This window comes from Miniopterus schreibersii (genome assembly GCF_964146895.1).
Source record: "Miniopterus schreibersii genome assembly, chromosome: 1".
Lineage (NCBI taxonomy): Eukaryota > Metazoa > Chordata > Mammalia > Chiroptera > Miniopteridae > Miniopterus > Miniopterus schreibersii.
In genome coordinates, this window is record NC_138101.1 from 22,646,163 (window position 1) to 23,123,486 (window position 477,324).

At 41.8% G+C, this 477,324-nt stretch overlaps 3 protein-coding genes and 1 pseudogene across 23 annotated transcripts; 3 read left to right on the top strand and 1 right to left on the bottom strand.

Annotated features, from left to right (window-relative positions):
- Window positions 1-64,279: 64,279 nt before the first annotated feature.
- Window positions 64,280-96,033, top strand: NSUN7 (NOP2/Sun RNA methyltransferase family member 7). Of its 4 annotated transcripts, none has more exons than XM_081154910.1 (13): window positions 64,280-64,628; window positions 64,949-65,337; window positions 71,755-71,813; window positions 72,201-72,331; window positions 75,232-75,384; window positions 75,965-76,148; window positions 77,517-77,727; window positions 80,586-80,657; window positions 83,234-83,377; window positions 86,449-86,550; window positions 88,560-88,677; window positions 93,716-93,839; window positions 94,290-96,033. In XM_081154910.1, the coding sequence occupies exons 2-13, from the start codon at window positions 65,025-65,027 to the stop codon at window positions 94,926-94,928; spliced, it is 2,250 nt and encodes a 749-aa protein (XP_081011036.1). In that variant the 5' UTR covers window positions 64,280-64,628; window positions 64,949-65,024; the 3' UTR covers window positions 94,929-96,033. The 4 variants fall into 4 exon arrangements, with proteins under 4 accessions (XP_081011036.1, XP_081011038.1, XP_081011037.1 ...); XM_081154912.1 differs by having other exon boundaries at window positions 77,673-77,727; XM_081154911.1 differs by lacking the exon at window positions 80,586-80,657.
- A 2,141-nt stretch (window positions 96,034-98,174) lies between these two features.
- On the bottom strand, window positions 98,175-399,601 carry APBB2 (amyloid beta precursor protein binding family B member 2). 15 transcript variants are annotated; one of them, XM_081154831.1, is made up of 18 exons: window positions 399,586-399,601; window positions 339,945-340,100; window positions 310,064-310,169; window positions 286,040-286,160; window positions 260,995-261,063; window positions 250,469-251,284; window positions 191,426-191,634; window positions 184,803-184,865; window positions 184,333-184,418; window positions 184,168-184,228; window positions 159,982-160,128; window positions 157,129-157,256; window positions 109,596-109,710; window positions 108,781-108,868; window positions 108,021-108,104; window positions 106,041-106,156; window positions 104,291-104,503; window positions 98,175-100,990 (listed from the first exon to the last, which is right to left on the bottom strand). In XM_081154831.1, exons 5-18 carry the CDS (start codon window positions 261,011-261,013, stop codon window positions 100,823-100,825), a joined length of 2,313 nt encoding a protein of 770 aa, XP_081010957.1. In that variant the 5' UTR covers window positions 261,014-261,063; window positions 286,040-286,160; window positions 310,064-310,169; window positions 339,945-340,100; window positions 399,586-399,601; the 3' UTR covers window positions 98,175-100,822. The 15 variants fall into 15 exon arrangements, with proteins under 15 accessions (XP_081010957.1, XP_081010962.1, XP_081010958.1 ...); XM_081154836.1 differs by lacking the exon at window positions 399,586-399,601 and adding an exon at window positions 397,586-397,791 and having other exon boundaries at window positions 104,291-104,470; window positions 191,426-191,631; XM_081154832.1 differs by lacking the exon at window positions 399,586-399,601 and adding an exon at window positions 397,586-397,791 and having other exon boundaries at window positions 191,426-191,631.
- Window positions 351,037-351,717, top strand: LOC308568908 (small ribosomal subunit protein eS6 pseudogene; annotated as a pseudogene). Its single transcript has one exon. The product of its transcript is annotated as a small ribosomal subunit protein eS6 pseudogene (transcript).
- A 30,886-nt stretch (window positions 399,602-430,487) lies between the features above and the next one.
- On the top strand, window positions 430,488-441,816 carry UCHL1 (ubiquitin C-terminal hydrolase L1). 3 transcript variants are annotated; one of them, XM_081140931.1, is made up of 9 exons: window positions 430,491-430,567; window positions 430,684-430,695; window positions 431,151-431,279; window positions 434,118-434,268; window positions 436,300-436,385; window positions 436,463-436,510; window positions 437,252-437,318; window positions 438,198-438,256; window positions 441,373-441,816. In XM_081140931.1, exons 1-9 carry the CDS (start codon window positions 430,535-430,537, stop codon window positions 441,457-441,459), a joined length of 672 nt encoding a protein of 223 aa, XP_080997057.1. In that variant the 5' UTR covers window positions 430,491-430,534; the 3' UTR covers window positions 441,460-441,816. The 3 variants fall into 3 exon arrangements, with proteins under 3 accessions (XP_080997059.1, XP_080997057.1, XP_080997058.1); XM_081140933.1 differs by lacking the exon at window positions 436,463-436,510 and having other exon boundaries at window positions 430,488-430,567; window positions 441,373-441,806; XM_081140932.1 differs by lacking the exon at window positions 430,684-430,695 and having other exon boundaries at window positions 430,493-430,567.
- Window positions 441,817-477,324: the final 35,508 nt, after the last annotated feature.

Sequence of the window (477,324 nt, forward strand, 5' to 3'; positions counted from 1 at the left end):
CAGATCCATTTGCACAAGATTTGGAAGGTAAAAGTGAGGAAGAGGCCAGGTTTCTGGTGGTTTCTGCTGTTTCTTCCAGCAGGCATGGTGATAAATACACAGCGCTCCTGTGGCAGCACCCAGGGTGCTGCTCTAGCTCTATGGGTAAAGCGTGGAGCACAACGCACTTTTTTTTTTTTCTTTCCTGGTTCTAGCAGATATAGCACTGCTCTGTTGCAAATGTGGCTGTGGTAGCTTTCTGACCTCAAATTGCAAAGAAAGTATGTGTCACTAAATTCAATAGTTAAAGGAATGCTTTCCTACCTTTCTGATTGTGGCTGGCAATGTTACTATAAAAGTCATACCTCAAGGTCCAGCCAACCACCTGCTCTTACAACAATTATGTAAGCACCTAACTGCATATATTAAATCCCTTTTTGCTTAAAACAGCTAGAGTGATTTCTATTTACTGTGCTTGAACCCCACCTGACATGCTAAATAAACAGAACTGAGAGAATTGATGTCAACTGAATGTGGTAAGGAAGAAGGGAGGGTGGCGTTGAGGAAAGAGAGGAGGCAACTACTTTCTAGTTTCATGCTGCCATCAATCAAAATAGGGATTCATAGAGAGGGTTGGAGTTTTGCAGGTGTGAGTGGGGCATCTCATGAGTTGTTTGAAACAGGTTCTCCAGAGCATCCAGAGCTGAAATTAGGTCATTACTGACTAATAAGGGAGTAGAAGAACATTCGGTTCCAGAACCTAAGTGGCATTTTTACTGCAATGCATCACTGACCCACACCTTCAAGTTCAATTCTTGCATGAAGAGTCATATGAAATAGCAATGGTGGAGTTGGTGGAATTCATACACACTTACCTGTCTGTCCCTAGGAACATTTTCCCCTCATGTCTTACTATTCAGAAAGCTAAGTAATAATGCCTTCCTTTGGTAAGATTCGTGCATCGTTTCTTTTTAGAATGGTATGTACCAGTAGAGTCTACCAGCATCCTTCTCTCAGGGCCTCACTGACACAGTGCTGCTCAAATAAAGTCACATTCTAACCTCAACCTATTACTCTGGCAATGACAACCAGTCCACGGTTCAGTGACCCATGTGACTCCTCCACTCAAAAATATTGTGTGACATTGTGGTTATTACAACAAACCTGAACAAGTAGTATGGCTTTTTCTTTATTCTTCCTTTTTTTTTTTTTTAAGCAGTAAGTTCATTTATTGTCAGCACAGTGATCATGTTTCCGAGGCTGTAGGCAGTAGAAAGGGAAATGGACCTCACTAGCAAGTTTGAACTCTTTGGGCAAGTAACAGCCTAATGCTACAAACCTGAGATGGGAACACATGTTTTCTGTTTTTACAATAAAATTCAAGGATTTATGCAATTGTCATTAAGTGAATACATTTCTTAATGGACATGAGGATTGGAAGCAGGAGACAGAAGCAGAAGCTTTTGCAATCTGTTATAAATATTAGCACCCATTTTTTTTACAAACTAAAAAAGACCCTCGCTAAGGCTTCAAGATGCATTTGAACATGTCTTATTGTAGTAGTAATGATATTTAGTTATAGTTAATTAAATGTAAATATCTTTGTTCAACTGTATTATGCAGAAATTGTCTTGTTGAGCTGTTTTCCCAGTTCCAAGCAGAGGTCCACATGGTGTGCCCTCAAGGAATGCTTGAAGGAAGTTTCTAAATTGGGATCAAGAGACAATGTTTTAGTACTGGCTCTGCTTCAGTTTCCTTAGCTATGAAATGAGTTTCCAGGTCATAAATTCTTTTACTTCTTTCAAGGGCTCCTTACACATTTTTTTGATCCCTACAGGAAAAAGATAAAGAATCTCCTTCCCTAAAATGTCCGAAGCTGTTGAATGAATTCAGCTTGGTTGTGCCTACTGCAGGGGTTGGATTAAATGACCTCTAGACGTTCTTTATGGACTCTATGATGGTGGGGTCCTATTAACTGTCCTTTACCTTGAGATCTAGGTCAGAATAGCTTGGTGTGGAGCTCCACTCCAGAAATGAATTTGGCCACTGAATTATTTCTGTGTTCCTCTTGTTTACCATCAGGATATTTCCCCTTTCCGTGGGGGATTTTCTGAAAAGGTCATATAGCCACTTCAGAAAACTATCCTCTTGTTGAATGACAATGATAGCCTCTTCTTCTGGTTGGCAACCAGAAACAACTGCTGTCTGATCTAAGCAGAAAAATTGGGCTAGGCTACTTAGTTGGCCAAGGCCAGAGGGAAAGTCCAGCCTCCTGTGATAACATTGGGACTATGGTTAAATATCTTCCATGGAAGTGACAATTAGACAAAGTTCCACCAAGACAAGCCGGAAGTATCCCTGGAAGCAAGTCCCCCCACCCAACTTCTTTGCCCTTCTGTTGGGATAACTCTGAGACATGCTTTACACTACACTGACCCCCAGAGCTGTGCAAAGGGATTGAGCTCCAAATTGCTCACCATGGCAAATGTCTGATAACAGATCCTTCTTCCATTCCTTGTTGCATTCCCCACTCCTCTACTGTTGTTTCCTGGGATCATCTCCCAAGTTAACTATTGCATTCAAGTTCTTGTCTCTGGCTCTACCTCTGAAGAGATCCAAACCAAACAGCTCCCTCTGTCTCTCCAACCTTGGCCCCTATGCCTCTTGTCTCCAGTGGGTGGAACTTCTTATTTTTGAAGGCTCTGCTGGACAGTCACCTCCTCTGTGATGCCAATTCCCATCCACCACACACCACCATCCACAGTGTGAAGGCCTCCTTCCCCTAAGATTCTTGGCCATTTACACAGACCTCTCTTATGATGTGCATCACACGACATTGTAATTATGTGTATTTGACTTTGTCCACTAGGAACTATGACTTACTCATTTTTGTGAACCCAGGCCCTAGCAGAATACCTTGTATAGAGTAGATACCTAGTAAATATTTGAATGAATATATGACCCTTCTGTTGTGGTTTCCTGGCTATAATCCCTATGGACACAGCAAGAAGTTGGAAGCCATGTTCCTGACCCAGCACTTCTGGCCCAAAGAGAAATCCTTACTGTGCCTTGAGGAGGTTAGGAAACCTCTCCTTGCCCCTCCCACAGAACTGACTGACTGTGATCCTATTGCAAAGTGGGGGCTCCCTTTCAATGCAGGGCAGGTTTCCAAGCAGACTTGCCCAGGCCATTAGGAATCAATGGAGTAAATTCCAAGGGTGTGAAAAACCAGTGACCAAGGCCTGAGGGTTGGTGCAGTGGCTACGTGAAAACTGCTGCAGATGAGCCTGGGGCAACTCAAAGATGCATTCACTCCTTAAGAAAGTTGCTACCTTTGTAGTTTTTATTAGTGGGTGAAAACCAGCTCTGCAGTAAACCAAGGACTGAATAAATAGCCCAAAAGGAGATGTAATCTAGAAGAGGAATCCAAAATTGTTGGTTGAGCAGGCAGCTGGCCTTTGGGGAAGGCTGGTTTCAACTGACTTTCTGTGCTTTGCCTGCGGTGTTATTTTAATATCTCACTGCCGAGGAAGACCTGACCCCTCTGAAGAACCAGCACTAGCAGGGATGGAGGGCGCAGGCTGATCCCCTGCGAAGTCAGATTTCAAACAAACAAACAGAAACACAAATTCCAGGGAAGGAAAGTTGGTCTTCCCTGCTGAGCAGAAATGGAAATGAACTAAACAGCTTGCAGCATAAGAAATGGGAGTTGGCAAAGGAAAATGACCCCGTGTGTTCTACCATGTTAGTGGAAATAGGAAAGAAGGAAGACTTAAAGATGGGCAGTAAGAGCACTAAGTAGGCAGGGAAGGAAGGGGCTTAGCATTTCTTTTTTTTTTAGAGTAAAAAATATTTTTATTGATTTCAGAGAGAGGAAGGGAGAGGGGGAGAGAGAGAGATAGAAACAATGATGAGAGAGTCATTGATCGGCTGCTTCCTGCATGCTCCCGACTGAGGATCAAGCCCCACAACCCGGGCATGTGCCCTGACTGGGAATCGAACCCCGATCGCCTGGATCCTAGGTTGATGCTCAACCTCTGAGCTACGCCCAGCAGGGCCTTTTTTTTTTTTTTTTTAAGATTTTTTACAAATATGTTTTTATTGATTTCAGAGAGAGGAAGAGAAAGAGAAACATCAATGATTGAGAAAGTTATCGATCGGCTGCCTCCTGCATGCCCGCTACTGGGGATCGAGCCTGAAACCCGGGCATGTGCCCTGACCGGGAATTGAACTGTGATCTCCTGATTCACAGGTTGCTGGCTGGGCAGCATTAGCATTTCTTAAGGGCTGCCATGTGCCAGGCAGATAGCACTTATTTCTCATATCAGAGAAATCTGAGCTATTATCATTATTATCATTATTATTAATTAGAGCTCCATTGCTTTAAGCTATTATAACCATTCTACAGATGGAAAAACAAGCTGAGAGAGGTTAAATGACTAGCCCAAGGTATCCTGGCTAGTCAGGAATGAAATCTAGGTTTAAATGACAAGAAGAGTTTGAAAATAATTCACATCCAGCTCAAGAAACAAGATGACCAGCACTGTTTGATTTAGGTCGTGCACTCACAATAGTCAGGAATCATATCATAACTCATTTTCCCTCCTCTGTGCATTTGCAAATTCACCGCCTTCTGGGACAGTGAGGTGGGCAGTGCGACCGTGGGAGAAAGAACGGGAAAGGATCTCTTAGAGGATCAAGTTTAAAGACGCCTAATTTTTGGAAAATCTCCAAATTTGGGTTTAGCAGTGTGCTTGGCTTAAAGAGAAAGAAAGGAAGAAGAAAAGAAAGAAGGGAGGGAGGCTGCAAGCATAAGATTTAAATTTTCACACTTCCTAATACTGGTTATGACCAGAAAGACACACTAAAGTACCACCCACAAGACTGGCAAGTACTGCCCTACTTTCAATTCAACCCAAAGCAAGAAGGCTTAGGAATGCCACCAGAAAGCCTCTTGTTGCTGCCCTAAGACCAGAACAAAAGCACTGGAGGAAACTCCCATCTCGGCTGCATGATTTCCAAAGAAGCCCTGCTAGTCTTATGACTGTGATGTCTCAAGGGTCACAGTTGTGTAACTCGCTGATATTTAAAGATGATCCATGAGTCCATCACGTAGGATTATGAAGATGATGTACTACATTAGTTTTAGTAAAAGGGTTGAAGGACAAAGAGAAGAAGAAACCTGGACTGGAATCCTGGACATGCGGGTTCTAGCTCTGGCTCCTTCCCTAGTTTGGACTTGAGGCGATAACTCTACCTCTGTACTTTCCTCTGCTTTCAGGAAGGAGCTGGGCTGGATGTCATGGAAGAAAACTTTCAGCTCCAAAGATCTAAGGCAGCGATTTTCAACTGGTGTGCTGCGGCACACTGGGAGCAGCAAGAATTTTAAAAACATGCAGTCCCTGTTTAGTCAGGGGTACGGATCTCTTTTCCCTTAGATTGTCAAATCAAAAAATGACAACAGCCAACACAACAATAGCTGTTTGGTATGAATTAATCAAAATTAGACCTGGTTTGGCTTTTTTTTGTCAGATCAGCACAAATTATATTTTTTGGTGTGCTGCAGAATTTTAGTAATTAGTTTATATGTGCCATGAGATGAAAAAGGTTGAAAATCACTGCTCTAAGGGATTGATTGAAAGCTTTCAAAGCGCTAGGTACTTGAATGTCATTTGGAGCTGCTGGGCTATGAGTCAGAAACCAACCCAAGGACTATTTTTACTGCTATTTATTTCAAATTTCCTAATTTGGTTTCAACTAAATGAAAGAGAAAAAGGGGGTGGAAACTATCAAGAGGTAAACAGGAAAAAGGAAATAGCAAATAAAAACATTTAAAAATAACAAATATCTTTTTAACAAGCTAAATAACAAAACTAGGCACATTTAGTGTACTAAAAGAGTCCTTTTGGGTGGCAATGTCACACTGTGGAAAGAATACAGACAGGTTTTGAGTCATAGTCTTATCACTTATGGCATAAACAACCCTAAATAAATCTCTTCATCTCTCTGAGTCTCAATTTCCTTGTGCAGAAAAAAAGAATAATTATAACAATAGTAGTAGTAGCTACCATTTACTGGGTGATTTATGTGCTAGCCACTGAGCGAGGCTCTTTGCATTATGACTCTGAATCCACCCACACTGTATGAATTAGATATTAGTATCCCCGTGTTAAAGATAAAGATACTGAGACTAAACAAACTGAAGAGCAGAGTGAGATTCAAACCAAATTTGGTAAAACTCAGAAGCTTATTCTTTTACCCTCCTATGCTTCTCGCAAAGGATAATAATACAGATCATGTAAGTAATATTTTAAAAGATACTTTGCAAATGGCAATATACAAGTGTTGCATACAATATTCATGATCAATACAACAATAACGGTAATAATGCAGTAGCAACAACAATAACGGTGAATTTTTAAATGTTCATAATCAAAGTGAGTATCCAAATAGAAATAGATATAAACTTATTTGAATGTCTAATCACACAGAGGGGGGATGATGACTCCAGGCTAATCAGCCTCTGGGAGTGAGCTTCCCTCATCAGTTGTCATCATTGACTATCCGTTTCTGGGCTCAGAGAAAGAGTTTGCATGAGCAGAAATGTTGATATCTGAGAAACAGTGCAGAGAAGATATAGAACATAGTGAAACCTCTTTGTTCTGTACCATTTTATCACCGAAAGTGCCACCTGCCTAAGCATAACAGAAAATAAACAGAGACTACCAGCTGGCAAGTTTTACCTTTTAAAAAAATCAAGCAGAAGACTGAATAATCAGTGAAGTTATTCTGGATTGTAGTCAGAAGAAAATGGGTGGTAAACTGTCCCTGTGAGTCACCAAGGCCAACAAAGAATCCCTCTGGCCTTTTAGAAGTAGATCACGTTAACTTGAAATAGAAGCTTAGTGCAGAGGAACGGGGCATAGCAACTTCAAAAGAGGATGTGGGAAACCAAATGACTCAAGCAGGTGGCACAGGTGACCTGGGAGACTCGGCCCTACTGAGGTATCAGTGCCTGCCTGGGGAGCCCTCCTCCCTACCACTAATTACTTCAATTTCTTCAGTTCCCTTAAAAAAGTCTTGGCACTTTTCAAACTTGTTAGACACAGACACAGAGTGTTAAACATGACAAGGACCTTAGAGCTCATGTGGTCAAACACTCTCATTTCACAGGGGAGGAAACAAAGGCCGGAGAGGTCAAGTGTGAAGGCCCCAGCGCTCGTCAGGGCAGAGGCCGAACGCGAGTCTCTGCTTTCTACACACTGTTCTAACGGCTCACGCTACCTCGCCGCAGCCCTCCCCCTTCGGTGCTTTCACACTGGTTTTTATTTTGACACATCTACACCTGCACCTCACTCATACATGCACTGAGATCTCTGCGAGTATAAGAGAGCTCTATTCATAGGCAGTAGATAATACTTTCTATGTGCACAATTCTAAGCACTTTAAACATCTGAACCCATGAATTCTTACAACCACCCTAGGAAGTAGGTACTATTTTTATCTCTCTCTTACAGAGACACAGATAGGTTAAGTGAATTGCCTTAGGTCACACAGCTAGTCAGTGGTAGAGCCAGGTTTTGACCCAGGCCAGTTAGCTCTAGTGTTTGTGTTCGTATCTCATACAAAGATGTATAGTAATGATTACTGGTTGCCTCTGGAGAGGAGAAATGGGGGGCTATAGGGTCTACAATGGGAAGACTTTCTTTTTCCCATAAACTGTCACAGATTGTTTACATTTTTGCCATATACATATGTTACTTATTCAATAAACAAATAAAACAACAACAATTGTGGGTATCTTTTAAAAATAGTTCTAAAATGGGGAGTGGTTATGGTTGTACAACATTGTGGATGTACCTAATGCTGGTTTGGGGGACAGCAACGTCAGTCAGTATTTAGGGTCTTGAGGTCCAGACCCTTTAAGTCCTAAACTACGTCCGACTGTGGCCCGGCACTCAGCTCAAAGCTACCCTGCCGTCTTCTGGGTCTACAGAGAGGGCACTGAAACTCAGAAACCTAGAGAGAAAAGATGCCCTTCCCAAACCCCGTGCTCGGTTCTCTATCTTAGGAGTGGGTTTCATTTTCTCTGCAGAAAAACAGAATCAAATCTATGCTATACAATCAGTGAGTTTGCAGAGCAAGAATTCCACCTCTCTCTGATGTTATCAGTACTGAGCATGCGAACCAACAGGCTCCTAAAACTATTGGTGAGTCAATTAAACTAGAAAAACAGAAAATATGTGAACTGGCGTGGTGGGGCCAGAGTGGGTGGAGGAAATCTAAATTTCTATTCACAAAGTCTGATTCATTTAGAAAAAGAAAAAGTCACATGCTATCACTGGGATTTGTGTTCACTGCCCTGAGGAGAAGTACAGAGCCTTCATGCTCTCAGCAGTGACTAAGCTATTATTTCACTCTGAACACAAAGAACTGTTGCTTTGCACACCCCTCACTGTAATTAGCTCTTGCAAACAGGGGATGGAGAATCAAACATGAACACGAGAGCTCCTTGCCTGTGGGCCAAGCACTCAGAATTATTTATTTTATTTCGGTTAAGGAAACAGGAGGAGAGGGCCACGCCAAATGGCCTATTTCTCCATGGGCCCCTGATTTATATGCACTGGGATAATAATTATGCACTCTTCTATTTGAAAGAAATATAATGGTCCTTCTAAGATACCCAGATTGCACATGCTGGTTTGAACCACTGTGCTGGTAAATGTTTAACAGCCAGTTCTGGGTGAGGTTGATTTGTACTGTTCACCAATTTCTGTAGTGTAAATATTCCTACCTTGGATGATTTCAAGCTACTAATCTGACATCACTGAACAAGGAGTTCAGAAGAGATGCAGAGTGGCCCACCATTATCTACTCTTTCCACCATTCAAATACAATTGACATAAATAACCTTAAAATTGATAATAGTAAAATGTAATGAAATAATCAGGAAATGATGAGTTTTGAGGATTTGTTACTTCATTTTAAATGTAACTTATTTAAGTGTAAGTTTATATCATTTAATTTTAATAGTGGCTGTTTAACAACTGGCTCACCAGTGGTGAGTGTCAGAAAGCAGCTCCAGCACCCCTGATTTGAGCCCTGTGGCAGGGACCACCGTGTGGTGTGGGGCACAGAGAAGCTAAAACACACCTGTCACTTCAAAATGGAGCTCGCCCATTCTCATCCAGGGTTTCTGTTTTCTCATTCTGTGAAATGGTCATTCTGGCATGCCTTGCCTCAGTTTACTCATTGACAAAACAGAGAAGACGACCCCCATTCCTGGTTATAGGTCTGTAGGTTATCTAGTCCAAAGCCTCTGATTTTACAAAAGATGAAAGTAAGTCTCAGAAGAGTCATATAATAGTAATAACAACTGACGTTGATTAAACTCCTACTATATGCCAGCCGCCGTGCTAGGTGCATTACACAGTGTCTCATCTGAACCTCACAGAAATGCCCTTTTGGGACCTTAGGCATCATGGTTCACAGAAAAGAAGCTCCAAAGTCTGTTCAACCCAAAGCTGCCGGCTCAACCACTAGAATATACTACATGCCTGCTGGTGCTAAGCATATAGCAGATACTTAGTAAACACTTGTTGACTGGTCAGTTGATTGCTTCATGCATCCGTCTATTCTTTTATTCTTAGTGAGGGAGGGAAGATGGAAAGTCAGGAAGATGGGGGAAGAGACAGTCAATAAATGGAAGAATCCAGGAAAATAACTGAACAGGGCTGGTGACCAAGTAGAGACTGATCCTGGGGAGTGTAGGGGAGAAACAGAAAAGACACTTGGGAGCGATCTACCACAGTGACAGTCTTGGCTGATGTCTGGCTGGAAGTCACGCTGGCATCATGCAGGTGTTATGCTCCTACCTACTCTGACGTGACTTGAGACTGGAGGCAGCAATGTCCATCTCGTGTCCCTACCCTCCAACAGCCATATATTTTGTTAGTCTTGGCGTTTACATTTCATTCATTCACCTATGAGGTGACACACTATATTCTACGCCCTGGGGACACATAAGTGAACAATAGAGAAAAAAATCCCTGCTTTTGTAACCTTACACTTTAATTGAGGGGGTGTAGGTAATAAGTATAATAAATACGTAACTTATATAATAGCTTTAAGGTGGCAAATTGCTGTGGTTTAAAAAAATAGAACAGGATATGGGAGACCAGGAGTGCTGGGAGCTGAGAGGGTGAAGTCAGAATGGGCCTCACTATAGGATGGCATATGAGCAAATATTTAAAGAAGATGAGGCTAAAAGAAAAATAATAAGAAGAATGGTAAGACCCATCTTGCTAAATTATAGAAATTAAGAATGACTGTTTAATAATAAAATTACTACTGAGAAGTTGAGTGCTTTACAGAGGAAAAGTTCCTTGTAGTTCTTCCTCTTGTCCCAGGGAGGTCTCGGAGGTGACGGAGCATCCATAATTCAATTTTCATCTCAATTTGTTTTAAAATAAAATTGCTGTACCTGTCTAAGTGGTGGTAGCACACTTTGGAACCTTCAGTCAGTTTTGTTCATTCGTGAGCATGCTGTTTGTGAGTTTGTAAATTAAGTGGTTTATTCTATGAGCACATAACTGTAATCCACAAATGACAAAGAGAACAACCATGGAACAGCAAAGATTGTCTTTCTGTTTGTGAAACAAATGAAGTATAAAACTAGTAAATGCCTTTTCAAGGAGAGCCAAAAAATTTGTTGTTGTTGTTTTTTTTTAATATAAACATACAAAGAAGCACTACTTAAATAGTTTCTTAGACAAGGAATATAAAACTGAGTGCTTCCCATTGATAGAAACATCAATGAGAGATTCATTCTGATACAGTAACTGCTAATAATTACTGAGTTCCTACCATGTGCACATATTGTGTGAAGTATTTTATGTGTATAACTTCATCTGATTTATTCACTCACTCAACAAAGATTACTGAACACTCACTTGTGCCAGGCAAAGTCCTAGACTCTGAGGACATAGCAGGGAACAAAACAGACAAAAGCCTTGATATGATGGATATAGAATAGGTCAGGTTTTGGTAAGTGCTATAAAGAGAAAGCAAACCAGGGAGTGGAGAGTGCCTTCTGGAGGTGGTGCTGCTAATTTATTATAGAGTGATCAGAGACGGTCTCGCTAATACATGACAGTTGGCTTTCTGGGAAAAATTATTTCTAGGCAGAGGATACAGCAGAAAGTAAGAGCATATTTAATATTTGACTATGTAAAATAAGTATTATTTTATAGAAAGGTGGAGGCTCAGGGATAGTATTTTTATATATGTGTCCATATCACATAAATAATAAGGGGCAAAGCCATAACATGACTCTAGGTCTATTGACTTCTAGATCCATGCCTTACTCTCCCCAAATACCATCAGTTTACTCGTCCTAACCAAAAGAGTTACTCTTTTTTAAAAACAAACAAACAAACAAACAAAATATCTTTATTGATTTTGGAGAGAGGAAGGGAGAAGGAGAGAGAGAGATAGAAACATCAATGATGAGAGATTCATTGATCAGCTGCCTCCTGCATGCCCCCTACTGGGGATCGAGCCCCAAAACCAGGCATGTGCTCTGACCACAAATTGAACCTCGATCTCCTGGATCATAGGTCGATGCTCAACTGCTGAGCCACAACGGCGGGGCAAGAGTTACTTTTAAAAGATTGGCAGAACACAGAACTACCAGGAATTAATTGGGCTGCTGTTATTTCTATAATTTACTCTAGCCTTAGGCAAATTACTGACATCTGCTCTTCTCCATAGCCTGTAAAATGGGGTTCATGTAATTAACAACTCACAACAACTGTTATAAGAACTAATTAGCTACTGCTTACAAAATACTTTGAACATTAACAATAAGGGTGTCTTCATTCTGAGTATCACATTTCCCTCCCAGTGAAACTCTAGATACCTCCATCCCTGTCCTCCCCCAACATCCACATCTGGTCTCTCTCAGATTTCCCTCTATTGGCAAAATGAATTACCTACTTATTAAAACCAGAAGCCCAGGAGTCATGATTAACTCCCTTTCCTTCACTACAGACATTCCCTAGTCCTGTTCATTCTACTTCCAAAATGTATCATATCCTTTCACATCTCTCCATCTTCGTGCCACCAGTCCATCCACATCTCTCCATCTTCGTGCCATGAGTCCATCCACATCTCTCCATCTTCGTGCCATGAGTCCATCCACATCTCTCCATCTTCGTGCCACCAGTCCATCCACATCTCTCCGTCTTCAGTGCCACCAGTCCATCCACATCTCTCCGTCTTCAGTGCCACCAGTCCATCCACATCTCTCCATCTTCGCGCCACGAGTCCATCCACATCTCTCCATCTTCGTGCCACCAGTCCATCCACATCTCTCCGTCTTCAGTGCCACCAGTCCATCCACATCTCTCCATCTTCATGCCACCAGTCCATCCACATCTCTCCATCTTAGTGCCAGGAGTCCATCCACATCTCTCCATCTTCGTGCCACCAGTCCATCCACATCTCTCCATCGTCAGGCCATCATCCTCTCTTGCATGGACAACTGCAATAATTGGCTAACTGGCCTCCTTTTCCATCTTGCTCCTTTCCAATGCATTTGCCACACAAAAGCCAAGAGTGACCTTTGAAAACAGAGATCAAAACATATCATTTCCCTACTTAAAACCCTTCAGTGACTGCCTATGGCAGACAGGGTAAGTGCAACCTGGCTAGAGTGAACAACTCATCAGGCCTTACCCAAGACTTCCCTGATTGAAGCACTAAAAGTCCTTCGTCCCAGGAAACTCTTCAGTTCTGGGCAAACAAGGAAGATTGGGTGCCACAGCCATGGCCTGGAAGGCCTCACTTACGTGAAGGGCGCCTGCCTGACCTCACAGCTCCATCTCATGCCACTGTCCCCTCAATCGCTACACCCTTCCCACACTGGCCTCTGTCAGGTTCTGAAACATCCTGACCCTTTCCATTCTCAGCTCCTGGATGGTTGTGCTTGCCTTTGCCTTGGCCTGGAATGCTCTTCCACGGTTGGATTTTTCTCATCCTTTCAGGCTCAGCTTAAATGCTCCAGAAAGGCCTTCCCTGATCCAAATTAACTCACTAGTTCCTTCTTGCTATTCTTATTATAGCATTCTTCCACACCCTTCCTTCCTAGCACTATCATTAGTCTTGATTCATTTTCCATACCTAGTTCTCTCTGTTTTCTACCATTTGAATGTAAGAGGTCAGGGGCCTTGTATCTGGAGTGTTCACTGTGGAATCCCCCAACACACAGCACATAGCAAGTACTCAGAAAATATTTACTGAACCAAATTTTTAATTTTGAGCCTCACTCCCACCAAATAACAGGTGGACTCAGGCCCTGAAGGGACATAGATCAAGGTCTTGCAAACACTAGAACATCTGGTAGACCTGGCTGCCCCACACACCAACCCCTACTGGTGTTTAAGACTTGACCTCAAGGGGACCCCAATGAAATTTTAGTTTCTCTGGAGGCCTACAGAGGTTAAAAGGTTTGCCCTAAGCTACACACTCAGTTTATATTTTTCATAGGCAGGGCTAAAACCAATATTTTCTGATTCCCTACCAACTAAATTCTATTTCAAAGGATTGTCATGTAGGAAGAAATCTCCAGACCTCATTTGCTTTAGCCCTTCAAATAACACTCTACCCCATTAAAAGATAAAATATCTGGAGTCAAGAGAAATAAATGACTTTTCCAAGGTCACATGACTATGGAAAGGCAAGGAAAGACTTCATTCTTCTACCACATTGCCTCTAGTTTGAAATATTTTTTATTCTGGGCTTTTTACAACCATGCAATCAAGTATGCTTTTCATAATGAACAGGTTAGCAAACACTATTAAAAAAAATAATAAAAGAGGAAAAAATTGGATGCAGGGATACCTCAGGAGAGGCAATTTATTTAAACAGATGCAATGCTTTTGTTCTGATTCATTAATTCATTCGACAACTATCTGAGTTCCTGCTATATGCCAGGAGTTGTTCTGGACATTTGGGGTAGAGTGAAGAATAAAACAGGTGAAGCCTAGAAGCTTTCCTAGAGCTTACACTCCAGTGTGGAAGACAGATTCTAACAAATAAATAGACTTTTATGTGTAAGGTGGCTGAAGTGCTATGAAGGAGAATAAAGCACGGTTAGGAGAAAATACAGTGACCAGCAGGGAGCACAGCTGCTTAAAAAAAGATAGTCAGGGAATGACTCCAATAAGATGCCACTTGAGCAGTGATCTGAGTGATTAAGGGTAGGAATTAGAGGAAGAATGTTCCAGGCCAAGGTGAGCAGATGTGCAAAGGCCCTGGGGCAGCAGAGGGCTTGGCATATTCGAGGGAATGCCCAGGGCCCTGTGATTAGAGAGGAGTAAAACAGAAAGAGGAAGGAAAGGCCACAGAGGCAGTTGGGGCCAGACCCTCGTGGTAACTGCTCTTCAAAACTCCTCCTTTTTAAAGTGACATGTCTTTATAAAGCTGATATTTATAAAGCTAGGCCTTGGAGAGAGGGGTTTTATTGCACGCATTTGTGTGTGTTTCAGTATGTTAACAAGCACCACAGGATTTGTTTTTTTCTTCCCCCAACTGCCTCTTGCTGTTAGGATGTTAATCTGTCTAAATCCATTCAGCTTCACCTGTTTGGAAATCCGTCACTTAGTGCTTGTAGCCAAAAAAGATCAACTAATACATGTCAACAGAGCAACAGAAGGGGCCATTCCCATGGATCGAGATCACCGCAGAAACCTGAGCTATTGTTCAGCCAATAGTTTCATGTTGGTTTCTAAAAATAAGTAAGAATCTGACTCATCCTTTCCTTAGTCAGAGAGAGCTTTATTCCTTTTCACCCAGTGGCTCCCGGTTGGTTAACACATCACTTAGCCGCGTGGGCAGGTCCTACTGTTCCCGTTCTAGGTGGCAGGGCAGTGAGGGAACGAGGTGAACCGGCTCTGAACTCAGCCCTGGAATCCTGCTCGTACCACCTTCACAAGCGTGGTTTAACCAGTTGATTTCTTTCTTTTATTCCTCACCCAAGGATATTTTTTCCATTGCTTTTCAGAGAGAGTAGGAGGAGAGAGAGACAGTGATTGGTGCCTCCTGCTCACGGCCCGCGCCCCAGATCGAGCCTTGAGCCTTTAACCGAGGTGAGGCACCTGCCCTGGGCCACAGTCAAACCCGGGGCCCTTCAGTCCGCTGGCCGATGCTCTAACCGCTGAGACAAACCGGCTAGGGCCCAATTAGCTTCTTTGAGCATCAGTTTTCTCATCGGTAAAAGAAGGCTCTTAATGCTGTCTTAGTTTTCTGCTGCTGTGTAACACATCTAGAGGACTGGAACAGGGCCCATTTATTATCTCGTGGGCCTGGAGGTAAGCAGTCCCAGGTGGCATAAGTGAGTCCTCTGCTCGGAGTCTCACAAGGCTGAAATCAAGGTCCCGGTCAGTGTGCTCTTGCCTGGAGCTCTGGGTCCTCCCCTAAGCTTATTCCCGTTCTTCGCAGGATTCAGTTCCTTCCGGGGCTTCCTTGCTGGCTGTACCCTGGGGACCTCTCTGCTCTGTAAGGCTGCCACATGCCTCCAGTGTTTCCTCTGGCTTCAAAGCGGGATCTGCACATCAAGTCCTTCTCACACTTGGAGTGTCTGACTTCTGCTCTCGGCCACTTAAGGGCAGCTTTTCAGGGCTCATGCATTTAGATTGGACCCACCCAAATCATCTCCTTTTCTTAACGTCCACCGTGTCATATCAAATAATATAATCAGCAGAGTAAAATCTCATTACCTTCACAGGTTCCAGGGATTAGGGCAAGAATCTTCGCAGGCCATCTTAAAAATTTTGCCTACAACAAATGCTTTCCTCGGAGAACTTCCTTGAAAATTAGAGATAATGGGTATGTGAAAAAATAGTAGACAATCACTGTAGCCACTGTTACACATAAGGACCCCTCTGGTGCAGGGAGCAGATAAGCATCTGAGCTACTCAGTGAATCAGGTATAAGGCAAGACTCTGAACTGTCTGGAATAATATTTATCTTTCTCATATTCATAGATGTTAAAATAGTATTTTGCACATAATAAGTGAATCTGTTTTAATTGGAGCATTGATTTGATGACTTGATTTGGAAGTTCTATTTGGCCCAATTTAACAAGACAAAGACTGAGTTTCTCCTTTTTCTTCTGAGTACATTACTTCTTTCTCCGTTATCCAATCATTTTGGCAAAGCTGCCTCTCCTTCCTGCCCATGTACTTCAGTGGAGTTCATCAACACAGGACTTTGAATTCAGGCGTTTATAGTATAGACACCAAAAGACTCCTGGGAATTGACTCAAGTCCTGCCACCTTAAAATAGGGAAGGAATGGCCTCTGCATATTATGGAAGGCCCAGAAAACATAAAAGGGGAGTGGGTGGGGTTCTGAATTAATTTCAGAATATGACTATTTTGGTTGACTATACTAAAGATGACCAAGGCTACAGTTTTCACGTTCACGATATGACACAGTTTTTACATCATGACATCACAATGCACAGCACAGCACCCATAAAGAGCATAAACTCTGGTGCCACGCGCTAGGGTTCAAATCCTGCATCTGCCGCTCTCTTTCTGTGTGGCCTTGGGCAAGTTACTTAATCTCTCTGTGCTTAGTTTTCTCATCTGCAGAGCATCCACTTCACAGGGTTGTTATGAGGAATGAATTAAATATTTACGAAGTGCTCACAACAGGGCCTGGTGCAGAGAAGTACGATATAAGTGTTTGTTAACCAAATAAATTGTCTCCATCACCTCTTTGATCAGAGCTGCTAAGAAGTAGCTAAAGTGAGTCCCTTAAGGCTTCTCTCTTCTTCCCCGGCTTAATCTACTCTCTTATGAGACAGTGGCGTGGATTTTTCTAAGTATGTATTATTTATTTATTTATTGAGTTAGCAAAATTTGCGCATCCTACAAAATTTAAAAGGGTACCAAAAGATAAACAATAAAAAGTAAGTTTTTCTCCTACCCTAGGCAGCCAGATACTAAGCTTCCAGAAGCAATAATTGATACTAGTCTCTCATAGATTTTCCTAAGATGGTCTATACATATAGTATGAATATTTATATGATATTTTCATTTGTATGATCATTCTATAATCATTTTCACAGATATGTTTTTAAAACTGATTCTAACACTGTATTCTTTTCTGCACCTTGCTTTTCTTTACTTAGCAATGTCTCTTGGAGATCCTTCCACATTAGCACACAGAGAGAGCTGCCTCATTCTATTTGATGGCCGTAGAGTATTCCACTGGGTGGATGTACCATATTTATTTAACCAGCCCCTGTTGATGGACATTTAGTTTTCAAACTTTTCTGTTATAAATAATACTGTGGTTAATACCCATGTGTCATTTTGCACATCTGTGAGTATATCTGCAGGATAAATTTCCAGAGGTGGAATTGTTTGGTCAAAAAGTATGTGCAGTGCTGACACCTATTGCTGAGTTATCTTCCACGGAAGTTGTACCAATTCACACCCCCTCCAACAGTATGTGAGTGCCTGTTTTCCCACCCCTTCACCAAGATAGTGTGTCATTTCAAAGTTTTTCTTTGCCACAGACTTCAAGCCTGACTTTAACCCTTTGGTGTCAATATGGTTATTCACATTTACTAGCAAATGCAGCAGCAGAAATAATTAGGGATGCTCTTACTCATAGTCATGATAGTGCAGACAAACGGATCTCTGGAAACCAGGATCCTTTAAGGCACAGGGCAACTAAATCTGACTGCCCCATTCTCTATGGTAACAGGCTAGCTGTCAATACAAGATTGCAAAGACTTTATGAGGACAAAGATTCAGCGAAGATCAAAAAAGATCTTCCACATGCAAGCAATATAGTCTCTGCTCTGGCTGCTTAATGTGGATCCCCTAAGGTTCACATGGCATTGGGATATGTAAATGGTGGAGCAAGGGCTATTGTGAACATGGACTCTGGGCCCTTTTATTCTGAAGACTGGCTCTCAGCAGGTACAACAGCATTCTTTGTGTTCAGAAGGGAGAACAGCCAAAACACCAAGTTGCCTGCGCATCGCCAGTCAAAAGTGTACAGAGTCAACCAGGAAAATGCTGTCAGTGCATTTAGCTAGTGAAAGAGGTTTCCTTTCTTGGATTTATACTTAAAATTACTCAATCCTGGTAATATTATGCCTTATGACATTACTTATGTGATAGCTGACAGCATGCGATCTTATAAAAGTGACTTTATGTACCAGAATATGAACAATTCTGTTTATTTTGGCACATAATTAGAGGGGAGGGAAACTGCAAGTCCAGATTAAAATCCACTTTTTAAAGCAATAAGGTTTGAATTATAGATTGTACATAATGGAATTATAGATAGCTATAGTTCAGATCTCTTTGTACCTCAGCCTTGTCTGGTAAAGGCTTATCCGTTTTTGGAAAATTTTTCTTTGAGCCGAGAGTTTTAGGTTTGTTTTGAATCTTAGTTCAAGTTGGTTGGAAGTTTCATAAAACTCGAAGTCTGAATGTTTCTTTTTTCTTCTCTTTTCCAGATAAACTTTTGTTCAAAGTCCAATCTTCATTAAATAACATACAACTCTCCCTGCCTCCCTCTTTTCCCCCTGATGATGACATCTAACCTACGAGGACTGGTATTAAGTCACTTGGAGAGAGAATGTGGTTAAAGCCAACCATGCATGTAGTGCCTGCTTCCTTCTCCCTAATCTGGATGCCAAGTACACAGGTGAATGAATTATCTCCAAGTGCTAGTCATGGGGCTCCTTGCTGACTGGATCTTCAAATGAAGGTCTCCCCACTGCGGAAGGGTGTAAGCTCTTGGGTGTGTTGACTCTTGTTCAGTTGAGAGCGGTGTCCAGAGAAGGAGGCAGCTATGAGTCATTAGTAGTCAACCCTCAGCGGGTCTGGGACGGGTGCACTAGCAGGTAAAGGAAGCCTGGACAGGGCACCTACGGTATCCACTAAACATAAAAATGGGGGGGAGTATTTGGACTTGCTCTAAAAATGGTGACTCAAGATGATTCTCCTACCTTCCCCTTTCAATCACATTTTCCCCACTGAGTCCCTCCTATATAGAAATTTTAGATTAACAGTGGCTAGACAAATATGTCTACTTTCCTGATGTGTGCCTGAAATCTAATTTTATTAAAAGAAGAGCATCTGATAAATTACCCTGTCCCCCTGGCATTTTCATTTCTCAGAAAAAGGAGAAAACAGTAAGAGGGAATACTATTCTGTCCTTAATTTTTACTGCCAAGGCAGAATGGGACCACGAAAGACAAGTATCACGACAGTGAAGACAGAGAATCTTAAACTTTGGGAATGCCTATTTTCAGAGAGTCCCAGAAAAGAATAGCTCTGAGTCTCTCCACGAGACTCTCAAAGGGACTTGGTTCAAGGAGGAAGAAAAATTCTAAAAAGTGAAATGTCAGCTGTTCATCCCAATGGATACGTAGGAGTGACCCCCAGCAACTATGTACTCTATGTCCCACCTCCCTGGCCATAACTGGTCTAGGAGTAGATAACTGACCCAAGCTGGGTCAATAAGTTTCTAGGTCCAAGGAATATGAACTGTTAAACTGAGAGTCTAGGAGTAATGATGATGTCCACCACCTAGAATGGAGCCATGAACTGCCACTGATGTGACCCTGCCCTTCCCAAGGTCTGGTGTTCAACTCTGGAGTCTTTTAATCTATTCTGGCGAGAGTTTGTTTTTATTATTTGCAACCAAAAGAGCCTTAAGAAATACAGATCTTCAAGTCTTGCTTAAAGAGTGACTACGTTTTATATATAGCTATTATTTTTAAATCTATCTATAGATAATATTAACAATTTATAAGTTAATTCTCAATTTTAGGTTGATGGTAACTTTTTTGCCATTATGAAGTTTTCTCACTCAATAAATACTAAAAGCCCAACTGCATGCCTCAGTGGAAGTCTTGGGTAGAGATGCTTGCAGGTACACTTGTAACAATTTTATAGTCTCCCTCTGACTCTGCCATCCAGGGTGAGCTTTGAGTGGAGGACTCAGGTAAGTAATCATGGGACTGCAATGTACTTGAAAGGGTCTGTGCTCCAGCTGAGCATTTCCTATGAGGGTCTATGTATTCTGGGAACTTACTCTCACCAGTCCCTTCCTTTTAAACACAGCCATAGTATGTGGTGGTAGAAGTAGCCTATAATTTGAAAGCAGACAGAGTTTACCTTCATATAGAAAAGAACCCCTGAGATGCTGGCCATGTCCCTTTGGCTACTAACAAAGGTGAACACTTTGAAGCAAGGGCAGAAATCCTTCCTTCTAGAGTAAAAATTGAGGGTCACTAGTGGTTGGATAGGATGATTTTGATTTTATTATTTGTCTTGACGTTGTTTTAAATGATTATAAGTACTAAAAACTACGATTAATCTATTTAAAAGGCCAACCCTGCACTCTTTGCAAAAGGTAGCCTAAATGGGGGACCTCAATGATCCTCATGCAATATGTGGTGCATTTTAACCAATGTATCTGTTTAATCAATATAAAAATCTCACTTCCTGCTTTAAGATTATTTGAAATGTTAAGATAAATTATGCATTATCATTAAAAGTACATAAAATCAATAATAATTTCAGAATATGATATTAACAGCTACACACCACTGCCCCTCCCCTCCACTCTTACCTATACCCTGTCCTCAGCTTGACCTGTATGAGTCAGAGAAACAAATAGTTTCTGAGTTCAGAAGCATTACTAACCAACCATAGAAACCATCCTGTATAACTATTAATCCTCAAGTCTCACCAATTTGCTGACTTCTTATATTACATGCTCTTAAGGCATAATTTTTTCAAGTGTATTTTAAAGATGAACCATCTTTAGCTCTGGTCTTCCTCGCAAAAAACTATTTTTTTTCCACCCTGGCCTAATTCTCTGTTGCAGAGGACTCCTGAATCCCAAGTTGACCCAGTGGTCCAGGTTTTGATGTTTCAGACATTCTTTGAAACAACCAGGGAATTCTTTGCCATCTGGAAAAAACTTCTGTTTGCAGGTAATATTACTTAAAATGAAGATGGTCTTTCATCTATTTCTACAATGGGAAAAGTCATTTAGATGGTAACTTGAAAATGCAAAGACACTCAGCGGGGGAAATGTATACCTTGACCAGAATAACATTTGACTTGCTTTTCAAGCTACCACAGAGCCAAGAGAGGGAACAGTGCCTGAAGCAGAGGGAGGACATGTCCTCATCTACGAGGCCCAAAGTTAATACCAGCAAATAATTCCACAGAGCCTGCCATTTCTATTTGTGTACATTCCTTTTCATCAGAAATAACAAATAAAGATCATATCCCCTGTTCTATTACCTGAAACAAGTTTAGGAAATGGGGGACCAACAACTGCAGTTATCAGTCTGAATTGATCAATGTTGGGAACGCCTTGTTAGTACAATTTAATTTTGTTATATGATCTGATGTGGCCTCTCTCTAAAATACATTTCATTGCTAATGATAAATAATCCATATGTTCGTAGTGTTTCAGACCCAACCTAAGAAAGAAGTGACCACAGAAACTCCCTTCCTTTAGTTGTTCCCTTAGATCTGTTCAGTTAGTTTCTTTATAAAGATAAAATGAGGACATTTCTGTGTAGTGACCATTAAATGCTTAATTTGCTAGTCTCTCTCCACTGTGTGGCTAGCCAGACTCTGCCAAAGGTATTATGCACTTAAAAGAGGTGGCTACTTTGATACAAGCTTCCACATTTGAAACACAGCCTGTATTCCAAGCTCATTTCTAACTGGGTGCGCTTTCTCACAGACACAATATGCTAAACCCTGGATTGGTCCCCTTGTTCATTCAACAGGCTTATTTAAACCTAACATATCGGCACACTTACCATATCACAGAATATGTTTTTCCAACCAATACCAACATGGCTGTGCTCTTGCTCAAACTCTACTGTGAAGTTTTAAATTTCCTTTTTGAAATCACCAACTACAGTGGAAGCCTTTTTTGTCTTTGGTGCGGGGGGGGGGGGGGGCACATGTCAAAAACACACACACCTCTGTCCTTGACGTACAGGAAGAGATCAGTATTTCTAGAGGTGTCCTACTGCCTTCTCAGAACTGAGTTTCTGCCCTTCTCTCTCCTCTGCTAAATGCTGTCACCTCTAACTCCCAGGACCAGCCTGCACAGGTGGTGCCCAGTTTTTTCTTATTTTAAAGTCCTGAGTTATGCCTTTCCTTAACTGGGAACTATACTGTCTCTTGATTAGCCATATATTCTTTTTCCTGAAGAAGTAACCTGCACAGTTTCCTATGTAAATACTGTACCTTATCCAAGTCACCCGGGGCCTCTGTACCCTACTATACATGGCTGTATGCAGGTCAATTTATACCCAGATTTCAAGATTCCTTTATTTATTAATTATTGCATGCTCTCCTTATTTTAACCTCTGCCCCATCTAATCCTTATAAATCTTTGAGAACACATTTCTTAGAAGTTTAGAGTTCTCTTACTAAGAAATTTTGCTGTTGTATTACCCCAGCCTTGTACATCCATGATCCTTTGATAGCGGGGGAAAATATAAGGGTTCTAGAATATATTATGGGCCCCCGAAATCAAACCATGGACTCGCAAAGGGAAAGTTTTGTTGGAAAAATCTCAGTCAGTACCCTTTGTAATGGTTATGAATTTTATGATGGAAGTAGAGGTAAAAGGTTCTGAAAACTCCACAGAAAAAGGCTATCATTCTTAGTAAGAGAGATAGTAAAGAGCTCTCAAGAAAGCTGCAAATTAAAGGAATAGTAAGTGTCTGCCACAGAAAGGGCAGCAATCCTTCCAGAAAATTGACTGCAGATGTTCAAAGCTATTAAAACCACAATTTATAAAGAAAAGTGCAGCCAGAGAAGACTAATTGGATATATATTCCTGAGGTACTTTATCTATTGATGGTTCTTTTTTCTTGTTACATCAAAAATATTGTCATATAAAGTACCTCAGGCAGTCCAAATGACAAAAAAATAAGCTTTTATGTAACAACTATTACCTCTACTTATTACATTATGCTACCACTTACCTGACAACCATATTACTGAATTCGGGGATCAATACTGAAATCTTCAGAATATAAAATATTGAATTCCCTGGTTTGCATTGCTTTTATTTTGAAAATCTTCTCTATTTTTAGGTTCTGTCACGTTTAAGAAAAAAGTTGAAAACTTTGCCCACCTTGGTGTGTTCTAATTAGTGAACTGTATTAGAAACAGAATTTCAATAAATAGCCATTTATTCATTCTTTCAAAAAAAAAAAAGGCATTCAGCACATATATGGCTCATGCCAGGCACAGGTAGGCACTGGGGCTACAAAGATGAAGTGGAGTGGACACAGTCTGTGCCATTGAGGGCCACGGGTTAATGAAAATGGAGAAGCAAACAAACAGTGCACGAGGGAGGACTACAGCTACCTCTTACGGAGTGTATCGGGGTAGATTCAGACAGGAGGTGATCTGTGAGCTCTCCCCAAGGATGACAAACAGTTTGCGTGGTGGGCACAGAAGGAAAGGCGCTCCATCCTAAGGGAAGAGCATTTGTGTTCACAGAATGTGAGAAACAATGGTTGCTTAACGGGGGTGGGTGCCAGGGGGCCTTTGGGAGATCAGCGGGAGACGAGGCTGGAGAGGCAGGCAAGGTCCAGGCCTGCTAGGGGAACTAGGCTTGAGCAAAGTTAGGAGAAACGAAAGGGTTTTAAATCAGGAAGTGAAAGGATTAGATTAGCATTTTCGGAAGGTGGCTTGGGTAGCAGTGGGGGAGATGGAGTAAACAGGGAAAGGTCAGAGGCCGGTGGTTAGGAGGTTACTGGATGGATTTGAGCAAGAAGGGCAATTACTAACATATACGGAGTGCTAACTATGTGCCAAGCACTTGATATGTGTTATCTCATTTAATCCCCACAATGATCCTATAAGGTACTATATTGGTCGGGACAGGTTAGGTTATGCTGTGACAAGAAACAACGCCAAAATCTTTAGCTTAAAACGACCAAAATAATTCTCTGCTCATACATGTCCCATGCAGGTTGGCTGGGAGCTCTGCTCCTCACAGTCACATAGAAACCCAGGATAATGGAGGCTTCGTATCAATATATACCTTACAGCAGTGACTAGGGGTCGTGATCATAGCAGTGGGAAAGGATGTGGTTCATTGTGTCTGAACACTCAGAGCTTTTGCCCAAGTGTCACACAGCCACAGCCAACACCACAGGGGCAGGGAAGTGTGATCCTACCATGCGCTCGAAGGAGAATCAGAAATACTTAGACACCAGCACCAATTACTACCACATCTTAGTCCTATGTATAGAGTAAAATTGTACATTTCTGACCTTTTACAGTTGGATGTGGTCATGTGACCTAATCTGGCCAGTGAAATGAGGGAAGCTTTAGGAAGTAGGCGTCTTTAAGAACTAAGAACTAGAACAGAATTTATCAGGCTCTTGCTTTCATTCTGCTATGGCAAGTGGCCATATTCCAGCCTGTAGCTGCTCCTCTAATCTGGGTTCCAGAGTGAGAATAATAGAGAGCAGAGCCTCCACGGACTTCCAGTGGGCACGTGGTATAAGCTGCTGTTGTACACGACTGAGATTTGAAGATTCGGCATTGCTCCGAATAGGAGAGGCTGACAGATGCTGCAGGGCTGTCCAGGAAGCTCAGGATTTAAAAGTGCCCATTGGGGCAAAGGACTTGAATAGACACTTCTCCAAAGAGGACATACAGATGGTCAATAGGCACATGAGAAAATGCTCAACACTGCTAATCATCAGAGATGCAAATCAAAACCACAATGAGGTATCACTTCCCACCTGTCAGAATGGCTGCCATCAACAAATCAACAAATGACATGTGCTGGCGAGGGTGTGGAGAAAGGGGAACCCTACTACACTGCTGGTGGGAATGCAGACTGGTGCAGCCACTATGGAAAATAGTATGGAGGTTCCTCAAAAAATTAGAAATGGAGGTGCCTTTTGACCCAGTGATTCCACTCCTAGGAATGTATCCTAAGAATCCTGAAACACTAATCAGAAAGAATATATGCACCCCGATGTTCATAGCAGCACAGTTTACAATAGGTAAGATCTGGAAACAGCCAAGCGCCCATCAGTAGGTGAGTGGATAAAAAAGCTGTGGGACATTCACACCATGGAATACTACGCAGCTGTAAAGAAGAAGAATCTCGTACCCTTTGGGACAGTATGGATGGACCTGGAGAATATTATGCTAAGTGAAATAAGCCAGGCAGCGAAAGACAAACATCACATGATCTCATTTATATGTGGAATCTAAAGAGCTTAATAAACTGGTGAACAGAATAGATTCAATGACATGGAAGCATAGATGAGACTGGCAAATGTCAGAGGGATAGAAGAGGGCAGGTGGAGGGGGAGAGAGTAACTAAAGAATGTATATGCATATATGCACAACCCAAGGACATGGACAATGGTGGGGAGAGGGATTGGGGAGAGGGATGGGACGGGGTGGAACGGGTCATTGGGGAGAAAAAGGGACATCTGTAATATTTTAAACAAAAATAAAATTAAAAATAAAATAAAAGTGCCCATTGGATTAGGCACTAGGGCCACTGGTGGGCTCAGCAAAAACTCACTGCAATAAACAGTAAGTGCTAATTAACTGCTCAACATTATCAGTACCTGGGCTTAACTCTTCTTTAGGGCTTGCAGAGTGCAATACATATGGCACCCTCAGCCCCTGCTTGCACTGTCCCCCTCCTCAGAAACCTGCTCTAGGTTTCTGCTCAGAGAGAGAAGACTCCCTCCCTCCCGGCACTCAGGGAAGACAAGACCCACTAGCTTCCTAAGAGAAGTGTGAGGAGCCTATTTATAGCCCAGCAACCATGCCCAGAGACAGGTTTAGATGCGTTTGAACATATCATCAACTCAATTACCTATGCTCAGATTAGCCTCAGCAAGCCTTTAAGTGCTCCCAGCTGTCTTCAGGTGTTCAGGGGACTATTATGGAGAGATGTTGATCAGCTGTTCTCCATGTCTCCTGTGGGCAGAACAAAAGGAAAGAGGCTTAAATGTCAGCAAGGGATTTAGATGTAAGTGAGAACGCAGCGAGGAAGGGAGGTCTTGTGTTTCCAGCCTTTCTGTTTCATTTAGCCCTAAATATTCCCTTCCCCACCATACCATCTCTTTTTTGTTTTATAACAAGGAAGACAAAAACAACAATGACAATAACAGCATATGATTACATAGCTCTTACTTTGTGTCAGGCATTGTTGAGTTTTAAAATCACAGTCACTCAATACAACATCATCACGGGACAAATACCATTGCCATCCCCATTTTACAGATAAGAAAACAGGCCACAGGGTGAGGAACTTGCCAAAGGTCGCACCATGAATGGCAGAGGCAACATCTGAAGGCTCATGCCCAAGTCCATCCTTCTAACCACTACCCTCTGCTGCTCATCTGTAGATATTGCATTAGAACAGAATTCAAGATAAGAGCCTGGAGAAACGCATGGAGGCTACGGCAGATTGCTCCAAAATGGCCCCGAATGAACTGTGCCTCTTGGAAGTCACACCACATGAAGTCCCCTTCCGCGCTGAACCTGCGCCAGCATAATGACTCACTTGGCCAATAGCATGTGATGGGAGCAACTTTCTGGGACTTCAAAGTCCAGGCCCTAAGTGGACGGGAGCTTCTGCTTTCTCCCTCAGAACCCAGCTGTCTTGCAAAGCACAGGCTGTCTACGTTACAGAGAGGCCACATGCAGAGAGAAGCGTCAGAGGTGAAGCTAAGAGCCAGCGCCAACGTGGCAAATGCAGCCCTCTGAATCCTCTCGTCCCAGGTGAACTGTCCTGGGAGACACCATATCGAGCAAAGATGAGCTGAGCCTGTGAGCCCTGCCCCAACCCCTGACTCTAAAAGGGTTGGGTTTGTAAGTCACTACATATTTCTTTTTTATTGTGGTGAAATATACATAACATAGAATGTACCACTTCAGTCATTTCTTTAGTGCACAGTTCCGTGGCATTAAGTACATTCAGACTGTTGCGCAGCCATCACCACCACCTATCTCTAGAACTTTTTTAACATCTCAAACGGAAACTGTCCCCATTAAACACTATTCCTCCCTCCTCCTAGCCCCTGGTTACCACTGTTCTACTATCTGTCTCTATGAATATAAGTCAATAAGTTTTATGGTGGTTGTTAGGTAGCAACATATAACTTCATACAGATACTGATAGATTTAATGATCTGCTTTTAGAATACATTAATGTGTTTGTTAGTTTGTTAAATACCACAGAGTTGTAGGAGCATCAGGAACCCGCCCAGAGCTTTAGTTTGCTGTGTCATTTGTTTAATTCTAATGTGTCACGGCCTATGGTGTTATAAGTAAAATTATAATTATACCTAACATTTACTTTCAAGTTGAGAAGGCAGTTTCACATTTAATATATCATTTGCCTTTCACAACAGCCTTGTGAGGTGGAACTAGTTTTTCACTTTATGGATCAGGGGACCAAGGATCAAAGAGTTTAAGTGACTTGCTCAAGGTCACAGCACAGAGCAGAACAGGTTGGTCTGCAACCATGTATTGATCACTCCTATTTGGGAAGGGAGATGGGGAAGGGACCCAAAAGACACACCAGCAGCTTGAAAGATGAGGCACAGGCCTTGTCCTCAAAGAACATCTGTTCTTCAGGACACACTTATGGATACTCTCACGGAAAGTCCTTTGATCATGCAACCAAGATGGCTCCCAATGTTTTATAGGGTGTGGCTGGGGCCCAAATTAAGAAACAAATAGGTTTGGTTGTTTTTTGGGCAAGAATAGCATGATAAGGCAACTCAGGTACATTCCCATTGAGTAAAGCCATAGAGTCATGTCCCGTTCCTAAAAGGGACAATATCAGTTCACTGGGTCACAAACTATATATTTTTAAAGCAATAGAGCAGAAGTCATTGAAATATAAGGGTGAATGTTTTTCTGTGGAATTTATTTTATTTATATTGAATGCACATACTTGAATCTTCATGACCATGTTTTTTGGGGGGGATTTGGGTCACTTTATGAAATGTACTTCTTACTGTGGATGCTGGTGAAAATGCTTGAAAACCACTACCCTACCCCACTTCTTTCCTGGCCACAGACTTTCTCAAAGCGCAGAAATATTCTGCAGTCTCTGGGGAAGTGTAGCTGGTCCACATGCACTGGCTTTGGGCCAACACAGCAGAAAAGAGACAGATGTCATTTTAGCACAAGGACAACATTCCAGAAGCAAGTATGGAATGACTGAATGCTGCATGTAAGAGTTTTCCCACTGCTCAAAGTGATTTTAGGATACAAAGACATATGGTGACACAATGCTGAAAACACTGGGTTAGATATGGGGAAACTGAGGTTCTAGCCTTATGTCTCCATCAAAGACCTATCGTTCCTCCATATTTTCTGGGCCTCCATTCACCTGTTTCTAGAATCGGGGGATTGAACTAAATTATCTTTAGGGAAAGTCTTCCACCAAGAGAAGAAATGCTGATAAGATTTATGTCACTGCTCCTCATTTTCCCAAGGGATAAAGAATGCAGAGGGAAACTCAGTCTTTTTTTTTTTTAAAGTGTCCAGTTTTTTATTAATTTATATTTTTTCTGAGGTTGATAGGGATAGATAATATACATTATCTTAGTTAATGATAAGACAGTTAATGTACATTTCTGGTTTAAGGCAGGGGACTTACCTTGAGTACCCCACCCAGGTCCATAGCCATGCAAATTACATCATTTTAATCTCACAAATTAAACGATCAACTGTACTCATCTATGTTCAAGGTATGACGGTAGAGTCATGGCACTTCATCACATATAAAATGTTGTCCCTATAATTAAGGCATGTATATAAGAGGCCAGTTGGAATTTCTCAGGAGTTAAAAGCACACGATCACGGTGACTCTTTATCCTGAACTGAGGGAAGATGAACTCCCTGATGGCAGGATTTCAATCCTGGAGACTACAAAGAGGGAGGGGAGCTGGGCCAGTGACCACTGACAGCTCCTGGTGGTAAGAAAGGCTCTATGGAAGAAGAGAAAGGCCTGGCTACTGCCAACAGCCACTGGTTAAAAAGAGAAAGAAAAGGAAAGTTGTAGAGCCTCAGCAATAATGGCTCTGCCCTGCCAGTATCAGCAGGAAGGCAGGTACAGAGAGCAGTGAGGAGCTCTTCCAGCCTCAGACAGGGCCGAGAAATGTCCCAGAAGCCCGTGCTTCTTGACCTGCTGGGTGGAACCTGGAGCGGTTCCAGGTAGACTCAAATGGGTCTGGCTGGGAGTGACATGGGAACGCAGCAGCTTTGTTTGCAACTTAAGAGTAAAAAATGTTTTTTGGTCAAACAGAAAATATCTTTGTCCATTTGAATTTAAACCAAAGTAATACTGTTTGGAAACTGATATAAGCCAATTCATTCTCATTGGGGAACTCTACAGCTTTGTTCAATTTAGGGAGAGTATAAAGGAATTGTTCAAATTGCTTCATTTATATTTTCTCATGGTATAGAGAAATGTATATGATTTGATGACAAATTTTTTATGGTAATTTTTTTTAGAATGCATTCAACAAGACGCCATTTAAAAGATTTGGATATTGCCTACCTCTCTGGATATGATAAAATGCACATAAGCAAGAAATAATGTATTAAAGGTCTGTGAATTTTATTATTAGACCAGGGACTCCTTCCCACCCCCTAAACTAACCCCAAGCCTAGCTTATCTCAGTAAACCAAAGGAAATTTAATCTTGGCCTCTACTATATATTCGGTGCATTCTGGCTGACATTTTAAACCCTGTTAGAAATCTGGTCGGTTTCCAAGCACATGCAATACTAGAATGGAGAAATAGTATAGATAACTATCTCATTTTTCTTTCTCTCTGAAACACTGACAATGATTCTTTGTAAAATGTCTCAGGACACTGAAGGAAGTTATCGACAAACATTTTGCAGAAATCTTTCAAGAGCTGATTATTGCAATTTATATAATGTGGATATTCCATTTCACAGGCTTTGTGTGTTGCATGATTAAAACATGCATGGAGGACAATGGGGTCTATAAGCTTCCAAACATGAGCAACCAGGAATCCAGGTGCATGTTTAAAGAGTGGTATGTTCAGTTCCTGAGAGACAGATGATGGTCTCAGGTGGCATTAGCAGAACCACCAGATACACACCAATCCCCAGCCACCAACCAGAGCAAATATTAACCAGCAAAACAGGAGAAGCCCATAACTTCATCTAGGAACTCCATGTTGGATTTCCATGGTATGAAATAGGAATATCACAGATACTTGAAATTCACAATTAAACTCAAGCCCTTACTTCTGCCATTTATTTTGATCAAGGCACAGCTGAAACCCAGGCCTACATTTTAGGCAGGATTCCACCCTCTTCCCCATCCCCATCCTGCAGAAGAACTACTGAGTCATGAAGTGTGTGAAGAAAGATGCCAAAGCCATGGCTCCATCCCAAACTGGATCATAACCTTTTGGAAATGGAACACTGGAGTGTAATAAGGAGACTTCATGATAGTGTCAAACGGCACAACAGGTTCACTTGACTAATTCTCAGAATCAACCACTAGAGGCAATTTTAGATTTTTTCTTTGATAAGTCTCAATTCTTTTTAATGTGTGGGAAGAGACATATAGATCATTTAATTCTACTTGCTTTAGGGCTTTTTGGGATTTCACCTATGTCCACCTACTCTTTTCTTCCCAGAAACAGTAGACTGGTCTCACCACTTCCCTAGATCAACACAGTAATCTCCTGCTTACAAACGACAAATGAACATTAGGTTAAAGTCTCTCATACTCCTCAACAAAGATGATGACATTTTCTTTCATAACATTGTACTTTTCATGTCAATCTTAACTAACCTAGTTGCTTAGGTTAAAATTATGTGGCGTGTACTTTTAAATCCTCTCTGGATGCACACATTTAAAATAAATCTATATATGTTATATGTGCATATATGTATATATATACATACACACACAGATAAATATACAATCAAGGCAATCTTTTTTTAAAGTAAATTCTTTTTCAGAGCCATAATTTCAACTAGTCACCATTACTGTGTGAATCCATCTTTTTTTTGGTTAAAATAACTTAAATGACTAAAGGTAGTGAATTTGTCCGTGCCATAAAAACACATCTATACTATCTCTCTACAAACAATAGATAATGTGCTGATGGTTTCTGTAGAACTTCAAAGTCCAAAAACACATCAAGGTTCCTTTCCTCACCTCTACTGAACTTTCATTACTGGGTGAAGAGAGATCACTCATTTTGTTGGGCATTTGAGAGATGCCATCATTATGTTTCTGTTCATAACAATCTCTATGTAGGAATAGTACTGGATAGCTCATAAAGTATGCGCCTATTATTGTCTCATGATTCCCAAAACATCCCTGAGAGGTTGGGCAGAGGAGAAATAGTTATTTCTATTGACAGATGGGAAACTTAAGCCAGAAGAGGCTGAGTTACTTGCCTGAGGCTATAGTACACACCATGTCACAAGCTGAGATTTAAACCCAGATCTTTCTCTACTTTGTACATCAAAAAAAAAAAAAAGATATTGGTTCTTTGAGACAGACTAAAACTCCCATTTGTTCAGTTCCTCCTCTGAAAACGAAAAGTAATAAATAGTAGATCACCAGGCGAGTCCAAGAAATGTGGCACCTCTGTGTCACAACCAATGTAGGGCACTCGTCCACAGGCAGGCAATCCATGTATAGGACGGAGTCCATACAGTGTATGAAGGACAATGCTATGGTCTGGCACCAGCTGCCCTATGTGCGTCCTTGGAGAGGTTCCAAAGCCCTGTATTTGGGTTGTAGCCACCAAATGTTCCCCCCAGTCTGGCCCTCATGGTCTGCTCTTTCATCCTCTGATAAAGTATAAGAGTGGGGGAGAAGGCAGTTGGCACTGGAAAAAGTTGGTTCTGGGTGAAGGGTTGGCACAGCTCCTTGTGTGGGGAAAGATGTAGAAGATGGGAGAGATTAGCCACAAGTTTTGGAACTTTCTCCAAGGGAGGGTGGCAGAAAGCTTTCTGCCCAAGTAGCAGAACATGAAGTACTGGTCCTGGTTCTCCAAACTATAGTGAGCTGGGGAAGAAGTCTGAGATGTCATCAAGTCCATTCCTCATTCACTCATTCACATGTTCATTCAACAAATAATTATTGACAACTACAGTGCAGGATATAACAAGGCACACATCGAAGTCCCTGTCCTCACACAGTTTATATTCTAGTGGGGAGAGAAACAGCAAGCAAATCAATAACTAGCACAGCAGCTGGTGATGTGTGTGAAGAAAAGGAAAGCAGGGTAAAAGGAAAAGTGACTCTTGGTGGAACAGAAGGTATTGCCTTATATATGTTGGTTGGGGACTGATAGGTGCAGCCCACTGATAATTACATTTGAACAGAGACTTGAAGGAAATGAGGGAAGAAACCATGGGGATATCTGATGGGAAGAGAATTCCAGAAAGGGGAGACAGCGAGTACAGAGGCTTTGCTAGAGCCTGGTATGTTTAAGGAGCAGCTAGGAGGCCTGTGGGGTCAGAGTGGTCTAAGGGGGGAAACTGTAGGAGATGAGATCGGAGAGATTGTGGGGCCCAAACCACATAGGGGCCTGAAGGCCAGTGCTAGGCTTGAGTGACAAGGGGGGGACTGGAGGGTTTTAAGCAGGAAAATGATAGGATATGACTTTTTGAGGTATTCTTGTGGCTTCTGTGTTGGAAACATATTGGGGCTACGCCATGAGGAAAATCTACTTCATTCTTGAGAGACCTTGTATACTGTTCAATTGCTGTCATATTTCTCAGATTGGTTTCCATGCTCCTCCCTAGACAAGTTTCCACCCATTTGTTTTATTTCCAATCATCAGGCTCGTTAAAATAGTCTGATCTTGCCATCATCCCTTTTCAACCCCCAACGTAAAACTTTTCAAATGGCTCTCACTTGTTCATAGGAGAAAGTTTTAGCTCCAGCCTCTGGCCTAAACGGTCCTGTAAGGTTTAGCCCCACCCACCTCTCTCCTTTTGCACTCCCCTCCAGCTTCCACTTTCTACTCCAGACACATTGGTCTTTCAGTTCTTTCTAGTTCAGGGCCTTCCTCCAGATCATTTCCTCTTCCTGATATGGTTCTTCCTATGGTGCGTCCTTGCATATCCTGGTCCTAAGGGCTCCAGAAATCTGTTCAAATGTGGTCTATAAAATGAATCCATACTTTGGAGTTATTTCTGTTTTGGAGAAAGTTCAGATATCACTATTACCGAAATTCCATTCAGTATTATTTTAGATTATGTGAAAATATTTTGGAGTAAATATATGTGACATTAATAAATTTCGTGACTGTATTTTGGAATACATTTCCTAGATGTTATAATTCTAATTCACTTTCCCACATCACTACAGCATGATAAATTACATGACAAATCTTGTTAAATAAAGGCTTGTGTGCCATAAATTTTAGTGTAATTACTTATTATGGATTTCCCCATTTTGGTCTCTTTTTAGCAACTTGAGAGACTCATTCTCCCTCTGTGACCAGAGCTAATTCTTTGTAGATATCTTGTAAAATTATGGAGTTTGCTGTTCCATATGGTACCCCAGCAACACATGGTTTTATATTTGAACTTAGTTAAAATTTAAAATTTAAAAATCCATTCCTTAGTTCACATGTGGCTAGTGGCTACCATACTGGATAGCCCAGTATTTTAGTATAAAGTATTTTATTCTAAATATTTTCTATTATTGCATAAAGCACTGTTGGGCAGCACTGTTCTAAAGTGCGCCTGCCACTTCTCCAGAGTGTTTTGATATATCTTCTGTTTCTAAGGAGATATCTGCAATAACTCTATGCATGGCCTTTCTTTCAGTGCCTACAGTGACAAAAACTGTGCTAAGACAGTACCAGATAGATAGATAGATAGATAAATTATCTTATTTATTCTACATAGGATTAAGCCATGAGCCAGCTCAATGAGGTCATTCTATAATATCACTGAAATAAATTAGAAATTTGATGCTCATTAACTCAAGTTTCCACATTCAATTCCTCAATCAACAGGCAAAATTTAAATTGGTCCACATCCCACCAGACCATAGACACAAGCAATGCCAATAAAAGACAATTCTTGCCAGTGTGGCTCTCTGTCTTTTAAGAATCTGGAGAGCTTACAAATTCAAAGGCCCTGGGGCACAAACCCTGAGGCCTAAACAGCCAGGGAACATTCAAAGTTGGAGCCAAACAAACCATGGGCATAGTGTTCTCTACTGAAGAAGGTCAATTTATCTTTTATCATTAAAGTTATAAAACTTTTAATGTCCTCCAAGAAATGGTCTGCTTTAGAAAATCATATACACAAAAACGTCTATGTGAGCACACAAACACATAACTGAAAAGAACAAGATGGGAGATGGTTTGCAAGTCTAGAAAGCAGAAAAAAGGCTTTTAAAACGTATTTTGAATGATACTTAATAAATATATCCACACAAAGCAGCCTAATCCTTGGTGGCTGAGAGTAACCAACAGAGTTTTAAGTGATGCAAAAAGCTACAGAGTGAAAAGCAATTTCAAGTAACTTGGCATAAGAAATTCCTTATTTTGAACATCAAAAAATGGTGAGCAACTATTTTTGTTAATAGAAAATCAGTTTCTCTTCATTCCCACTAACAATTAGTAAGTACATATTTGAAGAATACCGGTTTGAAGCAAAGGCATCCAATCAGTACTTGTAGTGCCCTCATGTCTTGGCTTGGCCCTACGTCTACTGCCATTTTATAGATGGGAAAACTGAGGCTCAAAGATTTTCTGTATTTCCTGGGCAATAAGTGGTGGAACCAAAATTGAAACCTGGGTCTCATCAACTCAAGAATCCCATTCTGACTCCCTCTCAGGCAAAATTGACTCTGACTCATCTTTGATTTTTGTGGTTAAAATCTGAATGAAACCAGAATATTAGAACATCAGTTTTAAAAACTGAAATAATACTTCAAGGAAGTAGCCAGGACATTTTCAATGCAAGACCAGCTAAGCTTTTCATTCAGAATATTCTTTTTTTTAAAAACGAAATTCAGCCTGGCCATCGTGGCTCAGTGGTTGAGCTCTGACCTATGAACCAGGAGGTCAGGGTTTGATTCCCTGTAAGGGGACATGTGTGGGCTTGATCTCAAGTAGGGGGAGTGCAGGAGGCAGCCGATCAATGACTCTCTCATTACTGATGTTTCTCTCTCTCTCCCTCTCCCTTCCTCTTTCTGAAATCAATAAAAAAGTTTTTTTAAAAAAATCATTTAAAAAATTATGCTTCAGTCCATGGGAAATATCTAGAATTGTTTTTAGTTATTTAAAAGCCTACATATATGCCCGGCCAGGCGTGGCTCAGCAGTTGAGCATCGACCTAGGATCCAGGAGATCGGGGTTCGATTCCCAGTCAGGGCACATGCCCAGTTGCGGGCTAGGCAGCCGATCAATGACTCTCTCATCATTGATGTTTCTATCTCTCTCCCCCTCCTTTCCTCTCTCTGAAATCAATAAGATATGTTTTAAATAAATAAAATAAATAAAAGCCTACATATAGTTTATTAAAGTTCTTCATCCATTAAACAATCTAAACCAGGGGTCAGTAAACTTATTCTGTAAAGGGCCAGGTAAGTAAATATTTTAGACTTTGAGGGCCACATGGTTTCCAGCACAATTCCTCAATTCTGCAGTTGCAGCGTAAATTCAGCTATAGAAAATACATAAACAAATTAGCCCAGCTATGTTACAATAAAACTTTACTTATGGATGCAAAAAACTTTAAATTTTGTATAATTTTGTATTCCATGAAATATTACTCTTCTTTTGATTTTTTTCAAACATTTGTAAATATAAGAACAACTCTTAGCTCATGGGCTGTATAAGTAAAAATATGTACTTGGCTAGGTTTGGCTTGTGGTCCAGTTTGCAAATCTCAAGCATGAAATCAAAACCTGGAGAAATGAAGAAATTTGTTTCAGAACATGGAAGAACTAGGACTCTGCTCTATTTTTTCTACTTACTCAGCTTAATGAGTTTTATCCTATTGTAAAAATATGACAATAATGAAAGCCACAAGAAGGTAATTTAATTACATGTTGGGGAAGGGGCACTTTAAGACCATGAGCCAGAACTGCTGTGAAACATTTTTAATAAAAGGAAAGCCAGAATGCCTGCCATTATTACTCCACATGCCTCACCTCTAGCACAGTGGCAAAAATACAATACACTCTTTCTAGTAGTAATGTCTCCTTCCCTCTTCCACAAAATTGTATACTATTTTTAACTGCAAACTCTGCAGATATTAAGCTAAAGGGCAACACAGGGAGGGGAACAGCAGGTTAAAATTTTAAATTACAGTATTTGTTGTCTCAACCTGGAATTAATGGACTTAAAAGAAACATTTGTTAGGGGACTTAGAAGGACATGTTGGACTATAAGCTGCTTGTGATTATGGATGGCTTTGTTCTTTGCTTCTTGTGTTTTTCAGTTTCCTATTATATGCACATGTTTACTTTTTAAAAATAAATATTTTAAAAACCTAAAAAAAGAGAAAAATTGCTTTAATTTTCTCCACTAATAGTTCATATATATATATATATATATATATATGAGATTCACATATGGACTGTATATATATATATATATATGATATATATACACATATATATACACACATATATATGGACTCCTCTCTTATATTATTCAATATTGAGGGTTACTATGTACCAGACACTATCCTAGGCTCTGAATATATTATAGTAAACAAATTCTCTTATATTCTCTTTCAGAAGAATATACAATATAGAGTTCTTCATGCTGACAAACTTTAGCTGAAGTCTACTATCATCATGCTTTTTAAACAGGTAAAAAACACTAATAGCAGCTACCTGATTCATTTATTCTTTTTTTTTTTAATATATCTTTATTGATTTCAGAGAGAGGAAATCTGAGCACAGCAAAATACAAGGAGTTGTACAAGAATATAACTAGTTTAAGCAGGGGAGGTATGAGGATTAGAACCCAGGTTTTCTATTTTGAAGAATCTTCCTTTACCCTATCTCCTATACTAAAAATTTAAATAACCCATTAATCAGAAAGGCAGCTCCAGCTATACAACTTTGTCATACACAGTATTTCTGTTTAAAGTGAACAAAAACAAGGAAACATTTTTTTTCTCACTTTCATTCTACAAACATAAAAAACTAGAAATACCAGATGGACCTGGAGGTAATGAACGCACAGTAAGTTGAACTTTTTACCTGCAGGATCACTTTATATGTACAATAAACAGCTATAATCGAAATGTGACGATTTAAGCTACTGGGTTAGATGGTTGACTTTTCCTTGAATAAACTGTCATTTTTTCTTTCCACTGCTTCAGTTCCCATCACCTGGCCCAACCACTAAACTGACATTGCTTGTAAAACTCATGCCTTCATCAGCATGTTTTTTTCCAGTTCAGATTTATGGTTTGGGGTGGCTACTTTTTTGATACTTTTCCCAAAGCATTCAGTGACAAATTAATGGATAAATGTGGTGGCTCATCCCACAACCCCAGGGCTTTCTTCAAGGGTGAAAATCTGAAATCAAGATGATCCAGGGCTGGCTAAGGGCTACCCTTGAAGTTCAAATCTAGTTTTGGCAGATCCTGAGAACCTGTGTTCTCATGTAAGTTTTCAAGTCAACTACAGGTCAGCACAAGGAATTCTCATGTCAAGATCAGCTTCTGGATGGGAGCTAACCATGACCTGACATTCTGGTGGATACTGAAACTAGAGAGTTCCCTTCGAACACAGGGAGGGAAGAGATGGGGCATGTTCAATGATCACACATACGCAACCTCCTCCCCAGACCACATGTCAAGTCCCACTGCACCTAAGCCTACTCTTGCTGGGTTCTTAACCTTTTTTTTGCAACACAGATCTCTTTACTGATTCTCAGAGCAAAGTTTTTAAAAGAAGAAAATAAAAATTTATAATTTATAAATAAGCTATATTGCAACACCGTTATCAAATTTTCTTATATAGTAATGTATGTATGTGCTTCCTTGTTAACACATTAAATAACAAGATCTGAGTTCTAATGACCACATAAATTTGAAATAGTGTAATGATATTTCTAAGATATCAGCAACAACTGTAATATGATATAAAAATATCTGTAATTTCTTCTAGTGAAAAGTCACAGGCACTGCTAGTGTGGTGTATTACCTACAATCATTATTGAAGGAAATGCTAACTTTTATTTAGAGGTTAATTTTTTCATCCAAGATCACCTTGAATTCTATCAGTGGACACCAGGTTAACAATCCTTGAGAGGTTTGAAAACAAACAAAAACCCAGCTCACAGAGTTACTGACCCAGCCACCCCCTGATGAAAAAATTTCCAGGCTGGAGATGTGCCTTGTTTCCCAACCATTTTGTCTGCAAATTGCAGTCCTAGTTACCCAGTGAAAGATTAGTTCTGCCCACTCTGTCTCCCAGTTTTCTGTTGCAGAGGTTCCAAGTGTGCGCTGGTGTTTCTAACCATTAGAAAACACTACCTAAGTAGGTCCTTTTCTAAAAGAGACACACTACACAAAGGCAATTATTCAGATAATTTACTGTAAAATCTCCTCCCAAATTCAGGAAAAATACAACACTTATTTTACTGATTTACACCACCAATGATTCTGCTTTCAGCTCCTTTAGTTGTGGAAAAATATGCCCTTTGCATCCAGGCAAAATACTCTTTTGATGAGCCTACAATTCAAGGTCAACAGATGATGTTCTAGAAAAGCCTAGCTTTGGGGTGAATAAGACTGGGCCAAAGGAAAAGTCCTGAGAATTAGCATCTTGGAGTCATCTTCAATATTAGTTTTTTAAAATTTATCTTATTAGCAGAAATGAAACAAAGAATGGTAAAGACAACTGTTATTACTGCCAGAAATAACAGCCACATTAACAACAATATCAATTATGCCGCTATCCTCATACAATGAAAATATTACTACAAAGGTTAGCAAGAGGGACTTTTATACTTAGGAAGTGATTTTTTTTTTTTGTCCAAATAAGTTAAAAAATCTGAGTTAATGAATAAGGAAACAATTTCATTCATATTCCTGATTTTTAAAAAAGACACTACAATATATATCAATCAAAAGAAATAACAATATAAAAGTATAATGTGCCTGGCCGGCGTGGCTCAATGGTTGAGCAACAACCTAGGATCCAGGAGATTGAGGTTCTATTCCCGGTCAGGGCACATGCCCGGGTTCCCGGCTCGATCCCCAGTGGGGGGCGTGCAGGAGGCAGCCGGTCAATGACTCTGTCTGATCATTGATGTTTCTATCTCTCTCTCCCCCTCTCCCTTCCTTTCTCTGAAAATCAATAAAGATATATTTTAAAAATAAAATAAAGTATAATGTGTAACTACTTTTATAAACGATTAGTATAGTTAGTTCTGCTAGCAGAGTGACCTTAATATATGAGTGTGTGTATATCATGCTGCAGTGTGTAAACAATTTTAACAGTTTCCAAGGAAACAACTGCTTAGTTAGAGTACTGTGCTTTATTCTAAAGCAAAGTACAAATCCAAAAATTTAGCTCATATAAAAAAATGCTTTCACAATAATTATCACCCATGTAGATAAAGCTTCATTTTTTTAAAGGTACTGATGCAAACTGGGGCCTTGTTCTTTGAAAATAATATCTTGCTTAATTTGAACAGTTAAAGAAACTATAAAGAGTTGTGCTTGATATTAACCTTGACATTTAGACTTGGGCAATCTGAATTCTAGCTATAGCTGTCCAAAATCATAAGCAAACAAGTTACCAGATATCTACAAGGTTCCTGACAAACCAAACCATTGAGAAATTCCTTGTTTCATAAGCAAATTTGTTAGTTAAGTGCAAACTTTTGCTGTCATTTAAAATTGTGATAAAATGAATTTTACAAATTGTATTTTGCTTTTTTGTATTAATCTATACTCACTTACTTTCAATTAATTGAAAAAGCAATGAATTTTCCTGAAAAAAAAGAAATAAAATTTAGTATGAAAGCCAAACTCATAAATAAAATTTTATATTAACTGAAAATTGATTCCTCTGTGCCCTCTACTTCAAGCATTCCAAACGGTAACATTTTGCAACAATTATAGACTCTTTTGGTTTATAATCTCCTCACTCAAACATAAGCAAATAGAACATACTGTGATGACTAAGCATAGCAAGGTCACAAGATCAATATAAAAAAAAAATCAATCATATTTTTGTAAACTTGAGATGTACATTGTAAAAGGAAATAAATTAAGAAATTATTTTACTCTTTTTTTTTTAATCCTCACCCGAAGATATTTTTCCCCATTGCCTTTCAGAGATAGTGGAAGGGGGAGAGGGAAGGGGGGTAAGAGAGAGAGAGACAAAGAGAGAGACAGAGAGAGAGAAACATCGATGTGAGACAGACACATTGATTAGTTACCTTCCATTCGTGCCCTGACAAGGGCCAGGGATCAAGCCTAGAAATTATTCCACTTCTAACAGTATAAAAAATACTTAGTAATATTTTAACAAAAGAAGTGTAAAACTTATACTCTGAAAATTATAAAACATTGTTGAAAGAAATTAATGAAGATATAAATAATAGAAAGAAATTGATGTTCATGATTGGAAGACTTAATATTGTTAAGATGAGAATAGTCTCCAAATTGATTACAGATTCAACACAATTTCTATAAAAACCCTATCTTGCCCGGCTGGGTGTGGCTCAGCAGTTGAGCATCAACCTAGGATCTGGTTTGATTCCCAGTCAGGGCACAAGCACAGGTTGTGGGCTCAATCCCCAGTTGGGAGAGTGCAGGAGGCAGCCGATATATTTGATGTTTCTATCTCTCTCCCTCTCCTTTCCTCTCATGAAATCAATAAAGATGTATATTTTTTTAAAATCCTGTTTTCTTTGCAAAAATTGACAAGTTTATCCTAAAATTCATATGTGAATTCAGCGGACCTAGAATAGCTAAAACAATCTTGAACAAAGGTGAACAAATTTGGGTCTTCACATTTCTCAATTTCAAAACTTACCATAAACCAACATTATTTAAGTTAGTGGGTATTGGCATAAAATATTCATGTAAATCAATGGAATAGAATTGAGTCCAGAAATAAACTCATATATCGATGGTCAATTGGTTTTTTTCTAAGGGGTCAAGATTTTTCAATAGGAAAGGATAGTCCTTTTAACAAATGGTGCTGAGACAACTGAGTATCCACAAGCAAAAGAATAAAATTGAATCCCTATCTTAAACCATATAATTAATGCAAAATGAATTAAAGACCTCAATGTAAGAGCTAAAACTATAAAACTCTTAGAAGAAAACACAGGAGTAAATAAGTGTGACCTTAGGTTGAGTAATAGTTTTTTAGATATGACACCAAAAGCACAAACAACAAAAGAGAAAACAGATAAATTAGACTTCATTAAAGTTTAACTATACATTATGAAAAACTAAAACTTTAGTGATGTAAGCCCTGGCAGGGTAACTCAGTTGGTCAGAGTGTTGTCCCAATACACCAAGGTTGAGGGTTTGATCCCTGGTCAGGGCACATACAAGAATCAACCAATGAATGCATAAATAAGTGGAACAACAAATCAACACTTCTGTCTCTTCCTCTCCCTCTCTAAAATCAATCAACAAATAAAAAACTTTAGTAATGCAAAGGACACTATCAAAGGGGTTTAAAGACAACGCACGGAATGAGAGAAAATATTTTCAAATCATAAATCTGATAAGGGACTTGTATCTAGAATACATAATGAACTCAATACTAAGACAAATAACCCAATTAAAAAATTGGCAAAGGATCTTGAACTCTCCAATTGGACATTTATCCAAAGGAGATATACAAATGGCTAATAGCACATGAAAAAATACCCAACATCATCAATCATCAGGGAAATGCAGGTACCACTTCATGCCCACTAGGATAACTACAATAAAAATAAAACAAAACAAACAAAAACTGGACAGTAACAAGTACTGATGACAATGTACAGAAACTGGAACCCACATACACTGCTGGTAGGAATGTCAGATGGTGCAGCTACTGTAGAAAACAGTCTGGCAGTTCCTCAAAAAGTTAAACATATAGATACCATTTGACACAGCAATTCATTTACTTTTAGGTATACGCCTCAGAGAAATGAAACAAATGTCCACACAAAAACTTACACATGAATGTTCATAGCAGTATTATTGATAATAGCCTAAAAAGTAGAAACAACCCAAATGTCCACTGACTAATGAATGGATAAACAAAATGTGATTTATCCATAAATGTAATTTTTTTTTCCAGAAAAAGGAATGTTATATTTATATTTTTCCCTTTAGTTTGTTGATGCAATAGATTATTTGATAATGAACCATTCTTATATTTCTGGAATAATTTCTGTTTGATCACAGTATATTATTCTTTTGTAACATAGTAAGATTTTTGTTTCTAATATTTTATTTTCTATTTTTGCACCTTTATTCATAAGTGAGCTTGGTCTGTACTTTTCTTTATGTTGTTATACTGTATTTTTCAGGTTTTGGTATTAAAGTTTGCTATTTTATACAATAAGTTAGAAGAGTTTCATCTGGAATGGTAAATAACTTTGTAATTATCTCTTCTCTTAAAAGGCATATAAACTCAGCTGGGAAGCCATACAGTTTTGATGGCTTTTTCCAATAGATTTTTAATTTCCTTTCAATCTCTTCTATAGTAATTGGTCTGTTCACACTTTCTACTTCTTTTGGGGTCACTTTTATTCACTTGTGTTTTTTTATCAGGAAATCACACTTTTTTCTTAAAATTTCGAACGGCTGCATAGAATTGCATGAAGTACTTTCTATAACTATTTCTTTAATCTCTCCTGTATCAGAAAGTATGACTTCTTTTGCATTTCTCGTCTTGCCTCTTTCCTCTCCTTGCTGTCTGTGAGGAGGGGAACGGGAGAGGGGGTGATATCTATTTCATTAATTTTTTTTCAAAGAACTAGATTTTAGATTTATTTGTCCTCTGTCAGTTTTGTTTGTTCTTTATTTAATTGGTTTTGGCTTTTAGCTTTATTAATTTCCTCTTCTTAACTTCTCTGGTTACTATGTTTTCCTTCCTCTCATTGTTAATTTCTTAAGATAGTTTCTTAGTCCTTTGATGTTCATATTTATTTTCTAATGATGGTCTTCAAAGTCTAGTGTGTTTTTTTACTTGCAGCATCTCTCCACTGGGGCTAGCCACAGTTCAAGTGCTCAATAGCCACATGTGGCCTGTGGCCACCTCACTGGACAGCATACTCCCCAGTAAGGATAACAAATACAGCACAGTCCCAAACTATCCCACACCTCACCCCTGGTGGAAATCACCAGTCAACTACAGCATCCTTAATGAGTTCTGGGGTGGTCTCCTAATCCTTGTCACCAGAGCCCAAAAGACAGGCCCTCTATTAGAGTTAGCACCCCAACAGAAGGTAAACCCCAATAGGTCAGTTTCCTGAGGGCAGGGCTCTGATCTGTTTCATTCACTGCTATGTCCCAAAACCTGGAGAAGTGCCTGGAAGATAATGAACATTCAATACATACTAATTCAATGAATTACATCTAGTTGCCATCCTAGTTGTAGAGCTAGTGAACACAGCTCATTTCTAGTAATAAATACTGTCTAAGAATAATTTTAAATTAAGACTGAACATTATAAAGAGAACGTTTTCAAAACCTGTGAATTAAAAGAAAATTCTAAATCAGTTTTAAAACTGAAAGTATCCAATCTCTCTTGTTTCACAATCATAGTGCTAATGACTAAATATGGATTTTAACCTTTAAAGATTTTCAAGTAAGCTTCATATTCTGAAAAAAAAGAAAAGGATATCGGCCCCTGACTGTATTTATTGGAATGCCTACAATCACACTGTTTGCTGAATGTGTTACTGCAATGCTCTATAATAAAACCCAAACACTGCAAAGTTCTCCATAGTGTCAGTAAGTTTCTTAACAAATTCCCTCGAGAAGCACAGGATCAGATGAGCAGGCTCACCCACAGTCACTGGTCACAGCATTCCAGAGTTGTCATTGTTTTTTAGAGTTTACAAAAAGCCCTAATAAAACTTTAATAATTATGATCATTATCATGATTATTATAATAACTACTCTTTGTTGGAGTGCTTATTATGTTCTTAGAATGATGCTAAGGGTTTCGCATACATTATCTCATTAAAGCTTTACAATAATGCTAATAGCCACTTGCTTAAAGTCACCCAGCTGCTATATGAAATAGCCAGGATTAAAACACTGGTCTGCCTGACTCCCACATCTGGAATCATATCTACTCAGTTAGTCCACCCTCCCCATTTTTGTAGTGAGAATACTCAAACCCAGAAAAATTATATGACTTGTCCAAGATCACCCAGCTAGTAAGCAGCAGAACCAGAGCTAAAACCTATATCTATTTTCTCAGGACCAGATTCTTTCCTTATACAATAGTCTGTCCATAAGCAAAGCATGGGACACATAATTTATTCAAAATATGTTTTAATCATTGAAATTAAAATTTGACCTTCACATAAATAAAACTAGTGAATACTGATTTTTAGCCTATTTTGCCATTAACAGCAAAGTATTGTATTCAGCAGCCAGGGTGGGGACTGGGAAAGCAGTATTAAGGCACTAAGTAGAATACATAATCATTGATCCTAGTCCCAAACTAAGGGAATGGAGTGAACCATTACCTGTGAAAGTGGTCAGTGATTCAGTGTTACCATGGCATGGCATAGTAGAGGAGCTCCACAGAAGACCACAGAAAGCCTTGGAGCTAAGAATCATGAAATGTGACTTCAAGGGGAGAGAGCTGTCCTGGATCGCTCAGGAAGTGGACCCAGATCCCTCCCGAAGACTCTTCCCACACTTCTCTCCACTTCTTTGAATCTCCAGCACCTGGATGGCTGGGGGCCAGAGGCAGGGGAGTGTCCCAGCCCTGGGTGTTTTCAGGGCAGACCTGACCGATCAGCTGTGGAAAGCAGCAGGTGCCTTGTCAATCTCCGAGAACTTAGAACAATGAACCTCTCAGTCCTGGCAGTCATGGCGGCTTTCCTCAAGGCCACCTCCCTTACATTTAAGTCCCTTTTTATTGAAGCCAGTTGAATGCTGTCTTATCCGCATTAAGGGGGCTTGGGCTGTTCTTGACCACAATTAGATTTTTATGCTACCTGGGCAGAGCAGCTCACTACATTTCCAATGTTCCACTCTTCCAGCAGATTTTTTACTTTGAAGTTCACAGTTAATTTTTGGTCAGCAAATTATTAGATGAAAGGAAAACTAGGCTGATCCACAGTAAAATACGAGCTGGGTTACACAGAAAGTCCAGTGCAAGCGACACAGTGACTAGTAATCAACTGTGAGAGGCCTGTTCACAAGAGTCTCAGCTTAAACAGCTGAGATTGTTCCTATAACTCCCCTTGCTGGCCAATGTGAAGAGTGACACGGGAAAAAAATTAACCGTACACTTCCTGCTCTCCCTAATACCTCTTCCTCTTACTGCACGTCCAAATATCTCAAGGTTAGAAAAAACAAAATGCTTAGGAAGAAAAGGTAAGAAAAAAATCTAGTGTGAGGGGATTGAAATCAATGGCTTTATTTGCTATGTTTTTGAGGGGTCAGCTATTCAAGGGGAAAATGCAGTGAAATAATTACCTTTGATGAAGACAGTGCCCTCCTGGTATGGAAACTGCATGCCATGTACTTCACTCACCTCACAAGGAAGAACATAAATTGCACAGGCAAGAGTGATATCTGCAGCACCAGATATCAAAGCTATTTCAAAGCCATGATATCCAGCTATTCTCAGGGGAATAGGTGACAATGAATTGTAATTTGTTGAATTTGGCTCTAATCATGCTGAACTGCAGGTACAAGAGTATCATCAATTCAGTTGTCACACTGAAATAACATTTTTAATTCACTAAGAAAATTCCTGGAACATATATGTATTGAGAAATTAAACATTGGCACTACACTCAATTTACTTAATCTTAGGGAAAGGTGACATGGGAAATGTAGTCCACCAAAATACACAGAATTCTGACAGTTATACTCTTTAGAAAGTTTTGGAGGATACAAGCAGTTATCGGCTATAAAAACTCTGTCATTTGAAATTAAAGGAAGAGTTCCTAAGCCCTGGAGTCTAGTCTTGTAATAATAGTAGACTTGTTCTTTCTGGCTGTTCTGCCATCATTAACAGTCCCACCACCAGATCAGCTTCTGATCATCCCCATAACAAACACTGTATAATCCAGAAAGGATTTTCCTCCCACTGGTTAAACTACTCCATGAAGCTTATTTGCAGGCCATTTTGAGATGTTACATTAACTCTCGGAAGTAAGTTACTTAGTACTTTTATGTTCTTCTAATAATTTGCAAAATGATATCCTCATTGCAATTATATTTGCTATTGATGATCTAGAGTATATATATATTACATGATATCGATGATTATTAATTGGTGATGTTGGTCAGTTAGCTAATGCTGAACAGAATAATTTCAAATATCAGATCATTCCCACTAAAATGTTTAAAATTCTACCTATCCCTGCTTCAGCTCATTTATCTCGTGTGGTTAATAATGATGTAAAATTCTTCTGATGACGCTGGGCATTGCAATCTTTAAAGTACGATGTGTAAGCTAAGGACAACGATATAGTCTTTGATGGTCAGACCAAGCTGGAGCATCATAGAAGACTGAGGGGCCTGGATCTGGATGCCACATCCTAGAAGTGGCATGGCCAAAACAAGAGGGCCAAACTGCAAATGAGACCAGGCTCGTAAGGAGACTAAAATCATGTGAGGCCAGGAAAGCCTGACTCCTCCATTTCTCCTTACCTATCACCTTCTCCTGTCTTCACTTCTTTCCCTTTACGGTTTAGGTTCTATGGCCCATTACAGCTGCTATTTTCATGCAGCTTTGTCATCCTTGCTCCATTCAGTTCTTCCATCACAACTCCAGGCAAAAGACTGGCTCTGGATCAAACCAGCTATCCACTTCTCTGCCGAGATCCCCAGGCCGCTGAGCTTCCAGGAGAAATCATACAACTGCGTACATTCATTCCACCGTACACTAATAGTCTCCACCCTCAGTTGGTCCCTCAGTGCAGCCTGGTAATCATTTGCTATTTCCTAGGTGGCTCTCTGCCTCGCTTCAAAGAATTCAACCTCTCTTCACTTCTCAAACCTCCTCACCAGCATACAAATCTGCCTTCTTACCAACAGAGAAGACAGTGCTATTCAGATAGGAAGTTCTTCCCATTCCTCCCCTGACCAGTGGTGTGCTTATAAATGCCTAATAACTCTCTCTCTGGGGTTGGGGACTGGGGAGTTCTGATTTGTAGTGTTGCCATTTCCATGCTGTAAATATTCTCACTGTGGTGGAATTGAGGCTGTTAATATATGTTAGGCAGGTCTCAAAATTCCTAAAAATTTAATAATTGCCTCCTGTGAACTAGCGATGCTCTTCAATTTATGATGGGGTGACATCCTGATAAACCCATTGCCAGTGGAAATACACTACAGAGCAAGGGTTGTTTACCCTTGTGATTGCACGGCTGACTGGGAGCTGCGGCTCACTGCTGCCGCCCAGCATCATGAGAGAATATTGAAACACGTATCTCTAGCCTGGGAAAAGAGCAAAATAAAAAATTCAAGGTACATTTTCTACTGAGTGTGTACTGCTTTCGAACCACCGTAAAAATAAAAAAATCATACGTGAAACTACCGCAAGCCGAGGACACCTGTAGTAGGAGCTGACTCCTGCACTCGCGGCATGAAGCCTGGGAACTGAAACACACCCCGAACACCCTCTCCCCGTTCCCCCTCGGTTCCAGAGGAAGGCGCCTCTCATTCTCTTTCTAACCTAAAAGCCCCTGCTTTCCATAATATCTTGTTCTAGCTATTAAAATCCTGTCCTCCATCTTCAACTATTCCCTCTTTATCGGCTAATTCTTTATCACTTAAACTCTTTCCCACCACCCCTGGCCAGGTAGCTCAGCTGGTCAGAGCATCGTCCCTATTCACCAAGGTCCTAGGTTTGATCCCCGGTCAGAGCACATACAAGATTCAACCAATGAATGCAGAAATAAGGGGAACAACAAACCGATGTTCCTCTAAAATGAGAAAGCATGTATTTAAATTTAAAAAAACATACAACTCTCTCCCACCCTTTTGGTTTTGTTTGTTTTAAGAAAACTTCATTTGACTACACCTTTTTCTCCAGCTATGTCACAGGTCCATTTCTTCAGAGAATTGTGTCCATAGTATAATCTTCAGATCACTCATCTACTTACTGGAATCTGGGTTTCCACTGAAATCCCAAGGTACCCAACAACTTCCGGATTACTAAATTCAATAGAGGATTCTCAGCCCTCCTCCTGACTTCTCTTCAGCACTTGACACATCTGACCACTCCTTCCTTTTCTTGGTTTCTGTGGCACGAAGATCCTCTGAGTCTCCTTTGCAGGCTCCTCCCTTCTGTCCTTTCCTTACTTGGTGTTCCTCAGGATTCTACCCTGAGCTCCTTTCTCTTCTCATGCTACCTTCCCAGGGTCTCATCTCTCACGGCTTCAGTCACCATCTCCAGGTTGATGGCTCACTGGTCTTTGGCTTCAGGCCAGTCCTCCAAGCTTTAGACCTGTACTGCCCACTGCCCACTGCCCACTGCCATATTCATTGGGATATTTTCAGAGGCGCCTCGAGCCTAACATTTTTAAAACTGAAATCTCCCTAAATCTCTTCCTCTTCTGTGCTCTCAGCTCAGTGAATGGCCCCAAATTGCCCACACCAGGAACCTTGGAGTAATCCTTGACTCGTCTTTAATACGCTATTCCAATTAATCATAAAATCCTGTTGATTCAGCTTCAAAAACATCTCTCATCATCCTTAGTGCCACCACCCTGGTTCAGTCAAACTATGTCTCACCAACTAACTAGTCTCACCATAATCCATTCTCCATTCTGCAGTGATCTTTCAGAAACTGAAATCAGATCAGGTCACTTGCCCCCTTAAAACCTTTTGATGGTTCTCCATTACTTTTAGGAGAGTCCACCCCCCTGATATGACCTCTGAGCAAGTCCCTGTGGTGGTCTGACACCCTCATCTGGAGCCTTCCCCTGCTTCCACCCCGCTCCCATTAATCTAAATTTTTTTCAGGCCTCTAAACCTGCCCATGTGCTGTTTCACCTCTGGGCCTTTGGAAATGCTGTTTACTTTCTGGGAACACTGTAGCTTACTTCCTGCCACTTCTCATCCTTCTTCCTTTGACTAATTCTTACTCATTCTCAGAAGTCACTTCCTGCATAAATGCCACTGGCCCAGCCCCTCACTCCTCCTGCCACCACATTTAATACGCTGTACTGCAATGGTTGTTGTACAGAGCAAGGGCAGGGAGGACTTTTTAAACACTTGACAATCCAATATGCAGTCACTGTCAGCCATGGCAGATCCATCAAGTTCTATGTCAAGACTGAGGTAATGGTGTGTACTGGGAACACCCTCAGAAGGCGCCCAGAACACCCAAAACCACACTTCTGGACACTCAAATAAGGACTCCATCTGGATACCGATATAAGTGGGACCCCTACCCCTTGTGGGCTATGAGAACTCAGAGCTCCCGCCATTCAGTGCTCAAGCCTGGCTGTACCACGGGTCACCCTAGGAGTCCTGTGGGACTTCCAACCCACCAGGCCCATGACACTACTGTAGCCACCTGACTTGAGACCGATGTCCACCTCTCCCTCTGTGGAAACCACATGTGATCAGGACGTCTTGCCAGATGCTTGCTCTGCTCACTTCTACAGCATAAGCTTCCCCTCTCTGTGTGTAACCTGAGCGTGACTCTACTGGCTTATTGGGAAGGTCTCCCCTAATAAACCTAGTATTGTGGAAAGACATAAACGTGTGGGTGACTCCTTTTGGGGATGCTCCCCTGCTCACAACAATTATTCTACCTGTCTGTCTCCCTCATAGATACTAATCTCCATGAGGACGGGAACCATGTTATTCGTTTCCCACCACCCCACTGACTTTAATCAAAAAGCCTCATATCCATCAGCAATCATTCCCCAAACCCTAATTTACTTTCGGTCTCTAAGGAATTCACCCCCCTCAGCAAGCTTACAGTGAGAAATACTGAGCCTGGACCTAATGTGCTTTTAAAATAAGCACATTAAGTTAGTGACTCATGGCAAATTATTAAACCCTCTTGTGCCTTGTTTCCCTTAACTTTAAAAGGATGCTTACTCATTCAATGGCACAAGGCCATAAGATGACCTACAGTTTTTAATCAACCAAGTATCTACCAGTTAACTTTCATATAAAATTATGCATTGTTCAGTTTCCCATCTATTATTTTGACCAATTCATACAATTTCCAGTTTCATGAGTGTTGATTTTTGTTACTAGAAGCAAAGCCTTTCATGCTCTGAAGAGCCTCCCATTATGCCATGGTTGACCCTCAAGACCCACCTTCTGCCTAGTATCCTAGTTCTCTAAACATGAGCTTCTTCCACTCTGATCTCAAGGAACTTGAATCCCTGAAAGCTGACATTCTAAAACTGACAAGTTTTACACACAATATTATATTGCTCCTATTTAAAACCTATTTTTTAATTAAGACTTCTTTAGGCTTTTAGTTTTTGTTTTCAAAAATGTATAATGAAAAATAATAGTGAGAAAGTAACAGACATTGTTTTAAGGGAAAAATACATCTGCCATTTCCAAGAATCCCATGGCTGCTTTAAGGATTGTAACGAGAAAGTCTGATTAATTAACCTTTCCCTCCAATATCAGAGTTAACATTAATTGAAGACTATGAGGTACCAGACTCAATGTTAGAACCATTATTTACATTACCCTTAAACTCAAGGCACCCCAACAGCATAGGAAATATTGTTACCTTTCTTTTACAGATGAGGAAACTGAAGGTGAGAGATTAAATGACTTGTCCAAGGTTACACAGCTGGTAAATGAAGGTGAGAACCTCAGCTGGTTTCTAACTATACAGTCCAGAATCCATTATGTTCATTCTGGGGGGAAAAAATTAATGGTAAAAAGTTAAATGGTATCTTAATCTCATGCTGTCTGATCTGAAAAATAACATTAAATTCTGATTTAAATGTTTACAACATCCAATTTAAATATCTCCTTGACAATAGAAAATTATAAATACAGTATGTATGTTTAAACATGGGTCCCTTGAGAAACATTTGTGTTTCCTAACCATGAATTTCATTGCTTCTCCATTTAGATTGTTAATGTGATTATCACAGGATAGGACTGAACTGGGGAAGTTAAACAGAAAAAGAGACCTGCTATTAAGATTACTGAAATCCCTCTTATCTCCTTCCCATAATGCTAGATGCACATAGCTAAACTGTCTTATTTTCATTTTTGTAGTAATTTCAATTACTGGGATTTAGATGCCTGGCACATGGTAGATACTCAGTAAATATCTATTGAATGGATTAATGTGCTTGTCCCTTTTTGGAACTCTATCACACTTACTTCCTGAAATCAGGACCTACAAAAAGAGAAGTTTGAGATGGAAGAGAGCTGAGAAACCTGCATTGCAATTCTGTTTATAGCATTCAGTCCTAAAATATATACTCTAGTTACTCCCTAAGTGCTTCAGCTATGTGAGCCTTGTTTCCTTAACTAGATTTCAAGCAAGTACTGTCATTCAATCTTTTCATAAGCCCCATGGAGTCTAGCACAGTGCTAGTCATTGCATTCTCTTATGACTGGTAAAGGTTTAATAAATACTTGTTAGTATGGTTATAAAAATTACTTTAAATTGATAAAGTCTGTTAGAACCACCACCAACCTCTTTGTTCCTAATTTTCATAAACTGCAGTTTAATTTTTCCCCCAGGTTAATATGAGTACAATAAACAATGCATACTTTTATACTTAAAATTTTAAGCCAGGTAAATATATATGTAATAGCATTATAAAGAATTACTCTGAGGTTACCTTTATGTTTGTAAATCAGACAAAGTTAATTGGCTTGCAAGGTCTATATGAGTTTAATCTCAGCTATATGCTCGCATTTTTTTATTGAGATATAATTCAAACACTTAAAATTCACCCTTTTAAAGTCTACAACTCAGTGGTTTTTAGTATACTCACAAAGTTGTACAACCATCATCACTATCTAATTCCAGAACATTTTCATTACCCCCCAAAGAAACCCCATGTCCATTAGCAGTCACTCCTCATTCTCCCTTCCCCCCGCCCCTGGCAACCACTAATCTACCTCTTGTCTCCATGGATTTGCCCTATTCTGTATATATCATATAATTGGAATCATAAAATAGGTAGCTTTTTATGTCTGATTTCTTTAATTTAGCATGATGTTTTCAAGGTTCATTCATGTTGTATTATGTATCAGAACTTCATTCTTTTTTATGGTCAAATAATAGTCCATTGCATGTATAAACCACAGTTTGTTTATCTGTGCATCAGTTGATGAACATTTGGATTGTTTCCACTTCTTGGCTATTGTGAATAGTGTTGCTATGAACATTAGTGTATAAGTGTATGTTTGAGCACCTTTTCTCAGCTCCCTTGGGGAATATACCTAGGAATGGAATTGCTGAGGATAATGGTAATTTTATGTTTAAGTTTTTGAGAAACTATCATTTTGTTTTCCAAAGCAACTGCATCATTTACATTCCCACCAGCAATGTGTAATGGTTCCAATTTCTCTAGGTCCTCACCAATGCTTATTTTCTGGTTTTTGGTGGTGGTTGTTTTTTACCATCATTGTAATAGGTGTGAAGTGGTATCTCATTGTGGTTTTGATTTGAATTTCCCTAATGACTAAAGATGTTGAACATTTTTTCATGTGCTTATTGGCCATTTTCATATTTTCTTTATAAAAATGTCTATTCAGATCCTTTGTCTATTTGTTAATCTTCTGTCTTTTTTTAGTCTAAAAGTGTTATTTTATACACTGACTATACAATAGAGATTGAAAGTATACACATACACACACACACACCTTAAAGATAAGGTTCTCCAAAGGTTTTTTGACATCCTATCACCCCCATGCTTGGTGGTCTATCACAGTTGTGTGTACTCTTGACTTAACTAGGTGTGAGATGACTGTAATCCCTTGCCTTTTTCATTGTTGAGTTGTATGAGTTCCTTATACGTTCTGGATACACGTCCCTTATCAGATACATGATTTAAAAAAAAAAAATCTTTATTGATTTCAGAGAGAGAAAAGGAGAGGGAGGGAGAGAGAGAAACCTCAATGATGAGAGAGTCATTGATCAGCTGCCTTCTGCACGACCCCCACCAGGGATTGAGCCCAAATCCCTGGTGCCCTGACTAGGAATCGAACCTCGATCCCCTGGATAGTAGGTCGATGCTCAACCACTCAGCCATGCCAACCAGGCAGATATATGATTTAAAAATATTTTTTACCATGGGTTGTCTTAATTTTCTTTTTCTTTTTTAATAGTTTACAAAGGTTTGTTTTTTTAAAATTTATCTTTATTGTTGAAAATATTACAGATGTCCCCTTTTTTCCCCATTGTCTTAATTTTCTTGATGGTATCCTTTGTATCACTAAAGTTTTTACTCTTAATGATATATATTTAAGCTTTTGATGAAGTCCAATTTACTTATTTTTTTCTCTTGTTGCTTCGCTTTTGGTGTCACAACTAAGAAAGCACTGCCTAATACAAGGCTACAAATATTTATTCCTGGGTTTTCTTCTAAGAGTTTTATAGTTTTAGCTCTTACACTTAAGACTTTGATCCATTTTGGGTTAATTTTTGTATATGGTGAATAATACACTAACATTTAAAATTTTCCATGTGTAATTATATACATTATCTACTACTGTTTATACAGAAGTACTACAAATGATTACAGATTTAAGTAGTAGAAATGAAAATTTTCAAGTAATCAAGCTTATTAAATAAGAACTCACAGCACATCCAGTTAATCGTGACAAAACATTAATCAGAAATTTTCTTGTCTTGCGGGTAGTAAGTGCAGATATATTGACAAACTTCCCTTGTCTATTACATTAAACTCAGTAACTTTTCATAGCTTATTCTGTATTATTATAAACAGGTAAGAGGAATTTTGATAAAGCTACCATACACTATCTTATATTTTCAGAAATACAGCCTATTTTAAGTTGTTCTGTTCAAAGAAACAGAAGTAGAGGACGATGAGGGCTATTTCCTTATTCGGTGGTTGATACTAGAAAGTTTATTTGAAACAGTAATGTCAGGTGCTGTCAAGTAGTAACGTCATCTACTTATCAGACCTCGTGAATACCTTTCCCCAACAGACATTTCAGTTTGACAGCATTTTAACAACAGTATAAACTGTATACCCAGAGAAATGGAACAGAGCAGCAGGACTCAAGAAGGGAACAAAGAAACAAAGGTCAAGCAGGTTTGCCAAACAGTGGGTCCCTGTGTTTAAAACAACTGCAGAGCTTTGTAGCAACTTCGCTTTAGAAGTTTCCTGTAAACTAGAGATTAAAGTCCAAAGCACAGAGCTCATTTTAGAGATGAAAACACTGTTAAATTATTGGGTTAAACATAATCAGCATTGTTTACTTTCTAGTACCATAATTTATATTAATCCTCTATTAGATTCAAGTTTCTGAGAAAAAAATGGACAAGAATAAAAAAATAAATTCTCCAAAAGAAGACTTTGTTTTAAAAAATTAATGATCAGAATTTGAATAGAGAGGTTTTGCATGGAGACTGAGCAGAAGCTATTTTTAGTTTTCAATAAAATTAGAAAGACTGGTTATGGGACATTGGTGGCTGCGAAAATATAATTCAAGTTGTCAAATGCCCTTTCAGTAATGGTACCTTTCATCCGCCAAAAAAAAATCTCTTTCAGCAACTAGGGGCAAGAACATTTTGATATAGAAAACAGACAAAAATCTCATGTGGCACTGTGGTTATTCTTTGGGGACAGTGGCACCCAATCTTTTTTCACTATCTTTCTAATAGGATATTAAAAATGTTTTGTTACCAGAAGGTTTTTCAACTTAAGGTTGACAGCACATTGACAGAACCGTGGAAGCAAGCCCACCTGGCTCGATGACCACTCTGTTTTTCTTGCATCATGGAAGTTTGTGAGTGTTTTTCCTCGGATTCTCTGAAACCCTTTTTGGTGATACTCACTTACTTGTTTGTGATTTGGGAACATACTATGACTACGCTTTTCAAATTAGGGTACCAATGTAAGCTTTGTGACGGCAGAGACAGTCTAGATTACTGTCTGCTATGGTGCTCAATTGAACAATTATTGATTAAAAGAGAAGAAAGGGAGGCAGAAGGAAGCACAGACAAAAACAAAGTCTCTGTGCAACCCACAAACTACCAAAGAGTCCCCTCTCTCAGCTAATTCGAGTCATTACTGCTCCTTTACCTTTAGAATTGAACCTCACTCTATCCGCCCTCCCTATAAATAAATATTGAGATACCCAGTCCTAGGTTGCCCCTGCGTTCTGACAGCACTCAAATCAGGGTGGACCCTGCTTCCTTGGACCCTCCCACAATCACCCAACCATAGCCCACATCCTGCAACAGGTCCTTTCAAACACCCTCTTACTGAGGCCCGTTTCCCATGATGTGCATTCTCCCTCTCTGCAGTGAGTAACAACCCAACTTGTTTAACCGTAGGTGTGTCCTCAGTGGCTTTGGCTGGTGGGCATTGCCATTTTCAAATATATTATTTAATGTAAACTTTATAACAAGAGCATAAACCTGTATTTATAGATGACTTTAAGGCCCCTACATTTAATTAAGAATTACAGGCAGAAAGAGACAAAGCTGGGATTTGAACACAGGTCCTTTGACTGCTTCTTACTACCTTGAATGACTGAAGCCAGGGAAAAAGATACACACGGAAAAATGTCCAAAAAGGGACAAAATGATTTTTTTTACCCTCTTTAACTGCCACTTTCATGGAGCAGTATCTCCATCTTGTGATGTTTTATAATGCAGGTTTTTAATTAATTAGATTTTGCAATTGTAGGCATTTCTTCTGAGGCAACTAAGATGGAAGAGAATACATTTTGTTATTTGCTCCTCAGGCAAAATAAAATTAAGCCATTAAATTAAAAACCATAGCTATGAAGAAAGAGATGTTTTTTATTATCACCTACGGTCTTTTTCTTTTTTTTTTTTAACTAAGAAAAAACACTATTCATCCTCTCATTTGAAAATAATGTCTCTGCCCGGCCGGGCGTGGCTCAGCAGTTGAGCATCGACCTAGGATCCAGGCCATCGGGGTTCAATTCCCAATCAGGGCACATGCCCGGGTTGCGGGCTTGATCAATGACTCATCATTGATGTTTCTGTCTCTCTCTCTCTGAGACCCTCTCCTTTCCTCTCTCTGAAATCAATAAAGATATATTTAAAAAAAAGAAAAGAAAAGAAAATAACGTCCCTTAAGGTGACTAAATATCACATCGACTATATTGGTTGCCTCCGCACCAAGGAACTTTTGGGTGCCTGAAAGACAGGGGTGGGAGATTTTCCACTGAATATCCTTTTGTAGTTAAAAAAATTTAATACCATATTATAATGCAAAACATCAATTAAAAATGTTAAAGGTGAAAAATAAAATATAAATGTATAGCCCTTTTACTTTATTAAAAATAAGCAGAATCTGCAACTAAGGTACTACAGAGAATAAAATGAATTCTCTTTTGATTTTTCATTTACAGTTATAATTGACCTAGATTCCTTAAATATGAGACTGCAGTCTAGCAGCAGGAAAGAGTAGAGTCAAGGAAGAAGAGCACAATTAAGAGATGGCAAGGAGTCAGGTATGAGCTAGAAGAGAGGAAGACAAATACTTCACGCCAGACCATGTGAATATAGTAGTGAAGGTATTCCTAACTAGTCACATTCTCTGGATTTCAAGGAAATCTTTTCTGAGTCACTTGAAAGAGCATAATTGTAAATTTAAAACAAGATAGTATTGGCATATGGAGCAAGTACTTTACTGACATACTTATGCTAAAAAAATCATTTTTTTAAAATCTGAAACTCAATAAGCATTGTGTAAATTATCTGGCAACTCTATACATCCATTGAAAAAAATAAATCACAGACAACTCATCAATTTACCAGCAGATGGCTCTCCAAAACTAGTTTAGAATAAAACAGTATACTTCAACCTAGTGAGGAATCATTATTGTATTACAGTTTTTGTTGTTTTGAATATATTTGTTTGATTGGTCTGGTGTAGTTGGGTTAGTTTTTGGAGGAGGAGTGGGAATTTTTTATTTAGTTATATAAAAACATAAGAATCCCTTCCCACTATTTTATGACTCTTCTGATCCTTAAAGTTAGAATTAAAATGAAAAGGAAATAGTAATTTAATTTTGCATACTGTTTTATATTTGCTCAAGCATTTAAATGCTAAGTCAGCATGTATAATTTCAGTGTAAACTGACATAACTTTCACAAAGGAATTTCATATAATTATTATGTATGTTGAGCATTAGAGCAGAAATCTCCATAAAAACCATACTTTTTTACCTCTTCAGTACAGTCTGATTTGCTAGGATATTCTAGCATTGAGGCGTGACCTTAGTTTTGACCCCAAAGTAGGCACCCAGTGCTCCCAATGAAATATTGATCAACAGAATTTTTAAACCTGCTACAATTTTCCTAACCCTTTGACAATGCCAGAATGTCTTGCTATGTTTCACTCTATGATTTGTTTTCTAAGGAAAAAAGTGTTATAGAAATGATTGTGTCTTAAAAGTCTACTTTGTCTAATAATGGTATGGCCACTCAAGCTCTCTTTTGGATCTAGCTTGAATGGCTATAGTTTTCTGTCCTTTCACTTTCAAGCTATTTGTGTCTTTGAATCTAAAATATTTCTTTTGTAGCAAGCATAGAGTAGGATTTTTAAAAAATATGTTTTTACTGATTTCAGAGAGAAGAAGGGAGAGGGGGAGAGAGAGAAACGTCAATGATGAGAGAGAGTCATCCATCGGCTGCCTCCTGCACATCCCCTACTGGGGAGTCAAGCCCAAAACCAGGGCATGTGCCCTGACCAAGAATCAAACCTGTGATCTCTTGTTCAGAGGTTTATGCTCAACCACTTAGCTACACTGGCCAGGCTACAGTTGGATTTTTAAATTCATTCTACTAACCTCTACTTTTTAATTGGAGTATTTAATCCACTTACATTTACAGTAATTACAAATTAGGCAGGATTTACATCAACCATTTTTCTATTTGTTTTGTTTGTCCTATATCTTTATTCTTTTATTCTTCCATTTCTGCCTTCTTTGGTTAAAATAAACTTTTAAATAGATATTATTAAATGAATATTTAAATACATCTTTTAGTATCTTTCTCCAATTTAGTGCCAGTCTTAGTCTCTTTAAATCCTTTCCACCCACTTTTTCACTAGTAAATAAGCATAGACTTGAACACATCAAGAAACAAATATAGAGTGGAAGGACTTGCCTGGGGTCATGCAACTAATTCATCGCAACATTAGGACTAAAAACCAGGTCTTCTGACTCTACCTAGTTTTAAATTTTCTATTACCATTATGCCATATAAGTAGACTGAATTCGTCTGTGACATGAGATCCTTCCAATTTCTTTCTTGCCAGTTCTGAATTGCTAGTATTTCCTACCTCTTGTTTCAGAGGAACCAGTTGTCCTCTAACTAACTCTTGAATTTAAGTCTCTTAATGCAGTGTTTTCTCAAGTGTGGGGTCAGCACCACTGAAGGTATCAGAGATGATCTGAAGTGGTATGCAGACTTGGCCCTGAAAAACATTTAACCACACAGTGAAAAAGCTGTTTTCAATGTTCTTTTGATCCTGCTGACAAGGAGAAAGTCTCATTTTTATACCAGTGTTTAACACTTGTTTAACATTGCCCATCTCTCTTTTAACCAAGAACAGTCAACCTAAAACCTGAAGCCTTATAGTATTGTTTTGTTTTTGTTGTGGTTATTTTCATTAATGGCAAATCATGCTGATTTTCCATTTATAGTTCTACTTTAAGTTTAAAAAAATATGAATCTGATTTAAAATAAAACATTGAGTAAATATATGGGTATGACAAGAAAATCTTGGAAGTGGCGCTTGAATAACCAACTCTGGGAAATGACCACATTGGTTCAGTCTATTACAAAGATTGTCTATTGTACTCCTTGTTTCTCCTGGGCCACAAAGGACCATCAAGGACTGGAATGATAAGTCCTCTTTTCCTCTTGCATCCTAAGTAACTCAGACCTTCCTTAGTTGCTGTCATCATTTTGGCTTCTAGATCTCGGTGTTGTTTCTAATGGCACTGTCTCTGAATTGCTATGGTGTGGACTTTTGTTCCTCTCCACATGTCCCACCCTTAGAACTCTTTGTTCCATCCAGGTCTTCTGCTAATTCCTCTCTGCAAATGAATATGGCTTTTTTGTCTAATCATTCATTGATGGTCTTGTGTTAAAGAACCTATCCACAATCATCTTTTGTTTTTCCCAAAGAAATGTTTGCATTATCAGCTTATGACATCCTTTTCAAGTTGTTTGGGACAAGTTTCCACAAGGACTAGCAAGAGGACACTTGAGTAATGCTACTCTTTACAATACGTAAAACATTTCTTCACACTAACTCACCCAGCATCAGAGAATGTTCACCTAACTAGGGTAAGTTTCCTGCCTTCCTGGGCATGTATCCCCTCTCACTTCCTTGGGGATGGCATATTTCAGTATCTGACCATGAGTCCCCAATGCACCATTTCTAAATAATTATAAATTACATCCCAGTGTCTAAGAACACAAGTTATAATTCTTTATTTTTCATATGCTTTTTATATTTCTATAACATGCTTTAGTGGAACTGAGCAGTTTTCTATGCCCAGATCAAACTGAAGCAAGTGAGCAAATGTATTTTGAACACCTACTTGGCAAACATACATGAGCTACTCTGAGTCAAATGCAAGGAATGTTAATTTACAAATACTTCAAATACTCTACCCCCTGGGGAAAGAAAAGCACTCCTTTAAGTTCCTTTGGCAGAAAGCTCCAGGTTACTAACTTTTAATTTTCTACACCATCTCTAATTTAATGTTCTGATCATGTTACAGAGTGCAACTTAAAGACTGCATTTTTTTCTAGTCTGCTTTCACAACCCTTGAATCCACACACCTATCTCTATGGTACAGTGCTCACTAAGATTTAATGCACTCCTCTCGGGCCCTCCCCTCCACAATGAGGCCATAAACCAGCAGCGGGAGGTAAGGAGGCAAGATTATACACATGATTAGGGTAAACAGTAACCATGAGTTCGCTACCCCACAACTGTTTGCCTATGTTTTATTTTGGTGGTAGAGACGCTCATTAAATCTTGCTTTCAATACAATGAATTGTCATTTACATTGATCTGTCATAAAAAACCAAGAAGTTCCTTAAATGATATTTTGAAAGACAATACTATTTTAAGTTTATAGCTAGCTTTTACCTCACATTTTCAGCAGACTGTAGTGTGTACTGTGATGAATAATAAAATGCATCATAACCCCTAAGACATCTTATATTTATATCTTCTGTGCATGTATGTGTGTGTATGTGTTAAAGAGAGCAATATTTTGCTACCACCTGGGAATAAAAAGATATAATATATAATAAAAATAAAAAGATAAAATGAAACTATTTTAGAACGTGTGTGTGTGTGTGTGTATGTGTTGTTCAGGTTATGCAGGTAGAAAGATGGCAGACGGAGAGGGAATACAGATATGTGTACAAATATTCATAATAAAAATTGAAGGGTGGCAAAATATATCTACTCATTAATTTCTTGAGGATAAGATCCCCGATCATTTAATACATTCATTTTTTACTTCCAGGGCTGAGCATAGTGCCAGGTACACAGTAAGAATTTAATATATACTTGTTAAATTAATGAATGAATGCATGTACGCATGCACAAAATGTTATGGGAATACAGAAAAGGAATTCTTGACATTCTGGGAATCATGGGTGTGGATTAGTTGGTAAAGAAGTCAGGGGGTAGAGGCATGTAATAGAGGCTGCTGATTGTTCCCCAATACCCAGTCTCCCCTTCTTTTATAGTAATAGGTCCCTCAATTTTTAGCTGGACACATTTACCAACCTCCTTTATTGTTAGGTATGCCACATGACTAAGTCCTGGCCAACAGAATATCAGAAAAAGTGATGTATATACTTTTCGGGTCCTGTCCTTGAAAGGAATGGGCAAGCCCTCTCTTCCCTCTTTATTCCTCTAACCACTGGCTGGAAATGGACATGGTGGTAAGCCATCTGGGACTAAGCTGACAAGAACACAGCCCTCACATGTAGCCTAAAATAGGAGTCTGGGTGCCTAATGACTGTAGAGGAGAGCTGCTATGCCAACAGGACTATTTGTGAGAATTAAACTGTTTCATTGAAGCCAGTCATTCATTATTTTGGGTCTCGGACTAAATTACATCTTTGTGATGCCTGCACTGAGTTTCAAAGATTGGATAGGCATTCACTAGACGGACAAAAAGGGAAGGGCTTTCAAGACTGAGGGAACAGCATGTGTAAGATATGGCAGTTTGGAGAATGGCTTTAGGATGCCAAGCAATGAAGCTGGAAAGGCAGACAAAGGCCAGATCACACAGGAACCATTCTGCATTGCAGAAAGGTTTAAATTTTTTCCCAACACACAAGAAGATACTGCATGGCAGCTGTGCAGGAGAGCGAAAAGATTAGAGACTCACAACTTGCACGAACACAATTCAGCACACTAGCTTTCTCTATAATCTCATACCTCCTAGGATCTAAAGATTAAAGGAGCTTCTTTATAAATAAAACTTCTAGGAGGGAAAGGAATATCTAACAATTACGGAGCACTTACTACTTTCCAGACACTCTTCTTACAGGCATACTCCACTACCCGAGGTTTCACTTTCCACAGTTTCTGTTACCTGCAGTCAACAGGGATCTGAAAGTATTAAGTGGAAAATTCGAGAAATAAACACTTCATAAGTTTTCAACTGCCCACCTTTCTAAATAGCATGATGAAACCTCACTTTGTCTTGCTCTGTCCTGGGATTCACCCAGGATGTGAATCACTCTTTCATTCAGTAGATCCACACTGCACATGCTCCCCACCTGTCAGACACTTAGTAGCCACCTAGGCTTTCAAATCAGCTGTCATGGTATCAAAAATGCTTGAGTTCAAATAATTCTTATTTACTTAATAGTGGCCCCAAAGTGCAAGAGTAGTGATGCTGGCAATTCAGATACGCCAAAGGGAAGACGTAAAATGCTTCCTTTAAGTGAAAAGGTGAACGTTCTGTGCTTGAATAGGAAAGAAAAAAAATCATTTGCTGAGGTTGCTAAGATATATGGTAGGAACAAATCTATCCGTAATATTGTGAAGGAAAAAGAAATTCATGCTAGTTTAGCTGTTACACCTCAAACTGCAAAACTTATAGCCACAATTATATATAGTGATAAATATATAATTCAGTACCATCCATTGTTTTAGGCATCCACTGAGGGTCTTGGAATATATCTCCCATGGATAAGGGGGGACTACTGTACTATCTCCACCTTACAGATGCAGAAACTGAGGCCAAGGGATGTGAAGGACTTGCGTAAGATTTCACAGATGTAAGTTTATCAAATGCCAAAGTCTATCCCTTCCTGTTTAACACACTAAGGGAAGGACTAGAGAACACAATTTCAATCCCTGAGTATCCATAATAATGTTAGTGTATATGTAAATTATGTTTATTTTCCAGATTGGACCACTTCTACAAACTAGTTGGATAAATTTCTGAGATTCCTAAATAGTAGCCAGTACGGTCTGTAGGGTTATTTACCTTGGGTGTATTTAGCATGCTTTCTGCTAAGTTTGGGGCTTGCACTTGCAAGCTTTTCATATGACTTTGATCTCGGTCTAGAATTAAGAACTTCACTCAACTTGCAGACTTTGGTTTCTTTTGCCTTATGGAGAAAATGGGACCACATATCTAGCAGATTTTCCCCCCCTTTTAAACAGATATTAGCATTTTATTGATTTCTTTAAAAGATTTAATGTTTTTTCTCTTAAAATTGGAAACATAATTTATCAAGTTTCTTCCATAACTCAATGCCTACTACTATTTCACAAAAGGTTTTTCTAAACCAGGCAATGTGAAGTATACATATATATATATATGTTACATTTCATTGCATGACCTTTATGAATTCACTTTTGCATTAGTTCACTGAATTTTACTGTTAAGAGACATTAAGAGTGCATGCAACAAGGCTATAGATATTCCAACAGGCATTAAAATTTTTAGATTACCAGACCTACTGAAATTTGCTGGAGAAGTTTCAAAGTGGCAATAGGAAAGAGAAAAAGCAATCTTCACCTTTCCTTTTTGGTTTTAGAACATGCACTTTGGAGAGAAGCTAGGTTACAAGGCCATCAATGAAGTATTTAAAATGCACAGAAATTCAACAATAAACTCAAATCTCAGTCATTTGGTTTTATTCTAGAAATCAATAGAGTATTTTTCCACATATGCTGAGGCCGCTAAGATCTATAGTAGCCTTTTCTCTGATGCAGACTTCGTTCTGGGGCTCTCAAAAATTAAAGTAGCCATGTTAAAAGCCTCCGGGAAGGTTCACATGTGTTCCCAGTTGCATTCTATAACTTGGAGGGGGGCGAAGTTGACCTTTTGTAGGTTCGTTTCAGCACCGCCTTTCTTCGCAGGCAGCCTCTGTAAGGGAGCGATGCGGTCTTAGGTTGGGAAAGATCTTTAAATAACTTACCCTGGAAGAGTCCGTCTAACGTGCTACCTATTGTAAAAAGCACGGAATAAAGTGAGGCTCGTCTTTTTTCTCTTTTTTCGGCTCTACACCTGTCTGGTAGCATTTCCTGCGCTCCTGCGAAACCCGCTAAACCGGGTGTTGTCAGCGACACAAAATTCTGGCTTTTTAGGAGCCCACAGGGGACGCTGGGAAAGAGGGGCCACTCGCGATTCCGGGGAGGACGAGGACCCTCCGCACCGCGCAGGGGACCTTGGACTTCGCGGTGTGGGAGCCGGCGCAGGTGTCCCGAGGCGCGGGAAGACGAGCAGCTCGCGGAGCCAAATCCCGCGGGAACTGCCCTGGGCGGCCGCTCTCGGTTGCTATGGAGACCCGGGCCCGGGGCTGCCGGCCGGCGGGAGGCGGAGGCGGCGCGCCTTCGGCAGCTCGGCCGGCGGCTCCACGGCCTCGCGTTCCAGCGCGCGGCCGCCACGCCCGCGACGGGTGGGTGCGCGCGGCCGGGGAGGCGCTGCGGCGCGCCCCGCTTCGGGAAACCCCAGCGAGGCGAGCGCCGGGGGCCCCGGGCCCTGCCCCGAACCCGGCCGGTGGGAGAGGCTGCATTTGAACCAAACGGCCTTCGCTGGCCTCCGTCGCCGCGCCGCCGTCCAGGGGCTCCCGAGGGCGCTGTTCCAGACACCAGCCGTCGGTGTCCGCCGTGCCGCATCTTCGTCCCCAAAACCACGGGAAACATCCGCCCTCTGGGGTAAAGCAGGATTCGCGGGAGCTGGAGGAAGGGGCGCCGCTGGGGCCCTAGGCACGGCTCAGGGGGGAGCTGTGTCCCCAGCCCGGCCCGGGGAACAGCCGCCCGTCTCTTGGGAGGCGAGTCCCCAGCTGCCTCCACCCCTCTTCCCCTCGAGTGTGTGGAGATTTCGTTGGGGCTTGTTGGGCTTGAAGTGTAGGATGCTCAGATCTGCCAGTTAAATGTCACTTCTAAGTCTTTAAACAAGGCGACAACGGGGTGGGGGCACCAGCCGTGGTCCTGCAGAGAGCGTGATTTACTGAGATAACCTTTTCTTTTCACAGAGACGATGCTTAAGGCACAAGGAAAACCATTTTCTGGAACATCTTAATTGTAATCGATGACAGGCAAGGGGTAGACATGCTACAGTCAAGAAAACTGCAGTTTTCGAAAGAAAACAATACCGAGGAGCTCTCCCAACTCGCTTCCCTGGCACTGTCAGGTGACGAAGCGCCCAGCGAAAAAAGCTCAAGTGACATCCCCGAAAAAACTGGTTACCCGGACCCCGTTTACATTATGGCAGCGAACATTTTTCAGGGTATTCGAATCGAAAAGTCACCAGAGAAAGTCTTAATAAAGTATGGGAACGAACCCCTGCGGTCCTTGTCCGAGGAGTCCGAGGACGAATCCTTTCAGCGATTGTCCTACGAGCTGGCCTTCAGTGCCCTGAAGTGTGAGTAGCACCGGTCTTGAAGATGGGCACTGCCAGAAAGTGATGAGAGAATTTGTGGTTTGCAGCCTCCCCCCCCCCCCACGTTTTGTGTTAACTGACTATCTTCAGTCAGTTTCAAAAGTCAAGGAATTAGGAAAGTTCCAGTAAAACAAGCTCGTTCTGGCCAGAACTGTTTTTCAGGGTAGATTTTGCCTAGCACGGAACCTTGTCCTTAGAGAGATGTAATTCAGTGATTAAATTGAACCAGGAAGAACCAGAATCCACTGAAACACCCAATTATAGTTTTCCTCTCCTTGGGTATTTCTTTCCATTCCCTGTGTTTACATCTTGTATTTTAGTGTGTGAACCCTCAAAGACATAAAACCCAATACGAGGGTGGGGGAGAGGAACGGGGGTGGAATAAGAAAAGGTGCAATATATTTAAAATGAGTGTCAAAATTCAATCAACCCCAGTGAAGATGATCCCAGTTGATAGTCAATAGTTTTAATTTGGGGAGTTTGTACATTTATTCCTCCAAACTTTTGCAGAATTCTGGTTTCTAATTTCCCCCTAGGGTTTGAGATGCCATGTTTCAGAGTCCCTCAGTGGTGGTTAATTATTAACTTCTCAGTATGGAGCGGATCCCAGGACAGAGCCAAATATTGTTACTATGAGAGCAAGCAGTCAAAGGGCCTGGAGACATTTGTTTTTGTACTAGCTATAAACTTTAATATAATATAGTACAGTATGTTGTAATGTAATATAAACTATAAAGTTTATATTGGCTTGTAAATATAGTTACAGAATATAGTGACTGAATATAGTTACAGAAAGAAGTTCTAGAAATATTTAGATTATTAGCAGCATGGTTGAAATAAGCACATGGCTTCCTAAAGAGACACTGTGAAAGAGCAGTACTCACTTGCATATTTATTTTTAGTGTTAATACTTACTGGCCTACTTGCATGTCCTTGCACATAGGCAGTTAACAATTGTTCAGTGGAATTAAAATGCCCCATTAATTTTTTAAAAATATATGTTTTTATTGATTTTAGAGAGGGTGTGGAAGGAAAGAAACACTGATGGGCTGCCTTCAGTACACACCCCCCACACACACTGGAAAAATGTCCCATTAATTTCTTAGACATGATTATATATTTTTGGTTGTCTGGGGAGATGATGCAAATTCTGAAGCCAAGAATTTGTTAACATAGAGAAAAATTTGGTGTTAAGAGGCAACTTCTCTTTAGATTTTATTTCTTTTCTCCTGCTTGTGATTTTTTTCTTTTAAAATCTCTCTTAACCATTTTTCCTCCTCCAATTTAATCTCAATGACCAACCAATGAATCAAATGAACATTTTTACATTTCTCCTTGCAAGAATGAAATGCAGAGTGGCCATCTATGTTGATTAGTTGGTATTTAATGTTAATGCCAAAACTCTATTATAGACCATTTGTTTTCCTAATAGAATATTGAATCTTACCTTTAGAAATCAAAACTAAAAGTCTGGAATTATTTTATGTAAAATGATGCACTAATTATGTGGTCATGTGTGTAGTAGATTATCTTTTTCTTTCTCTATCTTTATTTTTGTTTTCTGAAAGGGTCTTGCTATTATTTGATATTTTTTAATGACCCAGAAAATCCCATTCAGATAAATTATTGTCATAGGCCTTTACAAACCTGCTTTTGCTTGAAATGTTCATTTTTATAAGTTCAAATTCTAAAATAAGATGGCTTTGGTTGTTTACTTGGTACAAATATTTTCTTCTTACAATAATAATATATTGCTTAAGTTATCATCTGAATAATTTCTGAATGTTCAAGTAGAATAAAACCAGAATTCCTAAATGCAGTGGGTTTCCAAGATAATTAAGAGCCTGATATTTTGCTTTAAAATATTGGAGGCTCTTGTCATTTCACATTTATCTTCTGTAGTATCAGTGTCATCAGTATTTTCACATGATATTTTGTAAGCTCATATTTGGTTTATACAATATAGGTTCAGGGAATCACAGTTCAGAAAAGAAAGCTCAGGATTTCTTTCCTAAGATTTTATAGGAGCAGTAACCTGAAAAGGTTAATGTACAAACTAAAGAGAGCTTGGGTAATGGTCTCTTTTCTGGCGAATTTGCAAACAAGTAATTAGATCATATTACCAGTTTTATTATTTGCTCCTTTGATGATGTCCTTCTTTGTGCATACGCTCTGTCAAAGCAGAGAGTGTATTTATCTGATTAACCTTTTAAAGGTTTAAAGGGCTCAGCATAATGTTTTTGAAATGAAGACAACCACTACTTCTGCTTGACTAAATAGCCCCAAGGTCACTTTTCTGTTGAAGGAAGTAATGGAGAGTAGCCTATTCCTATTAAGTTTGACTTCTGTCAGAGAAGTAGAGTATTGGCAGCTAATTTGTATTTTCAGAGAATCTCTGGATGTTTCAATAATTAAATATTTCAATACTAAATATTTAAAAAGGAAGAAAAATTGGCAAAATGATTTCTTAAAAAATAAATTTCTTGCCCTGCCGGGCATGGCTCAACAGTTGAACATCGACCTAGGATCCAAGAGATCTCAGTTCAATTCCTGGTCAGGTCACATTCCCTGGTTGCGGGCTCAATCCCCCAGTCAGGGGCATGTAGGAGATAGCCAATCAATGATGACTGTCTCATCATTGATGTTTCTATCTCTCTCTCCCTTCCTCTCTCTGAAATCAATAAAGATATATTAAAATAAATAAATATAAATAAATGAATAATAAATAAATAAATAAATAAATAAATAAATAAATAAATAAATTTCTTAACAAACAACAAAATAACCTTGAGGAAAGATATGTCCTTGATCTTATTGCTGGCTTAATTCTTTCTCCAACCTCTCTAGGTGTATATAGTAGTTGGTGAATTTTCAGTACCACGAACCTGGTCATTTCAGAATTACCTAACCTATCAGCAAAAAACCTTGTAATTGCTTAATGTATGGTTTGAGAATTAGTGGTTGTAGATGGGGGTCCCCAAGACCACCCTTAGGGTCAGTGATTTCACTGGAAGGACTCACAGAACTCAGCTAAACTGTTATACTCATGGTGACAGTTTATTACAGTAAAAGGTTAGAGATTAAAATCAGCACCACAAAAAGGTACACAGGGCAGAGTCCAGAAGAGACCTGGTTCAAGCTTCCTATTGTCCTTTCCCAGTGGAGTCTTATGGACGGTCTTAATTCTTCCAACAACAATGTATGACAACACTAATGAAGTACTGCCTACCAGGGAAGGTCGCCCAAGCCTTGCTGTCCAGGGTTTTTATTGGTGGTCAGACATATAGACATGGAGTGCCTTGTGGCTGACTTGACTCAGTCTCTTGCTTTTCCAAAAGTCAAGCTCATACCATGCTGCCCAAGGACCCAGGTAAAAAAGACACTTTAATCAGGCAGAATATTCCAAGGGCTTATAGAGGTCATCTCCCAGGAGCCAGTCAAGCGCCAAACCATTCTTTGGAATGTGCAGGGTTTGGCCACCTAGGCCTGCTGAGTTAATTCTTTATTGCACAGTGACTCATTAGAAAAATGATCTAGATCAATAACCTCTTAAGCTCTGGTTGTCACCTAACAGGTTAAAGCAACTCTTTTAATAATACCTTACATGTGCATAGCTGTTTGTAATTCACAAAACAATTTATGTCACTTGATATACCAGTCCTTTGAGATGGAAGATCTCATTTTGCAGATGAAAAATTGAGTGGAGCTCAAGAAGAGATTAAATGATGTACCTAAGGAATCAAGCAGGAAGAGAGATAAAAAGAGGAAGTGTTTCATCTGGTTGAAATGGTGGTAGAATAGCAACCCCATACTTAATCCTAGTTTTTAACGGTTTCACATTGTTTTATTTTAACTGTATAATGATTTTCTATTTGGTAATGCCAGCTTCTTTACCCTGGTATTTACTTCTCTCAAATATTCTTTTAAAAATGTTAGTGGCTATTTTTTCTAATTTTGTCCAAAAGACTTAATTTTGTTGTTTCCCTCGTTCCATACATATAAAAACCCCATCTACCTATATTTTATAATTATAGGAGGGCCTTGACATTCTTGAAGTAAAGGTTCTAGAGGTCCTTCATCTGAAGGAAACTGTGAATACATAATACAAATAGAGAGGGAGAACCTAGGGGAGAGTCAAAAGAAGAAGCATCTTCCATATTTCTTTCAGAAATGGGAGGGATGACCAGATGGGCTATGTGAGTTTTAGGGGTCCAATAAATAGCATTCCTCCTTTACACTTGAGTTTGGAACCAATTGAGAGGAAAAAGATTGTGCATATGGCTTTTGATCTCCAGTCAAGTGGCTTGTAAATATGTTACTGCTGAATTAGAGGCTTCTCGTCTAATCCATGGCACAGCTGAGGACGTGCAGAAACCCCTCCAGCCCAGCTCACACAAGGCATATGGCGAAGAGCAGCCCAGAATTCACGCATGCCTCTTGCAGACAAGCTGGGGAGGGGCCAGGTGGATGGGGAGAGAGAGGGAAGAGAGAAAGAGAGATATATCCCAGTTCCTTCTTCCAATTTCACCAATCAAATGAACTCAATTTTCCTTTCGTAGGGAGTGGTGAGCAAGGGGTAGGGAGAAAGTCTAGGGATGTTTCTCTAGGAAAGACCTTCCACATTGAACACATGAGGAATGGAGATTAAGAATTCCCTTCAACAGATTAATGAGAAGAGGCAGGGATAATTGGAGCTATTGTGCTGAACTGGGAGAGGCAAGATTTGCAATCTTCAGGTGATTCCCGATTACCCAAATCGGACATTAGCAGTGTGTTTCATTTAGCCACTCTGGTTGGTTATAAGGGTAAGACACGGAAAGGCAACATAATGTGGTGAAGAGCATGCACTTTGATGCCAGACGCATTGAGTCCCTGATCTGCCACTTGCTGTGTGACTGAATATCTTACTTAACCATTCTGCACCTCATTTCCTAATCTATAAAATGGGCTAACGATGGTACCTAATTCATAGTGTTGTTATGAGAGTTAAATGAATTAATATGTGGAAAGCACTTAGAACAATGTGTAGCATAGAAAGCAATATCTAAAATATATGACTATTATTAATGTGGATATTACTATACGAGAGTGTTATGTAAACTGTAGATATACATGGTAATACATTCTGCACAATATTAAAGGCAGCCCGAAGATGATACCAGTTTTGACAAGAGCCCTGGCAATGTTGGCAAAATTGTATTCTGTCTTCTTTTCCTTCGTTCTACCTCCCCCGTTTCTTAGGAGCCCAGCAGCACCTCCACTGCTCGAAGTTCTGCAGCCTGTGCAGGTCTGCTGCCTTAGAGGCCTGCCCTTCATTCTTTTGATGGCTAGATTTTCTGTAACAAAAATTGGGACTCATGCTGAGAAACTATGAAGTAGATAGGAATTGGTTTGGAAGTATAAAGGTGTGAAACTCTAAACTTCATTTTCCTTATAAGTGAAATGGGAATGTGGATAATGATTCCCAAAGGATTCCCCATGAAAACTGGAGTCTGTGCTCCTGAGTTAGTCACTTCCTTTTCCTTTTCCCATCCCCCAAATGAAAACTGAAATTTAGTGTGTACTGTGCAAATAGTGGGTTACCCATAAATGTTGAAGCTAACCTCACTTTCTATTCAACTGGTTAAAGCCTTTGATATAAGATCCATATGTAGTTTAAGTACTTATAACAAAAGGAACATTGGTACCCTGCAGAGATTTTAAAATATTTTCACTAAATTCCACTTAGCACCTTGCCATCATCCCTCTGCCTGAAATGCTCGCTCCTCCCAGATCTTTACATGACGAATTCCTTGTCATTTGGGTCTTAGATTAAATATCATCTCACCACATTTTATCAGTGTCTTCACTAGTAAGTTCTACCCATTATTTAAGAAATAATGTCAATCTAATATAGACTCTTCAGGGGAACAGAGAAAGAGGGAGCTCTTCCCACTCATAAGGCAGCATAATCCTGATACCAACATTGACAAGGATGTTAGAAGAAGCTGTAGGCCATCCCTCATGAACAAAACATAGAACAAAAATCCTGAATAAAATATTAGCAAATTGAATCCAGCAATACATAAAAGGATAAAAGATTATAAATTAGACCTTCTTTAATGTTTTTCAAAAGACATAAATGAAAGGTTGGAATTTCTTTATTACTACTTTGACTATTCAGATAATGTGCCTTTGACTGTGATTCCATTGGAGCCTGGGTCATTAGGGTCCAGATTCATAGAGATTGCAAATAGTTCAGCATGCCTTCATAATTTAAATCTTTATCAAGAATCGAGGTATATTTTAAATATGAAAGTAAATGTATTTTATGACATTGTCTAAAGTGTATTTTGATTCCAAACTTTTCATTTTTCAGCTTTGATACATTCAATAACAGACATTTACCTTGTTTTGCAGATCAAGGTATTTTGGAAACTATATTAATAGATAGCTGTATCTTTCCAAGTACTACAATAGTAAGTAGACACCTTTTATATAATTAGCTGTCTCGTGATTGTTATTTAGAAAGTACTAAAAAGCCTTCAGGTTTAAGTCATAACTAGTTTGCTAAATGCTGACACCTCTTCGAAGTATATTCTCAACTCTTTTCTACTTCTGATGCTTCTAATACTGACCCTAGTCCTTTCATTCAGATGAGCATACCAAAAATTGTCTTCTTTGAAAGATTTATTTTTTACTGGACTATTTTTTTTTTTTCTATTTTGAAGTCTTTATCTCCCAATCCAACCAGACTATGTGAATATAGTCATATTCCTGCTGTCTTATGAAAAATAATGGAATGGAAAATACTGCTATTAGATACTGTTTATATACTTATGTTTATGTGTGTTTCCCCTTGGTAGCCAGATCATTTGAGCTGTCTAATTATTGTGATGCTGTATGATTTCCAAGATAGAAAATTTCAAGCTCGTCTCCTTTCTAAAAACGAAGAGTCCATAGAGGAAGTTCAAGAAGTAGAGAACCTTCTTAACAGGTAGTCATAAAAGTGAAAAGGATGTTTTATATGAAATCATTATTACTATTTTCTTTGGCAAAATTCTATACAGTATAATGTGTAGATGAGTTAAAATTTATAGAGAAAAAATGTAAAAATTTATAAGTTTCCTAAGCTCCTTTAAAAACAATATTAAATAGGTTAAATATTCTGTTTAAAATCAAATTGTTTTTGAAAGCTTGAACTGTAAGATCCAACTTGTATTTGGAAAATCATGAAAAATCCCTAATAATTTTTTCACATACATAAATTAAACTTCATTTGAAGCAGCTATTACTTATTTACTTAACTTTGTTTATAGCTCTTTTTAAAAAAAATCTAACCTGTATCAAATGAGAATTCCAGCAGTAGATAAGAACCCACTGCTTTGACAAATTGAAAAAAACACACCAATTTTTACTTAGTTAAGAACAAATATGTTTTAATTTTGTTTTTCCTTTTATCCTAAATATTAGCAGAAACCTATTATGGAAATAACAATAAAAAGGTGGTGGGGAGAACTAACTAAACTAATGCATGTAAAATGCTTCGATTAGAGCCAGACACATAGTAAATGGTCAATAAATGTTAAGTGCTGCTGTTGTTAGGGCTTTTGTTGTTATGCTGTTGAACCTTAATAGAAAGCACAATATAGCAACAACAATTTTGTAGGAAGATTTTACCTAATGAGTAATTTGAAACAGTTGTCAGTGTGATATCTGATTTTATATTGTTATGGGAAATTCAAGCAGTTTCACTGAGACCAGAGGACACAGGCAATGGTAATAATATTAATGGCTTACATTTACTGAGCACTTAATTTATATCAATCACTGTTATAAGAAGCTCTTTACATAACTACCTTATGAGGTGGATACTGTTACCAACCTGTGTTTTTCCCCATGGGAAAATGGAGGCACAGAGAGGTTAAAGGAACCTATCTAATGTCATAGAGCTAGAAAGGGGAGTAGACAGAATTCAAATTTCAGGAAGTCTGATCCAGAGCCCAAGCTTTAACTGTTTATATGCTGTCACTCCTTGCACTTAGGACAGTGAGGCTTGGCTGAAGTACTCTGGAAGATTAAAGATATGACACAGTCATATCTCATGTCAGTTGTAGCCATGAGAAATCATGGGATGGAGATTTAAGCTTAGGAATTACATAACTACAATTTAATATATAGAAAGAAAGCTCTGGCTGCATGTACAATGGGGATGCTGGTAAAAAGAGATACTGAGCAGTTTTCTGTGATAACATTCAGGTTGTAGCAGGAGATGGACTTCTAGATCAAGAGTGTTGGGAAAGGCTGTTTTTGCCTCCATTTCTATCACTGCAGTCTGCCTTAGACTATGGGAGAATCTTTTTCAGTAGCCACAGAGTATTTCATTTACAAAAGTAATATCTGGTTATCCTAATAGCATTTAGATTTGGTCTTTGTCCTCAATCTGATATTGTATATTTATATAAAATCTTTATAACTGCATATATACTTTAAATTACTCCTTGTGTGATTAAATTATATTAAAATTCACAGTCCAAAATATCTGTTATCTGGAAATTTGGAAAATTATTTCTCCCTGTACTTACCCCTTATACCCAACAAATATATTTTTCTAGGTTTCATATCTCTAATCTTCATATTTCATGATTAAATAATTCAGTCAGTGCATTTATTATGGTAAATTTGAACTACATGGGTATTTTGGAAAGACTGTTTAATCAAAAATAGTCTACTCAGAATCATTTCATACTGTATAATATAGAATAGTCACTCATCCCCTTTATATTAACATATTCTTTATGTGCATGAATGCATTATGCAATTGTTTTTAGTATCACTTGGTGTAGTTCTGTGACATTAGGACAAAGCACTACACAGGTCTAACTTTATTATAGCCCTAGAAGACTTAATGTTTGATAACCCTTCTCTCTCCTTTCCAAATGCCTGCTATGTTCTTTTTCTCTCCCTCTCTCTTTCTCCCTCTTCCTCTCTCTCCCTCCCCCACTTCCTCATGCATGTACATATATTCACACATAAACACATTCTTATGTGAAAAACTCTCATTCTCCTGAGTAGATAATAGTTGTACTTGACTCTCTGTCCCATTTCTCCTTCAAGGTTATCCTTGAGGTTTATTATTCAATTAGATTCCTACTGTGAAAATGATATGAATATGGGTTAAGAACAAGCCCTGTATTCTCATTTATTAAAAACTGGGCTGTGAGATCAAGAAAAATGATTGGGTCTTCATGGTCATGCTAACCAATTCTTGTTTTTCTTCTCTATTGTTTGGAACTTTGAGGCGTGGAATAATCAGAACTGGGATGGGCTTGATACAAATTCATGAAAGTTCCTTAATCTTATCAAGACTACACTGCAGCTCTGGCCGGGTACTCAGTTGGCTAGAGTGTCGTCCTGATATGCCAACGTTGCGGGTTTGATCCCCGGTCAGGGCACAGACGAGAAATAAACCAACAAATACATAAATAAGTGGAACAACAAAATCAATGTCTCTGTCTCTCTTTCTAAAATAAAAAACTATACTGTAGCCATCTTAGGTCACACAACTAGTAAGGGACAGAACCTGAATTTAACTTCAGATTTGTCTGACTCTAAATCCTACAACTCTTTCACTATATCATATTTTTCTCTCAGCTAACAAGTATCTGAGCAGATGCACAACTATACAGGGGCAGCAAAAACTGAAAAGAGGAAGCAGGATTATTGGATTTCTATTTTCAAATATGGCACATTTTTATTTTAGACTACAAAAATTTGAAATAGAATTACCAAAGGATTTATGAAAATTTGAAATCTAATTTGTTAATGTTTGTAGTGGAAAATTGATAGTATTGTCTTCAATGCAATAGTCACCAAGAATTGATTTTCTATCTCTAGTTTTAAGACAAAATTGGCTGCGGCATTGGCAAGATATCGAATCAAACATGATGCCCTTTCAATTTACCACATTCTTCCAGAAACAGTTAGGAACCAGGAGCTAAGGGCCTCCACTTTACCACTTTATGCCTGGATAAATACCTCTAAAATCAGGTAAGAGTCTTACTCAAATTCTTTATTCATAGTTTAAATTGCCAACCTTTCAAAATAATGTGATAAGAAATATTATCTTGCCTGGCCGGGCGTGGCTCAGCAGTTGAGCATTGACCTAGGTAGGATTCTGGAGATCGCAGTTCGATTCCCGGTCAGGGCACATGCCTGGGTTGTGGGCTCGATCCCCAGTTGGGGGTGTGCAGGAGGCGACCGATCAATGACTCTCTCATCATTGATGTTTCTCTTTCTCTCCCTCTCCCTTCCTCTCTCTGAAATCAATAAAGATATATTTAAAAAAAAGAAATACTATCTTTTAAATGGGTGGGGGGCACATCTGGAGGAGTCATTGGAGAATCATAGTTTAGTTCACAATCTTATCACCAAATTACCAAAGATAATCACATAAATATGTTAACTTTTCTGTCTCTATCTTAACTTATTGTTGCCTAATATTGTAAGTTCCATTAGATGTGATATAGGCAGTGGAATTATTTTTTATTATAGGAAAAGATGCTAGTGTTAAATATATATTTTTAATGTATTATACTTGCAGTTACAAACTAATGTTGTATATTTACAGCCCTGAAGAAGTTCATTATAGTTTGAAGAAAAAAGGCTACAATAAAGTCAAATCTGTATTGCACATTGGTGGTAAAGTCTTTGCTGTGGACCAACATTGCTACGATGTCTTAGTTTTTCCATCTCATCTTAAAAGTGATCTTCTAAATGTAGATCTTTTCAAAGATTATAAACTGATATTTCAGGTAAATTAACATTTATATTCATTGTGATTCTCAATAACTCTACTCACCCAAAGAATCCCTCCACTTAAAAGTAAAACCTAACAAACTGATTATATTTTTTATAGATTAGCAGGGAGGTTTATAAGTTCTAATTTTCACCTTGAATAAAGTTACTTTCTCCACAGTCAGTGTTCCTCTGTACTTTGGCTCTGTGTCCCAGGTGAAGTCGTAAAGAACATGTCCTCTCCAGACTCCGTGGGGGGAGGCCTGTACTGCTGGCAGCTGTATTTTCCTCTCCCAAGGGCAGATTCAGAGAATCTAGAAAGGTGTGATGATACCTCTTCCCCCTCCATTTCTATGGAGGGTGCTGGTACCGCCCTGCCTTTGAAAATGCCCCATGTAATGCTTTCCCGTCATCTCTTTATACAGCCTTACAGCTGTGATTTGTAAGAAGTGTATCATGTCTGTCAATGCAGGGAAAGAATGTGAGATATAATGAGGTTTCCATAAAATGAAAAATAAAAGGTCCAAAATATTAAGTTAAATTAATTTTTATGTCCTTAGATTCCAATTCTTACTTCAGATTCACCTGGGTCTTCTTAGGTTTGTCCCTTCACCGCACCCATATTCTTAGGCAGAATGTTTTGGCATTATATTAGAGTGACATCCTGTTGAGCTCTGAGATCAGCTGCAGAATCCCAGTCTGTCTAGCCCCCTTTTATACACTTGTCAGCCATCTTTTAATCTCTGTGAACTAGGAGCAATTTAGATTACAATATAATGGGGAAAAAGAATGGCAGTTCCCCTGGCCAGGTAGCTCAGTTGGTTAGAGCATTGTCTTGATAGGCCAAGGTTGCTGGTTTGATCCCCACTCAGGGCACACACAAGAAGCAGCCAATGATGCATAACTAAGTGGAACAACAAATCAATGTTTCTCTTTTGTTTCCTCTCTCTCTCTCTCTCTCTCTCTCTCTCTCTCTCAAATCAATACTAAAAAAATGAAGGAAGGAAGGGAGGGAGGGAGGGAGGGAGGAGGGAGGGAGGGAGCAGATGAATGGTTTTTCATGAATACATAGGAAGGGGAGCTAAGGCAGGACATCACTAATCTATTAATCACATTTTGGGGATTTGGGCATTACTTTATCACTACATAAAAGTTAAATGATAACAGTCATAATTTAAGCTAAATAAATGTCTTTGTTTTAAATCCGTTTATATCAGTTACCTTTGTTAACTTTGTATTTTATCATATAAGATGTTTTAAAATAAAATGGGTTAGGTATTTGTTCAAGATTCCTACCAAGTACTTTCTTTTACCTAAGGCAAAAAGAAGTCAGTTCCTGCTTTTAGTTAAACTGTTTGAAATTCTAATCATACCGTATCTTGCAGGACAAATCTCGAAGTCTTGCTGTCCATTCTGTAAAGGCTTTATTAAATGTGGATGATGATATCTTAATGGTCAATACAGGTTCATGGTACACAGTTGCCCATATGTCAATCTTAACAAATAATAATACCTCAAAAATATTTGTGTGTGGAGTACAGTCACAAGCTAAGCATCCTGACCTGAAGAACCTTTTCACAAAAATGGGATGTAAAAGTAAGTACCAATATTTATTTGTTTGATAACTAATATTATAAAAGATTTAGAGCCCTGACTGGGTAGCTCAGTTGGTTGGAGTGCCATCCTGATACACTAAGGTTGCAGTCGGTCCCTGGTCAGGGCATATACAAGAGGCAACCAATGAATACATGGATGGGTGGAACATCAAAATTGATGTTTCTCTCTCTTCCTTCCTCTCTCTCAAATCAACAAGTAAAAATAGAAAATAAATATTAAAAGATTCAGAAATATTAAAATGTTTGAATTTGTTCTTTTTAATGTAAAGACTCTATATGAACTGTACTCTTAAAATCCTTACTAATTCATACTATATCAGTCTGTTCTTATTGCTTAATATTGGTTAAACAACTACAGTTTAAATTAATGAACATACTGGCACTTTGGTATATTGCTTGACATTTAGCCACCATTTAATTTTAGTTTTAAACAATAATTAGTTAAAGTGAGTGATAGAAATGATCATCTTTTAATAAATAAGAGCACAACCATAGGAGTGCTTAAGGGACAGAGATAATATCTAGGACTAGAAGATTAGGTTTCTTATTTTTAAAAAGTTTTTCACTGGATCATGGTAGGACTAAAAATAACATTTTATTATAGGCTCAATGAGGCTAAAAACTAAGAAAAACCTTTGACAGGTTCACAGGGCTAGGGAGAGAAAAAGTAGAATTCAGGACTTGACCCAGAAAGATAGATTGGTAAACAACCAGGGTTTCATTTGGAGCACAAAAGAAGTATATCCTGGGTAATGATCAGTTCTCCAGTGAATTGAAGCCCAAATGTGAATCATCTCAATTAGCAGTTGGATTAAGGTGACCTGGGATTGCTAGTGCTCAGGCTTAGCTGCCTACCTGAAGCAAAAGTAAATTCCCTCTGGAAGAAAATAACATCATCCTAGATTTCATATTATCTCCTAAATTGTTTCATATGCAATGTCTGGCACTAAATTAAAAAAACAAAAAAACTACCCACACAAACAAGAAGAAAAGATATAGCTGAAATAAAGAGAAAAAACACTATAATAGAAGCAAGCCTGCAGAGTGTCCAAAATACTGGAGATATCAGATGTGGACTTCAAAATAACTACGATTAATATGCTCATGAAACTAAATGCCAAGTTGTAGAATTTAAGCAGAGAACTGGAAACAATTTTTAAAAAGTCAAAAGAAAATTCTAGAACTGAAAAATACAATATGTGAAATTAAGAAATTGATAAATTAGAGCTAAAGAAAGAATAAGTGAACTGATAAGCCAGAAGAAAACACCCAAACTGGAGCATGGGAAGACAAAAGTGTGAATAATATGGAAGAGATCATAAAACACACATGAGACACAGTTGTAACACAAATAAATAATACAAATCATAAATAATAATGCAAGAGTAAACTGTGTTTCATGTACTCACAACTGTAAAACTACTCAGTGAAACGGGAACAACAAAATGGTGCTGGGACAACTGGATAGCCATCTGACCAAAATCGCTACAGATCCTAGAGACAGTTAAAACATAATAAAAAGATACTATGAGCAATTTAATGCCAAAAACTTGAACATTTAAACAACATGAGCATATTCCTGGGACAACACAATTTACCAAAACTTAATACAACTTTTGGTAAAATCTGAATACTTTTGTATCGAGATCTTAAAATTAGTGAATATTAATGCCTTTTGAATTCACATTTGACAATCTCTCCCACCCACTAAGCAAAAAACAAACAAACAAAAAAACACAAAGAAAAACTTCAGTCCTAAAGGAAGAATTAATACTCTTTCAGAGAACAGAGAGGGACAACTTCCCAATTTGTTTTACAACCTTAATATCAAATCTGAAAAGTACATTAAAGGAGGGAAAATTACAGGCTAATGTCACACGTGAGCAGGGTTGTAAAAAATAAATATTAGAAAACAAATATTGTAAATAAGGTATTAGGAAACATAATTTCATAATATATAAGAATCACAATACATTATAAATAAACGATTTAATCTATGAGTGCAAAGTTGATTTAATTCTTAAAAATCAATTTATATAATCACCTCATTAATAGAAGAAGAAAAATCATATAATAACCTTATATGATCACCTCTGCATCTATCATATAATCACCTTAGATGAATTTGCAGAATGGAGATCTGATAAAATTTAACATTCATACTATATGTGCAGCAAAAGTCATATACTCAACACAGCAGAGTATTGAGGAAGAGATGGCCTTTTCAATAAATGGTGCTGGGAAAAATGAAACTGACCCTTATTTCACACCACATACACAAATCTATAATCTCCTAGAATTTATTATAGGAGAAACACTTTGTGACCGGGAGTTGGTGAAGATTTCTTAAACAGGACACATAAAGCACTAACTATAAAAGAAAAGATTGGTAAACTGTACTATCATAAATTAAAACAAAACTGTGCATTAAGAGAATGCAAAGGCAAAGTGTAGAGAGGGGACATACCAACTGACGAAGAGTTTTAACCACAGTATATAAGGAATTCTTAAAGATGAACAAAAAATAAGACAGACAACCCAGTTGGAAAACAGGCAAGACATAAGTAGGCATTTTCCAAAGAGGACATCCAGGTGCCCGAAAAAAGCTTAGGTAAAAGTACCCCACCTCGTTAGCAGCGAGGGCAAAGCAATAAAATCACAACCTGCCACCACACATCCACAGAATCATTAAAATAAAAAACCACCGGTAGTGCCATGTATTGACAAGGTAAAGGCCATCGGGAACACTCAGGCACTGTTGGTGGGACGGTAAATCTGTACAGCCGCTTTGGAAATGAGTCAGTCACTGAAGTTGAATATGTTCCCTCTGATACTTAGATGTCGGGAAGTCGAACAAGAGGGTCCAGCAGAGAATACACGAGAGAAATGGGATAAGAATTTTAAAAACAGGTCAGAAGCTGACCTGGTACAACTTGATTGCCTCCCCTGCAAACCCACCCTCGGCCCTGCTTTGTGATACTGGAGGAGACCCTGTATGCTCCATTTCTCCTTCGCCAGCTGGTTCAGTATTAGGCTCTGCCATTAGAAGGTGCTGGAAGGAAACTGCACGACCGGAAGAGGAAGAAAGGACTTCTCTTCTTCTTCCAGTGTGTGTTTATCCCCGTGGTGGCCATGCCAGGGTCCTGGCAGTGTTAGCCGTGCCCTCTTCTCAGAGATCTCAGCCTTGCAACCTCCCACCCCACCCCTGCTCGGCTGACTAAGGTCCTCGATCGTGCTTCTCAGCCGTAGCAGGTAGTGGCTACTCTGTAGTTGTCACCTCTGTAGACAGAGTTTTCAAGTAGTTGACCACCTTTTCCCTAGTTAACAAGGGAGAACAGGAACGATGGGGTAACCACGCATAGAGGAAAGGCGGTTTCTCCTTTTAGAAAGCTCTAGATAACAATGAAAACGGGATAATAGGATCAGAATGCGGTGGTCCCCCTTCATCCGCAGGGGATACAGCAGGTGCCTCAAAACACATTTGGTACCGAACCCTATGGTATATATTATGCTTTTCCTATGCACTCATACTATGATCAAATTTAACTTATAAACTAAGCACAGTAAGAGATTAACAACAGTAATAATAAAATAGAGCAATTATGACAATATACTATAATAAAAGTTATGTGAATGTGGTCTCCCTCTTTCCCTCAGAATATCTTATTGAAGTGTATTTGCCCTTCTTGTTATGATGAGATGTGAGATGGTAAGATACCTGCACAATGAGGTGAAGTGAGGTGAATGACACAGGCGTGGTGACACAGTGTTAGGCTACTGTTGACCTTCCGGCAATATGTCAGAAGGAGGGTCATCTGCTGAGGGTGATCCTGAAGCATTCGGCCATGGCAATGTCAATGGTTGGATGGCAGGAGCAGCTGAAGATGATGGCTGTGGAAATTTAATATTTTCAAACCATGGTTGACCGCAGGTAACTGAAACCATGGAAAGTAAAACTATGGCTAAGGGGGGACCACCATATGACTGTTTTGTAATCCCTTTGCTGATACTACAAAGGCAATTTAGTGGATGAATATGACGCCACTTGTGAAGTAGTTTTGCCAGCCCCCCACCAGAAAAAAAAAGAAAGAAAAGACAAAACAGAACCTAATCTAATTAAGCTTCTAAAGATCCGACTACTAATTTATGGGAAGCACAAAAGACGGGAACATGTGAAACTACACTCCAGGGAAGCAATTAGCAAAATCCAGACTGTGGGAAACTCTAGTAGTACAAATAATGAAGTTTCATTAAGAAATAAATGGTAAGAAATATGGAAAGGGAACCTTTAGGTAAAAAGTAATTTAAAATAAGACGTATCAATTTAAACAAACTATAAGAAATTTTCGACGTGTGACTATTGGGAAATTTGAGCCATGAATCAGTATCATTATTATTTGATGATAATTAGGAATTATTTAAAAATTTTTTGTGGTTATATTTTAAAAGGAGTTCTCATCTTTTAGAGATATATGGTGAAATATTTATAGATTCAAAGTTATATGGGGTGGTGGAAGTGGGTGCAGATGTAGATGAAACAGGATTGGGCGTGGATGGTTCACTGTTACAGCCCATGGTGAATACTTGAGAATTTGTTATATAGTATGGCTATTTTTGTATATGTTTCAACTTTTCCAATAATTTAAAATAGGGGGTAAAACAAAAGGCCTACCTGATTAAAAAGATAATTTCAAAAGAGACAGAATAGGAAGAGGGAAAAGTTGATCAGGCAAGAGGAAAGGGTGGTTAGGGCAATTTCAGGAGTGACCCCTCAGCAGGTGAGGGGACCGTGAGCCATCGCAGAACTGGAGGGGTGGCCTTAAGATTGGGGCACAGAGGGTTATAAACTGAAGGAGGGCAGACTCTCAAACCGAATTTCAGGGTCCCTAAGGGACCTTAACTGTGCCTTGGAAATAGTACTGATACCTATTTTTTTTCTGGGAAGATAGAATGTAATAGGGGATTTAAAAATGTGGCAGGGAAATCACCATTACAGAGCACTCAGTGTACACAAGGCAGCGTACGAAGCTGAACTAGCTTATCTCAGTCCTCACCACGGTTAGATGAGGGAGCCAGTGTTATCCCATTTATGAGTAAGGAAATGGAGGCTTCGGGAGATTAAGTCGCACAGCTAGTAAGTGGTTAAAATCCGGAGTCAAATTTGGGTATTTCTGCCTCCAAAGCCATTTCTCTCCACTACAGCATTCTGCTTTAAATGGAATCTGAAGTTGAGAATGGAAAACTTAATTATGTTTTATGAGGAAGCTATTTAAACTTCAAATCCCTCTCTCAAGTGAAGAGAAAACCCTACGAGAATTCATATTCTGGAAAGTTATCAGAGAAGAAAATTCCTCTTTTCTGACTACAATGACTTCTTGTGGTGGTGAAGATTTAAAAATGAACAATGATACATAGGTGTATTTACATACTGCATTAGAACTTTTAATTAATATTTTACATTAACTTTTCTGTATTTTTTCTCCCAGACATTGAAATACTTCATGAGACATTTCTGAACATTGAATTGAAGGATAATAGATTACAGAAAGTTAAAGTGATTCTGCTGCTTCCTCGTTGTTCAGGACTGGGTATTAGTAATCCAGTAGAATTTATTTTAATTGAGCATGAAGGTACTTGTTTTAATTTTTAAATTCTAAATTATTAGAATTTATTGGTAATAATTTAAAAATAAAATTATTTAAAATCATTGAAATGATGTATCAGATATATCTGCTTAATGAACAGCTTCCATGTATGAAATATTATGTATAATGTACTTGATATTCATCACCTCATTTAATCCTTAAGCCAACCCTGTGAGATATGGGCAAGGGTGATATTAAAAATATTTAATAATTGAGATGGCGTTGGCAATCAGAACAGATGCTGGCCAGTGTGCTATTCTGGCATATTGCAGAGCTCAAGTTATAGGCATTACAATCCATCAGCATTTTGTAGATGAGAAAACTGAGACTCAGAAAGATTAATTCACTTTCATAAGGTCTCACAGCTAGTTAGTAGCAGAACTAGGATTCAAATTTAGAGTTGCCAGATTCTAGGACCTACATTCTAAAAACACCCCTAATTAAATTATAATCGGGCTATTTCAAACTCAAGACTTCCTTAACATGTATGTTTTATGCTATGAATACTCATAATAAATAGTGATTCTAGGAATTTTATTTGCTTATTTAATAATTTCAAAATATCATTTAACATTAACATTTATTGGGCACTTCTATATAAGGCACTGAGCTAATAAGCACTTTACTTGGATTATTTCACCAAATCCTCACAGAATTTAAAGTAGTTATTCTTATTATCTCCATCCTACAAATGCAGAACCTGAGGCTTAGAGTTTGCAGTCCCCCAGAGTCAACTGACTAGTAAGTGTCAGAGCCCGGATTCAAACACAGCCACTCTGACTCCATGGCACTTTGAATCCCTCTCTTAATCACAGTATATGGCCCCGCATTAACTGAAACAGACCGTTCCTCTAGTCCCTTGTTTATATTGAAAGGCATAGATAAGGTTAACTAGAATATTAGACAAAGAAGACATTCCACTAATGTTCAGAACATGGTGAGTAACTTCTCTGTTTCTAGCAAGGACACAATTAAAAATGGAGAAAAAGAAATGGAGGGAAAGGAACTAATATTCATTGAGCAAAACTGTCCCAGTCAATGGTAGTACACATGTACTATCTCTTAATATTCACAGTAACTTTTTGAGGATAGTGTTATTATCTCTATTTTACAGAGGGGAAAAATCCAAGACTCAGAGAAATTTAGCAAGCTGCCTAAGGTTATGTATCTAGTGAGTAGGGAAGCTGGGATTTACACTCAAGTCAGTTCGCACATTTTCTTTCCATTAACTATACTATCTTTATCTGGACTTACCCTGTCCCGTGTGGAATATTGACCTGCTGTAGACAGTGGCTCTCAGTGGGAGTTAAACAGGAGAATGACTAACTTATGTGGGAGAATAGCAGGCTGGGGAAATGCCTACACTCACTTGGGAACTGGTCAGAGAGGAATTAGTAGACACTGAAAGGAGAAGGGAAGGAGTAGCAGCTGTGATAAGCATCGCAGGCAGGAGAAGCAGAGCTCAGAGAGTGAGACTTTGGCCTTACTGTTGGCCCTCTTAGAGCGGGAATGCAGAGCTAAATAGGCCCTGGGTGCAAATAAGCTAGAGGCTGGAGGAGCAGCCCACAGGAAACTACAAATGATGAGAAAGGGAGAAAGGAAAATGTTTCCTAGGTATTGGTAAAGTTCTGAGGCGACAGGCTAAGCCAACAAGTGGTCTTTGGCAAACCTGGAAAAAAATGAGGGCTTCTGAAGGAAACTGTACTCTGAGGAGATAACAGCCAGAGCAAATAAGGAGCTTCCGACCTGATGACTATGGTAGAAACAGGAGCCATGAATGTAGGGGCTGAATCTAAAAGATTGTTTTATCAGACTTAGATACTAGGTGGAAGAGAACCATCATGAGCTTATTTTGAAACACACTTTAACATTGAAAACTATTAGAACCATCAAAGACTATATGAAGTTGGTCATTGCTAACAACTTGGAATTATCTTAAAATGGGATGAAAAGGGTAATCAATATGGTTTTCAAGTATAATGATGTATAAGTAGTCCTTTAAAAAGTGATGAATAACTTTAGAATAGAGGTAGAAAAATATGAAGTATAAGACTAAATTGAAAAGATGGAGTTTAATTAGCCTTCGGCGATATTACTGGAATGGGGAACAGCCCAATCTGGGGTAAAATAATTGGCTCTTACAGTCCAGGGAGCTACCGAGAGAAGACAGAGGTTAGAAACTTGGGCTCTGTGGTCAGGTTTCGGAGCTAGAATCCTGGCTCCATACAGTGGCTATGTGACCTTGGACAAGTTGTTTAATGTATGTTTAAACAGCTTTCTCAATGTTAAAAGGGTTGTTGAATAAAATAATCTATATAAAGTAGCATTTAATATATCTAAGTTAATAATATCAAGAAATATGTTAAAATTAGTTTCAGAAATTAAAATGATACTCTAAGAGTTTCTTGATCTATTATGAAGACATACATTTGCTTCCCTGATTTTTTTCCTTCCAAAATTTCTTTTGGTAAGTTAATTTTCAAAATTGTATTTGTTTGTGTCCTTTCCTACTCAGATTAGACTATAGGCCATTATTTCTACCTTGGAAAATAAATTTATCTTCTCTTTTCCTCTGTTAGTCTCTAGACTGATTGCATTCTCTTTTCTGTACCTAAATAACTTGGCTAGTTGAATGACTATCTCCTAAGAGCTTGGAGAAAAAAGAAAAACAATATTAAAACTAAAGAAAATTACCTTTGTCAATTTAGTTTTAGATATTTAAGTCAGCATTTTTATAATACTATCTATTTAGTCTTTATATTTTCCATGAAAACTCTCATTAAGAGGAAAATGATAAAATAAATGTGATAGCCCAGCCGGGCGTGGCTCAGTGGATGAGCGTCAACCTAGGATCCAGGAGATCGGGGTTCAATTCCCGGTCAGGGAACATGCCTATCAATGACTCTCTCATCATTGATGTTTCTATCTCTCTCTCTCCCTCTCCCTTCCTCTCTCTGAAATCAATAAAGATATATTTTTTAAAAAGTAATGTGATAATAACAATATATGGAAAACATCTAATGGTGATATAATTTAAAGCATTTATTTACTTTTAGATACAGATTTGCTTAAAGATTTCTCACAAGGAGGCACATCAGAAGATAAACTTCATGTTCTTGCTCAACAGCAATATGCACAACTAACACATGCAATGAAATGTAAGTTTATCAGTTCAATCTTAACCTGTGTTGTAAATCTTAGAAACATCAATACTTCATTTCTCTATTATAATCAGGCAGTGTGGTGTGAACCATAGTGAATGTCCCAGAACACTCAGTCTTAGCACCTTCAAGTAACAAAATGTTTATTTTTACCAATTTAAGTCTTTAAAAAATATATGCTTTACTGTCATTTTAAGTAGAGGTTAGCAAGCATAATTCACAGTTTCTTAATGCTGAAGTGAAATAAGTATGTGCATCCATTATTGTACAGTTTCATCTTCTCTATTTCTTTTCTTTGGCTTCTCACTTGATGTAATTTTTCTGTTGTCACTGTGCCTGCCCCTAACAACTCTTCTACAATCCAAATTTTAATCAAACTCTTATTTCTCTTACTGCTAAATATAGAATAGAAAGACACAATTACAGATGAAGCCTAGATCTGTTCATTTGAAGTCTGAGTAACAAGGCTCTTTAAGTATTTATATTATTGCTTCAATCACTGCATTTAGATTAGAGTACCATTTAGATTCTGAGTACACATGGACATGGAAATCTAAAAGTGTCTGAGAAATTATAAACATTTTTATGAATTCAGTGCATGTTTATCATCTCTAGGTCAGGCATTAAGCTGGGTGTTAGGGATATGAGTGTGAACACTTCCTGACCTCCAAAGGCTCAAAGGTAAGTATAGGTGTTAGAGAACAGAAAGAGTTTGTCCACTCGGCACTAGCAAAGCCAAATGCTACACACTGAGAATTGCAGTGGAGAAATATTGACTACTTTTTTGATAAATGGTGCTATCCAGGAGAATGGGAAGCTAATGCTCAAAAGCACGAACCCTTAGATGATGAATAGGTGACAGACATGTGGCAAAATCTTGACACCGTGGGTTTTGGGTCATGTTGGGAGCTGATTGGTCAGAGGTAAGGGTAAAGAATAATTACTTCAGGTCTTGAGTGCAGCAGCTCTGAGGTCTTTTTTGGTGTCTCTCTGTCCAATTTCATGGGAAAATAGCCAGAGGGTGGTTCTACTTTAGGGCTCAGGAAATGAAACATGACTTAGGTCGAGATGCTCTCTTTAGCCTGCCAAAGGTCCATACCATGTGACCATTAGTTAGATCCAAGCTACTGTCTTCTGCTGCTTCGGGGTTGCTGATTATCCAGGGGAAAGGGTAGGTCTGTGAGGATAGGTCTGCCCTTTTGATGCTACTAACAAACATCAATTTAAACATGATAATTGTGTATATGATCTATGAAATAAGTTGGTTGGAAGATTAGGAAGTTGGAAAATAAATTTTTGATGCTTTCTCTGACTACTCTATTAAAAATTACAGCAGTATCTCTTGAAACTAGACATTCTCCATACCTGCTTTGTTTTTCTCTATAGCATTTATCACCTCCTAACAACACTATAATTTTCCTATATATTCTTATCATGTCAATAAAACAGAAAATAAGCTCCCCAGAGCCAGGGATTTTTGTCTGTGTATCTTAAATGGCTAGAACAGTGCCTACCACATGGTAGGTGCTTGATAAGTGTGAATAAATGAGTTGCAGGTAGTAGCATTACCTCATTTTAAAGAAGGAAAATCTGAGCATTTCAGTAATTTTCTCAGGTTCACACAGCAATAAGTAACAGAACTGAGATCCACATCTATGTCTGTCTCTAGAGTCCTTTTAACTAGTTTTGTGTTACAGATTGTGGAAGAATGGCTGCAAGTAATAGTTCATGGTAATTGGCAGTATTTATTTGTTTGTGTTTGTAACTTGGTTGGTCACATTGATTGAATTTTCAGTTTCCATACAATCCAGTTCGATTCACTTTACTTTTTGGCCACAGATTACATAACTAGTACATGCTGTAAAGGGGAGCTATGCGAACATCTATGGAAATCATTCACGTCAAAGCCGTGCAGTATCAATATAAACAGATGTTTGGAAACATAGCATATTTGTTTAGCATTGTTAATGGGGTCATTATATTAATTCCATCTTCTTCAAATATAGTTACTAAAGCTCAAGCTGTTGTTTACTGCACATGCTCAGTTTATCCAGAAGAAAATGAAGCTGTTGTTAAGAAAGCACTGGAATTTCAAGACCGTGGGACCAAAGTACAACCTTATAGGTAAGAAAGGACAGGATTCTTCTAAACAATTTAACCAAATACTTTTGAAAGTGAAAAATTATGATTTTCTGTTTTATGAAGACATCCCACTTCCTTTTCGTTAGATTTTAATATGCCCACGTCACCCACCTTCTTACTACATTTACGTCAGTTCTGTAGAGCCCTTACAATGGCTTGGTCTGAGCACCCTCTTGTACACTAGATTCCTGTTGTTACTGTTCAAGCTAAACTATTTTGGCCTTGACTTGATTGGTTTCTGGAAAAATTGAGTCTGAACTTTATATCCCAAGTATTAGATACATCCATGCCTCAGCAGAAGAAAAATAAGTATATAAAATAACCTGAGAAACTAGAGAGAAAATTGGATGTTTATTATCTGAAAACATACATTTATTAGACCCTTTATAGCCTTTGTTACCAGCAGGACTGAGGTAAAAGTAGCCTAAATAACTAGTATAGTAGCTTCTGGGTAAAATGCTACAGTAAACTGAGGATAGAGAAGGAAAACAGCAAAACTACAACTGAACATCAAGATAGACATCAAGATAAGGAGTAGATCTAGGTCTCTTTTTTTTTTAAAAACAGAAGTTTTTGTTGATTTCAGAGAGAGGAAGGGAGAGGAAGAGAGAGAAACATCAGTGATGAGAGAGAATCACTGATTAGCTGCCTCCTGCACACCCTGTACTGGAGATCGAGCCCGCAACCTGGGCAGTGCCCTGACCGGGAATCGAACCGTGACCCCCTGGTTCATGGGTCGATGCTCAACCACTGAGCCACACCGGCTGGGTGATTTAAGTCTCTGTGACACCAATTAGTTCTTCAAGTCTGTAACAATTAATAAGGTATTTATAAATATTTCCTTCTATTTTTACTTATTCATGTTTTGAACATTTCCTTTGATCCTTATAGTAGGTTCTTAATATACATATGGTTTGCTTCCTTCTTTTAATTTGATATTTTCCTTTGCCCATTCACACACAAGTGGACAAGTTAATCACACTTGTATTTCCCTTATTTTACTTCATTATTTAGTAACTCCTGTTGGTAGCTAGCAGCCAACCTAATGTTCTGAGTGATTAGCTAAATCACCACCTAGTTGCAAAGAGAATTACTGCAGGTATATAACCAAATTCATCAATATGGATGATCATTTGTCAGGAATAAGGTTTCTAAGAATGTAATATGGCAAAAATGGAGGAACATCTGTATTTTATTTCACTAGATTTTACTTCAGGTAAGCCATTATTATTAATCTATGATAAGGTATAAAATACACAGGTAATATTTAAGGACATATTATAAAGACAGAATAATCTGGGATTTGAGCTCAAATTAAAGTGCATATATTTAAGAGGTTTATAATTACTTGTTGGGGATACTTTCAAAAGAAATTATGAATTACTTAAGGAAACACACTATATGGCCTCTAAGAATCATTTTTTTAATCCTTACCCAAGGATATTTTTCCATTGCTTTTTCAGAGTGAGTGGAAGGGAGAGAGAGAGAGAGAGAGAGGGAGAGGGAGAGGGAGAGGGAGAGGGAGAGGGGAGAGGGGAGAGGGGAGGGGGAGGGGGGAGGAGAGGAGGGGAGGGGGAGGGGGGAGGGGGGAGGGGGAGGGAGAGGGAAACATTGATGTGAGAGACACATTGACTGGTTGCCTCCTGCATGCTCCCCAAGGCCAGGGATTAAGCCTGCAACTGAGGTACGTGCCCTTGGCTGGAATCGAATGTGGGGCCCTTCAGCCCATGGGCCAACTCTCTAAGCACTGAGCAAAACTGGCCAGGGCAAGAACCATTTCTTAACTGCCAAAGTGATAGACTTTAGGGTTGAAAGCAATATTATATGCCATCTAATCCAATCGCCTGTTTCTAACTTTTCCTTCTAATATCCCAGAAATATTCGCCTCACTTTGGACTTTAGCCATCATGATACTTACCTATGTCAATGCAACTTTTTTGCCTGCCCCTATTGTATAAACGGCAAACATTATAGAAATACTAACTTAAAAAGAACAAGTTTTTCCAAATCCCACTTAACCATTTAACCATTCTGAACAGTTTGAGAAGGTTGTGCATATTGTAAGTTTTAATTGGTATTGTCAAATTACCCACCAAAATATACATCTTATAAACCCATTTCCCCACAGCTTCACAAATACTGGGTTTTATCAGACTTTAAATCCTTACCAGTCTGAGGAGTGAGGATGAGATCTCATTGTTGATTAAATTTTCACTTCTCTATTAACGAATTTGGGCACATTTGCTGTTTACTGACTGGGAAGTGTACTGTGGGGTAAATAAGACTGAGGATTCCAGAGTAGTAGACTTCAAACATTTTTGCAATGTTTGAACAAACACTTTTTCGAATACTCCCTAAACATTTGAAAATAACTATATAACCTTTTATGTGTTTTAAAGTTGATGTCTAATATTTTTTATCATACGTTTATTTTTTATAACGTCTTTTTAAAAAAATGTACCTTTGTTGATTTCAGATAGAGGAAGGGAGAGGGAGAGAGATAGAAACATCAATGGTAAGTCATTGATCGGCTGCCTCCTGCACGCCCCCTACTGGGGATTGAGCACGAATTGTGAAAAGCAGATTGACCTTGTCAGAGAAAGTCTGACTTTATTTTTGAATTCAGATAAACACATTAACATACCCCCGTGAGTTACTTCTAATTTTAATCTAAGACAGATATGTAGAAATAAGGAGGGGAAGCAGAAGGGAGGAACGGAGGGGGAGAGAGAGGGCAGAGGGGAGGAAGTTGAAGAACAGAGCTTTCCAATGTTTGGCAAACTCTTAAGGTTTTCTTACCCAAACTCTGTTCTTACATTGGAGAAGAGAGCCACATTCTTGAGTTGTCCCTTTGTTTAGCATCCTAGAGATTTAACATCCAGGACAATGTACTATAACAAGGCAAGTGCCTTTTTTTTGTTAAGCGGAGAAGGGTACCGTGGAAGGAGAGGAAGGAAAAGTGGCTGTAACATGGATTTTTTACCTACCTCAGTGGATTTTTGTGGGGATTGAATATATTACCACACAAACGGTGCCTGGCACATAACAAATGTTCAATAAATGTAGCCTGTTCATGTTCTTTCCCACCTTTTCAACTGTATCATTCTTCTTTTTATGTGTCTTGTCATTGTATGTTAGGGATATTAGCTGTTTTCATATGAACTACAGATATTTGTAAATAAAATTTTAATTAAAAATTGCTTTAGAGAAACCTCAAGTTTCTGTGTAGACAAGTGTATCAATCTTTTCCTTATGGCTTGTGTTATATTGATCCCCACCTTATACAAATTTTTTAACCAGTTTTCCTTTAGTATTTTTATGTTTAAATAATTGATTTATCTGCTGTTTATTTTGGTAAAGGAGTAAAGTATGGATCATGCTTTATTCCCTCCCTCAAATCTTCCCCCCTCCATCCCCAACTCTTTTTAAATGCCTCTGTTTTTATATGCTATAATCCTGCATATACTTCTGTGTGAGTCTGTAACTCCATTCTACTCTGTTGATGATTGTTTCTGTTTGTGTAGGGAACATATATGAACAGGCCTCAGAAATTCAGTGTGTTGGTTACAAGGTTGGTGAAAGGAGCCACCAGCTCTCTTGCCTTTAGAACTTACACAGCTTTTGTTCTACTTCAGCTCAGTTCAGCACAAGCATTTACTGAAGCACCACCATTTGCTAGACACTTTGGCGTGTCATGTGTGTTTGCTCACATTCTAGGTGACCTCTCTCTCCGTGTACTCACTTTATGCCCCAGACACATGGAAACACTGGCTGTATTCTGAACCAACATTTTCATGTTTTCCTTTCTGCTGGAATCACCTTCTTTACCTTATTGGAAACCTTATTTTTCAAGATGTAGCACTGAGGCTGCTTCCTCTGTGAAGTCTTCATATTTGCTGTCTCCCGTGGCCAGAGCTGATCGCACTTTATTCTGTATTACCACGTACTTTTGTCTCTACTTGGTTCATTCTTCTTATTTGGGGTTCTTTATATTGTAAACTGATTAGTTTCTACAACTTTTAGATGGTTTTGCCCAGCCAGTGTAGCTCGGCTGTTGAGCATTGACCTGTGATCCAAGAGATCCTGGTTCCCAATCAGGGCAAATGCCCCGGTTTTGGGCTCGATCCCCAGCAGGGGGTGTGCAGGAGGCAGCCAATCAATGATTCTCTCTCATCATTGATGTTTCTATCTATCTCTTCCTCTTTCTTCCTCTCTCTGAAATCAATAAAAACATATTAAAAATTTTTTAAAGGTTTTAAATTTCAGAATATACAAAATTATTGAGTTCCTGATATTTTAATTTATGTGAAAATGTGTTTATTACTTTGATTAAATATATTTTAATTGTAAAAGTATGGAAATATAAGAATTTATTATTTATGAATGAACCACTATTAAGTAGAAAATTAAATACTAAATATAAAAACCAAAATTTTATTTTAAACATATTAGTGATTACTGAGTTTTATATTTCTTATATGAAGGCTTTATTATGTACTTTCTTGAACTCCACATAATTCATCCAGTAATACTCAAAGAGTTGTTGGGAAGAATCGTGTAGTTAAAATGCTCGCCAAATTTTTATGCTGTAATTGTGCAAACAGTAAAACCAAAAGAAGGAAGTCATACTTTGTGTAGTTTGACATGTGGAAGTAAAGGGTATTTTGGATTGCACCTTTGTGATTACTACATATTTACCTGTTTGGATCACGGGAGCCTTTTTTTTTATTATTAACATTAATGTCTTGGGGAAGAGTTTTTAATTTGCTGAAAGGTTGGTATTCTTGGCATAGTTTTTTTAAAGATGGAGAACTTGGGAAGTAGAATAAATTATGAGTTAACATGAAATATTAACGTTTTAAATTATAGTAGTATTGTACAGTTTCAGCATTTTATCCTAATTTGGAATTTATGTTGAAATGATTGGTAAAACATAATAGAAGAAACTGTGTTGCATGCAGTCACTGTCTCCCTCCACTGGCAGACTCGCCCTCTAACTGTAACTGTTTGTCCCCTGCAGGCTTAGCCCTCCTGTCCTTCCGCTGTGCTCCTTGAAGGAAATTCGTTTGTCTACTGATAAATTTTTCAGAGTGGAACCATCTGAAATTACCAATGGCTGTTTTCTTTCTGTTCTAACAAGGGAGGTAAGGAAACAACAAATCCTCAGGAACTTTTGAGCGCTTTGTAACAGTGTGCTTATTTTATAAATAGCCAAAGGGCAGGACTAATAATTATCACTGTGTGGCCAGAAAAAAAAAGCCTGTTTTTCTCTTTATACTTCTCCTGAGTGTTCCTCCCTTGTGAGCTCTCCATCCCCACTTCTCTAAGCACTTTGTCAACATCTAGTTCATCTTATTTCACATTAGAAATAAGCTCTGTAATTCTTTTTCCCCCCGTCAGGTTCATAAGTGGGTAAGTTTAATTACAAAAAAGTCATTTGCTGAGGCTCATGGGATATATTAGGGGCTAAGGCCTAAAAACCATTTCTTTTAGTATAATAATATACTCTTTTACTTCTTCTGAAACACTGATAAATATTTGTGATATACACACTAAGTTAACTCCCACATTTAGTGCCTGCTTCTTTATTGTAGCGGGACCCATCTGAGACAGTGTCTGTGAAAGATGTTCTGGCCCGCGCTGCATCGAAGGGCCTACTGGAGGGGATTGAGCTGGGAAAATCTTCGAAACGGGACAAGAAGAAGAAAAGATCGAAAACTTCGTTGCCAAAAGCTCCCTCTACTGATAGTAACGGCATTCAAATGAAAATTGCTGAGTTCCTGAGTAGAGAAACTAATGCAAATGCTAATCGGTCACAGGTAGCAACAACAAAAACCTCTCTCACACAGAAAAGCACAATTCAAGTGGGTTCTTCCTCACAGGTCAGAAAACCCAGCAAGCCTGCCACCAATCCCTTAGTGCCCACATTTAGGAAGAACACATCTGCCTCCAGGCCATGTGAACGTCCCACAAACCTCGTAAGACCTCGCCCCGAAGGCAGGATGGTTGTACTGAAACCTGTAGAAATTGTTTTGCCTCCAGTAGCGTTCCCGTTTTCAACTCCCCAAGAAATCAGACCTCAGATACCAACTTACCATTTCTACTATCGCTGGATTACACCCAAGACTGTTGTGCCCGGCTACCTTTCCACATCATCAATATCCAGAAAAGGAGAGAAGCCTAAAGAAAACTTACCTTCCTCCCTACTCAGACATCGTCGACCATGGCTTTGACTGTCTTGTGTGTGTGTGGTTGTTTTACAGGGGTCAAGAGCAGTTGATTTTTTTCAAAGTCTGATATTTCTCTGAAGGTTAGACATTCCTACACAAGATACTCATCCTTTCGGTTACTTAGTATCTTCTAAATGTGATATTACCTTCAAGAGAATTAAGACAAGTGAGAAACAATAATGTAGGCAGTTAAGCAAAGCAAAATTCAGAGATTTCAACAGCTCAGTGCTGATCTGCTCTAGAATGTCTACCTGTAGACTCAGTATCGGCTGTTAGAACTTGTCTCACCCTTATTAACTTCCAGTGTGGGCTTAGGACAACTACTTTAAAAGAAAGCTGCAACCATGTGTTCCTGCCTTATTAACAAGCTTTTCTCAAAACTTAATTTGTGAGGCAATTTATTAGGAAGCCCAGGTGTGGAAAAGATGCTGGCCCTCTCTCACTGACTTAAGATGATTGCTCTTCAGTGTCTAGTCAGTCATAGTTTAACATTTTCAGTCACTATCGAGGTTCATTTTTTTCTTAAGTAGCAAAACATTGTTTAAGCAGGGGATGATGTGAGTTTTGTAATGTGACTGCGGTTGGGTATGAGTAGGAAGAACAGGAAGCTCCAAAGTTCCAGGTGTGGGTAGTTCAGATGTCCACTTAGAGTGAAAATTGTTTCTCACTGGAAGAGCTTCCAGGATCCTGAGCAGATCGAACATAATCAGCCCCCCCCTTCTACTTATGCCAACTGCTATTGTAAAAAAAGTGACTGTAAGCAAATTTCCATCTAAATAGTAATGATTTTGAGCAAGAGGCAAACTGTTGAATGTGATACCTAATGTTGAAGAAACCCATAACATTTCTGATTCTATTCAAAGATCAAATATTGAAATCTACGAGTCATTTCAAATGGCACACAGTAATCAAATTTTGGTAAATCATTTCTGATGCACAATGAAAATATATTATAGCACTGTTAATTATATTAAAAACCAATTAATCTTGAACGTATCATCAATTGTCTACCAAGAATTGGTATGATTATCATTTCTGGGTCTGTTGATTCTTTTTTTCATCATGGTAAAATAAATTGCTTGACATTAAATCGAGTAAGTTACAACTATAAATCCTGTTGTTCAAAAAAGTGTTCAGACACATTCACAAAGTTTGAATTTAAGGTTCTGTTTCAGAATTCAGTTGTGCTGAGCGTTATGCAAATTTCTTAATGTTTAATTGGGGGGCACGATTTTAGTAGAATATTACCCTCTTCCAAATGAATTTTTAGGTCTGTTTCAGCTCTAATGTTCTATTTTTTATTTTCTCACTTGAAGTGAGGATAAAAAATGGTGAATATCATTTTAGTAGTAATAAATTTTTATTTTAGCCGAAGGTCTACATTTATCAGTAAAATGTGTCAGCGAAGAAAGGAAACAAAACTTTTTATACTTGAACCAGACGTATATTTTAAATACCAAGAATTCTCATGTTAATTATGAACCTTAAAATGTACAAATATTTTAAATGCTCAGCTTATTCTACTAACCCCAGAAGTCAAAAACAATCTATTTCTTTGCTCTAGAAGTTACAGTTTCACCCTCTTACTCCCCCGCTGTCTGGCTTGGAGTATCCATGCCTCTGGAGGCCAGTGCAGCTGAATTGAACTTTGTTCGGTAAAGAGCTGGTGTTTTATTCCGCGAATCTTTTACCCCTTTCCTACCCTCTTCCCCCTGCCCCAGGCTGAAAAGTACCCCATTGTCCAAGAGTAGCAGGTCTGAGGTTTTTGTGGTAAGTTCTAAGAAAACTCTCATTGTTATGAAATAGCTCAGGCTATTTTTCTGATCGCTAGAGCAGCATGATTCACTTTGTGTCATTTTAGCCACTTAGGTTCAGATTCTCATAACAGGCACCTGCCACTAAATTATTTTTCTCATTAGAAGCCTATGGAGATTCTGAACTAAAAACCATTCATTAAGCCTGCAGTTTTCTTCTTGAGAATCTTCTGAGGAGGACATTATAATTATTTACTTTGGTGGAGTTAAAAGAGAAAAGTACTTGGGACAAAAACAGTATTTGAGAATCTAGTGAAGGAGAATTGACAACACTGGCATTTTTCTTTCTTGAGCTTCCTAGAGAAAGGTGTTGCAAAAATCTAAAAGAATACTGGTATTTTGGTGTTCCATTAGCAAATGCAGATTTTTATCTAAATTTACCACCTAGTAACATTTGAAACCAAAGTGAAATTTTGTTCCTTGGGAGTAACTGCCTTTGATACAAGTAAAAGATAAACCACCGGAGGAAATGCAAGATGAGCAGAGAACGGGCACATACTTTAACTTTTGTTTTTCTTCTTCCACGTCACTCAACCGATAGGGATTTAGTGCCTGTACAACTGTGTCTTCATTCTTTTCTTTCTTTTTTTAAAAAAATATATCTTTATTGATTTCAGAGAGAGGAAAGGAGAGGGAGAGAGAGAGAGACAGAAACATTAATGATGAGAGAGTCACTGGGGATCGAGCCCGCAGCCCAGGCACGTGCCCTGACCGGGAATCGAACCGCGATCTCCTGGGTCCTAGGTCGATGCTTGGCCGCTGAGCCACGCCTGGCCAGGTTGGTCTTCATTCTTTGATGCCAGGTTCTTTCTAGTTCTTACCAGCTGGAAATATGCAATAGCTAATCAAAGCTGAATCTTACATTACTGAAATGATTTTTAATCTGAGGAAAGAATAATTTGAAAATAAAATGACTAGCGTGGAGACACTAAAGTTGTATCTCTACCCCTGCATATATATGACTGAGATGCCAGATAAATGAGCCAAACACTTTATGCAGCTAAGTTTATTCTCACAACATATTACATTTAACTGTGTAAATGTGGTCAACAGCAAAGTGGGCAGAAAGCAAAACCAAATGTTCTTTCAGGATAACCAAGCTGCTTTGGGTGGCAGGGAGTTCTCTCGTTGATACAGTGTGAGCGGTATCTTTTCCCTGAAGCTGAAATAAACGTCATATTACTGGCTATGTAACACACCTGTTAGCTGGGTATTAGGGTAAGCCTGGCAAACTAGAGAGCGAACGGTTTTACTAACTTGTGCTAATACCAGGGAAACGTTTTTCTTGTCTGTGAAACCCTGAATTTGTGTTGCGATGCTTATGGACATGAGTGTGTCATACAAGAAAAGGGCAGACTTAGGACTCTAGTAAATGACCTGTTGTAGAATCACCTTACCAATGTCCATCATAAAATCACAGAGTGGATTTTTTAAAAAAGTAGCAGTGCCAACAGGTTGTCACCAAGAACTTATTTTAATGGAAATGAGTCTAATGTCCCTTCATGCAATAAGACACAAACAAAAAACAATGGTTGTAATTTGCTATGGGTGGAAACAAAGGGCGCATGGACATGTGTCTGTCTTTCAGGAGATCACACATGTTGTGAAGGGTATAAAAATGCAGCACCAAGCAGTGCTTGAGTTTGCAAAGTAAAACTTTGAGCCATAGGCATGTTGGCCATTCCCCTTGATGCTGCCGAGGAGCACGTGTATGAGGTGGCAAAAGTCTGTGTCTATCTAGCTGCTTTTAAAAAATAAAAGGAACTTTAAGCATTTTGCCTTTTCTTCTACATATTCCAATAAAAATGTGACTACAAATCATTACAAAACCACCTTTTAGGCAACGTATAAGTTCATTGAGATTACTCAGACCTGGATACACTGTGAGAGGATATCCAGTAAAGATAATACATTAACACAATAATGCAGTATATTTCAGTAAAAATAGAATAAATAAAAATATTTTAAGCTGTATTTAACAGGTTAATTAAAAAAATGGTAAGACATACAAGGCATAGTGAACATGGCTGCCTGTTTGCAGAATCACAGATATAAAGAATGCATAGATAACGGAGGTGTCGCTACAACATCAGGTCGAACGCCGGCATCCTTGCAAAACACACACACATTCGTACATACTTTTTGGCCATGGCAGAAAAGTGTCTGAATATAGTGTTTAACATAAGTAACTTTACAAAGTTAACCGCATTTAGTATCTTCAAAACAGAGTATCCGCAGTAAAGTTTTCAATATGTAAAGGCTGTTGTCATTCATCTTAATGTATCTTATAATTGCATATATAAATCAGTTTGCTACTTAAAGCTAGCTCAGTACGCTTGATCCTGAAAACAAACATATGTCTTAAAACTGAACAGGGGGTTCTGGGAGAGATTTCCAGTACGAAAGTGGATTCGTTCAGAATTTTTTATTTATCATACTACAACATCTCACCGTGGAGCTCAAGATGAAAGAGAATCATGATCTCTTAGTGTGGGTCCTAATCCTGGTTTTTCTCTCTAACTTTTATCAGACCTCAGGCCAGGTGACTGAGCCTCTCGGTACTTCATGTTTGTATTTCTCAAATGTGTTTAGGACCTTACAGTACCTTCACTACCTTATAAGGCTCAAATGTTGATAAGAATGTGGAAACCAACTGACAGGCACACAGCAGAGGATACACAGAAAGCAGTTCCTTTTATCACTGGATGTTGTAAAATGTTGATTTTGACATTAAAAAGTAAACATGATGAATGTTTGGACTGATCTCCTTAGCAAATTCCTTTTGAAACAGTGTTATCAAGGGTCTAAACCTGTGTCTTACAGCTAAGTTTCATATCTATAGAGAGAGCAGGAAACCGCTAGTTTTGGGAAACTTGTTAAATAGCGCATTGTCCTTACGTACATTCTGCTCTGATATGAAATTTTTAAATCTTGAAAATATAACGGAAAAAATATAAATTTAAAAATATAGCTAGTGGAGTCGAACAAATTCTAACGGTAAGTACAGAAGTTCAAGAAAGGTCCAATTTAATGTAATTTGTTGCCATGGAAAATACATGATGGACGGACACCTTTTTGCAAAAAGCATTGAGGGTAAGACTGAGCTAGACGTGGAATCCTAGCAGACGTTTACTTAGGAGGAGGTCTAGCAAAAGAACGTGGTGGTGATGATATAAAATATAAATGGCATTTCCTCAACTCCAAATTGCATATTGGCTAATTACCAGACTAAGGATGGAAGGCGGGCGAGGAACACGTCATTTGAATGTTGTTTATGCCGAGAATGGCCGCAGTGACTAATTCCCTAGCCGCGCTGTACAGTGTAAGGCAGACGTCTGCACGTGTCCCACCCGAAATGCATGATGATTTTGTTAACCTCTTGCTTTTTCTTAATCAGTGTGAACACCATCTGAAAAGAAAGGTGATTTTTGTTGGATTTTAATTTCTGAAATTTGGTTTGTTTCCAATTTTGAAGTTTCATTTTTTTCCCCAACACCCCGCAAACAGCTGAAGACATGAAATGTGTCCTTGTGTCAAAGAGCTCGCCAGGGAAAGCTGCCCGCTGGTTTCCATACCGATGCCAGTAGCCAATTTTGTCAACCAAAAGGTTCAATTTTACGAACTGAACTCAAACAAGGACTCGTCACCCTGTTTTTACAGCATCTCAATGGGATCTGGTGTGCAGCGTCTCCTCCGACGTCGAAAACAGGGCAAAGCGCTGTCGGACTTGAACGCCGCCTGTGACAGATCCAGTCAAGAAGCCGGCGACCTGACCCGGGCGGCGCCATCCCCTCCGAGGCCGAGGCCACCTGTGTGTGTGTGAGTAAGTGACGGTCACGATATTTACAGTGAGGGAGACCTTCCACCGCTCATGATGTAACTTACGGCAAAAAAAGTAGTCATGCTTCTTTTCATATCACATGATGGTGGCAAGACGAGAGAACATGCTTGTCTAACACTGTTTGGCGAAGGGTAAGTTCTCTGGAGACAAGGCATCAGCACTGACTGGAAGGCCGGGCGACAGTCACTCTGCGGGCAGCTGCCCACCTTCAGCGACGGTTACAGATCCCTCCAGCACACGCGCTACGGCGTGTCCGTGACAGGGCGCTTCTGTTTCAAAGTGTCAATGAGGGATAAGACCCCGCGTTTTACATTGGTTGTGACTCTTCTGGTCACCGAGTCTGCTGGCGGAGGCGGCGGTCGAACTTTCTGCGAAGGCGGCCTGGCTACCAAGCACTTCTGGTATCGCAGCTGAAACAGAACACGGTTGACGGTCATTAGGAGCGTATGGTCCCTTCCTGTTCAATGCGATTTTAAGTCATCACCAATACATCTACTCCCCAAGTGAACGACCCAGCTCCTGAACACGAATTCAAGGACTCAGTAAGTCCTTCCTACGAGTGGAGTGTGTTAAATGTTCTGCAAAGACCCTGCGGCCTGGCAGAGCCGCTCTGGCTTCGCCTCCTTCCAGGCAGCTCCCCCCCACTCGTCCTCTGCAGGGCCCGGCCGCGACTCGCGTCCCTCACAGCCAAAGGGCAAGGCTCACTCTGACAAGTCTAAAGCTCACTGGGTTAATTTAAAAAGATCCGTTAGTACCGGCACCACGGACAGCTGCTTATCCTTCAGAAATATAACAGCACAACCCACCTGCTTTTGTATTAAAGCAAAAATGAGTAATTCTTGAAGAGAAAAAGGATTGGAAGAGATTATTGATGTCATTTTCCCTCAAGGCGCATATGAGGGGTGGGTGCCCGCCGCTCAGAGGCAGCGCGGTGGACAGGCAGTGGGAATTCTGGCTCTGCCCCGGGCTTCTGAACCACAGGACTGACTGAGTTATTAACTCTCTGAGCCTCAGTTTCTTCAATTGTAAAATGGCTGAAGAATGGGGATGTTTCCTATGATTAAGGAATACTTGTAGGGTGCCTAAAATAGGCCTGGCAACACAGAAGGCATTCATAAATGTTTGTTCCCTTCCCTATTTCCTGCTTTAATGAAAACTGAATGACTTATTAACAGATTCCAGGATACACATAAAAGTCTAAATCTCAATGGTTTAATTTTTAAAAATCCATTAGTATTGGCACCACGAAACAGTTTCCATCCTTCAGAAATATCACACAATCCACCTGCTTTGGTATTAATGCAAAGATAAGTAGTTCTTTAAAATTAGATAAAAATGTTAAAATTTATCAAGTTTTTTTCTTTTTTTTTTTTTTTCTATCCAGGCATTTAAAAATAATTCCATGGCTGGTTTTAAAAAACCTACTTAAATATTAATAAGTTCTTAGTACAGTTATGAAACAGGCTGATGCTTCCCCTGAGAAGCACAAACTATCTACAGCAAGACTTTGGGTCACAACACTCTGTCACAGCCCACAGGCCGCAAAACTAACCCCTTCCAACCCAATCATACGAAAACTGGTTTACCATGTGTCTGTTCTGTGTAAGGTATCCTGCTAGGTCAGCACCACGACCCAGACCACACACTTGTAAAGCACGGAGTTATGATTGGCCAGCTGTGGCAACATGGTACCGTTCCCACTAATCAGGCACATCCAGTATGAGTCAAAATTGTGCCCGATGAATTTCACCAACGATCCCTCTTTGTCTTATTCTAAATTTCACCAAAATATTTTCAGCTGGGCCTCTACCACACAGCTGCAAAATCTGCCTAACAATTCAGTAGATTCAAAAAAACGTGTTCACGCCAGATATCTCAGATGGCACAAATTCACGCATCATACAGACGTGAGTCAAGAGGAAAGCCTCTGAGTTAGAAACGCTGGCTTCAGAGGGTAAAAAAGGGTTTCATTTTATCAACATGCCTGACACAGGATTGGCTGAGCCTCTTCAGCCGGCTTCCCCAGTACCATTAAAATAGTACGCAAATGAGTAAAAAATTGCTTCTAAGGCACAAAATGGGTCCGGGAATCTGAAAACTAACTGTAACCAGTGATAAAGCTAATTATTTAATTGTCGCTGGCATTTAAAATGTATAATTAAGGCTGAAAGCCATTCATTTTATGACTGAAACCATCTGCTACAATCATTTTCAATTTCACGAATACCTAAACAGTCATACTCCACTTCTGCTTGGCTGAACTCTCCGGTGTTCTCTTTCTTCTCATAGCCCCTGCATCCCATCTCAGTCTCGCTGGCCGGGTCAGGAGGTTCATCTCGACTCCTCCGCACTCTTGCCCCCCCCCCCCACCCGCCTCTACATGCAGAGTCCTGGCTCCACAGAACCAGGGGGAACTGTACCACCGACAAAGGACTGTGGGAAGAGGGAAGCCAGATACTGAGTGCACACCACCAGGTCTTCCCTTCCCTTCCCCCTCCTGCCCTTTCCATTGCCATCAAGGTCTTTATGATAAAAGTCGATCAGCTCTCTTCTCTTGTCCCCACCGTTGCCATCGACCGTCCACCTCCATCCTTTCCTCTCATGCTTAAGCTAACAACGTGCTGTTTGGGAAACCACTGCACTCCCTCACTTTCTCTAAACTCCACCTAGTCTTGGATTCTTGGCATCTTCTGGTCCCCATGCTCTGCAGCCCTCATCTGAACCAGTAACCTGGCCTCCTGGTCGACCCCCCACGCCAGCCCAGTCCTTTCAACCCATCTTCCCCTTTGCTTTCCTTTCTTTCGTTCTTGAGTACACTTTTAAAACCCACGGTGATCAATCACTCTCCCTGCTTAACAGTATTTGCTGAAGATAAACACCTTGGCACAACATTACAGCACTTCGTGATATGGACCCTGCACCCTTCCATGGGTCCCAACAACCCACCCTGCTGTTGCTAGAATATATCACGTGCCAGGTTTTGATGCCAACGACATTCATACAATTCCTCATTTTCACTAGAACTTTCTCAGTGCCCAGCATCACTGGTGCTCAAAGGATATTTGCAGAATGAATGACAAGGTGTTTTTGTTTGAAATCATACATGATGCAAAAGGCACTGGCTTTGTTACCCACAGCACATGGGATTGAACGCAGACTCTATCACCAGCTCTGTGCCCAGCGGCCTGTTTTTCCCTCTTAGCTGCTATTTTCTCATAAATAAAACTGACAACTGCCTAACAGGGTTGTCGTAAGGATTGAATTCATAGATACAAAGTAAATAAAATATGTAAGAACAATGCACGTAAACCAACTATCTGAAATAAAAATCATTTGATACACATTTTTTTTAAAGTACTGAATTTGGTTCCAAACAGCACCAACTCATGCACGACCAACATTTCCTGACCATATCCTGAAATTAATCAGGGACCTAGAATTGAGAACCCTCAGACTTGTGGTTTCAAAGATTGTCCTTTTCAATGTTACTGGGGTCTCAACAGAATTAGGCTCCACCTGGCCCTGCTCCTTTCAGGTGTCCTCGCCCCTTGACACGGCAAACTGTTTATCATAACTGATTCTGTATACAGTAAAGCATTAAAGTTTAGATTCTTCTCCTTTTAAATTAGTAACTTTACTCTAACTTAGGGCCCAGAAAACATAAGCAGGGACATGCAGGTCCAACCAGTCCCTGCAGCAGGATTACTCACCATGCAGGCGGCCTGCACCGCCTCAGACACGTTACCGGCGTTAGGCTCACACCAGAAAACGTGGCACTCGAAGCGCTGGTTCCCAGTGTCCATGATGAAGGCAAACGTGTGGATATCCTTCCCGACGCCCATGAAGGACAGGAATCGCACGCGACACTCCACTAAGATCTCCTCTTCATTCTGCAAGACACACTGCTCAGCAGCCCGCTCTCCCTAGGGAGCCAGGCAAGAGCCACACACACGTTTGGACCTTAAATCAGAGAATCAAACTTAGAGTGGCCACCTATAGGTTTAAAAAATATACAGCCAGACTGAATTTAGGAGACACTTGTATTTTTCTAGAAAAGCAACTTTCTGCAAGGGACTGGAAAGGTTACTGCTGCTGAGAGTGTCTCGCTCTGGCATTTAACCTTGCTCTGAACTACACTGAGACTGTGGTCCGTCCCGTTCCCTGTGCACCAAGGCTCCACACTGCGGGCTCCCTGAGGCTGGGATGATGTCATATACACTTCTCACGTGTGGCCCACACAGGACAACCAGGGGCTCAAAGCCCATCTGCCCAGGTGAACCTCCTGGAAAGCCCACAGCACCCAGAGAAAAGGAACCGCGGGCTCTTTCCATCCAGGTCTTCTTTCTAAGCTAAACAGCACATTGACTCATTTTTTTTAATCTAAAACAAAAGTTGGAAAAATCATTTTTTTCTTTGTCACAAACTGGTGCCCACATGATGCAGTGTGAAGAACTGTTCGGAATTCACCCTTACGAAGACCACGTCCTCTGCAGCAACCAATGCAATTTTTAATGAGTAAACACATCCAGCATGTTGACTTCTGGACCATTAGTATTTGACTTGTTAAGCATTCACTCCCGTGCTGTGGGATTGTTTAGTGGGCCAACTAAGCTAGTCTGAGAGGCCAGGTTTTCCTGGGAGAAATGAGGTTCACGTTGAAATCTGGGTAAGGCAAAGGTGAGGAGCACAGGAGTAGCACTTGCAAAGGCACCAAGGTAGGAAAGCGCGCGGCACGTTTGGAGACCCAAGGAAAATTCAGCGCAGCACGCTGGGGAGGCAGGCAGGGTCAGTGAGCGTCTTCCTCTCCCTTTGAAGGTAAAGTGGGCTTGAAGGTGGCCTACTAGTGGACAGAAGAGCAGGCCAAGGACTAGTGGTCCTTCCATGACAGGTGCTTCACAGAGGCAGAGAAGTGGTCGAGTCTGGAGCCAGCCTGCTACTTCCAGCTCTGCGACCTTGGGTAGTTACCTCTCTGTGCCTCAGTTTCTTCAACCACAAAATTGGGATAATCTGAGTTGAGGCTAATGCTGGCCTCTCTCAAGAGGACCAGTGGCCCCTGCTACTATCAAACCATAGGACCTTCCATAATAGAAACATCTGCGCTCCCAACTGCAGAAAACACAGCCCAGTCACTACTGGAGCCCAAGGGTGACCAGCCAGAAAAGCAAACCATCAGTGTCATCCTGTCACATCTAGCAAATGACTTCAGTTTCTTGGACATATGAGGAAGGACTGATGAACACCAGAATAGAAGCTTCTGAGTCCTGAGGAAAGCAAAGGTGTGCAGATATCCAGACACAAAGGGCAAAATTTCTTATTTTTAATGTAGACTATTTTAATCATAAGCAAGCACAGCTCCCCAGAGCTCAAGCTTTGGCTCCGTGCCTAAGTTTCATGGAAGATTATTGTATCCAAACCTCACTGTGACCCAGATAGGCCAACTGCACCTATGATCCCTCTTACCTTTTCACTGATGACAGTCACAGTAGCATCAGCCACATTCATGTTCACTGATGGCCAATCCTCCTGGTTGGACGAGGTCATTAGACATTCTATGGCATTGTTCAGGGTATCCATTCCTGAATGGATTGAAGGAATAATTGAAAAAGGTCCTAAAGCTATTTATCTCTCTCAAATGTGGGTCCGAATCACCCAGTCAGATCTGCATCCAGGCTGATCTTTTTTTTATAGCCTCAGAAGACATTTCATTTCACATGTTTGCTTAAAAAAAAAAAGTCAGAAGGCAGGGTCACGAGAATGCTAAGATGCAGTGTGTGATGTCCTCTCTGACTGGACCGCGTACTCTTTTCTCTCTCTCTCTCTAAAGGTTCCCCAGCCTTGAGTGTGTAAACAGTACTCAAGTAAATGCAACGTTTTCTAAGCACAGAGCCTTGGGAAAGGGGACCCAACAGAAGCCAGCATCCGCCAGAATACCCCAACCTCCCTCATTTTACTTTGTTACTTAAACAAAGCCAAGTGTGGGTGGCACCTTTACAAAAGTTCTATGAGCTTTTCAATGGGGCACTTTTGCTGCGTGTTCCCACAGCTGTTTTTCAGGGGAATGAGATAACTTTACTGAGATGTAATTCACATAGCATACAAGTCACTCATTTAAAGTGTGTAATTCTGCCCTGGCCAGTGTGGCTTAGTTGGTTGGAACACTGTCTCATACACTTAAAGACTGCGGGTTCGATTCCCGGTCAGGGCACATATCTAGGCTGTGGGTTCGATCCCCAGTGGGGGTGTGTGTGGGAGGCAACCAACTGATGTTTCTCTCATACCTTGACGCTTCTCTCTCTCTCTTCCTTTCCTCTTTCTAAAATCAGTAAAACATATCCTCAGGTGAGGATTTTAAAAAAAAGTTAACGTGTATAATTTAATGGTTTTTTTGTATATTCAGTTATACAACCATCCCTACAACTGACTTTAGAAAATTTTCATCAGCCCTAAAAGAAACCCTGTACCTGTTAGGAGTCACCCTCCATTTCCTCCCAGCCCCCTAGCCCTAGGCAAACAGCTTCCACCCAGACATCTGCCTACCCCGGACATTTCACAGACAGGAATTACAGCGTCTGGGGGCTTTGTGACTGGCTTCTTCCACTTCGCGTGTTGTCAGGGCTCATCCGTGTGGCAGCGTGTGCCAGTGCTTTTCCTTGCCAGTACAATCCCACTGTCTGGCAGCGCCACATTCCCTTTATCCATGCGTCGGCTGACGGACATCTGGGTTGTTTCTACTCTTTGACTGTTAGGATAATGCTGCTGTGAACATTCGCGTACACATTTCTGAGTGGACGAATGTTTTCATTTCACTGGGTACATGCCAAGGAGCAGAATTTCTGGGTCAAATGGTAACTCTGTCTAACCTTCTGAGGAACTGCCAGGCTATTTCCCACAGCGCTGCATCATTTTACACCCAGCAGTACATGAGGGTCCTGACGCTCCACAGCCTTTTCTATCCAGGTAAAGGTGCCAACTCCCACCTCCTCTCAGCCTGCTGTGGCCAAGCAACTAGGTTCTGCCCCTGGGATGCAAGCTGACTGCTGTGTATGCTGCTGCTGGGTCACCTTGACAGGAAAGCACGAGGGCTCCCTCAGCCCTTCCTCCCCGGCAAGCAGTTGACAAGGACTGAAGCAGGTACCCTGGCCCTAGAGATGAAAGCCCCATTTGAGAATGGCAAAGCCCTGGATCATGCTTCTCTGGAATGCTGGGTAAATGAGAAATACGTGCCCTGTATTCTGGGGATCAAAATGCCAGAGCAGCTTGCCTGTCCTCATTGCTCTTTTGATCAGAACTGGCTGTGTGCTCTGGCTGGTGACAGTGCAAGGGCCTGATTCAAGACAGGGAAAGGGGGGAAACCAGCAGACCCACCCTTTTGGGAGGGCGAACACCTCCTGTGAGCTCCCAAACACCCGCAAAGTGGAAAGAGATAAACGTTTCACATACCGACTGGCTTGTCTACAGGTAACATGCCCAAGTACTGCACGTGGAACTTCTGCACCAGCTCAGTCTTTGGTGTTGGAAAATCTACTACAGGGAACAAAAGCAACACATCTTTCTCTGTGGTTCTGACACACACATAAAAACAGCCATCCCTCTGTGTCACCTGGGACACGTTCCCTGTGCCACGCCATCCTGTTTCTAGAGGTAAATAAGGCCACTGTTCTATAAGAACAGACGCTGGGGCTCCGTCAATCAAAACCCCATTCAATTTTCATTTCTAGGCAGAGACACATTTGAAGGCAGGACCTGGAATCTATGTGTGAAGCTGTTACTGTCTCTTTGACGTGTGCTACGTAACAGCTTTTAATGTCCTATGTGGAAGGTGTGGTTTATGCCGAGAGAAAATTTAATCACAAAGGGTGCAATCAGGGAAAAGAACTAAACGGAGCCCCCCAAAATATCAACACACATGTTTTTTAACTAGCTGGTCCTTACCCTAGGCTGTAGATGAGTTAGAAAACCACTAAGGATAGTATTTTTTAATCTTGTCCAACAACAAAGCTCGTCTTGGTCCTTTATGCCTAATCCCACTGACATAAATCAACTCTGTGCCATGGGGGCAGGGGGCACATGTGCACGCTCAGCATGTGCTGGTGGACTTGAGCGTGGTTTTAAGGAGATGAGAAACACCAGGGAACTGAGACCTTTTGGTTCCTGACTAGGAAAGCGCCACCTGTGAAGAGAGTGGCCGCCACCAACCTACCCTGTAAGGGAACGTCGAGGTTCACATTGGTTCTTTCCTGTAAGGAGCTGCAGGCCAGGGCTTTGGCATTCTTCCGTTCGGCCATAATCTGAAGAGGAGGAAACACAGCTTGGGTTTGTGATGACAAAACCCTGTCTCCAGCAATTCTACACCAGCACCCATCTGCGTGTCCTTGCCCTGTGGGTCAGAGCAGCAAGCTGGGACAGCTCCCGGCCCGACCCCTCCTGCAGGAACTGTGGCTGGAACCACAGTTACCAGCTGATCACAGATACCAGCCTGGGCCATGTGGTGGCTGTGGCCGTGGCCTGGGCTTTGCTAGCTCAGGAGAAACTGAGAGTGAGGCTGGGTCATGAAGTCAGCACAAAACCGGAAAGGTGATGTTTGGCAGAGGTGATGGCAAAGTCCTGTGGAAAGGCCTGGCTGAAGGAAGTTGGTGACAGTGTCCTGGGGGTTTGGCTGACTATTTGAACATAAGCCAGCGGGTGATGTGGATGCTCTCAGATCAGGTGCCCTGTCCCTGGGAAATCTGCCCAGTTTCCAGCTGGGCTTGATGCAGACATCTCTACCACGGCATCTGCCACTATTCTGTCCGCCTATTATACCCCCAGACTGGGCGGGACTAAGCTCTATCATTCTGCAGATGGAGTGCCTTTTACGGCAATGCCTGACATGCAGCTGGCCTAGCACATGGTCTGCCTGCTTCTCGGGACCTCGGTGGCAGGTCCGCGTGCCCACTCTCCCACCCTTTCACACCCCTTCCCCTGCTCAGCAGTGAGAAAAGAGAGGGATGAGCCACTGGCCCTGACCACCCTTACCTTGGAACAGATCTCGTGGAGACTTGTGGCGATGGCTTTGGCTGGTGTGTCACATCGAAATACATGACATTTCAAAATTCTTGTATCTTTGTCTCTTGCTACATAAGCAAAATCTCTGTGCAAACAAAATTTATCAGTACATTACAAAAAGGAAGCTTGACCAACACATTCTGGTGGAGCATGTTAACTGAGCTAGTAGCCCGTATGTCAGTGGTAAACAGTAGGCAATGGTTAAAAAAAGGTTTCAAAGGCTACCTAACACAGAGGAACAGTTTTATGGATATTAGGAATTCATTTCTGAGTAAAATAACTACAGGCATATATGTGTTCCGTGCCGCTGAGTTGGCTCTGACTCCTGGTGACCTTATGACTGTGTGATGTCCATAATGTCCCCTCCTCAGCAGCCCTGCTCAGCTCCTATAGACTCAGGCCTAGGGCTTCTATAATGGTGTCAATCCATCTCGTAGCTGGTCTTCTTCTTTTCCAGCATTACTGTGTTTTCCAAAGAACTCTGCCCTCTCATGATGTGCCTGAAGTAGGGCAGCTTCAGTTTTATCATTTTTACGTCTAGCCACGTTTCAGGCATCCTTTGGAGATATTGCAGGTTCAGTTCCAGACCACCATAATGAAGCGAGTCACGCGAAATTTTTGGTTTTCCAGTGTGTATAAAAGTTATGTTTACAATATACTGTAGTATATTGTGTATAATAGCATTATGTCTACAAAAATAATGTGCATACCCTAGTTAAAAATGCTTTATTGCCAAAAATGCTAATCTTCATCTGAGCCTAAGAAAAACAGCGCCAAAAGACTCGCTTGACAAGGGGTTGCCACAAACTTTCAATTTATAAAAAATGTAATATCTGCAAAGTGCAATAAAGTGAGGTACACCTGTACAGTGTTCCCCAAACCTGGTCCATGGCAGTCTTGGACTCTCTAACAACCCTTAATGAAAACTGGATTTTACAGAAACCTTCAATCTAGAGAAACAAACATTATGATTGTAAAACAGAAAACAGGCTTGAGAAGAACATGGATTTGCATGAGTGATATTGTGACAAACAGTGGGGTAGCAGAAACAAAACAACAGGTTCTGACATGTAAACGTGCACGGAGGAGGGGTGACCCACAGCTGCTGGAGGAAGCTGACGGGCAGCCACAGGTGGGCTGGAACAAAGGGACACCACAGGCTGAGATCCTGCCCTGGGCACTGGGTTCTGTTCGGCACGTCTCACTCCAGCGCTCAGGGCGACCGCAGGGTGAGCTCAGACCCCACAGTGAGCGTGCAGCTGGGGCTGGCTTTCGCGTCTATTTCACTGATGAAAGGGATAATTACTGTGACATTACCTGGCTTCAAAAGAACCACACGACACTACTGAATTTCTCACTGGTATTACTGGAGGACAGTAGTTTAAAGATCAGAGCGTTTATGAAAAATAAATGCCCAGATGTACCCGCCTGGTAATGGATCGCAATGATTTCTTTGCATTTGTTGCTAAGCCAGGATAATGTCTGCAGATATAACCACGGATGAATCTACTTCTAATTATTTCTCTTGATGTAAGAACTGGCGGTCTTCTCACAGACTGTGATTGATACTTTTCCCCAAAATACCCTTGGCATCCTTAGAAAGGTTCAGGGATGGTTGCACTGGAGGCAACTGGCCACCGAGAGGGCCCAGCAGGGAAAGTCTGTCCCCACTACCTTGCCATGCCCCAGGCTGCCCCTCAGGGGGACTCCCTGAGCACAGCTCCAGGTCAGAGCATCTCCACCTGGCTGCCCGCAGGCACTCTCACTTCAGCCTGTCCTCGCCTGACCTCTCAACCCTCTCCTCCTTCCTCGCCCCCTCACCCAGCCCCCATGTTCAGCCTGTTTTACCTCCTGAAACGTCCTGAACCCACCCATCCTTTCCTCACCAGCCCTAGCACCGAGCGAGCACCAGCAGGTTCCCGCCTCCCTGCCCCTTCGCTCGAGCCGTCTCCACGCCCTTGTCGAGGTTCAGGTCTCAGTTGAAGCTGGTGGGCACCCCTCCCGGTGCTGCCATGGCTCCTCCTACAGTGCCCTCGGTACCACACGTGTCTGTTTATGAGTCTGTCTTCCCACAGCTCCTTGCAGCTCCCTGAGGATGACTTGTGCCTTTCTCGTCCCCAGTCCCCAGTCCAGGCCTGGCCACAACAGGTCCCGAGGGCTCCGTCCTTCCCGAAGCACAGGCCTGCAGCACCCCCCCCCCGGTGGGAGAGCTGGCCCGTGGGCAGAGGCGTGAGTGGGTCCCGGGACAGTGGGCTCAGGGGTGGGTCTGAGCGAGGAGCGGGGCCCAGACCGTGAGGGGTGAGCACAGCCTTCTGCCAGGCTGTGGTCTGGAGGCCTTTTCGTCCTAGTCTCACCCTCCATCAAGGCAACATACTACTTAAAAACGAGATGAAGAGGAGGCATCGCGTTGGGAGCCCGTGCCCAAGGGCAGCCCCTCCCCTTGGCTACTCTTCCCCACACGGATCCTAGAGCCATGCACACAATGTCTCACCACACACAGCTCCTTTCCTTCAAGCTCCATGTACAGCCTCCACTGTTCTGAGGCCAAATCTCCGCAAAGCCCTAGGGTCACCCATGGAAAGTCCAAAAATCTTTGGATTTCAGGACTTCTAAAACTTATCCTACCAACTCTTCCAGAATCATTCCTCCAACTGAGGAGCCCTGCCGTCTGCTCCAGAGCGGTGGGACTCCATGTCCCCTCAGGGCTTCTCCCTGGCCTGCTGACCGCCAGCTTCCCTGCACTGTCGGGACCGCACCTCCCCTTCTACTCCGCGCGGTCCAGCCCAGAAGCCTGCCGGGCCCTCTGGCCCTCAGGACCTTGCTTGTGTCTAAATGCTTATTACAGTATTTAACTTCTGTACCACAAAGGAGGTCAGGACAAAGGATAGGAGCTGTAGTTATCAGACAGGTCTCAACTGTGTCTGTCCCCTCTCAGAGACAGTAAAGAACCAACTAAAGGGCAATGAATTGGGATTCAGGCCACCCAAATTCTAGGGAGTTGAGTGGGGGTTCAAGGCGTTCTATATTCTCCTGTCCATAGGTTTAAAAACATTTTTATTGAATATCTTGGTACAGATTAATTCTCAAGGTTCTTATTTTGTTGTGGCCTTCCCAGAATTCACGAGAAGCACCTGGCAGTTTCCTTTTGCCAGGCCTTGACTGCTGGCCTCTTGTTGAGGGAGGAAAAAGATAACCCTGTTCTTGTTCATTTTCTCCTTGTTTTTCTCTTCTCCACACCTTTCCTGCATTTTTTAGTTGAAGAGTCATTAACCATTTGCTTTCAAGTGTCCTTGGAAAAGACAAGGGCTTGCAGTTTACAAGTTGGCTGCAAACTGCCCACACTGTCTGGCCTTGTTTTAAGTTTTTGTCTGAGTTCTCCTACTGCACCTGCCCTGGAATTTTCCTAGTTTTTCACTGCCCTGTAACAGAAGGAGGCACTCTCCTTACGAGTGAAAGAACAGGAGCAGGGGCCATGAGCCAAGAAAGGCAAGGACACAGTTTTTCCTGGAGTCTCTAAAAGGGACACAGCCCTGCTGGGGCCACTAGTTTAGCCTGTGAGATGCATTTTAGACTTCTCACCTCCAGAGCTGTAAAAGAATAAATCTGTGTTGCTTTAAGTCTCTAAGTTCATGATAATTTGTTACAGCAGCCACAGGAAACAAATACAGTTGCCAGTTGGCTTCATGTTCTAATGAAATATGTGATAGTATTAAAGACGTCTATTTTAAAAAATATTTAATTCACTTCCACAAATACCTTCTGAGCCACTGTTCTGTACCAGGCACCAGAGATGAAAACACAAACAGACAAGAGTCCATCCTCAGAAGGCCACTGTCTTATTTCCATGAGATTTGAGCTGCATCTTTAAGCTTAATAAGGACCTCACCGGGGTGAGAAGGGCAGTGGATGGTTCAAAGAACCCTCAAATAAGCATGAGCAAAGGCACAGAGGTAAGAGAGTGTCTGGAAGAACTCCCGGTCATCCTGTGTGTATCCCGTGGCGCAGAGGCCACAGGTGGCTGCCTGGAGGTGGTGCAGCAGTCCAGAATTGGTCTTCGGAGCTCCTTGTGCCCCGCCAGGAGTCTGGCCCTTTCTCTGAACCTTCCAAACTTTGTATATGGCATGCGACCCCATCTAACATGTTTTAAAAAGTTCCTCCTGGTGGAACAAAAGGGTCAAGAAGCGAGACACTGGGGGTTACTGCAATGGTCCAATTGAGGCCAAAGAAGGTGCACAACTAAGTTAGTGTTGTGAGAACAGGGACGAGACAGATGGGAAATAGGGACTGAAAGGACAGCTGGCAGGACTGGCAGTGTGGAGAGGAAGCAAGAATAACTCCAGAGCCCCTCCAGGGTAACTAAGCGCCCACTCATCACTGGGGTGGGGAGGGGCAAGGACTTGGTGAGGGACGCTGATGAGCTCCAGGTGGGACGATCATTGACCTGGGAGGCAGTAAGTCTAGGGAGCTGATGGGAGCGGGGAGGAGAAGAGGCAAAACAAGGCCTGGACCACGAGGAAGAAAGGCATTTCAAGGCCCAGTTGCAGCCAAGGGTCCAACGAAAGGGTGGAGAAAGAGTTTGGGGAGGGGGAGAGCTCAGGACAGGCTGGTTCTGAAGACTTCAAAGAAAGTGCATTTTAGGAGAAGGCTCCAGAGCCGCAGAGGCTGATCAGCAGAAGGGCCATTTGGCCTTAGCGACAGTGAGGTCCGTGGTGACCTCGGCCTCCTGGGCCCTCTCCTTGGAGAATGGAGTTTGGGGCCCAGCATTGGGAGACCGAGGAGTATAGGAGTTAAAAGAACAGAGTACATACAACTTTTTCTTTTTTCCTTAAACTTTTCATTCTGGAACTTTTCAAACATTTATAAGAGCAGAAAGGATAGTCAATGAACTCCCATGTCCCACTATCCAGGCTTCAACAACTATTAATATGCTGCCCAACTCAGCCTCGGACAGATGTTTTTCCTCATCAGTGTTACGATCCTAAAAGACATGAACTCTTTGCTCACACATAAGAGCAATTTAACATTTTCTAGAGATTTTCTGTATTCCAAGGGGGGACACGAAATTGCTTTACCATACACAACCTCTCAAGCTAGAGTTTTCCTGACAGACTGTGCAAACCTGAACTGTTACCATCAGCCCAGGGCTAGTCACGTGAAGTTGGGAGGAAACAACAGCAGGTGCCACCCAGTGTCCCACAGCCAGCCAGGGCCTGCAGGGGCTCCGACACTGTGAGGGTGCGGGCCAGCCTGCTGCAGGGCATTGTAGGAGCCTTTACCCGCAGGGCGCTCAATGGCGCTCCTCCTCCTTCTCTCCTCAGAGCTGCAGTGGCAGCTGGGCTGCAGCTCCCTGGTCCCGTCTCCGAGAGCTGAGCTGGGCTCATACAGGCTTCTCCACCACCCCCCCCCATGACCAGGCACCCCAGTGGTCTAGCGCCGTGCACCTCTAGGCCTTGGGTCTCATCTTTTCCAATAAATTCTTCCAGATGTCTGAGCACTCTGTCTGACACTCAGCAGCAAGAACCACTTTTGTCTCTTGCTCTAGCTCACTCCACTTACGATGCTGGACCAGGGACTGGTGTCCTGCTCCCCACACATGGAGCTTTGCCCCACTGATACCTTAGTCATGGGAATCACAGCACTTTAAAAAAATAAACCATGAAGTGGAAGACTGAGACTGCAGTTTTTTGCATCTCCCGTAAACTGCACCAGAAGTGAGTACCAAGAACCAAGCACCTTTCACCATTTGTTCACTGAGCCCTTGTGTTTCCAACTCTTTTTGTTCCTCTCCTTTTGCTGGTCACCCTGGTAGTTATTCCGCCAGAGGGCCAGCCTCGTCCTGCCAGGGAGAAATGTCAGTGCTAAGACACCTTACACGACAGCCTCAAATTTCTTAATGGCAAAGAAAAAGTACCAAAGGTTGCCTTGATTGTTCTCAGGTGAACAGCATTTTAACAACCCTGCACAGGCTGAATCCATCTTTATGGAATGAACGAACAATTCTTTATTCAAATGGGCTTTATTAAAAAATGGCCAAGACATTCCCTTTCCCTAAATCTCTCCCCCGCTACTCTCTTCCGTAAACAGAATTTGCTTATGTGCTTATCCTCAAAAGGATTTCAGGAGGCGTCTCCAGACTTCCTCCTGCTCACCTAGACTAACATTTTAAAGTCCCATCTATAGCAGCCTGGACAGGTGGTACCTAGACCATTTCAGTAAGACGAAATCTCACTTACTTAATGAATCAGCCTGTTTCCCGTTGCTGGAACATTCCTGTTGAACCAGAATATACACTTTTCTAAATAATGAGCTGAAACTTGCCTCCCTGCAACTTCTGCTTGTGGGATCTGGCTTTGCTTCCTGGGGCAGCCCAGAGAGAGCTGACCTTGTGAGTAACGCTGCAGCCTGGATTTGTCTGGCAATAACCCTCCCTTCTTCTCTGTTACACTCCCTTCCATTCAGTCTGCCACGAAACCTCGGTCAGTGTCCCTGGCCACATCTCCACAATTTGATACCATCTTTCACAGAATCTGAATCTGCTCAGATCAAATACATATTATGTTTGAAGCGAGAATTTGTGAAGGCTGGCAAGTGACAGGCATTTGATTAACAGTAGTTACTATAAATGTGGTTAAAAGAAGTCAAAGAAAAACCCTACTCTGAAATACTGTCTCCCTAACCAGGAGGGATTAAAAAAAGTAAAATCTTTATTGATTTTAGAGAGAGGAAGGGAGAGGGGAAGAGAAAGAGATAGAAACATCAATGATGAGAGTCATTGATCGGCTGCCTCCTGTATGCCCCCTATTGGGGATTGAGCCCGCAGCCCAGGCATGTGCCCTGACTGGGAATCGAATGGCGATCTCCTGGATCCTAGGTCAATGCTCAACCGCTGAGCCACGCCCGGCCGGGCCAGGAGGGATGTTTAATAACCATTTGCACTCTTATGAATTACATTAAGACTCACTGAAATGTATGTGGAGGCGCTGTCCTCCCAGCCTATCTTTCTGTAGGAGCTGTAAATCACATAATTGTTACTACTACGGAGGGCGGGCCCCACCTGCAAATAGGGACAAAACAGCAGCAAAGAGATTTGATCCAGCCGTCCCATTTCTACTCCTCTATGATAAAGAGCTTTTTCTCCTCTTTGCTCCAACCTGCACGGGGCCTAGGGGGAGGAATCCTGTTTAAAGATGGCCTGCTTTTCTTTGCCTAACTGCTCTTATATTCTGATAGTACTCTGAAAACCTTGTTTTGGGGGTGGGAGGGAAGAAGAGAGAGAAAGGGGGTGAGAAATGTCATCTTCGGAGATGGCCAATCCAGAAGATCTCATTCATAGCACACACGACTTTGTTTTTAATTTTACCCACGGGCATGTGCACAAAGCTCAGGCTCTAGCATGACAAACTCAACTTTCTTTTTCCTTCCTTGCAAATTTAAGAAGATGCTAAATTCATAAATTCTAAAAGGTGCATCTCAGGAACTTATCACCTGGGTCAACACATTCTCCACAGGGAACCCCTCCCCAGGCACCTCCATGGGACCACACAGGCTGTGTAAATAGCAGATCTGAAATTCTACCACCTGCAAATAGTCCAGGTGGTGTGGGCAGACCAGAATCCGTAGCCCTCTCTAAAACAGTCTTGCTGTGATCTTCAGAGCAACTGCTTCCCAGTGAAAAGACCTGAGGGTAGGAACCAGCAAACAGCTGAAAATATCCTCACCATTGGATCACACACGACTCGTTACTTCAGACAAGTTACTTTACTTGCATCCAAATGTACAGCCCTCATCTTCCAGAAGTTCCACTACCTCCAAAGGTCAAGCTCGCAAATTCTCTTTCTCGTGCCCTGGAACGCTGGTCCTGGCAGTGCTCCCACCCAGTCTATGCCATCACTGGGCACAGAGAGCAGCTCAGCCCCAGCCAGGTGGCAGTTCAGTTCACCTGAGATCGACTCTAACACAAACATGTTATCTGGGCCTCTTAACTTTGCCAAGCAGTAACTCATTCTTTCAAGGAGAAAAATTTCAAAACTTTCTCCTTCCATCAAAAGTGGGGAGGGGTGAAGGGATTAAGAAGTACAAATTGGCAGTTACAAAACAGTCACACGGATGTAAAGCACAGCACAGGGAATATAGTCAATAATGTTGTAATTACTGCGTCTGGTGCCAGGTGGGTAGGGAAATACCCAGGGGAACACTTTGTAAAGTATATGACAGTCTAACCACTATGCTGTGCACCTGAAACGAATACAAAATAATATTGAATGTAAACTGTAATTGAGAAATAAAAAAATATGAACAAATGGAGCTTTTAAGTGACAGAGCTATGGAATAGGAGAGCTTAAAGCCTCCACTCAGCGAGATGGGCAGGTGGACATTCAGAGCCCTGAAAACACAGTCTGAGGTATAAAACTGCCTTTCGTGTCAGAGTTATATCCTTTCCACAGTTTGCTCTTCTAGATGTGGGAAGGGAGGAGAGGAACTCCATATATTTTAGCTCATAATCAAATTGGAAATTGAGCCAGTCCTTCTTGGCTATTAGCCTAGAGCCCAACCTCACCAATAAAACTCTAGAGAATACATAAGTAACAGAAGCAATTGCTCATATTAATTCTTCAAGAAGCAGGAAAAGCCCCCTTACACAACATGGCACATAACCTAAACATTTCTATCACATTTACTCCCTAGCATGCCAATGAGACTTTTCTCAGCCGTCAGCGAGAGTGACCGAGTCCCTTATTCAGCTGCCCATCACCTTCCCCAAACAGGGCCAAACGAAAGAGGATTAGCGACCCAGACGCAATTCCACACTCTGTTTTAAAAGTACGACACACAACGATGACGACAAAAGGTTAAACAAAATAAAGTTTTGCCTTCCAAAGACACGGACAGCTGTGACGATGGCAATATGGCATAAAGACAGCGAGTGAGCTTGGCCAGACACTGAAGACACCAGGACGGGGGAGAGTGAAAATCGGACGGTTACCTCTCTCTGAATCCGGGAAGGCATGAGGAAACAGAGCAGAAAACAGCACGTTAGCGTTCACACGGCATCCGGCAAATAAAACCCCCCCGTGGGCAGCAGCTCTGGGCGCTGGTCCCATCTCAGTCCCCGGCTCTGCTGCAATCAGTAACCTTTCGGTGCTTATTTTAGCTGAACTCTTACACAGAAGTGTGTATTTTGAGCCATGTTACGATGAAGCCAAGAGCTGCCAGCTGAGTTTACAGGCAACATATCAGCCGGGGGAGGTAACTGAGCTTAAAATATCACAGTCAAGTGCAGGAAACTGTTTGCAGTAAACACTGGCAGGGCACTTAGCGTCTATTCCAGCTCTACCTGCTCCCAAAGAAAAACATATGGGAACAATGACATGGCAACAGCCTTACCTGTTCTACTAACACCCCTAAAATTCTATTAATACAGCTATGACATTATAATCGAAGTACTTTCACTGAAGTGCAGCATGAAAGGGCAACAGGACAGCAGGGAGCGGAGACAGAGCAGGTCAGGGCAGAGGCGGGAAGTGGGAAGGCCAGTGAATGAAAGCTCAAGGTGAGGAAACAGATGTGCAGGGAAGGGAGGAGCTGAAAGAGGAGAGATGCTGAGAGCAATTTGAAGCCACTTTGAGTTCCATTCCCAGAGCTGCCCTGAGCTGCCAGGGTCACCCTAATGAAGTCACTTAACTTCCTGACCCAGCGTGCTCACCATCCCCTTCTGGTCTTGTCACAGCCAATTGACAGAGTATGAGAGCAGAGTCTCCAAGTCAGTCACATGGGTGCATTATACATAAAGCAACTGGACCACAGAGGCGATGGCACTGGGTGACATGGAGGCAAGGAAGAATCCTGCTTTTTCAGGGACCCTGCAGCCAGGGTCATGGAGCAGCCAGCAGAACCCTGCAGCTATGAAAGCTGAAATCCTGGTGTGAAACAGCACGATCGCCTGGCAGTGAGTGACAGTCATTATGGGGAAAGGCAGAGCTGTACATCCCAATAGAGCACAACCACGGCACATTATTAAGTAGGGAATCCAAATAGGCAAACAATCCAAGTCGCAGTTATCTGGGCTCATATGAAAAGCAGCAAAGTTCAAGTGTGTAACATAACACATGCATAGTAAAAAGTCTAGAACAACATAACACCCAGACTGTCGACTGTTTGTTATCTGCAGGGGGGACTATGAAGGAGTTTAATATATTTGTTTGAATAGTACACAACAGGCACATGTGACTTGTAATACAAATAGGTAAATATCTACCTCAACATTTGAGGGAAACCATTGTGATGTGTATGCCCCAAGGCACAGGTAACGACACTGTAACTTATATGATTAAACAGTCACACTCCCAACAACCACCCTTTACTGAGCTCTGGCTCTGTGTTGCCCTAACAGCTATCTGACAAGGCCAATATTACTGTCCTCACTGACAAAAAAGGAGACAAGTTCAGAGAGGTTGAGGAACTTGATGAAGGCCCATAGCTATTGCATGGCGAACTCAGAGTTTGATGGTGATTCTGCAGGACTCTAATTCTGGTCTTTTTGGAATATACTTATGATGGGTACCTCATACTTCTTCATAGTCCTGCAGAACCATTTTATGGTTTGTTCCCCAAATGACACAGAAAGTTGCTATACACAAGTGTTCAAGACAGGGGCAAAGGGTTTAGTAAAGAACCTGGGGTTTTAGATAAGTGGGGAGCCTCCCTTTCTTTCCTTGGCCTGTGAAATTTTGAAGGGGAGAAGGTGGTTGAAAATTCCCAAGAGAGGCGCTTTAGGCTGAGTAAGTATACAGAGCTGTGTTCAAATCCTGCTGGTAGCCATGCTCCCCCCCCCCCGTATGTTATTTACCTTCCCCCTTTCCCAGGCTCCCCTCTAGGTGTCGGGTGCATTGTTAGATGGTGTGTCCCTTGGAACCTGCTTCCTTGTCAGTGAAAAAAGGTTAAGGACACCTGGCTCAGGGCAGTCATGAGAATTAAATTAAATGAGGTGGTGTGCGTAAGAAAGTCCCTGGCACGTAGCAAAGTGCAAAAACTGCATCATTAGTTATCAATTATCACTCAGTCATCGGATGGTTTCATGTCTCAGCTGGGTCGTGCTGGGCAGCATTTGAGATGAAATGACTCCCATGGAAGGGAGGTCACCTGGAGAAGAGTTTGGGGCCCTCTCCTTGGATTTGCTGGGTACCACTGACCACAGGAAGAGGGGAAGTCACCTCCCACTCATGTCCCCTCTGCTCCGCGTTGGCCCCATTATCAAAGTTAATCTTTGGAGGCAATTCAGACCATCAGTAAAGGATCCAAAGACCTGGGATTTGAGTCTAATGCTTAGTAAACATTAGTCACCTTCCCTTGAGTCTTGGATTTCTCACCTCAGATTAGATGGTCAGGGAACTGCGTAGTGCTCAGATTTTTATCAGAAATGCTTTCACTCTTACTACAAAGAAGAATGAGCAGGTAGCACTTCCTTGACTAGATTTTGGTATATACCAAATGCTTTTAATTTTTTATTCTGAATAAAAAGCTTATGCCTAGTGTATGGCAAAAATATTGCCCAATAATCTTAAATCCAGAGACCTGAGAATATAATCTGCTTCTTTTGTGTATATTATTGGAGCCTTGGCTATTTTAAATCAGACTCATTACTAGCCATTCACTTACGGAAACAACACTGATATGTAGCCGCTGTGTTTTTTCCCTGAGGGCCAAACTTGGAGTCACAGTGGCAGCTGCTCCACCCATTTTGATGCCTTATAAATTTGCTGGGGGTAAAACATCAGCCCAAAGCCAGGCCTCTGCCTGACACACAACATTCTGAGCGAGGAGAGGGCGAACTTTAGTCAGCACACGCTCACTCCCTTCTCGCTGTACAAGACACCAGTGGGAAGAATGAAACCCCAGCACGAACTCCCCACCAGCCGCACACCCACGGCTGCCTGAGCACCATGCTCTCCACAGCTGTTTCTTGGGAAAATGAATGTGGGAGTAATTGGCATTGTTTTCATTAAAATAAACCTGAAATAACAGAACTACTTGGCATGTGTAACTGGGCATCCAAATGAATAGGAAATTCCTCCAAACAAACAGCACACCAGAATGACAATGTCTGGTCTGGCTTTTTGAGAGAGGGTGCATTTCCTAACCCCAGCACAGCCACCTACTTCGCATGCAGCACACAACCACGCAGCCGGCTACTTTCCGCACACTGAGCACGGAAAGCAGACCAGCCAGAGCACTGCTCACTCCATTTTCGCAGATCTCTCTGCTTCGGGCTGTTTTGATGCTTGTCTTTCACCACCAGGGGTCTTTTGGGCTCCAGCACAGGCCAGCAGTCTCCTCATGACAACCAAGTAAAACCTATAAAACTTGATGTTATGAAAACTCACACGCCAACTCCTGAACCTAATTTTATTTTTCCCCCCAGCCTCAAATGTTTATTTTTTTTGGTCCCTGGCGTTGATTAGCTGTTTGCCCTTAGCCTCTGTATTCCTCAGTTTCCTCATCTCTAAAATGGGAATAACAGTGGTACTCACTTCCTAAGAATGCTTTGAGGAAGACTCTTTTAATTTCCATAAGGCTCTCATATGATATATGTGCTAACCAGTGTGGTAACCAACTGGGGTGAGAAGGGGGAGGTATGCCAACAAGAAGGTTCCCAACATGTTTTGGATCATGGAACCTTTTGGAATCTGAAATGTGCACAGGCCCACAATTTTATGCACACTCTTCGATGGGTGGGGGTGAAGGTTCAGCAATCCCTGAAACGCATTCACAGGCCTCTTTAGCATCCACCATCCACATCCTGCAGGGGAAAGTCCTCTGACCTGAACTGAATTCTGATTTTATGCAAATTTACCATCTGGTGTCTGGCGAGTTTCAGAATATTCAGCGTTGGGAAAAGGTCTGTCCTTCCCAGGACCCCACGGTTGGGACAGAAACACCCATCTCTGACCAAGTGTGCCCCTTACTTTCCCACCTCCCTGCTCCTGCTCCTGCTCCTGCTCCTGCTTGTGCCCCCAGCTCAATGCTGCCGGGATCTGTAAGGGGAGTTACAGTCTCAACAGAACAAAGTGTGAAGCTGAGGACCTAAAGCAGTATAAGGTTATTGAAATTCAAGGCACATTCTTCTAAACAAAGGGCTTTCTCATGCCACTGGAGAGAAGACACAATAGTTACCAGTCAGCTTACTAATGAGGGAAAAAAAGATATTTGAGAGCAAACAGGAAGAATTTTTTTTGAAAAAAATCCATCTTTGAAGAAAGCACAAATTAACGAGTGTCTGCTCTCATCTGTTTTGTATTACAGTTAAAAAACAACAATCTTGCCTCTCTGAATATCTGAGCAAAAGAATACACGCATGACTTATATTTAGTTCTCAAGTGAGAAATAATGCATGCTGTTACAATTTCACGGTGTAAAGTTTCGGGCATAATCAAAGGATAAAATTATGTAAATTTTACCTGAATTATAGAACCATGAGCTGGGTTCCTTCATGAAAGTTGAGATGGTAAAACAAAAACTACTTGATAAGCAGGAGGCTCCTATCTGACAAGGTATAGGAATGTGTGAATATTTAAAGACTGATACAAGGAGGGAAGATGACAGCTCTCCATGCTGGGAAAGTGGATTCCATGCAAGAAGTGCCATGAGGACACAGACCACAGGCAAGGTACAAACAAGACTCGTGGTTAAAACCACAGTGGATGAATTCTCTTCAACTCCATGCCCCCAGCCACGTGGAGGGCCTCTTGTGGGCAAGGCACATTCTTAAATCAGTTTCTGTATTTTCAAGAGCCTTTAGGGACTGTCACAATATAGCCAATCCCCATTTCTTTCTGCAGATAGAGGGCACACTAGTGTAGATGTCACAAAAAGCCATTTGGCCTTCATTTAAATTTTGTAAGCTTCCATCTAGATAAAATTATTCCTGACATTAGATAGGACAAGGGTCTCAAGGTCTGGGAGGTTCTTACTAAATGCCATTCTTGCTAAATGCTAAAACGTAGCACAGTATTTTGCTCCTGCAGCTGCAGCTGCAACCCAATGAGCTTAACCTGAACTATAACCAGAACTGCAACTGGATGAGACTAGGCACCTGCAAAGAAGAAATCAACGTGTAATTAACTGAACAGTGAACAGAAGCAATGGCTAAGCCTCCTTCCATGGGGAGGAAGAACTTTGGACCTATAAGTAAATACAACTACCAAAGGACAACCAGACAACCACACAACCATGTTCTTGAACAGAACACCCCAAGCAGCAAACCCTTTGCGTCTGGTAACAGATACTCTATAAACTCAACAATACCTAAACAAAAATGGATATTAACACTAGGATGACTGATTGCTAATAACAAATAGCAATAGCAGCTCCCATTTATTGAACCTGCTAACAGCCAGGCTTTGTTTTTGGCATACATTATATGGCCTCACCACACAGTAACCCTGCAGAGGAAGTATTTCACGACTCTCATGTTACAAACAAGGAATCTAAGTTGAGGGAATTTAACTTGCTCAAACCCCCACAGCTAGAAAGTGGTGGATCCACAAGTGGAACACAATGGCCAATCTCTTCACCAATTTAGGTGCTTTTGGGGCACCTGGCACCTAAACCTGCCTCCCTCCCAGTTAAGGGGATCCTCAGAACCCCACCCCTAGATGAGGAAAGGTGGCCTTGGCTCTCTGCTCTTGTCTCTGTCCCTACTGGATTTTTGGTTCCACCACTGCTGGACCTGGTGGCAAAAATTAAGCGCTGTGTTTGGTCTGAATAACTTTCCCAGACAAAGGCTGAGGCGTCTTCCTCCTTTACACAGCAGCCTCTTACCCTGCTGCTCCCCTGCTTATGACCCCCCTGAAACATCCCACCTGCCTCTCTGACTTCACTTTGACCCATGCCTGCCGGGCTCCAGCCACACTTGGATCCTTTTGTTCTCCAAGTTGTACACAAGCCTGTTTCTGCCCTAGAGCCGCTGTGCTCTCCTCTCCTGCTGCCTGGATCACTCATTTCCTCATGTCTTCCACGGAGGGCTCCTCCTTATGGTCATTACCCCTAAAAGAACCCTCTGGACCACCCCGACACTCACCGCCATGTAAAACTACCCTGCTTATTTGTTTACTGTCTGTCCTTCCTTCTCCCTGTGAGCCCTGAGAAAGAAGGCACCTAGTGAGCAGGGCTCCTGGTGGCTAACTGGGCTCAAGTTTTTTTAAAAATAGAGTCCAGCAGCCATTTCTATACAAGGGCCTCTCACGCAAGCTGCACTTCACAGAGAAGCCTGCGCTGACCTGCCTGCACTGTGTCTCTGTCACGCGAGCCTGCCCTTATAGAGGGGCTCCCGGAATCCTACTGCAGCCAATGGGACTGAGGCTTTCCCCATCCCATTGGAGCTCTGCAGCACTGACCAATCAGAGAAGCTCCATTCTGACCAATCAGGAAAGTGTCTTTTGGACCAATCAAACTGCGAGGACTTACAGTCCTTATTTGCATGAGGGCTGACCAATCCGGGACCAGAGGCGGGGCTTTCTGTTTATATAAGCCAGCTCCCCGGGGATTAGGGAGCCTTTCCCGGGCTGGGCTGGGCTGAAACACCTTCTGTGCCCTTCAGAGCAGACCAACCCTGTCTAGCAGGAGAGGCCCTGCCCGGGAGCTGCCTGCCCCAGGGCTGCCTCCCAGCCGGGCTGTGTCACAATTGAGCTGCTTTGCACTGACGGAAGTTTCCTTCTTCGCTGCACTCCAAATCAGAGATTTCTGTGGGCCCTGAATTGGTGTCAACAACCATCGGTTGACAGCCCCCCGCCTTGCAAAGTCCTTGTGAGCAGGAACCTTTCATCCTTGTTCAATCACCGCTGCCTGGTTCATAGTAGGTACACATTAAATGTTTTTGAAAGACTGAATAAATAAGTAAATAGGGTCAACTAAGGACTTTCCCCCATATACTTAACCAGCCTGGTAAGAACCTAAGGGAACAATGCCCTGAACAAAAGGGAGTTGGCTGGATTTTGTTCTCCTGCTACTATTCATCACAGACATCACTTTAGAAGGACTTTAGTTCATACTCCATTTTCATGTCATCTGAAACAATGTTAATAAAACACATATTTCATCTGAATGGGCAGCAGGCGAGCTCGGAAAAGATTATTAATCTCTTGTGAGTCTATCTGAAAGCAAAGCAAAATCTATCCTCTGATCATCTCCAGCAGCAACAATAATCTTGTTTCCAGAGCCCTGAACTAGATTCCTTCTTCAGAACATTTGTCTAAATGAAAAACAGCCCTTCTGCTTCTAAAGAAATCAATATATAAATTTCCCTTGTACGCTGATTCTATCAAGATTTACCAACCCCCCCAGATAATTCTAATTGTCCTTGAAGAGAAATAAACCTTTGTGTATCATTTAGGGAAAAGAACCCAGACAACCTGTTCCCATACCTGCTAAGGCAGAGAGGTGGGAAGAGCTGGCACCAGAGGATCCCTGTGCCGGCGACAGGTACCAAGCTACCTTAGCAGGAGTTAGCTTCTTGATACAGGTTGAAAGAAGACACCTTTCCTATTCAGTAAGGTTCCTTTTTTATGCAGCTAGTCTCTCTGTTTTAGAATCTTTTTTTCTTTTCCATCAAATGTGATATTTAAAAAAACCAAAAACCACTATCCCATCATGGTACTGAGTTTACCTTCCTTTTATTGTCCATATTTGTTCATATTTGATAAATATACCATCTTGAAGAAGCTCAAGTGTGAGCTTGGGATGTTTGAATAATGATTTGCCACAGAAATACCTCAAACAGCCCAACCTTCTCCAGAAATTCTCTCTGGAGTCTGGTTTTCAGAACACCACAAAGCTGGCCCAAGGCGACAGAGCCTTCTTACTTCCAAAGGACAAGGTCCCTATTTCAGTTGTCACTGTGGGTTCCATTCAGGTGCTTTAAATCAGGGGTTGCAAACTATGGCCCCCAAATCACAAAGCAACTACCCCCTGCCTGTTTTTATAAATAAAGTGTCACTGGAACACAGCCACATATTCTGTCGCTGCTTTTGTGCTACACTAACAGAGTTGAGTAGTTGCAACAGAGACCATTAAGCCCAAAAGCCCAAAATATTTAAAATCTGCACTTTTACAGAAAAAGTGCCGAACCTGATTAGATGACAACCTGACTCAGGCGTGCAACATACAATGTGGACAAAAACTGAGATTAGGACCAGTTAAATAATTTGTGAAGTCTAGTGCAGAATGAAAATGCAAGACCCCATGTGGAAAAATTAAGGATTTCAAGATGGTAACAGCAGAGCATTAAAACAAGTGTGCATTACACCTGTGTGACTGGCTGAGACGCTGGAATAGTCTTTGTAATAGTTGACAAATTCCAGGGCCAGCTAGAAACTATTGCACCCAGATGCAGGAATAAGAGCTCCCTTCCAATCTGTATCTTCTTTAGAACCAAAAAACTTCCCGCTCAACTGAAATTTCACATGGACATCAAAAGAAGAACCAGAATTCAGATGGAGCTCTGCCCCAGTTCATTTATTTCATGAAGGTCATTAGCAGGCTATGACTCTTCTTAGAATGCTTAGTGGGGGGGAAGGGGAGAAAAATAAAAAACAAATCACACTAGACTCCTTGAAAACAGCATTTTCATGTAACCTGGCAAACACATGCATGCTTTGACATGACAGAATCAGGCCAAATCAGCCCCAGTTGTCAACTGTGCTCTGTCAGCTGCTTTTCCTCTACCATAATTATTTTAACTGTCATAATTTATTCATCCCCAGTCACTTCTGCCCCTTCTCATCTGCTTAAGGAATATTTTCTGCATCAACATACACATATTTTTTGCAAAACCAAACCAAAGTTGGTTTCAGAAGCAATCCTTCAAGTGCACAAATCTGAAGATAGAAGGACGACACCAAAAATCCTATCAAGAACCAAATATTTCATTTCTCTACATTAAGATACAAGGAAATGGCTTTTCTAGCTCACGAAGTGCTCACTGAATTTCCAGCAAAGTTACTAAGGAATTTTACTCTTTCCAATTTGAAATACATATGGAGCAAGTTTTATTTATGACAGAGTATCAGCTGCTGGAGCCACGTAGGATGTTGCACATGAAATAAATAACTTCAAATGCAATTGTCAACAGTTTCTTATAAAAGTAGGAGTAAAGGTAGAGTTATTCTGTATGGATTAAAGCTTAAACCTATCTTCTTTCTTACTTTGATCCTTTAGTTTTATGACAGAACAAAGAAAATGCTCAAAGGTCGAATAATCAGTTGAGAAAAAGATAGGGCAGGGGAGGGTGAAAATGTCTTAGAAAAATGGCCAAATGCAGAGCATCCATTGGATATGTCACCTCATCCACACTGGACAATAAAACAAAATGAAATCAAGGTCTTGATACAACATAAATTGAAAATTAGTTGTTCCACTGCGTAGCTGTCCTTATACAGTCATTATTTCTATTACTATGTACTTCTAAAAGAGAGAAACAGTACACCTGAAACTCCAGGTACGGGCCTAGATTATCCCGCTTCCTGCACCTTCTACACTCAGCCCTGCCCGTTCAATCTCCACCACCGGCTTCTCTCCATTGCCTCGGCCACGACTTTGATCTTTCCTGGACCAGGACTTGCGAACTGGTCCCCCAGCTTCTGCCTCTGCTCCTGACATCCATTGCCCTTAACAGCATTCATTGAGATCTTTTTAATGAAATAAATCAGATCATGACACTCCCTAGGACACTACCCTTCAAAAGCTTCTCATGGCATTAACAAGAAAACCCAAACTGTCCACCGTAGACAAAAAGTCGGATCTTGTCCGCACCTACCGCCTCTTCCCCGGAGCACACCACTGGCCTCCTTCCTCCTGGCTCCAGCCGCGCTGCCTCCTTTCAGATCCTGGAACACGCGAAGTGCTCCTCCTCAGGCCTTCCTACTTGCTCCCCACATGCCTGGCTTCTTCTCAACCTCCAGGCTCAGCTCAGGTGTCACCTCCTAGGATGGGCTGCCTCTTGGTGGCCCCTGTTCCCACTGAGCTACTCTTTGTTGCACTGTGCTGTTGACTGTCTCCATGGCATGTATCCTAATCTGTATCATCTTGCTTCTGAATTGTTTTTCTGGCTTCTCTTCCGCCTTTTTTAAAAAAAGTCCTCACCCGAGGATATTTTTTGCATTGCTTTTCAGAGAGGAGAAAGAGAGAAAGAGAGAGAGACAGAGAGAGAGAGAGAAATGGATTGGTTGCCTCCTGCACGTGCCCAGACCAGGGGCCAGGGATTGAGTCTGCAAATGAGGTACTAGAATTGAACCCGGGACCCTAACAGTCTGGAGGCCGACACTCTAACCACCAAGGCAAACCGGCTAGGGCCTGCCTCTTTGAATCTTGTCTATCTCATTCCCTCACATATCTCACAAGATGTCCGATATATAGATGTTCCATATTTACTGAACAGCAAATTAATCTACAGATTATTAATATCGAGTATATGTAATGGTCATAGTTAAACCCTATAAATAGAAAATAAAATATTTTACCTATATTCATTCATCTGCCCATTCAACAATTCAATTATTTATAGAGGGCATCCCATGCCAGGTAGTATGTTAGGACCAGAGAAATCCACAGGTCTAAGAATTTCTCAAAAATGTTATATTCATAAGTGTTTAAAATAGGCACTTAGAAAAAAACAAGTGACACTACTATTTAGTATGCTTTCATGTGACTCTAGGGATTTGTTGAGAAGTCTGAAAACCCAGACTAGTACAAAATTATGTGACATCACTATACTCCCTAAAACCCACAAAAAGTTGAGAGAGAGTAAATTGGGTTTTCCACCTGTGTTCCAGGTCTCTAAACCTAGGAGTCACCTCTTCACACTTGGGAGACTGTAGACAGATATAAAGCTTTGCTCAGTCAGTGGTTCAGAATGAAATTCATCTCCCCGAGGGGTTGTTCAAGATGAAAGCTATTGAGGTGAGACTAAGAGACTGCATGACAGACAGCTTTCGAAACAGACTGGAATTATCACATCCATATACAATGCCACTGTTCAAACTCTCAGAACTCCACTTCTGGTCCCAGACTCTTTTGAGAGGTATCCCTGATCAAGGTTAGCAGGTTCAAGAAGACAATTCCAGTGCGCAGTGATCCGCTGACCTGATTAATACCTCCCCTCTTGGAGGGAGGTGTCCTCGGCACACCCGTTTGCACCTACAGCTCTGGACCCAGCTGATCTCCAGGGCAGCAGCCAGCAGCAACATCCTTTTGGCTCCTTAGTGTCATCCACACCTTTCAGAGGACCTGAAATAGGCCCTATGCCAGCACAGTGTAAGTTCCAAGAAAGCAGGAAGGTACCTGTTGCATTTATCATTTAATCATGATTGCCAATGCCCGGCACATAATGGGTGTTTAATGTTAAATAAGTTATTCCCATTGCTCAAAAGCTAGGACCTGCTAGCACAACAAAAGAATTCATAAATACACCAGTTGTCAGAAAGGTGGGGTTCAGAAACCAGAACACAGACCATGCCTTCACTCTGAGCCTCACTCACCTTGCCAAGAACAACTGCCCCTTCTTCAACAATAACGGCTGATGCTTTGGGGAAAGTCGTTCCCCCTTTAAGCCCTTTATTCACATTTCATCTTGGACAACACAGGCACTCACAGTCTATAGTTTAAAAAATTATAGACAAAATTCACAAATACAGCTTTAGGGCTGCTTTCCTCACAGTATGTTCTGCCACTAACTTCTTAAGACACCTGAAAACTCCTTTTACAAAGCAAGTAGCAGCTAAAAGGCAGTAGCAAAGAGCTGAACTTTAAGGAGAAAACCTACAAACTGCTTCTGCGTCAGAAGCAAGCCTGGAGAAGAGACTGACTGCTCACAGGTCTAAGAAAACCAAAACAACGTGAGGAAGGCAGGCAGGGCCGACCTTTCATGATGCAAGTCAGAGCCAGGCTACAGCTGCAGTTAAAGAAAGAAAAAAAAGACGAATAGATTGCCTCCTCTGCCTTCGCCTTCTCCCACCCAGGGCGATAATGAAGATTCACAGCCAACACATTAATTAGGGAATCCACACACATGCCTGGTTATAATATTGGTACAGGAAGCAGCTAATAGATAGGAAAGGCACATGCTCCCTGAGAATCCAATAAAGTGTTGTATGCAATATTTAAATTACATTTTTCTTTAAAACACAAAGCCCTTTTTCAATGCCAAGAGCAAGCACGTGATAAGTTGGCTTCTTTTCTACATTTTGGGAATTTGAGACATTTTCTCACATAGAAGTCAAACCAATATTCTAAATCATATAATAAAAGTTATTTCAAAATGCAGGCTTTCTACACCAAAGCCTATTGCTTTTAACACAAAAACTGGACTACCCAGATCCTGCGATCATTTCTCACTCCTAATAGACAGAAAAACATCAACGTGATTCACCGGCGGGCCCGTGCGATAACCGCGCTCCCGCGCCCCGGCCGCAGCACCGGCAGGGCAGCGCCGCCCAGCGCCAGGGCGGCCGTCGGAGCCGCCCCACGGACAGCTTCCCGCGGGGACCGGCATCACGGCCCCTCCCCTCCCCCATTCCATACACCCGTCCTTCCCGCCGGAGGCAGAGGGACCCCTCCTCAGCCCTCCCGCCGCCCCGACCATGCGCCCCCTTAGGCGCGGACTCCGGGAGGCGGGGGCCGCCTTTGTCCCGCGAGTCTCCCGCCGCCTCACCCCCGCACGCACCTGCAGACAAAGGCGCTCGGCCCCCTCGCACCTTCCTCGCCTGGGCCGCCCCGGGCTGGGCGGGGATGCCGCCCCCGGAGCGGGGACGAGGCCAGGTGCGGGCACCAACTAGCCTGGAGCTGCCGCGCACCCCAGCAGCGCTCACCGCGCGCTCCGCGGCTCTCAAGTTGGAGCGAGTGGCGTCCGCGCCTCCCAGCGTCCGGCCCCCGCCCGCTGCGCTCCCCGCGCTCCCCGGCCCCGCCCCGCCCACTCCCCGGACCCCCGCCCGCTGCGCTCCCGCTCCCCGCCCCCGCCCGCCGCGCTCCCGGACCCGCCCGCCGCGCTCCCCTGACCCCCCTCCCCGGCACCCCACCCGCCGCGCTCCCAGCCCCCCGCCCCCGCGGCGCTCCGCACCCCAGCTGCCAGGGGCCAGCCCAGGGCGAGCAGGGACGCGGGTGGAACACCCCCGCCTCCAACATACCCCGTTCTGTAACGAACGTTTCCCGGCCTCGCCTCCCAGGCCCTGGGAGGTTCATCCTAATCCCACCGAACCTCTTTAGAAAGTGGGTGTCCCTGGCCTGGGTTTCTGGTGTCTACTATGGTCGTGCCAGACCCGTGAGGGGCGGAGGTGAGAGACGGGGGAGGGACGGTACTCAACCCCGGGCCAGCAAGTCCCCGCGATGCCACCGCAAAGCAGAAGCAAACTGTACTTGGACCAATCAGGCAGCCAGTTTTGAACTGAGCCGAGAGGTGTTTCTCAGATTCCCTGCCAGTTTACACGCCAGTTTACACGAAGCCCTTAAGAGTTCACCCCTACACACCTGTCCCATAACCGCTTCCCTTAAGGCACTTTTTCTTTACTGCTGACCTGGAGCCAAGATGACACTGGCATCCCAACACTGTCATCTCCAGCTGAGAACTCCTGTACCTGGAAGCAGGAAAGTGTCCAGTTGGCGAAGTGACAGCATTTTAAATAAGAGTGCTGGCCAGCCATTGGCCAAAATAGAGTTTCAAAGGAAAATCCAAGGTCTCTGATTATATTGTGTGTGTGTACTGAAAGTATTTCCTCTTTCTAATTGTTTCTGGGTGAGAATGCATTATTTTTGATTGAGCATTTAACAAAGTGAAGCAGGCAGGGGACATCAGTCATGCTTTCTGCCATATTCAAAGTCCCATACACTCCTTTTATAGGGAAACAAAATATGAAACATACATGGAAAATCAAGGGTGTACGTAACTAGGAGGTTTTGTCTCGGTTTAGTGAAACACATCACAGGTGTACTGTAAACTCTTTTTTTTATCTATATCTTTATTGATTTCAGAGAGAGGAAAGGAGAGGGAGAGAGAGCAATAGAAACATCAATGAGGAGAGAGTCATTGATCAAGCCCACAACCCTGGCATGTGCCCTGACCGGGAATCGAACCCCGATCGCCCGGATCCCAGGTAGACACTCAACCGCTGAGCCACGCCCGGCCGGGCTGTAAACTCTTTTTAATGTTCATGTTTTAACCCTGGCCAGTTTGGTTCAGTGGATAGAGTGTCGGCCTGCGGACTGAAGGGTCCCGGGTTCGATTAGGGCCAAGGGTGCGTCCCTCAGTTGCAGGCTCGGTCCCTGGCCCCCGCTGGGACAGGTGCAGGAGGCAACCATCGATGTCTCTCTCACATTGATGTTTCTCTTTCTCTCTCTCTCTTCCACTCTCTCTGAAAAGCAATGGAAAAAACATCCTCAGGTAAGGATTAAAAAAAAAAAAGTTCATGTTTTAAAAGAGGATTAGACATCTATTCATTTGTTCAACACTTAGTAAGCTCTGTGTAACAATTTTATATTAGGCTTTTCTGGTTAGTGGTTGTCTTTCAAAGGGGGCAATGATTTAATTCGTGGTGTATCTGAATCTATGACCAGTAATATTGCAGCTCTTTAGAAGAGCTGTTTACAGTGAACTGCTCTGGCAACCACGGCTGTTTGGAACGCAGCTTAAACTGGAAGTGGGGTGGTGGGTTTGAGGCTTGGGGATCAGCAGCCAGAACAAGTCTGGAGGCATGAACCGATTTCACTGTTACACCTATCACCCCTCAGAGGCTGCCCTTCCTTCCTTACACATAATTCTAGTCAGTTGTCTGATTCTCCATCTGCAGCAGAGTAGAAGCAACAAATCAGGTGGGGCTGCCAGATGCCCATAGGTGACAGCCCAATGTGACAGCTGAGGGTCTGCGGCAGGGCAATCTTGCTTTTTTTTTTTTTTTAAATATATCTTTATTGATTTCAGAGAAAGGAAAGGAGAGGGATAGAGAGATAGAAACATCAATGATGAGAGTCAATGATCGGCTACCTGCCTCCTGCATGCCCCTGACTGGGGATGGAGCCCCCAACCCCGGGCATGTGCCCTGACCAGGAATCAAACCCCGATAGGATCGCCCGGATTCTAGGTCACCGCTCAACCGCTGAGCCACGCCCGGCCGGGCAGGGCAATCTTGCTTGACTAGTCTCACCAACTCTCCCTCTGGCTGCTCTCTCAAACTTGTCCTGCCCCCCAACCCCCCCCCAGCTTCACTGCCACCACCCTAGTTCTAGCTGCCATATTTGAGATGGTTGCGTGATCTTCTAACAGTCACCCTGTTTCTGCTCTTGTCACAGACTGGCTAGTCTCACAGCCTCATGTGTCCCTTTAAAAAAACGAATCACAGATCTGAGCACCTATGCTCCTGCTTTAAAACTCTATAAAGGCTTCCCATTAACTGGAGATACAGTCCATAATCATTCTCAGGGTGTCTGAGGCCACCTGGGGTCTGGTCCCTATTTTCTCTCTAGTTAATATTGCAACCACATTCCCTCCTCTTTCTCTCTGCTCCAGCCTCATCGTCTCCAGTTTCTGGAACATGTCCAGCTACTCCCCACCTCAGAGCCTTTCTACCAACTCTCTCCTCTTCCTGAAACGCTCTTCATGGCACCACGAACCTAGCTAATGCCTCCCCTCCTTTAGATACCAGTCCATTTCCCTCAGAAAATCATCCCACTGGCAGTACCGCTTACCCCACCCTCACACCCAACCCCCAGCATCATAGACTTTTCCTTCAGAGGTCTTGTCTCCTTTCACTTTATGGTGAGTTTTACAAACTTATAGTGGTGTCTAGTTTTGTTTCTGTAGAGTAAGAAATTCAACCTTGACCAGAGAGAGGTCTGGTCTCTGCCCTCAGCTTCTGGGAGGTGATCTCTAAGACCATGGAATGTCATACCTGATACAAGTGTCTTTGTTCACCTGGAGGTCTTAGGTCACACTAGGTAGTCTAACAATGTGATTTAGGGGAGGGGCTTTGGGTCATTTGGCATCAGTTTCACCTCTGGAGGGGGTAGAGACTGAGATCAGCCACATGGGCAGTCAACCATACCTTTGTGATGGAGCCCAATTAAAATTCTGGACACCAAGGTTCAGATGAGCATCCCTGGTTGGCAATGCTCCATGCATATTGTCACACATCAATATTGGGAAAGTTATGCTGTCCATGACTCCACGGGGAGAGGCCAATTCTGTCTGGAAACTATATTTGGAACTTTCCTGGACTCTGTCCTATGTATCTCTTCCCTTGGCTGATTTTAATTCCCATCCTTTGGCTGTAATAAACCTTAACTATGAGTAAATAACTTGCAGAGAGTTCTGCGAGTCCTTCCAGTAAACTGGAGAACCTAAGACTGGTCTTGTGGTCTTTTGCCAGTGTATTTTCAGAGCAAGCACATTTCCTGACCCACAGGAAATGATCAAATTGATAAATTTTTTCTGTAGGTACTTTTAAAACGAGCTTGCATGCAATTAGCATGTAATACTCTTACAATTTTAAGAATAAGTTTCACTTTTGCAAACTCCAACTTCTGCGTCAAGGTCCAGATCAAATGTCACCTCTTCCATGGATCTTTCCCTGCTCCCCAGGGCTTATCATTTTTGGCTTTGTGGTCTCTGGCCCATGGCTCTGTGTTCACAGCTGTCAGTGGTACTGAAACATCTGTTTTTTTGAAGGCCCTTTGTTAGATGAACTCTGAATTCTAGCATCAGGCGTGGTGCTTACACAGAGCAAGTACACAAGAGGTGTTTGCAGAATGAAGGCAATTTTTAAAAAAGGTTTGGTTTATAGAAAGATAGGTTCAATTATTTGTGGAATTCTGGTACATATTACAGCTCATTCCCTGAAAAATGAGGTAGCTGTTACTGTAGTAACTGAGTGTTATAATGGTATTCTGCTCCATTATTTTCTTTTCCTCTTTCTAAAAATAAAAATGTTCCTTAAAATTATTATCTACTTTAAAAGCCTAACATGCTTTAAATAAAAATATAGAAGGAGATAATCAAACTTTTAAAAATCATCTCACTCCCTAGTTAGAATAAAATATTATAGTTTATTTACATAATACATTAAGAAAATAAAAAAACCCAACTACTAATCTTTCTTTCCTCCACACAAGCCTAATTAAAAATTCAACCAGCATACCAATAACCTCTGATGTCCCCAAGTAGTACCAAAAAAAAAAAAAAAAATCAATATTATTTCCTTTAGACCTGCATTTAAACTGGATAATAACTGCTATCATGTGTAACAGCCATAATCCAAATTCAATTTGTTTGATTAAATAAGTATAAACACTAAACAAGAAAGTTATGGGATTGTCATAACAATGCTCACACTGTTAACTCATTATAGAAGCAAGCACTTTAATTTGCTCCTAGAAACAAGCTGTCAGAAATATATATAAACATGAATTGAACTGTCCTTGAATAGCACCCACAAATCCCCTATATTGCCTCACCCAAAGGTAAAAGCAGCTTTGAACTCTGAGGCCACTTGAAACTCTCCCTGAATTTAGGATAAGAAAAACCCTGAATGATTCTTTAACTATTTGAGACTGTATTTAAACATACAGTCCCTTTGATCCCTTTGTATCACCGCATAACCACTGAGGATATCGGAGCAGCACCCGGATCAGTGTTTCTCACATTATAATGTGAGTAAGTGTTACAGTGAAGGTGCCAGGGCCTCAGCCCCAGAGTATAACTCAATCAACACGTTTGGAACAACCCCGTGCTCTTTCCACATCAGCATCACCCGTTCTGACCCAAAGGATTCAGAGGCAGGTAGCCCCTGGACTACATACTTGGAAGGGGACTGGTACTCTGTGTAGGTGAAGGAAGTCAAGTGACACCGATAAAGGCACTAGACAATATGATGCTGTATGTCTTTCTGTGTCCCCCACTAGACTCTGAGCTCCCTGAAACTCAACCATACTTGGTCAGGGTTTGTATCTTTAAGGACCAGCTCAGCTTAATAAAGAAATTCATATTTATTAACAAATATAAAAATAAATAAAATTAAATAAATTAAGTTCACTTGTAGCAAAGTGGCATGTACTCCCACTTATTCATGGACATCAAGAGAATTCACCAGGGGTGCATTTCTGAGGGTCACACATGGTTCCTAATAAGGTTATTAACAGGGTAGGACCTTGATCTAGATCAGTGCCTTTCAAACTTCAATGTGCAAATGCATCCTCTGGGGATGTGCTAAAATGCTGACTCTCTTTCAGTCGGTCTGGGGTGGGGCCTGGATTCCTGAAAAGATCCCAGGTGGTGCTGGTGCTAGGCCAGAGACTGTACTGAGTGGAAAGAACCAAGATGCAAATTAGCTGAACAACGGGCACAAAGACAAATATACAGCCAAAAATAACTCGAGCTCAGATACACAATGAACCGGGACAACAAAAGCCAGGGAGCTGTGGACCAAGAATAATATTCCCCCAACCTATTTTTTTTTTTTAAATATATCTTTATTGATTTCAGAGAGAGGAAAGGAGAGGGAGAGAGAGAGAGATAGAAACATCAATGATGAGAGAGTCACTGATCGAGCCCTCAACCTGGGCATGTGCCCTGACAGGGAATCAAACCCCGATCGCCTGGATCCCAGGTCGACGCTGAACTGCTGAGCCACGCCCGGCTGGGCCCCTCAACCTATTTTAAAGGTTGGTGTACCTAATGGCTGCTCTTGGAGGAATTACATGCATTTGTAAAAGAAAACCCCATTGCCTATGAAGCTGATCAGGTAAATCAGAAGTGCTGCTTGCACTCACACAAGGATGCAACTTCTAAAAGACCTCTGGGTTTTACCATAGTATCTTTTCAGCTCAGTTCTAACAAAATATTTTTTTAAAAAAACTGTCCTTCTCAGTGGCATAGAGTCTTCCTGTTCTGCCCTATAAAATGCAAAGGCTATTTATAGTAAACGTGTACAACAAAAATCTTTGTAAGTGGAAGATATTTCCAAGCCCTACGCAGGGGGCATAGCTTATTTTCTTTATACAATATTTAGCAGACAGAATCTCCCACCAGACTAAAGACAGCAGGCAATTCACTGGGATTCCCTCTACTATAAAGAGATCTGACTTACCCTCCTTCCCACAGCTCACCCAATAGTTCTCATGTTCCCAACTGCTAGTGGGGGGAGGTGAGCATACCATTTCCTGCTACGATTCAGAATCCTAATAGAATCAGCACAGATTTCAGTTCTTACAGGGCATCCGCTCAACTGTCTCCCTCGTCAACACCCTGGCTTGCTCTCTGGAAAACTGAATTACAGGGAGATGAGGGGCACTGAAAGCCCAAGGAAGACAGAGCAAGGCCATGTTCATACCCACCCAGGAACAAAGATAAAGGGCCAGGAGAAGTGCCTGCTGACCGGAAACTTCCATGATTAAAATTAGAGAAACTTCATGTTTGTGTTTCTGTATTAGAAACTCAAGCTTAAATGGACACGGAATCTATGGTTGAGAAAGCAGAGGCAGGGGTGGGAAGGTGGGGGCTGCTAGAGTGAAGCCAAGAGAAGTTCTTAGGAAAATTGCATTTTCCCTCACCTCTAGCTCACCACTGATCTGATGGTTTCCGTCCCTACAGTTGTGCCTTTTTCCAAATGTCATATAAGTGGAATCATATTGTATGTAGCTTTGTGCATCTTGCATCTTTCACTTAGCATGACTGTTGAGTGTATCAGTAGCTCATTCCCTTTTATTGCTGAGAATATCATTGTATAGATGGATCATATTATGTTTATCCATCTACCAGTTGATGGATATTTATGCTATTTCCAGTTTGGGGCAATTATGAATAATGCCGATAATAACAAAGCAAACAACCCAATTTTTGAAATGGGCAACAAATTTAAACTTCGCCTAAGAAGATAATACGGTTTTCATAAGCCCATGAAAGATGATCAGTATCATTATTCGTTAGGAAAATGCACATTAAAACTGCCATGAGTTACCATGTCACACATTTTAGAATGCTGTAACAACAGCAACAAAATCTGACAAACAAAGAAACAAACACTGGGCAACACCTAGTGCTGGCGAGGATGCTGAGAACTGGACCGCTTATGCTGCTGGTGGGAATGCAAAATAGTACAGCTACGTCAAAGAGAGGTTGGGCAGTTTCTCATAAAGTTAAACATACCATTACCATACAACCAAGCAATCCCACTCCTGGGTATTTACCCCAAAGAAGTGAAAACTCATGTCCACACGAGAACCTGAATGAGAATGTTTACAACAACTTTATTTACAGTTCATGATTAACTTCCCTTTTTAGATGTGTAGGCAACTGTCTTTTATCGGTTTCCTAAAACTCCTATGGTTTATTTCAGTTTTCCAATGTTCACAAACCTGCGCATATCAGTGATTTTAAAAAAATGATTAAGAGATTACAAAATAGAACCACTGAGTTTCTTGGAGGTCACAAAACTCCATTCTATGAGCTTGCTGCTGAGGCTGAGTCCAGAAGGAGAGCTCACCCTGTTATTACCACTTACAGCACCAGGAAGCATAAAAAGAAACATGCTGGTATTCTGACCCTTAACTTAACCTTGACTCCCTCCTCCCCACATTGCCTTCCATAATCCACTTACATGCCCTCATCTGCCAAAGAGACATCAACTACATCAGGGGACTATGGAAAGTAGGGCAGATAAAATTAGCCAGTGCTCCGATCTGTTAGTGTTGAGTTTAAACAAAAATATCATTTATAATTGCTAGTATCTGTTTTATCTTTTTTTAAAAATATGTTTTTATAGATTTTTTACAGAGAGAGAAAGGGAGAAAGAGAGAGAAACATCCACGGGGGAGAGAAACATCAATCAGCTGCCTCCTGCATGCCCCCTACTGGGGTTGGAGCCCGAAACCCGGGCACTTGCCCTGACTGGGAATCAAACCCATGACCTCTCGGTGCATGGGAGGATGCTCAACCCACTGAACCACACCAGCCAGGGCATATTTATTTTATCTTAATGCTCAACTGGAAGTTCCTAATTTTGAAGGACAGTGGTATTTTTGGATAAATTTTGGTACATCTAGCATAGCTGCCCTTGCTTTTATAAATAAAGCTTTATTGGAACACAGCCACAACCATTCATTTATATCTTGTCTAAGACTGCTTTTGCCTACCACTGGCTGAGTTGAGTATTTAAGACACAGAATGACGCACAAAACCTAAAATATTTATAGTCTGGCCTTTTACAGAAAAAGTTTGCTGACTCTTGCTCTCACAGAATGGCCTGTAGTCATTCAATTAATATGAACTATTAGTGTACTATTTGTGTAGACTATAGCTACTAATTACTAACATTTGTGTAGTATTTTTATCTTCAGATACGAGCAATTTTATATCTTCAGATATGAACAAATGTTCATATCTATCATTTCATTACCCCATCAGCCCTATTAAGTTGGCAATTATTATTATTACTATGGCCTTTTTACAGACAAAACTGCTCAAAGAGAATGAGTGAATTTATTTATAAGAGGTGAAGCAGACTGAACCCATTTCACTATTCAAATCTGCTCTTGTCACATAGAAATAAAACAAATAAACAGAAAATAAAATAAAATACAGCACACAGAGCAAGCTCATCACTTAGTAGACAACCTAAAATCAACCTGGATTTACATCTGCCTAAACGCTCAACTGACCTCATTCAATTAAAACAAGTTTCACACAAAGTTCACATATGAGGCTCATATCCCCACTTACCCTTAATTTCTGGCATTTAGGGACTGCTTAACCTACAAAACCTTCTCTTTTACAAACTATATTCCTTTCATATGCATTAGTTAATAATACTAATTATCAGAGAGTTGATCTGGGCTTTATGGGAGCTAAAACTTAGATAATTTCTGGGTCCCTCTTTAAGAAAAAGAATACAAAAATATCTTCCTCTTGCAAATTTTACAAAAACCATGTGAACTTATTGTAGGCCCTCTTCCAGGGCCTGGAAAGGGGCCCAAAGTTTAAGCTTCATTATCATAATAGTAAGTCTTCCTCTGTGTATTATCTTTCTCTCTTAGAGAAATGAAACCATATATCCCAAATTGAGTTTCTAGAAAAGAGTGAAGCCTTTTGTCGAAACAGAATGATTATTCAAATCTGCCACCCCCATCGCTTTCTCTTAAGGCTACAAGGCATTCATGCTTACTCTTGGCAAATTCTTTGGCCTAAAGCACTGGTTTTCAAAGTGTGGTCCACAGATAAAATTAGCCTCACTTGGGAACTTGCTACAAATGCAAGTTCTCAGGTCCTACCCCAGAAGTACAGAATCAGAAACTTGGAAGATGGGACTCTACCGTCTGTGCTTCATAAAGACCTACAGCTGATTGTGACCTGTGCTCAAGTTCGAGCGTCCCTGGTCTACTAGACCATAAATTCCACTTTCTCCACTCATGTAAAAACATTTTTGAGGAAATGAGGGGAAACTATATCATCTAAGCAAGTTTTATAATTTCTCTTTAGGAACACAACAATCAATCTTAACATCAAGCAATCCCATTTTTAGAATTTTAGAAAAATATGACAGGTGAGATGTGTCAGAATTAACCAGAAGGAGAGAAGCAAATGCTCACAGCTCAAAGTCTGCTTGGATGACTTCTGAGGGCACTGATGATAAATTAAAACAAATTCATGACTTATTGAGTGGGAAATGTATATTTAAACACTGCTGATAGAGTCAGAAGACTGAACCAGTAATTCTGAACTCCGAATCATCTTAGGAACTGGAGGAACTTTCCACAAAAAGCTAAATTACTTGCCCTGGCTGGGCAGCTCAGTTGGTTGGAGGGCACTCGCGTACACCTAAAGGGTGTGGGTTTGATCTCCGGTCAGGGGACATACCTAGGTTGTGGATTTGATCCCTGGCCGGGGTGCATATGGGAATCAACTGATTGATGTTTCTCTCTCACATCAATGTTCCTCTCTCTCTCTCTTCCTCTCTCTCTTAAAATCAATAAAAATATATCCTTGTGTGAGAATTAAAAAAAAAAAAGCTAAATTACTTACTTTAAGTAATATTCCTTATTTTCAAAGAGTGATAGGTTGGACCAAATCGGTCCTTTTAAACACCGAAGAGCTATTTTATTAGTTTAGCCACCAAAGACCTCTTATTTTAATACCTAGTTCTTGTACAAATAAACTGCTGTGATTTGAGCCCCCACTGCTTTTCTCTTCAGGCCCTTAATGTCATTAGGTCAGAGATGGCGAGTGGCCCCTAATTACTATCCTAGCATTAGGATAAAAACTTCCTAAAAATAAGGCAGTTATCTGAAGGGACTGCTTTACAAAAAAACCGGGCAAGAAGTTTTTATTCCGGAGGCAGGCAGTGAATGCGTGTGAAACCACAAAAACTTCTGAGAAAGAAAAAGGCTTTGCTTATTTCTCGCTTTATTCCTTTGTAATAGTTTCCTCATCAATTACGTGACCGTTTCTTTTTCTTCATGGGCTAAATGTTGTAAAGGCGCATTACCTGTGGCATTTATTACGAAGCACTTAGCGTTTAGTAAATACTAAAACCCAAGGGAACTTATGAGTACTCATATAGGCTCCACACACTACTTCAGAGATGGAAAAATACGAGGTCACCACACTATGCACATGTGTACCTCTTTCTTAAAAGGGACAAAGTGCCAATGACTGTGCCCTATACCACCTTCAAGTTTAAATGGCTGAGAGAAAAAACATCCAAGTGTCCAAAAACGTAGATACCAAAGCATGTCATATATCACTTTGGAGGGAGACATAGTTCTCTGGCAGTAACCTGCTCACCCATGAAATGGAATCACCCTTCTAGGAGGGGATGATTAATTATTTAATAAACATTGTGTGTTTGCAGCTTCGCTGAGAAAAATAAACGGGAGGAATCTCAGTGGGCAGCACCCTCTTCCTCCAGCCCACCATGCCCAGTGCTGCGGGTGCAGAGGACAGAGAGCCTGAGTGAGGGACCGACGGCGGGGGTGGGGGGTGTTCTCTGCGAGGTGCCCATGCCAGGCCCTCTCATTCTCTCACACCAAGCTGCGAGCAGGTTCCAAAGCTTCCACCTCTATGTAGGGTGCGGAGGCTCAGAGGGAGTAACCTGCCTGGAGCCACACAGCCAAGGAGCAGATGAGACCTGGGAATCCACTGGGGGTGAGGTGGACTCCAAAGGCCCTCCCAAGATCCCACATAATCTGCACCACCCAGAGGGGAGAGAGCTGGGAGAGGTGATGGGGGAGCAGAGCAGGGGAGAAAAAAGCTGGGGAAGCAGAGAAGGCTCCCACCATCTTGACTTTGTAGGTTGAAAATGGTCCCACAGGTATCATCAGGTCCTAATCCCTGGAACCTGTAAATGTTACCTTATAAGAAAAAAGGGTCTTTGCAGACATGGTTAAGCTGACAATCTTGACATGGAGATATTATGCTGGATTATCTGGGTGGGTTCTAAAACCAATCAGAAATGTGCCTACAACAGAGAGGCAGAGGGAGAAGGCTACAGGGACTGGAGTGGTGGCCACAGTCAAGCGATGCCGGCAGCAACCAGAAGCTGGAAGAGTCAGGGAACAGATTCTTCCCTCAGGCCTCCAGAGGGTGGGCCCTCCCAACACCTTGATGTTGGCGCAGTGAGCCAAATGTTGAACTTCTGGCCTCTAGACCATGAGAATACATTTCTGTTGTTTTAAACCAGCCAGTATGTGGGAACATGTCATGGCAGCCTCAGAAAACTAATACGCCGACTGCCGAGTACAAGCTGGATTGTTGCTGTGTGCTCCCTCGGCTCTGCTGGGGTCCAAACACCAGGAGCTATCCCCCATCCTGGTCAAGAGCTTTCACCTCTTTTTCTGACGCTTCCTTCTCCCTCCCCCTGTGTGATCCTCACCACAAGAAAAAATTAGGGTGTCCACACGAATAACTCTAAGGGTAGGACAAGGACAGGATTTAGAATCCATGGTTTCAGACACAGCTCAGCCACTTTTTGTGTGTGCAACACTGAGCAAGGCACGTGCAGGTCGTAGGTCTCACTCTCCTGGTCTGCAGGCACAATGATAATAAAGGGGACAGTGTGCACGGGCCCTTAGTAAACTATAAATCACCATGTTAAAAAAGAAGAGTTGAATTATTTTCCTTGATATGATCAAAAGCATATTTAAAAACCCAATGAAAAGGACCGCATCATGTGAGTCACATGCAAGTATAAGGCACGGTGCTGGCTGTCCAGGAATTTGCCATCGCACCAGGGAGACGCGCACATCTATAATGTTTAGTAACAACACAAGGTTGAAAAGATGAAGTTCCAGTAAGATCTACATGACTACAGAGATAGAGATCACAGGGCACTGTGTGGTGTGAATGTCTGTCCCCTTCCTAGGGGAGGAGTTTGGTTCCTGAACCTCTGAAGGCGGGGTTGGTCGTGTAACTTGCTTTGGCCGATGAAATGCGAGCAGAAGTAGTCAGTGTCATTTCCTGGCAGAAGTGTGAAGCGTCAGTGCACCTTTCGTCCTGCCCCCATGGCTGGCGATACTCTAGTCTCAACAGTGACTGTATCATCGGCTTTGGATGCAGAATGAGGACAGCTACTACAAGCAGCAGTGCCTCCAGCCAATTTGCCATGAACTTTTAGCAGAATGAGAGGTGTTTTAAGCTACTGAGCCTTTTGGTTGTTACTACAGCATAACCTAGCCAGTGCTGACTATACAAACGGTGTTGGAAAGGGTAACAGAGGAGGTGGGACCTGGATGGTGCCATAAGGACGGCAATGTCATATAACACTGGGGGGGGGGGGGGCTTGATAGTTATATTACCAGGTGCTTCATGGACTCAAGGACTTAAATGATCATTTACTATTCCACATAGTACCTCCTATGAGTGTAGGGACCATGACACTTTTGTTCATAGCCACATCCTTGGTGCCAAGCACAGGGATGACGCATGGTGGGAACTTAATACATGGGGTGTCTAATAAACTCCCAGAGAGGTAGATGGGGCCATACGATAGAGGACAGAGGAAGAAGGAATTCCAGTTTGTCACCTCAAGGTTGGAACAGGACGATGTGGCACTGGGCATGAAGAGAGCCAGTCTGACAGATCGCTTAAAAATACACAAGTCCGACCATAGTTAAATTATAATTAGAAAGCTTAAAAGGAAGATGGTGCCCCTTCTGGATGATGACAGCCATTTCTATTCTCCTCCTGTCCTGATCAATATACTTCTTTGGTGGAATATGTTCTAACGGCACAGTTCCAAGGCCCAAGAGAATAATTAGCAACGTTCTGATGAAAGGTCGGCCAAGATTAAAGACTTAAGATACAGGCCTTCTTCCTCTCCTTCCTCTTCTTCTAAGAAACACTCTAATTTGTACAGTGCAGACATATTAAAACCTTATCTTTAATTAAAAATTTCCCCCTCCCTTTATTTCCAACCCTTGACTTAGTGAATTTAATGAATATGACTATGTTTTATCCTTCTTAATAAATATCTTCCATAGCTTCTCTTATGTCAATAAAGAAGACAAAGCAACTCTTAGCTCAGAGGTGTGTAGAGAGAAATCAAAACGTTTCCTTTAGGCAAGAAAGGGGCACAGATCATTTTTGCAGGCCACCGAATTTGTGGGGGAAATGCAGTAAGAACGTCCACACCATCCATTAGATGTTAATGCCTTTAGTAAGAGCTGCTCATCCTTGTAATGGGGTCCCTGGTGGTGGGCAATAGGGCTTTGGCAAGCAGTACCTTTAGGGCCGAGGCGGTTTCTGTGACACGATTATTCTCTAACTCATGTTCACTGCCACAAACGTCGTTTGGATTGGTCAAGAAATACTAATTGACTGTAGAGAAATATTTTAAATGTTGCTGTTCTTTTAGTTACTCAGGACTTTTATAACCCCCCTCCCCCTGAAACCTCAAAATACTCCTATTGCAGAATGCATAGCGCTTCCCAATGGATCTGTATTTTAAACACTGTATTGGTTAATGGGGCACTATAGCTGGATTCTGTTTGTTTATTAAAATTTATATCCCATTCGCCTCCCAAAAGAATGAAGTGGCCCTAGCTGGTTTGGCTCAGTGGTTAGAGCGTCGGCCAGCAGACTGAAGGGTCCCAGGTTTGATTCCGGCCAAGGGCACACACCTCAGTTGCAGGCTTGATCCTGGCCCTGGTTGGGGCTCATGCAGGAGGCAGCCAATCGATGTGTCTCTCTCACATCAATGTTTCTCTCTCTCTCTCTCTCTCTCTCCCCACCCCCTTCTACTCTCCCTGAAAAGTAATGGAAATAATATCCTCAGGCGAGGATTAAAAAAAAAAAGAAAAAAGAATGAAGTGATTTACAATAAAAGGTGATTTACAATAAAAGGCACACATGCTATCAGGCTCTTAAATTAGAAAAGTAAAATTTAAAACCAAATAGAAGGAAGAAGTAATTCTGTAAATCAATTAGGCTAAATATTAATTTAAACCACATTCAACCATTTCTAATCCACAAAAACGACAGTCATATGGTTCAATCTAATAGTATTACTATAATTAGGGATTTAATTTAACTTGAAACTTCCTGGCAAAAAGGGAAACATAAAAAACAATGCAACTATCAGGGTTAACCAAATTCTCTAAGAGAGACGATATTCACTGACTGCAATGAAAGCTGTGCTCATAATAATGTAATACTTTTCAGTGAAGGCATGGGGGGGCAAATGCTAGCAAATGAAAAAAGTCTAAAAATTTATCTTTGCTATGATAGAACTTGACACATAGTTATCACTCAAAATCGCTAGGTTAGTGTTCTTCAGTGTTTTCTAACCTGGCAGACCCCGAACTGCTGATCCTCTGGAAGTTCACTGGTATGAACCAAATAATAAGATTTTTGCTCACAAAGTGTTAAGTGGAGGAGCTCAGAACCTTGAACAGCTAAGCTGTGAATTTGGGGCCCTCTCTGAGCACAGGACGTTGCATATGGTGTTTCCCAAAATTATTTGACCATGGAATCTTTTTTTTGTTTTCTTTATGTACCAGTTATCAAGCTGGTACACTGTTTAGTTCAAATCTTTTTGGAAAAGTTAACCAAGATGAGTGTTATTCAGACAATGACCAATTTGTGGTAATAAGCAGCATTTAAGTAGTTAAATAAATAGAATAGAGTAGAAAAGAAAAACAAAGGGCAGAGCATAAGTGGAGATAAATACTGTGTGAAATTTCTGTTATATGTGAGTAAAGGAGACAGAGAAAGAAGGGGGGGTGGGTAAGGGGAAAATCAGGTCATGCCATAAACTATATTTCTTATGGGTTATGACAAAATAGTTTGAAAGCCAGTAACACAGAAAAATAGATAATCAGAAACAATGTGGGGTTTGCACAATTTAAAAAAAATCTAATTACTGTCCTTGCAAAATTTATTTTCATGTGGTTGAACATACACATAATCAGCAAGTTAAATAAAACTCCCTTCAATGCGGCGTGTGTATAAACACATACATGCATACATACTTACATACGTACATACAATAGAGTGCGTGTATGTGAGTGTGCATGTGCGTGCGCATTTAATTCATCCTGCTTGGGTTCTTTGTGATTCTTGAAGCACATGTGCTTCGTGGCCTGATTATCAGTTTTGGAAGATTCTGTCTCTCTGATTCCTTTACCTCGCTCTAGTGTCCTACTGGCTCCCTCAGTCAGGAGTTAGATAAATCTTTGACACGTTACTCATTGTATATTTTTTAAATTATACTTTTAAAGAGCCTTATTGAGGTATAATCGGCATACAATAAACTGCATATATTTAAAACATATGATTTGGTAAGTTTTGACATCAAAATGGACAGACTGGGCATAACGGTGGGTGAGTAGGCCTAGAGAAGCGATCAGAAACACGAGGCATTGTTGCAGAGAGAAAAGCAGCCATGTCTGGTTGGCCTTCTCATGTCCACCCCCCACTACTCACAAGTCTGTTACTGTGTCTGCAAGGCCTGTACTCAGCCCTTCCCCCACCCCAGTCTCCTTCGGAGCCTATAACTGTGCATACCTACCCCCACCTGCCCACTCCAGTACTTTCAAACATTTCTTTCCCTTTTCCCTTTGGCATGTTTCTGGTGTAAAATATCTGAATGAGAAAATTTTCTAGGTTTTATTTCTCTTACTCCCTCTCCTACCCCCTCCAACTTCTCTAGATATGTGAATGGTGCAAGATCCAGTCTGTCACCCACTCTCACTCCTTTATTTATAGTCTAAGTGATTCTTCCTGGGTTCAGACAGACTTACTCTTTCCATTTTACATGAACGATTTGGCTCACTTATTTTCATTTGTCCCAAAGTCTGACTTGGTATTTCCGTCCTCTGGTCGCTGTGACCATAATTCTGCTCCCAGGACGTTTACCCTCAGAAACGGGGTCCCTGCTTGAGCACCCTGACTTCAATATCTTAATTCTTGTTTTGGATTTCCTTTCTCTTCTTCCCTTTTCTAAAGAGCAGCTCACCAGGGCATTCTTTGGGGAATAGTCTAAAATAAAAGAATTCCCAGTTGAAGTCATAAGAAAGGAACTCGGCACACGGTGCCTGCACCTAAACATGTGCGCTGGTAGGAGGCAGGGCAGGGGATGTAACCTGACTGTCGTCTTGCCAAGGAGAGAGGCCAGCGAGGGGGAGAACAGGAGCATGGGAGGCTAGTGCAGCTCATGCTGACACATCTGTGACAGCCGCAGGAGGCCAGGGGACCCAAATGACTGTACTGAAAACTCATTACAGGATAATTTTCATAATTTCTCTTTTCTCCATTAAAAAACAACAACTGCACACACAATTCACTCCAAGGCTTCAATTCATAGCTATTAAACACCAAGTCTTGTTTAATGAGAGGGTTAGAAAAATGCAAAGGTGTTTGGGAGGGGGTCCTTGGGGCTCTAAATATCAACATCAGCCTTTCCAGAGGCATCAACTCATCAGTCAAAAGTCACAGGGAACCAAGAATGAATGATTTTCAGGTATTTAAAGTCAGAGAGAATAATGCTAAACTCTCATGTGTTTTAAGTTTTTCCCAATTCTTTACATGTTTGACTCAAGGCAGTATTTCAAGGAAATGTTACTACTTCATGAAAACAGTACAACTGGGAAGAATGCATGACACTTCTATAAAAGGGCTCCACATACTTGCCATCCCAGCAGTGATCCCGGCAGCAGATGTAGAGGCTGGGACACTAAGTGTCCTCAACATCAGTGCATAAAAAAAACACCCCTATAATTAGAAGCATATGGTAGGATTCCCACTCCAGGATCCCTTCTGCTGACCAATTCTAGCTCTCAAAACTTCATATAATTGCTCATGATAAGACTCCTTGAGTTCCACCTGATGTTTTCAAATCTGTCTTCTCCAGTAACTAACTGGTTACGGTGATGCTGTAATATAGTAAGAAATATGTATTTGGTTTTTCAGTCTTACCAGGGAGGGGAGAAGGGTTTGAGACTGAGCTAATCACCAATAGTCAATGATTTCATCTATCTGCCTATGTAATGAAATCTCCATAAAATCCCTAAACAACAAAGTTGGGAGAGCTTCCGCTTTGGTGAACATACCCAGGTGCCAGGATGGTGGCATATGCCAAACTCCTTAGGGACAGAAGCTCCTGTGATCGCAGCTCTTTTGGATCTTACCCTATGTACTTCTCTAACTGGCCACCCATTTGTATCCTTTATAAAAAGCCTTCATGGTGTTTCCCTGAGTTTCATGAGCCATTCTAGCAAATTACCCAGCCTGAGGAGGGGCCATGGGAATCCCTGATTTATAGCTAGTTGGCCAGAAGTATGGGTGTCCTTCCTGGACTTGTGATTGGCATCCAAAGTGGGACACAATCTTGTGGAACAGCCCTTGACCTGTGGAATCTTCACTAAACTCCAGGTAGTTAGAATTGAATTAAATTGCAGGACATTCAGTTGGTGTCAGCAGAGAACTGGAGAATTGCTTGGTGTGGAAAACTCACACATTTGGTGTCGAAGTGTTCTGTGAGTAGAAACAGACCATAGGAGCTGCATTAAGTTCCCAAGCAGTAGACTCACCATGAACTGAAAAATCTTAGATGATTGAATTTGAGTAAAAAAGTTCAAGACTTACGTACAGAAAGTAGTGACTGCCCATTCATCTGCAATAACACGAGGCTTTCAGCAATGCACCAAACACCTATTTCCTAAGCTTATGCAATATGCCAGCAATCAAGCCAGGCTCTGGGTTAGAAGAGCGACAACTTTTTCTGTTAAGATACTAATCCATGTATGTGTGGGATTATTAAGCTATTTCTCCACCAAAACTACTCTTCCTTCTGCTGTTGGGATGCTCCAAGTGTTCCAAGAAGACCTATTCTTTGCGGGCTGACACAGAGAATCTTGGAGGCCGAGATGGCCGAGTACCCTCCCACTGCATCCAGAAAGCCCCTCCCGCACCTGGCATCTGGGGAGGGGCGAGGTGGGAGTTGTTCAGGGTTCAGCACGAGAAAGACTAGATTATGCGCTGAACCAGTTTCCAAGATGGATGGTGTGCTCTTCAGAAGACAATGCCATCTTCCTGTGCGCACCACCAGGGACAGCATCGCTGTGAAGGCCCTGCTGGAAATGCCTGCACACATTCCTCGGAGGGAAACTTTACCTGGACGATCCCTTACAATGTCCTTACTTAAAGGTTATTCTAAGCTGAAAGTATTAGCAAGCATCCCAGCATGATTAATAGGAGGCAAGGAAGCCACTTCTACAGAGATAAAATAGATCTACCCTGTAAGTCAGCAAAATCGGCAAGTAAGCCCCGATGCCTCCGCTTCTCATGGCGTTGCATTAAAAAGAAATCAACTCGAGAGGTCAGGATAACCCTCGCGCAGGGAAAGAATGACAGCGTCTCCCTGAAGACCTTTCTCCCTGGGGCCAGACAGCGCATCCCCTGGATTAAACTCTCATCAGCCGACCTTGGGGTCCCATCCATCATTCATAACTGCCTGGCTCGGAGAAAACCCTCTGACTAGATGTCATTCCGAAGTCTCCACCGTCCATATGGAGAACCCGCTCCCATTACTCCTAGGAAAAGAAACGGCAAAGCAAAAATAGAGGTAACTTTCGGATGAGCTCGAAAGCCAAGCGGCCCACTGTCTCTACATCCCTGTCGCCTACAACAGAACTGCCCTTTGTCGCTGCCAACTTCTACCAATTTAGAAAGGAAGTCCCCTTGGCACAAGGGCCGCTGTGTCACCCGCCACGTGGTGTAGCTGAACAGAAAGGACAGCCACACGCACTGCTTGCTCAACAAAGCAGCCGCGGCAGCCGCCTCGGCAGGGTCGCGGCTGCCTCCTTGGTCAGCACTAACTCAACTGGAAGGTCAACCGGGGAGCGTACAGGCAGGACACAGAGGGGGTCATATACAGAATGGTAACTAGGAAGCTGAAAATGCCAACAGGGAGCACAAGCCAGGCTTAGAAGTGTGGAGGTGGCTCCCCAGGGAGCAAAACCTGCCGAGGAGGAAGCCCTGCTTGGCGGATGCTGGGGTCCCAAGGCTTGAAGGAAGGGCCCCAAGGCGCTGGGACCAGACTTTAAAGAGAGCGGGTGGTGTGTTGGCTCTGGAAGGGGTGCGATGAAGCTGTGAGTGTCGGAAAGCCTCCAAGGTGGAGTCAGAACTGAGGAGCTTTCCAGGATGGGGCTCACAGCCATAGGAAGCAGGTTCCTTCTCCCTCCAGCCTTGCAGTCTCCTTCCAGTCACAGCCCACAGGCGGCAAACCAGAGAAGCAGAACGTGTTGTGCAGAGTCCCGGGCCCGGCTCGCAAAGCAGAACAGAGAAGGAGGGTCTGGAACCAAGAGGCCGCAGCTCGGTAACTGGCACAGGAAGCTGGGCGTGGGCTGGGAAAGCTGAGGTGGCTCGTCTCCACACTCCGTCAGGATGCTAGTTGTTTCATCTCTTCTTTTTCGATAGTAGCAGTAACTTGACGATTGTCAGCCCAGCTAGTGACTCCATTTCCCAGAGTCCTTTGCAGCTGCATTCGGCCAACAGGACGTGAACATACGTATGTGAGCATAATGTGAGGAATGCAAGTTTCAGAGACAAGTCTCTTGGCCCATTCAGACTAGGATGACACTGGAGGGACGACACGAGAGGGTCTGAGCCTGAGTGGCACAGAGCTGCCCCCGCAGGCGGCATGGCTTGCTGCAGGCTGCTACCGGACAAGTAATCCAGTACTTTAGCTGGTGACCCGGACCCTATATCGTACCCAGAGGGCTAGCTCTAGGAACAGTAGCAGGGCTGAGTAGTGCTTAGGTACCCCGGCAATGCTGGCAGATCTGGGCCACAGGTAGGAAGAGAAGGACTCTGCCTTTTCCACGACTTCCTACAGCAGCCAGGAAGACGGGCCAACCCTATTCTGAGTGCATTACTGCCCTAGCGCGCTCCTGGAAAGGGCCGGTGAGCTGAGTTCCCACATCTGTATTCTCTAATTTTTCTTTTTTTAAACAGCCCACTAGAGATGTAAGCCATTCTTAGCTCAGGGCCATGGTTTGTCAACCTCTGCTTTCAATTCACACCTGTGTCTTTTCTTGTCAATTAGAAAGCCAGATTCTTAAGGACAGGGTTGTGCGGCTATAGAGTCCTGTCGCCCTGCTCAGCCCAGGTTATTTCAGACCATCCATTATCTCTTGTCAGGATTAACAGAGAAGCATCCTCTTTGGACAGAGGGAAATCCCAGGAGTATGTTCATAACCGGCCACTACTAGACTGGTCATTTAAGGTAAGTCACACCTTTTTGTCCCTAGCTTCATAATCTCTAAAATAAGGAGGTAGAAAGCCTTCGGTGACTAAACCACCTTTTAAATGTCAAACCCTATAAGTTAAAGTTTTGCACATTTTAACTAATTTACTCCAGTGTTACTCAGGGACCCTCCATGCAAAACAAACCTCCAAATTAAGCAATGTTTTCCAAAGAAATCAAAACAACACTGGCAGGAAAACAAGAGCATGAACTATGTGTGGCAACAGCCTTCTAAAACCACTTAAATCAGGGACTTGTGGGAAAAAGCCAGTTGGGAATATCCTAGGTGAAGAGTAGAGAAAAAAATATTCTGCACACTTGGCACTATATTCTTTAGGTAAAAGTTCCCTGAGATCTTAACCAGATAAAACAATTAATCAAAGATAAACTCATTTGGAAATTTATGAATAATCGACGACATGGTAAAATTTTATTAAAAATTATTCATCAAAAACAAAAAAAATGTGTAAAGCACTTTCTGGGAAGAGAGATTTTGCTATACAAATTGTAAGCATAAATAATACCACAGAGTCAACATTTAACCTGCAGAAGAAAGTATGTTTTAAAAAGCACTTGTGTACAATGGCTGTGATAGCAGCTATTGACTATGAAGGAATATGACTTTTATTAGAGGAGGCCCAATGCAGTATCCAACTTATAACAGTTGTTCATTAAAGGTAATTCCAATTTTTGTTCTTAAAAGCAAAAATAGCAATCTATTGTCATTAATTTAATATGTTTTTTTAAAAAACTGATTTTAGAGAGAGGGAGGGAGAGGGAGAGACAGAAACATCAATAATGAGAGTCACTGATCAGCTGCCTCCTGCACGCCCCCCACTGGGGATCGAGCCCGCAACCTGGGCATGTGCCCTGACAGGGAATCAACCTGTGATTTCCAGGTTCATGGGTCGACGCTCAACCACTGAGCCTGGACCGGGCATGTTGTCACTAATCTGAATTAATGAGTTGATTAATTAGAGCAGTGTTTCACGAAGTGTGTTCCATGTGACTGCATTTCCATGAAGAACAGGGTTGCCGCCAAGTCTGGAAATGTGTTCTTGGAGGGTCCCAGCACTCACCGGCATAGGAAAACCTACAAAAGGTCTCAGTTTCCCAACTGACCCTACAGCCTTTTCTTTTCCTCAAGGGAAGTCTATGAGCATCTTACTTCATTAGTGCTCCATTGGACACTAACATGAAAAGCACTAGAGAGAGTCCCACTTATGGGGTCTGATATACCACCCACCCGTTTTCCTTCCTCAAGGGAATCGGGTGGGAATAGCACACTGCAGTGCCTGCTGGCAACATACACAAGGATCTGTGTGCTCAGGAGATAGACTCATATCTGCCACAGGAGGAGAGAAGAGTCCCTATTTCAAGTCCCCTACGTTCAGAAATTATGTTGCTCGCTTTTGATTTCTCTATAAAAAATAGGGAGGAAGCTCTTTTCAGGGTCCCAACAAGTAGAAAGAGAGCTGTAGCTGGATAGCAGCATGGGCCTCTGAAATAGGCTCCTGAAATCCCTCCCACCCCATCCTTGGAAAGGCAGCCTGGCAGGTCCACAGAGATGAGATGAGAGGTGGCACTGCGGTAGTCTGCCCCAGTCACTGGGGATAAAATGCCAGCGCTAAGGCCTAGAGCCATTCACACCCAGGATGAGGGCGGGAGCAGGTCAACCGGGGCGCTCCCCAGTGCTGCCTTTGATTGGTAATACAAGGCTCACAAAACCCCTTTCCCCACTGTCCATATCTGGGAGCTTCACATGTACCTCGCTGTGATCAAAAGGAACCAAAGCACAGAATGGCCCAGAGAGTGGAGGCAGCCCTCCCTCTGCTCAGCAATGATGCCAACGTGCTCCAAGAAATGCCAAAGGACTCAGGAACAAGACAAAAACCTCAGCCCCCTGGAGCAACAACCAACACCCCACACAGAACCAACATCTGATATGACTGCAACTCCTTTATAATAAGAAGTTTCTCAAATTAACCTTGGGGATCAGTACGGAGGGTAGGGGGGTCACAGCCAGTTCATCTCCTTGCCCAAAGTACATTTCTTCAGAGCAAATCAAAAACACTTGAAAGCCTTAAGAAAATGCTAAACCCAAAATAACTTGATAAATTCTGAGATCATGTGGTTTAGTGAAGCACTCTGAACTTCCAGAAAGATTCTGTGCCCTTCAAGCCTGGTACACACACGTTTCTTCTCCATTTTAACCACATCAAGAAACCCCCTAAGAGATTCCATTTCCTTGGCAAGGAAAGTTACAAAAGAGAATGAGAAATAGGCTCGTTTTCACAAGCAAAATGAAACACTTTTATGTTTTATTCACGCAAAGCGCAAACCCCTTCCCTTTGCGGCATTACAAATTGAATTTGCTCTTGTAAATTGCTGTTAAAGAAAAAAAAAAAAGACAAATCAAAAGCAAAAGTAAGTATAAAAAAAAAAAAGGCAGGAATACAAAGGCCCCTTCTAGGGAATGAAAACTCAGGGGACCCATGGGGAGAAATAGAACCTTTCACTGGCAAACACACTTTTTTATTTACTACAATCCAGCTCGAGGGCCCCCAGGCAGCACACGAGCTTGCTGAGGTCCTCAGTGAGAGCTCTTGGGGAACTGAGTGAATCTCTAAATTACACTTATCTGCTAACATTGAGCGAGAAATAAGAAGCTGTTTAAAAAACATGGGTAACCCAGCCCACCTCTCAAAAACACAACCAGGGCAATGTAACCTAATTTACATGGGCATTACTGGGGGTCGGAGGGTTGGGGCTCCTCCTGATTGTAGGACAATAGAACTGAGAGTGTCTAGAGCAGCCTCTCAACCTCTGCATCAAACAATAAGCATGAAAACTCCCTGAGGTCTGGCCCCTCCCTGTTTTTGAAAGGAAGCCATGCAATTAGCTGTATCGACAGTGCCTATTGCTTTAACAAATCAAGAGCTAACATTCATTAAACATTTGCCATGTCCCCATTACTGTGCCAATTACCATACATACACTCAGGCACACATACACATGCACTGTGGTCCTTACTATGATGTGTGTTTCACAGACGACAGAAACCGAGGCGCAGAGCTTGAATAATTTAGTCAACAGGAGTTTGAATAATTTTTTTCTCCCTGAACATGTAGCATCTGGCCTCACTTTAAAGCCTTGGGGGTGGGCTGAAAGCTAATCAGTGAAATCCGCTCACAGTGTAACCTTTAGAAAACACAACCCCATATACTTGCACATGTATATAGTGATCTTCACCTTGGCTCCTGCCTTAAAAAACAAACTAGGACAGGAACCGGGGAAGGATCAAGCATTTTACACCTTTCCATTGAGGCTAAACATTTTTAACGACGCGCAAACATTATCAGGTATTTTCCTTGTAAAGTTAATCAATTCATGTCAACACATCGACTTCAGTGCTACTACAGCTCTGCCAAGCTAGTGAATGACAGGTGTGTACGCTTAATCTATCCACTCACCCGGCCCCCCCAAAGCACCTGGCCCAGCTGTCACCATTCATCACTCTGTTACAAAAGCTCAAAGACACAACTGTGCTCCCAGGAAGGATTATCCAACCAGCAGGCAGAGGTTGTGCGAACCATTTCTCGAGTCTGGTTCTAGCAAAAGTGCCTGTTCTTTGACAGAGGGATGCTTAACCAGTTTCCTTTCTGACTTAGAATTTACAACTGAATCAGAAGACTAGCATCCTATGGCTCATCCCTAAAAGTTAGGAGATCCTCAGGTACATTGAAAGTTGCCAAAGATTAACCATACAGTTGATCCCTGAACAATGTGGGGGTTAGGGGCACCAACCACCCCAGCAGTCGAAAATCCACATATAACTTAAGTAGGCCTCACATACTCAAATTTCCAACTGCAGATCGAGAATATGGTTGACCCTGAACAATGCAGGTTTGACCTACCTGGGTCCAGTATGTGAACCCAAGCAATTCAAACCTGAGTTGTTCAAAGGTCAACTGTAATTCAAGAGTTAAGTGCATTTAATGTAGCCCAATTACTTAACAGTGGCATCCGAGATGACGTCTGTGATAACTGCCACTTTTTAGTTAGAATGTGTACTTGGACATCAGAACTTCCTTGCTTCCAGTCATCCTGGAGAACAGAAATTCACAGCACCCCTAAGAAAGAAGCACTTCTATCAATAACACATTTTTAGTAGAATTTCAGAAACATACGCATTGAGTGGAATTTTGATGTGACCACATGTTTCAAGTGTGAAAGGCGCTCAGCAACCCCAGGCCCCAGCTTCTGGTGATTGTGACTCAGTGATCTGAAGCTCGTGACTCGGGCTGCATAACCGCTCCCTCCACAAGCCCCCTGCGGAGAAAGTACCAGTGGGAGGGAGTGGGAAATGGCCAAGATGCAACCCGATGAAATGGAGGGTAAAACAGGCTGCAGAGAAGGGAGGAAAAGTGAGGGTTCAGGGAGCATGGGTGAGTCAGGACCTTGGATGAATGAGCGTGGGCAGGAGAGAGACGCAGAAATCGAAGGCAGGATCCAGAACTGACAAAAGGTTTGAGGTGCAGAAACCAGGGGGGAAGTAGCGTGGAGGGTCTAGGTAGGGAAACAGAGATATGCTGTAATTTCTTACATTTCTAAAGAAAGTCTACTGTCATTGCATGTTCAGTGAGGTGCAGGAACAGTGAGACCTCACTTCGGTGTGGAGCTAAAACCCGGGCACCTGGTGAGGTGACAGTGACTGCGGCTCCCAGGGCACTCACCGGCCATTGTCGCGGCCCACGCCCCACACGCGGATGCTCACGATGGGCTGGGAGTGGAGCACGGTGCGGTCCATGGGGTCCACCAGGCTGAGCGTGTCGTTCTCCAGAATCAGGTACATGTCCTTCCCCTGGAGTCAATGAGAAAGCGTTACCCTCTCATGAAGTGCACACACATCCTTGCAAAACCTGTGACTATCTAGGGATGTTGTTTCAGGTCAAAAGAAGCCACCCTTTGGGGGCCATAATTTGTTTTCCCAAGGGAAAAACATCCTCTCCTGACTAAAGTATTCATAAATCTTTCAGATTTCCCTCCCAAGTCCTCTGAAAAGTGTCTCTAGCCTTCTTTCTAGCCAGCTCTTATTTTTAACTATTTACACTTCTGAATCTTTAAGGAAAAGGCTAATGGTGGGTTCCCTGGAGAATCTGGTCTTTCCCTAACTCCATGCCCAGCATCCTCTCATAAGCACACTCCCTCTTCCTTCCCCTCTGGCCAGACGGCAGCAGGCACCCCCAACGGCCTTCTCAGACCAACAATGATGTCCATCTCTTCTCAACTCTCACACCACTTCATGTTTGTGTGATTTGGCTGGCGAGGAGCAGAAACAGCTTTGTGACACTTCTCAGTACCACCGCAGCTAACATTTATGTGACTTTATCACATCTCAGATATCATGTCACATGCCTTAGGTACCTTGGCTCATGGACTCTCTAACTTGTCCCGAGAGCTTGGTTTGTTATTATTTCCAATTCGCAGATGGGCAAACCAAGGCCTAAGGGTTGAGTAACTTGCCCAAGGTCTGACACAGAGCTACACGGGTGTTGTGTTAATACCACCATAAGGGGAGGCCAAGCAAAGTTTTTCCTCTCCTACATCACTATTCAAGTTTTCAAGTTTTGGTCTCCTGTCTCTCCACAGATGTTGGCTCTTTGAGGGTGGGAACATTAGACCATTCAACTTTATTCCCCTTGAAATTCCTGAAGCATAATTGAAAGAAACTATTCAAAACTTCACTGTACAACTGAAAGACTGTGTCTGCTGAAGGTCACGGTCAACCCTGATGCTGTGACACTGAAGCTAGGGAGGTGCTGCTGGGAAAAACAGTGAGGCTTCCTGGTGGGTCTTCAAGTCCCAGAGCAGGAGAGATGAATTACTCTGTGGTCTGGTTTTGAGAATGATATTTTAGGTTCCCATGCAAGGTCCTCAGAGTGCATACAAGCTCCACTGCTTAGGTGGCAGACATGGGTTTTCAGTGCCTCTGCCAGCCAGTGTTTAAGCTGAGAGTCTACGCCTGAGATCCAGGATGATCTGAAATCTTCCCAAAGGGCAGGGAAGCCAATTCCAGAAGAGAGCCCTGGCAGGAAACACAGCCTGTGCGGACAGCAGAGCCTGGAGCGACAGGCTGCCCACGACCTCAGCTCCACGGCACCCCCAAATGTTTTGCTGGGAATTGCAGCTCATTCAGCTGTGTCCAGACGTTGGGCAAAGAGCCAGTCCTTAATTAGCTAGTTTGCAGATTAACCACCAGAGTTGCCCAGCACCTCAGGATGCTGAGTAACTGGCCAGTAGCTGAGCCAAGGAGAGGAGCCAAGCTGCCGACCCCACACCATCCTTCAGCTAAAGGCTGGGCTCCTTTCCTGCAGACCTCAGTTCAGGGCTGCCAGAGCGGCGCTCGGGTGCTGCACGACTGCCAAGAGCTGGGAACGGGAGAGCAGAGCAGGTCCCAGGCCCCCTGGGGCCCCCAGGTGTCGTGCTTTGGGACAGCAGAGCTGCCAGGGATTTCTGGTCCCTTCCCACCAGGTACTAAGCAGCGACTGCGGCCCAAAGGGGATCTAAGGAGATCTTCAGCCAGGCCCAGTAGTGAATGGCTCCCGGCGCAACTCCCGCTGGGCAGCAATCCCCGTTCTGTGCAGCTGCTTCATGGCAAACACTTTGCAGGGACTATAGACACTACAGGGCTCGCTGTGGCTGACATCGCCACCTGACATGCTAAACACGCTTTTCAGGATGTGACCCACAGTGAGTTGAAGTCCCCCCTCACTGAGCTGGGCGATGCACTTCCTTTGAGCTGGTTTGGCTTAAACACCACAACTGGGTCTCCCAAAGGCAACAGAGGCCCTGTTCACTGGGGAGGGACCAAGTGGGGTAGACTCGCGTAGCAACACTACTCCAAGACACTCCCGATGTGTTTGTTCGACAAGTCTCAGAGCACGGTAGGAATTGGCTTTTCCTATTTCATATGATTGTTATAGATACTTCATATTTATTCTTATTTTCCTTTCTAAATTAGCTCAACTGATACCTGAAAGTGGAATTACTTTGTTCAAAGTGAGAAAGAATATATAGATATCAATTACAAAACTCATGTATAATGTTGATTTTCAGATGTAAATAAAGAATGTGTTATACAGGAATAATTTTTCAACCTTTAGAGCGGCCGCATCAACATTTTTGTGTGTATGTGGGGGCCACATTCCCCTTTGAGGACATACTTTGAGAGGGCCATGGGTCTTCCTGCTCTTACATCCTGGCACGCCCAACTATGCCTGCAAATCTCAGGGGCTTTCTGGGCCCTGAAGTCCATAACGGATTCCTGGGGACTCAGGGATCTCAGGTAGATCTGTCACAGACGGTGACAACGTTCTCCTGGAGGGTCCCTGTCCTCACTGGGACCTGACAGCACTAACGGGTAGATCACAGGGCGCATCCTGCCTACACTATGGGCCTTTGTGGGAAAATGCACCTGATAACCACCTGTTGTGCCCCTCCGTACCACATCCCAGAGCTCTGGGCTTCCACGAAGCACAGCGGAATGGCACCAAGCCTGTCACTCACCGTTTCCACGAGTTACTTACCTCTCCCCAAATGCCGACAGTGTCCCGGATGTCATTTTTGCAGTAAGAAAGCTGTCGGATGCAATTGTTGACAGCAACACTGCTCTTCCCAGGGGCGAGGTCCTCCTCTGCCATTTCTACCCATCCCAGAGAGCGCACAGCAAAACACTGGAAGACAGAGTCAGGAACATGAAATTCCTCACCGGTCACAGGTCACTTTGTGTCAGTCTACCCTAAAAGCCTTTGCGAGGCATGCCTAGTGAGTCTCCAACTGCTACATCAGGTTCAGTCATTTCATCCCTACTGTTGGAAAAGTAACTGTGACTCTTTTTGCTATTAGAAAATGTAGTGATAAATATCTTCTTACCTAGCTTTCTGTGTATGTGCTCAGATATTTTTCTTAGAATAGGTAGCTAGAACTGGAATTTTAGGGCTAATGGATATAAAAATTTCTAAGCACCTTTATCTATTAGAAGGCAGCTTTTTTTAATAGTAAGAAATACAACCCCCATGAGCTCTCTTAGTTGTTAGCACCTAGAAAAAACAATAGGAGAGAGACTGAATCAAATCCAGGTTAGGCGCTTTCATGACAACGAGGCAAAATGTATCCTCTAATACCCAGAAATGAAGGAAACGGGGGGAAAATGTGTTCCCATGATAGCAGGTCTCAGCTCCTACAGCACGCTCTTAGCACCAAATCCTGGGGAGCCTGCAGAATGGATGGACTTGGGAGACACCTTAAAGCACAAGCTCCGTTTATTCCTTCATCACTTAGAGATATTTTGAGATGACACTCCTTGTTTTTTAAAAGTTCCGTTATCAATTAAAAAAATATGAGAAGCATTATATGCATATTGCAATAAGTAAAAAAAAATCCAAAGATGAAGAAAGGAAGAAACAACTGGAACATGTGAGGGCAGCTTCCGCTTTGCTGACAATCGCCAGGGTTCCTGGGTGGCTGGAACTGGGGCCCCCCACCTGACCCTGCAACCCAGGTTCCTGATCCCACTCTGAGGGCTGGGGTCCCTCCCAAGCTGCACATCAACGGAAGAGACCACCTTCCCGGGATAAGAGGGGCATCTTGTAAAGTTTCCCAAAGTGAACGTCATAATAAAATGAAGAAATGCTGCAAACAGTCCCAAAGTGACCACTTCAGTCTCATTCAGCCTTCCCCGTCTCAGCTTCCAGGCCCAGACTCCTTCCTGAGTCGTTAATCACAGTTTCTCCGGGGACACACACACACACACAGCAAAATACCGAAGACGATCTATTTAGGCATAGTGCAGGACGATCCCCACATCCTATGGGGACAAGTACTGAGGTGCATATGGGCCGTTTACAAATACACCAGAAAGAGGAGGTTGTCCCCGCGATGCTGACTGAAAAGGCTCCTCAGGGCCTGTGTCCCAGGCGAGGTCTGGGGGCTGCGTCCACCACAGCGCCCCTGCCCGAAGGGTAAGGGGATGCGCACAGGCTCAGGCGCCTGCGGCCACGCGAGGGCTGCCCCCGCTCAGCCGCTGGGAGGTTTCCTAGCTGGTCAGCCTGCCCGTGCGGCTCTGCTTCCTGAGCCCCAGACCAAACCATTTCTCCAGCTGGATGTCCCCATATGTCCCAGGAGCAGGGCACAGCACCTCTTGCTTGTTTCAGGAAGACCAGGCCTTCGCTGGTCTGCGCCCGGAGTGCTCATTCCTGCGTCCTGCAGGGGGCGCTGTGCAGGTCACGAACCTCCCTCCTTTGCTGGTTCCCAACACAGTCCCTAGTCAGTAGCATCATATTGCAACAACCCACCTGCGCCTGCCAATTCGATCTCGGTACCTACCAGCTCCGTGTTCTCCTCCCACCTCAGAAAAGAAATAGAAACTCTCTAGATTGGGAGAACATTTATGTTATCCCAGCCTACTTAATAGCAGAAAATTAGCACCGCAGAGTTGTATCATCTGACCCTGCGAACAAGGCATTCTTCAAATGTTAAAAATATGGATTCATTTCATCCTTCCCTCAGCCCTCTGAGGTCGATACTAAGTTAACTACCCATTTTACAGATGAGGAGAGTGAGTGAAGGCCAGAGCTATTAAGTGGTGGACCGAGGATTCAAACCAGGCAGTCTGACTTCGGGGCTCCCAGTCCTAACCACTCTGCTTTATGCCTGAGCTTTTACTGGAGGAAGAGAGTCCGCTGGGGCTAGGCCCATAAAGAAGGCTCGATGCCAATACAGTTTTGAGTGCATGGCTCTAGAGCAGGGATCGCCTGGATTCAAATCTTAGCTCTTAGACTTATTGGTACTGTGATAGTGGGCAGGTAATTTACAAAGTCCCAATTTGTTTCATTTGTAAAAATAGGAATAACAATTATTACTTCAGAGGGTTGTCAGAGAAAACAATGCAATACAGCAAGAGAACCCAGCAGGTAGGAAACACTCAATGAACGTGCACTGAGTGAAAGAGCACATGAATACAGTGCCACGGAAATCTTCACTGGAGTCATCAAAGGGGGAAATGACAGGAGCAGAACATTTGTAATTAGGGTGACCACACATTTCAATTGTCCCAGGATGGCTCTGGTTTAGTTTGTTGTGGTGGCAAAATTATTAAAAACAGCTTTTATTTTCAAAAGTGCCCCAATTTGAATAATAAATTATTATAGTCACTCTAGTCAAAATTCCAGTTATTCTGCCTCTGATATGGAAATAGGCTTGGGTGGGATATTGAGATATGACCAGGTGGAAATGGGGTTCAAAACCAAGAGAAATTGCTATGAGTAGAGCATTTTGGTGATGTTGGGTGGGGGGTTTGAACCCTAAGAAACCAGTATTCTTGTGGGATGTCCTTAAAACTAGAAGCCAGGAACATATTTTTTCACTTTCTCTAACTGCCCACTACAAAATCCTACAGCCTATGAATACTCAAAAGAATTTATTAACAATTAAGAAGGTTAGAAAAACACAACTTGCTGCTTTTTGTCCCTTGAGTCCAAGAACTCACCGATTTTGAATTAAACTAGCTCACTCAAAAATCAAGGGTAGTTTTTTTGACTAAGAAATGCAAATAGCTAACTAATCCTAACAAAGCACTGAGTATATTGTTTTGTCATGCTGATAAAAGAGAAAACAAGAACCCTAAATATATTACTATAATGATTTTAAGTAATTTTCCTTGTGCAATCCTGCTATTGCAATTTAGCTTCTGACTTGAAAAGCTTCACCACCGGAGTAAAAGAAACTGGGTGTACAGGACATAACCCAGCTCCACCAGGGAGTGAGCTGGCTTCCTACCAAAGGAAGGGGCAGCAAAGAGGAACCTGTGCTGTTAGGTGCTGCCCCCGTGTGGCCAGGAAGGTTTATAACCGCCACCACTTTTCCTTCAAAGGGGGAATTAATGCTTTCTGTACCTATCAGCTCTGGGAATAACCCCCGTTTCAGAGTATGGGAAGAGTTCAACATATTTAACAAACCTGCCTTTAAAAATGGTTTTTCAGCCCTAGCTGGTTTGGCTCACTGGTTAGAGCGTCGGCCTGCGGGCTGAAGGGTCCCAGGTTCGATTCCAGCCAAGGGCACGTTCCTCAGTTGCAGGCTTGATCCCCAGCCCTGGTCGGGGCTCATGCATGAAGCAACCAATCGATGTGTCCCTCTCACATCGATGTTTCTCTCCGCCCCCCCCCCCCCCCCGTGACTCTCCTGAAAGTGATGGAAAAAATACCCCTGGGTGAGGATTTTAAAAAAAAGCTTTTTCAATTTTTGAATAAAGCTCAGTAGTTGCACTTTGATTGATGTTCATTCTTCAGTAACACTTAACCCAAAGAGCTTTAAGGAGGACATGCAGGTGAGCACATGCTGGCAGACAACTTGGGGGCCTGGCTCCTAACCCACAAGGTGGGGAAGGGGGAGGGAGAGGAGAGATGAGGAAACTGGAGCTGGAAGAGAGGATATGAGCCTCACCTCTATCACGTGGGCCAGCCTCGGTGCCCGGCGCCACAGAAGACGGTGCTTCAATGAGCTAATGTCCACCAAGCAGCACACTCAGTGTCCAGAACATGGCCACTGCTCTATAACTACTGAGGGACAGTGTCAAAAAGGGAAATGATTCTGAAATCCATAGCAACACTAAATTACAGATATTAAAAAACTAAAAAAGTGCATTGGTCTAGTATTACAAATATAATACCAATTAACTCTTGTTTACAGGGACTACGTGCCACTTAAGCCTAATTCCCCTGTGGCACAATAACAACTGTGTATTCAAGTCAATACACATTTACTGAGTGCCTATTAGTTCCTGGAGACACAGAGAGATGAGTCAGGCACAGCCCTGTCCTGTAGAAGCTTGTAACAGAGTAGACACGAGGTGGGAATCTGTAACACGGCAAGGCGACTTAAGGGGCACAGAGGCACACGTACCTGCTGAGAACTCCTGGAAGGAGGAGATTTTTAACTCAGAGAGAGGGAATTACGGACAGTTTCCTGAAGGACGCTGTGCCTTATAGGATGGACGGATTCACTTATGTAACAAATATTACTGACACCTACTGCAGGCGAGGCACTGAAGACTCATCAATGAAGCCAACGGAACACTCTGTTCTGAGGAGTATTTCAATGTGGGTGGACATCCTCATTTGGCTGTGACACCAAAGGTCACACAGCTCCACAGACATAACCATGGTGTGTAGGGGAGGGGCAGGGGGCATAGTGATTTAGGGCCCAGGATTTCAAGTCACTGACCTGGGACCATATCCCACATTGGCCACTTATTAGTGGTGTGATCTGAGCCACCTTACTTAATCCTGGTCAGCCTCAGTTTGCTCATTTGTGGCAACGACAATACTGGTACGCACCCCCCAGGGCACCGGCATGATCAGTGGGATGGCCTGTGCTAAGTTCTTCCATAGGGCCTGGCCCAGGGGGGATGGCTGAGAAAAGCTGAACACCATTCTCCCACGATATCTGATCCCTGTCAAAGGTGTCAGGATTGGGGAATGTTGCCAACAGCCAGCCAGTCAATCCTGTTTTGTTTTTCCAACTAGTGATCCAGTGTCAATAAGGCTAAACCATGGGTGGCTGGGGGCAGAGAGAGACGCGGGGCCTGCTGAGGGGCTGGGAGATCAGGAAGCTCCTGAGAATATATCCAAAATTGTGTGTGTGTGTGTTTGCATCTTCCGGAAAGAGGGTCTAAAGTGTTCACCAGCTTTCCAAAGGCTCTGTGACTATGAAGTACTTTGTAAGAATTCCCAGGGGGTTGGGTACCACAGTCCTCACTCGTTGACATCCATTCAGGCATGGATTGGGGTAGAAAAAGCTTACTAGTTGGCATCATAGTTCTTCTTTGAGAAACCAATGAGGAAATGGTTAAATGATCAGGAATTTATGGAAAACAGAGGAACGGGCCTGAAAAGGAAATGGGAGAGAGAAAGGGCTGCACAACCTCTGGGGAAGCACAACCTTGAGGGGCTGGCGGGCCTGCCTGAGTGGCCTGTAAAGATGAGGGCAGTCCAATCCCATTTCAGAAGCCAGGAGCTGCGTCTGATGCAATGGGGGGCCCTCTGCATCACCCTTGATGCTCCAGCAGAGGCCTGTCACAAAGAGATGGCTGGTGTCCTCACAGGGAATGAAAGAAGGTAGACCCTCCCCTGGAGAGATGCCTGGCAGAGAGAAGCAATGGCAAAGGCCTCAGGAAGTCAACGTAAGGGAAACACGTGTCCCAGGGAAGGGGAAGGACTTTAGGGAGGACACACGGGTTTCCGCAGGACGTGTGGCTGGGCCCACCTCACCTAGAGCCCGCCTCAAATGAAGCCCGCCTCACCTGGGGCCCGCCTCACCTGGAGCCCGCCTCACCTGGAGCCCGCCTCACCTGCGGCCCGCCTCACCTGGGGCCCGCCTCACCTGGGGCCCGCCTCACCTGGGGCCCGCCTCACCTGGAGCCCGCCTCACCTGCGGCCCGCCTCACCTGGGGCCCGCCTCACCTGGGGCCCGCCTCACCTGCGGCCCGCCTCACCTGGGGCCCGCCTCACCTGGAGCCCGCCTCACCTGGGGCCCGCCTCACCTGGAGCCCGCCTCACCTGGAGCCCGCCTCACCTGGGGCCCGCCTCACCTGGAGCCCGCCTCACCTGGGGCCCGCCTCACCTGGAGCCCGCCTCACCTGGGGCCCGCCTCACCTGGAGCCCGCCTCACCTGCGGCCCGCCTCACCTGGAGCCCGCCTCACCTGCGGCCCGCCTCACCTGGGGCCCGCCTCACCTGGGGCCCGCCTCACCTGGGGCCCGCCTCACCTGCGGCCCGCCTCACCTGGGGCCCGCCTCACCTGCGGCCCGCCTCACCTGGGGCCCGCCTCACCTGGGGCCCGCCTCACCTGGAGCCCGCCTCACCTGGAGCCCGCCTCACCTGCGGCCCGCCTCACCTGCGGCCTGCCTCACCTGCGGCCCGCCTCACCTGCGGCCCGCCTCACCTGCAGCCCCAGAGCATGGTGATCCTGGCTGCTAAGCTACCTACAGCTGCTCTGCAGAGACCTTTTATGTCTATGCTCTTGGGGTCAGGTGGAAAAAAACAAAACAAAAAGCATATTCGCACACACACGAATTCTTGCTACATGTGACTATGAAGGACCTTTTTAATAATCACAGAGCCCACATCTGCCAGTGAGGGTATCCTTTCTCTATTTCATACTGGTGGCGAGAATAATGTAGCTACTTAGGCTACATTCATTATATTTACTATCCTATATTCTGGGTGTTTCCCTAAGAGTTAAGACCAGCCTATAGCCCTTTCATTTCCGCATGCATTAGAGACAGTGCAGACCTGATCTTGCCCAGAGGCAGGTCTCTGACTGTCCAAATTTTACTAAGAAATAAAGCAGCTGGGAAGCAAACGGCTGTCACCTCAAATGACCCACATCGAGTTGGATCTAAAAATGCACAGGCTTTTCAAGGTTCAACACATCTTCCCCGGAAGTTGCCTCCAGAATAGGCAAGCCCTCAGTACCTCGGTGTTTGTGGTCATCACATGTAGGAATGTAGATAACTGACATTAAAGACGCGGATTGAAATAAAATTAGGTTTCATTGCTACTGCTTTTCTTTGAAACACTGAAGTGCTTTCCAAAAGCAGCATCCCAGCGGGCTCTGCTGGAGAGGTGCCTGGGGGCTCCAGAGTGGAGCCTGACCCAGTTCTCCATCGGCTGAAGCAAGGAGCAAGCCTGGTTCATTATTAAGTGTGGTCCTTACAGCCAGGAAGGACCCAGAGAGCATTTTTCCACTGACCCCAGTGAGTGCTTCAGCAGTTCCTGTTGCAGCCCTCCCCTTCCCAAGTGTCTGCAACACAGTGAGCATTCGGGCAGAAAACAAGGCACCTGGCCGGGTGGGGTTCTGAGCCCGTGGTGCCATTTACTTAACTTTCTCTCTTTTCTATTTTTCAGAACAAGTCAACCCTACCGGAAAAGAAGAATGCTAGCATTTTATGCTGACAGAGTCTTCTCTAAAGAGGACACTCATAATTATAGTAACACCCATGTATCACTTAAAATGTGCCAGGCACTAAATGTTGAGCTATAATCAAAGTATTGTCTAGGATAGCCATCTTCTTGACTGCCTGCCCACCATATACAGATGTCAAATACTTTCCTCTACATATCTTATGTCATCAACGTAACCCATATGGCAACATATGAAGTAGATGTTATATCATTTCTATTTTACAGATGAGGAAACTGAGGCACAAAGTGGTTGTTATGGTTTGAATTCTGTCCCCTTGAGAGTACAGGGACTTGGGCCCAAGAAAGGAAAAATACCAGGTGGCCAGGAAGCCAAGTTAAGACCAGGTGGCCAGAAGACGTCAAAACACAAGCGTAGTTGATCAAGGTTTGGCCTCAACATGACCTTCCTGGGGTGACAGTACTGAGCGACACCACCATCTTCCCTCAAAGCACAGGCAAGGAGACAGCTGCCAAGCAACCTGAGAGACAGAGGAAGTAACCCCACCCTGACGGGGAAAATTCCACTCCCCGAACCCTTTACAAGCCTCCTTTTCACAAAAGCCCGCCCTGTTCCCAGTTTATAAAAGCAGCCAAGTACAGCCAGCCCCCAGCCAGTTCACAGAACCACTTTTTTCTGTCCTGCCTCCCTTGTGCTCGAGCATAAGCTTAATAAAATCTGTCCAGAAGTGTCTCTGGGGTTTCCTCTTGATTTCTATCTTAGGGAACACAAGAACCCCAATGCTGGTAACAACCTCAGAAATCATATGTTGAAGCCATAACCCCCAACGTGACTGTATTTGGAGATAGGGCCTTTGAAGAGGTTTTTAAGATTAAATAAAGTCATAAGGGTGGGCCTAATTGAATAAGACTGGTGTCCTTATAAGAAGAGGAAGAGACACCAGGAGTTGTGGGCAGAGAAAAGGTCAAGTGTGGACCCAGGAAGAAGGCAGCTATCTGAAACCCAAAGAAAGAGGCTGCGGGGGAAACCAAACCTGGCAACACCTTGATCTTGAACTTCTGGCCTCCAGAACTGTCAGAAAATAAATTTCTGCTCTTTAAGTCGCCCCGAGTAGACAAATACAGCGGTGTATAAACTTAAGGTAACCAGCATACATATGGTAGAACAGGCATTCAAACCCAAGTTCATGCACTGACAAATTCCTGTCACCAGGCCATGCTGCCTCCTAGGAGCAGCAACAATGCTGGTTTTCCTGGGCGGGAGAGAGAGAGGCATACCTCACTCTGCACCTGGGGAGCTCAGAGAGGACCTACAACCCCTCCCCTCCATAATCTGGCTAATATCAGAGGTCAGGGAGCCCTGGTCCCATTCTAAAGTGGCACCAGATAATTCAAGGCCAGGAGCACACCAAGAAGAAAGTGCCCCTGGATTAGAGAATAAATACTTCAAAGGCCCCCAGGTCTAGATTTAGTGCTTCAACCTGGCCCTAAGACTTCTCAGAGGTACATAGGAGCATCCACCATAGGCACTAACCAGCCCTGAAGAGGTCTGGGTGCCCTGTGCATACTGTCCACCAGTGCCCGCCACCTCCCTCCCTCCCTCCCTCCCTCCCTCCCTCCCTCCCTCCCTCCCTCCCTCCCTTCCCCTCCTCACCTTCCCCCCTTTCCAGCCCCCAACACCTGGTCAGGGGTGTCCATGGAGGCAGAGAAATACAGCTGCAACCAGCTGAGGCCTGCGCTCTGTCCACCGCCCTGCTGTTCACACTGTCTTCTGGGATGGCCTAGGCTCAGGGACAACCTGAGGGAGGGGCCCAGGGGCAGCCTAGTGTGTGGCTGAGGCCTCTGGGCCGCCTCGGCCACAGTCCTGCGCTTTCTCTTACACAAAAGGCTTTCTGCTGGCAACGAAAGGCAGAGGCTCCACCGCCATGACAAATCCTCTACAATGCCTGGTCCACAGTGATTCTTTGCTAATCTGCTGAGCAGGGTGAACTGTCATCACACTGTGAACAATTAATATGTTTAAAAATAAGAACCAGAATGCCAATTTATTTACAGAGAGAAACATATGTCTGACCTGACGCTCAGGTTGGCTAACATGAAGATTTGTTCTCTGGAGGAAACCCACTCCTGTTTTAATCACCAGCCCACTGCAGGCTGATGAGCGAAAATGAAGCAGAGAAACCCCCTTCAGCATAAATGGCCAGAACCCGTGGAGATTCATCACCAGTGTGACAGAGAGACAGGCCCTGGGTTGTGATTTAGGACGTAAACAGTTAATTGTATTAGTCATTTCCTGCCCAGGACAGGCTGCTATTATGAGGCCTATTTTTATCAATGGAAAAGTTGAGCAGAAGTGGGTTCAACCAAGAGACTTAGCCCAATGTTTCAAATATCCCAGAACAAATTCTGTGTAAGTGTACACTTAAACATAAACTTGCAGGCATGTCGCATTAAACGTTTTCACACAACCATCATCATCTTACTAGCAGTGACCATTTACCGAGTATTTTCTCTACAAAATTAAGAGCCTACAGTTGGGGAGAGCACCGAGGATGGCGCTGACATTTATGGACATACTACACGCTTTACGACACTGAGCACATGTTCCTGAAACCCTACAAAGTGTGAGCTACATTTGCTATTTTATATACAAGAAACTGCGGCTCAGAGAACTTAGCTGAATCGCCCAAGATCACACAGTAAATAAGCAGCAGCTGGAGTTTCATCAGAGGTTTAATCCTCAGGGTAGATTATTATCTTGATTTCAGAGAAGAGGAAACCAGCTCAGTAAAGTTCAGCAAAGTGACCCAGCTGAGGACCAGTTTGATGCCCACCCTAGTCCTGATCCCACTGTTCTTTGTTACATTAGCTGTTCTATAAACAGGAGGCTTAATCCAAAGGAGGCTCGTTGAGACCAGGCCTGTTCCATGGACCTCTGATCACCCAGCACATACCTCAAGCTCAGTAACGTTAGTGTCAAATGAAGACACGTGAGCTGGAGACAGACCGAGGGGGAGGTATGGTGGCGAGAGGGGGCGGGATCTGATTGGGTGCCCTGGACCACCAATTCCTGGCTGTGCCCTTGGCAAGTTAATTGTCACCAGTTTCTGTATCCTTGGAGGGATAGCCCTGCCCTTGCACGTGCTGTGAGGATTCAAGGGGGTGTGTGCGGAACCCTGGCAGGGAGCTCAGCACAGTCACTTTTACCGCAGCAAAATGCTTACAGCCTGGGGTCTAAACCAGAGCATCCAGGTTTGAATCCCAGGTCCCCCACTAATTCCTGAGTGATGCAGAGCAGTTACTGACCTGCCCTGTGCCTCAGCTTTCTAACCTGTAAAATGGAGGCAACAATAGGACTTATGTCCTAAGAAACATCGGGAGCAACAAATGGCCTCGTACATCTAATATGCTCAGAATGGTAGATGGTGAGTGTTCAGTGTGTGAGCTATTATTATGACTATCTCTAAATGATCAACAAATCCCAATCTGGGCCATGCCTAGTAATATAAAGGTCACATAAAAATATCCAGGGGGTGTAGGTTAGGTGTCATGAGCTTCCAAGTGCCTCCACTGTAAGATCTGAGGGCCAGTCCTTCCGGAGACTAATTCCTGCCCAGTGCCCAACCCAGTCCTTATCTGACAACAGGAGCTCCATCTTCACTAGCAGGTGGGGCCTTCGCACAGGCCTGCAGTCTGGAGCCCACATTCCAGGGCCCTGGGACACCTGGACCAATGAGCAAGGACACTTGAGTCCTTGCTGTGTTTGCAGTCCTGTATCTGGGCTTCCAGCTGGTTCCTCATCGACACTGGGCACCCAGCTAGACCCAGAGTCCTGTCCTAGGGCTTAGCCCCCAAGCAGAGCTCTGTGCTAATTTCCTCTCTAGGTGCCAGTGGGATCTAGAAGCTCATTGTCATGATGTCCCTCTGTCCCAACCCTGACCCCGAGCTTCAGACAGACCATCAAGATGCTCATGCTACAAACACCCGCTCTTTAGATGGTGCCCTCGGGACAAGGGGTGGACCCACTGAACCTTTGGAGAGTAGGATTTGGGCCATTCCTGCACTCACCCAAGAGACATGGGACAAGTACAGAAATCAATATTTTGTTGAACTGTTCAAAAATTCAAACTCTTCCACAAAAGACTATTTCTTACGTAATGTGAAGTCGCGGCTCTTATGAAGTGTGGAGGTAGGAAAGGGACCCCTTAAACCTGACACCTGACCTGTCAAATCCCCCTAGTCAAACTCCCAATCTTGACCCTTCCCAGACAGTTGCATCCTGTGGCAGCCCAAGGCCCATGTTGGCTCAGAGTCACCACAAAGCATTGCTAAGAAATGATCTGACAGTCACCACAGAAACTCCTCCTGGTGGGACAGTGAACACGTTACACAAAAGGGAACTTCTGCTGCTGGAGACACTTGAATGCCAACAAAAGCCTAGTCTGTGACAGTAAACACCGGATTCCTGGCCCACTCTCTCAGAGCTTGAGTAAGAGCCCGTGCAAGTCCAGGCCAAGAAGCGAGGCTGGCAGGATTCCTGCAGAAGAGCAGCAGATGTCTTTGCTCCTGGGAAGCCATCCTTCCTCTCTGAGAGTGTGAATGGTATTTTAGTCTTGCCCACAGGAGTCTTGGAAGAGACTGGAGGCAAGTTCTACGGTCCACATGGCTGACTTACACCACAAAGTCTAGGTCCAGTGCTGGAAGGTCGAGAAATGCTATTTGCAGAGGAAGCATAGAGCAAGACCATAGTGAACACCCAAGCTTTGCACGTAAAGCAGGCCATGGTATTTTGCTGGGGGAGGCAAGATGGCCATGTGAGCTCTAGGGGAGATGCTGATTCAAAGAGAGGGACAGAGAGAGCCTCAGGTCAGGAGTCAGGCTGAGCCCTCTGGGCTGGGGGCCGGGGGACTGAGGCAGCAGGGAACAGCCAGAGCGGGGACACTGGCGAGATGGGGAGTTACACAGTGCAATCCCAACTAGTGACAAGTCTACTTGTAATACGCAAATTGCAATACTCGAATAGACAAGAGTATCGTTCTTAAGCACGGTTAGCTGTAAGTATGCTCTACTGGTTGTGTCTGAGGCAATTCAGAACTAATTGATCCTTTAAAATGTGCACAACAGAGACTCCACTAAGGATGATGCCACTTGGATCCCGAATAAAGTCCTTCCTCTGAACAGCTGAAGTGCAAAAACAGCCGGTCCTTGTTATTTATAGATTCCGCGTTTGCAAGTTCACCTCCTCACTGAAACTTATTTGTAACCCTGAAATGAGCACTCATGGCACTTTTGTGGTCACTTGTGGACAGATAAAGTGGCAAAACACTGGAGTTGTGTGATGCACACATTCCCACTAAGGTTGAACAAGGCAATCTGTGGCCTTCTTATTTCTGCTCTCCTGCTGCATGTAAGTGTCCTTTTCGTGGTCGGTTACAGCCTTGTTTTTTGCTTTTTGTTGGTGACTTCACTGTTTAAAATGTACCCCCTGCCCCAAGCACAGTGCTCAAATGCTGTCTAGTGTCCCTAAATGCGAGAAGGCTGGGCTGTACTTTATGGAGAAAATGTGTATGTCACGTGAGCTTTGTGCAGGCGTGAGTTCCAGAGCTGTTGGCTGTGAGTTCAGTGTGAATGAACCAACAATCTATATTAAGTAAGGTGTCTTTAAACAGAAACACACATCAACAAGGTTATGCATTGATAGGTTGTGAAAATGCAGTGACAGGAGGCTCAGGGAACCTAACCCTGCATTTCCCCTGGGGCAATGGTTCAGAATTTGCTAATTCAGTGTTGGTATTGCCTTCATAGAACTTCATAGAATCGCAAATAATGAGAAATGGCTGTACCCACCCTTCATCCCAGGCAAGGGGCAGTGAAGGTGGGCTTGGTAACTCTAAACCTTCCCAGGTCTTGGTGTGGGAGGCTGTAGGCGGAACCAGGAACCACAAAACCCTGGGTTCTTGTCCTGGTGCTGCTACTACCTGGTGACTTTTCCTCATCTGACAAATAAGAGGGGGGAAGAGGGAACTGAGGAGGGAGAAGGGTTTGGGCTGAAAGATCGCTCAAGGACTTTTCCAACTGTAAAATACCTCTCACACATTGTGTCCCTTCCTGTCCCCACTGGTCACTCACTCGGCTCCAGCCACACTGGCCTCCAGGCACGAGCTGACCTTGGGCTTTTCCCCTTACCTACTTTGTCCCCTCCCTCACCTCTTTTTAATTTTTATTTATTTTTGGTTAATCCTCACCTGAGGATAGTTTTTCCATTGATTTCTAGAGAGTGGAAGGGAGAGAGGGAGGGGGAGAGAAACATCGACTGGTGGCCTCTCACACGTGCTCCGACTGGGCCAGAGATCAAACCTGCGACCCAGGTACGTGCCCTTGACCTGGAGTTGAACCCCTTGCAACTCTCTGAAGAATCACAGTAAACACCAGGGAGAAGTGACAATTGACAGTTTCCTGCAAAATGGGGCAACTTTAGTTGATATTTACATAGAACTTTGGAGTATTGCCCCCCCCCCCCCATTAATAAAGCTGGTATAAGGCCACTGGTGACTAAAGCCCAAATCTTTTCAACCAGGACTCTGGAGGCTGACGTCAGACTGGGCTTCAACCACAGGCACCAGGATAGGAAGAGTTTTTATCCATTCACCCTCAGACAGGCAGACAGGCTGTCAATTAAACTGTTAATGTCACTGCTTTGGGAACTGATCCCAACACTTCTTCAACACGATGCAACTGACACAGCTGCAAGTCACCACTTCCTGCTGTAATCCCAGGCATATTGTAGCCGCTCTTCTTAAATGAGATTACCGTTTTCCCTGCCCTATTATTTTCTCCTGCTCCCCTCCCCAGTGTGACTGGTCTCCTACTGCCTTGCATGTACCAGCTGTTGAATAAATATGAGCTAAATGAGTGGCTGGCGGAACCCGTTACACACAGGTGTCGAGAGCTGTGACTCCCGGTGTCAGTGCAGAGACTGAAAACATGGAAGCAGGACCACTGCGATGATTTCCTGAGAAGCAGCAGAGCCGGGGCAGAGAAGAACTCGGGCTCTGTTCTTTGTGGCTTCGCTTTTGATGAGATTTTAGACAGGAGGCCTCGCAAGGAGGGGATGTCATGGCTCAGCGATGGAACTATTCCAAAAGTGCTGTAGGAGGAACCATCATTTCTCCACAAATTTTATTGACTGCAAAGAAATAAGACCTGTTTGCATGACTCCCACAACACTGGTGCTGGAATGAGGTTCTCAGACAACAGCCCCCAGAGAACAAGGCTGAATATCTGTTGGCAATTTTCCAGGCAGCCTTAGACTATCAGCTCCAGGGTCCCCAAGTCCTGACCAGCTGGCCCTTCCTGGAGGACCTAGCCCTGCCAGATGAATCACCCCTGCTGCTCTGCCTGAGGCTGCTTCGTTTGGTGACCACACATGGCCCCGTGTTCTCTGCCAGGATCCCATGGGACCGTTCACACACCTGCTGCTCTGCCATGCTCAGGATGCCCATCCCGGCCGCTGCCCATCGCCTCACCCGTTCCCTACTGCCTGCCTTCAGGGGAAGAGGGAAGCCCGCCTGCCTTCCCTTAATTAGCCTCTCCAGGCATCCGCCACCACAGGGCGCAGCTGCCAACAGTTGGATAGCAGTGCATCTCATTTCAAGAGCGCCCTTCAAAACCCAGGGCTCACACAGCTGCCAATTCCTCGAAGGCTCATTCAGGCAGGGGCAGTGACCAGAAGTTAATAAGGGACAGGGAGGCTGAGGTCCTGCCAGGAACACAGCCTTATGGTTGGCCGTGTTGGCAAATACAGGGAGGAAACCAGTTTTACCAACACAGACGCTGTCCTCTGCGCTAGGAGACAAATGATCGTCCGAGGCCAGCGAATGGCGCAGTGTCAGAGAGGCGAGCGTCAGCTCTGCTCGCTGCAAACCGCGCTGGCCCAGCGTCAGGAAGCCTGGCTTTGGGTCCCGCGCTTCTGAGACCAGCTGTGCGCTCTCGGGCAGGTCACGCTGCTTCCCCGCACTCCTTCCACTTCTCCTCAGGCTTGAAGGAGACGGTCCTTATTTTCTTTGTGAATGTCCACCTAAAAGCCATGCACAGGAAGACGGATGGCATTCTTCCAGGACGTGGTACGTTCGCCACTGGCTCTGTGCCTTGGTGTCTTGATTCTGCTGTGTTAATAATCACCATCTTCACTAGAGACATTTTCACTGACTGACTGAAATGTGGGAATGACATTTGCCGCAGATCGCACGTCCCAAAGATACACACAAGAAAGCCTCCCATGCTACGCGCTCTCTGCATGTGACCTTGTCAACTGCCCTCAAGAGATGGAGCCCATGTCTCCACGCTCTGCCTCGGCTGTGGCCTCTCCGATAAGGTCAAAGTGGTGCGGCGCCCTTCCCAGGAACAGCCTCGTCTCACCTGGTGGCTCCAGCTTCCTGCTTCTTGGAAGCCAGATGCCACATGAGACGTACACCTGCGCTGCGAGAAACCCAGGCCATGTGGAGGGGCCCTGGAGGGTGACAGGCCACAGGACGAGAGAGACGGAGGGGCACCGAGCCGCTGGGCACAAGGGTGAAGAAGCCATGGCGAAGTGGATGCTCCAGCCCCAGCTGCCCCCGTGTGGATCAGAAAGGAGCTGCACTGCTGAACCCTTCCCCGAGTCCACAAAATCTTGAGCAAAATATGTAGCCGTTTTAAGCTATGGTTGTCTTAGGGTTACGCAGTACTTAGGATTAGATAACAGAAACAGTGTTATCTGCATTACTGGACAAATAAGGATGGACCTTATCTTAACAGACCTGTTCCTAAAAGCATTCACTGAAAATGAACACAAATGCACATATAACATTATTTTTAAATCTTCTGCACTTACAGAAAGGGGGAGAATCACACAGTCACTTGCTGAGGTATCATCTCCTGGGAAAGCACATGATTCACCCTTTACAGCCAGGGGAGACACCCCATTCCTGACACCACAGCTCAGCACTGAGCACAATGCACGGAACTGGCCGTCTGTTTGCTGTCTGCCCTTGAAGCAGGGGATGTATCCAGTCCTCTTTGTAGCAGGAATAATAATAATAGCTAATGCATAAAGAATGCCTATTATGCACCATATATCTTATGTTTACAATACATCAACTCACTCAATGTTTAGAGTAGCCCTATAAGGTAGATACTATTATTACCCTCACTATAGATGAGGAAACTGAGGTACAGAGAGGCTACAGTAACTGAGGTACAGTAACTTGCCCAAGGCTGAGTAACTTACCCAGATAGTAAGCAGCAGACCCTGGCTTTGAACCCACGCAGTCTGAGTCCAGAGTCCATGCCCCTAACCATTACACCACACAGCCTCTCCCTTGGCCTTGGGCATTCAATAAATGCTGTTGATGCTATTAACACATCTACAACAGAAATCAACTCCAAACTTCTCACACAGATTTGGATTTCTGAAAGAAAAAACCCTGAGCCACATGAATTAAAAATCAATTATAAGAACTACATGCAGACATAAAAATCCCATACAAATGCTAAGTAATGATAATGAACGTGCTACACAGACCAGAAATAAATCTGAATGAGAAAAGATACTCCCCACCCCTTCCTGTTTATCTATTAGTGCTAATCTAGTCGGTAGCCGCTAATGTAATTACTTCATGAAAACCTATGCTAATAGGAACCAAGGGAGGCCACAGACAAAGCTCACAGATGAATGTATTAGAATCTCATGTTCATTCATCATTCATTTCAGAAAGTTCAGCTACCAAACCTACTCAGGGACCGATTGGTATCATCTCCTTCCCCTTTCTCTCTGTCGGGGGCAGGTTACCACGACGAGAGTGTGGAGAAAAGCGAAGCTTTCACAAAATCCAGTGTCTGGATAAAAAGTCCACGAGCAGCTGAGAACGGATTACAAATGGCCACAAAAGAACTGGAAGGTCGGTATAGACAGACTATGTCTCCTTGCCGGCAGAAGATGCATGAAAATGATGCCTCATTTATGAGGTTTCAAACTTTTTTTTTTTACTATCAACGCATAGTTTAGTAGACCAGCACCACCAGCAGTACCTGAGAGCGTAACAGAAATGCAGTCCCTTATTCTTACCCAAAGCTGCTGAATGTATCAACTTACACAGAAAAGTCTGAAAGCAACTGCAAGGGACTGGGCCACGTGAGCCTGGGTGACCGGCAAAAGAAAGGGGGAGTCTGTCCTCGAGCAGTGACGCTCCAGTTCCCTCACCATTTCCGACTCCAACATCTCTGTTACTTCCACCCAAATTTCCAGGCAGCCAATGTGACCTTAAAGCTCAGGGACGCGATGGCTGGGAGTGTGTGTGGGGGGGGGGGCACGACACTTTCTTGGGCTTTGGCGTGAAATGCATCTAAGTCTGAGTCCCAGTTCCACCAGTGACTAGCTGTGTGAGAAAACAAATTTATAATACGGGGGAAATAAGCACGATGCCTTGTGTCTGCGGGAAAATTGCACATAGGTCCCTGTGCCAGCCACCTGTCTCCAGCCCTGGAGAGTACACCAGAGAACTACTCTTTCCTTCCTTCTCCAGATTTGATGAGAGATCAGGCTGAACAATTTCCTTGCCAGGTGCCATGGATCAGAACGGCCGCATCCCATTTGGAACCTTCAGATCGCTCAGGATTAGAAGCGACTTCACATTAGAGATGAAGACACATTCATTTTAGGTGAGGACGCCGAAGCCCAGAAAATGTAATGCTTGGTATAATACAATCTTCCTCACCCAGTTCCTTTACTATGGATTTAAAAGACAAGTGTTCTAAAGGCAGTTCTAAAAGCTTCCCCGTGCAAATATCCTGAAAATGATGCTACTCGCTGACAGTAGGATAGGTGGTCAGAGGCCCAGGAGACCCACTTTTGAATGCCATCTCCACTACGAATTGTGTGACTCTAAGGGTCATTTACTTATTTTCTGGGACTCACTTTTTTTTTTTTTCCCCAGCTGTAAAGGAGGCCTGTTAGAACCTCTCTATGGTCACTTTCAGCTATAAGCAATTCAATGATTCCAAATAAAAGGTAGCTTTTGTCCATGTCCTTAAAGATGTGATTTTCCATATTGTCCACAAGGTGGCAGCACATCGCCTTTACAGAAGTCCGAGCAGAGTGACACAAAGGCTGGGAAAGAACTCCAAGAAGCTAGCACAGATTTTTCAAAGCATTAAGTTTTCTGCAATCCAACTACTAAAATTTTACTTTTGTGTTGATAATTCAAGCATGTGGCCAGCCATGTGCCACATGCCATGAGAAAAGTTTTATAGCCCTCAATTTGGATTTTAAGGTATTAAAGTAGGGTGAGCACAGGGGAGAGGCTAAAATAATGGGAATTTAGAAACTCAAGCTATCCGACCACCAAATAGGGCAAGGAGTTGCCTTCCTGATAAACGAAGCATGAGAGGCAATTATTTACAAAAGGTTTGAATACACAAAAATTTTAAAAATAGTTTTACGTGGAAAAATGACACAAAGAGAAAAAAATGATTACCAAAAAATATTTAAGATTATAATAGTTTTGAATTTAAAAATGCATAGGGACAAAACAGCAGTGTGGCATACTGAATTAGATCCTGGAACAGAAAAAAGACATTAGAAGAAAAACTGGTAAAAATCAGAATAAAGTATTTAGCTTTGTACCAAAGTTAATTAATTTCTTGGTTTTGACAAATGTACTATGGTCACGTAAGACAGGACATTAGGGGACGCTGGGTGATGGGGATCGAAGGATGCTGTCCTATCTTTGCAACTTTTCTGTAAATCTGAAATTGTTCCACAATAAAACTTTTATCTAAAAAATGCATAGAAAAATAAGAGGGAAAAAATAGCCAAGAATTGACAGAAACACAAAGAGTTTCATAGGAAATGTCCTGTCTCGATGATGATTTAAGAAGGGAAAATTTGAAAGTAGGAGGTAGCAGCTCACATGCAATAAAACAAAGATAAATAAATAAAAATGACAAAGCCTGGGGTGAAGCGGGCAGTGGGCGAAGAGGTGTGTTCTAGGATATTACTGATGGAATTATATGCTGCTGCAGCCTTTCTGAAAGCAATTTTGCAATAAGTGACAGAAGCCATAAACTGATAGCCTTTGACCTGGTAATATCAGTTTTAGCGGCCTATACCAAAGAAATAATTTAAAAGAAAAAATAGACACCTATTTTTATGAAGCCGTAGATCTGCTTTGTAGTTCTGGAAATTGTTCCCATGACCAATGGGTGCCTAGACGAACTATGGTGCCAAAAATTACATGGAATATCATAATGGAATTAAGAATCTGAGAACTGTAGAAAGGAATATGTGAAATAATTTTTAAAGAGCTCACTCTATGCAATGTAGTATCCTTGAATGGGTCCTGGAACAGAAGGATATTAGTAGAAAAAAAGGGAAATGTGAATAAAGTCCATAGTTTAGTTAATATTAACTTCTTAGTTTTGATGATTGTGCCATAATTATGAGGATGTTATTAGGCAAAGCCAGCTGAAGGGTATATGGAAACTCAATCTTTGCAACCCTTTTATAAATCTTTTTTTAAAGTTAAAACAAAGAGCTCAGAATTATACACAAACTCACTTATATTGCTATCAACTACAAAAATACTTACTGTATAAATATTAGGTAGGCTCGAAAAAACATTTTCAAAGTTATAAAAATACTCTTCTCTTTGGGGGGTGGAGGGAAGGAGGAGGGAAAGAGCGAGAGACAGACAGAGAGACAGTCATTTGGTGTTGCCATTGCTAGAGGTCTCACTGAATTAACGATTGTCAAGATGCCCAGACTCACGGTGGCTGGAGAGGATCAGGAAGTATCCACATCCTGACAGTCTAAAAATAATTTTTATTTACTTATTTATTTAGCATGTAAGTCTTATTTAGGGAGTAAGGAAGACATATTCTATAATAATCTTTTTAGTAATCACTCCTCAGGGGCTACATTTAGAATTTCATGATATGTGAAATTAAATATTTTTCTTTTAAAGGCAAGATACTTTCTACTTATCAGTTTCCTAGTCCATGGCAGACTGAAAAATGTGAATGTTTATCTAAAGAAGCCACTTCCTTCTACAGAGCGTGAACAGTTGGGAAATCCTGGTCTTCTGGCTACTGGCCCCTCTTAGGCGCCCTAGGCAGCATTAGAGGTGGGGCTGACTACGAGGGGAGATGGAGGGTGATGGTGATGGGGGGCTCCTCCAGGGCGGCTTCATTAAAGTCCGTTCTAAACTCACTGGCTTCTCCAGGATTTGTAAACAGTAATTGCACTTAGGCCTGCTGGATTTGGAAATAGCCGTAATTCTGAAAGCACATCTTGGCTTTCCCCACAGGGCTTCCCTTGGCCTGATTCCACGAGGGGGCGGCGCGACCACACAACCCGAGGAGCAGCTCCGCGAGACAGCTCAGCATCTGCGAAGGGACATCACCGGGGCCATCTGCACAGTGGTTCCAAAGGGTGTGCGTCCGCCAATCCCCAGCAACGCAGATTATCCCCACTCCCAGTCCCGCTTCCTCCCGCTGCGGGCCCGCCTTCGTCACAGGGCTGAAATCACACTACTGAGGGATGAGCCGGAAAAAGCTGCATCCATTGCACTTTCAGAGTCTAGAGTTCATCTCGGGCTCAAGTGAGACCCGCAAGCGGGTCCACAGTCCTCCACCCATTCACTGGAAATGAGTTTTGCTCGGGTGTTTGTCCTTTGCTTCCAGGGACTAATGCTGTGAAATTCCAACAGACAATAAGCACATTTCTCTTTATCTCTAAATATCTGGAATTTGTTGAGGACAGCGATCACATTATTTGCTGGAAGCCCCTAAATAAAGTTCCAAGTGAGACTTTTCTCTAGACAGTCTGGTGAGCATGGTTGGACTCTGGCGCCAGGTGGCCTGAGTTCAAACCCTGATTCTACTACTTATTAGCTGTTGAACTTTCTATGCCTCAGTTTCCTCATATGCAACATGAAGATAATGACACTGGCCCACTACATTTTCATGAGGATGCAAGTCAACAAAAATAGTCTTTAGGATCCTGCCTGGCAAAAAGTCAGCACTCAAAATAAAGACTCATTATTATAATTGTTTTATAATGAGGCACTAGACAAACCATCGCATTCCATAAGGAACTGGGCTACTTTTGACTTATGCACAGTGTGATTTATATAAAGTGGGGCTTGAAAACTCTTTTCCCCTCCCTATATGCTTGGGGTCCTCAACAGCAACAGTGACTTTCTAGAGCATGGGGACCTTCAGATTCAAGGTGGGAAGGGTAGTTAGAAGCAGGTGCATTTTGCCGAAGTCACTTTAAGACTCTGAGATGCCCTTAGAGATACGTGTCATTCACCCTCATGTACATAGACACAGTGACAATGCCCTTATATTTTCTGTGCCTCTTAGAGAAAGCGTTCGTTCTCATAAGTCTTCTCAGATCTTTTATAGAACAAAGTAAGATATACAATAAATAATACAATACATGCACATCTTTGCCTAGAACTGAGTGCAACTTCAGTAACTTATGACAAAGCCAAGCCTCCTTACGAACACGAACAAATTCACAGTAGGTGTGGGAACAGACACGCTGGCTACAGAAGGCGGCAGATAAAGAATTTGGTAAGCAATACAACTGGGAGGAAAAAAAGGGAGCTCCGATTTGGGTGGTATGTCAACCAGGCCTCCATTCCTGGTACCGGTTCCACCCCCAATCCAGGCAGGGCCCTCTCCACCCTCACGTGTCAGTCTCAAAGGGCTTTACAGTCCTCACCGCCCCAGCCCTTAGGAGTGGAGAAAGGGCCCGGCCAGGCACTCAGCTGGTTGCAGCCTGGTCCCACGCACCAAAGGGCTGCAGGCTTGATTCCCGGTCAGAGCACATACTTAGGTTGTGGGTTCGATCCCCAGTCGGGGTGTGTATGGGTGGCACAGATCGATGTTTCTCTCTGACATTGATGTTTCTCTCTCTCTCTCCCTTCCCCTCTCTCTAAAATCAATAAAAACACCTTTGGGTCCTTAAGTGAGGAATTAAAAAAAAAAAAAGTAGAGAGAGATACCTCCGCCGTTCACCCCTCCTCCAGCCTGTGCTCATGGCCCTTGCAAATCACCTGGTAGCAAAGCAAATTATTCACACCCCACCTTCCTGTTTTACTGCGTCCCTTCCTCGCCATAAAATGTATGGTTAAAGGCCAGCATGCCAGCGGCAGGCCCAGGGCTTGTTCAGAGCACCTTCATGTGGTCAGGCCGCGCTCAGAAGAAAGCTGAGCAGACCAGGAGCCACAGGGACTTCCCCAGAAGCCTCGAGAGTCTTACAGAGCTGATGGCCACTTGGCGGTTTCTGGCAAAGAGCCCGGGTTCTGAACCTGCACGGTGTGACCGCCACTAAGGGAGCCCATGTGCTATTTTATTCACAGACACAGATCTGCTCTGAGATTCAGAAAAAATATCTAGAACCAGCTTCATAATCTGCAAATGAAAATGAAATATGCAAAATGAAAATGCAGGACCCTTGTTAAAAAAAAAACAAAAAACAGGAAGAAAATGCTGTAACAGTATTAAAATATGAAACTTTTAATTTTTACATTCTCCTTCCTGACTTACGGTGTTTTTAACTTGATATTAATGTCATGCTCCCTTGGGTATGGGGATGCTTGCAGGGTGAGTGCAGACCATCACAGGCACCCGGGAGCCCTGCTCACCCCCACAGACCATCGTCTTCCAGGCTCCCCCTCCCACCAGCTGCTGGATCGACCCCGGCCAGAGGTAGGGACATTGTGTCCTGGCCAGAGGTGGTGAATCCCCCTTTCCCATGGACTCACCCACCCCTACCCTCCAACTCAAAGGAGACTTGTTTCCCTCAAGTTTCTTGCAACATCTGTGCCAGGACATGCCAGGTACCTAGACTGAGAGTTGGCAGGCTTCACCCCCACTGAGTCACCCACTAAACACCCCAGGTGCCATCAGCCTGGGCTGGGCAGGCCACTACTTTGACCCTTCCCGAGACACCATGGAGCTTGTGTGCACAACACCAACTCTCCCCGTGTTCATACCTAGTCCCCTACAGGGGTGGGAGGCAACGGAGGTTGTTGGGTGGGGACAGGTGTAGGGAGGTGTGGCAGGGCCTGGGGTAGGGAGGTGGCGGGGCTGTGCATAAGCCAAGGTGCATGCTCCATTGCCCCACTGGGCTTCACTTAGTAATACACACAGTCAAAGGTAAAATTAGTAAGAATTTCAATATGGCGACTGCATTGCATTAAACCCCAAGCCCGGGGCCCTGATTCTCAACACAGGGTCCTGTGCAAATACGTGACCCCATGCCTGTAACACTGGTGCCCCACCAGAAGGCCAGAAGCAGAAGTTCACCCTCACTTTTCATCATAAAGCACGCCTGCGTTTACAACAGGGATGGCAGAGGCTTCCCCGTGCACAGGTGAGGCCTCCCTGGAGGAGGTGGTGTGAAGGGTCTCTTCCCACCTGTGCGGCTCTGAGAGGCAGAACCTGGTTCACCTTTAAAGGCTTCTGAAGCCCACCCAGTCAGACAATGATTTTAACTCGCTCCACTGTGCAAACAACCGATGTACTGAGATACAGGCAGAGTCGTGATGATTTCAGCAATCCTCCCAGAGCTAACCTCGTCTAGGGATTTACGTTAAGTGCTGTGAGACAGAAAAGAGAGCGGATCGGGGGATAATTACTTAACAAGTGGCTCTACATCGATGTTTTGCAAAAACTGGGCCGTTATCCAGAGTCATTACTTTGAGGTGAGATATAACCTAGTTGCTGAAAGCACGTTTTTACAAACCTTGGCTTCTGGGTCACTGTTGATGCTACAAGAATCGTCATCATCAGCATGGGGGGCATTTCTAGAAAAAAACATACAAACAAACAGAAAACAAGACTTAGAACTATATTGCAAACTCCGGTGGCAAAAAGCCACCCATCACAGCCGGTCCTTCCAACGCCCTACCTGAGCTTCAAAGATGCATAGCGTAGCGTTGCTCCTTCAAACTCTTTGAGACTGGGGTCTGGGTTAACTGTGGCTGCGTGCAGATCCTGGAGGGAGACAGACACCTGTTAGTGGAGAGTGGGGAGGGCCCAGGACATGGCTGCAAAAGTCACGAGGGAGGAGAGCCCTCCCGGCCCGAGGCAGAGTGCACGTGAGCTTAGGCAGGAGGAGGCATGCAAGGGCCGCTGGATGCTGACTCGGTGCAAGGCGCCGCTCACAAGACAACAGGCAACCTGGGCAATCAGCTGGAAGTCATTCACAGGGGGAGACGTCCAAAAAGGCCACGTGTGTGAGCTGGACGTCCCTAGCAAGAAGCCCCATCATTCCGTCCCTGCAGAATGCATGATATTCACAGAGGAGAGAAAAGTACAGCCACAGCCATGCACAAAGGACAACAGAGTAAATGATCTAAAAGCTGACAATATACTTGCCTTCCAAATGTCACTATTAATCTTTCCCCCATTCAGAACAGCAAAATCACTCCATGGCTGTTTCTAGACATATAATTATCCACACAGGAAAAAAGCACATTCATTTAAAATAAAAATAAAAATAAAGGAAAGGAAAGGAAAACAAAAACACAAGACACTGTTGTTAGAATTGGTATTCACAGGATGGGTTAGGGACAAATTCACTCTAATAGCAACTTGCCAGCTCCCTCTCTCTAGATCTAGATTAGCACCTGAAGACTAGGCAGGAGGAAAGAGATGGCACTTTACTTACCAAACACATGCCTGAACATTATTAGCAGACAGAGACGTTATTTTCTAAGTGTGGTCTTACAAGCAAACAAAATGCTTCCAAATATTAAATGCCCAGTACACCTCGTTCCGTAGGAACCACTTTCTCTCCCATGAACCAAATAGAACTGTTGAGATTAGGGATGACATTTGTCAATGTGCTGATTTGGACACTGAGGAGTGTCCTTGACTAAGGGCATAAAAAGCTGAGGGGTTAAATTATTTTCATTTAAAGAACAAAAAAGGACAATGCAGGGGGAAGAGTTAGTAAGGAGCAGTCTGACTCAAGGTCTTGCTGAGATTTAACCTAACAGAAAGTGATCTGGAGCAAGCTCTATAAACTCCTCCAATTCATAGAAAGCTCTACTTCTCAGGCACACAAGCTTTTTCACAAATTAATATTTGATCACTAAACACAGTTACAGAACAAAGCGCAGAAGCCTTGCCTTGGTGGAAGAGCTCTGACAATACATCTTTGCATCTCAACAACAACTTCCATTCATCTTAGACAAAAATGACTTTTTCCCCCCACTAGGTTGAGGGACTACTCAAGTATTTTTCATCTAAGATTTGGGGAAATAATACTAATAAAGCCCAGGGACATCCTTATGAATTTGTTGCACTGACTTGGTGGGCAAATCTATTTTCTCAGATAACAAATCCACAATGGAAACTTCAACTAAAGTTCTTTGACAATAAGAAGTAAACACGACCCCTAACTTTTGCTCACAACATCAGTACTGTTTTAAAAACCACTCAAAGCAGAAGGAGCTAAGTTCCAATATCCTGTGCTCTGAAAGATGCACTTATCTAACCCTGCAGGACTCTGAGGGCAACGTCTTTGCGAACTGAGATCCATGAGCTCTCTTGCACACTTGGTGTCACCGCTGCTTTCCTTTTCAGACTAGGCACCTGAACTGCAGTTTTTAAAACAAATTAGAACTTAGACCACTGTATTTATTTTTAAAAGTAATCTCTTTTGTTGAATAAAAGAGTATGGGTGCTGCCCAGCCCATTACCTCTCTCCTACTCCATCCCCAAAAGCAGTGTTCAGCTTTCACTGAGGAGAAAATGAGACACAGGAGGGTCTTCCAGGGTCAGCTGGGGATACCTGGCAGCCCTGGGTGGGTGTCAGCTTTTGCGCATGTGTGTTTTCCCGGGGAGATGATCCCCAATTTTTCTTATGTTTTCAAAGGGGCAAGCGACCAAAAAAGGTTTACAGTCACCCTTGTAGGGGTATGGAATAGAAAATAAAATTTTAAGCTAAAGTTTCTTTTAAAAAAAGAAAAGAATACTATTTAGCCCCAAATCATCACCATTTGTTTACATGTGAGCAACCTTTGGTTTTCACTTATTCAAATTTGAAAAAGGATATCAGATAATGAATTAGGGCTAAGATAATTGTGTTTTTGTGGAGAAATATTTTTTAAAAGGGTGGATGTCTGACAAAAGGAGTCTGAAATTGCAAATTATACTCAAGAGACACTCTGGTGGGATTGGGGAGGGTGAAAGAAGAGTATTTTTAAAAACAAGTATTCAGAAAAACCTTCAGCATTTAATAAAAAGTTCTCTGTAAGTGTGGGTGGTTTAAAATGTTTTATGCATTTACTCTGAACGAAAGGGTCCCTGTAAAGTAAAAGTCGATTATAGTCCTAAAACTCCATGAATCTCACTCTCATGCTATGAAGACTTGAGTCGGCTGGCAAGCTTCCAACAATCACCCTTTACAGATTTAAATAAACAAAGGTCTTACACAGTGATTTCACAAAAAACTTAAAATAACATGGGCACCCTAAAGAAACCCTTTCACACAAAAATCCAGTAAGGAAAAATCGTTTTATGTTACAATTACGTCGAAGACTTTTTTCCCCTTCTATATTTAAAAACATTCATTTTTTAAAAAGTTTCTCTCCCATAAATGACCACAATTTTCTTTTTTAAAATTAAGGGCAATGGAAGACAAAAACAACCAGTTTTAAATTTTAAGAACCACATATTCTATTCATCTAATTTTTTTTTTAAATTAAGAAGAGAGAATACAATATTTTATCCAGTATGTTTTTAAAAAACCCACAACCCAACGGAGATTCTTTGTTTCTACAGAGAGTCTGTAGCTGCCCCAGTCTGTAGTCTAGGTGGTGGGAGTGAGATATGAAAGAGAAGAGACAGAGAGAAAGACAATGAGAGGAAAAGGCAGGTGGGGCAAAGACACAGGCACAAAGTCAGGGAGAAAGGGTAGCACAGGAAGAACAGACCGTCTTCCATGAGTGATGACCTCCCAACTGATCACCTTTCAGGCAGCACGGCTGAGTGATGCCCTGCTGCCAGAGTTAAAGCTGGGGACATATTCCTCTGGTGCTTGTCTTGATCTTGCCCAGGCTGCAGTGCTCCTGACCCTGATTATGGTGATTATGCTCCATTCCGGGAGAGTCCTGTGTCCAGGGGGCCTGACCCAGGGCCTGGAGTGTGGCACTTTCATGACCACACAGCAGAAGCTGTGTGAGGCTGAACCCACTAAAGGATTTCAATTCTATAACCTTGACTACGGAGAGCTTTCTGCTTCCATATTTCTCTTCCGACATCTCGGAAAGCAATTCCCCAAGTCACACAAAACCCCACTTTCTCCCCCACCCCCTCTTCCTGAGGAACTGGGAAAGAGCTCGGGTGGCAAGATTACAAGGAAGACTCGCCAACGGGCTAATAGTTACACATAAAAATACTTCGTGTGGCTCTTCTAAAATTCAACATCGAAGTAATCTGGAACAAGCCAATGGATTGGGGGGAAATGATCACGGGCCAAATTTTGGCAGCAAATGCTTCCTGGACAGTTTATAAACTTTCAAAAATACTGCTGGCATGTGCGGAGGAAACATTATCCGCTGTGCTTAACACTTCCCCAGTCGACTCTGGAATGTGATATGTAAAATTGTCAAACTGTAAGGAAGCCTTCAGTCCTAAACTTTTGTGAGGCTTAGTCAACAGATCTGGCACTTTTTTTTTTTTTTAAAGCCAGCTCAGAGAAAAGCTGAATAAAATATGCATTTCTAACACAACATATTACAAGTTTCTTCTCTCCCTTAACATTTCGCATTCTCTCATTTTTCCAGATTAGTTGAAATCGATTCTATTCAGGGATCAAGGAAATGGTGTCAGAGAAATAATCATTTCTCTTTAACTGTTATTAGCACCTGAGACAATGTTATCAAGAGAAGTCATTTGCTAGAAGGCTCTGCACATGACACAGCCCTCCCTTGGGGTGAGGTAAAGAGATTCCAGGCTCTCCAAGCCCCTGATAATACAGTATAGTGAAGCTTGGGGTAGGGGTGGGGGTCAACAGACCTTCATTCAGGCTTGACTCTACCATGGATTAGGTGTGTGATCTTGGACAAGCTCCTTCACCTCTCTGGGTCTCAGTGTTGTCAAATGTAAAAAGAGAGTGACAACTCTAGTACCAGGTGCATGGAGTTTTATGAGGAGTAAGGTGATAAGGCATGAGCCTGGCCCTGTGTACACTCGACTACCCTTAGTGCCTCTGATTTAATATCCATTGCAGCATCTGCAGGCCCTGGGTATGTGACAGGCTGGGTCTTCTCCCCAATACTTTGCTTCCTCTTCTACCTTCTTTCCCCTTTGCCCTTATGATTTTAATGGATTGCCTTTTAAATCTGTTTGGTTCTTTGACTTCATGAATGGCCTTATGTACAGGAAAAATGAATACAACATGAACAATTGAAAGGCTGATCTGAGGAACACCTATCCCATTGGTCTACTGAAGGGCTGGATATGTCACTTTCTCTGAAACTTCAAAAACTACACATCCATTACCGAAGTTCTTGGAAAGATAAGACTTTGTCAAAAACAATGGCAAGGTTAGCAACAGAAGAGGGGAATGGAACCAATAACAAGGTAGAAATTCCCACCGTCCTGAGCAGAGCACAGGCTCTGGGGCCAGAGAACTGGCCCACCCAACACCAGCTGAGCGCTTACTCAGGTCACTGAGCCTCAGCCACCTCTTTACTCTAATAGGGAGAATGATGGCGGCCTTCTCAGCCACATGAAGGGTCTTGAAGGAACAAATGAAATGACATTTATGAAAATACGGTGAAAGCCATACTAAGTCATAAATAGCAGCTGGGAGGCTGGGCACTGGGACAGTGAGAGGGAAACACTGAATTCCAGTGGAGGTGGGGAGGGAGGGCCACAAGGAGGGACACGACCTGTGGATGGCATGGAGAAGGGGAAGAATAGGCAAAGTGGGCATCGGAAAAAGGCTCTGGGGTTAGAGGTAGACATGCTACCAGGGCCAGCTGCTCACCTGTGTTGCATTCTTCCCAGAACATGGAAATGAAAGTCCACCATATTCATTGAAGAAATGAACATCTGAGCCACAGACACCTTGGGACGCCCTCCTGGACTCCAGGACCCCCACACCCTGGACCCAGAAGGTGAGCTTTAAAAGGACTTCATTTCTCCCACATACAGAGGACAAGAGATTCACTGAACAGAAACAGGTCTCAAAGTTCCTCTAATCTCACCTCTGGGACAATGGGAAAGCAGGGCAGGATGAAACCCCAAAGCCAAGGAAGAGGGGTGAGAAGCACTGGGGCCTGAATTCAGGAGGATTCGGGAACTAGGAGTTCCGCACCCAGTGTTGCCGCTGGTCACTGACCTCTCTGAGCCTCAGTTTCCCTGTCTCCAGTGTAGGGAGAGTGGTGTCAGATGACCCCTTCCCACCCTGGCATTCTCTGGCTGTAGGACACTTCTCATTGGTGAAGACAGCTGAAGGGCTGCAATAGGGGAAAGAAGCCGGAGAATGGAGAAAGACTCTAACAGATGCCAAGAGCCAAGATGTATGGTAAGGAAGAGAGAGGATATCCGAGCCTTAGCGAGAGCCGGCTCGGGGTCCGGGAGGCCACTCTGCGGTCCGGGGAGAAATGCCAAGATGCGACAGGGCTGGGATAGGAAGAGGGCTCCACTGCAGGCCAAGCCCTCTGAGCACCAGGGCCGAGTCGTTCGTCTTTATTCCCCAGGGCCCCTAACACAAGATGAATAAAATGACTGAGTGCAGTTTGCTCAGGGAGCAGGAATACGATGCTTCATTAAAACGTTATCAGAATCACCCAGCGATAAATAGCAAAATCCTACGTGGTTCAGCGGAACTGAGGCACATTCCTGATCGTCAGGAAAAAGCACCAACCGACCACGGCCCTCGCCCACCACTGAGGATACAGCTGCCCCAGCCCCGCACTTTGGGGGTGGAGAATCCGAGGTCCACTGGGTAAGCGAGACGCCCAAGGCAAGTAGCAGCAGGATGTGGCTGGAACACAGGTTTTCCTGCCTCCCAGAAGAGTAAGTAAATAATCAAAGAGTAGGAAACAAGATGTCTTTTTTTTGGTTTTCTACAGCATGGGTGATAATAGTTGCAAATATATAGAGCAGCTTTGCAGGTAAGAGACGCAGTTCAAATGTCATCCATGCCCCCAAAGTAAAAGAAAATGGGTTGTTTAAAGAACAAAAGATTGTGGTCAGAAAAAAGCAAAAAGTCTCGGTGTCAGCGATTAAACCACTTTTCTCAAAAAAAAAAAAAAAAAAAAAAAGCCATTATTTAATTGTGACCTTTTCCAAGTGTAATTCTCTTGGCTATTTGTTATCAGGATTCACGAAGGTTCACTGCAGGACTCTTTATATTAATAAACACCACAATGGAATTCTTTTAATGCCTCAATTCTTTGTTTAAACATTCAGATTTCTTCCTCAGGGAAAGCAGAAATTTATGCTGCTCATTATTTCTAAAATAATGTCACTTCTGCTAAATAAACAGATCCTGTTTTTAAAATAGAAATTAAGCATTTAAGGGCTCTCAAGGGTTATTCTTACAGACATCCTCTCCATGCAATCAAATAATCCAAAGGTAATAAGACATGCAGTAATTATAAGCCGTCTGGCCAAGAGACGTTCTTCTGTGTGTAAATATTTTATGTTGTCAGCACCAAGCAATGGCACCTACAGAGTAAAATACTGCCTCCGGGAGCCATGGGGAATCTTAACCACACTTCTCATTAATCAGCCCCTCTTACTTTCTGTACCTAAAATAGTGTTTCAAGAGATCAAAAGCCATTAAAAAATGAAAACATCCCTGAAAGATGGTATTAACACTATTTACTAAGGGTTGCATTACTGAGGTTTCAAATGCAACATGCATGCTAATCAAAAAGCTTACCTCGATGACCTGTTAGGGCAGAGGCAACGAATCTAAAGGGAAACCACAAGTTACATCCGCTCTCCTAAGCCGTTACAAAGACACTCCGTTTTACCTCATTCTCGGGGGTGGGAGATGGCGTTACAGAACTAAGCGACCCTTTCCTAGATCCCTGGAGATCTTCTGGGATGGAGACAGGGCGTTCCCACTGAGTCGTTCCTGTTGGTATGTGCCAATAATAGGTCCCAGCGATGTCATTGATTTTTTTCCAGCCAGGAGGCAAATCTGGGTCGGTCTGAAATGAGTGATCACTCCATATATCTGCTGGGAAATGGAAAATGAAAGAGAGGGTTTTGTTAAAAGAGGAAACAAATCAGTCTTCCAAGTTTAGTACCAACAGTCAGGAGAATTCCATAGACAGATGTGTCCGTAGCCCAAATGAGAAGAACTACAGCCATCCTCTGGACACAGAGCATGGTACAAGGGGTGACATGCAATAAGACAAGGAAAGAACTGGACAGGAAGGATGACATTCGAGAATACGGACATAAAGGACCCACTATCAAGTCACCTAAGAGCTCCAAGAACCCTGTGATCAAATCAAAGCTCTATTGTGGTTACATGCAGCTGAGTCAGCGCTGACTCCTGGTGACCCTATGAATGAGTGATGTCCAGTGTCCTGTCCTCAGCAGCCCTGCCCAGCTCCTGCAGACTCAGGCCTATGGCTTTTTTTACGGAGTTAATCCATCCACATTCAGACTTCCTCTCTTCCCGCTGCCTTCTATTTTTCCAGCATTATTGTATTTTCCAAAGAATCCTGCCTTCTCATGAACTGTCCAAAGTACGACAGCTTCAGTTTTGTCATTTTTGCCTCCAGTGGTGTTTCAGGCATAATTTGCTCCATTAGCCAGAATTAACTACCCAAGTGAAGTTTGCAAGGTTACACACAAAATCTATCGAATCCTTTTGTAAATTAGTAAGATTTTCTGCCTGATATCCTATTAACATTCCCAGCAATGAGTACAACTCTTTTATTTTTTTAACCGCTTTCTATAAATGAATGCTGTGTTTATATCTTTTAATAACTCCTCCCACTTGATACAAATATATGCAAAGTAGCAATGTCTTTTATAATACTCTAGAATTCTAAAATGCACACAGAAGATTCTCAAGGAAGGCAGCCTGGGAAAGCCTTGGTGTTCAAGAAGGGACCAGACTGACTGTAAAACCAGGCCAGTAATATAAATATAAAGTAGGGTGGGGGTGAAATATAACGGAGAATGGTTGGGACTGTGGCAAACTGTCAAGCACATGCGAAGTCCAAAGGCATTCAAATTCAAAAAATAATTTTTAAAAACTGTGGAGGAGGTGGTAAATAAACCAGCCATTCCCTGGCCTATGAGAATATTTTATAAGTTTACTAAATAACTATTTGGCCTTTTTTGAGTTTGAATATGAAATGGATTAAGTGCTAGAGAAGACAAGAGAGGGAAGAGGAACAGAATAGGAAATTCACAGAGGTGGAGGCATAATGAAGGAATCCCAGGTAGATTATCGACACAGCCATATAAAAACACTTAAGAAACTTGACCTTCAAACCTGGGGATCACTTTATTCTAAGGATTAGGCCCCTTTCTAGGTGGCCATTCAGAAAAGGCTGGAGCCTTCAGGGCCATTCAAATGAGAAAGCCTGTGGGCCTTGATCTGTACAAATGTCGCTGCATCACATGGGCAGGCGTCACTGAGGCTGTTACAGTCCCCGCAGGAAAGAAAGAAGCCACACAAAGAGGCTGATTAAGACTATGGGCACAGATGTACATTCATGAGGCTGTGTGGATCCCAGCATTCACTTTCTCATTTAAATCTGCCAGAGGCAAAACTGCCACTTGTCTCAAATTATGATGGAAATTTCCCTTCCCCCTACAGGAAATTAAGCATGATTAAATAATTTCAAGTTACCCAAACCCGAAACAAACATGTGTATAAAATGCCTTTGTCCTGTATTGGTTTCAGGGGGTTGTCCATGCAGTTATTTTGTTTTCAGCATCTCGACTGAGACAGGACAGGTAAATACATGGGTTTGGGGACTGTTAAAGAAAATCCTATCAACGGTGTTGCCGGTCCCATTCTAGTGGCTCCACGACAAGCTTTGGGACTAGAAGCCGAAAGGACAAAAAAGGCTCTAGTTACCATTTCTGCAGTTTTTGAGGTCTGAGGGCCTCAAGTTGCACATTTATTCTAGTTTTCTCTATAGCTGAGGCATTAGCATTGATGAAGAACAGCTATATACATAGCACTAGGAGAATATGAAATCATGACAGAGACCAAGGTCAGGTTTGGCTGTCTGAGGAGGTACCTCAAGGGCAAAATGAGAGGGGCTATGGGTTTGCGGGGCAGGAACTGGGCTGTTCTGCTTATATTTGTTTTATATTCTGAGTTTCTGTTGAGATTTTGCTGGAATAAAAAAGGGGGCAGGGAGTTATTCTGTTGGTAAAAATTGATGATGGGGAAATGATGATGAAGATAAACACATCTATAGTACCATGAACAGTTCCAGAACCATTTGTAGACTCCCCTCCACACCATCCTACCCTGGGTGTAAGGGCTGTAAGCCCTATGAGGGCAGGCGGGCCTCAAGTCTGTCTCGCTTACCACCATATTTCCAAGACCTAGCAGGTGTTCAATAGCAATGAGCTGGATGGGTGGTGGGTTGATAGATGGATGGATAGATGAATGGGTGGATGGAAAGAAGAATGAATGAAGGAGGGAGAAATGAATGAAGTCCTTGAATGATGGGATTTAGAACTTGGCACTTAGCAAAAGAGGGATTCTGAAGAAATGAGTTCTGTGCAGTGTCACTAAACGGAGCAACTTTCCAACCCCCAGAAATACTAGCTTCTGATTAGGAGCAATGTCTACTCCCCTCGACGGTGCATGCGAATGTTCTTATGCATAAAAAGAAATACCATAGGAAAAATTAGAAAGGATTCTGGGCTGGAAGTCAAGAGACTTTGAGTTGAGATTTTGTTTCTTTTTTTATTGATATATTCAAAATGGAAAAAGACAAAATATGTTTTCTGAGGCACTCAGCCCTATTATACTTCATTGTGTTTAGTCTGCATAGCCCCAATTCACTTTGTTTTTTCCTACATAAAATGATGTATATATTTAAATAAGTACCTTGGACCTTATCCAATGGGTCAGCAGTTTTCAATTGTTATGCAATTGGGGAGGAAGACAGTGGTCTGGGGAGGTGGAATTCCAGGTCCTTCCAGAGCCTTTCGAACACAACAGCACCATTTTTACCTGCTTTACATATTGGTCTTGTGTGTGTAATTGCCCTTGAAAAGGGGATCAGTTGTTTTTAAAAAAAATTCTTGCTTAAAGTAAAGCTTGCAGCCATAGCTAAGGCAAGAGAACAGCGGGACCAAGACATCTACACACGGAAAGGCTGCTTCTGTTATAAGATTGTTTGAACTATTTAAAGCAGCTTAAATGGCTGCCCTCAAATGGACACCACGGTGGACACGGCCTGAAGGAGGCATCAAATGGGAAAATCTGTAAACACCAGGTTATTAGAGGAGAAAGTTCCAACGCCCTTTGACTCCCAGAAAATTATTAGTGAGGTTTCGCTGAAGAAAAAACAAGGAGCTGGTGTTGCAGAAAGGAATGGGAGCTTAGTTCCACTGCCCTTCTGACTCGCAGCAGTTCTCCGCCATGTGCCCCTTCTAGACAGATTGGCCTAGGCTTCTGAAATCACAACGTGGTATTCTCGGCTTTCAGTGGGAACATCCTAAAAGGCCTCCAGACCAGAGAACTTTTTTCTTTTTGGGTGAGTCATTGGGCCACGGTAACCTTGGGCATTTCGACTCAGTACTGGATAACATAAAACAAAACAGGATTCCATCCCAGAGCCAGCCAGCTTCGGGGCTGGAACTCAGACCACCGGTGGGGGCTGCCTGAGGAAAGATTTATAGGAGAGTTAAAATGGAGAAATACACAGACAACCCGAGAGTACTGCCAACTACTCCATGAAACTAGAACTGAGGCCAGCCAGCAAAGACTGTGGACAAGGCGTCAAGCAACCTGGCCTGGAAACCAAGAGAGAACTCTGTAGGGGGCCTCAGATTCCGGCTCAGCCACTCACTATCTGAGTGACCTTGGAAAAGTTACCCCATTCTTTGGGCTTCAGATGCTTATCTGTAAAATGGGGGTCAAAGCAGTACCTAGCTCGCCAGGTAGTGTGTGAAACGTTTGGAATAAAGGTTGGCATATCATAGGCATATTCACGACATAAATGTTCACTGTTACTGTTATCATTACATTATTACTGTCATATATCCAAGCCAACAAGGTAAGAGTATATTAAGCTCCCTGAAGTCACTATAAAGAAAATACTTTCCTACATCCAAACGAAAATGCTCATACAGAATTGATGGGATTAAATGATCACGATGGTTCAAAGAATAAAGATAAAGATGATAACCTTCTGCCGACTCCCTCAAGAAGGATGGCAACGAGGTTCCCTCAGTGGGCTGGATTCTGAGGACCTGAGAAGGTCAGACAAGCCCAGATCCCCTCAGCAGGCCTTTCTGGACGTCCTCCCATCACGCACCACGCTCCCGACCACCATGCCACAGCTTCTCCAAATATCTGTGTCTCAATCAATGGGCAAGTGAAAAAAATAAATATTTCAAAATTTTAAAAATAAAGCTTATGTCCTCTGGTGTCTATTGTTAAGCAGATTTGCTAACCTTTTCCTAGTTTTCTCTCAAACACAAACCATCCCCAAGTGAATAATGTTTCCTCGTATTTATAGGATTCTTGAGTTTCCCCCCCACTCTGGGTCTGGGGCCCTGATTAAAAAAAAAAGTCCCCCCCCCATCGTGTGAAGCAGGTCTTCACGCACATGAGCACGTTCAACGCTCACATCAGCCTCGGCTGGAAGGCGCCGGCAGGACCACCAGCCAGGACGAGAGCCGCGGCCTTGCGAGGCCTAAACCCAAGTCGCGTTAACGCCGCCGCGAGGTTCCGCGAGCGAGTAACAAAATACTGTCATAACCGTAAAAGGAACACGATGGGACGCTGCCTGCGGGCCGCAGCACCCGGCCTGCTTTCCTGGGGAGCGTGCGGGTGTCCCAGCTGCCCTAGGAGGGACATGCAGTTGTTAGCCGCATTTCGGAGAGGACAGCAGTTTGGTTTAAAGCCAAGGGGGTAAACCGTGTCCCTATGTAGAAACGGATTTCACTTTTGCAAAGACCAGAGAAAAGTGTGTATGGACAGGTTGGGGGAAATTAGAAGGTGAATAGAAAGGGGGAGAAACAAAAGAAAAAGATCACAATGGCTGCAATGCTGAGGCTGTGAGCCCCGCCAGCGGACCCGACCGAGGTCAGGCAGCGGGTAGGATGGCACCGAGATGCCCTCCCGGGGACTGACCCCAGCCCTGAACCACCTAAGTCCGATGAGGACACTTCCAATGCAGGCTCTGCACAGGGCCTTCCCTTCTGTGCCTCCCGCTCCTATTCTGCTTCCAGTAAATCGGGGCAGCCGCTCCAGCTGCCCAGACATCTGGGCCCACCCACAGAGGCCTTAGGCAGCTGCAGAGGCTGGGAGCCCACCTATTTCCCCTCCTATCTGTCCCAAAGGATCTGCACCTAAGCTGCTTTAAGGTCTGTCATCACTGCATCTCACTGAAGGCGAAGTCACAGGCTGACAGGCAGGGGACAAAGAGCCCAGCGCCATAGGTGCCCTTTCAAAGTGGCTCTGTGTCCTTCATTGTTCGTAGCTTTGTTCCTTCCTGAGGCAACAGGAAGCAGGGCCTGGAAGTCAGAGTGTAAAAATAGCAAGGCTGAGAGCCCCAGAAAGTCCCTCTCCTGCTGGGAGCCTCTTGGGCCAAAAGCAATGCTTGGCGTGGGAACAAGGAGCCCATCTGTGAGCAGCAAGACCTGCCCCCTCCAGCCACCTCTGGCGCCTGTGCCACTGGCCTGGCTCCACCCGTGTCCTTGCAGAGACCTGCTCCCCACTCCCTTCCCCAGTGGGGCCTGTGTGTGAGGCAAACCTGCCTCCAATCATCCTCTCCCCTGGGCTCACTTGCAGGAATCCAAGGGTCAAATGAAAACATATTAGTATCTACCAGCAGCAGCTGGAAATTTCCTCTCCTGCTCTGGAGGCAGCAGGAAGGAGGGATAGGTGAGCTGGGATTCTAAATTTGGCAAGGTCTGCAGTGCAGAGCACAAAAGCTCTTCCTCAGGTCTCCCGAATGGCACTCACTCCCTTCCTCAACGTGTGTGTGCCCCGTGAGTTAGGTATGCAAGGCATGGGGGAGGGAGGGCATGGGGATGATAAAGGAGATAGATTGATTCATTCTGCAAATATTTCCTATCTGCTCTGGGCCAGGCATTGTTTTAGGCCTGGAGATACAGGGGTCATCAGATAGACCCAGGCCAAGCACCAGTGACCTGGAGCTGTGGTTCCCAAGCATCAGAGTCACCTGGAGAACCTGCTAGAACAGAGATCACTGGCTGCCACCCTCAGAGCTCCTGACTCAGTAGGTCTGAGGATTTGCATTTCTGACAGTTCCCAGGTGCTGCAGATTTCATGCTACTGGTTTCCAAACCACACTTTCAAGAACCACTGGCCTGGAAAAACAGAAAAGGTAATCATTCTTTTCCAGCTAACTCCATCTAACTACTGGCTCCACAGAGGAAACATGTGAATGCATATTCAATGGTTCATTCATTCACCCACTTTTCATTCATTCATTCTTTTGTGTTGAGGGCCACCTACAAATGCCAAGCACTATTCTAGAAGCTGTGAACATGGTAATAAATAAAAGAGGCAAATTAGGTAATGTGATCAATTGTGCCTGGGTATGGGGTGGCCTGGTGTGGGAAGGCCTTGGAGAAATAACGTTTCCCTAAACTAGAGGGGCCAGCCTTGGGAAGAGATGAGAACAGCATTCCCAGCAGAGGGAACAGCCAGTGCAAAGACCATGTGGCAGAAAAGAGCTTGCCTGACATGTCATTATAACGGAAAAGTCACCCGAGTGAGGGTTAAGGTCCAAGATAAGGTTTAAGGCCACCAGGGCTAAGAAGTCACCCTCCATGCAAAGGAAAACTCTTGAAGGTCTTGTGTGATCTGTGTTTTCAAAATCAGAACAATAATTTGCACAATGCTCCCATTCCTGGAGAAGACTCTCAAAGTCTTAGTTGCAGCCGCTGCTACTCTTTTAAGCAATGTTATTCCCAAGGGATCCAGATGCTTTAATCCAAACCATTTGAATTTGGCTTTAAAACTATTTTTCTGATCACCCAGTCGTCTGTTTCCTTTGTTTCTCTTTCTTTTCTTTTCTCTCTCTCTCATTTTTACTGGACTCAGAACTTCAGAGTACAGCAAACAAGACTTTTCATTTCTTCCAGCTTCATCACCAACTTTTGAAGACAACAGCAGAGAGCCAGGACTTTAGGTCTGGATCGTTAATTATAGATTTGCGGAGGGGTTCCAAGCAGCATGCAGAGGCTGCTTAGAATTGGTGCAAAACTGTCCTCAGCCAAAGGGATTGGCAAAAACAAGGACTATGGAAACAAGGGGATGAGCCCCAAAGTGTTTAAAATCCAAGCTCTCAGGATCCTGACCCATCAGCCTGCCAGACAGAGGGGAGGAAAGGTCACCAAAAACAGTTTCCGGGGCTCATCTATTTCTTGCTATTTATTTGCAAGGCCTAAAAATTGAGACCCTGAAATGTCTATCCCAGCCTTAGAAAAATATATATTGTACTCCACTGGGCTTTCCTGGGGTAGCATTCTTTTAACAGTTGTAATTAAACTACTAACAGTTTTGGAAGTTAATTTCCTAACACTTTTTCCCATATTTTTCTTTAAAAAAATTAACATTAAGATTTTTGAGTGTCCTTGAAATAGGGAGCTATTTGTAGCTGAGGATTTTTCTGTTAAAGATTTTTGAGTAAATATTCTAAGAACTCATTATTTAAATGGGCATTAAATTTGGACCTTGCAACACTACATACTTTGTGTCTTTGTATCAAGTATTTTGGCATAAGATCAACACAGAATTTCTTAATTGAAACTCAGTGGAGACACAGTTTTTGCTGAGCTTAGCCTATTAAATTTTTAGCTTCAGGGCCATTTTACTATCACAGACAGGAGCTTTGGAGCCAGCCGAAAGCCTTAAATCTGAGCCCCAACACTGGCGAGCTGTGTGACCTCAGACAAACGGCCTAATGTCTAATGGCCTGGCTGCTCAATGTATCACAGAACTGCTGACAGCCCGACCTCACGGGGCTGATGCAGCACCAAGTGCCCAGCACAAAGTCAGGCACACAGTACTCACTCAGTAAATCCGGGTTATTATTAGCTGTGAATTGCTTCATTCAAATGTGGCTTTGGGGACATAACCATCTTGAAATGGTATCACCCAGGGTGCATTTCATTCTAAAAACTAAGATTTCTGAGAGTTTGGAACTGCTAAATGTGTTTTTACTAAAGAGGCAGTTTGTATTTAGACCAAGAAAACCAGATGATAACCCTGGCACTGCCCTGTGGATGTAGAAACGACGCAGCCCATGAGCACACACTGGGTTGAGTGTGTGGCACCTCCTTAATCAGCATGTGGCTGTTTTATGTCACGTAGTTGAGCCATTAAAGAAGCAGAAATGAAGTCCAAACAAAATAGTTAGGTGTGCTGTATTATTTAAGACATCCTTCCCTTGAGACTGCTTCTGCTCTGCCTCGCAGTCTTGCAGAAGTTTATAAATAGGGACCGAGCCGGTGTCGGTGGAAGATGAGCAGGAAAATGTGCCTCTCTGTCCACAGGCTGTTAACCCAAATCGAAACACAGCACAGGAGCCAGGGGACTCCGCAAAGACAAATTTAAAATTAAATGGGACGAGATGTAAGCAGCTAAAAATTATTCAGAGGGAAAATTGGTATTTGTAAACATCCATCCACCCCTATCCATACATATCATTGAGGTTAATCATGTCACCTGGCTGTAGATATTTTCACTATCACCAGAAGGTCACATTCTAAACACTTAAATACACAAGAAGGCATGCATTTCCTTACAACCTATAAAAGAAGGTATTAAAGTTTATAATGATATGAAATATAACCTGAGAACACTATTTCCTTATAGAGTGTACGCAAAGGACAAAGTAGCCTAATTTATAACCACTCCTGAGAAGCCATAGGCTTAAGGGCCTCCCCCCTCAAAAAAGTTAAAAATAAAAACATAAAACATGAGTGGAGATTTATATTTTACTTTAAGAAAGCTATAGGCCATTTCGATAATCTCAATTTTGTTTTTTCTATGAAGTTCTGGGAAAAACCTGTGGTAAAACCAACAAATGTCTGAAATCCAAAAATCAAATCGTAATAATGAATGGAGATGGGTGCAGGTGGGAATGGTCTTGAAATCATCAATATTTAAATAATTTTAAAAAGTAAAGATCACAACACATCCATGTAAACTTGCTGGCAGGCTTATTATTTTCACCTCCAGTTGTTTGACTATATCGCAGACCTATTGAATGGCAGCAATGCATCTTGTTCAATACCGGATGGGATTAATTAGGTTTGGCAGAAAGATCAACAAACTAGGCCTAATATTCTTTGCTTTCCAGTTTGGGTGTTTAGTGCCTAATCCTAAATAAAGTGTCCTGGGAAGATCTATCTATAGAAATTAAGCAAAGGGTCATTGCACAACATCAGAGAAGGTGTCCACTGGTCATAGCCTCGGCCAACTCAACCACACAGCTTCCCCATTTGGTTATTTCACAGTGAGCAGTTAGAAGAGGGAAAACCAAATACCACCATCATAAGCAGGAATATTTCTTTGGCTTCCACACAATTAGATAGATAGAATCAATACTGGCACTATACTCTTTCAAGGTAGACAGGTTTAAAAGTATATTAAATAGAGCCAATTTTCTTTTCCATTATTTTGTCAGGGTCTTCAATACACTTTTCTCTTCGAGCTGTGTTCCTCCTCAGGCTGCAACGATGACAAGGTGGAAGCTATTCCAGGGTTTCCTGGACCAATTTCAAGGTCATTAGTATTATAAATGGTGGCATGCCAGGACTTGACTTCCCAGCTACACTAAATATTAGATCAAAAGGTGATTACTGAGAATCTAGGAAATAGTATTCAATGACAAACTACAATTTGGCCTTTCATCAGCACATCGAAAGAGCAAGCTAAAGTGGGTATATTCTTTCCTAGAATCAAAATCTACATGTGGGAGCACATAGAACTATATTCCCATAGGTTAAAGTGCATATATTTTGTTTCTAATATCAGAACAAGAGCCTGCACTGCTGGGCACTACAGGACTTTTCAAATGCTGTAACTAATTCAATCTCGTGCAATCCCACATCTTGTGACACAGTAAAGGACATAATATCCCCATTTTACAGGTGAAGAAAGATTTCAGCAACGTTAAATAACTTGATCAAGGTTGGGAAACTGGTTATCATTGACTGTGGAGAAATCTCAGTGTATTTTTGTTTGGGAACCGTTCTATTAAGTGTGTTTTTAAGGTTAAATGCCTTTAAAACATCAGCAGAACTGAAGTAGATTGTTCAGTCTGCCAGAGTATTTAGTGAACAAGCTTCAATATTTGGTGTAAAATAGGATTTTAGACCATGGATGGGGTGGAGTCGTTCAGAGAAAAATGTTTTTCTGAAATTAACTTTAAAAACACATTTAAATAAATCATGGTAAAAGCTGTTTTACATTACTCCTCTGAGATATTTATTCTTACCTGAACTAAAAAAGAATTGGAAGCAACTTACATAAAACATATAAATATATCTCAACCAATAAAATAACAGAATAGAGCCAGGGAGTTGAGAAGAAATTTAATTTTTTGCTCTAAAAATTTACAAAGTTTTAGTTGTCTAATAAAAGAAGTTTATCAAAAAAGAAACTTTTTCTAAGCACCAAATCTAAGACGAACTCAACATGTGGGAACAGCACTCGAGGAACAAAGGCAGAAACTGATGAAAAAGTTTCACATTGCACCTGGATGGTTTTACTTTGTAAATCTTGTTCCAAATTGTATTCATATTGAACCGGTAATTAAATGTAAACAATTTTTTTAAAATAATAAAGTTAACTAGGTAAGCCATTCTGTGCTTTTTCTTTGATCTATAAAAAGCCTGGTATTTGGGTTCCATAAATAAGGTACCTGTAGCAGACAATGCAAGGTGTTCATCAATAGCCAATATCTTCTTCCAAAGCAATAAAAACTTCTGATTGGACACATGGCCATCAAGAGTACAGAGTACATTTCCCAGCCTCCCTTGCAGCTACGTGTAGCCATGTAAGTAACATTTCAACCACTGGGGTTTAACTACAAGAATTGCATGGCAGTTTCTCAGAGCTTTCCTTATAAAGTAGCTGGAAAACATTGTTCTTGCTGCTCTGGAACAGACATGCCATCTTGGACCATGAGGACACGGGCTATACTTTAGGGATGGTGGAGCAGTACAGTCAAGGAATTTGGATTCCTGAGGTCTTTGTGAAACAGAGCCAGCATATCAGTGGACTGCTACTGCCAGGCTTCCATGTGAAAGGAAAATCAATTTCTATTGTAATTAGCCACTGTTATTTTAGAGTCTTGTATTACTAGCAGCTGGAATTGATCCTAACTCATCCATCTAACAGCAGGAAACTGAATTCCAAACCTAGTACCTAGGGGCAAAAACAACAACACACCTAACAAATTAGCTTTGCAACTCCATATCCAATCTCAAACTATAGGGATATAAGTTATAGAGTTTAAAAACTCAGGCTCCTGACTCTCAAATTCTCCAACATTCTTTCTAAAACAGCAATTACTGGAACATAGCTTCATCAGTTATCATTCATTCATTTTCCACCACCCACCTATCCAAGCATCCTAACTTCATCTCCAATACTCATCAAAAGTACCAAATTCAGTGTTGGACTTAATTTTTCACAAACCTCAAGAAGTACCTATCAGGATTCAACCAAACACATGTAACATCCAGCCATTCATTTGATCCATGTTTTTTAGTTCTTTGATCTCCCTCCCTCACCCCCTCCAATTCTAGGTAAGAAGAGAAAAGCAAAGATGCTCCAGGGAAAACAAAATGGCAAGACCAATGAGCTGCCGCACACCTGTGCAATAGCTTGGTTTTTCTTTCCACCCCTAGAAGAGTGATATGCTGAGCCCTGAAAATTTTCAAAGATGCTGGGGCTACTGGCAGAAAAAAGGCAGCAGGGGTATTTGTGGATTCCATCTGCCAGGGATACACATGTAGAAAGTCTTTTTTTAAAAAACGCTTCTCAAAATAGAATCCAGCATAACACAATATTAGGTAATTGAGCCAAAATTCCAGAAAAGGACAAGTAAATAAAATAATTATTCTCAAAATCTCAAACAATAAATTAGTGCTTAAAGTTTAGAAGGACTCCCTTTCTGTAATGATTAGGTATGGAACTATTTGGTGTTTAAATTGTGGGTTCAAAGTTCAGAAAAAGTGCCATACAGATACTATTAATCACAAATTAAGCAGATCTAAGTTCCTTAAAGCAAAGACTAGGCTTGTTCGTCCTTTTATTTAACCCGCTGAGGTACCTACCACCACCATGTCTCATACACAGTAGGTGTGCAATGTAAGTTTTCTGAATGTAAGTGAATGCAGTTGGGTGTGGGTCCCTTTCTCATATTTTATTCTCTGAAATTAGAGAGGCTGCCTAGACAATACCCACACGAATGAAAGCTATAGGACAGAGGCGACCACTGAAGAGAAAGGAGGAAGGAAAGAAAAAGGGGGAAATGGGGGGGCACGTACCGCTAATCAGCCAGCCTGCTGAGTTCTACTTTGCTATGGAATCAAAAAAGGAACTAGAATCACTGTTTGCTAGGTTTTTTTTCACCCACAAATGTGCTGGTTAACCCTCTAGGCCTTGAATTCCAGCCAATACACCATAATTAATTTCCTACTAGAAAAATGCTCTTGAAGCATTAAAGGTTTCTTATCTGCAGGGTGTCTGAGAAGGATTCCAAGTTTATTATGCCACAGATATAGGTTGTTTTTTTGTTTTCTCATCTCAAAATCTAAGCCTCTCACTTGTGAAAACTGATTCATACAAAATTTTCGTTCTGGATGAAACTCCATTTCCTTCTTTCTAAAGCTATTGGTAGTTGGTGTCCACTTGTAAATGATCACCTATCTGTTCTTGAATTCTGGTTATTTCTAAGCATCTTCCTCTTCAACTCTCCCCATTCCTTTCTCTCTGAAGGAAATGACTATAATCTCCAGGTTTTTGAGGGGAGACTCTCTGAGCACACACAAATGATCCTTAGATCTCAGAAGTGGGTACAGAGGAACATTCTTTGGAAGCCAATGAATCAGATGCTGTGTCAAAGTCCTCCTTGTTGCAGACAAAACGGGCGGACGTCGGTGGGGACAAGTGGATGACTATGCGGAGAACTTCGCCCTAGACAGCTGTTTGTGCTTCCTTCCTAGTAGAAACAAACTTTGTGTGTCTTATGTCACAGATGTGCTTTGATGAATGAACTGAGAGCATATACCCCTCTCTTTAGAAAATATTACAGTGGAAAGTACCTACCCATGGAGCCAGGAGCGGAAAGGAGTTGAGTGAAAGAAAATAATGTGATTTTTTTTTTTTTTCTCTAAAAAATTCCCTCTGGAGAAACAAACAGTATAAATTACTTTTAAAAGCAAGACTGTATTTTCAGTGTAAATGTTCCATGGATTATTTTTTTGAAAGGTAATAACTTTTTTCTTCCACTTTCTGCTTTGATGACTAATTCATTAAAAATATATATATTATGCTCTGCTGATAGAGCAAGAATTGTGACTTTTCTTACTGTGAATAAAGGCTGCAAGTGCACTTGGCCCAGATTTGAACTGGTCCCCCGGGAAAGCTTGACCTCTTTCATGGCCATTGGGTCTGCTTGAGAAACATGTGAGAATTGAACTGGTTAGCTACTCCTAAAAAATAAGCCCCAACTTAATTCACCCTACCAGTCCAAGGGATCCGATTCAACAAACAATTGCAATGCTGTTTTTTTCACTGAACAAGATTATGTAAAAGTATAACCATCAATAAAGATAAGATCAATAATTTCCCCCCAAAACATATAAATGGGTTATGACCCAGCAACACTAAGTGTATATTCTACACACCTTATCACACAGTTCCGATGGTGGATATGTGCAAGGGTGGGATTATCTGTGGGATTATCTGAAGTGCGGGGGAAACGGAGGTACTCTGGGAACCCATCATTCTATGAAGAAAATGAATGGAACACCATGGAACACCATGCAGCAATGAGAAACAACGCATTAGATGTACACACAGCCTTATAAATAGATCTTTAAAACACAGCACAGGGGGAAATTATCCTTTAAATAAATTCAGAACACACACACAAAACAACAGTGCATATTGCAGGTAGACTTTTGAACAAACAGTGACACTTTAAATACACTAAAATGGTTGCCCATGCGTGGAAAGGCTGAGAGTGAGATAAAGGAATAAAAGAAGGCAGTAAGTAAGCACATAAAATAAGAGGTGTTTTACATGGGCCAGCAATGAAAATGCACCAGGAATTATGGCATATGATTAACTCAACTGTCTGAGGTCCAAAACCAACTCCCTTTTTTACCCTTACATATTTTCCTTAACAATAAAAACACTCATGAAAAACCATCAAAGACAACAGCCATTGTTTAGGTTCTGAGGTGGCCAAGGGCGCTGAAAAGCCCTAAGTTCTCCAGCTGTGCTGTCCAAGATGGAAGCTGTATTAGTCACACGGGGCTACTGAGCACATGAAATGTGGCCAGTCCCCACAGAGATGTGTCACCAGTGTGACACACACACTGGATTCAGAAAACTGAGTACAATAAAAAGAACATAAAATATTATATTAATAATTTTTATATGGATTATATGTCAAAATGATGTTGCAGATACATCAGGTTAAATAAAGACATGATTAAAATCAATTTCACCTGTTTCTTTTTACTTATTTTAATGTGGCTATTAGACTATTTAACATCACATATGTGGCTCTCATTGTATTTCTAATGGACAGCACTGGCCTAGAGGCTTCCAGTGAGCCAGGGGTAAAAGGGGGATCCTTTTTGTAAAAATTTCTTTGGAGCTTCAAATTAGAAGGTTGTGAAAAACACAATGTGAACCCCTGAATGGAAAGATATAAAGATAGTTCAGGATTAAATATTAAAATCCTAGGTGAGGAATTGGCAACAATTTTGAAGCACTCACAACCTTCCATTTCTCTCACTGAAAAGCTTATTTAGGATTAGTGCCACTCTTCAGAAATTCAAGCCCAGTCCTTGAAACTAGACTAAAAGAAAAGAAATTTTCTACTGTTAACTCATTCTGAAGCTATGATTTAAAATAATAAAATTTAGTTGGGAAAAATCTTGATATAATTTATCAATATAGATGCACAAATATATGATTTAAGCATCTAGGAAGGAGCTTCTAAAATCAAAATGACCTTGGCATTAACAATTTAGAGATTACGTAGTATTCAGTAATCTCACTCCCAACTCTCTCTCTCATTCCCTCACTCTCTTCATCACATGTGGTCCTTTGTCACATATGGACTATTTTTCCTACACTCTTTTGTATGAACTAACTGCCACCTATTAAAGGCCCCTGCATTCCTTTATGACAAGACCCTTTCATTTTTATCTTTGAAGCCCTAGCACGGAGTACAATGCCTGGCATTAACGTCCACTGAGAAGTTTATCACATGCCAACCACTGTTCAAAGCACTTTACGCTCATCGATTCATTTTCTCCTTCCTGGAACCTTTTAAGGTTGGCGTTATCTTATCCCCACTTTATAGATGACGCAGAGAGAAAGTGACTCACGGTCCCGGAGCTAGAGCTGGGATTCGAGGCCTGCAGTCCCGCACCGGAGCACGTGCTTGCAAGCAGACATTGGTCAATATACAAAACCATCTGTTTCAGGAACTGGACCCAGAACAGCACGCACTCTCACACGCAGGCCTTGCTTCCCAGCCTCCACAGCGGGGGTCAGCCCAGGCTCTCAAGAACCTCACCCAGACTTGAAGATGGCTCATGATCAGTTGTTATGACGTCGCACCCTCTAATCAAACTACAGCTAGGAATTCCCAGAGAACACCCCTTCAACCACTTCTTACTCCACTTTCCGTGCAAAATAAATGGATTCCCTTGGCATGGCAGTGCAGTCAGGGCCCTGTCGATGGTTTCCATCCCTCTGATATCCCACCCTCTCCGCCCCGTCCAATCCAGGCAAAACGGCCACGCACTGGTCTCACAACACACTCTACATTTTAGCAGCCATGTGGCTTTGCTTATGCTGTTCCCTCGACTGGAACCTCCTTTTCTCTACCTGCTCCCCAACCCAAACCTGGTCCTGCTTCAAGGGTTGCTTCCTCCAAGAAACTTTTCTGAAGCACCCATTGAAAAAATTAACCTGTTCCTCCTTGCACTGCCAGCACCCTTTAGAGGCAAATTACTTTAGTCAAGTCTCTACTTAGCCGATTTCCTACCTAGTATTATTGTTTTCAGTGAAAGACCCTCCCCTCCCTCAGCTCCTGAGGTCTGGGGTCAAGGGTCAGGCATGTGTAGAATCCGCAGTGATGCTCAGAGAACCCTGGGTGGGAGGGGAGCTGCTTTCCACGGGGCTTCGCAGCCGCATTCATGACTTCACAACTCATCAAACAGCAACAAAACGCTACCAAGTTTTGAGCAGAAAAATCCATATGTTTTGAGAATGTTATTATTTACAAGATAGAAAACGGATGAGATGGCGTTGTATTAGTGTGAAAATTATGTCCCATTGTGCCTGTTCGTTCACAAATTACAATGTCAGTAATAGAAGTGAAAACATGCAGCCAAAACAACATATAATTACAATTTCGACATTCCTATTTAATTTTGCTATCGCTATAAATCAGTGATTAAAACCCCAGTCATGGGCCATCTGAAAGAGCCCCTCCTCCCGGCCTGTAGCTGTTGTCATGACGACATGACTTCCGGCTGCATCTCTGCACAAGCTTATGTTTAGAGGGAGAAGATGAGGGTCGATTAGGTTACATAAAGAATACATTGACCAGTTTTGGAATGTAAAGGAAACGTGTTTCAACCCAAGGTTACCCAGTATAATCTGTGTAAATCCCCTTTAAATAAGAGAACCAGGCTGGGCTTTTCTAATCAATAAGATTGAGGTTAGCATCTACATTCCTTACCCATAACAACATGCACTTTAATTCTACACGCCAGCCCTGCAATGAGGGATTTTTCACAGCACAGCCTGTCCTCACACTTACCGATATTATCGTGTCTTCCTAAGTCTAAGTCGGAGGCCGCCCACCTTTCTCTTGTCCCTTCCCTTCTGAAGGGTGCGCTCGCACTGGGAACTGATTCTCTGATTCAAAGGAGCCAGGATGGGGAGTGGGGGGAGGTCCATTCTCTCTCCTACCCACTCAGATCATCTCAATGTTGGACATCTTGCATGACTATATAAGTTAACTTGAAAATTCTGTAAGAACCAGTAATTGCTTGTGAAGAAGGCCCACACATGAATGAGAACTTGACTAAAAGTTTACACACAGAATTGATTTCCTCACCCTGCCCCCTGCCCCCACTCCCCTTCCCCCCCATACATTGGATTTTTTAGTAGCATTGCCACCTCTTCCCCATCCCCTTTCTTTTGTGTCAAAGGCACTTAAGTGAACTGCATTTGGATGCTTGCTTGTTTGAAGACTGAAGATAACCTCCTGCACCCACCTCACCTCAGCAATGGTCTTGCCAAGGGGACCAACACCCTGGAAGAGACTCACCAGAAACAGTTCCTACCTCTAGGGGGGCACCTGGAAATGTATGGGGGTGTTTGGGGTTCTCACAATGACTAGGGGGCACCACTGGTGAGTGAGGACCAGGGATGCTACATGTCCCGCAATGAGCAGGGTGTCAACCAAGGGTAACGAACTGCCCTGGTTTTCCTGGGACCTCCCTGGTTTTAGCAATGAAAGTCCTACATCCTGGGAAGCCTCTGAATCCCAGGCAAACCATCCCCTTCGGTCCAGCACAAATGAAGGACTGTCCCTGTCAAACACTGGAGACCACCCTCTTTCACAGACAGTAAATATACATTTGCCCCATGTGTCCAAGAAACCTCTATGGTTCCATAACCCACCAGTGCCTTGAGACTGTGCCGCTTATTTATAGAGTTTACATATCAGAGGGTAAGCAATTTTCCTCATACGTACTTATAACCTTAGGTGTTCTTAGAATGGGTGAGCACTCAAACCAGCTTTTGTGAAAATAATTCCTACATCAAGGCTAAGAAATGTCCTCTTATTGCTCAGCATATTTCTTTCTTTCTTTTTTTAATATATCTTTATTGATATCCGAGAGAGGGAGAGAGAGAGATAGAAACATCAATGATGAGAGAGTCACTGATCAGCTGCCTCCTGCACGCCCCCGACTGGGGATCGAGCCCGCAACCCGGGCATGTGCCCTGACCGGGCATCGAACCCCAATCGCCTGGATCCTAGGTCGACGCTCAGCAGCTGAGCCACGCCCGGCCGGACTCAGGTATTTCCATCGAATGATAAGCTCCAGCAGAACCTAACACTGGGGTGGGGGCTGTCAGCACAATTCTGCCTTAGGAGATGCAAACTCTAGAAGGCAGGAAAAATTTTAATCCCAAAATCAAGCTGCATATTGAGAAACGGATCAGTGGCTTTTCGAACCTGCCTTCTCTTATTTTTGGTTTCCTTCATTAATGTTTTTACAAGTACTTTTCTCAATTACTCTTAAGCTGAGAAGGCACTTTATACGACTGACAAGTATACGAACTAAATTCTCTACTCATTCAAATAAAGGACGCAGTAATTGGAGTGAGAATCTCTAAGGATCACATTCTACATCTTCGTGCAGAAGTGGTGGAAACTTGCTGTGGGAAAATAGTGAAGTCAGCTGCTTTTCATTTTCTTTACATTTCCCCATCCTGAGGCTATTAGAGAACATAGCTGCTCGTGGATTCTGCAATATTTTTCCTAGAAATGTTTTCCTTATATGGTCATGAAAGCAGATCTGGCTTCTTTTTGGTAATGGTACTTTGGAGGCCCGAAGGAGTTAACATCCCTAATTTAATACCAGAAAATGTTTTAAGAGCAGGGAAAGAAAATCTAGCACACAAATGCTCCTTTGACATCTTTTGGTTCTTAATCTGACAGCAGGTGGCAGATATTTTGCTTTAACATTAAAATTAGTACAGGTATTTCCCCAGATTGTTGGTCTATATCTAAACCACTGACCTGGTGTGAAATGGGTATAACACAAAATAATTCATTTCATATTCACATTAAAGCTTTAACTTCACTTTGGTGCATATTTTTATGAACCAATCACTTTATGAGAACAGTAACCAAAGAAAACAATAATATTTTGTTTCAATCTCTAAAACTGAACAAGTATGCTCTCAGCAAAAAACAAAACACCCATAAGTTAAATCCAAAGTTATAAAATAAATGAATTATAAACTATTTTGTGTTAGCATGCTTGTTTTGTAAAGGATTCACTTAAAGATTCTTTCAAATAGCAAAATTCCCTAATACAGTTAATTTGCCCAATTTCATATATTTTAAGCCACCCACTAATTTTCAGAAATTCCTAAATAGTAAAATGAAAGGGTCTAGAATAAGCCACATGGCACAGAAATAACTCTGCACTGAGAGCATTTGAGTTCCTGGAATCTCTAAGCTTCCCAAAAGCAGAGCCTCCCGAAAAAACCCAATTCATAAGTCTCTTCTGGGAGATGAGGAGTCCACACCCAAACAGACTGTCACCAAACTACCTCATCTCCCATCGGCTCTCCTAAAACTCCATTTAACTTTCCCCAAAATCATTTCTTTTTCCATAAATGCCCTTTCTCCCTCCCTTCTAAAAAAACCTTTTGTTCTCCCCAAAGTGGCATTTTGCCCATCCCCACCCCCATTAAGATGGTATATAAGCTCCAAATTCTAACAGCCTCTTGAGTCACATTTCTCTGTGACTCTGGAGGGGGCATTAACTCTGTGATTCAATCTGCGTTTTTCTCTCTCTCTTGCTAATGTTTTAATATCAACTTAATTTGCGGGGCCCAACTACTGAACATTAGAGGGTAGAGGAAACATTTTTCCTCTCTGGCAAATATAAGCCTTCCTCCCCTCCCCCCCTCCCCCCTCCCCCCTCCCCCCTCCCTCCCTCCCTCCCTCCCTCCCTCCCTTCCTTCCATCCACCAATTCACACACTCACTGAACATCTGCCAGGCAGGCTAGGTGTTGTGCTCTGGCAGTAAACGTGCGAGACCCCCCATTGCCCTCACGAAGCTTGCAGTTCACAGGAGAAGAAAAATATCCAGTCAGTAACTTGAAGTTACACTGAAATACACTGTTATGAGAAAAGGGGAGTTCTAACCCTTGTTCACATGGTTGATAGTCACTAAACTGCAAGTTCTATGAGGGTAAGGACAGAGTCTAGTTTGCTTAGTGCTAGCCCCAGGGCTGTCCAGTGTCTGGCACTATTACTTAATAAAAATCTATTGAATGAATTCCACCACCTTGAATCTTGGACTCCGACAACAATTCCAGGTGGTCTATATCCACAGTCACAGTATTTATTGAGAACCAGTGGGATGCACATTCCTGTCTTAGACACTGGCTTCTTTCCTTCTCATAGCAAACAAATGTATTTCAATGGCATATACCCCTTACTCCAAAAATGTGGGATATTCTCCAGCTCCCCTTCTAAATCTACTCTCCACCTGTCCCACCCTGCCTTAGACCCTGAGAAGCTAGATTCTTGGCAGGTCCAGCTGATGAGAGGCTCAGCGGGTGATAGGAGGAGAAAGGGGCCAGAGTGTGAATTCCCCAGCTCCTCTCGAGAGCGCAGGTTGGCCAGCCTATGACCAGGTCCCACTCCTACACCCACAGCTGTAAATGTAGCTCTGCCTGGGTCCCAGGAACCTTCCCTTCACTTGGCTCTTCAGGCCTTGGAGTGCTAAGGCAGACCCGCCACTACCCCAAAAGCTTCTCCATCCCTTGGAGGTTCCTCTTAACTTTGCCCAAACCTCTGTAAACACTGCCTTCTTCAAACTCCCCTCGGTTACACTGCTGGAGTGATCACCTATTCCTTCTGGAACTCTGAGTCATACACAAGTGTATTATAGTTGTAGCCCTTTCCTAGGGCTGCCAGAACAAAGTGCCACAAAATGGATGGCTTATAACAACAGACATTTACTTTTGCAGTTCTGGGGGGTAGAAGTCCAGAATCTAGGTGTTGGCAGGACCATGCTCCCTCCAAGCCTCTAGGGGCGGGTCCTTCCCAGCCTTTCCCAGCTTCTGGTAACCCCAGGCATTCCTTGATTTGTAGCAGCGTAACTCCAACCTCTGTCTCCTTCTTTGCATGGCCATCTTCCTTCTGCGTAGGTGTCTCTCTTTCTTCACATGGCGTTCCCCCTGTGTGTCTGTGCCCAAATTGCCCTCTTCTTATAAGGACACCAATCATATTGGAGTAGGGCCCACCCTACTTCAGTATGGCCTCCTCTTAACTTGATGACATCTTCAAAGACCCTCTTCCATATAAAGTCACATTCACAGGTACCAGGGGTTAGGCCTTCAAGGCATTTTTTTTGGGGGGGGGGGGGGCACAATTCAACCCATGACAATGGCTAATGTATTAGAGAGATCTTCTACATCCAGAATTGTCTGATGGGACCAATCAGCCCCACAGGGCCTCGCCAAGGCCAAACTCAAAGACAGTGCAATACACATGTGCTCACGCAGACCCAACAAATCAGCAAATGAATGGCAGACAGAGTTATTAAAAAGAGACTTGTGGTTTTATTATACTTAAAAATATCATGTCAACAGAGACGTGATGACAGAAAAGAAGCTGCTGATCCATTTCTTCTGCTGCAGAGCTGTAAACAGGGATGCTGAGTTCACAGTTTGCTGTACACCTAGTTCTGCCCACATCTGATTCTAATATCTCCACGAAGATCTGTCTAGAGAAGTTACCCTCTTTAATCTAACACAATCAGAGGATATCTACTGATCAGCTCACAGGGCTGGACTCAGATAAATTCTGAGGATACAGATATGAATGAGATATAGTCACTGCCTTCAAGGAACCCACATTCCAGCGGGGCCCAAACCAATGCAGAGGGCCTTGTGCTCACTGCTCATTTCTCCGCTTTATTAAAGAGCCCAAAGCATGATTTTATCTCTATTTGCTGATTCGAGGTCATTACTCCAAATATCAACTACTACAATGGTACACTTAAACTCTTTACATACATCATTGCCAACTGAATGTTCTTTGAGCACTTAAAATGTGGTCTGGGCCCTTTGCCCTCCCACCCTGCCCCAGTGCAAAGCTATCACCTTGCTAATATTGGAAGGCTTGGCTCGGCCAGTTTCTTTTCTCCTGATCCTTCTTTCTACCTCCCAGCTCCCTTCTAATCCACTAAATCTAGTTCCTTGTCTAAACGCAGCCATGTTAGAATTGAGTCTAAATTAGAGTAAAAGGCTTGGAGCAAGGGCCAGGAACTGAAGTGAAAATGGTTCAGTACAAGGACAATGGTCTCAATTTTTGGCTTCTTCAAAGGCTTTTGCCCTTGTTTCAGCTTCTTATCACTGATCTAATTCTGCTCCTACTCCCTACACCAGGGTGGTTTTCTATGTTGAGCAGTGATCACAACTAATTTTGTCTAATTATATGTTTAATTACTGCCTGACTCCTGCAACAGAATTTCAGCTCCTTGAGGCTAAAAATGGAGCAGATGGGTATAGTAGATGGATCTTGAGCATCTTGTGCAATACCTGGGTACATGCTACACACTGTTAATAAATATCTTCATCTTCTAACACTTATGACTCCTTACTACTCCAGGCACCGGACACTGTATCTCATATAATCTTACAGTTGGCCTAGAAATGAAATACCTAATGCCATAAGGTCCCTGTGCAGTGCATGTACACAACTTTCAGGTAAGGGATTTGAATGCAGTAAGGGAAAAAACCCTACTTTCTCCCAGATAAACCTTATTTTTTACAAAACAGAGAAACCCATTCTTTACTTATTTTTTAACCCAGAACTTGGACTGACTCTAATTCTAGGGACTCTCAGAAATACCTTCATTCTCTTTTAATCCAAACCAATAAATTTAAGTTATTCAGACTTTTTAAAAATGAATGTTTATCCTTCCCTTTAGCTAAAATTATCATGAAAACTAGCATACTGTCAGTAACAAGGTTTACACAAACTCAAAAAATAAAAATGATGTTTAAGGCAATTTTTGTTTCACATAAAGGTTATTATTTCTTTCCTCTATAAAACCCAGTGCTACGGAGTTAACAGTATATAGAAAATTCACTAAAATTAAACTTTAATTCCATATTTTTAGATCTGGAAAAAACGAACAATGTTGAATACAAATGCAAAAGCCCCAGTTTCATAGTAGCAAGTCAGGAGCAAATTCAGAACGGTGCTTACTTTAATTTTATGTAAAATGTATAATAATCTACTGTAACAACTAAATAGTAACATCAATGTGACTCACTCAATATGAGAATTATCCAAGATGCCAGTTCTTTTTCTGGGGTGGGGGCTGGCCAAGGAAGGCTGAACTACCCCTTTATTATTTCCATAAACTCTATTATAATCCCTCCCTCCCTCCCTCCCTCCCTCCCTCCCTCCCTCCCTCCCTCCCTCCCTCCCTCCCTCCCTCCCTCCCTCCCTTTTCTTCATCCGAGGATATTTTTTCCATTGTTTTTCAGAGAGTGAAAGGGAGGGACACACTGATTGGTTCCCTCCTGCATGAGCCCTGACCAAGGCCAGGGATCGAGCCTGCAACCGAGGTACATACCCTTGGCTGGAGCTGAACCCAGGACTCTTCACTCCATGGGCCCACACTCTAACCACCGAGCCAAACTGGCTAGGGCTCCATAAGCTTTATTTTTTAAATTACCATCCCCCTTCTCCTTGGCAACCATCAGTTTGTTCTCTATATCTATGGGTCTGTTTTATTTATTCATTTGTTTTTGTGTTTGTTTTTTTTTTAGATTTCACATATAAGTGAAAGATCCAGTATTTGTCTCTCTCTGACTCATTTCACTTAGCACAATACCCTTTAGGTCCATCCATGTTGTCACAAATGGCAAGATTCCATTCTTTTTTATTGCTGAATAACATTCCCTCTACACCTTTATTCATTCATCTATGACGGACATCTAGGTTGCTTCCATATCTTGGCTATTACTAGTAATGCTGCAGCAAACACAGGGGTGTACATATCTTTTTGAATTAGCGGTTTTCTTTTCTTCCAGTAAATACCCAGAAGTGGAACTACTGGATCATATGGTAGCTCTATTTTTAACTTTTTGAGGAATCTCCATACAGCTTTTCCATAATGGCTGCACTAGTTTACGATCCCGCCAACAGTGTACAAGGGTTCCCTTTTTTTCTACATCTTTGCCAATACTGGTTATTTATTGATTTATTGATGATTTGATTTGCATTTCCCTGGTAATTAGTGATGTTGAGCATCTTTTCATATGTTTGTTGAACATCTGTATGTCCTCTTTGGAGAAAATGTTTCTTCAGGTCCTCTGCCCATTTTTAAATCAGATGGTTGGTTTTTTTGGTGTTAAGTTGTATGATATTAACCCCTTAACAGATGTATCATTGGTGAATATATTCTCCCATTCAGTAGGTTGTCTTTTCATTTTGTTGATGGTTTTCTTGCTGTGCAAAAACATTTTAGTTCCATGTAGTCCCATGTGTTTATTTTTTTTTTTTTGCCCTTGCCTGAAGAGACATGTCCAAAAAGCAGTTGCTAAGAGTGACGTCAAAGAGTTTACTGCCTACGTTTTCTTCTAAGACTTTCACCATTTCAGGCCTTACATTTAAGTCTTCAATCTATTTTCAGTTTACTTTTGTATGTGGTATAAGAAAGTGGTCCAATTTTTTTTTTGCATGTTATCTGTCTAGTTTTCCAAATACCACTTATTGAAGAGACTTTCTTTACCCCCACTGTGTGTTCTTGCCTCATTTGCTGCAGATTAATTGACCAGATAAACGAGGACTTATCTCTGGGCTCTCGATTCTGTTCCATTGATCTATGTATAGCTGTTTTTAAGCAAGATGCTAATTCTCAGTCTGACACCAGGTGGCAGACATCTTGCTTTAACATTAAAATCGGTTTAGGCATTCCTCTTAATCCTTTGGTTCAGAGACTAGAGACCTTTGGGAATCATATTACTTACTACAGGAATTCCAATTTTTAAAAGGCAGAAAAATACGTATCTGCAGATAAAAGAGTGTTTCCTAAAAACCCTTATCAGCTGTGACCACAGAGCCTTTGACCGCTAATGTTGTGTTAGGCAGTGGGTCCTGGGGATCAGGAATTTCCAGTCTAGGGTGGAGGTGAACATTCATCAGATATTCACTCGAATAATTAACCAACGGAACTGGTTATCAGTGCTGCAAAAGACAAAACATGTCAGCTTTCTTTGCAAACCTCAAAAAAGAAACATGAGGCTGGAATCTTCAGAGAGGGAAATATCCTAAATATCTCCAAGTGCAAAGCACCTTGCTAGATGCTGACAGGCAGTGGCTCTCAACATGCAAACAGCAGGGCAGCTTGTCTTGTATTCTTAGTAAATATTGATTGAGAAAAGACCCTGATTATAATAAAGTCAGTGAGCTTTTAAAGAAACTTGTGTTCTTATCATCTTATGAGCATCTAAATACATTTGAAAAAGAGTCAGACTCAGATAAAACACTAGGTACATACACACGCTCACAGACTCTGACACATGTCCTTGTTGCCAGAGGTGTGAGGCCCACAGGCGAGGAATAACTACAGTACATGACAGATACAAAGACGATCGCCAGGACACTAGAGACACTATCCCTGACCTCAAGGAACCTTTGTTCTAACGGAGATTTAACAAATGGACAAATGAGTTTCATATAAGGTAAAGCGTAAGCCACAGACCCCAGGCTCCAGGGCCCAGGAGGGTGTGATACAGTGATGTCACAGATAGTAAGAGATTTCACGAATGGCAGACGCAGTAAAATGGTTCGGCGTTTCACGTGAATGTAAGCGATGTCCTCGTTTGTGCCTGTAACCAAGCGCTGAGATATAAGATGAAAAGCGGGGCTTACAGCCACATTGCTTCCCCACCTCGGGAGCTTAGGCCACACAGCTGCCGTGAGGACCGCCGAACAAGCGCGCGGAGACGGAGCGGCCAGCAGCCCACTGCTTCGCCTCAAACCGGGCGGCGCCAGGCCGGGCTAAGCCATGCGTTATCTCAGTGATGCGTTCAGGCGAAGGACTTCCTCTGCCTACTTGCACATCCACAGTCTCTGTACTGGGACAACAACTAGAGTTTTTTTCTTTTACCTCTCACCCCAGGATACTTTTTTCCCATTGCTTTTCTGAGAGAGTGGAAGGGAGAGAGGGGGAGGCAGAGAGAGAGAGAGAGAAACATCGATGTGAGAGACATATTAATTGGCTGCCTCCCGCACGCGCCCCAACTGGGGCCAGGGATGGAGCCTGCAACCGAGGTCCATGCCCTTGGCTGGAATCGAACCTGGGACCCTTCAGTCCACAGGCCGGTGCTCTAACCACTGAGCCAAACCAGCCAGGGCAATAACTAGATTCTTATTTGGTAACAGCTTTCAAGCAAGGAGTGAGTGTATTCACCCGGGAGGTCATTTAGCGGTGGGTCGTCTGGAGAGGAAACTTGAGTACAAACTGCCATAGACAAACATTGTCCTGTCAGTGGTAAGGTTTTACTTCAGAAGAAGAAATGTAAAAATATTCAATTCTATTTATACTTAAATTAATATATTTTTTAAAAACTACCATGTATCACTGAATATGGGGAGGAAAGCATGGAAAATTACTTAATGGATGTCAATCAAATTGTCAATCACAACAAAAAAGTGTGTTATTTTTTGTGAGGCGGTTGGATCATAAAAGCTTTCTCTAGCTCCTATCCCCACCATCGGCTCTATGTAATTTCTTGACAGTGTGAGTCATCATGAAAATTATACAAATACAAATAAACAACCAAAAGCTCATTTTATCCAAGATTCCGATTCATTTAGTAACTAATTGGTAAACACATTAGAAGAAAAATGTTCTAATTCACAAGACAATAATGGGAAACAAAGAAAACTGTTCATTAACGTCAGTGAGCTCCAGATTAATAAGAGTACTTGGACTCGTCTTTAAAAAAAACCTAAGAGACACACAGAAAGGAAATGATAGAAAGGGCCAGTAGACTTCTAGCCTTCCCCTGCTCCAGGCCCTCAGGAAGTCTCTTCTACTGAGACTGTTTCCTCTTTTACACAAGGAAACAGTGCAAAAGAGGAAACGCAGGTGACGGGATGAGTTCTGGGGTTTTCCAGCACTGTGATTTCCTTACTTCTGGAAGGAAAGGCTAGAGGTACTTTATTTGGCTTAACGACATTAGTCAAAAAAGTTGCAGATTAGAATCAATATAATTAATTTGAGATCCCTAAAAATTAATATTTTTATAGAATTTCTAACCAACTAATGGTCAACCTTTAGTGTCCAATATACAATAAGCAATCTTTGGACATGTAGTAGGCCTTATTCTTTTTTTTCAATTACCATTTACATTAAATATTATTTTGTATTAGTTTCAGGTGCACAGCATAGTGATTAGACAATGATATACTTTACAAAGTGTTCCCCTGATATTTCCAGTACCCACCTAACACCATACTTAGTTATTACAATATTATTGACTATATCTCCTATGATGTGCATTATATCGCATGACTATTTTGTAACTACCAATCTGTACTTCTCAAGCCCGTCACCTTTTCACCCAGTCCCCCAGCCTCCCTCCCCCCGGCCTTATTCTAAGATGGACCAAGATTCCTGCCTCCTGAGATACACGCTCTGCGTGAATAGGGGTGAGACCTAGGAATATGATGGGCGATCATGCCTGTGATGATGTTTCGTATTTTGCGGACTTAATTAAAGTCCCTAATCAGTTCACCTTGGGTTAATGAAAAAGGAGATTATCCTGGACCACCCTTAACTAATCAGATGATCCCTTAAAGGGGATGCTCACCTAGAAGTAAGCCACATGTCTAAGAGGAGGGGATCACATGGCAAGGACCCGAGGGCAGCAAGAAAATGAGGATGTCGATCATATAACTGCACGGAAACGGACTCTGCCAACAACCAGTCACTCAAAGGGGACCCGATGCTTCAGATGAAAGTGCAGCTCCAGCTGACTCCCTGACTTCAGCCTGTAAGAGTCTCAGCAGGGGACCCAGCTAACCTACACCCAAAATCCAGACCCACAGAAACTAGAGGTGTTATACCGCTGTGTTTGTGGCCATTGGTTCCTCAGCAAGAGAAAACTAATATAGGACTCTGGGGCTTGGGGAACAAAACCAGGGCTGTTTCCCCATTTCAACACCGCCGGACCTGTCCTGGTCTTCTTGAGTCCGCGATTTCCTGGAAAGCACTCTCTGCCTCCTCAGGATTTTTTCCCCCCTTCTTCATCCATTTTCACTTCATTTGCTCTTCTACAACCCTGCCTGAGAGAGCAACAGCCATTCCATCGTGGGTTAAGAAAAAGGAATGTCCACGTATGATCCATGAGGAGACATGGCTGAGCCAATGAGTGTCCAATTAAGGCATGACCATTCGGCTCAAAAATCTGTAATACCAGAGAGAGGAAAGTGTGGGACAATATCAAAAACAGTAGAAATTATAGACCTAATGTTAGAGAGATCCCTGTCCATTTTGTGTAATCTAGTAGACTGTGTTTATGCCCTCAAAGCTTTATCACTGCATATGGGCACAAAATAAAATTTAAATTGTATACCTTCGAGGGCGAGGACTTAAAAAGCAGTAAGAAGTGTCCAACATTTACTGTTTCTCAAACTCAGGCTCTTTCTCAATTCTATTCCAGTTCCCAATCTCATCTGTTTTCATAACTATGAAAGATCTCAGACCAGGTTCTCAAAGAGGGATTAGGAGGACCCTGGGTCGGGTTCACTTAGGGTTGCTTGCTAACAATAGAGACCCCTGGGCCCCTTCTAAGGCCCTACTGAATCAGAGTCTCAATGGGGTGGGGCCCCAGGAATGTACAATTTTTAACACACTGAATCTTTTGCACACTGAATTTCCAAAACAGTAATATACCTTGGCCAATACCATCCTTTCATAGATGAGAAATGTGAGGCTAAGTAACTTGTTTATGGAGACACGGTTAGCAAAAAAGAGAGCTAGAATTAGAATCCAGAATGTAAAACCTACTGATACAGATCAGGAAGCTGGAAATGAACGCATGTCAGTGTTTCCACACAGTATTCCCTCCATTAGTATAGATAATTAAGCAGTGAAGATAAACTGACTATGTAGTGACAAAAATACGTAAACACGTTAGGAAAAAATTTCATTTCACCAATGTCTGTGATTAGTTAACATTTTACGGTTTATGCAAAATTTGACAATATGCTAAATTATCACAGAAATGGCTTGTGAGGAAGCTTCTTCATTGAACGTCCCCTCCCAGCCACCTACTGGCTCCACACAATGAGTGTCCGTTCTGGCAGCACACATGGTCTCTGCTCCCGTGGACAGTGCGGCTACCGTAACTACCAGTATGGGTCGTCCCTTCTCAACCCAGTTGCAGCCCTAACTCCTTCCACAGCAGCAGTCACATTCCTGTTTAAGACTATGCTTCACTCATGTGCAGAGCACTCAGTAAATTAGAATCTGCCTTAAAATACCTCCCAATTCATTCAATTTCCAACAGCACCTATTGTATGGACTGAATTGTATCCATACACTATTCAAAATTCATATATCAAAGTCTTAACCCCCAGTACAATAAAATGTGACCGTATTTGGAGATAGGGCCTTTAAGGGGGTAAGTAAGGTTAAATGAGGCTGTTAGGGTGGGCCCTATTACAATATATAGGACTAATGTCCTTAGAAGAAGAGGAAGGACACCAGGGATGTGTATACACAGGGGAAAGACCCTGTGAGGAGGAAGCAAGTGGGCAGCTATCTGCAAGCCAAGGAGAAGGGACTCAGAGGAAACCAACCCAGCTGCCACCTTGCTCTTGAACTTTCAGCCTTCAGAACTGTGAGAAAATACTTTTCTGTTATTTAAGCCAGTGAGTCTGGCATTTTGTTATGGCAGCCCCAGCAAACTAACACACCTATCTAGACTAACAACTCTCACTAAACATAGCATCCCTTGTGCAATAACCAGTCAACAAACGACCTTTGAGACTGCATTCCAGCCATCCTTCTCTTCAGATAATCAATAAGTTTTCTGATTACAGCAACTTTTTTTTCAAGATTAGAGAATATTTAGTCAATGAATTTTTAAAAACTCGTATTTTCCCTGCAAGTGTTTAAATGTGGGTATTTCTGTGGTCATGAAGTAACAAAGAGTCCACAAACATAATGCGTATTGATCACTTCTGCTCATCACTCAAAAATAAATCTTCATTTTTAATAATTAAACCTATAGACATATAGGAGATCAATTCAATGGAGAAAAAAAGCAAAACCACTCTCCCCCTGCCCCTGAATGAACTTCAATAACCCATGTAAACAAACACTGGAGCAAAACCTTGGGGCCAGGTTTCCTTCCCACCTGTACTCCCACCAGGACACAGACCATCAGGGTGTCTCCTCTGCCCCACAGATGAAATATCAGACTTTCCCAAATCCTTCTATCTGTTCAACTGCAGCAAGTATAAAAGTAGCAAACCATCCCTGACATGTCACTTTGTCCTAGAACTGCCCTTTGCCATGTCTTTCTAGCCTGACCCACTCTACTGGCTGGGGGTGGATAAAAATGGAAGCAGACAAGACATATTACCTATCTTCGGGGTTGTAAAAATAACTACAGTGGTTGACATTTATTGAGCACTTATCAAGAGCCAGATACTGTTCTAAGCACCTTTCTAAAAAAAAAATTACTCATTTAATTCTCAAAACTTCCCATTTCACAGGCCAGGAAAATGAGGAATAGGGAAGGAAGTTAAGTGGCTTGCTTAAGGTCATATCACAAATGAATGGTGCCACTGGGATTCTAACCCAAGCAGTCTTGCTCCATGGATCTCAACAGTTGCTCTATTTGCTCTCCCCTAAGAACTGAGACAAAAGCAAAGATGATCTAAAGGCATTCGTTCAGTGACCTGCCTTCCCACTCATGTCCTGAACAACACTGTTTTTGGAAAAAAGAATGAAACACAAGTTCCTATAATTTAAATGTAAAATATTGGGAACTAGCAAACATTTCACAGACATTCTCTTCCTACCATTCCAGGAGGTAGGTAAATATTATTTCTCTCCTTAATTGACAAAACAGCTAAAGGTGACTTCGTACAATGTCACAGCAAGTCTGTATCCCTTAATCCACAATCCAGAGTCCTGTTTACTAAGATTTTTTGATCCCTGAATTGAGAGGTCTCTTGTAGGGCAAAAATCCAAAAAAAAAACCGAAAAAACATTCTTATTTGCAATGCTGCTGGTGAGTTCACTGGTTAATGAAATGATCCAAAGAAAAGCCTGGATCAGCAACCATCTACTTGCTGGGAGTGGACTAGTCCACAGATTCATAACTTCGTTTTGATCCTTGGAGGCAGAAGGCGGCAGTGCAAAGGATCGCTGGGTGAGGTTTAAAAATTGATGGCCTGTCACTCCACATAAATCACAGACACAGGCTTTCTCAGTAGTACTAGGACACGGTCGTGCATGAAACCCACAGGGGGCTGGCCTCCTGGGAAGCCGGCCAGTCGCAGTATCTTTAGCATTTGTGTTGTCTTATAAAAGTTCATGTAACTGAGCCTAGAATCAGCTATTTTTGAGTGAGTTCAGAGCTTTCCCTCTCCCTTTCGGGGATCTTAATAGACTTCCTTTCTGGGAAAACAGAGGACAAAAGTCGATCAGGTAAAATAAGCATGGGTTTGGGGATTACGTGGTCGCTGCCAAACGAACTTCTCCACTGCAGCCGAGGCTGAGCAGCGGGAGGAGGCGAGGGGAGGCCGAGTTCCCTGACACCCCCACTCAAGAGCACTCGCTCGGCGACAACAGCCCAGACCAGATGTGCCATTTGGTTCACTGCAGTGGTGTGTTCTCCTAGCGCCATCCAGACCCCTGGGACCCCGGCAGTAAGAAGCATAGAGGCAGAGAAAATCTGCCCAGAATTCAGTACATTGCTTCTTTCTTTTGGGTAAAGAATAGTTTGCAATAAAGATGTCGCTATATCATAGTATTCATATTATGGGGAGTATATGAAATTAACCATAAAACACATTTTACTGGATTTTTAAACAGCCTACACCCTCGTGGTGAATACTGTATTTACCATTCTTTCCAAGACCCTTACACAAGGGAACGAGACTCATGAACCCACCTTTGTCACAGCTTTGTTTACAGCAGTCAACCTCCTGGGCAGAGGTATCTGTCGAAATTCTTTATCCGGGTAACCACTCCGAAAAAATACTTGCGCTTATTTATGAGATGTACAAGAATGTTCACAGAAGACCAGTGTGTCATGGGGAAAATAAGAAACAACCTAAAGGCCCATCAATGAGAAACAATGAAATAATTGTAATATACCTATATTCTAAATTATTATAGAGGGCTGAACCCGGAGTCTTGAAGCAGCCTTCCTTTATTTTAATCTGAACTCCACCATGCATTTGACAGAGGTCCCTTCCAAGGTAAACAAGGCTGTGACAAACAGTGGTTCATGGGTCACTGTGTCCCTGTTTAACAGTCTCACTATATGACCTTGGAAAAACTCAGTAACCTCTCTGGGACTCAGTTTCCTGATACTGCAAAATGCAGATAATAATAGTTGTCTTTTTACAGGGCTCTTGTAAGGGTTATAAGCAAAGTACTTAAAACACTGCCTGGCGTGGAGTAAGGGCCACAGAAGTGTTAGCTACCAGTAGTATTATATCCCCAGTACATGCCTCTCACGTGAGTGTGTGTGTGAATACATAGAGATTATCCCATTTATACAAAATTAAGCCACAACCACATATCTATCTAACCAACTCTTCTTCCCTCTCCCTCCCTCTTCTCTCTCTCTCTCTCTCTCTCTCTCTCACACACACACACACACACACACACACACAGTTTCTCTCTAGAGAAAGAGAGAAGGTGGACTGGGGAATGGGTATGAGAGGGGATTTTGACTTACAAGCCTGCCCTTTAGAACTGTCTCGATCTTTTAGAACCAGACATCTACATTGGCTCTCTCCAAGTTCTCACCTCCTACTCACTCCTAACCGTAGACCAATTGCATTCCACTCGTGTCACATCTCCAAAATTACTCCCCTCTAGTCATTAGTAACCTCTTGATGGTAAACTCTAAGTATATTTTTCAGTTATTTTACTTTACCTCTTAGTGTCTTTCAACACTATTGACAACATTCTTTTAAAAATGGTTTCCAGGAAACCACACCTCCGGGCTATTCTGCCACCACTCTCACCACCCCTTGGTCTCCATGGCCTCCCCCTGGGCCTTCAGTGTTGAAGGCAGATCCTGGGCCCTTTCTCCGCACACCTGATTCAACTTCTAGGAAACCTCATCAGTGCCCAGGGCTCCAGTCACCATCTCTAGGAGCATTCCTCTCACACTTACACCCCCACTCCAGATCCTTCCTTTGAGCTCCTGACGTCAACTGCCCACTTAGCAACATCATTTGATACTTTAAATGTACCATGTCCAAGACCTGGTCTTTGGGCTTCCATCATTCCCTATCTCGTCCATCCAGTTATGGAAGCCACATACTTAGGGCTCCTCCTGAAAAATCCCTTTCCCACACCCCTAAATCTAATCCTACAATAGTTACTGCCTCTCTTTCCGTCTCCTTCCCTCCCTCCATCTCTACTTCTACCTTCTTCAGCTGACACAATCGCTCACCTAGGACTGCAATTGTCTCCTAACTGGTTCAAGTTTTACTCTTGTCTTTCTCTCACAGGAGTCTACGGATAGAATTCATTGAGTGGGAGGGGGAAAAATGACATCTTTATTTTCATTCATCTCAAACTGAAATTCAGCATTTCACTCAATTATGAATATCAGCAACAAACCCCACTAGTATAAGAATACTAGTACTCTTGTGATTTTGCCACCGCAGAAATCAGATATGCTCATATCACATGACAGTTGTATATCTTGCTTACTGTCATCACTACTTCGAAATTACTGGAGCTATCACTACAGTAATAGACCCCCCACTAATTCTTATTTACTGTGCTAATAAAGAAGCACATATAGTACTACATCTCATGTGTGTATTTAATATTTTGACAACTATATTTAAACGTAATTGGTCTTCTTTATAATCCTATGAATTTTATTTTATAGATTTTAAAACATTATTCTTAGAAAGTATTCCTAAATTTCACCAGATACCCAAGGAAGTCAATAGCACAATAAAGGTCAAGAACTCCTGCTCGCTGATTTTTCACACCACAGTCACAGTTACTTTCTCAAAATACAAATCTGGTATCACCCTCAAAGTACTCAATAATCTGGACCTGCCCAAATCTCTGGCTTCACCTGGCATCACTTGTTCCCTAGGTTGTCTATACCAGCCATCTTCCAGCAACGCAAACTTGCCATCCCCTACCCACCCCAGGGACTTTGCTTATGATCTTCTCTGCCCACTCATCCCTTCCTCCAGCTGTTGACACAGCTAACCCTTTTCCAATCTTCAGACCTTCTTATAAAGATCACCTCCTTAGGAAGGCCCTGTGGGACCCCAAGTCCACCTCTTCCGTTGGCTCTGCGCTCTCAGAGCTACCAGAACTTCCCCTCAAAGCACTTTTCATGATTGCTAACAAATTCTCCTCTGTGGATGTATCAGCTCCATGAGGCAGGAATCGTACTGCTATGGAATCTAGTCTACTGCTGTCCATGCTAGGGAAGAAGTTAGTATTTTTCAAATAAATGAGTTGAAAAACACTTAAATGTCCAATGATGGAACTAATTAAATAAATTATTGTATTCTACACAGTTACTGAACAGCCATTAAAAATCATATAATAAAAGTATATTTGCTGACAAGTAAATTTATCAATTATGTCTATATTTCATGTAATAATAAGTAAAAAGGGCAAGTTACCAAATACATGTTGAGCACGTTCACTTTAATTAAGAAGAAAAAAATAGATATATAAACATATGAAGAACTAGAGATAGTGCCATCGAACAAAGTGCTTTATAAGAGATTTTAAATTGTATATTTATATTTATGTTGCCTTGTCTTCAGTTAGCTTATTAATCAACTAATAAACTTCAAGCTATCTACTTAATTATTTTTAACTTATTTTTATTGTTGAAAGTATTACAGATATCCCCCTTTTCCTCCCATTGACTCTCCCACCCACCACCCACCCCTGGCCCCAACCTCCACAGGCCTTCACCATACTATTGTTTGTGTCTACGGGTTATGCATATAAGTTCTTTGGTTAATCTCTTCCCACCCTCTACTTAATTATTTTTAAAAATAACTGAACAACCCATAGGTGGTAAGTTTGCTTGAGTTAACTAAGGCCCATTTCAGCAGCTCCATAAAAGATTGTAAAATCTAAATATAGATATATATAAATATATGTAAAAAATACACACACACACACACACACACACACGTATATATTCTATCTCTGACAATGAGCACAGTGTCAGCTGTGAGGTCACTATGACCAGCACAGGTCTTTTCAGGTTAGTAATGACTTCATTATCTTGTAAAATCTACGTAAATTATACTGAGTTTCACGTTCAATATATTGAAGTAATCCACAAACTGAAATAAAGAAGATAAAAATCATGGCAATTTTATTCAGTATTAAAGGCAGATTTCCTACCAGATATACTGAAATTAAAGTAATGCTTTTTCATTTTGTTGCAGTTTAATCACATTAAATCTCTAAGTATTAAAACAATAAAAAGATAATACTCCCAAATTAATTAATTTGAGTTATAGTGGTGCTGGGTAAAAAGTTGAACATCAGTAATTTCTGGAAAGTTGAGGAAAGTATTTCTAAATATAAGTCAAACTGTGTGAGCAAAGCAGTTTGATAATTACAAGTCTTCAGGTCCAGTTTCTATTTCATCATAGTAAAAAGGTACTCTGCCTTGTACTAAAGCCCTGGCTGAAATGAACTTGCTGATTCATGTATCTTGAGTGTAGACTTTTTCTACTTGAATAACTTTGTAGGTTATCCCAGAAAAGAAATTAGTGACACAGGAAGGAGAAAACAGAAGCTTTATAACAGATTCTGGTTCTGTCTGAAAGCTTTCAAGCTCTACGGACCACAATTTACAAACTTCACAGGAAAGCTAAGAGCTTTAACTTGAGACAACTCTTTTCAAGCTACTTCATCAATTCAAAATTGCTCATTTCCCTCTTTTAATGATTTCCCTGCCAGCCTCGCAAAATAAATAAATAAATAAATAAATAAATAAATAAATAAATAAATAAATAAGTAAGTAAGTAAGTAAATAAATAAATAAATAAATAAATAAATAAAATAAGGTAAAAATGAAGTGCCCAGGCAGTCCAGAAGCAAGCCACAGCCAGTGAAATCCCGTAGCTGGAGGTGACTTACGGTCTCCAGCTGCGACCGTGCAATCGGCTCTCAGCTCGTCTGCCACCAGCATCCTCTAGGTCTTTGAGCTGCATTTCTCAGCAGCTCCCTGTCCTCCTTCACATGCCTCCCACGCAGCTCCCCACTTTAAAGCAAGGCACACAGTTTCACGTGGAAACAAGAATTTAGTTACTTAGCCCAAGTAGACTCGGATCCTGTGGGGAAGAATGAAGCCACCTCTCCCATACACATCTGCCGGGACAACATGCTCCTGAAGCTCCACATGCAGATGAAATCAAAGAGCGGAGAGCACTGACCTGCTTCCAGTTTGGAAGACACTGATGCATGATCTGACTTATTCCATTCACGAGACGAGCTCTACAAACAGGGCATTTGGAACATGAATCTATTATATTAGTCTGACACCCATGATGGATACTGAACAGCCACCTAAACAGCAAAAACCACCTCACAGACACACACACCACTCTTCGAGCACAAAGAAAACCAGGCAATAAGAAGATCTTTCTTAGAAATTGTTGAGATAAACATTTGGGGGGGGGGGGGGGAGAAAAAGACTAATAATAAAAAATGATAAAGACAAATTTGGGAGAAAAAAATTCTTTCTGAGGTTCTTAACCTTCAATACTCCACAGGAGCACAGCAGGAGTGGTAGAAATTGATTTTGTGAAAGGCTATTAAAGAGAGTGCTGCTCTCATCAGAAAGTCCCTCCCCCTTTCAACCATGATCAATAATTTAAAGCAAAGCCAAAAATCACATCAGCCAAATGACCAAGAAAACTTTTTTTTGCGTAGTATAGAAGCAAAATTAAATTAGTGTATGCTAAGGAATTATTATTCTTAAGAGAATTATTAAGTAAAAACTTTAACTCTTTCCCACGGCTTGCCTATATACTCACTTGAAAAGCAAAGCTCAACATTAAACAATATGGTATCAAGTATATGTATTAAAATAATAATAAATTTATCTTTTTATTACTCAGTTATTTGATTTCCTATCAAATTTAAAAGATCAATTTGAAACTTGACCAGCACAAAACATTCTTCAGAACTTGGCTGTATAATTGTAAAGAGTTGCCTTCTTCCTCAGTTCAGCAAATTTCTTAAAGTTACAAAATAATCGGCAGGAAGCTGTGATGGTTTGATTACAAATTACACTGAGCCAGTTCTTTATTTTAATATTCCTTGTTCTCTTTAGGCACATTAGTTCTTTCTAACAAGGGCATGAGAATTCCCATATTTCTGGCTGGTAATCCCAAAATGAAAAAAGTTGAAGAGCTTTGGCAAGTAATCTATGCACCAGCATGTTCACAACTGGCCTCAAACTCTTTAACTGTGAATGAACCTGTGAGCCATCAAGCATCTTTCCAAGAACCTAGTGGATTCATCTTAAGAGTGTGCTGAATGACCATCTCTCTATGATGGGACAGAAGGGAATTAGGAGGGAACTGAAGTAGATAAAATATCTAAGCTCCCTTCAAATTCCACGATTCTGTGGTCTTCCTCTGCATCAAAATGAGATTTTATGTTCAGACATTAGCATTCATCATATAAAATTGATCTCTCTGAACCTCAATTTCCATGTCTGAAAAATGGGAATAATTATATCCAGGATTATCTTGTGAACTGACTAAGATCATGGATGTTCATATTGTTGGCGAGAAACACATGGTCACCATGAATAAGTGACTCTGCCCTGAGGATGATTCAAAGCCAATTCTGACACAAGAATTTCCAAGCCTTATTAGAGTCACATGATAATCCCAACAGTGGCTGAACCAGACTCAACTTAAGATGTGTTGTTCCACCTGACCGGGCATAGTTCAGCAGTTGAGCGTCGACTTAGGATCCAGGCGATCGGGGTTCAATTCCCAGTCAGGGCACATGCCCGGGTTGCAGGCTAGGCAGCCGATCAATGACTCTCTCATCACTGATATTTCTATCTCTCTCTCTCCCTCTCCTTTCCTCTCTCTGAAATCAGTAAAGATATACTTAAAAAAAAAAAAAAAGATGTGTGTACCCATTGATTTTATGCTGAAAGCCCTTATTTCAATACACACTATACTCAAATGAAAATGAATTAAAACTTAATTCTTCCCAACAACCCACCCTTTTGTTTTCAAATGTCAGCGGCTAGCACATGGTACATACACAATTAATATTGCTGTAATAAAGGCTAATAAATGAAGGTATTTTCTTCTGTTGTCCAAAGATTTCTTCTGGATTTTTCAATATTCATTTAGGCGGTGAGAAACAAATGGATTCTTCAGTGGAGTAGAAAAGAAAGAGAAAGTTGATGAGGTAGCCCCCCTTTCCCACATCATTTACCGATGCACAGTATCCACAGTCAGGTGATCACTGTTACTTGCGTGGACTCTCGAAGCAGGCAGCTATCACATGATGCCTTGGCTCTCCTGTACTTTCCAGAGGTCTGAGGAAGAAAGCCAAGCTCAGCTCAGACAGGATGCTTTATCCCCTCAGCTATTCACTGATGCACACCAGAGTGGACATGAAAAATGCCTTCCCTGAGCAGATGCTTCTCTGAAGAAAGGGTTCACTTCCTGGATGCAAAACCAAAATCTGTGCATCTAAAATCTATGCTTCCAAAAATTATGGCCTTTCTTTCATCACTTGGCTTTTATAAAAACAATGTGCAGATGAGCTTAGTGGAAATCAATAAAACACAAGAGTTTTTAATTTCCCTTGAGTAGACTAGAAAGCACATTTTTTCCCAAAGCCATCCCAAATATGTCCATTTTTCAAGCTAGCTACATATTTACTTTGTTTCATAATTTGCTTGTTTGTGTATTTATTGTCTAATTGCTCTAGTAAACAATTCACAGTAACTTAGGGAAGTGTCTGCATTACACAGACTATTATAAAACTTCCTACTGAATCCTGGCCCTGTTTTACTGTGTCACAGGGCTTCATCCAAAGGGGAATATGTTCACTCTAGGGGATGGTGTCATAGACGCCACACTCATAGACTAAATATTACCCAACCAGACTTTCTAATCCAATGGCAACAAAGATAACAATCATTGGGAATTCACGAAGAGCAAATCCTGGTTTTAGAGAGATCTTCAGTGGACTGTCCAAGTGGGAAAGAAAAGAAGACAATGAGAGAACACGTACAAAATGCTGAAACTATGTCATCAAAGAAGAGGTCCAAAAGACGAACTTAAGAACCATAACCAGTGATTCTAAGCCTTGGCTTCACAACAGAACAATCTAGAGAGATTTAAAAAATACTGATACCAAGGATTTAAATAAATACAGACAGACCTGTGACAGACCAGTCAAATCAGAGTCCATGGTGAAAATACCACAGCACAGATCATTTTAAAAATCTCTCCAGGATATTATAACGTACAACCAGAGTGAGAGCCACTGGGCTGAATTCTTAGCTAAGGACAATGACTCATTTTTCCCCCATGACCCATCATACACATTTACCATAGGTTTTTGAGTCATCTGCTACACGGGTAGTCTCAAAAGTGGGAGTGGGGCAACATGGAAGCAACCCAAGTAGTCATCAACAGATGAATGGATAAGCAAAATGTGGTCTACATACATGTTAAAGCATGAATGAACCTTGAAGACATTATGATAAATGAAATAAGCCAGTCACAAAAAAACATACCGTATGATTCCACTTATACAAGGAAACTAGAGCAGTCAAAATTGTAGCAACAGAAAGTAGAATGGTGGTTGCCAGGGACCAGGGAGGGGCAGGGGGAGACTGGGGAGTTATTGTTTAAAAGGTATAGTTTCAGTTTTGTAAGATGGAGTCCTAAGGATGGGTGGTAGTGAGAGTCGCATAACAAATGTATTTAATGTAACTGAACTGTACACTTAAAAATGGTTAGGATGGTAAATTTTGTGTTATATGTGTTTTACTATAATTGTTTTTAAGAAATGGGAGCAGTACAAGATGGCCCACTAGGATTATGAATAAAGTATATCCTCTATTTATACTTTTTATCCATTTATTTCTATTTTTGTGTGTTGGATCTATGCACATAATATGTTAGTATATTGAGACTGTGAATGATTTATACACAAACATACATATGGTCAGTAGGCATACTGAAATATCAGAATGGACAATGAAAAAAACTGCAAAATGCTAGATTTCCTAGAAAGAAGTGTGGATCCTAAGGCCACCTTAGAAGGCAGGCGTGAAACACATGCCGTCATTAAGCAGAGTCAAGTTTGCAGATTGGAACAGGCGAGCGTGAGGAGGGGAAAGCAGAGCTTATGGCACCCAGGCACTTGCCTAACATAGGCATTCACTGGGCAGAGCGAGCTCCATGAAGCCTACTTTCATGCAAGGTCCATTCTGCTGGCTCTTCGGAAGTAACAGGCCAATGGTAACACCAAAGCAAACGAACCACCAACAAGCATCCTTAATTTTTTTAGGAAACTAGGTCAAATGAAAGTAGGGAAGGAAAGACTATTTATTGGTTCCTGCCATGTGCCAGGAATACACTTGACTTACACGCACATATATATACACATACATACATAAATACACATTTTGCACATATTTTAGCACATATACTTTGCATATATTACTAGTTCATCCCATCATCACAGGAATTTTATGAGAAAGGTGCTATGAGCCCTTTTTATATATGAAGAAACTGAGGCTTAGACACACTTAGTCACTTGCCCATGGACACAGAGCAATGAAGCAGACCCAGGACTCAGGTATATCTGACTCCTATACCACCCTTTTCCCACTGTACCACAGGGATGCACTGAGTGCAAGAACGCCATTTCTCATCGTGATCCAGTACATACACATGTATTTATTCAACTGTAAAAACTGCTTCATAAAATAATACTTTACCTAAAACTAACAGTCTATGCCCAGCATCATAGGAACATCCAGCTATTTCAGGTGTCTAACCAGAGAAAAAGGGCTCTTTTCACCAAAGTGCCAACTGGTGAGAGGCCAAAGTTGATCACTTTTCATGAAATCACTCATGCCATAACCACTTCTTACACAGAAAAAAGAAAAAAGGAACTCAGCAAATAGCTCAGCATTTCATTAGCTGACCATTCCAAACCTCCCAGACTTCCAGAAGGCTCCTGACAGAACTATGGCAAGCTCCCAGGAAACTGCATCACTGCAGTGGAATCCAGACCCAATACATCACCATGCAGGAAATACTGGTAGGTCCAAGTGCACCCATATGGGCAAAGTGATACAGATTAAACAGTGATTCATTTCATCCCAAACTACATCCATCATTTTAAAACTATGCTTCACCATGCTACTCCCAACTGCACATGGCATCATCTCTTCCACTTCTGCCAAGGAAAGCAAAGACCAGACTTCAGCTCACGAAGGTTTCAGCTGGGTTTCCATGCTCTATGGAGGGAAGTAGAGGAAAAGAGAGGCAGGGAGAATCCTGAGCAGCGAGGGGAGGGTGGGCGATCTAGTCTGCTGATTACACAGACTTCTGCATTCTCGACTGGGTTTTGATTTTGAAATTTCTTATTTTGCTTCCTGGTATTGATAAGAAGTCCCCTGGAGAATGTCATGCCCTCTGAAACTTTCACATCCTACATCAACCTGTTCTATCCTTAAGATAAAAAATATAATGTCCAAAACTCTTTCAATGAAATTATGGTGCGCCAGAGGAATACGTACTAAGTGATGCTGTTTATTTTTAAAAAACATATGCAAAGAACAAAGAAAAAATATGTGCACGGAGTTCTAACTATAGCAGTTTCCTCCTGCTTCTTAGTCCCAAGTTTGAAGTGAGGTGATTTTGTTGTTTGTGTCAAATGAGCAGAGAAGAGAATGAAGAATTATAGATGAGCTCCAGACCCCTCTTCACAAAATAGACACTTTTTAATTTACAGCTTTGAAAAGTCTCCTTCCCTAATTCAGTTTACCCCTCCATTTTCTAGGTTTCCTTTAGAATCTGTAGAACAGCAGAAGGTATTTTAGCTGAAGATGCTCCTTGTCTTGCCCTTTCAGGAGGTGCGCTAAGGCTTCTCTTAGACTCTTCTACGAGAATGTTCAGGACCCTATGAAGAGAAATGTTTTAAAAATCCCACCACTGACAGCGCTCTACAGTCTGTTGAACATTCATTCTCATCCCACCTCTCTGTCCTTCTATGTCTCTCTCTTTCTCTCTCATGCACACCACAAACTTATATTGAAATTGAGTGAAAACTGTCAATTAAGACTAAAAATACTAGACAGAAGGGCATCTTTGTTAAACCTCCTGTAGTCAATGCTCAGAACAACATTTTGATTATGAAAACTAAACCTCACCTGCCTGGTTATCGGCGCAGCTTTTTAGCTCGCATAAGCAGCTACACACTCGTCTTCTGATATAATGAAACAACACTTCAGCCGTCTTCTGGGCAGCAGTCTTGGATGCCTCATAAATATGTAGTGTGGAAGAGAGCAAATTACACTTGGAAAACTGTTCAGTGAGGAGCACGGAATGCCTGGACGGAAACTGGGACTCCGTAAATCAAGCCCACATGAGGCTAGTGAGCAGGGGTTTGAAGAGCAGGACCCAGACCTTTTGACGTCCAGACCCGGGGGACTGCACCATCCTCAGGACCCACCCTCTTCCCTACCCTTTCAATGAAAGCTAATCTTCATGGGTAATGACCTACCAACCCAACTCCACGGGGCTTGATGAACAGCAGGCCAGCCTTCCATTTTCAAGCTCTCTATTAAGAATCATCTCCTTGTCTACACATTCTATTCTGCTGCTCATTTCAAAGAATTTTGTTTGTGTACATAATCATAGCCCCTCTTTTACTCTCTTTTGGGGCCTTTCATTTAGTGGGAATTAATTTTCCATACCGGAACATTTGTAAAATCAAATTCCTGCCCAGCCCTTGCGGCGTGCCCAGCACTACGCAGGTGTAGGCGCTCCGCATGCCTTACTTCATTTAACTCTCACGACCACCCACGAGGCAGGTACCATTAACTCCATTTATGCAGGGAGAAATGCATGACAGGACTCAACCACCAGCATCCACTAATAACGACAGAGCTGGCATTTTAAATAGCCAACCGTTATGCTGTATGCAAGCTTATGTCTCAGATACAATCTTAGGGTCAAGGACCAGAGAAAAGACTTCCAGTGGTCTAATTTCTGGGGCCTATAGCAATTAAGAACCCTTTTTGCCCATACCAAAAACAAAACAAAGCACTATTTTAAAAATGAATGTTTCACACATGTTTCTTATTAGGACTGTAATTCTTTTAAACTTTGGCAGATCAGTTTTGACTCTAACAGGAAAACTGTACTCTAAACACCACCGAAGGCCCCAACGAAGGCAAATCCTGGGTCAGAACTGGAGTGCAAAGGATCCTCTGACGAGCTTGTTGAAATGAAGGAATAAGACTGTTCTTGGAGTTATTGCACAACAGGTGAATCAGCTGCTGGATCAATGCTGAGAAACGCTGGGTAAGAATGAAATAAGATGACTCCTAAACATGGTATGATTGTGATATTGTGATATAATAAAAAATACAGTTGGTCTTTATCCCAGTTCCTGGACAGTTCCTAAAACCCTTGCAGTCTCCTAAGTGATTTGGGTCAGAGAGGATCTTTTGTTACCCATAAGCCCATCAACGACACCTGTGTTCATACTAACTGGATGACTCTAGAAGGGACTCAGAAGGCTTCAGGATGTGGGCTGGTTGCCAGAGAAAGAATAGAGGGTTGGAACTTTCAGTCTCACCCTCCAGTGAAAAAAAGGGGGCTATCGATTGAGCCAATCACCAACAGCCAGTGATTTAATCAAGATGCCTATGTGATGGAACTTCCATAATAAGGGGCCTAGAGAGTTTCCTGGTTAAACAAATCCATGTCCCATTGGGGTGGCACACCCAAACGCCACAGGGACAGAAATTCCTGCACTCAGGGCCCTCTGGGACCTCACCCTATGTCCCTCTTCATCTGGCTGTCCATTTGTATCCTTATAATACCCTTTATAAAAAAAACCCCAGTAAAGTATTTCCATGGGTTCTGCGAGCCATTGAAACAAATTATCATTCTGAAGAGAGGGTCCTGGGAACTCCTGATTTATATCCAACTTGGACAGACTGTAGGTAATTTGGGGACCCACTACTTGTGATTAGCACCTGAAATGGGGGCAGTCTACAGAACTGAACCCTTAACCTCTGTGGGGTCTGTGCTAGCTCTGGGTAGTTAGTGTCAGAATTAAATTAAATTATAGAGTGCCTAGTTGGTTTCTGCAGAAAACTGGAGAAGTGCTTGGTGTGGTGAACCCAGACATTTGGTGTCATAAGCGTTCTGTATAAGTAAAAAACAGATCATAGTGGTAGGAATGACTCAGCTTTTAACTCAGTAGAAAATATTACTATATCTTAAGAAAGGCTGTTAATCAGAAACCTTAGGTTAGCTTAGGAAAAACAGATCATAGACTCAAATTCCAAGAAAAAGGGAATCTTAGCCACTGTACTTCAAGGATCTGAAGTCCCTGGTAGCATCGTCCCAAGGGGAAGAAGTACAGAAACTCCGGGATGATGCTAATTAAACATGATTCCTCTGACTCCCCTTTGGCTAACACCATGTTACCCAAGCAAGTTTCTGCTTACGCCTGGGTTTCCCATGTGGTTACCTAGAGGGAGAAAGCCTAGTCATGTAGTTTAGGGCAAACCAGGCCATGTCATGATTTCTGGTTGGGAAATGATAGGCTAGCACTGAGTGTATGCACTCAGTGTCAGGTAACTGGGAGTGATCATTCTCATCACAAATTAATAAAACTGATATTTTGTCTATAGTATTTCAGAACTTAACTAATGAGTCCATCCCTAAGATATAGATCTTGGTTTAGAGGCTGTCTGGTAGGCTCTAGGTCAAGGTCATAAATGCCACCTGGAAAAGTCTGTTGGGTATCTAACCTAGTAGAGACTCTCAACATCAACTTGTGAGTGGAAGAGTATGATTTTCTTTTTACATGTGGCCCTTTCACTTTACCAGAGAAGAGTAAAAATAAGAGAAGTGGAATGTGTCATCCCTATACTTAATAGCTTAACCGTTGGTGAATGAGATACCTGGCTATTACTCTGGAAGTATGGCTAATAGTTTAACAGATAAAATGGGAAAAGAGGAGAGACAGGTTCAAATCATCCTAACTATTTCAGTGTGTGTGTAAGTTGGGGGGTGGGGCTGGCAGTCCTTTAATACTGCCCAACCCGGTTAAGCCACCCATCTACCTTCCCTCTCCATCCTTAGCTGTCGCTCTTCTAAATCTAAGTATGGTTAAAACAGCGACACACCAAGAGAACATATAAAAGTCCCAGATATAATGGAAGAATTTGTCCGGTGTCCACGGACAGCCACAACTCTAACGTGAGGACATTACCCCCCTGGCTATCTCCACATTATCTCAAAGTCAGACATCTGAAATAAAAAACATCATCTTTCTCCAAAAACGAATTCCTCCTCCCAACTTCACCATTTCTGAAAAGCAGCATTTTCTTAGTCTTCAAGCTGAAAATCTGACATCTTTCATTCTAATCTCTCCCTCAATATCTATAGCCAATCAATCATTAAACCCCTAGAGATTCCTTCCTCCCACTTCTCTATTTTTAAAGCCACTAGTCGTCCCCAGTCCTCATCATCCCCATGGACTGCTGTGAGACTCTCACAACTGCCTGCCTCCTTTGTCCCTCTAACATATTCTAGGCACCAATGTCAGACATGCCTTCTTCAAACTCCACTTTACAAACAGCACTCCTTTTCTCATAACCATCAATCGATTTTTCACTAAAAAGCGCAAGTTCACAATTAAGCATCAGCATTCTCCAACCTGGCCTCCACCTACCTACCTGACCTCCCCCCTTCCCCGCCTCCACAATTACCCTTCACAGACTTTCCTCTCCACCCAAATTGCTAGGAGCACTGATCCTCACACTTAGAGCAAAAGTTCCCCAAAGGGATTTCAGGGGGTCTCTGAGGTTGAAATTATTCCCATAACACTAAGATGTTATTTACAGCCTTTTCCACTGTGTTAACATTTAGCTGATAGGGCACAAAAACTAATGGATAAAATTGCTGGCATCTCAGCATGAAGCAAGACAATGGCAGAAATTGTACTAGAAATTACGGTACTCCCCAGTACTACACACTCCCACTGAAAACAATGTCAGTCTCACCTAAGAATGCCCTTGTTGAAGCAGTAGAAAATTTTAACTTATTAAACCTCAACCCTTAACTGTATGCTTTTTTGATGTAAGCATGCATAAAGCACTTCTGCATACAAAGGTGTGACTGTTGTTTCGGGAAAGACATATAGCCACCCTTTTTACTTACAAGAATGGCTGACAAACTATGGTTATTCAAATTTGGGTATATTTTCTCGAAAATGAATGAGGTGAGCCTGTCGCTTCAAAGAAAACAACTGAAAGTATTTGTTGCCAATGATAAAATGGGAGCTTTCGAGCAAAAATTAGAATTTTGGAAAACTTGCATCTGCCACTGAGAGCTTGACAGCTTCCCAATAATTAATGACTTTTCTGATGAGATGTGGTGAGATCAGCAAATGCAATGTTTTCATATTGTATAATGAAACGTGTCAACATTTGGAAGAGCTTCATAACTCACTGAACCAATGTTTTCCAAGTCACTAATGCATGAGGCTACAAAGCATGTATGGGTAAAATGTCCAAGAGACACAGGGTTTTAATATAACAGAGTCCAAAAGAGTTTACTACTGTGTTTTCAGAGTCCACATTGTTACCAACCTTTAAGAAACTACCAATTATTATGTTTTGGTGTAACATCCAAAAAGGGTAGTCATAATTGCCTGAAAAGCCTATTATAATTCTCCTCTCTTTTCCTCCTACATAGCTGTATGAGGACAGCAGGATTTTCTTCGTCTACTTCAACCATAATAATTTATTGAGACCCACTAAAGGTAGAAACAGGTAAGAGACTCCAGCTGCCTTCATTCAAGTAAGCCATACATTAAAGAGATTTTAATGTATGTCTTTAATAAATAAGACATCACTTTTCTCACAAAATTGTTGTTGGCTTTGAAAAAAAATGGTTATGTTTCATAGAATATGTTTTATTTTGTTAATATTAATGGGTTTATTATTTTTAAAATAAATAACTTTTAAACATATCTGAGTTTTAATTTTTAATACAATAAATATTGATAGATATAATCCATGTAAACAAAAGGTCTTTGGGGTTCTTAATAATTTTTGAAGGTGGAAAGAGGTCCTCAAGACCAAAAAGCTCGTGAACACTGCCTGAAAGCAGTCTCTTCTCTTGCTTTCTCCCAGTTCCTTCTTCCTGTGTGTCGCTACTTTACTTCTCTAAACGCCATCTGTCTTTCAACCTGTCTTCTTCGTGCAACACAGGAGCCCTGCAGATCAAGAAATGCCTTATCTGGAACTTCATGACCCTTATGTGTCCTACATACTTGGCACAAAATCCACCTGGCATCACTAGTTCTGTTGTGAGGTAAATGTATTTAATGCGCACTATTTTCCTCCACAAGCACGCCCGAGGCACTGTTTACTCTATGTGCTCAGAAAACAGCAGTGAACAAAGCAGGCCGCACCCCTCTCCCTGCAGTTTCCAATCCAGTATTACCACTCAAAATGTGGTCAAGCGCACAGGCATATACCGACAACCAGAAAGCTTGTTTAAAATGTAGAATGTCCACATTTTAACAAAAAACAAACAAACAAACAAAAAATTTAATGCAGAATCTCAGGCCCTAGCCCAGACCTACAGAGTCATAACCTGCATTTCAACTAGCTCCCCGGGAGATTTTCCTGCACACTAACGTCTGAGGAGCGGAGGATTTACACGTATCCCTAATTATTGCGAACTTCATGGACGTAAACTATTACCTTTATTTTGTTGTACTGCTGGTGTAAATAACACAATTCACTTGTTACGATAACCACTCACTCAAACATGAGAACCCAGTATATGGATTTATTTCTGAGGATTAAAAAACAAAAAAACTAAACAAAGGCCAAACAACCTATATCCTAAAGAAGCTTTCCATCTCATAGGAAAGATAAGACTAAATATAATGATAGCTAACATTTCAAAAAATGTTTTTGTGGGCCAGATTTTGTGCCAAGGGCTTTATATAACAATCTTATAAGGTTATTCCCTCATTAGAGATAAGAAAGTTGGGGCTCAGAGGTTCAGAAACTGATGGAGCTGGAACAAGTAAGATGTCTGACTCTAAAACCCAGAAGGTGGTAAATGCCTTAAAGAGAGTTAAAGAGATTTTAAAGAATCTTGAGGAAGGGGCCTGTGAGTTCTTTGAAGGACAGATTATATGCCTCAATCATGGACTCACCGAGAACTCTAGCTCAACTCCTTACACATATTAGGAACTCAGGAGATATTCATTGATAGAAAGTATGTGAGTTTCATCCTCACTAAAAGTATCCGTAAAATAAACAGTCTAGATTTTACCAAACCTATTATTATTATTATTTTTTTTTAATATATATCTTTATTGATTTCAGAGAGAGGAAAGGAGAGGGAGAGAGAGAGAAACATCAATGATGAGAGAGTCATTGATCGGCTGCCTCCTGCACGCCCCTGACTGGGGATCAAGCCCGCAACCTGGGCATGTGCCCTGACCAGGAATCGAACCCTGATCACCTGGATCCCAGGTTGATGCTCAACCGCTGAGCCATGCCTGGCTGGGCCAAACCAATTATTCTTAACTCTACTAAAGATATGATGGATCTGAATCCATTCTATGACTCAGGGCCCTTGTTCCATAACACATGGAAGAAAAATAAACAGGAGACAGATGGATAAGACATCAACTCAAAGGTGAAAGCCACTCAGAAACCATGAAAGAAGCTGATGCTTGTTCTGGGGAAAGGAAGGGCAGGAGGTCATGGAATGTCTCCCTTGACCACAGTGAGCAAGGGATGAAAGGAAATGTTGGCCAAAAGTCCCCCACAGGTTATATCCCTGGAGTAGACACAGAAAAGCAAAGTGGGAACTGGAGACGCAGCCTGTTACCAAGAAGTGTCCCGGAGGCTGCCATCACCAGGTATCTCAACATCCCAGCCCTTGATCTTCTGCTACACCTCCCATCAGCCCCTTCCCAATGATTTGGAGTGGGGGTCATCTTTGTTCTCTCACTTTCTGACAATTCCACATGGAACACTTTCTTCTATAACATCCTGAGAAAAAGTTTTATGGTTCTACTACGACTATTCTCCATGTCTATTAGGGATTAAATAGGCTTTCATGGGTCAGCCATTACATATCCTACCATCTGTATGAGAGAAAGTGCCCTGGTAACAAGCCAACAGACCAAAATCAGCTTCTTAAGCCATCTGTAGGATGGAAATCTACCTTTATCTTTATAATATCCCAGATGTACCAGTTCAGTGCAGCTCTACATGAAGGCTTCTTTAAATATTGAGGGGGAAAAATCATCAACCATCACCATCAATGTCCCCAGGGATACTAAGGAAGAGTCCTCACAGGAATTAAATTCAATCACACTCAAGAACAAATCTAAGGCAAGCAAAACAAAAATAAAAAATAAAAGCTTACATACAATAAATATCATCTCTCTTAGATGCCAACACCAGTATTTTGGAGTTGGGGTTTTATCCCATTCTCTCACTTTCTGACCATTCCATATGGAATGCTGATAATTTTCTAATAGTCTAATAATTTGATTTTTCCAGTCAAATATGTTTGAATATGAAGCTTTTATTTCACTGTTTTGCACCCAAGGTTTCTAACAGGGAAACAATATATAAATTACAAGGTTATTTGGTAACTATCCTCACATTTATGAAAGTGAACTGGGTATATTAACTGAATCAGACTCAAGGTACAAAATTTATGAACCACCCACATCCCAGCTTTTGAAAAGCTAATGTTTTCCCTCCTCTAACTAGATTAACAGATGGAAGAGCTCTGAGAAGTCATCTAAAGATGACTGTGGAAATTTCAAGCATGTTTTGCTTAACAGTTCATGTCACACTTTATAATTCTAGCAGAAGGCATGGGACTGAGACTAGAATGACTATGATGAAAAGAAGTCTGTAAATCCAAGGATGCTGCTACAGCGGCTTTATGCTTGTACGCAGTGGTACCAGGCAAGAGCAACATCAGCCCAGTTCTTTCTACCATAATAGTTGCATGTGTACACGATGGCTGAGCCCACCGACACTCGGAGCAGGGACCACAGGCCCAGTTACTGTGCTGAGGGAGACAGGATCCACCTAAAGCTGCTGCTGACTGTGGCCTTTTTGGCATTTGAGCCCAGTGCTGTGAGATTCCTGGATTTACAAAAGAAATGAGAGACCCATCTTTTTATGTAAAAGTTTCCAATTTCTAAGCATTGGCAATCGAATTCAAAGTTTTCTAAAACACTATCTCCTGGACACGGCCTGCCTGCCCGTTGCCTGGCCACGTCCCAGCACTGCCCATTGTGATCTCTGACACTTTCACGCCATCATATTGCCTGCGCATTGCCCTAAAGTTAGGGTGATCAGATCCTTTTATATTCTATATAGCCCCTAAGAAAATCCTGTATATTTGGAAGGCAATGTCTCTTAAACAGAGGTAAGAAAAACACGGCTATTATGTCTTTGCCCATCTGTTCTCAAGCTTTGATAAAAAAGAATAACCCCATCTCCACATGCCAAGCTCACTGAACTACCCCACCCTCCAGAGCTGAGCTATGCTTTTAAATGTCAAGCTTTGCTGTATCTTTATCATCTTCCTCTGCCTTTTCCATACTTTTTCCCTATCTCAGTTGAGTTGGTGTTTCAGATTCAACAGTATCAGGTCCATACCTAAGTCTGCTCATCTTTACAATGAAGAATTTGGATGACGGTAAGCCGAAACTATCTCGAGGTCCCTTGCAGCATATTTTATTCACTTATTAATGTCTACAATACCTGCAAATGTTAGCAAATGTTTCCTTGTTGAAAAAACTGAATATAAAATTTCTTACAAATATCCCTCTCCCATCTCCTCTGTGTTGCATACATTAAGGCATTACCTATGAAGATATCTGTACTGGGTTAAATAGTCTCCCCCCAAATTCATGCCCAGTCACAACTTCAGAATGTGTCCTTATTTGGAAATAGGGTCTTTGCAGATGTAATCAATTAAATTAAGAGGAAGTCATACTGGATTAGAGGATGCCCTAAATCCAGTGACCAGTGTCTTTATAACAAGGACACAGGAAGACAGAGGCAGAGTTGCAGTGATGCAGCTGTAAGTCAAGGAATGCCAAGCATTCTGGGAACTGTCAGAAGCTTGGCAAAGTCAAGAAAGGAGTCTTCCCGTTGACACCTTGATTTCAGACTTTTAGCCTCCAGAACGGGGAGAGAATAAATTTCTGTTGTTTTAAGCTACCAACTAATTTGTTACAGCAGCCCCGAGAAACTAATAAAACATCTAAACATCTCCTTTTCTTTGCTCGGAAATTTAGGTCGCCCAGGATCTGGAGGTAGGCTTTATTTCTTGTTCTTACTGAAACATGATGTGCAGAATGGGACAAAGGACCCAGGGACACATTTTAGAAACCACTCTATATATGGTGGGAACTTTCTCCACGCACATAGGAAACTAACTGTATGTGAGCTATTTGAGGTCACAGACTAGTTCTAATTTATTTCTATGTATTGGGCATCTAGCACAGTCCACAGAGTAGACTTTTAAAAAATGACTGTCATGTGTATGTATATATGAATGAACAAATGAGGGAGAATGAATGGATGAGCTAATGAACGAAGCAATGACAACTCTCTATGCATTTACTAATTTAAGATTCTGTTGTGAGGATGAGTCTGGGCAGATAGTTCATGATGAAATTTGACCAGAAAATTTGTGAACATAGCCAGTAGTATTTTTTTGTCTATGATTCCACTGAGTCACAATCTCAGAGACTACAAGCCCTCCATTATGGGCATGAGGGCTTCACTTGGCATTTTTAGGAGGGCCTCAGGCAGGACAATTACAGGACTCCGCCCGGTCACTTCCTAAGCAGACACTCTCTGTCCACACTACTCTTGCCCCAGAAGCCAAAAAACTTGCCAAAATAGGAACTAAACTTTTTTATTTTCAAAATGCCAGTAAAGCAGAGAAGAGTGGGGTAAAAATCATGACTTAAACTTCTTTAGTGACCATTAAAAAAGAAATGAAAGTGATTCCTTACTTTTTAACAGCTCTAGGGACAATGATCTCCCCAGATATCCATACAATAAAAGTCTACTCAATTTCCAGCACAGATAACATCAAGACCCCTAACTTCCAGATCCCAATCAATTGGAGTTTCTTCAGCCTCTGAGCACCCTCTATCCCACAGCACTCTAGCCTCTTACAGTCCCCTCCCAGTCCCATCTTGAATATATCTTGTCTTCTACTCACTACCAGACTGTTAGACTTTTGCTGCTGCTCATTTCATTATATTTATTTTTTTGTTCCCTGAAGTACCTAGTATAATATTTTATAATGGAAGACAACCAAAAATATCTTGAATGTTCAACTGAATATATTTTTTTCTCTAGAATGTTCTAAAAGTATTTAATTGAGCAAAATCATTTTCTTCCTTAAGTTCACAGGGTGAGATAAGAAATGTTTTATACATCTTACTCCTGAGGTACTAAAATCTAATTTGGAAATCACACTATCTACCCCAGGACACAATGTGTCCAAGCTAACTTGGAAACATCTCACATCTGTCTTCTTGAATTCCTCCTGTCATATCATGGAACTCTCAACTGCAAAGACAAGACAGGAAGGCCAGGAAATCACTAAAGGGTATTTCAAAGATAAAAATTAATTCAACAGGGCAAACCAGCCGAAAACTGAGCGTTTCTGATATCCTGGAATTTTCTTTTTAAACAGATTGGGAGCTTTAAAAAAGCAATTTAAAAATCATTTATGGTTGAAATTACCAAAGAAATGTGACATAAATGAACATTTAGAAAAAGTTCCTAAAAGTGTTAATATAAACTTACCCAATGCTCTAACACTCTGAAGCTAGCTGAGGCCAGAAATAAGAAGTGCTGCCAATGACGCTGACATAATTAGGTTTGTGCCTTGGCTTCCACCCTCCCCAACTGTCTAGCTTGCAGAGGAGTTCCTTCCACTTAGCTCACATGCAGAGTGGAAACCAATCAATGTATAACATCAAGGGATTCGAACTATTGAACAACAGGGATCAATTTGTGATGTGAAGCCTCAATGGCCCTTTTCCTAGGCGCTGGCCTTTCTGCTGTAGACTTCTAGACTCCAATACAAAGAATGTTTGCAAGAGACTGAATGACTAGCCCCAATTCTTCATCCCTCCCAAGAGCCTCGAATACAAATAAGAATCACCCTATCCAGGGCTCTGAACAATTATTTTACACAAGCTGTGCTTACTTTTTCCATTTCTATAGGTGTACTGATGTAGCAGACCTCAGAGAACATGCATGTTTGTCATCCGGCTCCATCCATCCAACCAACCAGCAAACAGATAACATTCATGGAGACTCTTACTATGTGTTCCTGCATGAAGAGGTTCACGTCTACGCATGAGGAAGACTTGGCTCCTGCTTTCATGGAGCTCTACATCTAAATGGAAACTTCTGAGTCACGTTACAAACTGCTGAGAGGACTATGATAACACACTTGGAAACATTTCATTGAGGTACAGAGAAAGGACTTTCAACAGCTCAGAGAGTCTGGAAACGTTTCACAGAGGAGATGACTTCTGAGTTAAATCTCAATTGCTTATAGGAATGGAAAGAGCCTCTAAAATATAATTTTCCCTTTTCCAGATTCTCAAGATAACTACCACACACATCCAGTTGAAGTAGATGAAGGCAGACATACTCAGCCTCTGGGGACCACACGCCTACATCTCAAGATGGTGGTAGAGTGGAAAACACTGGATGCTGTATCTGAAGGAATATGAGAAAGCACCAGGCAAGATCTGGCAGAGTCGGCCCACAGAATTTCACTGTGCCTTCTCCAATAACTGGTCATTCAGTCCCACCTATTACGAGGCAACATCATCAATTACTTTATAAAATATGTACCCAATATCAAAATCAGACATGGATTAAGATATAACATCAGATGATTTACTCAATACATTTGGGGATATGTAGATGGCCTCCATTTTTATTCAATTAATCATTATTTATTAAGTTCACCTACTCTATTGAGGCACTGACAAATACAAAGATGAAGGCAAACCAATCCCTGCTCTTACGGTGCAAAAAGTCCTACCTAAAATCAGAGTCCAAAATATAGGTAATTCAGAACTGAGAGAGAAGTAAATCTTTATACCCACTTTTGTACTGATAATGATGATCACTAAAATAATAAGCATTAATATTTATTAAGCTCTTGCTTTATGCCAGACACTGTTGCAAAAGCTCTTTGAAGATGCTCTCACTTAATCCTCACAGTAGGTCTATGCCAAAACCCTACTGTCACTATGAAACAGAACTGAGATCTGAACTCAGGAAGCTGACTCTAGAGTCCATGCTGTCAATGATAAGTCAATCAAGCCTAGACCTCCTGCTGTACCATCTATATTTGATTTTCTCTGTGTGTATCCTGCCTTTGCACATTACATTTCACAATGAACCTAATTTTAAAATGGCTATTCCAAAAGATCCACCCAGTTTCAAACTCTGTATCCTTAATTTTATTAAGCCCCATAAGGTACATGTTGGTACCAACAAGGTACTGAAACCTATACCCAGGTAGCACCAAAATGTTGTGTCTTTCAAAAGTTTTCATGAAGCAAACATAAAACAGCAGGTGATCAACAGAGAGACTACACACAGTCCGATCAACCTGCATTTATCTGAGCCACTGCGCTCACCTGGGGCCACCTGGGGCAGGATCTCCGGCCCAACTCTAACAGATTAAAGTACCAACCTTTTCTTTTAGAGCCTAGGAGAAGGCATTCTTTTGAACTTTTTGAAACTCCTGTGAAACTCAGTCATTTCATAGATGCTTTCCATTTTTAGAATAGCCTCTTGTTTTCTCAAAGGACAGACTAGGAGGAAAAGAGGAGCAACATATTGTACATACAGGGTTGTGCAAAAAGAGTTACTAAGATCCTGGAGGGGGCAATTCAGAAAGAAAGGGAAACAGAAAGTAGTGAATCTCTGAGTTAGTCAGTACATTTTATTTTATAAATATCATTCTAACTTCGAAAGGATGCTCCTAAGGTAGAAATGAGTCAGTTCTATTTTTCTAGGCTCCCCAAAACACACAGTCTACAATCCAAAGATAATTGTGTCATATCATGATTTAGCCATAAGACACATTCCACTGTGATGAGTATTTACTTAATACACAGTAAATAAGTAAATATATACACTTTTTACATATGAACTATCACACTGCATACTAGTATCTTACAAAAGTTTGCTCTTATTTTTTTCTTTGCTTTCAACCAGTGTTTGTGTTTATTATATATATAAACACAGATATACTATGTAAAATATATACAATAAACACTAATCTTGCTATTAGAACTGAAACATACACTGTTTAATTTAAACTGATTGTGATCATTGTAAACACTAATGGCATGCTTCACGGGAAAGATGAAATAAAAGGAAATACCAATTCTGAATAATGGCTTATTTTATTTTGCTCACTAATTTATATAGTGGTCACTACCTGAAACTCCGAAGTGTGATCATGAAGTAGAGGTTTCTATTCAGTAGGAGTTCACAACTGGCTCTCAGGAAATTCCAAAAGAATTCCCAGATATTACTCATATTGACATTTTGAGACACTACAGCATGCTGAAATAGGTACAGAGATCCCAAAGGGACCATTTTGAAGGACAATACAGATTTGGCTTTCAGTATGCTTTTCAAAAACTCAATCTCACTGCTTTAGAGTCACAGCTAACACACTCTTCCCAGTATATTCGATTCAAAATGTCTATCCTTAGCCCTAGCCAGTTGCTCAGTGGTTAGAGCATAGGCCCTCGGACTGAAGGGTCCCAGGCTCAGTTCCAGCCAAGGGCATGCACCTCGGTTGCAGGCTGGATCCCTGGCCCTGGCTGGGGCTCCTGCGGAAGGCAACCAATCAATGTGTCTCTCTCACATCAATGTTTCTCTCTCTCTCCTTCTCTTTTTCTTTCCCTTCTATTCTCTCTAAAGGCAATAAAAAAAAATCCTTGGGTGAGAATTAAAAAAAAATTTTTTTTAAATGCCTATCCTTAGCAACCCATTAAGGGCCATCACCATATTGTTACCCATACTTTAAAATTCAAAGGTCTTCAAAACCAACTGTAAGAGAGAAAAACAAACATATCCTCTCAACGTGTCAGAACACTCTAATCCAGTTCACACCTCGTCAAGCGCTGTAATGAGCTGTGTGGCGAAGTCCACAGGAAGCAAGGCCAGGCCACTGAGCAGAGGAGCCGGGAGCAGAGGGACCCGGCGAGGGCAGAGTCGTAGAGATGGAGCAGCTGCGCGTGTTCAGCTAAACTAGAGCTCCCCACAGGCCCTACGGACACCAGCCCCCCATACGCGAAGGGGCTCGATGGAAACAACCTAACCTTCAGCAGCGAGGAGACTGTTAAATAAATCACAGAGCTTGAATATAATAGACTAGCATGCCTAATATTCAAAAAGCCTGATGTAAAAAAAAAAAAGGTTTATGTCCTGATATGGACTTCTCTACAAAATATATATTTATGTGGAAAAAGCAAAGCATTTATAAAACAATCTAATGTGAGTAATCTTTTTTGCTTTAACTTTTTATTGTGAAAAATTTTAAACATATAAAATTTGAGAGAACAAAATAATGAACCCTCATGTACCCACCTTTAGTGATTATCAGCTTATGGGCAATTTTGTTTCTTTTTTAAATCCCCACCCCAATTATTTTGGAGAAAGTCCATACACAATATTATTTATATCAGTTTATATTATATTATGTTACATTATATATTATATTATATATAGTAGTATATTAGTATATCTCTAAAAAGTAAACACTTTAAAAATATCATTATAAAATTTGGGTAAATTTTAAAATTTATTATAAATGTGGGTATATGCGTAAAATGTTTTCTGAAAGAAAATGCTTTAAGAAAAAAAGGTAATGGTCATCATTTGGGAAAGGGGCTAGAGTGAGGAACAGGGGAGACTTTACTGTTCATTATATAACTTCCAGTAAAATTTAACATTTAACTACAACGGAGAACACCAGGTCTGGAAGAGCAGGGCGGCTGGGGGAGGGATGTGTGAAAACAGGAGGCCCATTTTGGATGTGAGACGCTCAAGTTATCTATATAGATTCACGCTCTCGCAGGTGCCAGTGGCCATCGGCTACAGGATATGAATTCTCTCAGTGGATAAAAGTAATAGAGAGTTGTGAACTCAGTAACATTACTAAACATAATTATGATCCCAATAACGTGCAGGTCTAGATATTTACAAGATGAAACAGTCACCTCAACCTCCCCACTGCCACTGCCAGCTGCAGCAGGCTGATGAATGCTACCATTTAAAGAACTGTGATTTTAAAGGGCATTTCAAAAACTTTTTCTTTTTTCCAAACAAGTTAATGTCTTATCTTTCCCCCTCTATGCATAGTCCTTGTAGTTTCTCTGCCTTATAGGTTGGGAAAATGTTATCTCCTTCCCTCCTATGTATCACACTCACATAGCCCTGGGATCCACCGGGGTAGCGACAAGGTGTGCTACAGCAATAGCCTTTGCGAGGTTAAAAGTAGCTAACTTTTAGGACTCTGCTCATTTCTGTCACAATTTTGACTCCTCTGACAAATCTGAAGACATTACAGATATGGACAAAAGTCGATTAGACTAGCCTAAAATCCGAACCTGCGGAATATATTTTAAAAGAAACACCACTTTCTCATTTTCAAAAGTCACTTGAACAAAGCTTATAAAGTGTTCCCCAGTAAAGGTCAAAAAGGAAATATCTTTTAATAAATAGAATTTTAACTTTTAGTAGTTTGAGCATAAGTAAGTTCTGCTGAGAACTTTAAAATAGCTGGTTCTCTTAATCGGGTTATATCCTGTCCCTGGCAACTGTATTTTTTACTATTTTGCTTAACAAAACCCAAGATTTCTAGATAGTACACAGAAATAGTTCACCTGAGCACTGGCAGTATAGTTTCTAGATAGATGATGTTTTACTGTCCTTACCACCAAGGACCTATTTCTTTTTCAAAAGTGCTTCCCAGAAAAAACACCTTATGTATGAACCAAGTGAAACTGTTGAAGAATCTAACAATATTTTCCACACAAATTGCCCAATTTTACACCAAACTGATCATGTTCTTCTATACTACAAATGGATTTTTGGGGTCAGTATAGAGACGAATTCCATCAATAATTGAAAACACCAAAAGAAAGCACCACCCTCCGACACCTTTCCCAGGGGTACCTGTTTCATCCGGGGAGCTGGGTGAGGCACTGTCATGGGACAGTGTGGTCCAGCTGGACTCCTCATCGCTGGGTGCCAGGTTCTGGATCCGGTGCAGGGCACAGTCTGTTTTGGCCCCCGTTTTAGGATGATCCTTCTTGGTTTCCGGGCTGGATGACACTGTGGCTACTTGGCCGTCTTCGGGGCTGAACTGGGGTTTGCTTGGTTTCTGCAGCAGCAAATCACCATTCCCAATGATGGTGGAGGCCTGGCCCTGGCCGGGCTGGGACTTCTCTTCCACAAGCCCATGCTGGCTGCCCAGGTCTTGCTCCAGTTCCCTGGCTGAGGTTTCCAGGTCTGCATAGTAATTTAGGAAGCTCTTGGTTCTCCTGGGTTGGGGGGGTAAAATTTCACAGCCTGGGGAGTCCTGTGGGCGGGGCTCTTTACCTTCTAACTTCTCAGAAGTTATGTTGATGCCTGCGGTGGGGCTGGCGTTCTTGTTAGGGTCCTGCTGTCCCTGCTCCGCAGCCTTGCGGAGCTGGTTCTCCCCATTTTTCACCAGCTTGATGTTGGCGGAGCCGCTTCCCAGCAGGGGCTGCGCAGCTGGATCCGAGAGGCCCATTGCTGCCTGGATGTTAGTTAGTGCATATTTTTTCCTGCATTTGGGAGGGGTGCTGTTCTTGGCTTCTGTGTGTTTGATTTCGGCGTTCAGCAGTTCATTGTGGGAGGAACGGAGATTGAGGGTGTTCGGCGGTGTGACCGGGCTGTTGCGATTCGTGACATCTGTGGTTCCGCTGCTGGCCATAAACACCGCCAAAGTGTCCGCACCAGAGTCAGCTGGAAAACAAAGGGAGCTGGTCACTGGGTGCCCGGCGCGATCAAAGCGCTTAGCGTACAGAGTAAACATTTTACCAGAAGCCCGAGAGAATGAATGCTTCTGCTGCACACATTCTGGCAAAATTGACCCCTTCTCCTCTTTATTTTCACCATTTGCTTCTGTATCAACAGGAGCAAATAAAAGGCTCAATGTGGATGCCCAAAAGCCAATTTATTAAAAAACTAGAAGGTCTGAGAGTCCAAGTTTTGCTTAAAATTAAAAAGTATCTCTCTTTGAATTCGTATGGAAGCATTTTCTTCAGGTGCTTCATTGTTCACAACCTTGAAAATCACCCCCTTCAAACATTTCCACATTTCCATCCTGTTGCTCCCTCAGTTAACAAGAGTGTTGCTCAAAAATCTGCTGAGGCTCCAGCTTTCTTAATTAGCCTGAAAGGTCCCTTTTATTGAGACACCGTACACCCAACGTGATTTTTCTCAGCCATGTTTAGAAATGGTGTTCAGAATGCCTAGAAAAAGCACCCTCCCATTAGAGTGTTTCGCTAATGTCTTCATAAACATTTCTGACTTGGGCTTAGTGTTTGCACTAAACAGAAATTTTGGAGAAATGCTTTAATTGCTCAAGAACGAACACGCACGCGCACACAGACACACAGACACACACACAACTATTACTAATAGTGTAGCGTTGAGCCCATGGCTACAGACGTGTTGAGCCCCAGAGGAGTCTGAATATGTTCCACTGAATTAAAATACAGACTCAGTTGCTTCCAGTCACCATGTGCCCTTGCAGAACTCCTAGGCAACTATCTGACAGTTACATTTATCTCAAATATTGTTCACACCATCAGTGACTTAGTCCATGTATCTCTTGCTAGGAAGAAAGAGGGTTTCTCAGACTAGAAGGGAATAAAATTCATCAGCAAGAATTCCCGAGGTTTCACATTTCTCAGCCTATGAGGAATGACTGCTTTCTTATCTGATCCTTTGCCCTCCACAGAGACCTTAGTGAGTTCTCCACCAGCAGTGGGTGAGCCAAAGCACAGCTTCTAACATTCCTAAAATTGCATTGTAACAACTCCCTCTTCCTCCCCCAGGCAAAACAGGGACCTCCGGGCAAGGAGAGGAAGGCAAGAATGTTCCATTCAGGAGCTGAGAGGTATCTCTTTCTCTCATCAACTACGCAGGATGGGCAATTTTAGAAAAGAATCCTCGACTTATCCTAGAGTCTGTATGCTTCTAGGAAACAAGACGATGTCTGCAGGGTGCAGGCAGTGTCCATTTCTACAAGAGAATGACTACACAGCCCAGAGGCTGTAACCCAAAGTGGTTAGACGTTGGGCCCCACTCTTCAGAATTATGATTTATAAGAATTCCTGCTTACCCAGCACCCCACCTCAGCACTTGGGCTTCATTTTACAGGAACAGAGAATCTAGTGTGTTTCTCCCTTTCAAACAATACTTTGAGACTAAATTAAAAAAATTTTAATACTGTTTTGGCTACTACTACCATTTTACGGAAAACATATGTTTCCATTTATAATTCAACCTCACTCAAGTGTAGCATTTGTTATGAAAAGAGCCCATCTTGAACCTACACAAAGTTTTCCCTGAGACAAATACCCACAACACAGGCACACAAGGGAAAATTACATTTAGACTTTTGGGTGTTTAGAGTGACATTATTATGAGAAAGTTGGAAATCTGCTGGCTTTTTAAAAGGCATGGCAAGAACTTTCTGTGAGGCTATTTAATGATATCAGGTCCTACATTCTAGCAATGCTATTAGGGGAAAAAATTTTATTTACTTTGTTTATAACCATAAACACTTTCAGAAAGTACACCATCAAAATTTCTAGGTGATTTAATTTTTAAGTCGCTTCATATCCTGGATGTGACGGATCAAAACGTTTAGCCATGTTCCCGTTTGCCTTTTGCAGCCCATTGTCCTCCCTCTGCCCTTTGTAACCCTTATGCTTGCTAGAAACCACAGGGAGGGCTAAGTTAGAACAACAGGACCATCCTGTTATATAAAACAGCTCTGTATATGCTGTTTTCACTAAAGAGACTAAAGACAGTGTGAGTGTGTCTTAGATGTGAAATGATGGTACCATCTGAAAGCAAACTAAAGGCTCAGCTCTAGAACTAAGGCAGCCCAGGTAATCCTGTGAAGTTACAATTGTCTCCAGGAGATGATATATCTGCTAGGCAGTCATTTGGGCTCCAAAGGGTCATGAAGTAGAGGTTAGCAAAATCCTAGAAAGACCCAGGTTACAGGAGAAAGGCCCCCGAAAGTGAGAAGCAGTGGCCTGAGCCTAAGAGCACAGAACTCAGGGTCAGAGAGGTTCAAGCCCTGCCCATGATTCTCACTAGCCGAGTGGTCCAGGAAACCAGATGTTCAGTTTCCTTCTCTGAAAAATGGGGACAATAACAGTACCTGGTTGATGTGAGGATTAAAATGACAAATGCCAGCAGGACGTTTAGCATAGTACATGGCAATAAATGTGAGCAACCCTCCCCCCTTTTCTTCAAGTGACAGACGATAGCCCTGCCTACCAAGGCCCCCACATTAACCTCCCTATTCGATGTGCGCGATAGAAATGGTCTTGTTACAGAGACCCAGAGAGTAATAGACTAATAGGAAAGGGTAAAGAAATTGGGTCTAGAAGGATTTAATTATGAAAACAAAAAACATTCCTCAGGCTTAAGAGGAAGGAGATTTGTGTTTCTTTTTTTAAAAGAAAGAAAATCTTATCATCTCTTTAAACCTTCTAATATTTGGTTGTTTTCTTTGGAGTCAAAAAGCCTAACGATAAGTCCAAGCTCCTTAACATAACAGACGAGTTAAACTCCCGTTTCTTTACTGTGGATAATAGTGTCTACGCCTCAGCAAGCTTTGTTGTGGACTAGGAGAGAAGACTGTCAAGCATTTATCCTAATGCCCGGGATATTGCAAGAGCTCCGTCCACGTTAGGGCTTATTGTTATTTTACAGCTCCCTCCTTCCCCGCACACTTTGTCTCTGACTACCATGCCTCAGGCCAGCATTTATTCAGCACTTTCTTCCTGCCGGGCGCTGGGCTGGGAATGGGGAAATCAAGGCCCACGAAGCGCCTTCAGCCTTGTGGAAGAAAACACACAATGAAGTGACAGAAATCACCCACGGTGGGAGAGGGGAAGGTGCAAAGGAGTAAGCTGTCTTCCCACAGTAGGCTGGAGAGGACCTGAAGGTAAGAGAGGGCGGGCTACCATCTATGTCGTCTGAGCAAATCAAGACATGAAAGGAGAGGTGGTAAAGGGGGAGGGGAGGGTCAGGCAGAGAGTCCTACAAGGCCTGCTCCAAGAGTGTGGACTTGACCCCGAGGCAGAGAAGATCAAGCACTTCAGCAGCAGCCTGAAGAATGAATCCTAAAAAAAAAAGGAATGAATCTGAGGCCGAAGTGTGTGTACATGTGCATACACACACTTCGGCCTCAGATTCATTCCTTTTTTTTTTTTTAAGGATTCATTCTTAAAATCACCCACAGTGGGAGAGGGGTGCGGAAGGCATTTTTCCTCCAGCATAGTCTCCAAAAAAGGGAGGCTCTGATGAAAAGGCATTAATGAAGCAATGTAAATTAGGCAAGTGGAACATCAGTGGTCATCAGGGAAAGAGTAGAGAGGGGCAGACAAAAGGTGTGTCCCTAACCAAAGAGGCAGGCTGGTCCCACGTTCCTGCTCCGCTCGCTGGTATCAGAGCCTGACTGCCGCTCACTGATGGGGGCAGGCCCCAGGCATGGGGACAGCTGGAAGGTTACAGTCCAGTCCAGACATAGGGAGAGGACACAGTGGGCTAGAGAGACTTGGGTCTGGGGGAAGTCCTTCTCTCACACTGCCACAGTGCCGGCTCTGGTCATTCCTCTCTTGACCAGGGCATGAGGATGAAGTCTCCACTAGCTACCTGGATTTAGAGGTAAGGACTAGAAAGAACCAGGTGCACTGAGTGACTGTAAGGACACTGGTAGCTTCTGTCACATCAGCTTCAGGAGAATGGCAGAGGCGGGCAGAGGGTGACCTCTAGGAACTCCACTATGAACAAAGCATGGGAGAGAGAAAAGCAGCTGGAGCAGCCAAGGTCGGGGAAGAAATCTCTTTTCTAAAGAACAGTCTTAGCTATCTTTTATTATGGGCTGGAAAAGCAGAGGCCAGTAGAGAGGGGAAAGCAGAAACACAAAAGAGGGACAGGCCAAGAAGGAAGGGTCCAGGTGAGGAAAGGAGAGGAGGGGCCGCAGCAGATGTGGAAGAATCGGCCCTGCCCATGACACGGGACACTTCTTCACGTGAGAAGGAAGGTGCGGGAGTAAGAATGGGGACAGGCGCTATGTCACAACCGAGGAAAAGCAAAACTGATGGCCTCAATTTTCTCATGAAGATTAAGTCTTCCCCTGAAGGGAAGCAGTCTCAGGGAACCAGAGGAGATGGACTGAGCTTAGAAATAGTCACAAGGAAAAAACACAGGTTTAGTGACATTTAAAAACTTTTTTTTTTAATTTGATGGCATAAAAACAGACACATAGATCAATGGAACAGAATACAGAGGACCCAGAAAGAAGCCCATGCATATATGGTCAATTAATTTATCACAAAAGAGCCAAGAATATACAGTGGGGAAAGGAAAATCTCTTCAACAAGTGGTGCTGGGAAAAATGTACGACCACATGCAAAAAAAAAGAAACTGGAGCACTTTCTTACACCATACACGAAAATTAACTCAAAATGGATGAAAGACTTGAAAGTAAAACCTGAATCCATAAAATCCTAGAAGAAAAAGGGGGTAGGTTTCTTAACACATCTCGGCGATGATTTTTCTGGATTTGTACCAAAAGCAAAGGCAATGAAAACAAAATAAAATTGTGGGGACTACATCAAACTAAAAAGCTTTTGCTCAGCAAAGGAAACCATCAGCAAAATGAAAAGGCAACCTATGGAATGGGGGGGGGGGAGGAAAGAAATAGTCCCGGGGCGGGGGGTGTGATGAAGGGGTTAGGTGGAACCCTAAGGGCTGGGCCTCAGTGCAGAGGTGGCTCTGCCCCTGGGCTTCTGGAAGGTGGACAGGGCCCGTGATTTTGCCATCACCTTCACATCTACTCGTCACACTGATTTGTGTGTTACCTATGAAGATCCCACATCAATTCAACAGGATCGATTCCTATTGCAGAGCTAGGTATAAGTTCAGAGTTAAGAGTGTGACAGGAACTAATGTGACTGCTGCCGCCACTCTCCCGCACGAAGGAGAAACATCTATTATAGCCTGGCATGTATTTCCTCCCTTTCTGGTAAACACCTCAAAATTTCTCCTGAGGAATCAGCCTTCCTCGTTCAGCGCTTTTTTGTGTGTGCACCACTATGCCGGGGATACAGTTCTCACTGCTGAGGATACAGCAGTGAACAAAACTGACAAAATAAAAATACCTGCTCCCGTGGAACCTCATTCTAGGGATTCAGCCCCGTGTTTCAGGCAGAGATGACTCCAGCCCTTACTTCATGAGGCACAGAGCCCAGGCCCAGCCAATCAGAGTAGCGAGTCCCCATGGCTATGGTGACTGGTTCAAGGAAAAGTATGGGACCCACACAGAGCCGATCCGACAACTTCTGCCACAGTGATCAGAAGAGAAGTGCTCTCTTTTCTCTTCTTAGACTAGAAGATAGATGATCTTATTAGTATGTGGAATCTAAGGAACAAAATAAACTGATGAACAAAATAGATCCAGAGACCTAGAAGCATGGAACAGACTGACAAATCTCAGAGGGAAGGCAGGGGTGGGGGGTGGGGAGAGATTAACCTCAGAATTTATATGCATATATGCATAATCCATGGACAGACAATAGTGTGGGGAAGGCCTGTGGGGAGGGGTATCGGGGGAGGGGGTCAATGCGGGGGGGGGGGGACACATTTGTAATAGTTTCAACAATAAAGATTAAAAAAAAAAAAAAGCTTCAAGGAGTCACCATGGAAAGGAAACCTGCATCCTGCATAAGCAAGAACCGAACACATGGGCAGGCAGAGTCGAGACACAGAGAGGAGGTGAGCAGGCTACGGTGACCTTGTTGGAATCCCTGAAGGAAGCCCTGAAACATGACAGCCCAGGACTTCTAGGCTATTGAAGCCAATCAAAAATATTTTTTTCTTAAACCACTTGGAGCTGTTTTTCTCCTTTTTAGCAACTAAAAGAGCCTTAGTTAATATACAGAGTATTTTTTATGAAGCCTAAACAAAATGAGGTAAGCCAGGGTCATTTTAATTTTGTGGCTAACAAAGCTTTCCTCAAACCCATGGTCACAAAGATCCCAGCACCGAGCTGTAACCCCGTAACTCAGAGGGCATCCAAGCACAACCCCGTGCTGGAGCCTGTAGTTAAACCTGCTCCCCCTTCTCTGAGACCTCTAGCCTTCCGTCAAAGAAGAAATTTGTCAGTAATGACAGGAAACTCCTCTCTTCAATAACCCGCTGCTCCTTCTCTGCTCCCATGACATGCTTATAAAATTGGAAACTGACAAATGGGCCCAGGCTTGACAAATGGGCCCAGGGAAGCCCGATGTTGGCCCCACTCTTAAATGAGACTTCACATTGTCTTCATTTTTATTTTTCTGCTGTACAATTTTATTTCCACTGAGGAGTTAACAGCCAAACTTCTACCCTGAGGAATGCTGCCTTTTGAACTAGACCTCAAAGCACTGAGGAAATGAAATAAACTCAGACTTTTTTTCTTTTAGGAAGGGAAGGCAAAATAAAGCTGGTTTCCTGAAATTACTCATGAAAGTAAACTCTCAATGTTACAAAAATGATAAGAACTTCTCTACGAACAAAAGAGGCAAAGGTCATTAGGAGGCGGCGCTGGGTCAGACAGATCACAGGATTGGTACCTTGGGAGTTTCTAAACCAGGAAAGCAACTTCACACGCCTGATTCACAGGGCAGCTTCCCCAGGCTCTCCGAGATAAAGGGGTGATTTCAAGAGTAGGTCTAAACCACCCGAGGGTTTCCCATTCTCCATTCAACTTAATTGCCTGAGGGCTCACTCTGTTCAACATCCCAAGTGGAATTGAGGCGAGTTAACAAAGATGCACCAATTGCTTTCCTTTAAGAAGCTCAGTCAGCCCTGGCCGCTTTGGCTCAGTGGTTACAGCATCGGCCTGTGGACTGGTGGACTGGAGGGTCCCAGGTTCGATCCCGACCAAGGGCACGTACCTGTGCTGCCCTGGTGGGGTGCGTGCAGGAGGCAACCAATCAATGTGTCTCTCTCATATCAATGTTCCTCTCCCTCTCTCCCCCCACCCTCTCTCTCTCTCTCCCACCCCTTCTACTCTCTCTGAAAAGCAACGGAAAAAATATCCTCAGATAAAGATTTAAAAAAAAAAAAAGCAGCAGCTCAGTCAGATAGGGCAGCAAGAAAGATAACTGATTAAACAAACTCACAGTGGCTCAAGAAGACAGAGGGCCTATAAGAAGGTGCTAGGAATAAGGAGAGAGCTCCAGGGAAGGCTCCCTCCCAGACAACACCACACAACCAGCCGAACTGGGTCCTGAACGGTGGGTGGGGGTCCAGCCTCACACCTGGTGGGTGTGATGACTGAGGACTTGGGAAGCACAAATCAGAATATGTGGATTCAAATAAGAATCAAGACACTAGAAGGAGTCACCCTGGGATATGAACTGCTGATTCCAAGGATATTTTCTCTGCTCAAGTTCTGAGCGGTTTTCTTCGTTTCCAAGAGTCTTATGAGGATGAACGGGGCTTTTGTTTGTTTGTTTTTTAACAAAGCTCTGGATATTTATGGCCAGCTCTGATGAACAGAGTCAATGATCAAGCCTGGGAATACTGGTTTAGGTGAAAAGAAGTAGGTAAGCGATAACGTAATGACACAGGCTTTCCTGAATAAGCCAGCCTCAAGTCAATTCCAAAAGGGAAAAATATATTAACAATGAAAGAAGCCTTAAAATAGGGTAATTACTTGACTATGTCATAGCTAAGACCCATTTGTAAGAGACTCCTAAGTTGAATCTTGAAGTTTCAACAAGAATTTTCTAAGCAGAAAATGGTATGATTCTGGCATGTTTGTTTTTTGACTTTCAGTAGTCACAGCTCTTAAGAGTTGGAAAATGGGATTAAGGCATACCTTATCCCATTTATTGGTCCAGACTCTCCCTTACTAGCTGCCATTTGAATTTTCAAATTTAAAAAAAGGCTGGAATATGATATTCCACTGAAATAAGAATATTGCTTTCTTGGCAAAATGTGTTATATCCTATACCAATGCATGATAGCAGCTCTTACTTAAATAAATAAATAAATAAGTACATAAATATAAAATCTATGTGGATAAGAGTTTCATTATCTCTTATATAACTACCAAGGAATAACGCAGGCTGAGTACCAACAGAAAGAACAACTAGGTCAGCATAACAAAATATAGTTGCCATAAGAAATTTCTACATGTTATTTGACTAGTTCACCTCTATTTAGAGGAAAACACATCATTTCATATATTTGCCAGCTTTGTTCCTAAAATGTTTCCACACTAAGTCTATCTTGCAATGTAATAAAAAATTTTAAATGCTAAACAATTCCTAAAAGGATTTATTCTCAACATTTAAAATGTATTTTCAAAAGAACATATATATTTGCCTTGATTTTCAAAATTAACATACCTATTCAAATATGTATTTACAAAGAAAACCTACTCCCTGCCCCCAAAATTTCAAAGTATAAATTAGATGTCCTCTAAGAATCACTTCTAAGTTTCTAATTTTTCTTAGGTGTGTCATACTGGTTTTGGCAGACATTTATAAATAGGATATTCCTGCTACTCATATACCTCTACTGAGCTTAGTGTTTATTTTACTGTTTTCTTTTAGTTCTCTGTTGAAATGTAACATGCAATGTTATATAAAGCAAATAAAGGGCTTGGGCGCACTTAATGAGTTTAATTTAAAATTTAGGGACATTAATATCTTTTTGTCCATGGTTAAAATCTAGTCCTTTAAAAACTCCAGATTTTCTGAGGGGTATGTGTCCTAACAAACATGGAATCCATCCAGACGTATCTGCCACTTGCAGTCCTCTACTACGTGTAATTCCAAACGTTACTGCCGTTGCCTTTTCCTTATTATATTACTGTGAGGCTAAGAATTAAATCCCACACCATCTTGTGTGGAGACTAGCATCTATCATGTCACAAAGAAAGGAACATACAATAAAATTAAGGTGATTTTTCTTAGGGCCTGAAATTAATCAGCCCTAAATCCAAGGAGAATACTGACTTAGGAAAGTCTGTTCTAGACAAACCCCACAGTGGCTAAGATGCTGTTTTACAAAGACTCACTACGAATAGCTCCTTTGTTCATATTTAACAGTTCACAGGCTATAATGTGCAAGGTTAGCTGGCAAAACCTGATAGTTTCAACTTCTCATTATAGTCAACTAGAATATTTTCACATTATGGTATTCGCACACTTGTGCAATTATTACATTAATACAGTTAAGTCCAATGGATTCTTCTATATTAAAGATTCATTTTTCAATTACATTAGTGAAAAACAATGAAAACCCAAAACATGTTATTTTAGCAAATCATACGTTTAACATCAGAACAATCATCTATCATACATATTTGGTAAAGTTTTAATATTCAACTGCTTCTCCACATTGAAACATGTGAAAGTGTGTCTGACCTGGAAGTACTTCTGACATGGATCGCGGGACGTCAGCAATGGTGCAGGAAATGGGTTATAATTTGAAATCTGAAAAGAGGGATCATTTGAGAAATTAAAACCCCACAGAACAAAGCATGTAAGGAAAAAAGCATATCACTGAAAATCTTTCCAAAGCTGTTTAAAATGTTAAACAAATTTGGGCAGATAATGCCCAATTTTTTCTTTATTTATAGTTGCTTATACCACTTTTGACTAAAATTTGAATTCCTGCTTAGCCACATTTCCCACAAACATTTGAGATTTTTTTTTTCCTATTCCAGGCTTATCTATGTATCTACCTATGTATCTATTTATCTATAATCTATCTAAAGTTTCCAATGCTTTTCTCATTAAAAACACACAATTCAGAAGCCAAAAGGAAAAAAACTGGTACATTTCACCATATAAAATTTTAAACCATCTGTTTAGAAAAAAATTAGAGACTATAAACACAGTGAAGTCAAAAAACAAACTGGAAAAACACACACACCAAAAATGACACAAAAAAGGTAATTTCCTTTACATAGAAATAACTCCTTGAAATTATTAGGAAAAGTATGAGTAAGCCTACAGGAAAATGCTCGAAGGATAAGTCCCAGGAGAAACACAAGTGTCCAGTAAATCTGTAAATAACTAACCTCACTTAAAACTAAAGAAAATGTGAATTTAAATAATAATGACTTACTGGTTTTCCTATATGAGTCTGTCAAGATTAAGAGGCTTGATAACACATAACCTAAGGCAAGGACACTGGAAATACGAATTATTAAACCTTGCTGGTGAGAGTAAAAATTAACAAAACTCTTTGAAAGGCCATTTAGAAGTATCTGAGCAAATTAAAAATATATGGACCCCATTGTCCAGCAATTCCATTTCTAAGAATTTACTTTATACATAAACTCACATGGACTCTATTGTTCTAAAAGCAAACGATCAGTAGCAACCTAACTGTTCTTCAGTGGCCAGCTGGCTCATTAAATTATGATACCTCCATATAACGGAGTTCTGTGCCACCAGTAGGAAAAATGAAGCAGATCTATGTGAGCTGATGTAAAAGGCTTTTAGACACATGAGGTGAACGACATGCATAGCATAGCATGACTGAATTTGAGTAAATTCCTTAAAGGTACACACACTCTTGCATTTACATAGTACATTTCGTAAAGGAATATTAAAGAACTAAATACTACGGTGGTAAGCTGCCAGTTTACCAAATTAGATGCCTAATAAGGAAAACTGAAAACAGACCTTGTTTTCAATGAGTTGCTATCAGCAATGTCACTTAGAATGATAATCTGTCTTATTAATTCAAAGGCGGATACTGCAGTGATTCCATTTATATAAAGTACAAAAACAGGAAAAACTTATCTATGTCAGGATAATGGTTTACTCTGGAGGGCAAGAAAGGGGGAGAAAGCAAGAGGGCAGCCTCTGGGACGTTGTGGTCGTAATGTTCTGATTCTTGCTCTGGGTGTGAAAATTCAGCAAGCTGTACCCTCATGTCCACATTTCTGTATGTTTATTACACTTCCAAGAAATGTTAAAACAAAGAGTCAAATGCTAGAGGTTTACTGAAGCATTATTCAAATGGAGAAACTTTATACAGGGGTAGGTTTACAGTTGTAATACAAATAAATACAATAAGTGTTAAATAATAATTCAAGAATAAACTATGTGTTTCACATACTCACCACTGCAAATCTACTTTTGCTCACCCCTGTATTTGCAAACATTAAATTCTAAGCTAACCTTTCCAAACTAGTAACCTTTAATGAGTATTACTTCCAACTTTATGATTCAGATAATGACCTGACAACCTGGTCTTCTGGCCCACAATTCATTTTTAATCATATTTTCACATATTGCGGGTATGGCTCCAATACTGCTCTGCTATAATTAAAAAGATGGGTTTATTTTTAACTGTCCTGAAGCAGAAAAAGATGTTTCCTCTATCTCCTTTGCTTGTTGCCCTAAGCCTTTTTCAGCCCTTAAAAGTATTTCTCAATTCAATTTTCCTTTCTTCTAGTTTTTGTCTTTAGTGTGCCTTAAGTTATAAGCAGAGACAGATGTGAGGTGATAGGTATTTCAAGAAAATGAATAGCAATCGAGTAGAAGAAAGCTAAGAAAAGGCATACTTACAGGAGTATTTTGACAAGGCATAAACAAAACCTAAAAATTGGCATACTTTTTAGTATGCATAATCCTTAAAATATTCCTTTTTCCCCCAACACAAAACAAACTCCAGCCTCTACAAAGTTACAAACTGGACAATCTGCTAATCATTTCATATTTTAAATGGCCCTGAGGTATTATTAGCTGACCAATATTTATTCCATACTTGCCATGGGCAGTGAATACTTCAATGAACAGAAAACACCTTCCCAACTCTCCTAAAACTTATAGTCGAGTCGGGGAGATGGCTATTAATCACAAAATTACTCAAATCAGTGTATCAGTTTATATGTTTCAGAGGAAAACAACTCAGTTCTGTGAGAAAATGTAACAAAGGAGCATGTACACTTTCCTGAGAAAGTGAAATTCAAGTAAATAATATTTAGTTTAGGTAAACACTTATTAAACCCGGCTGGGTGTGGCTCAGCGGTTGAGCATCGACCTAGGATCCAGGCAATTGGGGTTCGATTCCCGGTCAGGGCACATGCTGGGGTTGCGGGTTCGATCCCCAGTGGGGGGCATGCAGGAGGCAGCCCATCAATGCCTCTTTCATCACTGATGTTCCTATTTCTCTCTCTCCCTTTCCCTTCCTCTCTCTGAAATCAATAAAGATATATTTAAAAAATAAAAATAAAAGAATAATCTATAGCTATGCTGTCCGATATGGATGCCACTATGAGCAACAGGAAGCTACAGACATTTGAAAGGTGACTAATGCAATTGAGGAACTGAGTTTTTAACTTTAATTATAATGAACTTAAATATAATTTATAAACTAATACATGGGGAACATTTAAGTCAGTTTAGAACTTCCTGGGTAATGAATCTACTCTTCAACTATAAATTTTATGAAATCTAAACACAGATCAAGTGTTTCCAATGGACTTTCTGCCTCCTGGTTGACTGCTATGAGTGAAAACCACATGCTGGTTTTGGAGACTTTGCATTAAAAAGAAAAGTATCTCGTTAATAATTTTTAAATATTGATAACATGTTGAAATAATATTTTCAATATATTGAGTTAAATAAGACATTGTTAAAATTAATTTCATGCATTTCTTTTCTTTTTTTAAAGTGGGCACTAGAAAATTTCAAATTACATATGTGGCTCACATTGTATCTCATTTGGAGAAGTGCTGATCTAGATAATGCAGACAGATTCTGAAACTTTATCCTAATCAAAATATTGTCTACCTTTCCCATAAAAGCAAAGACAGACAGAAATGCTGGCTCAGCTGTAAAGCTAGAGAAGGTTGGCCGGCATTCAGAGCAAGCGCCTTTGCTTTCTGAAAAGTCACAGACTGAACACATCTGGGAAGCAGGGGAGGCCCTACAAGCCCCACATCAAGGATACAGTTGGGATTTTAAAACAAAGCTTAAAACTACATAAGTGAAGCAATCTAGCAACAACAGTTTCCTTTCTAGTAGCATTTTTGTGTCCTATTAATGAAAATCCATAATGCTTATATACCTTGTAATACTACTATTGGAGCTCAATAAAGGTCCAACAGGAGCGTCCCCAAGCAGAAATCGCGAAAGAACTATTAAACAAAAGAGTGAATAAATAAATTCAATGTCCACTTGTATTTTACTTCAGTATAAAAGGTTATCTAATTTTTTCCCATTGGATATCTGTATAAATTTGAAATTATATACATATATATTTAGTCAACTTATTATATGGTAGACCAATCCTCAATGTTCTTATTTTTGTCAATATAATATGATCCTGACCAAGAATGCTAAAGTAAATTATCTCACTATAATCATGCCCTTATGTTTTCCACTTGTATTACTGATTGTTCTTTTTATCATTAAATTTGTATCTTTATCTTTTTTCCTAATAGAGGGTACATTTCTTGAAGAAAGAGCTGCCTTACTTATTTTTATTTTATTTTTTATTGAGGTATAACTGACATAAAATTGTATTAGTTTCAGGTCTACAATATAATTAAATATTTGCATTTACTGCAAAATGATCACAGTAAGCCCAGTTAACATTCATCACCACACATAGTTACACAGCTTTTCTTCTTGTGATGAGAATGTTCTATGTACTTTAAAATGGTTCCAAAGAGAAACAAAAGGCATAAATAAAAATCAGACAAAGAATTTCAGTATACCTGTCTTCCCCAGATACAATTAAAAAGTCTAACAAATTCTTCTTCTCAACTTAGCTCGCTCTCTGCTCTGTCCACTCCCTCTTTGGATCTCTAGTACTTCACATGGGTCCGTAAGTCTGTCCCAGCCTGGGACACCTCTTCCAGATCTACCCCAGCTCCACCGTGCCAGAAAACACTGCTCCATTCACCACCACTCTCTTATCCAAAAACCTCCAGAACAAAGTTCCTTCAGCCATTGACAGTCTAATACTCAACTGATTCTAGAACCTCTCATTTACTCAAATCCTTCATTACCTTCAAATAGCTACTATTTTCCTGAAAACTCAGACCCAGTGCAATCCTATTAGACCCAACACACTCTTGCTGTACAAGTATTTTCTAACATCCCCTTTACTATCTTGAAGTTAAATTTGTAGATAACATAACCTATTTACACAATAAGTTCCAGAAAAGGAGAAATAAAAAGAGAAAGACATTTTGATTAAGCAAATTCTTGGGTCTGACAACACTAGTAGTCTCAACAAATGAACTGTGATCAGATTCTTGCATCTATGGGTAAAATCTCTGAGTGCAGCAGCTATAAATGCAAACAGAGGCATGTGTTGTGTTGTTAACACAGACATCATGATTTGCGTTGCTGTCAATAACATCAATTTCAAAATGCTGAACAACTCTAAGAAAAATTTAAAAATATTAAATATAATTATCTATTAATTAGAAGGAGTTTCTACTTCTGGAATATATAGTGTATATTAAAGCCATGAAAATATGTTTAGAACTTCTAGGCTCAGATAACTATAATCATGTTGTTCACCTACAAGAATATTTGGTAGGGTATTTGCAAGCTTTGCAGAGTAAGACATTCTTTGTTATACAGGGTTGTCTTGGGTATTGCAAGACACTTATCATCTCTGGTCTCCACCCCCAAAAATGCAAGTAATGGGTGATCTAGACACCTCCAACCCCCAACTTTTAAAAGTCTAACCTTGGCCCAGAGTTATCCCTTCCTCTCCTTAACCCATTCAACACTTAGGTCCTATATGATCCTGAACCAATACTCATTGTCTGAAGTGTCTTCCAACTACAAATTGTGGTTACCATCAACCTGACAGTCACTATGAGGATCAAATGAGATGTGACAGGTGGCTTACTTGCTTTGCTTAGTGCCTGGCAGATACCAAACATTCACTAATGCTAACTGCTATTACTATTGTTATAATTATTTTTTTCTTACAAACAAGACCTGTTTTCTTAATGAGGTTGTAAGCTTTCTGAAGAAAAGCAAAGTCTCCTGGAAACCTCCACACATTCACCGTAAGTATTCAATAAACGGTGGCGGTCTACACCCTTTGTCTTCTCTCCCTGGCCTGGCCTGCCATCTTGTAAAAATGTTTCACAAATGATAAGCTGAGTCCAAGAATGGAGCTAAGAACAGCAATTATAATGAAAACTTTCTGCCATTATTGAAAATCATTACTGTCACCTGCTGAGCAGAGAAAGGGCTGTCAAAACTGTCATCTTACCCTTGCTCTTGAAACTATACAGGGTTGTGTTAGTGGATAAATACTCTTAAAGTAGACATTGCATTCCAGGATTAGACCTGTCTCCTAATTCATACTGATGCAATCTCACTTTAAAGGTTTAAACGTTTTTCCCTGAAGAACTTAATTTCTATCCAGACCTATAAAACGGAGCAGCTGCATCAGATGAGCAGGTTTCCTTCCAGTACCCGCTCCACCTAACATTTATTGAGCACTTACTATGTGCCAGGCATTGTGCTATGTGGGAACTTTATAAGGATCATCTCGTTTATCACTTCCAATAACCTCATGAAAGAGGTACAATTATGACATCAATTTTACTAATGGGGAAACTGAGGCACAGAAGGTTAGGTAGGTAGGTAACCTGTCCAAGGTCACATGGGAGGCAAGCGACAACATGGGTATCAGGACCTACATCTCTTTGCCTCCAAAAAGCAGACTCATGACCACTACGCCATGTACGTGAGGACTCTTCCTCTTGAAGTCGACTCGCATTACCTGAATCAATTAATTCTGCAGGACAGTTCTCGCCACAGTGTTATTCTTTTGAAGTTTATATCCAACATCCTGCTACCCAGGTAAACTGTAAATAAAGGGGCTCTGTATTGCTGACAGGCAAAACCCAAGTCCTCTTTTTCCTTTTAGCTCAAGGCAGTAAAATGGAGTACAATTAAGAACAAATGTGTGAAATTTTAGCTCACTCTGGGAGTTCCAAAGTCAAAAAATAAAGCAAAACTCAAAAACAAACTTACTTTGAAAAATCCTTTAAATTGCCTACTTAGTACAATACACACAGTTTCCGTTAAACAGCTAAAGTGTGTGTGATTTTACAATGCATACCTAATGAGTATTTAGCAAGTATGTATATATGCAGATTTTTATTTCAGTGTTTTGTATTTCTGCAGAGAAGAGAGAGGTGTGGCCTATATTGCATTCTATGGGAATAAACTTGATTTTTAAAAAAACTTTTGAGATATAATTACTAGCAACAATTTCTTGCCATCTGCACACCTGGGTGCTGCATAGCTGCTGCTGCGAATCACTGTTCCGGAAGAGCCTAAATTTACCACTTATTATAACCTACAGTAGAGAGAGAAAAAGCAATAAAGGTGCAGGGCTCTAATCCTATCTCCAATGTCTGTATCTTGAGCAAGAACATTTAAGGAGTTGGATTTGTGACTCTAGCCCTTTACCTTCTGCTTTTTGTTGCTTTGTTCTTTTGTAACTGTCACTGCCCTTTTTTTTGGTTCGGTTTCTTACATTTGTTTTTCAATTACAGTTGACATTCTATTACTTCCAGGTGCACAACACAGTGACTAGACATTTACACACTTTATGAAGTGATCACCCCAATAAGTCTAGTACCCATCTGACACTATCCATATTATCTCGCTCTTCATATCACTTGATTCAGTTTTCTCAAAGCCAGATTTCAAAACCATTTTCTAAAACACTATCAAACAAAGACAAAGATTCATAGAAGGGAAAACTCTGTTTCCTGAAATGAAACCGAGGGGAAAAAACCAACAACTGGAACAGAAATATTTTCGAGATAGAGCAATAAATGTAAGTTTTTCCATTTATGAGTTACCATTATAACTCTTAACAAGGCATTTTTTAAATGAAGCAAAAGCTTGATCCCCACTTTTTGTATTTCAAAGGCATAACATCTGCAGTTTAGAAAAATAGCGATGTTTAATGCTTCTAAAAATGCTAGTTTAAAATATGCTGCTGGAGAGCTGTGTCCTAGCTCCCCTGCTCAGTAACTTTGTAGTCTCTTCCCACTGACTCAGACCTAGCTGTGTGACTTGCTTTGGTCAAAAGGCTGCAAATGAGATGACACAGAAGCTTGAAAAGCATGGTCTGTTTCCAGCCCCAGGCTGGCCTGCTGGAAGGATGTTGGAAACTTGGGTAGGAAACCTGAATCCTCTTGGCCAAGGCCATCTTAGACCATCAAACATACAGGAGAGCACTGCAAAGACCTGCACGCTGTACCCGCAGCTGACTGCAAGCACATGAGTGAACCCAGCAGAGACTGTAAGAATCACTCGGCCATCCTGTAGATACTAATGGCGATAGTTTAAGCCACTAACTGTGGAGGTGGCTCCTTATGCAGCATTATTGTGGCAATAGGTAAGTGATACAGTAACTATGCCCACAACTCCCGAAATGATATAATAGAAGAGCCACTGGGATTAAACCTGAATCAATGCGAGGGGAGGGTTGATGCTATGTGAGAAGGCCGCTGTAGGGTATTAAGTTTTGTTTCTTAACATTAAATGTCATTTTTTTCTTTTAAATTGAGGTAACAATTGTTAATAACATTATGTAAGTTTCAGGTGGGCAACATTATAATTCGATATCTGTATACGCTATAGCAGGCTCACCACCCGAAGTTTAGTTTCCATCTGTCACCATGTATTTGACCCCTTGACCCATTTCATCCTGCTCCCAACCCCTTCCCCTCTGCTAACCACCAATCTGCTGTCTCTGTCTACGAGTCTCTGGAAGTCAAGTTTTTTTTGGAGATCTATGTCCTCCCCAGATTACAGGGGGCTGTCGTCCTCGAAAGAGGCTGCATCTTGGTCCTTATGGTTCATTCACAACATACAACCATGCACGCTTTGCACATTAGATCACCCCTGACAGCAAACTTTAGGAATTTTTCATAAGGACATATAAACGATATTACTTCTACTTGGAACAAAATCAGAAACAGGGTAAATGCCCATCAATAAGAAACGGATTAAATAAAGTATCACAACTGTACAGTGAAATAGTATTTTTTATCACTTAAAAGTGAGAATGTTTCTCATTTAGTTATGTAGAAGGAGCTCTCTTAAATATTAGTGAAGGAAAAATCTACCTATAAAAAAGTATGATGATTATAGAGGAATCCAGAAACAGTACTTTCAACTTTTCAGTACATTTGAAAATTACCATAATAAAAAGTTGGAATAAAGATAGCACGTATAGTGTCATTCTTTCATAAATCTTTAAGAAAAATTTTATGGTATTACATTTTATTAAAGTACAGAACACTAATGAGATTAAATTCCAGATAAACTTCATGATTAAAAAGAATAAGAAACAGATTGATATCCTTACAATGAAAACATGGCAAAGAGACATGTTTTAAAAAAACCAAAACTACAATATACTATTTCAAAAGAAGGTAAAAAGAGATTATTTTAAAAATTATACAAGACGTGAAAGAACATCATACACCTGAATTGAAATACACAGACGGTCCCTGACTTATGATGGTTCAACTTACAATTTTTTTATTTTTCCAATGGTGCAAAAATAATATGCATAATGTTACATGAGATATGCAACGTTTTATTATAAAATAGGCTTTGTGTTAGATGATTTTACCCAACTGTAGGCTAGTAAGTGTTCTGAGGTAGGCTAAGGCTAAGCTCTGATGTTTGGTAGGTTAGGTATATTAAATGCACTTTTGACTCACTACGTTTTCAAATACTACGGGTTTATTGGGACATAACTCCTTAAGTCCAGGAGTATCGGTATTAAATTGATTTGTGTCATGTATTTCATGTCTCTGCTTTCCCCATTTAGAAAAGCTCCATGAGGGCAGGGACTATGTCTGTTTCATTTATTAACATATTCCTAGTGCCTGGCACATGGCAGATGTTTAATAAATAGTTCATAAAGGAATAAATAGAAAAGTTCATCAAAATGTTAACAGAACTAATCTCTGAGTGGCAGGATTTAGAAAAATGTCTTCTAATGTTTTATATGTTGCTGATTTATGTAAATTTTTTATAATGAGGATAAAACATTTTCATATTCAGAGCAAGAGTTATTTTCAACGTGATAGAAATAAAGTTTGTACATGAAGTTACATATGTACATACCATATAGCTTTAAAAATAAAGGGAGAGAGACCAGCACCCCCTGCCCCCCTTCACTGCATACATCTCCTAGTCATAAATGAAGGCTCTGGGGTAAAAAGTGATTAAGGCTGCATTTTGCTAAGAAAGACTAGTTTAGGGTTTGTTAAAAGGAAGACAGCAACCACCCCCATCTGCCTTCCATGTTATATTTGATAGATTTTACTCTCTAGCCCAGAAAACATATTAATAGGACTTCTCATGGTGAGAGGAAGGGATTAAAAAAGCAAAGAACCCTGTTGTGACAGTTTGACACTGCACAGAAAATGGCTCACGGTGCCTGCAATTTATGGAACAAAGATAACATCTTTTCATAAAATCTACACTCCAAGACATCCCAAATACACAACCAAGGAAAGCCGATGGCAGTGATGCAAAAAGCACCAAACAGAACAATCCCAAACAAGAATGAGCTGAAGCCTTAATCTGTTTAACTGGGCCCTCAAATAGCTATTAGAGAAAACACAGGAGATGGATTGCCTCACAAAGCAGATGGTCCTCTCCAGTTCTTTTTTTTAACAAGATAATTAAAGGAAACGAAGGAGAGCAAGGATCTTGTTAAATTGGCCAAGGAAAATGATTTCATCTGAAGTGGGATGCATGAGTTTTTGGAGAAAGGACCTCGAGTTTGCCCACAGAGCTGACACAGGTCATTTGGTAATGTCTACATTAAAAAGGAAAGCTGTTCCAAGGGCAATTGCCTCCTAGACAGCAGGGAACACCCTGGTGGGCCTTATTAACAGAAGCCAAGAAGGAAGCCGAGGGGGAGCAGGGCCCTGCGGAAAGAGCACTGGAATGGGAGTCAGGAGACATGGGACTTAACTTCTCGACTGTGATTCTGAGGAACCTACTGCTTTTGTCGTGTTAATTTTTTGTAGAGAAACCTGTTACTCATTCCCCTATCCTATGGTAGTAGTGAGAACGAATGAGAAAAATCTCTGTATAACAAAGACTCTACGGGCAAAACTGTCAGTTTATAATGAAATTTTGTTAAGTTGCTGGATATAAAAGTCCCTTGTGCAGAATCAAGAATTAAAAATCGGAGGACTGGAAATGAGGGTTCAGATGTTTTGAGCACAACGGAAGAAGAAACTATATCCATTTCTGTTCTCCTTTAAGCTCTAAGGCAATTTTTTTGACAGAAAGGAGAGGCAAATAAAAGTGTACCTCAAAAGCAACTCCAGATGCCAGGGCAGATCCTTCACTGAGACAGTGACAGGACTCTGGGGTCCTTTATGCTCTTGGCTGGGATTCATCCAGAAAGAGCACTGCTCCAAAACGTCACCACGTATGACTTGCCTACTGAGCCTGAATTTCTAACCGAAGCCAGGGGATAATATTAAACCCTGAGCAACATTAAGCAACTAACAGTTGTTGACGGCTTCCTCTGAGCTAATCATAAACAGCGTGCGCACTCCCTCTCAGCTCCCACAGGTCCTGGGAGGCAGGCACCATCACTGTCCTCATTCTACACAGGACACGGCTCTAGCGAGGTCAAGAGGCTTGCAGAACATCAGGCAGCTACGAAGCAGCAGGGCCCAGCCTCCAAACCTGGTTTACTGATTCCAGAATCCTTAGTTTAATACTCTATGCGACTGCCTCTTCCAGAGCTGGTGAAACACACGAAGATCCCATTTGCAACTTATCGATCCCTCACCTACTGGTTGCAGAAGCTGAGTGTCACAACCACGCCATTAGCCAAGGGCCTTTCTGCAGCCACATCACAAAAGCAACGCAGAACTTTCCTTTTCACCTGGATCTCCCCTTTTCTCCCCACATTCTTAGAATCCTGTATCCCCTCCCTTTAGACTTTTCCTGATGCTTCGGACCTCAGTCCCCCAATCCCTTTCCATGAATACCAAATCCTCTGTGTTTCAATAATGACAGTTGAATCCCATCTCAACACACTATATGTGTGTGTGTGTGTGTGTGTGTGTGTGTGTGTGTATATGAATCGATCCAGATTTCACCATACAGTGGCCTAAAAGACACTTAGCAATTTTCTTAATGATACTAATTTCTAACTCTTATATCACTTTGACAATTCACCAGGCACTGTCTTAAGGCTTTATGCATATGAACCATTTCAACCCTTACAGCCACCCTGTGAGGAGAGAACGGTCATCATCCCACTGACAGATGAGGTAACAGGCAGTGAGACACTAAACAACTGCCCGAGGTCACGAATCTAGCAGTGGTGGAACCATTTAGTTTTCCAACTCTCTGAACTTTAGTGCTCTCATGTCAAAAATAAAAAATAATTACCTCGCATGGCTAAAGCAGTTTAACACATATCCCTCCTTCTCCCTCCAGTATTTCGGAGATCCCTCTAAGGTACAGTCCCCAGAAACGTTTAACATGGGCCCAGGGGGATGAGAGACGTGGTCCGTATTCTTTCAGACGTGTTGTCCCCTTTGTGAACCACAGCACCCCTTTGAGGAGACACGCCCAACCCTGTCGTGCAGAGGAGAGATCAGCGAGCTCATGCCTGGACATTCTGCTAGCGGCTGAACCAGAATTCGAACCCACACAGGCGTGCTGTCTTTGCAGTGTTTTTTCAGGAGCTGGAGGACAGGGAGAGCCAAGTCTCCTAGTTCCCGCCACCTTTCCCGCAGAGCCATGCCCAGAACAGTGCATGGCTGGGTAACTGCACAGGCAACCGATGCTTCTGTGACTCCCCAGTTACCTTTCCCCAAGAAAGCAGGATGAAAAGCCATAATCAAAGACAAAATAGGTGCAGTCCCATTTACGGCTGCTGCACAAAAGCAGCCCCTCTGACTTAAAAAAGGGAGGGGGGTGGAGAGAGGGAGAAGGAATGATGCAAGGAAGGAGGGACAGAATGAGGGAAGGAGGGAGGAGAGAGAAAAGAGGGAGGAAGAAATGTCGCAGGCTGCAGGAACGGTAAGAAAACGCACACCCAAATCATAATCTCCATGCTCTCTCATCCACTTTAGGATTTTTTTCTGCCCACAAGGGTATCAGCTACTCATCTTGGAACAACCTGCTGTTCCTCGGCCCTTCAGCTGGGCCTGCAGACAGGTCTGGGGGGAGACGGTCCCCACCAGGATCACATTTTTCTGAAAGGCAGCAGGCAGGAAAAAAATGAACTCGGTCTTGAGCAGCAGGCTGAGGCTGCCAGGAACAGGGCGTGCCCCTCAACTCAGAATGCCCATTCACAAAGAAAACCAGCCGCCTGCATCTCCTGGTCAAAACGGAAGGGCAGCCAGGAAAGCGGAAGGCAAGCGTCTCTGGCAGGGAAGCTGGAACAAAGGTGGCCCTGAATGCAGGACCACACCCACTGCCTACTGGTCCTCACACCCAATATTCTTAAACTGGGAAGAGAACAAGCTTCTTAAAGGTTGCCAACTATCTAAAAAAACTGTTCAGATCTACTGTGGACTCAATGTCACACTAAGACAGATGAGCATGGGAGAGTCCATAAACTCAGACGTTTTCTAGGACGCACTTCCGTGGATCTTTTCTCTAGATAGTTCTCCCAGGTTAGGAACCACTGTACTAGTTGACCACAATGAGAAAAGAGAGCTCTGCAAAAATAAACCATCACCCTCCCACCAAATCTCCTTCTCAACTTCCCTAATCCTGTTAGGCGGACATCCAAGTGACATTCCAGCCACCTCCCCAGCCCCCACGTCCAACTGGGAACCTGGCACCACTAATTCATGATCAGACGCTACTGGAATCTGTATTCTCCTAACCTCCATTTCCACGGTCATCACCTAAGCCAAGCTTTTATCAACTCTCCTGAAGGCCTGCAATCCACCTCCTGATTGCCCGTCTGCCCCCACCCCTGTCCTGCACACTCCTACCAACGCATCTTCCTGGGAGAATCCGCCACCTGGATCAGCACCAGGCACACACAGCAGACCCCCAGAAAGGGGACTCTAGGGCCAGACCACCTGGGTTTGAATTCTGTCTCCATCACTGCCTATGAGTATCTCTAACCTAACCTCTCTGTGCCTCAGATTCCGCAACTACAAAACGGAGATAGAGTACCTACTTCAAAGGCTTGTGGGAATTAAACAGGTGAGGGTGTATGAAACACAATTAAAGCGAAGTAAGTTAGCTATCGTCGTCATCATCATCATCATCATCATCATCATCATCACTTTTAGAGCTCCCCACTGGCTACCAAATAAAATTCCAACTCCATCGATAGGCTCAAACTGGCCTGCACACTCTTTACAGAGCCCACTAAAAATTTCCCACTTGCGTGCTTCTATCATTTGCTCTGCCTGGGATGCCCTGCTTCCTATCAGTGCCTATCAAACCCTCAGCAGCTCTCAGAAAAAAGACTGACCCTACCTAAGGCATTGCCACCAAGAGTTCCTTCGCACAGCACCGAAGATGTAAACATATCTAGCAGGCTTTGTGGTCCTGTCCCTACCTCCCCAATAGCCACCTCCTGCTCCAAGTCAAAGAAATAACCTTTCTCCTCTCTGGGCTTCAGTTTCTTATCTGTAAAATGAGGCATCACAGCAGATGGCATATAAGGTCCTCTAAGCTCCACAATGTTTCCTCATTCCTATGGAATAATCTTCCAAGATGTACAGGGTACTCATATGTATTTTTATTTTTTAAATGAATGACTAAAATTATTTTAGGTCTCAAGTTCTGAGCTTATGAAAAAAGTAGGATTTTACTAGATGATGTCTAAAATCCCTTTCTCTTTACAATTAGTTGACCCTATGACTTACAGTTCCTATTTTCCCAACAGCTTAGAAGACAATTTTCGTTTTATACCTTGTATTACCGCCGTGATGCACACCACTGAGCTATTTCTACCCCTCATGTGGAAAACAATGCACTACGTGTTTGCACTAAGTCCAAAGCAGTAAAAAAGAAAATACAAATTAATTCCACCTACCCCTCTTTTCGGCAATCCAGAATTTCAGGATAAATAGTTTCCATAAAAGCACAGAACCAGCCCCCCTACAATTTCTTCAAATCACCAGGGTGGAACTTAGCTATAAAAAGTTTGAAAGGCAGCAGAAAATGTAATAATACCATTACCCTGAAGTCCCATAAAACCTGTTGGAGCTTCTCATTTTTAAGAAATCAGACTATTTACGCTATTACCCCTAGTATTGCTATAGTTTCCCACAAAGTCATAAACATACACAATGTCATTCACCAGAATACTGACTAAGGCTATCATAAAAAAGGCCATAAGGAAGATACTGGCCATGAAGTACGGCTCTATGGTATGCGCTAGGGCAGGTTCATACAGACACGTTCATTTATTGTGAAAATTGCATTCCTAAGTCCACAACTCATCACTTTCAACTGTGAGCAACTTTTAATACAAGTTAGGACTTCCTTTTCCGACTGTTTACACACAGGCGAAAAGTCATACTGAGCATCAAGGAACATTTCTGAGGCCACCACAGCACACAGGAAAAAGCTTCTCACATCTGCGTTTACATATCACTTCCGTTAGCACTGTGTTCAGCGCTAAGTATCAGAAAACCCAACTAACAGTGGATTCAACCAATCGGAAGTAGATGGGAGGCCCGGGGTGCTGGTGTTCACTCAACAGGAACAGTGTCAGAGCAGGTGTCTCTCCACGATGCCATTGGCTCTTCCTTCATGCTCATCACCTCGTGGTGACAAGAGGACTGCTGTGCTTTCAGGCATCTTATCAGCATTCCAGGCAGAGGCAGGGGAAAGCAACGCAGGGCAGGGACAGGCTCATTTGTCAGGTTTTATCAGGACAGTAAATGCTTTCCCAGACACCCTACCCCCACACCTGCGGACTCACCCTGAGGTCTCACCGGCTGGAACTAGGTCCCGTGGCCGTACTAGCTAAGCAGAAGGCTGGGGGGTCAGGGGTCAGGGGTCAGGGCTGCTATGCTGGCTTACACCCCCACAAGCTCCTGTCTGAGGCCGGTGGCCACGCCACCCTGAATTAAATCCAGGTCCCTTAGCAAAAATGGAGCAAGCTATGGGTACTGAGTGGGCAGGTCACTGGGCCTCCATCCTGGGTCTCCACCTTAGAATAAGAAAGTCATTCAATAAATAGAGAAAATTACAGTATTTCCAAAGTGTTTCCTGCTCCTCATATCAAAAGCATCTATTACATATAAAGTAACATCTTAAAAATTCCAATGCCTATAAAAACAAACAAACAAAAGTTGTTTAATCTTTAGGGTCATATGCTCTGGTGTATCTACATAGGGTGGGGCAAAAGTAGGTTTATAGGTGTTCATATTGAAAATAATACAATAGTAAATAACACAAGAATAAACTCTGTGTTTCAAGTACTCACAACTATAAACCTACTTTTGCCCTGTGTGTGTGTGTGTGTGTGTGTGTGTACAAACAGGTATAGATTGGCAGTCAACAGCTAAATGGTGGGTGTGAAGTCTCGCTGCTGTGGATTTTGGTCACAACCTGAACACTAAGAAGCTCTACCTGAGGTGACGTTCATCTTTCCCCAGGCAGAAAGGCCATGTTATCTGTGATGCCATCTTCCAAGGTACCAGATGGGGGAGAACCATCCTAAAAGTCCTTTCCCCACCTGCTTTCCCTCTGCTTTTATAAACCTCCCTGCCCCTGCCCAACCCTGTTTAGCACCCTAGATCTCCCACAGGATCCTGCCACCCAACCTACTTAACATTTAGTGGCTTCCCTCTGCTCTTAGGAAACAATCTAAACTCCTCACCAAGGCTCTGAAGTCTGACTTAGCCCAGTCCCTTCAACCTCACCTTCCACCAAGCCCCACCATGCCCACTACCTGGGGCCACACTGGCCTCCTGTCCATTTCCTGAACTGTCCCTGTTCCTGAGGACGGGAATGAGCTTTCCTCAGTCCTTCCTGTGCTTTTCCCACACTTCAGATCACAGATCAAACATCACTTCTTCAGGGAGATCGACCCTATGTCACCCTATGTCATATGGGCCCTGCCCCATAACTCCGTCATGCTCCTGGTTCTCCCACAGCATGTACCACTGTCCATAATTATCTTCTCTACTGAGTGGCTTTCCCATTGTCTGTCTCCATCACTAGAATAAACAGAAGTTTCATGGGAGCAGGGACCTTAACCACCTCATTCACTGCTCTACCCCAGTGCCCAGCACAGTAAGGACTCTAGACTGTTAGCTTTACGTTCCTCCTCCCAGGACAGGCTTGATGCAGGTGACCTCTAACTCCCCTCTAAACCACTAAGGCCTGGGTGTGGCCACCAAATGAACGCTGCGTGAACCCACCCCTCAGCCCTACAATCCTGATCTGGGAATTTTCTTTCTCCCCGACAACGTCTCTTGCTTGTAACCCCTTCCTACTCCTCTCACATTTATCAAGCAGGCAGCACAGAGGTTAGGAGCTCAGACCCTGGAGCCAGACAACCTGGTTTCAAATCCCAACTATGCCACGTACGATGTAGCCTTAAATGAGTTGCTTATCTCCTCTGTGCCTTAGTGTCCTCACCTGTTAACTGAGAGATAACAGTAGCACCTGCACCGCAGAGCAGCTGGGAGGATTAAAAGAGTGCACACAAAGTGCTTAGAACGGTGCCTGGCTATGTGTTCAAACAGCTTATTATGAACCTGTTCTTCTTCTCACCAGGATATGCACTCCCCTGGACCCTTCCTGTGTGGCCTCACTTCATGAGGTCCCTCCATGATATCCCATTTCATGTGCCCTTCAAAGACCACCCATAGCACCTGCAGTTCCACAGAGGACCTTCCAACCACATGATCTGAATCACGCCTATTCCCAGACCTTTGTGTCCTACTGGAGGAAGATGCTCTACATGTGTGGTTTCCCCCTTGAACTTCACTGATTACACACATCTTTACTGGTCTTCCTCTCCTCTGAAATGCTACACCACATAACTTGATTCTAAATAATATTGTTATTACCTGAAAACAAACTCTTTGAGGACAATATGTAACTCTTCAGTCCTCCAGAAGCCAGCATAGCATTATGATGATAGGAGATGCAGTGTCAATGGATCTACTGATTGGCTCTGATCCCCCTCCAGAATCCACCCTGTCCCTCAACAAAAAAGGGGAAGCTCTTTTAAGCTTTAAACCTGGCCCTTCTGTGTGAGGAATGGTGATTTCAAAAACAGAAAATTTCTATCTCCTGATGTTCAAACAACAGGAAATTTTCTTTACCCCTAACCAAGCCCAGTCACAGGAGAAGATGGTAGTAGATATGCAGGATTTAGCCAAGTCATGCTGGATTTATTGGTATTGAGTTCCAAATAAGCAACATGTAACTTAAGATCTTGGGGGAATTTCTTGTACCTTGGGGAATGGGGATCAACTTTTCCCAAATTGGACACCCCTAATAAAGAATTCAAAGAAGAAAACAAATGTAATCCCATGGATTTTCCATAGAACTAAAGAGAGAAAATGACTAAAAAGTATAGATAGACCTTTAATAAAGCTTCTCTATAGAATATTCAATAGTGCTGCTTGTTATTATATATATTCTTTCTACCTGCTGACCTGCCTATCTATCCAAACATACACACACACTCATAAAAGAAAGGTCTAGAAGGTTCAGAGGCTAACAACAGCCTGACCTATCTTATGACTCTGAAATATGCCAAGTCATTCCTTTCGGAATTCTATGGGTTTAATTCTACAAGGATCTTTGTGGCCTTCATTCAGGTCATCAGCATTCACTTCCCCCAAGAACAATTTCAGGGTTGCAAAAAAAAAGTAAAGTGTCAAGGAAATCTGGAAAAATAACTCCCATTTTCTTTGGTTTCAAAATTGCCCCATAAAGTTGCACATTTCTCTTCTTTCCTTTCCAGGGGCTGCTCTCAGAAGGTAAGTCTTGAGCTCCCCAAGTTTGGCTGGCATTTCCTCCCAGCTACTCCTTTTAGCAGGGGCTGTCCTGGCCACCCCCCCCTCAGGACAACACAGTCTTCTCACCTCTCTCTGCGTGAATGCTGTCCATATACACAGAAGGGACCATTTCAAGTCCTTTTCATGTGGAATGTGGGGAAAAGGCTACTCAATTGCTATTCCACAAATGCTGGGCGCAAGGTCCTCAGGCACTCAGCACACTACAAACAGGTTTCCTTGCAACAAGGAAGCTAGTCTATGGAAAGAGAAAAGGGAAGTCACATTTATTTCTGCCACATTTCCTCTTCTCATTCCACAACAAAAGCAGGTACCAAGCAGGCTTCTTTCCCAGGTGTTGATTCCTACTACTGAAGACAACAGAGAACTTCCTGTTCTGTGCTCTTTTGTTACTGCAGGAAAAAGTTCTAGACCCAAAGCATCATGTGAAGAGAAGACTTTTTCTTACAACAATATAAAATTTCAAATCTCAACCTCAAAAAAAAGCAGATTACAGAGGGGATTTAGAAAAAAGCAAAAAGTTACAAAGAAAGGATTTTTAGCTTGGGCTATGGAACTTTAATTTCTCTCTTCAGATAGAGAAATAACTTTTCTTTAGTACTGTTAATACCAAGATATAACCTTATTTACTAGACATGAAAAGAAGCTCTATAAGTATCTAAAAATACATCGGCAACAGACAGGCCACAGATAACCAATTTCACACTCAGGTTCGCACACCATGTAAAAATCTAGAACCTAGCTTACCGATTCTGAGACAGGCACAGAAAGCAGTGTTCTGCGTAAGGAGGTGGCCATCATGAGATTAACTCACTGCATGCACCATGAAACCATGGTTACTCAGGTACAAGTTGCCCCAACAGAAGAATCTGTAGAACAGCCATCCACTGCCTTAATATTAGTTAACGCTTATCTATTTTTAAAGTTCTACAGAACTCAGGGATTATAATCTGGTGATTCAAAGGTCTTAAAACCCTATAATCAGACGGTGGTGATAAAATTTCTAGTCGATAGGGTGAGCCAAGACGGCAAAGAAGGACTCTGCCTGTTTCAAATACATGGAAAAACTAAGATGTAACTAACAACTTTTTAAGTACAAAGAAAAAGTCAAAATCATGAGAAATCATGGCCCTCCTGGGCCAGAGTAGGAGGAGATGGGCAGTCCTCACACAAGGATGACAGAATGGAAACAGATAAGACTTCTCCAGAGGGCAGCCTGGACATGTGCAGCAATGTCTCTAAAAACGTGCAAGCAACCCTTTAACTCAGCAATTTCACTGCTAGATATTTTTTAAGGAAAAAAAGGAATTTTGAGGGATGATTAATCTAGAAGGACAGCAAAAGACTGGAAATAACCTAAGTGTTCAACAATGGGTGATTGTTAATTATGATATATCCATCCAACATAATAAAGTATAAGATCATGAAATATCACAAACTAGAAGAATATTTAATAATATCAGAATTTTCCATAATGAATTAAGCAACAAAAAGGTCATAAAATAAGATATACAATACAGTATAATCACAATAATGCTTAATATAAAGGTATAGATGCACACATACACACACACACAGACTATAAAGACACATGCAAAATGTTAAGGATCTTTTTTTTTTACTTGTGCTTTTGGTATTTACACATTTTCTAAAATAAATGGATCTTTTTTCCCCTTGGACAGAATAATCTAATCAGTGTTATTTTTAAAATCTTGTTGCCTTTGACCTTGCCCAACTCCTATATTCTCTCTTCATTCATGGAATTTTATTACTAAAACTGTGAGACTCCCCAGGGTTTCTTCAGCTGCGATGGCCCGAGTCTGGACAGTCCTGCAGGACTTCCTCCCGCACCAGGAAAACCAATTAAAACCAGAGCAGAGAGCCCCTCTCCTGGGATACCACATCATATCCTGGCTGTCTGGGCAGTGAGACCCACTGGCTGTTAATGATCTTGAGCACTGTTCTCAGGCTCCCAGTGTTAATGCAAATTCCAAATGTTTCTTCAAACCTGGCTATATGCAGATCAGAACTCCCACCACACTCACCCTGCAAACTCTGATTCTGCCCAAGCACTGCCTCCAGGCCAGTGCTCTTCAAACTGAGAGTTCAATGGATGGTGAAAATCCACTGAATGGGTTCTGACCAGCATTTTTTAACCACGATAAAAGTTCGTTCTCATACCAAGGTGAATCAGCCTTGCTGCATTCCTCTGGTTTCACTCTCTTTCTCTGGTACACCAGAGAAACAATAATTCTACCACAGGCTGCGGCTACTTGTGAGCTGCTATGAAAGTAAATGTACTGGTCTAAAGAGATATTTATGGCACGTGGTTGAGTAAACACAATGGATATCACTGTCCCATTTCTGTAAATAAACAGAAATATAAAATATATTAAGAGGAAATATCTGAGGTATAGAAAAGTATTCAACAAAATGTTAAAAGCGGTTATCTCTTGGAGTGTAGGGTTGTGAGAACCTTTATATTTGTTAAAATTTTCTACGTTAAATGTGTATTACTTACATGATGTTACTATTTCTATCTTACATGATGTTACTATTATTATTCTTTCTATACAAAGTGTTCTGCTAGGGCCTCCATATTACCTGTGGTTACCGGGTTTAAAGAATGGATGAAAGAGGAGACATGAGACAGATGTCAGCATCCTTGATGCTGAATCTTTTAGGCCTTCAAGACCCATATTACCAAATACTGTCGTAGTGAGAACAAGTAAGTAGACATCATCTAAATAAGTGATCACCCCAGAGCCCAGCAGGTCAGTAGAAAGCCAGGTGAGGAAGAAGAACACAGACATGGGGAGCAGACAAACAGAGGCTCACACGCAACTCCGTTCTGACAAGTTACTTTATTGTTTCAGGCCTCACTTTCCCATCTGTGAGATGGGGATAGTAAGATGAACCTTTCAAAGTTTACCCAGTTGGAAGTGAAAAACCTCTAGTAACATCAGGACACAATGTGCGGCATGAAGTAGAGCCACAAAGACAACCAACGCCTTTCATCAGTGAGAGTGGGGAAGGCGACAAGGAAAGGCCAAAAGAAAGAATCACTCGTGCCTGTGGCTGTTTCACCTTTTCAAATGCAACTTCTTAAGTGCAGAAGGGAGGAACCATGACCCCTCTGAGTGAGAGGGAAGGAAAGGCAGAAGGCGAGCTGGGCCAGTGAGCGGCACAGGCCCAGCACACAGCTGCCGGGAGGCCCCCTCGGCCTTGGCCTCACAGGCTCTTCCAAGCGCTCTGGAAAATGCTTTGCAGGGGCTTCCTGAGGACAGTTATCCTGAGGAGAGTTATCCAGACGCACCCCCACACCCAAGGTGATTCCACAGATATTTGAGCACTGACCATAGATAAAGCACTGCCCTCACACACAGAGGAGAGAAGGGAAATGAAATGTTTAGTGTCCAAGTTCAGACAAAGTATACATACAGAGTGATTTGGGACACAAGCTCAGGAGGGAGATGTAAGAGCTACAGGAGCATGTGCTGCCACCGAGGCTTCCTAGAAAAGAGGGCTGCTCTGCTGCAGCCTGAAGCCAGAGCAGGGTTTCAGCGGGTCTGACGATGGGCCCACGTTTCAGAGAGGGAACAGCCTGAGCGATGGCACGGTGACCCAAGGCAAAGGGTGTGCAGAGGACTCAAATGTCAGGGCGCCCTCTGGACTAGTGTGGACGCACTAAAAACTCTTGGCAGGGAAGTGACATGGTCGAGCTGTGCTTCGGCAGTTAGATTAATTTGGTTTTTATGAATGAGACAAATTTGCAGGGAGGGAGACTTCAGGCCAGAAGTCAGGAAACTGCTGCAACGGTCCAGATCCCGACGGCCGGGGTTAGAGCAGCGGCTGCATCCATGCAAAGGAACGGACAGGTGCAAGCAAAAACAATTAAGGATGCAACCTTATTAACAACCCCCAGGATAATTTAATTCTCGTCAACACAAGCGCAGATATCTGTTGAAAAGTCGGGAGAGGTCAGCTCTAGCTCCTGACTTCTTACGCTCAATGGATGCCATTCCACACACATGAAAGAACAACAGCCTGTCCAAAAGGGAGCTAGCCTCGAAAGGCAGAGACATGATCCCAAGCAGGAGAGAGAATCCAAACTCCAAGCTGCCATGGGAGCCTCAAAAACAATTCAGAGCACGCGGTATGTACTACCAACTCCTGCCACACTTAATAACAAAACTATAAACTCCAAAGAATTATTTTCCCCCTGAAATAGTTTCCCGTCTCTGGAAACAATGTGGCCCTGTTCAGAACCAGGCCTGGCCCCAAGTCATCTTAGATTTCTAGTCTTAGGTGACAGGAGACAGAGCAGCTGAGGTTAATGCTTCCTAGCATGAAGTGTGGCCACGAAGAAGGTCAGTTGGAGGCTTCAGCAAGCAAATTTCATTCAACGATCCAGAGAAGGGAGGCACAAAGGGGAGGGGTGAAGATGGAAAAGAAACCGTATAAACTAAATGACGGTTTTAATGCACTAAACTTAGGGATCAACAATATTTAAACAAAGAGAAGGAAAGCACAAAAGGGTGAGAACCACATTCCAGTTCCAGGGAAGGATGTTTCAGGAAACATGTTATGTAGACACATTGCAGGTCAAAGGACCAACATGTGTGCCCCATGGAAAAGGCAGCCACTCACCCTCCTTCCCACCAGCAAAAAGCACAGGTGACACCCTCAGCAGAGGCCTTTGAGGACGCCCGCAGGTCCCTGCACCCAGGAGGGTAAGTAAGAAGGCAGTTTCCTCCTAGAGAACTCTTGGTAAAAAATAATAAGTCAAGTGACAAAGAAGAGCTTTGTCAGCTACTTGACAGCATGAGCCCTTGCAGCTCGGAGCCCACTAGAAACCCCCGGAGAGGAGGGACGCAATGACTCATTCCCCTCCGTGGTGAAAGGGAGCAGGTCCACATCTGTGAATTTTCCGAGTAAACTTACTTCGTCCACTCCAAGAACCCAAACCTTAGAATTTTAACCATTTCAAAGAATTTCCTTTATATACATTTAGGCTGAACCATATGAAATAAGCGTCTTGATAGGGTGAATAATAACAGTTTCATAGGGTTCAATCATAGAACATGTCTTTCAACTTTCTTCTACAGTAGGGACAGGCAAATATTTTCTTAACAGGCCAGATCGTAGATATATTAGCTTTAAGGGGCAAGAGGCAAAATAGAGATTACACAGAGATTTATATAAGCATTTAAAATGTAACCATTTAAAACCATAGAAGCCATTGTCAGCTCCTACAAAAACAGGCCTGGGCTGGATGTGGCCCATGAGCCATTGTCTGCTGACCTTGGTCTACAGTACACAGGGTGAACTTTTCCTGATGATGTTCACTAGGAAAACTGTTCACTTTAGAGCAATACAGCAATGCCCTTGGAGGATACGGAGGTATATGTGCAAAAGCTGGCCGTCCCACCCCTGCCGCTTTGACCCTGGTGCCTGGTCTGAATCCACCCCTCTGTCGGCTCTCCCTCCACTGCTGCTCCCAAGGATCTGGCTTTAGGATGACGTTAGAAGCAGTTGTCTGGGTATGGGCTTGAACGGGTTCTAACTTTCCTATGAAGAAAAAACTGAACTGTACAAGGAAAGGGGACTTAAAGGTGGATACAAACAACGTAACGATGTACAGGCTATAGGAGCAAAGGCACTCTGGGGAATTACCACAAACACACCCCTGATTTGAAGCCAAAATTCCAGAAATTCAAAGGGAAGCAACAAAAGTAAATAAATATCTAAACAGCTGGCCCAAGGCTGAAAGACCAAAGGGAACAAAAAATACATTTGAGACAAACTCTCCTTTACAGAAATAAGAAAGAACATTAAATGGGCAATAATCATTTTTCTCTTCAGTGAATCATGGGTCGTTACAAACAGAGAAAGGCTGCAATTGTAGCCATTCCCAAAAGATGATGACTGGAAAAATCTAAGTGTTGTGAGACACTGAAAGTCGTCTGAGGGTATCAGGAATGTTAAGAAATGAGAGTCGAGGACTTTGTCCCTAACACGTGCTCAACAATGACATACCCAGAGGTCCTCTCTTCTGAGTCTATGAATTTTTTTATTTCAAAAGAATTAAAACAATCCCTGGGAAATGTTTTTAATTTATGGCATTGCTATCGGTGCAAATGTTGTATCTTATGATGAAAAAGGAAAGTTTAAAAGAAAAACCCTATGACTGGGTGCCTTGAAAGGGAGATTGCTGATATACACTCCTGGTCTTATAGGGCCACTGGATTGTAAAAATCCTAATTTAGATAACATTTCTCATCATTCAATATTAAAAACTTACCCTAGAGCGATTCACTCTCCTGCTTTTCTAAACACTGTCAGTTAAATGTTATAAACCTTCACCAGGTCAGCACCCTGCCATATTCTACAATGGAAATTAAAGGAAAAGAGAGAGAGGCCAATGCCATACGTACATGAGCTGCTTGCACCACAGTGAGCCTCCGGGTACCGTCTGCCCATAGCGACCAGTCAGCACATCAGCAGGGGCCTCAGCAGTCTCCACGTACTCAGGAAAGACTGAGAGGGTTAGCTGTGCTGGGGGGAGGAAAAAAAGTAGAAACAAAACAGAGATTGAGAATAATGACTGCATTTTTTCATTAAAATGCTAATGATGACCACAAATTTCCAGATAACTACATTTATGAATTATTCATAGTCACATCCGAGGCAAAGTCTCCCTGTCACTACAGGCAGGCACAGAGCTTGCTGACAATTAGCATGTGGCCCCAGTAATAACTGTGACAGAAGTGCAGGTCACTGCAAGTCTATCCAGCAGGCTGGCTGACTAGCCCTCTCTGGATCCAGGCAATTCCATGCGGATTTCACTGATACTTTTCATCTCACTTTTCCTTAATGAAAAGGAAGAGCAGTGGCCCTGTTCTTTGCTCTGACATCTGAACTAATATCCTGTAAAAATTCTAAGAGCTTGAAAGGAAAAAGAGGAAATTTTCTGTATTGGGTACATAAGATGTTAAACTGATTTTTTAGAAAAACTTTTCACTGAAGTCTAACATTACAGAAAAGTACACATACCACAAGTGGACAGCACAATGGATTTTCTTAAACTGAACACACCAGGTCAAACCCTAGAACAGTATCAGCACCCCAGAAGCTCCCTTCATGCCCCCTCCAAGGGTGACTACTGTGCATAGTTTACTTTTGCCCATTTTTGTAAACACGAAATTGATTTACTGACATTAATTTTTTGTTTAAAAACCATATGTTGAACACCTACTATATGCTAAGCACTATGCTAGACCCTGGAGCTGTAAAGATGAAGACACAGTCTCTGTCGTTAAGGAAAGTGAAGTCTAGTGGGGCCGAGACACACACAATGGGCTGGTAGGACAGTGAAATGAATGCAGTGACTGAGATTCATGTCAAGCAGGGGCATCTAGCCCAAAAACGGAGAGATGGGGGAAAGCTTCCAAGAAAATGGGGTGTCTGGCAGGTCCTCAGGCTGGGTAGGACTTAGCCAAGCTGGTAATGGGCCCAAGACTAAAAAAAAGGCAGAGGTAAGAAATTGCATGATGTAATTCGGGTGTTGTGGGGTGAGGCCAAGAAAGAAGTCTGGAGCCAGATCATAACCTTATATACACATCCAGGAACTCTGACTTTATCCTCGTTGCAGACAACCACTGATGGGTTTCAGATACCTTACTCTCTCTGGATGGATTCAAGGGGGGCAGAACGGAGGCAGGGAGACCAATTAGGCCAGTTTAATCGTTAGGTAGGGGAGGAAAGGTGGGGATTAGGGCAGTGGAAGTAGGTAGGAAAGGGAAAAGCAGAGAAAAATTAGTGCTTGGGAAACATCCAGACACCAAAAGCAAAACAACTTGGAAAAATGACTACATGTGGGTGGACAAGAGTGACAACTGAGGTAGAGAATCCAGGAGAATAAATAAGTTTAGGGATTAGTTTGGGGCATCAGAAATTGAGGTGTAGAAGATTCAGGTAGGGATACCAAGACATCCTTGAGTATGAAGTTCGGGGAGGAAACCTGAGCAAAACATAAGGGCATATAAGTGATTGTTACACAGAAAGTAGCAGAAATTATGTTAGTGGGTGACACCACTGAAGGAACGTGGATAGAATGGGAAGATTAGCGATCAGAGCTGAAAGCAGAACCCTAGAGAACATGAACAATGATAGAATGGGTACAGGAAAAAGATATTTTTGAACAAGACCAAGGGAGAAAGGCAGAGAAGTACCATGGGATACAATGAGATGAATTAAGACAAGCAATGAAAAATATACCTTTGGATTTGGTAGTCAAGCAGTCACTGGCCACCTTGACTAAGTAAGGGCCCTTTCAGTGGAAGGGTGGAGGCAGAGATAACAGAGCCAGCAGAAGAGGAGAACGGGGCGTTGCTGGAAGGGACAGTGTTAGTGGAAGTCCACATCGATACGCTGAAGGAATGAGTAGAGAGAGAAAGGTTGAGAATACAAGAGGGAAGAGGGAAGGATGGAAGAAGATCCCAAAGGAGGCGGGAGGGGCTGGCCTTGAAGAGGAAGCGCAACCCACAACCTTCTGTTATTAGAAGAATATTAGAGTTAGAGGAATAAAGACAAAGCTGGTTATAATAAGTGGCAACAGCATTGGGATGTTGGAGACAATACGCTAAATGACATCAATATTGTTGATGGCAAGACTCTCTGCTGAAATGAGTTGACACATAAATGGTTTGGAGACACAGATCTTGAAAATCTTGGTTTCAGGCATGCTACCCTCCAAAATTAAAGTAGACCAACCCCATTTTAATGAAAATAAATACTGTATTTGCCAGTACATATCAAGGTGGAAAGGTATGAGTAAGCACACCCCTAGTAGAACTTAGTATCAAAATGTACGCAAAAGATTCAGAGGAACGCTCTTCTTAAAATGATCTTAGGTTTTGGGTGCCAATCTTTCCAAAGGTTTGCATATAGTTTCGTTAAGTGAAACCACTACCCACCATCTTATAAGGCTTCTTAAGATGCTTCAACTCAAAGATCCCTCCTAGCACGACTAACGTAATGAAAATCAGGTCAGACATTTGAAAGCAAAGGCAAGAAGAAGGGGAGAATGGAGTTGGCAGCAGAACCTGCCCCCGAGATTTCCTAGCATAATGCCTCTTAAGACAGCAGCGATGGCGTCCCACTTCGGCCTCCTGCCCACTCAACCTTGAGTTCTGGCAAATACAGAAGTGGGTGGAGTGACTTAGTTCTTGGAAAGCACTCCAATAACACCCAAAGTAGCAAGGTTCATTAGAAAATCTAATGCAATGGAAAACGCCTTGCAAAATAGATTTTATGTTCTCCAGGCAGCCTGTGTGACCTCAGAAATTCTGAGGCTGCTCCACAGTTTGTTCTGTTAATATGAACCTCTCCAGGCCATCTTTGGAAGATGACAGCATTTTAGAATTCTAGATAAGCATCTTATCATCACTGAATTCAGCCAGGACTGAGAAGGTTCCAAAGCCATCTGATGCCTACTGACTGGGCCTTCATCCTTGTATCCCCAGGGCAAGGATCTATAACAATCAGTCAATAAATATGGAATACATCAATAACCCAATGCATAAGTGAAGAGTTCACACAACTAAGAAAGAAGAAAGACCAATTAAATACTGAGAACAGAAATAGTCTTTCTATTCCTTCCTTTCCCACTCTAATTGATTCAAAGCCAAGCTGCAAATCTCAGTCAACTGCATTTCCTTTCCTCCTCACAGAAGAAACTCTTTATGAACTCATAAATAAATACTGTGTGTTAAGTAAAAGGATTCAGAAATAATGAAATTATGAAAAACAAAATGCCTCTTAAATGAGAAAATGGGTAGGTGCACATTTTGAGCACACAAAGACATGGAAATTGCCCACTTTGCATCTGTCTGCCTCTTCTGTTACCCTCCTGTGTGAAGGACAGGACATCATTACTCTAACAGCATGGTGCCTCCTCCCAGATGCCCCTTCAACATAGCAGCCTGCTCGAGGTGAACCCACTGAGGCAATGGATAGTAATAAGAAATCAAGACTCGCTTCTTTGAAAATTCAGAAAATTCACAGGTTTATGGTTTTGTCCTACTATATATTTATATTATTCATCATTTCACGTCTTTTATAGCACATAAGCTTTGAGGGACCACTGATCATATTAAACACATTTTATACATCACACTATGGTATTATCTGAAAATAACTTTAATGATAAAGTTTCCAAAAGTGAGGAAGAGTGAGATGTTGTTGTTGTTGCATGTAGTATGTGACATTTTTCTGAACTGTTAAAAATAACTCTCGGTTCTGAAAACAACCAATGTTTCTGCCCATCTGATCAGCAAGATCTTGAGAAGGAAACAACTCTTTGAGAATGCCATCCTTCTTTCTGTTCTTGATTAAGAATGCTAAGAGACCAAGATGAACAATACACTATTCACTTGAACGCAAGCCACTGAGGGGACTAAAGGAATATTTATGCCAGTCCACAAAGTGTTTAGTGTGCAATTTTTTAATTACTATATTTATGGTACTATCCATAATATATTCACTAACAAATGCTCTACAAGGACATTAATCCTTAACAGATACATTAATGCTGGGCCTCTCCTACAAATTCTCATTATGCCGATGTGGGACAAAAATGCCAAGAATTCCCTTAAAATAAACATTTCATGTCAACAACCACTTGTGCTACTATCTCCCTTTCCAACTATTTTATGACATCATAATGTCTCTACTTATGTATTTGCTGCTATTGATCTAAAAGACAAATCTGTAAATAAAATGTTAAAAAAGGGCTTCATTTAATGCAATATATTTTTTTATATGAAAGCTGTGCAAGCTACTAAAAAAGTTGGTTATGTTCTTCAAAAATAATATATCCCATAACCTTAAATTACAATTCTCTGAATCACTCTGCAGCTATTATACTGTATCATCTCGCTATTTGGAAAGCTCAAAGAATAAGATATTGAGAATGACCAAGATTTTCAAAATAGTTGAAGAACTACTCATGTAAATTTTTTGAAAAATTACGTTTACTTTTGATCATACTGCATTTTTTTTTCTAAAAGGTAATGTCTTCTCAGAGAATCTAGAATATAATTAATCCTTGGTGACATGGGATCATCCCTATGACTGCCAATAATCTTGCTCTCTTGGAACCTGGGAACACTAACTGAAGAAGAGGAGCTGGTCCAGTGGTTACTGGGCAGAAATTGAGTTTCTATCACCAGGGGGAGAGCCAGGTGGGGAGTTCCTATCAGAGCAACAAGACACTCAGGGTCAAAAGAAGGAAACTGCTTAAGGTAAAACATCAAGGAAAGCACAGATACAATTACTCTTTGGAGAGCTCAAGGTGAGTCCAAGCTGCAGATCCAGGTCTGGAGACAAGTAGAGTCAGGATTATATGGGAGATAAATCAATGGAATAAATCAATGGACAGGGCCTAAGAATGGCTTTATGTGGACACTGCTGGTAACGAAACTAAGCCTGCCTATAAAGGCAACACACAACCTTCCAAGGCACAACCTTCCAAAGCACCTCTGCTCTACTTAAAGGCCTCTGACTGCTAATGCTTTGGGAGCTATTTTGTCTGCTTTAAATACTTTGGTTATCTCCTCTCCCTTGCCCTCAAGAGTCAAGTCTCATTGCTGTCAGAGTACCAACTTTTCCCTTTTTCAAGACAGCTATGGAAACCAAATAAAACAGAAAAGTCTAAGAGACCTAAACTCCAAATACCAAGCCTTAGATAAGATCTGAAGAACACAGTGCTCAGACTCTGGACCCATACTTGGGCAATGGAGATGTTTATTTATTTATTGTTTATTCCTTGGTTTTTAGGGAATTCAAATACTAATCCTTAACTAGGACTCACATGAAGTCAGTTAGTACAAATACAGCCAAGCCTAAAATAGGCCATGGAGGTGTTATTTGTAAGTGTCCACTGTTATTTAAGAAGAACTTCTTTTAGAGAAATCAAATAAGCTAAATATCCAAAAACACAACAGGTCAATTGCTCCGATGTGAAGTATCTGCGGAAATTTGGAAATAAACTCAAACCCTTAAGAGGGGAGGGCTTTGTCACTGGATAAGTGGCTCTGAGAGAGCATGTCAATTAGCCTTCCAGGCCTCATCTGTAAAATGGGTTAACCATACCTACCTTGCAAAGGTATGAATAAGAACAAACTGAAAGGCTCAGATGACTTCAATGAATGTAAATTAAACCTTAATTAAGTGGAAACACAGTACATTCTCCCTGTGAGTCTTTAGAGCTGAGAAAGTCATCTGCCTGGTGGTTTCTACCCAACCCTCATCGCCTCATATGATACAATTTTTCCCCCCAAATAATTTCAACAGAACTTTTCTTTTGGTTAATAAATAGTGTTCTTAATGTAACTGCTTAAATAGTAAATACAAACACTTGTGCATATTCAGATTTTAAAAAAACCTAAACTGCAAAACTCCCCCATTATGACATTCCCACCTTATTTCTCCCGTAACTTTTTCTTATCCAAGTTATTTCTTTTCTCTCTTTCCCAGTTTTCTTTATTGAATCTTTGTGGATTATTTTTTTCTCATTTAAGCTAAACCCTCGCAATAACAGTAACTAACATCTTTTGTTATTTAGTAGTTTACAAGGCACTTTAATATACATTACCTTATTTCCCTTAAATTGCTTCTACCTCTTTTCTTCATTTGCCCTTGCTCCACTTTCCAAAACACAGAAAGAACTTTCTAAAATCAGCCAAGAAGTAATTTTTCTCCTTCCAACGGCCAACACATTAAGGCACAACACTCTGCAGAGCTGTCCACCGCAAGGCAGACTGTGCACAGCTCGCCTAAACCCTCACACATCCAATTCTTCCTGCAAATAATGTTCTCCGCCCTGGTGATGAATTTTTGGAGTTAAAATACAGTGAGAAATGTGTACATGTTAAATATGTTAAAACGACACAGGTAAATCCCTTCAAGAATCATCAAAAATAACAAATGAAAAATAAAAGGAAGAGGCCCGAAAATCTGCAGAAGAACAAAGTTGCTGCTGCTGTGCCAGCTGTCAGCCACGTGTCCATCACCTGCCTCACCAGAGCCATTTCTGTCCCAGCTCTGCAGCACGTGATCTGATGGCTAAATCTGTGAAAACCACAAGGGAGCACCCAGCTCATTAAAAAGATGATCTCGGGAGCTCTGATCATGAGTAAGAGTCCCCATTCCCGGCGGTAAGGACAGGAGCGCTTCCTCCCGCTGCGCGGAGGCAGCGACGCTTCCCGCAAGTGTTGGCGCAGAGACAGGTGCCAGGGAGCCCACCTACCGCCCCGAAAACAGGAGCCTTCAAAGAGGAACGTTTCCTCTCAGAGCCTCTGCATCGCTCAGTCTTGATATACCAACAAAGAACATGAGGTGTCTGAAACAGAAAACGAGTAATTCTATCATGTGACACTACATTTTTTTGTTTTTTTAAGTTTCTGTAAACTCTAGACTGGGAATCAGATCAGATTCCCTATACTCATTCAAACCCTGCAGGACACAAAACCTTCAAAATTCGAATTGGCTCCCTTTTGCTTTACAATGGTTGAATAAGGCCCATAGTAATTTCCAGGAATCCTTGCTATACCTTAATAATATATTAAATACTGTAAAAAAAAAAAAAAAAATTTAAAAATCAGTTGCTACTGTTAAAATTGGGGTACTAATAAAATTTAAGGAAAATGTTGAAAAAGGTCATATTTGGCCCTGATTCTGCTGTGGTGTCTACATGTTCAATAGTGTAAGCCTTTGGCACATTGTAAAACCTTCTGTATTTTGCATGAGTTACTCTGGAGTGATTTTACCCTAGGAATGGAGAAGGCTGTCATGTCCAACATTCATCTACAGAACCTAGAGGTGCCTCACGGACACTCAGGATCCTGCAGAATAATACTGGGACCATGGTTCTTAGAAAAGAATGTTTTTCCAGCTTGGACACAACTCAAGTCAAACTAGTAGGAAATCTAAGAAAGATTGACCCTACTGGGATTATGGTTGTGGAAAACCCCAGACAATAAAAGTCGTTTCTTTATATTGTTGGAAACAGTGTGTTATTCTTGTGAACGGGTTCAAGATCAGACTTGGAATTTATACCTTAGACATAACTGACCCTTATTTCTACTACATGCTCAAATCAAGAAAGGATGACATCTAGTTCATTTTGACAGTGAGATTAACAATCTCTAAATGAAACTGAAAAGTAGAGTCAATGGAATCCATTCTAGAGTAACCAACCCTTCTTTAATGGACCAGAAAACCATGTATCCAAATTGAAAGATCAAATCTCAAAAGTTCATTAATAGATATTTTCAGTTATATGTGGTAGATTATAATCATGTGTTTAACTCCATTCCCTCCACTAAATGACACTAAGCAAGAGGCAGAGGTAAACTCATAAGAAGAAAGACAATGAGAGAGGAGAAAATTAATGGAAACATAAATTGAAAATGGAAAGCAGATGGGCCACAGATGAGTGAGTCTTCAAAGCAGAGACAGAAAAAACTTAAATGTCCGCAGCCAGAACTGTCAGGAAGAAGCCAGCCAAAATGGGGCACAGGAAGTTAGGAAAGTGTGAGTTCAGGCAGAGTTTCACTTAAAGTGGGGGCCAGATGAAGGGTGAAGTATGAAGGTGGCACTGAAAACTGGAGGATTATTTTCAAGACATTATAGAAGTAAACCTCCAGATCCTTCTTAGCCGTGAAGCTTGTCAACTCTCTCTCTTTCCATCTCAGGCCTTGCTCTTTGCAAAGTCTACAAAGACTAGTCGTATCCTGAGAAGGTCTGGTCTCAGGAACATTAGGAGTAGTGGCTGAGTGGAGGCACCCACCATAAGGAAAGGATTGAGTGAAAGTGTGTACACTGTGATTAGAGACCCACAGCTCCCTCCCTTGCTGCATTACTAGAGACTGGTCAGGTAAACAACTGGAAGACTTTCCTGGAGAAACAAACCAGCCAAAGAAAAGAGATCTACAGTTACCAAAACTAGGGAGAAATGAGGATTCTGAACAAAGGAAGTCATCCTATGACCAGCTGACAAAAGAGAGAGCTATCCAACTTGCTCATGTACCGAGGGCTTCCAGTCAGTTCTCAGCATCTCCACGTAAATGAAAATGGACAGCACATGGTCACCAGAGGTGAGATGAGGGGTCTAACATGACAAATGTAAACTTTAGGAGAAAACAGTCAATGCTGGGAGCAGGAAAAACGTCATATATACATTATTAATAACTCCAAGGGGGTGAAAGATATTGTGTCCATAAAGCAAAAATGAGTAGGATGCTATAAAATAGAAATACTGTGAGAATAAGAGCTCCTAGAATTAATATTATGATCCTAGAAGTAAAAATCCACAGAAGGGTTAGAATATAATAGAGGTAAATGTTCCTCAAGAGTACAACAAAAAGACACGAGAATAGAGACCACGAATTTTTTTGGACAGTAAGTAAGTTGGCAGAAATAGACAAAAGTTCCAGCATTTGAAAAATAAGAGTTCCAGGAAAGAGAGGATGCAGAAAACAGGGGGAAGAAAATTATCCTGCACCACCCCCTACAAAAATATTCACAATGAATGAAAAAAGTCACACACCAAGGCACATTATGATGAAACCTCAGAACATCAGAGGATTTATTTAAAAAACACAAAGAACTAAAAGTCCCTTCTCCCAAGTAACATATAAAGTAACCAAATTCAGAAAAGCATCCAATAATTCAATAACAAAATTAGAAGCAGAAGAAAATGAAACGAGGCCTCCAAACCTCTCAGGGAAAAGAATTTCCAACTTTAAATTTTATATCAATCGTTATGTGTGGAGAGACTAAATGATATTTTCGCACATGCCAGATCACAAGAAAATTACATCATACAGACTCTTTCTCAAAAAGCAACTGGGCAATGTGCTTCCTCAAAAGAGAGAAGAAACCAAGAGAGATGCCATCCGGTATAAACAGGTCAATCAAGAAGTCCCAACGTGACAGTAAAGGAAAGTTCCAGGTCAACAGCTGTGCATAAGGCCTCGAGAGTAAACAATCCAGAATGGAGCCAGCAAGCAGAAGGCTCCGGGGGAAATGTCACACACACACACACACACACACACACACACACGCGCGCGCGCGCGCGCGAACTGCAACACAAGCCATTGTACTTGACCTTATTGAGAATTTGGAGATGAATAAGTAGTAAGTACATAAATAGAATATGAGTTTTAAAAAAGAATTTTTTAATATGCTGTACAAGAAAGAAAATAAAACCACAGTACACTCATAGCTCGCTGTGAAAAATATTTACAGTGAAAACAAATTGAGATGTAACTATCTTGGAGAGTGCAGGGCAGGTATTTAATTGAGGGAGAATAGAAGAGAGCTAACCCCTTAGCTTCCTAAATAAGAATTCAAGGTTTAACATCTACAACTGAGAAAAAGTTCAAGAAATATCCATATAAACATATTAATTAGCTATATGGAAGTAAATATCAGAAGAAGAGCTAAATGAATTCAAAACAGTTGCCTCTGAGAGGTGGAAAATTATGCAAATAAGCAGGCATGAAGCTGTAAGCTATATATATGTATTATTGCAAATAAAAAATAAATTTTTAAAAGGGTAGAAATTGATTAACAAAATACATAAACCATCTAACCATATAAGATAAGCTGACGATGTGAAATTTCATTTTATACTATAAATAAGGAAACAGATCAACCTTAATCTGCTCCTCCAAGTTCATCAAGTTGTTAAAGTTCGATTTAATGCGTTTTATCTTGAAGTAGAAAGGAACATACTATGAGGTCAAATATGCCTAAATCGTCAAGTCACCCCTCTGGCTTTAGCTAACACACGGTGAGGGGAGGCCTGGACACCAGCGCACAGGAAAGCTTAGCCGCCTTTGTTATCACGGTTTCATGAACTGCGGCTTCAGGAGGGTAACCATGCTGGCCATTCCCCTCTACCAGAGCCCCTGCTGCAGCTTCTCATAGTGCAGACTTATCCTTACAGAGGAGGGAAGGGGGGAGAGCACAGCACCCGAACCCCCGCCCTGTATCTGGGGGATTCCTCATCACGCGAGTCCTGACCAAAGCCACACCTTTAGACACAGAGGTAAAACGGCTGGATACTCACCTTCCCGGAGCTCCTTGAGCTAAGGCATGGGCACAGGACTTAGCCTTGACCAACCTGAATCTAGAGCTGCAGGCGCAAAGAGGCAGGGGCAGGAGGAAATTATCAAGGCTGAGAGCAATAGCAACATCCAGTGCCCAGAGGCAGCAAAGGCTAAGGTGACAGAGCTGGTAGCAAGTGCCTGGTAGCTTAACAGTGTGGTCACTGTGGACCAGCATGGTCCAGTGTTCAGTGATCAGGTCCACTGTATACAGAACTCATCATATCAAAGGACCTTGGTTATGAAGCTGGCTGTTTAGTCTCTATTTGCCCTGCCTTTTTTCCAACTTCCAGCAGTTAATATTTTCTCAGTAAGCTACTTCTCTGTTTAAATCATTCAGCCAAATCTCCACTGCTTCTAAGAACTCTGGCTGATATAGTGCCCCAGGATACACAAGTAGAGATAGGTGACTGTCTACAGACATGAAGAATGAAATGTCTGTGTTCCTTAAGATACAAAAGCAGAACCAAGAACATTTCTCCACAGGGAAACATGGGGGAAGGCCAGGCTTTTAGGTCCAAAGAAAACAATGCTGCAGGAATGCTATGGGTTAAAAGAAGTTTCAATAGACTCATCTATTCTTTGAATTGGTTTCTTCCATTAGGAAACACATTCCAAGTTCAAAGCCTCTAACTGACGTTACAATAAGCCATGGGAATGTAATCAGTTCGTGAACTGGGAGTTGCCACTATTTACATCTGGCAAAAAGACTACGCTCACGATTTTGATTGTTGTGAGTGGGCAGAAGAGCAGTGGGTGAGGAAGAACAATTCTCTTTGTCTTTCTACTTAAAACAAAGCTTCCTGAGACATGAAGCCATTTGGAAACCAGTGGTCAAGAACTGCACATGAATATGAAAATGCACACCAAGGCATCCAAAGATTTATATCCAACTGTAGCAACATCAATATTGCTGAAAAGCTGCATCCATCAGCTCAGCACACAGCAGCATATTTAGTTCCAAGTCTGAGAAGGCTGAGCCCCAGGCAATTTATCTGCACACGTCTTAGGCTAACCACACAAATTTTGCAGACGAGGCTGAAAGTTAAGATAGATAGCTTAGAACAAACTGTTGATGTGACCAGAAGGGCTTCATAAAAGAGTCAAATGCAGCAATAGCATCAATAGAAACATGGATGCAAAGAAAGCAAGCCTCTCTCTGGTGCCCACTGTTTCTGGAAACTGAGGAAGTCTTTCAGGACAGACTACCGCTACAGTTAAAGGCATGACAAAGTACAAGTACAGTTTTTGTTAGTTGCACAGAACAGGACTATGCACACCCCAGGGAGAGGCTTACAAAATAAATGCAGAGCCTGATGCCTGTGTATGATTTCCCGGCCTGTGGTGTTATTTCATAAAGACCTGCCAAGAGATCAGTCCCCTAGTCATAGAATTTGGGTAATTATTAATCACCTTGGCCAAAAATTAATTTCATCTCAGTTGGTGATGTAAATGCTACTTCAAATTCTATCAAACTGCCAAACCATCTTTACCATGTATTCTGTGCAGTCAGTTCCCATGAAATATCTAATGGCCGCTAAAACAAGAGTTTCATCCCACACTTGTCCAAGTGAATTACACTGTGTTTACACAGTGTTTTGAAAAGCTGAGATAAATTTATCTCAGTCAACCCCAGATTCTGCACTCCCCTTTCATTTGGGGATCACAATGGACAGTGAGTCCGAACAGCAATAGGTGTGTAGATCAAAGTCAATACACGATATAATCACCACAGCTCTGTAGGGAACAACATACAATTCTGAAAAAGGAAAGAGGACGGGGTGGGGAAGAGAGTCCCAAGAAATCAGTCTCAAAAGCTGTTTCCAAGACTGCTTTTTTTTTAAAAAAATCCTCACCTGAGGATATGTTTTCATTGAATTTTTAGAGAGAGAAGAGAGAGAGAGAAGCATCAATGTGAGAGAAGCAAGAAACATCGATCCACTGCCTCCATACTCGTCCTGATCGAGGATCAAACCTACACCCACAACCTGGGCGTGTGCCCTGACTGGAAATCAAACCTGCAACCAATGGAGCTAGCCAGCCAGGGCTCCAAGACTATCTTTTTAAGAAATTTAAAAGTGTCAGCTCCGGCCAGGGCTGCTCAGTTGGTCAGGTGCTGTCCCGTGCACCAGGAGGTGGCCAGCTCGATTCTCAGTCAGGGCACATGCCTGGGTTGCAGGCCCGATCCCCGGGAGGGGGCGTGCAGGAGGCAGCCAACTGATGCGCTCTCACATCGAAGTTTCTCTCTCTCTTTCCCTTCCTCTCTCTAAAAATCAGTAAACTATTCTAAAAAAAAAGAAAAAAAGGGGGGGGTAAGTTTCTTATGCACAAGTACAAAAGAGGCAAATTCATAGCTAACTAATGAATTTCAAAATGGTAGAACCCTCAATAGCTACTTCCAAAAAAGACTCATTGTACCCAAAGTCTGAATTAGTACTTAGGTATATAGAAATAGTTCTTTGTTTTCCCCCCCTCTGCAATGGCTTAAGGGAGCAGCTAGAAATTCACACAGAGGGGTTTTATTTTGTTCTGTTTAAGTTCTGTTTCCAGTCATCAGAAGTAGCAGATTTTTTTATTTCACTATAACAATCTCTATTGGATTACATAATTTCTCAAACACCTTCATAATCTACACAAATATGACAAAATATAATTAAAATGTCATTGATTTCAGCAATATCACACAATGTAAGCTGATAGTCAATGAAGTTTTACGGAAAGTATAAAATGGTGAAATATTGTCTCTTATTTGAAAAAGCGGTAACTGAGAGCGAGTCAAATGAAATATCAATGCTTTAACACTTACTACAAACACAGCAGTTTCTAGTAGGTGTGGAGCAGGAATGAAGCATGTGACACAGTTACTGGCAACAGGGAGCTTAGCATGTTGGAGAAACATGATACATGGAACTCTGGACAAGTACTGGATCACAGGCCTCTTGGAAGGTTCAGACGTGAAGGAAAAGAGCTTGGATAGGAACAGGGGCCATTTTCTGTCAGATGATTAAACCTATCATGTGACATGAATATGTCCACACCTCTTATTGTTAGAGGCTACCAATCAACAATGCTGAGTGAGTAATAGTCCAGTGTATATATGTATCACAGTTCCTTCATCCATTCAGCTGTTGACGGACACTTTGGTTGCTTCCATGTCTTAGCAGTTATAAAAATAATGCTTCAATGAACATGAAAGTGCAGATATCTCTTCTAGATAATGGTTTCATTTCCTTTGAATATATACCCACAGGAGAACTGCTGGATCACATAGTAGTACACTACTATTTTTAATTTTTTGAAGAACCTGCGTACTGTTTTCCAATTTACATTTCCACCAACAGTGCACAAGAGGTCCCTTTTCTCCACATCCTCACCAACACAATTTTACCTCTTGTCTTCTTAATGACAGGCGATCTAACAGGTCTGAGGTGATCACAAAACAATTTCTTAAAGACTCTTAACTATAATATATGCCCAATATAGTTACACCAACTCACCCCTGCCCTAGGAAAGAAACCTCCCAGGAGCAAGTATATGGAAGTTCTTGTACTGATACTGAACTTTTTGATAGTCGTGGTTATGGCTGTCCCATCCCTGTGGAAGGGGTTGGCAGGGGAGGGGAACCTTTTTTCTGCCAAGGGCCATTTGGATATTTATAACATCATTCGAGGGCCATACAAAATTATCAGCTTAAAAATTAGCCTGTTATATTTGGTCAAACATTTCACTGAATTTATTGAACCAGTGGTTGCCTTGGCAGGGCCTGATAAAATTATTTGGGGACGTACCCCACCCCTCGGTTAGGGTCTGCCCTGTGAGAGGTGGAGTTCCCAATGTTAATTATCCTGGGAAGAGGCAAAGCCTGAGATAAGAAATGAGAACTAGCAAGGAAAGACTTGGCAGAGGAAAAGGGAAATCCTCCTTCTGCCAGGGCTTCCATCTCTTTGATGCTTAGGCTCTATGTCTAGATGTGGGGACAGTCCCTTCTGGGTTGGGCACTGGGGGGTCTAGGCCTGAATATCTAGTAACCAATTTTATGAGACTCATGGTTTTGTTAAAAGTCAACTCAAGTTTTATCTGCTGTAGGGAACTAAGGACATGTTTCCAGATTACTGATGGAGTAGAAAATGGGAAAGCAGAGCTCCCAAAGCACCATCACACTGCTGGCAGCAATGATTAGCAAGGTCCCCAAAGAAAAGTGGAAACTTTGAGACAGGAATCCAGGCATGAAGCCTAGGCTCACTCCATCATACGAAGGTGGTGTCCTTTCCTGATCATCTCAGAGGAGAAAGCATTAGTTTACAACTAGGAAACACAGTGGGTTTCCTTACAAATCATCACAGGTCAAGCACAGATTTGTTGATACTGACAATGCAGATTGATATTCAGTGAGTGAGAACCATGATGACCATCCAGAATGTTTACAGCCAGAAACTGGTTGTTACCTATTTTGAATCTCATCCTTCCAACAATAATTCATGCCTCTCTATCCTCAGTAACTGCTAATGATTCCTAAGACTGGGAAAACACTAAACTTTGTGTTACATGCTTAGTGTTTATCCCAGATTCAGGAATGAATAAACATTAGATCAATAAACTCTAAGCAACAGATATTATTACTCCCATTTTATAGGCTAGAAAGCTAAGGCTCAGGGAAAGAACTTAACCCACAGATAGCCGGTGGCAAAGTCCAAATTTAATTCCAAAACAAATGGAATTTTAGGACTGTATAGAAACAGTCCCTCTACTCTAGAAATCTACCCTCCTATGAAAGATAACACTGCAGGGAACAAGAAACAATGGGGCTGGAAGATAAATGCATCACTATCTCATAAAATATTAATATGGAAAGATTAGTCATAAGCATGATTTTAATCCTATATACTGCAATTACTGTCAAGCATTACCTGAATACCTAAAGCTTTTACATATATCTCTATGACAAAACACTAGTTTGTTTCTTTAAATTCACATATATAAACTATAAAAACCAATTTAACCCTATTTATTAAGAGAAAAATCCCAACATACATTCTATTAATACCCTTGAATTCCCCATGTGAATGGCTCATTTGATTTAAATATTTCAACAAAAGACACAATTTAACAGAAGATTTTAGGGCAGGGGCTTAGTGGGGGAAATCTGAATATAACCATTTTCCATCCAGCCATTTCTTTAAATCTCTGACAAATCCTCTGTTCTAAAAAATTCTTTTACTTTCTACCTAGAGAACAAATGAAAATGCATCTGAATTCAATTACCATTGCTGTGGAAACACTGAAACTCTACAACAAACCTAGTGATGATGCCAAGATTTTCTCAAAGAATGCCAGATTCCCTCAATGCTACCCATCATTGTGATAACCTTCAAATGCCCTTTCTCATATGGCTATGCCAACCATTAGTTGTAATTAAAGTTCATTTTGTTGAAATCAACTTATTTCACTCTACATCTGAGTCTTTTCACCTACCACTCATTTTCTCTTCTTTCTAGTTATTATAAGAAATCAGACACTAGCCTAATATGTAATTTTACTGGTACTACATTCCCATTAAGTTAATTCCTTGAAGTAGTATGAATGCCAAAAAGGTTTTCTTTAAAGACAAAGAATGCCACCAATTCCCTTCTTAGTAGGGTGGCCATTTAATTTATTGTCCAAATCAGGATACATGACATTGAAAGGGAACATTATGAAAAATAATAACAGAAAACAGGCATAGTCAGGATTGTCCCAGCAAACCGACATGTCTGGTCACCTTACCGAATATTGTACTTAAATGCCAAAAAATCTCAAAAAATGAAGTAAAGACGATGGCTGGAAAGAGGGTATACAGGGTTCACGTGTGAGCAGGAAGGAAGAAGAATCTAATTAGATCAAAGGGAGGCTGCGGTCTCTCAGGCACCCGAACTCAATGACATGTCCAGCTTCCCTAAACACAGCTCCTCCCCGCCTGGCCTATTAAAACAGTTTGCACATGTGAGTTAAGTCCACAATAGGTCCTGTGTTCTCCTTGCTTATTTATTGGTTTATTTTATTGCCAACCTCACACTCCTCCTTGATATTGCCTAGCTTATCCCCTCCCTGTGAGCTTCCTTTCCCTTATTTGATTTCCCATCACTGAGCCAATCAACCAGACATACTGGCACTTGCTACATACCGGGCACCGTGCTAAGTACCTCCTATATGAAATGGGAATCCAAAGCTGAAACAGATACAGCCCTGTTATTGCCAGGTAATTTTCCAATTTGTGTTTGCAACACTTCATTTATAACTCAACAGAGTTTCACTCCATCTTCCATTTCTGCCTGTTCTAAGCAACCCAAGCAAGGGACACAACTGCAGAGTATTCTAGTGAAGTCACCCCTCTGTTAGTTGTAGATAATTTAGCACATATACTGATGTAAAAGAATAATAAACTAGCCCAGCCAGGCGTGGCTCAGCGGTTGAGCGTCGACCTGGGATCCAGGCGATCAGGGTTTGGTTCCCGGTCAGGGCACATGCCCGGTTGTGGGCTTGATGGATGACTCTCTCGTCACTGATGTTTCTGTCTCTCTCTCCCTCTCCTTTCCTCTCTCTGAAATCAATAAAGGTATATTTAAAAAAATAAATAAACTAAACTTTTGTTAAGGTGTCAAAATTTCTACATCTTAAAAAATTTTATAAAATCTCTCCCAACCAAGACCCTGCAGCTTTGGGGAGAGCAAATGCTCTTTCTTCAACCCGTTTCCTCCTGGGAGCTGGTGAGGAACTGACCGTGCCCGGCCCACCACTGAATCTGCAGCACTTTGCGCAGTGTCTGGCTCAAAATGAGCACTCAATAAATATCTGCTGAGTAAATGAACGAATGAAGGGTTCACGGTTAACCCCTTTTTTTCTTGATTCCAATCCCTCAAAATCTTTGCTCCAGTGATTATCCCCTCTTAAAAGGCAGCCCTACTGTAGTAACAGCTTTGGGGTCAGCCAAAAAAACCCCATATCTAATCCCTGGCCACTTAATAGCAATGTAACCAGGAGCAAGTTTTCTGATCAGTCTCTATGCCTTGTTTTTCTTATCTATAAAATAGAGAGAGCACTAGCTAGTTTGCAAGGTTTTTGTGGTATTTGCTAGATTTGAAAACAGTGTAAGGGGCCAAGCAGGAACCACATAAACATGAGTTGAATGAAAGAATAAATTGCTATTCTGTTCTGTGGCTCCAGATCCAAATGTAACCATCAAAATCTAATTTGCCGAAGCTGATCTTTATTCAAACAACAGATATGTACCAAAAGCTATTACACACAACTGGAGTCTGCTGCTGAACATCAAAGGAAGAGTTTAACATCTGCTTTCAAATGCAGGAAAGCAGCAATTAGTTTACAGGTAAAAGGGAAAGGTGTGCAATCCGATTTTATTTTCCCCACCAAAGTATCCTTGTATTACAAGATTACCAGCTTGCAGCAGACTGAAGCTTTTTTGCAGGGGTTACGTAGTGGGGGAAGGTGACCCTGGAAATGGTTTTTAAATTCCACATTTATTGACAGCTCCTGCTTTTCACTGTGCAGAACACACAAGCCAAGTTTGCCCTTACTCTAAAGCGCAAAACTAAGCCGTCAACAACTGCAAGAACAACACTGGATCTGAGGAGTATCTTTATCCGACTTGCTTGCTCTTCTAATAATCCAAGATATAAAACCTCAAAAGGGCATAACCTCATGAGTCTGTGTGCAACTTCACATTTACGAAAGAAAATAAACTCTGTGACAGACAGGCAGACGTACGTTTTTGCTGCAGAGCAACGATCTGACCCCCATTCTGTTTTGTGTTCCCATCAGGTCAAGCAGTGGCCCATGGCAATCAGAAGCTCCCGGTGCTCTATTTCAAGTGCCCCTGAACTCACCACCTACCCAGGCCATGGGAGCTGTTTAGGGGCCCTTCCCTTCCTCTTTTCCAGGAGCAGCAGCAGAGACAAGCTAGGAAACTTCCCCAGGGCCTGGTTTCCTTTCTCACAGCTCACTAGTGCTGCTCTTCTGGAAGATGAAAGAAACCTGAGTTTCTCAAAGCCCAGAGGCAATGTTGATCTCGAAAGGCATTTTTCCGTTTTCTTAAAAGCCATCACTTCCTACTCTCCTCGGGCAAACGGAGCATGGAGCACAGCCTAACCTGCCTCCACAGAGTTCATGAAGTAGGTGTATTTGTGAGTCCACCTTCCCCACCAGCTCACCGGGGTCAGGAAGATACTGCATGAGCTTTGAAGTCAGATGGATGGAAATTGGATTCCTAACTCAAATATTTTCTAGCTGTGTGAATGTGGGCAAGTTTCTTTCCCCCTTAGCTTCAATAACCCCCAACCCCAGGAAACAGACCACTAAGTCCACCTCCAGACTCAAGCCTTAGGGTGCATGGTTATTTCTTTGTCTAGTCTCTATTATTTTTATAAGCAATTAAAAAGCAAGTAGAGCAGCTTATTGTGAAGTTTTGAAAAGGCGCAGGCCCTCTCTAGGCAAGCCCAATCCCAAGAGCACAGAGCTGGATGAGTAACGTGCTGGACAGTTTCCAGCCCCCACCACCCATCGTTACACATACCCTTGCGCAGTGAACAGTGCGAACACCTCACAGGGCGGCCCTGAGTCTCCAGTTTTCCCTTCCTCAGTCTATACCGCAGACCGCGCCCATGTGATCTTTGTAAAATTCCCCTCTAGTTATGAAATTTCTCCTACTGTAAAATTCTTAGTGATACAGCGCTTAGAAACTCCAGATCCCTAACATGGCACACATGGGGCTTCCTCACTGTGGCACCAACCTGAGCCCACTCTGCTCCCCAGCCCGCCCCAAGCGCAGCCGCTCTGAGCACGCCAGCTTCCACTCCTCCACGCCTTGGCACGTGTTTCCTGCAGCCTCTACTGTTCTCCCCCTTTGTTTTCTAACTCAGCCCTCAAGACTGGCTTCACTGCCAGATCTTCGGTGCAGCAAATACCTTTCCTGACCCCTCAGCTGAAATGACTGCCCCCTCCTTGGCAGGCCCGGAGCATCTGTGAGTCCACCTTCCACACCTGCTCACTGGAGTCAGGAGGATACTGCATAAGCTTTGAAGTTACATGGAAATTGGAATCCTAACTCTAACATTTTCTAGCTGTGTGAATGTGGGCAAGCTCCTTTCTCCCTGAGCTTCAATAATCCCCAGAAATTACTGTGAAAGTCAAGAGATTTAATGCTATGGCTTCGTACCTGTTCAGACAGTGAAGCCACACTAAGGGCAGGATGCCATTAAATCTTGATATATTTTAAAAAGTTAAAAATAAATCAAGTAAATCTTGATATATTAAATCTTGATATATTAAATTATATCATGTAAACTAAAAACTACTCTACTAGGAGAAATTATGACTACATTATATGTATACAAGTTTCTAAATATATAAAAATATGTATACACACACAAACACATGTTTTTAGTTTTTATTTATTTGTTTATTTTTTTAAATATATCTTTATTGATTTCAGAGAGAGGAAAGGAGAGGGAGAGAGAGAGATAGAAACATCAATGATGAGAGAGTCATTGATCGGCTGCAGCTCGCAACCCGGGCATGTGCCCTGACCGGGAATCGAACCCTGATCGCCTGGATCCTAGGTCGACGCTCAACCGCTGAGCCACGCCCAGCCGGGCAACACATGTTTTTAAAATCATCACTCTAAATTTATCGATTAAACGCTTACTACTTTTTTAACTTTTTGTTCATTTGCTAATTTAACTTAACAAGTAGTAGCAGATACCAAAAGTTTAATAAAATATAATGGGAGAAAGAAACTTAAAGATTAGAAAAGTCTATTCATAACTTACTTTGGAGGGGATGGGTCAATAAATACCATTACTCAATTTTAGTGGCCAAACACCTCATCTAAGAACATCCGGCCCACTACCTGCTACATGGTACATGCTGAATAAATGTTATTTGAGTTCTGAATTTGAAGTTCAAATTAAGTTCCTTGAAAGCAAGAGCATATCTCATTAATCTTTGAATAATGAGCTCTTAACACGGCGCCTGGCACACAGTAGTTGCTCAACAAATGTTGGCTTAATAAATAAACTTAAACTTAAGAAAGCATGCAAAGGTCTCTAAAACATTTTGCATCTCCAATTAGTCTGAATTGCAATTTACTCCAACACATTATATTCCAAAGTCTATGAAATGTTCCTTCTGTACCCATCACCTTATCTGAGATACTGAGTTTCTTGCGAGGAAGAAATATGTAGGCAGAATCCTTCCTAAAGCACAGAAATATTATTGAAGACAGCTAAGCAGGAGGAACATGTCACCTGCACTCTTGTAACAGAAAAAAGGGACCAAAGAAGACACATGCTTTATACATAGTACCTGTCAGCCAGTGACACCTACAATTTTGAACCCATATTTAGTCCCACAAGCCTCCTATTCAGACGATGTCTGGTTACAGTAAACACTAGAGAGACTCAGAAGGGGAGTCCTAGTCTATTCTCTGTTTGCAGATGAAAAACCTACACCATATACTTCACCTATTTATACTCCCTCTAACTGAAAGCCGGGGTAGCTTCAAATTAAACAAAAAGCTAAGATCCAGTAGTTTCACTTTCACTAAAATAATATTGTAGGTAAATATTTATTAGCATAGGGCCCTGGTTGGGTGGCTTAGTGGGTTGGAGCATCATCCTGTACACCAAAAGGTTGTGGGTTCGATCCCCGGTCAGGGTGAGTACGGGAGGCAACTGATTGATGATTCTCTCTCTCTCTCCTCCCACCTTCCTCGCTCTCTAAAATCAATAAAAACAAATCCTGGTGAGGATTTAAAAAGTTACGTATTACCATAGTAGTTCACTATTTGTTGTTAAATAGGGGGGGAAAAACCAGGATACCAAACCATTTGTAGCATATGTATGTATTACATATGATAATATTTATTTAATTTTAGAATTAAATAAAAATATGTATGTATTAAATAAGATAATAAAATAGAAGCTGTTTTTTACTTCTTAATAATCCATGGCTAATCTTTCAAAAGTGCATCTATATTTTGTCAACGTTACCGACTCAAGTTTCCAGAAATCTACCTCAAAGAATTAAACACAATGTTTGAAAGAGGAAAGATTTTGAAAACATACTCGTGATTAAGAAAAAAATAAAAGTGGAGGACAGAAGGGAGTTAAAAAGAAGTGTGGAGGTTATCTGCGTTTCTGAATTTTCCCGAAAACCGTGAGCTTGCCTCCTCGGAGAGAAATCAGTCCCCAATACACGTTAAGCACCCCCGAGAGCCTACAAAACACTGTCAGCAGGTTCTCTCAGGACGAGTAAATTCCGAGAGGCCTCCCCGCCCCTCCCTAATGTTGACTCCCACGTAACTGTTTCTTCAGGGCTGGATTTATGTGGAGCAACTTACGCTCTACCACCTTCTTCTTCCAGTTTTTAACTTAAAGGTGAATTATGAACATCCATTGGTGCAGATAAATATTCACCTATGACATCAGGTTTAGTGAGCAGAGATCTGTTTGCCACAGTCCCTCTGGTAACGCAGTGTCTGTCTTCAGCTTATTACCGTGATCAAAAGTCCTCTAGTTACCATGCCTCTACGAAATGGAAGGATGACTTTTACAACAATGTCACAAAGGGAATATTTTGGTCTAATGGAAGAAAAATATTTCCCCAGAGACTATATTAAATTTTCAAGAGATGCTAAATTATTTGAAAGGCAGTTTAAGCAGCTTACTTTCTGAGGCTAAGTTATATTTCCAGTCTAAACACCACTGCAAATATCTGGATCCTGAAGCCCAGAGAATTAATCTTTTCTCCTTTTCATCCCATTTCTGTGAATAGATTGGTGACTTCCAGCATAATCCTCTTTCAAATATCCTTCCGAGATGGATTAACAACTACACCACACAGGATTTCCTTTATTTGAAGGTTAATACATGAATACAAGACCACAAAATCTAACTAAATAAAAGTTGCTATCGTTTTTAAAAATCCCATTGCCAATAGTATTTCATTACTGCAATATTTCACTGTAACAAAGTAACTGTTTTTGGAGAAAATTTTCAAAGTCCTTCCCTTCAATGAACTTATATTAGCAGAGGCTTGACAGCACTCAGAAATTATATTCGTGGTGTGTGTGTGTACTCTATGTGTGTGTGTGCATAATATTTTTTCAGAACAAATATCTTATTAAAGTTCAAATAGGATTCACAATGAAAGATCCTTACCTTATTATTGTAATTATTACAAAATAATACACAATTATAAGTAAATTTATAGTAAACATAATAAAATCTGACCTTATTATTTAATGCTTCTATAGAACTTCTAGAGCAAAGTTCTTTTATGCCTTGCTTTATTTTAGACATGTTTCAGCTACAGTAGCTCATCTGTACTATCAGAAATGTAGAAGAGCTATAAGACACAAGGTACATACACCTACTTTAGAAAACGATCTAGTAATTAAATGGATGAACAGTTCCTATTGCCAATCATATTATTCCTGGAACATGCCAGAAAGGAGGGTGTGTGTGTGTGTGTGTGTGTGTGTGTGTGTGTGTGTGTGTTGCTTTGCTTGCACTCTTATGGTCCATTCATGCTCCCAAGCACTATCTACAACAAAGTACACTGACTGTATTATCTTCAAGGCCCATTTTACCTTTTCAAAAAGATCAGAGAATAAAACTGAACTTTACAGTCTCAAGTAATTTTTTCTAAAATATAGCAAAACCATTCATACACATATCTCAATTAGCGTGTCTTAAAGTACTTCAAAAAGGTATAAATAATAAAACTGGCAGGTGCATCAAATCTTCCATGACCAAGCTACATCCAGAACTTATTGAACAAGTGACTCTACATTTTGTTTTCCTTTCCAGACAAGAAAAGAACCAAATGGATTTCATTCTTATTCTAAAAATTCAGAACCGAAGAGCCTATATAAAAGTCTAAAACACCTGAAGCTCAAAAAACTGGACTCACTTTTCTGTCACACCACATTACATTCCCTTATCTTTAAAGTTTAATGCATTTAATGCACATCTAATAAAAGGCTTTATCACAACCTTGAGGGTTCAGTTTCTGAAACCCAAAAGAAATGGCACAATGCAGAGAGTCATCCAAATCTCTTTAGGTTTTCTTAAAAGGTTTCCTGAGTCCCTTTCCATGTTTCAACTCCATGAGACTACATAAAACTTACAAAGCCTGGAAAGAAAATAGAAAGGCTACAGGACGACTGTTAACTGTCTGAGAAAAGTATAACAAAAAAAATGTTTTAAAGCAAGTTAGAAATTCACTTACTTTTCCCAGGTCTTTGGTACAAAGCTCAAAAGGCAAGTTCCCTTTTCCCACAAAGTCTTGTTAATTAATAGCAATCACTCAGCAAGGTCAGGCAGCCCAAATAGATCTAAAAATTGTGTAAAGGCAAAAAAGTTAAAATTCAAAGTCAGATTAGAAATTAACAATCAAAACACCCCATTGCTATTCAGATTCCCTCTGCATAATTAAAATATAGATTTCACTGGAATATCTAAATGATGAGATCTGTTAGCTACTTTTCTTTCCCTTGCTAAATCTAGATGGTATTTTGATCTGTTGTCTTATTAAAGATACTAAAGCAGAAATCAGCAAGGCTTCTTGGCAACCATTCATGGTAAAAATGTCCTTCTCTGGGAGTCATAAAAAGCAACTGAGGGAGGATCTGGACTTCTAATTATACTGTGACTTGGGAGGGAAGGTTTTCAGAAATCACACCTGCTCACCCCACCTTCCAAAGATGAGCTCATCTCACAAACACAGTTATAAACAGAAGTGAATACTAACAAAGAAAACCTGAACAATTTTAAATGCCCTTCAGATGTATTCCCTTAAGCACCCTTCACTGCAGCACGTGGAAATAAGAAAAGTCCTGTTAACTTCTTTCTAATAAAACAGAAAAATCCAAAAATGCTGCACAAAAATAACCTCACTTAAAATGTAAGCTCCTTCCCCAGCAATGCTGTGAATGAGAACATAGGTAATAACTCACTCACAAGATTACAAAGCTCGAGTCGGTAAAACAGATGCCACAGGTAAACCATAATCTCAAGTCTGCACTCTCCCATTCTGGGCCTTACCTTAGATGCAATTCTAGGAAGAGAAATGAACTCATCTATGAGCCGCAAAAGGTAGACAAATAGGCTAGTTAGAAGGAGGCAGGGAGAACTGCTACAATAGCAGTCATAACTGAAAAGCACAGAGAATCCCAGAAACATCACCAGGCATCGCTTATTATTACTGCCATTGTCACTGCCAACACTTCCACAGTGTTGACTCTCACGCCAGATTCTTCTGTTTTACATGTACTAACTCTATGTAGGATAGAGGCAAGCAGAATATCTCCTACACATCACCGTGTTCCACACAGGGTACTCAATTCTGCTAAACCTTGTGTTTGTTCCAAGACTGATAGAGTAGGAAGCAATCTGAGCGTAACTCAAATTTCACATTTGTTTATGGGTGATTTCATTGCAAGCAATGCTAGGTAATAGCAGAAGATTGAATGCAGGTGGAACCCAGCTGCATAAGGATACATAGAATGCAAAAAACCCATGCCTCGAACATGCACCAGCAATCTCAGTTTCCACCAGTGCGTATGAGCCACACCCATCTGCATCGGGAGCCCCAACTTTCCTTCTGATTCCAGGTAACCCTCCTTCAACCGCTACAGAACAACTCAGCAGCTACAACCCTTCCAAGCTCTCCGTCCACAAGAGGAGGTCAGGACTATGTCAAGGTAAAGTACCATATGTATTCCTTAACCACCTAATATATGTAAAATTGTGCTACAATTTTTATTCAGTTTCTATCTTATTTTTTTAATGTATCACTAGTAAACACTGATAAAGGATTTTGAGTGCTGTGTTCCTGACCCCATTTATCCCATAAGTGTTGTGGGTTCTACTGCAAGATTTTGCATAGCATGGTGGTTTTTAGAAATACATATATCACAATTTAGCAGAACTGACTGTACAATAACTAGTGTTTATATGGATGCTTGTGATTTAAGCCAGAAGGAGTTAAATTGTGATTTTTCCAATCTTTTCATTATGTTAAAGGGAACAGCAGCATATGTAATACAATTTTAGGAAGATTCTCATTCACAATGTTCACAATTACCAAGTATAGACCCTTAAGGATCACTTTCAGTTATGTGAAGAATTTATTTATGAAATGTTCCCTAATGGTGGTAGATAAATAAGGTATTACCACACCATTCTGTACAGACCAAGATGATTCTTATAGATTCTTGCATATAAGAGGGCTTAACCGTAATTGCTGGAAAGGGCAAACTGAACTGAATTACTTTCCATTCCTTTAAACGAATAAGTTGAAAAAAAGACTCTGAATTTATTCTGAAAAAAAGTATGATATACATAAAAATATGTACTAAGAAGTTTTCTATTATAAGTAATACCATTTCAAGCAATTTGAAAAATTTAAGTATCTAACAATGGATAAATAAATTTTTAAAATCTGTAAGGTATTTAATGAAATGGGAAAATGTTTTTAAGCAGTGATCGTGGGAATGCAGACTATAATGCAATATGTTCAATATGGTACCAATTTTGTTTAAAAGTATATCTAGAAAAAAAGACTAGAAGTAAAAAAAAAGTCAACACATGAATAGCTGCTAACTAGAAATAATAGAATTAGCGTAGAATAATTTTTACTTTCTTTGCATCTCCCTGTGGTACCCAAATTTTCCATAATAATCACATCTACTTTTCTAATTAAAAATAACAATATGCTATACAAAAATAAGACTAAGGCATTTGGTGGGAAAATCTCTTTTTATCTTCACTTTAATTTCACATGCAAATCTAGACAACAGAATGAAGGCTGGCCCAGGAGCAAGGACACCAGAAGCTTTCTCCACAAGTATTAACAGATCCAGTCTTAGGACTGAACCCTTAAAAGTATTTTCTATCTCGCAGTTCAAGGGCAACCCAGTCCCAACAGGGATGTTCAAAGTATATAAATCCATTAGAGTCCAAAATATAATTTACTTTTACTGGAAAAAACAGTCATGGACTTAGTAAAATCCAGATGAAAGATTTTTTTTAAATTACATAATTGTACACAAGCTGTCTTAATGTCTGAAAGAAATTTTTTTCTGAATGAAGAAATTGTGTTCTGGATAAAGCTCCTTTCAAACAAGATCAAGATGAAAGGAATATAAGGAGCAATGGATTTGGCCATAGGGATGAAGGCTCACTTGGGCAGTTTTAAATAGAAAGTAAGAAAAGAGAGACTGATCTCTATGACCTCCAAAAGAAGTCAGTTATATTAAAATGTTCCCAACGACAAAATTTGACTTTGAAAATAATCCATTTGCCAAAAATGGTGACTCCTTAGTCATGGGCGCACTTAGTTAAATCCCATTCGCTGACATCACATAAGAACTGAATGGTGAGAGTACTCAAGAGTCAAGGGACAATTTGGGACAATTTGGCCCCCACACACACCTGAGTTCACTCACCTATGCTTGCTAGCAATACATTTAAATGACGTGACCCTTTCCATTTTCAGTTTAACCTTCCTCGTGTACATCCAGTAACTATTTTGTGTAGAGCAGTTGCTTTACTAGGACTCCCCATTCTCAAAAATGTACTAAGGATCAAAAGTCAGTGTGTGTGTGTGTGTGTGTGTGGTTTTGTTTCATAAAATTACAAAGCATCTGAAACACATTCAATGTATACATCTGAATAATAACCATATTCCTGCTGCACAAAGCATAGATGTAGTATAGTCTTTGCTTTTTTGTTTTGTTTTTTTATTTCCAAAAATGCTGACTTCATTAAAAAACAAACAAAAACAAAGCCCTTCTGTTACAAATCTGCTTTTGTATTTTTAAGCATTCTCATAGGTTCCCCAGTAAATGGAAACAAAAGCTACTGGCATCGTGTTTTGTTTTGTTTGAAAGAACAGAATAGGCAAATGAACATTTTAATTATGCTATTATATATAAAAATAGAGCGCAAAGGAGATATTGAGTTCCAGAAAAATCAGTCGGTTCAACTTCAAGATCCCCCTGAGAGACTATCATTTTATCAAATGCATGCTGATTACTGTGGAAAATAACTTGGAAATTCTTGGTTTCTGTGTCTCATGAGTTGCTGCCTAAAATGCTGTGCATTATGCACCTTTAATAATTTGCAACCAAATACTATAATCAGCAAGTAAACTCAGATACCAGATTCAGTTGTGATTACTCAAAAAAATCTATCAATTTTTATTTTTATTTTTTAAATGCTTAAATACACACCCAATCTCTCCATGCCTCACACTGACTGAAAATGTAGAGCATCGAGGAACTCTCCGTACGAAACCTGTATTTCCTAAATTGGTCTAAGAATTAGCATATGTATAGCTCAAGGGAATACAGTCTGGTAGCATTACCGGATATTAAAAAAAGGGCAACCGATGTTTTCAGAGTCTACCTGGAAAACAAGCAGAAATTATTTTCTCAGGCTCTCTAGTCTCTCCCTGGGCAGAATTCCAACATAATCTAAATTGGTCTTTGGCACCATCTCACGTCATTTTTTGCATCACTGTGCCACCTCCGGTCCAAGCCCAAAGACCTTCACTTTCAATGACCTCCTCCTCTCACTGGTCCTTTCCATCCAAGTTCTAAACTCCTAATGTCTCCACGGGAGTATATTTTAGCAGAAGTTCTGGGGTTGGGGAGCTTAAACAAATGCTTAATGACTTTTGAGTTTCTCTGGATTATATGCATTTTTTTTTTAAAATTACCCAGATCTTGGTTTCTAAATACTTCAGCTCTTTGGACAGTATAGTTGGGTACAGGCCTGAGCTAAGGAAAGTATAAGATAAGCCTAGAACATCTTACTTCGCCAGAAAGCAATGCCAGAAGTGCTCCAATATTAATGCAGACATGACAAAAAGGCATAGGAGCTGCCTCGAAAGGGCACCCACTGGTCATCGGTTTGGACAAAAACAAAATGATATGGATGAATTAGGACACATTGAATAAAAAAGAACCATAAACCCACAGATAATCATGAAAAAGAAGATAGTGAGAAGTTCATCTTTATCAAGAATGTGACCTAATAAACACCAAAGAAGAGCAGAAATAGAAAATCCTATTTTGTAGCCAGTGAGGCAATAACTGATTCACTCAACGATCATTAATGGATGCTAAGACCACGAGGGAAGGATGGATACTCACACAGCCTTGGAGTACCGCCCCGCAGATGACTTACCACTTACCTAAGGGAATTGGCTCCTTGAGCTCAGCTATAGGACAATCGAACTTGTGTCTCCACAGGAACTATGTGGTATGTTCATCAAAATGCTTAACCAGTATCTAATCATAAAGTAACAAGCTAATCCAGATTGTGGTACTTTCTACAAGACAACTGTTTTGTCATTCATGGCACTGATATCTTCTGAGATAACAGTGTCAGGAATGACAAAAACAAAACAAAAACAGGTGACTGTTCTAGATGAAAGAAACAATAACACAGGGAATGACTGTTGGTGATTCTTGGATGAGGAGAGGGGTTACAAAAGACATTATTGAAATAACTGGGGAAGTTTGAATAGGTGTTCAAATATTATCTATATGTGAGATAATATTTCTTGGTGATAAGAGTATTATGGGTTATGTGGGATAAAGGTCATATCTCTACAACGAACTCAAATGGTTTAACAAAAAAAATTTAAATGTGTGTGCGTGTGTAAAGAGAGAGAGACAGAGGGATAGACAGAAACAGACAGAGCAACAAAGCAAATTTGGCGAAATGTTCGCATCTTCTATGGCAGGCTAGCCATAGAAGTATAAAAACTAGTAACCATGGTTACTTGAAGGCTGTATCTATTCCGTATAAAGAGAGATCATAAAGGAGCTACGGTTGAAAGGGAACTGAGACAAATAGGGATACCAGTCCACTGGTGGTAGAGCATTTACTCCGTTTTCCAAAACACTTTTTCCATTTCAGAATTCAGAAAACTTTTTCCAGTTCATTTCTGTTCTGTAGCAATTAATGGTTGTTAGCTGGGAGAAGATTGGAAAGGACAAGAAACCCAAGGGAGAGGGTGACAACGGGTCAAAAGGAGCAACAGGGAAGTTGGGCTCTCCACCCATTTTGAAGAAGAGGTAGGTCCCAAGGTTTTAAAAGCTCTGCCTTGTTTCCCATCCTGATGAGAAACCCTGTGTGGGTGTGGACGTTTCCAGTGAGGCAGAAAGAGCCCCTCTGCACGATGCATACGGACCAAACACCCCGACCGGAGAAGGCTGAGCACTTCACCCTGTGCCTGCCCAGGAAGCCTAGAGCCGGGCGCGCCCCTGAACCACGAGCCATGTGAGCAAACACGCATCCCAGACGGCCTGCTGCCCCAAACCAGTGTGTCTCACCCAGAATCCTGCCCCACCCCCAAACTCCATCCCTGGCTCCTGTCACCTCTTTCCCTGGTCTATCCAGTCACATCCTCCCTTCCTCATCTACATCCTCAAAGCCACATTGGCCACAAGGTCTCTCCTAGCCCGGCAGAAGTGACCTCTCTTTTCTTTGTTCTTCCTCAATATTTCTGAAATGGCACTCACTTGGCACTTTTAAATATATACCTGCCACACGGCATTGATTCTGCACACACTGCAAGCAAGTGCTTTCTGAGTAGTTTACATTATTTAAATCACTGCAATTCCGAGTAGTTTATGTTATTTCATCCCTATTTTACCCAAGAAATGGCTACTCAGACAGGTGAAATAAACTTGTCTAAGGCCATGGAGTTGTGAAGCTAATATTCAGACCCTGCTCTTAAGGTTCCACCCTAATACCAAAGTGCTTCATATTGTTACTTATAGTTTTAAACACCGTCTCCTGTCCCTGAATCCAGCAAACCATCCTTGAAGGAAGGGACCCAGTTTATCCAACGCGGTTCTCTCTCCAGAGCCTAGCACCTCATAACTCATGTTCATTGATTCATATGTCAAGACTCAGCCCAGAGACCATTCATCTTTCTGACTTGCAGCCCCATCCCTACAGAACCAACCACTCTATCCTCCTGGCCCTCTGCACGCTTCTACTGCACTATATGCAGCAAAGCCTTTTTTTTAAGTTGAATGTATTGGGGTGACATTGGTTAACAAAGTTACATAGGTTTCAGGTGTGCAAGCCTGAACTGCGGGGTGCATGCCAGCCACACGTGCGCTTGGAACACAGTAGGCACTTAACGAATGCTCGCTGAATGAAATGTTTATGCATGAGACAGCTGGGTTTCTCAACTGGGTTGCTATGCCTTGCTAAAAAAAATTTGATCTCGTTTTTTATCTTTACCACATACGGAGGAAGTTATTTTAGGCCAAAGTGGCAGAGGGGACATGGAGAAGGGCAGAGAGCAGGTCTTGGCCCTTTGGGTCATACCCACTTCACATGCTGCCCTGGGTATGCTGTGTTCTAGAGTTTCCAGCTTTCAGTGTATGTATAATATCATTCAATACAAATTATGATTCATTATGTCTGAGATAGAGCCCAAGAGTTGGCATTTCTAACAAGTTTCCAAGGGATGTCAGTGCAGGTGACCCACAGACCGGACTTGCGAGTAGCAAAAAGTTCTAGACAGTTATAGCAAAATTATGCCCATTTACAGAGAGTGACAAGACATTAACCAACTGTTAAGGCTAGTTACCTCTAGGTTGCTTTCTGCTTTTCTATAATTCCAAGTATTCTATAATGACTCTTGCTGATGGAAATAAAAATTTTAAATGCTATATATACAATGCATAAAAACCTGTACATTTGGGCATTTTCACTCTGCATGCCTACATCTTTATTTAAGCAACAAATATATTTAAAAGGACTAGACTTGGGAGACAACAGGTTGGTGAATTTAGCAACTCCCTACATGCTCATTTTAACATGCATATTAACATAAAACAGCAATACACTTAACAAGCAGTCACTACCGCAAGCATTGTTTTTCTTAGGTTCCTTTCCCTTAAGAGAAAGAGAAAGAATCCATTCAGTTGGAATACAATAAAAGACAAACCAAATTAAGGACAGAAAACAAAACAAGCAGGCGCTACACTGAACCTCTTCCAACTGGGTCAATAGAAACAGCGTGAAAGTTAAAACCGAGGAGAAACGTGCTCTCAGCAGAGGTGGGCTGGGATCCACAACAAGGCTAGATGGAATCAATTAAATCAATTAAAGCAGCACGCACTGTGCACCTGCAAGTGAGGTAGAAGGAAATGATCCTCAGAAGAGCCCCAATTCCAAAGTATAACAAGGAGAGATCATTAGGAAAAGGCAATTAAGGGCGCACATTTGCAAGAAAACATTCCCCAAATGCCCAGCTCCCCTTCGGTGGAGTTCCAAAGGAGGCCAGGATTATTCTGCAAGTTATAGAAGCTGTAGATCTGGCAGGTGGGCATTTCACACCCACTCTAATACCTGCATCAGTTCTAGACACTTGCCCAGCCATGCCTGTCTGTGACTCAGGGAAGGCCAAAAACAAAGGAGCCCCACGCATTACCAGGGCAGGGCGTTCCTGGTTGAAGCGAAACTAACCAGGCTCTTATCCACTGCTTTCCAACCCAACTCTCTTCCAATTTCCAGGTACGAGTTTCCCATCACAGACTTCATGTATTCATACAGCAATTGCACCCACAGTCCTAACTGGGGCTTAAAGAAATATTGTGAAACTACCCGCAAGGATTAGAGCTCAGTGTCTGCAAGGCATATACATACAACAGAACTGAAAATCACTTCTGTGTGTCTACACAGTAGTATTTAAGGAGGTGGTTTCATATCTTTGAGGTTTAAACACACTGGACATTCAGCTCAACTGGAAACAATGTGTCATCGTATCTGTACTGAATTCTGTGAGTCTAGTGCCAGACTACTCCAGACAAGTAAGCATATGCTGGTTATTAAAGTGTGATGGCTTGAGATTTCACAACTAGCACCAAAGTCATCATCCTTTCTGGGAGAAATCTGAATCTATTTGGACTTTCTTACATGTATTTTATTGAAATTCGGTGTGGTTTTTATTTTGAATTACATAGATAATAGATGGGGCAGGAAAGGGGAAACCACCACAATCATCTCAGTGTCTCAAAGCTTAAAAGGCTTAATATCTTAGTTGGAATTTTAAATTTAAAGAGATTTAAGAGGCATGATAATTAAAAAAGGAAGTAATACATGGTCTTTTGCTTGGATTCTGGTTTAAAAAATGATTTTCATGTTAAAGACTTGGGGGACAAATTTGGGAAATTTGACTATGGACTGTTATTAAATGATATTTCAGGACTACTGTTAACTTTGTTAAGTATCATAATGGTAGTGTGTTTACTTAAGGCAGTCTTTATATCTTGGAGATGCTTGCTAAAACATTCAGGGGTAAAATGTCGTAAAGTATCATTTATTTCAGCAAAACATAATATGTATAAATTTATACAGATGAAATAAATACAAAAGAATGTTAATAACTGTTTAAAGTAGATGGGGATTCTATGGGTGTTCACTGCTCTATTCTTTCTACTTTTTTCTATATTTGAAAACTTTTAGCATTAAAAGTTTAAATTTATACCAATAAAAAACCATTTACGACCTTATAGTTTTATCTCCCTTGTCCTACTGTCTTGCCACATTAGACTACAGTCCCCCTATAGTGGACGATTTTCTTTCCTCCAGAAGACATTCTGTCACCTCCCCACCTCTGAACTTCTGTGTATTATATTCTCTCAACCTGGTATCTTCTCTCTCCAGTCAAAGTCATTTTGGTAAGAGCTGATTTATTCTTTTAGTTCCACTTCAAACGCTGCCTTTTCTAGGAAAACTTCCCTAACCCCCCAACTTCACGCCTCTCCATGGTCTGACTCCCCATACCACTTGGTACCTCTCATCACACTGACTGCATGCCACCCTGCACGGTAAAAACTGGAGCCGACACTTACGCAGAGCTCCCCGTGTGTGAGGCCCTGGTCTGCATACTCCCGCACATGTTCTTTCATTTACTCATTTTACTCCTACCCCACTGAGGTAGAAACTGTTATCACCCACTCTTCACAGGTGAGGAAACAGGCTTTGCAAGGCTGGGTAACTTACCCAAGTCACAAGGTGAGTAAATGGCAGTTCCAGGCTTCATCCAATGGAGCCCCATCTGCTCCTGAACTCCAAGCACTAATGTGCATGTCTTTTGCTGGGTGGCCTGATCCTTCCCTACTACATATAACACCCAGGGGCAGGCAGAACACCTTATTTATTTATTCCCTCAACCAGTATTTGTTGAAAAGCCACTATTGTCAGGAAACAACGGCTCAATGTGATGGGATAAAGCAATGAGTGGAATAGGGCAGTTTTTGACCCAGATAAAAAAAAAAAAAAAAGAAAATTTGAATAAACTATGGACTAATAATAAGGTATCAATATTGGTTCATTATTGTAGCAAATGTACCATATTAATGTAAGATGTTAAAGTAAGGGAAACGAGATGGGGGGTATAAGAGAACTCTATAGTATCATCTCAATTTTTCTGTAAATTTAACAAAGACAAAAGACTGTGACTATGAGGCTGGTTTTCCTGATTAGCTCATACTCCACCTCTCAGACCAATTCCAAAGAAGAGTGGTCCAGTCATCTTTAGCACAGGGTGTGATGCTGAAACGTGTGGATGGGGCCTATTTGGGGACTGAATTCAAACTAGGATCTCCAGCTGAATGTATGGCATGTGTTTTTAAAACCAAATCTCATAGCCCGGCCGGGCACGGCTCAGAAGTTGAGCGTCGACCTAGGATCCAGGAGATCGCAGTTTGATTCCGGGTCAGGACACATGCCAGGGTTGCAGGCTCAATCCCCAGTAGGGGGCCTGCAGGAGGCAGCCCATCAATGATGACTCTCTCATCACTGATGTTTCTCTCTCTCTCTCCCTCTCCTGTCCTCTCTCTGAAATCAATAAAGATATATTTTTTAAAAAAACAAAACAAAAAAAACCCTAATCTCATACATTTATATCCCTCCCCACATACAACACTAACATGTTCCATGCTCCAAGTTCTCCAGCTTAATTCACTACCATTTAATCTCTATTCTCAGGAAGGAATTTACCACAACTCCTACTTCTCTAAGTCAACTCAAGTTCTTAAAGGAAGTCTCTTTCAGAAAGACTCTAGGAAGTTCAATTAAAAAAAAAAAAAATAGTGTTAGTATTTTTTCCTTAAAAATCAGAGTCCCAATTCTCAAGTACTATAGCCACCTCACACCCAGAACATTAGGCATCTGAGAATTAACATACTCAACCATACCATGCCTAATTCTTCCCCAAAGAAGAGAACTTTCAGATCCCCTATCCAGGGACTTCCCTCCACTGTAATAAATGACTCTCTCCACTGCGTTTGTGAGATCTGCTAGACTTCCCCATATAAACACCTTCCATGTGGAGCTAGCCTAGTAGATCACCATGATTTATAGTAACTATTTTAGATCAAAATCCTAGAAAACCACAGACAAGCCAGGAAAGACACAGAGCATGACAAGTATGTAAATATTTAACTGACACCATTTGATAATATTAACCACAATAATAAGCAACAGCACTGAGTACTTCACTGTTTACAGTGCATTTTGTCATTTAGTCTCATAAAAGTGCTGTGGCACCGGTGGTAAAGATATCACCATTTTATAGATAAGGAAAATTGAGGCTTATCATTGAAGCCAGAACTCATTCACATCCAGCACTGCTGACTTTACCCCACTCGGGAGCCTTGCAGGCTCGGCTCAGCGCCAGCTGTGCTTTTGCTCTCTCCAGCCAGAAGGACAGGCGCTCTCTCCCCCTGTAATTTTCCACAGCACTGTCCTCCTCTCTGGAGGCGCGCTCTCTCTCTGCAGGTCATCTGTCTGTTCATGCATTCGATCTCCTGAGCAGAATTACAGACCCCAACTCAGGACTAGGGCCTGGCCTGGCTCATGCTTACAGCCCCTGCATGCTAACACCATGCCTCCCACAGGGCGTGCTCCCCAAACCCACGCCCCACGCCCACATGAATGATCCTGAGCTGCAAAGCTTACCCGTGGGCAAAAGCCATGAAACAAAAACATACCCTGTTCTGGTTCCTGAAAACGAATGGGAAGTTCAAGATGACTCTTTTTGCTTGAGCTTGAAGCAAAATAAATTATGGTTCTGTTTTACAACACGACCGATAAGGATAACCAAAAATAGAAAAGAGAAAGAGTTCCGTTTTCCTCCTGAGTCCTCAGCGAGGCCTCCAATTTGGGGAATGTGCCACAGGTCCTGGTTTTCAGCCAGATTCCAGAAAAAGCGGAGAGGAAAATGAGCATGACCATCCATATAGCTTGAGTTCCTCTGACAGGAACCACCCTCTACAAAATACCCTAAAACCGGCGCACGCACATTTCTCTTTCTATAGACTTGTTGGCCAAGTGCACCATTTTGTTATTAGAACCTTTGATTCTCAGAAGCTAAACCAAATGAAAAGTCAAGTATTTTTAAAAGATCAAATCATTAAAAAGAATTCTTCTCTGCCCCCTGGTATGAAATATAAAGCTCCTGACTTCACACAGAGAGGGACTAATTCAGAGTTAACTGCTCCTGCCTGAAAGGAAACTGAAGGCCTCCAGTGTGCCAGGACATCACAGAAGTTGCTGAAAGAAGCAGTTGACTGAATAGTACTTCTATGTCTTCAAAGTTTTAATATGTCCAACGGTGGTAAACTAAAACCATCGGGATCAAAGAGGCTAAAATTCAATGCTTGCTTTGTTTGTTTTTAACCAGAATAGCCAAAACTGAATATAGTTCACCAAGGTTTTAATTTCTGCATCACTGTATTTTTCCTTCTGTGTCCAACTATAAAAGAGACTTTTAAAAAATAATAGAACATTTAATTCTACCATTTGGCAACACATGTGCTTTGAATTTTTTTTATCAGAAATGAGAGATGAGGTGTGTAGAGCTATCAAAATCTTTCCTTGTATACCCAATGGCATATACTGTAAAATCAAACACCACTGAAATCATTAGAAATGCCCTCAGATTTCACAGTTAATGAATTGTTCCTCTGCCCTCACTGGAAAAGTGATTACAGAATACCAGAGGGGACTTAAGGGGGTGTGTGCGTGTGTGTGTGTGGTCTGTGTACACACTTACGGGTGCTCATCTGTGCTGTGTCTGGGGGTGGGGTTAATGTGGGGGAGGGCAGGCATCAGAGCTGGAACTCACAAAAAGTGTCTTAGGTGTCTCCTAAGATCCGATTCCACTTGCCCCTTTGCTTTTCTACCCTGTTCTTTGCTCCAGGTGGCTGACCATTTAACAACAGACCCCCTTGGGTTTGGCCAATGGAGAGGCTCTCACAGGAGGGCACCCACAAGGGAGCAGAAAGAGGGAGAACAGCTCCCGCCCTGCAGGGTCCTCTCAGGTCACCAGTCCTGTCAGGTGGCCACTACACACAGTTCTCTGCCTCGCTATAATCGCCCCTCCCTCACGCCCGAGGTCCAGAGTGGAAGGAGCTTGGCGGAGACAAGCCCCAGGGCACTGCACTGTCCGTGTGGTTCCCCGACACCCTGCCCAAGTTCCCAATTTGAATGTGCCACCTGTTTCCTGATGGGACCTGAACGACTATGTAGACCTAAGCCTTTGAATACTCAACTAATGAGACAGTGCCCTGTAATTAGTACTGGTTTGATCCCCTTTTTATGACAGTCTGACATCACTTATGTTAAAGAAGAGTCATTCCACAATATTTCAGAGCCTTTTAAAGCTAACTGTTTTGGCTGGTGTACTGACATGTTTTTTGGTTGGTTGGTTGGTTTCTTTAATCCACAAAATGTCATCATCTGTAATAAATTTCAGAGTAGTAGAAACATACTTGTAGCTTAAGCAATCCTTTTTTTCCAGGCTTATTGAGGTATAACTGACATATAAAACAGTGATATTTAAAGTGTACACTGTGTATTATAGAATTGTACACCTGAAACCTGCATAATTTTGTTAACCAGCATCACCCCAATAAATTCAATATGATTTGTGAATATTTTTACCCATTTGGTAGGTTGCCTTTTCACATTTTGTTGACGGTTTCTTTTGCTGTGCAGAAGTTTTTTAGTTTCATGTAGTCTCACTTGTTTAAATAATCCTCTTAAAAATGTAAGTCAGATCAGTTCAGCTCTCTATTCAAAACCTTGTCATCCCTCTCAGAAATAAATATTTTAGGTCCTTAGTCTGCCCTTCGGTACCCTTCATAACCTGTACCTCACTCCAACCATATTATACATACATATTTGGCTTCACTTCTGCATCACTTGTCCCTTTGTTCACTCTGCTCTAGCCTCAAGGGTAGCTTTGCTGTTTCTCAAACATGACAAGTTCACTCCCACCTGAGGGCCTTTGCCTTGCAGGTCCCTCCACCTAGAACGCCACTGTCTGGGTCTTCACCTCACTGACTCTGGCTCGTCTGTAACTGCTGCGGAAGGCCCCTGCCCATCACCACCTCTCAAGCAGCCCTCTCTTGCTTCCAGCTCTCTCTTCCCTTGGTTTTCCTTCACTGTGCTTGTGACGCTGATATATTATATATTTACTGGTTATGGTCCATTTTCTCCTATGAGAGTGCATGGTCCCAGGAAGAAGGGGGCCCTTTCTTGTCCATTAGGATCACTGATCACGCCCACTGCTGGAACAGTGCGTAGAATACAGTCAGCACTCACTAAATATTTGTTGAATAAATGGAAGAAGTGCTGATCTGCTCTCTTAAGGACTGCAGTTAATTTTCCCATGACAAGGAAGATGTTCAGTGGCCAGCTTTCGAAGATGCTACGGAAGGGATTTGTTTAAACTAAAAGAGGAGTTTATGCAATAATGTGCCATCCTACGTGAAGATTCTCCACACTGCACATCAAAACCAGCAAAGTACACAGTAAAGAATCAGAAAACATGAATAAATTAAACAATTGTTTAAACCAGGGCAGCAAAGTTTTCTGTAAAGGGCCAGACATAGCTCACACTTTGCAGGCCACAGAATCTCTGTTACAACTACTCAACTCTGCTGTTGAAACATGAGAGCAGCCATACACAATACGCAAATGAATGAGCACAGCTGTGTTCCAATAACACTTTATTTATGGACAATGAAATATGAATTTCATATAATATTCAAGTGTCATGAAATATTATTCTTTTGATTTTTTCCAACTATTTACAAATGTGAAAACCATCTCAGGCTTGCGGGCCATGCAAAACACAGGCAGCAGGTTGGATTTGACCTCTGAGCTGTAGCTGGCTGACCCCTGTTTTAAATCATTTCTAAGGCTGGTTTTGTTTCTGTAGACAAAATACATCTACTCCATCAATCTGCTGAATATCTACAACTAATTAAGCATGGAATAACTGTAACTGGTAAAGAGTAATAAGCTGGGTAAACCATTTACTGGGTGAATAAACGTTACTAATTCATTCATTCAGGATTGTCTTTCCACCCAGATTTTTATCATTTTCAAACAAATTCTGATAGCATCTTTTTCTTCATCTAAGTTTCTTATCTTCCACTCTAGTCAAAGCAATTTCTCCTACTCTTTCCTTTATCAGAAAGGGGAACTGTAACAAAATCTTAGGACAAAGAGGATGGCTTCCCAGGCTTTGGAGCAAGGCAGATTCCAGTATAATGTTTTACGATAAAGTGAATACTGTGTTGCTTATACTTTGCTTTCAAGTGCTTTCAAACACACCCTGTTGTGTGGGCTCTGGAATGAGAACTATTTTGATTGCAGGTGCTGCTAGAATTCAGAGTCATCTGTCCCCATGAGCCATAAAATTTGCTGAAAAGGCCAGGCTGGGAGATGCCGTGGCCAAAACATGTTATTTCATAACTTAAAGCAGAAGACTTTAAGTTTCTCTCAATTAGAATAACAGTCCCATCTCTGTTACATAATAGCAATATATGAAAATAAGCAATCTGAAGAACTCTTCTTGGTATTACTCAGAAGAGGTATAATTCACCTGAAAGACGTCTATTTGACCCTAGATTCACAGTGGAGAACGGCAACACTTTGCTTTTGGTCTCCAGATGTTTTAAATATCCTGATGTCAGGTGTCCCAGAAACTCAATCAAGAAGAAAGTTCTCAACATTTACACCCCTCGCTTTCTCTCACACACTGCTTATTATTCACCAAACCCTGTTCATCCCACCCCTGGAGTCCTTCCCCAGTCTCTTCTGGTCTCTCCATTCCCACCACCACAATCGAGGTCATTTTTGTTCTCAACTATACCACATCCCCTCTAGAAAGTGAAACCCATAAAGCAGGAACAATGAACTGCTCACTTTTGAACCCCTAGCACCTAGTACAGTACCTGACACACAGTAGGAGCTCTAGAAATATGGGGAGGCAACACTCCTGTGCATGACAATCCTGGCCCCACTTTCCATTTCTAGTCCATCTTCAGTCACTCCCCACCACTGACACCCTCCCGGCTTCACAGACACACCCCTTTGCCATGAACACCTCCATGCACACTCCATACTCTGGTTCGCAATGCTCCCTTTCCAAGGCCCACCTCACCCCCACCTATGGGCCTTGGAAAGTCCAAATCCATAGTCTAGGCCTGACGCAGAAGGGAGAATTACTTGCTCCTTTACTTGGTTTGCACCGAACTCTGGGCACACTGTCCTAAGTCACTACACTTTGCTTTCTGGCTGTCTCCCCCAAAAACAATGCGCCCTGAGGGCAGGACTTAGGTCCTTCTTTCCTCTTGTCTCCTCGGTGACTGACTTGTAGCCACTGAGTGCCTCTTGAAAGCTGCTTGTTCATTCACGCAACGGCTACTCATCGAGAGCCTGCCTCCGCTGGCACTATTCCAGATGATGGGAATATACCACTGAACACGCACATGCATACGCACGCGTGCACACACACGCACACCCCTGCCTTTTGGAATTTGTATTTATAAATTTATATTTGTGTCATTTCCTCTTGGAATTTTGATTAGAGTAAGGAAAGAGAGGTAGTCGCCTAAAGCGTAAGTAGTCATGAGAATGGGGCACTGTGGGGAAAAATAAAGGAGGCGAAGGATCTGGAGAAGATGAGCAGGAAGGTTTGCAATTTCCATGTCACTCGGGGTAGGAAGGGCAGGCCCCACGGAGAGGGCACCACCTGATCAAGAGTACGTGAGAGGAAAGTCAGCCTGCGGCTCTCTGGGGAAGAGCACGCGGGAGAGGAGACCCGCGCGGGACGGTGCCCCGGGTGCTCCAAGGCCAATGTGGCGGTGCGGGGCTAGCTGCGGGCAGCGGGAGGCGAGGGCAGAGGCAGGAGGGGCTTGTGCGGGGGCTTCGGGCAACCGCAGGGACTTCGTCTTCATCGTGGACAGAGAAGCCACTGCAAGCTTTGAGAAGAGTGCCAGGCCTTTTTCCAGAGCCTGCCTACTGGGAATAGAGGTGGGAAGGCAAGGAGAGAATCCAGGAAGGCAGCTGCGGGTCCCGGGGCAGTCCAGGCGACAGGATGGTGGCCTGGGCCACGTGGCAGTGATGGGGATGTCCTAACGGTCAAGTCAGTAAGGCCTGCTGGCGAACTGGACCTGGAAATGCGTCTGTGTTTCTTCCTTTTCATTGATAATGATGAAGCCCCAGCCAAGAGCCTCCCCTCATTCCCAGGTGGCTGTGAAAGGCTCCCATCTGTTCTCCCCGCACCCAGTTCTCTCCCCTCCTCACCCAACAAGCCCCCTCGGAGCGGTGCCCCCATCACTCATCACCGCTCACAGCTCACAGAGCGTCCCGTCGGAGCGCACACCTGCCCCGAAGCGCCCCCCATGCCGGCCGCCCAGTTCTAGTCATTCATGACACCCAGTGACAGTGGTGTGAATCAGACTTTTCTATATTATAGACTTAAACAATCAATTACGTACACATACAAATATATACACATTCATGCATTTTGGACACTGTAGTCTTAATCTCCCTAACAGATTACAATTTCTACACTGCAGCTCGAATACCTTAAAATATGGGGGTTATAATTCCTGCCATGACATAAGAAGGTCAGATATCAGTACATGAGCTGTAAAGAAGAAAAGGCAAAGATTAATATTCCTAATTCTGATGGTCTATCAGACCATTTTAAGGAAAAATAAGTTATTAAAAAAAATTTTGAAACTAGAAAAAATGATATGGCTTGTTGATTTTTAAAAATGAAACATCAATTATCACAGATTAAAATATAAGAAGAGAAGGGATGCCACAATGAGCTTATTCTCCAGACCACCAATGCCTACATTCTAAAGGAAATTTGTCACCTTCCTACCTATTATTAAATTTCAGCATTCAAACTAAGACCAAAGGAGGTAAGTCACACCACAGAAAAATGCAAACAACAGCTTCCAGACAAGTCCATCAAGAGTTGAAGAGTTAAGAAGTTATTGCTATTGGAAGAGTTTAGGGAGTCATCTCCTTTGACCTATGACCTGTGACTAGGGGTTTTAATTAAGAGGAAAGCAAAATCTGGACACAGGAGTCAAAAAATATTTAAAAGGCACACTGCCTTTATCTGGGCATCAGTCATTACTTCTAGTCCAAACAAGGCAGGCCTTTCTTAGCAAACAGCTCTCCTGATTAGCAGTCAGATTGTGGAGACTTCCAAGGCTACCCCCAGCCTTCGAGTCTGAAAAGCAAATACAGTTAGTCCAAAGCTCATATTTAAAGCAAACAAACTGAGCATAGAGGTGCACTTTCCGACACACTTCAGCAAGATGGGATTCTTTGTCCTTCGAATCACATTTGGTAAACGTCTGTATTTTTCCCTTTCTCCTTTTTAACTCAATGTTTTAACGAACACGCTTTCAAGGGAACATTTGCTGGCCTGGCACATACTTAACCACTTTTCCCACAAAAATTACCTGCTTCCTCTGCATGCACAGAGGATAAAAAGCTGACCAATGAACGTTTAAAAAAAAGTACAGTTTTTAAAAACATTTAGTAGGGTTTAATACACTATATTAAAACATCATGAAGCAAAACGACCCATGATTGTACTATGCAGCTGGCTCCTGAAGGAAAGAAAAGAAATACATGAACATGGTTAGAAAACTCAAATAATGCAGAAAAGAAAAAAAGGAAACATTTTTCATTATATAAACAGTTCCTATCTTTTTAGGAAAATATATGTACATACCAGCATATATATGTATTTTATATTATTATTTTTTTTAATATATCTTTATTGATTTCAGAGAGAGGAAAGGAGAAGGAGAGAGAGAGATATTAACATCAATGATAAGACAGTCATTGATTGAGCCCGCTACCCGGGCATGTGCCCTGACCAGGAATCGAACCCCGATCGCCTAGATCCTAGGTTGCCCCTCAACCGCTGAGCCATGACCAGGCCGGGCTATATGTATTTTAAAATTACATAAAAGGAATGGCATTCATATGATTCTACAAAACATTTTTTCATTTTATATAGATACATGCACATACATATATGCGTATACATAAAACAAGTCTAAGTCAGGACACATACAGAACTACTTCATTCTTTACAAACATGCTATAATATAATTTGTAAAATATCTTGGCATGGATTTTAAGTGAACCTATTTATGAAATTGCTGGTGATTTTAAGTTTTGAAGTACGTTGCCAAATTGCTCTCTGATGGTGTCAATTTTAGAAGATAATTTAATTATAGACAGTAGTCCCTTTTCTGCATGTGTTGTATCACTACTGACCTGCTTTGTCTCAGACTGCAGCACAGAACCGCCTGACAACCAACCCATCCCAGACCACAGCAAGCTCTTCTACAGAACACAGGCTCTATGAAACAAACCAGAAACATCTCAGAGCAAAGCTGGAGGCTGGCAATCACAGCTCTGCAAAGGGTTCTGGGTCGCTGACCTTTCACTTGTTTCTACATTCTTTGTCTAAGACACAACTGCAGGAAAAGAAGGCAGGGATTACCATCTGCTGGGTACTTATCTCAGTTCATTCAGCCGCTAGAACACAATACCACAGACCGGGTGGCTTCTAAACAACAGAAATTTATTGCTTACAGTTCTGGAAGCTGGAGATCCAAGATCAAGGTGCCAGCATGGTCACCTTCTGGTGAGCGCGCTTTTCCTGGTTCATAGCTGGCCTTTTCACTGTGTCCTCACAAGGCGGGGGCGGCTAGGGATCTCTCTGGCACTAATCCCATTCATGAGGGCTCTACCCTTGAGACTTAAGCACCTCCCAAAGTCACTGCCTCCTTATACTATCATCTTTGAGAGTTAGGATTTTCAACATAAGAATTTTGTAGGGACACATTCATTTAGATCATAGCAGTACTTAACTAAGAATATCAGCAGCTGAAAATACTGCAAAAGCAGTAGCTAGACGGGAGTCACATGCCATCATAGAGTTGAACACCCTGGACCCTCCCCACTGTCAAGTCCTAGGGAGCTCCCATGGCAGTCAGCACAAAAAAGCTCAAAGACCCCAAATGAGGAATGCAGAGTGGGGATGCAAACAGTCAGGAATGTCCAAGAAGGAATGACCTCCTTCCTTCCTCCTCTAAGTAGCTGCTTAGGAGTGTCTGCTTCCCCCAGCAACCAGACAGCTCTGGATAACACAGCAAGTTGATAGAGGCAAGACTGGGCTACATACCTTGGCTGTGAAATCTGGGACAGACTCCCAAACATGCCCTGGATTTGTATTTCCACCTCTGAGCGTCTCATTAGGTATTTTCCTCATTCACTGACAGCCTCCTACCTCCTACTTATTTATCAAAAATAATAAAATGCCACTTCTCCAGATTAATCTACATTCACATTGGCACTCTCTCCTTGAAAATTCCAAAGCATTCTATTCATATACTACATTGAGCCTTTATTATCACATTAGTTATAGGAATAGTGGAAAACAGAGAGAGATACAAAGAGAGTTTCTATAGGTCAACTGCTTCATAGACATTGCTTTTATTTATACTGGTATGTAATAAAGTTTGAGAAAAAGTTCAGATTCAAATTTAACTTAGTAGATGTGAGACCATGGATAAAATCATTTGGTCTTTCCAATCCTCAGCTTCTTCATCTATAAAACAGGGTAATACTGTGTCTAATAGGATTGATGTGAAGATCAAATAAAGTTCCTTCCACCCACCCCTATCCCCACCCCCATCAAAAGCTAAGAAAGTGCTTAAGTATGTAACACATGGGACATGCTCGATAAAACGTTAGCTCTCCCCAAAGAGCTTCTATTCTGGCTGTCTCTGCCCCAGGATACTACATTTCATTCCCTCTAGCAACTACCAAAGTAGACTTCCATAGAGGATATCATTAACAAGTTAACTTGGAATTTAACTGAACTGCACCGAACTAAGTAAAATTAATCCAGCACCTTTTTTCACTCATAAATGAATGCCTGCTCAAGATCAGTGGTCATTTTGAATCTAATTTTAGAATCATCAAGGGCCTAAAGTCATGGTTAGAACTCTAGACATTTTATTTCTGTGCTAAGTCTTTGGCAAAGTCACTAATTAGCCTCTTACTTTCCTGGGCACTGTCACGCTTTAACCAGACACAAGAGCCACGGCACTAACGAACTATATTCAACCTTAAGCCCTCAACAAAACCACCCTCATGAAACCAAGCATAGAAGAGTTACTAAGATGCTAACATCTGTCCTGAAAGGGCCTCCCACGGTGACTGCAGGAGAAACGGTTTTCTTTAATTCCTTTAAAGGATGCTCTAGCAAACTGCACGGAGCCATTTCCTAAGGCAAGCTGGAGTGATGCTGATATTCAGGTGTTAAATAAATTACTGGGCTTGGACACTGTCTATGTAAAATCATCCAATAGACTATTTTCGTTTATAAATGAAGCTGAGGCTCAATTCTTTTTTGAGCAGGTAACAATCAATTTGGAAATTTCAGAAATTCTGAACAGTTATGACATAAATACAGATCTTATTTGATGATATAATCAAATTAAATGTTTTGCTCATTATAGATCACTATCGGACTGAGAAACTATTGCTTGTTTTTATATCAGTAACTACATTAAAATAAATAACAATTGACTATATGTCATTCAAGTGTGGTATCTTTGAAGGCATTTAAAGGAAACCTAATACTTCAGATTATTAAACATAAAAATATAAAGACAAGCAAAAAAAACCAAAACATGTAATATTCCAAACTCTATTAATATATTTATCATAAACATCCTCACTACAGATTTACACAAAAATGGTTTCTCCTAAGGAAAGCAAGTTCCAGAAACTCTCTTCAGTCTTCCATTGGCTTCCTGAATATGACTAAGCTGATGTGACTTTTCTTCATCTGCAACCAGATGATTATAGAAAGGCCGGAGCCCTCACTAGTATAACTGTACTACAACCCAAATTTCCACAGTTCAATCATTTTGAGCCCCTGACTTCAGTCGGCACCACACTCCACTCAAAGTAAAGGGCAGTTAAAAAGTTACCATCACCCAGGGGTATTCTGTTTCAGCTACCTAAGAAAAACAAGACCAACAAGACCAAATTCTCCTAGAACATTATACTACATTCCTCATAGGGTCATTCATCATTCTGTGAATAGGTCACAAAGATTTCTGAAAGAGCACCAAAGAGAAAGAAAAGATTTGTAGGAGTGACTGGGTTAAAAGATTCGTGATACCTACTTCCAGGACCCTAGAGATATAAATGAAATCTTGTTGATGGCTTTTTCTTTTAAATGAACAAAAAAAAGAATAACTCTAGGCTGCTATATGGATGCATTTTTATGAAGTGATACTATCAGCCAAGAACTGATAAATCAGCCAGAGGACTGCCAAGAAAAGCAGAGAGGCCAGGTAACAAACATGTCAGTTCCCATCGAGCTGCTCTACCCAGGCTGAAATGAGATTACAAAGAAAGAGCAGGAAGCAGATAAGCCATCCTAGAGAACTGAGCCCTCTGGGAACTGGGAGGCATGGCTTGACCTACTAACAGAACTGCAGAAAACATATTTTAATTCTGATACTGTGATTTAAATAACCACTTTTTATAGCCCAGTGGCAGAAATCAGCTTTTAACTATATGTTATAGAAGGAAAATATCTCTGAATTTCACCAAAACCAAATTTATATATTTTTCACATTAAAAATAGAAGTCAGTCCCCAAACAAAATTATAACTTTACTAGAAAACAAATAAAAGAAAATGGCCAACTAGAGACCAAACATCCCAATAAAGCAGCGATTTTCAACCTTTTTCATCTTACGGCACTCATAAACTAATTACTAAAATTCTGCGGCACACCAAAAAGTATATTCTATTTTTTGCCAATCTGGCCAAAGAAAATAGGTGTAATTTTGACTTTCACACCAGATGGCTATTGTTGTGTTGGCTGTGGTCATTTTTTTATTTGACAGTCTCAGGGAAAGGAGGTCAGTGTCCCTGACTAAAAGGTTACGTATTGCATGTTTTAAACATTCTTGTGGCACACTGGTTAAAAATTGCTGCAATAAAGCAATGACTTTTTTTTTTAATTCCTTTTCAATCTTTATGCAATCACAATTTTTCCCAAGTTATAAGAAGAGACATAAATTTAGTCTTCACATTTCCCATATAATTATATTCATATCTGCACAGTAGTCTATTGAGAACCATATTAATACAAAGAAAAAATACCAAAGGTAAGTATAAAAATATAGCTAGCATTTTATTATGAGAACTGTCCAATTTTCATAAAACATAAAACCATACTATGTTCCAAAACCCAAGTGATTTTAATTCACAATTTTCCATTTAGTAAAATAATAGTTTTGTGAAATGTAGCTTTTTCTGTATAAAAGACCTGATTCATATAACCATTAATTAAGACTCTTGATAGTCTTGAAATAATATACCAAACTTATAAATTCTTCAGTATTTATTGGCAATGATTAAAAAGAGGTAATAAAACTTTTTAAATTTAATCTGTTTTATTCAAATGGATAATGGGCATAGAAATACCACTTTTATGGGGGAAAAAAAGTATTTTTAAAACACTTAAAAATTTTTTCAATTATAGTTGACATTCAATATTATATATTAGTTTCAAGTGTACAGCATGGTGGTTAGACATTTCTATATCTTATGAAGTCATCACCCTGATAAGTCCTGCACCCTCCTGGTACTATACATAGTTATTACAATACTGACCACATGCCCTAGGCTGTCCTTTACACCCCCATGACCATTCGGTGGCTGTCAATCAATTTGTAGTTCTTCATCCTTTCACCTTTTCATCCATCCCCCAATCTTCCTGTCATCTGGCGGCCATCAGTTTGTGCTCTGTATCTACGAGTTTGTTTCTGTTTTGTTTGTTCACTTATTTTGTTTTTTAGAATAAACAAAAAAGTGAAATCAGAAAAGAAGTACTTTTGATTTAAAGTCATGTGCGTGGTAACCTGGACAATGCATCTAGATTGATTTCCATTCTCCTCAGGTTCTCACAGTTATCCAGAGAAATAACCAGTCACTAGCGTACCTTTAACACGGTTACTCAAACAGGAAGGGAGATAAAAAGTATCAAAAATATAATAATAGTTTATTTTTTTAAAAGAAAAATATATTGCAGCTTAAGCCCTTGAAAAAAACCTCTTTATAGAAAAATTGCATTGTAAAAACCTAAGTAAAATGTGCTACTGGCATAAGGAGCAGAACTGAGAGTCCAGAAATAAACCCTTATATTTATTGTCAATTAATTTTCTACAAAGGTGCCAAATAAGTCAATAAGTAAAGGATAGTCTTTTCAGTGTCGGGACGACTGGATATCCATATGCAAAAAAAAGAAAAGAACAGAACAAAATTGAAGGTATACCTGAACCTCACACCATACACAAAACTTAATCCAAAATGGATCATACATAGAACTAAACGTGAGGGCTAAAACCCAGATGTTCTGTAAAGAAACACTGGAGAAAATCTTTGTGACCTTTGGTTAGGCAAAGAGTATTTAAAACAAAAATCATGAGGTTTGGGAGGAAAAATGATATATTGAACTTTATTACAATTAAAAACTTTTGAGCCTCAAAAGATGCCATTAAGAAAGAAAAAAACAAAACAAAACACACAAAAAACAAACAAAATAACAAGCCAGAGACTGGGAGAAAATATGTGCAAATCCATATATCCAATAAGACAAATAACCTAAAATAAAAAATATGCAAAGAGCTCCCCAAAGACAATATAGGAGTGGCTAAGAAGCTGACTAACTAGCTTAATTATGAGGAGATACATTTCATAATTATCATCGTTTGTCCTTTTCAAAAAGCTACACAATAGGACAATTTCATCAGAAACTCCAAAGCACATTACTTCATATTTCTCATATCACAGTAAACTTTTCACATCACTGTAAAAAGTAATGATAACACCCAGATTGCACAAGAAATAGAACTACCTCTAGTCACAGAAGATATAATCTGGTATGTAGAAAATCCTACAGAAGTCACATGCACAATAAAATACTATTTCTCAATACTGATAAACAAGTTTAACAAGGTAGAAGAAAACAGGAGCAATGTACAAAAATCAATTGTATTTCTATACACTAGCAATGAATACTCTGAAAATAAAAAATTTTAAATGATTCCATTTATGAAGGCATCAAAAAGAGAAAATACTTAGGAATAAATGTAACAAGAAGTTAAGTTTTGTTCCCTAAAAACAAAAAAACAAAAACATTGTTGAAAGAAATTAAAGAAGACCTAAATCAATGGAAACACACCCCATGTTCAGAACTCTTAATATTGGTAAGATGGATGTACTCCTCAAATTGATCTACAGATTCAATACAATCCTTATCAAAAGGCTGGTTCAACATTCAAAAATCAATTAATATAATCCATCATATCAATAAGCTAAAAAAAACACAACCATATGATCAGATCAACAGGTGTAGAAAAAGCATCTGATAAAAACCCAACATCCATTCATGACAAAAACTCTCAGCAAACTAGGAATATAGAAGTCCCTCAACTTGATTTTTAAAAAATCTACAAAAAACCTACAGCTAAAATTATACTTGATGGTGAGAAACTAGATGCTTTACCACTAAGATCAAGATCAAGAACAGATGTCACCTCTCACCACTCTCACTGAACATCATATTGGAAGTCCTAGCTAGTGAGATAAGACAAGAAAATAAAAGGCATACAAATTGGGAAAGAAGAAATAAAACTGTCTTTGCAGATAATATGACTGCCTATGTAAAAAATCTCAAAGACTCAACAAAAAACTCCTGACACTAATAGCAGTTATAGCAAGTTTGTAGTATACAAAAGTCACTTGCTTTCTTATACACCAGTAATAAACAATTGGTATTTTAAATTAAAAACATAATACTATTTATATTGGCACCAAAATAAATGAAATATATAAATATAAATCTAACAAAATATGTACAAGACGCACATGAGGAAAACTACAAAATTCTGATGAAATAATCAAAGAAGATCTAAAGAAATAGTTGTTCCATGTACATGAATAGGAAGACTCAATATTATCAAGATGTCAGTTCTTCCCAACTTTACCTATAGACTCAACGCAATCTCAATAAAAATCCCAGCAAGTTCTTTTGTGGATATTGATAAACTGATTCAAAAGTTTACAGAGAGGCAAAAAGCCCAGAATAATCAATACAATATTAAAGGAAAAGAACAGAGTCAGAGGACTAACAACTACCTGACTTAAAGATTGACTATAATCTACAAAAATCAAGACAGTATGGTACTGGTGAAAAAATAGACAAAAAGATCAATGGAGCAGAACAAAAAGCCCAGAAATAGACCAACACAAATACAGTCAATTGACCCTTGATAAAGGAGCAAAGGCCATTCAATGAAGAAAGGATAGTAATTTCAATAAGTGGTGATGGAATAACTGGACATCCACATACAAAACAATAAATATACAGAAAGACCTTAAACCTTTCACAAATACTAACTCAAAATAGATCATAAACCTAAAAGTAAAATGTAAAACTATAAAATTCCAAGAGAATAACACAGGAGGAAACCTAGATGACATTGGGTTGGCAGTGACGTTTTAGATGCAGAACCAATGATCCATGAAAGAAATAACTGACAAGCTGGACTTTATTAAAATTTTCTTCTGAGAAAGAAACTGTCAAGAGAATGAAAAGACAAGCCACAGAACTGGAAGAAAATATTTGCAAAAACTTATTTGATAAAGGACTGCTATTCAAAATACAAAGAACTCTTAAAACTCAACAGTAAGAAAATGAACAATCCAATTTCAAAAATGGGCAAAAGATATGAACAAACACCTCACCAAAGAAGAGATACAGATGGCAAACAGCATTTGAAAAGATGCTCAACTTCGTACATTAGAGAACTGCAAATAAAAAGAGCAAGGAGATACCACTATACACATATTAGAATCAATAAAATACAAAACACTGCCAACACCAAATTCTGGGGAGGATGTGGAAAAACAGGAACTCTCACTCACTGCTGGTGGGAATGCAAAGTGGTACAGACGCTTTGGAAGACAGTTTAGCAGTTTTTTAGAAAACTAAACATATTCTTACGATACAATCCAGCAATCACGCTCCTTGGTATTAAACCAAAGGAGCTGAAAACTTATGACTACACAAAAACCTGCACATGAACGTTAACAGCAGCTTCATTCGTAACTTCCACAACTTGGAAGCCCCCAAGATGCCCTTCAGTAGGTAAAGGGATAAATAAACGGAAGTACATTGAGATAACAGAATATTATTATTAAAAAGAACTACCAAGCCAAGAAAAGACATGGAGGAGCCTTAAATTCATATTGTGAAGTGAAAGAAACCAATTTGAAAAGGCTACATACTGTATGATTCCAACTATAGGACATTATGGAAAACTATGGAGACAGTAAAAAGATCAGTAATTGCCAGGAATTCAGGGAGAGGAGGGGATGAATGGTTAGAACACTGGGGGTTTTCAGGGCAGTGGAAGTACTGTGTGTGATGCTGTTATGGTAGATATCGATCATTAAATACTTGTCAAAAGCCATAAAGTGTAAAACACAAAGAGTGAACCTCATGTAGACTATGGACTTTAATCATAATATACCAATACTGGCTCATCAATTTTAACAAATGTACCAAACTAATGCAAGATGTTAATAACAGGGAAAACGTGGAGATGGGAGTGGGGGGGGGGGAAGGAACTCTATTCTCTGCTCAATTTTTCTATAAACTAAAACTGCCCTCCCCCAAATAAAGTCCATGCATTTTTAAAAAATCAAACCATGCCAACTATAAAAAAATAAAATAATAAAGTCTAACATTAAGAAGAGGAAATAAATCTTTAAAATTCATGACACATTTGGAATTCTGCTTAGAACAGAAAGCCAACTGAGGTTTTCGTAAGAAGAGTAACTGTTACCCCGTGGTGTTAAAATAAACTCTGGACAGCTCTCTGATAACCTCTCATTTGGCTGCCCCTGAAACAACTGTGTTTATAGTAAACACCAAGATTCTACGACTAGCAAGCTCTGAAATTATCTTCCTTATCTGCAATTTATTTTAACAATAGGCTCTGGAAAGCCTCCCTTTCTTTCAGGTTCAAAAAGCAAGTAATTGTATTAAAAATATTTTTTTAAATATTCCTGAAGACTAAATCCTTTTTCTCCTTGTTAAATAACAGTTCTCTCGGCTAGTCTCTCCAGCTACCCAGCAGAATTCATAATTCCATCTCTTCCACGAAATTTAGTTCTTACCTCTAGTGATGACATTTTTCACTGTCAGCTAGCCAAACACTGGCCTAGCCTACCCTCTCACTGAGCCCTGAGGACAGGGACTGCCACAGTCATCTCATGCTAAGACCTCATCCTAAAAGGCATTACCAATCAAAATGATGTAGATAGGGGTGATGGGACACCCCGCTCCTACTAACTAGCTCACCTGCCAGAAAAGTGAAAATGGAGTGGTGGCTTTAGGGGATGCAGAACCTGGGACCATAAGGGGGGTGTGTGTGTGTGCGTGTGTGTCACCCCTCCCTCCTCATCTCGTTTCCTCCATCTCCCTGCTCTGACCTCCTGTGCCGACTTCATTCTCAGCACGGATTCCCTAAGTGCAGCAGAGAGGATAACCGGCAGCTCCAGCTTCACAAACCCACAAAAAGGAAAACGTCTTTGCAACAGTTCTAGTGAAAATACTGGGCTCCTCCACACACCGATCCTTGGGACTCTGACTAGCCAGGCGTATGTCCCATGTCCATACAGAGACAGTGAGGTCCCCTCCTGTCACCGCACAGGCTAGAAAGCAAGCACGGGGGACTGCCAGGGAAACCTGGGTGACTCGCCGAAGGAAGCGGCTGCTGGGCGGCCGGGGCACCAGCCGCTCAGGGCCGCGCGGGTGCTCGGGGCCGGGGCCTCGCTCTCTTGCGGTCACTACGCGTTAGCTGCTCATGACGTTCGACGCTCCCTTTCCCACTGAACATCCAGCAGAAAAGGTCTGCAGTGCCGGGCCCAGAACACAATACACTTTCTCAAAGCGAATTATTTCCCACCTTACTGCCCCACGTGAGGCTGTTAAGCAGTTTCAGTCTCGCGGTCCAATGTTTTGCACTGATTTATATTCTTATTACTTTAAGGACATTTCTGCTCCTTTGTCCTATATGGGTACTTTACTGCCCAAAGCACAGTGCTGAAACTGAACGTGCTGCCAGCTTTTGTTCTGGGGGAGATAAAAGTAAAAACTGGCCGAGCGAGCTGAAGGAGCACACGCAGAAGTGCCCCGCCCCTAAAATAGCAGGTGCCCATGACCCACCCTTCACAGTGGGAACCCAACGGGGCAAGCCTATGCCAGTGCCAGTGCCCATCCCTGCTTCTCAGGGACACTGCTCTCTCTCCAAAATACAGCCAAGGTCACGGAGGCTGTCATGAGTGACCTCTGCTTGCGGCTTCTGCCACATTTGTGCTTGAGATCCCCCTCTCCCCTCTGAAGAGAAAGATGCGAGACGGGGGGACGCGGAGGGGAAGGGGGCAGGCGACACCCCGTACAGCAGCTGAGCAGGGCCCAGCACCTGCCGCTCATCTCGCACCGGGAATCTCAAATAACTGGAATGATTATCCAGGGCTAGATCAAAAAACACTTCATGGAATGATCAAAACAAGTTTTCCCCATCTGACGCAAGCCGCTTTGTCCAGCCTCTCCTATCTTATACCAACCTGATCTTGCTTCAGTTATGGTCTGTCTCAGGCTCTCACAGCAGCTTTCTTTTATGGATTTTCCATCCAGCAAATGTTTCTGTTCCACAGCTGGGCAGATTCGACCACAGCATGCTTGGCTACGGACCGCAGCAGCTCACCCACAGCAGCTCCAACCTGGAGGGGCAAGGGCCAGAGGCCATTAGAAGAAAGAAGATATTTTCTCTCTCTTCTCTCTCTCTCTCTTTCTTTCACCTCTATATGTTAGGCAGAATGATCCCAAACAGCTCCTAAACGTTTAAAATCCTTAATGAGCAAAGACGACAATTTATAAGGTGTCCTAAAGATAAGCTTGGGCTATTGTGAGGGGAGGGTTAAAGTATTTAATCATTACTGAAAAGGTTTAGCCAAATGATTGTGCTCTGTTTGTGGAAAATTTAAAAGCCAGATGTTTTAATTAACCACAGAAAACACGAGCTACAACTAAAATTTCATGAGCACACTGATCTGCCCCGTGGAAAACCACAGGAATGTCCTGGCAGGGCTCAGTCGGAATTCTTGGGACACAGAGGCCTGGAATCATTCCCCTTAGGAACTTGAACAGAAAATTAACTTGCTCAATATGTTTTTTTAAAAAAGTAAAATGAAACCCAGATTTAATCTCAATCAAATATGAAAACATTTCAGGACTTCAAAGGGCACCACCAAAAGACATATAAGGGAAAGGTCATAAAAAAAAAAAATTCCAATGTGGCTCAGGATCTAGAATGTATTTTCAATGCAAAATGAATGGTGCAACAGAAAATTTTACACGTGAAATAATCCAAAGGGGAAACTAATCATCTTTTATTTCCTAATAGAGGAAAATGATATACAAAATCAATATTCAACATGTGAATCATAAACATTACCAAATGTAAAATATATTCGAGCAAAAGAAAATCTTTTAACTATCCTACTTCATGCCAAACCTGTGGCCTGGCCCACACTAGCTACCATGCTTCAGTTTGAAGACCCACAGCATCCAGAAAAACAGCGTTAAAATAATGTCTGCTCACTGATGTCACAGATAACAATTCTGGCGCAGAGATCTAAAATGAGGGACTCTTACAAAAGCAATGAGTGAGCAATTAAGAACTAACAGATTAGGAAGTCTTCATTTGTTAATTATCACAGTAGTTATGACAACATCTATACATGCTAAATATTGAAAGCCTATTCGAGAAGGAACAGGACAAATGTTATTTTCAGATACTGGGTCCATAATTCTTTCTCCATAAGTCAAACCAGACCTTGTCATATGCGTGCCAAGCATAATATTACATTAATCCCTACCTTCATTTGAAGCCTTAGTCCCAAAAATAAGTTCAAAAAGAATACAGCAAGAAAAAAGCAAGGTATCAGGTTATATTATGTATGGTTTGATCCCAATTTTGTTCTACAAACTGAGTGTGTATAATTTAACCCTTTGCGGTCGTATTAAATTTGGACATGGGTGTCGTACTGGTCGGAATTAAGTTCCATTGAAAGAGCAGTGATACATAACATGCAATGTCGGGGCAATGTTTTGGTTCGTGACAAGGTCGCTTAGACACTTAAGAGCTTTCAGAGAAATTATGAACTGATACATGAATGAATAGAGTTAAGATTCGTACGGTTCCTTGCTGTGGTGGCTGAGAGCAGACATACGACCGCAAAGGGTTAAAGGCACCACAGTTTGAACAATAGCTATTTTGGGGTCATGGGATTAGAAGATATTTGTATTTCCTTCTTGATGTTTTCCAAATTTTGTATAATTATTAGAATATTTTAAAATAAGGTTTTTATTCAATACTATGGGAATACAAATCAGAAATGGGGTGTGCTACTATATTAGGCTGATCTGTAGGCTTCCTCTTATCTGAACAATAAGGGCTCATGAATTAAGAAGTCTTCATTACTGAACTCAGTAATTCTTAATTTAGAAGTTCAAAAACCAAGCGTCCAATAACACTTCCAGGGCTAACGACAGTACTTTCCCAGAAATACGAAATGTTTACTGTTATTCTAACTATCCTACTTCATGCCAAACCATGAAGCCACAAAGGGACAAGAAGACCATGGTTGTTTCCCTCTCTAATGCATCCATCTAAAAAGACGCAGCGCCTGGTGTTGCTGACAATTTCACAGGGGCACGGACCTCAGTGAAGACTGCTATACTCCATTCCTGATTCTCAGCATCTCAGAAAACACAAAACTCAGTGGTGGAGTCCTAACGCTCCGGGACTTGGCAATCCTGCACTCCGAGAAGCCCAACCCCCTCAGTTTACAAAGTGAGGACACTGCTGCCTAGAAAGGCCAAATGTCTTTCCCGAGGCCACACAGCCAGCAGAGTGGGGATGGGACTCCACGTCGCCTGCCTCCGCTCTGACTGAGTGCTCTTTCTACCACTATAGCATCTCAGTGCTCACTCTTCGAACCGAGTTTGCATGAGCCACCTGCACATGTTAAATTCATATCAGCAAAACCAGAAGAACAAGACAGAAATGTGTTCCACCAAAAATGAAATGCATGCAGGAAAAAAAGCCAAGACTCCACTGCAGGCTAAAAAGGACTGCCCAGAACACGTTCGGTGGGGGAAACAATGGGTGCAGTGTGCTCGGCCGGCAGGTGTCCTGAGCTGAAACTGCCTGTCACACGGAAAGCTCTCTGGTCCCAGTACTTACTCTGTTGATAACAGCACATTCCCACTCCTCAAAGCAGGATGAAAGATTTTCAACAAGATAAACTACACTTGCACCGAGCCCCCTGATAGAGAGGGGGCCCACCCTAGTGTTGGAAATAAGTGATGTGTGCCATCCAGGCTTGGCTGCTTCCTTCCAAAAGGACCCAGGTCTGAAGGGAGACACAGTAGTGATTTCAGAAATTATGAAAACAAGAGTCCCTAAGAACTAAAATAAAATAATCCGACTGCTTCATATCCGATGTCTGATGGGACTTAGAGAGTAAGCAGCATTTTTCTTTTCTTCTAAATTATTAATTTGAAACATTGCTCACCTCCACTTCTTCCTTAGCACCTACCTACAGTGTCCACGCCACACCAATCAGAAACCTCAGAGTCTCACAAAATGTGAACAGCCTGAGAAGCAGGGGAGAGAAGAGGACAGACGGCAGTGACAAACAGACCGGGCCCTGAAAGGCCTTCATTGAGCTCACTTCTCGCCACCCTTGCCTACTGTGCGGTGGCGCAACAAAGGCAGGAACTGTGAAGCTGCTAATAAAAACACCGCATCGAGCAGTGATGTGATCTCGCTTTGCAAGAGCCCGAGCCAGACAATGGCTCATCTGAGAAGTCAGGCGCCCAACCAGAAGAAAAAAAAGTGTTTTCTCCACCCAAAACTGCTCCTTGCATCCCCACCATACAGGGTGGGGCAAAAGTAGGCTTACAGTTGTGAGTAGGAGAAACACGGAGTTTATTCTTATGTTATTATTTGTTAATTATTGTATTATTTTCCATACAAACAACTGTAAGCCTCCAGTTGCCCCACCCTGTACATTCCCATGGCTGGATCCCAGAGGAAAGACCGTGTTGTCAGTCTGTTCCCGTCTATGCCTCAGTTCTAATGCCAAAGGTTAATATCCACGGCGGGCACAAGGAATTAAGATTCTCGTTGGTATTGCACAATGAAATTAAAGCTTTGTGGCGAGTACTGTTCAAACAACTCTTTAAAGTCATTGGTGAGCTAATGGCAGTAGGTTGAAATCTAACAGTCTGGTAGAATGAAGTCCGACCTACTAACCAAATTGGGTACAATCTTACTGAAGTCACCAAATTCTTTCTCAATAGAGACTAGTACACAGAAACCAGAATTAGATCAGATTCGCAGATTTTGAAATCTTTTCTTACTTAGAAGCTTAGCTGTGTGCTGTTCGGTTTTTAGCTTCAGTGAATACATTTGAGAAAATGTGCGCCCAGATGTTGCCACTGTGTGAAAATCTTAACTGTTTGGCCAGCATTTTATTTATTCTATTCTGATGCCACAGGGAAGGTTTCTCCTTCTTGAGGCCAATGCCAGAAATATCAGCCAAGCCAATTCAACACTTCTGAAACTCCCTTCTCAAAATGACCAGGGGGACCAGGCAAGAATATGTTGGAGAACATTCCTCTCACAGCTTTGGAAATTTGACTTTAAAACCATAGATTCACAGTATCAACAAATTTACATTTTAAAATGAATGAGAGAGGAGTATAAAATACTATTTTATACTCTTTTATTATTTTATTTATATTCTTTTAGTTTTTATTTATTTATTTATTTTCCAACAAGAATCTATCAGAGGTACCCATCACAGGCAACTGGAAAGAATCTATTAGTAAATAACCCGAAGTGGCACCCAACAAAGTTTGTGGCTGACGATGAAGACACTATGGCAATTTAAAAAGGTTTCACACAGTAACCTCCCCTGTCATACTCTCAAGTAAAGAGAATTTCAACTGGAGGGCAGAGAGTGGAAATTTATGCTTAGTAACGTTTAAAGACTGTTCTGGAAAGAACAAGGGATGAAGAAATTAGCACATATAGAAGTTATGGTCCCAGTTCTGCTACTTATGACCGAAGGCTTTCTGGGACAATTAACTTACTTCCTTTAACCTTTGTTCCCTCATTTGTAAAACTGGGATGATACTATCAGCCAACTTCATGGGATTGTCAACTGATGAAACCAAATATAAAAGCAGTATAGAAATTTTCAAGGCACTAAGTATTCAGTCAAAAAATATTTGCTAAGAAACCACAGTGCTGCCAGATATGGCGCTGTGGATACAACCATCAGGACTTGGTGAAGGGATGCAGCGTAATTTGTAAGAGGCACAGGGAGCTATGGGACATGCAGGCAGCCTCTAATCTGCTAGTAAAAAGTGGTAGATGTGGTTTTTGCTTTTGGTCATCTAATTGTTAGCTCATCACTTAGCACATTTTTTATTGAACACTCACCATGTGTCAGGCACTATTACTCTAGGTGCTGGGGATTTAGCACTGAACAACATTTCTGACCCAATGGAGCTGACATTTCAGTCATTCCTCATCCATATGAAATGTAAAATACAGGAACTAAATAGATTTAAGTAGCAAGGCTGCTGCTTCTGCAATGCAATAATTTTTTTCAATAAAAATATCCACACACAAAAGTTAAAAGGCATACTCCAATTGATCTATAGACAGTAAACACTTTATATGTTGTTTTAATCTCCAGGCCACCATTTTCCAATATACCAAATAACTGCCATCATATAAAAGGTGCTGTTAGGTATGAAGAATTACGATTTGTGTATGTTTTGGCATGGAGTAGAATACTCCCCCCCCACACCGTCTCACGCTCCCCCCCAAAGAAAAAGAACACATGCTGGAACCCATCCAATAACAACCACAGTTTTAACAAGGGGAATATCAGTTATTTTAGAAGTATTTCCTGCAGTCATTTTTTTAAGGATAAAAAAAGCTGAATTATTTATTTTAGAAACTAAACTGAAGTTCAATTTTGACATGCCAAATGTCTGTCTTAAAAAGTTTCTTTTAAAATATTTTTATTTAAAAAAAAGGCCTGGGAACTAGGCTGTCCAGGACACAGTCAACCCGACTGTCTAAAAATTCAGTACAGGATGGAGGGGAAGGAAAAAAGGAGAGAAAGAAAGGCAGGTATAGGAGTGAAGACCCACACATTGCTCAGGATTAATAACCTAGAAGTTTACATACTCAACAAAAACTAAGAGCCAAGGTTCAAAATACTGTATAGTAAGGAAAAAAGTAAATATCTAGGTAAAATTGGCCAAAATACTACTCAACTCCAAAGCAAGGGTTCCCAAATTTGAGGCCCCCACAAAAATACAAAGTCCAAAGCCCAAGTACTCTGAATACCAGGTCTGGGGTAGCATCCGGCAATCTTAATTTTTTTAATTGTCCCCAAATAATGCTGATGCACAAAACATGGTTGGGAACCACTGTTTCACTCTATTTCCTTATTGAAAAAAGTATATTTAACAACTTATAATAATGGGTAACTATTTTCCTAAGTACTTTCTGTTAATCCTCATGCACATCCTGAAGAAGGAACTATTACTATGCCTGTTTTTAAATGGGGAAACTTGAGTCATGAAGAAGTGAAATAACTTGGCTGATGGTAACAGCTTTTAAATCAAGGACCTGAGATTTTTATTCAAGTCTTGTCTTTCCCATATTTTCTTAGTACTCGACCTGGTGATCTTCAGCAAGCTGTCCTTTTTCCACTATCTGTGCTAAGGAGGTTATATGATTGATGACTCATCTTAATAACACACCATAGGCATTAAAGTTTTTAAAAACAGAACTTAAATCCCAAAATTCAGTCATAAATTCTGTAATTTAAGAGGATGTTGCGGAAATCATACACAAAGTGTGGTCTATTTAGAGCACTGGGGAAGACTTGGTCAGGTCTGCTGTTACTTTAATTACCTTCCATTCCACCTAAGATCAGTTAAAGGCATGCTTATGATCTTAGGGAACACATGCTCCTTCATCCACACTAGACCCTGACCTAGAAAGAAGCTGAACACAGTAGAGTCCGATCCATTAGGAATTACTGTCAAGGGCTTCACACTTTTCCACAATTTTATGCTTTTGTTCATGTTACTCCTTCTGCCTACACTGCCCACCCTACTACTCTAAGTGCCAAGTATTCATCGTTCAAGGCCCAGCCCAAGTACCGCCTCCCTCATGATGCCCTTGTGATTTGCAATGCTTCTCTCACATGCAGCAAGCTGGTGCTTATTTAGGAACACATATGCCTCGTCTTGACAAAGTCTTTGCAACCTCTCACCTCCCCACCCTTTAATCTCAGGTTCTTCTTGGTTCTTCCCCACCTCTCTAAAAGCACTTTCTCAGGCTCCTTCCTGGGCCCCTTTCTACATAACCAAGAGAATATAAATGATGTTCACAAAGGCTTCCTGACCCTCCTCACACATCATACAAACCTTTCGGGTAACTTCAAACACCTTGCCAGGCCCAGCTACCAGGGTGTTCTATGACTCCCATCTAACCACCCAGTAAACTACCCATTCGTTCATCCAACATTTTTTGACACATACATGTATGCACCATGTTTTGTTGCCAGGACCGACTTCTCTCTTGACTACTCAGCATCCAAGCTACTAGCGTCGCAACTCTGGGATGTCCACACCATTCGTGCTCCAACACCATGCTGAACATTATACCCCCAGAACTTACTTATCTTATAACTAGAAGTCTGTACCTTGACCACCTTCACCCACATTTTCTCTACTACCAACTCCCTGATACTGGCAACCACCAACCTGTTCTGTTTCTATGAGTTCAGTTTTTTGGTGTTGTTTCTTTTAGATTCCACATATAAGTGAGATCACACAGTATAGTTTTCAACTGTCTGACTTATTTCACTTAGTATAATGTTATCAAGGTCTATCCATGTTTTTGCAAATAGCAGGATTTCCTTCTTTTTTATGACTTAAATAATATGTCTGGTCAATTTTTATCTCATGCTATTTGCACTTACTTGTAGTTACAGTTTTTTCTTAAAGCATTCCAACACAGTCATTTTATATTCTGTATCAGACCATTTTAATATCTAAACTCCTCAGTGCTCTAAATCTATTGTTTTTTATTTGTATATGGTGACTCTCATTCCTAGTGGTTTGTTTTCCAGTAGGACTGGAGATCTTTGATTCTGAACTCACACTGGGTTGACCTTAGTCAGAAGAATCCTAAGGTCTAAGGTGGGGACGGCTTCCTCCAGAAAAGATTTGCATTTGCTTCTGCCAAAAGCCAAGGGGCACTATCTACCTGGGGCCACTTTAACTTCTTTTATGAGTCCTAGTAAGATCCAGGTTCTCCTATCTTCCAGTGACCCAAAGCTTAGTCTCCAACCACAGTGGTGATATCAGCATTTGCTCTTGAGACAACCTGTCTTTTGAGTTTGTTTACACAAAAAGCTCCCAGCCTTGGTTGGTAGGGTAGGAGGCATTGGAGATATCTTAGATCACAATCCCAGAAGTGTATTAAAAATGTTCTATTCAGAATACAACGCTTCAGTGTGGAAGTGTGTTAGAGTATCCAGTCCACCATACTGCTACAAACCTAAGTCTTGAACTAATCATATTTCTGCAAAACCGAGTTTTCCTCTTCTGTTCCACATTTTGCTGAAGGGCCCCGTGGACTCTCACCCACATCTGAAACCCAACACTGCAGGTACCGATGACCTGTCTCTTTCCTCCACTGTCCAATGTGCAACTAGGCGCCAAGTCCCACCTTCTTGCTTGACCAAGAGTGAGCTCGCATTTATGTAGTATAATTTTAATCATCTAGGACAAGTAAAAAAATAAATAAATGAGGCAGAAGTAAAACCAAAATCATGTATTCCAGGGAAATAAAGGTGCTTTAGATGAAGAGGGGCCAAATACAGGTAAGTAGGGGAGAAGGGAATTTCACAAGAATCTCAGAAGAACCGGGACTCTGGCTGTCAGACCATAACCACATTTTCAAGAAGAGGCCTAATATCTGTCATGATAAATTAATGTTACTTTGAATTTTATTGGTTTTGTAGATTTGCTTGAATTTACTGTATAAATTTGTCATTGTTTTATAGTTATATAAGAACTGGAGGCATAGGGAGTTATACCTAGTTTTATATTCGGCATATCTAAAGCTACTTCATAATAAAAATATTTATATCAGTACTGGGGACTTGTAAGAATTTTCTCCCTTTAAATAAAGAGGTCCATAAATTAGTAAGATTTTAAGAACACTGCACTTTATATACTTTGCCCCTTTGATGCATCCATCATTCTCTCCGTAAACAAGTAGAAAGAAATGGACTATAACAGCACAAGCAAGAAATCATTTACTAAACTCCAATTTCTCTCCAGTTCTCCAATTCTTCAGCTGTTTGAATTAACTCAATACTGATGAATCTATGAAGACAGCATGCTTTGTTTCTTTCCTCTCACAGTGGTGATTTCAGATAAGACCACTAGAAACACGGCCCTGCCCAGCTCCCACCAACACCCATTTCTACTAGAATTTATAAACTGGTACAAATGCACCTGGCAACAGTACAGCAAGTGATTGTGTCACACAAAGCACAGTCCTTGCCTTAAGGAAGTCCATTTCCTGGTTGGCTTTCAATAACCGGGAATGTTGGTAAGTACAGCACTGTTGTTCTGAATGATTACAGGAAACTCCTAATCGCTTCTTTTTAACTTCTATATTCTTATTCTTTATGGACTGGTGGACTCCAGCTCCTTCAACCACCAGATATTTCGTTTTAAAAGTCCCCCAACCAAGATAAAACGTTTTCTCTCCGACATATGGACCCATGTGTCAACATTAGATTTCTCTTCCCACAGAGTTGACTTAGTCAGAACCAGAAGGGGGGGTCACAGTATATTTGTGCAATCACTTATGGACAGAGGAGCACACTGGGGCCCAGAACGTTGAAAAGGCTTCCCTGGGGCCATAGGCCTGATGGGCAGAGACCAGAATCCGCTTCTACCCAGTCTTGCCACCCAGTCCAACTCTGTGACTCATCTGACTCATTTTAAATCATAAGTGGTTTGCACTAGGACTTCAAATTAATAGCTTTGGTCATCTAATCTTCTATTTTTTTAAAAAATTCAAGTAATTTGATATTTTGCTAATAACTTCATATGCACACTGTATAAAACACCAACTTGTGTTTCAATAAGTCTAATGGAAGTATCTCAAATTCTGAAACCTAATTCCAGGGTTCTTATTTGGAAGTGTTTTTTGTTGTTTTTGTTTTTTAATCAGAGTACATTAATTCAGTGGGGAAAATGAGATTACTTTTTTAATTCAAAGAAAGAAAAAGAACATTCTACGGATAGTTTTTAAATACATAGTGACCAAATATAACTCTAAGCCAGCAATTCTCAAATTCAGATCTGAGGTAGGGCATAGAATATGCATTTTTAACAAGCACAAGCAGATTATAATCCTAATGGTCTGAAGGCCACCTGATAGGAAATACTGATCTATTCAATTTTTTAAAAATTAAACTAATTCTGGTACTATTTCTATCTAGTCAAGAAAGTAAGACAAATAAAGGAAAAAGAGAGAGAATCCAAAAGATGCACTACACAAACAGATGGGACAGCAGACAGACAGACAGACATGGTGTTACCATTCAAGCATGTAGAAAGTGGCTTTTATGGAATAACTTTCCTACACTCTGGCCTAATAAATTATGCTGAGAGCTGCTGCTAAGAATTTTTAAAATCAACTCAAAGCAGAAATGGCACCATCACCCAAAGAACAGGTGAAATCAAAGACTACTACAGGGTTTGGCAGACTTCAGGCCCTCAAGAAATATTTGTTTAATTAAGATGCAAGTCCCACTCTAGCTGGAAATCTCTTTAACCACAGAAGTGAAATCATAATTAATATGATCACATCTTATTTTCTCCTGTTGTTTGTTTCCTCGGGGCATCTATGATGGCTGAGCTGGAAATGGAACCATAAGTATTATAACAACAACATTTGTTGGAAAGCTCATTCTATTTTTTATAATTCATAAATTGATGGGATATGGCTTCTTCTCAGATTTTTTTCAAAAAAACCCCAAACTTTTAAAAATTATGTACATTATCCACCTTAAACCAAGTAATAGTGGCAAACAAAAACTTCTACTAGAAAGGACAGGTGGGGAAAAAAGAAAAGGGGACAGGCGGAAGGCACAATCAACTGAGGGGATCAATCAAGAGCAAAGAAGTCAGGAATTAAATGTAGCTAAAAATACAAATTCCTACTTCATGATCCAGATACTGTAATATATAATTTTTAACAAAAAAGGGAATAAAAATCCCCAACAGACTTGTCCAAAAGAAAATTATCAGAGCTCCTGAGGACACTGCAGGAGGGGTATCCCTGTGCTCTATATATTCACACCAGTCCAACCTGCTTCATTCCCTCGCTCCCTCATTTCGTTTTGCTTCTTTCATTTCCAGGATATTTATTCATTTTATCCAAAAGAAAATCCTGATGTTAGAGTAGGAAAGAAAATGTTTACTTAAAAATTAATGCCTGCCGCTCTTTCCCGTGGCGGCTCCAGGATGGAGCTGAGCGTCTCCTTCCCACCCCGGCTGCAGGCGCCCACTGCAGCGGGCGATGAACCCAGACTTCATGCCTCTTGTGAGACGCGTAAGGCCACAGAAGCGGCTGCTGCTCTGGGTGAGGGATGGAGGGGCATGTGGCTCGGATCGGCGGTGGGAACGGCAGACGAGGCTTCCCCGTGAAGCGGGGTGTCTCGGCCCACGGTCGTGTCCGCCTGTGCTGAGTAGGGGCATCCCCGGTACAGACCCAGGAGGACGGGACAGAGGAAGCGCGCATCTGTGCGGGGTGACCGTGGGTGCCAATCCCCGTGCTCTCAACTTGGCCACTGTGAAATAAGGGCAGAAAGACAGTCCTGGCCTCACTGATACTACCGGGCCTCGTCGCCTGGGGCCCAAAGAGCTGGCGGAACCGCAAGCTTTTCAGTCTCTCTAAAGACGATGACGTCCGCCAGCGTGCGGTGAGAAAGCCCCTGAACAGAGAGGGTAAGAAACCTGGACTCAAGCGCCCAGGAGTCAGCGGCTCGTTACTCCACGTGTCCTGCGACACAGACGGCGGCGTATCGCTCTGAAGAAACAGCGGACTGAGAAAAATAAGGAAGAGGCAGCAGAATATCCTGAACTTTTGGCCAGGAGAATGAAGGGAGCCAGAGGAAACGCCAGGAACAGGCTGCCAAAGACTAGGCTGGCCGCTCTGAGTCCAGTCAAAAATGAGATTTTGTAAGAGTAACAAATAACTGAGGACAAACATCATATCTCAAAAAAAAAAAAAAAATTAATGTCTGCTGTGCAGCTCAGTGCACAGTTTTCATCCATAGAAGGCGAAGTATTATGGAGAGGTCACGGGGTTTGGAGTCTGAGGAGGAACGGGTTCAAATCCTGACTGCACCACTTATCTGCATGACCTTGAGACTCACTATTTAACTTTCTGAATCTGTTTCCTCCTCTATACAATGAGGACCATAGCACCTACCTTCCGTACGGAGCGGGGTTAGGGACAAAGTGTCCTAAAGAACCTAGCACAGCCCTAGCCAGTCTTGCTCAGGGGTCAGAGCGTCAGCCTGTAGACTGAAGGACCCTGGGTTTGATTCCGGTCATGGGCATGTACCTCGGTTGCAGGCTCTATCCCTGGCCCTGGTCTGGGCATATGTGGGAGGCAACCAATCGATGTGTCTCTGTCACATCAATGTTTCTCTGTCTCTGTCTCTCTCTCTCCTCTCCTCTCCTCTCCTCTCCTCTCCTCTCCTCTCCTCTCCTCTCCTCTCCTCTCTCTCTCTCTCTCTTCCTCCTTCACCTCCTCTACCACCCACCCTTCCACTCTCTAAAAATAAATCAATGGGAAAAAATCCCTGGGAGAAGATTAACTATATATATATATATATATATATATATATATATATATATATATATAAACAATTACATACATATATATGTGTGTGTCTGAGTTAGCTAATATTACTATGAAAGAATTACACCCAATTCTTGAGGCAGAGTATACAAGAGTATTACACTCTCTTCTCAGAAAAAGACTGCTGTGTCCTTAAGAGGCCACGCCCAAACTAAAGTTCCATAAAGTGAATCATATTGTAGACACACTAGAAAGACATCCTGGTCTGTCTAAAGCAGTGGCTCTAAGCCAGGGTGGCATCAGGAGCACCAGAGAAGCTTTTCCAGAAGGTACATGCCTAGACAGTAGGTCTGGTTCAGAGCCCGGAATGTGCATTTCGACAGAGCAATGTCACTCTATTGCCCACCTGGACGTGAGAAACACTGGCTGAAAGCAAGTCCCAACTCTACAAGACCAGCCTTTCTTGGCAGGGTGAGGATAGTTCAGGGCAGGGTGTTAGAAGGGCACCACTGCCCACAAAAATGCCTCTGAGCCTATGTGCTGCTGCCTGAAATTCCTTTTAGCTGATTTCCATTGCACAGATCAAACATACATTTTAAACTAGGAGGGGGAAAGGAACTAACATTGGTTGAGCATCCACAGCATATCAGGCCATATCTACATCTCTAACTACACACACACACACACACACACACCCTGTTCCTCACGATCACCCTGTGGCAGTTACTGTGCAAAGGAGGAAAGTGAGGAGCAGAGAAGTTCCAAAGCAGAGGCAAGATTCCACCCAGGTGTGTCTGCCCACTGCACCACACTGCCCCCTGGCCTATCACCTGTCCTCAGGAACCCACGGTTCTAAATCAAGGACAGTGAAACTGGACAGAAGGAGGTGCTTCATAAAGACTCTACCTCCCACCCCTAGGTCTTCTCAGGTTGCGCTGAACCAGGAGTATGCTGAAGTTTAAAGATGCAGGAAGAGGTCTTGGACTTACCCCCTGCCATTTCCAGGAGAAGATTTTAGAGCAAATATCAAGCTCATCACACCTTATGCTGCACCTATACAACAGAAATGTATTAGCCTTAACTCTTTCTCTCTCCCTTTTTTTCTTAATAAGCAAAAAGAAAGGAAAAGATAAATTAATGGAAATATAAAAATGAAGAAAATGACCTCTTCTACCTCAAAACACTACTGTACTGTGAAGCTCAGATAAGATCACGAAATCCACAGTAACATAATATTTATTGAGTATCCGGTGCCTGACAACCCCCAGAGATTCCCATTTCACAGATGAGAAAACGGAGGTAGAAAATGGTCAAATAACTTGTCCAAAGACCCACAGAGTATGAATGGAAATTCAAACCCAGGATATAATCTAGACTTTCAATGATTAAGGCTAGTATGTTATTTTGCCTATATAATCACTATATAGTCTGTCAAGTCTTATGGAGATATTACTTCCCCCGTTACTAGGAAATTTCCATGAGCCACAAAGTGCCTCTAAGCTGCAGAAAAAGCAAAGAGATGTGGATAATCTATTAACTGGAATAAACAGAGAAGCCTGTAAACCTATTTTCAGCTTAATGAACAGAAAATAAATAGAAACATTCAAAGATAATGTAACCAATCAAGAAATAAATTTAAAGAGAAAAGCAATAGGCTTAAGGGAGAAAAACAAACCAATGAAACAAAATCACAGGATGTTGCTCTGTGGGTGCTGGAGAAACAATGGAGGGTGAGAAACAAGGACGGGAGGTGATTCAGCCTCTGTGAGGCAGTGGCCCAGGGCCCAAGGCGGCTGCTGTAAGGAACGGACGGACGGATGGGCCTCACAGGTGCTGCCGGCCTGGCCCAGGACAAGGGCCTGAGGTCACCAGGCCTGACAGAGGAAATGACAGGAGCCCTGCTGCTTAAGCGATTACTCAGAGCCTGAGGGACACCGCGTTTACTTCCATGTCCCCTCCCTGCGAATGCTAGAGCAGTACCAGACATTCCTTCTCCACAGAGGGGAGGTTTTCAAGTACTATATAGACCAGGCACACAGAAAGCATTCACACAGCACCCTAGTCGGCGATCAGGGTGCCAGCGGAGGCATCGGGAAGCTGAACAGGGCAGCAGAACCCCCTGGCAGTCAGGAGACGGGATCCCGATGGGGCTCCACCAACGCCCTGGCTGTGCCACCTCAGGCAAACACCCCGCAACTCCGACCATCGGCATCCAGGTGAAGGGCAGGCAGGTGCCCTCTACGGGGCAAGTTCTGGTCACCTGCTCCCTTCCTCGGTCTCCCTCTCACCTCTGACTGCAGAGCTCTCCAGAGAGTGAGGGCTGAAGGATGAAAGTGAGGATGGCTCCTCCAGGAACTGCAAACCCACGCAAACAAAACTAATGCAGCTGATAGAAACGACAGCTACCATTTCCTGAGCATTACCGTGAGCCAGGCACGTATGAGCTCCTTCAATCCTCACGGCCCTGTGGGAAAGGCAGGTTAGGGACACAGTTTTCGAGTAAGCTGGGATCTGAACCCGGCCTCCAGGGCCTGGGCTCTTAATCACCACACAGGCAGCATTAGCTTCAGGGATGAGGCCACCCAGCTACTTATACGATGCTTCTTTGCTCTGTGGCTGCAATTCTATCAACTCAAACCGACAGCGTGCATTACAGAATGCTGCCCGCTTCCCCGGGGAAGAGGGAGCGCCAAGGTTGGAACTACAATCTGGAGAACGCACAGCTTGAGTGAAGCCATGCCCTTCACAGACAGGGCTCCGTAATTCTGGAATCTTTCTCCCTGAGTGCAGGCCCGAAGTCTCTTTCAAGAGGACAGCATTCCAGGTGACCACTGACAATGAGAACCCCACCCAGTGAACTCAGGAGAGTCCATGAGGCCCAGAGATGTTGAATGAGGGGCTCTAAGCCATTTGGGTCATTAGAGAGTCAGGGCTGGAATCTGAACCTCCAGATGCCAGTTTCATGTTCTTTCAATACTTTAAAAACAAGACCCATGTCTTACCCCTTGCTTTATCCTGTACCTTTGACTACAGAAACTTTCAAACACATAAAAAAGTAGAAAGAATGAATGAATCTCACACAACCATTATCCAGCTTCAACACTTCAAGTTACCCACTCACTGCCAATCTTGTTTTAGCCCCATATGCACCTAAGTCCCATCCCCCCTCAACTCCCAACCCCATCCCCCCACTTACCCCACCTCTGTCTCACTCTATATTTATACTGTATTTAGGGATAAAATGTAAGCAAGTGTTTAAATTTCAGTCTCTGAATTCACAACTGATTTTAAATGTACACACAAATTATAATCAGAATCTTAGGATGACAAATTTCCAAGACACTGACACAGAACATGAGAGAAGGCGCCTCTGATTTAGAGATCTCAAGACACATAACATCACTTTATCTAATTAAGAGAACACAATCCTTTTCTTTGTACCAGACAGCACAAACCCAATTAAGAGCTTAATAGATACTTTTTGTGATGATAAATCCCTTTAAAACTACTAAGAAAAAAAATCCCATACTTTATAGATTGCCTGAAAAAGTGAAATAACATCACTTCTCCTTAAATCTTAACCTTTAAATAACTAAAACAGCTATTTATCCTCTGGATTTTGCATCCTATATCACACTAGCTTTAACACAGGCACAAAGAGTAAATTCTAGGTGTTTTCAGAACCAGCAGAAAGTTGTAACTTACGAATATTCCTACGTGATCCCTTAAAACATGGCTAATTTTTGTAGCACTACATTAAATCTAGGTGGTTAAGTCCATATCAAGGTTAACACAATGCCCACCATCTAAGACCAATTCTGGATTTTCACTCTCCTTTTTAAGTCTCATTTTACAATGGATCTTAAGTGGGTATATTTTCCCTTTGGCCCCATGTGCAGAAATTTCCACCCTCAGAGTAATAAACCACTTTCCTAAACCATTAAATCCCTAACACTCTCCTCACAAAAATCGATTATTTTATATTTTATTTGACCAGTTGAGGTGTCGGCAATACACCCATGTAGGGAAAGACAATTTGATGTTGAGCTTTAGAATCCAAAGAAGCCCAGGTGTGCAGTTTTTGGCTGTGTAATGCCGGGAAGTCGCCGACTTGCTTCCTCGCTGTGCACCAGGGGCACGTGAGTACTGTGAAATATAACGGGGACCCAGCAGCACTCCCCTAATCACTGTGGGGGGCTGTGAGTTCATCCGGCCAAAGTGAGGCTCAACATGTTTGAGCAATAATTGGGAAAGCTCTTTTCCCAGATGTGAGCAAAGATACACATCGTTCTGGAAGCTAGTGGCAGTCACTCTGTCACCTTGAAGAGAACCACACTGGGAGGGAGGCGGGAGCTGGCAGCGGAGGCCCGCACCAAAGCAGTGCTCCCACAACCTGGAACAGTCGACAACAAGGTCGGAAAGAAACTGAGCATAAGCACGCTTAGAAACAGTCACAGCAACATGGCAGAATAATTTTACATCTGTTGAATACACTAACTAAGAATCTGGGGTTTATATTTGCGTTTTTAAATTTCACTTTCCTAGTAATTCACTGGTATTGTATTTTATGCAAGTATTGGTCTGGGTTGATTTAGAAATCATTCAAAGTTCCTTTCCTCAGACAGCCTGAGAAGTGGAACTCAGCCCTGAGCCGGACTCTTATTCTCTACTTTTAAGTTAGATGAGCCAACAGATACTGGTTGTTGCTTAAGCCTGTTTGAGTTGACTTTTCTGCCATTGTATAAACTATTTTATCTGATGCAAGGAACAAACTATCAGCCCAAAATAAAGTGAGAGAAAGGTCGAAGATGGAGGTAAGACACAGCACAGGCAAAGGTACCAAGAATTCCAATCATTACATAAAACTCCATGTGAAACTGAAGAAAATCCATTCAAAGATGTATCATCAGATAAAGGCTTCTCACAACCCTGCGATTAAATTGCCACCTTGACTAATTTCCTTCCTTTAAACCATAAACCCGTGCAAACTTTTCCTTGCCTCGCCCATCTCGACTTCCAACTTGGGGCCAAATGAATTATCTTCAAGCAAATGTCACACGCAGTGGGTAGTGATTTCAGTTTCCTAAATCGTTGTCAAAGCTTTGCATACTGAAACCTCCAAAAAGGAGAATTGGAAAAATGACAATTTCGAGGTGGGAAAGAAACAAGAGTTATTTCAAAGCAGCAGCCTGTGATATGATGAAATCTTTTTTTCTAAAGTGCCTCCATCTAACATTTTTCCAAACTGCACTCATTTCAATGGTTGGCTTTCAGTGTATTTATGCTAAAATTTAGCAGACTTATTTTTATAGTATTTTACCAGGGTGAAAAGCCAAAAATGAATAAGAGGAAAAAAGGGAAAAGAAAATATTACTGTGGGTTGTTATTTTATTTTTTTTAAATATGTCTTTATGGATTTCAGAGAGGAAGGGAGAGGGAGAGAGAGAGACAGAAACATAAATGATGAGAGAGTCATTGATCGGTTGCCCCCTGAACACCCCAACTGGGGATTGAGCCTGCAACCCGGGCATGTGCCCTGATCAGGAATCGAACTGCGATCTCCTGGATCACAGGTCAATGCTCAACCACTGAGCCACACCAGTGGGGCTGTGTGTTGTTATTTTTTAAGTAAAGCCAAAAATTATAAATGGGAAGAAGTAGGAAAGAATGAAGAATGAATTTTGTTAAGAAAAATGTTGGTTAGTTTTGTTTGTTTTATTCATCTAAAACAGAATGGTCACTCTACATTAAAAGCCCATGTATAATAAAGCGAGTTGAGCAGCTACTGGGGGAAAGTACCCACCCTAAATAATCAGTTCAAGGCCAGGCGCACCCAAATCCCTTAACAAAATGCTATACTCTCAAGCAAGTAAGGGAACTAGGAGGGTAATGTCAGAGCCCCCTCCGAAGTTTCCTTAACTGTGGGGTCCAGGGACATTTTCCCTAGAAGTCTGAGATTTGGAAACTTTCTATTTTTATAGTAATTTTTTAAATTTCTCTTCCAAGAAACCACCCCCATTTCTAATTATATATTTGTAAGGCTCTTACTCTCCCCCACTAGATTAGCAGCATCCAGGAGCCAGGGACTACATCTGGTTTGCAAACTACCACATCCCAATACCTAGCAGCCATTTGCACAGGCTCAACGATCCCCAAGTCCTCAGCTTATTTCAAAGATTAAATAAAATAAGCCAAGCATATGGATATGGCAAGCACTCAATAAATGATAGCTATTTGAATTACATTCAAATGACTTCACTCTAAATAGGCTTGAAATTTACCACTGCTTTTTCTTTCACCTGATGGAGGAGGGAAAAGGCCTGGCTAAAGATGCCAAATCGTCGTTTTTTTCAATGATACTTTCTGACTGTCAAGTCAGCTCATTTTAGGATGCTGAAAAACTTCAAATTGCAAGGTATAACATCAAGAAAGGAAATGCTTCCAAAATTAACACACTACACTTTTTTTACTCTGAGACAAATCTATACTCATCACTGCCACATTTTCACTTCCCTCTGCAGCCTTCACTGCTGCTTTCTCTTTCAAAATCCTGGTTATTACTGGTACAAAGACGACTGCTCCCTTTTCAAACACAAAAGACTCCACTAATAACTTTCATAAAAATGAGCTTCAACTAGGGCTAAAATTTCATTTGCTTTAAGAACATGAAAAACTTGCTTCTATCTCAACTATGAACTAATAAAAGCAGGATAAATCACAGTTACCCCAAGTCGTCCTTGTTCATAGGAGAATTTAAAATCATTTAAAATTGTTAATTTAGTCAAAAGATAAAATGAGGGATTGAAACACCAAAATTGATCATATTCCCAGGATATGTTTCACTATGACACCAGCTAAATTCTCCTGGGCGCAGGCAATATACTCGAGCAAAGGAAATGACCAAACACTGAGGTATCTTAGGGGACAGATAACTAGGCTGATTCCTACTGACCAGAGGAGAAATGAGAATTCAAGAGTGTGTGGTTTCCTTAGCAGAAAACTACACTTAAGAGAATTAGGCTTTAGAAAATGTCTCCACTGAAATGGCCGCATTCCAGATCTATGTATCATACGCAGTAATACCTAACAGATACATGCAAAGTCCAGCACGGGGTATTTCAAAGACAGACGGTGTAGGGGAGGAAAGACTTTACTTCTACCCTCCTAGGTTTGATAGCTGGGTTTATGAAATAAACTGACAACAGGCAGATTAACTGGAGAAAAGGTATACAAATTTATTAATTTTAATATTAAGTGCACAAGGTGGGAGGGAGGAGTGAATACCCAAGAAAGCAGTGAGATTTTAGGGCTTATAAACCATCTTCATACAGGAAGGGGAGGGAGGATTGCAGGCCTCTTAAGGGAGAGTAAATGATGCTTAGGAAAGATGAATGGGACCTTAAATGAACAGATGGGAGGTCTGATAGCTTGTTATAAAGTCTGTCTGGGTATGGTGTGTGCTAAGAGTCAATCTTCCCTGACCCATGAAACACCCAGGGAGGGGATTTATGACAATTGACATCTCTTTGGAGGATCTGTCTTTAGATAGGTAATAGGAGTTCAGAGAAAGTCTCATTGCATTTGCTGTTTTTCAAGTGCCTTCAGTTCAAAATAATCAGTATACCAAAATAGCATATTTTGGCATGGCATGTCCTGAACTCCTTCAGATGAAAGCATGATCCCGATTCTCACAATCATAGGATAAACAGATACATGATACACACAAATATGCACACACCTGATACTTCAAATCTCATGAAAGTTACTAATCTTTTCCCCAGGGTGAGGGGAAGGGGAAACGCTTATACTAAAGGAGGCTGTCTTAACTGATCTCCATTTAACCAACTTGCCAAATTAACCAGCACATCCCATTCCCTCTGTACAGCATAATGCCTGCTGTTGAAGCACGCTAGCAGCTCAAATAGTAGATCCTAGATGAGCACAGGGTTTCTCAAAGTGTAGTCCAGAGACAGATGCCAGTCTGCAAACCGTTTGTTACCAGCTGCCCAGGAAATGGCGGGTGGGCATTTAGAAATGTGTAGCCATTAGGCATGGTTGCAACATCTAAGTGCATGACTAGCAGACTCCTCTCATGGACCAGTTCAGGTGTTCTTGAACTTCTAAAGTGAGTTGCATGTGGCACCAGCTGCCTACTAATTAAGCCCTATAGAACCATGTGATCACAGGTGATAGTTTAAGGTTCCTTTGTCAACTGTAATACAAAAGTATTAAAATCCAGGATCCTTTTCCTCCACTGAAAGATCTTTTAAATTTGATGATTAATTTAAAGAATAAATTGTTGGAATTGGCTACTAAAGAAGGGTTGAAAGTGAATTTTGACACAGCCGCATCACTTGCTTCATGTTGGAGAAAAGTGAAAAATGAAGATCTTGAGCTTGCTGAAATTGCTTTAAAGTGTATTTTTTTCATTCTCATCAACATCCCTCTGTAAGACCAATTCTTCCACCATGAGTGTTATTAAAACAAAACAGTTTAGATACATCAAAAACCTTAAATACTGATATTTAAGGTATATATAGAGTTTATTCAAATATACATAATGAAGCATTTAATATGGGGAGTCAACATTTCACTCATAACTTTTTGTTTGGTTATAACTTAAATAACAAATTAATGAGAATAATAGTGATTTTTTTTATGTGAATTGCCTATATTCACAGATTTGAAGAACATGTACAGATTTTATAATTTCCTTTTCTTCTATGTTATGTTTGTTCTGATTATACTTAATGAAATGTGATTTTATTTCTGTTGTTTCTAAAACTAAGGTAAATTATTAATGCTTGCACTTTCTATGTGTTTTTTATTTCTTCTTTTTTTATTATTTATAAAAGTACAGGTCCATAATAGATTGAAAATAAAAAAGACCAGACCTTCACCACATAAGTTGAGAAGCAGTAATGTGCTCCCACCAATCTGCTCCCACCAATCACATTGTACTGTGCTTATTCCTAACGTATTTATGCCAGTTGTTCTTATAATTTAATTGTATGTAAATACAGAGTAAACTGCATATAAACACATAAGAGTCCAGAAAAATTAATGTTTCTATAAAATGAGGTTGAATGATTGAATAATGTAGAATAATTTAATAAAAGTAAAATGCTAAAATAATTGCCAGTATATTAGACGTGAGAAAGAAATAGCAAAGGACTCAGGGAAAAATCAGAAAAATCTGCAAGGATTCTGCATTCAGAGAGTTCACAAGTATCTTAAAGTTCTTATAACACTTTATTTTTTAAAATATATTTTTAATGATTTTTAAAGAGAGAGGGAGAGGGAGAGGGAGAGAAATATCAGTTGCCTCCTGCACACCCCCTACAAGGGATCGAGCCTGCAACCCAAGCATGCACCCTGACCAGAATCGAATCAGCAACCTTTTGGTTCACGGGACCATGACCAATCAACTGAGCCACATCAGCCAGGGTGTTCTTGTAACACTTTAAAGCAACCCAAACTGAAAACCTGGTACACCGTGCATCACAGGTGTGGTTTATGTGCAAAAACTAACATAGAAACCACAAATGGGGCCCTATATCAGAAATCAACAAAGTGGTGCACATTTATGTTTGAGTTTAAAACAAAATCTGTAAGATATAAAGATAACTTTTTTTCTTTTTTTTCTTCACATTTCTCCACTTTAACTGACTAGCTGCTGGTGATAGTCATGATAACCCCAGATAAGAGAACTTTTACTGTAAACACAAAATATTGGACAGAATATTCAAGAGATTCTAGCCTCCTGGCTCTGTTACTGAGATGTAAATGGTATATGATAAAAACTGGGACAAAATACAATGTATGGAAAGGCTCGCACCAATCACAAAAAGCGCAAGGAGTCCAAAAAGAGAACCTAACCAAATAAAGAAAAGGAAACAATCTGTGAAACTGCAAAGCATATGTCGCTTTCTTCGGGATGTTATATCCACACCCGATTCCTGCAGAAAATGTGCCTTTTGGCAGTTAACACCTTTAACCAAAGTAAAGCAGAGCCCTTGGGGGACAATTTTCCAGGCACAGCTGAAAGGTTGAGAAACAAAAGAATAAATCGAAAAATACATTAAAAGTGCTTTTTGAGATACTGTAAAACATTTCACCTTACTATAAACACAAAAAGTGTCAGTGAATCTGATCCATAAATTGAACTAACCCAAAGAAATAGGTTTAAGTTTAATTCTGAATTCAGACTTTTCTGCAGCTTACCCACACTGGTCCACAGTTTAGGATTAAAGGTGTTTTTTGTTGTTTTTGTTGTTTCAGCACAAATTGCTTTTTATTTTATTTTTGTTTATTTTTTATTATTTTTTTAAATTTATCTTTATTGTTGAAAGTATTACAGATGTCCCCTTTTTTAAATTTAGTGTTAGGAAAAATAAGCAAAACAAATGAAAAGTGTCACAGTGTGATGAGGGAAATTAACACAGGAAGTCTCATTTAAGAAAGCATTCTGCATTGACAAAAGCTAAAGTTATAGAAAAAAAGTTTTTAAACATTTTATTAATACTTAAACTGAAATAATTAGAGGACAAACTCATTTTGAACTAACAGCCACAGTGTGTCCTATCTCCACTTCACAGCACCAGGACTTAGCTAAATTAATACAAATGAAATACAATAAAAATAATATGCAAGGAAAAGGCATGGAAACATATGTAGGGAAAGAAAAGTAATTTTCCCTCTACCCTACTGAATTCTTAGCTGAGATCCCTGAAATAAAATACAGATTAACAAGATAAAAATAAAGAGAAGTTTATTAACATGTATACCTCATATATACACAGGAGATACTCAAGGGAAAAATGAGTAACTCAAAGATATGGCTTAGAACTCGGGCTTAAATCCCATCTTAATAGAGAAAGGGGAAGAGAGATGTGGACATTTTAGGGGAGAATAAATGATATTTTTAGGACAGGTGAATGAGCCCTTAGAAGAAGAGATGGGAGGTATGAAAGTTTGTCGCAAACTCTGTCTGGGTGTGGTGTCCACTTCTAGTCTCCTACTCTGTGGTAAGAGTCAATCTTCCCTGGCTGATGAAACTCCCAGGAAGGGATCAATGACAACTGACTTCCCTCTGGAGGATCTGTCTTCAGGCAGATGAGGGGAGTTCAAGCCTCTCCCTGCATTTCATTTTTCAAGTGCCCACAGCTCAAAATAATCAGTATATCAAAGTGGCATATTTTGAGGTGGCATGTCCTGAACTCCCAAGTCATATTTGGGGGCTGGCATATTCTGCTACCCTCCAAGTGTAAGGCCTACACAGGCTGTGGGGAACACTGGGCTGATGTTCCAAGTCCTGCTCTCCAGTCTGGCTCTGCCCATAATTAGCACCACGGGCCTGTTTGGAAAGGGCTGACCTTAATTTTGGGTTCGCCATCTGTGAACTCAAGGAGTTAGCTTATGTACACACCACAGGTGCTATCCACACTAAGATTCTACTGCCCTAGAAGTAAACACAACTGACACTGAACTGAAGCTCTGATGGGCAGTGAAGGGTAGGAGGCGCAAACGTAAGATCTACCACAGTGAGCAGGTCTGCACACTCACTGACTCAGCTGATAGCTCTTCTGGTTATGAAACAAAGGAAAAAATGGGGAGGCATGCGGCTCAGAGAGCAATGCAAGGATTAACTACTAAATTTTTATGATTTTTCATGGCAAAATGCATAAAATCACAATAGAACTTTGAAAACTATTTGGTCTTAATATAGGTTTTCTTCCTAATTTTGTAATTAACAAAAATTTATTTTTTAAAAAAACATGAAGAAAATATATTGAGATAAAGGGGTTCACAGAGGTTATTTCAAGATTGTTTTATTGGTACCTTTGTCTTTTCTTATAGAATGTTAAATTAATTCTTTCTTTTAAAATGAAAAGGTGATAATGAACACACACTTGGAATAGGTGGCCTGGGTGAAAGTCCCACGCACCAGCTACACAGGCTTGGGCAAGCTTCAGAGTCCTCGTTTGTAAAATGAGGACGGTATGGTCTCAGCACCTCATGCAGTTGCTGAAAGTTAATAGGAGTTAATGCATAAACCACTAAGAACAGTGTCCCTGGCACACAGAAGAACCAATATAAGTGTTTGTTAATATTTTATGGTACATTCTTCATATTTAACTAAAAACAGATGTTCGCTAATATACCAAATGAAAAACCACATAAACATCAAGCCTCTAGAAAACCTCACATAAAAATACCAACATTAAACATTTAAAATATCAAAACAATTCCAAGAATAGATATGACATATATGTCATATGGCAGATAGAGGATCTATAAGACAATGGTTTCATTTAACTATTTCCCAGACTCCAATCTTAGGTCAATCTATCCTCTATGGAGACACCAGATTAAATTTACTAAAGCAAGTGGGGTGTAAGTCACTCTCTACAAAGAACCTTTAAAAACTCCACATAGTACAAGATAAACCTCAAACCCCAGAACCAAGCTCCACCCCTGCCCCCTGACTAGCATAAGCCTCCAGCGCTGTGTACTTCACAGAACTTGTAACAGTTTGTAATTATACATTTGAGTGCTTGCTTGGTTAATATCTTTCTCACTCTGTAGAATGAAAGTCCAGGAGGTAGGCCTGTGTTTTATCCACTACTGTCTCTCACAGGCCATGGCTTGCTGTGGCTCAGTAACTATCTGATGGATGAATGAGCCTCATCCGTCAGGGCTCACACACCACCTAATATGTATGATCCTTCCCAGTCTGCAAAACACACTCATATAAATTCTCTCGTCTGAGCCTCCCAGTAAGCCTTGGGGGAAGGCAGGGCAAAGAAAGAAAAAAAATAAGGTCCAAAATTTCACTGAGTCACCCAGAGTCACATTCTTAGCAAGTAACAAAGAACCGAAGTGTATTAACTCCTAGTCCGGAGCTCCTTCTAGAACATTCTGCTGCCTGAGTTCAATCTGATACAAAATATTCAGGCACTGGTCGTGCCTTACACTTTCCAGCCTCTAGTTTTTACTCTTCCCTTCCACCCACGCAGAACTGCCTCCTACCTCTTTCCCCACTTTTCATTCATTTCATTCATTCAATAAATAAACAAATATTTACTAAGGACTGTGATCAATGGGCAAACAAACCCTCCTTCTTCCTTCAGGGCCCACCACTCTCCCACATGTGACACTCCTATTGAATGGACGTCTATTTATTCACTCAACAAAAGTTTTTCATTGTAGGCACATTTATTTATTCTTTCAGTACAACAGTGAGCACCAGCTGAGTGTCATATTATATGAGGTTCCAATGAGAACTATACAGTTGGGATACTGACATCCTAGTAGTGTGAAAAATACTGAAGTTTCTAGAAAATAATAATGTAAATCAACCAGATTTAAAAAACAACATAATTGCTACCATTCACACAGCCTGAGATGTCCCTAGTACCTGAATTGAGAAGTAAAGTAAACACTAATGCCCATCAAAATAAAAAATATATGTCAAACTTTATATCAATTAAAAAAGGACTATAGATTAAATTTATCTACCATCATTTTTTTAAAAAGATTCATTCAGTGACATCCTCAAGCTAAATATCCCCAGGTCTGCTCCACCAAGATGGTTTTTATACATCGGGCCTGTTAAATAGTTGACAGCCCTTCTCAAACTTGTCAGCTCAAAAGCACACACAATTAAAAATAGAACTACAGATTCAGGGGTCCTATTCCTCTGAATTACTAGCACAGAACCACAACTCTAAATACAACAGCAATAAACCTGCAATAACCCTCATGAAATATAGTATCAATTAAACGTTGGTGCAAGAAATGTAATGCAGAATTACCGCCATATTAACACTCCCTGAAGATAAATCACCCAAGACTTTAAACAAGTGAAAATCGATTCTATGAATATTTAACACAGCTGACTTTATTTAAAATTCCCCACAGCAAGCATATACTGGCATAAAAAAGAGCTATAAAGGGTTAATAATGCTAGATTATATATTAATTCAGAAGAAACGACGCCAGCAGCCTAGGAATCTTCCTTATCTTGGAAATGACAATATTTCACAGCCTTGAGGGAAGGCATACAAAACAGTATTCAATAATATGCTAATGAATTACAGCATTTAATAAAAATAATACCCAACTAATCCTCCTCTTTGTTTCCTATCTAAATATCAATGATGAATGCAAGAAGTCAATCTCAGATAAGACAAGAGGACAACTGCAGGAACAAAGTAACATTTGGAATGGGCAGAAATCTGAGAGATCATTTGTCCGCATGGGCAAAGGTTTGAGTCCATAAAGGATGTGTGTCTCCCAACTCATATCTCCTACACAGACACAACTGCCTTCCAACACTGCGACCCCAGGGGCTTGAATAAGCCTAAGTAAACCTACAGGATGGTATGGTTGTGCTTGTTTGCTTGCTTGAGGGTCTTTAAAGGCCAAGTAACTCAGCCGGTTAGAGCACTGTCCCAATGCACCAAGGTTGTGGGTTCGATCCCCAGTCAGGGCACATACAAGAGTCAACCGAAGAATGCATAAATAAGTGGAACAACAAATCAGTGTGTGTGTCTCTCTCTCTAATCAAAAAATAAAAAGTTTTTTAAAAAAATAGACTTAAACTTGCCCAGATGTTTTCTTGTATCTTCCAATGGAATTAAGGTGCCCCTCCCCCACACTGACCCGTTAAGGTCTGCTCACCCTGCCTTTCCCACACCCTGACCACATCTGCGAGGGAGTGATTTATAAATCCCGCAGAGAAGCCGTAACCATCCTCAAGGAGCCTCATCAGGAAAAGCATCCCTTTTATTAAATCTAAAGCTCTTCTCTCCGTGCAGTTTAATCCTACTTCCTTTTTTTCCCCCTCCATGAACTCAGTGGAAAGGAATAAACCTCTGAAAGAAAAAGCCCCTTTCATCTCACAGAAATGATCACATTTGGTCAAATGAATTCTGTGAGTTAATAAAATAGGTGTGTTCTTAAACGGTGCCCTTTTCAAAAAAGAAAGGACATCAATGATCAAATTTAATTCTATCATTTATGTTAAAAAAAAAAAAAAATCAGACCTAATTGGCCTTGTAGAAACCTAGCATTTAATATCTCCTTTAATTTTGAAATGGTACCAGTCTCCCTGAAAGCTGAAGTTCACGCCCTCACCCACATCCAATTCCAGAGGGCGTACAGGGCCCTCTCTACAAGGTCTGCCTGAGCCTTCAGGGCGGTGGGAGGAAGGAACTTGAAGCCCCTGTGTCTCACTCCACTCTATCAGTTGCCCTTTGGGGTCTTCTGCTCCCCTACCCAGACAGACTGGTAAAGAGCGAGGAGGTGAAGCTCAAGTCTGGTCATTATACTTTGCTCATAACTCTTGATTTTAAGATATGGGAATGGATCAATTGAATGAAGCTAAAATTGTTTTGGAATATAAATTATGAGAGCTAATTATGTATAATTTCTTCTTCATTTTCTTTATTTAAGTGAATCCTAGGTAAGTTTCCTCCCTTATAATTAAGCCTATATGCGCCAAACACTCCCTTACTCACCCCTCAAGGACTCAGAGTTTCCAAGGGCGATTTCATATTTTGATCATTCAAAGAACGAGCCTCCTTCCCCCACAAGCATCTAAGAGCTGCCCTAATGTGTGCAGCCCCTCCCGCAACACTGCACTCTGCTTAGAGCCCAGCGGCCCTGTCCAAGAAAGTTGTTTTCAAAAAAGAGCTCCGTGTTGCTGTACTACCATGTTAGAAGGAAATGAGCTAAAATTTGTCTGAGAGGGGCTAACATTACATACTTAGGCATGAACTTATCATCCCTGGGCAGTTAAATAACCTTGTGAAAGGGGAGGGAGTCTAAGAAATACGTGTCCTCCATCCTAAGACGGTTATGGAAAGGTTTCTCAAAGGTTTTTCCAACTCTGGCATCCTAGTTAACTCTGCATCTCTGGGGTGAACACGGGTGCTCAGCAAGCCAGTCAAAGATCCAGCCATAAACTCAAGAGCTGTCCGTGTTCACTCCTCTACTTCTCCCCTCTCACTGAGCTCACTGCGGTAAGGTTTCCATCCCTGTTGACGTATCAAAACTGCTTCTCTCCTAATAGCTTTAAGAAACAAAAACAAAACAAAATCTGCCTCTGTCAAGGTCACCAATGACCTCCATGTTGCCCAAGCCAATGGCCAATCCATACCCTCATCCTACTGGATGATTACCGTCTTGAAACACATTGATTACATGCCTTCTGAGACACCACCCTTTTTCTTTGGTTCCCTTCCTACCTCATCAACTCCAGATCACAGAATCTCTCATATATCCAACTATGTATTCAGTATCTTTACATGAATACCTAACAGGCATCCCAAACTCAAGGCCTAAATCAAATTCCCAATGTTACCCCAACTGGCTCCTCCAAAACCTTGCCCATCTCAGTAAATGGCAATCCCATTCTTCTGGTTGCTCAGGAGCCACCCTTGCCTCTGCGTTCATGCACGCGTGCTCTCTCTCTCTCCATATTTAATCTAACACAAAATCAGCTCTATCTTATATCTAGGACCAGATGACTCATTCACAACTGCCACCTCTAGCACCCTAGGCTACCTACCATCATCTCTTGCCATGGCTCTGCCTCTTCCCTTCATCCTAGTCTGCAAAATTCAGGCTTTTTCTTAAAATTGATTTTTATAGAGAGGAAGGGGGAGAAAGAGAAAGAGAGAATGAAACATCAGTGTGAAAAACACGGATCAGTTGCCTCCAGTCTGTGCCCTGACCAGAAGTTGAACTCACAACCTTTTGATGCACAGGACGATGCTCCAACCAACTGAGCCACACCAGCCAAAGCCAGAGTGACTCTTTTTAAAACATAAGTCAGCCCAGCTGGACATGGCTCATCGGTTGAGCATCGACCTACGATCCAGGAAATTGCAGTTCGATTCCCCATCAGGGCACATGCCCAGGTTTCAGGCTTGACCCCCAGTAGGGGGCGTGCAGGAGGCAGCTGATCAATGACTCTCTCATCATTGATGTTTCTGTCTCTCTCTCTCTCTCCCCCTCTCCCTTCCTCTCTCTGAAATCAATAAAGATATATTTTAAAAATAAATAAATACAATAAAACATAAATCAGATAATACTATTAACCTGTCCAAAATTCTCTAATGGCTTCCCAGCTGCTGGGGGTTGAACTGTGTCCCCCAAGAATTCACATGATGACATCCTAACATCCAGAATTTCAGAATGTTACCTTATTTGGAAACAGGGTTATTGCAGATGCAATTAGTTGAGGTCATAGGGTGGGTCCCTAATCCAATATGACTGGTGTCCTGACAAGAAGGGGAAATTTGGACACAGACTCTCGCATATAGGGAGAACACGACATGAAGATGAAAGCTGAGATCTACATACCAAGGAACTTCAAATATTGCCGGCAAACTGCCAAAAGCTAAAACAAAGAGATAAAACAGATTCTCCCTCACAGTCATCAGAAGGAAACAGCCCTACCAATAACTTGATCATGAACTTCTAACATCCAGGCTGTAAAACAATAAATTTCTGTTTGTTAAGCCATCCAGTTTGTGGTTCTCTATTACATCATCCCTAGCAAACTGAGATAAGACACCAGGTCACACAGAATAGAAGGTGAACCTGCAATGGCCAAAAGGCCCCACATGGCCATACCATGGCTTACTCGCTGGCCTCCCTGTTGTTCCTCCAACACATTAGGGACACTCCTCTTCAGGGCCTTTGCTCTGGCTCTTCCCTTGGCCTGGACTGTTCCACCCCAGTGCCCTCACTTCCTGAAGATCTTTGTTCAAATACCTCCATAAGGCCTTCTCCCTTTAACACTCTCTACCCACCTCCTCCAGCTTCCTCTCCACCATGTGTCATCAGCAGATACTTTAAATGCTTTTCGTATTTGTCAGCTGGGAGATGCACTGCCAGGACTCCCTGAGCAGCTGCAGGTAGATGACCTCCAGCGCCCAGCTCCTCAAGGTCAGCCCTAGCTGCAGAGTTGCCTCACCTGCCCCAGGGCACACCACTTTCAGAGCAGCCCACACCTGATAACAAACCTGGTAAAGAAGTGAGCTTTCCACTCAGTGCAGGACACTCTGACAGGTAATGCTCCTGCTAGAGCTCCCTGGGGGGTGGTGGAGGCCTTGTCGAATCTGCAGCGCAGTTCACATTCTTCCTCTGCCCAATACTGTCCAAACAAACATCTTCCCCCACTCCACCTAAGGGTATGCTTCTGGAGAACCAACCCTGAGACACTGATCTACTTCCCCCAACTAGAATGTAACCTTACTAAGGACAGGGACTTAGTTCTGATGTGTCCCCAAATCCTAAAATAGTACCTGTTACAAAACAGGAAATGACTGAATGGACATATTGGAAGGAAGGAAAGAAAGGAGGGAGGGAAGGAGGGAAAGGCACTATGTGGAGACTAGCCCCTGGATAAAACAAAAGCCTCTTACTACCCCCGTTATCTGTCACATAGACAAAGGACTATTGTCCTTTACACTATTACAATGAAACTGTGTGAGGTTTCTAAGTAACACTTTGCTGTTTGGTTTTAGAGCAGCTTAAAAAAAATGTGTGCAAAGTTTCTAAGATTCACTTACTCTGTTGATGATCTTCTTCCCCTGCCCTCCTCCTAGGATTTTACATTTTGCAGCCTCAAGTTCTACCACCAAGAGTGTTTCAGTACCCTAACCTTCAAGGTAGGGAAGATGCTATGTAATTACTGTTCAAGCTTTGTGACATGTTACTTAATTCCCACTAACAAGAAACTCTGCTCTCCATTTTATCATAATAAACAGCTTATTATAGCTTTTTTCTTTATTGACTGTGTCTTACTTCAAGCCTCACTCAAAATATTATATTTTCTTTCTTGGAGAATTTTCTTTAACTTTATTGCAACACTAATTGTGTCACTCTGGCAAATGAGTTAAAATATATTTTTCATGCTCTACAGTTGGCTACTCGCTCAGACCCAAATAAAGCTGATTTCTACCTGGGCATGCACCTCATGTCAAGTCAATCAAGAATACGTGAGGTCTGACTCTAAAGTAATAAAGCTGGAGGAGGGGAGTTGTGCGTGTTTGGTTTATAGAATCATTTTCTTTCTTTTTTTTTAATGAACATTTCTTTTTTAAAATGTTTATTGTTGAGAGTATTACAGATGTCCCCCCCTTCTTCCCCCATTGCCCCTCTCTACCCGGTTCCTGCCCCACCCCAGGCCTTCACCACCCTATTGTCTGTGTCCATGGGCAATGTACATATGCATATAAATTCTTTGATTAATCTCTTTCTGCCCCCCCCCCCCTTCCCTCTGAGATGTGTCAGTCTATTCCATGCATCCATGCCTCTGGGGCTATTTTGTTCATCACTTTATTTTGTTCATTAAATTTATATATCATTGCATGATGAAATTCTAAGGGAAAAGTGTAAAGACACGTTAACACCCAAAACAACAAAATCCACCCACAATGAAGCTACTACTACTTTACTGGTCTGACTCAGAACACTGTCTGGGTGTTTACAGCACAGGATGTCATACACAGGTGTACCCGAAATATTTTATAACCATAAATATGAGTAACAGCGTCTTCCCAGTCAGGCCTATCTAATTTCATCAACCTCCTGAAATTACATCTTTTGCTAAAGCAGCCTCAGGGCACAAATGCAGTAAGACAACATTAATTAAAATACATAAAACCATCCAGGAGTAGTAGGAGTATACTACATTTTTTTTTAAAGAGTAGAAATTAAACTAAAAATAGTAATCATTATTTTGCCAGCTTAAAAAACCTAGGTCTTTTACATAGTGCCTGAAGCTACAATGCTACCAGACCTTTTCCAAGGTAGGATCATAATTAGTATGTTAGTCATTTGTCTGGTATGCACCTAACTTCACGGGGTTGTGTGTGCATGCTCACTTTGCAACCGTGAGCTTCAGTTCTCTGCTGCCCGATGGCCACAAAACAGAATCCAAGAAGTTCCAAAGTACTATGTGCCGTCTCTTACCACTATGCCAACAACAGGAGATAATATGAGACACTCACTATTATCACTGCTGAAGTTCAGCTCTCCACTTCGGTTGGAAACAAATCACTGCCGGCCATAAAGAAAGGACCATCATATATTACTAAAATAACCACAACTGCCTTAGCGCTGACAGGGTCCCCCTGACGTCTCCACAGTGATCCTATCAGGTGGTATGATTCCAGTTAGGTGAGAAAACTGGGGCTCAAAGTCACTGAGAAACTTCTTCGGGGCCATACAAATAGGAAGCAGCGAACCCAGCACTGGAATTCGGGCCTGTGAGACTCGAAACCCCAGGCACTTGACTGCACACTATGTTCCCTTGAAAATTATTGCAAATGTAAACTAATATTTAAGGTGCATAGAAACAACCTAATTTTATCACTAAAATCCATGGCCTCTGCACATGCACCATAATCGTCAATGCGAGAGTGCTACTTGGTATTATGTCTTCTCATTTAAGGCTATTTTAAGTGTTACCATGCAAATAACCACAGCTCAGAAATGAAGTCAGGTCAGGCTATGAGCCCCGGCTGGAATTCTGTTTCCTGGTGATGGGAAGACATGATGATACAAAACAGAATCTCAGGTAATAGAGGGCGAAGTCCTCAGCTTCCATCATATTAAAAAGAAAAACCTGTCTATTTCAGGTGACATTGTAAAATTTCTTTTTTACACTTTGTTTTATACTGTGGTATTTTCTACTAAAAACATTACTCTTTTTATAAGTTTTCCTTTGCATCATCAGATGTAGCTATTGAGCATGTTTTGGTTCCAATGTTTCATCATATAGATTCTACATCAGAGACAACTTCATACTAGTCTTAGGTCCTGGGCCATAAAAATATGGTTTGGTTCCTGGAGTGAGCAAAACTTCACCTCCCTGCAAGATAAAGCAGTTAAGTCAATAGTAAGACTCCAAAAAGTAAGACCCTTCTATAGGAGATCTCAGAAAAAAAGCCAATGAAAGCTAACCTCGTGCTTCTGATGAAGGAGCTTTGGCGAAATGGACCAGTAAGGAGCTGGTGGTCCCTTCCTGATGGACAAGAGCAGCAAAAGCTGGCGGAAGGGACCTGCCGGCCAGCTGAGGTAGCTGTGGTTGGCCTGCCGTTCCCCATGGGGATGATGCTTTGAGACCCAACTGGATTATTCTGATTTTTTTACGGAGGGACTCAGCAGGAACCCAATGGATCAGGTCATGGGCAAGAGGACACAAACACAATCTTGACCGCAGCCTTACAGACCCCAGGAAGAATGCTCAGACTGAAAATATGCCACTCATAGGACAGAGGACTGGGTGATGGAAAACCTATACCACATATATATTCCTCCTTTGTTTACTTCAGCCAGTCAACAGCCTCCTTTCCCCTTATTAACACCCGTGCGCTTAACATGATCAAATCGTGGTTCTGAACAATCAGCAACAGCCTATTTAATTCTTCTGCTTACCTTGGGATCCACTGACAATATCAACAGCAATTAAACTCTTTTTAAATTTTATTTTTACGCATTCATTTATTTTCATTTTTCCCACAACCCTCCCTCGAAAACCCAAGTGTAAAATTAGATGGTTGTCACCAACACAAGCCCCTCACCAAGTGGGGTGGCCAGCCTGAGAAGCACGGGTGGGGGGGCCATCTGACTGTTCCTCTGGCATGTTAGCTGGTCCTGACTCAGTCGCAACACCCGTGCAGTGGCCGAGGCATCATAGTGAATATTTGGCTAATACTACACATTTGCAGGACTTGTTATTTGACAGCAATGACAAAATAAATGAAGTCCTTTCCCCACTTGTTTTCAACCCCTTCATTTTACCACCGTGATGAAAGACCTGTTTTCACAAAACACAGCTGATGGCAATTTAGTGAAATGGCATTTTCGACAATTGAGACCACACCATCTTGATGCTGAAATGGACCTTCGGAAGCCTTCCTCTCTCCCAAGGCAGGAAAATAGCATCAGCAGGGCAAAGCCACGGTGAGAGAGGCCAGATTACTAGCGACTCTTTTCCAGCAGACCACCAACCCTCTGGAGTGTGAGCTTGACGAGCCTGTTCACATGGAACCGTAAAGTTTACTAGCTAAGGAACTGCATTAACACACACACACACACACACACACACACACATACACACACACAAAACAACTGATAGAGCTCTAGTCTCAGGTCAGCTACTTTATGCACTAAGATTCTTTAATCTCAATATTCCTTTCTAGAAAACCAGAATATGTTTACTTAAATAATACATCTCCACACCTTTTTCATCCCCCGATTACCTGAACAGTAAAAGAAGACAAAGAGCCTGGCCAGGGTGGCTCAGCGGTCGAGCATTGACCTAGGGTCCAGGAGACCTCGATTCAATTCCTGGTCAGAGCACATGCCCAGGTTTCGGGCTTGATCCCCAGCAGGGGGCATGCAGGAGGCAGCCGATCAATGACTCTTGTCATTGATGTTTCTCTCCCTCTTCCTCTCTCTGAAATCAATAAAAATATATTTAAAAAAGAAAAATAAGAGAAAGACCTGGGGGGAAAAATGAATGTAATTGGTACCTACTATGTGATAAGCCCTCTTAGGCACTTTCCTTACATGTACTATCTCCTACAATCCTCATGGCCTTCTAAGGTGGGAATTAGTGTCTCCAGTCTGTGAATGAAAAAAAACTGTGGTGTGACTTGTCCATGATCACTCTTAGGGACAGGGCTAGGATCTGAAGCAGGGACTGAAGGACACCAAAGCCTCAGCCCTTCCCCCAGTCAGTGATCCTCACACTGGCATCCCTGAGCTCTCCCAGTGGAAACTTGGGACTCCCAGGCTACTTCCATCAGCAAGCTTAACACATCCCTTGTGAAGGCTGCTGTTTTCCGCATCACCACTTCTGTGGCTCTCCCAGGACCCGGCTAGGTACAGGACCGCTGTTGCTGCTGTTACAGCAGGTGTAGGGAAAATACAGCACAGCCTTGGGCAGAGTAGAAGGGCCTGAGGAGAGAGAGAGAACACATGCCTGTGTGCACACAAGCAAGATGCACATGTGTGTAGAAAAATAAAAATAGTACAACACAAGTTAAAATAGTAGAACTAACTTCAATAATAAGGAAGTAAAGATAAATTTTAAGACATCCAGAACAGTGGTCACATTTCTTTAATATGGGCAGTAGCTACACCAGTGTCGAATACATTAGTCTCTACTTCCTGGGATATTTGCATATTTAAAATATTTTGCTGAGATGAAAAGTTATAGATAAATACAGATACACAGGTATCAATATACATATACAAATACTCACACACACATCTGGAAGACTACCCAGACTGTTAACAATGCTATCTACAGGGAGCAGGAAGACAGAATGGGGCATTTAAACATAATACTTAATACAATTCTATGTATCTTGAGACATAAATATGGTAATACCTAAAGGACACACATCAGTTTTCAATAATTACTGTAGTTTTACACAGAGATGTGATTTATTTTTAGATTTGACCCAGCAGATCACTTCCCTCCCTTGAAGTACACCTTCACTTGGCTTCTAAGACACCCCCCACCTGAGTGGCCACTTTCTCGCTTCCCTCTGTTCTTCCTCAGCCCTCCTACCTACCTTGTCAGTACGAGGCTTAGCTACTGCAAGTCTTTTCTGTCTTCACTCCCCACCTGGGTGATCTTTAAATTTCCCAACCTACAGCTCCAGTTCAGACCTCTCCCCTAAGCTCTAGACTCCAAAATCTAAATTCCAGGTCCGTATCTCCAACTGGATGTCTATTAAACACCTCAAATGATCACATTCAGTGCTGAACTCCTGCTCCACCCTGTCTTTGTCCATTCAGACTGCCATAACAAAATACCAGAGACTGCTGGCTTAAGAACAACAGAAATCTATTCCTCACAGTTCTGGAGGCTGGGAAGTCCAAGATCAAGGTGCCAGCAGATTCGGTGTCTGATGAGAGCCCTCCTCCAGGCCGCAGACTGACAGCTTCCTGCTGTGTCTTCACGTGGTGGACAATGGAGAGGGTTAGGAAGGGCCCCCGTGACTCATAAGGGCACTAAACCCATCACGGGCTCTACCCTCATTTCCCTCATCTAACCCTGATTACCTCCCAAAGGCTCCACCTCACCATCACACTGAGGGTAGGATTTCAACATATGAATTTGGGGGGGGGGGGGGTACAAACATTCAGTCCGTGACACTCGCCCACAGTCTTGTCCACCTCAACTCAGAGCAGCCTCACACTTCCAGCTGCTCAGACGAATCTCCTCACATCATCCTTGATTGCTCCCTTTCTGTCACCCCCCACACTCAACCCACCAATGAATCCTGCTGGCTCCACTTTGAAAATACACCAAGAGCCCAATCGCTCCTCACCACTTCCACAGCTGCCACCCTTGTCCGACTCTCCGTCGTCTCTCAATCCAGATGACCACGACAGTCTTTTAACTGACCTCCTTGAGTCCGCCCAGCACCCCTAACGTCTATTCTCACCAGTCACCAGCTGCCACCCTTGTCCGACTCTCCGCCGTCTCTCAATCCAGATGACCACGACAGTCTTTTAACTGAGCTCCTTGAGTCCGCCCAGCACCCCTAACGTCTATTCTCACCAGTCACCAGGTGACCCTTGTGAAACGTAAGTCAGAGTTACCCTTGGCTGGGAGCCCTACAGCAGCTTCGCATCTTAACTGGAGAGAAAGTCAAGGTCCTCGCAATGACCTCACTAGCCCTGCAGAATGTTTCACGACCTTAACCCCCCCCCCCCCCCCCCCCCCCCCCCCGTTTACCTGCCTGATGCATCTACTCCTTCCCGCTTCCTTCACCTGGGTCCACCTGTGCTGGGCCTCCTGCTCCTGGACGTGGCGCTGGCCATCCTCCCTCGCCCCTTACAGCCGTGAGCCAACCACCACCTTCTCCGTAAAGTCTTCTCTGACTCCTACCCCACCATTTAAAATCACATCTCCTCCTTCAAGTCCCTCCCCCCTTCTCCACCCCTCCAGTCTGGCTCTTTCCTCCACAGCACTTTTAATATCAATTACTTACTGTCTAGAATCCTGACAATGGGTGAACGTTACACAAAAGCTTGGATTTTTGTCTGCTGCGTTCACCGCTGTACTCTTAGCACCTAGATGACACTCAATAAATATGTCGAATTAATAAATAGATATAACCTCTGCCCAGCCACTTATTTTTACCAACATTTTAAACTATTTAATGTAAAACAACCCCATGATCACTATTATGTTGGTTCTGCCCTGGATTTTCCATAATGATTTCTGAGTAGGCATCTTCCCCAAGCGGCACTCACCAGTCTGCCCCGCGTCCGGCGCTGGACTTCGCTGTCCCTGTGGTCAAGAAAGGCTTGCTATTGTTCAAAAGCGAGAGGAGGCTTAGAAGGCTCTAACCCAAGTGTTAACAATTATTACCTCCAAATGTTAAAATTTCCAGCGATGTTTACTTTTTATTTTTTTTCCTGAGTCTGGTCATAACAATGTCACCTTACTTCCATGATCAAAGAAAACCACAATTTTAAATGACCCTTCTTAAACAAATAAAATGGGAGACCATGGCTGAAATCACACATCTGCCATCCACACACAACTCTGAGATGTGCAGCCAAAGAAATCCTGAGGCCGCACGCCTCCCTTCACCTCTGAACACACGCCAAGTGAGGCAGCACCCCCAGCGGGCTGTGCTCTGAATTTGGAGATAATTAACAACAAACCCAAATCATCTTTAAACAGATCACTTAAAGATACAGGTGGTTCACCAGATTCAAAAATAAGACCATGTTGGCTCAACATGCTGGGTTTGTTTGTTTTAAATTTTGCCTAATCAGCAATCTACACATAGTTTTGTGCCAATGTCTGACTTATTTTAATCATTTTTTCCTCTATTTAAACACTATGCATTACATTTTTTTTCACAATGTTCAAATGGTGAAACCTGTTTTCAAGAGAGTATATGGACCCAAGGTCGCAGCATTTATTCGTCCACAGGAATAACTGCACTCGATTAAGAATATTAAGTGAGCCCTGGTGGCTGTGGCTCAGTTGGTTAGGCGTCATCCTATGCACCAAGAGGTTCCCAGTTCGATTCCCGGAAAGGGCCCGGGCCGGGGTTGTGGGCTCGATCCCCAGTGGGGGTCGTGCAGGAGGCAGCCAATAGATGTTTCTCTCTCATTGATGTTTCTCTCTCCTTTCCCTTCCTCTCTAAATCAATAAAAACATATTTTTTAAAAAAAGAATATTAAGTGAGCCTTCTTAACCTTGCCTTCTAATAGCAAATACAAGAGGAACGACATTAATTAAAATGAATTACTTTTTGAACACTTACTTTGGCCAATCACTGATCTAAGCACTTTGAATTAATATACTCATTTAATCCTCCCAAAGCCTGTTATCACTATTTAAAAGATAAAAATACAGTGGCACAGAAAAGTCAAGAAGGTAGCTTAAGGTCACACAGCAATAAGTGGCAGAATTTGAATCCTGGCTCCAGATGCTATACTCTTACACCACTATGAGTGACCACTGGGTGTCTCCCATATTTGCCTTTGGATATACTGCTCCTGTTTCCCCTAATGTTCTTTCCTTTCTTTGCTGTCTGGAAAACTCCTATTCAACCTCCAAAACTCATGGTTGGGAAACCGTCCCTAATAATCCCAGAATTAACCATGCTCTTTCTACTTTCCACCACCGTCTTTGTTATATGCTATTTCACTAACAAGTAAATAAATCTCCCTCAACATGACTATGAGTTCTATGTGGAAAGAAGCTGCATTTGATTCATATCTGAATTCTCTATGCTTAATAAATATCAAAAGAATGAATGAATTCACAAATTTGAGATCTTTCAGGGTTCATTTAATAATATAACTTTATTAAGAGCTCTATTCTAGTACTTTATGTATTTTAACCCATTTAATGCTTACCATAATCCTACTGAGGAAGGTACTATTATTGTCCTCATTTTGCAGAAGTTGAAGCAGAGACAGTTAAAAATTCTATTATCACCCAAGGTCAGAGCTTATTAAGAACCAGAATTTGACCCCAGGCAGTCTGGCTCCACACTCACGGCATTCCCAGGACAGGTTCTGCACTAGACTCTTCAGGCCCAGTTCTTGCCCATGAAAATGCCAAATGGAATCCACTTTTCTTCACATTAACAGTAGGGATGATCATCTGAAGGACCTATGAGGGCCTGGTTCACGCTGGACACTCACTGTCTCGCATAGGACCCAACATTAAAAAGGAAGCTTAATACATATTTGTTGAAGGAGCAAGTAACTTCTATTTAGTGTTAAGATGATTGGGGGTTTTTGTTGTTTGTTTTTTACATATAATAGCACCAGGCACTGTTCAAAGTATTACACATATATCTTTTTTATCTTCAAAAGAACTATATGAGGAAGATATTCTTTTTTAGCCCTGTTTTATAGAGGAGGAAACTGAGGCTCCGTGAGGTCCAATAACTTGTCCAAACTCACATTAGAATGTGAAGCCAGGATTCAAACGAAGGCAGTCCAACTCTAAAGTCCTGCAGTTTCCTGTGGCTACTATAGCAAATAACCACAAAGTGGATGACTTAACACAACAGAAATGTATCCTCTCACAGCTCTAGAGGCTAGAATTCTGCTACCTGTGTGTCTGGCTTGCTCCAAAGCCACTAAGGGAGGGTCTTCCCAGCCTTTCCCAGCTTCTGGTAGCCCCAGGCATTCCTTGGTCTGTAGCTGCATAACTCCAACCTCTGTCTCCTTTGCATAGCCGTCTCCCTTCCCTGTAGGTGTCTCTCTTTCTTCACATGGCGTTCCCCCCATGTTTCTGTGTCCAAATTGCCCTCTTCTTATAAGGACACCAGCCTTGTTGCATTGGGGCCCACCCTGTTCCAGTATGGCCTCCTCTTAACTTGATGACATCTTCAAAGACCCTTTTTCCAAATAAAGTCACATTCACAGGTACCAGGGGTTAGGCCTTCAAGGTATCTTTTGGTGGGGGACAGGGGAACACAGGACACAATTCAACCTACAACAGATAGCCTGTATAGAACTGACTCCAGAGATACAGGGAATGACTCAGTTTCCATGACCAGTTACGCTCTTGATTGATGAAGAACTGCCAATTCTCAATCACTCCTCTGAGTAAGGGAAAGATTAAAGGTTTGAGATTCAAGGGTTTCCTTCTTTTCTTTTCTTTTTTAAATATGTTTTTATTGATTTCAGAGAGAGGAGGGAAGAGGGAGAGAGAGACAGAAACATCAGCTGCCATCCCGGTGGGGATCAAGCCCACAACCCAGGCATGTGCCCTGACAGGGAACCAAACTGTGATCTCCTGAATCCTAGGTCAATGCTCAGCGGCTGAGATTCAAGGGTTTCTTTACGTGCAAGGTAAAGAGAACACAACCAAAATGTAAACATACTTTAAGTAATGAGAAACTTTGTTTATCACAAAAAGGCAAGTATTTCCTAGAATAGAAACCAGTTACTATACCAGAAAAAAATATTTTTTTAAATACTTATAATCTGCTTACCTTCCCACACTCTTAATTTATTATACACCTCCATTTCTCCCATTTAAGGCAATACCTTTGAATTTTGAGCAATGAACAATAATTAAACAATATCCTATAACAGTGAAATCATTTGCTATTTTATTTTTAAGACTCTTAGAAGTGCCCATCTCCTTTGAAAGTTAATTATTCTTTTTTTTAAATTTTTTTTTTTTGTTTAAAATATTACAGATGTCCCTTTTTCTCCCCAATGACCCGTTCCACCCCGTTCCTTCCCCCTCCCCAGTCCCCCTCCCCACCATTGTCTGTGTCCTTGGGTTGTGCATATATGCACATAAATTCTTTGGTTACTCTCTCGCCCTCCACCCACCCACCCTCCTGCATCCCTCTGACATTCGTCAGTCTGATCTATGCTTCCATGTCACTGAATCTATTCTGTTCATCAGTTTATTAAGTTCTTTAGATTCCGCATATAAGCTAGATGATGTGATGTTTGTCTTTCTCTGCCTGGCTTATTTCACTTAGCATAATATTCTCCAGGTCCATCCATACTGTCCCAAAGGGTACGAGATCCTTCTTCTTTACAGAAAGCTAATGATTCTTTGGGGTCTACAGCCAATGGTTTAAGATTACATGCAACCTTCAAATTTTGATTAACAAAAATTAGCCTTCATGGAAAAATGTAAACGAAGTACACAAGTATTCAAGTAAACAAGCGTGTTTCAAATTTTCCCCATTCTAGATAGCTTCCTAGTCTAGAGTCTAGTGTCAAACTTAAACATCAATAGTGCTTTGTTCATCTGTTAATCATGAGAAATATATTCTCCACACACTGGCAGCCTGATTTTCTCTGTATGCTAGGGAAGCAGCCAGAAATTTCCAAAAAGACTAATTCAGAATTTAGCCCTTTAAATAGAGTTGGGAAAATTCTCTAGCCTGAATAATTGTTAACCAACCCACTACTCAGGAATTACCTTTGAAATTGTTTTTATTTTTATTTTTTGGATGGCATCACTGATAACTGAATAAATGACCACAGTTTGCTAACATCACACAGATGGTGAAAAGTACCACATAAATTGACTTAACTCATTTTAAATATTAAGATATAGCATTTAAGTCAGGATGGGCTACAGGCCAAAGCTACTCAAAGCAAACATTGTAGAGAAGATATTTCCTAAAATCAAATTTTCGACCTGAAATTTGATCTGCTTTCTTGCATTCCATCAGTTATCCTGACTCAAGTAGAAGTGGAAGCACTAACAGGTTACTCCAAAGGACAGTTCAATTATTCTGGAAGAAACAAATGACTCATGTTTTTAAAAAAATAAAACAGACTTCCTCGAGAAATAGATCATTATTAACATGGAATAACTCAGCAAGTAAAACTCTGTTTTACTGGTACACCACATTAAAATGCAATTTTCAGGCTACTATATTCACAGAACATTTCGAGATGGCCAGTTGCTTACCCCAGGCAGCGGGAGCTTATCCTTTGTAATTATACTGAGCGCATTCTCAGGACAGAGTGCTCAAGGATTAGAGAAATAACTGATTTTTCATAAAGAAAAACATCAGATCCCCAATTACATCCTTTGAAAGTATGTATCACCCTACAGAGAGTGTAGAAATTTTCTTTGTTTAAAAAAAGCAATTAGAAAAAAATGCAAAACAGCTACAATTACAACCAAATACAGTCTGTGCTTCTGACATGAGCTTTCTCACATTTGTTGTTCCTTAGACACTCTACCCTCCTAGGGAAGTCCCAACTTTGCAATCTAGTGGTTCTTGTGTCTTAGGAAAATATTAATTTAAGGGAATAGGGGGAGGGAGCCTGGATTCACATTGACAGAGTATCTTCTTCAATATCGAGTTCTGTCCTCATAATCTATATTTGGATCAATCCTACCACCTGCTCTGGCTGTATGCCCTTGGACAACCTTGATGAGTCCCAGCTTCCCTGCCTGGTTTTGAGGATAATTAATCACAGCAGCTACCTCATAGAGGTGTGGAGACAAACAATATCCTCCATGTAACACATCTGTCACAGTGACCACTGTCTCACAGTAAGTGCTCAATAAACATTAACCCTTATCATTTCTACAGGATCCTCCTACAGATGAGGTCACCACGCAGATAGACTAACCCAAGTTCAAAACCACAGTATCGGTCTTCCAAGCCTATCAAACATCAGAGGCATCAAACACACCGAGGGACTGTCCTCCACATTCTCTGAAGATACTAAAAGGGGAGGGGGAAGGTAACAATAAAAATCAACACCACGAGTTGAACATAAAACACTAAAAACTTACTACCAATTATAAATGTCTCCCATCAGCCTTTCCAAAAAGAATTATTTTAAAATATTTTAATCCTAAACAGTATGTAAATTATTGATCAAGGGCCATCTTCTACGGCACAATAACAAATGTGAACTTAATCTAGAATGCCTGGTCAACCTACTGACTGTTTCACCAACAGGAAATCAAGAAAGTAAATATCTTGATTACTTTATAGCATCATTTCCACATGTTATCACAGTAAACCCTCCCAACTAGGTGGGTATCCTTCTAGATGTTTTACAGATGGAGAAACTGTGGCACAGGCAGGGCACCCACCCACCTCCACCTATCCCAGGGCAGGGCCCGAACTAAAACTCTGCTCTGTCTAGACTCCAGAATAAAACCTATATTCTCTTTAGAACAACATGGGCAAGGCAAAAGAAAGGTGAGGCCACCTAGCTGCTTGGCTTTGAGGGTACATTCAACAGAATAAGTAGGAAAGGTGCCAGTTTTTGAGGACATTCCAATGAAGATTAACTTTTGCCAAAGGATTTCATCTCCAACGTAGAAGTCAATAATAGACATGGCCCCAAACATGCCCGCTGTACAGCATACCCATTCACAATTTCAAACTTGTCTGGGTCAGTGTTAGTTTCACGCAAAAAAATGCTTTTGAACACAGGAGCTCAGTGTTAGGTTCAAGTGAGTGGCACCCATAATCTCTCCAGCTCTTGGGGGCTGTGCTCTCCCCACTCGTCAGAGCTTCAGGTCCCAGTTGCAGATTGCACCAAGGTTAGGACATGCCCAGAGCAGCTTCAGTCCAATGAAAATTAATTCTTCCTTCAGGTTCTAAATTGACAATAAGGCAAGACTCCTTGGGTCACAGTCCCTGGGTTAGTGAGGACATGGGACCAGTTCTCTTTTTCTTTTCTTATTTAGGATAAACGTCTTTTTCTTTTTTATTGTGGTAAAGTATACGTAACAAAATTTGCCATTTTAACCATTTTTAAGTGTACAGTTCGGTGGCATTAAGCACATTCAGGTTTTGGGGCAACCATCACCCCCATCCATCTTCAGAACTTTTTCATCTTCCCCCAGCAGACCCTCTGGACCCTTTAAATAATACCTCCCACCCCCTCCTCCCAGCCCCTGGTAACCACCATTCTACTTTCTGTCTCTATGGATCTGATTGTTCTAGGTACCATAAGGACATTACACAATATTTATCCTTTTGTGACTGGCTTATTTCACTAAGTGTAAAGGCCAGTTCTCTTTTTTCCCCAGTTAGTCTCCTTGAATAAATACCCTGAAATACACATCCTCTAGAGGAAATAAAAATGAACACATGAGAATTATTTTTCCCCCCATTTACTTACTCATTTCTAAAAGGATATAAAAACACTAAGGATAGTTGAAAAGGAAGAAGAGAGAGGAAAACCAACAAAATCATCCATAATCACACCCTGGAGCCCAGTCCATCTTCATTTTTATAAAACATTTATAATTACATCACACTGAGTATCTTCCTTCTTTCACTTAACCATCTATCAACATGATATGTCTGCAAACATTTCAAAAGTTAACTTTCAAGGTCAACACTAAAGAAAAATAAATGTGCCTTCATGAAAACTTGTATCTACCGAGCTTTCCTATGATAAAAATAAGTTAATATTGCCTGAAGTTTCACTTCAGTACAAAAAAATTGTTCTTGGCAAGACAGTAACATATTGTTGAATAGCTGGTGTAGAAGGAAATCACACCTTCACAACTGTTCATACAAAATCATTTAAACGGTAAGTAAAAATGTATATAAACTCCAAATGCAACCATCCACACCGCTATTATATCTCTCAGTGGAAAATAGCACATCTAATAAAAATCCTGTTTTCTTTAGAGGAAATAACGATAATAAAGCCACAAGTCAACAGTCTCCTCAGGTTGTTGTTGTTTTTTAATTGGTTTTTCTTGCAATCCACATGTTCTCAGAATTAAAGGGAGAAAAGATAAAAATTCCACACCTTATTTTTGTTTCTTATTTCTATCTGTGGCTTATAAAAAATATATATACATATATAACAGCAGGATCTAGTACCACTAAAGGAAAATGACTTAAGCTGAAATAAAACTCAAGCCAGCAAGAGATGACTTTGACCAGGAGACAATTATACATAAGTTGATGGAATGCAAGACTTCCTTTATTTATTTTAGTAGAAATAACCTCAAGTCCTGGAAAAAAGGACATTTTTAGAAAATGACACTGACCCAATTGCTAAGTCTCATGAGTAAGAGCAGTGAGTGTTACTTTGGCTGCACTTTCTGCTAAATCATTGGAATACACTTCACTTAAATTCGGGAGTTTTCCCCCGATTTTAGGATACTAGATGATGAAATCACAGAGACCCTGCCCACAGTGATGGTGTCCAACACACCCACTGTTCATACTGAATTTCCTGTCTCATTAGGAAGAGCATGGCTGTGAAAACAGAGCACCCCAACAAGGGGGACCCAAAAGGACCATTCATTCCAAATTTAAAGTTGAGGTTCCCAAAGCTACAGGAACCCTGGGGACGCCAAGCCTGAATTCTCCCTAGCACTCCAGCCCTGACTCCCTTCCTGGGTGGACTGTTTCCGGGCTGTTCCATCTATATCTGCAGCGTCTTTAAAACCTCTTCTCAGTTAAGTCCCCTAACATCTTTCTGGACACTGCCCCAAGCATTAAAAAATCAGAAGCATAGAATAGGGCCTTCTCCCCTATTTTTGTTTGTTTGTTTGTTTGTTTGTTTGTTGTTAATCCTCACCTGAGGATAATTTTTCCACTGATTTTCAGGGAGGGAGGGAGGGAGGAAGAAGCATCAATGTGAGAGAAACATCGATCAGTTGGCTCACGCACGCACTCCAACCAGAGTCGGGATCGAACCTGCAACCCAGGTATGCGCCTTTGACCAGGAATTGAACCCATAACCCTTAGGTGTGTGGGCCGATGTTGTAATCACTGAGCCACACCAACCAGGGCTGTGAGTTTCCCCACCTTGTCTCTTTCCCAGCTTGCTGTGCCAAACTAGAACAATAAAAACTATCAGAGAACAAAACTTTTCAAAAAGACAGACCCAGACCATCTGCTCTGCCTTCAGGAAGGACCAAAACTAAACATACCTCAACCAAAAGGAAATATGAAATATTTTTAAGTTGGGATTAAGATTCCACAATGTAAATAAAACGCAATACAGTGTTAACCAAGTCTGAGCCCAAGCTGATTTTTTACCTAATGCTCACCCTTAACAACTCTGACAGGTCAGTCCTCTCTCCCTATTTCTATTTGGGGTCAGCTGACATCCAAAATAATGTCTAAATACCCAAAAGAAGATAGATGACGTCATAATTTGAACAAGTTAAAAAACCATTCTTCGTTAAATTGAGGCAAAGCATGTACAAAACTGGCTTGAGTTTCATGTGGCATTGCAACCAGCTATTTCTTGATGCAGCAAATGAACAATAATCTCCAGGACTCTACATGTCATTTACCTTGGGACCCAAGTCGGTGAGGTGACCAGCTGGACACGAGGCACAAGGAAAACCAACGTGAGAGATCCTGTCCCTGCCAAAGGTACTGCAGTCTCCAAAAATGATCAGAAAGCTGCTGAAGGTGGAGCGGAAGGTGGAGAGTAGAGAGAAGTCTCCATCACTTGGAGTACCTATCCAGCTGTACCTTTAGAGCTGGTTGTCCAAGGTGTGCAATCAAGAAACACTAGTTCCAGGGAAATTGTGCAAAATGCTGAATTAAATGAAGTTAATTTCCTTTTCTGCAGGCCTCCTGGAATATGTTAATGGGGAGAGAAGATGCTCAGGACACTTGATCTATCTTTAACAGTTACCCACTCAGACCACTTGATCTAAAGGAGCCCACTAGGCACTTTGCATCACATCACCCATTGTTATTTTCTTTATAGCACTTCCCACAAAGATAGCGGAGAGTGTTTAACTCATTGCCATATCCCTAAGACCTACTGGCACATAGTAGATGCTCGATAAACATATGCAGAATGAATAAGTGAAATAACCTAGCTATCCCTCCCTCTGGCTTGAAGAAATGATTACTTATACATCTGGTTATATTTAATTTCAGTTCAATAGATTTATTATTTCAAATAAAGAGACCATGCTTATGCTATGGTTGCTAAATTAAACGACATCTGCATTTCCTTTGGACACATATTTTCAGACTGAGCCACTACAAAATTTTTAAACTACATACTTTTGAGTCATTCCAGAAACAATAATGGGTTTAAAGTGAGCTCCTCCCTTAGACCTTTCTGGAATTTGGACACAAAACCACAAAGTTAACTGGGTCTTATGTTAACCAAACTCATGCTGATCTCATTAAAATCCTGCTATAAGACTACATCATCATAGCTGGGGATAAACTCTCAAGAAAACTAGCTGCTGAAAATGCCCTGGGGCATATTTATTAAAACCTTCAATGGCAAAATTCTTTTTCATTCATATACTCGTTCTTTGACAAATATTTATTGAGCACGCAGGACTTCCTAAGTCCTGGGAACACAAAGATGAAGAGGCAACAGTGAATTCCTCATAGACCAGAAGAGAAGCCATGACAAGAAAGGGTTGCAATGCAGTGTAACAAGAGATGTGATGTAAGTGGGTGTGAGCAGCTCACGGTGGGAGCAAGGAGAACCAGTCACGCTCTGATGATGTGCCCCAGTGATCTTCCAAGTATGGTCCCCAGATCAGCAGCATCACCTGGGGAATTATTAGAAGTGCAAACTTTCAAGCCACCCCGTATACCTACAGAACCAGACACTCTGAAGGTGGGGCCAGCACTGTGTGTTTTAACAGCCCTCAAGTCATTCTGACGCACACTGAGGTGGCTGATGATTAAGCTACTTCCTGAATGAGGAACAGAAGTCAAGCAGGTAAAGAACAGACAGGATAAACGCCTGGAGGCCACAGAAAACCCCGCATGTTGTAAGAACAGCGTGGTTCAAGCTGAGGGCACGGGGGAGAGAGCACAGCAGATCATGAAGGGTGTCGCTGTGGTGTCAAGGAGCTGGGACTTCACCCCAAGGACAGCAAGGAGCCCCTGAAGGGTTGGGATGGACATACCCAGACTTGCAGAAGATTCAGAAGATCACCTTGGAGACAGTGTAGAGAACACACACAGAGAGGCCACAGAGAAGGCAGCTGCAGACTCCCAGGTGAGATGTGACAGTGGTCAGAAGGAAAGTAGAGGCACACCATCAGGAACAGCAGGGCTCCAGAGGGAGCTGGGAGCCAGGGGGGCCTCACACAGACGCAGAGATGGAGGGTGCCAGGCACACTGTGGGATGGATTAAGCATCCCTATTCCTGGGAAGCCTTACTTGGCACACCCTCCACACCCAACCAGGGCAGGTACTGGCCTGGGAAGCACTGAGTACTTCTCCAGATAGCACACATCCGATTTTACCGTAGTTAGTTCTTTGGCTGTCAGTCCTTCCCTACAGGCTGACAGCTTCCAGCAGGCAGAGGCAGTGGCCATTCTGGTCAGTTTCCACACACAGCACTTGGAACAGCGCCTACCCCAGCACTTGGAAAGCCAAACTGAATGAATGGAGCTGGACAAGCTGGGAGGCCACCAAGAGGCCACTGCTCTCATTCAGGGGAGAGATGACCGTGTCCTAGGGAAGGAATTAGAAAGCTAAAACAACTGAACTTCATTTTTCTCTAGTCTTTTATGACCATTCAAACCAGTGAATGAAAATCTTTTCAAGTCACTTATGTTATGAAAATTCAACAGTAAATCTGGCCTGTTGAGTGAAATCCACAAGTTCATCTTCCTGTGGAAAGTCAGAAAGGGCTACGGTTTGAGTACTTTTGCAAATGAAAGTAAGGCACAGGTCTAGGCCACAGAGAGACTGCCACCTATTTGAGATAACAAATTTGCTGTCTTGAGTTTCCAGAACATCTGCGAAGCCTCAAAGTAAAAGATAGAGACACTTCATATCCCACTGACATGGTCTGTGCCTTTGCTCTGATTTTTAGAAATGATTTCAAGCAGGCAAGTAGTGTTGTGACCCAATTACAGGGTATTTTGGAAGCAGCAGGCACCTAACTTGGGGGTGTAGCTGGTGGGTGTAGAAGGAAGAGTTTCTACGCAGGCATTACCACCTGCCTCGATCCTGCACAGAATCGTATGGAGAAAGGAGCTGTGACAATCAGGAAGTAATGCAGCATCTCCCCGACCTGCTTCCTGTTTTCTCACTATTCCCAAAATAGACAGCACTAAGGAAAATCATAAATATATTTCTTAGCCCTCTGGGGGGAGGTTCATCAAGGGCACAAATTTGGGTCCCTGGGGTGGGAAAAAGGGATGAAAGGCAAAACTACCCAAAGTCCTAGAATCAAGAGGTGAAAACAGTGGAAAATAAAACCCACGGACAAAAAGGAATCAGAGAAACAAAAACTGGCTAATTCTTACACCAACGCTTACTGCCAGGTGGTGCCACAAGCTCAGCTCCCCCAGAGTCTCCAAATTCAAGCTCTTTAGAGTCAAAGTTTAAAGTTTTCGCTTAAAAGTAAAATTAACTGTTAAGGTCTTACTTCATGCCAAGTACTGTTCATGTATCATATATTAATTCATGAACCTCTCATGTCCATATTCTATAGGAACCATTAGCACTCCTACTTACGGATGAAGAAACTGAGGCACCGCAAATTCTGTTGTCCAAGTATAATTCTGCTGTCCACAGTCACATGGCCATTCAACTGCAGAGCAGTATTGGAACCCTAAGAGTCTGGCTTTTAACCTCCAAATCCCTACCACCTCGGTCTGCACGGGGCTGTCCTCTGCAGTTAGGATGTTTAGCAGCACCCTCGGCCTCTACGTACTAGATAACAGCAGTATCTTGCCCCCTTTGAGAACCACTGCTATAGGGATCTGACAGGCCAAATCTCTATGTCCCTTATAGAAAGAGTGGCAAATCCTGGGTAGAAGAAACAGGCTACAACAGTCCTATTGAGTGAAGGAGAAACGAAAAAGGAGACAGCTGAAGGGTTTTCTGCAGTGGGGGTTTACACTGGAAGTCCCCCGGCACGGCTCCTGCTCATGAAGCCTCCCTGCTCCAGCGGAGTGGGGAGCCCCTCCTCTCCGCTCCCTAGAACCTCACACACGCTCTGCGCAGCACCTTACAACCAGCACTCTAGCACGTTCCCTCTGTCTTTCTGAACTTCATGCAGTGCCCGGCACAAAGCTTGGGCTCAATAAACATTTGCCGAACAAAGGCATGAACAAAGGAAGCTGAGATGGGTGTCACCAAACGAAGGCATCTCTGTCTTCACTCGGGACCTGAAAAAAGTATAAAGAAATAAAACTTGGTTCTTGAGAAAGATAAGAGGTTCTGGTCAGATCATGAGAAGAATCTAAGGATGAATCAGTGCTTCTGAAGTACCTATACCGCCCTGAGTTCACTATAAGCCCATGCCTTGCCTAATATACTAAAAAATTTAGTTGCGTTAGTTCACTGAGGAATAAATCAGCTCAAGAAACCTAGTTCATGCTAAGGAAATTCTAATTTGTTCACCAACAAAAATGCTGCCCAGCAAATTGGGATACTCAGTGTGGCAGGTCTACTGCCTGTCTTGCCCAGAATAAAAATCTACTTGGGAAACCAAATGAAGATCAGAAGGTAAGGAGAGAGCCAGCACCCAGGAGCACGCTGGATGTTCCCAAGGAGAGGCGCCATCATCTGGGGTACTGGGGTCCTCTCTCCAGACCCACCACTCTAGCAGCCAGAAGTCTCATCAGCCATGGGGCTGCTGGAGAGACCCTGAAATCATCACCTCATCTTTTTCCAGTCATCAGAAGTTTCTGTCATCCCAACATCGCCTCATAACTGGCACATGGGGACAACTCAGATTCCGGTGTATTTTATTTACAATAGAAACATTCTAGACTGGAAATCTGCCCAGAGAGATTCAATACAGCAACCCCAAGTTTCAGGCATATTTAGCAATTATATCTGGATTTCCCTACTACCCAATTTGTGTTCAGATGAAAGCAAAGCACTTTGGGGCCATAATTTAGAAGAAATAGTTCCACCATGAAATATGAAGATTTAGGTGAACGTCCATTTTGAAAATGAACCAAAGGTGAAATTGTCACCTTTTCCCCAAATGCTGAATTTAGGAAGGTTTCATGGTGTAGTGAGAACACAGGCTTTGTTTAGAACTGGGCAAGTCCTTTAACTTTTCGGAACCAAGGCTTCCTCACCTATACAAGAGGAAACAAGAAGGAGGTAGCGCAAAAAACTAAGAGAAATATTTCCTGGATAACACGAGGCACATACTGGACCCTTAATTAATTAATAAGTGTTATTGCTTCATCCAGTCAGTCCCCCAGCAACCCAGGCACTCCTCTGCACTGACTACAATTCTAGGGCAAGCATCATCATTCACTGTGCAGTCCTTAGTGTAAAAAGAACCTGAGTTTCCTTATCTCTAAAATGGGAACAGTCCCACAGTGCTTTGTATAAATTAAATAAAGTATCAGCTGTAAAGTTCTCAGTACAAAATAGGAGCTCCACAGTAATATTAATAGTATATTATTATGACCAGTGAAATCCAGATATCACTAAGCACAGATTATTTTCTTTAAATCTTCACCCAAGGATATGTTTTTATTGATTTTGAAAAGAGAGGAAAGAAGAGGGAGAGAGAGAGAAACATCGATGTAAGAGAGCAACAGCGACTGGTTGTTTCCCTCATGAGCCCCGCCCAGGGGTCAAAACCAAAACCTGGGTATATGCCCTGACTGGAATCAAACCCAAGACCCTTGATGAACAGGACAATGTTCCAACCAACTGAGCCACACTGGTCTGGTCACTAAGCACAGATTTTTAAAGTATTATCAGTAATACATTATTTTATTAAGCTACTATTTAAAACTCAGAAATAACTTAAGTTTTGCAATTCCATGAGTAAATTATTCTTGAGCTTCCTCTAGAGATTCATCAAGGCTCACCCTGGAGGGTAAGATATTGTACTGGTCCAAACCAAGCTGCCAGTTACACAACTCTTGGTTCTTTGGCTTTGACTCCATCAGCATTTCCTAGAATCACCAACCCCTAATTGCTAAAGTGTGCTGTTTTGGCAGAAACAGGCCTGCATGCAATGAAACAAACATCAAGATCCAGCATTGTGAGGCCTGCTAAGATTCACTAGTTCCTTCTGCTCTCTCAGATCCCCATGTTTCATCTTGGCGCTTTCCTTGTCATTCTTAGGCTATAATTCAAAAATAGCTGCTGGTTCCCAGAGCACTTTCAAAATTAGTCTTTTCAGTTCCTAGGACCTTGCATCTGTACCAGTGACTACATTCCTGGAAGGCCCAGAGGCCCCATCAAGCCCACCCACAAGCTCTGGTTTGACCTGGCCTCCACTACTCAACTTGATCCCGAGGGCAGGGCTGTCTACATCTCAGGCCTGAATTCCCAGACTTATCCACTTCATGGGCATTTAAGCTGCCAAGTAAAAATATTCCCATCAATTCATTAAAAAAATCTCACCCCCAAATCGGAAAAGTATAATCTCAGAGAAAATGATGTATCTTTTCATTTGAATACACCTACTGTATTGTCATCATTATCATTTTGATAGGGACAGTGAAAATGTCATCAATAGACAACCACAGCAGGCCTAGTATTGTGCTTTGCATACAGTAGACACGGTTACTTTTAAACTGTACAGAACCCAAGCTCTGGTTCACTGGGCAGCGGCCTTATAAATGCTGCATCCCACACCTCCGGTAATGCCATGCTCTCCTTCTTCAAGAAGGGCATTTCCCTTCTCTCTGGAGCCCTACACGTTCTCCCCAGCCTCGTCCTCCTAAGCGCACACTTCTAGCTCAGTTCCAAACCTGCATTCTTTTCAGTCAACTTTAAAAGGAAAAAACAAAACCACTCTTCTTCTCACTCTAAGCATTCCCAAAGCTTACTTTGCAGTAGAGATGCATTCCAAAAACCTCAGTTATTATCTAGCAGACCAAACTTTGCAAGATTCCTGTAAGAGGCAAAGGACAGAACGGTTCATTTTATTTATAACCACTATCAAATCATTAATAAACAATACAGAAAAACTTTAATCATAATTCGGTACCATTCGTTTTTATTTAATGTTCTCTTCCCCCCTCTGTCCATATGAAACTATATACTTTATATACCAATAAATTATACATTGGAACTTGTCTCCTGACGGTGAAAGCAACGCCTGTCCTAGCATTTGTTCAATGCTTAGAAGACTGGGTAAGATTCACATATGAGGGAAATAAGATTATGTAGAAAGGGAGTGCCTCCTGTAACTCTACACCCAAAGGCCTCTAATGCAGATTCAGGCTCCTTACTTCTTGCCAAGTTGTGATGACTTGACTTTCAGCCTGCTCTGTCCTTCCTCTCCTCCAGCTCCCATCTCGTGTTCAGAGTGATTGCTCCACTCCTAGCAGAGGCCCAGTAAACTCTGGAGCCTGGTTATGATCAGAAGCCCCAGACTCACTGTCCATTCATTATCAATTATTTAAATATGGATGACAACTCTGGCACCTCCTCACCTACTTCACTTAAAGGTTAATGAGGCTGAGTTCTGTGAGCACTCTGAAAGCAAAGTGCACTAAAAATACCAAGTGGGATGGGTTTCCTTTGCTCTCTGCCTCATCATCATAGCTTGCCAAAAAAAAAAAAGTTCATGACCTTGCCAACAATGTGTGGGCACATTCCGAGAGCCGTAACTCCAGCTACTGCAGCAGCTGACCATGGGCACCTACCCAACCCAGTGATGGTGTTAACATGAAATGATCATAGTAAGCCAAAGATCAAGGGCTGCATTTCTGATCAAGGGCTGAAGTGAGAGGACAGTGACTTGGGAAAGGCTTGCCAAAATGTCATGTGGGTGGGCCCTGGCCACCAAGGCACAGGACACCCTCCTCTGCAGCCCCCATGGAGGTTTCTTTCTCAGAATGCCCAAGAGCAGTGTCTCCCCTTAGAAGATGCTATAAAAGTTTTAAATATTCAATGTGCTTTATCTCCTACCTAGTCTTGGTAGGGGCACAAAGAATTAATTGTAGGACAATCACTCTTCAACAAATAACAACTAAAAGGGAGGCAGGAATTGGCCAAAAAAGGAAGGGCATTCAAAAAAGCAGGACAGGACAGACTTAGTGAAACACAAAATCGGCTTTGTCGAATACTTTAAATGAAGTCCCTCCTCCTCGAATGGCTATATCACAGACCCTTGGACTGGGACAAGAAGAACCCCACAGACACCCAGAGGGTGTATTCTACAGCAACTCCCACATTTTATAAATAGGAAAAACTAAGGCCCAGAGAAATGTACTCACTTTCCAAGGTCACATAGTAAATTAAAGTAGTGGATGAGCCTGGCCCAGAAGGCAAGTCTTGGGATCCCCTGGTTGATGGTCTTTCCACCAAATTCCACTAGACCCTTAATTATGCAGAGTCGGTCACTCTGCCTCTGAAAAACCATTTCAACTGAGAGAAATGCCATCATCACATATCAACATGCAGAATAAGCACTAAAAACACATTAAAATGAAGGTAGGTAATCTGGATTTATTTGCCTTATATTTGAGTTTATTTGTTGGTAGTACAACATTGTTGAAAATAAATGTACACAAAACAGTTTTTAAATCTGGATGGAAGCATCTTAAAAAATTTTGAAATCATTTTGAGGATAGGCTGTTCCAATCAAATCTAATTCTAAATCACAAATCGAAGATGTTTTACAAGAAATGCATATTGAATAATAATAAAGCCAGTTGAAGATATTCTCATATGAATTAACACTTTAAAGTTCTATCGCTGTGAAATCAAAGAACCGCCCACCTTCTCAGAGGGGTTTTCTTGGGAAGCTGACATTTATGTCAAAGATACTGACACATTAGATGATATATGTAAGGAGCTTAACAGCAGGCTTGACACATAGTAAGCATTGAACAAATGCTGTTTCCTTAACCCAGGGCAGGAAAATAAGTATCACCCACATAACCAGAAATACCTTTGTACTATACTTTCCTAAAAGTCTGTCCTCCACTCCTGGAAAATTTAAGGTGTTGTATCATCAGGATATTTTCTTTTATTTTAAAAGTGTAGCTAAAAAAGGCAGAGACAACATTGCATTTTTTTTAATAAACAAATTTAGATATCCTGAATTCAGGGTAATCAACATAACACTATTCTAATGTTATGGCAAAGTTTTCAGTATTAATTCCTGCTGTAACTGGGGTGGGGGGGGAATGAATTCAAAGTTTATTGTTTCTCTAGTGGCAGGAAAAGAAAACAGTCATCAAAAGTTTAAACCTGACATAAAAAGAGTAACAGTTTTAAGATATTTTGTCTTTGTACAGGTGGAATCTCGCAATGTTTAGTGGTCTTTTCCTAAATAACTTTGCCATCAGTATGCACATTACTCAAGTTAAGTGTAAACCACCAGTCTTTTTCACTTAAGCTTACTGAGTTTTTCCACTACCACTTTTAAAAGTTTCAGAAAGCAGAATCATGCTGGTTCCACGGAGGCAATTTATTTAGTTAAAAATATATTTTGGAAGGGAACAGCATAAGACATAAACACCTTCCCTGGAAAAGAATCTAAACTTTGGAGTCCTCTCTCAAAGTCACAAAGGCTCTGAGCAAACACCTAGGAACATCCCACGTTTTGAAGACCCTGAGTGAATTTTCAGGGCGATGACAAAAGGATGGCATAGAAACCTCGCATCTGCTTCCCCCCCGGTATTCTGACTACCAGCCCACTGTACTCTACTGCCACCTGTGTTCTCTCAGCATTTCCCCCAGCGTGGAGGTTCCTCATTCTTTTGGCAAATGTCATCCTTTCAAAACAGTACCATTTCTAGGATTCTGCAAGTTATAATAAACAAGTGTTGAGCAAATACTGCTTCCAAGCTACAAACTGAAAATACAACAAAGCTGCTACCTACTTGCTATAAAGAAATCCCCTCTCAAGGATCGTCTCTTCCTGAAAGGCCAGCTACATGAATTCAGATGCTCTTAATTATCATGGACATTTGAGGGCAAGATTTGAAATATAAATGCATGACAAGGGTAAAAAAATAAATCAATCAAAGATTCAATAGACCCAAATCCAGAACAACAGGTCAGGATGCCACTGTTTTTAAATCAGTGAAATATTAAAACAAATGACAAACCAATGCCGGCCTCACAAGTTTCCTCATTTCTTGGAATTCGAACACCACTGCCGGCATCATTTTATGATAGTCCCTCAGGTATTTCACCTGTCATCAGGCACAATGTGAAGCCAGCGGCTGAGGGACTTCTTAAACAATCTGTGCCTTCTCAGAGCCCAGTCCTGTCGGAGCTTCGGACACTGACCTTAGTTTCCTCTCAGTCTTGGCTCTCCCCAACCACTCATCCCACCAAAAACGTTTGTGACGGTCGAGCCTGTAAACCGCGTAGCAGTTGACTACAAAACGGCCACAACTCTAAATCTGATTTCTCCAATTTATTAATTTTTTAATTCAAGTCCCATGCTCCTTGGGCCCTTCGCCCCTGACTTCTCAGCTCGCTCGCTCTGCACCCGATGTCGAGACCACCTTTCATTGTTTCTGCGGGACTCCGCATCCCTGCCTGGGTCCTGCAAGGTTTGCTCACACACATGTCATTTCCAGCGTTCAACCCCCCATTCCGCCCGGCGAGCTGCGGAGGGGTTTTCTGGACCCAATGGCCCGCTTTCCTGATTCGGTCCCTTCGCACAGCCATTTTCTAGTTAAAACGCTCTCTGCCTCCGAGGGGAGAAAAGAACTTTTCCCCTTTTGATCTCACAGGGGCTGGCCTCTGAACCCCCGAGAAGCCAGCCCCGTCTCCAACTCCCCGGCAGGAGCGCGCGGCCGCCCCGGGAGGGAGAGCCCAGCCGCACGGCGGAGGCCGGTGCCAGGGCGAGGGGGTGTGCGCTCTTCCCCGCCGGCGCCCACCCTCACTTTTCCCTTCCGCAGCCCCCACCCGGGCGCACCCCCTCCAACCCTGTCTCCGCCGCCCCAGGCCCAGCCAAGCCCCGGCTGCCGAGCGAAAGAGGGCACCGGGAAGCAGGAGGGATGCAAGTCAAGAGGAGTGAGCCCGCAGTTGCCGCGCCACCCGGCCCTGCGGCGCGGGCGCAGGGCGCACGGGACTCCGCAGCGGGCGCCCGCTGCAGATGCGGCGGCAGCTGCTGCAGCTGTGGCTGCGGCTGAGCGGGTGGCAGTGGCCGCGCAGCCCTCGGATCCGGGAGCAGAGGAGCGGCGGCTGAGACGACGCGCAGCCACTCGCCGCACGCCGCTGCCCGGGTCTCTCGCCAGCACTCCTGGGCCGCCGCGGGGTGCAGGGCAAAAGCAAGGAAGAAAGCGAGGCTCACCGCTGGTGCGCACGGTGCTCGCCTCGGGCGCGGTGCCCCACGGCTCTGCTCCAGTCTCACCCTCCGAGAAGCGCCCGATCAGCTGCGGGCGCAGCGCGCGAGCTTCCTACTTGAGACCCGGACAGGCTGCGGCGACTGAGCATGCCCAGTGCCGCTCCGCGAGTCCCGCGCAGGGAGCGACGCCGGCGAGATTCCACTTCTCCAGGCTTTGGCGGCGGCTGCGCGAGGAGCGGCTGGAGGGGCCGGCCGGGAGGGGGCCGAACCGGGGCGGGGCGGGGCCGGGGGCGGAGGGGGCGGAGGGCGCGGAGGGGGCGGGCCGCGCTCCTAGTGCGACCTCTGCAGGCAGAGGCTGCGGGGCTTCTGGGATTCAGTCCCCCATCATCTGGGAGGATGGCAAGGAGGCAGTGGGGCCTACGGTGTGGAGACCCAATGCCGGGAGTCAGGGAGCAGCCGGGTATCCCCTCCATGTGGCCTGGCGTCTGTCTGCACTATAAAGCAGTTGGGTAACCTGATCCCTGGCTAGTCTTTTCTCCTACATGTCTGCATTCCCTTGTGATGGGAGAATGTCCCCAGATGAGAGCTGCCCACACCCTCCGAGCTGCTACTTGTAAGGGAGACATCCTTCCTTTTGCCTCCTTAGGCAGAACCTTAGGTATATGCTAGGCACACACGCACTATGGGGGTCCCCTCAAACTATACACACACTGAATAATTACAAAGGCAGTGTTTATTAAAATACATTTCATGCCTCGCTGGCATGGCTCAGCAGTTGAGCATTGACCTAGGATCCAGGAGATCTCAGCTTGATTCCTGGTCAGGGCACATGCCCCGGTTGCTGCCCAGTCCCTGGTGGGAGATGTGCAGGAGGCAGCCAATGGACGGCTCTCTCATCATTGATGTTTCTCTCTCTCCCTCTCCCTTCCTCTCTCTGAAAGCAATAAAGACACATTTTTTTAAAAACACACATTTCATTTTCAAAATGTAATAGATCAGCTGTTAAAGTACATACACATTTTTTGGGAGACAGCCTATATTCCTCAATGTGACAATCACAGCAAGATCACCTCAGGGGAGAAACACATCTCCAGGAGGAAGGGGCAGAGCATAATTTCCTTTTCACCCCCAGGAAAATTACCTTTAACTCAATTGTAAGCAGACAAGCAAGGTCCTGATAAGAACGGACACCGTGTAAGTGGTAATCAGTGCTCTTCCCAGAGATCTGAATGACATCCCCAAAGCATCCTTAGGATTGCCCCTCCCCTGCCGTGGTTGTCCAACGCCAGCCTGAGTCAGAAGCGCCGGCAGGGTTCCTGGAAACAGCGCTGGGTCTCACGCCCAGAGTCTCTGGGTGGGTCTGGTCTGCGGTGGGACCCAAGCATCTGTGTATCTAACTAGCTCCCGGGCGACGCTGGTCTGAGGGCCACGCTTGGAGAACCACCGCTCTGCACACTCACACGGCCTTACCCATGATCTCCTTCAGGGAGATTATGCTGAAAGTTAAATTCATGGCAACAACGAACTGATGGTCCCTCCTCGCTCGCCCTTACCCCCAAATCTCAGCATGCTCGCCTTCCTCAAACTCACACAAGCTGGTCCTTACCCTTCAAGGGAGGACTCAGAGCGGTTCAGGTGGGAATTACTTTGTTCCTCCGAACATGAGAATTTACTGAGGATCCACAAGGTCTTACAGCAAGCCTGGGACAGCGGGGAATAAAGCAGCCCGGGCCCCGCCTTCATGGAGCTTACAGTCCACCTAGGTGGACACACGGCCTTCAGAGGGTCACTCAGAACCGGGCGTGCGGCGGGAAGTCCACGAGGCGACCCCGCCGCGCTCACCACGGCGCTGGGGGAACGGCGGGCGAGGGGAAGCCGCCTCGTGACGAGAGGCTCCTGGCGTTTGCACCGCTTCCCTCCGACCCACTGGAGGCCAACCATCACGTCGCTGCGCCTGCAACGGAAAACCGGTACTGCCCCCGAGACATCCATGGAAGCGCTCTCACCCTTGGGGCCGGGCCTCTGCACCCCAAGACGCGGGCCATGGACAGTCGGGAGCCCGCTTCGGGAAATGTAACCCGCTTCGGGAAAATGCAGGCTCGGAACTGGAGAGCCTTGTCATCTAGCCTACGGCGTTCAGGCCCAGACGCGAGGAAATGAGCCCACGACCACCCCGTCCCTCAGCAGCAGAGGCGGGACCGGCCCCCCGCCTTCCCGGCGGGTCCTCTACGCAACACTCGCCCCCCTCGAACCCTAGTGCTCCCCGCGGCTCCCGAGGAGTCCCGCCACCAAGCCCGTCACTTTAGGGTCTCGGGGCAGGAAACGGCGCCCGCCCTCGCGGTTGGGTCCCGGGCGGACGCGGAGGAAAACCCGCGGTGGAGTCCCGGGCGGCGGGGCGGGGCGGGGCGGCGCGCAGGCGCAGTGGCCGCCAGGTTGGGCGGCGGAGACGCGGGGCTCACACCTGATGCAATCAGCCTTCCGGAAGCCGGCCGGCCGCGCGCTCGCCCGGGAAACGCTCCGGCGCCGCCCCCGCCCCCGCCCCCGCCCCCGCCCCCGCCCCCCGCGCGGGCGCCGGGCCCCTGGTCGCGCGATTTCGCCCGCGGCCGAGGGCGACCTTCGGCGTCCCACGGGCGACCCGCTGCGGGAGCTGGGAAGTCACCGCCTGGGAACGCAGAGCCCCCGCTGCCCTGGTAGTGACGTGGAAGCGGCCGTGGGGCTGCCGGAGGAAATTCCCGCGACCGTGCGTTTCCAGGGGCGCCGCGCGGCGGCTGGACGGGGGCGCGGGGGGCTTTTCGCCGACCGGCGCCCGCCTGCGGCCGCCCCCTCCGTCTACTCCCGGCACGTTTTCTGTCTCCCTCGTGAGGGCGCGTCGTGGTAACCGCAGCTCCGCGGCGGTACCGGGGGCTCCCTCTTGCTAAATGAGCAGCAGCGCCTGAGCCCTGCGGCGTGGAGCCTGCCCCGCACTCATTTTATAAACAATTGGTTTCTCCGCACCTCAGCATTTCCGTTTCCAAAGAAAACCATGCCTCCTTTCTCCTCGTGCAATTTTGATATCTTCTGTGAGTGGGTTTTTCCCTTCATGCTGACTCACCAATGAGTTATTTTTCAAAGAAATGATGTATTCCAAGAGCATGTTTATAAAAGCATGAACATAAAAATTACCTCTGGGAGACCTTTAAGGCCAAAGGGAAAAGGAAAAGGCAGATTCGAGAAATGTTAGTTGGAAGGCTACTTAGGAGATCGCTCTGTAATTAAGTCTGGATCCTCTGTTATACAGAGGACCTCTCTCTGTGGCCCAAAGAGGTAAATGACTTTTCATTTCACAGATAAGTCAGTGGCAGGCCTAACACTTGAACATAGATTTATTGACACCTCAGTCTAATAAAAAAGTACATTCGGTGTTTTTGTTTGTTTTTGTTTGTTTTGCACAAACACAGCACAGAATGCAAAGACTATATTACAGTGCTGTTTGTTCAATCCAGAGGATACAAAGCACAAAATCGATGGCGGCAAAAAGGATCCTATTACTTGTTCCTACCTCTGAGGTCATTCGTCTTGAAATAGTCCTTCACCTATCCAGCCACTTCTAAGGTAACCAGAGTCCAGGCATTAAGCATTTCAATTAAAGTAGTATGAAATTCTTCTGAACCCCAAGACGTCAAGGAATCTTTTGAGTCAACATTTGTAGTCTCTAGTATTTTTGCTTGATCATCTGGTTTACGAACCGTTTGAGGTTAAGCCAAGGGAATTTTAATGATGATCACAACAAAATATCAGGATTATGATTTACCACTGTACTGATTTGAAATCCTTTAACAAAATAGAAATCAAAGTGAAATACAAAAATAACTGCAAAATTCATGCTACCTTTTTATCTTGACGAATGTGTACTTTTTGGAATGTCCTAGCATTTAGCGATCTGGGAGAATGCCTTAACGCAAAAATAGAGTTAAGTAAATGTCAAAATAGAGAGGTGCAAAGTACAAACTCATCACAAGTTACTAGTTACAGGATAGCTAACTTTTACTGGGTGTTTAGCACATTCCAGATACCAGCTAAGTGTTTTACATAGGTTATTTAACTTACTCTTTACAACTATGAATAGGATACTGACTTTTACAGGTAGTGAAAGTGAAGTTTGAGACTGTGAAGTAACAAAAGACATAACACATTCAGTAGTGGACCTGGGATTTGAACCCTGGTGTTTGCCTGGAACTTGAGCTCTTAACACTGTATACAAAAAAAAAAAGTAAACAGAGAAAATTTTTGTGATTTTTATCTTATATATGAAAGGAAGTGGGGTATTATATGACTCTCCTTACAAAGATAAGACTTGGTAAAATTACTTTGTTGTCCACATTAGGAAAAAATCCCTTCCTAATTGTGGTCCCCAAACTTGGGACCAGTCTCACCCCACAGATGTGAGGCACGTGATCAAATACCTAGTAATGTTTCAGGGTTACTAGCAAGGCCTCCCCTCTGATGGATTTTTACCATGTCTGGCTGGTTTCTCTCATCATAAACTATCCAAAATGATAGTTACAGCCACATACACTTTAAATAAATTAATTAAAATTAGAATTAAAATTAGCCACATTTCAAGTTCTTAATAGCCACATGGGCTAATGGCTATTGTATTGGACAGTGTAAATATGAAGCATTTCCATCACTGCAGAAAATTTTATGGGCTACTGCTGCTATAGTCCTTTATCCCAACAGTGTAAGGGAATTTCTCTTCACTTTTGCCCTTCTTCCTTGGAGAGGACCACGGTTCTCTCTCTACCTTTCCGCTAAGCTCCAGTCCTACTTTTCTAAACCAAAATGATTATCAGAGTGTAGAATACTATCATGGGAAGATATGGGCTTTGGTGTAAGACATGATTTCACAACCTAGCTCTTTTATTTACCATCGTGTGACCTTGAGCAAATACCTTAAGCTCAATGAACCTCAATTTTTTAAATCTGTAAAATGGGCATCTTAATCTTTTCATCATGCATGTGTTTAGAATTATATGAAATGACACATGTAAAGCTTCTGGTAGACCTTACATAGATTTCCTTTCCTCCATTCCTATTTCAGTTAATGACATCACCAGTTACTGAGTTTTCCAAACTAGAAACCTCAGTCATCTCCAAGTCTTCCTTCCTCCTCAACCACCTGCTTCAAATTAGTCATCAAGCCCTGTTGCTCCCACCTCAGGGATGTCTTTAAATCTGGGCCCTCTACTCTGTGCCCATCCCCACTGTGCTTATTGCCTCTTCATGCACTATTTCAGTATCCTGCTAATGGACCCTGGTAACACCGGTCACTTCCAGTTCAAGCCGTTCCTTCATGTTGCTGCCAGTGTGATCCTTCTAAAAAAAGACGCTGATGATGTCACTTGCCTTCTTTAAAACCACTGATAACTTCCAGTTGCTTAAGAATAAAAACTACTAAACCTAAAGACTCACATGACCAATCCCCCCATTCCATTTCAAACCTATATTGGACTCCTTTATTACCAACCTCTCTTTCAGCCACCCCTCCCCCAGCTCACAATTCTTCCTATCCTCCCTTCCCCCTACCTTCTACCCCCCCCCCCCCCACACACACACCAGTAACCAGTGCTCCATGAGGCATTCCCTGAACGAGTAATGGCCTTTCTGGTTTCTGCCCTTGCACACACCCTTCTCAGGCTGAACTGACCCTTTCACATCTTCTATACCTGGCAAATTCCCACTTATTCTTTAAGCTCCAGTTCAGATAGCATCTCTTCTATAAAAGCTTTGTCAACTTCCCCAGGGAAAGGTAGTCACCAGCTCATCCATGGTGCCATAGATTTAAGAGTACAGATGCTGTATTTGAGCTACCCAGGTTTAAATCCTGGCTGCACCACAATCCCACTGGTGGTTTTGGGAAAGTGACTTACTCTCTCCAACCTCAGTTTCCTCATCTGAAAATGTTAATGATCATAGTACATGCAACTTAGTATTGTCGAAAGTAAGTACTGAGATAATGTACATAAAGCTTATAATAATGAGCTCAGCTCAATATATACAGTACCTTAAAATTATTACTGTAATGATTGATTATTTATTAATTATTTATCCACTTTATCCTTTTGTGTATGGGTCTTTTTCTTTTTTACATTTGAAGTAAATTTGTTACAATTTTTTTTTTATATTTTAAATTTACATTGGATTTTACATTAAACAAAAAGTATTTTACTATAGAAGTACTTGATATTTATTGAACAAAATTTAGGGAATACTACTAATAAACCCAAATGATTAAATTCTCTATTGTTTGAGAACTGCTTGGTTGCAAACATAAGGAACCCTCTGTAGTTAATTTATTCAGAAAAATAATTACAGAAGAGTCTGGTAGCTCACTGAGTCAACACTAAGATGGAGAATTGGTTCAGAACAGGGTCAGAATCTATGGAAGGCTGGCAGCAACAAACAGACCAAACGGTGCCACTGTATGTCACCTATGGCGCACCCCACTGGCCACTTGCTCTGGCCACTGTTCCTAAATCTGCAACTCAGCACCACGTTCTCCCGATTCAAGGTCACAGGTAGAAATATTCAAGGTCACTTGCCCATATCTTAGCAGCCACAAGGCAGAGAGGGAATGTTTGCCTCCCTTGAGATTTCCTATTGGGAGGTAGGGCCCTCCTACCACCCAAACTCACACAACAGGGGATTCACCAAAAATAGAAAGAGGGTCTTAACTCCTCCCCCATTTCCCCTTCTCAGGATCCTTTGCCCATATCCATCACTTACTGGCAAACATCATTTACCTCCATGCCTTCATGCCTTTGCTTTTGCTATTTCCTTTGCCTAGAATATACTCCCTGCTTTACACATTGACCCACTCCTACCTCCTTCACCTTGTCTGCTTTTCAAAATCATGCTCATTCTTCAAAGGCCAAGATTCTTCCTTGAATCTACTGCACAGGCTGATTACTCACTTCTTGGTTTCAGAGCATGTCATATGTCTTTATAGTGCCTCATACATGAAGTTAGATGTAGTATCATTCTTTGTTGCTGTACTGTGAACTCCTAGTTCCAGCTTTATCACACAGAAGACACTTGATAAATATCTGCTTAATGAGTGAAGGAAAGAAAAGGGGAAATTAGCTTTTATTAGATACTGTACTAAGAACTTCACAATATTAACTCAATTTATTCTCAATTTGTAATTCAGTATTTCCTCAGAAAGGCTGCATCACCATTTTATAACAGAGGAAACTAAGGCACAGAGGAGTTAAGTTACTTTTCCAAGGTCGCGAAACTATTAAGACAGAGGTAAAATCTGAGCAAAGCAGTCTCGCTCCGGAGCTTAGCCTCTTACCTAATGAGATGTTATAATTCTGTGAAAGGTAGTACATGGTTCCTTTTCTAGGGAATTCCACCACAACTGTTTTGGGTTTTTCCCCCCTTTTTAAGCCCTGTCAGCCTTTTGTAAGAGGAGAAAGCTAACTAAATTTCTCTGTAAATTCTCACTATTAAAAATACATTTAGTAAATGTTATAAACGCTAATTTCATGGTTCTTGAACAATGATAATGGATGTGCTCTGTGCAGGAATTCATCGAAACTCAGTTTATGAGTACTAAAGCACAATAAAACCCGTCACTCTGTCTCTGCCCTTCCCCCAGGTTACCAAGCCTTGTTACTGCAGACCCAGGCATTTTATTGAACTGACCGGCTACAAAGAATTTATGTTCTTATGCTCTGGTCAGTCTCTTTCCCTGTCTATATTATATCCTCTAGCCCCTCCAAAACCTTGTTTTGCTTATCTTTAAACACTAGAAATTTGAGTCCAGAGTACCAATGTGCATTGTGTCTCACAATTCATTGTCTCCATAGATAAAGGCAAGAATTTAAATCTTGCAAATGGAGGAAAACCATCACCTTCATGCTCAAAGGGTATAACATAAATAATACCATGCAACCTGGAGAAATACTGAATTTAAAATTCATACAAACAATTAAATAGAAAGGGGGGAGTCTGAAGTGAAGAATGCTGAAAGACAGAAGAGATTATAAAAGAACCAGAAATCATGTACGAGAGAAAAAGACTCTATTCATATCAGAGGTAGGCAAGAAAAATATTGCTAATTTGCAAAGGAACTGATAGTCTCCTTGACCAAGCAAAGAATTTATAATATCCTTTCTCTGCTTGTTCCTGCCAAGTGTCTTATACTTTTAAGTGCCTCATTACAAGGCCTACAAAAAAGAAGGGAGGGAGGGAGGGAGGGAGGGAGGGAGGGAGGGAGGGAGGGAGGGAGGGAGGGAGGGAGGGAGGGGGGGGGGGAGGGGGGGAGGGGGGGAGGGAGGAGGGCAGAGAGACAGACAGAGAGTAAATTGAGAAAAAGACCTGATGTTTTTTATTTAAGAGATTATTATTATAAGTAAATGTCTGTCATTAGGTAAGTGAAGCCTAGCTCCTTACAAATTTCTGAGAGTATAAAAACTGAATTTGGAAAGTGGAGGGGCATTAGTACAGGGAAGTGTAATTTAAAGTAATAGCACAGAATTAATGCCTAATGTGGAGGTTAGATATTAGGAGAAAAAAGATTTGTGGTAAGGTCAGATAAAAGGAAAGAAAAGGAAAGATTTCAAAGGGATACAACAAGTGCTTTATCCCTTGAGACATTTCAAATTAACCTGGACAAAGAACTAAAGTATATTTGTAGAAAGCAATCCTTTCTGACAAGCTGGTAGATTAGCTCTAATTGATTTTTCTACCTTTAATTTCTTTGAATCTCTGTAATGCTATTCTTAAAAGACAAATGAATTCTCTGTCTTCATTTTAATGAAATAAGATATAACTTCTCACGAAAATATTTTCCAAGCCAGTAACTTTGTAAGTAATGCTTTCTACTGTTATTTGGATTATAAAAGTTAAAAATCAAAGCTAGAGCACTAGTAAACATGATAAATTACAATATATTTTCTCCATCATGCACTAGCAATAGTCTTGGAATAAAATGCCCAAGAAGTGGAGAAATAGGATACAGCCTAAAACTGGGAGAGATGGAACAGGGAAATACTCTACTAGTGTTTACTTTTTTGTTCTAGGTTCATATCCTGTCTAGAAAGTTACCACTGAGAGAAAAGCATTTTGTTTCATTGAAATTATGCCAAATTTCATATTAGATAACAGCTTTGAGGTGATAAGGAACAACATCATAAAATGTTATTTATTGTAAGAAAAGAGCTAAATTGAAAATGTTCTAGCAAACCTTTGCCTGATGTCTTTGAATTTTCCTAAAGAACACTTTGCTTAGGAAAAGAGGAAACACTAAGGGAAACAGGAAGTATATCTGTTTTTTACACCATAGATTGTGATTTTCAAAGCACTTCTACATACTTTGATAAATGTTACTGTTTTTCCATGAATAAAAATAGGATTGGAACAAAATATTCTTGATTAAGAAAGACTTGTTATCCCTAGGTCATAAAGATGCCTTTCCTTCTTATAGTCTGTAGGTTTTGAGTTTTGTTTATTTTGTATTTTTACATTTAAATCTTTAATTTGCTTCCTAATATGGTGTGAGATACACGTACAATTTTATAAGTAGAAAGCCAGTTCTGATGCAGCGTATGGAAAAATCCTTGTCTGTAACATTACTTCTATCACATACCAAGTTCCCATTGGTCTGTTTCTGGACTCTCTGTTCTATTCCACTGATTAATATTCTATATATTATTCTAATATTCTATGTGCTCATACTGCACTACTGCAATTTCTCTGCCTTTGTAATATACTTTGGTATCTAGTAGAACAGGTCTCTCCTCTTTCTGCTTTATCAAGACTGCCTTAGCTCTTCCTTCACAATATCTCTTCTTTATAAAATTTACAACAAATATACCATTTTGATGAAAAATCTTTAGAATTTTGATTGCTATTACATGTAATATAGATTAATTTGAGGAAAACTGACATCTAGACATGCACTCGATTGACAGTAGGTTCCCTTTTCTATGGTGCTAAGTTGGAGTATTTCCAATAACCAGAATTACTTTTGCTTTTATAGCCATCTGTCACTTGGGGTATGATAGACGTGAGGCTTGTTCACAAATATTCCAGTTCTCCTCTTCCAGGGAACAGGGCAGAACTGCATTTCCCAAACGGTTTGTCCAATGAAATATGAGTGGACTTGATGTTGTGTCAGTGCTGGTGGAAACTTTAAGAGCCAGTATGCTCATGTCAAAGTAATACCTGCTTCAGCCTAGATCCCTGAAGGCCTACAGTGAGCAGAGCCTCCCCCTGACCTCTGGACATGTAGTGTGAGAGCTAGGACATGCTGTTTGAAGCCACTGAGATTTGGGGGCTCTTTTTTATCCCAGGATAACCCATCTACTCTGGGGTGGTTATGCATGGTTTCAAAACCTTTGGAGGAAGGAGGAGGAAGCATTTTGTTGAACTCTGTTACTAGTTCATAACCTGTTTTCCAGAGGTATCTACAGCTAGCATTTAGCAGTTTATAAACTGGCTGGTAGCCTCGCTGGAACAGAGGCCACTCTCATTCCTGAAGGAGAGCTTGCTAGCTTTTTTTTATTCTCTTCCAAGGACATGCTTTTTTATTGATTTTAGAGAGAGAGGAAGGGGAGGGAAAAAGAGAGAAAAACATCAATGTGAGGGTGAAACGTCAATAGGTTGTCTCCTGTTCGCACCCTGACTGGAGATCAAACCCTTAAGCTGTGTATGTGCCCTGACTAGGAACCAAACCTGCAAACCCATGATGCTCCAACGAACTGAACCACACCAGCCAGGCTGAGCTTGTTAGCTTTTAAGACTCTTTATTATGTCAGTTAACCAGAAACATAAAACACCAAAAGTTGGCCGAGCTGAAAATAAAGAAAACCAACACTGAACATTAAATATGTTAGAATGGTAAAGTTCCTCTCAGACTATGGTTATCAGAAAATGAACACATTGGCTCCTGTTTTCACTGTTTAAAAAAAAAAAAAGTAAACAACCACACATGAATGGATGTGTAAAAGAAAGAATGTCATAGGCATATGCAATGAGATACAAAGCTAGGAAGTTCATAAACATCACCCCATATTAATCACTTCATTACTAAGCCATTAATTACTCTTCTGTTCACTGCTTCTGTAGTATTCATTACAGCCACTTTAAGTAGAGTGGGTAGGAATATCACATATTTTGCACATGTTTGAAGCATAATGTAAATGTAAGTTAAAGAGGGGGTATAGGAAATAGGCGATAAAGAACCAGAAAAGTAAGGCTTAAACAGAGGAGATTCAGAGAATAAGTATTCTTTTTAAAGCAAACACATATAAAATAAAATGCAATGTGAAGGATTGATTCCTGGGACTTTATTAATTTTGGAACATATTAAAACTTGATTATATATACATATAATATACACGAAGTTGTTTTCTCTCAATTTCCTTGGCCTAAAACCTATCCAAAGCTGTAAAGCATAATTTCACTTAAAATGAAACTTTAAGGAAAAATATTTTGTTTTTGAAACCTTGCTGTAAATTTGAAATAATTGTTGCCCAAATGGCCCCCATTCTCCCAATAGGCATACATATCTCAGTAACTAGGGAGCAGGAGGGGATTCCCACTTCTCAGAACTGCCTGAAGTCCAAATCCTGTTTGGTGAGCAGTCATGATCTGACCCATTCACCAGACAGGTGGTTGAGATTCTTGTCTTTTGATCCTGAGCTCCTTGGTGGCAACATTCATTTAACAAATATATTTGAGGCCCTACTATGTGTTAGGTAATGAGTTGGTCATTGTGCTATTTGACCTGCCATTCCAAAAATATTAAACTATCAGTGTATTATAAAAGACACAAGCCATTATCAGGCTGATCTTTGGCCTGCTATGATGTATTGAATTGTGTGCCCTTCCCCCGCCAAAAAGATAAGTTGAAGTCCAAACCCAGTACTACAGAATGTGGCCTTATTTGAAAACAGGATCAGAGCCGATGTAATTAGTTAAGATGAGGCCATACTGGAGTAGGATTGGCCCCTGATTCAGTATTGCTGAGGTGCTTATAAGAAGACAGCCATGTGAAAACACAGAGATCCTGGGAGAGTACCATGCGAGGATGGAGACACAGCTTGGAGAGTTGCATCTCTGAGCCAACAATGCCAAGAACTGCCATCAACAGAAGCTAGGAGAGCAGCACAGAAAAAAACTCTCCCAGAGAGCCCTCAGAAGGAGCCAAGCCTGCCGACACCTTGATTTTGGACTCTCAGCCTCCAGAACTGTATCAATATCTGGATTTTTTAGTCATCCAATTTGTGGTATTTTGTTATCCAGCCTTAGGAAACTAATACACCCATCTACTCCAAATAAATACTTTTATAAATAGATAAATGTTGCACAGGAAAATTTTCATTAACATAAACTAATATTTCTAAACTTCAGAAATTGTCAAAAAGGTATCAAAGAACTATAAAGTCTGAAAAGTTCTTATGAAATGTTATCATCCTAAAAAAAAAAAAGAAAGAAATGTTATCATCCTTTTCCATGGTGACACACTGACAACACTCTAAAGAAAAACTCCCTAGATTTGGAGTTGTTTTACTTCCATTTGATTTCAGTATTGATTTTGTAACAATATGTAGGATGAACAGCAAATCTGATAAATGGATACCCCCAAAGTGATTCGCAATAACAAAAGAGGCACAGTTAAGTGTCTCAAGTTTTGAAGTACTAATTCCCTCAGAGATTGACCTCACAGAGTCCTCTGTATTTGCAATATAATGAATGTTTCTGTCAGGGGCTTGGGGTGGGGGAAATAAGGTGTTTTTTTTTTCCAGAGTTTTATTTTTGCAAGATGGAACAGTTCTGGAGACGGATAGTGGTGATGGGCGCACAATAGTGTGAGTGTACTAATGCCATTAACTGTACACTTAATAGCGGTTAAGATGGTGCATTTTATGTTATGCGTGTTTATCACAATTCAAAATACATACGTGTGTGTGTGTGTGTGTGTGTGTGTGTATAGGCCACACTAAAAATAAATAAATAATTGATGCTTCCTCCCCACAGCATTTGAAAACATAGATATATACCTCATACACTAATCTACATTTATGAAATAATTCTCACTTTTTTATTGGTGTTGGAGAGTAGAGAGAATCTTTTTAAAGGTGACACACCATGATAGTCAGGGCACTCTGAGGTACAGGGCCAGAGCAGACCGGAGCAAAAGAGAGAATGCATTGATTGGCACACGTAACTAGAGAGTCCGCCCGGGTGTAGGTTGGTGATGACGGGACCAGGGGATTCAGAGGATATCACCAGAACCGGGTCTTTCTCCAGCTGCATGTCCTGCCTATCGGCCTCTGTCTGGACTGAATCACCTTCTGGTAGGGCCTCTCCCCACTGTGCCCTCCAGTTGCTCCAGCCCTGCACTCTCCTGGCCAGTAATTCCATCACCTCTGGCCAAAGTCCTGCAATTGAGAGCCTGATCTAAGTCTCCTGCTTATCCTGAAGCCAGAGACATCAGAGGAGTGAGGGACTCCAGCCCCATTATAGCAAATGCCTGGGAACCGTAAGGGTGTCCTCTCAGTCCGCCCAAATGATGTGTTGTTAATAAAAGAGGACTGAATGCTGAGTAGGCAGAAACAACAGATGTCCTCGCATGAACCAATCGAATGTCCTCTAAAAGTAATGTGGGATGATTACATTTGTTAAACATGTAGAAAACAGCCTCTGTTCCCTCAGGCTACTAAACGTCTCACTAGCTGGTTATAATGATATACAGATATGTCTAATTCTCTTAGTCTGGAGAAAACACAGATAGGAATTAGGATAAATTAACCCAAAAGGTAAAAAAAAATCAAAAAAATCAAACAAGGTAAGTTCTTTCAACCAGGGTCCATTCATCAAAGCAGCTAAGGAACTGTCCCTGAGCACAGTGGCTTCCCTTCCCCAGTCCCCACAACCACTTCAATAAAGGAAATCTCTCCTAAAGTCTGCCTGTGCCTGCGCCTGTGTGCTGGTCCTCCCTCCCCTTCTTCCCTTTCACATTCACTCTGTCCTCTTCAGAAGGAAGGCACATCTCTGTCCCAACCCGGTTCTAACTCTGGTGCATTGCCCCGGGTGCAAAACTAAGCAAAGGTACAACTCAAAACACTGGCAATAGTGTTGAGCTGCTAATGACTAAAGACTGAACTGTTTTAAAAGTCCAGTGATTCCAATTCTTTGCAGTTAACAAAACTGAAGGTGGAAGGAGTGAAGTCGTCAGCTAATAGATGAGTGAACATAAGTTTTATATGATTTTTGTCATATAATTTAGATGGAATGCAAAAAATGGAGCGACATTGTTACAACAAAGTTCCTCCCATTCCCATCTATTCTTTTTCATGAACAAGGTTTCCTAGAGCTATCTCTATAACACTGAAAACCAGGAATGGAATTGATGTTAAGCCCTATCTCAAAACCTTCTGGCACTACTAGACCTTTATTCATCTACAAGTACATAAACTAATTTTTTTAAGGTGCAGATTCACTCATCATATTGAGATGCACTCCCCCAAAATTTTAGTTTTTATGTTTAATAATTATCCATAAAATTTGTAACAAATCTATATTTTGATTAATGATATGTTGATAATAATAATACTAACTCAAACTAGAAGATATTTTTCAATATTTAAAAACTTAAGCCATAGGTAATAAAAATAAATTTTAATTTTATAATACAGAAAATTATGCTAGAGTAATAAATAAAAGACAGGTAGGCATAAAAATATATTAATTAGGATAATGTTTTTGGGAGATATGCAATGGAAATATGAGGTAAAGAGCTAAAGGAACAATATTTCCAACTGCTAATGAAGAGCTGGCTTAAGTATTTTAAAAATACATGATAATATCAAAGTGCTATGGTATTTAATTCCATTGGATATGTTTAAAAGAATAACATTTTATTAATATGTCTAATGCACCAGGAATTATTTTCTGCATTGATTTAAGCTTTTGATAAAAATTTTAGATGTTAATTTAAAAATATATGAAGGGGTACATTGTTTATGGTCCATGCTAGCCAAAAATGTTTGAAGAACTCTGATCTAAAGGAAGAGACACGGTGAGTACTTTACAAAGAAAGTAACACATTAGGGTAATAAATGAGTCCTGAGGGAGCCCAGAGAGAAGCAGATACAAATGCTTGGGGGTGGTCATACCTGCCATGGTTGGAGAGAAGGTACAGGAGGAGGGGCGGTTCCCAGGGGAAGAGGCAGGCCAGCTGCCCAAAGAGGGCCAGCTCTCAGCTTTTAGACCCAGAGACTTGATTTGGTCTGAAGACTCCAGAGTTAATACTCCATATTTACCACTCACGGATTACTTACTAACTTATAGTAAGAACTGCAACTGTCACGTCCAGTATAATGTGATAGATGCCACATTAGGCCACAGTTATTTGCTAGGTCCAGTGGCATCAGAGCAAGGGTGAGAATGGTGTGATGCAGGAACATAACCTGAGGTTCCCACAGCCTGCTGCACCTATCTGATGGCATCAGGGGACCCCTGCCATGGTCACTGTAGGACTCAACTTTAAGGGTCAGGCTGTACCCATGTGCAAGGTTGGGAGGGATCTTGCCAGCTTCTAGCTCTTGGGGTTTCCTTGCCTGTGCCAGGCCATGGCTTCTCAGATCCACTATATAGTACACTAGGAGCATATGAATCATAATCAAATCCCAGTCCTGTCTTCTTTAGTTGACCTGCTGGTCACCTAAACTGAAGTTTTGGACAAACCCATTCCTCAGTCACATTTACAGGCAATATCTTGGACTTCTTCCAACATAAGATGAATTGCATTCATTATATGTGATTTCTTTCTTGTTTAATTATCAGGTAAAGTGTTATCTCCAAATCTTTGTGGGAATAGGGATGGTGGGGGTCTCATTGTCATGTATCATCTATAAAACATGTAATAAATGTAATTATAAAATTAACCTCTGAGAAGAAAATTGAGCATATTAATTATCCCCAATAAGAGCTAGTTAAGATCACTCACACTGCCCTGCACTGATCATAGCCACTTTGAAGACAACTGGCTAAGAAGGATGTTTAATTAATTCCTTGCACATTTATTGAGCTCCAACTAGTGCACTGAGGCACGCCAGGATGAGGGGGCAGGAGGAATAGTAAGGCAGACTCTGCTATTGAGCCCTCACACGCAAGCAGGTGATTCTCATACAGTGTGACAAATGCACAATCAAGGAATGAGAGAGGGCTACAGGAGCACAGTGGAGGGGAACAGGGACCAGCGTCATGTAAGAGACATTCTCTCTCTTTCGTGAAGACTGGAAATTTAGTAGGAGGACACAAGGAATAGCCACCCAACACTGAGAGTACAGTCAATATGTGGAGACCTGCCAAGGCATTGCATCTTTAGCGAATGGCAAAAAGTTCAGTGTTCCTAACTTAGGGTTTGGTGGGGGAGGGTGCAGAAAGTGGATTTTACCAATCTGCAGTAGGAGAGTTTGAGTATGACATCATATAGATGGGACCTGTGGCCAAGCAGGGAAGTACCAACCACCCTAGACACCATGGAAAGACACATGGGGCCGGGTGGGGGGATATAAGACACAAAAATTCAGGAGCCTTCCACCACAGTGAAACTTCCAGGAGTCCAGAGGTATGAGTCATGTCAAGATATCCCTTCCACGGGTAAGGACGAGTTGCTGCATATGGCCCCTTTGTCAATAAGAAAAAGCAGAATGCCTAGTGCTGGTAGAGTATTTTGGAGGCAATATACCTACTTAGGAGAGCTGCTTTGACTCATTCATCCAACAACCCAAAAGGCTTCCCCATCCTGAGTGGAGAATGGAGGAAGTGATGACTCTCCTACAGACCCAGGTGGCCGTGAAAGCTACGGTGCCACGTGGGCTCTCTGCCCAGTGGATCCCATGGTGATCGAAGCGTCTCTGACAGGTAGGGATGCTGTATGGAGCCTTTGGCTGGCTCCTCAGTACAGACCATTAGGATTTTAAGCGAAGCTATGCCATCCCCTGCAGAAAACTATTCTCTTTTTTGATAAACAGCTTCTGGTTTGCTGTTGGGCTCTAGCAAAGACTGAACTTTTCCAGTCTGAGGTGCCCGTCATGCTCTGGGGGTTGGCTGAACAATCAGGCCATAGAGTTGGACGTGCACAGCAGTACTCACTCATCAGTGGAAGGGATCAGTCAAGACTGGTTGCCAGCGGGTCCTGAAGGCACAAGTATGTTGTGTGAGCAGGTGACACAGATCCCCATGGCTTCTCTCCTGCTATAATACCTCTTCTCTCTTAATCCGTGCTTCTGGCCTGTGAGAACAGAAGAAGGAAGTCATGCATACGAGTGGTGAGCACATGATCAGTTGCAGAAACAAGGACTATAGTAGTTATATATATTTCTTCCTTACTTTGATAGGAATATATTTATGTATATATTTTCCTTATTTTTGTCCCATTTCCCTACTAACATGATGTTAATAATGACCAACCTTAAATCTCAGGATTTATGTTACAGAATATTAAAGACAGGCTTAATTTACCTAAAAGAAGAATGAATATAAATAACTCTAATATGGCTAAAGTGGAATTCTGTGTTTCAGCTGTTTGAGAAGTGGTTGCATCATGTTAAGTAGAAGCATGTTTTTGCTCTTGTCTTTGTTGGAAAGTTAAATATGTTAGAAGAGAAGCCAAGATGGCCCCAGGCTCACCACCAGATACTTGCGTACAGACTCAGGGAGGCTGTAAATACACAGGAGAAACAGATTCCCATAGCTCTGTCCACAAACTCCCCGTTTGTGGTCCACCTTTAGTGGCTAAATATTCTTGGCTACTCAGGTTTCCCTGAAAACTCTGTCTTGTGCCAGTGCTTCATTCAGGAGAACTGCTTATGATTATCTGATCCTCCAAATCCATCATCCCAGACTTTCACTTCCGCAGCTGGTTCCACAGTTGGGGTAAGATCTAATTCCTATTTAAAAAATCCCTTGTCCCACAACACTCATGGTATCTCTGCTTCCATAGCTGAACCCTAACAGATACAAGGATATTTGAGCCAAGGTCTGAAGAAGGTTAGGGAGTGGTCATGAAGCTCCCTAGGGAACAGCATTCCAGGCAAAGGGAACAGCAAGTGCAAAGGCCCTGTGGCATAAACATGACTGAGGAAGCTAGTGTTGCTGAGTGTAGTTAATGAGTGGGGAGTAGGAGGAGATAAGATCAGAGAGCTAAGAGGGGAGAAGGCAAGGTCATTGTAGGGCCTTGTAGATAACTGCAGGAGCTTTGGCTTTTTCTCTACTTGAAATAGAAACCATGGGAGTGTTATAAGCAAAGTGACGTGATCTGACGTACTGTGAATGAGCTCATTCTTGCTGCTATGTCTAGAATAGACTGTAGGAGGTAGATAAGGGAAGCAGGAAGATATTAAAAGGCTAGCTCAATAATCCAGATGAGAAGATGTATTGACTCGAACCCAGATGTTAGCAGTAGGTGAGGTGGTGATAAGTTGTTAGAATCTGGACTTATTTTGAATATAGAGATATTAGGATTTGCTGTCAAATGGAATGTTGGGTGTGAGAGAAAAAGAGGAAGTGAAGATGACACCACAGTTTTTGGCTTGAGCAATGAAAATGGGATTTCCATTTAATGAAACAGAAGGCTAGGGGAAGAACACATTTTGAGAGTCATATCAGAAGTTCAGATTTAGTCATTTAACTTTGTGGTGTCTATTAGCTATGTCGGGGACTATGTGAAGTAGGCAATTATATAGAGGAGTCTAGCATTCAGGGAAGATATCTGAGATGGAGGCAAATTTTGGAATCTTTCGTTTACAGATGGGTAAGATCATTAAGGGGATGAGTGTAGTTAGAAAAAAAGAAGTGTTCAGGACTGAACTCTGGGGCAGCTGGACAGAAAGATGAGGAGTGGCCAGGAGACTGAGGACATCCAGGAGTTGACCCAAGTTTCCCATTTCTGTGTTACTCCACCTTCCCTGCAGGCAGGGAACATGCCTTATTGATTTGCAAATTCCTGACATATAATATGGTACCAGTCATTTATTGGGTGCTCAGTAAACAGATGTGAGGGCCCTGCTAGATGACCTAGGGGAAAGATAACCCCTAGAATAAAGGAAAATATTTGCAAATCATATATCTGATAAGGGACTTGTATTTAAAATATATAAAGAATTCTTACAACTCAATATTAAAAAGACAATCCAATTTTAAAAATGGGCAAAGGGTCCAAAGAGACATATCTTCACAGAAGATTTCCAAATGGCCAAATCACACATGAAAAGATGATTAACTCATTAGCCACCAGGAAAATGCAAATCAAAACCACAATTAGATACCACTTCATACCCACTAGGATGGCTAGAATTAAAAGGAAAATCTCAAGTGTTGGCAAGGATGTGGAGAAATTGAAACCTTCATACACTGCTGGTGGGAATGTAAAATGGTGCAGCCACTTTGGGAAATAGTCTGGCAGTACATCAGCAAGTTAAACATAGAGTTACTATTTAACCTAGCAATTCTACTCCTAGGTATATAGCCAGAGGTTGCAATTATAATAACAGGCAAGGTCAGACTGGCAGTAAAGAGGCAGCTTGACTTGGAGAGATTTATGGAGATAGAACATGGTGTCCTTGGAGCAAAACACATGGGAAATTGACAAGGCCAGAAAAGGAGAGAACCCAGAGTCCACAAAACCAACTTAAAATATGTTTTTAGTCTCTCGTAATGATTACCATGTTTGACAGCTTTCTATTTGCTACTCTCCCTCTTTTTCTTTCTTTCTTTTTATTAATTTTTTTATTTTTTTGCTGACCATAAGCTTATCTACTTTTGGCATCTGATACAGTAAAGAGAAGCTACGTATATTTCAGTCTGTTAATAAACATGAGAAGTTATACTATGAAAAAGACATTCCTCTAGACATGCCTCTAGAAAATTGCAAAACAATGTATTCCTGCAGAATGATGGTATGTGGCATGGGGATGTAAAGTACAGCATCAGAATATAGTCAATGACGTTGTAATAACTATGCATGGTGCCAGGTGGGTACTGGACTTATCGGGAGTGGGGGGTCACCTTATCAGTTACATAAACATCTAGCCACTATGTTGTACACCTGAAACTAATGTAATGCTGAATGTCCGCTGTATTTGCAAAGCACTTTAAATGCATGAACTAACTTCATCCCAGCAGCTCTCTGTGAGGTAGGTACTGTGAGCAGCTTCATTTTACATACAGGAAATGTGAAGTTCAGAGAGATGAAACAATTTTGCCAAGGTGATTGGAAAATATGTGTCCTCATCTCTGCACATTCTGTGTCTTCTCCACTCTTTGTGTTCATTGAATATAGGACATATAAAAATAGAGAGATCCAGGAACTTAGTATCTCTAGAATATAATGTCACTGAAGTCAAAAGAGTTGAAATCTGGCCTGAATTTAGAACATTTCATTTCCCACCTTTTACCTTAATGTTCATTTTATACTTTTGTTCTCTCGACTTCGTGTTTTGCAATTGGATATTTTAAACTGAAAACTTTGACTCCTTTCTTTAATCATGATACATTTCTCTCTTTTCACCTATATAAATTTTGCCCTGTGTATAATCTCTTAGACCTGGTATCTACATAAAAATAAATAGAAAATAAGTTTGAAAATACCAGAGATCAGAACAAGCAAGTTTCACAAGTATAGAAGTCATAAAGAATCTGGTAACATTTTGTTTATTCCTTTATTATAATTTGCCAGGTTCCATGTATATAGTTCATCTGCCTCTAAAACAAAACTTAAATGCTATTTCAGGATCTCATAAATAGAAGCCTGAATCTATAACCTGGAATTTCTCAGAAGAAAGGATAGAGGTTGACTTGACCCTCTCTTATCAATATCATTTAAAAAATTGTTTAGTACTTTCTTCCTACTCTGCTGAGTTGCTGGGCATAACTCCAAGAAAATGAGGCACATATAGCTTGATAATTTCTATTCCTTTCTGGCTCGCAGTTTTATAAGTCAGTCTCAGTCTCATATATCAATTAATGTTTTATTGACAATTTCCCCCAGAATGTTCTAGCTTGCATTTGTGATATGTATAGGAGCTGCTGTCGCAGTTTCTTGTATCTCCTTATGTACTTGGCCCCAGTGGATATAGAACATTATTCTTCATAAGTTATTTGGCCAAGACCCTCAGAAATTTTATCAAAACATATGGTTTCTGACATTTAGCTTTACATGCATAGAGCACAATAGTTGCACACAATTAAAATTATTATTTAAACAGAAAATTTAAATCACTATGAAGGTCTTTTCCCTGCCTTCTGACAAGCATTTAATACTTTCAGTACCTTTTCCAGGGTATCATTTTATTACTTATTATATACAATAATCTGCCCTTACCTGAGGGGGATACATTCTAAGACTCCCAGATAGTACTGAACCCTATACTATGTTTTTCCTATACTTTCATACCTATGATGAAGTTTAATTTATAAATTAGGCACAGTAAGAGATTAAAAGCAATAACTAATAATAAAATATAATTATAACAATATAATAAAAGTTATATGATTGTGGTCTCACTCTCTCTCTCTCCTCTCCCCGCCCCTCCCCCCCGACAATGGATCTGATAACTGAGACTAAGTGACTAAGGGGTGGGGAGCATGGACAAAGGGCTGATTCACATCCTGGGTGCTGGGCAGAACAGGACAGTATAAGGTTTCATTGAACTACCCAGAATGGTGCACAATGTAAAATTTATGAATTGTCTATTTCTGGAATTTTCCATTTAATATAGAACTGTGGATAGGGGAGACTACTTCGAACTATCTTTTTAATTGTCTTTTTAAAATTCTCAATCTTTTAAAACTTGTTTTTCAACATGTAAACAACACCTAGCCCACTAATTAAACTTTGCAGATACTAAAAAGGTATTCAAAATAAAACTTTTGTGACTTCTTAGATATAAAGGCATAAAATAAGCCTAATAAATATATTAATTAGAAATCAAAGCTATAACAATGTGGCAGTTTTAGAAGTCACGAACCAAGCATTTTTGCTCCAATTCCATGCATTACTCTGGCAATCTAGGCCACCTAGAGTATAAAGCAATGACAACAAAAGTGACAAGGAGGATTCACTGCCAATAAATACTGCAAAAGAGAAAACTGGAGGGGAAAAGAGAAAGGAAAGAAGAAAGAGAGGGAGGGAGAGAGGAGCAGAAAAAGAAGGGAGGGAAGGGGCCCAAACTAACAGCTGTTCCCTTTAACCTCAGCCAGCTCAGGTGTCTTTCTAAAGAGGACAGTAATCCACAGGAAATCAGAGGCAGCTTCTAACGAAGTCGATTTCTCTGTTCTGAGGAGCTGAAAGAAACCGTGTTGAAGGAAGCTCTGTCAGAACACACCAACTTGGATCTTCTGTCCAAGGCCATCATCAAGGTCAGGTTTATGGCTGGGAGTTCCAAAAATGTGGTCTTAGTGAAACCTAAAAGGAGTCATCATGCTCTTTCCAACAGCCATATAAATAACCAAGAGGCATGTGGCATAGTGGGTTTCTGTCCTACTTTGGCCACTCACTGCTATTATAACTTTTGACAGCTAATAGAACCATTTGTGGCTTTACTTTTTTAAAAAAATTATCTTTATTGTTGAAAGTATTGCAGATGTCCCCTTTTCCCGCCCTTGGATCCTCTCCACCCTGCACCCGCCCTACCCCCCAGGCCTACCACACTATTGTCTGTGTCCACGGGTTATGCATACATGCATATAAATTCTTTGTTTAATCTCTTCCCTCCACCCCCCTTCCCTCTGAAAGTTGTCAGTCTGTTCCATGCTTCCATGCCTCTGTTTCTATTTTGTTCGTCAGTTTATTGTTCATTATATTCCACATAAAAGTGAGATCATGTGATACTTGTCTTTCTCTGGCTGGCTTATTTCGCTTAGCATAATACTCTCCATAGAACTTTACTTTTAAAACACTGAGGTGACAAGCAGAACTGGGTTGGAATTCCAGGGACATCTCTTAACTTATTACTATATGATTTTAGGAAAGTTACTTAATTTCAACAGATCTATTTCTTTTACCATAAGGTGTGAATAAGACATTAAAAGATTTTTTTTTTTAAGATATAAAAAATGTTTGGAAAAAAACAGACAAGATAAAGTACATAATGTATGATTTCATCTATAGAAAACTCTAGAAAAGGCGAACTAATCTATAGTGACATTAAGTATAGCAGTGCTTCCTTAGGGAACCAAGAGGCAGGGAGGAGCAGGAGGAAAGAATTACAAAAGGATGCAAGGAAGCTTTGGAAGCGGTGGATAAGTCTGTGATCTTGATGTGATGATTTCACAGGTATACACATATGCCAAAGCTTATCTAATTCTTCATTAAACATTTACTGTATGTCAATTATATCTCAATAAAGCTGTTTTTAAACAAGGGCCAGAGGCCTGGCCGGTGTGGCTCAGCAGTTAAGCATCTACCTAGGATCCAGGAGATCTCAGTTCAATTCCCAGTCAGGACACATGCCCAGATTTCAGGCTCGATTCCCAGTAGGGGGCGTGCAGGAGGCAGCTGACCAATGACTCATCACTGATGTTTCTATCTCTCTCCCTTCCTCTCTTTGAAATCAATAAAGACATGTTTAAAAAAAAACAACACATAAAACCAAAAGGGCCAGAGAATTAAATGAGATAGCATGTGCAAAACAATGGGTGCAGTATATGGTACAAATTGGCCTCCAGAAATAAGAGTTCCCTTCCTAAATTATGTCGCAGGGCTATTTAAAATGGTACTGCAAGCCATAAACATCCGTTGATATTATAAACGCTGAAATCTCCCCAGCAGTTTTGTAGCTCAATAAGTAATTTCAAAGAAAAATATGGAACAATATAAAAATATGTCTGTAGCTTTTTTAGGATATTATTTCTGTGGCTTTCTTTCAAATCTTTATTAGAAACATATTTTACATAGTTGGAATCACACTGCACATGGGACTTACATGCCACCTTTTCATTCCATGTTGCATCTAAAATGTCTACATGCTATTTTAAATGACTGCCCTGTCATTTTCCCAGGGGTGAGAATTCTGGATATTTTGTGAAGACAGAGCTGCCAGGATTTCCTGACAGATCGACTTCGGGGCATGAGAGAAAGAGGACTCGGTGGACACTGAGGTTTTTGGCCTGAGCAATTAGAAGTTCAATGAAGTGGACATTTTTTGAGATGAGGAAGAGTATGAAAGGGCAGATTTGGAGGGGAGGGTGAGGAATTCTGTTTTGGACAAGTTGGGCATTAAACCTCAAATGGAGTTGTGGGATAGGCAGTTGGACGTAAGATCAGAGGGGAGGTCTGGCTGGAGATATAAATTTGGGAGTCTCCAGCATGAAGATGGGAGTTAGAGCCGTGAGCTGGATGAGGTCTTCAAGGGAATGGGCATAAACAGAACAGAAGAGGCTCAACCGCTGAGTCCTGGGGGCCGTCTAATGTCTAGACTTCCTGGACTTAAGGAGGAATCCGCAATAGTGACAGAAAAGGAGTGCCAGTGAGGACAGAGGAAATCCCAGGAGAGCTGGCTGTCCTGGAAGCCAAGAGAGGAAAGTGTTGACAGAAGAGAATGCTGGTGGGCAGTCAAGTAAGAGGAGACTAGAAGGTACTCTGGAGGTAAGGAGGGGCTGTACCAAGGAAGATGCTGGTGCAGGGCTGTGAGCTAGGCCATTATTGGAGTGGATTCAAAGGCTTATAGTAAATAGAAATCTCTCCAACGAAGATATGCAGATGGCCAATAAGCACATGAAAAGGTGCCCATCAGCGAAAGACAAATAAAAATGACAGTGAGATAACACATCACACTGAGGAGGATGGCTACAACCAAAAGAAAAATAGCAAGTGCCCGGAAAGTGTGCAGAAATGTTTTTATAAATAAGTAAATTTTTATAAATAAGTAAATTTTATGCTGCCATTTTGCCTGATGTGGGCCAGCATTCCCTCTTGTTTATCTTCTCAGGAAGAGTTTATATAAGAACAAATGATCTGATCCTTAAATGTTTGGGAAGATTCACCATAAGTCTGGGTATTTCTTCATGGAAAGATTTTTTTTTAATGAAGAAAGAAGGTCTAGGCTTTTTTTAAAAAATTGATTTCAGGGAGAAGGGAGAGAGAGAGAAACATCAATGACGAGAGAGAGTCATGATCAGCTGCCTCTTGCACGGCCCCCCGACTGATGATCCAGACGGAACCCCAGGCATGTGCCCTGACTGGGAATCAAACTGTGACCTCCTGGTCAGCACTCAACTACTGAGCCACACTAGCCAGGCTAGAAAGATTTTTAATTACTGCTTTATTTTCTTTCACAAAGCAGGCTTTCTATTTTTCCTACATATTTGAAATTTATCTCTAAGTTTTCAATTCATTGGCAAAAATTTGTCCTTTAAATCTAAAATGTATATGTAATTATGTTCCCATTTTACATCCTTAATATTGTCTATTTGTCCATAATCTCTTTCCCCCAATAAATCCTGACAGATGATTGTCTATTTTATTCATCTTTTTAAAAAAACAACTTTTATTTGTTGACCATCTCTACTGTATTTTACTGTATCACCTGTTTCTGTTTATTAGTTCTGTTTTCTTCCTCTAGTCTTGAGTTTGTGCTGTTCTGTTTCAATTCTTAAGCTGAATACTTACCTCACTAAATTTCACCGTTTCTTCATTTCTAATATAAGCATTTAAATTGTAAGTTTTCCTCAAATATTACTTTCATTGCATCTCATAAATTATGATATTTAAACTTGTATTATTGTTTAGTATTTTCAAATTTCAATTATGACATCTACTTGGACCCATGATTTACTAAAAAGTGGGCATTTTAATTTCCAAAGTTTATTTTATGTCTCATTTATCATTTTATTGTTATTTGAATAACTTGCATTACAATTTGAAAATATGGTCTGCTGATTTTACAGAATCCTTAAGTTATGCTTTATTACTAGGTGTTTAATCAAGGTGTGTAAATGCTTCATGAGCACTTGAGAAGAATGCAATTAAAAAATTATTGGGTACGGAATTTTACATATTTCCATTACCTTAAGATTAACTGTGGTATTTAAATTTTTTAATTCTCACAAGAGGATATGTTTATTGATTTTAGAAAGAGAGGAAGGGAGAAACATAGATGTGAGAGGGAAACATTGATTGGTTGCCTCCTGTATGCACCCCAATGTGCCCCAACTGGGGATCAAACCCACAACCTAGGTATGTGTCCTGACTGGGAATTGAACCCACAACCCTCTGGGTGTATGGGACAATGCTCCAACCGAGTCACCCTGGGGCTAAATTTTTTTTTTTTTTAAATGTATGTCAGGAGCGTAGCCAGCTCATCTGGGAAAGAGAGAGACAGAGACAGGGGGTTGGAGGGGGGGAGGGGTGAGAAAGAAAGACCTGAGCTGCCTGGTGTCAGAGTAGCTGATTAAAACAACAAGGCAAAAATGAAAGAGCTAAGCCTTTAATCACTTAATGCTACGGTACAAGCAAAAGGCTAAACAAGAGAAAGTGCAAATTCCTCCTGTTTCATTTCCCCCATGGAATGATGCACCCATCAAGGTCAGGTGGATCAATGTAGATGTGGGGGTCATCTCACTGTTAAGGGCGTCCAGAACAAAAGATTCCCATAGTTTCTATGGGCACTGGGGTCAGGGTCAGAGTGAGGGGAAAGGGCTAGGAGTGGAAAAGTACTAAGGCAGCCTGAGAAGTGTCTTTGAGGTCTCCTCTGTCTCCCATAAGGAGGTCTCGGCAAAGGCAGCTGAAAACATCTGCCCGAGGTTCAGGTAAGGGAACCTAGAAATAAAGGCTCTGGGACTAGGAATGTATGTGCAAGAGCATAACTGGCCAGAGGGGCCTGACTCCCCTCAGAGGCTGCAATGCATTGGTGTGCCCAAATCTGGTATGGGGAGTAAGCTTTCCTGCAGGAGGTCTGCCAGGTAAAGCCTTTGTAATCACCTGTGGTGAGGCTGAGAAACCACACGTAGGTTTTAACCAGAAACCATACTCCTCCCTATATTGTGTGTTTGGCTTATGAATAATTGAGAAGGGTGGGTTCACGGTGAAGGTAGATTTGTCTATTTTCCCCTGTGGTCCTATTAATTTTTGTTTTACACATTTGAGGCTACTTTATTAGGAGCATACAATTTTAGAAGTTATATATCTTCCTGGTAAATTAAATAAGCATATTGATGCCCTCTATTTCTAATAATGTTTTTGCTTAACAATGCTGATTTTAATATATTGTTATACTAGGTTCCTTTGGTTATTTTTTCCTGGAAAGATTTTCCCCTTCCCTTTACTTTCAGTCTTGCTGTATCTGTTTGCTTTAAAATGTCTCTTTAAAATAGCAGCTATTTAGATTTTTAAAATCAAATTTGATAAAACATTTAAGTTTAGTCCATTTACATTTAGTATAATTTTTTATTTGGACTCTTTTCTACTTTTTTTCTATCTTACCCTGTTATTCTTATTTGTCCTAGATTTTCTATGCTTTTTTTTTTTTCTTATCTTGCCATTTGGGGTTTGATTATGGTTTTTTTTTTCTTTTCTATTTATCTCTAATTATTTGAACTTATATACTTTTTCTTTTTTTATTAATTCCCCTTGAGATGTTACCATGACTATTTAACATAACAAAGTCTAATGTTAAATAATTTCTTAACCTCTGTTAGAAAGTAAAGGGACCCTTGAATACTTTTCTTCTCATTGCACTTCCTTCCATCACAGGTATCATTATGTAGAACAGTATTTTAGCACTATTCTATTAATACCATAAACTAAATATTATTAATATTATACACAAATATTACTTATTTGGATTTACATACTTGCTTCCACTGAATATTATTTTAATCCCTTTCCTCAGACCATCTACGGAATCATTTTATTTCTTCTTTATATCCTTTAGAAATTTCTTTGCACAGGTAGGTCTCTAGGTCGTAAACTCAGCTTCTGTTTATATGTACATTTTTTTCACCTTTGTTTTTGAAAGATAGTTTTGCTGAACACAAAATCCAAGGATGATGGCTATTTTCTCTAAGGACATTGGAGGTATTATTCCACTGTAACCTGGCTTCCTTGATTGCTGTGAGGAGACTGATGTCATTTTCATTTATGCTTTCTCAATGTCCGACTCTAAAATCTTTCTGGGTTCTTAGTGTTCTGCAGTTTCACTGCTTATACCTAAGCATGGATTTTTTATTTATTTATTTTTAATTTTCACCTGAGGATATTTTTCCCATTGCTTTTCAGGGAGAGTGGAAGGACAAGAGAAAGAAAGAGAGAAACATGGATGTGAGAGAGACACATCGATTGGTTGCCTCCCCCTCCATGGCCCGACTAAGGCCGGGGACCGAGCTTGTAACCAAGGTACATGTCCTCAACCAGAATCAGACCTGAGACCCTTCAGTCCAAGGGCCGATGCTCTAAACACCGAGCCAAACCAGCTAGGGTTAAGCATGGATTTAAAGAATTTTTTTTTCTTTTAGAGACACAACGTGGATTTCTTTTAATTTTTCCTTCTTGAGATACAATGGGCTCCCCACTCTCCTTAAGTGATCAGAGCCCCCTTACTGAGATAGGCATGAGGCTCAGCTCCGGTTAGTTTTCACAAGGGCAGTTTTTAAGGGGGAGGGGTTAGTGATGAAAATTTGGTAGCTGATAAAAAGAAACAGAGTATCTGCTTCTGGCATTGTGGCTGACCTAGTGCCTGAGGGCTCTTCCACTAAAAGTATACCGAGACACTATGTAGGACACATTATTTGAAATACTGCTGGTCTCACAAGAGGCAAAGGAGTGCTCCAAGGACAACCCCCTCTTTCTCCTCCTTCCCTCTTCACTGCCCCCTAAAAAGTAGATCTGAGCTGGAGTCTGAGAAAGCAGTATTGAGTTGGGGCTAGAACAGTGGGCAGCCAGATTAGGAAGGAAGAAGAGATTACATTTCGGTTGGGAAACCAAACAGAATTTGCTACACAAATGGCCAAAGTACTGGAAAGCATATGTGTAGAGTGAAACTATGAATTTCTTAGGGTAGTGAATTTATGGGTTGAGGGTTTTTTTCCCCCTCCCCGGTTTAACTTGTTCACATTTTAAAAAATTGTTTCCTATTCTTAGGCTATTGAAGCTAAATGTCCAGGCAAGACCAAGACGCCTCTGTATACTGATTTATTCACTCGAAAGGTTCTGGAAAAATGCTTGGTTAGGTCTTAGAACCCAGCAGTGTTCTCAAGAAAGCATTTCTCCTTGGTATATTTATAGACTTGATTTTTTTCAGCTTATCCTATTCCTCATATACCAACCTCCTGGTAAGAGGAAATATGTAACAAATATTGCTAAAGCACCTACAAAAACAAATTTTAATTGTTAAATCTTGTTTATTATATCCTAGTGACTTTTAAAAAGCCTAATGGCTAAAAGTTAGGAATTAAAGATGAAAGTAGACTTAACTCAAACTTTTTTATGATTTGGTCTGTATGCCTTTTATTTTCTGCTGCTCAAGGTCCTTGTTACGCCAGAATTGGGAGAAACCGCTGAGTTCATGAAATCTTCATTTTACTGTTGAGGAAACTGAGATACAGAGAGGTTAATTAACCTGCCTACGTTCACACCATTGGTGGTTGATCTAAGCCCACAAAAGCCCTCTGATTTCGAATATTACAACTGCACAAGAATAGTAACTGAGGGATGCTAGGGCAGGACCTCATGTACCACTATTGGTATGCATGCAGTACCAACTGGGAGTCCAAAACTACTCCAGGTAGAAAGAGATTTAATACAGGGAATTAGGGGATTACGAAACCACTGGAAGCGCTGAAGGGCTAACCTTGGGGATGAGCTTTCAGGATTGACTCCCATAACACTGTGGAACTGACCTGCCAAGGATATTTGAATCCCTGTCTTATTAGTGATTGGAATCATAAGAAGGTAGTTTCTAAAGGGTCCATTCTAAATCTTCACTATTATTAGAAAAATAATACTTATGATAAAAAATTCTATTGCTGGTGAATTAGAAATGGTATCATTATTTATGAAGGACAACTTATTCATTGATTTTGCTTCTCCACCTATAACAGGTCTGCTCCCTGTTTATCCTAAGTGTTTCACTTTTTAAAAATGTTTTCCTTCTGTTCTTTATGTATTCATTTTTAAATGGTTATAATCAAAATGTTGTGACTTATTTTTCACTTGATTTTTAATATTCATATTACATAATCCATTTTATTACATTATTATAATATATATTATATATAAAGTAAAAAACATTTTTATAACCATAGAATCAAGAAAAAACTGAGTTGATTAACTGTACTATAATAATTGACATGCAGAGCTTCACACATATCTGTATTGAATTTTTAACAGCTTTATTAAGATAATCATCCATTTAAAGTTTTTTGGTATATGCATAGGAGTGTACAACCATTATCAAAATTTCTATTGAATTTCATCATTTATTTTAAACTTATTTTCCTAAATCTCATAATTTAGATAGCTTGTTCTCACTGGCACACTCTGTCTCTCCACTCTAGTAAAACTGCACAAGACAGGGTGAAAACTATGGCCAGGTGGTTGCAGGCTGAGATTACTCTGTTCAGCAGCACTTTTTTTTAAAGGTAGAATAATTTAAATAAGCTATAAAACCACCTCAACTGTCATATCAATTGATGCTAACCCAAGCATCATGAAGAACACAATGAGACTTGTTCTGCCTGTTTATCTAGCTAGTGACCCCTAAAGAAAAGGAGGTAAGTGCTGGCTGACATCACTTGTTCTATATGCAACCATTCTGTGTTGTTTTTTCCTAAGAGTTCACAAATTATGAGCCCTAGAGTTTGGCTAATGACTGATACCAAATCTCCTCGCCTGTACTTTCAGCAATGCATCCCCCCCTGCCACCCTCCCCACCTTTTTAAAGCTCAGTATAAGGTTTGTTCATGTCCAGTCTCTGACATCGCCTTGTAAGCAGGGAGTTAATTGTTTTATTCATTGCTCTGATGTTTCCTGGCACCTAGTAGGCACTCAATTCATATATTTGTTGAGTGAATGAATGAATGCCTTTAACAAAGATTTCTCATAGTGTTTTCATGGCCACTTTTACTATTTATTTTGGTAATACTGCCTAACTGTCCATCAGCCCTTATCTTAAATGTCACTCACTTTTGGAAGCCTTCCTGGTCCCCTGCACTAAGTTAGGGGCTCCTGAGCTCCACTCCCTTTGACACTACTCTTATTATTGATAAAATCTCTATGAGGGAAGTTTCCATGCTCAGCGCCCATCATGAAGTAGGTGCTTAATCAATATTTGTTGAATAAATGAAGTAATTAGGATGTAATTTGTCTCTGTTCGAAGGCAAGAACTCATTCAACATAGCCAGTTGTTCTCCAACTACCTAATTACCAGTCTTGACTTTCAAGTTATTATCTTTTGTTTTTTTAAAAAACAACTTTGTTGAGGCATAATTTACATATCATAAAATTCGTTCATTAAATTCTTCACACTATTTTGTTTTTTCCTCTCATTTTCTGTGTAAAGGTCATTTTTCTGAGTGATAAAATGGGGAAAAAGAGAAGCGGAATGTAGTGAAACCTTGGATGGAAAATGCGCTCCTAGAGCCCAAGTTACCAGGGTTTATTTCTGTTTCACTTTTCTATTGTGATCATAAGCAAGTAACCTCTTTAAGCCGTGGATTCTAATCTGCAAAATAGCACTATTAAGTTTCTTCATTGGATACTCTAAGGATTAAATGAAATGACGTGCAAAAGATCTGATCTACTGTATCGATAATAACGTCAACAGTGTAGATTCCCTCCCTTCTCGCTGTCATCCGTCAACCTTGGACCCCTAAACAGGAAATCTGCTCTTTCACCATCATCATTGCTCTGGTCTAACCTCGTTTTTAAAAAAATACCCAGCCTTCTAGCTTCCTTAGTATTTCTGTGAACCCCACTACACCCTGAGGTTTAGCTTTCCTGGCATAATGCTTACAGATTTTTGCTCCTCTTTTTATTCATCCTTCAGCAAATGCTTTCTCTCTCCATTTTTTTAATAGGCTGGTAGGAAAAACCACCACCACCTGAGATCATCAGAGAACAGTGGTTTCTTTCGTTGCCATTCCCTTTCTTAGTCACTGCATTCTATTTTGAACTCAGAATTTTATTTCGCAAAGCCTCCATTCTTTTGCAGATGGTTTGCCTTTCGCATCCCTTCATCTGGAAACCATACCTGTCTCTTCCCTGGGTCTGTCTCCTGTCCCCCACCTTCTGCCCCTGCGCGCACATCCCCCAGGTTTCTACAGCTGCCGCAGGACCCGCCAGCTGTCCCCAGGGAGTCACATTACATCAGCGGTAGTAATGCAAAATCTGCTATATTCCAGGCTATGCTTTACTCTAGCCAGTCAATTAAAAAACAGAACACGGCACTGGTCTGATTTAACACGGAGGAGAACTTGTCTAAGGTCAAATGCAAACTGCTGCGAGATTTGGGAGACATATATTTATATTCATATTAAATATATACCTGTTGAATTTGAGCTTTTTCTCAACGTTTCCGAAACCCTGAGATTTCGGGTAATTCGGACGGTAGAAAAGACGAGTTTCCAGAAACTTCGCAAAAAATCAGGTTCCGTCCAAAGGGCCGTTCCATGCACTCCAAGATCACCCACCACCAAGCCCATCTCCCAGCCTCCGGATTATCTCACCGGCGAGCGAGGCCGCGCGGCTCGGGGGCCCGGCCGTTCCACTGCGCGCCGCGCAGGGGGGAGCTCCCGCCCATCTTGCCGGGATTGAGCGTCTCCCCCTCGTTGGTTCGGCCCCGATCCCCCTGCGCAGGCACCCACAGTGCGTCAGGCCGGCGCTTTATAGGGGCAGCCTGGGCGGCTCCGCTCGCTGTTTTCCTCCTCTCCGGGCGTCGAGCTCACCTGCGCTTCGCGACGATGCAGCTGAAACCCATGGAGATCAACCCCGAGGTGAGCGTCAGGTGCACCGTGGCCCCGGGAGCGCTTGCCTGAGGGTCAGCCCACGTCAGGGAGCCGTGTCGCTGACTGTTGGTTTTTTTGTATTTTTCTTTGCATTTGTCTTTCAGATGCTGAACAAAGTGAGTGGCGTCTCGCGCGGCCGCTGTCCCCCTCCCCCCAGGAGAGCCGAGGCGGAAGCGCCCACCTGCTCCGTGCGGGTTCGCGGCGTTTGGACGGCGCCCTGTGCGCTCCAGAGGCGCGGGGCTGGGCGCGGTCGGGACGCGCTCCCGGTGCCTCTGCGTGGCGGGCGGGGGCGGGATGCAGGTGGCGGAGGAGGCCGCATCCTCCCGGGAGCGCCCGGCCCGGCTCCCGAGGGCGTGGCTCGGGCCGCGCGGACTCCGGCGCTCGGGCTTCGCGGGAGCCACGTGTGGGCCGCGCTTTGTGCTGTGTCATGGCGCGGGCGGGGCGGAGGTCAGAGCGGGGGCTCCTCCCAGGCTCCGGTGGGGGCGCCGAGGAGCCGCGCCTGCCCCGCCCTCCGGCGCTGGCCCCCCACTCGCCGGTCTCCACGAGCCTGGCCGCCTTGTCTCCTCCGCAGGTGCTGGCGCGCCTGGGGGTCGCCGGGCAGTGGCGCTTCGTGGACGTGCTGGGCTTGGAGGAGGACGGCCTGAGCGCGGTGCCCGCGCCGGCCTGCGCGCTGCTGCTGCTGTTTCCCCTCACCGCCCAGGTAGGGCGTGGGCCCGGCCTGCGCGTCGCCCCCGGACCCAGATGAGCCCTTGAGGACAGTGTAGACTCCAGGCTCCTCTTCCCACCTGGCCTAGGCGCCCACAGCTGGCAAAACCGTCCCCTCCCTGTGGGGGATGGAGGGAGGAGCCCACACTCTTGGTACCTGCACATGGGGGCTCCCGTTGTAGATAGAGCTTATTGCCCTTGTTCAGCCAGCCAGCCAGCATTTCCTCAAATTTGGAAGAGATGCAGGATCTCAGTTCCATCATCCGTCAGGGAAGGAATTCATCCTACTCATAAGCTCTTTGAACCTAGGCTTTTCTGAGCCTTCCATGCTAAGGCATGGCTGGTGGGTTCCCTTTAAGGACTGTCACCTGCCAGTGTGTTTGGTTCTCAGACTCCTACCTTGCTGTTAAACGGAGGGGGATGGGCTTGCCTAAACCACAAGAAAACAATGGGTGCTTCAATTCACCTCTACTGCCTCGGTCTCCGGTGGGCTCGGGGAATTCTTCCCACTCTTCCACTCCCTGCTACATGCACACTTGGATTTTAGCTTCACCAGTGTGCTTTTGAAAAAAGCATAATCGTTTGTGTATGGTTCTTGTGTGGCCACCTCCTTCCACCTCTCTCATCCTCTCCTATCTGACCTTGTAGGTAAATGAAATAGGTGGGCATTAGAACAGTCTCGGAAACACCTTTTCATTTCCCTTTAGATGGTCTTCCTCCTACAAGTGTGCATGGATATATGTACCTCAAAGACTGAGCATCAGATATAAAAAAAGGTAGCTGGGATAATTGTCTTGCAATGTATGGATTTCCACTAATTAGCATGGTATTGTCTATCCCCTGTTGCTGCTGCTTGATTTGGGAGTGGTTGAAAATTTCCGTTAACAAAACTTGAGGCATTAGCATTTGGGGCATCATTCCAAACACAGAGTGAGCCTAACTGAAGCACCATCCTAAGTCTGGGTGTTCTAGAAGCACCCTCTGCATAAGTTAAGCCCTATGGAAATTCCAGATTTTCCTCCTGTAAATAGGTTAAAAACCCTTATTAAAGCTATTAGGATAATCCCAGTGACATGCTTTTTATTGCCAAAGCTTTTACTTAGGTAAAAACGGAGCTGCCAAAAATTGCAAGTCAAATTAACTTCACTGTTGACCAAATGAAATGCAATCTCCTCTCTTCTTTGAGCCCATCACAAAGCTTTCTTACTAGAGGAACCATGATGACTCGGAGGTTTTGAGCAGCTCTCAGATGCAAAGCCTCTGGGAGGCAGTGGTGCAGTGTGTTTGTCTTTGAAAAGCCCACTGGTCTTTTTGCTGGATCAAGTGGTTTCTGTTAGAGAATGTTCCTGTTTGAACATTTTATGTTTGAAAGAGCTCAGTACTTAGATTTTTTGTTCCAGTTCAGTCTGTCAGGTTTACTGAGCACCTATTCTGCGACACAAAACACCTACTGGGCTAAACACTAAAGCAAATTTAAAGAAAAGTTGAGGTTTGTAGGTTGGCTTCCAAACAAACTAATGTTAATATAGAAAGCATTTAATTTTGTCTAAGAGAATGTTGTGAAATCCTAAATGGACCACTTCTAAGACATTAATTTTAAGTGATAATGAAATATTTAAATAAGTGTCTCCATGCAAGAGCTCAAAACAACCCTAAGGATGGTGCTATCCCGTTTAAAAATTTTAATTAACCTGGAAAAGTGAAAAGCCTTAATAGACAATGAGTAACTTAATTTAAGGATCTGGTAGACACGTGATGCTAGAACTTCCCCCTAGTTGGAGTTTAAGTTGATCTTATGGGACAAGAGATCGTATTACTCTGATGGTGCCACCAACAATGCCTAAACTTCAGTTCCATGTACATAATGGAAGGCTACTAGAATTGGACATACACTTCTGGTGTTCTGTCTGAATTATACTGGTTATGAGAATAGTGTTTCTGTAGCATTAGCACCTTGCTTTTAACTGAGAAGTTATACCTGCAAGGTCTTTAAAACTTGTTAGCAAAAGGTTCAGACAAGCCCACTAAATACTGTACAAAGAACTAATGGATGCTTTGAGAAAACTACTAGTCTCATTCATTTACTGGTCTCTACTCTCCTCTCCACCTCTCATTGCTAATCTGGCCTCAACCTGTATAGTTGGCAAAGACAAACCAGTGTCATTTCTTCTTATAGGGTGAGGGGGAGTTTTTGTGAAATCACAGCCAGTACCCTAGGCCAGTTGTCTTTCCTTCATAAAAAAAGGGAGAGGGACTTATAAATTTCTTTAAATTTACCTTCAACAGTTAAGGCTTGTCTTGTTTTTGAAGAGAAGTATACTTGGATAGAATAGAAGTGGAATGTTAAAGAACAGTGGGCTATAAAATAACTGGTATTCTTGTTGACTATTAAATTAACTAAGGCTTGATTGGGACGCCCATGTGGAATACAGTCATTGCTGGTGTTAGAGAAAGAAACCTATTCGATTCTTCACATTTCTGTTTAAAATTCCCAGGTTATATAATGAACTTGTCTGCTTTTTGACTTCATGACACCATCCACTTCCAGCTAAAAGGCTGCAGTGGTGTCTAGACAAAGCCTTGGGCAATATCCAAAGCCATTACTGCACTGCAGCATCTGGGTGGAGTCTCAGGACCTCTCAGAACTCCACGGGCTGGTGTGGGTGTGGGAGGCAGACGGGCCATTCCCTGAGCGTTGGTCGGCATCTAGAACCAAGGCTCCTGGTCACACATCCTACTTGTGTTTCCATTTACGTGGCAGAACTTACTGTGCTGCCATCTGTTCTTTGCATTTTAATTTTGAGATATTAACATGTTTTTTTTACATTCACAGCATGAGAACTTCAGGAAAAAACAGATTGAAGAACTGAAGGGACAAGAAGTCAGTCCTAGAGTGTACTTCATGAAGCAGACCATTGGGAACTCCTGTGGTACCATTGGACTTATACATGCAGTGGCCAATAATCAGGACAAACTGGAATTTGGTAAGTGTGAGTTTTGAGGCCAGTCATCCTCCAGTTGACCTCTAATTAACCATCAGTCTTCATTCTGAAACCCCCAGTGGTCTATTCAGCAAAGACATTTCCTTCAAAAATTCTGAAACCTGCTTATCCAGATATAATCAGTGGGTGAATTCTTGTTTCTCTCTTTTGAGGAAAGGAAACTCGTTTTCTAAGAAGCGTGGCTTGGCTTCTTCACCTGGAGAGGAGAGGAGAGGGAGTGATACAGTTTTGTACCGTCACTCTGCATATGCTCTTCATTTGTAGTCAGCTTGGATGGGTCTCAGGTGACTGATAAAGAACATGTGAGGGCCACTTATTGTTGTGATTCTCCTACATTCAGTTCTCAATGATTCTGAAGAATTAGAGATGATATTAAGCCTTAAAACATCAACAGTTAGGACCTGTCTTTAATGGTTCTGGGTCTCAAAAGGAACAGGAGAACCAAAAGAGCTTAGAGCAGCGGGGCACAGGTAGTGTGAAAGTTCCCGCAGAGAGGCACAGCAGCAGATCGCAACCTCGAAAGGATTCAGCTGCGGACAAAGTCAGGTCAGGGGCTTTAGCCCACCCTCCGTGGATGCTGCGAAGGACATAGAGGACATGAGTGAGGCTCAGCCCTAAAGCTTGTCAGAGGCACAATTAGCACTAAAGTATGTTAAAACACATGGCTATTATGTCTGATTTAGGCCAAGAGTCAGCAAACTTTTTTAAAAGGCCAGAGAGTAAATCTTACAGGCTTGAGGGTCGTATGATCTCTGCCCTTGTAGTGCTAAAGCAGCCATAGACACGATGTGAACCAATGGATGTGGCTGTGTTCTGACAGAACTTTACAAAAATAGACAGGAATCTGATTTAGACAATAGGTGGGGTGGCTAAGAACTGAATAATTTCAACTAACAGTCCACACTTGCTTTTGGCAGTGTAAAAAATACTTCTTTTTACAAGGGAAATGTAGCCAAGACTACTGCTGGTTTACTTTTGAAATAAAAAAAAAAAATCACCTGCCTGGCCATAAACATCCAGATCTAGAAGTTGCTTTTTTAAATACTAACTTGACTGAGCCATATTAGAAAGTTGTAGCTTGATCCTTTCTATTTCTTCTGCAGTCAGTCTCACTTTGTTTACACTACTGCGTTCTTGAGGTCAGCAGAGGTACTGTGATTTTTTTGTAACCATGGTCATGATGGTGCCAAAGGCTTAATCTGAACCACAGCCATCCTCATAAAGTTAAGAAGATTTCTACCACTTCCAAATTTTGAATAGTCCCAATTTAACAAATTACTTTTTTTAAGTTTAGAGCTTAAAGTTCAAGTTTAGATCTTTGGAAATTTAATTTGTTCTTGCTCTAACTGGGTAGTCGCTGTCTCCTAGACTTACCACACTGAGCAACGACTAAACACAACAGCTGTCAGCCAGTCAGCTGTCCCTAGGCCAGATTATTTTGCTCTTTGCATTTCTATTTAAGATTCTTAGGTTAATGTCTATTTGAACAACTGTATTTCTAAGCTTGTATTTTCTACCCTAAGATAAAAATCTTGACTGAGAACTATTATTGGATTAGAATGTTATTGTTACCATGTATGCAATTCACATTAATTGTGCATTTCCAGGTGCTGTAGGTACAGCAATAGACAACACGATTCATTTTTATGGCACTAAAAATCTCACAAATACATGTTACCAGTGGATAAGTGCTGTAACGAAGTGATGATAAGAGATTTGAGAGATGAATGTGAGATGGGAGGTGAAGGGAATTGGGGAGGGACCAGGAGCAGGTAGGAAAGCTTGGCACATGGAAGAAATGGTGAGTTCTCAGGCTTGAATGCAGTGATGAGGGAATGGTGGGAAAAAGTCTGGGACAGAAGGTGCAACCCATCCACATCCTTGGAGGCCATAGTAAAAATTCAGGTTGCTAAACATGACTGGCTGTGCAACAGCTTGAATCAGCAAAAATAAATGTGCACCCATTTGCATTATTTTATCTGTACTAATATGTGCTTTTTTTTTTTTTTTAAGAGGATGGCTCAGTCCTGAAACAGTTTCTTTCTGAAACGGAGAAGTTATCCCCTGAAGACAGAGCAAAATGCTTTGAAAAGAATGAGGTAGGAAGAGAACTTCCAGAGCATCACTCTTTCAATAACTGGAAGTTTTTGTGCTAATGATTCTCTCTTATCTTCAGGCCATTCAGGCAGCCCATGACGCCGTGGCCCAGGAAGGCCACTGTCGGGTAGGTACAAACACAAATCAGAGCTAGGCTGCCCAGGTGCCACCTGTGTTTTCCCTAAAATATGTGTACTAACCTCTTACCGGAATACAGCAAATGTCATTTTCCACCCAAGGCCAGTTACCACTAGAAAATTCTGCTGGAATAATGCTTTGACCAGACCTGTTTATGAAACTGCCTCTCAGAAATCTAATAGGCGGCTGACAAAGCCTTGAGTAAATTCAAACTGATAGTATTTTGTTTAGATCCAAATGCGTCTAATAGAGTAACACCCCACCTAGTAATTGAGCATTTCCGATATTCTCACAGACTATTGGGTACAGTAAGATACACAAACAAGGACTGACAGTTTCTAGAAGGCTTATGTACCGTTAATCTGAACAGAGCCTTCTAGTCAACTGTTAAATTAGGTTTAAGTCAGTTACACTGCTTCTGTAATGAGAGTTTGCTCTGCCACGTTCCAGTCTTGACCTTGGATGAGATACTTATCCTCCCTAAGCCTTAGTTTCCTCCTCAGTGAAAAGCAAGTCACAGTTCTGACAGCTACAGCCCACCTACCTTAATGGACTTAGATTAAAGCCTAGCATATAGGGAATACGTAAATATTATCTATAATAATTTCAAAAATATACAAGCAAGTTGATTCAAGGATATTATACTTACTGCATATTACATTTATTTTTAACAAATTAAGTTCTGCTTTATAAAATACTCACTTTCGAAAAAAATTTCTTGGCTCTTCAGGTAGATGACAAAGTGAACTTTCACTTTATTCTGTTTAACAACGTGGATGGCCACCTCTATGAACTTGGTATGTTTTGTTCCATTTCTGGAATCTAATACAATTTCATACTTATCTTCTTTTTCAGTATTGCCATGTAACTTTATAGCACTTTAGTACATTGTTTAGGAAGCCAGAACAACAGGGTGTTCTCATGGGAGAACTTAACCCTTTATGCTACCCAGAGCTTCCCCTTGGGCAACTGACCTGCCAAATGAATAGCTTTAGTCATACCAGTAAAGAGACTAGACCAGTACCAGTCAAGGTGGGAGTGTTCAGTTTTTTCTTCTCACTTTCCATTACACCACTGTCAGTATAGGATCTCTAGCATCATCCTTTTCAGACAGGGAATGCTTTGGGAAAAAGAAATGCCTAAATATGACCTTGTTGGTGTAAAAAGGACTTGCACATGTTGGGGCAATTTCTGTTAACTGGCATATGGCAACAAGAAAGATTATCCATCTTGTAAGAGTCATCCTCTTTGTATTAATAGAGAAAGCTGTGTTGTCTCAAGTCAAGCCACTGCCTATGGGCAAATGAGCTAATCGGCAGTCATTGAGGGGCAGTAGCAATCTCAAGGTGCCCTTCTTGCCTCCACCTTCTTGCACCTCAGAGACTGAATTTGCCTTTTGCTCTGTGGTTCTTCCCAGGAGATGAGGCACAAATCCTTCAGTTAGGGTGGCTGGATTGGGCTGTGTGATCTTGTTACTGCTTGTAGATGAGAATGGCCTGGGGTGGGTATCTAGGAGCCCTTGAACCTCATTTGCAGCATGTTACTTTATAACTAGGCTTCCTTTGTGGGGGTGGCAGTGGTATTTGGAAGAATCTAAAACTTCCCTTTACGCTGGACAAGCAGAGTAGCCAGGAAATGTGCAGAGAAAATTGACAAGCCTGACTGCTTTGTTCTAGATGGACGAATGCCTTTCCCGGTGAACCATGGCACTAGTGGAGAGGACTCGCTGCTGCAGGTAAGCTTTGGAATCCATTCCCAGTAGGGCCCATGCATCTTTAGTCAAGCTGTCTATTCTAAAGTGGCCACACTTTTTCAGTACAGCCAGTACCAATCATCTGGGTTAATAGCATTCTGTGGGGCTTAAAGATCATCTTAGTAATTCTACCTACCTTATTTTATAGTTATAGCAAGTGGTTTTAAACAGGATCCTTCAGAGCAGCCCTGACTAATCTGTATCGTGTGCTGTCTATAGCCCACAGTGAGAATTAGCCTGAAAGCCATTGCTTTGCTCCTTTGTGGGATTAAGGTGACCATTGTCCTCTTGTCAGATTACATAATAGGTAACGATCTGTGGACCAGCAACCTGAGCCTTTCCTCATCTCTCCCCGACTGCTGGATTTGGGTCAGTTTTGTAGGTAGCGTATTATGGATTCTGGTTAGGCAGTTAACTTCAGGAGCATTTTCTTCCCACATGGTCCACTGTTACAGGGCCAGAGTAGTAGTTTCAAAACATTCCTGACAAGAACTTTAAAATCCAGGGTTCACAGTGTAACCATCCCAGTACAAGTGACTACCGAAACCTCTTAGTTCTGGACCAGAGCTGGTAGATTACTTACGGCCTCTTCACCCTGAAAACCAGTCTCTATAGTTGAGTCAGTTTGCTGTTATCAAGGAAAATTGCTTAATTGTGATGAAATAAAAAATGCTATTGAGGTGTGACTACTGCATTTGTAATACTAACAGTTAATATTTTTTTCAGCACTTGCTGGATGTAGACTGGGGGGTTGACTCAGACAAAAGATGTTTTAGCCTTGGGTGGCATATGGGCCCTGTTGCAAGTACTCAATTCTGTTTCAGCTCCAAAGCAGCCCATAGACAATGGATAAATGAGTATGTGGCTGTTGCTATGAAACTTTAGTCACACAAACAGGCAGCAGGCTGGATTTGGCCCATATGCTGCAGATTGTGGACTCCTCTAACAAGTGCTTTTCTAAGTAACTTAGAGTTTTTATGGAATCCTTCTAAGGATACTATGAGGCAGGCTTTATTCACATTTTTCAGATGAGGAAACCAAGGTGCAGAGGTTAGGTGATGCCCAAGGTCAGTGACTTAAATGGAAGAACCATGGCTCAAATCTAGACAGTCTGTCTCTAGAGTCTGTACTCTTAGTCACTGTACTATGCTGCCTTTCTATACAATAGACCTGTCCTTGGAACATCATAGACCTGACGACCTAAAGGTGCTTGTGGGCCAAATGGTGCCACTCTAGGAGGGAGGGTCACTTTCCAGTTTGCTGATATATACACCTGAGATCAGTTGGAGCTGATTCTTGGATAGACAGAGGTATATGAGAATAGTAACAAACAATGAGAACTAGACTTGGAGAAGCAGAATGGGGGCAGCTTTGCACGAGAGAGTCAGCATTTACTTATGGGAGAGAGTAAGAACAGAGGCAGAATTTCTGGTCATGATCATTTGGGGAAAAGACTCTCCAAATAAAGCTCTGAGGTCTATTCTAATTCATATAGCGCTATACTAATACCATAAAATGCACCCCTACAACTCCTGTGTGAGGAGAATTTATGAGGTGTGGGGAAGGTAAAACTTTTTTGTTCAAAAAAATAAAACCAACTCTAATTGGGATCTCATTTAAAATTAAATGAATGTAAACCGGCATCTTAATTAGTGAACATTCTAGAGTGAGGCTGGTTGTATATGGTTAAAGATGTTTTAGGTTTTTCAGACTATACACAAAATTTATTTAAGCCAGTGAGAAAATACATAAATTTAGCCCAAGCATCCTAAATTGAATGACTTAGGTCTCAGCTCAGTGTCTATACAGGAGGGGGCCATTTTCTCTAGAGGACCACACTTAATATTAGTCAACACTGTAGTAAAGCCCTACACAGGTCTGGAATTTCAATGTATTAAAAATTCTGACAAAATGTAGATGTCAGTCTAGACTCACTTTAGTTTTGCTAAGTGGTTTCAAAGCAGGAATGAAACTCCACTTTGGTTGATCTTTTTAAGGGACACACTCATTATTGGGTTGGTGATTTCTAGACTTTGGGAGCTGATGCTCATTGTCAGAGTATGACCTGTCCTCTTAAAGGTCTTATAATTGTGGAACTATCTTTCAACTGGACTCTTGACAAATTAAACAGAGTGATTGATATTTATGATCCCAAGGCATTTTTAAAACCTAGAATTTGGTAAATTACTAATACAGACATCCGAGATATTGTGGGTTTGATTCTAGACCTCGGTGATAGAGTATCACAATAAAGCAAGTTGTAATCTTTTTGCTGGTGAAGGGTCTTTTCTTCAATATGTTAAACGCAAAATCTGTAGCGCTGTGGCTGGTGTGTCTCGGTTGGTTGGGTGTCGCCTTATGCACCAAAAGATTGCTGGTTTGATTCCTGGTCAGGGCATGTACCCAGACTACAGGCCTGATCCCCGGTAGGGGGTGTGTAGGAGACAGCCAATTATCTGCTCTCACATCAGTGTTTCTCTCTCCCCCTCTCCCTTCCTTTCTCTCTAAAAAATCAGTAAAAGCAGTTTTTAAAAAAATCTGTGGAGCTCAGTAAAGCAAAATGCATTAAAAGAGGTATGCCTGTATTGGGATCAATTTTTTGTTACCAATCTTTGTAATCTAAGTCTTAGAATTAGTAACACATCATTTGTCTTATCTGGAATACCAGGTATTTAAACTTTTAATGCTCTTTTGTAAAATCTTCACTTGGAAGAAATTCATCTGTACTCTGGGAATTTCTGAGTTAGGAGAACTTTTCCATTATGGAAGACATTAATTTTCTATCTTGTTTCGACTTGAGAAAAAGTGCACAAAATAGTGTAGTTTTGTTGTCAAAACCAGGCACAAGGTGGGAGAAACAGGGCATTTGGTGGAAGTGATAAAGGGTGTCCAGGCTTCTGAAGTCAGATCTCTGATGCAAGTCGTCTCTCCCATCACGTGATTTTTTTTCTCTTGCCCTTGTTTTCAAGTTTAATGGGAAGTTGAAACTTGACCATGGTGAAGTTTGAGCGTTCATAGGCCTTACTGGTACTTTTCCCTTTGAAACTTTCATTTTGAGCTGTTGCTGTTTGGATATTAATGAGATCCCTCCTTTTCAGGATGCCGCCAAGGTCTGCAGAGAATTCACTGAGCGTGAGCAAGGGGAAGTCCGCTTTTCTGCCGTGGCCCTCTGCAAGGCCGCCTAATGCCCCGTGGGAAGGGACCAAGCACTTCTCCCCTCTTCCTTTCACCGTCTAAATATATCCCTACCAGTGTAGTCTTAAAATGCTTCAGTGTTGTAGAAAACAGCTGTTCTCCTTTGGTTCTGTAGCTATACTCCCCCTCTCAACTACACCCAAGTGCTAGCAGAGCTCAGCTGTCAATTGAGCAGTTCGGTGTAAGCTCAGATGGCGAAGCATTTCCCTCATGTATGTCTCGTACCTCAATATCTAATGCTTTACTTGGCTACTTTGGTTTGTGTCTGTAAGCTAAGGCCTTGGATGTGGTTTAAACTGTTTGTCCTTATAAGGAATAAAACTTTTCTGCTGATCAGAGAGAAGCCTACACTGGTTTTTATTTTCTTTCCTACCTTCCCCTCAATATATCTGAAATTATTTGAATAGTAATAGAGGTATAGATCTTCCATATAAATAACTCCTACAGCATAGATAAAAAATATTACTGGTTTAGTGTCACTAGCCATATTTTCTATACATTTATATTACTATGTGTACTTGTATAGACTGAAATATTTAAAAAATATATTTTAGCCCTCCCGGGCGTGGCTCAGTGGTTGAGCGTCGACCTAGGATCCAGGCGATCAGGATTTGATTCCCGGTCAGGGCACCTGCCCGGGTTGCAGGCTCGATCAGTGACTCTCTCATCATTGATGTTTCTGTCTCTCTCCCTCTCCTTTCCTCTCTGAAATCAATAAAGATATATTTAAAAAGATAAATAAAAAAATATATATTTTAGAACAATTTTAGATTTATAGAAAAATTGAGAAGATACTTCAGTTTCTATATACCCTTCATTTTCCCCTTTGTTATCTTACATTAGTGTGATGCATTTGTTACAATTAAAAATATATAATTTTAATGAAAAATCATGTTACTAATGACTAAAGCTCACAGCTTAATCAGATTTCCTTAGTTTTTACAAATACCCTTTTTCTTTTCCAAGATACCACATTTCATTTTATGTCTCATTACACTCCCTTTGGCTATGATAATTTCTCAGACTTTCCATGTTTTTGATGACGACAGTTTTAAGGAGTACTGGTCAAGTATTTTGTAGGATACCCCTCTATTAGGACTTGTCTGATGTTTTTCTCATAATTAGAATGGGGTTACGAGTTTTGGGGGAGGAAGACCACAGAGATAAAGTGCCATCTTCGTCACATATAAAGGGTACATGCTATCAACATGATTTATCACTGTCAATATTGAGCTTGATCACCTGACTGAGGTGACATCTGTCAAGTTTTTCCACTGTAAAGTTACTTTTCTCCTTCCATTCGTTGAGAGGATATCTGGACAGCCCACACTTTAGGCTGCTCTAGCTCCTTGTGGGTGGAGTATCTAAATCATTTGCAATTGTTTTACTGAATGACGTGATCTTAATTCATTTAATAATAGCATTAAGTTGCTCACCTGTTTGATTTCTTGACTTGGCATTCACTAAGAAACGGTGTGATCTGACATAGTTAAGGATGGGTTGCTGTGCATTGCCTGTGTAGTCAGGCTGCCTGGTGCAATTCTGTAGAATGGGAATGATAGCACCTCTCCCACAGGACTATGAAGATCGAGCTAAGATAAGGCACCAAGGCTTAGTACGTAGTGAGCACCCCTTGAGTAATGATATTAATATAAACTATTAATAGAGTTGAGGAGTGTGTGTTTGAATCTTTATGAACAAAAGAGAAGTCTCAACAGAAGAAATAGTATTGATCATGTTTCCCCTTAGTACAAAACATCTGGATTTGGACAATTGAAATCAGTTGATGGTTTCCTTTCTCTGGTCATGTGTGCAATTGGTATTATTAAGCTGATTCAAAATCAGATTTTTTTTCATTTTTTAAACATTGAATTTATTGGGGTGACATTGGTTAATAAAATTGTATGGGTTTCAGGTGTACAGCTCTATAAGCCATCTATATATTTTACCCTGTGTTCACCACCCCAGATCCCTCTGATACACCATACTGTTGTCTGAGGCTTTTTCCCCTTTGCATAATCCCTTCACCTTTTTCACCCAACGCCTAACCCCCTTCCCCTCTGATAGCTGCCAGACTGTTCTCTGTATCTATGAGTCTGTTTCTATTTTGTTAGTTTATTTTGTTCATTGGATTCCACATATAAGTATAATCATATGTTACTTATCTTCCTCTGCCTGGCTTATTTTACTTAGCATGATACTCTCCAGTTCCCTCCATGGTGTCCCAAAGGGTAATAGAGCCTCCTTCTTTACAGCTGTGTAGTATTCCATGGTGTAAATGTCCCACAGATCCACTCATCTAACTGATCGGCACTTGCGCTGCTTCCAGACCTTGGCTATTGTAAATAATACTGCAGTGAACATAGGAGTCCATATATTATTTTGAATTTCAGGTTTCTTAGGATATATTCCTAGAAGTGGGATCACTGGGTCAAATGGCAGTTCCATTTTTAATTTTTTGAGGAACCTCCATACTGCTTTCCACAGTGGCTGCACCAGTCTGCACTCCCACCAGCAGTGCACAAGGGTTCCCTTTTCTCCACGCCCTCGCCAGCACTTGTTGATGGAAGCCGTTCTGACAGGTGTGAGGGGAGTGGGGTTAGCTGATCTCCCATGAGGGGAAGGTGCCAGTCAGGTTCACGGGAAGGGGGCAGGAATGATGCCCACCCAAAAGCCACACAACTCGGTCACTGACGCCCCCTGAGTCTGCCGAGATCTTTACACCCCAGTCCAGGCAGTTGACTCCTCAGTAGGGTGCAAGGTACACAGGGCAGGGCGACAAAGTCTAGAGTATGGGGCTAGTGCTTTCCGGAAACCCAGGCTGATGCTGTAGGGAGGGGTGTGCTCCACCCAAGAAAGATGGTGTCTGCACTGTGATGGACTCAGCACAGAGATTCTGGTGGCTGTCATGTCAGCTCTCTCCCCAGAACCACAAATGTCAGTCTCTCCTTACGCTGCTCTAGACCCCTCCACACTCCCTCTGGGGGAACCCAGGGTGAGTGGCTGCAAATGAGATTTTGTGCACTGACCCTTTAAGAGGGCTCCTATGTCTCTAGCGGTGTCCAGTCTCCCCCTGGCAGACAGAAATCCTGCTGATTTTCACAGCCAGTTGTATGTGGGTGCCTCTTCCCAGCTCTGGTGCTCGGGGCTCGGGAGCCCAGAGTGGGGTTGAGACTCCAGGCTCCTCTGGGGAAACTTTGCAACTGAGATACCTCTGTGGACTCTCAGCTGCTGCCTGTGGGAGCAGGGTCAGCCCTTTTCACAGCTCTGTCCTTCCTACCAGTCCCAATGTGGCTGCTTCTGTAAGTCCTTGGTTGTATATTCTCTCCAGCTAGTCTTCAGTTGGTTATTCAGGTTGCTTGCTCTATATTTTAGTTGTAATTCCAGTGTGATGCTGGGAGGAGGTGAGTGTAACATCCACCTACTCCGCCGTCATCTTAAATCCTCGCTCAAAATCAGATTTTATACTAATGTGTGTCCTAACTCTCTTAGGAGTCAGATGCTTTCCATAGTGTTAATCATTCTCTAAAAGGCAGGGTTTTGTGTGTTTTTTAACATTTTACCTGAGTATGGTACATTTGTCACAATCAATGAACCAACACTGAAGCGTTATCATTAAAGTCCACACTTTATTCGTATTTCTTTAGTTTTTACCTAATGTCCTTTTTCTGTTCCAGAATCCCATGTAGGATACCACACTACATGTGGTTGTCATGTCTCCCTAGGCCCCTCTTGGCTGTGATTTATTAACCAAAACCAATAATGTTAACCCAGACGGCTGCTTCGGTTCCGGTTCCTGACAGTTCTGCTTGTCCATGTTCTCCTGGGACTGTGCCTTCCAGGTAGCCCAGCTCTGTGGCCGAGAGCTGAGGGCTGTGCCATCCGCGGGTGTCTTGGCCATTGTAATGCCCCAAGGCCTGATTCCCTCGTCTGAAAGTGGGCTGAGTATCTGCCTCTTGGGTTGTGAGACCCATGTGAGAATACTTGTGAAGTTCTTGTGGGAGAGCCTGGAATATGATGCTTTGTTTTTATTTTTATCTTCACCTATTTTCCTTGCATCTTTCTCTTCTTTTTCTCCAGCCTAGACTCCGGGGTACCAAGTGTCCTTCTCTGCTCACTGCCAAACCAGGTCTAATTTCCTGAGATAAGGCCCCATTTCTATAACAACTTTTCCTGAAAGTTATCCTAACCCACAGCTCCCAGTCCCCAGTGCCTTGTTCTTTGCAGTGGCTGGGTACATTCTGTTTCACATCAAGACATGAACAATGGAAATGTATTTAACCTCTTGTAGGGTACTGATTTTAAGAAGGGAGTCATATGATTTAAACTTTATACTTCTCTAAGGACAAAAGAGGTGTTTTGAAAATGAAGATTTAGAGAAATGTTTACTTTGGTTGACATTAAGGTATCTCTAGTCATTAGAGGAAACAATTTTAAATGTCCCGTATTTGGATATTTAAGTTCAGTTGAGTGGCCAATACCTGAATTCTATTTCACATCTAAACACACGGAATAATAGAAGACAAAAGCTTTATTAAAACCATACTCATTATATACAGTAGGTGGCAGCATAGGAAAACTTATGGCAATTTTGTAGCTGAGTAGATGTGACCAAAGTTGAGCCAGGAAAGAAAAGCACTGGCCCTTCTGGCAACATGGGGAAATGTGATAGCACTCAGACTTCGTTTTGGCCCAGTGTTTTGGACTGGACTCACCAGTCCTGATCTAGATTGGTCAAAATCAGCCTTGTGAATTGCTTCTTGGGCTACTCATAATTTTGCCCAGGTTCTATTTTATCATAACAATAGAAATAAGCAGTAGTAATTTCAAATCACAAGTTTCTTAAATGAGTGCTTCCTCTGCTGATGTTGACTTTGATGTGTTTTCCCAAATACAATTGGTTTGATATAATCAATTCACTGTTTAGTAAAATCTTGCTTTCAAATCCATCTTAACATTAGAAAATAGTGGAATTAATTGTATAATATTAAATTGTTATATCGGCTCTTTAGGAAAACATTTACCTCAACACTTCAGTTAAACAATGTTAATTTTATTTTCAAGTGGTTTCATATAAACTGATTTGACCGTTCCTTAGAGAGAACTGGGTCTGGTCCCAACATTGACATTAGCTAGTTGGGCGACATTAATTCCCTTTTCCCTTTTTGGTCTCAGTTTCCTCATTTTTAATAAATAAAAGAATTAAATAGACTCGAAGCTCACTAAAGTCCCTTTTATCTCTATGAGTTTAAAACTGTGCAAAAATATAGAGAAGTTCAGAAAATTATACACGGATTTTTCATTGGCAAGAGTGCCCGCAGGACACTCAACGGCTGTGCACAATGCAGCACAATTCCTCACTGAGTGAGGCTGTCCTTTCACAGCCGGTGAAACCTACCCCCCTTCCTCGTCATTACAACCACAAAATATTTGCCCACTAATTTCCAAAATATCCATTAGGGGTTGGTACCACCATCCCTGAGGATCACTTAGCTAGACTGGAGAATGTTTCCTAAGTAATTTGTCACTGTCCAAATTCCCAAGACTCCCAGTCCCTGGGGTACAAACGCCTTCTCCCAGGCATTCAGTCAAACACTAATCTAGGTGCTGCTTTGAAGGGATTTTGTAGGTGTCATTAAGGTCCCAAATAAATTGGCACTAAGATAGAGAGATTATCCTCTGTTAGCCTGACCTAGTCCTTAAATAGGACTGGGCTTTCCTGTCAAAGGAATGTGGGCAGTCTCCAGGAGCCGAGATCAGGCCCCAGCTGACACTCAGCAAGGACATGAGGATCTCAGTTCTAGAGCCGCAGGAACCAAAGTTGGCCAACAACCTGAATGAACTTGGAAGCAGATTCTTCCCAGAGCCCCCAGAAAGAAACACAGCTAACACCTTGATTTCAGCCTTGTAGGACCCCTATAACACAACCCAGTCCCATGCTGGACTTCTGACCTACAGGACTATGTGCCAAGAAATGGGTGTTGATGTAAGCCTCTGAGTTTGCGGTAATGTGTTGTGTAGCAATAGAAAACTCACACATAATGTAATAAGGCAATGCAACGTGTTCACTGGGTCCCTGGCTTTCCCGTATCATCTATAACCCACCCATTTGCAGTCCCCACCACCGACCCCCATGGCTGCACCACGGTAAAATCACATCGGTAATTCTCAGTTCCTTGGCTCCCCACCTCCAAGTAGGAGGGTGTGAAGACTGCACTGAAATTCCAGGAACCGACAACCCCTCCCTTATTCCACATCCTCCCCAGGGACGTCCAAGGTCACTCGGGGTGCCTGGCCCCCCCCCCAACCCGTGTGTCGCAGGAACACATTCATAACTGCAGATGCTTTTCATCACGAGGCACCATGCTGGTGAAACACAAACAGGAGAGGTGATGCGTAGCCTTAATCCTGCACTAAAATCCGACCTACACATTTTACTCATCCCTAAAGAAGGTCTCATAAACCAGTCTGTATGAGTATGATCTAAAATTAATGTCCTTAAAATGCATGGTACTGAACATTCACATTTTGTGTGCAGTGAAGACATCTGGACCTTCAGGTGTGACCTGCTGCCTACTCCTCTGTTCTCTCTGGAACAATTTTTTCTGTAGCTCCCTCCTCCCCGCATCCTGCTCAGAAATGTCACACAGCCACTTCCCTCTGGAAGGTCTCCTTTTTTTATACCATTTGAAAACATGGAAGCCACATTTGAGAGCTTTATAATTATTTTAACATTTAAAATCCATAAACTCTTCTTTGAAATAAAGAATAACAGTTGGCTTAGAGACCAGGCCTGGCTTCTCCATCTTCATGTGCCTTTGTTTGCTTCTGTGGGATGCCATGGGCCCATGTCCCTCCTTTAAAGACACATGGTGGCAGTAGAGAGGCTGTAAGTTCACCTTATTGTACAAAGTTGAGTCATTTTTATAAATTTACCATGGAGTCTCTTTCAGTAGTCGTGAGTCATCATAAAGGGGCCCTCAAATATATATATAACTTCCCTTATTCCTTTCCCTCCCTCCCTCCCTCCCTCCCTCCCTCCCTCCCTCCCTCCCTCCCTCCCTCCCTCCCTCCCTCCTTCCCTCCTTCCCTCCTTCCCTCCTTCCTTCCTTCCTTCCTTCCTTCCTTCCTTCCTTCCTTCCTTCCTTCCTTCCTTCCTTCCTTCCTTCCTTCCTTCCCTCCTTCCCTCCTTCCCTCCTTCCCTCCTTCCCTCCTTCCCTCTTCTTTCGTTCCTTCTTTCCTTCCTCTCTTCTTTCTACTCTCTCTCTCTCTCTGGTGAGCAGGAGAGCCTTATGCTATATTCTTTGTTTCTCAAACTTTAAAAATCATAGCATGCATTTTATATTAATTTTCTTCCTAATCTTTTTCTCTAACTACATTTCTTCCCAATTTTCTTTATAGCTTTCCCTGTGCTGGCCCCTAGAATCTTGGCAGCCATGGACAGGTAGGGTTCAACAATCTAATGCTTATTCCAGATGTGGAGATAATTAAGTTAGAAGCATTAGTGATCTCCCTCTAAATGACTTATTTACATGTCGGTCTCCGGGCTAGATAGAGAATTCTGGAGAACAGGAGCCAAAGTATTTATTGTTACATCTCCAGCAATTATCTCAGGGCCTGACATAGAATGGAGAGTTATAATAGTCGGTAAAATTAATGATTGAGAGAAAGGCACTGTTTCTTTGGAAATAACAAAATAATGGTAAGTCTAAATTTATAAGAGAACATAAACTGCTGCACAGAAAATAATCCATGTACTTTGAAGTACTCTGCACATATATTTGCACTCTATAAATTACGCTCCAGTGGCTAGCATTCCTCAAATAAATATTTTCTACTTCTCCTGGTGTTCATTATTAACATCTGCTGCATAGGGCTTCATTAACCTTTTATTTTTGTTCCACTCTCAATTGTACAGTTTGAAGAAAATGTTTCTGCTTTCATCATGTGCATTGTCAATTGTCAAGTTTTTTTTCTAATTTTTCATTTGTCAAATTTTACTTATTCACAGTTTGAGTTCTCATCAAATGCAACTCATTTTGAACTCCTCTACCTGCTGGATTTTTCCACCTTTGACAATAATAGAACATGAAGGTGAAGCATATAGAAAAGTGAACATTAAATCTCAGCCTAAAAACATAATAGGAAAACCCAGGCATTTTCACCTGAATGATTGCACCGCACGAAGGGAAATCAGACAGCAATCACCAGCTGAGATGTTTCTGTCCATTAGAATCAGCACTGGAGCCATGGTTTGGGTGTTACTGCACCACCCCCAAAATAGCGCCTGCTTCAGCATTTTGAAAAAACACACAAAACCCCCACTCATTTTCAAAGTAAGCGTGAACTTGGGCGACTTGTGTCTTATAAACTTGTTTAACAGCACAATAGTGTTTGCTACAATTTAAATTTTTTCTGAAGAATCTATGTCCCTGGGCCTTCATCTAAACCACAACTGACAATATAGGTACTTAAAATGCAAAACATTCAGTGAAAAGAGTGAAAGGAATGAGCTGATTTTCAGATATCTAAAAGACAATGGGTAGCACCGACTGTCATTTTATTTGGGACTCTGCCTCACATTCTGGGATGTTTTAATATGAAAACTCAGGTTTAAATGAGCCAAAGAGGAAAATTTTTGTTCACGGCTTTGGGTCAATGTGGAGGTAGAACAGAAAATCCTCTTGCAAAGACCTAGGAAAACCATGGCGACATCCTTGAAAAATCATTTGCTAGTGAGCAGGGTCTGATACAGATTCAGGGAACTTCTGCTTTCATTTCATAACCCCCTCATTTGGGAGTATGGTTTAAGGAGGTACCAAGTCATACTTCCCCATGGGTAGTTTGAAATGTTTCTCCAGTACATCCCAAGTTCCAGGCTGGTCTTCCCTCTTGGTTGGAGGCTTCAGCTGCTCCCCAGTGACCTCTGGTATTTGTGTTTCACTGCTGTTACATCTGTTTAGAATGGAAGATGTTGAAGAATGTTTACTAAAAGAGATCTCAGGTTCAACACTTACATAGGTTTTCATTGCACGAATGCACCAGTGGCTGACATGGCTAATGCCTGCTGCTGTGGGACCTGTGCCCTTCCTCCCCGACGTGGCCACCATGGGAGATGCCACTTTCTTATCTGACCCCACCGCCTAATCTAAGCTGAGCGGGGTCTCTTTTATTTTATTTTATTTTATTTATTATAATATGGAGAAAGCCAGTCTACGGTGACAGGTCACAGAGACAAAATGGAGAGAGAGACTGACAAGAGTGACAGAAAGGGGAGTCCCAGCTGGTTTTAGGACCCTGGGTCCAGTCATTCCTTGGGCTCAACAACATCCCTGCTCCATTTGGTTGTTCTAACTCTTCTTGGGTTCTGCAAACCAGTAAATTCTGCTAAGTTGCTCAGAGAAGTGTTTCTGTCACTTGAAACTGAACAAATACAATTGTCAAGGACAATTTATGGTTGCCTCCAGGCAGTTTCTTTTCCAGAGCTTACTTGAGTGATTGGTATTGCTAGACTCGGGTTGCTGAAAAGTTATCCGTGTTGCTCTCTTCATTAGAATTTGCGGGAGGAGAAGTGGGAGAGCTACGCTCCATAAAGATTTGTTTTCTTCCTTAACACAAAGTGATACTATCACGGACACATGATGGAGCGTTTTTTCTGAATAACTTCTAACTATGATGATTGACTTTAACGTAATTCAAATTAAAAAAAAAAAAAAGCAGACGTTGAACACCTACCGTATGCTGGGCACTGAGCATGCAGAGATAAAAGGCCAGTTCCTTCTCCGCAAGAAGTTCATGGTCTGGGGCAGTGGTGCTCCAAGTGTGGTCTTAGAGTTGGCTGCTTTGCATCACCTGGAAATTTGTTAGAAAAGCAAAGGAACCAGACACTCTAGAGGGGGGCCCAGCAATCCGTTTTAACAGGCCCTCCAGGTGATTGTGATGTAGCTAAAGTTTGAGAACTACTAGTCTAGGGACTTGCTGCTATCTACCTGCTTACCCAGTTTCCTTCCCTCTAATGGCACAATTTGTGACTCACCTGAGCAACAGTGAAAAGTTGGGCCCCATCCTCCATTGAAATGATTGAAAATGGAAAAATCATGTTGAGTTTTTGGAACAATAAAACCAAGTGTAAAAATCCTGGGAAAATCCCTCACCTCCTCGCCCCAAGGCCAACAGGAGAGGAAGGTGTGTGTTCCAGGCGTGCCTGAAGTGGCTCCAGTGTATCGCGGCAGATAAGACAACGAATGGAAATAGCTGGGAAGGGTTCGTCCCCGCAGGCCTGGACTCCGTCTTGGCACCGTCTCACTCAAATCCAATCTCTGAGCCGTGCCAGGGCCTCTGCGGGGAGGTGCCTGAGAACAGTGATATCGGCCCTCAGACCACATCACAGGGCCCTTCTTCCTCTGTGAAAACTTACCGCTTCGTGTGAAAAGAGACAGAGGGCTAAATTGAGACCTAAAAATCAAAGCTTTTAGTGAATGTAAGAATTTTTCCACCCTGAGCAGTTCTAATTGGCACTGTCTTTTTGAAGACTGTCTGCTAGCTGTCTTCTCTCACAGAACTTTTTAATGTGTTCTTTTCTATCCTTTTTGCTCTCCCATTTCTTTTTTTAAAGTGCTTTTATTGATTTCAGAGAGGAAGGGGAAGGGAGAGAGAGATAGGAACATCAATTATGAGCAAGGGTCACTGACTGGCTGCCTCCTGCACGCCCCCTGCTGGGGATCGGGCCCAAAACCCCAACATGTGCCCTGACCGGGAATCCAACTGAGATCTCCTGGATCCTAGGTTGATGCTCAGCCGCTGAGCCACACCAGCATTTGCTCTCCCATTTCTTAATTTTTCTATTTCCCATCACTCAATTCCATGAAATATTCAGAGCACATTCTAGGCTCTGAACCAAACACAACAAGATGAATGAGACTTAGCACCTGCTCTCAGGAAGCACATAGTTGGTGCTGCTCCCCAATCAGTCGGCCATCATTTGATGTCTGAGCTACATGCCAGGCATTGACCAGGGTTCTGGGCTTCACAGATGAGTACAACCTGGCCCTGCACTGGCAGAATTTGTTGTCAGAGGGAGGAGACAGGCACAAGCCAAATGTGACAGGGGCTGTAATGGAGCTAAGAAGGTGCACAGAGACAAGAGTGAATGACTCTACCTGAAGGAGCTGAGGGAGGCTGGAAGAATCTGTCCTTGGAGTTGGGTTGGGCATGTGAAGGGTGGTGGACAGGAGATGGCATGTGACAATATGGTGTGTCCAGAAGGAGGGGAGAAGCTAAGCTAGAGCCAGGGCGTGAAGGATGGCATATGACAGGCCATGCCAAAGACCTGAGACCTGATTTCCATAAAGAGCAGAAGTTCACTAGGGTTTTCTGAAGCAGGGAAGAGACATGGTCAGATCCAGGCTCTAGAAAAAATTGAGAAGCAGTGTGGAGGACACGTGTAGGGGGATAAAAGCAAGAAGTGAGTGTTTTGGTTACCAGTCACTGTAACAAATCACCCCAAACTTAGTGAGTGACAACAATGATAATCTATTATTGCTCATGATTTTGTGAATTAGTTGGGAGGCTCTTGGGCTGACCTTATCTTGCTTACTCATGTGACAGCATCCAGCTGGCAGGTCATCTGAGGACTAGACCGAGCAGGGACACTGGGATGACTGGGCTTCTTTATCCGTGTGATCTCAACCTTCCTCTCTCAGTGGTGGCTCATCCATCACTCGGTGTCTACACCATGTTTTCCTACACAGTCGTGACAGTGCTCCAAGAAGGCGGAAGCTGGATCTTCACGTCATCTTAAGGCTCACCATGGAGGTGGCATAGTGTCATTTCCACTGCGGTTTCTTGGTCAAAGCCACGTGGGAGAAGGCGGCTACACAAAGACATGAATACAGGGGAGCATGTTTTATTGGGACCTGACACAATTAGTGGGTTATTTTCAAAGAATATGCAACAGACACTAGGGGCCGAACTAAGGTGGCAGCCGTGTGAGTGGAAGAAGCAGATGGTTCGTGAATGTAAGGACTGGCCGTGCCGCAGGTCGCTGTATGAAGGCTGGGGTGGGAGTTACAGGCGAAGTGCTGGTGAACAGGTTGCAGGTGTGCTGGATGCTGCGGTTCTCCCTCCTCCAGCCCTTTCATCTGCCAGTCAGTCCCCCGTTCCCTGGCTGCTGTGGGCGTTGGCTGATAAGAAGTCACAGCTGTCCCCTTTCTTTGGGAAATTGACTTTGGCTGAAAAGGAGCCGTCTGCCAGGGAGGTTATGTGCCCCACCCCCATGACTGAGCCATTGCCATAGGGTACAAAAGGCTGGCGGCTTGCCTCAGGGTGGGATTGACTCAATGATGCAAATTTACGCTCCAGAGCTTTCCCGTGGGATCAGTCTCCAGGTGATGGCCGCCTTGCTTAGTGCTCCCCCTGCCTTGTGATGCTTCCCTCAGTCCCTTCCCCTGAGAGCATTCCTCAGCCCTGCTTCTAGGGAACCCAACCTAAGAAGCAAGGAGAAAAAAATCAAATAGGTGCTGGAATTTCTGGAGGGCTTTGCATCTCTATGCTTTCTTAGCTATGGCCTTTCTCCATCTATTTTCAGTTCATGTTTGTCTCTCTCCTTTCTGCCTTGCTCCCTATAACTTAGTTTCCCTTCTTAGGGATTTTTCTGCATAACTGGGAAGAGTTATTAAGGAGGCTTAAATGATTATTTCTGTGAGTCTGAATAGCTCTAGCTGCAAAAAAAAAAAAAAAAAAAAAAAAAGTGGCCTTTATAGAAGTGAAGCCAACAAGATAGGTTTAACTCTCCCAAATAATGACCTCAATCTTATAGAGTAATAGTTGTCCTATGGACTATAAGTTTGAAGACTTAGCATAGTAGATATTTGTTATGTTTGTCCTTCAACACAATTCACCCCTTAGCAAATAGCCTGATTTCTCCCGTGGGACAAACCCTGCCCCCCACCTGTAGCCCATGCTCTTCAGGTGACACTGCATTTCTGATTCAGGGGAGAGCATGAACCTAGATGTAAACTAATCCACACCTGATAATACCCTAGAGCCAATGATTGGTTCACAGGTATTTACTTCAAGCCAGGCCAATCAGAGACAGTCAGGCTCAATGCATGGCTTTAGCGTGGGTTCTCAGAGGGGTTTCCTGCCTTTTGTTTGTTGCTGACGGAGACTCCAAGTCGAAGGGAGTCAACACAGGGAACAGAGCTAAAAAACTGACAAGCTGGTCCTGATTTAATCATATGAGCTCTTCTATCTAGCTCTGCCTATTATTCTTGGACTCTAGTTACATGAGCCACTAAGTGCTTTTTCAAAAAACTTAAGCTGATTTGAGCTGAGTCCTGCCACTTAAAACTGAAAGAAACACAATTAAGACACATGGAATTTTTTCCCTTAATTAAGCACTTGGTTAATTATACTCAGATGTTCAGTTTTTGTTTGTCAAACATACACAGTGGATATGAAGAGTTTCTATGGACATATAAGCAGGGATGCAGCTTCTTTATTAGAAAGATTATTTTTTTAAAAAAGGAGACTAGTGTTGGCTGAAATTAAGCAATATTGGCTGGGAGGGGAGTAAAACACATGGACTCATCCTGATCCCACCACAAAATCACCCTATAGAGACTGGTAGTAAAGGGAGATGAGAACATGCTGACCTCTGGTAGGAATTCATTCTCTTAAAAATACTAACCTCCTAAAAGCTATGTGGTGACCTAATTGGAGCCTGGATTAGAGAAAGGACATTAGTGGTATAACTGGTGGAATCTGAATAAAGACTGTAGCTTAAGGTAACAGTATTTACCAATGTTAATTTTCTTAGTTTTGATTAATGCACCATGGCTATAAAAGATATTTTACATTAGGCAAAGCTGAGTGGTGGGCACATGAGAGCGCTGTACTATCTTTGTAAGTCTTTTGAAAACCTAAAATTATTTCAAAGTAAAAAAAAATAATTAACAAAATATGCTAGCTACTGTATACTGAAGACTACAAAATATTACTGAAATAAATTGAATAAGACTGTAATAAATGGAGAAATATGCCACATTCATAAATTGGTGAACTCTGTATTTTTATTTTTTAGTATGTTTTTTATTGATTTTATAGAGAGGAAGGGAGAGGGAGAGAGAGATAGAAACTTCAATGAGAGAGAAACATCAATCGGCTGCCTCCTGCATGCCCCCTACTGGGGATCAGGCCCGAAAGCAACCTGGGCATGTGTCCTGACCTGGAATCAAACCAGAGACCTCTTGATGCATGGAGCACTGCTCAACCAAGTGAGCCACACTGGCCAGGTGAACTTTGTATTTTTTAAATGTTACTTTCCCCCAAAATGACCTATAGATTTGATGTACACCACACCCCCCAAATCTCAGCAGGCTTTGTGTATGTGTAGAATGAATGATTCTAATTTACATGGAAGTACAAAGAACCAAGATGGCCAAGGCAATCTCACGGGAGAATATACTAGATGCCAAGACATGCCATAATTTAGACAGCAAAGATGCAAGGGTAGACGAAGAAACAGGAAAAGAATAGGCAGTCCAGAAACAGACTATACACAGTCATTAGATTTATGACAAAGGGACAAAAAGGGAAAGCAAAACAATGGTCTTTGATAAATAGTGCTGCATCAACTGGATATATATCCACCTAGGAAAAAATATGACCTCTGTTCCACACAATACACAAAAATCAATTCCATATGCATTGTGAAAACAAAACCAAAACAAAGCTTCTAAATGATGATGGAATATTTTCATGACCTTACTATAGGCAATTATTTCTCAAACAAGTCACAAAGAGCACAAACCACAAAGAAAACAAGTGATAAACTGAACCACTTAAAACTAAGAACTCCCTTCATTAAAAATTTCATTAAGAGAATGAAAGGGGACATCTGTAATATTTTCAACAATAAAGATAAATTTTAAAAAAGAATGGAAAAAATTAACATGAGAAAAGTGTTTGTAGTTCATGTAGCTAACTTAGTCCTACAAATCAATGACTATTCATCATATACTTTGGATACACAAAGCAACATGAATCTCACCAACCTGATGAGTTCAAGAAGCCAGAAACAAAAGAATATATACTGCATGAGTCCATGTATGTAAAATTCAAAAGCAGGCAAAACTATTGTGTGTCATACTGGGTACCTTTAGGGACAAGGTGGTTATGTAACTGGAAAGGGGCATGAAGATGCTTCTGGGGTCCTGGTAATATTTTATTTTCTGATCTGGGTGCTATAAAAGGGGATATATTCTTGTAGGATTATATATATATATATAAAATATATAATACTATACTACACTATACTATAATATATAATATATATATAATACTATACTACAATAATAGTTTATTAAAATGCTTAGTTGGAGAGAAAAGTCTAGGTTGGGGTTATAGGAATAAATTCTTATGAGCTGTTAAATTCACTATTGTATTATCTAATGTGGTATGACAATTATTCCAAAACTTAGTAGCTTAAAAGAGCAAACATTATCTCACATGGTTTCTGAGGATCAAAATATGGTAGTAGATTAGCTGGATAGTTCTGGCTCAGAGTCTCCCATGAGGTTGCAGTTCAAATGCTGGGTAGGGCTACAATCATCTGAAAGCTTGACTGGGGCCGGAGGATCTGCTTCCCAGCTCTTTCAACTTGTTAGCAAGCCTCAGTGCCTTGCTAGCTATTGGTAGAGTCCTCAGTTCTTCATTCTGTGGCCCTCTCCATAGGCTGCCTGAGTGACCTAACAGCATGGCAGCTAGTGAGAGAGCCGAGGAGAAACAGAATCCAAGACGAAGGCCACAGTGTTTCTTTTTTTAAATAACTAATTGTGGAAGTGACCATCACCGCTGCTGTATGCTATCAACCATACAGATCAGCCCTAGTACAACAAAAGAGACCACCCAAGAAAATGAATACCAAAAGATAGGGGCCAGTGGGAGTCATCTTGGTGGCTGGCTCACGTACCCATATTCCTCACCACCCCTTACTAGAAGATTTGTAGAAATTCTAAGGTTCCCAAACTTGCTATTTCTCCTGTTACAGTTTTATCAGTGCACGCAAAAATCAACAGCTGCTTTCAAACTGGTGACCCCATTGAAAGAACTTGCTGATAGGGCCGAGAAGAACCCTGGGAACAGGGACAAATTGTTGACTGCTGTCTTGCAGGACATTTGTGCTATGAAGATGGCCTTTCAGGCCCGTGATTACAGAAATTCTAGCAGGCCTCCTGTTCTTATCTCGATATAACATCTTTCTTTAATCACTGAGGCCTGAAATACCACCAGTGGAAACCCGTGCCATTAGCAAGAGAAGTGTTCTGGTCAAATACAGGCACATTATCAGAACACTACAGCAGTGGTTTCCAAATTAGGCTGCTCATTTGAATGCCTTGGGAAGCTGTTATAAGTAGTACCAATTCCTGAGTCCACCTAGATCCACCCTTCAAAGGGCTCTCGGAATCAGTATTTTGAGAAAAGTTCTCAGGAGATTCTGAAAGAGTTAGCCAAGCATTTCACAGTGGATCCTGCCGTGCTGCTTAGAAACCATTGATCTATATATACCATTAATGTATGTGAATTTCAGAACCTTTCCAGAGAGTGAGTTTCAATGAGGGGAAGCCATTTAATCACAGGGCCCGTTTTCCTTTTCGCCTGCATCTGCTGAGTGAGATGCTGCTGCGTGGCCCCTCTGAATGCTTTCCTGCTCCTCTGCTGCACTTTGGTTCCCATCACAGCGGCCTTGAGGGTGGAGTGGCCTGTCAGCACCCCGGCCTTCTGACGCTGGAGCTGCTGAATCCACTTTACCTCCCCAGCTTCAGGCTGCCCCGTGAGTCCAGCTGGAGGGGCCAGGGCCTCACGGTGAAGAGCACACATGGCCATCTCTTGACACAGACAGGAGATGTTTCCTCTTTGGCAATAAAACGACACCATGCCTTCTGGAGTTGCCACTTAATATCCATGAGATTCCAGTTTGTGCACTGGATGAATCTAGAGACTCTTTTCTCACCTATGGGAAAATATGCAAGGCACGAGAAAACTCTTTAAAGCAGATTTTAGAAACAAGTACTTGTTTGTTTTTTCATCCATTCCCTTGACAAATATTTATCGAGCACCTCTGACCTTATCTTCTGCCCTCTCGCTCGCTTCACGCCAGCCACACTGACTCCTTGCTGTCCTTGGGCCAGGCCAGGCACCCTCCTGGCCTAAGGAATCTGCTCTGGCTGGTCTCCGGCCCAGCTCTCACCCACGCGCCCCTCGCCTCACTGCTGCCCCCAGGCTCTGCTCGGACCCCAGCTTCTGGGTGAGGGCTACTGACCACCCTTGAACACGGCAAGCGGCTCCCCCCTCCCCTCGCCCTGCCTTCTCTCTTCTCCAGGTTCTTTTCAGCTCTCAACATGCCACATCCACACTTCACCGTGAGGAGCGCTTACTGTCCCAGTTCTTGCTCTCGGGGCAGGAATCTTGGTTTTGTTCGCCAAGCATCCCAAGCACCTAAATGCCTGACACATAAGAGATAAAAAATTATTTATTGAGTTGAAAAGTTGGGTGCTGGGACGGTGGCGGACAATACAAATACGATCACTGCTATCGCAGAGCTCATGATTTATTGGAGAGCGTGAATGAACAATTACAGAAATGGCCCTTGGTGATAACGGTGACAGCCGCGGTGGAAATACACGCAGCTCTAGGAGAGGTGCCCGAGTGGCCAGGGTGTCAGGGGCGGTTTGCTGAGGCAGCGACATTTAGCTTGAGATGGGGGGCTGAGCGGAGCAACCCTGCTAAAGGAGGGAGAAAAGGCAGAAGAACAAACCTGCGATCTACTTGCATTCCAGGTTTTGAGCAGTTTGTGGTAGCCTAGCTTTTTATAACAACTGAGTGGGCCTCAGCCTCACCTGGAGGTGCCCCTCTTTCCCCTCAAAGTAGCTGTTCAAATTAAGGGTCTAAGAATCTGTAACCCAGTTAGTCCACCCCTGGTGTCAACATCCGAACATCAGCCTCAGAAAATTCCTCCTGCTATCGATGGGTAGTCTTTGGTGAATTAAACGCTTTATCGTCTAAATTTCTCTTTAGTCAAATGAAGACACATGTAAATAAATGTTTTCAAACCGTATGGGTTAGTCCTCTGAATAAGTAAAGTTTAAATATGCTTGGCAATGAATCAAGAGTTTCAGGGATGTTGTCTCAGGAGCAAAACCAGATAAAGGCTGAGGTAAAAGTGCTTCATACCGAGAAGAAAGCCTTGGCTGATGAAATGAGTAATTTTCTCAGATATTCTTCCAAGCACATTAAATAAAGTACTTTTCACAAGGCAACTAAAGAAAATGTGGGGATTCAAAGGTCAGCGTTATAACAGTTATAATCACTTGCTAGAGATCACCTGGCTGCGTTAGGCAGTTCCTTCCTTTTTATTTCTCAGAAGAGCAAACACAAACACACAGGAAAGTGGTAAACACTGTGAACACAATTGGAAGAGCTCAAGAGCCCTAAACAGACCATTACAATTCTCTTGGCCAGGATGTGGAGAAAAGGGAACCTGTGCATACTGCTGGCAGGAAAGTAAATTAGTGAAGCCACTATGGAAAACAGTAAGGAGTTTCCTCAAAAAAATTAAAAATAGAATACTACACCATTCCAGCAATTCCACTTCTAGGTATTTATTCAAAAGAAATTAAAACAATAATGCAAAAAAAAAAAAAAAAAATCTGCCCCCCCAATATTCATTGCAACATTATTTACAATAGTCAAAACATGAAAACAAACTAAGTGTCCATCAATGGATGAGTGGATAAAGAATGGTATATATAGAAAATGGCATATGATTCAGCCGTGAGACAGTAGGATATACTACCATTTGCTACAGCATGGATGGACCTTGAGGGCATGATGCTAAGTGAAATAAGTCAGACAGAGAAAGACAAATACTGTGTGGTCTCACTTATATGTGGAATCTAAAACAAAGAAAAATAAACAAAACCCCCCAAAAACAATAAAATAGAACTTTTAGATACAGAGAATGGATTGGTGTTTGCCAGAGGTGGAGGGATGAGCAAAATGGGTGAGGTGGTCAAAAGGTACAAACTTCCAGTTATAAAATAAGTCATGGGGATGTAATGCACAGCCTGGTGACTTTAGTTAACAATATTGTATTGCATATCTGAAAGTTACTAAGAGAGTAAATCTTAAATGTCCTCATAAGAATAAAAAGTTGTAACTATGTGTGGTGATAGATATTAACTAAACTTATTGTGGTCATTTCACACTATATACATATATTGAATTTTTATGTTGTGCACCTGGAATTAATATAATGTTATATGTCAATTATATCTTAATTTTAAAAAAAGGAATAAGAAAAATTCACTTGTTAATTCACCTCTGGAAACTCAACCTTGAACTGGAAACAGGAGGAAAAACAACATTCTTTCTTGAACTCTGTGTTCCCAGCTTCAGAGATATCCCTGAGATTAAGCCATAGGGGTACCTGAGAACCAGACTTACTGCTTGCAGGAGAAACATGTGGTCCCCTTCATCAGATGACTCTAGAGCCTTTCGGGACTCAGTGTTCTTTTTGCTTTTTTTCTGTTTTAATTTTTTTTGCTCAGTTAGCCAGGTTATGGAGTGAGATGGTATTAACTTCATTTGAGGGTTGTGGTGGTTGTCACCACTTCAAAGGAAGCTATAACTTTATCACAGGATTTCCTTCTGTATCAGTCAGAAAAGGCTAAGTTATGCTGATGTGACAAACAAGCCCACAATCTCAGTGGCTTGAAACAAGAGAGGTTTATTTTCACATAACAGTACATATTCATTTTGTGTTGGTCAAGAAGTATTGGCTCGTCATACCTAGGAACTCCTATTGAGTGTGCAGCCACCATCAGTAACACTGTGAGTCACCAGACCAGAGGAGAAAGAGATCTGGAGGGTTTTGCACTGGCAATTAACTGGTCATAACTCATTGCCCAGAATTAGTTACACCCAACCCCAAGAGGAATAGGAAGTATAATCCTACCACATTTCTGGAAGGGAGAAAAACAAGAAATATTTGGCAAATAGGTTTAATAGATATCATGACAATCCTTGACTTGGCCATTTATCCATTGGGTGTAACACCCTCTCTGAAAGAGATGAGAATGCTTCTTTGCAAGGGTCAAAAGAGCCTGGGAATTGTCCTGTCTTAAATAGGAAAGGCACAGTAAGTCTGAGTCATCAAGGTAGTCACTGAAGGGGAATCATGAATCCACATCTTGCTACCCCTGTTACTTTTATTCCTGATAACAATTGCTGTTACCCATCCTTTCCTTTAACACATATAGTACACTGATTTTAGCCAATTTTATCTGTCAGACTAGACTTAGTTTTTGCTGTGGTTATAAACAATCCCCAAATCTTAGGTGATTACTATAACAAAATTATATTTTTCATTCGTGCTACAAGTCCATTGTTGGTAGGCTCTGCTCACCTTAGCCACTTAGAGACCAGGTCTCTGAGGCTGCATCACCATATAAGTTTTCACATCATGCTGCAGTTGAAAAGAGAGATGGCAGTTCCCAAAACTGCTCTTCAGGTTTCTTCTTGGAAGTGATACACATCACTTAGGCTCAAAATTCATTAAAGAGACCCAGTCACATGGCCATATCTAATTTCAAGAATTCAGGAAAGTGCAATTCTGTCATGTGCCCAGAAAGGGGGGAAAACCAAGAAAAGTTGGGAACAACCTCAAAGACCACCCTACCAAACAGACATGGAACAAAGGGGAAAAGCACTCTTGGATGGAACTGTTACATTAGTCTGTAAGTGGAATGGAGCAGTTGAGGAAGAACTTGACTTTCCCAAAGCATTTTAAAGTTCAAAACCATTTTCACATTCCATCTCTCTTTTTATCTTTACAAGGATGCCACGAGATAAATCATGCATGAGTTATTATCTATTTTAAAGGAAAGAGAGACCTTGAGAAATAACATGTTTTTCCAGATTCCACACTGTTCTAAGTGACAAAGTCAGGACCACCCCCAGAGAGAGTTCTGATTCAGAATCATCTCCCATCTCTACATATCAGCCATCCCGTGGGTGCTTTCTTAGGCATTGCCAGTGACTCCTGAGCCCCAATCTGTGTGCTAAGGAGTGATGTGGGAGATTGGAGCAAGTAGCTAGAAAGCAATAAGGCTGGCAGTTAGTTTGATGTTTTAAGTGAAAATATGTCTAGTTCATCAAAAACAAAATTAGAATTAAATATTACATTTAATATAGATTTCTGGACCTATAAGCAATACATAGTCATTATTGAAAGCTTAGAAAACATAAAAAATATGCAAAAGAAAATAAAAGTCACCCACCTAGATACAAATACTGTTTTTTTAAAAAGCTTGTTCAAATGAAAATTCTTAGCGTGTTAAAATATATGAAAGAAACCCAAGCATACTCGTCATGCAGCTTAAGAACAAGTCATCATTAAAAATGCGGTTGAAGCCCTTCTGTAGCTCCCTTATCTTCTCCCTCCAGAGGTAACCAGCATCTAGGATTTGGTGCTTATAAAATTACCTGTGTGACCTAATGCCTAGCATATATGAATATACTCATAAAAATATACAGCATTATTGCTCATGTTTCCAAATTTTATTTAAATGACACCACACTAGATTAATCTTTGGCAACTTGTATATTTTTCTCTGAATATTTTGTTTTTAAGAGTTCTCCAAGTTGACACAGTAGCCCTAGTTCATTCACTTAACTGCATAGAACAGCACTTCTCAAACTTTTATTGGCTCATGAATCACCAGGGAATCTTGTGAAAATACATATTCTGGCTGAGAAGGTGTGGAGTTGTGAGGTGCAGCCAACCTCAGACAGGCTGGTCAGGATCACATTTTGGGGAACAAGGCTGTATGTAGTGTTCCTCTGAATGCACGTTCCTCTGAATGAATTCATCCATTCTCCTGTTGATGGTGTAGGGGTTCAGAATGAGTCACCCCAGGATATGCCTCTATGGGATGCAGGTTATTTTGAGCTAAAGGCAATTGAGACCCTACAAGCTCATGAGGAACTTTTCCCTCTCCCTTGAAGAGTTAGTACTAGAAGTAACTTGTTATGACCTATCTATAGGGCAGGGCAAACTCCCAGTTACCAAATATCTGCTCTTCCTATCTCTCCTCTGAAAACTCAGTGTGATCCTTAGCTTAGAATGTCATATATTCACTTTCTGTCTCTGAATCTCTCATGTATCTGGGGTCTCTGACTCATATATGTGGGATTCCCATGCATATGTATGTATTAAATTTGGTTATTTTTCTCTTGTTAATCATCTCATGCAGATTTAATTATTACTCAGCTAAAAGAACCTTGAGAGCAGATGAGAGTTTCATCCACAGTGGACTTTTAGCTTGTTTGTAATTTTTTCTTCCATTACGAACAACATGACAGCATTCTTTTGCATACCTCTTGGCACAGCTGTACAAGAGTTCTCTAACTTACAGATCTAGGAATGCAATTGTTGGTCATAGGGTCTGCAATTGGTCAATTTTACTAAGTACTTCTAAGTTGCTCTCCAAAATGGTAGCTCCCTTTGATCACTTTACCTGCAGTTCCGCATCCTTGCTGCACATGGTATTGTCAGCAGTGGTTGTCTTTTTATATGATTATTGGATATTTGACTTCTCTAGTCTTTTTTCTAATCTTATGTGGTAGGTACTAATCTCAGTACATAACTCAATAATATAAGATTTCTTCAATTTTGCCAAAACAAATTAATTTTCATTTTAAACTTGTATTTTGCTAGACTGAAAGAAATTAATACTGAGCAGTTTGGATTTCTCTCACCACCTCTTCCCCCTGAGACTAAGTTTCAGGAGGTTTATGTAGTTTCAAGATGTTAGGAGGCAAGCCTGGGGTCTTCCTCTCTGCATTGACACTGAGATGTCCCTCATTCCTGTCACCTTGGCCCTTCTGTGTCAGCTTCTAATGCAGCAAAGATGTCTGTCTGCTCTTCTTGCCGCACTGTGTGAGGAAATGTCTGCAAGACTCTCTAAAGCCCCTTTCAGGAAAAGCATGCTGCCCATCCAACAGCCACCTTCTGGGACCCAGTAACTGCAGCCTTATTTATGTCTTCTCTCTGTTCTTCTGTTTTCTTTCCAGCCCTGGAGGAAACTTTTCTTTGTATGATGGAGGGTGGGGTGGAGTGGAGTGAGGGAAGTCCTCTCTCTAATCCCTTTTGTCTATCATTGGAGTCTTTACTGGTCCCCTAAGGGTGTAGGCTTTGGGAAATAAAAGTCATGAACATTCCTTGGTTACTTCTTTCTGCCAGTCTCATCCTTTCCCCGAGGCAATGGGAACAGAAAGGCCTAGCTGCTTGAATGTGGGGGAGGAGGGCAGGGGTGAGTATGGCAATACGAAATGGTGCGGCCCATTTGGAAAACAGTTTGGCAGTTTCTCAAAAGGTTAAACAGAGTTACCATAGCAATTCTACTCCTGTGTGTATATCCAAGGGAAATAAAAATATATGTCCACACAAAAACAAATGTTCATAGCAGCATTATTCATCATAGCTCAAGTGAAAATAACCCAAATGCCCATCAACTGATAAATGAATAAATAAAATACTTTGTACCCATACAATGAAGTATTATTTGGCAATAAAAATAAATGGCGTGCAAACACATACTACAACATGGATAAACCTTGAAAGCATTATACAACGTGAGGGAGGCTTGACACATAAGACCACATATTGTATGATTCCATTTATATGAACATCCAGAATAGGCAAATCTATAAAGACAGAAAGTAGATTAGTGGTTGCCTAGTTCTGGGGGAAAGGGATTAGGGAGGAATGGGGAGGGACTGTTAACGGGCATGGGGTTTCCTTTGAGGATGATGAATGTCACAACTGATTGCGATGTTGCACAACTCTGTGAATATACTAAGAAACATTGAATTGTATACTTTAAAAGGGTGGATTGTATGATATATGATTTACATCCCAATAAATCTGCTAAAAAAAGTGAGCCAATTGAGAAAATACTGGTTACTCCCCACCAAACTATTTTCCAACTACATGCACATCATATATATTACAGATATTTGAAAAATTGGAAGCAGATCCTATACACAAGTTATCCTACTTTCCATCCTAAATATGTATTAGGCACCTACTTTGATCAAAGTACCATGGTGGATAGTGTGGAAATACAAAGATGGATAAGGCATGTCCTTCCTTTGAGAAACTTACAATATGATTGCTTCCATCCGCTTGACTTCTAGCTATTGTGGTCTGCAGGTGGTATCAATTATTCTTTTCACCTGTCCAAATTAACATCACAAACTTTAGTGAGTTGAGAGCAGCAGTTAAAATAATCAAAAGGATAGAAGGATTCTGTAAGAAGTCACACTAAAAGATTTAAACTTTTCAGTCAGTAATGACAGATGTGCGGAAGGGCTAAGTTGGCTTGAACTGGAATGTATGCTTGAAATCTAGAAACTCTCAACTTTGAAACCTTTGAAGAATCCACGTTGCACCCCTATATTTATTAAGCCAGACTCTGGAAGTGAGATGTGGTATAGGCAGGTCTTTAAATCATCCCACTTGATTCCAATGTGCAGGTTGGAACCTACTGGCTTAGACACTTGCACCAAGTAGTTTGTTTTGAATAAGGAAATATGTTACATTAGAAAGGGGAGGAGCAGTTAAGCTAGGGGATGTGTTACTCATCAAAGAGTATGGAAGGTTAGGCTAAATTCAGTGTAACTTGCCTGGGTGAGGGGGCTATTCAAATGTAGAAAGTGGCTCCCAACATGCTGACTAAGATAGAGAACTCTCAGAGGGACATAGGAGTTTACAAATCAAGAAATGGAACCTTGGGTTAGAATCCAGAAGAGGCTGCCATCAATGTATTAAAATGAAGAGGCCAAGCCAAAAAGATGTGTTGAAAGGATGGCCAAGGGGAACTGAAAGGAGGAAGTAAGAGAAGCAGAAGGTTTAGGACTTAAGTCCTTAACTACTATGGACAAAAAAGGGGCTCTACAGAAAGTAACTTCATAGGGTGATCTGATCATAAATTCCTAACTGGGCAGGACATGGTGGGTAGTCACGCCCCTGGCATGCAACTTCCTTAGTAAAAGGTTTATCTTTGCCTTAAGCTAGCCCTGTTCATTGTTTCTGTGCATCTAGATTAACACACTTTTGAAATGCCTCTTTTCAGACCCCTGAAGAGAAACCACCCTCCAGAGAGCACATAATCTTGGTAACTCTCCTGTAATCCACCTCCCTTCCCCAGCTTTCTTTCATTTTCATGTAATTACCCTGCTGTTCCCTCCTTAATTCAAAATCATAAAAGAAGCTGAAAGCTGTCATTCTGGGGCGTATTTGAGACCTTGTTTCCCAGCAATGGTTGTCAGTTTTGGCTCAAATGAACTCTTATAAAAATTTTCGGTAGGTCTGGATGTTTTTTAAGTTGACAATACTGAGTAATGACTCTATGCATGACCCAGTCTATTTGGCTGGAAGTGTTATATGACAGAGTTAGGCTTAAGAGGACGTATAGGCCATAATTAAGGGGAATTAAGGATATTTGGGGCCCATCGATAGATTCTGGGCTTTATGTCATGAAGGGCAACCACACTGTTCCTTAAAACATCATTAGTCTCCACTCTCCAAAATAAAATATTGGGCTGAATGAGTTGCCTTCTGGTTTGGCTCAGTGGTCCCAGCATTCTAATGCCTTACATTTATTTTAATATGATTTTATTTTAGTATTAATTTGTCCAGAATGAGAACTATGACTGAAAATCTTTGTCTCATATGATACAAGCGGGGACAAGGAATTCTGTGTTTGCTCAATGCTCTATGCCGAACAGGATGCACTTTAGTCATCAGGGTTTTTTGCAAAGTGCTATTCCTTTAGTAGGAGTGGAATTAAGCACAGAATGTCAAATTCCATATGACTGCGGTCTTGGCATTGGAGTTATAGTCCTGGCATGAGGAGCCATTTCCTGGTACAGGAACCTAGAGGAACTGCTCTCCTGTTATATTGCAATGGTCCAGTTGGACTGTCTTCTCTTCCAGAGGGTCCATAGAAGCAGGTTAGCTCACGTGTGGGGAAACCCCACCCAAGCTTTTTGGACCAATAGGCAGAATTTCCCATGGCAGAAAGGGTGTTCGCAAAGGAGGAGCAGAGCATGCACTGGAAGTGTCCAAGAGAGGGTCAAACACGGTGCTATGAGCACCCTCACATACCGGGGGCAGCACCAAGGGCATGTGGTTTGGAATCAAGCCAGAATCTACTCAGGGTCTCTGAAATAAGCCTAAATTGCATACCTGAGGATGTCTTACTGGGGAGCCATTCGTGAGTTCATTTCCTCCTTCAATTACATTTTTTAAAACACATTTTTACCCATGTTCCAACTGCTTATAGGATTTAGCCCTGGAACTTTGAAGAAGTCAGGGTATTTTAGATATTAAACCCATGTGCTGAGAAAGATAAGGTGTTCTAGAATTATAGTTCTGCTAACACCGTCACAAGAGAAGATGGTTGTTTCTGCAAAAGAAAATGTTTTTATTTTATCTTGATTTTGATAGAATGGATTAATTATTGATATAAAAATTGGAGAAATGGGTGAGATTTTGATGTAAGAGACCTTGGACTTGTGTTATTTGTTCTAATATTTCTTTATTTGGCTACTGGTCAAACCTTTGAGCTGGAAAAACAAAGTTGCTAAGGGTTGGAATTGTCACAATTGCATTTTTACTTTTATATGTTGACACTGTTTGATTAAAGCAGTTGCACATTCAGTTTATTTTCTTAAAGTTTGTTAGAGAAGCCACCAAAGCTCTGTAGATTTGTAAATAAATTCTATCTAACTGTACATAACCTGGGTTACATTCTTGGGTGAATCATATCAACACTGGCAGAATGTTTAAATAAACATTCTGGAGAAGGTCAGACAGAGGTTAAACAGTTTACTCTCCCCTTCATACCAAGTTCCTTAGGCACTTGAATTCCCCCTTAAAATTTCTATTTTACTCCACAAAAATTTCAAGAACAAAAAATTTCATGATCATTCTTAGTAAAAACTATTAATATTCCTTGATATAAAAACATGTCAATCTTTTACTCATCACTTAATATAAACAGATTCTTTGAAAAAAATCACTGCTCCCCAATGATAAATATAAAAAATGGTTGCTGAAGAGATTTTTCTCACTATAACACCAACAGTTTTAACTTTTAACACAGTTTATGGGTGGAGTGGGCATTGGAGTAAGAATGATAGAAATGAGTTAGAACATTGGAATTCCTTTCTGTTTCTAGTGAGGCCCAGCAGCCCTCACTTCTTTCTGTAATACACTTTATTTCTTTGAATACAAGGGTTGACACATGACTAAAGTTGGACCTTGTCTTCTTGGACCCTGTGATTGGTCCGGGATAGGCATGTGGTCCAAGCTGGACTGATCGTAGTCCCTCTTTGGAATTTTTCAGCATGGAGTTGAAAGTAAATACTTTTTTTCCTCTCTGATCAGGGAGCTAATGGGATGTAGTCCATCATCATAGGCCACAAGATTCCTCATTGCATGGGGAATGAACTTTGGGAGTATGAGAGAAGGAGAGCAACAGGCAAATTAAAAAGCAAAGAGAAACAGATATGGATACAGTCAGGAGAATTATGAAAAGTAGAGGACACTGGAGTTACTGAAGTCCAGATTGTTTCTTGGTAGTAGTGTTAGGAATGGCAGGACACTCTTGTGTTGATTACTTGGATGCTATTGAAGAAGCTCACCCATTAAATCACTCAGTGTATTCTTTGCAAGGGAATAGATTCTCTATTCTTCCTGTTTCCTTCTGGAGAGAGATCCCTACCTTCACATTCTTGGCCTCTCTTGACACATCTTACTCCTCCCCATGGCAAGAGAAGTGCCTGGAAGAGCTGGTAGTGTGGCAGAAGAAACTGGGCATGTTCAACTAACCTCCTCTCTCTTTCCTCTCTTTAGGGATCTGCCTGCCACCAAAGAGTCTGTGTTCTGGCTGGTTTAATGACAGGCATGTTGAAGTACTTGGGGGAAGGAAAAAATAAGAGGGCTTCATGGATAGATAGGAGATGGATGCATAATTATAGAATAAAACAGGAATAGTAAAATGTTAATATAGAATTTAGGCAGTGAGAATATGGGCGTTAGTTGTAAAATTCAATTCTAATGTATGTTTGAAAGATTTTATAATAAAATGTTGGGAGAAAACAGTATGCATTATGATGGTCTAACTTGACACAAGCATTTGATATAAGTTGGGAAGCAGACAGAGATACAGTCCTTAAAAGGGGCCCAGTATCAGATTTTGAGTTTAGCAGATCACATTGGAAGTACAACCAAGTGTAAGTCTAGCTGTACAGATTCAAAAAGTAACCAAACAGGTTGTACTAGTGATTGTCTAGGAGCGATTCTTCCTCACCTGTGAAACCTGTTGCTCTGTTCACTGGCAGAAATTTTGAAATGCTACTCTCCTTACCAGAAGGCAAAGCAATGGAAACTGGATATTTCAGTAGTTGATGGGAGGTGGAGGGGTAGGGTAGGGGCAAGGCATTTTGTAACTTGATTGAGATAATGCTTGTGAAATGCTTAACCTGATGCCTCAATAAGTTCTCAATAAATGTTAGCTATAATTATAATTAGCTCCTTATCTAAAAAGAAAATCAGATATAAATTGAATTGTGTCTCCCCCAAAAGATACTTCCAAATCTTAATCCCAGTCCCTGTGAATTTGGAAATAGGTGCTTTGCAGATGTAATTAAGTTAAAGATCTCTTGGTGGGAGCATGCAGAGTTTAAGGTGGGTCCTAAATACAATGACAGATGTCTATAAAAGAGAAAGAAGAGGGAGGTCTGAAACAGGGAGATACAGGGGCGAGAAGGTCATGTGAAACTGGAGGCAGAGATTGGAGTTCTGCTGCCCCGAACCAAGGGGTGCCGAGAGCCCCTGAAAGGAAGAGGCAAGAGAGCACCCTGCCCTCGGCCGTCAGACGGAGCGTGGCGCTCCTGACACCTTGACTTTGGACTTCTGGCTTCCAGAATTGTGAAAGAATAAATTTTTGTAGTTTTAAGGCCCCACATTCCTGGTGATTTGTTACAGCAGCCCTAGGAAACCATTACAAGTAAAACCAAGAAAAAAGATGTGACAAAGTCTTACGTGGTTTGTTCCGACTGAACGGGGCAGGTCAGGCTGGGAGGTCTGCGGAGCCGCAGGAGGATCCCTGCAGGAGGCGTCAAGGCTCAAGTGCTTCTGTTCCCGGGGGAGGCTCCCGGGTGGGGAGCGGGTCCTGCTTGACAAATGATTACCTTGTTTTGGGGAGTCCGTGGGGTTGGCGGTGGGATGGCTCGGAATAAAAGTAGGAGACCCAGTAGAATAGATAGTAATTGTGGTATATTGGATGGAGCAGGTAACTGTCACCTTCAAGACATGCTGCTCTATATTTTGTTGTCTAGGCAACACAGGCAAGGGAAAATAAGTGATCTGTATTTAAGCCATGTACATGAGATGGAAAATGTTAAGATATTGGCTCTCATATTAATTCTCAAGGTCTCTCCGTGCCTGCTGAGAGAAATGACTCAGTCACTTTTGCAGTTGTGTTGTTTACTGGAATGTTGAAAAATGCCTTTGTGATGTCTCAGGCAGAACAAATGCCGGTCTTTGAGCTTATGATCTGAACCCTAAGCACCTCTCCACTTCTCTTCCCTCTCAATCATCCATGGTCATGCTACACTTCAGCCATCCTCAACTACTTTCTTCTTTTTCTTTTAACAAAGTTAAGAAAATAGCAACACAAGTAATCCATGTCCATGGCAATAGGTAGAAAATACAGAGAATCAATGCAAACAAAATTTAGATTATTCATAATCGTGTCAATCAAAGATTGTCATGGTTAGTACTTTGGTGAATTTCCTTACAGAATTTTTCTATGCAAGTATGTAGTTACAAGAATTTATTTATAATATGCACACTATTTGGAAACCTGCTTTTCTCCCCTTTAACTATGTATTACAAGCATTGGATATGCTAGTAAGCATTGAATTACTTCAATGATTTCTAATGACTATATATTATTCCATTTTAATAGTTTATCACAATTTCTTTAATGAACCCCTTGCTGTTGGATATGTTGTGGCAATTATTCACTATGGTAAACAACACCAAAATGAATGTGTTTATACATTTAGTGCATGTCCAGTGATTTCCTTAGAATTGGTACATGCCCTCAGGAATGTTTATGTTGGTTTACTCTCCCACCAACAGGATCTGTGGAGGCCTATTTCCCACAATCTCAAAAACTGGTAATTATCAACCTATTTAATGATCGTCAATCTGTTAGGCAAAATAAATGGAGTTTTATTTTGCTCTCTTTTTTTTAATTCTCACCTGAGGATATTTTTTCCATTGCTTTTCAGAGAGAGTGGGGGAGGGGGGGAAGAGACAGAGGGGGAGAGAGGAAGAAAAACATCAATGTGGGAGACACATAGATTGGTTGTCCCCCCCACCACGTGCCCTGACCAGGGACAAGGATCGAGCCTGCAACCGAGGCACATGCCCTTGGCCGGAATCGAACCCAGGACCCTTCAGTCCATGGGCCAACACTCTAACCACTGAGCCAAACTGGCTAGGGCAATGGAATTTCGTTATAATTTATGATTATTATTATTTATTTCTAAAAGATGATATGACACTTGTTCCACAATTTGGGTGGACAAAAGACACTATTTCTTTATTTTTCTGTACTCAACCTGTTTTGTCAGTCTCTGAATCTCCATTCCACTGGGGAGATGCAAACTTAATCTCAGTTCCACACACTTTTCCCTGGGATCACAGCCAAATTCCAGGGGATCAAGGCACTGGGTGTGAGTATGGTGTGAATATTGCAGGGGTCCCTCTGACTGGCGATATCAGTTTTTCCCACTTAGTACTACTCAAATGAGATGGCCACCTATCCATTTGGCCCTTGGTCCTCTCTCTCTGCAGGATAAGGGACAAAAAGACATCAAGATGTCCCTTGTTCCTATCCAGGTGGAGCTTTCAGTTATGACGGCAGATTCTGCCATTTCTGAGGCCCCCTTTGGGACCCGGGGGTCATTCTGCTGTCCTGTGACAGGCTGACACCTGAGAGAGACTGTGAGGCGTCAGAGGCTCCATCTGCCTGGTCACCCACCACTTCCCCAAGGCAGTCAGTATGGACCACTGAGCTGTTGAAACACAAGGAAGGAAGGGCAATGGGAGAAAGGAAATATCCATTTAAAAACATCTGCTAATATTCCAGAGTATTATCCTACTGCATTACTGGCCAACTGCACGAAGCTTTCTGTGAAATGCCTGTTCTTGTTCTTTGCTCATGCCAACTACTTTCAATTTTCCCAAAGCACTGTACTCTCTGCTTCCACAGGCCTGAAGCATACGTTTCTCCTGGCTCACTCCTTCAGTTCCATGTATCATCACAGCTCTTTCTATTTCCCTCTCAAATAACTCACACTCTGCTATATGTCATTGCATATTTATTTGTTTGTGGTTGTTGTAGGCAATAAAGCTGCTAAAACAATTATCCTTCTCATTGAAATTCTATATTCCTTGAAGGCCAGCGCTGTCAAAGACTCCTCCCACTCCATCCTGAATATACTGTAGTACTGGTTTAGAAATATAGAAATAATTTAAACTCTTGGTGAATATCCTTAACTAAAATGATGATAAATAAGCAGTAGTAGTTTAATGTATAGGCTCTAGAATGAGAAATAATTGGATGAAGCTGAAGTTTATTATTTACTGACTATGACTTTGGGTGAGTTACTGATCCTTCTAAGTCTCAGTTTTCTCATCTATAAAATGGGAAGCACAGCATGATAGTGACTGGACATGGAGTTGCTTTAAATACTGTGCCTGCCACTTAGTAAGCAGACAAGAAATTCTGGTGGTTATTATTAACAAACATTCTTCGATGGGAAACAGAAAAGCTGACATGCTTACAGTCTTCTACTTTGCTGATACTTGATGGACAGTTTTGCAAATTACTTAAATCAAGTAACTTATGCTGGAGAATAAATGTTAAAGAAGCAAACAAGTGATTATACATTTTGCTCTCCTATGTGTAGGCTGGTAAAAATTCTGTATTCTGTGAGCTGATACATGACTGAGGTATCGAGTGTATGTTTTACTCTTTAGGAAGTTGGCAACCCCTGAATTGAAGGCAGGAATTGTGAATGTAAGTGTCCCAGAGGCCAAGCAGCTACTGCTAATGAATGAAGCAGGCCAATGGGACCGGGTCAGGAGTGGCAGGGATTGTGGTGCATGGGAGAGCCACTCCCCTCCCAGGGGGCCTCTGCTACCGAGCTTTCGCTTTGACAATGCAGGATTGGAGATCCAGCCATCTCTTCCAAGTTTTCAAGAGAAGCTGGAAATCTAGAAGGTTTTTTTTGTTTTGTTTTTTTCCCTCATGGAGCTTTCTAATTTGTAAACATTGGCAACTAATTCAACCATTGTTTTAAAACACTGCTCAGGCCCAAAACCGTGTCTACAGGTCAGGGCTGATTCACAGGTCACCAGCTTGTGACTTTCGATTCAAGATATCATTAGAGTTTTAAGAAGCATGTAGAAATGTGGTCAATTTCAGAGTTTAAAGGGATGAAGAAACATCACACAGACTGTCCAGTGTAGTGTGGTTAATTTTTTTAGAAAAAAGCTCGCAGAGTATACTTTAACTCCTTTCATTCTTCAGCAAACTCAGCATTGAGGTTCAGTTGGATCTGTTTTCCATCTTGGCCTCCTGTGGAAACAATCCAGGGAGTTCCTAAGTAAATCTCCCTCTCCTAACAGGCCCCTGCATGGTATTCGCTGGAGAAAGCCCTGTAGCTCAACAGGCAGATGGCAGTAAGAAATGAACTTGCACTTCAGCAAGGCTGAGGTTTCCATGGGAACAGAGGAAGCAGCCATACCTCCTGGCATTCGAACTGAATAGGAAACAGGCTTCCTATAGGCATAGTTCTAGAAATGACCACACTGCTCCACCACTCTCCCCAGATATATTTCATTTTCCCTCCCAAAGTGCTTTAATTTTAGTTAATAACAGGATAATAAATGACTCTCAGGTACATGCTTAAATAGGTTAAAGTGTATGTATCAGAAACTAGAAGGGATTAGCATCTAATTGTTGAAATTTGAAAATCATTAATAAGCTTTAGTGATCTCCATCACAAAAATTATATTCTTTACTGAGTGAGCCCATGAAATGCAGAATTTATTGCTTTAATCTTCTTTTGTTATAAAGAATAGTCATTTAGTAAATTTGTTTTTTTCTGTCAATATGTACCTTTTCAAGGAATAAAATATCTCATTATTACGGATTTTGTCTGAACTTCCAGGCACTCAACATGTGAGGGATGAGCAACTCTGGAGAGGACTATGCTTTTCTGAGTTAATGATTGAAGAGAATTCATCTCACTACTGTCTGTCTCTCATCCAGAGGCAGATTAACCAGGAAGCTAAGCTTCATGTCCTCTTACTCTCATTGGCCTCTTCCAAGGTCCTGGGCTGGCCTTCAGAATGTTTACATGGTCATATATTTTTGTAATGTTTGTAAAAGATATTTTAACTGCACTGCTTAAGACTGCTGTCTCTTTCCAATCAGATGTCCCCCATCACAATTCCCTCCTATTGAGTGGTGACAAATGGCTGCAGGTATCTTTGGGGTCTGGGTAGAAGGGATATGTTAAGTATAGATTTAATGGGATATATTTATATATTTCTGTGGGTCACAGTTTTGTGCATGTATGTTACTGCCAGTTGTCCTGTCATAGGAATAAGTTCTAGCAATATTCCTGCTGTCCGCTATGTCAGTTCACTCAGCACCATGGCATGGAGGTGCTGGGTCAGAGACTGGACTGAGACATGACCGTGGCCTCCGGCACCTGGCATCCTGGGGTGTGGGTGTGCTGGAATAACAGGATTGAAGTGGAGCTAGGAGCTCGTCCGTGGAACATTCTTTCCATCACCAGACGTGTAAAATTATAAATGGAGAATTTGGTTCTCAATGAGTTCTAGTCAAACTGGAAGTTCTAGCCTATCAGAAATAGTCTTGATATTGCAGTGTATATAATTATAAATGCACTGTGTAATTTTTATGGGAATTCTGTGATGCAGAATTTATCAAAATTCCTGTGATTAATTTTCCAGCTGAGCTAACATGAAATACTGATGACAAACATAACATAAAACTCAATACATAATGACCACAGGAATGTCGATGACAAAATGGGTAATGAGAACTGTCAGTTCAAAGAATATTTAAAATGGTTATTATTATAGTAACTGAATTATAAGAAACTTGAAAGGCCTGAAATCTTTCAACTCATCTAAAAAAACTTAATAGAGGTTTTCTGAAATTTGATAACAATCCTAAAACTTGATATCACATTATCAGCAATGAACTGTGCAGCTGAAAGAAACTTTTGAACTATCAATAACAAAAATCAAGATTTTAATATTGTCATGTGCTAGCAACTCTTACCATTGCTAGTGATAAAATATTCCTCTCCCACAAAAACTTCTGTTGGTCTAAGTTCAAAACAATGACTAATGTTACTCTGAGTTTTGATGAACACGATATATGTATAAGGTTTAAATTAGTTCATTTGTATTACTTACCACTTAATAAGTATTGAATTCCACCTGGGACTTATGTTTAATAAACTCGTTTTTTTGGGAGTAAGTTCATAAGGTTCAGAACCATTTTAGTTTCTGTCAAGCACAGGTGTGCCTTTAACCCCTGTGATAATATAGACTCTACATTTAAATAGTAGCTTCTAAATAAACAATAGATAGCACAGTGACTGTAAAAATTAAGAAACAGAACTTGAATTACTTCAATGCTGTTACTCTTAGTGCAAATCAACCTCTGAACTTTGCAGAGTTTACTTTTTGGAAGCAATTTTTCATGTCCTTTCCCCCATTTTAAAGAATTCATTAATGTAACTAAAAATATTAATCCATTATTTGTGTCCTTTTATACTGTAATTGATATTGTGATTTTTATTATTTTATTTTTCCTGAGTACATACAGTCTAATTAAGGAACATTTTAGTGAAAAAAAAAGTCAATTTATCATGCTATAGACCATACTGAATAATCTCTCGCGTCTCTCAATAGAAAATGATACAAAATATTGTCATCTGAAGAGGTAATCAAAGAGGATGCAATCCCCAAAAAGGTAGGAAAAAGCATTATAAAGATGTATCAGGCACTTAATTAACAAAAATAATTTTGTTATTTTTCTGAATTTTGTAAAGGTTATGGTGTTTGACAACTTGTTAAAATTTGTAATTTGTTTTCTTTTATCATTCTAAGTAAATATTCATTTTCAAACCCAATTTTGTATTTGTAATTTGTAAAAGCTTCAGGCCTAGTAAAACCCAGATCTACTCTTGTTCTCATTTCTCCTATAATGGCAGTCAGTTTTTTTAAAAGGTAGAATTTACAGACAGTAAAATGCGGAAATCTTGAATGTATAGCTCATTGAATATTTATATAACTGTATAACCACCAGCCATGAAGATGCAAATTATTTCCATAACTCCATAAAAAAATTAAAATTTCCAATATACTCATTTTTAAAAGATTAATATATCTTCAAAACAAGAATATTTTGTGAAGAAAAAGCAATACTCAAAAGAACACAAACTTTTAGTGATAAAAGCATAGTTGCTAAAATAAAAAATTCAATAGAAAGATTAGAAAATAAGGGAAAGGAAGTTACTCAGAACACTGAACAGAAAGACAGGTGGAAAATATGAGAGAAAAGATGAGATATTGAGGACTGCCAATAGGAACAAGTCCA

Excerpts from the sequence above, each read along its gene's own strand:
- NSUN7 (XM_081154910.1), top strand. The coding sequence starts at position 65,025 with ATGCTACAGTCAAGAAAACTGCAGTTTTCGAAAGAAAACAATACCGAG. Across the intron at positions 65,338-71,754 it reads GGCCTTCAGTGCCCTGAAGT|ATCAAGGTATTTTGGAAACT; the intron begins GTGAGTAGCACC and ends CTTGTTTTGCAG. Across the intron at positions 88,678-93,715 it reads ACCAAAGTACAACCTTATAG|GCTTAGCCCTCCTGTCCTTC; the intron begins GTAAGAAAGGAC and ends TGTCCCCTGCAG.
- APBB2 (XM_081154831.1), bottom strand. Across the intron at positions 108,869-109,595 it reads TCCACGAGATCTGTTCCAAG|ATTATGGCCGAACGGAAGAA; the intron begins GTAAGGGTGGTC and ends CCTCCTCTTCAG. Across the intron at positions 108,105-108,780 it reads CCTCGACGTTCCCTTACAGG|TAGATTTTCCAACACCAAAG; the intron begins GTAGGTTGGTGG and ends TGTTCCCTGTAG.
- UCHL1 (XM_081140931.1), top strand. The coding sequence starts at position 430,535 with ATGCAGCTGAAACCCATGGAGATCAACCCCGAG. Across the intron at positions 436,386-436,462 it reads AATGCTTTGAAAAGAATGAG|GCCATTCAGGCAGCCCATGA; the intron begins GTAGGAAGAGAA and ends TCTTATCTTCAG. Across the intron at positions 438,257-441,372 it reads GAGAGGACTCGCTGCTGCAG|GATGCCGCCAAGGTCTGCAG; the intron begins GTAAGCTTTGGA and ends CCTCCTTTTCAG.